At 41.8% G+C, this 576716-nt stretch overlaps 3 protein-coding genes and 1 non-coding gene across 16 annotated transcripts; 2 read left to right on the top strand and 2 right to left on the bottom strand.

Annotated features, from left to right (window-relative positions):
* Positions 1-11077: 11077 nt before the first annotated feature.
* On the bottom strand, positions 11078-11204 carry LOC149470754 (small nucleolar RNA SNORA17). The gene has a single exon (XR_016308017.1). It is a non-coding gene; the product is annotated as a small nucleolar RNA SNORA17 (small nucleolar RNA).
* A 15913-nt stretch (positions 11205-27117) lies between these two features.
* On the top strand, positions 27118-361238 carry FMNL2 (formin like 2). 9 transcript variants are annotated; one of them, XM_089659530.1, is made up of 28 exons: positions 27118-27662; positions 187481-187564; positions 217695-217775; positions 225128-225204; positions 229824-229907; positions 235783-235935; positions 264252-264360; positions 269593-269669; positions 281340-281433; positions 292021-292095; positions 297752-297862; positions 299955-300104; positions 301702-301803; positions 303383-303734; positions 306545-306751; positions 315393-315413; positions 315923-316047; positions 317815-318017; positions 320534-320768; positions 320969-321037; positions 321125-321205; positions 322988-323117; positions 327176-327339; positions 328824-328925; positions 331843-331941; positions 333879-334002; positions 342787-342923; positions 352831-361238. In XM_089659530.1, exons 1-27 carry the CDS (start codon positions 27546-27548, stop codon positions 342876-342878), a joined length of 3318 nt encoding a protein of 1105 aa, XP_089515656.1. In that variant the 5' UTR covers positions 27118-27545; the 3' UTR covers positions 342879-342923; positions 352831-361238. The 9 variants fall into 9 exon arrangements, with proteins under 9 accessions (XP_089515656.1, XP_089515648.1, XP_089515676.1 ...); XM_089659522.1 differs by lacking the exon at positions 342787-342923 and adding an exon at positions 347102-347195; XM_089659550.1 differs by lacking the exon at positions 342787-342923 and adding an exon at positions 347102-347148.
* Positions 361239-388700: 27462 nt separating this feature from the next.
* PRPF40A (pre-mRNA processing factor 40A) lies at positions 388701-451648 on the bottom strand. 5 transcript variants are annotated; one of them, XM_089659585.1, is made up of 27 exons: positions 451561-451648; positions 435463-435540; positions 432901-433023; positions 426058-426141; positions 425539-425569; positions 424030-424049; positions 423851-423925; positions 423652-423762; positions 420312-420432; positions 420122-420149; positions 418785-419102; positions 418572-418677; positions 415470-415534; positions 413062-413226; positions 412846-412954; positions 410461-410611; positions 407275-407408; positions 406074-406188; positions 404425-404516; positions 403671-403787; positions 399044-399181; positions 397132-397227; positions 394622-394708; positions 394176-394275; positions 392743-392804; positions 390751-390882; positions 388701-389277 (listed from the first exon to the last, which is right to left on the bottom strand). In XM_089659585.1, exons 1-27 carry the CDS (start codon positions 451600-451602, stop codon positions 389185-389187), a joined length of 2793 nt encoding a protein of 930 aa, XP_089515711.1. In that variant the 5' UTR covers positions 451603-451648; the 3' UTR covers positions 388701-389184. The 5 variants fall into 5 exon arrangements, with proteins under 5 accessions (XP_089515711.1, XP_089515702.1, XP_089515719.1 ...); XM_089659576.1 differs by having other exon boundaries at positions 426055-426141; XM_089659593.1 differs by lacking the exon at positions 451561-451648 and adding an exon at positions 451080-451200 and having other exon boundaries at positions 426055-426141.
* ARL6IP6 (ARF like GTPase 6 interacting protein 6) lies at positions 451189-485623 on the top strand. The gene is made up of 5 exons (XM_089659598.1): positions 451189-451365; positions 460692-461072; positions 461263-461313; positions 465530-465662; positions 483781-485623. Exons 2-5 carry the CDS (start codon positions 460700-460702, stop codon positions 483872-483874), a joined length of 651 nt encoding a protein of 216 aa, XP_089515724.1. The 5' UTR covers positions 451189-451365; positions 460692-460699; the 3' UTR covers positions 483875-485623.
* Positions 485624-576716: the final 91093 nt, after the last annotated feature.

The following is a 576716-nucleotide window of genomic DNA, read 5'->3' on the forward strand; positions in this document are numbered from 1 at the left end:
ACAGCGCTGCAGATTGAAAAGGAAAGGTCATTTTTAATAACATTTAATTACAATATGACTTATGTCACAAAAGTATACACTATATCATTATTTTTTTAATTTGCTCTTTTTTGCCCCACAAAAGTGGTGTTTCCCTTTAAGGAGTTAAAACCTTTTTATAGATTTTTTAGCAATCTGTGTCCCCATTGGGAACATTTTCCCTCACTTACTGTCTGGACAGGAAATGATGAGAAACTTCTACATCAGGGTCACAGACAAAAACATATTATCAGTAGGGTGGGAAAGGGTCAGATGGGTTAGAATGTTTGACAATGTTTGTGTTGTGTATTCAAACCAACAGGAGTGCCAAACAACATTCTTGGAGTCTAAATGTATTTTATTAAATCTGAAATTGACAACAGAAGAAGACAAAAGAAAGTCAACGTGTTTAGGGATAAAAAATCTCCCTTCATCAGGTCTTTAGCACTTGTTTGAATATTTATAAGACATCTGGATATATCAATCTAACCCTGGAAGATATTCAGTCACTGGAAGCCTGAGTCGTGGTGTAAACATTCTGGCAAGCGCTAAAGCCCTGATGAAGGAGGATTGTTTTGCTCCTGATACGCATTGGCTGCCTTTTGTCTTTTCCTGTTGTCACTTACAGATTTAATCGAATACTTTTGAACTCCAAGAATGTCTATTTGGCACTCCTTGTGGTTCAAATACACATAGACTTCTCAATGAGGGTGATCCCAGTCCCTGGGGGGCCCCCTTTTTTGTGGAAAGCTGCTGGACTCAAGCCAGGGGGGTTTTATCCTATTGGTTGGGGATATATTTCCATTGCCATGTCTGTGTTTCCTGTCCCTGTGATGAATGCACCCTCCACAGACATCCAGGTATAGGAAGTGAGGGAGGATCTCCCCAATGGGGTCAAGACCAAAGTAAAAACCTGATAGAAACCTTAACATTTCCCCACTCTGATGCAACTCCTTTAATAACTGAACAAGACATTTCCTTTTTAAATATTTATTTTATTACAAGCATTCATAAAGTAGGCTATAGCATATTTGCATTTATATAATTGGTATGTATAATCTATATTTTTCTTGATCCACTTGAGGACCGGCATACCTTATTTTCCTGATGGGCCCTCTGCAAGCATTATACATGTCAGCAATCTTACCCATAAACTAATGTTGGTCTAATTTGCTGCCCCAATAAATTGACATTTTCCTGAATAAATAATGAACAAATTAATGGAGATGCTGCAAAGGCGCCATGAGATGTCTATCATGCTTTTCCTGGGCTCCACCAGACTTTCCAGACTTTCACAGGGTTAAGCCAGCTCAATCCCATCCCAATATGATAACATTTGTGCTTGGCAATTGGGTCCTCAGACATGAGTCATATGTTCTCAATAATCTGTATGTCTTGGGGCCTTGGCAGAGCATCGGAGTAGTGGGGAAAGTATGAGCAGATATCTTGTAGGCGGGGCCTAACCAAAGTACCCAAGAATTGGGAGGGGTCAACATATGTGGGTATTTAAACATTGTTTACAGTATATTGTAGAAATTGAACTAACACAGAAATGAGACACGTTACAGCAATGGCAGCATGCTGAATGTCATAGCAGAATAGGGTAATGTTTATCAACATGGCCACGTTCCACAACATGCACATACCACAGAATGCCAGAGGAGCATTTCCCTTGGAGGAGGCATGGTATTACTTGATCACACTGGGATCCCCGAATGTACTGCAGATATCTGGCTGCCAGTGGGAGAAGCTGAAGAGGAGACATCTTGTAAAGGGAAACCTAATCTTCCATAGTAGCAGCTGTGATGTCACCAGCACATGTGCATGAGTACATGCACATAGCGCTCTGAATGGATGGCATACTCAGTGTGCTGTCCAATTAAAGCACTGTGCCTCGATCATGGCTCCCATGTGCATTCGTGGGAATGACATCATCTTGACTCAGCCATTCAATCAACTGGAGCCCACAAACCCAAAAGGAAGACCAGGCAAAGATGGAAGCCCTGTCTGCGCCACTGGAGTTATTCCTCTTACAGGTAAGTCTTCATAATATGCTAGCATGTACTGCATATTAGTGCAATATGCCTTTAATGTACGGGGGGTAGTTTGTTTGTTTTTTTCCAGACTTCACTACCATTTTAAGAACTTTTTTGTCAAAATGGCTGCATCAGTTCTCCTGGGATTTCAGTATCCAATAAAATATGCAGTCCTCCCCAAGATGACTGCCTGGAACCCATAGCAACTGACTAATTAGTCCTCAGCGGTCTCTTACTAGCCTGATGAAACAGCACAGTACCACCTTCAGGTCGGTAGATAAACTGCAGCCCAACAACTGCCTACAACCTCATGGCACCAACTTTTAAACCTGTCCTTGCATGAGTTTGCCGAGTGTTTATTGGTACAAAGTACCTTAAAAATAAAGCTTCTGATTTAATAGGGAAAAGAAGAGGGCCACAGAAAATACAATAACCCATAACAATCAAGCAGCAATCATCATTCATTGCCCTCCTGACTGCTTAAAATGGAAGAAAGCTGACATTTGGTTCCCATGGGTATGACTTTGGTTTCCAATGACTGACTTTGTGCAAACAACTAAATACACCAGTGAAATGCATATATGTGAGCTGTTTTACCTGGTAATGGTTAATGATTTTTTAAATCAATTTCTAACTGTATTCACTGGTGTATTTTATATTGGCTTTAAATAAAGACCATGGCATACTGAATGTCAGCATTGTCCAGATTTCAAGATTTAAGCAGTGATGTTGCAATGGGGGTTGCCGCACCCATGTCTACTTAACGGCTTCAGAAGAAAAGTCTTTCTTCCAAGTGCTCAGACCTTGATGTTATGTAAGTTTACTGGCAAGTTCCCTCCTGACTAGCACTTTCCGTTAGCAGCACTGCGGCATCTCTAAAATAACCAGTTAAAAAAAGGGTGTTCTTAGGACTGACAAAACAATCCTTCCAGCGTGTCTTTTCATGTATATTTATAAAACATTTTCTGAAGAATCAGTGTACCTCCCACTGGACCACATCACAGTATGGAACTCATTCTAAAGAAAGTGTTACATAACCACAGAAATAAATTGAGTTTAATTTAAAGGTATCACAGTTGACATTATTAAAAAGAATAACCATTTTTATGTATAAATAGATATTGTCTATAAAACATCAGGCCTGCAAAGGAGCCTGTGCAATTCTAATATGACCACTTAAAACTTGTGATGGTTCAGTTATTAGAGCTAAATAGCTGTGGCAAGAGATTTACTGCACATAAAACAAAAATCAACTTTTATCTTTATTTTCAGTAATCCTCCTCCCTGCACTTTCCAAAATCCCAGCAGAACTGGTCACCTCAAAACATTTAGGGTCAGGTTGGGTTAGCATTAGGGGCAGGTAATAGAGAGTGAACCCCCGAGCCAGGCAGATGCAGAGAAAGGGATCCACTTGGAGCGCTGTGGTTGGGGGGTCCCCCCTGTGACGATCGCTGCGTCAGACCCTAGACCTTCTCACCAAACTCGTTACCAAAGCTAATTGGACCACAATCTATGTACCGGCAGCCGGGGAGCAATTGTTACTGGGTCAGGTTAATTACGCAATTAACCCTTCATAATGCCACCACCTCCTTTTTGTACGTAGAAAGAGGAAACTTGGTGATATTAGCTATAACACTATAATGGTTGAGATAATTGTCTGTATAACACAGTCATCACAGACCGGTAATACAGAGGGTTAAACAAACACAGTAGCGCTCTTTTTAGAGGCAGGAATTTGTAAATTGCAATAAAGAGCTATAGAAACAGTTCAACACTTTCAGAAGGAAAGATTTATTACTAAAAGGTCAAAAGGGTGCAATAAAAATATTTACAGAAAAAAGATGTAGCCAATATATATATATAAATATACAGAGAACAACAGCACAGCAAAGAGATAACAGAGAGAAGTTAGAGGGTTAAAGTACTTGCCAAAGTCCTGGGTTAGCAGATCAAGTTTCAGAGTGAAAGGGCATGGGTCTCCCCAGGTGGTTCTGATGTTAAAAGGGAGAATTCTTCAGCTTAACTTTCTTAGGTCTGACAGCCCATTTTGTTGTTCCCTAGCAGGGGGTGTCTCTGAAGTCAAGGACCCATGCCCCGTTTAGGGAGGGAAGGTCTGGGTGTAGGTCTAAACTAGAGCCAAAATATCTTCTAGTTCATATTTTGGCTCATAACTTTCCCTATGCACAAGTGACATTCCACCCGCGGGTAGATTATTATGCAGCCACATCTGAGGAATGATTAGATATGAAATATGAAATTATACACTGAATGGTTCAAGAGATCTACTTTTTTGCTTTCCTATGTATTCCAGCCAAGAAGAGTGACCTATCAAACTGTTTGTCTCCTCGTGGCCAATCTGAAGCTATGCCTGGTTTTTATGTAAGTCTCTCATATTCCAAGATATGAGACATAGGGGAAAAATGGATTTTAAAAGTGTTATCTTGTTCGTGCTTCTCTGGAATGTCTGTGAACTCCTGGGAAGTCTTGCGTTATTTTTTACAATGTGCACAGCTCTCTTAGACAACCAGGCGCTTCAGCTCAAAAATGTTTTATAGCTCTGGGTTCCCTGCTGTGCCCTGGCCGGCCTGTGAAACTCCTAACACACAGGCCATATGTCAATGTATATGAACAGAGAGGAAGGGGGGAGAATGAGGGGGAAATATGTTTGTCAAGATGGTTGACCCTTTCCCAAGATGGAGGTTGAAGCCAAAATGGTTGAACCATGTCCATCTCTGGGTGTACACGTGCTACACTCCCAGCTCTGCTTCATCCCAGCCCTTTCATGTGCTCTGCATGAGCTGGGTACTCCTAATGTACAGTAATCAATGGGGCTGGCCCCTCTGTTCATGTGACAGCTGGCCCCATTTTGTGTCATGATTGCTGCATGCTTTTGACCAATAGCACAGCAGATCGGCTGTCAACTTGACAGCAAAGCTCCACTAATTACAGAGTTGCTCTCTCCCAGTATAAACTGCAGGACTGGGCGGTTTGTTGACAGCCCATTCCTGCTCTTCATTGATTTATGAATGCATACTAGTGGTAGCATTCATGCATAAATTAGTGTTCTTAGTGAATTGTAAACAGAAACGTTAACTAAAGATTTAACCCATGGGTGTCCAACCTGCGGGCCCCCAGCTGTAGCAGAACTACAAGACCCATGAGGCATTGCGAGGGTGACAGTTGCAACTATGACTACCAAAGGCAGTGGGACTTGTATTTCCGCAACAGCTGGAGGGCCACAGGTTGGACACATATGTAAACTCTTATTAACCCTTAGTTAACTCTAATTTTTATTAACCCCAGCATCCCCTTCTTCATTTATCTTTTTTTTTTTTTTCATATGTAAACACAAAATTTGCATTTGGTTGCTTTTTAGCTTTGCATTAAAAATTAATTTCACCAGGTAAACAACCTTTTAGAGAAATATGGCTTAACCTCCTTAGCGGTTTTCCCGAGTGTAGCTCGGGGTAAAATTTCTATACCAAAAGCGGTAACCCCGAGCTACACTCGGGCTTACCATGTGGCACTGCTCTGGGGGCCCCTGCAGCACTTACCTTGTCCTTCCCTCCCGCGATGTGTCCCCTGCAGCGTCCCCGGCAAACTCCTCCGGCTGATGCCGGCATCCGGCTTCTGTGTTCCGGTCCCTGTGACGTCGGGACATACCGGCGGGAAATTTGAAATTTTTAAAAAATGTCATTTTTGCTGTCATTGCTGTTTCAATGCATTTCACATATATTTTGTCCCTACTGTTTTGTCCTGTGCCCTGCCTGCATTTTGAATGTTCTTTCTGCCTGGAAACTGAGAAAAGTCCATGGCGTCCAAAAAGCATCCCTTTATGTCAAAAGCGGTTTTAGAGCAGCGATAGTAAATCAGAACGACTTGCAGAATTGAGTGATAATGATTTGTGGGGAAATTTGTCATCAGACACTGTAAACGATTTTGCGACTTTGCTCAGCGATGTGCGAATTTGCCTCTGTTTTTCAAATTTCAGTGTTTTTGGTTTAATTATATTATTGAATTAAATTTATTATTATTTTATTATTATTTTTTATGATTATGTATTAAATTATAATTTATGATTTTGTGTTTCAAATTTTATCATACCCGGAATGTTTACTAGACTCTTGTTCGGACAGATTTCAGTGAGTTATTCCTAAAAATTACAGCCTACAATAAAAAACTACATATTTCCATGCAAAAAAATGGTACCGCTTTCAGCACAAAAAATCGGAAAGAATCACTTTAACCGCCAAGGAGGTTAAAGTGTATGGGGAAATAAAGCAATTCTGAAGATCTTTTGGTGCAGGGGTAGTTCCTAATTTGGCATGATTCCCATTTGCACTTGCATGCTTTTTGATGACAGGTAACCAGGATTTTTGTTAAGACATGGACTGACTAGTGTCTCCTAATACTATCCCTTTTATTTCTTTATCTTCTTCAGCTTTTTGCTCAAGTCTCCAGGATGCCGTATTCCATGCATACGATGAGGGTGGTGCCTTCGTCCAGCTCCTTCCTATGCAGGATGAAGATGCAGCTGCACTTGTGATGATAGATAGGTCTGGTGAATCCCAAACCCAGGAGTAGTATGGAACAGCGTGCCACCCTAATTTTCTCCAAACTTCATTGAGTTAAATTTCATTCATGCTCCATAATTCTTACTGTAATTGCATTATCTTCATAAAAAATAGTTACACTAATGTGAGAGAAGATGCCTATAGTTAGACACCAAACACACCTGTAAGACAAGATCCAGAAGGCTAATAAGAGTCATTATACCTCCTAGGAGAAACATACATCAGATCTATATTAGATTTGGTATCTAACGAATTGTACTTTTATTCTGTTAAATAATATACTGGTTGTAGGATTGTGAAACCTTGTCATGTGGAAATATAGCTGAATCCAGGATAGTTGGCATTAAGGATGTGTCATTAGTTGGCATTAAGGATTGGGTGTAATTAGACCTGAACACCCTTTCCAGGGACAACAAAAAGCTGCTGCATTTGGAGCTGTCATTTGACATTCAGAATTATTAAGGATACTGAGAGTCATGTTTTTGAGGGCCAGTGACTCTGCTATTCTAGATTGGACTTACTCTGCAAGTGATCCAAACTCTGTACTGAACCAAAGACTGAACTTTAATTAATACTGAGGTCTAAACTTTATTACCTTAATGAATTCTCTGCATTAAGGTAAAAAAAAAACCACCCCATTACCTGGAGTCAGTCAAATTCTTGTGAGGAGGGGCAGGGGTGTAGCTTTCCAGCACTGTGTGTGTCTATAATACACATTGCTTGGCATAGGACCTGGCAGGAGATTGCATGCATAGGTACCTCCTTAGCAACTGGTTTGCTACAAGAGGGACCCGAAGGAGAGCCTATAGCATTGGCCGAGGTTTCTCTGTAAGATCATGGTTGGTGGCCCTGTTGTTATTTTTTCTCAGATATTAAATGCTCTCAAATTTCTCTTCTCTTCCTGTTTTCTCAAACACCTTTGACCTGTACAGGAAGCTAGAAAAGATCGCCTCCATGGGGACACAAACAACAACAAAATCCTGACAGATGACCTAAATCTTCCCCCTTCTTCTAGAACAGGGGTAGGCAACTCTAGAGAGGTGGAGATCTACCTGAACAAAATGGAAGAGATAAAAAAAATCACTGGGGTGCAGCCAACCTAGCAGCAACCTGGAGATAACCTTGCAATTCCGCATAAAAAGTAAGGTTGGTTTGAAGAGTTCAGGGGTCAATAGTAAGTAGTGCAGAGTTCAGCGGACAGTAGTATGTAATATGGAGTTCAGACGTCAGTAGTAAGGAAGGCAAAGTGCAGGGGTTAGGAGCAAAGACCACAGAGTTCAGACATCAGTAGTAAGGAAGGCAAAGTGCAGGGGTCAGGAGCAAAGACCACAGAGTTCAGACATCAGTAGTAAGGAAGGCAAAGTGCAGGGGTCAGGAGCAAAGACCACAGAGTTCAGACATCAGTAGTAAGGAAGGCAAAGTGACGGGGTCAGAAGCAAAGACCACAGAGTTCAGACATCAGTAGTAAGGAAGGCAAAGTGATGGGGTCAGAAGCAAGTAACACAGAGCTCAGCGGTCAGTAGTAAGTCAGGCAGAGTGCAGGAGTAAGTAACACAGAGTCCAGAGGTCAATAGTATGTAATGCAGAACGCAAAGGTGAGTTGCTAGTAACACAGACTGCAGAGGTTGTTAGTATATAATACTGAGTTCAGACGTCAGTAGTATAGAAGGCAAAGTGCAGGGGTCAGGAACAAATAACGCAGAGTTCGGAGGTCAGTAGTATGTAGTGCAGAACTAAGAGGTCGGTTGCTAGTAACAAAGAGTGCAGAGGTTGGTAGTATTTAAAAGCAGAGTGCAGAGGTCAGTAGTAAGTAATACACAGTTCAGATGTCAGGAGTAACTAGTGCACATACCTTCCACAAGCAAAAATACCTCCCTTTCAGTACAAACGTTTACCACCCTAAGTCAAAATCACCCATAGCACTATACCTCCCCCATAAAATTCACTCACTCATTTATGTGCAGAGGCATCCAACAGAGTGAGAGAAATCCTCCCAGGTCTCCCCATAACATGACATGTAAAAGGTGGAAAGGGAGCCTAGGACTTTGCTCAGCTCTGCAATGCCTATTACCAATCTGATCTGAGGTCTGAAAGGTGGTGAGAGGTGTCAGGAACTGGCAGCTGGCATGGCAGGGTCACAGTCTACCTGTCACAATGGGTAAATTGCGGTCGGCTGGCAGCAAACCACTGTTTTAGAAAATGAGAAAATGTGTTTTACTGCTGCCTGTGTCCCTGTTGGGAAAATTTTCCCTATCAAATAGACAGAAGGTAAAGAAAACTCTGTTAAAGTGCAACTTCACTCTCTTAATCACCATCGGCTATTTTTAATCTTTATGCTGCTAGCATTAGTAAACAGATAGGAATGTATATCATATTTTCTTGTTTTAAACTATTTATTTATGTTTCTCCAGTTACTTCCTGGTTTCTTGTCTAGGAAAATGATGTCCTACATCCCAGGAGTCATCTGGAGGGGAGGAGGGGTTATCTCAGCTAAGCACACCCTCCTGCGTGTATGCCTGAGCTTAGGGCAGATGGATTTCAGGAAGTAATAAATATATGAATCATCTGCCCTTACTCAAGCTGGCCACTGCCAGAAATGCTAGGGGAGTGTTTTTCAAGGTGATTTCTCAGCAAAATCAAGCATGGAGACATGGATGGATGGTGGAGTTTGCTTTGAATATTAACCCATTGACATCAACAGTACACAAATATGCGGCCTCTCAGTGGCTGGGCCTTGACTCTGAGCGGTCGCATATTTGTGTGACAATAGTGAACAAACGTGCTGAGAGTGCACACAATGCGCGCTCCCAGCACATTTACCAGAGCCTCATGGAAAAGGTCTCGATTACTACTTGCGATCAGGACTTTTCCGATCATGTGACCACTGTGACAGTCAATCATGGCGGCCACATGACCCTAAACCCTACCCCGCCTTCTGGCATCACAAACCTCTTAAAGGGCCAGAAGGCACCAGCATGAAGGGGTTAAAAATTAATTAAATAGCGTTTTTTCTTTGTGGTGTTCAGATGCAGTGTAGTTCCACCTTAAATGGGAACAAGCAATCCTAAAAGGCTGAAGGAGATTTTAAGCCCTCCACACACAATCCTAAACTGATAAAAAATACAAAGTTTGGGCTGAAGTTGAACTTTAAGGATATTTCCTTTTTGTATGACTGGAGCTTCACTTTAAATGAAGAAGGGTGAAAAAACACGTCGCAGCTAAACCTTGCCTCCATATTCACATGGCAAGGTGATGTTTGCTGAACGAATTTGTCCCCTCTTGTTAGATGAACCTTCCATATGAAACGCCTTGTTTATTTATGGATGGTGTGAAAATCTTCCAATTCTTTCTCTGTTTACTTCTGGGTGACAAGCTCAGATCAGGACGTTATTTCAGGTATTGATGAAGATACGTGAATGAGATCAGATCACGCTGTTTATGCTCTGCCACTGAATTCATTAGCACCTTGAGAGCAGAGATTCCACAGTATTAATTGGAATTATAAATATCGCTAAGTGGGAACTGCAGAAGATTAACAATGCTTCATTCACACTCATCCAATTGTTGTGATATGAACGCAAGAAAAATATAGTTGTGTGATTGGGATTTCATAAGATAACTATGCAGAATTGTTAAAATAATTTATAATCTTAACCTCACATTGATGCCACTAATACATAGAGCATTGATAGGTCACACTCTTGGTGATGTCACTGTTTTATGGTGAAGTATTGGGCTAGCTTACAGTGATGTCACTGATACAAAGTCAGCTGATAAGCAAACTGTCAATGATGTCAAGCTAGAATTTTAGTGACATCACTGAATCATAGGCCAGACTCTTGTGATGTCACCGGTACATAGCCACTGCTTCTTAGTAATGAGGCTAAATGGTCCGTGATGTTAGTGGTACATATACACTTGATTGGCTAAATTGTCAGTGATGTCACTTGTGCATTGAAAAGTGATAGGTTTACGCATCAATGATGTCACAGGTAAATGGAGAAGTGATAGGCTGAACTGTCAGTGATGTCACTGGTACCTAGAGAAGTGATAGACTGTACTGTCAGTGATGTCACTGGTACCTAGAGAAGTGATAGGCTGTACTGTCAGTGATGTCACTGGTACCTAGAGAAGTGATAGGCTGTATTGTCAGTGATGTCACTGGTACCTAGAAAAGTGATAGGTTGTACTGTCAGTGATGTCACTGGTACCTAGAGAAGTGATAGGCTGAACTGTCAGTGATATCGCTGGTACCTAGATAAGTGGAGAAGTGATAGGCTGAACTGTCAGTGATGTCACTGGTACCTAGAGAAGTGTTAGACTGAATTGTCAGTGATGTCACTAGTACCTAGAGGAGTGATAGGCTGAACTGTCAGTGATGTCACTGGTATCTAGAGAAGTGGAGAAGTGATAGGCTGTACTGTCAGTGATGTCACTGGTACCTAGATAAGTGATAGACTGTACTGTCAGTGATATCACTGGTACTTAGTGACATCACTGACAGTACAGCCTATCGCTTCTCTAGGTACCAGTGACATCACTGACAGTACAGCCTATCGCTTCTCTGGTACCTAGAGAAGTGATAGGCTGAACTGGCAGTGATGTCACTGGTACCTAGAGAAGTGATAGGCTGTACTGTCAGTGATGTCACTGGTACTTAGAGAAGTGATAGGCTGTACTGTCAGTGATGTCACTGGTACCTAGAGAAGTGATAGGCTGAACTGTCAGTGATGTCACTGGTACCTAGAAAAGTGATAGGCTGTACTGTCAGTGATGTCACTGGTACTTAGAGAAGTGATAGGCTGTACTGTCAGTGATGTCACTGGTACCTAGAGAAGTGTTAGACTGAATTGTCAGTGATGTCACTGGTACCTAGAGAAGTGTTAGACTGAATTGTCAGTGATGTCACTAGTACCTAGAGAAGTGATAAGCTGAACTGTCAATGATGTCACTGGTACCTAGAGAAGTGGAGAAGTGATAGGCTGTACTGTCAGTGATGTCACTGGTACCTAAAGAAGCGATAGACTGTACTGTCAGTGATGTCACTGGTACTTAGAGAAGTGATAGACTGTACTGTCAGTGATGTCACTGGTACTTAGAGAAGCGATAGGCTGTACTGTCAGTGATGTCACTGGTACCTAGAGAAGTGATAGGCTGAACTGTCAGTGATGTCACTGGTACCTAGAGAAGTGATAGGCTGAACTGTCAGTGATGTCACTGATACCTAGAGAAGTGGAGATGTGATAGGCTGAACTGTCAGTGATGTCACTTGTACCTAGAGAAGTATTAGGCTGAACTGTCAGTGATATCACTGTTACCTTGAGAAGTGGAGAAGTGATAGGCTGTACTGTCAGTGATGTCACTGGTACCTAGAGAAGTGATAAGCTGAACTGGAACCTAGAGAAGTGGAGAAGTGATAGGCTGAATTATCAGTGATGTCATTGGTACCTAGAGAAGTATTAGGCTGAACTGTCAGTGATGTCACTGGTACATAGGTTGAACTGTCAGTGATGTCACTGGTACCTAGAGAAATGATAGGCTGAACTGTCAGTGATGTCACTGGTACATAGGCTGAACTGTCAGTGATGTCACTGGTACCTAGAGAAGTGATAGGCTGAACTGTCAGTGATGTCACTGGTACCTAGGGAAGTGATAGGCTGAACTGTCAGTGATGTCACTGGTATTTAGAGAAGTGATAGGCTGAACTGTCAGTGATGTCACTGGTACATAGGCTGAACTGTCAGTGATGTCACTGGTACCTAGAGAAGTGATAGGCTGAACTGTCAGTGATGTCACTGGTACCTAGGGAAGTGATAGGCTGAACTGTCAGTGATGTCACTGGTATTTAGAGAAGTGATAGACTGTACTGTCAGTGATGTCACTGGTACAGTTTATTATCTTGACTGCTTGTTAAGGCATTGATTCAAAGTGGTCTGATAAAATGTGCTGTCAGTAACCCCACTGGTTTACACTGAAAAGACAGGTGCATTACTATGAAACCATAACATCAAAGAGAATTTTGATGAATAATTTACTATGCATTAGTCAGTTTTCCGATAGTCCATTTTATCAATTCACTATTAATCAGCCACTTCTTTATGTGTCCAGTCTAACAGTGAAAGTCCATCACATTAATTTACTATAAACTAGTGGCATCATAAGGAAAACAGATTATAATTCTAGGAAACGTGAAATTCCTGAGAGTTCATTGCATCATTTTAAAGTGTCATTAAACCCACATCATTAAAAACCCAATAAATGCTGTATTACATGCTGTTTATACTAATTTAGTCACTATGGAAATAGTTTTCTGTATTCTATAAAAATCCTGGTTGATCCTGCTGCTCTCTGTCTCCCCCTCCTGTCCATGTCTCCACTGCATTTGGGGATTTTACAGAGCAGTGTTGACAGCTAGTTCATATGTTCGGTTTTTAGTGTATTTCTACCCAGAGCCTTTCCTCTCTATCACATCTGAGCTGTTCAAGTGACTATAGAGTCCCACAAGTGGGAGTATACACAGTGATAAATGACAACCCACTCCCTCCCTCCTCCTCCATGCCCACTAACCAGCTAAACACAATGGGGGTGGGATATTACATCTTGATTGATGGAGGCTTCACTTCCCTGTTATTCTAAGACACAGGCTGCAGGGGCGTGACACAACCTGTGACTGGCAGAAATCTTTCCACGCCATGTTATTGCAAAAAAAAATATATATATATTTTATTTCAAATATATATTTGTATGAATTTAAAACAGTTTATTGATATTAAATATTTATTTTTACTCTGTATCCCAAAGACTGTTTTTTAATTTTGAAAATGTGACCAGCAGTAGAGAACTAGCCACTAGCCTCCTGCCACTGTTTCCCTACAAACAGGCCTGGAAAGAGCTGGGTCACGTGACAGCTGTATATTGATTAGGAAAAAAGGTACTGGGATTTTTTTTGTATTAAAATAATTACAGTGCCATCATTCACATACAGTACAGAAAGAGAGCGATAATGTATTTTAAGCAGAGTGTGTTTATTATCACTTTCAGTTTAATATCACTAAGGAGACTCCATTTTATTTATTCACTTAAGACATGATATCACTGATTTAGAGTTCATTGTATCAACTCACTATGAAGTGAACAACAAGAGTCCATTGTATTATTTAACTACTGTATGCACGCCCTCCTGGTTAGTTAGGTAGTTTTTTCAGTCAGAGGTTGAGCAGCACCATGGGATGAGTCAGCCTGTGAGTGAGTTAGAGGGAGGCTGTAACAGGTTAGGGCTTCTGGAGCTCTCCCACTCTTCCAGAAACTTAAAGAACTTTCTGTAAGAGGGGTGGAGTAGGAGAGGAGGCCCAGGTCTGCATGTTTGAGGGACCCTAGCCAATCCCCTGGCAGAAGGCTGGGCATGGTGTCCAGGGCAACCCTCAAAAGTTGCAGAGCCTAGGGGAACAGGGAGAGTATTGGGTGGAAGATGGAGTAAAGGCAGGAGGAAGGCAACCACCAACCAACCCATTAAACTGACAGGAAAGGATAGTGTAAGTACTCTTACACCCCCTGGGCCAGACAAGGGGAGAGGGTGGTCAGGGGCAATACCCAACTAGTCTTCATCCGGGACTGTTCTCAATCTACAGCTCTTGGGCCCCCTTGCCCAGGGAATACCCTCAGGCAGCTGGGTGAAGAGGAGGATTCATCTGAGGTCTGAGGAGGTACATCAAAGAGCTTTGGATGCTATTAAAGGAGAGACTATTTATGGTCCACATTTTTGTACATAGTTGCTCTAAGTTGTCCTCAAGTTCACAGTTTCCTTGGGCATCCCATGTTCCCCTAGACCCCATCCAAGTTCTTAGTCTCTTATTAAAATCACAAAACCAAGCTCAAGGACTCTTTACTGACTCCGAATGCAAAGTGTGGAAAAATACGTGTTGCTTGCCTGTGCAGAGCTTTAGAAGGATCCAAAACTCAGCGACACCTAAGGGGGTAGTGCTACATGTATATAGGCCAGAGAGGTCACCAAAGTAAAAGTGATCCAGTTATATCAAAAATTACCCTCCAGAAACAAAACTAAACCTAGTTAGATAACGTGGCATTATAGGGGCTAGAGATTTATAACTTACCAAAATGAATTACTAGAAAGTTTCTGTGAAGTAAAACAGTGATGACTACACAGACAGTGATGATAATGCGCAAACTGCATTAACACATAGGAGAACGATGAATTCTCTCTGATAAGGGTTAATGTTCTTTGCAATTTCCTGTTCATTAAATTAGCTTGTCTAGGTTATTTTTTAATATTGGTAGGTTGATAAAATGCAGAGACTAGAATCATTATTGAATAAGACAAAGAGAAGTAGCAAAACACAGATGCCCATAAGCAACCAATCAGCTGTGAATCCTCTGGTTGGGCTTAAAGTGACACTGGGAAGAGCTGCAAGGTAGTGCAGGTAAGGTATGGGGGGGTCAGTGGATGCCCTTTACAGAGACGCTGTCACTTTACCCCTTAGGGGCACCAAGCTGCTGAAAGGCAACATCTGCTTGGCTGTTATAGCTTACAGCATATAGATGTATAGAAATAGGAGAAAAGTGAAGATGTCACCCATGGCCACCAATCACAATAAATCCTTTATTCACTTGAAAACTTAAATGAAGGATCTGATTAGTTGTTATTATCATCAGTGACTGCATTTCTGGCTCCCTTGCTCCAACAACCTTGGCTCTTTGCACAGACTTGGTATTTGAGCCTGCAGGAATTGTAACATATTTGTATAACAAGTCAGGTTGAACAAATAGGGAGAAAAGCAATGAGGTGTCTAGATGCCAGAGATGCGGAGTAGTGTTGAGTTAGAAGTGATATGAGCATGACTGAGTAAACAGGGATCTTTCAGAATCCTAGAATTATACTCAGATTGGTTTGTTTCTGTTTTCTCCCCTTTGTATCCGACTGGATATGTACTATGTTATCAGAGCACGGGTGGTTGACTCCTCCAGTGACAATATTCTGAAGAAGGGTGATATGGAATGCTCTGCTAGCCATGTATCCTGTGAAAGTTCATTGCATGTGACACTTCTGAGCATTAAATAACGAATGCTTATAGACTTCATCTGCCAAATCTTCTAGTTCTTTTCCCCCCCTTATGAAGTGTTTTTTTGGAACGTCCTACAAAAGTACAGAATGGGGAGAGAGTGAACCCATATGGAAGAAAAATATATTTGAAATGCTACAATTTTGGCCATATTCAATATATTTAAAAAAAAAAAATTATATATTGAAAAGCGTTTTTATTACAAAATATATGAAAAATATTTTTAAAAATACATTTCAAATATACTGTATGTCTTTAAAAATACAAATCTACATATTTGGAATGCATTTACAAATATATGCAAAAATATATGTTAAAATTACTTTTTTATGTGTTAAAAAAAATCTGAAGAATATATTTAAAAAATATATATTTGTAAAAATATATATTTTTTAAATAAGTTTTTCAGACTTTTCCTATCTTAAGTCATAAGTAATTTTAACATATATTTTTACATATATTTGTAAATACATACCAAAAATTTAGATTTGTATTTTTAAAGACATACCATATATTTGCAATGTATTTTTAAAAATATTTTTCATATTTTGTAATAAAAACGTATTTCAACATCCAGTACATATATATATATATATATATATATATATATATATATATATATATATATATATATATATAATTTATTTCTTTTTTTTTTTAATATGGCCAAAATTATAGTATTTCAAATATATGGCAATATATTTGGGAAGAATATTTTTAAAATATATTTCAAATATATTTTTCTTTTATATGGTAAGATTCATGGTGTGGATGAAGACAGTCTCATATCACAGTCTCATATCACATCATATCTGTGTCAGTCTGTTAAAGCGATAGTGAACCGCCACAAAAATAAACATAAGTTGGCCCCCCCTGCAGGTTTCAGTCATAATGTACTAATATGCACTGCATACTAGCACATTATGACACACTTACCTTCACATGGAGACCTCCATCGCAGCGGTGTCGAGGCTCCCCAGCGCTTCTATCTGCACCCTGTCTTCTTTCTGGGTTCGTGGGCTCCGGCTGTTTGGTCAGGGCCATGATCACGGCACAGCCCTCTGCATTCCACAGCATACTGTATGCCCTGATTGCAGAGCCCCACTGCGCATGTGAGGGTGATGGCTATTGCTAATGTGAACATCTCTTAAACGGTACACGGCATTCCACAGCACCATGGTAGTTTATTGACAAATACAAGCTGACAGCCTCAAAGTCTGTCGGGACTTGTAGTTCATTCATTCATTCATAGAACTCTGTGAATGAATGATGTGGCCTTATGGGTGGAGCCCCGCATGGCAGTGCTGTTTTTAAAAAGTGACAACTTGTATGGGAAACTTCTCCCCGTACTGCTGTCACAGGGAGAGGGAGTATCGGGCAGCAGCTGCAGGATTGGGAACATGTTACATGTTCCACCCTAAAAATGGAGCTTGCTACTGCTTTAAGGTGGTAGACTAGTAGGATTTTGTTAGAAAGTTCTATTAAGAACGTTTGTTTTGGTTTTCTAATCATTAATGGGGCCAAATTGGCATTCTATTTGGACCACAATGACAAGAACATTCAAAGAGGAAAGGAAAGGAGAGACACTATGATGAAGGGAAAAGAAGCACGGAGAGGGGATGTAGTGGCAATAAGCTCAGAAGATGGAGGATAAAGAGACAAGAGACAGTATGGAGAGGGGAGATAAAGGAGATGAGTAATGCTGTGTGGAAAGGAAGGTTGAGCAGATGAGTGGTAATATGGAGAAGGGGAGATGGAGGAGATGAGAGGTAATATGGAGAAGGGGAGATGGAGGAGATGAGAGGTAATAAGGAGAAGGGGAGATGGAGGAGATGAGAGGTAATATGGAGAAGGGGAGATGGAGGAGATGAGAGGTAATATGGAGAAGGGGAGATGGAGGAGATGAGAGGTAATATGGAGAAGGGGAGATGGAGGAGATGAGAGGTAATATGCAGAAGGGGAGATGGATGAGATGAGAGGTAATATGGAGAAGGGGAGATGGAGGAGATGAGAGGTAATAAGGAGAAGGGGAGATGAAGGAGATGAGAGGTAATAAGGAGAAGGGGAGATGGAGGAGATGAGAGGTAATATGCAGAAGGGGAGATGGAGGAGATGAGAGGTAATATGGAGAAGGGGAGATGGAGGAGATGAGAGGTAATATGGAGAAGGGGAGATGGAGGAGATGAGAGGTAATATGGAGAAGGGGAGATGGAGGAGATGAAAGGTAATATGGAGAAGGGGAGATGGAGGAGATGAGTGATACTATGTAGAAGAGGGGATGACAGGTAATATTGGGAAGGGGAGATGGATGAGATGAGTAGTAATATGGAGAAGGGGAGATGAAGGAGATGAATGATAAAATGGAGAAGGGTAGATGGATGGGATGAATGATAATATGGAGAAGGGAAGCTGGAGGAGATGAGTGGTAATATGGAGAAGGGGAGATGAGTAGTAATATGGAGAAGGGGCGATGGAGGAGATGAGTGATACTATGTAGAAGAGGAGATGAGTAGTAATATGGAGAAGGGGAGATGGATGAGATAAGTGGTAATATGGAGTAGGGGAGATGAGTGGTAATATGGAGAAGGGGAGATGAGTGGTAATATGGAGAAGGGGAGATGAATGATAATATGGAGAAGGGGAGATGGAGGGGATGAGTGATACTATGTAGAAGAGATGAGTAGCAATATGGAGAAGGGGAGATGGATGAGATCAGTGGTAATATGGAGAAGGGGAGATGGAGGAGATGAGTAGTAATATGGAGAAGGGGAGATGGAGGCGATGAGAGGTAATATGGAGAAGGGGAGATGGATGAGATGAGTGGTAATATGGAGAAGGGGAGATGGAGGAGATGAGTAGTAATATGGAGAAGGGGAGATGGAGGAGATGAGTGGTAATATGGAGAAGGGGAGATGAGTGGTAATATGGAGAAGGGGAGATGAGTGGTAATATGGAGAAGGGGAGATGGAGGAGATGAGTAATAATATGGAGAAGGCGAGATGGAGGAGATGAGAGGTAATATGGAGAAGGGGAGATGGAGGAGATGAATGATAATATGGAGAAGGGGAGATGGAGGAGATGAGTGGTAATATGGAGAAGGGGAGATGGAGGAGATGAGTGGTAATATGGAGAAGGGGAGATGGAGGAGATGAGTGGTAATATGGAGAAGGGGAGATGGAAGAGATGAGAGGTAATATGGAGAAGGGTAGATGGCGGAGATGAATGATAATATGGAGAAGGGGAGATGGAGGAGATGAGTGGTAATATGGAGAAGGGGAGATGGAAGAGATGAGAGGTAATATGGAGAAGGGTAGATGGCGGAGATGAATGATAATATGGAGAAGGGGAGATGGAGGAGATGAATGATAATATGGAGAAGGGGAGATGGAGGGGATGAATGATAATATGGAGAAGGGGAGATGGAGGAGATGAGTGGTAATATGTAGAAGGGGAGATGGAGGAGATGAGTGGTAATATGGAGAAGGGGAGATGGAGGAGATGAGTGGTAATATGGAGAAGGGGAGATGGAAGAGATGAGAGGTAATATGGAGAAGGGTAGATGGCGGAGATGAATGATAATATGGAGAAGGGGAGATGGAGGAGATGAATGATAATATGGAGAAGGGGAGATGGAGGGGATGAATGATAATATGGAGAAGGGGAGATGGAGGAGATGAGTGGTAATATGTAGAAGGGGAGATGGAGGAGATGAGTGATACTATGTAGAAGAGGAGATGAGTAGTAATATGTAGAAAAGGAGATGGAGGAGATGAGTGGTAATATGGAGAAGGGGAGGTGGAGGAGATGAGCCATACTATGTAGAAGGGAAGATGTAGGAAATGAGTGGCAATATGGTGAAGCGGAGATGGAGGAGATAAGTGATACTGTGTAGAAGGGAAGATGGAGAAGATGAGTGGTAATATGGTGAAGCAGAGATGGAGCAGATGAATGATTTTATGTAGAAGGGGAGTTGGAGGAGATGAGTGGTAATATGTAGAAAGGGAAATGGAGGAGTTAAGTGTTACTATGTAGAAGAGGAGATGAGTAGTAATGCAGAAGGAGAGATGGAGGAGCATTATGAAAAGTAGGGAGCATTCTTCCCACTGACCACCAGTGTACGAGTACTCTTCCCAATGACCATGAAAGTAGGGAGCATTCTTCCCACTAACCACCAGTGTAAGGAGTATTCTTCCCATTGACCACCAGTGTAAGGAGTATTCTTCCAATTGACCTTCTCACTGATGTATAGTGAACTGTAGATAGTAATTATTAGCAGGGATTCCCTGGAAGTGGAACACTGATCAGTGTAAGAAGCACTCTTCACAAATATAAGAGGTATTCTTCCTACTGGCACCTCATTGGACATATCCCATAGTAACCCAGCAAATTTTAGAAATCATTTCTTTTTTGGAATTTTAGTATACTCAGAGTGCAGCTTTGAGGTATAGTGGAGGCTGAGGGCAGGGGGAAGCTCTTGGGGGTTATATTTATAAAGCAGTTATTCTGACATTCACCAAGCATTCACTGCAGCTGAATCCTGGTAATGTGTTTTAGATGATTGTGATTGATTTACCACCAGTGAATATCTGATGAATGTCACCTTCAATGCTTTATAAATATGTCCCATAGTATATTTTTTCTGTGCGCTTCTTTTGAGTTAGTATTGCAATTGTTACCTTAAAAGTTTACCATATTTCCCGTTTGTGTTCTTGTGTAGTAGAGATTTGTAGATCTGCCACTAGGGAGAGCTCTCTGCGCTTTAACACATTAAAGTAATAAAAAAAAGGTCAATATGTTTTAATTTGCAGCTTTTATTAAATTAATACTTGGTGATCCCACCGCGAAGGCCCTGTTTAAGCAGTTCCTGTAAGGGCTTGTTTACACTTGTGGTCAGGTGGCAGTAAAAATAGGTGGGTGAATCACAGTTTTACCACCCTTCCCATTTGAGCTGCAAAGGTATCTGGATGGCGTTGTACACATGCTGTGGCAAAAATGATATCCTCTGTCGGTTTCGGCAGGCAGTACCCCTGCCAGATGTGACCTGTTCAAGTGAATAAAGCCTTACTGCAAACACCCTGCAATGCATGCAGTTGCAGTGAAGTGGTGCAGCCTGTAAAGGGTTGACATAGTTATAATATTGCATATTAAAAATTGAAGATGCAACACAGATGAATGGCAGATGCCTGGGTGTAAATGATGCCTAAGAGGGGTACAGAAATCTAAGTACAGAACCCTGCCAGACCTTTCCACCAGCCATAATCTGTGTGCACTGCATAGAGAAGCACAGAAACCCAGTTGTGTCTACTGTGGAATAAACATAAAAATGGAAAAGCTTTTTTTTTTTTAAATGTCATTAGCATGTTGATGAAGGAGAAAAGCTGGAAACAAGGAAGGTAAAATATAAGCAGATTAAACTTCATTTAAAGCAGTAATAAACCCAAAAGCAAACATTTACTATATTGCAGCTTACCAATTCCTATATGTGATGGCTGTATTAGTTTTCCTTTTTTAGGCTTTCCTTCCTTTATTTTCATCCTACCAGTAAATCTGTTGTTTTTCAACACTGTAAGCTGTCCTGCTGATGTAGCAGTTACAGGATTGAGACAAAACATTTACCACTGACAGGGATGCTTACAATGATCAGCTTTTATTTATGTGAAACCTTTATTTTATTTATTTATTACAGGTACTTATATAGCACCATTGATTTATGCAGCGCTTTACATATATATTGTACATTCACATCAGTCCCTAACCCTCAAGGGGTGTACAATCTAAGGTCCGTAACTCACATTCATACATACACATACTAGGTCCAATTTAGACAGGAGCCAATTCACCTACCAACATGTCTTTGGAGTGTGGGAGGAAACGGAGTACCCAGAGGAAGCCCATGCAGGCACAGGGAGAACATGCAATCTCTCGGCAGGGGGTGCCATGGATGGGATTTGAACCAACAACCCTAGTTCTGCCAGGTGGCAGTGCTAGCCATTTAGCCACTGTGCTACCCACTTATCCCCAAATGAACAAAAGTGTTGCTGTAATTCCTTAAATGCCCATGCCATTATTGACGGCCTCAGCTGTTGGTCACCGGATCCCGGCCGGTGATACCCCACCGGTACCTGGCAGTCGCCGAATATCGTTGACGGGGGAGAGACCTGTATGTATACAATACAGTTCTCTCCCCGTCAGCTCCTGCACACTGCTTTGTATGGCTCTGCATAGCACATATATGCATAGCACATATATACGGCTGTGCAGGCCATGTTTTACGCGGGCACGAAAGCTCATTCATTTGAATGGACTCCCATGCCCGTGATAAGCAGGGAAGAAGTCCCTGCACTTCTTTGGAAACCGCAGCCCTCACGGGAACCTCGGTTCCCAGTACGGTTGCATTTTCCAGTGTGGGCGGCGTGCCATTAGAACTAAGGTCACCTGCCCGCGGGTCCGCATTTCTCTGTGTGGGTGATGCGGCTGCACGGATTTTTGTGCGGATCACCCGCACATATGTGAACCTAGGGTAAGAACCCGGTCACACAGGGTGGGATTTGCCAAGCGATTTGCCATGCCAGTTTCAAATCGCATGGAAAGTCGCACCCTGTAGTCCGCAATTAAAGCGGTCACATCGGTGCGTTTCCGACTTGGTCGGAGCCGCTCTGTTTTCTCAAGTAGTACATGCCCTACTTCATGTACGACTTGCATAGACATCTGTGTCTTGTAAGCCGCAGATACCTTGCAAGTGGCACCGCAAGTCGGAATGACATCCGAGTTTGAAATCATGCGAGTTCGCTGGAAGTCGCATGATTTCATAGTTGGATCGGTGGGACCGGGGACTAAGGGTCAGTTTACACCAGTGCATTGTAGCGCAGCTGTAAAATGCTGATTAACAGAAGGACATCTGAAAAATGATCATTTCCATTGTGTCCTATTTACACCATAACGTTGCATTGTGTTGTGCTAAAATGCAAAATGTATGTCAATGGACGTCAGCACGGGTTAAAATGCAACTAAAATGGACGGAAATGTACATGCATTTTAGGGCAAGTTAGTGTGCATTGGCGGCTGCATTCACACCTGAGTGTAGAGATTTACTGACATTTTATTGGAGAGCTTTTGAGTGTTTTTATAAGTTTATCACAAGCGTTTTACAGCTTCAGGCGGTTTCTGTTTAGCCAATAGAAAGCACTAGAGGGAGGAGAGGGGGAGGAAATTAGTGGTGTAGAGCTGCTGATTGAGCAGAAAACGCGCGATAAAACTCTCCATCCACACTAGGGCACTTCAAGTTGCAGGTGGAATCGCCACGATTCTGCCCACAATTTGAAAGCGCGATGTGACAATGTGAAAACACGCAATCGCGTGTCCACGTGCCATTCATTTCAAATGTAGGGTGTTTTTGCCCTGATCACAGCACGGTATTCCATGTGACAATTGTGCAAACAAAATCGTGTGACAAAATCAGCAGTAGTAATAGTGAGTGCCCTCCATAGTAGCAGCTGGTACACTCAGGTAACCACATAAAAACCTCTGGTATATAATAAATAGAAATAAAAGTGCAGCGCTAAGTAAGTATACGTAAAGTCACAATCTGATTCAATATGCAATTAATGCTATGTATAATGCCAGTAAGCGTATCCTTCTTTATGATGTTCCAAGTGAAAGAGAAAATGATTATGCGCTTACCAGAAGTGCATAGATGATGCGCATTGATATATCCAAAACCAGGAGCGTCAGGGTAACGAGGTATGCATCTGGGGCATCCGTCTCCTAATGGGCAGCTCAGCAGTAACTGGGTGATGTATATTCCAGAGGCCTCCTTTAAGGATCAGCAGGGTCAGCCACCTGATTACAGGATTTCCCCCTCTCTGGTTGGTGAAGAGCTTCCCAGGGTCTGCGTGCTTAACCACATGCCGCCCAGCCACTGTATAAATACGGCGGCAGGGCTGGGCAAAAGCACGTTTTAAAACGTGTGTTTTGAAAACAGGTAGGGGGCGCGCGTGAGGCACGCCGCCGCCCCACCTGTCCCACCGATCACAGCCGTGGATGTCAGTCGCTGGGTCACAGCCGGTCGTTATCAGCTATGTCCCGGTGATCGGTGGCAATCGCTGACAGAGAGCACAGCTGCAGTAGCTGTGCTTTCTGTCAGTTCCCTGACAGTTCCAGGACAAGCTGATCGGGACAGAAGAGTTTCTCTCTCCCGATCAGCGGTGTTCCCTGCAGTACACACCCCCGCCCCCTAGTAAAACACTCCCCTCACACAGTTAACCCTTCCCTGCAAAATAAACTTAACCCCTTCCTCCCCAGTGCCATTAGTACAGTGTCAGTGGTTTTTTTTTGCACTGATCACTGTATTGGTGTCACTGGAGATGTCAGTGACCCCAAGTCAGTACCCCCCAATGTCAGAATGTCTGCCGCAGTCCTGCAGTCCCGCCATAAGTCGATGATCGTTGCCATAAGTCACTGATCGCTGCCATAAGTCGCTGATCGCTGTCATTATTAGTATAAAAAAAACTAAAAATCCCAGTATCTTTCCCGCCATTTGTAAATGCTATAACTTTCACGTAAACCAATTAATTTACACGTATTGGGTTTTTTTTTTTAGCAAAGACATGTCGCAGAATGCATTTTGGCAGAAATTTATGACTAAATTTGAGTTTTACATTTTTTTTTACTGGACATGTTTTATAGCAAAAAGTCCAAAATATTGTTTTTTTTCCTCAAAATTGTCAGTCTTTTTTTTATAGCGCAAAAAATAAAAACCGCACAGGCGATCAAATACCACCGAAAGAAAGCTCAATTTGTGGGGGAAAAAAGGATGTAAATTTAATCTATGTACCGTATTGCATGACCGCGCAATTGTCCGTTAAACTAGCGCAGCGCTGTATAGCAAACAAATGGCGCAAATTGCAGTATCTATACCATAGTTTGTATACGCTATAACTTCCACACAAAGCAATCAATATACACTTATTGGGATTTTTTTACCAAAAACATGTAGCAGAATACATTTTGGCCTAAATTTATAACCAACTTTGAGTTTACTATATATTTTTTATAGCTGAAAGTAAAAAATATCATTTTTCTTCAAAATTTTTGGCCTTTTTTTGTTTATAGCGTGAAAAATAAAAAGCGCACAGGTGATCAAATACCACCGAAAGAAAGCTCTATTTGTGTGAAAAAAAGGACGTAAATTTTGTTTGGGTGCAGCATTGCATGACCGCGCAATTATCAGTTGAATTAGTGCAGCTCCGAGTAGCAAAAAGAGGCCTGGTCATTAAGGGGGGTAAATCCTCTGGAGGTCAAGTGGTTAAAGGCTCCGTAAAGGAGTCATAAAAAAATGCCCATAGCGTAATATTGCCAAAAAGTAATGAATTTATTAAATACAGAAATATCCAATAAAAAAGGTACACTGACCAGTAGTACAGAAGGCCACCGGACCAGCATATGGCTCTGGCGGCAAAATGTCACAACGTGTTAATTCCTTAGGCCTTTCGTGCGAATGCACGTCTTTCGAGGAGTATTAACTCCCACAGTTCAGGCATTTTTCATTCAAGTCTATGGGGACAAAAAGCTCAGATCTGCCTACAGGCTCCATTCACACTAAACTGAGTGTTTTTCAGACGTTTTTCAAGTGTTTTTTCCAGGCGTCTTTGAGCATTTTTTTTAAAGAAGATTTGCAAATATTATAGGTGTTTTTTCAGGCTTTTTTTTTTATTTAGGCGTTTTTGCTGTGGTCAATAGAAATAGCTGTTATTTGAGCTGAAAAAGCCTGAAAAAAAAAGTTTCAATAAATGCTTGAAAAAAACGCTCATCCCCACTGTTCAGGCGTTTTCCATTCAAGTCTATGGTGACAAAATGCTCAGATCTGCCTGCAGGCTCCATTCACACGAAGCTGAGCGTTTTTCATTCATTTTTTTCAGGTGTCTTTGAGCAGATTTGCAAATATTATAAGTGTTTGTTCAGGCTTTTTTTTACATTTAGGCGTTTTTGCTGTGGTCAATAGAAATAGCTGTTATTTGAGCTGAAAAAGCCTGAAAAAAAAAGTTTCAATAAATGCTTGAAAAAAACGCTCATCCCCACTGTTCAGGCGTTTTCCATTCAAGTCTATGGTGACAAAATGCTCAGATCTGCCTGCAGGCTCCATTCACACGAAGCTGAGCGTTTTTCATTCATTTTTTTCAGGTGTCTTTGAGCAGATTTGCAAATATTATAAGTGTTTGTTCAGGCTTTTTTTTACATTTAGGCGTTTTTGCTGTGGTCAATAGAAATAGCTGTTGTTTGAGCTGAAAAAAAAAACACTTGAAAAAAAGGTTCAAAAAATGCTTGAAAAAAATCACTAATTCCCACCGTTCAGGCGTTTTCCATTCAAGTCTATGGTGACAAAACACTCAGACCTGCCTTCAGGCTCCATTCACACAAAGCTGAGCATTTTTCATTTGTTTTTTCCAGGTGTCTTTGAGCAGATTTGCAAATATGATAGGTGTTTTTTCAGGCTTTTTAATTTTTTTTTACATTTAGGCATTTTTTCTGTGGCCAATAGAAATTATTATTATTATTATACAGTATTTATAAAGCGCCAACAGTTCGCTCAGCGCTGTACATTACAAAGGGGGACAGAACATGAGACAGTACAATAATAATACAATGCGATACACGAGGGGTTCGAGGGCCCTGCTCCTTGGAGCTTACAATCTAGGAGGGAGGGGATAGTGGTACGGGAGGAATAGCTGTGGGGGATGGAGTGGTAGGAAGAGTGGAGGAGATCAGCAATTAGCAGGGGGTGGGGTAGGCTTCCCTGAAGAGGTGGGTTTTCAGGGCACGCCTAAAGGAGAGTAGAGTGGGTGATAGTCTGATGGATTAGGGTAGGGAGTTCCAGAGGATGGGTGATGCCCTGGATAAATCTTGGAGGCGGGCATGGGGGGAGGAGACCAGGGAAATAGCTGTTGTTTGAGCTGAAAAAAAAAACCACTTGAAAAAATGCTTAAAAAAAAACTAATTCCAACTGTTCAGACGTTTTCCATTTAAGTCTATGGGGACAAATCGCTCAGCTCTGAAAAGTAGCGCAAGTACTTTTTTAAGCGACGGGCATTTTTCTACAATCTCAAGTGTGAACAGGGGCCATTGCAAATGATTGGATTTTACTTGTTGAGTGTCGAGCTGAAAAACAGCTCAAGGGTCTAAAAAAAAAAAATGAATGCAGCCACCACATGTAATGATTGATAATCTGCAATATTTTATATTTTCCGGTTGGATTTTAATATCCCCTTTTTTTTTATTATTGCTGAGCCAGTGATCTGCACTGATCCCAGAGCCCTGGTTGCACCCCACCCCTTTGCTATCAGTGACACCTCTGAGCTGTCCATCATCCTGTCCTCACCCCCTCCAGCATCAGCAGCAGCAGCATCAGCAGCTCCCTTCACCTGACCGGAGCCAGCTCTGCCTGGATCACTAGAGGGAGCTTTTCCCTTCCCTTGGACAATGAAGGGAGTTTCCATGTTGTGCTGAGGCTGGCTGCTGCCCGGAGCCTCTTGTGCTCCTCTGTGGCTGATCAGCGGCGGCAGCGCGGCGCGGGGAGGGGTGTGCGAAGCGTGCAACATGCAGATGCCATCCGTGGCCCGGAGCCCCTCGCTAGGATCCCAGCCGGGCTTTTTCTGGAGGGCACCCCGGGCCAGGAAGGTGGCGGAGCTGCCAGTGTGCTAGAAGGAGCTTCTATTGTATCGTCCGATCGGCCGCCGGGACTAGCTGGCCACCGGTGGGGGGAGATCGCTGGCGGTGGTGGAGAAGGAGGAGGACTGATTTCCCGATTTCCTAGGAAAGGTGGATTATTGCAGATTGTGCACATCATGGGGAATGCAGGCAGCATGGATTCCAACCAGACCGACTTCAAGGCGCACAACATGCCGCTGAAGCTGCCCATGCCCGAGCCAGGTGAACTGGAGGAGCGCTTTGCGGTGGTCCTGGTGAGTAGCGCTGCCTTTGGCCGTAGCCCTGTATGCCTATTGATGCTCTCTGTGAACACCCCCCTCCGACCCTGTCTGAGGATCTCCGACCTGCTATCGATGGTCCCTTCAATGCAATTTAAAAAAAAAAAAAAAAAAAAAAAAAAAAGGCTGCCTTGCAAAAAAAAAAAAGCCCCCATTGTCTGATGGTTTTCCAGGGGGTGGTTCAGCCAGGCACGTTTCTCCTACTAGATCCATTCAGCCTGCTCAGCTAGGGGAGCTGCTTTGTAGTGGGAGGATTGGCATGGTGTCCCATGTGGAGATATTATACTGGAAAGTCACTGCTTGGACAAGCTGTCCATAGAAGAGAGGGTTGGAGGGGGGGAGGGGGGTCACCATTGGGAAAGGATGACATCTGCAGGGTGTCACTCCTTGAATAGAAAGCCATTGATTCCTTTTTTTTGGAAAGAGGATAAAAAAAACTTGGGTGCGTAAAGGAAACCTTTAATGAGAGACACATGGAGGCTGCCATTGGCCCCTTCCAGTTGTCTGATTAGTACAGTGGCCAACTGGATTCAGGAAAGGTTCAGGTCACTGGTGGACGTATGCATATCTATAAAGCGGCCTTCTCAATTGGGGTTCAGTGGAGCCCTAGGGTTCACACAGAGGTTGCTAGGAGTTCCTTGGGCAGAAAGCAATTTCTGCCTCCCAGGTAGGTTCCCACTGAAACCAATGATGATTTTAGTTATCTATAGGAAGGGTATTGTCCCCACTGAGCACCAATTTAAGAAGCATTCTTCCCACTGACATCCAATGTAAGAACACTCTTTCCAATGACCACCAAAGTATGGAGCATTCTTCCCAATGACCACCAATGTAAGAACACTCTTCCCAATGACCACCACCATGTAAGAGCCATCTTCCCCAATGATCATGAATGTAGTGAGCATTTTTCTGACTGACCACCAATGGAAGGGGCATTCTGACCTCCAATGTAAGGAATATTCTTCCCACTGACCACCAATGTAAGGAGTATGCTTCCCACTGACCACCAATGTAACCCCTACTGACCAGCAGTGTAAGAAACATTCTTCCAACTGGCCATGAATGTAAGGGGTATTATTCCCACTGATCGCCAATGTAAGGATCATTCAGAATTCCAGTGTAAGGAGCATACTTCCCACTGACCACAAATGTTAGGAGTATTCTTCCCACTGACCTGCATTGTAAGGAGTATTCTTCTCACTGACCTGCATTTCTAAGGAGTATTCTTCCCACTGACCTCCAATGTAAGGAGTATTCTTCCCACTGACCTCCAATGTAAGGAGTATTCTTCCCACTGACCACCAATGTAAGGAGTATTCTTCCCAATGACCTCCAATGTAAGGAGTATTCTTCCCACTGACCACCAATGTAAGGTGTATTCTTTCCACTGACCTCCAATGTAAGGAGTATTCTTCCCACTTTCCACCAATGTAAGGAGTATTCTTCCCACTGACCACCAATGTAATGAGCTTACTGACTCCAATGTAAGGAGTATTTTTTCCACTGTCCACCAATGTAAGGAGTATTCTTCACACTGACCACCAATGTAATGAGCTTTCTGACTCCAATGTAAGGAGTATTTTTTCCACTGTCCACCAATGTAAGGAGTATTCTTCCCACTGATCTCCACTGTAAGGAGTATTCTTCCCACTGACCTCCAATGTAAGGAGTATTCTTCTCACTGACCTCCAATGTAAGGAGTATTCTTCCCACTGACCTCCAATGTAAGGAGTATTTTTTCCACTGTCCACCAATGTAAGGAGTATTCTTCCCACTGACCTCCACTGTAAGGAGTATTCTTCCCACTGACCTCCAATGTAAGGAGTATTCTTCCCACTGGCCTCCAATGTAAGGAGTATTCTTCCCACTGACCTCCAATGTAAGGAGTATTCTTCCCACTGACCTCCAATGTAAGGAGTATTTTTCCCACTGTCCACCAATATAAGGAGTATTCTTACCACTGACCTCCAATGTAAGGAGTATTCTTCCCACTGACCACCAATGAAAGGAGCATTCTTCCCACTGACCACCAATGAAAGGAGCATTCTTCCCACTAACTACTAGTGTAAGAAGCCTTGTTCCCTCTCACCACCAATGTAAGAAGCATTCTTCACCACTGACCATCACACTAACATACAGTGAACTGTAGATAGTAATTATTAGCAGGGGTTCCCTGAAAATGGAAAGCTATTTCTAGGGTTCCTCCATGTTAACTAGTTTGAGAAGAATTGCTGTAAAGTCAGAGGAAAGTCAGACACCCTGATTTGCATACTTGTCTATCAGGAGTTGTCATGTATCCATGTCTTGGTATAGCTAATAGTAGTCATATTCAATGTGACTTGTTCTGTAGTTGAAGATGTTTCACTGCTTACCCAAGTAGCTTCTTCAGCTCAGATCTGATGTTCATTTGGTTGAGTGGCGAATCATTTTTGGCTTTACAGAACAAGTCCAGTTAAATGTCACTTACTACTGTTAGATATTTCCATACTTGTTCCATGTAAGGGACACAAAGTATCAAAGTTTAATGTGACAGCCAGGAAACTAGCATTGCAGAATGAGAAGAAGCAATGGCAGCCTCCATGACTCTATTAGAAAAGGTTTCCTTTCAAGGGAAGTATGGTTTGGGGAGCAGTGGGTTGCTGATCCAGGTGGAAATCAGCACTTGGTAGGAATTTGGGAGGGAGGTGATGTCTGTGTTCAGTCTATTGTGGTTTATGAAATATTAACTTTGAGCCTGTTTAATGAGTATGGCCACACTTGATGTTTGCTCTCTGATCCAGATGATTGCTGTGAAGTGTTTGTAATTCTGAGGACAAGCTTAAGATCCTGGATGAAGTAGCAGTTGTACAGTGAATGAAGTATGCCATTGACAGGAAGGATAGTGTGTTGTGTCAGGGCCAGTTCACACTACATGCATTTCAGTTGCTTTTTTTCTGCATCCAAAATGCACAGAAAGTAGGTTATATGGTTGTCAATGTCATAGTTCACATCAGTGCTTGCAGTTCCAGTGCGTTCTGGATGCAGAAAAAAAGTAGAACAGGCTGCATTTTTGCTGCACAGAACTGTACTAGAACATGGTAAAATGCATAAAAAATGCATCGGAACACACCAAAATGCACCAAAAACACACTGGAGTGCACATGTTAATATTTAAATTGAAGAAAAAGAGAGGGGAAAAATGAACTGGAACACATCAAAAATACACCGGAACCAGGGCGGACTGACCATTTGGAAACTCGGGCGCTGCCCGAGGGCCCGGGGTCAGTAGGGGGCCCCATGAGATGCCCCTGGTACCTTTTTCATAGGCTTTTTTGAGTTTGGGCAAGGACACAGGGGCCCCATGATCCCCTATTGCCCGGGGGCCCCATGAGTTGTCAGTCTGCCCCTGACCGGAACACGCCAAAAACGCGCATGTAGAAACACATCCAGAACCATCTGGACTGCGTTTCTATAGTGTGAACCGGCCCTCGGACTAACAGGAGGGGTTGTGTACTGTGTCTGATTGTCAAGAGGAATTCTGTACTGTGTCTGATTGTAAGGAGGGATCATGTACTGTTTCTGATTGACAGAGGGGATTGGGTACTGTATCTGATTGACAAAAGGGATTGGGTACTGTATCGATGTGTAAGGAAGCATTGTGTACTGTATCTGATTGAGAGAAAGGATTGTGTACTATATCACATTTTCAGGAATGGTTGTGTACTGTATTGAACTGTAAAGATGGATTGTGTACTGTGCCAGATTGACCGTAGGGATTTTATACTGTACTAATTGTCAGGAAGGATTGTGTTCTGTATGGAATTGTATGGAAGGATTGTGCACTGTATCTGATTTTTAGGGATGGATTGTGTAATATATCAAATTGTAAAGTGGTTGTGGCCGTATTAGTGCACTTGCGACAGAAACAATTGAGTATTGACGTGATACTTTTTTTTATTTCCACTAACATACAAGAAGGGGACATAACCCGAAAGCTTGTCCTCAAAATTGTATGTTAGTGCAAATAAAAAAAGTATCACGTCAGTACTCAATTGTTTCTGTTTAAATTGTAAAGTAGAATCGTGTACTGTATCAAGTTGAAAGGAAGGATTGTGTACTGTATCTGATTGTAAAGATGGATTATGTAATGCATCTGATTGTAAGGAAGGATTGTGTACTGTATCAAAATTGTAAAGGACTGTGTACTGTATCAAATTGTAAGGAGGGATTGTGCAACTCCTAGGGGGTTTAACTTTTGTTACATTGTTTCTAAACATCAGTAGAGTGAAATTCTAAAGTTTGTAAATAGTATTCATCACTTGTCTTGTTTTGAAACATCTATGCAGACCTTTGAATCACTGTTTAGATTTTGCTCAGATTTTGTTTTATTTTTTTAATGTATTATTATATCATTCAGGATGGTCTAGAGCAGGTGTGCCAAACTCAATTTCATGACAGGCTGCATCAGCAGTATGGTTGCCCTCAAAGGGCCAGTTGTATCTGGGGTACGCTACATATATAGAGCAGGGTTCAGGGGTGCTTTACGTAAAAGGTGCAGAGTTCAGGATCATGCTATGTACAAAGTTCAGGGTTCAGGAATGGGTTATGTACAAATTGCAGTGTTCAGTGGTGTGCTGTGTACAGAATGCAGGGTTTAGAGGTGTACTACATACAGAGTGAAGAGTTCAGGGGTGCACTATGTACAGAGTGCAGGGTTTTGAGGTGTTCTACATACAGAGTGAAGAGTTCAGGGGTGCACTATGTACAGAGTGCAGGGTTTTGAGGTGTGCTACATACAGAGTGAAGAGTTCAAGGGTGTGCTTTGTACAGAGTGCAGGGTTTTGAGGTGTGCTACGTACAGAGTGAAGAGTCCAGGCGTGCGCTGTGTACAGAGTGCAGGGTTTAGAGGTGTGCTATGTACAGAGTGCAGAGTTCAGCGGTGTGTTGTGTACAGAGTGCAGGGTTCAGAGGTGTGTTGTGTACAGAGTGCAGAGTTCAGCGGTGTGTTGTGTACAGAGTGCAGGGTTCAGAGGTGTGTTGTGTACAGAGTGCAGAGTTCAGCGGTGTGTTGTGTACAGAGTGCAGAGTTCAGCGGTGTGTGGTGTACAGAGTGCAGGGTTCAGAGGTGCACTACTTACAGAGTGCAGGGTTTAGGGGTGTGCCAAGTGCAGAGTGAGAGTTCAGGGGTGTGCTATGCACAGATGTACAGAATGCAGGGTTTAGGGTTGTGCTGTGTACAGAGTGCAGGGTGTTCAACTCCAACTCATCAACCCCACCCCCAAGCTTCTCTAATGCTTCTTGGCAGCTCTCTCTCCTACCTGGCCTGGCTCTAGTACCTCCCTTTGACATATATCAGGACTTATATGAGAACTGCGGCAGTGAAGTGGAACCTGTGTGTTTTCCTGGCATGTGATGGCACTACTCTAGATATGTTCACCAGGAGTCTGGAAATGGCAGCTTTCATTTCATGCTCCTCACACAGGTACCTTGCAGTGTTACATTATGGCACTCAGGTCCCTTGTGGCTGTCTAGTTTATTATTTTATTACAAAGGTCAGAGCCGGAAGACTTTAGTCTCACTTTCAGTTTGATCCTGTATTTTATAGTAAATGCTGACTATTAAGATGACATATTTGATGTGAGAACTAGTGCATACTTGACTGATATAGGCAACCAGTCCTTTCTTGTGATCCTTAAAGTGGCTCTGTTGCAAAAAAATTAAACTCCTCATAGCAGATGTCCTTGCGAGAGGTAATTTATCTTTTCCAACTGAGAGGAGCCAGCCCTTTAAAAGTTTGTGAGACTGGTGGCATTACATAGGCTTCCCAGTCATGTGATTGACTGTCACAGTGTTCCTCTTTTTATTAATATACGGTATCTATTTATTTTTTCACATTTATGTGCAGATCAAGCTGTCCATCAAAACTATTGGTGAAAGATTGGGACAAATTATAACATTGTCAGGAGTGGTATGGTTTGTTATTTAAAGTTTAAAAAATGGAAATAAAAGGTGTTTGTTCTAGGCACCCCTGACAGTGCTAGTGCTGTGATTATATCCTCTGGTGTACAGTAGGGGGGTGGTTCAGTGTTTATATCCCCCGGTGGACAGAGTAGGGGCTGGTGCAATGTTTACATTCGTTGGTATACTGTAGGAGGCTAGTGCATTTGTTTAAATCCTCTGATGTACAGTATAGACTGGTGCAGCGTTTACGTTCTCTGATATGCAGTTGGGGGCTAGTGCAGAGTTTACATCCCTCAGAACACAGTAGGGGCTGGTGCAGTGTTTACATACCCCAGGACACAGTAGGGGCTGGTGCAGTGTTTGCTTCCTCTGATGCACAGATGGAGTATAATGTTTACATCCTCCTGTATACAGTAACAGGGTGGTACAGGGTTTACATCCTCCAGTGTACAGTAGAAGGGTGGTACAGTGTTTACATCCTCCAGTGTACAGTAACAAGGTAGTACAGTGTTTACATCTTTCAGTGTACAGTAGAAGGGTGGTACAGTGTTTACATCCTCCAGTGTACAGTAGAAGGGTGGTACAGTGTTTACATCCTCCAGTGTACAGTAACAAGGTAGTACAGTGTTTACATCTTTCAGTGTACAGTAGAAGGGTGGTACAGTGTTTACATCCTCCAGTGTACAGTAACAGGATGGTACAGTGTTTACATCCTCTTGTGTACAGTAACAGGGTGGTACAATGTTTACATCCTCCGGTGTACAGTAAAACGGTGGTATAGTGTTTACATCCTCCAGTGTACAGTAGAAAGGTGGTGCAGTGTTTATATCCTCCAGTGTACAGTAAAATGGTGGTACAGTGTTTACATCCTCCTGTGTATAGTAGAAGGGTGATACCGTGCTTACATCCTCCTGTGTACAGTAACAGGGTGGTACAGTGTTTACATCCTCTGGTGTACAGTAGCAGGGTGGTACAGTGTTTACATCCTCTGGTGTACAGTAGCAGAGTGGTACAGTGTTTACATCCTCCAGTGTACAGTAGCAGGGTGGTACAGTGTTTACATCCTCCAGTGTACAGTAGCAGGGTGGTACAGTGTGTGCATCCTCCAGTGTACAGTAACAGGGTGGTACAGTGTTTACATCCTCCGGTGTACAGTAACAGGGTGGTACAGTGTTTACATCCTCCAGTGTACAGTAACAGGGTGGTACAGTGTTTACATCCTCCGGTGTACAGTAGCAGGGTGGTACATTGTTTACATCCTCCGGTGTACAGTAGCAGGGTGGTACAGTGTTTACATCCTCCAGTGTACAGTAACAGGGTGGTACATTGTTTACATCCTCTGGTGTACAGTAGCAGGGTGGTACAGTGTTTACATCCTCCAGTGTACAGTAGCAGGGTGGTACAGTGTTTGTATCCTGCGGTGTACAGTAGCAGGGTGGTACAGTCTTTACATCCTCCAGTGTACAGTAGCAGGGTGGTACAGTTTTACATCCTGCGGTGTACAGTAGCAGGGTGGTACAGTGTTTACATCCTCCGGTGTACAGTAGCAGGGTGGTACAGTGTTTACATCCTCCAGTGTACAGTAACAGGGTGGTACAGTGTTTACATCCTCCGGTGTACAGTAACAGGGTGGTACAGTGTTTACATCCTCTGGTGTACAGTAGCAGGGTGGTACATTGTTTACATCCTCCGGTGTACAGTAGCAGGGTGGTACAGTGTTTACATCCTCCAGTGTACAGTAACAGGGTGGTACATTGTTTACATCCTCCGGTGTACAGTAGCAGGGTGGTACAGTGTTTACATCCTCCAGTGTACAGTAACAGGGTGGTACATTGTTTACATCCTCTGGTGTACAGTAACAGGGTGGTACAGTCTACATCCTCCAGTGTACAGTAGCAGGGTGGTACAGTGTTTACATCCTGCGGTGTACAGTAGCAGGGTGGTACAGTCTTTACATCCTCCAGTGTACAGTAGAAGGGTGGCACAGTGTTTACATCCTCTAGTGTACAGTAGCAGGGTGGTACAGTGTTTACATCCTCCAGTGTACAGTAGCAGGGTGGTACAGTGTTTACATCCTCCAGTGTACAGTAGAAGGGTGGCACAGTGTTTACATCCTCTAGTGTATAGTGGCACGGTGGTACAGTGTTTACATCCTCCAGTGTACAGTAACAGGGTGGTACATTGTTTACATTCTTCAGTGTACAGTAGAAGGGTGGCACAGTGTTTACATCCTCCAGTGTACAGTAGCAGGGTAGTACAGTGTTTACATCCTCTGGTGTACAGTAGCAGGGTGGTACAGTGTTTACATCCTGTGGTGTACAGTAGCAGGGTGGTACAGTATTTACATCCTCTGGTGTACAGTAGCAGGGTGGTACAGTGCTTCCATCCTCTTTTGTACCATAGGAGACTAGTGCATTGTTTACATCCTCTGGTGTACAGTAGGTGGGTGGTGCATTGTTTATATCCTATTTTTTTTTAAATTGCTGAATGTCAATTCTACATTGCAGTACTATGCTGCAACTGAACCATGCGTATGGCTCACGGATGAGGTGCAGTCCCATTGATATCAATGGGTGAGCTTGACAGACAGTGCTGCCTGTTATACTCTACAGCCCGAGTTAAGGTTGTCACATGTGTACAGCCCTGTCAGGCTGATTCAGGTGGACTACCAGAGAGTAGTAAAACCACCAATAAGCTACCTGTTTTTACCACTCCTCAGTGTGTGAAAGAGTGCCTAATGATAGTGGCATAGTGCATCATATATGTCTTTTTTGGTCCTGCTTATACTGTAGTTCCATTTTAAAAATGAGTAGCTTATTGTCTACAGTGGGAACCAACAGCGATCGTCCTTTGTCTAGTCTTCAGGCCACAGGCGAGTTGTTGTGATGGTAAAGTAGCAGAATGGGGTTTTCTGAGGTCTAATATAAAGGTATATTGAATGTATCCTTGACTGAGGCTAATGTTAAACGCTTCCCCACCGCTCTATAGCACAAATACTGCTACAGGGCATCAGGGCTGCGCAAAATCAACTATGAATATGTGATTTCGCATTTCCGGGTAGGGGGCACGCGTCACCCTACCCGTGCCGCTATTAGCGGCTATGGCTGTTGATCACTGGGTCCCGTCCGGAGATTCCCCGCTGGCACCCGGCAATCGCTGAAGACCACTGACAGGGGAAACAATACAGATCTCTCCACTGTCAGCTCTAGTGTGCTGCTTTGTTTTGCTCAGCATAACAGAGCAATACAAAGCAACATGCTTACAAAGTAAAGCACACACAGCACACAGTTAACCCTTTGATCGCCAACAGATGTTAACCCCCTTCCTGCCCAGTGTCATTATTACAGTGTCAGTGTTTTTTATTATGCACTGATCACTGTATTAATGTCATTAGGGATGTCAGTGGCAGTTAGTTAGTTTCCCCCAGTGTCAGAATGCCCACCGCAGTCCCGCTATAAGTTGCTGATTGCCGCCATTACTAGTATAAAAAAAAAGAATCCCAGTATATATACCACCATTTGTAGACACAATAACTTTCACATAAACCAATGAATTTACACGTATTGGGATTTTTTTTTAGCAAAGACATGTAGCGGAATAAATTTTGGCCTAAATTTATGATGAAATTTGATTTTTAACATTTTTTTACTGGACATTTTTTATAGCAAAAAGTCAAAAATATTGTTTTGTATTTTTTTTCAAAATTGTTGGTATTTTTTGTTTATAGTGCAAAAATTAAAATTCTACAATTTTTTTTTTTACTTTTTACATACTGTCACCAATTCAGTACAGCGTCATGATATAACTGGTGCTGCAGTGATCAGGGACACTGACTGGCGACAGTATGTTTAAAGAAAACAAAAAAACACACAGGTGATTAAATACCACCAAAAGAAAGCTCAAATTGTGGGAAAAGAAAGACATAAATTTCATTTGGGTGCAGTGTTACATGACCGCGCAACTGTCAGTTAAAGTAACGCAGCGCCGTATCGCAAAAAATGGCCTGGTCAGGAAGGGGAGTAAATCCTCTGGAGGGCAAGTGGTTAAAGTATTATCCCATGGTATATGGTCCCCACTCACCTGTTGAAATAGTTTCCGGCCTCCTTGACGTCATGCTTTAGGGGATGCCATATGCAAGGTTCAATGTTCCATATTTTTGTTAAATGAACATGTATCTCAAGCGACCCAGAGATTGACCCTTTTTATCCTCTTGATGGCCAAGTTTGCCATTGTTCGGAACTAGCAGAAGACCTCATTCCTCATATCTCAGGTATGGCAAAAGGTTTTACATAGTTAGTCTGGCTGGAAAAAGACAAAGGTCCATCCAGTTCAGTTTCATGACTCATGAAAAGCTCCGTAGCATAATCCATGATTCACAGAATAGATTTGAAAAAGTGTGGAGTTGTTGGGCACGCAATGTGCACCTTGATTTATGAATCTTATACATTATGGGGGGGGGGGGTTAGCTTGCAAGCCTTGTTGTCGTTGGGATCCTTCTTTCTTTTTCCTTTACTTCTTCTTTTTCTTCATCTTTGCTTTCTTTCTTCTTCTGGTACAGTTCTACCAACTTTGCCTGATGCTTTGGCTATCCTAGATTGTTTTTTTCTAGTCTACTGCTGAAGATAGGAGATATGTTTTGCTTTTGATGCATTAGTCTGGTATCCTGGCATGTATCCACAGATTTGACTATTGGTCTTACATCAATTGTATTTTTTTTTTTTAAAGCCATATATTTATGGTTTGGACTGTACTTGGAATTGTGAGATACCTCTTTCTCTTTTTTTGTATAACAACTAATCTTTTATTAAAAAAAATATTGAAAGAAAAAAAAAGTACTAGAATGGTGGTGCGGTCATGTATCCGCTCACATGGCAGGCGGCGTTTGTAGCTACTATTCTGTGTACATTTCACATGTAAATCCATTCACTCCTAAGTTATTCAGAGAGGCAAACACCCTGCAAAGGGCTGAGAATTCCTCAATGTCAAGTCAGCTCTCACTGCCCTGGTGACATAATAACTCACCATTAAATAAAGGAGTCACAGGTCACTAGACTTGGACTGTAATTATATACATTTGGGATCAGATTGTTTTCCATTTTTAATTAATTAATTTATTTGAAATAGAGTCTATCATTTTCAAACAGACATACAGGGATATGATCAGGCTTATGTAACTAATCTTCTACCAAAACTGCTGGGTAGTACGTCTGCCTTGCAGCACTGGGATCCCCTATCTGCATGGAGTTTGCATGTTCTTTCCACACTCTAAAGACATGCCGATAGTGTTATTGACTCCTGTCCACCTTGAGCTGAGTATCTGTATGTATGCAGGGGAGATAGGGACCTAAGGGCTCTTTCAGACTTGTAATTCCCTCTGAAGTGTGATCTGTGTTCAGAATACTTTTCAGAGGACATTTGACAGGTTATAACACCTCCTCACGGCCTGATTTAACACTTAATTGCATGTGGTTGCGGCACAGCCCCATTAAACTCAATAGGTGGACTTTTAAGCTGTGCCATGCCAAGCTGTTTTTTTGATACTTCCATGTACTACTGTTTTCAATAAAGTAAATGGGTAAGTCTGACAGGCGCTACCGCCTGTCAGCCTCTGTACCCAGAGTTAAAAATGTTACGGCCGTGGCATCTGTACAGCCCTGCTTGGCTGTATTGGGACAGGGTGGGCAGATGGAGGATGGTAAAACTGTTGCTCAACTGCCTGTTTTTTACTGCCTCTCCCAGCCACCAGTCTGAAAGAGCACTTAGACTGTAAGTTCTTTAAGGGTAGGGACTGATGTGAATTTACAGTAGGTTTAGATCTGCCTTTAAACTCTTTCTACTTTGAAAAGCAATTCACGTTTGGATTGCTGTTCAGAGGCGTTTGACAAGCAGTAAAGAGGTGATGTGATACCTCCTCACAGCCTGTTTTAACCCCATAATTGCTGCATTTGTGGCACTTCCCCATTTGCTAGAATGGGAGCGACATGACAGATAATTTTGGCTACGTGTGTGAAGCATTGTGATTGCGGCATGTGAACATCCCTGTCAGCTGCATTTTGCAACCTTAGGGGCGAGGTTGGAGGACACTAAAAACTCAGCTCAGCCACGCATTTTTAACGTCCTCCAAAGTGTAAATGAATACTGCATTTTAAAAATTGTATTAAATTAATTTTTGTTGCAAAATTTTCAATCATCATGTGTGGTGAGCGCTCGGTAACAATAGGTTATGGTGCGTTGTGTCTCTTCTTTATGTTTGAGCCATGCTATGATCAGTAGCTCATTAACAGGTACATTGCCATAGGACTTTGATGAGTTCAATGTCTCTGTAACAATTGCCTTTGTGTTGGTGATTATTATTATTATACAGGATTTATATAGCACCAACAGTTTGCTCAGGGCTTACAATATAAAGGGAGACAATACAGCAACAATACAGATCAATACAAGAGGGATAGGAGGGCCCTGCTCCTTGGAGCTTACAATCTAGGAGATAAGATGTAATATTGCCCATATGGAGGGAAGAAGCTTCTGTGTTAATGTCGTTGTGCTTGGCACCAGACTCTGTAGGCATTTGCACAGTCGTGGTCAGGGGGGTCACCGGAGAGAATATTAGTAAACCTGCACAATGGTTAAACTAGATCCTCTTTGCTGTGATGAGATACATGAATAAACTTGCTGGAATCCCTTGGTGTGGGTTGTTTCATCTTTTAGAACAGTGGTCTACAAACTGTGGCCCTGGGACCAAATTTGGCCGTGTCTCTCTTTATCTGGCCCTTGGGCACTATTACATTTCCCACTGACGCCAACAATGGAGCATAATTCCTGTCACTGACACCAATAATGGGGCACTATTCCTTCCACAGACACCTATGAAAGGGCATAATTCCTTCCGCTGACACCAATCATGGGGCATAATTCCTTCCAATGACAACAACAATTGGGCAGAATTCTTTTCATTGATGGGCCACTATTTCTTTCACTGACACCAGCAACGGGGCACGATTCCTCTCACTGACACCAACGAAAGGGCACAATTCCTTCTACTGACACCAATGATGCGGCATAATTCCTTTAATTGATACCAATGATGGGGCACTATTCTCCCCACTGATACCAATGATGGGGCGCTATTCCTCCCACTGACACCAAGGATGGGGCTCTATTCCTCCCACTGATACCAATGATGGGGCTCTATTCCTCCCATTGATACCAATGATGGGGCACTATTCCTTCCACTGATACCAATGATGGGGAACTATTCCTCTCACTGATACCAATGATGGGGCTCTATTCCTCCCACTGACACCAAAGATGGGGCTCTATTTCTTCCACTGACACCAATGATGGGGCACTGTTTCTCCCACTGATACCAATGATGGGACACTAATCCTCCCACTGACACCAAACAAAGGCATTGTATACTCTCACTATACGGCAGGCCAATTTCTACTCCCACTGGCCATAGCTTGGCCCCCCTAAAGTCTGAAGGACAGTAAACTGGCCCTTTGTTAAAAACTTTGGACATGCGAAAAACCTTCTGCATGCAGCTTCCCTTGCAGGCACCATAATACATACCTGAGCCCAATCTCGATCCAGTGATGTGCATGAGAACCGAGGCTATCTTGATTCTCTCGTTCCTTATTGGCTTAGTTACAGCAGCAGCAGCCATTGGCTCTGCTGTCAATCAGAGCCGGTGACAGGGGAGCAAGGGGCAGGGCCATGCTCCTCTCTGTATGTCTTATGGACACACAGAGCCTGGCTCAGGATCGAGCATGTATAAGTGCCCCCAGAATAAGTGACTTGCTCTGGGGGCACTCAGTGGGGAGGGAGGTGAAGCCCAGACCTCTGGCAGGGGACCCCAGAAAGGGAGAATTAGTGTTACTTTGTGGAAAACCATTACACAGAGCAGGTAAGTATGACATGTTTGTTATTTTATGAAAGGAAAATGAACCTTTAATATCACTTTAAGTTTAAAGAAAATCTGTTAAATGAGCAATTAACCCTTGGGACTGTGCCTGCAGAGGGATTATTTTCTAGTTGCCTGGAGTTGGGCTTTAAAATAAATCTTTAGTGAAATAAATGAGGGGTTGCTATTGCTGACCTTCTTTTGAAAATGCTCATTTTCTGGCTTGAATACTCTCAGTGACCCAAGACAATCATGCAGACCAGTCAAAGAAAAGTCATCATTTGTTACCTGCAAACCTATACTGGGTGTTAGAAAAGAAGATCAGCATGACAATTAGCATTTCCTTTTCCCAAGACAGGTCTGCTTTACAGGTAAAGTAAACCTCAGATATGAAATCTGAATAAATCACATATTTCTGTAGTGTTTACTTGCCTCTCTACAAAGCATTAAGTGTTATTTCGGTCTGCTTTCTAGTCCCTCTGCTATCTGCATGAGTCTTTTCTGACAAGTTTTTTCAAGAGCTAAAAAGATACCAGGTGAGGGATCTCCAGCACACAACCTGTGATTGAGATCCTCAGCTCTGTTGCTGTTTTTTTGTGTTAAAGGCGATGTGTCTTCCCTCCAATCAGCTCTCGGAGCTCTTGTACAGTGTGTAATTGCAGTTCTCCATTTCCTGCTTTGTGAGTCTGTGAAAAGTAATTTTCCATTTTACAAGGATGCGCAGAACCAATGGCTGCAAATAAATAGGTACAACTCATGTAGGAGGATTTGCTTCACCTCTGTGTATCACCTGAGGCCAGTCACTATGTTAGGTGGGGTTTACAACCACTTTAAGTATGAGTGCCTTTTAATCTCATTGTTTCAAGATGCGTATGATACCACACTAAGGCTACCTGGATCACCTGTATATTATTTTCAGTTTTTACATTCAACCTTTTTACTGGTTGTAATGGCTACTTGTCCCGGCTGATGTTTTCAGTCACAGTGTCCTAATCATCACTGCTGTGTCATTAACATGGTAGCTCAAGTTTTCCCAGCTCCCCCAGTGCCGTGTTTGTTCAGATGTGGCTGGAGTCCCATTAGTAAAACAAATAGTGTCTCCTTCTCTTAGCACATATACAGCTTGGAAAAGTCACACTCTGGGTAGTCACGTGCTGCGTGGTTCTGATTAACCAAGTGGGCTCCAGATTTCTGCAATCCTTAGTAGGTCTTTTCAGTTTTTCGGTGGCTTTATTATTGTGGAAGGGGATGATATTTTGGACCACCCAGAAGCAGAACTAAGTCACGATGAAGAAATAGGAAGGTGCATCTCTTGGGAAATTATCTTGCTCTTTCATAAAGTTCATTTTTTTCAGTGGTGATCATATTTTTTGGTTTGTTTGAAAATTAGATGTCAACCTTATCCAAAATGGTTATATCAGTTTCGTATGATTGCTGGCAAGTTGAAACACATGCTGGTTTCTTCTACCGTTCCAGGAATTTAGCAGTGAGGTATCCTCATCAGAATTACCACTTTTACTTGTCTGTTTCGGCTGTTAAAATGCTAACCGAGGGTATGGAATTTGCATGACAGAAGCAAAAAAATGTAAAATAAACAAATAAATTGGAAATCCAGCTATGAGGGAGTGACTTCATTTTAAGGCCATTTTTTACATGGGCAGTCCGATCAGGTCCAGCTGTCATATTTTCAGGATCAGAAGCTCTATGTAAGTCTGTGGGCAGGCAGATGTAAACAGATGAGTGTCTGTTTACATCTGTTTACCTCCAGGTCTGTTGAGTTCGGAAAAAAAAGGAAAAGGTCTGCGTCCTTTGCCGTTTTTTTCAGATGGAAAGGTGATGGATTGGAAATAGTATGATGTAAATGGAGGCAAGTACATTTACATCGAGCCACCCATATATCCACCACGGGTACAGAAAGCTCCACGTTTTAAATGACACTAAACACTGAATTTATATGGATGTCACAAAAGTGTCACCTGCCCTGTTCTGCTCTTGATCAGCAGGAGATCTGTTGTGGATCCTCTGCTGAATAGACTGGACGACACCCATGTGAAATGGAATGGGATACTCATTAGTGTGTGAAAACCTTGCCATCTGTGTATCTGAATGTCTCTCCCTTAAGGCAGGCCATAGATTGTGCAATTTTTCGTGGTCGCAGGAAAGAAAATCACTCAGTTTCCCCATCAGCACAGTCAATGTTGATGGGGGAATCCCTCCTGCAAAGCTATTGTTTTTTTACCGGCAGGGGGTAGAGGGAGCCATCCTTGCCTGGAGAACACAGTGATTACTGCCAGCAGCTACAGTGGGGATCGAAAGTTTGGGTACCCCAGCTAAAAATTTGTATTAATGTGCATAAAGAAGCCAACGAAAGATGGAAAAATCTCAAAAAGGCATCAAATTACAGATTAGACATTCTTATAATATGTCAACAAAAGTTAGATTTTATTTTCATCATTTACACTTTCAAAATAACAGAAAACAAAAAAATGGCGTCTGCAAAAGTTTGGGCACCCTGCAGAATTTATAGCATGCACTGCCCCCTTTGCCAAGCTGAGACCTGCCAGTGTCATGGATTGTTCTCAATCATCATCTGGGAAGACCAGGTGATGTCAATCTCAAAGGTTTTAAATGCCCAGACTCATCTGACCTTGCCCCAACAATCAGCACCATGGGTTCTTCTAAGCAGTTGTCTAGAAAACTGAAACTGAAAATAGTTGATGCTCACAAAGCTGGAGAAGGCTATAAGAAGATAGCAAAGCGTTTTCAGATGTCGATATCCTCTGTTCGGAATGTAATTAAGAAATGGCAGTCATCAGGAACAGTGGAAGTTAAAGCAACATCTGGAAGACCAAGAAAAATATCAGACAGAACAGCTCGCAGGATTGTGAGAAAAACAATTCAAAACCCACGTTTGACTGCACGATCCCTCCAGAAAGATCTGGCAGACACTGGAGTTGTGGTACACTATTCCACTATAAAAAGATACTTGTACAAATATGGTCTTCATGGAAGAGTCATCAGAAGAAAACCTCTTCTACGTCCTCACCACAAAAATCATCGTTTTAACTTTGCAAATGAACATATAGACAAGCCTGATGCATTTTGGAAACAAGTTCTGTGGACCGATGAGGTTAAAATTGAACTTTTTGGCCAGAATGAGCAAAGGTACGTTTGGAGAAGAAGGGGCACAGAATTTAATGAAAAGAACCTCTGTCCAACTGTTAAGCATGGGGTTGGATCAATGATGCTTTGGGGTTGTGTTGCAGCCAGTGGCACAGGGAACATCTCACGAGTAGAAGGAAAAATGGATTCAATAAAATTTCAGCAAATTTTGGATGGTAACTTGATGCCATCTGTGAAAAAGCTGAAGTTAAAGAGAGGAAGGCTTCTACAAATGGATAATGATCCTAAACACACCTCAAAATCCACGGGGGATTACATCAATAGAGGTAAACTGAAGGTTTTGCCATGGCCTTCACAATCTCCTGACCTCAACATAATTGAAAATCTATGGATAGACCTTAAAAGAGCAGTGCGTGACAGACAGCCCAGAAATCTCAAAGAACTGGAAGACTTTTGTAAGGAAGAATGGGCAAAGATACCTCAAACAAGATTTGAAAGACTCTTGGCTGGCTACAAAAAGCATTTACAAGCTGTGATACTTGCCAAAGGGGTCAGTACAAGATATTAACTCTGCAGGGTGCCCAAACTTTTGCAGACGCCATTTTTTTGTTTTCTGTTATTTTGAAAGTGTAAATGATGGAAATAAAATCTAACTTTTGTTGACATATTATAAGAATGTCTAATCTGTAATTTGATGCCTTTTGGAGATTTTTCCATCTTTCTTTGGCTTCTTTATGCACACTAATACAAATTTTTAGCTGGGGTGCCCAAACTTTCGATCCCCACTATATATATATGGCAATAATCGCATGCCAAAAATCCGATATGTTGGTTGTACCCAAGTTGATCAATGGATCAACTTGGGTACAATCAGCCTGCACATAGATGGATCGAATCTCAACTGGTTCCAACTGAGCTGGCCAAGATTTGTTCCATCTGTGGCCAGTTTAAGGGCAATTTGGGTGGTGGGTCTGTCTTAGTGTTTGGGGTAGGGAAGGGTGCTTTTTGGGTGTTAGAATTGTACCCTAAGCACCCCCTTTAAAGGTCAGTACATCCAAAACAGATATTTTAGTTTTAAAACATGCTGGAGCATTAAACCAATTGACAAATTCATCTTTCTCAGGGGAACTCTTGGTGTTGCACTTGAGTTCCTAGGTCTGCATACATGTTGTGATCATGAGGAGATCAAATGATCTTGCTTCCTTTTTGGATATTTAAATGTAAATTATGGACCATGCAACAGAAATGAATGGAAAATGCATTAGTGAGCAGGACACCCTTAACTCCCAAGTCAAGAGTCAAGAATTATTGTAGGGAGATCTCACTGTTGGAGTACCAAAGACATATAAAAAGGTATGGATTGATTCAGCCTACCAGGTTATACTTATAATGTAAAGAGGAATATCACTGCTTTCCATTTTTTTTCTCACTCTTACCTTTTCCTTGGTTATTCACAGAAAACGTATTCACATACCCTTCTAATCCATCAGTATTCTGTAGGGATCTGTCGCTCTACTGCTGCATACCTGGTCTCATGCCTCCAACTTCTTTCCTGATGTCATCGGGAGCTGGGTGATGTGATGAGTATCCCAGGAGAATGCGGGCAACTGAGTGCATCATTCTTACTTAGGCGGATAAGATTCGAGAAAGTGCGGAAAGAGTTCCCCTAAAAAGTTTTTTTAAAAAATCTGATTGTGAGAGAGGAAAGGAATGAGGGAAATGACAGATTTGAGTGGGGAAAGTAAAAGTCTGCTTTAAAAAACTCTTTTGGTTGGACTGGATTGACAGGTCTCAGAATACATCTTTCATTGACCTGACTTTAGTAAAAGTAAAAGCGCACCTTGAACATCTTTGTGAGTATTACATTTTTTAAATAAGTCCCACAAATGCCTCAGAATGAAACCCTTTGCATTTATGAAAAGACTTAACAGTTCTAAGTATTGACTTGCATTTAAGAAGTGAAGGCTGCAGGATGGCCATCTTCATTCTTCTTTCATTGCCAATTGAGTTTAAGGCCTGAAAAAAGGATGCAGCCAGTCAACGTTCAAAGTCAATGACTCACTAGATAGTGAAGCCTGGATCAGGATGACTGCCTCGTGATTGCTTTTAAAGACAAGTCAGCAGTGGCAACATTTTTTCAGTCACTTGTTAAAGTAACCTTAAAGGGCATTTCCACGTTCCACAGGAAACAGAAACAGGGAACCCTTCATTTGTTTCAGTGAATGTGGGGGGCTGCCCTGTTCAGACCATTATCAGACTATTTTGATCTAATATCTGACCTAATATCCAAGTACCGCCCAGCACGCACACTCCGCTCCTCACAAGACCTCCTTCTCTCTAGTTGCCTGGTCTCCTCCTCCCATGCCCGCCTCCAGGACTTCTCCAGGGTGTCACCCATCCTCTGGAACTCCCTGCCCCAACCCATCAGATTATCACTTACTCTCCTCTCCTTTAGGCGCACCCTGAAAACCCATCTCTTCAGGGAAGCCTACCCCACCCCCTGCTAACCTGCCAACCTCCTCCACTCCTCCTACCACTCCATCCCCCACAGCTATCTCCTCCTCTACCTCTGTCCCATCCCTCCTAGATTGTAAGCTCGAAAGAGCAGGGCCCTCGATCCCCTCATGTTTTGCATTGTATTGGTATTGTTCTGTCACATGTTCTGTCCCCCTTTGTAATGTACAGCCCTGAGCGAGCCATTGGCGCTTTATAAATACTGTATAATAATAATAATTTTGTGGAGCTACTTGATTGCCAATCTGAAGCTGCTGGTCTGTCATAGCTACTCAATGATTTTGGAACACATTGGCTAAGGTTTTTTCTTTCAGCTCCAGGTTTGAAAACCTGCTAAACCCTTTGACTTCATAGTAGAGGGCTCTTTCCTCTTTCAATGTGAAAGTAGAAAAGTTTGTTTGTTGTGCTGGCCCATTAAAACAATAAAGTGCTATAGAGACCATGTTGTTTTTACCGATTATACACTTGGAATATTGGAAGGCTTTGCGGTAGACGTCACTGATTTTGGAGAATGCTTCTGCGTTAGCTGCTATTGTGCGGTAGATTCGTGTTGTAATCTGCACACTCTGCTGACAAGTCACTTGTAAACTAATTTTGATGATTGCTTCAGCACTGCTAACCAGCTATTCTTCTATGTGTTAATCCCCTCTTTCAGGATGGAATGTCAACTGCAAGGGGAGGGGGGACTTCATGTGCAACTGGAGGTGTGTGCTTCATTGAGTTGTCTTTCTACTGGTTGAGTGAAAAGAAAATACCACTGGTAGTTAATACACCCTTGCCATCATCTGATAATTACCATGAAAAATCAGGATACTGAAAGAGGTCTAGACAGGTTCTCACTAATGTGTGAAGTACGCAGTATTTAGTTTAGCATATGCTATGTACTAGGAGGAGGTGCTGTCTGTCTTTATGTGACCCTCTGTCTGTGAGGTTGGTCATAAAGGTCAGTAAGGATGACCTTTGTAGGGTTACCATGATGCTGCTTCTAAGGTGGTGACATCACTGGTGGTAGGGCTGAATGTATTATTCTTCTCTGCCCTAGGAGCATCATAAGGCTGACTTTCATGACGTATTTTTACATGCTTATGTGTGGCTCATAGCAGGAATTTTACACCTTTTTTCAGGCAAAGGGGTAGAATGAGAATGGAGAGGGACATGCTGTCGTATCCAGCCAGCAAGGAACTGTGTACTCTTTGGCCTATGTCTCACTAATGGTTCTGTCACTTTCAGAAACTCGCCAGCAGCAGGTTTTCTCAAAAAAGCTGAGAAAACACGTTTCGACAGCTTCTGTTCCCTGGTTGAACAACTGTGGTGTCTTTCCATTGTTGCTCCTCTCATTGAGTGAGATTGTGGAAGCAAGGGAGTGACACCACAGAAGCAGGAGAGAATTCTGTTTAGGGATCCCCTTGCTGGAAAGTACCCACCAGAAACAAGGTAACTAGTGTGACATGGTCTTTAGGGTTGCCACATTCTCTGGGAAAAATACCAACCTCAACTTCCATAATTTTGTTCAATAATACCATGGGCAACAAGTCTAATTTTTACTGGTAGAATACTGGCCAGGTAGCAACCTTATGCGTTCTACTAATTAGGTTACCTGATAAACGAATTTTCCAAGCTGTCTAGACTCTCATAAGTCTGTCCATACTTGATAAACAGACATTTAAGTAAGTTACAGGCACATCGGATTACCTCTAAAACGAGGCACATTGGGAGATCAAAGATTCATATACAGGCTAATTCATTCATGAACATTTATTTTTTTACTGGTGTGACAACAGTCAAATAATGCCTGCTGTATTGGCATGGCTTTCCGCATATTGGTAAGTTAATATAGCTCTTTGTAATGCCTTATTGCTTTAGCTTGAGTTCATTAACTGTGCCTTTATCATGTCTAACATGGAAGTCAAATTTAGTGCATAGTTGTGCACCACGTTTCATGGATCAGTGGACCTGTATATTGTTTGAAGAAAGAACAGTTCTTGGTGCCCAAAGCAACCACTCAGATTTCTCCTTCCAAATTTTTAGTGCAGCAAAGAAGAGTTCAATGCAAGCTCTGATTGGTTGCTGACAGTAAGGCTGGTCATAGAATAGTCATTTTTTTTCAGTCAGCCAGTCCATGCAAACAAGGTGGATGGAGCAACCTTTCTCCCTATGTTATTGTATTTTTACAGTGGGGACTCTTCCACTGTCACTATACACAGATCAGTCCTGCAGCCTATTGACTACAGCTACTGATCAAATGAAAAATTTCCAACATTCCTGTTTGACAGAAGTCGATTGTTAGATGGCAATGAGAGGGCAAGTAGATATGGCTAGGTAGGCCCAATAGGTCTCCCAGAAGAAGGGTCCCAACTGCAAATGCAATATCTGCTACTCCCGTGATGCTGGAATTTCAAGACAGCTGGTGGACTAGCATTTTCAGGTACCCTCCCCCTCAGTTCCCCCCACCCCCCTTCCTCATATTTACCTGAGCCCAATCTCTATCCAGCACTGTGCCTGAGAGCAGAGGCTCTCTCGGCTCTCTACCTCCTCATAGGCTCAGAGACAGCACCGGGAACCATTGGTTCCTGCTATTGTTAATTCACAGCCAGTGAGGAAGGAGCGGGGGGTGGAATAGACACACAGAGCATGGCTCAGGAGGAAGCTCGCGCAAGCGTCCCCATAGCAAGTGGCTTGCTATGGTGGGCACTCGGTGGGGAGGTGGAGCCAGGAGTGCCAACAGGGGACCCCAGAACAGGAGCATGAGGGCTGCTCTATGCAAAACCATTGCACAGAGCAGATAAGTATACTAGGTTTAAACAAATTTAAACAAAAAAATACAGGTTTAAAATCACTTTAAGAAAAAGCCAGCAAGAATAAATTTTTACAGATAGATAATATTGCTTTGATATTAATTCTTGTGTGTGGATGCAAACTGTGCCATCTTCTGAAAGTGGAACAAAAACCCTAATAATACCTAAACACAAGATCAAATGGCATAGTTATTGATCTTTACTACCATTGCATTATAATTTTAGTATATTCTAGTTCTAACTGCATGTTCTACTCACCCATTTTGCTGCAGAGTCCAGTAGAAAGTCACAAGCCTAATCCTAAACACTACAGTGAAAGGGATTATTGTTCCTGCATTAAGCACCCACTTTGTTGAAAATGCTGTTTGTGTTGTTGTGAATTCTTAGAGCTACTAGTCATCGCAGTGCCACATTTGCCTGACTCGGTGGCTGTACTCGGTGGTTTACCTGTTACAGAAGTGTAATTATTTATAGCGTTGATGAAAAGTGTCTGAAAGGCAATTAGAACTGCTGTTAAATACAATGGTGGAATGATTACATAGAAGGAAAACTAGACAGAGCTGCGTTGATGTAGTGAGAGTGCAAATCAGACCGGCATTGTTGTGTTGGAGGGGAAGGAGGGACTATAGTGGGTGTTGTGACGGCCAAGTAGCAAAGCCATTTTTACTATTTACTCATTTGTTTCTTGATAGAAACAAAGGTACCCATAGAAGTGAGATGATGGTGGGAAGATCAGACTACTCAATGAATTTTCTAAAGAAAGATCACTACATAAACATGCTTCAGTTTAGAGTGCACTCTTGTTTAATGTGGTGTATATTCCGGTCATAAAATCTTCATCCCCACTCCTTTCTGCAGAAAGCCTTATTTTAGTCTACCCAGCCTCATCAGAATGGCTGTTTTGAAGAACGATCAATGCCCCTCACACACTTGAGCAATTTGTTGCACGTTTCCCAAAGCATGACAAGCTTCACATACTATTCAATGATGCCACTTGTCGGAAGTACATGGGCTGTTTGTCTTTTTGGCCAGAACCATGCGCTTCAATTGGAGCACCTTAAACAATGGAGCAAGAACTGTTGCAATCGGCAGGGGGTCTGGGAAGAAATTGATATATTGGACATGGCTTAAGAACTTCAATAGCACAAAACACCAATACACCACACATTAAAACCAGGAAGCAGACACAAGCACAATGACAACATATGATATCATGGATCATACTGCTTACCATTGGTAAAAAAAAAAACTCCAGAAGCTGGAAAGCATATAAAAATGCTTCAAAAACACATTTGCATGCAAAAAATGTACAATAAAATGCTTCAAATCACTTGTAAATGCTCACACTCAACTGTGAATGGGAGCTTGGTGGCAGGGTTGGTCCTTCCTGCAAGCTTCGGCAGAGCACCTGGTTCTTGTGGATCAAGACATCTGGACCCACAACCTCTGTTGCGTCCGGAAGTGGCTCTTCTTGCTTAGCCACCTGAGATACTTGGCAGCTCTCTTTCTGATCCTTTGGATTTTCTTGTCTTCTCTCTTGAACTCTTTGCTCCTCCCATGTACTATCTGATTTAAGCCATGTCTATGCAATTCCTGTTTGCCAGATTATTATGGTCTCTCCAGCGGATATCTTGCTCCTTTGCATACCTGTAGGTGTCCTTATCTTCACTACGGTGGAAAGAATGTCACCAGCACACTAAGGAGCTCCAGTTATGGTTCCAAAGCTTTAATAAGCAATCACATAGTTACAGCAAGTTCAACGTTTCGGAGTCTCACAGGACCATTTCATCAGGCATGTGACGTCACGTTCTTCCCACCTGAGTTTTTTCGGTTCCAGCCATTGGTCCCTTCAGCACCCACTTACTCATACAGCTATTTGTTAAAGAAAACACAGGAACATGTGCGTTGGGATTGTGTTATCTTGACTTACTGTACCTTCACTACCACTCGTTACCAACCTCTGGCTTGTTCCTCAACGATGCTTCCACTTGATCCCAACCTGCAATCCCTTGTTACTGGCCTTTGGCTTGTTTACTGACTAGGCTTCTGCTTGATCCCCACCTGCTATATATGCCACTGGCGCCTGGTTTGCTCACCTCCTGTGGTGAAATCCTAAGGCCTAAAACCTGGTACCAACACTCAGCAAAACCCATCTCCACCATCAGCTCTGGTAAATACCAGTTAGTGCTTAGACCCCGCACCTTGGGTGAGCCTGCGTACACATCTAGGGTGACCTGCTTATTTACTTATCCTGCTGGTCGGACTGGTGGGACCCTTTCTACTGCTGTAGCTACTTGTGTCTGAGCCTCACCTCTGACAGTGACACTGTGCCTGTAGCAGTTGTGGAACCTGTGTAGGGTCCCAAAATTCCCCAAACCAGAGATCACTCGAGAATCTCCCAGGTTAGGTGTAGGAGTTTGTTCTATACCAGGAGCGCTGTACAGTGACTACTGCTAAGTATAACTGGGGTGTTCAGATTTAGAAAGGTTGTATGACAGCTGTCAAGCATTGCACTGTTGTGATGGGTTACCTGTGTATTGGAGAATATCTGCGTTCTGCACATTTCTATATTGCTGTTGTTTAAAGCTGTTTCCTTGTGCTATTTATAAGATTTTCTATGTAACCTTATTATAAAAGTAAATGCAGTTCACTTTACGGCCATGTCTAACTAGCTTTGCTGTCACTGGTGGCAACTCATTAGGAGAATACTCATCTGCTTCTACTGTGTCACTCCCTTTCTGGCTAAAACCCTACTTGCCAGCAAGGAAGCATTGATGGAGAAGCACCTCCATGATTTGGCCAGCATGGAAGCAACTTTGTGGGAGCAGCCTAAGGCTTTCTTGGTAATGGTGTTGTTGGTGAGTTGCTGCCAGTGACAGAATCACTAATACAACATGGCCCTTGCTAAGGTGTACCATTTGCGCCCAGTTACATTGATATTGATGGTGACAGTCTACTGTAGTCCCAGATAAACCAGGATACAAAACATTTTATACAGACAACCAGTCAGATTTTAAGGCTGGAATAAGTACAATAGATTGTTTAATTAGTACAACATAGACAATGGGATATATTCGTGACAATGGGGTCTCATAACATGGTCTTTTTCTGCCTCAAAAGACCAAACATTTTCACCAAGGCCGACTACAGTCTTTATATAACCAAACAGTGGTGTAAAAAGTAAAATAAGCCTTTCTAAACAATCAAAATTCATATTTCATTATCTTAACTATAGTAAACGGATGAAGGTTGCTGGTTTACCAGGCAGGAAGGACAAGGAAGTCTGTGCAGCACAGCGTTGTCACAAAGGGTTTGATATGTGGCATGTAGGATGACCATCCCTTGCTATACTGATCACCTAGGTCATTGTTTCTCAACCTTTTTCCAGTCAAGGCACCCTTTAAAATTATGCACAATTTCGAGGCACCCCTAAAAGTTTGACATATTTCAGCAACATCCACACATGTAGGACACATTAGAGTTGATTTATTCTTACAACAAAAACACACTTTGCACACTGGTACTGACTAGTATTCCAATATTTGTTCTCACTCATTTTCTCTCCACAACGCGAGGGTCAAATAAGGATGTTGTGCAAGTGCCAGACATCCTCCTTATCAACCAATGATTTCAGCAGTTGTTAGGATGCTAGCGGCTGGCCCACATAGTGCCCAAAATTGTAATGTTGCAAAATGAAAGCCTAAACTCTATAGCCAAATAGGCAGGCTTGATTCACCCACTGGCTTGTACACAATTTTTATACAATATGGGGCAAAGTTTAAGCATTTTGTCAGGGCACCCCTAAAAAACTCAGAAGGCACCCAGGATGCCTAGGCACCCTGGTTAGAAACCATACTGTTTTGTGTGAAATTGGGGTGTTTGGTGCTAATGTTATGTTAAAAAGTAATGCCCATGGTTCTGATGATGGCCAGCATTTAATACGGTCTAAAAAAGGTCCTGATACTGACCCTGTTGTATCCAAAACAATAAAAAAAAGTTTTGGTTGGATATACAATATATATACAAATACATATTTGGTTTCATTATTATTATTATTTGTTTTTTGCATTTTTTACACATGTGTTGGAGCGTGCTGCTAGAAATGAAAATTGAATAGTCTGGCAGCTCTGCAGGTTCCCTGCTGCCAAGTGTATCTGGGCTTCACGTACAGGGCTCTTGGCAGTGATGAGTTGCCCTGCATTTCCTTTGTCTCTGAGCATGACGTGTATGAGACTGGGGCTGCACACAACACACTCAGCATTTCTGTGTCTCCGGAGGGCTGATGGGACAATCATCTCACAATGACCGTTCACACAGCCCTTTCTGCTCACTTTCAGGCCTCATCTGCATGGGCTTGGCTTGTGAAAGGCTTACACAGGGGTATACATGTCAATGAGCTTAAGAACAGCAAGAGACTGGGCTGCAGACATCAAAAAGAGAAAATTATACTTATTGTAACTGCTGATTCTGACCACTTATTTCTCTGTAGACGTCTTTTTAAAGAGTACCTGTACTAAACTCATATTGTAAGGCATCAACTAAACTCAGAGGTATCTGCATATAGCTTTAGTAGCTCTTTCCAGACTTTTAGGAGCCCAGAAACACAGAAAGCTCTATTGTGCATATACCAGCTTTTTATAAGGACTCACTGGCCATTTACAGCATCTTGCTATTGGCCATCATACCTAGTGGTCAAGAGCAATACAGGAGTGGTTAGGTGCAGTGACAAAGTACAACAGAGAAATGGGTTCCAGACTTCAAGTTATATTCTCTTCCATTGTAAGATAAAATGTTAAAAACTATTGACTGGTCATATTTAGTGATTTGATCAGCCCTCATTTTAAGAACAATATGCAATCTTCTGATTAGACAATACAAGAACTATTATAGATTGTCACTCCTAATCCCCACCTGTTACTAATAAACTAGGAAACAAACTGGGTCCTCTGAAAGGAGATCAATTGGTTTGCATATTATCAGCGCTCCTTGAGCACATCGTTCAAATATTGAATCCTGAATAAACGCAGCACTTGTGAAATTTTAGTTGCTGTTACATGTTCCCCTTTTGATTTTGGTATGGATGAGTAGGGTTAGAACTTTTCGTTTAGGAAAAAAAAATGACCATGGACCATATCAAAATCTAAAAGGTTTTGTTACCCATTTAGTCAACGCAACATGCTTGTGCATCTTGGTCTTATGGAAATCCCCCTCACTGTCCACGATTCAACAAGGGTTCTGCCTCATCAAGAATATAAAGCTCATGGAGGACCTAACTAGCTTCCATAAAGGGACCACTGGTAGATTCACCAAAACATGGTTTTACTGGTTGGACTTCTCCTATTCAACTGAATACCAACAAATAATTGGTGATATGCTCTCACAAGTACCAGTGAATCCATAGATAGCTATTACTAGTATTGATCTTTTTGTGGACCTCTCCTGTTACCCAAGGCTTATAGGTTCCTATGACCATTGGTTGTAATGGACTCCCTTCTGCCCCATGCAGTACCCTATACCTCTTCCCTACACCTCTCCCTCCCTTTATTTATCTCTCCTTTGTTCCTTCCCTACTTTCTTCACCTGTCTCTTTAGACTGGACCCAACCCATCAGTTGCTCCCAGATAAGGCACGATTACCACAAATTATGGTTATCATAACATGAACATTGTACCTGTTGCTTATGGTCAAGACATGCTATCTAGATACAGTAGCTCATTATACTGTTGATTGACATGAGCCTTGGAATGATGCTCCCCATAGGGGTCTCCCCCCTGGGGGGGAAATTGCGACCATAGTGTTATGTTATCATCTTGCATTCAAATGCTATCAGTGCACCTGTTACTTGCTATTTTTTGTGTGCCCTCCCATTTCAGTTTGACTATAATTGGTCTATTGTTGATTGTGTATCCTACTGTCAAGTGTATTCTTTATAAAATACTGTTTTGATAAATAAAGATGCATAACAATATCTGAACGTTTTTGGCTTGATTTTCATAGCCACTAGAAGCTAAAGAAAAATTTATATTCAGACCAGAGTTCTACTTAAAATATAAAATAAAAGAGGTCTGTGAGCTAAGCCACATCAGATTCTTCAAATGACCATTAACATCCCAAACCACAGTGAACTGTACAGAGAACACACCGCAGCTTTCATTAAAAAAGAATCAGATTTGTTGGTTGGATCTTTTATTTTCTTTGAAGTATTTCAGTAACAGAATTACAAGCCATAGGCCTATCTATCTTCAGCTTTTAGGACAACAGAACCTCTTGTTTTCTGTTCACTATATGGCAGCAATTATTAAAAGTAAAACCATATGGGCTTCCCCGATGGATTGTACTTGAGTGGCAGTTTCTTTGTGAGTTGATTAGGTGATGAATTACCCCGATATTGGGAACTATACAGGGAATTGCATGTGTAAGTCATACATAATCATTCAGAACTAGTGAAGAGTGAGCCAAATCCATGCAGAGATAGATCTCTTGGCTGCAGTAGCAGCTGCTAAACTGGCAAATAAATTAGCCGGCGAACCTTGATGCCCTGTGATTACTTTTGGGCTGATATAAAAAGATACTCAAGTGAAAAATAACTGCTACTGCTTGTTCCGATGATATACAGTATAACTGTGATACCCCCAAAACTCCCATTTTAAGAGGCTTTAATTACTTTCCTATAGGTCTCCTGTCTTCTGTCTGATCCCTACATCTCCGAACTCCATGGGGCCTTTTCTATTCAGTGAACAGCTAACATTGCCTTTCTGACCCAGACACTGAAGCCCAATTTTGGCTAGTTTATTTATTATTGAATAGAGTGGAAAAAGGTTAAAACCCCTGTTTGGATGCATTTTCTGTCTGTGTAGCTGTTGGAGAGACTCCCCACTTAAGATTTCCCATCACTTCCTTTTCCATTGATTTTACCAGGGACCTTGTTGAAGTGTCCAGGCCAAGCGTGGTTGGTGGATGAAGGAGTGTGGATCATGAAGGGGATAACAATTCAGCACTTGCCGGTTCCTCTCTGTTGTAGATGCACTCACTTTGTGTAAAACAATGCTGGGCTATGTCCCTGGATGACAGTGGATGATAGTCCTAAATCCACCACACCCCTGCCCCATCAAAACCTACATAAACTTCTGACCACCACAGTACTGGTAAATGGAATATCATATGCAACAGACCTGAGATGAGCCTGTAAAAACAGGAAAAGTTGGCAGAGATCCAGCAAGTTCCCAGGTATACCGATGGCCGCAGTCATCATTGCAGGAAGTGGGGGTGGACACACAGCAATTGAATGCTGAAAAAGATTTTAAGTGTATCCCATGCTATCCAAAACGTAAAAAGAAAATACAAGTTTTTGTAATTATACATGTAAAGATGCCCATGTGATGGGTCACATATTGCATATAGCACTATAGGAGCTCTAAAACAAAGGGTATTCTATTAGGCACATTTTAACCAGGTCCTGTGGTCAAGCAACCAGGTTCTCCCCTTCCCATGTTTCACCATGATATAATCCATTAAAGTTATGGACAAGGAGACCACAGGAAAATCCATAATGCTGTTGTCACTGCCCATGGTGGATTCTTCTTAAGAATAGAGGGGGCTCACAGAAGACCAATGCAGGAGATATTCTTTTCACCAAAGTTATTGACAGCAGTAAAGATGTGCAAAGGATCAAAGCCTACATCACGCCTCCCAACCTAAAATGCTTTGGATATCATTCCCCATTAAAACTGTAAGCATAGCTAGAGCCATAGTATTTGCAACATGTAATAGGCTCAAGAATTACATATATGATTTATAGAGAGCTGGAACTTGCAGAGTCTTTATTTGCAGTCCAGGATTTTAGAGAAACATGGACTGTGTTTTATCTATTGCTAAGCTCCCCACACTCAGCTGCTCCAGGCACTGATTAAATACCATGGATTTTTCACTGCTCCAAATTCAATAATTGTTCATTTTTGATACGTGCCTTAAAGGGAAGTATTCATTTCATTGGTATTTTCATTTCCAGAATACATTATAACTGAGGTCACTCCTGGCATATGATGATCCGATAAACCTATTTTTGGGGTTTCGCTGTAAAAAAAAAGAAAAGTCAAATATTCTGGGTTTAGGAATGAGGCCAGAAGGGACTGCAGTTGTGTTTCAAATGAAGACTGTTGTGGCTTGGTGGCTTGAAAATGTTATGTTTGCTATAGTAACAGGTAGTCATGAGCAACTGTTCAGCTTCCACCCACCCCACTTACTTAAATCAGATTTAAAGAGACCCAGTCACCAGACTATTCACGTTAACTAAAATCTTCCCATAACATGATTCATGTCATGCATCTTATTATCTGACTTGGGCAATACAATTTCTGTTCAGTCACTCCTATTTCACTTAATTCTGTGTTTTCAAATGAGCTTTCAGTTGATGTAAGAGCCAATTTTCTTGATGATATTTTTCTCATGGACAGATTTCTGTTTTCTTTATTCCCTTACTGGTGACTCATGTCAGCACCTTAAGGGGCCCTTAACACCGGAGGTGTTTTGTTGGCTTTCTGATCATGTGATCAGGTGATCATTGTCATGTTCTGTCATAGTGATCTGAAGCCCAACCTACCAATCACAATATGCAACGCCAGCTCTACGCATATATCTGGCAGCACAGTGTTAAAGCCTACTGCCGGGGTCTCCAAGCTTTCTAAACAAATGGACAGTTTATTGTTCTTCAGAATTTTGGGGGGCTGGACTGTGGCCAGTGGCAGGGGACATTCTCTTGGTGTCAATGGCAGTAAACATCACGACATTTGGTATTAGGGGGAGGAATAGTGCCCCATCATTTATATCATTGGAAAAAAAGAGGCCCATTGTTGGTGTCAATTGGCTGTATAGTATCAGTAGGAGGAATAGTGCCCTAAGGGCCAGATGAAGGGAAGCAAAGGGCTTGTTTGAAGACCATTGGCCTATTGCCATGCAACCAAATATATGTGTATGCTGATGGCTACCCATTGTTTACATTTCTTCCTACTGTGGTTCCAGACTCTCCCCTAAACTCTGATGAAGTCCTTTTGCTGCATTATTTTTAGAGTAAAATGAATGAAATACCCAACAAGGAGACCCCATGCAATGATTACACCTGAATTTCTAGCTCTGTCCATCTGTGAGTCCCTAATAGATATAAGAATTAAGGGAATGGTCCAAGTCCTCAGCATGTACATTATGTGAGCATGAAATATTAGTATTAGGTGCCAAGACCATTTAATGTAGAGTTGTATGTGACAGCAGTCTTCTTTAAAGTGGTTGTAAACCCTTACATATACCCAGTGAAGTGACTGGCCTCAGGTGATATACAGAGATAAAACAAATCCTCCTACATAAGTTGTATCTGTTTATATGCAGCCCTCTTTCCTCTACAGTCTTCCAAAACACACATTTTACACAGCATCTCTCAGCAGCAGAAAGCAGGAGGTGAGGATCTGATGTCACACATTGCACAGCATACAGCACAGCTGAGTGTAACCTGAGATTTGAGTGAAGGGAATGGACAATCCTCTGCACAGTCTTATAGGGAAACAAACAGCTGAGGCTGTCAATCTCTTGTTATGTCTTGGAGCCCTCCTCCCCCATCACCTGTCAGAAGTGCAGCTAGCAGAGGAAGGAGACAGCAGACATAAATAACACTTATTGCTTTGGGTTGAGAGAACTGCACACTATAGAAGGATATGCTTTGTTCATTTTTCATTTCAGAGGTCTGCATCCACTTTAATATAGAGTGGTATGTGACAACAATCTTTAACGTCATACATTGTTTTTATTTCTCCCTGTCCTTGCTTCCAAGGTCTATGTCAGGTTTTGTCAGTTAATTTTTTAATTTCGCCACTGGAAATCTTTGTTTAGTTCTCAGCATTGAGTCCAAATAAACATGGATTAGCAGGATTACTGGAAACAGGATCCTTTAATTGTCTGATTACACTTGGCACCCGAAGGAAAGTAAGAGGTGGCAGTTATGAACTGAGCAAACATCATATCAGGTATGTTCCAGCTTTTGCTTTCAGGCCATAGGATCCCCAATTAAGAAGTATTGTTTTGTGCCAGTATACTGACAGTTTCCAGCCAATTGTTTTGATAATGGAATTTGTTATTCTAAAATAATTGAAAAAGTACTATAATCACATATATAACTACAGTAAAAAATTATTAGATTGTATAGGTGTGTAATTTGTTTTTGTATAAGCTCTAAAACTACCCTGCATGTTATAGCCCTCTCCTCTTTTGGGAGTGTCTCATTACTGTATGTGCTGGCCCAGCCCCTCCACTCCTCCCTCTATTTCCCTACAGAAACGTTTATGTAGCAGTTAGGGGAGGAGCAAAGAGGAACACTATAAAGTGTCATTTAAGTGACAGCTCTGAGTTTGCTGGTATGTCTGACGGCACATGGGGTTGCTGTTGAAATAAATGACCTGGCGACAGGGTTTCATTAAGACATATGAGGATGCCTTCCGACCTTCCCTTCTCATTATAAAATTATATATTTTGCTCAGTTAAAAAATGGTGGTGGTGTTGTACTGCTCCCTAATATCAGTGAAAGTCTATGGGTTAGGCCGTATAAAAAAATTTACTCTCAGCGCAGCTTACACTGATCAGCCATAACATTATGTCCACCCACCATAACATTGTGACCACCCATCTATTGAACACCTTATATTGAGTGGGTCCCCCTTTTACCTCCAAAACAGTCCTGACCCATCGAGGCATGGACTCCACTAGACCCCTGAAAGTATGCTGTGGTATCTGGCACCAAGCCATTAATAGCAGATCCCTTAAGTCAGGGCTGTCAAACTCATTGCGGACCTCATCACCATTATGGTTGTCCTCAAAGGGCTGGTTGTTTCTGTAAGGCTATATTTATCAAGGGCTTTTTTTTCAGAGAATAGTGAGTGAGAGAGTAGAGTTTAAAGCTTTGCTACGTACTGAGTGCAGGGTTCAGGGGTGCGCTATGTACAGAATTAAGTTTTAGGGCTGCCCTAAAGTGCAGAGTGCAGGGTTCAGGGGTGCATTATGTACAGGGTGCAGGGTTTAGGGGTGCACTATGTACAGGTTGCAGGGTTCAGGGGTGCACTATGTATAGAGTGCAGGGTTCAGGGGTGCGCTATGAACAGAGTGCAGGGTTCAGGGGTGCGCTATGAACAGAGTGCAGGGTTCAGGGGTGTGCTATCTACAGAGTGAAGTTTCAGGGGTGCACTATGTATCAAATGCAGAGTTCAGGGATGTGCTGTGTACAGAGTGCAGGGGTGAGGAGTGTGCTACATACAGAGTGCAGGGTTTTCGGGTATGCTATGCGGTCTTTTTTCTACAGCACATCTCACAGATGCTCAATTGGATTGAGATCTGAAGAATTTGAAGATCAAGTCAACACCTCAAACAACTTCCAATGATCCAATTTTGGAGCTCACATGGCCATTGTAGGTGCTTTTTGGTGTGGACACAGGTAAGCATTGGCACCCTGACCGGTCTGTGGCTTTGCAGCCCCAAATACAACTGCAATTCATTGTGTGTTCTAGGTGTTTTCAGCAATTTGAGCTCCAGTAGCTCTTGGATTAGAGTACATGGGCCAGCCTTCACTTCCGGGGTGCATCAATGAGCTTTGGCCGCTCATAACCCTGTCACTGGTTTTCCTTCCTTGGACCCCTTTTGGTCGGTCCTGACCACTGCACACTGGAAACATCCCACAAGAGCATTCAGTTGTGGAGTTGCTCTGCCCGGTTGTCCAGCCATTACAATTTGGCCCTTGTCAAAGTCACTTAAATCCATACATTTGTCCACTTTTTTTGCCTTTCAACACATTGACTTCAGGGACGACATGTTCACTTGCTGCCTAATATATTTCACCCATTTTCAGGTGCCATTGTCACTAAATGATCAATGGTATACACTGTACCTGTCAGTGGTCATAATGTTAAGGCTGATTGGTGTTTTTTGCAACTGATTTTATTGTAAGCCTAGTACACACAATGAGATTGGATGAAAAAAAAATGCTTTTGGAGAAATCATCTGATAATCTGATCGTTATTACACAGGTTTATAGAGCCAGTCAAGACAGTGAAAATATCCGAAGGGACCAGAATGTAAATTTTTATCATAAAATAACAGAACAAACAATTTTCGTATAATTGGCATAGTATTTGTACAAAAAGAATTGAGTGGCCAAGACCGCGCATCCTCGGAAACTAAAGAATATATTACAACACAATACAATACATTACATTACTTCCGAAGTTGTATTCTTTCTTACGAGAATTTTCGTAACTTTAGTAACCTATTCATTTTCAATATGAGACTAGCTGTCAGGAATGGATTCACCACTGGTGGTGGGACTCACCTGCCGTGTGGGCTGCAGTACCAGGGCTGGTTAGCGGGTGCTCTCAGCAACCAGAAGCTCACTCCTGCAATCAGCCACCAGCTGAAGCTGATTACAGGAGGTGTATTTAAGCAGGACCAGGCCTGTGATCAGGGCCTTGGTGTATTGTTTCCCATGAGCCCCTGTACCTGGTATCCTGTGTTCCTGTTATGCTGGCTATCTGATTTGTTGCCGACCCTGCCTGATCCTGACCTCTGTTGACCATCCTTCTGCCTGATCCTCTGTACCACGCTGCCTGTGAGTTACTGAACCCGGCTTGTGACCCTGACTATTCTCTGCCTGCTCCTCCAGTACCTCGCTGCCCGCACGTTGCTGACCTGGCCTGCCTGACTACGCCTGACGCTACCCAGACGATCCATCCATCCATCCCGCACGGATCTGTCCCTGTTACCAGGTCTGCCAGCCTCTTCACGTCAGGCTTTCCCATGGTACATACCCTCGGCGGACCCCTCTACCACAGTTGGGTGCACTCAGGGGCCGTGACCTGGTCTCAGTCCTGCGCCAAGTCCATCCCCACCATCAGGGGCTCTGGTGAAAAGGCAGACTGGGGCTTAGACTCTGTGCCCTGGGCAATCCCATTCTGTGGGTACTAGAGATCCTGCCGGGCGGTGCCTGACAGTACCTAACAGCCTGCCTGACCATTCCATCTCTCCAGCCCTGACTACGCCTGTGTTCCTGAAGCCTGCTACTTCCCTGTTTCAGTCCACACATTTCTGATCATACCCGGATCCCTAACACTAGCATTAAAAAGAAAAAAAACAAAAAACGATACTTCGTCTAATATTCTCATCGTGTATAAGAGGCTTTAGCAGCTGTTCAGAGTGGAACCCGATTTCTACAGTTCTATATATGAAATACAGTTACCGGCCACTTTATTAGGTACATCTTTTGCCTTCAGAACTGCCTTAATTCTTCATGGCATAGATTCAACAAGGTGTTGGAAATTTTCCTTGGATATTTTAGCTCAAATTGAGTTCCTGTTGCCTTTCTATCATCTCGAACCAGTCTGCCCATTCTCCTCTGACCTCTGACATCAACAAGGCATTTTCATCCACACAACTGCCACTCACTGTATATTTTCTCTTTTTCGAACCATTCTCTGTAAACCTTACAGATGGTTGTATGTAAAAATCCCAGTAGATCATCAGTTTTTGAAATACTTTGACCAGCCCGTCTGTCACCAACAACCATACCATGTTCAAATTCACTTAAATCCCCTTTCTTCCCCATTCTGATGCTTGGTTTGAACATCAGCAAGTCGTCTTCACCACGTCTACATGCCTAAATGCATTGAGTTGCTGCCATGTGATTGGCTGATTAGCAATTTGTGTTACCAAGCAATTGAACAGGTGTACCTAATAAAGTGGCCGGTGAGTGTACATGGACTACAGAATATCAACAGTAAAATTATCTCCATCCATCCATGGATCCAAAATAAATAAATAAATAAAAAAGGTAAAAAAGGAGATCAGCAAGTGAAGCAAGCTTCTGCAGCTCTAGCCTAGATGGCCTATATACTGTATATAGAATATATATATATATATATTTATATATAGATATATATATACACACAGTATTTATGTATAAAACAATATGACTATAAGAAATGATTCCTGTCAGTCATTGTTGATGCCTAGTAACACCTAAATCCAAATAATATGCTCTAAAAAAAAAGGAGTATTGAGCTTTTTGCCCATCCCCCACTGTTTTGTAGTCAATGATTGACAATGAATTAGTGCCCCATCTTGGCGATATTTTTGTCAGCGGAAACATTTCGGCCCCCTTTTTCCCCCTGTTCATTCATTCTTTATCTTTTTAACATTACTCCGGCCTTTCCTTTTTTTTTTTTCCTTGTCAGCCTAGGAAATTGGTGGAGAATCCAGGGAAAGGGGTAGGGGGGTATTTGCGTGAAATGTAGCCTTTGAGACACAAGCATGTCTGTATGAGCAGGCCTGGTTGCCATGGTGCTGCAGTAAGACTTCCAAGGAAACCACAGGCAGGAATTGTAGGCCTCGGAGATACAGAGCTTGGATTTTTAGACGCCATGGACAACCTGTATGCATTCCTGGCTCGAAATTCTTCACAAGGTTTACATTTTTGGCATTACTTGATTTGGACACATGATAGGAAGGTTATAGGTTGATGTCAAAAGAAGATGCCTATCTAACATAAATGACCGTACTAAAATGAAAACTATTGGGATAAAGCAGGTTTTAATAGGAAAAAAAAATATCTTGCATGTTGGACTCCCTAGGCTTCGTTTTCTTCATCCTCCTCAGGCAGATCATATCGTATTGCCACTATGAATATTCCTAATTGCTGCTGTAATAAATGTATTGCCTCAGAAAATTTTCTTGGCACTCTTTAGTCCCCTTAAAGCGGTCCTTTCAGCAAAAATGTAAGCAAGTCATAGATGACTCAGTATTTTTCAATCAGGCTGTAGGCTAATCAAAAAACTGAATGAATTCCCCCCTCCATACAATCAAGGTGGTTGGAGGAATCCTACCTGATGCGTTATTGTATTTTGACTCCTCCACTGTCAGAATACACTGATCAGCCAATTGGCTGCAGCGCTGATTGCAGGAAGATTTACCAACAGTCCTGTTTGAGTGGAATAGATCATTAGATTGACTCCTCTTGAACAGGAACAGCCATAGATGGATCAAAATTTGGTTGATCCATACTGAACCACCCAAACTTCAATCCATCAATGGCCAGCTTTTTGTTTGCGTCATGAACTTCCTCTCCCGTACAGAAATACAGATTTTATAATTTATTAAACAGATATCACTGATTTCCCCCTGCACTCTCTCCCACTATTTCATTCACCCAGGTGAGGGTGAAATATAGAAGGTCCTCCTGCTGCCTCCTGAGAAACCTATGTTACGTATCCCAAGAGGAAGTAAAGCTGCTCATAGTACTGGTAGATTTTCAAACCAATTTTCGTTTGTAAACTTGTACAAAATTTCTCAGTACATTCGGCAACTTGACAATTGTTGTACAAAAGTACTTCAAATTTGAGTCTGCTTTTAACATTTGATTTAAGAATAAATGGATTTTACCAAACAAAAAACAATGAAACCAATAAAATATGTTCATTCAAGAAATATTTTTTATACTGCTTCCTAAAGTTTTCTTGTCACTGAAACAAAAGCCTATTTGACCCCAGTAATGATCAGGAAATTGAGAAAAGGTTCTTAAAGCGGAGTTCCAGATGTTGTTGTGTTTATTAAAAGTCATCAGCTACAAAAACTATAGCTGCTGACTTTTAATAAACACACACTTACCTGTCCCAGGGTCCAGCAATGTGCTCACCCATGCCATGCCTTCTCTGCCTCTTCTCTCCCCGGTGCGGGCATCACAACTGTGGGCACCAGGATGGGACAGCTTGCGGCTTCACAGCTGGGTGCCCACTGCGCATTCATGAGTCATGCTGCTTCTCATTGGTCTGGTAACCTTCTGGGACCTGTGAAGGAGGGAGGAAGGAGAGGGCCCAGCTTCCGCGGCGAAGTGAGATGGTAATGGGAGCAAGTACCTGTCAAAAACAGGTATCCACTCTCCCCCCAAAAGGTGCCAAATATGGCAGTGGTGGGGGGGAGGAGGAAAATAAGTGGAGCTTCCGCTTTTGAGTGGAAGCTTTTAAAACAAAACATTTTGTAATGGAATTTCTAATAGCATTTGACTAGCTTAAAGCGGGTCTAAACCCTCCTATTGTTTTCAGCCAAGAAAGCTGCCATCTTGGCCTCTGTTTGATCAACTGCCATGATGCTACACATGTAGTCAGTTATGACACCAGCCATGGGATGGTTTGACAGTTAGGTTTAGAGATAATGTGACAGTTACATACACGTGTCAGGAATGTACTCGTTTTTTGAAACTGTTAAATTGATGGGTTTATTTTCGGTTTAAAGTGATATTAAAGGTAATTTGACAAAAAAGAATAACAAACATGTCATACTTACCTCCTCTGTGCTGTTGTTATGCTCAGGGCAGCCTCAATCTCTTCTTCTCAGGTCCCCTGCTGGCACTCCTGGCCCCTCCCTCCTGCCAAGTGCCCCCAGAGCAAGCAGCTTGCTATGGGGACATCCAAGGCGGCTCCCTCCAAGCTGCTGCTCTGCGTGTCCATTCACATACAGAGCCATTGCTTGGCCTGCCCCCTCTCACTTTATTGGCTTACTGGCTGTGATTGACAGCCAATAGCTTACGCTGCTGTCTCAGCTAATGTGGAAGAAGAGTCCCCGGAGAGCCTAGCCAAGAGCTGTTCACACCTCTGGATCACGATGGAGCTCAGGTAAGTGTTAGGAAGAGAATGTATGAAGGTAAAAAAAACCTGAGCCTTTACAACCACTATAACATCTGTAATCCTGCCGTAATTCACTCCTGCACCCAAAATGGCATGGTGTCCGAAGCTCCGTCATCCATGCATACAATGAGGTGCCTCGTTTTCCAGGGGCTGGTTGCAAGAATATGGAATAGACATCTCTTGATGAATGTGAAAAAACCATGGCGGAGCAGGACACCCTGTGCACTAGGAGAGCGACAAGTGAAAGGAGGACATCTGTGGATTCTCTGAGCTGGTATGTTTATTCAGCAGACAATCACAGCAAAGGTAACATACCTCTGATTATTTAAAGCAGAACTAAAGCCAGGATACTTACCTCTAAAGTCCATAGTCCACGAGGTGTCCCTTGCTGGCACCAGCATCTTCTACCTGAGTACTGGTCTTCGGGCCTCTTCGTTGGCCAGCATGGGATGACGTGACCCCTACACATGTTTGTTTACATCAGGATATTTGTGATCCATCATATATAAGTTTGAAAAAATGGAAAAGAAGGCAATTCTTTTCCATGTTTTTTTTCCATACCAGGATGGACATAGGGGTAGGTAGGTGTATGTTTACACCTGCATAGATTTGCATTGAGCTTCCAATCATGTCTGCCTGAAAAATTGACAGGTGGAACTCCGCTTTAGCAAGAGTGAAAGTGAAACACACATTTTGGGTTGTCACCAGAGCAGAAACAATCTTATAGCGGGGACATCAGTTTGGTGATCCTAGTGACTATTCTCTCACTTACTACTTTGGCCATAAGACAGGAAATGAAATCTCCTCCGTGAGACACAGATGGCCAAAAAAAATTTACAAAGTTTTTAACCATACCTTGTGCTATGCAAAAAAAAAGTTTTTTGGTTCTACTTTCAAGCTGAACTTTAGGCAGATGTAAAATACACAAATGAATGCAGTTATGTAATCAAGCCCAGATTGCCCCAGACCCACACCAACCTGTCTAGTCACAGCCTGGGACAGGTCCAGGACAACCTGGGCTCAGAGAAAGTGGTTTGTATGGTGGTGGCCATCAGACTGAGGACATCTAGTGGCAAAAGAAAAGTACTGCAGGGAAATCTCTGGATTGAAGCTCAATATTACAGCAAAGACTGATATTGTTATTTTATCTTGTTTAAATAGAGTATAACATTTTATCTTATTTTTTGGAATTTGCTTTAATCAGTTTCTGTGTTTGCATGCCTTTAATAGGCACATTGTAAGGTCTTTTGTAGGTAGGGTATGTAGGTATGTGTGAAGTGTTTTGTGTTCTCTGTAAAGCTCCATGGAATATGCCCGCTCTATAAAAAATACATTAGATTACATTGACATTCATGTATATTACATTAGAGGACTGCTGGTGGGTGTAAAACATAAACTAGATTAGAGGAAATAGTATTTCACTCTGTGTAAGTTGAGTTTATTTTGTTTTTAGTTGTTTTTTTACTCACATTTTCAGCAGGGTGACCTGGACACATGACCCCAAAGTGTTATTTCCTTTTTCTCCCAGCATGACAATATATGGTTCAGGACACCGGCTCCTTTCTCCTATATCTCATCAAAGGCTTTTAGTTTTATTAGCAGCTCCAGGCAACAAGTAAGACCAGCCGGAGAAATAACTGGAAAGCGTTGCAACCGTGCTTGAAGTGTACAGTATGTAAACCCTCACCTTGTAAAACAACCCATTCAATTTAAAATAGAATTAAAGGCAAAACATTTGTGTATGGATATAAAAAAAATTATAAACTTTTTTTCCCTTTTTTTGTAAGTGACTACATTCTTTCTGTTCTCAGCTGCATAAGAGCTGGGGGAGGAAAATCAGCAGCACACTGAACTTCCCAGTGAAAGGCTGTGCAGGGAAGGGGGGCATGTCAGGACAAGTGTGATCATTGGAGGACAGCATGCTAGAGAACTGACCACGCTGTGCTGTCATGCCTAGTGTGGTTGGCTTTTAATAGGACAGCAGAGGGACTGGCAGGAACACCAGGGATTTCACACACAAAGGAAGCAATTCAAAAAGAGCAGGATACTTTTTCATACAAGTATAGGAATATGAAATGTTGGGTTGGAATATTCTTTAAAGCAGGGCTTGACAAATTTGCTTTGAATCTAGGAACCAGCTAAAATGTTAGGAGGCAGTTTTTGTTTAGCGTAGTATGGGTTGTCAGCACCCAGGGCAAGGCAACTTTAGGGCGACCAGCTTTACGCGATGTGATTTGCTGTGCGACAATCATGGCAAAATCACACCATGTTTTAGGTGCCATTGAAAATAATGGCACCTGAACCTGCTTTTTGTGATCACAATGATTCTCCCAGGATCCCAAAACACCCAAGTGTGAATGAAGCCTCCCTGGTTCACACATATGCGATTCTGGATGCATTTTCAAACTCACAGATTTGCATGACAGGCTAGATACTACGTGTTCCTATTGACAATTGTTCCACCAGATTTTAGTTAGGGGTGTCAGAGTAAAGGGGGCTGAATACAAATACACGCCACAATTTTCAGATATTTGTTTGTAAAAACTTTTGAAAACCATTTATCATTTTTCTTCCACTTCACAATTATGTGCCACTTTGTGTTGGTCTATCACATAAAAATTCCAATAAAATACATTTACGTTTTGGTTGTAACATGACAAAATGTGGAAAATTTCACGGGGTCTGAATCCTTTTTCAAGGCAATGTACATATGTACATATACCCAGTGAAGTGACTGCCCCCCAGTAATACACAGAGATGAAACAAAACCTCTTATATAAGTTGTACCTGTTTATCTGCAGTCTTCTCTTCTCTACATCTGCTTGAAGGGCTAAATGTATAAAGTTTGTCCCTTTTGTATGAATACCATTGTGGTTACAGTGCAATTTCAGTAGCGGTGCGATTTTGGCTTCTGCCGTCTACATAGGATTTTCATGTGCACAGAGCTTTCTCGCTCTCTCTCTCTCTCTCTCTCTCACCCCCCCTTCTATTCCAAAACTCCTTACATTCTAATCTTTGCAAAAACGCCTATGAATCACATTGCTATGTGAACGGTTGTCTTTGAATATCTGCCCTATGGCTTGCGAATTTGGAATACATCCCTCCAAACTCACACAGGACACTTTTTACAAAAGCAGTCAAAACACACTGCATGTGGATCACATGTATGTGAACCATCTCAGTAGGAACACTTGCTATTTGGCCTGTCATGCAAATCTGTGCCCTTGAAAACACATCTCAAATCACATATAGTGTGTACTTGTCTCAATTAGTCCTCATGCACAACAGATGATTTTACAGCTGCTGTCTTTGGCTTTTGGTGGTTTTTTTTACAGCCAATAAACCCCCCAGCATGTTATCCTATGTGTACATGCACACATAGACTATAACCAGTGTTTTTTGGCCTGGGGGCATTTTTTTGGCTGGAAACCCCCCCCCCCCCAGAACTAATGGGTTTCTAGAGGAGTGTTTTAGCTGTAAAAATGCTCTAATGCTGAAAAATGCGGTAAAATGTGGCAAACCAGCGCTTTTGGATGTTTTTTTGAGCAAAAAAAAATTTTTTTATTGTAAAAAAAAGCAAACGTGAAAAACTGGGAAAACGCTGCTAAACGCTAATGTAAAACCGCTGAAAAGCTCAAGTTTTTAATGTGACTTTACACAGCTAATGTTAACAGCGTTCTGAAAACACCCAGCGTGCATGGAGCCTTAAGAGCACCAAGTGTCATTTCTGTCTGCTGCTTCTGCTTCTCTGCTATCTACATTAGTCAATTCTGACACGTTTTCCTGACTCCAAGAGACAAATGGTGACAAGTGGGATATGTGTGAACCAGGGCTGAGAGTTCTGTAAAAAGGAGGTGGAGAGTTGAAATTGCACTCTGCAGAGCTCAGTGAGAAGAGCTCTGAGAGCTGATTTGAGGGAAGGGATACCCCCCCTTCCACACAGCACCAGGGGTGGACTGACAACTCATGGGGCAATAGGGGATCATGGGGCCCCTGTGTCCTTGCACAAACTCAAAAAAGCCTATGAAAAAGGTACCAGGGGCATCTCATGGGGCCCCCTACTGACCCTGGGCCCTCGGGCAGTGCCTGAGTTTCCAAATGGTCAGTCCGCCCCTGTACAGCACACAGAAACAGAGCTGAGGCTGTCAATCTGCTGAAGATCCCACTCCTGTCACCATTTGTCTCTTGGTGTCAGGAAAACATGTCAGAATTGACTAATGTAGATAACAGAGACGCAGAAGCAGAAGACAGAATTGACACTTGGTGCTCTTAATTGAGACAAGTACTTGCTATAGAGGGATATGCTCTGTATATATTTTATATCTAAGGTTTACAATCCAATTTAATTTACTATATGCTGTGTTGTATGTAATCCAGTGTAGCCAGTTTATAGAAAACTCTGGACTGGTCTGCAGTCACTGGTCATATGGTCGTGTGACATGGCACTTAAAACCTGTTCTGGTAACTGTGTTAGTTTTCTTTGCAAGTACAGAAAAATCCCGTTGATCCTGCCAGAAATGTAGTATCCTTGTAGATGTTAAGGGGTGAGCAGATATTTCCAGATCTAATGAAAGTCTGTTGGCTCAAAACTCACGTCAAGCAACTTGAACTTCTGATCCACGGCCGGGAGATCTTGCTTGCATTATGACGGCGTATACTAAGAGTGAAAGGTCTACTTGTCCTGACTGTTTATATGACCTGGCCACAGGCAGGCTTCCTGATAGAACAGGAAGAACTCTGTTGTTTCCTTTTAAGACAGAATATTTTCCGCATGAACTTGTCCACACCGCACACTCCGGCTAAGTTCAGGGTTCAACAAGAGTGAAAGCACTAATATCTTCTTTCCAAGTTTTCACTATGGCAGGTGCAGGAAATGACGGTCAGAGAGCACACCTTACTTCAAGCCAAAATGAAAAGGAATACCCAACCCCCAACACTTAAGCAACATTTTACAGTTCAATACATTTAGGTTAAATTGAAGGTTAAAGAAATTTAAAAAAATAATTTTATGATTCCCAATAGCAGATTTGTTGAGATCTGTGAATATAATTTGTTGACTTTGTCATTGATGTTGTCACAGTCTGAAGCTAGGAGAGCTCATTCCATCAAATTATCTGATCTTATTGCCTTTCTCAATCAGGGTGTCCAGGCACCCTGGGGTGCCTTGAGGTTTCTTCAGGGGTGCCTTGGCAAAATGTCTAAAAATTGCCCAAAACTTGTTTACAAGCCAGCGGGTGGAACAAGCCTGCCTTTTCGTTACACAAAGCCACAAGTTTTCATTGTGCACAATTATGACCTTCTAGCCGCCGGCATCCTGACAACCAATGACATCAGTTGATAAGGAGGATGTCGGCTGCCTGCACAGCATCCGTGTTTGTCCCTCCCCCGCCCTCTCTGTCAGTGCTGGGGTCACATTAGCTCAGTGATGGAGAAAAACTGAGGGAGAAGAGAAACATTGGAATACTAGTCAGTACCAGTGTGCAAAAGTGTATTTGCTTTGGAAGAATAAATCACCTCCATCGTTGGGTGTCCTACATGTGTGGATGTTGCCACGTTATATAAAACTATTGGAATAGCTTTTCACATTTTAGAATGGGGTGCCTCAAGACTGTCCATAGTTTTAAAGGGTGCCCTTGGACTGTCCATAATTTTAAAGGGTGCCTTGACTGAAAAAAGGTTGAGAAACATTGGCTTAGACAGCCAGGATATTTGGCTTGTGCATCCTGGTGTAATGTGTGTCTTCCAGGGATTGTTTTCTGAGGGTCAGTAAAAAAGAAACATAAAAAAAGTGTTCAAAATCAACTCGCCAGCCAGCTTGCCAGCAACCAAATTAACCCGTCTAACAGTATGCGTTTAAAAACGGGTTTAGTTAGCACACATTTGCAAATACATACGTAAGCCACAGAGCCACATCACGGCACCCTGATATTCTGTGGTCCTAACTCCACAAATTTGAGTCCCCATAGTAGAGGCACATGTATTTAATGGATAGACCTAGGGCAGGTGCGCATCAGGGAACCCACCCCTCTTAAAGGCATAGGAGCGCAAAGAACACCCAGCATACAGCACAATGGCAGCCAGGGTGCCCAGTGTACCCACTAACTTAAAAACTAGGCTCCCTGATGTGCACCTGCCTTAGGTCTATCCATTAAATACATGTGCCTCTACTATGGGGACTCAAATTTGTAGAGTTAGGACCACAGAATATCAGGGTGCTGTGATGTGGTTCTGTGGCTTACGTATGTATTTGCAAATGTGTGCTAACTAAACCCCTTTTTTTGTTTTTTGAGGATCCATAATGCTGTGTGTGCATCACTGTAATCACTTTCCACTGTAATGGAAAGAAAGAGAAGAGCAGGGAGCTGGCTGCAATAGCGGCTTTTGTATGACAGCCGCCATTATTATGGGGGGCTGGCAATCATTCAGTAGAGCGGTGTGCCCCTGAAGGAGGCTGACCAGGTTGCCATGGGTTTGAGGTTGCCGGCCACAAGTTGAACATGCCTGCTCTAAAAGGTAACGCAGTTGTTTAACAGACATTGATAAGAATGCTTACATGAAGTCTTAGATTGTAAGCTCCAAGGAGCAGGGCTCTCCTAACCCTCTTGTATTGAACTGTATTGTTGCTGTATTGTCTCCCATTATATTGTTAAGCGCTGAGAAACTGTTGGCGCCATATAAATCCTGTATTATAATAATAATGAAGTTGATCATTATTATTATTATACAGGATTTATATAGCGCCAACAGTTTGCGCAGCGCTTTACAACATGAAGGTAGACATTACAGTTACAATACAATTTGGTACAAGAGGAAACAGAGGGCCCTGCTCGTTAGAGCTTACAATCTTGGAGTATTCATGTATATATTGAAAAACTAAAAAAAAAAAGCCTTCTCCATTTAAAAATGCCAATCATTTATATTAGAAGAAGATACATTGTTAACTTTTCCTGGCAACAAGGTTTTCTTTATTTTGCTGCCCAGCCATACAGTATCAAATTGCCAGAAAATAGAAGTGGGATCTGATTGCTGATTGGATGATAGAAGAGCTGTGAACATCTGCACCCCATTGTCTCACCTCGGATGATCCGACTGTAGTAATGCACAGTATACGTTATCAGTACGTGAAAACTATGACACCATGCCTTCCGAGCTGAACTCAATTTAAAACATGTCCCTTGTGTAATACAGATGTAACATGAAAAAAGGCTTTCTGTGCTGGTACATAGATCGTAGCCTGTGTGGTCTCCTGGAGGGATCTTGGAACTTCCCAGTTGTGTAATTATATCCAAATGTGATTTCCACATAATATAGGTCAGTGGAGTAAGTGAACATCTGTCGGTTTAATCTAATACATCTCACCTGTGAGCGAATCTGCAGGCTAAGCACATTAACGGCCCCTGGGATGGCTTAAAGGGCACGCACAACCACTTGTGACACTGGCACATATGGCATGTATCCTTATAGTAATCGGTTTAATCATTTTCGTGAAATAACAGAAAGACAGATAAGGCTAAGTGGGATGACACCTCTCTATGATGTTGCAGCAGTGGAATCACTCAATAACTAATGCAATGTACCAGCAAGCTTCTACGACTGAAGAGTCGCTCTTGGTAGAGGGAGTGGCGTCGGCCATATGTCATCGCACATGTAACTCAAAGTAAGCCCAGGTTCACACTCATGCGGTGCGGAATTTACAGTGGTTTCTGTGCAAATTCCGCACCGCATCACATTCGCACCCCATTCATGCGAACCGCTGAGGGTGTGTAGGTTGTTAACAACACCCTGAAATCAGTCCGCAAAACGCGGTGCGATGTGCAGAATTGGATAGTATGAGTGTGAATACCCATGCGATCTGATTCTAGTTTGGACCAAAAAAGGGTCCTGCACCTTTTTGGTGTGGATGCGGTACGATTAGAGCCATACAAATTGTATGTCTCAAATCGCACCGCACAGAATTTGCATTTGATTTGCACAGGAATGCGGTGCGGTTCCTGTGTGAATCACATGTGATGTGTCTCACCGCACAAGTGTGAACCCAAGCTTAGAGCGTATACCAATCTTACTTAATCAGTTCCTCATGCAATAGCTGCCAGGTTACTGGCACTGCCTGGGCTTTAGTTGTTTCTGTTCCAACAAGGCGATCCGCACCAAGGGCTTATAGCACAATTCAAGCAGAACTCTAGTCAAATAGAACAAATTAAAAAAAGAACAGCCCTTTAAAAGATAAAATAAAGTTAGCCTTTGCTGCAATGTTTACCTTTTAATCCAAAGATTTCCCTTGTAGTACTTTTGTAGGCCAATAGATGTCCTCAGTCTTATGACCAACATCATTTTACCTGCTTCATCTGAACCCAGGTTGGCCTGATATCGTATGTACTCTCCAGCGCCTCAGGATATGCACAGCCAAAAAGGGAGCCATTGCCCCACAGACATAAAGCACACTCCCACACAATCCCACTCAGGCATCACCAGCAAGGCTCCCACTTTTCATCCATTACACATCTGCATCAGAGGCTGGTCGTTAGCTCTGAGGAAAGGGATTCGTCCCCGAAACGCGTCAGCCATTTGACCGCACTGACAGTGAGAACACCTTGCCTGCCGTTGTGGCCCTCGTCATTTTTCTATGCTTTTTAGATACATGGTTCATTTGTGAGCATGTTTTTATTATTTTTTACTCTTTACAATAAACCTTGGATAATGCACTAGGTGTGTGCGCCACCTGTTTTCTCTTTATCCAGGTTGGCCTGAACCTGCCAAACCAGTGACTGGACAGTGAGGAGCTCCTCTCACTGACACTCTGCTTTCCTCCATGACCAGCTTGCTTCCACATGAATGGATTGGCTGCTTGTGCTGCTTCCCCCATCCAAGCTCCAGCCACAGGAACTGCAAGAGGCTGATACGAGTTCAAATGTAGTTACTTACACTGCTTGCATTTAAAACTACATTTAAAAAATATATTAAGAATTACAGCACCACTTTAATATGTGTCTTTATATATGCCGAGTATTCAGCTTTAATAACTTTTTTGAGTCATCTTCTAATGACAGCAGGAAAAAAGATAAATGCTTTCAAAAACATGGCAAAATTCCAAGCCAATATGGCTCTTTCTCAAGCCCAGAGGTAAATGTAGCAAAGTGGACTTGCTCATTACGTATGCATTTTGTGCTTTCTGCTTAGTAATGTAGAACAGTGAGTGTGCTTAACTGATCTACCGTAACTTTATAGACTTACCTTTCTTATGCCAGCGTAACCTCTAAAATAATGTCTCTAGGAACCCCTGCTAAAATTCATTATTTGGGGGTCAAAGAGAAAATGCTTGGTGGTCAGTAGAAAGAATGCCCCTTACGATGGTGATCAGTGGGAAAAATACACCTAAAGACAGCTAAAAAGATAATTGGTGTCATGCTGCTATGTAAGTAGCATTGGCCGGAGGACTATGCATCACCAATCAGGTGCAGCTCAAGGAACCTCTACCAACCTCTGGAGGAACCCTAGTTGAGAATGGCTGTTTTAGACTGCTTTAAAAAAAAAAAAAAAGCATTGTCTTATTATTAGAGTTTTGTCTCTTTCTATAAAGGTTTTATTTTTGTTTTGTGTTTTTTTTTTCTATTTTAATGGTGATATTAGACCTTGGTGCTGGGTATGACATGATGGCAGCCAAGTCAATAAAGATGGCAGGCAAGGTAATAAAATCACTTAAAATTGAAAGGTGCCCAGAGAGTTGGCCTATGGAATTTCCAAGAGTTTTATACGACTGAACGGATATATAGTTAGTAAATTATATATGAAGTGCTGCGCTACCCACTAAACCTAACCATAAAGCATAAAGTAAACGCCTGACAGAGCCCGTAACTAAAGTGATATAAGTGCATATCTAAAAAATAACCAAACACAAGAGAATTAAAATATCCAAACATACTAGATGCCCTTCTAGGCAATACCAAATATGAACAAATCAGTAAGTGAAACTTCAACGTATATGTGCAAATAGATAATTTGAGTAATATATATAAAGGCATAAATCAAAATAATAATTTTATATATATATATATATATATATATATATATATATAAAACAATGCACACAAAATATAAAGAAAATATCGAATAATAAACACCCCGCGGAGTCCTCAACCCAATGGCAGTCTGTGAATAAATATCTGTAAATGTAGTAAAAATCAAGATCTGTAATGCAGAAAAATCTTCAAATCAGCATATATTCCACATGTGACTTGAAAAGTGATCACCCTTAAAAATCCTCCACCAACTAGCATGCATGCTCACCTCCCATTTTGACCTATAGGGAATATAGGTCAAATGCGCTCTAGTATCAACCCAAAATCCAACCAGCTCTCCTTGGTAAGCGTACTTTACTGGCTCCTTCTCCAATTCCTCATCAGAAATCCATGTTCAAAAAAAACATCAAAGGACATAGTGTAATACGTCCATGTTTAATGTATAAAAACCAGGTATAGAATACTCAACTTTTAAAATCAGGCCAGCAGACTCAAGCGTTGGTAATAAAATACATCGGAGCAGGTGTACCAAGATGGCAGCTGCCGTCCGACCAGAAATGATGTCACCACACTTCCTTCCTACACATTACATCATGAATCACGTGACTTCCTCAGGGATAGCTTTCGTAAAAATAATGTAACCACCACTCCAAGCGCCCATGCTTCAAACTAGTCTAGAGCCGGTCTTGCAGCCCATCCTCAAACATGTGTATACATACTCTCAGCTCAGACGTGTACGAATACCAGTACAAACCTACCTGAGGTATCCCGCCAAGAAGCTGTCACTGCCGACCACCAATCATAAGCAGCTGAAGCATTCAACGCCCCACAGCTGCGCATACATGTGGGAATTCCTCAGCCGTGTATGATTGGCGGTCCACAGTGACAGCTCCCTGCTGAGATAGCTCAGGTAAGTTTGGACTGGTATTCGGACATGCCGGAGTTAAGCCCTGATTACATGCATACACAATGGCTAGCTTTTTGTTGACAATAGTCGGATTTTTATCAATGGGTAAATAGTACTGTTTTTGTATAACTGGTATGCAACTGCTAGATTCTTATTTATTATCTATCAGATAGTCTTCCATGGTATTCTGCATTTGGTTATATTGTGTGGCTTCTGTGTAATGGAAGCCAGTGGGGGAGGATGCTGACTAGGCCTGAAACACAGGTAGAGTTAAAAGCAAACTCACATTCATATTTAGTGGGGCAGAAAATAATTGCAAAAAATAGTGTCAGGATGTTGTCTGATGGATTTTACTTCTGCTCCGCTGGTTGTCTTTTAGTTGGAGGGTTTTTTTTTTTCATTTTTAACCCGTTCTTGTGCTCAGTGTAGTTTCTTGTACTAAAAGTTACCCTTTGAATCAACAATTGTAGTTTTGCACAGGGGTGATTTTTCACCAGTAAATTATGGTATGACATTGTTTAAATATCATTTATAAGTCCTCACGCTCACTGGACGTTTTTACAGCGGCTGTTTTTGGCTTTTAACATTTTTTTCTACAGCTAGTAAACTCGCCAGCATGTTATCCTATGTGTTCATTCACACATAGACTGTAGTCAATGTTTTTTGGCTGAAAAAAAAAACTCAGGACTAGTGGGTTTCTAGAGGAGTTTTTTAGCTGTAAAAACGCTCTAATGCTGAAAAACGTGGTAAAGCGCGGCAAACTGCCGTTTTTGGATTTTTTTTTACCAAAAAAGGTAAAAAAAGGTAAAAAATGCAGCAAAACACCACTGAGCGCTAATGCAAAAATGCTAAAAAACGCTGAAAAACGCTTTTTTATTGTGACTTTACACAGCTAACGTTATCAGCGTTATTAAAACGCCCCGTGTGCATGGAGCCTAACACAGCAACACTTGAAAAACATCTGAAAATTTTATTTTACAAACTGCTTGTTCCTTATAATGCAAAATTGTTTAGATTTTACTAATTTCTTTTTCTTACTAAAGTATTTACATATTCTGAACAAGCCATAAAAGCACTTGACCTTTTACAACAGAGTACATATGGAGAGGTGAGTATTTTATTTATATATATATAGCAATATTAAAGTGTTACTAAACCCAGGATTCTGCATTCACTATATTTAGTCTCTCACAGTACACACTACATGGAAATGCAATTATTTTAGTAAATATAAACTAAATACCTTTTCTCATCAGCAGTTAGAGCAGTTTTGTGACTTCAGCAGAGCATAGGTTAAAGCTTGTAGGAGGAATTTTCTTTCTGCTCTAGAAGGATGTGAAACCTCTGATCTCTGTCTGGACAGTGCTGATTGGCCCTGTTTTGATCGCATGCTCCCAAAAAAAAAACAACAAAAAAAAAAACCTCTCTAGCAATACATACCAAACTGAGCATGTGCATGTGACTACGGATTCAGTCTGTATCAGGTGGTCATTTCAACAAGAGGCAGAGAAGACGGGATCAAACAGTCTTTTTACACAATGCAGAGGATTAACCCCTTAGGTTCCACAGTGAGTATAACAAGCATGCTTTACTGCATATACAGACTGATTTTACTGATGTGGGTTTAGTAACACTTTAAGTGTTTTTTTGTTTTTTTTTCAGTTGGTAAACATGTACGTCTGTAATATAGTAAAATATATATAGTGAAAAAATGAGTAAAATATATGTTGATTCATAATACAGATTTGTGTTGTTAGGCCCCTCTCACACAGGTGTCATCCATTCAGTCACATTTTGGTTGAAAATGGATTCAGTTTGCATCAGTTAACATCCATCTTTCTGAACGATGGAAACTGACTGCTGGAAAACGTAGGTTAAAAAATGTCTGTTTAGCCGTATTTGCATACTGCGTTTATGCGCTTTTATGAACGCTTGCGTTTAGAAGTGTTTTTTAAAGATAACATCAGGAGACCTTCCAAAATGCCCAGAATGCACTGAAAAACAGTAAAAAATTAACTATTTCAAACATTTTGAGAGAAGTAGAGAGAGCAGAAGCAGAGAGAGCAGTATTTGTTGAGATTAGCTGTCTTTTTTTTTTGTGGTGTTTGGATGTGTTCCAGCTCATACCTGTGCAGAAATTATTGCAGCAGTGTCTAACATATTTTCTTTCATGCAAACCCTCAAAGTATTGTGTACCAGGTCCACTTCAGTACCGGGAAAATGCTTTGCATGCATTTTTCATGATGAAAAAAGGCTCTGGACAGCATCTGGAAATGGAAGAGTTTAAAAACGCTTCTAAACGCAAACGCTTATAAACGCGCTTAGCCGCGTTTACACTCATTTATAAGCATTTTGCGTTTGAAACGCTGATAAAATCAACTCCTGAACGCAAGTTTGGTGCATTAAAAAAAACGACTGTAAACTCAACTGCCTGTAAATGACTAAATGACTATGTGTAGATGAACACATAGGAAAACATTAGGGAGAGTTCAGGGGCTGCTGGAAAAGATGCAAAAAAGCTCCTAAACGTGAGTTTATCAGCTGCAGTGTACATGGAGCCTTATTTGTGTACTGTTTACATCGGTTTTTATCTATTTACATCAGTTTTTCATCTGTTTCCATTTTTAAACATAACAACAATAGAGACTTGTTTCATTGAAAAAAAAACAGACCTGAACAGAGCAGACACCCATAGGAATGTATTGCTGTCCGTTTTTCATCCATCAATGGACAGATGAAAAAGAGACAGTTGGATGCCCTTGTGAAAGGGGTCTAAGAGCACAAGTGAACTTTCAATTTAGATGAACTAAATATGTACATTTCAGGTGTATTAACATGGAAGGTGTGCAAAGTTTTAAAGTGGTAGTAACATTCTTTTTTAAAGTTGTACCTACAGGCAGGAGCAGACTGACAACTCATGGGGCCCCCGGGCAATAGGGGATCATGGGGCCCCTGTGTCCTTGCCCAAACTCAAAAAAGCCTATGAAAAAGGTACCAGAGGCATCTCATGGGGCCCCCTACTGACCCCGGGCCCTCGGGCAGTGCCCGAGTTTCCAAATGGTCAGTCCACCCCTGCCTACAGGTAAGCCTATTATAAGTCTTACCTGTAGGTGCTGCGAATATCTCCTAAACTTACACCATTTAGGAGATATTCACACTACATGCAGAAAGTGATGTCACCGGTGCATGCGCTCCGAAGGTCCGGTATACTGTGCCTGACCTTCAGAGCTCTATGCTGCAGCTGAGGGCACTCGCGCACATGTGTGGGAGTGACGTCATCATGGCTCTGGCCACTCATGTAGCCGGAGGACGTGATCCCGGAAGGAAGACCAGGGGAAGATGGAAGCCCTGTCAGTGGTGACAGCTCACCGCTGGAGGGCTTAATTCTAAGGTAATTTTACATAATGTGCTAGTATGCAATGCATACTAGCATATTATAACATTGCCTTGCAGATTTTTTTTATGCTGCATTTTACTACTGCTGTAAAGTAGAACTTTAGGCAAAAAAAAAAAAGTTGGGGAACAGGCAAGATTTTTAATGCAGAAGAGACATCCTGTCATCCGCTGTACACTGAGCAGCTCAGTACACAATTTCGGGAATTCCGAGTTTACTGAACTCCTGCGCTTGTGTGGGGGTGATGTCACCTCTACTTGGCCAATTAAAATGGCCGAAGATAACAGCGGCTGGCGGGACGCCCTCAAAATAGGTAAATGTAAGCATCTTCCTTTCAAAGGGAACAGTTGGAATAGGATTTAGAAGGGGGTGGGGGCAGGTTTAACCATAGTTAAGCATAGCCTGGAATTCCACTTTAAGCTGGCCATACCTTAGTAGATTTTCGATCGAATGTTCGTATATACTGACCAGGGGCGGACTGACAACTCATGGGGCCCCCGGGCAATAGGGGATCATGGGGCCCCTGTGTCCTTACCCACACTCAAAAAAAGCCTATAAAAGGTACCAGGGGCATTTCATGGGGCCCCCTAATAACCCCGGGCCCTCGGGCAGTGCCCGAGTGCTCGAATGGTCAGTCCGCCCCTGATACCGACTGTATATCTCTGTGGGTTCGATGCACAGATCAGAGCACAGTCGATCTGGGTTCTGATTCATACATCAGACCCACACAAATTTACAGTTAGTGTTCTTTCAAAAAGGTGGCCAAGGAGTGGTAAAAACACGCAGCTGAGCCAGGGTTATAACACCTTTTCACTGCATGTCAAATGCCCTCTTTTGGCAGATCTCCATTAATCTCTATTATGACAAGAGGTCACAGCATAGTGCAATGCATGGCAGGGCAAATCTGCAGATCAATGGGCAAGAAGTGTACAAAACTGCATTGCTGATCTGTGGACCTGTGTTGGTAGGTAAGGTGGTCCTTGCAGTAACCTCCATTCATTATAAACACAAACAGAGGTCCATCGACAGCTATTAACAGTTGCAATAGTCATGAAAGCAGGTTTGACGATCTCAGATCTCTATGCCCCGGAGTAGGTTCCTCTACTTATTTTTTTCTTTTGCTGTTCCCCATACTTGGCTGATATCATGTTACTTTTGGTCACATCATTGGTGTATGGTGACTATCATGAACAGAGAAGAAGAAGGGTACATAAAGATATTGCACTTTGTTGAAGGAATCAAGTCAAACAAAGGGCAGGCATGAGCTAATCTTGGATCAGATTACTGTACATACAGACTGTTTATTCTGAGTTTAATCCTCTCTTCTGGGTACCTCTACAAAATGCTGTAGAATGCTGTATAGATAAGCAAGTGAATAACAATAAACTCTTATTTACTTTCTCTTCAGTCCTGTTATTATTCTGACAGTCATTTCCAGATAAAATCACAAATTAGGTGTTTAGTCTATCCAAGCATCTGTAACTGGAGAATTTTCAGTTTTAGATTGAGGAAGGGTAAAAACCTCTGATGGGTTTTCATGGTTATCCATTAAGCTGGCCATATACTGTAAGGTTTCTGTCTATATACCAATCAATGTTAAATAGTGTGGATGGAGGAATCTCTGCTGCAGGCTATTGTATTCCTACAGAATGACTGAACAGCAGGTGCATCCATTGGATGCAGACTGCTGTTTGGATAACAATTTTCTGCCTGTTTCCTTCAATTTTCAGGACAAAAGATTTTTGGGCAGGCGGGTGCTGACAGTGCTGATGGGCCACCTATGGCTTGAGTTTCTGCTGGTTCAACTAAGTATGACCAGCACAAGGACGACTTTATCTGATGCAGCCATTGTTTGGCCAACAGTGGCTGTTTCACCATGCTTTTGGGATTTTCAGATCAAAGGATGTCAGGTGGGAGGCTGCTGACAGAACCATCCATCACTTGAAGTTCTGATGGTTCAACTATGTATGACCAGCACCAGGACGACTTTATCTGACTCTGACAAAGTAAGGGGAAATTACTGTATAGTGGTAAAAACGAAACAGGGGTTCTAACACTTCCCCATACTATTCATAATCCAGAAGTTTTGGTTGGGTATACACTTTAAATAAGCATTTATTCTGGATCAGTGATGTAGAAAGTTCTAAGGAGACCCTGTCACCTTGTGTATGCAAAGAAAAGTGAAAGTGTTTGCAGAAGTCCTTGGCTATAAAATATAGCCAAGGACTTATATTCAGTTTACCATAATTCCCATGCAGCCTCTTTCTCTTCCACAGCTGTCCACAATACCATATTACCTCCAGATGATATCACCACTCCTCTAGGTTGCTGATATCAGTCATTTCGGTGCTAGTTGTGGAGGTACAAGGAGTAATTGCTGATCAGGGGATTTGTAGGTAGGTTGGGGCAGGTTTGCACAGATACTGTCACTTTGCCCTGCATGATTGGCAAAGCAACAGTGTCCCTTTAAAACCAGTGGATCAGCAGGTGTAGATGGCCATTTTGACAGCTGCATAAATTCCTGCCAGTATTGGGCTGCACCCAGCATAGCCAGAGAATCCTCCCTTCTTGTTATAGGGTTCACTACATCTGCTGTGTACACGTGGCACAGTAGGATGGTGTCTATTGGGATTCTGTACATCATGGTCTACAAAGCTGATGAATGCAGCCTGATGTAGGCTTCATACGACCTATGAAGTGGGCTTCTACAACATTTGCCCTTGTGGAAAGGCAGCTAACATATGGTGGCCAGTAATGGCTGCCTTTGTAAATCTATCATGACTTGTTTCTTTTTAACTGATGTAATTTCTGATAAGCTGAAATCTGTGTGTAAGCCCTGCACCCTATGAGTACGTGCTTAGCACGAAACACATCACTGGGGCTACAGCATTTGGACATCTAGCCACCGCAGGTGGCCATCCTGAATTTGCGGTCAGTACAATTTTGTTTTCTACCTACATTTGAAATAAAAGTTCATCTATACAGTATCACACTATGTGGTGTCCCTTATTGGGCTCTCTCTGTGAGCACCACCCTCCGTAGTACCTACCCTAAAGGGGGACCCCGGACGTTCTGTGATTATCTGATGAACCCTGGAGCCTTGCTATAACGGGTGACCAGAGGATGTTAGGGAATGCAGCCTGACCAGAATGCAGATGACCTAGATGTATCTGATGGCAAAGGAAACTTCTTTCATGCGTATTTAATACGCACTTCTGGTGAGTGCGCATTCTACTTATTTAATTATCTTCACCTCTGGACCACGTATTATCACCATTAGACGCAACTCTGGGAGCTGGACATTATATTGTGATCATTAACAAATATATACTCCATATTGTGCTCCATATAACAATATTTGCACATTATATATCTCATTTTCTGCTGACATTTGTTTGATATTATTCCTATTCTTAGCGCTGCACCTTTATTATTTTTATATTTCTCTGGAAGGTTTTTTTGGTTGCCTTTTTGGTGTTCCAGCGGTTTTTATACATAATTTGTATATACTTTGCTACATTAGCGCTCGCTACACAGTCTATACATTAATTTCTGATAAGCTGAAATCTAACTGGTTACAGGTTTCTTTACTTTTCTCATAATCACTGCTCTTTGCACGGCCTTATTGAATAGGCCTGAACCGCGTATTCCTGAATTTCACGTTATACCCAGACCATTTTCCAGTTCTGTGTGTGGTCCACCTGGTTCGTGCTTACAGTAGCTTTTCTTTAGCAGTCCCTAGTGCATTTTCTCTATTTAGTTATGGCTGGCTAGTAGCAGATTCATATGACCTCAGAAAGATGAAACTTGGTGTTCTTCATCTCTGAAGAATTAATCAACTCCTGGAGGTGAGCTCGCCCTTATGGCTGAATTCACAATATTAAAAATGGTTCTTGACAGCTGAGTGCTCTCTTCTTAGTGTATTTAGTCTACATGCTACCGTAATGGAAACAGGGGCAAATTTGTGTTGTAAAAACATAATGTGGTTTGATGAGTGTCGCGCCTGTCTAACAAGGCAAAGTGCGGTAAATTATACCGTGAATATAAATGCCTATTACTGCAAACTGGCACCATGAGTAATATGCTTTCTAGGTAAGTGTGTGTTATGTAGCATTATTTTCTTTTGGAGAACCTAAAAAAGTTAAAGGACAATTACATAAAAAAACACAGACATACCTCCCCAGCCCCCAATCTAACCTAGCTCCCTCCATCATGATGTTCCCATCCTGCCACCTGACGTATTTTCTGTCACTGGGCACACCTATGCAGTAACTTTCCAAACACTTCAAATGCTAAAGATACTAGTACTGTCCCACTCAAGTCTATGGAGAGTTACCATGCATGGCTGGTGCTAGAGGACATTGCAGGTCACAGGATGTAAACTCCAGATAAGGCTGTCCAAAAGTCTATAACTCCCTAAGCAGTAAAGTCATATTATAAGCATGACAAGCAGGTAGCCAGAATTTTTATATACAGATGTTTGCCTTCTTTTGTAGGCAGGTACAGCTTGCTTTCTCCACTGTAGGTGGCGCTCGACCGGAGTGGTACTACATTTGGAGAGGTAGTCAAGAGAGAATTAGTTTATTTATGGTTTCCTCGGTCCCCTGGAGCAGTGTTTTGGTTAGCTGCATCCATGCGAGACCCTGGCAGCCATCTTTGGTCAAGCTGAGCCTTTTTAAGTCCCTGCCCCCAGGTTTTGGCATGCATTTTCAAAGTGGCTAATGTAGGGACAAATACTCCATGTGTCAAGGACAACACTAGTGGTAGGGAGAGGTTCCAGAGGAGTAGGAAAAGCGTAAGGTCTACGCTTACACTTCTTCAAGCTCCCTCTTGGGCTGGACCGGCCACGCCGACTCAACTTCCCTTGACAGGCACTGTCCACAGTTCAGGCCTACTACCGTTGACCCTCCGCTGCATTGGGTGTGAGTTCCCAGATGGGCGTTCTCCCTGCCAGATGGTTCTTCTGCAAATTCTAAAATATATTAGTTTCTGCATCTCGAGCCTCAGTGCCATTACTGCCACCATGCCACGCTGCATCCAGCCCACACTCTTCTCTTTCATTAAAGTGCTGTTGAAGGATCATTTGAGGTCAGCGACTCACAAATGGTTTGGTGCTATCAACACATCACTACAGTGCAGGACTGAGCTAAATGAAAAAGTCAGATCTGAATTCTTCCCTTTCCAATCTCAGTCTCAGTAATATATTTTTATTTATGATGTTAGATAATTGGAACACAAGTTTTTAGAAAGCATTCCAGCTGTGAGGGACAAGCGGTTCATGAACAGGATGCGAGAGGTTTGTGCTGAGCTTGCTGTTACTCTCATTTAATCTCGACTTGTTTTCTTTTCCTCATGTGTCGAGGATTTCTGTTTTTCTTATAGAGGAGAAGGCAGTGAAGTCCAAATGTTCTAACAAATTTAGCACTGAGTGATTCGGATACGTGAATGCTATTATTTTTGTAAAATCTCTTCAGTTGGCCTGGCAGCTGCAGTCTAAATCTGGTCAGTATTTAATACCTTGTGTTACATACAGAAGATGCTTGTTCTGTATTGGAGAGCACTCTCAATTATTCTGCAGAGACAGACAATACGGTCAAGTTTTGGATTTTTGAGTTATGGAAGAACATACTGTACTTCAGAACAATGAAATAAGATATTAAAGCCAAACTCTTGCCAAAACTGTTTTTATTTTAGTTTTAAATACTAAAATAGATAATATTCTGTAAGCTATCTTGTTCAATAAGACAGTGCAAGAATACTTTTGTGTGTGAAATTTGGAATCCTATAGCAGCCAATCAGATTTCAGCTTACTGATAGTTGGGTTGGATGTTGCGTTACTGCATTATATGATTCAATTTCTTTAGCTTTTTCTAGCTGGACCAATGTAACTATGTATAGCATGCTGATGCCTGGAACTACTTCTTGCTGAAGCTGAACTCCAGGAATTTAGCTGAAGTGTAGGCACACTATGAGTTAAGTCCAACAAGGTGCCTGCCTCCTCATGGACTTATCTCTCTAATTTAGATCTGACAGATTTATTGTGCTCCATCAAGATAACTTCTGGAGCTTCAATGTTGGACACTCTAGTCTCGATTTTTTTCAAGTGTAGAGTCGGTGCAGCTACTATGCCCAAAGGGGGCATAGTAGGGGAAGGGTGAGGATAGCCAGTCTTTGTGCTTCTCTCACGGTCTCTAAAGTTTGGTGTATATCCTCCAGCAGAGCCGTAAACCCATTAGATATAAATAAGTAGCAGCCACCTGGCTGGGCTTAACTCATAGTGTGACTGCACTTTTTGTAAAGTTGCTGAATTCTTGGAATTCAGCTTTTATGCTGCTATGTGTTCATCAATGCATCCCTAAATGTACTTTGGATGTGAATTGGTATCAGCCACTTGCAGCTCCTGTAGAGCAGAGCTGAAAAAGATGGGGGAGGGGAAAACAGCACAAGGAGACAATCAGTGCAAGGAGCTTGCTCAGTATAGGAGAGAGCAAAGCGAGAGAGAAATGAGCTAATCAGTGTGCTGCTTCTTCTTTCACTGTCCACTCACAGGTTGATGAAGAAACCTGCAAGTGAAAGTGAAACAGCAAAATATTAGGTCCATTCCCCTGCCAGGCAGAACTCAAATAAGCTATGGAATCATTGAAGAACAAATCCATTCACAGCTTGCCTAGTTTTAGAATGAGGAATGGTGAGAACCTTCTTTCAGATCATTATTGATGCCTGTACCTATTAGGAAGATGCCCCCTCCCTTCCTATCCTAGTGACACCCTATGTCCTAGGAAGTTATTGTGTGTCAAGGTGACAGGAAGTAAGGGGAAATCTTCCCAACAGGGTCTCGGATAGCAATAGAAAACCTGAGAGAGGATTGTCACAATAGCCCAGGTCATGTTGTCACAACAGAGGACCAACTAAATTTTCTTGTACCTGTGTGGGTGCCAATTCAACTAGTAATTTCTAAAAGTAGATAAACTTGAACGTCTATATATATATATATATATATATATATATATGTGTAAAACAATCTGATCGTACAACCTCTGTACAAACACCTTTAGAATTCGCAAACTATATAATTTGAGAGCTACCTGTAGTCAGCTTTAGTTTTCAGCTTGTATACTTTTAGACTTCTAAATATTAGTTTGATTGGATATAAAAAAGGTGTATTTTTAAATCTGTATTTACAGACATTTCTGGTTTTGCAAGTTTAACATAGCAGATCCCTTATAGGAGTTGCGTGAGAGCTCCTTTCTTCCTGTAAGAGGCTGGGAGCCATCACTGGAGATATATATTAGCATAATGCATTGAAGGAAATGTTGAACTTGATGCTTTGTTGGCTGAAGTGGCCCAATTTGATAGAACATAGCGTCCGTTCTTGTGAAAGCTGCTCGGGTTTACTTTGTTGATGGCTGGGGTCCTGGAAGCCGGGTGGCTCTATAGAATAGATGCTCTCCATGAAACGTTCCATTGATGGCAGAGCAATCTGAAGCACACTGAACAGTGACTGTGTTATTTCCCCGCTGATGTGGCCTGGCACTTAGGTCACATTGATCCATTTCCAAAAACGGCCCTGAAGGTATCTCCTCAGCTTTATTTATCACAGGATAAAACCGTGGAAGGTATTTCACTTAATTTACTGCAATTTGTGTTTTTGAAGGTTCTCATTTATCCAGGTCAGGGTATATCTAGTAGTAGTAAGGCAGGCCATAGATGATTCATTTTGCTTGTTGAACATGGGGTAATCACTCCCGCTGAGCTATTGTATTCTGCTGGTGGGGAGCCTTCCCCGCTGGCAGAATACAATGGCCAGTGTTGCCGAATTCTATCGAACAGACATGCTGGAAAACCAGCATCTGACCAGCATCCAATCAGTGCTCGCAGCCAATGCCTGCAAGCACTGATCAGTGTGTGCTGGCGGGGTTAGGGTATGGGGGGTGTCTGATGGGCAGGGCAGGGTCCCCCTGTCAGAATATAAAGGCACAACAGGGGAGGTCGTTGTACTAACATAACTTGTGTTAGTACGGCAATCTCTCTTATTTTTTTTCATTCAGCTCACTGGGTGGCACAACAAAAAAACTTCTAGTGTGTACCCAGCTTAAGTCTATCTGTGGCTAACCATTCACCTAAACTCGTACAGTAACTGGTTGCCTGCACTTATTATATTGCAGTCCCACCAGCAGCCTTGCCAAACTTTCAGACATGGCAACCACAGCTTCCACCAAGCCAAAATGTAGCTGAGCAGACTTTCTTCCTGATATTTGCAGTGTTTCCTGGACTGCCATAGCAGATGTCTGTTCGACTTGTCGCCCGGAGTCGCTCTTTAAGAATGAAGAAATGCCAGTTTATTTTAAGCATACATTTCACTGCCTCCTTGCAGATGTTTCATTGTGTTTTGTATTACTGACCTTCTCACCAGATTAGCACTTCTATGTTATCACTAGCAAAGCAGCTGTTATTATGGCTGCTGTGACATTCTTCTGTCTATCAGCAAACTCCATGTGAAAGAACATTGACAAAATGACTAAATAAATGGTGATGTCTAATTGATAGAGATACTAAAGGAATATAGCTCTTAAACATTATGGGTGTTCTCATTGAAAATGACTTAAAGTAGAACTAAAGGCCACGTTTTATTTTTTTTAATTTTGGATAGAGTAAGGGAGGGTTATAACCCCTGTAATTTTTTTCGCCATAAGTGTCCCACTGAGGAGATTTCTTTTCACTTCTTGTGCCATAGCCAAACAGGAAGTGAGTGGAAATTCCTAAAAATTAAGGGAATTCCTTGTGCACCCCCAGGTCACCAGAACTAGTGTCCTCATTGTAAGATTCCCCCTCTATTACTGTTTTGAGGGCAACCCAAAATGTTAGATTTTCTTTTACTTTCACTTTCCATGATAACAGTAAACAGGACAAACAGAGAGGGTGAATCTCCTCAACGGGGGCACAGGCAGGAATAAAAACCTGACAGGTGTTCTAATCCATCCCCACTCTATCCAAAACTAGAAAAAAAGTTCTGCCTTTATTTGTACTTTACACCTAGTTGGCCCTACACTGCATCATTTGTACACCTATATGTAGAGTCTGTAGATCTTTGCATCATTTTTACCCCGATATGTAGAGTCTGTACACCTTTGCATCATTTGTACACCTATATGTAGAGTCTGTAGACCTTTGCATCATTTGTACACCTATATCTAGAGTCTGTAGACCTTTGCATCAGTTTTACTCCGATATGTAGAGACTGTAGACCTTTGCATCATTTGTACACCTATATGTAGAATCTGTAGACCTTTGCATAATTTTTACCCCGATATGTAGAGTCTGTAGACCTTTGCATCATTTGTACACCTATATCTAGAGTCTGTAGACCTTTGCATCATTTGTACACCTATATCTAGAGTCTGTAGACCTTTGCATCATTTGTACACCTATATCTAGAGTCTGTAGACCTTTGCATCATTTGTACACCTATATGTAGAGTCTGTAGACCTTTGCATCATTTTTACCCCGATATGTAGGGTCTGTAGACCTTTGCATCATTTGTACACCTATATGTAGAGTCTGTAGACCTTTGCATCATTTTTACCCCGATATGTAGAGTCTGTAGACCTTTGCATAATTTTTACCCCTATATGTAGAGTCTGTAGACCTTGGAATCATTTTTACCCCAATATGTGGAGTCTGTAGACCTTTGCATCAGGGGCAGACTGACCATTTGGAAACTCGGGCACTGCCCGTGGGCCCGGAGTCAGTAGGGGGCCCCATGAGGTGCCCCTGGTACCTTTTTCATAGGCATTTTTGAGTTTGGACAAGGACACAGGGGCCCCATGATCCCCTATTACCCGGGGGCCCCATGAGTTGTCAGTCCACCCCTGCTTTGCATCATTTGTTGCCAGATATGTAGAGTCTGTAGACCTTTGCATAATTGTTACCCCTATATGTAGAGTCTGTAGACCTTTGCATCATTTACTCTGATATGTAGAGTCTGTAGACCTTTGCATTATTTGTTCCCAGATATGTGGAGTCTGTAGACCTTTGCATCATTTGTTCCCTGATATGTAGAGTCTGTAGATCTTTGCATCATTTGTTCCCAGATATGTAGAGTCTATAGACCTTTGCATCATTTGCTCCCAGATATGTAGAGTCTGTAGACCTTTGCATCATTTGTTCCCTGATATGTAGAGTCTGTAGACCTTTGCATCATTTGCTCCCAGATATGTAGAGTCTGTAGACCTTTGCATCATTTCTTCCCAGATATGTAGAGTCTGTAGACCTTTGCATCATTTGTTCCCTGATATGTAGAGTCTGTAGACCTTTGCATCATTTGTTCCCAGATATGTAGAGTCTGTAGACCTTTGCATCATTTGTTCCCAGATATGTAGAGTCTGTAGACCTTTGCATCATTTGTTCCCAGATATGTAGAGTCTGTAGACCTTTGCATCATTTGTTCCCAGATATGTAGAGTCTGTAGACCTTTGCATCATTTGCTCCCAGATATGTACAGTATGTAGACCTTTGCATCATTTGCTCCCAGATATGTACAGTCTGTAGACCTTTGCATCATTTGTTCCCTGATATGTATAGTCTGTAGACCTTTGCATTATTTGTTCCCAGATACGAAGACTCTGTAGACCTTTGCATCATTTTTACCCCGATATGTAGAGTTTGTAGACTTTTGCATCATTTTTACCCCGATATGTAGAGTTTGTAGACTTTTGCATCATTTGTACACTTATATCCAGGCAAGCTGTACAGCTGACACTACGCTGTTGAAAGACATACTGAAGCCAATGTGGAGAAATGTGAGCTCACTATAAAGAGGTTGCAAAGCTGATCTCTCGCTGCCAAGTGTAAATGGTTATCGGTGCCAACAAGATCATCAGCATTTTCCCTTCCAGACTGAAACACTGAATTAAAGAGATTTTTTTTTTCCTCTTCTGGATTTTTTCCAGGCTTGTTGACTTGTGTTTTGTGCTTATATTTCAGCGAATTGTATTGTTCTGAAATCACCCTGAACTTTGAGGGTCAGTCCATCCAAAATGTCTTTTATAGTTGTGCATATGTTGTGAGGCTGAATTGCCTGCTGGTGTCTTTTATCTTTCAGAAACTCCCGCCAGGCGATCACTCCACCACTTTGAGTTTTCGACTTGGAATTATACAGCAGAGAGTGCAAAGATGATGTATAAAATGTAGTAACCAACAGCAACTGTGAAATGAAAGAGACTGTGCCATGTTTCCCCTTCAAGACAAACTAACAGGCACCTAAGCCCACCCAATTCCCAGTCACTGATCCTCACCTTCGCCAACTCTCCCACCTCTCCCAACTCTCCTATGGTCTCTTCTTCAGTTAGGGATGGGGGTCCAGACCCTGTTGTCAGTCAGTTCATTTCATCAGTAGTCTTCCCATAACATAATATATGCATGTAATATACCTGTAAATGCTTTTCTTGTGTAGGCATCCAAAAGCCCCGAGACTGCTGCTTGGGGCCACCATCTAGAATATGATGTCAGCAGACACAAAGCTGTCACTCAAATGACACTTTACAGTATTCCTCTTTGCTCCTCCCCCTGAAGCTACATAAAAGGTTATGTAGGGAGGTAAAGGCAGGGCAGTGAAGCTGGGCCAGCATAGACAGTAGTTAGACACTCCCAGAAAAGGAGAGGGCTATGACATACAAGGAGGGTAGGAGTTGTGCTAGGGAAATGATACTTTCTAGAGTCTAAATTCCCTAGCAAGTTTAGAGGCACATTTTCTAAATCTCTGTGCTGGAGCATATGCAGGGTTAAATGTATATTTGGTTGTGTTAGATTCATATTGTGGCCCCAAGATGTGAGAAGAATCTCCCCAATGGAGAATAGACACAGCAATAAAAACTGGGCAAATATTCTTATCTTTCCCAACCTTATGGGACCGCATTCAGTACATTCCACGGTGCATTGTGGGTGCCTCTCTATAGGTTCCGAAGTCAACACATTACATTATGGGTTGCGTTTGGGTGGGTTGTAGCTACACGCTTTCAGAAAGTCAAAATCTGCATGCATCAGCACCCCTGGGGTGCTCAGAAGCAACAGAATTAGGGTTTGTTCACATGCTGTGCTCTGCATTATGCACGAATACTGGTGTGCATTGCGTAGGAGTGATACAATGTGTTGTTACAACTGTTTACTTTTTTTTGTCATTTTTGTTGAAATATCACAAAATGACATTATATTCAACTCCGTGCACAACAGCGAATTCTGATATGGTACAATGCATTGTAATGCATGCTGCATCTTTCCACTAAGCACAGCAGCTGACCTGCATGGCATGAACAGGGTACATAGAAAACAATTGCGTTGTGCTGATCAATACAGCTGAATGCACCTGATGTGAACAAACCCTTACAATAGGCATTGTCAATGAACACATAGTAATTGATTTACTAAAGACAAATAGGGGAGGATTTACTAAAACTGGTGCACACAGAATCTGCTTCTAACTTCAGCTTGCTCAATTAAGCTTTGACAATAAAACGTAGAAGCTGACTGGTTATTATGCACAGTTGCACCAGATTCTGTGTGCACCAGTTTTAGTAATTGCTCCGTAGTCTGTGCACTTTGCAAGTGCAGTTGTCCCAGAGCTTAGTAAATGAGAGGAAGCTCTGCTGACTTCCATCGTCCAATCATGTGCAAGCAAAAATGCTGTTTTTTATTTTCCTTGCATGTGATTGGGTATTCTTTATAAAGTTAAGCTTTACCTAATTTGCTAAGCTTTGGTGCAACTGCACTTGCAAAATGCACAGTCTATTTGCCTTTAGTAAATCAACCCCTCTGCGGTGCCTGATTTATGTTTAGCAGCTTGCTTCTACTCATCTCTTGTGGGGACAGGTCCACTTTATACATATACACCACAGAAACATGAAGATGTCACTGCCTCCGCTTGCACAGAGCTGGGCATTTTTTACAGCACCTCTGTCCTTATACCTCATGCATACTCGTGTGCCACCTATAGAATATAATCAGTTGTCACTGGAGCCAATAAAAAAAATGGCCAATAATAATTTTCAGATAATTTCACTAGTGGATTAGAAACAAGCCCAGACCCTCATTATACATTCTAAAGTGGAATGTATATTTTACAGAAAAGAAAGTGCTATCACAAGAAAGCATAGAGTGTTGACACACAAGAATCTGAAACATGAAAAATGTTGGGATAACGTTTCTGTGTCCCTATGGGCCTTTGCTTAAAGAGGTTTTCCTTTTTTTTTTTCATCAAACCACTTGAACTGTCTTTCAGCTGAACTGCCAATAAATGTGGTTTGCATGTGTCTACATGAATTACTCATCAATGGTAAGCATCCAGTTCATCTCTTTAAGGAATGAGTGTGATCTCTGCTGGGCTAAAGCTAAAATACAAGATTTAGAGGGCAGCTATAATCCAAGTTGACATTTCAGATATGGGCGGATATCGATGGCAGAATCATCCCTGTGCTTTTTAAAGTGGACCTAGCATCAGATATATTTTATATGTCATGAATGCTAAGTAATGTGTAAAACTCAAAGGTCTCTGTTACCCCTCATGGAGATCACAGTACTCCCCCTGGCAATGCCTTCCTCTGCTTTTCTCTCCAAAAGAATGGAGCCATCTTTGTGCAGGCAGTATCCAGGGTCACCATCTACTTCCTGCTAAGGCCCAGAGATAATGAACATATTCCCACCCCATTTTCATCTCCTTCCCAAATAAAGCCTGGGGCATAGGGGTGTTGCAGTAATGAGAAGCTGATATTCCAGTGATCAATGTACAAGGGATGCATATGTCTCCAGCACACCAAGGATCCTATTAAAATTCCAAACATTTATTGAAGCAATCACATCAAGTTTAAAGCTGAAATCTTGGCAAAAACTATATTGGAGCATTAGATACCTACAAATAACGTAACCCTAATCACGTATGTCTCACCTGTGGTTGCGGCTTCATTCCTGAAAACTCTTAGATTTACACATACCCTTCCATATAACTTTCTATTAATGTGCTTTGATACAGCACTTTGGGAACATCCAACTTCTTTTCCCTCCGTATGGAGGGTGTCAATGATGTTTTTCTGCACAACTGTCAGGTCAGCAGTCTTTCCCATGATTGCGATTCCTACTGAACCAGACAGAGAGACCATTTAAAGCAGTGGTTCTCAACCTTCCTAATGCCGTGACCCTTTAATACAGTTCCTCATGTTGTGGTGACCCCCAACCATAAAATTATTTACCCAGTAATTATAATTCATGAGTGTCGTTTTACCTCCAATACTGCTGCTTTCAACACAGTAGCTGCTTTTAACAGAGTAGCTGCTTTCAACACAGCAGCTGCTTTCTACACAGTAGCTGCTCTTTACACATCGGAAATATGTGTTTTCTGATGGTCTTAGGGGACCCCTGTGAAAGGGTCGTTCGACCCCCAAAGGGGTCGCGACCCCCAGGTTGAGAACCACTGATTTAAAGGCTCAGGAACCCTTTGCAGGTGTTATGGCTTAATTAGCTGATTAGAGTGGGACACTTTGAGCCTAGAATATTGCACCTTTTCACAATATTCTAATTTTCTGAGATTGTGGATTTGGGGTTTTCATGAGCTGTAAGCCATAATCATCACAATTGTGACAAATCACGGCTTGAACTATCTTGCTTTGCAGGTAATGAGTCTCTCATATATTAGTTTCACCTTTTAAGTTGCATTACTGAAATAAATGAACTTTTGCACGATATTCTAATTTTTCGAGTTTTACCTGTATATTCTTTGAATACAAGATTTTTTTTTATGAATAGAGGTGATGGAGAGTGTGCATGGTCCATCATCAGTTTCAGCTGAGAAAGTTTATTGCTTAAATTATTCTCAGGGGGTTCATGAATCTAACAGTTCTCAGGGCTGAAACAGCAGCCACGAGTCAGACACACAGCATTAGAGGTACAGTATTGGTACCTAGCTAATGCCCCAATATTGTTTTTGGCCGGAATTCAGCTTTAAGTGCCACGTTTTGGAGTTACAAGCATAAGGCATCCTATTGATTTCAGTGGGCTGCCCTAAAGTTTGCAAACCAACAATATTAGTAAAAAGTATATATTTTTTTAATTTTCCGCTGATTACTATCTAGGAGCGCAGCATGCCTCCAATCCACATCGGTCATACATGGATTGAAATTCGGCCGGTTCAAATTGACCAAATTTCGATCTATGTATGGACCTGCTGGTTGTACACAAGTCGATCTATTGATCAGCTTGTGTACATCCAGCCTGTCCGGTTTTTCCCAAATGAAATAGCTGGCAACACTGATCATTAAGACAGATGAGACAGCTCTACAACCTCCACTGAAATCTGATGCTCCGGGAACTTGGTGCTCAGGATGAAAGGCTTCTGACAGCCTCCAATGCTGAATAAGACACAGGGAAAATCAGGCACTCCAGTAAATCAGCATAAATGGATATCTCTTAATACAGAACAATTAGATACAGTTAATAGACAGTCAACGCGTTTCAGTCATGATTAAGACCTAATAGCTGAAACATGTTGGCAGTCTATTCAGCTGTATCTTACCGTTCTGTATTAAAGGATAACTATTTATGCTGATTTACTTGAGTACCGGATTCTCCCTGGATCTTATTCAACATTGATCATTGTATTCTGCGGTTGGGGAAGGCTGCCTGTTGGCAGAATACAAAAGCTCAGTATGAGTGATACCCCCATGCACATCAGATGTGTGAATGGGGAAATTGGTTCATTTTTTTCCCTTCAACCCGCTGGTTGAAAAAAAAAAAAAAGAATCATATGGCTGCCTCATACACAGCTCCTTTTATTTGTTACCAATAGCTCACTTCATTTTATTTTGGTTGGCATTTTCCTTTTAGTTGTATAAAGTTGGATGCTTTCCTTAGACCTTCTCATTACAATCAGGGGGAAGAAATGTTCCTACTGTTCTGGTGACCTTTGCTGCTGAAATGACTGATTCTGCATTTCACTTTTCCTTGTGCAATATCCTTCAACGAGTACTTTTGAACTACAATTTCATAACTGATTTACTTGGAATTAGACTGTTATCTCAGGAACAAGACTTTGTTAGCCTATCCAGTGAGGTTTTCCTTCTGTTAAATATCCTTGACATATAACGTGTTTCAAATCATTCCCAGGTTTTAAGTTTTGTCTGTAGCAAAGTTAGAGAAACCCGTTAAATTAGGTTGGCGGTGCACTGGTGGTTGTTTATCATGTCATTAAAACTGCATTGCCGACTTTGGTGCTCCTTTGTTTTTGCTTGGTAAAGTTCATGAGCATTTAAGGGAAAACCTTTGGGCTGATGTACAAAAAGAAGCATTACGCCACAAAGCCTACAGAGGAGTTGGCACACACATTGTAATTGAATCCACCCCAAAACACTGTCATGTTAACTGGTCCCCATTAAAAATTCTAATTGACTATTTCTTGCTTTTATACAGCTGCATCACAGAATTGCATACTACTAGTGAGAGTTGGAGACAGGTCAAAGTCACAAAGCAATAAATGCACTGGAGTCACAGCCAGGCAACTAACATTGTCAAAAGGATTGCAATGGCATTCTACATGTTTCCTTTATGACATGCTTCTCTTACAGAGATCATTTGATTTTCCAGCCCTTTGTCTCTTATTCTCCTTTAACCCCCACCTTCCCAGAGACCCCAGCCTGTCAAAGTGGACATAAACTGTATCTGAGCACCACAAACTGGAAAAGCCATTTAATTCATGTTAATATTCAAAGCAAACTCACCCATCCATCCATGTCTCCATTCTTTATTTTGTTGAGAAATCACTCTGAACCCCCCCTACCATTTCTAATCATGAGCATCTTGAGTAAGGGCAAATGATTCATATAGTGTTTATTTCCTGGAATCCATCTGCCCTTAGTTCACCTCATTTACTAAGGCAAGTAGCATAAAGATTAAAAATCGCTCTTGTCCATTGAGAGAGTTTCATTCCACTTTAAGAATTATATTTAGATGTCTTCAGGCCGGTTAGGTGACATTAAGGGTCTTATTTCTCTTTGCCTTTTCTCCATTTCAGTGCTGGTGCAGTTTTGATTTTATGACATTAGTGCTCAGCTTCAACACACAATGAATTAATGGTGCTGTGGTGTTCCCCCCTTAGGGGACAAGGTAATGACACTCTGCACTCATAGTATGTTCTCAGTCTCCCTGTTTGAATGATGCTGGGCGTCATTTAAGGCAGAAGACTGAGGACATCTTGTGGGGAAAAATAAGTACTGCAAGGGGGTGGGTAGCTGCGGATTGACGGTAAATATTGCATTTTTTATTTTTTACACTGCCTAGTTGCCCATTTTAGCCCCAAACAATAATTGCCATAAGTTGAGCTTTAAGAAACAGACAAAATGTGATAATAGATAGTGTTTAAAGGTCCAAACAGATCAAAATTAAACAGACTTTACCCTGATTTTTACTTTTCTATATGCAGCCAAGTGCTGGCTGGTCCACCTGCACAATCACAGGACATTCTTAACAAAGACTGCCTTGAGTTGTTTCCTTCTAGTGTTCAGCCTAGTGACTATAACATTGTGCCCTGGAAGTATTAGAAGAAAGACCACTACTGAGAGCAGGGGATTGTGGTACATGTTGTCCGGAGAGTGGATTCTTGACATGGAGCCAGTGTTGCTGAAAACTACCAGCTGGACAAAAGTGTGGAATGCAGGGAGAGGATATATACGGCCTGGCCCGGGGGACAGCTTGCTCTCTTGGGCCGTCTGAGGTTGAATGGAAGGGCCTGGTAGCTCTGGGTGTTTAGCTTCCTCAACAGCGCGGGAAATCTTCAGTGAGTAAGCTACATACTTGCAGGCAGATCTTCTGTTTCTAGTCCCCTGCTGTTCGAGAGACAACCTAGGGTTGCTTGCATCATCTCCGTGAGAAGCTCAGCGGAACCTCAGCATCGCCAGGTGCACGGTTCTGGCGCCTTCCATTGGAAGCAGATTTTTCAAGAGCTTGTTCCGAGATGTCTCCATCCCTTGAGCCTCGGTATCTTCAGGATTGGTGAGCAGGCAGAAGCCCACACTGAGTAAACTTTTTTTTACTGCATCCTCTTATACCACCAAGCTTCTAACAGGGAACACTTGAACATGTTAATCTTCTTGCTGATCGCCATTGCACAGCAGTAGTTCCTCTGGATCTTGATTGAGCCAGCTGAAGAGTTTGGACACTTTCCATTGCCAAGACTTTTCTCTCTTGCCTTCATATCTTCACTTCTCACAGCTGCCAGTAAATATTCAATTGCCTTAATATAATTTATCTCTCATTGCAAGAGTGATCCAGTGTGAACCACGTCTGAACTCAGGGTGTCAGAGGTGTCGGAAGACTTTCAAGGTCAGGGCAACCTTTTTGGGACCATCATCTCCCAGCGGCCCCTAAGGGGGAAGTTCTACATATAACTCCTAACGTTCAACAGACTAGAAAAAGACATTTGAAAGCAGATCTCATTATTATTTTCTTTATTATTTGATGCTGAAATTTGCCTTTTACTTTTAAGCAAAAACAGCAGAAGACATATGGGACAATATTGTTATTACGCTCTTTGTCTGTAAGTGGGTAATGTCTTGGCTGGGCAGAGTTACTGAATGGTTTAGGCTAGTCATTGTGTGAGATCCATTTGTGCTCTGGCCATGGTTTCATGAGGGGCACATGCATGCTAGAAAAAATGAACACAAACAAATCACAACTTTTTCCCATTAAACATGTGTACTTACAGACCCCTGCTGGGGGCTAAAAACTACACACTGAAAAGGAAAGCATGCCTTTCAATGTGATTGGATATCAGAATTATGATCACAGTAACGGATAAGCCACTGCTGCTATTTGCCTGAAATACAACAAACAAATACCCCGGACTGATTTGCATACTGTATCTGATATATTAGACCTGTAAAACCTTCGGGCCTGTAAATAATTCAAAGAATCTACACTTATTCCACTTTGGTGAGTATTAATTAGCTATGTTCAAGCTCAGCCCTATAAAGTAAAAAATGTTGAAAGGTAGACTAGGGATGTGGAATTAAACATGTGCTGTGTAAGGTATACATTGGAAGTCCTATAAATATACAGATTTTTTTTTTAATAACAAACATGTCATACTTACCTGTTCTGTGCAATGGTTTTGCACAGAGCAACCCTGGGTCCCCCACCAGTGTTCCTGGCCCCTCCCCCTACTGAATGCCCTAATAGCAAGCCACTTGCTATGGGCGTATTAATTCATGCTCCCTCCTAAGTCCATTGACACACAGAGCAGGGCTCGGCTTTGCCCCCTCCCTCCTCATTGGCTGTGATTAACAGTAGCTGAAGCACGCTGCTGTGTCTGAGCCAATGAGAAGGTAGAAAGCTAAGAGATCCACTGACCCTGTACACATCACTGGATCGAGATTAGGCTGAGGTAAGTATGGGGGGGCGCACAGAAGGTTTTTTTTTTTACCTTCGTGCATTCTAAAACCCTCATCCGTTACAACCACTTGTAATTTTTCAGCTCACAGAGCATGTGTTTTTTAGAACAAGTCAGCAATGGCAATCCTCATATTTTATATATGAAGTTCTTTTTACGGTAGCCATTAACATGCCTGATCTGTCTGGCCAGTACTGTCAACAGTTTTATGTCTTTGTGATTTTCTTGATGACACAAACAAGTCACAATTGGGAAGACTGAGCATCTGAACAAGTTAGAAAACCCATTCCAATGGCTATAGTTCTATCATAAGTCTGTCCAGGACTCTTAATTGACATAATATTTTAAGGTCAAGTCTACAGCGCTCTGAGGACGGCCTGTCTTAATTATGGTCAGATTATGTTGACATGAACAATTGTTCTCAGATCTACAGTAGACTAATTTTTAACATAAAAACAAAGAGTCATTAACATTTTCACATAAAATCCTGATTTTTCTAAATACTGTATATAAACATAGATCTATCCTGCTATACAAAGTCAGTCAAGTCAAGCTTTCAGCTGCTTCTCTATTTTTAGGGCAACATTTCAGCACATATTTTATGGTTCTCTAATCATGTTTGATGTCTTCACAGACACTTTTTTAAAAAAAGAATTCCGACGTGCTTTCTTTGTATCTAAGCAGGCCACATAAACCAGTGTTTTGACCATATCAAAAATAGTTTGTGACGTCTCCAAACCTCTAGTCAGACATGTATGGACAGGACCAGATAGCCATCACTGAAGTCTTGGCACCTAATCCAACACTTTTCTACTATCTTTGTTTTCCTGGCTCCAGCCATTCTTAAAAAATTGTAAATGAAAGCACAAGTCCAACTTGTGTCTTCAGCAAGCCAACGACTCTACTCTTCCAAGCTAGATGATGCTGAGGATCATTCAACCCACCTTCTGTGAGGCCAGGGTGTTAAAGGTCTGCTCTGGACTCTCTGGGGAATGGATGCCAATATATGGCTCCTATACCTACAGCATTCAGGATCTGCCCATTGTTTGAGAAGGAAGGCGAAGAGGACCTGTGACATTACTGTATCAGAGAGAAGATCACAATCTTAAAATCCTGGAGATGGGCTTGAACTTTTTTAAGATTACTGTACTACTGATTATGATTATGATGCTAAAGATGGAAAAACAATGAGTGACCAATAACTATAAAACCGATTCCATTTGAAATCTGACTAATAAAATAGTACTTTCTGTGTCTAGTCTTTCCCCTTTAGCATGTCCTGGCTGACCAGGTCTAAGACAAGAAAAATTAGGAATTTCCGGTCCTATCAGAGTATTGATGTGATCTGAGACTGTTGTATAATTTAGACCATTTCTTCTACTGCCTATGCTACAAATTATATAAAATTTGTATGATTGTATTAGACAGAGATCTGAAGACGAGGCAGTTATACAGAGATGCACCATTATTCATGTGCATTAAACATTTAATATACTTTTCTGCTACTTTGTTCAGACAATGTGCTGACAATAGTTTACTTCCTTTTTGCTGGATTATACATGCATATAAATAGTGCAAACATCTGGAAAGAACTGGATTTCAGGGAGCCGGGGATGCAGATTTTTGTGAAAGATGGTTTCCTGAGATACTAAATTGGTAGAATGGGCAGATCAGAAGAGAAATCATTTCCCCAAGAGGCAGCTGGAAGACAGCACACTGCTTAGGCACTTTGTGACCAGGAAATTTTAGGAATCCTTTTTTTATTTATCATGGTAGAAGACAATGGGGTTGATTTACTAAAGGCAAATAGGGAATTTGGAAGTGTGGTTGAATTCATTTTCATATGTTGAAGCTTCACTTTGTAAAGAATACCCATAAGGTATGAGGAAAACTATTGGCTGCATGTCACAGACCATGCTAGTTTTGTGATGGCTCATTTGCAAAATAGGCCACCCAGCAATAGTATTGTGTTTGGTATGTCATCAAGAGTTTGTGCTGACATATCCAATTGCCCATGAATGACTATTAGACCCCATTCACACTTGAGAATGAGCATACCCAGGCTATATAAAGAGTTTTTTCTATGAGCAGCTTGTAGTACAGGAGCAGAATCATGCATTTTTGTCTCTATATACTTTTCAGGTACTCTTATTAAAGTCTGTGGGGCAGGAGATACACAGTCTGCCCCAAAAAAACCTCATGTACTTTAATGAGCTTCACGTGGCAGGTGACAAGTGCCACAGCGCTCAGTTGTCAACAGGTCCATTGAGAATAATGGGATCCTTCAACCTGAGTGTTGTGTTTCGGGAATCGTGCGACAAAACTCTCAAGTGTGAATGGGCCCTTATGGTTCGTGCCCAGCAAGACAGGTGGGCAGCTTCAGGTTTGCAGAGAAAAAATAGTGGGATACTGGCATTTAATTCACTCACTTTCTATACCAACCTTACTCAACCTTTTTTACGATGGACTAGCCTTTAAAATTTATTTGTCTCAGTGAATGTCTATATCCATCTATTTTTCATGATAAAGTAGTATGATCACTAAGCTATTGAAAGTTTAAATGAAAGAATAAAGAATATGGCATACCTTGAATATTCAACACACACTCCCTTGCTCCATACATCAATAATAATAACAAAAATAAATGAATAATAATGGCCAGAAAAGAAACACAGATAGTAGTGTTACCTTACACTGGTCGTCAGTGGGAAATTACTTCCTTACATTGGTAGTCATTGTAAATGGAAGATCAATCTGTCATTGTTCAAGGAACCTCCTCTTGCAACTTATGAAGGATCTGGGATCCATAGAACCCAGGTTGTGAAAGTCTGATCCTTACAGTTTCATACATTGCAAAATGGAAGTTTTGGAGGTTTTTTTACTGCTTGGAAACAAGCTGTGAGCTAGAATTATGTTTTGATACAAGAGAAATCTTCAGTTATAAAGTACAGTTACATAGACCATGTGTTTCCAATCTGTATGTTCTTGGCTACTCTAGAATTGTATATCACAACTGTACTTCTATAAGGAGGGTGTCTGGAAACCAGATGAATTAACGCTGACTGGTTCTGTTAAAAAACTGGCTTCCTTAAAACTATATCCAGTGGCTCTCTGACCCAGAATCCAAAGTAAGGTTGTCTGCATCACATCTCTAATGTAGTATGGCAGGTATAGGGTAGGGGTGCCTTTTGCCTGCTGCTTCCAAACACTTTTCATCTGTTTAATTGAACTCATGTTGAAATATTTAGCTGTAGTCTGTGTCTGCACGGCCAAGATGGAAGTTCATGTGCCGTTCAATTTGAAAGATCAGTTGTGATCTCAGAATTCTGGGGAAAGACGCAACGCAGGCATCCATCCATCCCCTTGTCCAGCTCCCAACTACATCTGCTGGCTGCAGGGAAACACTTGGGTTTAACATGATACCTTAGAGGAAAGAGGCCCAAGTTATTTCACAGAGAATACAGTTATTATTTCACTGTAGGTGTATATCTCAGCAGATGTGAAGTGCACGTGTTTTTCGTTTGGAAAGAAAGCACAAACCACACTGCTCCAAGTTTTTTTCTATTAAACAGCAGAAATCGGCCTGTGCTTTGATTCATGTCCAGTTCAAAAAGGAACCCCAGGCAAGTAGACAAAAAAATACCTAATGGCTCACTTTTATGTCTTCAAAAATCATCCATTTTTTCAGTTCAGCTATTGTCATTTTCCAGAATCCAGCTAACTGCCCGATGAGAGCTGATGCTGAAAATCAGGCTTGCAGTGGAAGTGTGTTCTCTGGAAGCTCATGGGCAGGAAGGGGAGGCAGTACGATGGACTTACAGGAGGTCGGGAGCAATGAGGTTATGTTGTTGTATAGCAATCCACAGGGTAGGTAGTAGGAAAGGCCATGGGATGTTGTCTGTAGAATTGCATGTACAGTGAAATCTTGTCCCCCTCTTTATGCTTCACAGACAAATAACACAATGGGGGTAGGTGGAATATACAATTTGAATCAGTTTTCAGTCCTTTCACATGTAAAACAGCTCCTATATATTGTCTAATCATGTTTTAAACTGTTACTTTTTAAATGTTATTTGTTTTTAATACCAGGTACTTCTTTCCCCTAATTTAAAATCAAAATCCCAATGTTATTTTAGCATTGAATAAATTGTTGAAAGGATAGAACCTCTAAAGTTTTTAAGGCTGGATGTGAATTAAGCCAGCCATAGATGGTTCGAGTCTCAGCTGTTCAGGGAGAACCGAACGAGATTCAAACCATATATGGGCAGACTGAATGTACTCAAGTTGATTGATCAACCAACTTGGGTACAACCAGCCTGCTGGATTTTACATGCAATTTTTGCTACCGGCTGTTATAACGCCGGAAGAACACAATGGCTTAGTGGGAGGGATCCCACTGTCAACACTGTCCATCCATAGTTGCAGGAAAGAAAATCGCCCGGTCTATGGCCAGCTTTAAAGCCACTTTATTAAACACGGATAGGGGAATCAAGTGACTTTCTCCCATTCAGCCTGCTGAAAATCTAAATGTGGATGGCTAGCCTTTTTTTGCAGGCTGGAGAGCTTGGCTCAGTTCCAGGTACCTGCCCAGGGTTGTGACTTTCCTCTTGGGGTTGACAGCCAGACTCTACCCAGGAGCCGCTGTCATTCTTTCTGCAGTGCTTGGGCGGTGGAGGCAGGTCACAGGCTGACAATGGAGCTACAGGCATGCCATGCATCAGCGCGTTGTTCTGCAGATCCTAAGCAAAGAAAAGATTATGTAAACTGGCTATGCTACCATGGATATGCATTAGGGGTTAGCGTGGTCAGTAAAGAACAGGACACCCTGCAACATAAAGGGGACAGACAGGATCACCACACAAAGGGGGCTGACAGGTTCATTATATCAAGAAGCATGGCTGGATCACTACATGAAAAAGTATTAGTAGGACCACCACTTGAAGGGGTCTGTTAGGATCACCCCATGAAGGACAGCTAGCAGGATCAACACATGAAGAGGACTAGCAGGATAACCACGTGAAGTGGGCTGGCAGGATCACTACACGAAGGGGACTGGGCAGGATCACTACATTAACTACAACAACTAGGATCACTACATGAAGGGAACTGGCAGGATCATCACATGGAGAAGAACTAACAGGATCACCACAAGAAGGAGAACTAGCACGATCACCACTTGAAGGGGTCTGGTAGGATCACCCCATAAAGGAGAACTAGTAGGATCACCACATGAGGGGGGGCAAGCAGGATCAGCACATAGAGGAGAACCAGCAGTATCAACACATGAAAAGGACTGGCAGGATCACCACATGAAGGGGACTAGTAGGATCACCACATGAAGGAGAACAGTCAGGATCACCACATGAAGGAGAACAGTCAGGATCACCACATGAAGGGGACTAGGCAGGATCACCACATTAACTACAACTAGTAGAATCACCACATGAAGGGGGCTGGCAGGATCATCACATGGAGAAGAACTAGCAGGATCACCACAGGAAGAGGACAGTTATCATCACCACATGGAGGAGAACTAGCAGGATCACCACATGAAGAGGACAGTTAGGATCACCACATGGAGGAGAACTAGCAGGATCACCACATGAAGAGGACAGTTAGGATCACTACATGGATAAGAACTAGCAGGATCACTACATGAAGAGCACAGTTAGGATCACTACATGGAGGAGAACTAGCAGGATCACCACATGAAGAGCACAGTTAGGATCACTACATGGAGTAGAACTAGCAGGATCACCACATGAAGAGGACAGTTAGGATCACTACATGGAGGAGAACTAGCAGGATCACCACATGAAGAGCACAGGTAGGATCACTACATGGAGGAGAACTAGCAGGATCACCACATGAAGAGGACAGTTAGGATCACCACATGGATAAGAACTAGCAGGATCACCACATGAAGAGGACGGTTAGGATCACCACATGGATAAGAACTAGCAGGATCACCACATGAAGAGGACAGTTAGGATCACCACATGGATAAGAACTAGCAGGGTCACCACATGAAGAGGACTGGCAGGATCACCACATAAAGAGGACTGGCAGGATCACCACATAAAGAGGACTGGCAGGATCACCACTTAAAAGGGGACTGGCAGGATTACTTGATGCCCGGAGCTTTGATTTAATATGTCAGTAAATATTACATTCGGCCATAATTTAAAAGGATTCTTCTTATTAGTGATATAAGTCAGCAACCCTGGTGACAGAGAGAGTTTGCCTGCAGCTCAAGGGAAGTAAAAGCCATTGAAATCCTTCTTGTGAACTTATGACCTGATCTGCAAAGGTCTTGTGGCACTGAGGGTGTGAATTTAAGCCACTTTCTATTGTTACTTGAAAACAGCTTTTTTCCCCTAAGCCACAATTACCAATTTGATGTCTTTGTAGAAGTGAAAGCACTAAACAGAGCTTGCTGTAGTGAGAGGCAAAAGGCCAGTAAAGTGCGGTGATAAAATAAGGCGGCCCAGAACACAAGGAATAATTGCCACTTACAGCCAGCCATGGTTATCTGAAGGCAATAAAAGAAGTTGTGAATCTTTGTTTGATTTTGCACTTCTTGAACAGATATAACAAAACACTTTCAATGGTATATTAAACAGACCAAAAGGGATAATATAAGTGTATTGTTGGGGTTTACATACACTTTAGCCTGTCTTTACACTTGTAGATGGGCTGCAGCGCCACTTGGAAAAAGAAAAAATAGGAGCAAGTCTTCATTTTTTTCACAGCGCATGGAAATACACAGGACACAGGGGCGGACTGACCATATGGAAACTCGGGCACTGCCCGAGGGCCCGGGGTCAGTAGGGGGCCCCATGAGATGCCCCTGGTACCTTTTTCATAGGCTTTTTTGAGTTAGGGCAAGGACACAGGGGCCCCATGATCCCCTATTGCCCGGGGGCCCCATGAGTTGTCAGTCCGCCCCTTACAGGACACCATGCAGCATGCTGCACTATGTTGTATTGCAGTGTACATGCACTTTCAAGGTGCGTTGGTGAATGGCACTGCAGCGCACCAGTGCATGTAATTTGTATTACTGCAGCACAATTGGTGTGTGAATATTGTCACCCAAGGACAGGAAATGTGTTAAAGGCAGGATCACCAGGTAAAATAAAGAAAAAAAAGACAGGAAAAAAAAGATATCTAATGCAGCCAATTATAGCTAAGAACCATTAAGCTGTAATATATATTTTTGTTCTTTGGCATATTTATTTTAAAGTTGAACTTTGTGATAAGTAAATATTGTTTAAATACAAGAGTCCTGCATTCTTCCTTGACTCTTGGTGTACTTTCTGTATTTCTTCCAGATATGTGCAGTAATCCAGTGTGAGGAGCTTCCTGCAATAAAGACCAGTCACTGCTGCTTTCTCTCCTTGTGCAGGAGGACTGGTCTTGTCTCCGCCCCCTACTGTAGTTTTTTTTAGGCAGCTTGTAGTGGGTGGAACCTGATGGCCTTTTCCACAGCTCTGCTCCTTGCCCAGGCTATGTACAGCGCAGTGATGCTGTCACAAGGTATTACTAGGGTTTGCAAAGACATTTTGTGTGTGCAAAGTGTATTTACATCCTTTGTGGCTATTAGGCAGTAGATGTAAATGGGTTTTTGTGGCTGGAATTCAGCGCTATATAAATCCTGCATTATAATAATAATAATAATAGATGAGATTGCTTGTAAGCTGACACAGCAATAAAAATGTGATAGAGGTGCTAACCCTTTCCCAGTGTAACCAAAATAAAGAAAAGTCTGGGCTGGAGTTCTACTTTAACTGCTGAGAGATTGAATAATGAGCAGAACAAATCTGTGGGTGAAGTAGAAGCAACCCTTTAAAGAAAACAAAAAAAACTTTTAGCATTAATACCTTCTAATTGGCAGTCATTAGAGATTCTGTTTAGCACTGCGGTTTCTCCATTGTGATACGGAATAATGCATAGGTTATAAAGCCTTTGATCATTTGTGTTATCAGGAATTAGATTTTTCCTCATTGCCCCTGGAGGGTTGTAATTATTTTTAGTGCTTGAGTTGTGAAGCATTGTGGTGGAATGCTACCCTGAGATATTCTCCAAAGTCTTCCCCATAGACTTCCTTTTCAAAGGCTTTCTACCCGTACTCTCACTTCTGCTACTTTGTTTCATTTCCCCAAAATGATACATTTTGAGGAATAAATGCTGTTTAAACATTAATTGTTATTTTTTTTTTTTCTTCAGTAGCTATGACAGATAGCAGCAAGCATAGCAGAATAGCAAGTCAACCTTGCTGCACTGGGGTCCTCAGTTTTAGTCTTGGCCAAGATACCATCTTCATGGAGTTTGCATGTTCTCCTTGCATGGGTTTCCTCTGAGTATTACAGTTCTCTCCCACACCCTAAATTCATTGGCTCCTATCTAAAAATTTGCACTAGTATGATATTCTACTGAGAACATCCGCGAAGGCTGGCTCACCTTCTGCCCTGTGCAAGAAATGGAAATTCAAGTGCCAATGCTGCTAAGAGGTCCAGATACAACTTTATTCCAATAAAAGTCAGAGGAACAATCCAAAGTATATACAACACAGGGGTACAAAATGCCCTGTATCAATGATTGCTAAATTAATTGCTGACAAGGCCTATGCTTATTAATCACACTGGAAGAAATAACATGAAAGGCCCAGCTCACATCTAGCCCATCCACATTGGGGTTGATTTACTAAAACTGAAGAGTGCAAAATCTGGTGCAGCTGAGCATGGTAGCCAAACAGCTTCTAGCATCAGCTTGTTCAAATAAGCTTTGACAAAAAAAAAGAACCTGGAAGCTGATTGGTTTGTATGTAGAGCTGCACCGGCTTTAGTAAATCAACACCAATGTGTTCAATCAAGCCGTGATGCAGTGGGCGTTTTTGGACCCCCAAAACACATTGGATACTCTTTAGATTGGCCTTCTTTTATTGGAATACAGTTGTATCTGAACCTCCAAGCAGTAGTATGGCACTATTAGTTACATTACACTACAAGCCAAGGAGACCATGGAGATCCTCTGTGGTGTAGATGCCACCTGCCTGGGAACCAGATAATTTTCATCGGTGTCAATACTTTAAGATATCAATACCATTGAGATAAGCTTACAGGTCCAGTGCTATTTTTCCACTTTCCTAGAAGAACCACCTGTATACAACACTTTCTATACGTCTTTAGGAAGATAAGGAGGATGATAAACAATCCAGCCTTGCTGTTCATACAAACACAAAGGGGAGTGCTCTTTAAACTAAAAGATATAAAAGAACAGGAAAGAGCACACCAGCATAATGCACCAATCTTCTTTAACATATAAAACAAACACTAGTAATACACTCCAATAGTGACAAGGGTTGTGTGCTCTCCAGCGCTAGGTCTGAGGCTCCAGTGTTGATGGATACCAATGGTGGTTGCCACAAGCAGCTGTTCCTGGTTATGCTATAATGCTGCCTACATGCTATATGTGCAAGGATTATACTCCATGTGTGCATGACTATTGTTTTTCATACACTAAAGAAGATGTCTGTATGCTCTTTCCTATATTTTTTAGTACAGACCTTCCCTGCTGCTAAACACCGCACTATTTATGAGGGACAATCTCTGAAGTGACCTCCACGCCACGTCTGCACTTCCACGAGTGTCAATGTAATGGGTCCCCTGAACTCTCACAGATTCCTTCTAATGACTTCCACCTTCTAGGTCCCCTTTAGCTCTTACTTATTTCTTATGCTGGCCTCTACATCACTACTGTTTCCTGTAATGGGTGGAGGTCAGTAGGAGGAACCAGTAAGAGTTCCAAGAACCCAGTAGATTGACACTTCCAGAAGTGTCAGTTTTCCAGTAGACTTCAGTGTTCATTTCTTATGAATTGATCGGCACTAGTAGCATAAAAGCAGGAAAGGTATTTATGTACACTGTTCTTTTACAGGCAAAGCTTGATTAAGTAACTTTAGAAAATTTACAGGGTCACTTTAATGCCACAACATGTGGAGAATTGCACTTTACATGAAAGCATAATTCAGTTGTATGTTTTACATTAAAACTTCACTAAGCTGTGTATCAATGTAGATTTTGCTGTTAAAATTTTTTTTTTTCCATTTTTCATTTTGTTAAGGTCTGACTTTATATTTATTAGCATAAATATATATGACACACACTACAGATCAAATGAATGTTCACACTAGGGGCGGACTGACCATTTGGAAACTCGGGCAATGCCCGAGGGCCGGGGTCAGTAGGTGGCTCCATGAGATCCCCCGGGAACCTTTTTCATAGGATTTTTTGAGTTTGGGCAAGGACACAGGGGCCCCATGATCCCCTATTGCCCGGGGGCCCCATAAGTTGTCAGTCCGCCCCTGGTTCACACTGCAGATCTGATGAGTGTTCACTCCTGAGATAGATGACATAAGAGAGGAAGGATGTTAAGTGACTACTCATTAAAAATAAAAATACCATTATCATCAGAAATATACCATTTACACTCAAAACTACAGAACCGATACCAAGGCTTCCTCTGTGGTTACATTTACTTTATGAAGGAGTCACATCTTCTAGAATCTTCTCACAAATTAGCAATTTGTAAATTGTAACCTCTAAGGAGCATGGCCCTCTGGACCATCTTGTATTGAATTCTATTGTAACTGTACTCTATCCCTTTATACTGTAAACTGCTGTGCAGAATGAGGGCATTTAAATCCTACAAAATAAAAATAATAGTATAATATTTTATAATAAAATCGAAATACTGCATTTTAATATTTGCATGTGTCTTCAATGCTCTCCCTTTGCCTCTTTGTTGTAAAAACATATTGTTAATAGAACCCAGTAGTTCAAGTTGAAATATGCACGGGTGGATGATTGATAGCATTGATCTATCTCTTACTGGAAGGTTCAGTTCTGGATTTCATGGTTTTTAGATAACCCACAATGCTTTGGGAGTCCATTGTCATGTAAAAAATACTTATTTTTAAAACAAGGATTATATATGGCTTTGTGTATAAAAACAGGTTTATTGACTTGTATTGTAACTGTACTGTCTGCCGCTTTAATGGTTAATACAGGCAGTAGAGGCACTCAGAGCTGCTTATCAAATGCATCTGAAAATTGATTCACTCCAGATCAATTTTTAGAGGGGCAGCTATGATGGCAGCATGTTACAACGGCAGCAGAGAAAAGTTTCCTGGTTTCCTGTCAAACAGGCTCTGTGTGGCAGAGCTGTTTAAATTTCAGAACTGGATGGAAAGAAATGGAAATACTTTTGTAGGTGGAACAGATTGTGTGTAGGTATTTCATCTTTGTATTTAGTTGTTTGTCTGGAGTTTAGCTTTAAAGTCTATATACAGATTATTTTACTGTTCTTTGAATAATTTTAATGAATCGTTTGCTCATTCTGCATAGTTTTGTTAAGGCTTTATCTATCAGACTGCCTTCTTGCAAAATGACTAAGCTTGCTGTCCTGAATATTTGCGTTTGCTTTGCCATCCCAGACGAGGCCCACCCTAATATATTGCACAAGCCTCCCTGACTCTTCCTCAGTGTCCCACTCGGCAGTCATGTCTCCAGTCGAGCATGTTAAAGCCTGACATCATGATCCAATCACTCTGTGCGTTTTGCAATAATGCGAATCACAGGCCTAGTGTCAGCAGGGCCGGCAGCCAGCAAGGAGTGAAAAGTGTCACGCCTTACACAGCTTACTTCATTGTTCTTGGGGGCTCTGGAGAAAAAAACAGATATATTTCACAATAAAATCTATCTGTGAGCATTGGGCTGTCTTCAGGGTTTCCTGTGTCAGCCTTGGCTTTCTGGAAGTATCAGCAGATGGGGGAGCCTCAGTGAAATCTTCTACCTTGTAAATATTCTGTAGGAAAAAATAAATCATTTTATATAGCGTGCTCTTCCGTTCATCTGTAGAACTTACGACACTCTGTTACGTGGATCACGCAGGACCATTCTGCGACTACCAGGAATATAAAAGCAGCTGCAGGCAACAAGCATATCAATAAATGGTGTATACTATCCAGGAACTGTTGCAGCTGTGCCTAAAGTACAACAAAAGGCAATTTTTTTCATATTAGAAAGTGAAAGGAGGGCTATGACCCCTGCCAGATTTTTTTTGTCATCTGTGTCTGGTGCCTAGTGTGAATATTTTTAAATACTATCATTTTTACTGAAATTTTACATCAATAACAACAATAACAAAATCTTTCACATAAGCTTCAATTACGTGTCTCTCTATTCTTAAATAAACCAACCACAAACCACATTATCATAAAGAGGCCCACCTATACATTTAAACACTCATTTAAATACATTTAAAGACGTTTGGCAACGTATCCTCCATGAACCCAAACCAGTCAGAAAAGAAAGGATAAAAAAGAAAAAAAAAGGTGGGGGGACAATACAGTTCTCTCTCTCTTCCATATCTCACAAAGTGTGAGTTATACTCTTAATGCTTTGACCTTCCAGACCACAGTTAGTGCATTATTGTCAGTTCTTGTATGCTAGGCACCTTTTTTTTTTTTAAAACAATTTTTAGCTAAAAAAAGCTATGCAGTCCTCTCCTTAATCCTAATTAAAAGGTATGCGCTAATAACAAATTTATACAAAGGTGTATATCATCATCCAAAAAAAAACATTTAGTGTTTTAAATAAATAATTATAGTGTCCAAACATAAATTAGTGTCCAAAAAAAAAAATATATATATTAGTGTCCAAAAAAAAAAATATTTATCTTCAGTGACTTGAACCAATTGTGAAAAATCCACCACCAAAGGAGATTAAATGAACTCACCAGAGCTAATGGCTGGTCAGATTATAAACCAGCAACAGCGCTTGTGCTCTGGGAGCAATGAACCCGATGTCCAAATAGATATGGTGATGTTTCAGATACTTCCAGATAATAATAATCACAGCCAAACAACTTTGCAGCCCAAGCTCTTGTGATGAACTTCTCCACTCTTTCTCATATCTCCATGAGAGCATACAGTACACTCAGGGACAAAAAAGAGAACATAATGGTGCAATACGTTTTTTTCATTTACCTCTTTAATAAAAAAGGTATAAGGAAACTCACAAACAAGGTGTCCAACAGACACCAGCTTCAATCGCAAAAAAAGGTGAGATACAATTACCGCTCACCGCGGATCTCTCCCATACAGCACAGAACAGCAAGGCTCTCTAACGTCCACATCGAGTAGGCCACGCCCAACCGGTTTCGTCACACCGACGTCATCAAGGGGCGGTACAAATGGGAACGTCAGACAGCTCTCATAAATACCACCCTTCATCTACATAATTTTAACACCCAGCCAATCACTGCGTTCCTAGTCTCCTTAATCACGCTTGAACAGGTGTTTCCCAATTTAATTATACGTATACACTCTACTACATAAAAAAAGCTAAATATATATACCCTGCAGGTTTGAGTCAGCGCAATACAGCTCTCCTTCAAAAATACCCACAAAAAATATATAGAAATATAGAAACATAAATATATGCAGAAAAGCAATATATACTCCATCCTGTGCATGGCTCTTCAAACCACAGAAAACCCTTAAAGGGCCATGCACAGAACTTAAAGCACAACTCTTCTCAAAATCAAATCAAATTACAAACATTTATAAAAAATATAAACCAAATTAAAATATATTATATATAACAAACACTATATGTATATCAATATTTAAAGCAGATAATAAATATATATGTTTAAACCTCTTGATACTAAAGACTCCAATTAATATATCCAAAAAGTCTCCTTTTTTGATATTTCTTTAATCAGATCTAAACAACTCCAATGACTTTTTACTCTCTCAATTCCATAAAATTTTTTTTAAAGAATCCTCTCCTATGTTTCCTATGTGCCCCAGTGGTGACCTGTGTTAAAGTGGAATTACACTGTTCCTTGAGTTTGAGAAGACACATTATAAACATCATCTATGGAGGCTTTTATACAGTATTTCACTCAAGCTAAGGGGCAGTTTTTGGGAACAATGGCCCGGTGGTCTTTGCATGTCATGGGTACAACCCTAGCAGTGGGAGTTCGCTTTCCGGTGGTATGAAAGGATATCTGGTTTTGAGATATATTATGTATATAGCAGGGATGGACTGACAACTCATGGGGCCCCCGGGCAATAGGGGATCATGGGACCCCTGTGTCCTTGCCCAAACTCAATAAAGCCTATGAAAAGGGTACCAGGGGCATCTCATGGGGCCCCCTACTGACCCCGGGCCCTTGGGCAGTACATGAGTTTCCAAATGGTCAGTCCTCCTCTGGTATATAGTGATACCATATCCCTGAGGAAGATATTTTGTTGAAAAATTGGAAATTTGTTAGCTATCCCAAGCTGAATAAACCGACAATCAAGATCCAATGAATATAGTATGAATACCAGAAATTGGAGATACTGCTATGTACATGTTCTTACATTGTCTAATAGATCTTTATCTTTGTGGAAATTCAATGTAACGGTGACTTCCTTCTATAATGTTAACATGTTTTTATGAAAACAAGCTTTTATGAAAGAAGAAAATTTAATAAAGATATCAAGATTTTTTTTACTATATAGTAATCTTTTGGTTGCCCTTAAAATCCCATAGAGAGCTGGTTAAAAAATCATATTTGGTATATATATATAATTTATTTATTTATTACAGGTACTTATATAGCGCCATCAATTTACGTAGCACTTTACATATATATTGTACATTCACATCAGTCCCTAACCCTCAAGGGGCGTACAATCTAAGGTCCCTAACTCACATTCATACATACACATACTAGGGCCAATTTAGACAGGATCCAATTAACCTACCAGCATGTCTTTGGAGTGTGGTAGAAAACTGGAGTACCCGGAGGAAACCCACGCAGGCACAGAGAGAACATGCAAACTCCAGGCAGGTGGCGCCATGGCTGGGATTCGAACCAACAACCCTAGTACTGCCAGGCTGAAGTGCTAACCATATATATATATATATATATATATGTATATATATACACAACCACATTCTCAGCCACACAAACATTTTTTCAATAATGATGGTGTAAACGTTGAGCGTTTGGCCATTATGAGTCAGTGTTTGGTGCTGGTTATTGGCCACTAGACAAGGGCACTGCATTGTGGGAGGAGGTCAACACAATTCAGATATATAACCAGGAAATCTGCCTTTAGGCAGGTGATGTGTGACCTGATGCAAACAAATGTGACTGATACAAGACGGTCATCTTACATGTACGGTAGTTGTGTGACAATGGATCATTCCAATCCTTGACAATACAAAGCTTTTTCTACACATGTGCAATGTCCGTCTGTCAGCAGGATATAAAAGATGGATGTACAAGTCATTTTGAAGATAGAAAGATACTAGTTGTACATTAATGGCCCTTACTGTGTGCAAGCATGTCCATTGTGTTTTTAAGTAACTAGCAAAATCTTAGCTTTCTGTCTAATTGTGTCATGGTCTGCTATGCTCTGTACCACAATATGGCTGCTGGAAGATGAAACATGTCATCATCATCCATAATCTTTTATATCAGGGTAAATTGAATTCATTTTAAGACTCTTGGTAGTGGAAAAAGTGATCAAACACAACTCAGTACAATAAATCCTCTGTTCGTAGTAAATGGTGGTACAAGATGGAATTTGTAGCCCACAGCCCAAGGCTTGGTAATGTATTGAGACCATCCGTCATGCTGGAACTATTATGACGAAACAATTACGGCTTTAAAATTCAAAAACATATGGAGTGTGGTTTTCAGGGTGAATCACAAGTAATGTTAGATGTGCTAATTGATCACTGGCGCATATTTGTTTACTCTTAGAAACAAGTTGCATATTTGTTTATCTCTAGCGATTTGCAATTAATTTAACTCTAGCTAACGAATCACAATTCTGCTTATCAAACGCTAGTAATCTGGAACATGGTGGTTAGTATGAAAATATATAAAATGCAGCGCTATAAATATATATATAAATAAATTATTAGCAATTCATAAAGATATCAGTGCAAAATATTCAGTGCAATATGTACGTAAAGTGAATAAATAAATGCGCAGTACTGGGATCAACACGTATGTGGCGCAGTGGAGTGTCAGACAGATGGACCAATGGACTACGAAGCTTGCACAGTGGTAAGCAAACAGCCTGTACCTACCTGACATCTACAGGACAGGAATCCAATTGCTAAAGCAACTTCTAACAATGAATACATCTAGAACTCCAATGAAACATACTATCAACCAGTGTAATAGTTTGGAAGATGTCCAGCCATCGTATCATCTCTAATTCATGAAGGGCTTGTTGATTGATGATCTGGACTACGCTGACACTCAGCATAAGCGCTATTGCCTATCAGGATGGGATAGGCCACAATATCTGAAGATTTTCACACCACCAGTACTGAGAGCATGCTAGATGATTAACCGCTGTGCTGCTTCTCTGTACCTGCACCCAGATGAGACAGATTGTAACCAATGCTTGTATACATCAAAGTTCTGGTGAGTGCACACCCATTAGAAGTGGTGGATTACCTTCAAAGATATACGCACATCTGCACTTTGGTCACATGGATATATCATGTCTTAATTTGAGGACTATTTTCACTCATTCATTTTCCCGTTTAAATCGGAAGGATTTATATGGACATTTATTTATTCACTTTACGCACATATTGCACTGAATATTGTTGGTTTTGTGTTAGAGAAGACACTGGTAGCTTGTGATGACGCAGAACACTGTTTTACTTGTGTGGCTTAAGTTGCAAACATACAGAACACATTTCAGCAGACATCTTGGTTTTGAAGAGAGAGGAAGAGAGGAAAGAGAGCCAACAAGTTTTACACATATGCACAACTAGTAACCCTAGTGTACAGTGCCATCTGCTGGTCAAGTGATATTAACACACAATACTATATAGTACATGCTGTTGTATCTTCAACAAATATTTTGCACTATCTTTATGAATTGCTAATAATTTATTTATATATATATATTTATAGCGCTGCACTTTATATATTTTTATGCTTTTATTGGGATTGTTGCCTATGTCCTGTAGTGCTAGCAGCTACCTTAAACATACGCTTCTTTGTACATGCGCTCGCTTATTTATTTTTTGGTTATGCGTTAGTACTCTTGTGCATTTTCGCTGCTCCTTATGCCATTAAACTGGTGATGCGGCTTTCTGTTCATTTGTTATGGTCATTTTTTAAGGAAAATTTGTTTTATTCCCCCTTTGTGAAAAGCACCAGATTGATTATTGGTTGCAAGTCTTTTAAGTCTGTGCTGACATTTACAGTTGCGATAACGATTAGAACTGTAAAAATGCAAGATGGCTTTTTCTGACATACTGCCTAGTCTTTTTTTGTATATTATATTCTGTGTACCTGGATCACATCTATCCGATTACATATTTCTGGAGCTATCTCAGATCTTTCATTGTAAATGGAACAAATAGTTTTAACATCTGGATTCTAAGTATGCACATCTTGTGTTTGAAAAGTCACAGACACTCGCCAGCTATTCAATAAAAGAGTTTTAGTTAGCATTGTCCACTTATTTTTTTCTTGGCAAACTTTATGGTTGTAGTTCAGAACTGTAAACTTCTGCTGAATGCTGTTTTTTTTTTTTTTTTTTTTTTTTTTAATGGTACTGTACAGCAGGCCTCAAAGAGGTTCCAAAACTTTAGAGGTCCCAAAACTTATTTGGCCTACCACCCCCTTTTCATAAAAAAATTTACTCTCCCTACACTTTTCTACCTACATTCTGCAGGAAAGATGAAAGGAGATATACTTAAAGTGAAATTAAAGGCAATTTTAAATAAAACAAACAAACATGTCATACTTACCTGCTCTGTGCAGTAGTTTTTGCACACAGCAGCTTCGATCCTCCCTTTCTCTGGTCCCCCACCATCGCTCCTGGCCCCTCCTTCCTGCTGAGTGCCCCCAGAGCAAGCAGCTTGCTATAGGGGCACCCAGGCAGGCTTGCTCCCGAGCCACTGCTCTGCGTGTCCATTCACACACAGAGCCGTGGCTTGGTTCCACCCCCTCTCACTTCTTATTTGGCTCCCGCTGCTGTCTCAGCCACTAAAGTGGGAGACTTACTGGAGAGCTCTCCGACACATCGCTGTATCGCAATGGGACTCAGGTAAATATTTGGGGGGGGGCTGCTACACACAGAAGGTTTTTTATCTTAATGCATAGAATGCAAGAAGGTAAAAAATGTCAAGCCTTTACAACCACTTTAACTTATCCTCTGCTCCTCATTTCACAAGGTTACTGCAAGTCCTACACCTCTGCGTTCTAGCAGTCTTGAGTCCTGACCTCATCAAGACCAGAGCAGCATCCATAGCCTTGCTCTGGACGTGAGGACGCCAGGAATAGTCCACTGCTGGATCGTGGGGGAGAGAGGGAAACAGAGGTTCGGTAAGTTTATATTTTCACTGGAAACAGTGAGGGTATGAGGAGTAATAATTGGTCATGTCTGAGAGTGTCATGTGACTAGTCTGTTTGTCAAGCCGGCTGACCTTGCAGTTTAGTATAAGAGTTGTCATGTTGTTTTTTAAATTCTTTGGAAGCACTGGTCTTAAGAGAAACTGTGTTCTGTACTACGAGTTGGTGTCAGTGGGAGTTAAAGTGCCCCATTATTGGGATTAATGGAAAGCAAAGCTTTCCGTTGTTCATGTCAGTAGGAGGAATAGTGTGCCATCATTGATGTCAATAGGAGGAGTAATGCCCCATTGTTGCCTGATGATGGGTCCCTGCATGGCTCTGAAACGTTACCTTTGTATGTACCATGTGACCACCAAATAAGGCTTTGGACCCCTTTGAGGGATCCTTGGTCTGCTGGTGACATTTATTTGCATTCTTTATGTCAAGTGTCCCTATCAGAGGTCCCTTACATCAGAGGTCCTCATCAGAGACCCTCTTTACATCAGGCGTCCCAATCAGAGTGCCTCCTTGCATCAGGTGTCCCAATCAGAGTGCCCCCTTGCATCAAATGTCTGCATATGAGTACCTCTTTACATCAACTGTCCACATCAGAGTGCCCTCTTACGTCAACTGTCCTATCAGAATGCCCCCTTACATCAGCTGCCCTCATCAGGGCCCCCCTTACATCAATTGTCCCCATCAGAGTACCCCCTTAAATCAACTGTCTCCATCGAAATCCCCCTTACATCAATTTTCGCCATCAGAGTGCCTCATGGATCAGCGGATGAATGCTTAGACCCCCGGTGATCTAAGCATTAATCCGCTAATCCATGCACCCCAGCACCCCCCTTGATCTGGCTCTGCCACGAACCCTGATACATATATTTTCAGGAGGGATCCATAAGACCTGAAAACTGTTTCAGGGGTTCCTTTGGGATGAAAAAAGGTTTAGAAAGGTTGCATTAGGCAAATATAGCTGCACCATGTGTCCTGTAAACTGTACAAAGAAACAATGTTTTTATTATTCTATGGGCAGCACAATGGCTAAATGGTTAGCACTTCCGCCTGGCAGTACTAGGGTCGCTGGTTCAAATCCCAACCTCGCTACCACCAGCCTGGAGTTTGCATGTCCTCCCTGTGCCTGTGTGGGTTTCCTTCGGCTAATCGGGTTTCCTCCCACACTCCACAGACATGCTGGTAGGTTGATTGGCTCCTGTTTAAATTGACCCTAGTATGTGTATGTATGAATGTGAGTTAGGGACCTTAGATTGTACATCCCTTGAGGGTTAGGGACTGATGTGAATGTACAATATATGTATGTAAAGCGCTGCGTAAATTGATGGCACTATATAAGTACCTGAAATAAATAAAATAAATAATATTCTGACTCTCTGATTATAATTACATTATGCTGATCTCTTTCACCTCATATCTAAGTTGCATTGAAAAGGTGACAATTCCCCTTTAACTGCTTTTTGCAGTGGCTTATGTGTTTGATCATCAGGTGTCACTTCCTGAAGGGTTCAGTGTAAACTTGCAAAGTTTAAAAGGATCCGACCTGAGTAATCATACTGTGGGTCGTTACTCAGTTTTTAACTAGATTAATGATTACATAGCTATGAGCAATCATATTCAGTAATTGCTAACAGAAATTGAATCTGTTATAAGCCACTGTGTTTAGGCTGTCACTGTTGTATAGGGAAACCTTCTAATGGCAAGAGTAGTAAGCCCACCTTGCACCACCAAGTTGCTGGCATGTGCATATACTATGCAGTTTAATGCGTTTACCCAGGGAACCCAACCTGCAGGCCACAGGGCACATGCGGCCCAAGCCAGCTATAAATGTGGCCCAACATAGTCATCCGGTATAACCTGGGGCAGGGGTGGGCAAACTTTTTGACTTGAGGGCCGCAATGGGTTCATATATTGGACCCGGGGGCCGGACCAAGAGTAGATGAATGATGTGCATGTGTGAATTAATATAAATTAAATTAAAATTTGTAACATTAAATGTTTAGATTAATTTAAGGTAGAAAAGCATAAAAAGAGTTATTTTACAAAACTTTTATGCCCCCCACTAGCTGCTGGCCGGCCCAGCCACTACCATGCCATCCATAGTAAGTATAGTAATATTCCCCCATAGTAAGCATAGTAATTAATCCCCCATATAGTAATTCATCCCCCATATAGTAATTCATCCCCCATATAGTAATTCATCCCCCCTATAGTAATTCATCCCCCATATAGTAAATCATCCCCCATATAGTAATTCATCCCCCATATTAATTCATCCCTCATATAGTATTTCATCCCCCATAGTACTATTCCCCCCCAAGTAGTAAGCCAAGTCCCCCCTGTGTCAATTCACTTACCTTTGCTCCGCGCGTTCCTCTCGCCGTGTTCCCGCACCGTTCCGGTCTTCAGGGCGGACTGTGAGAGGAGCCTAGCTCCCCTCATGTTCGTCACGCTGCCCCGCCTACACACATCCTGACAGCCAATGTTTGCCTGCCCTGGCTGTTTTTTTTTTTTTTATCACGCTCCGCGGGCCGGATTAAAAGGTCCGCCGGGTCGTATACGGCCCGCGGGCCGTAGTTTGCCCATTGCTGACCTAGGGTGTGGTTGCCATCATCCCTGTTTTTCCAACAAAGAGATTACATTCGGTGGGAATTTTAAGGCAACCCTAAAATATACAAATCAAACCATTTTTTTTTTAATTGACATTTTATTTGACACATCAGTACACATATCTTCCATAGAGTATGAAAATTCTTGAAAGCATACTTGCTTGACAATATCAGTCATTATTGTATAGAAAAATTTGCAATATCTCTTGAAGCTGATGTTCATCTTGCAACCACATCTGAGGGAACTACAAGTGTATTCAGCCTAATCCCAACGCGTTTCGAATACTTTAATGCAGATTCTTCCTCAGGGAAGGGATACCACTCTACAACAACAATTATCAATAATTACAATTTTTTGCATATTATTTCTAATCCAAGAATTGAAAAACTAACTTTACATGTTTTACATAACACGCAAGATGATCAAACTAAGAATGCTTTGCAGCAAGTGCTGCTATGCAGGGAATTACAGGAAGCTAATATAAAATCAACTTCAGCCACACATTCTAATGGTATTTAAAATATATAAGGATTTGCTAATAAATGCATAACTTGATTAAATTGTATTGTTTCACATCTGCATGCAGTTTAGTTAAAGAGGAGCTCCGGTCATTTTTGTGTTTATTAAAAGTCAGCAGCTACAAAAACTGTAGCAGCTGACTTTTAATAAACACACTCACCTACCCTGGATCCAGCGAGTGCTCACTCGAGTCTTCCTTTCTCTGCCTCTTCTCTTTTTGGCACCGGCATTTCAACTGTGGGCACCCGGCTGTGATAGCTTGTGGCTTCACAGCCGAGTGCCCACTGCGCATGCGCGAGTCACGCTGTACCTCCTGAATGGTTCGGCAGTCTTCTTTGACCTGTTATGTGTCCCAGAAGACTGCAGGGAGGGAGGGGGAGAAAATAACTTCAAATCGAATCGTCTATGTGATCTGAGCGAAAGTGGGAGCGTGTACCTGTCAAAACTAGATACGTGCTCTCCCCAAAAAAATTGCATGCTAAATGTACTTAAAGCGGAACTTCTCCTTTTGAGTTGTGCTCCGCTTTAAGCTCACCACACACAGATCTACTAACAACTATTATACTAACAACTATCTGTATCCTGCTTGGATACAGATTGATTGGATAGTTTACGTAGCTTTACCTATTACTTGGTTTTGGTAAATCTAAAGTTGATTGCTACCAGCTTTCAAAAAAATCTGAGCACTTCTTAGCCATGGCAGGCCAAAGTCTGCATTTGACCTATACCTTTTAATAACTTAGCAGAGGAGTAGGCTAGGAGGGCCTTATTACTCCAAAATGCACCCACCTTTCAATGAAAGCTGTTTGCCCTTTACAATTTGGAATTATCGCTCTACGTTAGGGGTCTCCAAACTGCGGCTCACGGGCCAGATGTGGCCCTTTGCTTGCTTTTATCCGGCTCTTGGGGCACTTTTCCTTCCACTGATACAAAGCACTATTCCTTTTATTGACACCAACGATGGGGTGCTATTCTTCCCACTGACACCAATATTGGGATGCTATTCCTCCCACTGACACCAATGATGGGGCACTATTCCTCCCACTGACACCAACGATGGGGCACTATTCCTCCCACTGACACCAACGATGGGGCACTATTACTCCCACAGACAAACGATTGGGCGATACTCCTCCCACTGACAACAATGATGGAGCACTGTTCCACCCACTGACCCAAACAATGGAGCACTGTTCCACCCACTGACCCCAACAATGGGGCACTGTTCCTCCCACTGACCCCAAGGATGGGACACTGTTCCTCCCACTGACACTAGCAACGGGGCAGTGTTCATCCCACTGACAGCAGCGATGGGGCACTGTTCCTCCCACTGACACCAGAGACGGAGCACTGTTCTTCCCACAGATACAAGAAATAGGGAAATAATTATCCAACTGACACCAACAATGGGGAACTGTTCCTTCCACTGACCACCAAGCCTAGGGTATTGTTTATTCCCACTGATGCCAAAGCATTTTCTACTCCCACTGGCCACAGTCTGGCCCCCCTAAAGTTTGAAGGGCAGTAAACTGGCCCTTTGTTTCAAAAGTTTGGAGACCTCTGCTCTAAGTGAAAGCAGTTTATTCTTCCACCTTCTATTGTCTTGTTAACTGATAGGTAAAAAGTGTTTTCTCCTGGCAGAGATATAAAGTTAAAAGTATCCCATTCTGCAGGGTTGTCATATTTCTGGTCTTCTGATCTGAAAAGCCGTTGTGTAAAGTCAGTTGGTGTTATTTTACAAGGAAAGCGTTGTGTTCAGCATGGCGGCAAAAAAGTCAGCATAAAGTTTTTGTTGTGACTCTGATCTGGTTATTTAAATACTTGCAAAGCTCAGCCGGATGACTTTGTAAGCAATGGTGTGCAATAATGTTGTAGGGGTCTTGCATACTTGCCCTGCAAAGTGTGGACCTCTGTATAGCTTATAAGAAAAATATATTTGAAATATATTTAAAAAATATTCTTCCCAAATATATTGCCATATATTTGAAATGCTGCAATGTTGGCCATATTCAATATATTTAAAAATATTTAAAAAAAAAAAAAAAAAAAAAAAATAAAATATATATATATATATATATATATATATATATATATATATAATATATATATATATATATACTGAATGTTGAAATGCATTTTTGTTTACAAAATATATGAAAAATATTTTTAAAACTACATTTCAAATATACTTTTTGTCTTTAAAAATACAAATCTACATTTTTGGAATGCATTTACAAATATATGTTAAAATATATTTTAAACTGATTATTTTATATGTTAAAAAAAATCTGCAGAATATATTTAAAAAACAATATATTCTAAAAATGTACAGGCAGAGGGCGGTACATTGAATGTATTGAAAATATTCCAGCAAGGTACAACCATGCCCGGCGGGTGAGCACAGACATTTGGAAACTCTTAGAAGACGCACAGCAACGATCCTGTGGCTTTGAGTGATGCTGACAGCGTCTGCAATGAGGAGTGGAAGTGCAGTGTCAGGAATGGACACACCACTGGTGGTGCTGTGGCTCACTTGCTCTGTGGGCTGCAGTACCAGCTCCTACCAGAGGGTGCTTTCAGCAGCCAGGGTCTCACTCCTGCAATGAAGCCATCAGCTGAGGCTGATTGCAGGAGGTGTATTTAAGCAGGACCAGGCCTGCAATCAGTGCCTTGGTGTTGTTCCCCGTGAGCCCCTGTACCTGCATCCTGCCTGATATTCCTGCCTGATCCTGACTCTGCCAGAACTCTGCCTGCACCGACCCCGGCTATTCCTGACCTTTCTCCTGCCTGCTCCTTTGTACCTTGTCTACCCAATAGTTACCGACCCGGCCTGCCTAACTACGCTTGTGTTCCCGCACATATTGAGACTATTTTAAGGTTTGGTTTTGCACTGTGTGTTCTGTGTATTGTGTAACCTTAAATAAATTATATTACTTTTATACCATACTTGAAGCCTGCATTTCCCTGTGTCAGTCCACACATCTCTGGTCATACCTGGATCCCTGACATGCAGCCTCTGGCTGGTCCAACCCAACTGGGGAGCTTCTCCAATAAGGAAGACGTAGTCCAAGCACTTTCCCTACTCTTCCAGAACCTTTCCCTGCTGCTAAGTGCTGTTGCTAACAGGCAAGGAACCTGTCCCAACTCTAGCCACTCGCAAAATGCACGCCAAATCAGGGGGTAAGGGGTTTAAAAGAGCTTTGTCCTCATCCAAGATGGTCACTGTTGTCACAAGGGACCCACCATCCAATCAGACAGCTGCTCTCAGGTGACCAAGAAAATCATAGAAGAACTAGGCTCCCCACAACTTCCTTCCCTTTCTGTATGCCTTGTTTAGCTCAGCGCCACCTACAGCGGGGAGGACAGACTGCACCTGCCTTCAAGCAGTATAGTTTGGTTACCTTCCTGTTCCCAGCCTGTGTTTGGATAGGGGTGGAGCAGCAGCAATTTCATGATCTCATCCTTCTGCTCACTCTACCCTCTGATTTAATGCTGCTGTGCAGGGGTTTAATGGAGGCTAATATCAACACAAAATCAGGTACTTACAATAGTTACATTTAAAAATAAATTTCATGATTTTTAGTGAATAACTATCACCATTATTTATTTTGTTTATATGTTTGTTTTTCGTTCCTGTTTAATAAGATGAATGCTTAACAAAGGCCACTTTTAATTTTGCAAAAACAGGTCGTCACGCAAAACAGCTTCTATTACATTACCGCACAGTATGTCAGCTTGGTAATAATCCCTGTAGAATATGGTCAATTGGGCACAGAGCAGTTGTGTACAAGGCAGATTGCTTAAATATCAAATCAGATTTTCATCTGCCACCCCTAGAGAACCTGTTTTGACTTAGAGGAACCATCTGGGATGACAATGTTTTGGTCTGCGCCTCATCCGTGTGTAACCAGCAGCTGACAACACAGTCAGATAGATAGCACACCAAGGACCAGTGCGATCTAAGTTAATAATGTGCTAAATGACTGCTTGTCCTGTCATGCAAGCAGAAGGCCCCAAATTTCGGGATGTTAATGACATTGCGGAAGCTGTGCCCCCCTCCTATTCCCCCTCTTCTTGTTCTTCTTCGTAGTGGCAGATGCTAGCGGCATGCAGTTATCAGCCTACTCTAGCTGTTGGAAGAGGGAGTCGGTCATTAAATTATTTACAGTAATGCCACTGAAGGAGCTGCCAAGTGTTTTATAAAATCCCTTAAATGTCTCAATCATGTGTTTGATTACAAACATTTGTTAATGTTATCAGTTCTAGTGCTTACTAATGCATTCAAATCAATCGTATTTTCTAACCTTTTTGATACGTGTGCCAAGAATCACATTTGCGCTACATATTTATTCCCACATGAACCGTATATTACATCTGTAGTTTAAAGGGTCAGGCCACCCAAAACTGATATTTCACAGTTTGGTATATACTGGAGAGTGAAAAGACCTCATGTGTTTTTCATATCCCAGGGACTCCAGTGAAAAACACAGGTCACAACTGTCCCTCATCTGGAAGGACCATCTTTCTTTTAAAACCAAATTCTACTTTCCCTGTTTCCTTCTTAGTTGTCTCTCTGTTTGGCCTTGTGTATGGACTTGTATAAAAATGTATTATTTCAAAATCAGACGTGTTACAGTATACTAAGGTAACACTTACCCCTAGCGTTGGTCAGGCACTATCGCTGGCTTGGTGTTCTTCACTTATAGCAGTCCCCTTTCCCATGAGACAAGAAGGCTTACTGGTACTCGGTTGCTCTTATACACAATGCTATAGTGCCTGGCCACCATGACAGGGTAGGCGTGAGCTGTGCACAACAAACGGGTACATGTGGTTGGCAGACAGGCCGAGTGTCCAGTGGCAGTCAGGTTCAGGGCAGGCAGCATTCAGAAAGTTGTCAGGGTCAAATCCATAGTCACAGGAAGGCTGATTTCACAAAGTAGTCAAACGCTCAATCTGAGGTCGGTAACAAGGAAAGCTAGGGCAGGGATCAGGTGAAGGTTAAAGGTCAAGGCAGGAAAACAGGGAGCTTGAAACACGTGTTGAAAACACTACCAAACTCATGACTCTCAGGATTTGGCAGGCTTAAAACAGGTTTGGTCTCAACACAGAGGCTGTGTCTACATCAATCATCCTGCAGGTTGACAGACAGGGTGAGTGCAGCTCAGCCAAAACCAGGATGCTGGAATGAGACCAGCAGCTGCCATGGAACAGGAGCGTTGCATGCTCCTGACAACTAAATCTTTAATCCGATTTCTAAATTTTTGCGTTTTTTATTTTAAAAAAGCCAGTATGTGGGAACATTGGTAGTGAAAAAAAGAAATTTGTTGATTAACCCAGCTTTCTCAACCTTTTTAACATGAAGGAACCCTTGAAATGACTTTCAGGAATAGAGGAACTTCTGTTATAATTATTGTATCTACAACTCATGCCCCCATAAATTGATAAACAAATAAATCTTCCCTTACATAGGTGGTCATTAGAGATAGGCTGTCATACATTGGCAGTCAGTAGAGAAGGACCCCTTTACTTCGGTGGTAATTGGGAGAAGGGCCCCATTACTGTGGTGATTAGTGGAAAGAATGTTCTCTGATAGCTAAAAGATTATTGTGGCCAGTGGTTACTTATCTGAGAGTCGGAAATTGCTAATTTCTCAAGGAACCCCTAGCAAACTGAAGGAAACCAAGGGTTCCACAGAACTCTGATTGAGAAAGGCTGAGCATTACATATAGATTCTTTATGGTTTGTGTCTTGAGGTGGCATGGCAGAGGTTTCTTTCTCATCATAGAAATTTGGGAGGTATGGGTAAGACCTCAGCACTTACGTTGCTAAGTCTGCATGTCTGCTGCGAAAATTACACTCTCTGTTGAATTTTTAGTTTATTTTATATTATGTAAATTGCAGGAGTAGCAATGGGAATCCCTTGCTGTAACAGGAGTAGAGAGACTCCAAGGAAGAAGAGAGCTGAGTAAGACTCGATGTTGACCTCCCTATGTGGCATAGCAGGCCAGTGGGTGATTCCTTCTATGGTTGTAAAATCATTATAACCTAAAATGTTCTCCCTAACTATTTTAATTCTATACTAAGTAGGTACCACAGTATTATTTTAATAGCCAGGAATCCTTCCCCTTCCCTTTCTGAGCCCCTCTCTGATTGAGTTTCACTTTGAGGGTTCTTACTTCTCCAACTTTTGGGCTAAACAACCACCTACGTCAAAAGAAAAACTGTGTTTTGCCCAAGCAAGCAAAGGTATAGACAAGAAATCTTTAGAATGTTAGTGAATGACTAGAAGATATGGACTGGATGCGGTGTTCATAACACCCTTGTGGTGGAGACTGCAAGACATATGAAACCCAAAACCAACATGTTTCTGGAACTGTGTCTATGATTCTCGTCTTTGAGGATTTTTTTTTCTTTTATATATGTCTATACCTTTATGTTGAGATCAGTTGATATAGACACAAAAGTTAGCAAAAGTCTGGTCCAGTGAATGTAACATTCCCTGTCCTTTGTAATTTCTCAGTTTCAGGCCTCTGCCACCCAACTACAGAGGATGTCATTATTCTTAGAAACATAATGAGTAATGATGCTGGCCATTTGCATTAATAGGCGCAATTGTGCATTGTTTCTAGTGAGCATGCTAAGTGATTCGAGAAAATCAATTGTTTCGAAGAGATTCACACTGACTTGCATCAAGAGATAAAAGTAGGATTAAACATTTATTTTAAAGTGACTCTATCTCTGCTTTAAATGTTAAACACTGTCATTTCCTGCACAGAAAACACTTAGTCCTTATGCACACTAGACATTTTTACAGCGGCTGTTTTTGGCTTTTGACCTTTTTTTTCTACAGCCAGTAAACCCCCCAGCATCTTATCCTGTGTCCATGCACACATAGACTGTAATCAACGTTTTTTGGAAGGGGCGTTTTTTGGCTGGAAAAAACCCCCAGAACTAGTGGGTTTCTACAGGAGTTTTTTAGCTGTAAAAACGCTCTAACGCTGCAAAATGCAGTAAATCGCGGCAAACCAGCATTTTTGGACATTTTTTAACTGAACAAATATCTTTTTTTTGGTAAAAAATAACTCTAAAAACCAAAAACGCCACTAAACGCTAATACAAAAATGCTAAAAAAACGCTGAAAAACTCTTGTTTTTAACTTGACTTTGTTACCAGCGTTATTAAAATGCCCCGTGTGCATGGAGCCTTAATACTTACCTGTCTAATTTGCTTGTACCACCAAAATCCTCTGTTAAAAAGATAGATCTGCTGACTTCCGTAATCCAATCATGTGTGAGCAAAATTGCTTTTTTTCCTTGCATGTGATTGGGTATTCTTTGTAAAGTGAAACTGTACCTAATTTACCAGGCTCTGGAGTACCTGCACTTGCAAAGTGCACAGTCTGTTTGTATTTGGGGCAGCACAGTGGCTAAATGGTTAGCATTTCCGCCTGGCAGTACTAGGGTCACTGGTTCAAATCCCAACCCCGGCACCACCTTCCTGGAGTTTGCATGTTCTCCTTGTGACTGCGTGGGTTTCCTCCAGGTACCCTGGTTTCCTTCCACACTCCAAAGACATGCTGGTAGGTTAATTGGCTCCTGTCTAAATTGGTCCTAGTATGTATATGTATGAATGTGAGTTAAGGACCTTAGATTGTACGCCTCTTGAGGGTTAGGGACTGATGTGAATGTACAATATATGTATGTAAAGCGCTGTGTAAATGGACGGCGCTATATAAAGTACCTGAAATAAATAATATTTAGTAAATCAACTCCATAATGTTGTTGCAAAATTTGATACATTTGACACTTCTGGGAGTGTCGGATGCTGGAATCGCCCTCTGTGCTCTGTGGTTCCCTCCACTGTCGGCAGTGACGTAGGGGTTAGCTGAATGAACCACAGAGAGCACAACGGGGCACACCAGCATGCAGTACTCCTTGCAAGTGGTAAATCTAATAGACCTTCGGTAATATTAGCTCTTCATCACAGAGGGATTTGACAAGCAGGTAGTATGACAGGTAAAAATTGAAGATTTGGCCTCACTTTATGTACTTGTGACTACAGAACAAAAGACTAGGGAGCTGGGGTCACAGAAAAACACATAGCAATTAAAGCCTTAATAAGGTCTGGAAAATGGTTTTCTTTTTGACTACATCCTGTCCCATTGACCCCCCCAGTCACTTCTCTCATGCTTTCCAGGTATACTTCAAAGCTCACATGTGCTTTGCCTATTCATAGCAACAAACATGTGACTCACTCCATGCAACAATGGCCAACAATGTCACCCAACACTGTTGGATGGGCTGTGGTTTCCCTAGCCGTGTGTAAGCTAAATCTCTGGAGACAGATAGTTTATATGGGAATATTCAATCTAAAATTCAGGTTTAATAGTTGAAATACTTACTACCTCTTAAGGGTCCATGTACACTGGCTTAAAAAAATAGCTTTTTGGGCAATTCAGCGTTTTTGCCTGTAGAAGCAACTAATGTTATCCTATGTGTCCATGTATCATTTAGAGGCAAATTTTATGCACAGCTTTTAAAGGCAGAAAAACAAAAACCCTTCTGTTTTGTAATTTTGAGAGCAGTTTTCTAGCAGAAAAAAAAGCTAAACACTAGTACAAAAATCACTCAAACTTTTTTTTTCTGCCAAGAGCACTGGCATTTTTTAAGCTAGCGTGTATGGCCATGGCATTTGGTCATGTGATCTCTGCTGAATGGGAGGTTAAGGAAAGCTAAATGCTGATCCTTCACTTCAACACAGATCATGTAACCAAATGCCTAGGCCTTGTGTCCTGTGATCAGCACTTGAGGGATCCAGGGACAGCAGGATGTCCAGAAACGTATAATAATTTCAGCCTAGCTATTACTGTTAATTTGCCTATCCCAGCACAACTGTTAACCTAGCTTTAGGGTTAACACTGTTGTAAAGGTCCATTAAAGAGCCTTGACTACTTTATAGTACGGCTGCATTATGTAATAAATGATGTACTCATTGGCACAGTTATGATTTTATTAGGTTTTATTTCTTTTACTTCTTACGTGTCAAGACTTGTGGTGCAATATTCTATGTAAAAGTGTCACTGAAAATGGAATTTTCCATTGTATATATCTGACAAGTTCTCATTTTTTATTTTTCATATAGCAATAACAAATGCTAAGTGCCAGGTCTCTGTGTTTACACTGGGTTTTATAATATGAGAGTCAGCGTGTGCTTCATTAGGTAATTTGGTTGTAATAATATTTTATGCAGTATGAGATTATGTGGCTATGAATCTATATTGTTAGGGTAATTTAGAAGTGTTATAGTTTTCAGGATACATATTATTTAACGAAAGTGCTATGTGTCATACTTTTTAGGGGTGCCCTGGGACCCCTTTCTTGGTGAAGCACCTCCAGCCGCACCCTCTTCTCTTAACGCTTTCAGAGTTAATAGGCTAATATCTGTGTTCTAAAAGCTTTTATGTTCTTGCTGTGCCTGCTAGTCATCATCCTTTAAAGTGTAGGCCTTGGCAAGTTTTGTACTTTTAGGGGTTCCCCAGGACCCCTCTCTTGGTGAAGTACCACCAGCTGCACCCTCTTCTCTTAATGCTTTCAGAGCATATAGGCCAGTGATGGCGAACCTTTTTGAGCCCGAGTGCCCAAAACTGCAACACAAACCAACTTTTTTATTTCAAAGTGCCAACACTGCAATTAACCACTTGCCTACCTGGACGCATTGACAGACGGCACTGATCGGTGGCACTGCTGGGCATCATTGATGGGTGGCACTGATGGGCAGCACTGATGGGCGACACTGCTGGGCACTGACAGGTGGCACTGCTGGGCAGCACTGACAGGTGGCACTGCTGGGCAGCGCTGACAGGCGACACTGCTGGGCACTGATGGGTGACACTGCTGGGCACTGATGGATGACACTGCTGGGCATCATTGATGGGTGGCACTGATGGGCAGCACTGATGGGCGACACTGCTGGGCACTGACAGGTGGCACTGCTCGGCAGCACTGACAGGTGGCACTGCTGGGCAGCACTGACAGGCGACACTGCTGGGCACTGATGGGTGACACTGCTGGGCACTGATGGATGGCACTGCTGGGCATCATTGATGGGTGGCACTGATGGGCAGCACTGATGGGCGATACTGCTGGACACTGACATGTGGCACTGCTGGGCAGCGCTGACAGGTGGCACTGCTGGGCAGCACTGACAGGCGACACTGCTGGGCACTGATGGATGGGACTGCTGGGCATCATTGATGGATGGCACTGATGGGCAGCACTGATGGGCGACACTGCTGGGCACTGACAGGCGACACTGCTGGGCACTGATGGATGACACTGCAAGCAATCTCACCTCTGACAGCGTCGGTGTGGCTTCCAACCCAGCAGCTCATTCCCATCCACGCTGAACACGTTGCCCCTGGCCCCGGAGCAGTGTGGGAGCCTCTTCCTCTCTTCCGCGCCCATCCCCGGGTACATCACCCCTGGTGCCAGAGCCGCATTGGAGCCGTTTCCTCTCATCCACGCCCACCCTGGCCCCAGAGACATGTGGGAAATGTAGTTTGATGGGGATCCAGTGTGGACGAGATCTGGATGGCCGGTCCATGCGCGCTCATCATCCTCTTCTTCCTGGCGTGCCCACTGAGATGGCTCTGCGTGCCAGCTCTGGCACGCGTGCCATAGGTTCGCCATCACTGATATAGGCTAATATCTGTGGACAAAAAGCTTTGGACTTTTAGGGGTTCCCCGGGGACCCCTCTCTTGGTGAAGTACCACCAGCTGCACCCTCTTCTCTTAGCGCTTTCAGAGCATATAGGCTAATATCTGTGTTCAAAAAGCTTTTACATTCTAGCTGTGCCTGCTAGTCATCATCCTGTAAAGTGTAGGCCTTGGCAAAGTAAAAAAAAAAGTTTTGTACTTTTAGGGGTTCCTCGGGACCCCTCTCTTGGTGAAGTACCACCAGCCGCACCCTCTTCTCTTAGCGCTTTCAGAGCATATAGGCTAATATCTGTGGACAAAAAAACTTTTACATTCTTGCTGTGCCTGCTAGTCATCATCCTTTAGGCTCCATGTACAGTACATGGGACACTTCTAAACGATGGAAACTGCTGGAAAACATAGGTTAAAAAACGTCTGTTTAGCTGCGTTTACATACCGCGTTTATGTGCGTTTATGAGCGTTTGCGTTTAGAAGTGTTTTTTAAAGATAACCTCAGGAGACCTTCAAAAATGCCCAGAATGCACTGAAAAACAGTAAACAATTAACTGTTTCAGACATTTTGAGAGAAATAGAGAGAGCAGAAGCAGAGAGAGCAGTATTTGTTGAGATTAGCTGTTTTTTTTTGTGGTGTTTGGATGTGTTCCAGCTCATTTCTGTGCAGAAATTATTGCAGCAGTGTCTAATATATTTTCTTTCATGCAAAACCTCAAAGTATGGTGTACCAGGTCCATTTGAGTACCGGGAAAATGCTTTGCATGCATTTTTCATGATGCAAAAAAGGCATTGGACAGCATCTGGAAATCGCAGAGGTAAAAAAAAATGTAAACCGCAAACGCTTATAAACATGGTTAGCTGCATTTACACGCGTTTACAAGCGTTTGAAACGCTGATAAAATCTACTCCTGAAAGCAAGTTTTCTGCGTTCAAAAAAAGACTGTAAACTCAACTGCCTGTAAACGACATAGTGTACATGGACACATAGGAAAACATTAGGGAGAGTTCAGGGGCTGCTGAAAAAAAAATGCAGAACAGCTCCTAAACGTGAGTTTATGAGCTGCAGTGTACATGAGACCTTAAAGTATACGCCTTGGCAAAATAAAAGAAAAAAACGTTCAGCACATCTCTCCAATCCAGGTGCAGTACATTTACCATGTTTCATCTCTTTAAAAGTGCTGCAAGAAATAAAAAATACCTATCAATTCCCCAGAAATCCAGTAAACTCCTAACTTCCTATGCTGAGCTGACAACACAGTGCCTCTGCTGCAATGAAGTCCCAAGCAGTTTTATCAGTCTCCTGCTCTGCTGGACCACAGTAAACCTTTCTTATATTATGAAGATGAGGGGGGGGGAAAACGTTCTGTAGCTCAGAAAATGAAAACTGAACTACTTGGAACTTCAGTGCAGCAGAGGCAGCACTGTCAGATCACTGCAGAAAGGCATAACCTCTGTGGATTTCTGGTAGGATAAACAGGTATGTTTTGTACTTGCAGCATATTTGTGGAACTTCACTCTCTCAATCAACATGGACTATTTGTAATCCTTTTATGCCGCTAGTATTAGTAAATACATAGGAAAGTATATCATATTTACTTGTTTTAAACTTTTTCTTAGTTAGTTCCAAATTATGTTATACATCTAAGCAGTCTTCAGGAGGGAAGGTTCTCAAGTCAATACCTGAGCTAAAGGCAGATTGATTCCAGGAAGTAAATACTACATGAATCATCTGCCCTTACTCAAGATGGCCACTGTCAGAAATGCTAGGAGGTGTTTTTCAAAATAATTTCTTAGCAAAATAAAGCATGGAGACATGGATGGATGGGGGAGTTTGCATTGAATATTTACAATTAATTAAATAGCATTTTTGGTTTGTGGTGCTCAGATGCAGTGCAGTTCCACTCTAATGATAAAACATGGGGAAATGTGCATGTATTGCAAAGATGTACCGAGAAGGGTTTTTTTTCCCCAGAAATACATTTTAACTGCTGGTTTCCAATGGCAGAAATGTTGTTTGGCTCTACCTCAGAGTGCTATGTGCTGCAAACCAGCTGGGAACGTAATGAAAATTGGCATGCATCCCAATCTTTTTATGCCATCCCTGCATTCCTCCTATGACTGCCTAATTGGGATGCAACATTGAGCCAAGTACTGGGACACAAATGAGTTCTAGGCCCATCTATTCCAGGATCCTGTGGGTCCAGCAGGAAGAACAAGAACCCCTCCTTATGCCCACAGACCCCGGGACTTGAATGCAGCTTTCTGACCAATTGCATACATTTGATATAAAGTAGCTTGACTCTCCAGAAACTACCAAATCTCCAAATATCAGTTTTGATGCACTGACTCTTTAAAATAACCCACACAACAATCCAGTTTTTTTGTTTTCAAATTTGAGATACGAGTGACCCTTCATGCACCACTTGGCTCCACAAAAGTTGATTTTAATGATGAGTTCTAGGCCCAACCATTTCAGGATCCTGCGGGTCCAGCAGGAAAAATGGGAACCCCTCCTTATGCCCACAGACCCCGGAAATTGAGTGCAGCTTTCTAACCAATTGCAATCCTGTGATATAAGGTATATTGACTCTCCAGAAACTACCAAATTTGAGCTGTGGATGACCCAACAAGCACCACTCGGCCTTGCAAAAGTTGATTTTAAAATCTACCGAGCCACGTAGAAGTTATCTGCCAGACAGTGAGTGCATCCTATCAGATGCAGTCACCATTCAGCAACGCTAGGACACGCAGGAAGACTGTATGAATGCATTGAGATTTCTCCATTTACACTGTTAGCACACTTGTCTCTCATGAGATGGGCGAAATTTGAGCCGTCTATGCCTAGACTAAGATTTAGTATTTGCTAATCTTTCAAACTATATAGCTCTGAATATTCCCTCTGCTGGAACCAAATCCCTCTGTCTTTCTTTTCTCCTGTAATGTACCTCTTTTGAGATCCAACGTACAGACTTGTATAAATACATTTCACTGCCAGAAGTGTTTATACTGCACTCAGCTTTTCACCCAACCTTCGGATTATTGTATTAGTTATTTTCAAAAGCTGGAGTAAAGGTAAAGAAGTGGTGAAAAAAACAGCAGAGCCTTAAACAGGCCATTTTAATCATGGTCCATGTAACTGGGAGTGTAATAAGGGTGTTTTTATTATTATTATTATTATTATTATTATTATTATTACAGGTACTTATATAGCTTTGTCAATTTTCACAGCACTTTACATATATACTAGGTATTGTACATTCACAGCAGTCCCTGCCCTCAAGGAGCTTACAGTCTGAGGCAGTGGTCTCCAAACTGCGGCCTAGGGGCTGAATGCAGCCCTTTGCTTGCCTTTATCCGGCCCTTGGGACACTATTCCTCCCATTGACACCAAAATGGGGCATAATTCCTGCCACTGACACCAACAGTGGGGCACTATTCCTCTCACGGACACCAATGATGGGGCATTGTTTTGGACCTTCTAAAGTCTGAAGGGCAGTAAACTGACCCTTTGTTTAGTAAGTTTGGAGACCCCTGGTCCAAGGTGTTCTAATGCAATATTTTGCACTAGAACAGTGGTTCTCAACCTTCCTAATGCCGTGACCCTTTAATACAGTTCCTCATATTGTGGTGATCCCCAACCATAAAATTATTTACCCAGTAATTATAATTCATGAGTGTTGTTTTACCTCCAATACTGCTGCTTTCAACACACCTTATTTGGCCAACAGTTCATAAGCTGTAGTACATGCACCCAGAAAGTACTACATATACAAGGGGCACTAAATCAGAAGAGAAGCAGTAACTCCTTCTAGTGCAGTAGCTGCTTTTAACAGAGTAGCTGCTTTCAACACAGCAGCTGCTTTCTACACAGTAGCTGCTCTTTACACATCGGAAATATGTGTTTTCTGATGGTCTTAGGGGACCCCTGTGAAAGGGTCGTTCGACCCCCAAAGGGGTCGCGACCCACAGGTTGAGAACCACTGCACTAGAAGGAGTTACTGCTTCTCTTCTGATTTAGTGCCCCTTGTATATGTAGTACTTTCTGGGTGCATGTACTACAGCTTATGAACTGTTGGCCAAATAAGGTAGCCTGGCTTGCTTGGGAATACATGTTAAGGCACACGGAGAGAGCAGGTGAGAGTGTGGCGCCCAGCACTGGGAAAATGAATAGCAATTGGGCAAAATCTTTATCCTTCATCCATCATCACCTATTTTCTCAATCTATCTTCCATACCACCTGAGCGGATTACTGCCATAGACATAAAATCATTGGCCAAAATGGCCATATCATACAGTTACACCTGATGTTTGTGGTTAACCCAATTTTCCAGTAATGGCAGCTGTTTTCAACCATCTTTTGGTTATAAAAACATTGAAGGCAACCTTCAACAATCCATTTCTATATTTCTGTGGAAAAAAATGTTGCCTCGGTCTATTTGTTTGTTTTTGCTAGTGGTGGACACAGCCAACAAACAGCAAATTTTGGCCCCCATTAAATTGAATATGTTTATGAACATGGTTCGTAGTATGTGCCTGGTGTCAGGCAGTGAGCACATTCTCCATATTATGTCCTAATGGTACCAAGAGGAAATGGGAGAAGCATTCTGGGTATCTCATTGCTGGTCAGACAGAAAGTTAAGGGGGTTGGCCAACACAACTACGCATCTATGTTAAAAAAAAGAGGTTACAGCACTTACCTGATTGACTTGCAACTATTGTAAATGGGCTCCTAAGTCCCAGCACAGTCTGCACAAATTGTATGTCCCCCTCTGGTTTTTTAGCAATTAAAAGTGGTCGAAATTGTTATTATATTGGCCACATTTATATTACATGGCCACTTTAAAGGCAAACTGTGTGGATATAAATATAGAAACTGAAACTATCCATACACTGCTCATTTTCTTTCCTTCAGCCCACAGGCTGAACAACAGATAATCAGTTGACTTCCCCATTCATGGTAAACAGTGTGAAAGGAGGAATCTCCACTGCTAGCTATTGTATTCAGGCAGCTGCGGCTGCCTGAATATCTGAATAGTAACTGCATCTAATAGGATGCAGGCTGATAATTTTCCACCAAACTCAGTCCATTTTTAAATCAACTTTTGTCAAGTCAGGTGGTGCTTGCCGGGCCACCCACAGCTTGAATGTTTGTCAATTGAGCAGAAATCAGCCAAAATTTAAACCCATCTATGGCGAGCCTTAAAGTGTTACTAAACCCACAACAGTAAAATCAGTCTGTATATGCACTAAAGCATGCTTGTTATACTCAATGTGGAACCTAAGGGGTTAATACTGCGCACTGTGTAAAAAGGCTGTTTGATCCTGTCTTCCCTGATCCTCCCCTTCTTCCACATTCCCCAATCCATCTGCTGATAGAACAGAGCCTTGGGGGCAAGCTGCACATGCTCAGTTTGGTGTGTATTGCTGGACAGATCTTTTTTTTTCTTTGGGAGGGTGCATGTGATCAGTATAGGGCCATTCAGTGCTGTCCAGACAGAGGGTCAGAGGAGAATGAACCACATCACCACATCACTCTGAACCCAGCCTTGTTGTCAATACGTAACTGAAAAAGCTGAAGTTAGAAGCTGATTGGCTACCATGTAAAGCTGCACCTGATTTTGCACTCTCCAGTTTTAGTAAATCAACCTCATTGTGCTAAAGGGGTCCCTCTTTCAGATCTCAGAAGGTTGGCAGTTATGTGTATGGCATTCTGTGTTTTATGGACGTCCGTGTAGACACATAAAACACCGTTCCCTATAAAATGTAATAATATTACTACCCAGGGTGCTTTATTGTCATAAAAGTGTCATTTCAGGTCTACAGTCCCATTAATGTTGTGTTGGGAAGTGACTGAGGAATGAATTTTCTAAACACCTCTTATTAGAGTATGGGTTGTAGTAATTCTTCATCCATTCACATAGATTATGCACCCTGCAGAGTGAAATTAGTAGTGTTTCAAATCCTGCAGCTCTCCCACTGCTCGGTTAATATCCATTCTCTGTGCCATTCTAATGCAGCCGCTCTTAATCCCATTTGGTATTTTTATGGTCTGCTTGTGTGTGTGTTTTTTATCTGAATGAGTGAGAGGAGGATCAGTTGACATCATGTTTCTCACTGACTTAATCTCTTTGTCTGGGTTGCTTGTGATAGATATTACATAACACAGTTGTGCGTAGTGTATCACATCCACCGAGAGGGAGGAATGTGGGAAAAATGAATATTGAGGTCAGATAAAAAAAAGCCTTTGATTTTTATGGTTTACTTTCAACATGTCGAGAGACATTGTTTTAACCCCTTTAGAACTAGACTTATTTAAAAGGTCTAAACTTATTTAAAGGGTCTAAAAATGTTATGTTATGCAAAAGGGTTAATTATAACATCACAAGTAGATTCACCCACACTTGTGTAGAAAAGAAGATTTTTTACATCTCTGCAACTTTGCCTATCTCTCTTTGTTAGCTGCCGTTTTAGGCAAAGGAGGAAACAGTATGAAATTTAGTAACTTTCTTATACAATGGCGTAGTTTTACGGGGCCTCAGTGCAGGTTACTAGCAAAGGCCTGGTCCTCCAACCCTATGGCCTCCCTTTCATACATATGTTTTCAGATGTCTACTGTATATGATTAGGGTTGACCTACTCTGATCTATATACCATTGCAATGACCAATATTTAGTACAGAAAGGTATAATGTAGGTTACTTTGTGCACCATGTGACCATACATGGAAAAGAGGGACACCTTAACACCAAGGTTTTTAGGCAAAAAATCCTCTAACCAAACAAGAACACATAAACTGTTGTTGCCTGCAGCTGTTCATTATCTACTGCACATTCCCATTACTATGCATAGCCCTACACCATCTACCATGCATGGTCTAATGATGCATGGCGGACATGTGTTATTTTTAGATCATGGGCATGCATGGCTCAGCATTGTCTGCCTGGGTGAGGGTAGATGAAATGTCTGTCGCACTACCACATGTTACTATGGTAATGTGGCACCCTCCTATAGAGGTTGCTAGAAAGGTTAGGCAAATTTAGTCATTTTTGGCTCCCCTGTAATCAGTGGAGCAGTGTGTGATTGCTTTGGGCTGGTCTAGGTTTTGATGACTGCAGGCTTAACTTTTTTCTCCCTGCCCTCTGGAGGATTCTATAATGTAATGGGTTGGAAAAGGCAAATCAGCAGCCTCAATATTTATGCTGTCTCAGTCAATCCCTGGGGGAGGGTATCCAGTAGGTGGCTGGGGAGTGCATAAATAGTCTGCAGCATGAGGGCCGTTCTGGTCTTGTCCAGGAGGAGAAATGTCCAACATGTCCTTCTGGGAAGTGCAGCTGAAGTTCTTGCTGAAGCTCATCATGGTCCCAGCTAAGCTAGAGCTGGGTGGCCTACTTTTTATGCGAATAGCTGGAGCTGGCCAAGGGATTTCACTGAGGATCTGGCCTGGAGAAATGTCTGTCTGATAGTCGAAGGAGGTATCCAAGGTCATTGCAAGCACAGACCTGAGTGTGGGACCCTAGTGACTGTTACTATCCCTTATGGATCAGTGCCAGAGCATGCTACTAGAGGGACTGACCTAAGGAGCTTTGACAAAGGGAAGAGTGTCCACTTTTTGTTATTCAGTGTTGCTGGAGTATCCCACAGATCCCTGCACTATATCCAAGTTCAATCCGCAATAAAGCATTAAAAAGATACCCCTAGAGTGTTCACTGAGCCAGGAAGAGTGACTGTTGCTGTATGCCTGGCTGCCACTAAACTAACTTGGGAAAAGGACCTGGGCATGTCAGCAGGCCCTTTCGGAGGTGAACGCTACAGTAACAAAAGACAGTGGAAATTATCCTGGCCCCCCTTCTTGATGACCCATGCTTGGCGGGTAGGCTTGTTTGCATCTCAAGGTCTGAAGTGTATGTAAACCAAAACAATGAATGTCATGGCAGAACCCTGGCTAAAAACTGTAAACTTGCTGGACTGGCATCTTGGCTACAGTTCCCATTGGGAACACAATTTGCAAGGATTTTACAATTTCTCTCTGTGTGTTTTTCTTCTTGGTATTCCTGCTATCCAAAAACATGCTAGGAGGTTAACTGGCCTCCATCAGCAATTTGATATACAGTTTCTCTGCATGACTGAGATAGGAATATTAGATCTTCCAGAAAAGTTTGTCTGTAGGAATTTGTGCCTTTTTGAGGTCAGATACCGATGTTGGATGAGAAGACAATTTTGCAATTGGTGATCCAAGTTATCTCAAAATATTGAGTAAGCATGAGGTCAGGGTTCTGTGCAGGCCTCTCAAATTCTTCCACACCAAGCTCATCAAAATATGTCTTTGTTAAACTGGCTTTATGCACCAGGGCACCATCGTGATGAAACAGAAATGGGTCTTCACCAAACTGTTAATACATGGTTGGACGTTCACAATTGTCTAAAATATCTTTGTATGTTGTAGCATTAACAGTACCCTTCACTGGACACACCCAAACTCCATATAGTAGCCACATAGTAGGTGTGATGGTTAGGATTCCTCAAGCTTTTGGCTGTATAGTGTATATCTGCTGTGAAATATTGTTTGTGTATCATGTTTTTCCTGTCCACCCAGATTGTCCTTAGAGAGAGTCTTTGTCTCACTGAGGTGCCAAACAGAGTTAATGAGCTAAGTAGGATTTCTCCCTAATTGAATAGAAGAAAACATTACATTATTTATTTTCTTTGTTCTTCAATGAGTGTGAAAGTTTTAAATGATTACAGTATTAGTCACACAACTGCACTATTGTTTTCATTTCATTTATGGCAGCAGCACTCATTGGTTTAATTGCTTTGCTAGCCAATATTTTCCAGGCCCTTCTTTGCTTCTATTTATAGAATGACAAGCAGATAAATACGGTACAATTATCTTTGCTCAAATTAATTTTACACTTATATTTTTAGTACAGTGGTAAACATTTGGGTAGTGAAGAAGTGTATTGAGAGAATTCGTATGCTGCCATTGCTGATCTCTGCTTCCTAAAATCCTATTTTCCTGGTTGTCTTACTCATCCATTGGCTTCAATACCCTTTCATCTGGATGCAGCCCTTTCATCTGGCCCTTGGGGCACTATTCCTCCTACTGATATGAGACACTATTTTGCCAACTGACATCAACAATGGGGCACAATTTCTCCCATTGACACAAAAAATGGGGTTTTATTCCTCCCAATGATACCAACCATGGGGCACTATTCCTCCCCCTAATACCAGATGTGGCAATTATACTCCCAATAATGCCAGGAAAATTTCCATTCCCACTGACCACAGTCTGCTCCCCCCTAAAGTCTGCAGGACAATAAACTGGCCCTTTGTTTAGAAAGTTTGGAGATCCATACCCTATGCATTGCTAATATGGAACAAGATCAAGAGCAGTGAAGAATGAACTGGATTCTGTTCTTGAGAGTCTACTTGGAAAATATCTGCTAAACCCAAACATAGCACCAAACCTCACTGAAGTCTTTGGGTATCTGAGCCATTGACGGACATTTACCAATGCAAAAAAAAATATTATGCACAATACCATGTAGTAGAAAGAGCATCTTTTAATGCTGCTTAAAGGACAACATTAAAAATATACTAATTTAAATAACATACTTGGAGAATGCCCTAAACCTGCACATGAAGTTGTGTACTTGTAAAATGTACTCCTTTGGAAAAAAAACTATTGCTGCTAAATGACAAATCCTCAGCCTGCTTCTGTTTGTACACCAAGCAGCCAGGTGATCCTGGGTGATGTTATTTAGCACATATGGTCATAGCTAAATTCGGTCCATTTCCTTCACTCAGGTCTTGGATTACACTCAGTTCTGTACCATGTACTGTGCAGTATATGAAATCAGATCCCTGCTCCCTGCCTCCTAGAGGCTCAGAAATAGCCTTTGATGTGTGAACTTTGAATGGCTGTAGAGAAGATGGCTATAGATAAATAGGTACAACTAATGTAGGAGGATTTGTTTCATCTCTGTGCATCACTTAAAGCTAGTCACTACAGTGGGTAACTGTAAGGGTTTACAACCACTTTATGATAGAGAAAAGAGAAACAGAGAGATCACTTAATGGTTTTGCTAGGGTGCCCATCATCCATACTCATGTACCTGCTGAAGGCAATGTGCTTGCAAATGGGAAGGTCTATACTTGGAGAATGCCCTAAACCTGCACATGAAGTTGTGTACTTGTAAAATGTACTCCTTTGGAAAAAAAACTACTGCTGCTAAATGACAAATCCTCAGCCTGCTTCTGTTTGTACACCAAGCAGCCAGGTGATCCTGGGTGATGTTATTTAGCAAATATGGTCATAGCTAAATTCGGTCATAGATTTCACCTAGGATCTATAGTTGCTTTGTTTACATTACAGCAGCAGCAGCAGAAAAAATAATCAGATCCACTTTCAATCACATCATCCACTGATATGGCTCCTTAATGAGCGACACCCCATGATATGTAGACCTATGGCCATGACCATGCTGCCCTGCCACTACTTCTGCTGTAAATGACAGCTCCTGGGCACTACTGGAATGTAAACAACAGCATCCGCAGTGTCTCAGTTCCGTACATTATATCTTTTAGGCCTCATGTACACAGGACTTTTTTTACTTCCCTGGATGCCTTTGCTCTAGGGGAACAAAACGCAACTTAAAAAGCACACCTAAAGCCATGTTTGTATCACGTTTATGCGCATTTGCACATTTGGCGTTAATGAATTCTATTGGGCAGAATATTAAAATAATCTAGCCATTCGAATGCATTAATGAGCAAACGTGCCCTAACGTAGTAGGAAGTGTGTCCATTTCCTTCACTCAGGTCTTGGATTACACTCAGTTCCATGTACTGTGCAGTATATGAAATCAGATCCCCGCTCCCTGCCTCCTAGAGGCTCAGAAATAGCCTTTGATGTGTGAACTTTGAATGGCTGTAGAGAAGAGGGCTATAGATAAATAGGTACAACTAATGTAGGAGGTTTTGTTTCATCTCTGTGCATCACTTAAAGCTAGTCACTACAGTGGGTAACTGTAAGGGTTTACAACCACTTTATGATAGAGAAAAGAGAAACAGAGAGATCACTTAATGGTTTTGCTAGGGTGCCCATCATCCATACTCATGTACATGCTGAAGGCAATGTGCTTGCAAATGGGAAGGTCTATACTGAGAAGGCCTACTGAGACTTTATTTCAATAGCAGGGTAATACAGGTTGCATATTGATGAATCTCAAGGCTGAGAAACAGTTACAGAAAATGTCCTATTGTTTACAGTGTTAACTTTTTCCTGAACACACACAAAGCTGCCCTTTTTCCACAATCTGGCTCCCACTTTTACCGCCAAGACGCTTTCATCAATTACTCAATACTGCCTTTGTTTACATTCACTGTTGTTTCCGTCTCGGAAGGACAAAGAGAAATATATGAAATCACAATGCTTGAACACCGTATGTACTTTCGAACAAAAGCTCACAGACCTAGAATATTCCAACATTCGGAAAAAATCCCATTAACTTCCATGGGAAATTTCTACCCTATGGTTGGGTTCCTAGGATTGGAAGTACAGGGCTGGAAGGCTAAATGTAAGTCCAGCCAAAGGTTTTTATTTATTGCTTTCAGTTGAAGGAAGGAGTAGAACGCTTGCTGAATTTTACTTCTATCTGGGGCTCTGTTAAAGAGATTTCCTTGCACTTACTGTCTTGATGATAACACAGAGAACTAGAGATGCCTAATTTTAGAAGTGTAGGGATCTAATACTTCCCCATTATATAAATAAAAGGTTTCGGTTGGATATACAGTTTGGCTGGCTTCACAGTCACACATCTCCTTTTTGGTATTGCAACATGCGTTGCACACATTAATGCATTGTGGTCTTGTTCCTTCTCAATAAAAACATGCATAGATGGAAGGAGTGCCAGGCCAAAGGATAAAAAAGTCCAAATTAATTTATTAGTTTGTACCAAACTAACCAGCAACGTGTTTTGGTGGTCAAGACAACTCCCCCTTCATCAGGACTTAAAATAACCTTGTTAAAATAACCTTGAATGGAGTCAAAATAGAGATTTCCTCTGTGAATCTGTGCAGGGAATTAATCGTGATTGATCCAGCAATTAGCTTCCCAACAAAGATTCACAAAAGAATGCTCTATTTTGTGTCCATTTACAGTAAGTTGCTGTCTGTGTCCCCGTTACTGAGATTTACCCTCTATCTCCTAGATTGTTAGCTCGAAAGAGCAGGGCCCTCAATTCCCTCATGTTTTGCATTGTATTGGTATTGTTCTGTCCCCCTTTGTAATGTACAGCGCTGAGCGAACTATTGGCGCTTTATAAATACTGTATAATAATAATATTTGTCCTGTTTACCATTATCATTGAAAGTGAAGGGAAAAGAAAATCACAAATTTTGGGTTGTCCCCAGAAAAGTAATAGAGGGAAAATCTTCCCATGGGAACACTAGTTCTGGTGACCTGGGGTTCCCCAAGGAATTCTCTTAATTTTCAGGGATTTCCTCTCACTCCCTGTTTGGCTGTGGAACAGAAAGTGAAGGGAGATCTCCGCAATGGGACACAAATCTGACAGGGGTTATAACCCTCCCCTACTCAATCCAAAATGAAAAAAAATTGCCTAACATTCTACTTTAAGGTTGATATTTTATCTGAAGCCCTGATAAAGGGGGAGATTCGTTGACCCCCGATATGTGTTGGCTGTTTTTTTTGTACAAACTAATAAATGAATTTGGGGTCTGTGCAGTGTGGGCCCCCACAATGGAATATTTCAAGGGCAAGGGATCATTTTTAAGTTTCCTGGAGTTGGGTTTTAGTGTTTTATCAATGATTACAGAGCTGCGCTAATTTGTACTTTTCATATCAGCCTAGAGTCCAGCTGTAAAGTAATTCTGAAAAAATTACAAAATTCATGCTAGGGCCTCCAGAAGGTAAAGCTGAAGTACTGGGGGCATGTGATAAGGGGTGGAATTAGATTTTAAGAAATAACTGAGGAGGCTAGTTACAAACTAAATAATCTAAATTTTTGCTGTGGTCCTGTGGGAGTGGGCAGGGACATGTTACACCACTGAGATCTCAAGGGATAAATGAAGCCAAAACTAAATACTACCTTGAAATGAGTGCACATACTGGACAGAGAAGTATAAAAATATCAGGGATATTGCACATGCACCTGTCTGCCAAATTCTTGGTTTTTCTAATTATAGCTGCAGACGCCAAACAAAGGACATCTGGTGCATTTGTTGTGACTAATGCAAAATGGGAACCAGTGCCGGACTCATTTGGCTTAAATAAAAACAATGAAGGGTACCCTTCATTGGAATTTGAATAAATTGGTTTCAGAGAAAACCTGGGTCCCATTTATCATCCTGTTTGAAAGAAGAAGAGACGCTACTCCCTAGTGAAGCCAGTCGAAATAATACCTATCTTTGGAAATCCAACTACAGTATTTTCTGGCGTATAAGACTACTTTTTATACTTAAAAATATAAAAAATTGGGGGTCGTCTTATACGCGGGGTATAAAATGTGAACCTTGAGTTTGTTTGGGTCAAGCTGGCTGGATGTGTGGTAATACTGTACATACAGTATACCGTGCTGAGCCAAGCTGGCTCAAAGCAAATGTCCCTATGACAGATTAATCTGTCAGCCCGCTGGATGTGCGGAATATAAAGTATACTGCGCTAAGCCAAGCGGTTTCAAAACGTACTGGTACGTCCCTACTGTAATCAACCCGCTGGATGCGTGTATGTACGGTAGCTGCGGCTACATACAGTATACACTGGGCCAATCATGGCGAGCGATGTATTCTACTAATGAATACAAAGCCTGCTCGGATTGGCTGAGTCAGAGAGGTGGGCTGATGATGTCACAACCTCAGCCAATCTGAGCAGGCTTTGTATTCATTAGTAGAATACATCGCTCGCCGTGATTGGCCCAGCGTATACTGTATGTAGCCTTAGCTACTGTACATACACGCATCCAGCGGGTTGATTACAGTAGGGACGTACCGGTACGTTTTGAAACAGCTTGGCTCAGTATACTGTATATACCACAGTGGAATATACTCAGTATAATGTACATACCACACATCCAGCGGGCTGACAGATTAATCTGTCATAGGGACATTTGATTTGAGCCAGCTTGGCTCAGCACAGTATACTGTATGTACATTACTGCACATCCAGCGGGCTGTATATATACTGTATACTGTATGTAGCCGAAGCTATTGTATTACCGCACATCCAGCGGTAACCATCTGATTTGGAATTTAATCCATATGATGACTGTCTTACAAATGTATCACAAGATGTCATTCATGAACTTATGATGTCAGAGGATGAACATGAAGATTTTGAAGGATTTTAAGTACCGGTAAGTCATAACCATTTCAATTAAAAAATCTGATGTTTTTAAATGGTGTTTTTAAATGGTGTTAGGGGTAGTCTTATACGGTGAGTATAGCCCAAAACCTATGTTTTAACTGGAAAATTAGGGGGTCATCTTATACACCCAGTCGTCTTATACGCCGGAAAATATGGTACTTCTCCATTATATAAGAGACGCAGAGAGTTAAAGTACATGTAAACATGTGCTTCTTTGGTGTTTGTGCCGGCCATACATGGATCGAAATTAGGCCAGTTCAGCAAGGCCTGGTCGAATCTTGATCCATGTATGGGCTAACTGGTTATACGCAAGTCGTTCCATTCATCAACTTGTGTGTAACCAACCGGTTGAGTTTTTCCCCAAAGGATCAGTGCCATTGGCAGTAGCTGGCAACACTGATCATTGTATTCTACCGGTGCGGAAGGCTCCCGACAGAATACAGTAGCACAGTGGGAGTGATCATCGGGTCATTTTTTTTTTGTTCAACCTGTGGGTTGAACAGAAAAAAATTCTCAATGTATGGCCAGCCTTAGTAGTAATGTTGGTTTGATACTCAGCCAAGTGATACAAAATGCGCAGCAGGCCTTGAAGGATATGAAAATATAAAAATGGCTTTGTATATAGCATTTCACCTGTGTATTACAGTAAAGAATACCTTCAAGAGCTCAGGAACTAAGGCTAATTTAGGGTAAATCTATTTCAATAGACTGCCTATACCTATAAATGCACAGTACAGTGGCAAAATGGTTAGTACTTTTGCCTGGCAGTACTAGAGTTGTTGGTTTGAATCCCAACCATGGCACTACCTGCCTGGAGTTTGCATGTCCTCTCTGTGCCTGTGTGGGTTTCCTCTGGGTACTCCGGTTTCCTCCCACACTCCAAAGACATGCTGGTAGGTTAATTGGCTCCTGTCTAAAGTGGCCCCAGTATGTGTATGCATGAATGTAAGTTAGGGACCTTAGATTATACACTCCTTGAGGGTTAGGGACTGATGTGAATGTACAATATATATGTATAATTCTGTGTAAATTGATGGCACTATATAATTACCTGTAATAACTAAATAATTGCTCTCAAATGTTTTAGGGTATTTAGATTGGGTCCCATGATTCCTTCTGTGTTAAACAACTAAGCTCCCACCTTCCTTCCTTGTTGTAAGTCATTGTGATAAATATTTGATTTTTGCCAATGCCCAAAGGTGAAACAGTTTTGGACCTGCGTTTTAGCAGGTCACGGGCATAAATGAACCAAAAATGGCCTGATCTGCTCTACTAAATATTCTAAAATTCTCTTAGAAAACTATGTTCTAATAAAAACATAGCTTCCAGCTGTCTCAGCACTTGGAGGGACTGTCCTTCATTTTGGTCGGATTCTACTACCAAAAATGTTATGCTGCACTAAACTTTTTATCCAACCACTATATAACTGCAGCCAATATGAAGGAAAAATGGAGGTAAAATAAAGCAGTTTGATTTAGCCAATCATTTTTTGCATTAGATCATTGACTTGAACATTAAACAAAGATGGACTTTTTTTGAATGCTCTATTCTAAGAGATTATTATATGGATGTGGTACCTCTAATACAACAGCTCGCTTCATTTTTGTCAAAAAAGTTCATATTAGATTTATGTGGTCTGTATAACTGGGGCTGTTTTCTGAGCTCAAGTCCTTAAGGGCTGTGTCCTTTGCCTACATAATGTGTACTAAAAGGTGTCCCTTTTTATAGTTTCATAAAGTAAAAATAAGAGAAAAGAAAGATTTTTGGGCTTGCATTGTCAGCCCTGTATGTCAATGGGTTGTGTATAGGTTGTGCCCTGTATGTCAACGAACATCATGGAGGATCCTGATTAGTCTGATTTTGGATTAGCTGCATGCCTGTTAGTGATAGTCTTTTTAATTATTATTTGGGTCATGAGGTAGTAAATATAATATATTTATATATATATATATTTTTTTTTATTTTAAGGTACTTATATAGCGTCCTCAATTTACGCAGCGCTTTACATATATATTGTACATTCACATCAGTCCCTAACCCTCACGGGGCGTACAATCTACGGTATATATATATATATATATATAAAAATATATATATTTATATAAGATATGTGGTGGCTGCCATGTTCAACTCCCTTCTAAAAATGTGAAATGTCTGTCTGTCATGCTTATCCAATGGCTTCAGCTATTTTAGGTTACAGACTTAGTACAACTGGCTTCACTGGATGCATGCTCATCCTGGCTATAGACTTAGAAGGGAGCCTTATTTCTCTCCTATGAGTTCCCTCTAAACTTTTTGGCTCGATGCAGTCAGATTTGCATTAAGGAGGTATGAAATAAACATTTTGTATTTGTTTCCTCTTTTAGGGTGGTTCCAGCATCCTATGGAGCCACCTGTGTATGCAGGGACTAGAGTTGTGTTTCCCCACACTGTGTGCATTAATAGAAATCCACAGCTTCATGGCCTAGGATAGCAAGGTTCTCCCATCCCAGTTAATCCCCCCCCCCCCCGGCAAGATCAGCTACTTGGCCCCCCCCCCCAAAAAAAAAAAATGAATAAAAAGCAAAATATATATATCAACCAAATGTAAGTTAACAGTATTAACCAATCAGACAGAGAAACTAAAAAAAAAAAAGAGAGAGAGACAGAGTTACAAAACTCCACAGTGATCAGCAGCCGCCGGTCGGTTTGCAGTAAGGGACTAAGTCTGAGAGGAACACTGGAAGGAGAGGCAGCTCAGCTGCTACACTAGCCCCAGACACCCGGCATCTTCCTCTGTCTATTCTTCCTTCCCCTCTACTGCCCCTCCCCTCGGCTGAAGGATCACTCAAGACGTGACGGCGTTCCACGCGGTCAATCAGCATCTGTTCCCCACATCCTAACCATTGTCTGCCCCCTCCTCCTCCTGTCACCTCTATGACCTGCCATCCTCCTAGGCTAGGCTCACCTCCGATGGCTCCTGCTGGGGTGCAGAATCCAGGCTGCGGCTCTCAGTGAGGACAGGCAGCCTCCCAGCACTACACCACTTCCCTCTCATACACATTGGTCCCTAATCATTCTACTCACATAGGGTTAACCCTGCAACCAGAGCACACCCCTGCCTATTGATTAGATCCAGCTGTGTAGAAGAAGGCAGAGCCAGTGCTGGACATGCCCCATTTGGTCACTAGCCTACTCCCTGTTACAGCTGGAGGATTGTGTGTGCCAGTGTGTGTATCGGAGCTGTATGGACCGATCCACCGATCAGAAACCGCTGACCACCCAGGGTCCTAGGCTAATGTCATCATTTCCAATTCTAGAGGGAGCCAACACTTCACTGCTACATGGCATACTATCATGTGTTTATATATATATATATATATATATATATATATATATATATATATATATATATACAGACACACACTAAATGGTCATGTCTGTGGACAGGCTGTGAGATAATTGTGCAGAGTAAAGATACCATCATTCCCTGTGTATGAGGAGAGGGGGACTCTGCAGAGAAATTAAGAATTCATACAAAAGTTCCATAGGCCGCACAGAGAGAGTGCCAACCTGTGCTGCGCCCAGGCACCCCTAGGTGGCAGTGCACCCTAGGCGGCTGCTTAGTTTGCCTAATGGAAGCACGGGCCTTGCCCCCCCCCCCTTTTCCAAGCTAATGGACTGACTGGAGACTGCACTGTCAACTCTTTCCAATGAAGACTGGAAGTTCAGGGAAGCATCACTGAGTCAGCAGGCACTCACTGTTTTAAGCTAAAACCTGCTGAGCATTTAATACTGCTTTAAAGTATTTTATCATTTTGCTTCATCACACTCTGTTCTCTTGATGCCCTGGGTTCAGCACGTGTGTCCGAGCCTTGAATAACAAAAAACACCCATTCATCTGGTTATACAACTGTGCTTGTAAACCTGACATATAGCAGAATACAAATTATAATTGCCGTGGGCAAAAATGGATGAGATTTTAATATATGCTCTGCTGACTTGTGCTAGGTGTTGGCATTGGTCATTGTCAGATGATGTGAATAACACTGTGGGAGATTTTCTTTCATGTCGGTTGTGTTTTCGGCATCCCCCGTAGCATGATTAATGGTGCATTCTTCTGGATAGCTGGAATGAGGCTGGAGAACGTACAAAGGCAGCACTTGGCATTGTGCGTTGTGTGATGGGTGGGATCCACAGTAATGGGATGCACAGCTTGGCATGTCTTCCACAGATTGACTTCTAACCTGTGCTGATTCTGTACTGATTTTTTCCTTCAAACCAAGCTAGTGGCTGAGTAGGAAGTGTATGCAAAGCAGGGATACAGATTCCAAGAAATTGGTTTACTGTGTATTCAGGCAGACAACAGTGGTCTGCTGACAAAGATAATTGCAACACAATAAATGACATTGGACAAGTCACCGAGGAAGCAGGAAAGTGTATCATTTTCAGGTGTACCTCCGGTTCTATCAAGGCAATTTATATGGCCTTACCAAGTCTGTTTGCTGCTATCCATCCATCTTCACATTACAGATGATATTTTAAAAATATAACAGAAAAATATTCTTAACTGTTACTCAGCATTTAACTGTTACTCAGCATATTATTATTATACAGTATTTATTATACAGTATATAAAACCTGACAGAGCTTCTAAAACAAAAATTAGGGCTTTAAAGTATAAATATAGGCACACTAAAAATTACATACGCTGTATCATGCAGTCTGTCACTAGTGTTACCACGGCTCTTTTTGTTTTGCCATTAAACACCCTATTTGTCCACTTGCTGTAGTAGGGTGACAATGTGTTCATTCACAATGAAATCGCACAGCAGCGTTGTCACCCTGTGGACAGGTTAGTCTGATTCAGGCCATAGATTATGCAATTTTTCTTTGGTTCCACCAGAAGCAGAAGGAAAAACATTTTCTCAATTCTCCGATCAACACAGTCAGTGTTGATGGGGGAATCCCTCCTGCAGTGCTATTGCGTTCTGCTGATGGGGAGCTTTCCCTCCCGGCAGAACACAATGATTAGTGTTGCAGGCTATAGCCGACGGCTCTAATTGTTCAGGAAAAACCGGACATGTTGGCTGTACAGAAGTCAATAGATAGATCAACTTGTGTACAACCAGGGTGCCCATACATGGATAAAAAGTTTACCAGTTCCTGCTGAACCAGCCAAATTTCTACCCATGTATGGCCAGCTTTAGATGGACATGTAGGTTTAAATAGACTTTAAAGTTGTTCTAAAGGCTGAAGGTTTTTTACCATTAATCCAGCAATGTGCATAAGAGCAGCAGTTCTCCTGGCTCTCTCTCTCGCCTCATTGGCTCAGACACAGCAGCAATAGCCATTGGCTTCCACTGCTGTCAATCACAATGAGGAGGGAGCTGGGGCTGGAGACACAAAGAGCAGATTTTGGGAGCAAGCATGCCCGAGTGCTCCCATAGCAAGCAGATTGCTATGGGGGACTTGGTGGTGGGATGGGCAAGGAGCACCAGCAGGGGACCTGAGAAGAAGAGGATAGGGGCTGCTCTGTGCAAAACAATTGCACAGAGCAGATAAGTATACCATGTTTGTTATTTACAAAATTGCCCTTACAATCACTTTAAGTAGAAGACAAATTATATTCCAACTCCAGCTAAACTTTTTTAGGCAGTTGAAGCAATATACAATATATCATATATTGTTCAGGCATGAACCAGAGTCGGCATCTACTACCTGGTCAAAGATACTGGTCCAAGGCATATGAATCCCAAAACCAATGCAGAAGATTTTATGTGCTTGGCTCAGACAGATCAGCTCCTTGCTGATAACCCCTTGCTTTGTGAGCTGCCAGGTTACAATGTTACAACAGCCCCAGTGAAGTGGTCATTAGTTGACTGGAGGCTAAGGAAATGCTTCCTTTTTTCTGCAGCAGATGACATAAATTTCCCAGGATGCTTTCCCCCTGTCTAGGCACTGTCACTTGCCTAAAGCTAGCCATACCCTAGTAAAATTTTGTTCACATTTTTTTTGTTTTAAGAACGTTCATTTGAATTTCTAATTGGTAGTCAAATTGATGTTCATTTTTTATCAATCAAATTAAATCAAAATTCGAAGGAGCAGGATGGAAATGATTGGTTCTTGTTTGGGAAATGTCCATTCACTCAAAAATTAAATGTTAAAAGCAAGCATTCAAGTCATCAAATGTACTGATGAAAATTTTTGTACCAATGTACGTTTGAAAATCTAAGGTATGGCTAGCTTTAGTCTCAATTAGTGCCTTTGAATGATAGAGATATGTTTTTATATATACAATACTGCTGATGTTTAATATGACACATCAGGAGTTTATTTGTGCTTGTAAAGTTACTGATAGCTCCACTTTATCTCTAAAAAAATGTCTGATCCTAATGCTCTGTTAAAAGCATTACTGAGAAATGTTAGGAAATTTCAGTTAAAAAACTCAGAGAATGAGCAGATTTTTTAAAGGTAACTTAATGCAGTTGGGAACTCCCTCCCTAGACTGCTTATGTAAGCGATCATTTTCTCGTAGTTGGGAGCTGCAGGCCCGGAGACATTGTTGGTACTGAGGTAGAAATAATTCTCCGTGTCTCCTTTGTAATAGGCTGGCTAGGGTCTGGAAATAGTATGTGCACTCATTTTTATTCAGCACCACGCTCGCCTTTCAAGCAGACCTGCTGAACTGTTTAACCTAATTACCATCAGAAGGATTTATTCAGCTTGCAACTGTGGAAGCTATTGCTTTATTTAACATGTCTTCATTTCAGCAAATCTCTGGAATTCTGACATCATTATTTAGCCCTGCTTCTCGATATCGACTGACTGTTTAATACATATATATATATATATATATATATATAGATAGATATACACACAAATTTTTTTGTGCAGGTTTTCCGTGGCCTTCACAGCTAGGCTACATCCCAATCTCTTGGAAGTACAAGTGATATTGATGTATTTATTTTCTATATTTGTATAGCAATGGAGTATTCAGCTGATCTTTGCAGATTAGATTTTGAGTATGCACATCAGTCCAAACTTAAATTATAAAGTCCTTATTAGGGGCATCTTTACTATAAATCAATCATGGGCCTACCCTAGAAGTGTAGGAAAAAAGGGTACCACCAGAAAGAAAAAAAAATGTTGATTTTATTTTTACTTTTCTTTGTGATTCTGGAACTCCAGGACACAGTAAAAAAAAAAAGGGTACTAACAAAAAAAAAAATATATTTTAATTTTATTTTGGTCTTGCCTGGTCATCTTTGGATGCTTGAGAAGCTTCCATAGATGGAACGAAATGTAGCTGGTTGAACAGGGACTGGTTGCATTTCAGTCCATTTGTGAGCAGCCTGTTGGAAAAATTCTGCTCAATCAGTGATGCCAGGTATGGTCAATTGGTGGTGATGAGTGAGTTCTAATGGAAGGGAACTCCCCATTGCCAAAATACAGTAGTTCCATGAGAAAGATTCCCCCATCCACATCAAGTGTGCGGATGTGGGAATAGATTCATTTTCTTTCGTTCAACCAGTGGGTTGAGCGAAAAAAAATAATCTTGTATGGCCTGCTTTTACAATCTATGTAAATGTTTAAGGTAGTTATACATTCAATATTTAAAATCACTTATATGCTTTAAGATGTTAATTTAAGTTCATTATAAGAACACTTGGTGATCCTTTCAAGGTTCCTATTTAGGTACTTTCTGTTATGTGGTGCCAAAAGCCTGCCAGTTGTGCTCCTGTGTCATGTGACTCTTGTGAAGATGACAAGTCGCTGTGCCATCACAAATTGCTGAAGATAGGTCCACTGATGTTACAATAGGGACACCAGTCTAGAACAGTGGTAAGCAGCTGACGCTAAAGCACGTAGATATAGATAGGAAACGACTGAAAGGGGTCATAGGTGATCAGCAGCACTTACAGTCAGGTCCATAAATATTGGGACATCAACACAATTCTAACATTTTTGGCTCTTTACACCACCACAATGGATTTGAAATGAAAAGAACAAGATGTGCTTTAACTGCAGACTGTCAGCTTTAATTTGAGGGTATTTACATCCAAATCAGGTGAACGGTGTAGGAATTACAACAGTTTGCATATGTGCCTCCCACTTCTTAGGGGACCAAAAGTAATGGGACAGAATAATAATCATAAATCAAACTTTCACTTTTTAATACTTGGTTGCAAATCCTTTGCAGTGAATTACAGCCTGAAGTCTGGAACACATAGACATCACCAGACGCTGGGTTTCATCCCTGGTGATGCTCTGCCAGGCCTCTACTGCAACTGTCTTCAGTTCCTGCTTGTTCTTGGGGCATTTCGCCTTCAGTTTTGTCTTCGGCAAGTGAAATGCATGCTCAATTGGATTCAGGTCAGGTGATGGACTTGGCCATTGCATAACATTCCACTTCTTTCCCTTAAAAAACTCTTTGGTTGCTTTTGCAGTCTGCTTTGGGTCATTGTCCATCTGCACTGTGAAGCAGCGTCCAATGAGTTGTGAAGCATTTGGCTGAATATGAGCAGATAATATTGCCCGAAACACTTCAGAATTCATCCGGCTGCTTTTGTCAGCAGTCACATCATCAATAAATACAAGAGAACCAGTTCCATTAGCAGCCATACATGCCCACGCCATGACACTACCACCACCATGCTTCACTGATGAAGTGGTATGCTTAGGATCATGAGCAGTTCTTTTCCTTCTCCATACTCTTCTCTTCCCATCACTCTGGTACAAGTTGATCTTGGTCTCATCTGTCCATAGGATGTTGTTCCAGAACTGTGAAGGCTTTTTTAGATGTTGTTTGGCAAACTCTAATCTGGCCTTCCTGTTTTTGAGGCTCACCAGTTGTTTCCATCTTGTGGTGAACCCTCTGTATTCACTCTGGTGAAGTCTTTTCTTGATTGTTGACTTTGACACACATACACCTACCTCCTGGAGAGTGTTCTTGATCTGGCCAACTGTTGTGAAGGGTGTTTTCTTCACCAGGGAAAGAATACTTCAGTCATCCACCACAGTTGTTTTCCGTCGTCTTCCGGGGCTTTTGGTCTTGCTGAGCTCACCGGTGCATTCCTTCTTTTTAAGAATTTTCCAAACAGTTGTTTTGGCCACGCCTAATGTTTTTGCTATCTCTCTGATGGGTTTGTTTTGTTTTTTCAGCCTAATGATGGCTTGCTTCACTGATAGTGACAGCTCTTTGGATCTCATCTTGAGAGTTGACAGCAACAGATTCCAAATGCAAATAGCACACTTGAAATGAACTCTGGACCTTTTATCTGCTCATTGTAATTGGGATAATGAGGTAATAACACACACCTGGCCATGGAACAGCTGAGAAGACAATTGTCCCATTACTTTTGGTCCCTTAAGACGTGGGAGGCACATATGCAAACTGTTGTAATTCCTACACCGTTCACCTGATTTGGATGTAAATACCCTCAAATTAAAGCTGACAGTCTGCAGTTAAAGCACATCTTGTTTGTTTCATTTCAAATCCATTGTGGTGGTGTATAGAGCCAAAAATGTTAGAATTGTGTTGATGTCCCAATATTTATGGACCTGACTGTATATGCAAAGAATTTAAAAACAGTATTTTAAGTTTCACACAGAAAGCAGGTAAGTTTTAGTTATGTTTTTGGGTTTGGGATGAAACCCACCAAACTACTGAAACTGCTTTCAACAGGAGGTTTTTTGGGACCTCGCTAGTAGGGTTGCACAGATACTGTTATCTTTTTGGTGCTGATACTAAGCATTTGTATGACTACTTGTACTTGTGCAAATGTTCTGATACTTGAAACCGATACCTTTACGGTGCGATTTGAGCCCACACAAAATTACGCCTTATGTAAGTTCTAACACTATCCCAAAAACAACAAAATAAAAGTTAGAGTTCCACTTTACTATTGCCATCTTGTCTGTCTGATGGTAAGATTGAAGTGTAATTGATTTTGTTCTCTAACGATTATGAAATTCCATTGTTATGAAAGAAAACACAGGTATGTTTAAACTTTTTAAGTATTACTACTATTATAAGCCATGTAGTGATCCATGTTGTGACTATATCATGAGTGATTGGCTAAGAATAATTGATTTAAGCCCCTTTCATATGGGGTGGACCTGTCAGCGGATGCGCCTGCTCAGCATGGGATCTCTCCACTGATCCCCACTGAGCAGGCGGATAACAGGTCTGTAGTAGTGGAGCGGACGCAGACACAGCCCGCTGTTTTCTATGGGGCGGTCGGATGGAAACAGACGCCTGTCCATTTCCACCCAACTTTCATCCGATCCACCGGATGGTTGCGGAATGGATCCCCATCCGTCTGATTTTAGCATACAGGATCGGATGCCAGCAACTGCCGCCGCTCCATAGAGAGCTATGGATGGTCCGATTGGGTCCGCCTGAAAAACTGACAGGCGGACCCGATTGGATTGTCAATGTGTAAGTGGCCAAAGCTGCAAATGTCTTCTTGAAATTTAAAAAAAAATGTGGCACCTATGCAGGTCTTCTAAAGTTATGCCCTGATTGCATCATACTTTAATGCCATACTCAGTTTTGGTGCCCCATACATGTCCTAAAATTAGCATGCAGCAGCTAAAATTGCAAATTTTTAAAGGCATAGTACTGTATATGTCCAGTATACTGTATGTGACTTACATTGCAGTTGTCTGCCAATACCTATCCTTCTTGTCTTATCCTATCACCCCAGTTGTAGATGACTTCAAGCTGTGTTCATGCTGTAGGAGCATTAAATACAGTATGGTCCACATGGAACAATTTCTTGTGTGAACAAGACATAACTTTGTTTCTCAGATCGTAACTGTCCAACTGGCAGCCTGAAACTCCTTTTGGACAGGACTGATCCTGCACGAAGCAATTTAGCAATCTTGTTTAAGTTTGTGTAGTGTTTGTAAAAGCAGAATTTGAGCCAGTTATAGTTAATCGCTCTTTATTATTGTTTTACATATATGATTTTACATATATGGTAAAGTTCCAAACAAACCATAATATACATGTTAGCAAATGAAGCAGGAAAGATGAATTACACCCAAAAGATCTGTTACTATTACCTTGATGTTGTCCACTACATCCATCTGTGCAGCCATTTCTATTTTAATATTTTAAATTGAATTTTCAACGTTTTGCAAATATTGAGACACGCAAACAGAGATAGTATGAAAGTTTTACGTTACATTCAGATCAACACAGTATGAAAGAGGATTGGTAGCTAGTAGGTTAATTGGTTTCTGTCTAAATTGGCCCTGATGTATGTATAAATGTGAGTTAGGGACCTTAGATTGTAAGCTCCTTGGGGGCAGGGACCAATGTGAATGTACTATATATATGTAAAGCGCTGTGTAAATTGATGGTGCTATATAAGTAGCTGTAATAAATAAATAAAATAAATAAACATAATGATACAGGTCATTAGTCTGTTTTAATATTTATAATGTGAATTAAAGTAACAATCCTAGGAATATCCCATCCCAGGAGGCATGGTTTAAGGAATGAAATAACTTAGAAGTTATGGTTGAATTAGATGGACTTTTGTCTTTTTTTTAGGCAGACTAACTCTGTAACTATATGTAATTATGTAAGAAGGGAAAATATTATTCATAATGGGCAATCTGGGGGGCAAGGAGGGATATTAAACAAGAAAAAACAGAAAAAAAGAGGAGAAAGAGGGGACAAGAGAGGAGGAGGGAAGAAAAAAAGGGGGAGAGATGGGAGATAGTTAGGGCCCAAACGTCCTTGGTCCAATCAGGGAAAATTATTTAGTGGGAAGAGGCCGATCAAAATTGACTTGTAAATGGTGTGTAACCCAAGAGTTCCAACTTTTGTGAAATGTGGGCAATCTATCATCTAAAATAGCTGTAATTTTCTCAAATGCCTCAAATAAATTGATATAAATTGGTGTATGATTGATTTAAGTTCCTCAGAAGGAACAGTAGGCTTTCTCCAGGATCCGGCAATTATGTGCTTTGCGGCATGGGTACACAATCTGAATTCCTATTTGGTACAGTCAGCTATTTTTTGTTCAGGAAAGCATCTACTGGATTTTTCCCAAGGGGTCTATTTAAAAGAGAAATATGGGTTTAAAAAACCAAACAGTTATGCTCACCTATGTAGATGCAGCATCGATCCGATGCTGCAGCTGTGTCCTGATAGTTTTACACCGAGAACTGAGCGATCAAAGACCGCTGATCACGCAGTTCTCGGGTCCGCTCTGCACAGAGAGCGGTGACTGCCAATCACCATTCTGTGCTCTGCCCCTCCAGCCCTTACAGCGCCGGGCTTTGCAGGGAGTGGGAGCAGCTGGTTTAGGCTCTCAGCAGTGCATTGAGAGGCTGAGCCAGCTGCTAGTCAGGCATCTGGTGGATCTTGACATTATTGTTGGGATCCCTGCAGAGTCTGGACTGGCTCTTTGACATTAGCTGACAGTGGGCTTTAGCCCGCTGTTGGCTGAATCTGGGTCACAGGAGTGCAGAACTAAGTGCATGCCTGTGACCCACAAGAGAAGTATGGCCAGAAAAGCTTTGGCTGCGGCTGCACTATTGACTGATATTTAAACATAGAGTGTCATAGACTACCTCCTCTGAGTATCCTCAACTACCTATTTCATCGGGGAGTTAGGATGCATTTTAGTCAATGTAAACTAATTGTTTCCATACTGTTGATTCCAGTTGTTTAAGTGGGATGAGCATAACTCTCAACATGTTTCCCAGATCATAAATCTGCTTCATCAGAAGAGGAGGAGTATTTATATTATCATAAATAATGTTAATGACACATAATAATTACAATCTAGAGATACAAAATCTTATAAATCAGGGCTTGACAAATTTGTTTTGAATCTAGGAGCCAGTTTTTTTTTAACCACTTGCCTACTGGTTACTCTTGCCCCCTTCCTGCCAGACCAATTTTCAACTTTCAGCGCTGTCACACTTTAAGCCCTGGTTCACATCCTTGCGGTCGTGCGGACCGCGATTTGTGGGGGCACAAGAGCCCATTCATTTGAATGGACTCCCGCACCCTGGAACATTTAGGGAAGAAGTCCCTGCACTACTTTGGAAATCGCAGCCCGCACAGGAACCGAGGTTCCCAGTACGGTCGCGATTTCCAGTGCGGGAGACATGCCATTAAAATGAATGGCATCCACCCGCGGGTCCCGCATTCCTCTGTGTGGGTGGTTCAGCTGCAGGTATTTGTGTGGGTCCTGCAAAGGCACCACCCTCACAGATGTGAACCGAGGGTAAAGGACAACTGCGCAGTCATGCAACACTGTGCCCAAATTAAATTTTTATCTTTTTTTTTAGATAGCTAGAGCTTTCTTTTAATTATATTTAACAACCACTGGGGTTTTTATTTGTTACAAAATACACAAAGAAATGACTGAAAATTTTAAAAAAACTTTTTTCTTCACTGATGTGTGGTGATGAGGCTGCACTGATGGGTCACCGATGAGGCTGCATTGATAGGGCCACTGATGAGATGGCACTGATGAGGCACTGGCGAGGCTGCATGGATAGGGTCATTGATAAGGCTGCAAGGGGCAACTGTTGAGGCTGCACTGATGGGGCCACCGATGAGGCTGCACTGATGGGGCACTGATGAGGCTGTACTGATGGGGCCACTGATGAGGCTGCACTGATGGGGCCACTGATGAGGCTGCACTGATGGGGCCACTGATAAGGCTGCACTGATGGGGCCACAGATAAGGCTGCACTGATGAGGCCGCACTAATGGGGTACTGATGAGGCTGCACTGATTGGGCCACTGATAAGGCAGCACTGATGAGGCTGCACTGATAAGGCACTAATAAGGCTGCACTGATGAGTCAGTGATGAGGCTGCACTGATGGGGTCACTGATGACGTTGCACTGATGGGGCACTGATGAGGCTACACTGATGGGGCACTGATGAGGCTACACTGATAGGGCACTGATGAGACAGCACGTATGGGGCACTGATGTGGACACTGATGAGGTAGCACTAATGGGGCACTGATAGGTGGCCACACTGGCTGTCACACCGCCCGTACCTGCACCGAAGTGTGACTGAGAGTCTCCCCCGGAGTGCTAGGTGTCACTGATAGCCACACAGGGGACACTTCCTGCCAGCTCTGCTCCTCCTCTGATCCGCCCCTCCTACTACTGTACAGCCCCGCATCTCCCCTAACCCACTCTTCACATTTCTGCCACTCTCCGCCCCAACAGCGCCGCTCCTCCCTACCCCTCGGCCTCATGTACATGGCAGTGACACCTGCAGGCTGTCCAGCAATGTTTCACCTGGCTGCGCTCCCCTATGCTACACTAATGGACTGACAATAGCCTGGGCACCAGTCTGTATTTTCTAGTCGCGATGGCGACCTGGTGCCTGGGATTTGTCGAGCCCTGCTATAAATAACTTTATCTTACATGTATCAAAACTTCCAACCAGTTGTTCCATGAACCAGAAATTTTTGTCCATACCCAGAGAAGAGGGGGTCCTGGAGCAACAATTTTATAAGTATTTGGGGAGCAGTAGTGCAAAGATGAACAAACCTGTTTTGTGCTAGTTTGCTGGGGGGGGAGGAATGTATCATAGAATGCACTAGGACACCTTTTTCTGGCACCGTTTTTATTTATTAGTTATTTCTGGCCATCTGTTTATACTAACTGATCTACTGTATATCCAGATCGCCATATATACCTATTGGATGTGAAATGCATTCAATATGATTGATATTCCTGTATAAAATACAGTGTATTTCCTTTAGATCTAATTCCTTTATATCCGTTACAAATATTTATAAATTGGTGCTTCAGGACCTCTTATCCCCCTCTCATCTGTTCTCAGTGTATGGAAAATGTTTATGGTTCATGGCAAAGCTGGTTGGAACTTTTGATACAAGGAGGTTATTGTATGTCTAGATTGTAATTATTATGCATCAATAACTTTAATTATGATGTATTATAGATTCACCTCTTATATCTCCTGATGAAGCAGATTTATGATCTGGGGAACATGTTGAGAATTATCTTCATCCCCCTGGAACAATCTACATCAACTGTATGGAAATAATTATTTTGCATTTGACTACAAAGGCATCTTAACTTGCTGATAAATTGGGTAGTTGAGGGTACTGTGGGGGGTATTTATGGTATGTGACATATCGAAACACTTACTGTATGCAACATATGAGATTTCTTATTTTCTATTATGGGTTTTTATTATCCCTGTGAATAAGAACTCTACACAGGAAACTAAATGTCAGAATTTATTAACTTAATTGTATTAATTTATTGTAATTATTTGGTTTACAGTAAAAACCTTTTAAAATTCATTACTTTTGTTACATTTCACCATATAATGTTGCTATGATACCATAAAAGTCCAACATTTTGTTTTCTTGTGTAGAGTTTCTGCAGAATCATGGATTGTGCACCATGGCCCATGAAGAATTTAGGTACAATTACAACGATCTCTAAATAAAATCTTTTTTTGTGTACTAACCACTTGCCTACCGGGCATTTTTACTCCCTTCCTGACCAGGCCAATTTTCACCTTTCAGCGCTGTCGCACTTTGAATGACGATTGCGCAGACATGCAACACTGTACCCCTATGAACTTCACACAAAATAGAGATTTATTTTGGTGGTATTTAATCACCACTGGGTTTTTTATCTTTTGCGTTATAAATGAAAAAAAGATTGAAAATTATGGGGGAAAAATGCATTTTCTTTGTTTCTGTTTTAAAGTGTTTCAAATAAATAATCTTTCTACACAAATTTAGGCCAAAATGTATTCTGCTACATTTCTTTGGGGAAAATAACCCAAATCAATGTTTATTATTTAGTTGGTAGGAAAATGATAAAGTCCACAAACTATGGAACTGTGTATATCTAAAAATCTCATTTCTTGAAGCCCAAAAATGCCAGGACAGTGCAAATCCCTCCCCCCCCCCCCCCCCCATGACTGCTTTTCAGAAAGTAGACAGTGTGATGTATTTAGTAAAAGACATGGCAAGTTTTTTGAAGTTTTCATTTTTGTCATAATTTTGTGGAAAATTAAGAAATTAAAAATAAATTCCACAATTTTTGTTTTACTTTTTACATACTGTCACCAATGCAGTACAGCGTCATGATATAACTGGTGCGGCAGTGATCAAGGACACTGACTGGCGACAGTATGTTTAAAGAAAACAAAAAAACACACAGGTGATTAAATTCCACTGAAAGAAAGCTCTATTTGTGGGAAAAAAGGACATACATTTCATTTATTACAGCGTTGCATGACCACGCAATTGTGAGTTAAAGTAACGCAGCACCGTATCGTAAAAAATGGCCTGGTCAGGAAGGGGGGTAAATCCTCTGGAGAGCAAGTGGTTAAGGGTGATAGCAGGGCATGCTCAGACTGCATCTGCTTTTTGCCATTAGCTCAGAACATGAATACACATTGTTAGGCCCAGTTCACACTACAAAAACGCACTCCGTATGCATTCCAGATATGTTTTTCTCACAGTTCACACCACACGGAGCTCCGGTGCAGTTTTGAAGAAATTTGCTATGTTCCAGTATGGTTCTGTGCAGAAAAAATGCAGTATGTTCTACTTTTTTGTCTGCACCGGAAACTAACTGGAACTGACTGCACTAGTGTGAACCAGGGTCTTTAGAATACATGGAAAACACTGTGCATGCATTTTTGATGCAGAAAAAAAGCACTGAATTGCATCTAGTATGAACTAGTCCTCAGACAGGGCCCTGAGTATTGTAATTATATTATAATGTTGGAATCTTTGCAAACTTTCTTTGGAGAGTCTGTTTTTGTAAACTTTTTTTTAACAGATGTGCAGATGTGGGAAAAAAACTTGGTATGCAAATCTACATTTTGCTTATTTTTCCTAATTTGCAAGAAAGCGATCCCTATAGATACCGCGGCCCTGGTCTACTGACCGTCAGCGATTGTAATGATTCTGGTGTGTTTGTTTGGGAAGAGATTGCGAACAATTTACCGAGTATTAATATCTTCTTTTAACCTATTAGATACATAATAACTCGGTAAATTACAAATAACATTTGGCAGGAAAGCCTTCAGTAAGTAGGAGTTCAGTGCTTCAGTAAGACTTCGAAATGATTTTCTTATCTTGCCATTGGATATGGTAGTGAGCTGGCGAAAACAACTGTCCACTCCTTTTGTGAAATGATTTATTTATGTTATTATAACTGCTAAGTGTATTCTAGATACAAAGTAGATAGAACATCTGGACGGTGGGCGTTGTACAAAAGCTTCAAATAAAGTTTATGCAATGTTAAAATAAACGGCCCCCCCTTTTTTAAAAATAATTATAAAATAGAATAAATAGTTATAAAATATATCGTTTTGAAGAATTTAAAAGATGGATTTATAAATTTTCTGTCAACCCAAAGATGGCAAGATTTTTTTATAAACGTACCCTTGCAGTACCCCCTGATCCCCTCCAGCACTGCAAGGGTTAAATCTAGGGGTAGAGGATTATGCTGTAATACTTACCATATTCCTTATTGCTGCAGGCTTCCAGCGTTCTTTTATTCTCTTTGATGTTACTGAAGAAAAGAGACTTTGGGTACCATTCAGTTAGTACAAGGTCAGATACCCGGTGTCCCATACTCATAAAAGGTTCTTTATTGTTTTTCCTTCAGAAGTAAAATATCCACTGCACAAAACTACTGATGCGTTTCAGCCCTTGTGGGCTTAGGTTATAGGCTTGACTATGACTAAAGGCCTCAAGAGTTGAAACGCGTCAGAGTTTTGTGTATGGAATCTTTTACTCCTGATGGAAATTCAGTAAAGAACCTTTTATGTATTGGACTCTGGGTTGCCGACCTTGTTTTAATTGGATGATTGGCTTTACAGCTTGTGGAGGCTGCGGGTTTAGAACAGGTGCTGATCTCTTATCTTCTGATTGGAATCCAACGGTAGTAGAACCACATCTCTTCATTTTGGATATTGCTTTGGGGGACCAGTCATACACCATAGTTAAAACCTGCCAGAGCTAGGAATAAGAGATTGTCCGGTGTGTTCTGTGATCTCCCAGAGAAGTGATGTTTAAAAACTCATGCCATAGAACAAAATGTAGCCATAGAACAAAATGTTCAGGAATTCGTCTCTGCCTAGTACATCTGCCCCATAGACATGAATGGCTGCACAAGGCTGTATGAGTGTGAATAAACCCATGCATGCGTACAGCTGCAACACCCCATCTGTATGCATGCACGGGTTTACGTAGGTAACGTTGGATATCCATACACAGCCACATAGAACCATTTATGTCTCTGGGACAGATATACACAGCACCTATGGCAAAAAATATGCCCAAAACATTGTATGGGCAGAGGTAGCCATGAGCATGAGTCCTAACAATTACACGTTGGTTTGCATGTACCCCATTAGCTTTAAAAAATGTATATGGTGCTAAGTTCAGTTTGACTCTCGTGTTTGAGTACCCGGTAGACATCCAAGTCTGTCCATTCTCTACGTTTAAGGCCAGCTTTAAACTGTATTCTTCTTCCGATCCTCACTGTAGATGATATAAGTAATGTAGATGTTATATGCTTCTTGACAAGTGTGAATGTCGGTAATGTGATCTTGCTACAGGCACAATATGGCGCAGGAAGGTGACCTTACTCCATTGTCCTTTTGTGGCGTCAAGCAGAAGTCACACGTTCGGTGCTGTTAATTGAAGCGCTCCTCCAGCATATTGTGCGCCCTGTATTTATAATGTGCCACTCCGTACGGTGGCGAGCAGCTTGCTTTTGTAGCCTGATTAAAAGATAGGATTAGACCCATGAATAGAGCTTTAATACTAGTCTGGAGCTGACCTTCTTTGTGCTGGATGTAAGCATATAAGGAGCATGCTCAGTCAGTGTCACGCTGCTCAGAACCAATTTCCAGCTATAACTCTCTGGAGCACAATTACTGCAGACCCTGTAACTGCCCGCTTATTACCTATGTGCATACTTAATTGGAAACCAAAATGATTGCCATAGTAAAATATTTTGTGAAAAATTAATAGCTAGATTTGCATGCATTTAATTATTGCAATCCTTTTTTTTAATACTAGCATTAAAGTACCAAATTTATTTAAGCCAGACGTTAAAGGGATCTTCACTTTTATCTAAAATGGAGCAAAGTCATGGCTTGAAGTTTGAAACAATGTAGAAATTGCATTTACATTTTATTTTCACGCTTCCATGGTTGACTAATCAGAAATAGAAAATCAACTTTTTTTTGCTGCTATCTACATTAAGCAAGCATGTGCTTTGACCATGCCCCTCTTCTCTGAAGCAAATACTCACTACTCCTACGATCCTTTAAGGCTTGGTTCAGTAAATAAAATACTCAGTACTTCTGGTTTCCAGGGAACGTGTGACTTGTGCTGGTGCTTGGTGGAAAGGTGAACATGGGCTACTGAGGGGAGTGGCATTTAAGTGGGACCGGGATCAATTTTAATGCTGCATCAATCTAACTTCAAGCCATGGGTGGCCCTGTAAGCACCATCTGGGTTGGCGGGCATTGGACATTATCATTGACATGGATCTACATCAGTGGACAATGTGATTGATGGTGGATTTTACATCATGGGATATATATATTTTTTACATTGTGTGTGTGTTTATTATACCATTGACTGTTTTTTGTGAATGTGTAGGGATACAATACAACTTGTACTTATGCACGTGGGGGGAGGCAGTATCTGGGGGCCCCATTATTCTTAAAGAGGGTTTCCAGATTCCAATACTGCCCCCTCTTGCCAGCAGACCCCCACAACAACCAGGCCAGGGTTGTAGGAAAGAGGCCCTTGTTGTCATGAACCATGAACGTGGGGGCAACAAGCTTTGCCACAAGGTACTCCCCCCCCATATTGAGGGCATGTGGCCTGGTATGGTTCAAGGAGGAGGGAGGAGCCTGCTCTTCTACTTGCCATTCCTGTCCACCCAGGCTGCATGCTTAGATAAGGGTCTGGTATGTAAGTTGGGGGGGACCTCGATTTTAATCCTTGTTTTTTTTTTAATTCTGAAATTAAAAATAAAATTAAAGAAAAACTGGAACTCTTGGCATATATAAAGGAAAAACATCTATATATCAGTTATGTACTCCTTGAAGAATTATAATGTATTTTTAAATACTTCTTTTCATAATCTCCTGAAAACCAGAAATCATAGAATGGGAATGAGGGCAGTCCGCTGAATCTTTTGCATTGCATCCCTGCTAAACCTGCTTAGGTGTCTAGGCAGTTAAGAAGAGTGGAAAACAAAGAGAACATCATCAGTGGGCCAGTGCTTATGCAGAGTCTATTGGGAAGGGTGGAGGTGAGGAGATCAACAAGGAAAGCACAAAACTGGACTTTCAGCCTGGGCTCACACTGATGTGGTCCGGAATTTGCAGCATTTTGTGTGAGAATTCCACACCGCATCAGAATAGCACCCCGTTCATGCGAACCGCTACATGTGTGTACGTTAAGTTAACAACACCCCAAATTCAGCCTGCTAAACATGGTGCAATGTGCAGAATCTGATTGCATAGCTGTGAATACCCATGCGATCCGATTCCAGTATGGACCAAAAAAAGGGTCCTGCACCTTTTTGGTGCGGGTGTGGTGTGATTAGAGCCATACAAAATGTATGGCTCCAATTGCACCGCACACAAATCGCATGTGATTTGCACAGGAATGTGGTGCGGTTCCTGTGTGAATCACATGGGATGTACCACACTTCATATATGTGAACCTGGGCTCAATTAAAAGAATTGGAATCTACTGGGACTAACTTTTTATTTTGCTGATGCAATGTTTAAAGTTAAACTCCAGGTAGATATAATAGACACAAATGAATGTAGCTTTGTATTAACTGAAAGGTAATTAAATGTATTTTTTCTACATGCAGAGACAGGGAACCAATTAGGTATGTTGTATGCAAAGGTGCTTAAAAAGCTCATGCTGATAGGAGGAAAGTTGTAGATCGAGTAGTCTGCTGCTGCTCTTTTCCTGTCCAATCAGCAGGTTGGGGGTGGGCAGGGAACACCACTGTATTACTAACTGTAAGTGGTGTCATCCACTTATCTCTGCTATGTGGTGAAGCTGTTAAAATCCCATGAATGGATAACCAGAACTACATATCCTTTGGCAACTAAATAGTTCCTTATATGCATTTCCTCTGGGTATTTAGCTGTTTGCCTGATGTTCAGTCTAAATCTAATCACAGCTTTTTTTTTCAGTTTAGAAGACTACCAGCTATGAGCTAGTAGACAGGTGCACTCGGCGCACACACATGTGCAATCGCCTTGTCCCAAATTAGCCGAACCATTGTTAAGTTAAAAATAGTGCCAAATTATTTTTATAACTGCTCCCTTGATACCATTGCCAGCTCCATCAAATGTAAGTCAGCTGGTTTTATAGTACATTCAGCTGGCACTGTCCCCTGGCGATAGCTTGGCTTATTCATGCATGCGCCAGGCCAGATGTTTCCACCGTGAAAGCCAGCCAGACAAATCTGTCTGATAGATGCAAAGGTTGAAATTGCTGCAGCATAGTGCAGCTAAAGGTCCTATTAGTGGGATTGTTGGCTCAGTTTACCTTGTTGTTACAAAGAAAGATCAAGTCATAAAAACTATTAATAAAGATAAAATCTGTTTTTTTGTCAACTTCGCAATTTCGGTAGCTTTTGTAGATATGTGTGGGGAATGGTATCTTTAGAAAGTCGGTCTCTTTTTTCAATGTTCTGAAGCCATGCAAGCAAGAAAAATATTGTTTTACTGATCGTGTTTTATAATTTTGGCAAAGGATATTTTTGGGCCACTGTTGGCTTTATCTTTATATTTTTTAGTAGGCAATTTTCAAATATTGTCCAGGAATGATGTCATAAATAGATATATGATCAGTCTGCTGTTTCTTCTAGAAACAAATCAGATTGTACCTTTTGAAGTTTCTATTATGAACTGGAAAATAATTAAAAGCGGAAATTGGATACCAGGGTCCAAAAGAACAGTTTTTTGTAGCCTTTTGGTTCAGTACTGATTGAGTACACTCCTTTATAATCCCTTGTTTAAGAGTGCATTTTGGTGGACCTTACAATAAATTACAAAGTCAACTTATTGCATTAGACCTCTTCCCATCTTAAATTGCTGCACAATAACTGAAAAAACAAAAATTGTGAAAAAAGATTTTAAAATATAATTACCGTACAGCCAACTTCCACCTGCAGAAATTTTCCTGCACCGTGCTGGATTGTATCCCCATGAGAATTCTCCTCAGCATTTTGCAGGAGGGAGACACCTGCACCAGTACGGACATCGGCTATAAGGTAAGTATGTTTTCTAACTTTTTTCATACAAATGATTTGCACAGCTTATGTAGGGATTTGAAATTGGGGAACTTATAATATAATAAGTAGAATTTGTATTTTACAGCAATGCCCAATATCAGTGAGGCATGTCCAATCTGTATAAATTAACTTTATTGGTAAGTTGCCGAAAAGAACCTGTCCTAGTCTTCAAATAAGTTTTTTTTTATGCCTATAAAGAGCAATGAATCCTAGATCCAGGTTGAATACAAGTCATTCACTTCTCCTCAACTCCAGATGAAGCCCTGCCACTTCCCTGCACCAAGCCCTTCCTCCTGTCATTCAGATGCCAGTTGCTGATAGAGGCTCTTGCATTTGCGAGTTACGTAACATAATGCAAGGCTTAATGCCAGTAGAGATAATGCTTCATCCTAACTTGCTTATTTAACATTTTTATTGTTACCTATAATTTTTTTTTATGTTTATTCTTTATTACTTTTTTAAACTCCAGATTAAGCCCTGCCACTTCCCTGCACCAAGCCCTTCCTCCTGTCATTCAGATGCCAGTTGCTGATAGAGGCTCTTGCATTTGACAGTTTCGTAACATAATGCAAGGCTTAATGCCAGTAGTGATGATGCTTCATCCTAACTTGCCCATTTTACATTTTTATTGTTGCCCATAATTTATGTATTGTTTAGTCTTTATTACTTTTTTAATTACCTTTCATTCCTCCTTTTTATGCTTTTAAATGTTACTGTCACTTTTTTGATCCTCCCATGTTTTGAAAATCAAACGTGAACTGGAATACATAGACACCACATTTCTGAGCTTGGAAGTGAGACATGCTTTATCAGCCTAAGGGCTGCATATCAACAGTCAGTAGATCTGGAGATACAGTGTAAGCAGCTGACTTTATACGAAGGTATCAACATTTACTATAAAAATCAACCTTGCCTCTATATCTTCCACCTCCTAAGTGTAGCTTTTGTTTAGCAAGGGTGCTCCTTACATTAAAGATCCAACTGACGGGCAGAACCAAGCTTGGCTTTTTAGGTTATAAATCAAGACCTCTATATTGTATTACTTCATCTGAAAATATTTTTTGGGCCTGCTAAAATTATTACATTTGATTTTTTACTAAAGGCAAAGATGTGAATACCTCATCAGCCAGTTCTGTTATCCAGGCACCCTGTCAGACAGCATAGATACATCCTCGACTGAATTTTCTCAACTGAAATCAAACCAATAAAGCTCGGTCAAAGACTGTGATTGGTTTGTGAAGGAGCAGCAGCTCACTGATGAGGTCATCCCTGTGCTGTCTCCCTCAGTAATCTAACTTTGTTAGCCCAACAGCACTATGACATGCAGTAATACCTTTTTGTGAGTTCTGCCTAATGTAAGGCTAGTACACTTGTGGAAGTTTGTTAGACATTTTTAGTTTTAAGAACATTTGTTCAGTTTTCGAATTATTAGTGGTGTCAGATTGACGTTTGTTTTTAACTGCAGTGATGAGAAAACTCGAAAAAAAACAAGATGGAACATTTTTTTCGAACAAACAAATTTCTAACAGCGAATGTGGTTTAATTCAGGAAATTATATTATATAATTATATTAATTCCAAAACTGAATGTTAAAAGGGAATTAAATAAAATTTTTAAAGCGGAGTTCCACTCACCTGTCAAAAAGTAAAAGTCAGCAGCTACAAAAAGTGTAGCTGCTGACTTTTAAAAAACATCCACTTACCTGTTCCTTGGTCCCTCGGTGTGTGTCCCGCAGCCGTTTCACCAGCTGTCCTGGATTCCAGGAGGCCGGCATCTTCAGTGTGGGCACCCGGCTATGATAGCTTGCGGCTTCACAGCCGGGTGCCTACTGCGCATGCGCGAGTAGCGCTCCGCTTCATGAATGGTCCTGTAGTCTTCTGGGACCTGTCACGTGTCCCAAAAAGACAACAGGAAGGGAGGAAGGGAGGACACCTTCCGTTTTCGATCGCCTAGGCAATTGGACCGGAAATGGGAGCGGGTACCTGTCAAATACGGGTACCCGCTCCCCCCGCCCCCCAAAGGTGCCAATCCTTAATGGGGAGCGGGGAACAGTCCTTAAAGTGGAACTTCCCCTTTTGGATGGAGCTCCGCTTTAAGTAATGGGAATTTTTGTACAAGTGTTGTAACAAATGTTCATTAAAAAACTAATAGGGCGTGACCAGTTTTACTGTTTTACATGAAGCATTTCCGTGATGCCACTAATTTCTAGCTCATCTTAATTGCATGTATTCTCCCCATTTGAAAACAGGAGAGATGTTTTACTTCTTGCGGTCATCTGGGAATTTTTTTGTAGATAGGTATATATATATATATTCCTAGATTGTAAGCTCAAAAGAGCAGGGCCCTCGATCCCCTCATGTTTTGTATTGTATTGGTATTGTTCTGTCACATGTTCTGTCCCCCTCTGTAATGTACAGCGCTGAGCGAACTATTGGCGCTTTATAAATACTGTATAATAATAATAATAATAATAATATATGTCTTTCAAAAGAATTAAAAAATTTAGCTTGCTTTTAACAGTTTAGAATGAATGGACTTTACCAAATGAAAACCACATACACTGTTCAAGAAAAAAATTCCATTCTGCATGTTCAAATTTTCCCATCACTGCAGTTGAAAAACATTGATTTGACCCCACTAACGATTAGAAATTTGTAACTAAATGCTATTAGTGTATGGTCAGCCTAATACCAAGATAACAGAGGCAGTGCCATTGTCTTTGGAGCCCAAATGTATTAGCTCTGTTCTCATTTTCAGAAGAGGAGGCATTGTATAAAAAATGATTTTTGCTGTCTTACGTTCAGAATGCAAAATGTAATTATTTCAATATAACTAAAATATCTGCCTACTCTCTGCTTTAAACAGTATGACTCTTCTTAATTTGGAAGTAAACATGAATGCTTTTATATTGTGTACTCAATGACATTTGGGACAAAAGAGGGGCAGAGGGATCTGGGTACAAAAAAGCAACTATCCTTTGAAAACAGAGACAGTGGAGAGCTTAGTGTAGGAGTATAGTAATGACCGCTTGAGACATACTAACCTGTCTCTGCAGCCTAGTGCACCCTGTACCCCCAAGCTCACGCAAAAACACACGTTTTAGGCAAAGCTTTTCTGATCATGTCTTATGCAAGTAATGCGAAAACATTCATAATAGAGATGCGGTTTTGTGTTTTTCCCAGTTTTTTTAGTGGGCATAGAGCCACAAAATGCTACGTTTTGGGTTTTTTTTTAACAAAAATGCAGCTATTAGATGTGAACTAGTTTAAAAGGAATGAAGTTATATTGCAGTAAAGTAAACAAGTGTGATTCACCCTTAAAGTGGATCTTCACCCCTAAAGCAGATCTTCGCCCTCCAGAGAATCTTCCCTCCTCTCCACCCTTCCTCCCCTCCACTGCCATAATCGGGATGGGGTTTTTTTGTGTTTCTTTTTTCCTTTAAAAAAGTGCAGTCCCACTCCCCCTGCATGTCATTCACCTAGGCCGGGTGTCGGCAACCCGCGGCTCCAGAGCCGCATGCGGCTCTTTTTCACCTTTGCTGCGGCTCCGGAGCACACTGCCCACCAGGTGACAGGCAATAGGGTTGCCATAGCTCAGTGGTCGGCAAGCCGCGGCTCTTTTAACCTCCCTGGCGGTTTTCCCGAGTGTAGCTCGTGGTAGAATTTCTATACCACGAGCTACACTCAGGCTTACCATGCGGCGCTGCTCTGGGGGTCCCTGCAGCACTTACCTTGTCCTTCGTTCCCGCGATGTGTCCCCTGCAGCGTCCCCGGCCATCTCCTCCGGCCGCTGCCGGCATCCGGCTTCTGTGTTCCGGTCCCCGTGACGTCGGGACGTACGGGCGCCGCCGGCGGCGGGAAATTTAAAAAATTTAAAAAATGTCTTTTTTTTTTTTTTTCAATTTTCAATAGTAAAACATTGCTGTTTCATCCCATTTCACATACATATTGTCCCTAGTGCTTTGTCCTGTGCCCTGCCTGCATTTTGTCTGTTCTTTCTGCCTGGAAACTCAGAAAAGTCCATGGCGTCCAAAAAGCGTCCCTTTAGGTCAAAAGCGGTTTTAGACCGGCTAGAGAACAGCGATAGCAAATCAGAACCACTTGCAGAATTGAGTGATAATGATTTGTGGGGAAATTTTCCTAAAAATTACAGCCTACAATAAAAAACTATTTCCATGCGAAAAAATGGTACCGCTTTCAGCACAAAAAATCGGAAGGAATCATACCGCCAGGGAGGTTAATGCAGCTCTTCTGTGTGCCGGGCGCCCGCTCCCCTCCCTCCTCTCGGGCGGCCGCCCCAAAAGTCAGGACTCTGCAGCTAGCCTAGCAATGGGCAAACTACGGCCCGGCGGACCTTATAATCCGGCCCGCGGAGCGTGGCAAACATTGGCTGTCAGGATGTAGGCGGGGCAGCGTGACGAACTCCTCTCCTCTCACAGTCCGCCCTGAAGACCAGAACTGCGCGGGAACACGGCGAGAGGAACGCGCGGAGTACAGGTAAGTGAATTGACACAATATGGGGATGAATTACTATAGGGGGGATGAATTACTATATGGGGGATGTATTTTCAGTTTTAAAAATGTGGCTCTCAAAATAAATTTTAATCGTGGTTTTGGCGAGATTTGGCTCAGTTGAAAAGGTTGCCCACCACTGACCTAAGGCTATGATTGTGATTATGACGATACACTGTGGCCCTGATTAACCCTTTGCTTACTGGGCCCTTAAACCCCCTTCATGACCAGAGCGCTTTTTGCAATATATGCAGTGTCGGATTTGTTTTAAATGCTGCAATGGTTTTGCGGCTCCCAGTCTTTTTTTCCCTCTCGGAAACGGGTCCAAGTGGCTCTTTATGTCTTAAAGGTTGCAGACCCCTGACCTAGGCAAATGTCATGAAGGTCCTCCCTTTGCCTCCTGGGATATGCACATCACATATCCCAGGAGGCATATTGCTTCATTCAGAAAGGAGGAGGCCTAGCATTGTATCATCACCCACCCAGAGGATCCAGCATTGTTCCGCCAACGCTCATTTCTTTGCCTCCAGGTTGATTGTGACATCATCAAGAGGCATGCCAGCTGAACCAGGAAGAGACACCGGACCTCTTGATGATGTCACACTCAGAGGATCCAACATTGTTCTGCCACAATCAACATGCCAGTGCGGGACTGAGAGGTGGCGGAACAATGCTGGATCCTCTGAGTATGACATCATCAAGAGGCCCAGTGTCTCTTCCTGGTTCAGGTAACATGCCTCTTGATGATGTCACAATCAACTTGGAGGCGAAGAAATGAGTGTTGGCGGAACAACACTGGATCCTCTGGGTGGGTGAGCATCAGAGATGTGCTACCACCCAGTAAAAGGTAGGGGCAGGGAAGTGGCATGGGAATTGGGCCAAGGGGGCTGGGGCCAACGATCCTCTTTTTTTAGCCTTCTTAGTCCAGCAGTTCTTGAATAAATTTCAATTTTTTTTTTGTTAAAGGAGTACTAAAGTAACATTCATTACTTTAAAGTGGTTGTAAATCTCAGACATTAAATATGAAAACAGCATATCCCTCTAGAGTGGGTACTTTATCAATTAAGTGCAGTAAGTGTCATTTCTGTCTACTGCTTCATTCCTCTGCTATCTGCATGAATGACTTCTGATCTTTTCCTGACACCGAGAGAAAAATGGTGACATGGGAGGAATGGTACCTTTGTCTCTGTGTACTGTGTGCAGGGCTGTGGATAAGGGGGTACCACCAATCCTCCTGTACGGGGCCCAGACAGCTGGGTGAATCAGATGTGGGTAGGGAGGAACAGGGGATCTGATCCCCTGTATTGCTTTCTCTGCAGCAGCTGAAAGCCAGCTTCCTCTCCTCTCCCTCCCACTAGCTTTCAACTGCTGCAGAGAGAGCCACACAGGACATCTGTTCCAGTAATTGCCCCCTGCTGCACCCATCACCCTCCCTGTGCACATGTTTCCTTCTTCTGCTCATGCCCCCCTCCTTTCCTTCCCATCAGCAGCTGCAAGCACACAATAGGATGGAGAAGGGTCCAGTAAATATGTCACATTTACCAGCCCCGTACTTTCTTGAACGAACATAATGAGCGATCGGTACCAATCATTCGCTGTGTTCATTCATAACTGAAGCATTGTAAACTTTTTTTTTTTTTTTAGGGAGGCCCTGTCAGGTTGGCTGTATGGGACCCCATGGTTTCTAACAGCAGCCCTTGCTGTGTGCATGAGGGGGGTGTCCCTTCCCTCCAGTCAGCTCTCACTGAGCTCTGAAGAGTGTGATTTCAGAACCATTGAGAAAACAGTGAACTTTGAACATTTGTACAGACGAAATGGTAGCAGATAATACGGTACAACCCATTTAGCTGGATTTGTTTAATTTCTGTGTATCACTTGAGGCCAGTCACTTCACTGGGTACATGTAATTGTTTACAACCACTTTCAGTAAAAATAAAAAGCATTAATCACTAACTCAAAACACTGTTTTTGAATCATTTAGTATGGTTGTATGCATATCCACAGACCATCTGCTGTTTTGTGGCTCTTTATAACAGCCAGCAGGGATGGAGGGTGCTTCTTGCTGATTGCGCAAAAAAAAAAAAAGAAAGAACACATCCTTGGATGTCCTTTAGACATGCATACAGGAAGTGAGCTGGGAAATTGGTTGCTTTATTAAATTCTATCTATTCTAAATATCAGACCTGCTTCTGGAATATTAATCAAGCAACTGATCAACATAGCTAAATGCTGCACCATCCAGTGGCCAGCAGGGAGGAACATGCTCATCTATAGGGATGCCAGGGATGTGCTCTTTCACTCAGGCTCATCAAACCTCATTACTTAAATTCTCTGCTCTCAGTGCATCTGAATGTGTGGCTACAAAGGAAGGTATTAAGAGAGCAGAATGAATAATAGACACAGGCATATAGGAAGTTAATGCAGATAAAGATCTCTTGAATGATTCTAGGATATTTATGAGGACTAAATGAACATAGGATTTTAAAGAAACAGGAAGAAACAATTGAAAATTCATACTTGAAGCATACATGTAAATTTTTGTGTTCTTTCACTTTAGTTATGTTTTAAATCTGAACTCTAGGCAGATATAAAAGATGCCAGTGAATGCAATGTGGTTTTTGCACGCAGTGTAAGTATTTGAATGCGACTTGATATCAATCTCTTGCAGTTTCTGTACAGCAGTGCAGGAGGGATAACCAGTACAAAAGACTCAATCAGTTCATATCTGACAACGAGCATGCTGATAGGAGTAGAAACCAGAGTGATGAGCTCATCACTGTGCTACTTCTTCTTTTCTGTCCAGTCACAGGCAGGGGTGGGTCAAGAGCAACCTGGGCACAGCAGAAATGTAGTACATGATGCTGGCCATCAGACTGAGGACACCTAGCGCCAGAAAAAAGTACAGCATGGAAAACTTCTGAATTGAATCTGAAAGCAGATTTTCTTTTCTATTGTTTGATTATTTATTTTTATTGTTGCTTTGGCTGGTGTTCTGCTTTAGATTTTATTTTGTTGTGTTAAAAATATTTTCAAATGTTCTTACGAATGGTTCCAGTGATATAACACATGCTTTAACTATCACCTGTACAACATACATTTTCCCCAAGCTTTGAGGGAGAAGACAAAAATGTAAAATCAATAGAAGCTCATATTCAGGTCCAGAATGTAATTATAGCGGCACCATGTGAATAATGGCCATAGTGAAATGTCGTTTTTGGCCGATGTTCAGCGTAAACGCACTTTTAGGATCACAGAAACTTCCTTGATGTGTCAGTGATCCTATTTTTAATTTTCAGTGATTTAATCTTTCGTAAATCCCCCTAGCACTTTGGAGTCCCCATCTGTTCTTGCGATTAGGGCTCTGGGTTCTGTCCTTGTCTATAGCGAGCCGTGTGAAGTGGAAACTTCACCTATAGCAGTTGGCAGATGGAGGCAGAGGTGAATTCTTTTAGAAGTTATTCACTTTTTTTTATTAACCTGCTGAGAACTGCCAAAATTCTTCTTATGAACAGCCACAACTTTTATTTGGGAGGAAACGGCGAGTCAGGGCAGGTTTAAAAATGCATGAAAAGAAACATAGTTTGCTGAGACATTTCCAAATCATTCCAGATTACAACACTCACTCATAGTGTAGCTAAAATACAATCTGATTTTTTTTTTTTTACTGTTAACAATTGTAGCAACAAGTATCTAGATAGTTACAGTTATTGGCCACTTTTTAGTTAAAATTTATTTAAACCCAAGAAAAAAATGTGTTATTATTGAATCTTAGTCTTTAGATGTGATGGCTGCATTAGTTTTCATTTTGTACACTTTTCATACTCTTTATTTTATCTTTGTAATTATGCCATTAACACACTCCCTGACCTAGGGTGACAACTTTACTGAACAGCATCATTATTCTAGGAAAGGCCCAAGACAACATAACACCTCCCTCTCCTCTCCATAATAAGGGAGGTGTTCTGTAGTCCATGGAGAAAACAATGCAAACTGAGAACAGTCCAGAGGCAGCAAGCGCAGGGAATTATTCCAAGATTTCTGAATGGATGAACTGCTATTGTTCTGACCAAACAGTTATAATAAAACACCTTCAATGGTAAATTTAAAGCAGACTTACACCCCACCCCCCCCCCCCCAGATCACCTATGCCTCCCAGCTCTCCCGCCCACTCCACATTTTTTCCCTGTTTTTTTTTTTGCTTGATTACTACTTTTTTCATACCTTATACCTGGCCCTGCTTCTGCCCCCCTACCACCATTCTCGCCTAGGCAAGAATGACTTGTGCCTGCTGCCTCAGTCTCCTGGGATTCCATGTCACATATCCCAGGAGGTTGCAGGAGTAGGTCTGACAGCAGCCGGGAGCTAGGGCTGTGCATGTCATTGGAGGCCCTTTGGCTGAAAGCAGAAGAAGCAGACGGCTTCTGATGACTAAGGAGTACCAAGATGGTGACGCAGTACCAGGGCTGCTGCCCCTAATCAGCGGCGTACAGCAGGGTAACACTAGATCCGCTGATTGGGTGAGTATCTGAATTGAGGGCAAGCCTTGATAAAAGGTAAGTGGGGATAAAAGAAAAAAATTGCAGATCAAATTAGCAGATCAAAAGTGAGCAAATATGAGAAATTGACTGATTGAGTTTAAATTCACTTTAAAGTTACTCAGTTGCTAAACTAGATATGTAAGTAAAAGGTCTCCCTGTATGGAAGATAATAGATACTTACCTCTCCTGCTGCACAGGCCACCAAACACTGCTCTTTTTAAGGGAAATCATCTCCTGAAGTGTATTCAGACGCCGACACTTCCTGGAGTGTCAATTTCTTGGTTCGCTGCTGTGCTCAGCAGTTCCTGCTGTTGACCCCTATGTTATTACAGGGCACAGAAGTGACATAGGCATCAGCAGAAGGAACCACAAATTGCTAAACTAAATATGTAAGTAAAAGGTCTCCCTGTATGGAAGATATTAGATTCTTACCTCTCCTGCTGCACAGGCCACAAACACTGCTCTTTTTAAGGGAAATCATCTCCTGAAGTCTATTTAGACACCGACACTTCCTGGAGTGTCAATTTCTTGGTTTGTTGCTGTGCGGTGCCTGCTGTTGACCCCTATGTCATTACAGGGCACAGAAGTGACATAGGCATCAGCAGGAGGAACCACAGATTGCAGCAGGGGACCAGGAGGTTGACACCAATGCCAGTTACACATGGCTGCAAATTGGGCAGGTTCAGCTGGGACCAGACAACCTTTGATCCATGTATGGGCAGGCTGGTTGTACACAACCTATCGATACAACCAACCTGTTGGAAAATGTTCGCCTGAGCAGCGCTGAGACTGCCAGGCATTTGAGGAGCGTCACCATAGACTTGAATAGGAGGCTTTGAAAGGCTTCAGCTCCTCCTGACTGGACATAAGGCGTCAATTTTGACGCGACGCTAACGCTTCCATGTGGACAGCACTGTGTGCTGCCATGTGTATCATTTTCATAGGTGTTTGAAGAGCATTAAAAACGCCTTTCAAACGCCTGCTTTCCACGCTAGTGTGAACTGAGCCTAATAGAGGGGAAATCTTCCAGTAGGGACACTGGTTCTATTGACAAGCAGGGAGTCTCTCACCCAGGAAGGATTTCCTCTCATGTCCTGTTTTTGCTATGGAGCAAGAAGTGATCAGGAATCCAAAAAAAACTGTTTTGCCTTTAGTTCTACTTTAAGATTTGTGGAAAGTGAAAGTAGTCAGTGAAAACTTTTATTGGGAAATAACAGAACGTGTTACAGCTGGAATGTTTGGAAAAGTATCAGAAGTATTTCACTCTGTAAAGACCTCTAAAGAATCTCGCCTGACATGAGTACCCTTCTGGCTCTAAAAATAATAAATATGCAGCGCTAAGACAATAGACATATAACATAAAATAATAATGTTGATAAACTCTAATACAGAAATTAGTGAGCACAACTAGGGCGCATAAATAGTGGGGTGAAAGTTACGTCTTGTTATGACGTCACAAAATGTCAATAAAACATAGATGTTGGTGACATAGGTGAATATCACCTAAAATGACAGTTCTTAAATGAGGGTGATCTGTGCTCCATGCTGGGAACTTCAGGTGCGGTACGCCAATGAGACCATGCACTTACCAGAAGCACATATTAAATGCGCAAAACAAAGAGGATTGTCCTATAAAGGCCATCAAGGTCTGGTCTAGGGTTGCGATGTCATCAGGGTCAGTAATGGCTCCTAAGGATGGTACTGCTCACACCCAGGGGTCATACACCACTAACATAACCAACCGAACAGCTCCAAGATAGAGACCCAGGTCCAGATAGAGTTCCACCTTGTAAGGCTCAAAATAGCCAAGGAACAGATAGATGCTTGATAGTGTAGTAAGCCTTTATTATGTGACAAACTAAAATTCCAGATAGTAGAACTCACATGTATGCATACAGCAAACTTGCAATAAAGATGGCCGCCGACCTTGCTTGCGGCTGTCTGCGGAGTGACGTTACGCCACAGACGGCAGTAAGCAAGGCCGGCGGCCATCTTTATTGCAAGTTTGCTGTATGCATACATGTGAGTTCTACTATCTGGAATTTTAGTTTGTCACATAATAAAGGCTTACTACACTATCAAGCATCTATCTGTTCCTTGGCTATTTTGAGCCTTACAAGGTGGAACTCTATCTGGACCTGGGTCTCTATCTTGGAGCTGTTCGGTTGGTTATGTTAGTGGTGTATGACCCCTGGGTGTGAGCAGTACCATCCTTAGGAGCCATTACTGACCCCGATGACCTTGCAAACCTAGACCAGACCAGACCTTGATGGCCTTTATAGGACAATCCTCTCTGTTTTGCCCATTTAATATGTGCTTCTGGTAAGTGCATAGTCTCATTGGCGTACCGCACCTGAAGTTCCCAGCATGGAGCACAGATCACCCTCATTTAAGAACTGTCATTTTAGGTGATATTCACCTATGTCACCAATATCTATGTTTTTATTGACATTTTGTGACGTCATAACAGAACGTAACTTTCACCCCACTATTTATGCGCCCTAGTTGCGCTCACGTATTTCTGTATTAGAGTTTATCAACATTATTATTTTTTGCTATATGTCTATTGTCTTAGCGCTGCATATTTATTATTTTTATTGTCTACTTGAGGTGTGGAGGTTTGCCTTTATATGCTAGCTGCTTGTACGTTTATCTGCACTCGCAATTACCTTATTTATATTGTATACCCTTCTGGCTCTGCTCTTCCAAGCACTAGGCAAGTTTTAAAAAAAAATAAATAAGTAAAAAATTGTACAAACATGTAAATGTAGAACAAACAGGACTTGGGACAGAACATTTTTGTGAGGCCCAGGCCTGCCCGGCACATGGGAGTTCTAATGACTGTGTAGCAAGAAGCACTTGCTGACAGTCATCTCGTTTGCAGCACATGGATTTGTTTATATTACATGATATGCTGACTCAGAGGACCGTGTTTGGCGACGTGATCTGTTGTATTGTGTCTCCAGAATTGTCTGTTATGTATTCTTTCTATCTGTAGCTGCAGTGTGTTTTGGGTAGAGTGGAGAAGGGTTAGATCCTGCTCTCTATCTCCCTTGTCTCCTCCTCCCATGCTCACCTCCAGGATTTCTCCCATCCTCTGGAACTCCCTTTCCAAATGTGTCCGACCAGGGGCGGACTGACAACTCATGGGGCCCCCAGGCAATAGGGGATCATGGGGACCCTGTGTCCTTGACCACACTCAAACCACACCCAAAAAAGCCTATGAAAGGTACCAGAGACATCTCACGGGGCCCCCTACTGAACCCGGGCCCTTGAGCAGTGCCCGAGTGCCCAAATAGTCAGTCCGCCCCTGTGTCCGACTATCTCCATCTCTGTCCACTTTTAGTCCTCATGCACACTGGACGTTTTTACAGCTGCTGTTTTTGGCTTTTGACGTTTTTTGACGTTTTTTTTCTACAGCTAGTAAATCCCCCAGCATATTATCCTATGTGTCCATGCACATATAGACTGTAATTAACGTTTTTTGGCTGGTAAAAAACCCCAGGACTAGTGGGTTTCTAGAGCAGTTTTTTAGCAGTAAAAACACTCTAGCGCTGAAAAACGTGGCGAAACGCAATTAAATGCCACAAACTGGCATTTTTGGACTTATTTGACCAAAAAAACATTATTTTTTTGGTAAAAAACCCCACTAAAAAATGCAGGAAAACGTCGCTAAACGCAACAAAATTCCGCTAAACGCTACTGCTAAAACGCTAAAAAAAGCTTTTTAACGTGACTTTACACACTTTTTTTTAGCTCTTCCAGTTCCTCATGCTGTCCAGAGCCTTTTTTCATCATGAAAAATGCATGCAAAGCATTTTCAAGGTACTCAGATGGACAAAACACTGAACACAGTATGTTCCTACCAAGCTTGTCACACATTGTAATGACCAATTCAAACCTCAGACCTCTCCCACCCTTGGAAACAAAAGATATGTTAATGCCCATTCACACCTCAAACTCCTCTTGAAGACCCCCTGCCAGGTGGCCTTACTGACTCACTCCACCAGACACCTTTCCCACCCTTGGAAACAAAAGAAATGTTAATGAGCAACTCACACCTAAGCTAATCTCAACACATACTGCTGTCTCTGCTTCTACTCTCAGTATTTCTCTGAAACAGTCTGAAATAGTTAATAATTTACAATTTTCAGTGCATTCTGGGCATTTGGGAGGTTCTCCTGTGCTTATTTTTGAAAAAACGCTTCTAAACGCAAACACGCATACATGCGCATAAACACGTTATGCAAATGTGGCTAAACAGACGTTTTTTAACCTACGTTTTCCATCAGTCCGTTTCCATCTTTAAGAAGTATCCCATGTACATGGGGCCTTAGATGACCTCTGAAAACTCATCTGTTCAGAGAGGCCTATACTGCCAGCACCTAACAACTGTACATATATTTTGTCCATCAGCCCATCCCCCACAGTTTTGTATCTCTAGACTCTCCCTCTTAGATTGTAAGCTCTAAAGAGCACTCTGAATCCTCCTGTATTATTTGTATATTTGTAATTGTACTGTCTGCCCTCATGTTGTAAATCGCTGCGTAAAGTGTTGGCACTATATAAATCCTGTATAATAATATATAATAATATATATATAATAACCTCTGTCAGGAAGACAGTTTCTGTACTTTTATAATTAACTTTTGTCCTATCATCCTGTTTATAAAAATCTGCAGCTATTTTATTTTCTGTTTTTCATTATTTCCTTGTTGTCGCAGCAAAATCCATTCTCCTAAACTAGACAGACTAGGCAGATAGAAACGCACCTCAGAGATTTAGGGTGTACTATTACAAGATGATCCGTACCATGGCCAAGCATGTTTGATTCTAGAAGTCCAGTTCATTTGACTAGTGTGAGTGCTCCGCATTGTGCTTGGCGGCCGTTCAGCATACAATGGCCCAGTTGAAGAGGTGGGTTCGGGCACAGTTCAGTTAAACTTGAGCACAGGATCACTTTCGCCTTGTTTTATCACGGTTTACATTTTTGAGGTTGTATTCCAGATGTGCAGAGAGAGATCATACAAGTGCTTATAGTATAACATTTGATTAGGAATGGCAGATACAGATAACACATGTAATAATATTAGATAATATAATAAGAATATGTAACTAAAGATGCCTTTTTTGCCATGGAGTCCCCCAACTTACACGATAATCAGACCCAGGCGCATGCTCGTCCTGGTAGAGACAAGTTTTGGCTGTGGTATATTGGGCTGATGTGTAAGGAAATGACCAATCGTAGCTGTTTGGACAGTGATATCACCTTTTAAGGATATAGCCAACATTCTGGAAAGGGCCTAGTGGGCCATCCTGGTCAGTGGTGTTGCTATGGGGGTGCAGACCGCAGCCGGGTGATACTTGCCGGAGGGTTGACACCAGAGGTAGACGTGGACTGACCATTCGGTGACAGTGGAGGGGAGCGGAGCAGGAGGCGGCAGCAGCGATAGCCTCTGGAATCAGAAGCAGCTCACTTATGGTAGCAGAGCGGGTTGGAATCCCGGGCTGTGATCGTGCCTTATTATACAGCTGGTGATGAAGCCAGTGGTGAGAGTCTATAATAATAGGTGGCAAGAATAGAAACCAACTCCTTCACCACGGCTGTGATCAGGGAACTCTGCTGATATAATTATAAAGATTACTAATAAGATTTTGTTTGGGGGGGGGGGGTAATCTCCCAGTATAGGTTTGAGGATGGAGGAGTCCCCTATTGTAATATGGGGGGATAGAGGAACCCATCCCTTTCACCCCCTCTCTCTCACTCCTCTCCATCCCATTCCAACTCTATCTCACCCCCCCTCACCCCGATCTCTCTGTCTCTCCCTCTCTCTCTCCCTTACCCCCCTCTCTTTCCCCCCTCTCACCCCCCTCACTCTGTGAGCCCTCTCTCTCTCACCCCCCCTTTCACACCTCCCTCTCTCTCTCGCCTCCCCATAAACCCACTCTCTCTGACACCCCTCTCTCACCCCCCTCTCTGTCTCACTCCCTCCTCACTCTTTCCCCCCCCTCTCACCCTCCTTCCCCTCCCTCTCTCCCCTTCTTCCATTTCTCTTCTTTTCCATCTCCCCATCTCTTCATCTCTCTTTTCCTTTTTTCTCCCCCCACCCCCTGCTTTCTCTCTCCCTCTATTCCCTCTTCATTTGTAAGTTTCTGTCATATTTCAGGTTCTTTGTAAATAAATGCACAGTAAATTTCAGTTGTGGGGGGTTGGCAACCCTTTCAGGAAGGAGCTGAGTGGGAGCTGAACATCTGCGGCTCAATTTTTGCCGCGGCGCTAGTGGTGGTTGTTTTAGGGGGAGGGGGGTTTACACTGTGTTTTACCTCACCAGGTGACACTAACCCTAGTGACGTCACTGATCCTGGTCAGTTTGTAAGGACATTTCTATAACATGAAGTCATTTACGGTGACCTAGCTTAGAATTCATTCTTAGATATTGTGAGCCAATAGTATTAAGAAAATAGGAAATTCCCCCATTAGGCCTGTGGCAAAGTATCTCAATGGAGGTGATGGCATAAGTCTGTTCAGACCTGACACATTATGAGTGCAAGAGATTAGGGGAGGGGGGCAATCATGCTTGGGTATGGAACAAGGCAACTGTGCCTAGTATGAGTATGCCCTTAATGATCTCCCATTCCAGACCACAGTTATTCCATTATTGTCAGTGTTTGTATGCTAGACATGTGTTTAAAACAATTTTTTACCAAAAAAATACTTAGTACCCTCAAGAGATACAGAAACATGGACTGGTACCCCATGGCTACAGAGCCACAAGTCTGTTGAAGATAATGGCCTATATCTCTTCAGCTTCAGGCATGTGCTTAAAGAGGTGTCACCCCTTCCACCAAAATAATATGACTTCCCTGACAAAAAAACAAGTTTCTTCTGAGGGGCACCAGGATCTTACCTCGGAATGTGATGTGCAACTCACCTACATGGATAATCTGGATTCTGGGGGGTCCAGTAATTATGACGTATGTTACATTTGCTACAAATATTGCAATAGTTGAAAAATTCAATTTTGATGTACTGATAATTTTTACAGTCCCTTTTCATTTTAATGTGATTAATTTTGCCGTTTTACTAACAAGTTTAAAAAATACCATGACTTTGTGACAAATCACCAGCGAAGCACAATCTTAATGAGGGGCTATGGTTTTTTAGACTCATTTTGTCTGTTTCCCTTGAGTAAAACTACTTGTCTGAAGAGACCTTTAGTAAGACCACACTGTACATGTTTAATAAAGCTTTAAGACTTTCTAATATCAGTTACTTGTTTGAAAAAAATAAAACTCGGGAAGGAAGGCTGAACTTTGTGCCATAACAAATACTAATGCTGAATCATGAATCCGGCTGTTGGAGAAACGAAAGGGGTGGCTCAATACAGGAAACTGATAGGCAACACTGAACTTTAATAACCTAGCTTTTCCAGGGGTATTTTGTATTGTGTTGTTGTGTGGGCCATAGAGCTACAAATTCAGAATGCAGTAGATAAAACATTATTTTAAGGTGGATCTGTACTGTATTAGTTGCCATTTCTTCCATGATCTTGCACAATATATACAAAAAACCATGAAATACACCTTATAGCTAAATGTTTGTGGACACCTGACCTTCAACCATACCTATATGGCTAAACATGGTTGAACACCCCTCTAAATGATTGCGTTTAGATGTTTATAGTAAAGGTGACTGTGAATGCTGTAGCATATAAAAACATTTTAGACACCAGTGAACGCTCACCTTTCTGGCAACAGTTTGGTGAAAACCAGTTAGTGTTCTTGAAAACATAACCTGTATGGGCTTTTTGGACATTCTATTCCAAAATGTTGGGCATCGATATGATTATGGTTACTTATGTAACAGCCCTCACTCTTCTGGGAAAGCTTTCCACAAGATTGTGGAATGTTTCTGTGGGCATATGTGTAAACTCAGCAAAAGATAATTTGTGGGGTCAGCTACTGGCTACTGATGTTGGATGAAAAGACCTGGTTCTCCGTTTCAGTTCACCCCAAAGGTGTTCAGTGGGTTCAAGTTCCTCTACACCAATGGTCTCCAAACTGGGGCACAGGGGCCAGATGTGGGCCTTCACTTGCTTTTATCTGGCCTTTGGGGCACTATTTAACCCACTGAAACCATCAATTGGGTAATATTCTCCCCCCCCCCACACTGAGCCCACAATTCCTCCCAATGATAGCGCCCAATTCCTGCCACGGACACCAAAGATGGGGCATTGTTTTTTTACACTGACGACAGGGCCTTTCTTCTCCCAGTGGCCACAGTCTGCCCCCCTAAAGTCTGAAGGACAGTAAAGTTTGGAGACCCCCTGCTCTACACCAAATTCATCAAGCCATGACTTTATGGACATGGATCTGTGTACAGGAACACAATTATGCCAGAACAGTAAAGAGCCTTCCTCAAACTTTTATTACAAGGATGAAATCATACTTTTGTCTAAAATGTCTTTATATACTGTAGGTAACCTTCATTGTAAACATCAGAATTCAATCATATATAGGGTGTCCACATACTTTTAATTATATACAATAGTATACATACATTACAAAGCTAGAAAACAATGACTTTACCACACTAAGACCAGTAGAAGCATTTTCACAGTGATGCATTACTATAATCTGGTCATAGGGGTTAGTTTACTAAGGCAAATAGACCGTTCACTTTGCAAAAGAAAATTGCACTTCGCAAGGGAATTTTCCCCAGAGCTTAGTGAATTTGGTAAAGCACTGCTGACTTCCATCATCCAATCATGTGCAAGCAAAAATGCTGTGTTTTACTTTCCTTGCGCATGACTGAGAAATTCTTTCCAAGGTTAAATTTCACCACATTCATTAAGCTCTGGAGAAAATTTCTTTGAAAAGTTCAACTTTCATTGTAAAGTGAGGAGTCTATTTACTTTAGTAAATAAGCCCTATAGTGTTTGAGAAAGGTATCTGGACCTGGGAACAGACCTCATGCACATGATCCAAATCCCTAAGCCCAGTTCCAATACTAAAAACATGTTCTATTTTTCTTTTACAGAATGCTATGAATTTACCACCCGACAAAGCCAGATTATTGCGACAGTATGATAACGAGAAAAAATGGGAACTTATCTGCGATCAGGTAAGGAACAAAAACTTTTATAATGTGTAAATAAGTATAAGAAGGAATAGTATGTGGGCACGTCACTGAAATCATAATCACCCGTTATGACTTTACTTTATTGTTCCTTTCTCTCTCATTGCACATCCAGGATTCTGGGCTGCCCTGATTGAAATGGAATGGACTCTATAAGGCCAACTGACTTTATTGCAAGTGCTTGATGTACACATATCAAGGAACCCTTACAGTAGTTTCAATTTACACATCTGTGTATGAAACATATTCATTGACCTATAGGGAAGTTAGAAAATAAAATGTGAATGTCATGTTAAAATTTGTTTCATGTACAGTAAAATATTTACTTTCTCAGAATACATAGCACCCCAGTTCTTTAAAGTGGAACTTACCCCCTTCATGACTAGGCCTTTTTTTTGCTAGTCAGCACTGCGCTACTTTAACTGGCAATTGCTTGGTCATGCAACCCAAATTAAATTTACAATATATAATTTTTTCACACAAATAAAGCTTTCTTTTGGTGGTGTTTAATCACCGCTGGCTATTTGATTAAAAAACGATTGAAAACACATGTCAGTTATCAGGGGTGTTCCTAGGGTTGATGTCATCCGGTGCGGTAACTCTTGGCGTCACCCCTCCGATGATCCCCGCAGGATGGATCAGATCTGCGGATTGAGCGTAATGGATCGGAGTCCGATCCATTATGCTCCCCAATCCGCAGATCCGATCCATCTTGCGGGGATCGTCGGCTTGCAACCTATACGGGATTAACTGATCTTTCAACACCGGTCCAGTCTGCACATGCTATAGAAGTGATGTCAGATGGAGGAGGTTCAGATCTGCAGATTGAGCATAATGGATCGGAGTCCAATCCATTATGCTCCCCAATCCGCAGATCCGATCCATCTTGCAGGGATCGTCGGCTTGCAACCTATACGGGATTAACTGATCTTTCAACAGCGGTCCAGTCTGCACATGCTCTAGAAGTGATGTCAGATGGAGGAGGTTCCTGTTATATCGCAGCCACATTTCCTTTTACAGACAAGTCCCGGATCTTGGACAGCCTTACCTAGATCAGTTAACCCCGTATAGGTTGCAAGCCGACGATCCCCTCAAGATGGATCGGATCTGTGGATTGGGGAGCATAATAGATCGGACTCCGATCCATTATGCTCAATCCGCAGATCCGATCCATCTTGTGGGGATCGTCGGCTTGGTTTAAAACTTTCCTTTTCGTGGAGCTCGTTGAGAGGGTCCGGTGTCACCCAGTGTGATAGGTGTCAGCCGGTGTGGCGCGCACCCCCCGCACCTGCCTAGGGATGCCACTGTCAGTTATAAAAGTTTACAAATAATCTTTCTTCATAGATTTAGGCCACAATGTATTCTGATACATTTCTTTGATACAAATAACCTAATCGGGTATTTTATAGTATATTAATTAGTCTGGGGGTCAGCAACCTGTAGATCTGTCAGTAGACCTCGGCCAGGTGACTGGTAGATTGCAATCTGGGCTTGCTGACCCGCCATTTCAGAGCAATTAATATGTGTTTGGTTTTAAAGGGATGAGGGGGCAATCCTATATATAAGTATACAATTGTAACCAAGTGAATATGCAATGACCAACTATGTCCCATCTATAAAATAACTAAAAATCCACCTGCGCAGCCATATATCAAAATAATACTGTGAAACACTACTAGTAATATCACCTGACCTTGTGAGAAATCAAAACTCATTAATCAGTGTAGCTCTATCAATTCAAATATGCAATAAAAAAAACAACCAATCATATATAAAAGTGCAGTCAATAGAATCAATGTAAAGTCCAAAAGTCCTGTGCATTCCGTGTGACCATACAACAAAATCACTGTACAAGCCGTGTGAGCATTCAATAAAGTCCAATGTACAATTCATACAGAAACACTCTTCTCATGAGCAAAACAATCCGCAGGTGGTGCACTCCTCTTCCATATTACACTGAACTGCTCACCTTGTGTTGAGCTCAAAGGTACACAGAGGTCAGCAAAAGCTTTATCCCCTCCTGGATCATAATTTGATGATGATCTCCACCACAGAACTCCAAAAGGTAAAGCTGCTCTCAGGGTTTCCTCATCCACTCAGAAATAATATGAAAAATATAGCCTCTTATAGTGCTAATTGACATCAAGGAATCAGGTATAAAAACACCACATGCATCAAATCTTTAAAAGTATGAATAAATAAAAAAAGCCGCCATATGAATGACATTAGTAGGGCTCACCACTTGCCGGGCTTGATCCACTGCTAGCCTTGTCGCAGCTAACCAGGTTCTTATGCTTGATCAAAGCGTGATGACGTCATCGGCCAGAAACTGCATCCCTTACTCGTATTGTCCAATGTCAGACTTCTTCAGAAAGGTAAGGGTCCTGATACCAACCAACACACTTTATATGCTCTCCTGGATGCAACCATAGAAATCTGTACACAAACCCCGATCATGTGACCACCACAATCCCAGAAGTTAACGCATGGGTCAACAAAACGGAGAAATACAGTATGTAAAAAATATATGGAACACTATGCAGGGCTGATTAAAAAAATAAAATGTGCATTTATATACATACAATAAATCACTTTTAATATATAAATAGCGGTGCATACATATAAAAACACACATATGTAATAAGTAACAAGGCAATCTGATAAAAACATAAAATTACAAAAGCCGTTAAATAAAAAATATACATTAAATATTTATACATCACTAATGAAATAGTTGAGATCAAAGTCTGTATTGAGACCCCTAGGTGTCATAACTTTGGTCGCAAAAATCCTGAGATATTCCTTCTTTCAGACAGAGTTGTCCTACTGTCAGTAGTTACCCCCCCCCCCCCCCAACGTTTGTCCACATTCTCTGTTCTACTGGAGTCCTTATTGTGTCTAATTTTGAAATGTTGAGATACACTATTTTTTTTCTCCCCATTCTTAATGTTACAAATGTGCTCACGTAAACAAACATGTAAGGGTCTAGAGGTCCTGCTCACATACTGGAGGCCACAAGGGCACTCTAGCATGTAAACAACCCCCTCTGATTGGCATGAAATAAAATCCACAATTTTGTACAGTACCTCTTCTCTGTGGCATGTGAGTGTTTTTATACCTGATTCCCTTTATTAAAATTGTCAGCGAGCACTATATGAGGCTTTATTTTTCATATGACTTCCGAGTGGATGAGGCACCCTTAGGAGCGGCTTTCCCTGTGGGAGTTCTGTGGAGGAGATCATCATTATTTTATGATCCCAGGAGGGGTATACATGTATTTGCTGACCTTTGTCTAACTTTGATATCAACACCACAAGGTGAGCAGTTTGCAATGATATGGGAGTGTAGTGCACCACCTGAGGACTGTTTGTTCACGAGAAAAGTGTTTCTGCGAGGGTCACTTAAGTGATTTGGCAACAGGTCACAGGCCACAATGTAATTAAATTTTATTTAATTTAGTTAGTTTATTTTATTTTTTATTTATATTTATTTTTATTATATGACACTTATATTTTGGTATAGTTGAAGGTTGAGAGAACTGTTTTGTGGGTCTTTGCACATTTTTACATATAATTTAATTTATTTAAAAATTGCAGCTCTAATTGAATCATCTATTGGGACATATTGATAGTATATCGTTATTACCTATCCTTCAAAGCAGCAAACAATTATCTTCAAAACTTGAACCCTGCTCCTTTGCACTCTGCAACTGACCAACTCTATGACAGAATCTGTCCCCTGTCCTGCCCTGACCTGGCCACTACTGTCTACAACAGTTTGCTTTCATGCGCATTAGACTCACTTGCTCCTCTAACAACATGAAGCATCAGGCCCGACCGTTACAACCTTGGCAGACTGACGACACCAGAAATCTTAAACAACATAGTTGTGCTCTGGAGCGATCGTGGCGTAAAACCAAATCTCAACAAACATTCACCCTGTATAAATCTGTTTTCTTAACATACAATTCCTCCCTTCATGCTGCCAAACAAGCCTACTTTGTCACTCTTATTAATACCTTGTCATCCAGTCCTCATTGTCTCTTCTCTGCTTTTAACTCTCTACTTTCTCCACCTCCACCCAGCGCCTCACTCACTGCTCACGAGATTGCAAATCATTTCAAAAACAAGATTGACGCAATTCGTAGGGGCATCGCCACTGCACAGACATCCATCCCACTTAGCATACCTTATACTAAACCTCCCTCAACACTTACCTCTTTTGACCTTGCTACTACTGAAGAGGTCACTAAGGTTTTCTCAGACTCTCGTCTCACTACCTGCCCCCTGGATCCTGTCCCCTCACAAGTACTACGGTCACCCTCTTCTTCCATCCTATGCTTCCTCACTCTTATCTTCAATCTTTGCCTCTCTACTGGTGCCTTCCCCTCTCCTCTAAAGCATGCACACATCACTCCCATACTTAAAAAGCCCTCCCTGGACCCCATCAACCTGAACAACTTAAGACCCAACTCCCTGCTGCCATTTACCTCTAAACTCCTAGAACTCTTAGTCTACAATCGCCTGAGCTCCTACCTCACTGACAACAACCTTCTTGACCCTTTACAGTCTGGCTTTCGCTCGCTACACTCCACTGAAACTGCTTTACTAAAACTCACTAATCTACTAACAGCTAAAACCAATGGCCACTACTCCATACTCTTACTTCCTGACCTCTCTGCGGCTTTTGATATGGTTGACCATCCCCTCCTCCTCAAAAAATCCACTCTCTTGGCCTCAGAGACTCTGCTGTCTCCTGGTTCTCCTCCTACCTATCGCAGCACTCCTTCAGCATTACCTATAATGCTGCCTCCTCCTCTTCACTCCCTCTTTCCGTAGGGGTCCCTCAAGGTTCCTTCCTTGGACCCCTTCTCTTCTCCATCTACACCTCCTCCCTTGGTCACTTGATAAACTCCCATGGCTTTAAGTACCATCTCTATGCTGATGACACACAAATCTATCTTTCTACCCCTCACCTCACCCCTTCAGTCTCCTCTTGCATTACTATCCTACTAAGTGACATATCGGCATGTCACTCCACTTCCTCAAACTCAATATTTCCAAAACTGAGCTCTTAGTATTCCCCCCAACCCGTGCCCCCTCCCCTGACTTCTCCATCAAGATCAATAACACAATCATCATTCCATCCCCTCATGCCAGGGTACTAGGTGTAATCCTAGACTCCCATCTGTCCTTTCAGTCCAAAATCCATTCACTGTCCAAATCTTGTAGACTTCACCTCCGCAACATCTCCAAGATACGCCCGTTCCTAACCTCGGAAGCCATTAAGCAACTTATTCACTCCCTTGTTATATCTCGCCTTGATTATTGTAATTCCCTCCTCATTGGCCTACCTAATCGCAGGCTATCCCCTCTTCAGTCTATCATGAATGCTGCTGCCAGACTCATCCATTTTACTAACCGTTCCATATCTGCCACTCCTCTCTGCCAATCCCTCCACTGGCTTCCCATTGCCCAACGGATAAAATTCAAAACATTAACAATAACGTATAAAGCCATTTATAACTCTGCCCCAAATTACATCACTGATCTTGTCTCTAAATACTACCTTTTGTACCACTAGCCCCTCCCTCCTAGATTGTAAGCTCCAAGAAGCAGGGTCCTCCTATCCCTCTTGTATTGAACTGTATTGTTGCTGTATTGTCTCCCTTTATATTGTAAAGCGCTGAGCAAACTGTTGGTGCTATATAAATCCTGTATAATAATAATAATAATTATCCTTTTGCCTATATATCTCACATTTACAATGTAATTAAATGGTTCAGAGTTTCAAATGTTTTATTTTGAATAGCATAATGAACATTTTCCTCCTGCAGCCACTGAATGCCGGTGGAATTGGAGAGGATTGGTTCCTGCATATGCCACCCCCACTGCCCCTCCCGTCCAAGTGTAAAATGTAAAATAGAATGTGACAGGGAGGTTATTACAGGTTTTTTTTTTTTTTTGGGGGGGGGAGGGGACAAAAACACATCTCAACTATAGGGTTTTACTGTCCCCAAATGTGAGCCCTTACTGTCCTGAGCCCCCTATAAGGCTGCTTTCACAGTGATGCGCTGAGGTTTACCTGCATTACCCCACATCATTTTTAAATTTTGTCTTGGGGTTCCTAAGGGTCCGGTTTGGATTTTGGGGGATTCCACTTTTTTTTTTCATAGGTATAGATTGGGGGGGGGCATGCATTTTTTTTGTTCAATTTTAACTAGTTGCCGACCGCAGATAGCCGAATGACGGCTGCACTGCGGCCGGCCAGTTCTGGGTGGACGTCATATGACGTCCTCCCAGAACGCGCTCACCCAGCGATCTCCGTGATTGCTGTGTCCTTCGGACACAGCTGATCACGTGATGTGGTAAAAGGCCAATCACAGCGGCCTTTTACCACGTGATCAGCAGTGTCCAATGACACGCTGATCACAGGGAAATGCAAGTGCCGGTTCTCGGCTGCACTTTCCTCACGCTGTCAGATCGTGAGGAAAGTACTGCCGAGAACCGGCAGTTGTCAGAGCGAGCATCGACGCCGATCATCAGGGCACTGATCATCAGTGCCCTGATGATCGGTGCCCAGCAGTTCCACCCGCAAGTTCCGCCCACCTGTGCCCAGCAGTGCGCCCACTAGCTCTGCCCACCTGTGCCCAGCAGATCACCCACCTGTACCCAGCAGTGCACCCACCTGTGCCACTCTGCAGTGTCACACACCTGTGCCCAGAAGTGCCACCTACCTGTGCCCAGCAGTGCCACCCACCTGTGCCCACCAGTTCCACCCACCTGTGTCCACCCACCAGTGCTGCCCACCAGTGCCACCCACCAGTGCAGCCCAGCAGTGCTGCCAGTCAGTGCCACCAGTCAGTGCCCAGCGGTTGTGCCAGTCAGTGCCGCCAGTCAGTGCCCAGCAGTGATGCCAGTCAGTGCCGTCTATCAGTACCCATCATCAGTGTCACCTATCAGTGCCACCTATCAGTGCTGCATATTAGTGCCGCCTATCCGTGACACCTCATTAGTGCTGTCTATCAGTGCCGCCTATCCGTGCCACCTCATTAGTACTGCCTATCAGTGCCCTTTAGTGCTGCCTATCAGTGCCCATCAGTGCTGCCTCATCAACGCACATCAGTGAAGGAGAAAAATTACCTGTTTGAAAAATTTTATAATAGAAACAAAGAAACTTTTTTTTTTCAAATTTTTTGCACTTTTTTTATTTATAGCGCAAAAAGTAAAGCGCCCAGTGGCGATTAAATACCACCAAAAGAAAGCTCTATTTGTGAGAAAAAAATGATCAAAATTTCATATGGGTACAATGTTGCATGACCGCGCAATTGTCAATCAAAATGCGGCAGCGCTGAAAGCTGAAAATTGGCCTGGTAAATAAGGGGGTATAAGTGCATGGTAGGCAAGTGGTTAATGCCAGCATTCTTTTGTTTACATTTCCATTGAACTTTCAGTGGGGAATCCCTTTGACAGCTGATGAGTCATCAGTTGTTAAGAATGCAGCGGCCGCCTGATCCTTGACGACCCGCTGTTCACTGCTAAATGCCAGCACAAGCACTGAAAAATGCTGGCACAAAAACGCTAATATCAGCCTTTTTATTCAGCGTTTTTCCATCTTTTTTTTAAAGCTTCTACTGTGCATGAGAGATTTCTTCTAATTTCTTATTGTGTTTCTGTCAATAAATGAAGGCAAATTACTTCAGCAGTACTCAGATAGAAAAATAATAACCAGGTAAGGGTTTTAGCCATTCCCTCCTCTATCCAAAACAAAACAAAATGTTTTAGCTATGCATTTTCCTAAACTGATCTCCAAATCCATGAACACTGACCATTATATGTCCCAAACCAAGTCATTAGGTGAGCTGTACAACTTTTAGCCCAAGATTTGTAAGTGATAGCGGGTACATAAATTGACATAATGGGTGCACCATTGGGAATTCTAATAAATGTAGAAAGTCACTAGCACACCAAGGTGTTCTTTTTTCTGTTTTATTGCGAAAGAAAAGCAACAAAGTGGCCTACTTTCTTGACTTGATAAAGGGACCCTGCTTTCACAATAAAACTGTGAATAAACCCCTGGGAGTGCTGGTGTTGTTCTAAATGTATATATCCGATGTTCTATTTGGATCCATTGATGTATCCAGAGTACGAGTTATGCCCACTTGAAGGGAGGCACTGTGTAGGGCTGGCATCAGGGGGCATTTGGGTGTGCTTTAGCATCCCCCAAAAATCTGCTAACACCTCCAAAGCACTCATCAGATTATCAGATTAAAGCACCCTTATTGTTTTTAGAAATCCTGAAATTTCCTGGAGTCATCTGCTTAATGGGGCTCTACACGTCACGTGTTTCCATGGTTCAGGCGGGCCTGTAGATACCCCCTGCTTGCAGTTCAGGATACTGGGAAGTGACATTGAGATGAATACTTTCTATCTATCACCTCTTTGCCTTTAACCTCTTATAGGTGGATTCGCACCTTTCTGGTGGTTTATCTCCAATGATTGGAAGCTGTTTTGAAAAGCTAATCTTACTGCAAGCAATTAGTAAAGTGATGTAACTGAGGCAGTGGGATTATGTCATGTTCCAGAACTCTTTCTGGTGAGATAGTCTGTATCCTTTAACCCTGACTAGGAAGGATACCTCTTCACTTTGATCTGTTGCTGGATTTCTATTCAGGAACACAAGTGATTACTGTAATCATTATCCGTCTATCACCAGCACTGGGATATTGTCAGCTTCCACATCAAAGGAATGGCATAACAGCTTGTGTCACTCTAGATGGCAATCGCAGGCAGCTGGAGACCAAGGACCAAATCTTTGTAATATTTGTAACTTTATTTCTGCAATTATAGGAAATCGCTCATAATTGGAACATGGAGCTGTAGTTACTGATTTCTCCTTTTAATGCTAGCTGCCTGACTCTATGTTCACCATCTTGCTTTATTAGTCAGGAGTACTGACTTTTCTCTGACTAGGACCCCTTTTACACGGACGTTCCGCCTGCCAGTTTTTTCAGAACCTCTATTCTCATCTATGGAGCGGCATGTGTAAATGCGCATGTGTCCCTTTACACCCGCTGACATCCAATCCAATGCGATTCACCAAAAAGAGACGGATGGGTATCCATTCCCCCTCCATTTGTCAGATCGGTTGGCAGTCAGATGGAAACAGACAGGTGGTCCCTTTCCATCGACTGCCCATGGAGGACAGCGGGCTGTGTCTGTGTCCGCTCTGCAGCAGTAGACACAGACCTGTCACCCACTTGCTCAGTGGAAATCAGGGGAGAGACGGGTGTAAAAGGGGCCTTTCGTGGTCCACAAACTCCAGGGATAGGCAACCTTAGAGAGGTGGAGATCTACCTGAACAACTTAGGAGAAGTCAAGATCACCGGGTACAGTGTTGCTCCTCACACCATATTTAAACCTCTAATTGCCATACAACCATGCCGCAATCATGTGCATTGCACGACATATATGGGTTTAAATCGGCTACTGAGAAGGCAACATATCCTCCTAACCACCGGTCAAACACACAGATCACTTTTCAGTGAAGCAGCAGTGTCTATTGCACCTGTGAATGAGCCCTTAGTTGCATTCGGCAGCGGCACCCTTAGGGCTCGTTCACACTTAAAGTTGAGGTGTGGTAAAACCCTGAGGTTGAGTCACAGTTTTATTGCCCCCAATCCCTACCCCTTTTAGCTGTTGAGGCAGCAGCCAAAGGTGTACACATGCCACAGCAGGAATTAAACACCCTGTTGCTTTTGATGGGTGCTACTGCCTACCAGTCATGACCCACTCAAGTAAATGGGGCCACTCTGCAAGCATCCTGCAACTGTATGCTTCTGCGGGGTCCAAGGGGTTAAAGCAGGTGGTGAGAAAGCAACACACTGCTACCTGCTTTAACCCCTTGTTTGCTGTACTGCACAAGGTTCCAGGGCACTTGCAGAGCGGCCTCATTCACTTGAATGGGTCATGCTTGCTACACCCACTAACCATGACTGGGCATATCACACCTGCTGCAGCTGCGACATGTGTACACCCCTACCCAATGCAGCTAAGGGGATAGGTTGGGAAAGGGGGAGGTAAAAACACTTTTTAACTAAGGGGTTTACCATCCCCCAAATTGCAAATGTAAATGAACCCTTACTGTTCTGAGCCCCCTATAAGGCTGCTCTTACACTGATTTTCTGCGGTTTACCTGCACTGCTGGTGCAGCACAGTGCATCTTTGCCTTTTCTTGGTTAGCTGTGCTTTGCCATAGACTTCTATTATATCCTGCAGGTGTGGTGCACTTTCTGAAAGCGCACCAAAACTCCTGCAGAAGTTTTGGCGTGCTTTTAGAAAGTGTGCTAATCCTGCAGGATATAATAGAAGTCTATGGCAAAGCACAGCAATGCTGCAGGTACATTGCACCTGCTTTGTGAATGCAGCCCTCTACTATTATGCCCAATGTATTGCTTCACACTGGCCTGAAGATTTCTTCTTTCCTGCTGCTGGCACCACTCTGGAGACCTCTAGATGGGGTAGGAGGTGGAGTGCAGTTGGTATCACTCAGCATGGGACAGGAGCCAGCACTACAGAGGAGTCATCAGCTTACATGGCTCTTGATCCCTACTACAGCTCCAACTTTGCAGGAATTCCCTCTGTATTGCAGTCTGTTTGATGCTAGGAGATGGTGGATCAGCAAGCCCAGATCATGATCTATCAGTCACCTTGCCAAGATCCACTGGTAGCTGATCCCTGACATACTCAGTAAGTCTTGAAGTATTATTTTTTTTATTTCAGGTACTTATATAGCACTGTCAATTTACACAGCACTTTACATATATATTGTACATTCACATCAGTCCCTAACCCTCAAGGGGTGTACAATCTAAGGTCCCTAACTTACATTCATACATACACATACTAGGGCCAATTTAGACAGGATCCAATTAACCTACCAGCATGTCTTTTGGAGAGAGGGAGGAAAACCAGAGTACCTGGAGAAAACCCATTCAGGAACAAGGAGAACATGCAAACTCCAGGCAGGTGGTGCAATGGCTGGGATTCGAACCAACGCCCCAAATACTGCCAGGTGGAAGTGCTAACCATTGAGCCACTGTATTAGCTATGGAACTAGGCTTTTCCGAAAGAGGTCATGAATTGCAGCCCCTGTATTTTTCTCATGAGGGCTTTACCTGATGGTTAGCATGGACTTTTCCCATGCATATCTGGAAGTGTTGGTATTTTCTTTGGCTCTCAGTGCTAACTGGAGCAGAGTGGGAGGGAAGGAAAGGTTACAATGCTGCTGTGGAGTAGCAGCGCACAGACTTGCTTTAGGCACAGTTGCCGTGTTTCCTGGTTGGCATTAGTTTAGTGATTACTTTTACTTACTATATCTGGAGGTGATCTTTATAATGTGAAGGTAAACTAAAACTTTTTGCAGTTTTAGAAAAAGTAGGAAATGGTAAAGAAAAATTACATTTTTTTCCCTGTCCTGTTGGGTAGAATTGCCTGTCCTTGAGATGCAAGGAAGTCAGTTAAAATATATGCGAGTAAAGGGAGTCATTATCTTACACCAGGGCTTGACCAGTCTAAGGCGCCAAGTCTCCATGGCAACTATAAATTGTGTCCTGTTGTCTGGGTTTACACACTGTCTCCCGTTGACTTCAGTGCAAAATCATATCCCATTGACTTCAATACAAAATTGTGTCCCATTGACTTCAATGCAAAATTGCTTCCCGTTGGCTTCAGTGCAAAATCATATCCCATTGACTTCAATGCAAAATTGCGTCCCATTGACTTCAATGCAAAAAATGCATCCTATTGACTTCAGTGCAAAATCACATCCTATTGATTTCAGTGCAAAAACGCCTCCCATTGACTTCAATGCAAAATAGCCTCCCATTGACTTCAATGCAAAAGTGACTCCCATTGAATTAAATGCAGAAACGCCCCCCATTGACTTCAATGCAAACACTCCTGCCATTTGCAATCCTATGTGAACACTTATCTCCACATGCCACTCTACTCTTATCATTTGCGAGTCTGGAACGCACCACTACAAACTCGCCCAGGACCCTTTAGGTAATGGCACTCAGAACACAATGCGTGTGGATTGCATCTGTGTGAACCACCTCAATAGGTACCCATAATATCTAGCCTGTCATGCGAATCTGTGAGTTTTAAAACGCATCCAGAATCGCATATGCGCGAACCAGGGCTGCTCCATTCACACCTAGCGTTTGGGATTGCGGCAGAATCACTGTGATTGCAAAATGCAGATTCAGATGCCATTATTTTCAAAGGCACCTAAAACGTGGTTTGGTTTTGCCATGATTGACGAGCGGCAAATCGCATCACAAGAAGCTTGTTCCTCAAAATTTGCCTTGCCCCTGGCACTGACAACCCACGATACGCTGAGACAAAACTGGCGCCTAACTTTTTTAGCTTGCTCCTAGATTCAAGGCAAATTAGTCAAGCCCTGTCTTAGACATCTGTCACTGGTACAGTGGTCCAATTGGAAGATTTTCCCTCGCCCCGTGTTGTTATGATTGCTGCAAAAGTTTGGATTTCCCATAATTTTTTGTGTTTTGTGTGTTAAACAGTGATTACCCACACAAATACAGATTAAAACTATCAACTGGGGGCCAAGTCAGCAGTAAAAACAAAGTCTAATCCAGCCTTTTTCAACCGATTTAACATGGAGGAATCTTTGATATAACTTTTTGGCTGCAGGGAACCCCTGCCAATAAATATTCTATCTACAGTTCACGGTACATCTGAGAGGCAAAATCGCTTATTGCTCAAGGAACCCTTGCAACTGCTGGAGGAATTCTAGGGTTCCACGGAACCCTGGTTGAGGACCCATGGTATAATGAGAGACCAAAGAAAAGGTCCGCAACAGGGTAATATTATTATTATACAGGATTTATATAGCGCCAACAGTTTGCTCAGCGCTTTACAATATAAAGGTAGACCATACAGCAACAATACAGTTCAATATGAGAGGGTTAGGAATATCAGACAACCAATGTGTTTTGGGAGCTTAGGTCTTGTAAGTGGTAGGAATCAGAGATGTAATAATTACCAGAACTAATTCTTGAAAAATGGACGTTGCAAGATACAGGGAATCATTGTGTTATACTCTTGTGAACTGATACCACTATTAAAAAAAAATTCGACTCGCGGACCTTTTTTTTTTATTCTTTTGTTTGGTGCTTTCATTAAACCTTGTACATGTGGTCCATCAACTCTGAGTTCCCTTTTTAAGGGATTGTCCTGTTGTGTGGAGAGCAACCTCACCGATCTACTGTGCCCTGTTATAATCTGACTGGTTTAACGAAAATTAGAATCCAGCACACCTTTTCACTTGTTTGGTGCAATAAAACTTGACCTGGGGCTGTAGTTTTTCCAACTTTACAGTCCCACATTCATCACCAGATACAGCTGCTGACTTTGTGCTGCCCACAGAACACGTCTTCCCCATACTTTTTTCTGACTACAGGCTGTCTGATCAGTATTGGACCTCCAATCAGCAAGCACATGTTAAATTCTCTCATCATACTATGTACAGTACAGTATCGTCACTATACATATATACTATAAAGTTCAGCTGTGTCTGTTAACTGAGAACAGCTCTATATCACTAAAGGGTTATTGATAGCAAACATATGGTTGGACAAAATTTTTGAAAACCAGGTAAAAAAACTAAATAGTCACCTAATATGGTGTTGAACCGCTTTTGGCATCCAAAATTGCCTGAATTCTCCTGGGAACTGACAAATATACAGTTGTGTTCAAAATATTAGCAGTCAGACATCACTAACCTGATCAATCGCTGTTTTTGGTAGAAATGATATTTCTGCATGGCAAATAATTTACTAGCAGGTGTAGTAGAGTAATAGAAATCCAACAGACCCAACAGTCATGACATGCATGCTGCTGATTCTGTGTAATTGAATCACTAATTGAAAGGGGCATGTTCAAAATAATAGCAGTGTGGAGTTCTATTAGTGAGGTCATTCATTCTTTGAAATACAGGTGGCAATTATTGCCCTTATTTAAGGATGAAGGAAGGCAGCAAATTTTGTACATGCTGGTTACAGTGCATTTCTCTCTGAAATTCTGAGGAAAATGGGTAGTTCCAGACATTGTTCAGAAGAACAGCGTACCTTGATTAAAAAGTTGATTGGAGAGGGGAAAACATATAAAGAAGTGCAGAAAATGATAGGCTGCTCAACTAAAATGATTGCAAATGCTTTAAAATGGCAACCAAAACCTGAAAGACGTGGAAGAAAGTGAAAAACTACCATTCAAATGGATAGAAGAATGGCCAAAATGGCAAGGACTCTGCCAAAAATCAGCTCCAGGAAGATCAAAGAAGGTCTAAAGTTACCTGTGAGTACTGTTACAAATAGAAGACGCCTATGTGAAGCCAAGCTATCTGCAAGAAGCCCCCGCAAAGTCCCACTGTTGAAAAAAAGACGTGCTGAAGAGGTTACAATTTGCCAAAGAGCACATTGACTGGCCTAAAGAGAAATGGCGCAACATTTTGTGGACTGATGAAAGTAAGATTGTTCTTTTTGGGTCTAGTGGCCGGAGACAGTTTGTCAGACGACCCCCAAACACTGAATTCAAGCCACAGTACACTGTGAAGACAGTGAAGCATGGTTGCGCAAGCATCATGATATGGGGATGTTTCTCATACTACGGTGTTGGGCCTATTTATTGCATACCAGGGATCATGGATCAGTTTGAATACATCAAAATACTTAAAGAGGTAATGCTGCCTTATGCTGAAGAGGAAATGCCCTTGAAATGGGTGTTCCAACAAGACAACGACCCCAAACACACCAGTAACCGTGCAACATCTTGGTTCCAGACCAACAAGATTGACGTTATGGAGTGGCCAGCGCAATCCCCGGATCTTAATCCAATAGAAAACTTGTGGGGTGACATCAAAAATGCAGTTTCTGAGGCAAAACCAAGAAGAAGAAGAACTGTGGAATGTAGTCCAATCATCCTGGGCTGGAATACCTGTTCACAGGTGCCAGAAGTTGGTTGACTCCATGCAACACAGATGTACAGCAGTTCTCAGAAACAGTGCTTATACAACTAAATATTCATTAAGTGATTCAAAGGAAAGCAAAATCTTCAATCATTTTTCAGTTTATATAGTGAATGTTTGAGTTTGTAAAGAAGAATACAAACACTGCTATTTTTTTGGACAGACTAATATTCACTTTTTTTCAAATTTTTTAGAGGAATAACACAAATTTGATCTATTTTTCTTCATGTTTTGATTTGGAATAGAATGTGTAGTGTTCCCAATGCATTTGTGTGTATAAAAATAAAAGCTATTAGAAGGATTTTGAGCTTTATTCACTTTTTTCAACACACTACTATTATTTTGAACACAACTGTAAGTCTTGGATGGTGGATAAGGGATTCTGATACCACTCTTCATGCAAAAATTGTTCCAGTCACAGAGAAGCTGGAGGTGGAAAATAAGTCAGAACCTTGTTCTCCAAAATTGACCATAGTAGCTCAATGATCTTGATTATTGACTTGGTAAATGACAATGTCTTTGGGAAACAATGTCTGCACCATGGGGTGCAGGTGGTCAGCCAAAATTTGTACATAGTCTCTGGCAGTGACTCTACCTTTCAAGGTTATGAAGGTCCTGCAGAATACCAAAATATGGCTGACCAAACCATGATGTTCCACTATCATGCTTTACTGTTGGCACTGGTTGTAAGCTTGAGACGGTGTTTGCCACATGCAAACATGTCTGGTGGCTGGGAACAGTGTAAAGCTCGATTCATCAGACCATATTACAGTCTTCCATTGATCGGTATTCCACGATTTATGGGTGTTGCACCACTCTCTCCTCTTCTGAACATTAATATTGGTCACTAGTGGTTTGGCAATTGCAGCTTGCCACTGTCACACTTGTAAATTATATAGTTTTTCCATATTTTTTGTTCAACCCCTGTATAATCCTATGGACGTGTAAAATGCTTGACATTACCTGTTATCATTTGCCCCAGAAATATTTTACCTTTTTTAATTCCAGTAAGTGTGCTTCTGAAGTTGATACCTGATTTCAAAGGATATCGCTGCTCTCATTAGATAAGATATTTTTTTCTCTAGATTGGTTCCCAGCTCCTTGTACCTGACAACACTTTTGGTTACTCACTGTTGCTGCAATATTTATTTGTTATTTTATGTTGGAGAATGCAGGGGCTGAAATAAGACTTTTGCTTGCCCACCACAATGACCGCGCCGGAAATAAAAGTTAAGAACTAAATAAAAATTTGTTGTAGAAGGACTCTTGGAGCAACTTAGGGCTGCTACAAATAGCAAAAATTAGGTTTTAGGGGTTTTTTTTTAGCAAGTACCAGGAAAGTAGGACAAGAAATCTGATTGGTTATTGAGGAAAGTATTGTTTTTCTTAGCACCAATCTTTCGCTGTATGTAGTTCTCTGTGTGGTTTCACCCCACTTCCTCCGGCTCCTATATGACCTCTGTATTATTAGCATTCTCTGCTACGGGTTACAGTGTAAGAAAATGAAATGAGCTGCTCTTTTCCAATCTGTGACATTAATCTGTAACAATCTCTTTCTTCTTCGTGTCCCCAAATGGCCTGCTCCAAAACCTTTCATTTCTTGGGAGCTTCTAACTGAATCTGGGAAATCTGTGAAGAATATTGTGCTTATACTGCGTTAAACATATTCATTGTTTACATATTTTGCAGAATCTGTTTAATTTGGTTCTTAGGAAAGTGTAAAAATATGTTTTATATCATTACATATCACATTTTATATGTTCATAACAGGAAATCGAGTATCAAGCTGCTCGTCCGCAACATGAATATAAATAAAGAATCCCCCTATGGGTCTTTAATGCAGCAAACATATCTGATAGATATTGCAAGGATATTTTCCTTCACATTACAACAAAATTCCCAAATGTTACACCGACGCGTTTCAATCATTCCACTTTTTGATCTTCTTCAAGATACAAGGATAATTTTAAGGAAATTGAGCAATCAATATTAATCAGAGCAATCGTAAAATACTGATATCCAAGATGAGGCTGCATGGTCCTGGATTTTAATGGTGTGAACCATCAGAAGCCCAAGGGTAGCCAAATATCTATCTCATAATGCTGATGGCAACAGGAGAATGCCAAATCACCTTCTATATCCCTTGTGTATAGGGCATAGCCAATGAACACAATAAACTGAAAAATTCCTAATTTTATGGTGAAGATGTCACAAGTCCCAATGGACTAAAGGTTCTATGCAATTGTTTAACTGAACTGTAGAGATGTCCCAGATCCCAATGTGCCAAAACTGTATCCAGCTATATTGTCAAACTGTCCAAGATAGCATGTAGGACCATCTTCCAGCAAGAAAGCCAACAGCTTCTATTCCAAATTTGGAATAGAAGATAAACCTTTTCTGGTGAAAGTGTCTAAGAGGGATACTCACCTTGCTATGGCAAGATCTCCTCCTAAGGTCCATTCACACCATCACAGCATGGTGTAGTGCACATATAATGCAATGATGCAATGCAATGCAAAAAAACAATCCAATGTATCTGATTGATATTGCTCATCCAAATAATACTACTTTGTGCCTTCTGTTCCTGTAAGGCCCCTTCACATAGGGCGGACTCTGTTTAGATCAGCAGGGATCTGTCTGCTGATCCCCTGCTGATCATAGCAGAGCGGGTGGATGACAGGTGTGTGTCTGCTCAATTTATGCAGAGTGGACATGGACAGTGCCTGCTCTGCTATATAGGTGGCCACATATAAATGGACTCTGAAGTCCATTTACACCCAGCTGCCCTCCGATCTGATCCAATCCACTTAGATGGAGGGAGATGATTCCCCTTCCATCTCCATCTTTTTTTAGCAGACAGAATCATATTGGAGATAGGAGCATGTAAATGGACACAAGTCTGTTTACACTCTTGATTGGACCCTTCATGTGAAAAGGGCCTAAGGTGCACAAGGGCAAGTATGTGTCTCCATAAAATTCAATGTTATTTACTAAAATTGGAAGGTGCAAAATCTGGTACAGCTGTGTATAGAAACCAATCAGTTTCTAGGTTTTATTGTCAGTGCCTAATTGAACAAGCTGAAGTTAGAAGCTGATTGGCTACCATGCACAGCTGCACCAGATTCTGAGTGCACCAGTTTTAGTAAATCCCCTCTAATGTATTTTATGGTGACACACACGTCTTTGTGCACCTTATGGAAACAGAAGACGTAAAATAGCAATATTAGGATGTTCAATGTGTACCGTAGACTTCAACTGCACCATATGTATTGAACATTAGCATACAATCAAATAGGTTCAGGCATCATGCATGGGGGCTATTTACTAAAAGTGGAGAGTACAAAATCTGGTGCAAATTTGCATAGAAACCAATCAGCTTTTAGGTGTTATTGTTAACCACTTCCTGTCCGGACACTTTTACCCCCTTCCTGTCCAGGGCAATTTTCAGCTTTCAGCGCCATCACACTTTGAATGACAATTGCGCGGTCATGCAATACTGTACCCATATGAATTTTTTACCATTTTTTTGAGACAGATAAAGCTTTATTTTGGTAGTATTTATTCACCGCTGGGATTTTTATTTTTTTTACTATGTAAATAAAAAAGTCCAAAAATTTTGAAAAAAAGTGTTTTTTTTAAATAAAATTTTGCAAATAAATAATATTTCATCATAAATCTTGGCCAAGATTTATTCCGTTATTTTTTTATTAAAAAAAAAAAATCCAAATTAGTTTATAACCAAAAATTATAATTTTTAAACATTTTTATTTTATTTTTTTATATTATTTTTTATTTTTATTTTTACATACTGTCACCCTAGCAGTACAGTGTCACCATGGTGACACTGTACTACTTGTGGGGGATGATGAAGATTTTTTTTTTTTTTTACACTGATTGCTTTTACACCCATATAGGATGTAAAAGCAGGGCTTTTTTTCTCAGAGGAAAGGTGGTGGAACTCCCCCACCCAAACCTGGCCACGCCCCCATCAAACCCTAGGACCACCCCTTTAGAGAACAGGAATGCAAGTAAAATTTGGGAGGGGCTTCCGATGACATCATTTCCCGTACATACCATATAAGGGAAATGATGTCATCGGACCCCCGGCTGCCTCTTGCATGATCTGCATGAAACACATGCATAGATATAAAATGACTAATGTACTGACACCAGAAACACATGCATAGATATAAAATGAATACCGTACTGACACCAGAAACACACGCATAGATATAAAATCAGTACCGTACTGACACCAGAAACACATGCATAGATATAAAATGACTAATGTACTGACACCAGAAACACATGCATAGATATAAAATCAGTACCGTACTGACACCAGAAACACACGCATAGATATAAAATCAGTACCGTACTGACACCAGAAACACATGCATAGATATAAAATCAGTACCGTACTGACACCAGAAACACACGCATAGATATAAAATCAGTACCGTACTGACACCAGGAACACATGCATAGATATAAAATCATGGCAGGCCGTTTGTAAACGTCCAGCATAGATATAAAATCAGTCTAGCATGCATGTGTACCCTGTCTGGTAGATGTGCCTGCTCCTACAGGCTCCCCTAGGGTTGCCACCTTTTCCTCCAAAAAATACCGTCCATCACTGAATTTATCTTTCCTGTTCCTCATGCACAGGAGGGGCGCTCTCGATCGGCGCCGCTGAGCGCTGAGCAATTGCGTTCTGAAATAGTTTAGGTGGGCTCAGGTGGGTGAGGATAGTTTAGGTGGGCTCAGATAGTTTAGGTGGGCACAGGTGGTTGGGATAGTTTAGGTGGGCACAGGCTGGGGAGAGAGTAAAAATTTAGAGCAATACATGATACTGCAGTCAGTGACAGGGAGCCGAGCGCAGCTTACCTACTCCAAGCTGTACGGCCCCTGCGTCCACGCTGTCACTGCCGTTGATGTCGCCGCGCCGCCCCCGATGTTTACACGCCGGCGGGGGGGGGCGGTGAAGCGTGCATAGTGTCCTCGCCCATCGTCCGCGCCCCCGATGTTTACACGCTGGCGGTAGAGGGGGGGGGGGGTGAAGCGTGCATGTCCCCGCTCACCGGCTGTGAGCAGCGGCAGTGACAGGTGCCGGGCACGCGCAAGCATGACATAAACAAGCCGCGTCCGGCACCTGTCACTTTCGCTGCTCTGCATAGCTTGTCAGCTCTGCAGAGGCAGTCGGTGAGCGGGGACAAGAAGAAAAAGGTGGCGGAACGCAGTACCGCCGCGTTCCGGCAGAAAGAAAGCCCTGTGTAAAAGCAATCATTTCTCTTTCTCTCTGTCTGCATTCTTGCAGTCATTGAGAAGTACTGAGTGAGCTGTGATTGGTCACAGCTTGTCACATGGTACAAGGCTGTTGTGAATAGCCTTGTACTATGTGACCTTTGTGATCATTCACAGATTTCACATGTAGTAAGCAATGATGTCACAAGTGACATCTTGCTTACTACTTTGCATGTGATCACTGATTCGCCAATCAGTGATCACCTGATCGGGACCTCGTACAGAGGTCCCGTCCGACGATCGGTGTTTCACTGTGTCCGGAGGACACAGCGGGCACCGGATCGCAGTGCTGCGCGCTCCCAGGGAGCGTGCACAGCTAGAAAAGGCGGGTGCCGTTTATGAATGGCAACCCGCCCCTGGACTGCCACCGCCCTGCCGTTTATAAACAGCAGGCGGACGGCAAGTGGTTAAAGCTTCACTGAACAAGCTGAAGTTAGAAGCTGATTGGCTAACATGCACAGCTTCACCAAATTCTGAGTGCACCAGTTTTAGTAAATCTACCTCCCATGTATACCACTCTTACATTTTACATCCTCTTGTCTCATACAGGCCTGCAAACAAAGCATACTATAGTGATTTTATTCCTGTTTTTGTTCATTTGCTTTGGTCAACCAAATGCAATAGGTGATATTTTACATCAAGATCCATAAGCGATTTGCTGCAAGTTGCTGACTCTGCTGTAACAGGTAGAGTCTCTCATTCTCCCTGGGCCCCCCAGAACTTGTACAGCGATTGCTGGAAAATAATGCACACACAGACTGTAATATCCTGTTTATTTAAGAAATGTGTCCCTGGCAAGCCTTTCTGGCAAGTTTGCAAATCCAATTTGGCAAGGTAAATTGAATATATTTTGGTTCCGGACATAAAAAGTCATTAATCAGGTAAGGAGACAGACAGATAGATGTAGAATTAAGTTCATGGCCATCTGGCCAGATAAGGAAAATGCAAAAGTTGTTTTTGCTTCCGTTTTCTTTTTTTTTTTGTGTGAGTTGCGTTAACTGAGCCATCTCAGAGGTGGTCCCTGGTAGGACCAAAATAGGACAAATGATTTACTGCTTGCATAATGAGCCAATGTTGGAGAAATGTGAGTATCTCCTACTAAAGAGGCTTGCTGCAGTTTTTAATAGGAAGAGATCTAGTTTATAATTGCATTGTCTACTGCTGTTATTGAGTGAACTGTGATCGGGAAGAATTCATGCACTTTTAGTCCTCGTGCACACTTGGTTTTTTAAAAACACCGGTACTGTTAACTGTATAAAATCACGTTAAAAGCGTGAGTTTTTCCGCGTTTTTTAGCATTTTTGCATTGGCTGCATTTAGATGTGTTTTTCTTCTTTTGTGGTTTTTAGCATTTTCTTACACAAAAGATAAATAAGTACAATTTTTGCTAAAAAACCCCCACTGGTTTGCAACATTTTATCGCGTTTTTCAACATTTACCAGCATTAACCACTTGCCCTCCAGAGGATTTACCCCCCTTCCTGACCAAGTCATTTTTTGCATCTGTAATGGCACTGTGTTATTTTACCTGACAATTGCGCGGTCATGCAACACTGCAACCAAATAAAATGTATGTCCTTTTTTCCCCACAAATAGAGCTTTCTCTCAGTGGTATTTGATCGCCTGTGCGTTTTTAATTTTTTGTGCTATACAAAAAAAAATTACCGACAATTGTGAGAGAAAAACAATATTTTAGACTTTTTATTATTAAACATGTCCAGTAAAAAAATTTTAAAAATCAAATTTCGTCATAAATTTAGGCCAAAATGTATTCTGCTACATGCCTTTGCTAAAAAAAAAATCCCAATATGTCTAAATTAATTGGTTTATGTGATCGATATAGCGTTTACAAATGGCGGTATATATATACTGGGATTTTTTTTTTTGTACTAGTAATGGCAGCGATCAGTGACTTATAGCGGGAATTCTGACACTGGGGGGAACTGACTTGGTGTCACTGACATCCCCAGTGACACCAATACAGTGATCAGTGCTAATAAAAAGCACTGACACTGTACTAATGGCACTGGGCAGGAAGGGTTTAACATGTGGGGCGATCAAAGGGTTAACTGTGTGCGGGTAACGCAAACTCACGTATATATACGTGATTTTGTGCACCTGTGCCTCCCTGTAGCAGTATTTCTGCTATAGGGTGGATGGGAAGTGGTTAAAACATTTTTACAACTAAAAAACTCCTCCAGAAACCCACTAGTTCTGGATTTTTTCCCAGCTAGAAAACGGCCCTGCCAAAAAACGCTGATTAAAGCCTATGTGTGAATGGACACATAGGATAACATGTTTGGGAGTTTACTGGCTGTAGAAAAAAATGCCAAAAGCCAAAAACAGCCACTGTAAAAACATCCAGTGTGCATGAGGACTTAGAGAGAAACTTGGGGAAGGGTTAGAAGCCACCTGTCAGGTTTTTATTGTTGTACAATAAGAATAATATAGTCAACTTTCTGACTCAATACTCCTGCATATCATGCATTAACTAGTCTGTACTGGGAACCCTATGAAATAGAATGTGTAGCACCCTCTAATGTGCTACTAGAATAGTGTAGTGTATCATAGGCAAAACCGTATGCATGATTCATGGTAGCTGTGTGGGTCATCTGATTAAGGTCGGGTTATTGCAGATTAGCTGGATGACTCAACAGGTTGTGGCTCTATCGCCTCCTCCTGACTCTGAAGGACCATAGAACCTTCCGGAGCTCAGTAAGAAGGAAGGGGTGAAAGCCTAATCTGCATATTCAAGGGGGTCCGGTCAACCCCATGTATGAAGGCCCTGGTAGAATGGTGGAGAGTCCTCCTGACAGGGGAGCCAGGTGGAAGATGGAGTGCTGAAGAGACTGTTTGTGTCTAGGAGGGGTCGCCTAGGTCTGGGGTTGTTCTCTAGGCTGGGCTCAACCTGGCTCAGGAGTATACATTCTGCGGAGAGGCACAGATGGGATCAAAGCCTGGAGCAGTAGGGGGCAAAGAGGACAGTGTGAGTACAGCAGCACACTTTGGGATCTACAAGGGGAAAGACTGCCATACCTAACAAGCTTTCTAAGGACAGCATTGAGCTCAATCCTTTATCCTTGTCCCGGTAGATCTTCCAAGAAGCCAGGAGGGCTGGTAGTGCTTGCAGGCTTTGGAGCTGGGTGTAGCTCTGTAGAGGGAGAGAAGATATCTCTGCATGTACAGTAACTATGAGAAGTAAAGTGATTTTTGAGGGGCTGCTAGTTCCTCGCCCATAAAGAGCAGCTGCTACTGATCCGCAACAACTGATGGCTTTCAGAAAAAGAACAGTCCAGGATCTGATTTGTACATAGGAAGGAAGTTAAATTCCCCTAATAAAACAGCAAAACCAAGCTCGTGGACTGGTCACTGTCTTTGAATGCAAGTCTGTGTGAAAAATACCTGTTGTCTTGCTTTACTACTTCTTAATATTATAGGTTTCAGCCTACAGTATTAGAACTTTTGGTACCCCAAAGTGCAAAAGGATCGTTTATACTTGTGCTCATGTACAAAAATGAGTGGAACATGTAACATGTTCCAAAGGTGAAATTATCCTTTAATTGCACTAATCTCTAGTAGTTTTATATAATGTGTTTCCATTTTTTTTCAGTCTCCAACAACTCCTATAGTATGTTTGCAGTCTTTTACCATCTTCTGTAGCATGCCTGTAGACTTTGACCATCTTCTGTTGTATGTCTGCAATCACTGACAGCTTTCTGTAGCATTACATTCACTGCATGTTAGATGTGGCTCTTTGGTGGTGTTAGGGGCCGCATATGAGGATCCCTGTGTCCAGAAGGTTGACCACTGCTCCTATAGAGGGTCACTTGAATGAAAGCTTTGAGTCTGCTGGGCTGCTGACATCAAATTCTAAGGTGATAGCACCTGGTAGCAGACTAAGCTGGCAATATATGGATTGATACTCGACCGGTTCAGCAGGCACTGGCTGAGATTCAATTATCTATGGGCAGGGTTGTTATACACAAAATAATCCATGGATTGACTTGGTTACAGCCAGCCTGTCAGATGTTTTGCATGTGATGACTGCAGGCAGATATAGCCGCTAGCAGGAATCACTGTGTTTTCCCGGCAGGAAAGGCTCCCTACTAGCAAAACACAATAGCACTGCGGGAGGGATTCCCCCATCAACACTGACTGTGTTGATAGGGGAATCAAGCGATTTTCTTTCCTTCCACCGATGGTAGAAGGAAAAAAAATGCATAATCTATGATCTGCTTAAGGGATTTTGGATGTCTATACAAGGGATACAAGGGAGGCCTTTACAATAACATGCCTAAAATACATTCATTGCACATATAATCTTATGGTAAGTTTGTTGTTGAAATAAATGGCCTAGTGACAGGGTCTCTTTAACATGCATTTCTGAGCGCGTCTTGTGTGAATAAACCACTAGAGCCTCATTCTAGTGTCAATACACAGTTTCTTGATATTTTTAACATAACAATAATCACAAATAATTACTACACATAACAAGATTGCTTCGAGTCTGACCTCAGTACAACGTCAAGACAATTCATCCATGTGATGTGAATGACTTTTGGCCAAGCGCATTATCCATTTTCCCAGATTAACCAATGTTCTCTTCTAAATTGCTCCATGATATTCAGTGGAATGCTTCTAACTCTAAAGTGACAAGTTGGCCTTTTAATATTGAGCTGTTCTTTAGACTATCACATATAATGCCAAAAGAATAAAATGTTGACAACACAGTGAAAGTGCATAGTCTGACAGGGTCTTTAAGTTAAACAGCTCATGAGAAGTCTATTGATGTGAACTTGTATTATAAATTATTTAAAATCAGGACACATACAGTATGTAGACTCCTTTCTGCTTGACCCTTTATACTGATTCTTGAGCTTGAGCCATAGAAAGCATTACATAAGAAAGAAAATGCCTTTTGCTTTTACTTATACATTGTTTTTTGTTTTTACTGCCCTGTAGATTGGGCATACAGCTAAAAATAACAGCTCTACTACATCTAGTGCTTAATTGAGGAAATCCGGCTGACACTCAAGTAAGCCATTCATAAAAGTGTTTTGTTTAGTACATTTTCTCAGCTGTCATTTTGCTGCAGCTTCTGCTGGGGTATATTTTTTGGGGGGAAGGGGGTGGCTTTTTAATGTAATATTAAACAATCATGTTTTTTTAAAACATTTTTATACTTGTTTTAATATGAATTCAAGGTACGGATATTTTATACATAGTTACATTTGTCCAGTTTAGACCAACGTACAGGATGCAAAAAATGGGTCCGGGAAAACAGGTATATATCACTGCTATTTGGGTTATTGTCCCTTTAAGAGGGGCGACAAGAGACAGCTTGGGGTACTCAGGGATTCTCACCCATACAGCTTGAGGGGTTCCGGGGCGATCCAGAGAAAAAGAAAAACTGACTTGTAGTGTTTCTCAGGATTGTTAGGTCTTCATATGGGACTCGGAATTCAGAAAGATTTTGGGTGGGAACCAACCATATGGGTACTGTGGTCCTGAAAGGGTTTACCTGGCTGCAAGAGAAGGCTGAAAAGGGCAGGACGCAGTCAGCAGGAGTCCAGGAGGTGAAGTGTGGAGCAGGACATATTTTTGAGAGGAGCTGAGTACTGTCTGAGCTACTGAGATCCTGCTGGGCTGTGGTGACTTTCTTTGGACCCCTGGAGCAGGCGGGGTCTTTAGACCCTGTTAAGGGACAAGGTGTTGCTGGAGTTTTTCCTAAAAAATACTGCTACAGGGTGGCAGGGCTGCACAAAATCATGTGTATATATATATATGTGATTTGCATTTCCAGGTAGGGGCGCATGCATGCACTACCCTGCCCATGCCACCATTGGCGGCTACGGATGTCAATCACCGGGTCCTGGCCGAAGACTCCTCTCTAGCACCCAGCGATCGCCGAGTAAAGTGGACGGGGGAGAGATCTGTGTGTAAACAACATGGGTCTCTCTCCTGTCAGCAAGAACATGTTGCTTTGTATTTCTCTGCACAGCATGTCTCCCTAGTAAAACACACACAGCACATTATGTAAAACAGCTCAAAGCACACAGTTAACCCTTTGATCGTCATAGATGTTAACCCCTTCCTGCCCAGTGTCATTAATACAGTGTCAGTGCTTTTTATTAGCACTGATCACTGTATTAGTGTAATTGGGATGTTGGTGACAGCTGGTCAGTCCCTCCCCAGTGTCAGAATGCCTGCTGCAGTCCCGCTATAAGTCGCTGATTGCCACCATTACTAGTATAAAAAAAAGAAAATTCCAGTATATATACCATCATTTGTAGACGCTATAACTTTCACGTAAATCAATTACTTTACATGTATTGGGATTTTTTTAGCAAACATGTAGCAGAATACATGTTGGCCTAAATTTATGAAGAAATTTGATGTTTAAAATTTTTTACTGGATAAGTTTTATAGCAAAATGTAAAAAATATAGTTTTTTTCACAATTGTCTGTATTTTTGTTTTATAGCGCAAAAAATTAGAAATGCAAAGGTGATCAAATACCACCAAAAGAAAGGTCTATTTGTGGGAAAATACAACATAAATTTCATTTATGTACAGCGTTGCATGACCGCGCAATTGTCAGTTGGAGTAATGCAGCGCTGTATCACAGAAAATGGCCTGGTCAGGAAGGGGGGTAAATCCTCTGGAGGGCAAGTGGTTATTTTATACCAGAGGTTGATGGACTGTTTTGTTTGTTTTCATGGTGAAGTGAACTGCTTTTGTTTATATTTTGCGAAATAAAGTCTCTTGCTTTTACCAAATCAGTTGGTTGGTGATCCTGGGCTCCCCAAAATTTTACACTATGTATACACCCTACCTGGCCTACCCTGGAAGCTTAAAATCACTGATGCAGTGCCCACTACTCCAGTTCTCTCCACTTGCTTCTGGGTCCTGTACCAAGGGGCTATAAAGTATAAACTTATGGACAGGGGCAGACTGACAACTCATGGGGCCCCCGGGCAATAGGAGATCATGGAGCCCCTTTGTCCTTGCCCAAACTCAAAAAAGCCTATGAAAAAGGTACCAGGGGCATCTCATGGGGCCCCCTACTGACCCCAGGCCCTCGGGCACTGCCCGAGTTTCCAAATGGTCAGTCCGCCCCTGTTTATGGCTTTATTATACAGTGGATTTGATTTACTAAAACTGGAGAGTGCAAAATCTGGTGCAACTGTGCATAGAAACAAATCAGCTTCCAGTTTTTTTTTGTCTAAGCTTTTATTTGTCAAATTCTCTTTATTTGAGAGTTTTCAGCGTTACACATAAATTAACAGTACAAAAACCAAAAGAAAGAATAAAAACCAAAAATATAAAAAAAATAGCCTCAGCCATTGAAAATTAAACAATGCCTGCCGTATGGCAAGGACAAGCAGCATAAAAAATAGAGCCGTGACCAGTTAAGTGAATTAAGAATCCTCAATCAGGGCAATACCTCAAGGATATAACATCAATACGCACCCCATTTTTTGCTTAATTGAACAAGTTGAAATTAGAAGCTGATTGGCTTCAATCCATAGATGCACCAGATTTTGCACTCTCTAGTAAATCAACCCCAGTATAACCAAAATTAGGCACAATTCAAAACTATTGAAAAGAAAAATTTTAAAGCAGAGCCTTGCTAACATAATCCAATTAAAAGCACTAGGTATCAAAAAGCTAAGATGTGGCATTTTGAAGATTGTACACTCTAGGGAAATGACCCCAAAGCTTAGTAAATGAGATGTCATTAATGCAGAAAGTGGTCTGTTCCTTTTTCATTTTGGATACATGAATTGACTCCATAGTAGTTCACCATGAATTTTGTAAGATAATAGGTCTTTCTGTCTTGAAATACCCTGCAACTGTAGGATATTTGGCAGGAAGGCCTAGTTAACAGTCTTAAAAATTGGAAGAGTTTGGCAATATAGGAAGATACTTCAGAACTATAGTGAAGTTGAAGATGGTGGCTTGGTTGTAGGCCCGAGTGATAATTTCCAAATGGTTTTATTACAAGATGTTGTCAGATGGTTTCTTTTAAGGTGTAGCTAAGCTGCATTTCAACTAATTATTGGAAACATCATTTAGTAGTCATTTTTTTATTTTCTGTACACATGGTTTTTATGATTGCATGATTTATGTGAAGGACATTGTACAGTATGCAGTAAGCACAAATACAGTGAATATATAGTTTGATGGAAGACTTTAATTAACAGGTTTTTAAAAGAAATAACACTGAAATCTTGGCAGATGTAACAAATTGTATTCAAGTCAAGTAGGTATTTATTAAGAAAAAAATCATTAGGTATATTTTTGAATACAGTTGGCCTTTTTACAATCTTCCTGTATGGATCTTACACTGGCAGAGGGTAGGTAAGCACTTTAAGCCAAACAGGTACTATTGTATAGTGCTGTCTGTCCAACACTGGTAACTTGCTGACAGAAAGAGAGAGCAGAGTGTCCTTCATTGTCCACTCACTGGGTTGGAGGCGGGTGAGTGACCAAACTGCATTGCTTACCTTCAGCAGAGGAAAGTGAGGTCACTAACTTGTATGTTCCCCTTTTCAGCAATGTTTGGATGTCAAGTGTGGCTGAACAGGGTTATAATTTTTTTGATTTATTTATTTATAGGTACAGCTGATCCAGTGAATATCTGATTGCCTCTTGGAGGATCAGGAAATTTTTTTTTCCCCTGCTGGAGCAAATTGGGTCATGCTTTATTGTTTTGTTTTGTTTTTTTGATCAACTGTTGGTATAGGATTGTGTATTTGGGATTATATATATATTTTACCCTTTTATTGGTTGAACTGGATGGACTTGTGTCTTTTTTCAACCAGACTAACTATGTAACTGTGATGTATAATTCATAATGATGTATTTAGCTGTGTTTGTGGAATGTAACTACTTTATTCATATTAAAATGTATGGATAAACAAAACCTTTTTTTAAAGTTTTGAATAAAGTAAACCCATGTCAGTTTAAAAACAGAGACGTTTGCTTTCTTTGTGCCACTGGGAGGTATCCATTCACTTCCAGTCCAGAAGACACAGCAGGAAATGAGAGCAAATTTCCATCTTTGATAGATGTCACCAAACCATTTGTCCCAGTTGGATGATTTATCCTCAACTCTTACTTTGGTGACATCTACAGAATTCAGGATTTCCTCCTGCTTTCTGTCTCGGTGACAGTAATTACCAGGGGGTTGATTCTCTTCAGTTGGGACACAGACAACAAAATAATTTAACACTTCCTCACTCTATTCAAACCTAAACAAACGTTTTGAACTTACATACCATTTTGAGCTAAGTACAACTACCTATATCCCTAAAAACATAAAGACTTTCAATTCCTTTAAATTTTTCCAGACCAAAGGCTAAATATCACCATGTGACGATGACTTAGCCACTTCCAGCCCATAGCACGCATCCACACACCCTTGGGTTGAAGTGATTATACCAGGGCCATGGCTGCAACTGCAATCATGACCCATGGTATCCTTTTATTCAGCTGGTGATGCTCTTTCATATAAAAGTGATCCTAACAGCTAAATAGCCACTGGATTGCTATTACATGTTGAAGAAGGGGGTTCCGACAGCTTACCATAGAGATATTCAAGGAGCGGAAGCAACAAGGATTTTGTTACCCCCAATGACGCTCAGTTGTAAGCAAGCTGTTACTGGTTTGTGAAAGCATCTGACCAAACCATGTTCATATGACAGAGACTTTAGTTTGTACAGTATTTCTCCATTGACAGTGTTGTCTTTTTCTTTCTAGGAAAGATTTCAAGTAAAGAATCCTCCGCACACATATATCCAGAAGCTTAAAGGCTACCTAGATCCAGCAGTAACACGGAAGGTAAGAGGATATTTATTATCGATTGTGGCCAGTCATTTCTGCATGTGTTAGTTACACTGTTTTCTGATGGGTAATCTGTTACACTGAGGTTCCAGGGGGACATCCAACCAAAGTTTAAGAGTTGACTGTATCATGGAAAGTCCTTGAGAGGATCCAACACAGCAGAGTTGAAAAACGTCACACTGCAATCCAAAAATGGCATTAAGAAAAGGAGCTATTATTTATAGGTGAATTTGACCTTTAACCAGATCAGTGGGACAGCAACTGGCTTCATTTCTAGACATGGAAAAAAAATAACTTGGCAAAAATGAAAGCTATAACTTAAAATACAGCTTTACTGCTACAAAAATATATGTAATTATTAATATCCAGGCAGCCAGATGTGCTCATATCCCATACTGATGTCTCAGCTTGATGAACGGAGGAGATCAGATTTCTGATTGCTTCTCCCGTCTTTTCCATTCAAACAATCTCAGCTTTGTGATTTCAGTTAAAGTACACTTAAAGTAGTAATACAGTTAAAGTTATAATAAGCCCTTTGCATTTTTAGTTAAAACATTACGCACAATAAAATAAACATTCCCCAGCAAATTTTCAATATTGCTGGTTCCATCTCTCTCAGGACTGCTTCCATGAACTTCTGAGTCTCACAGGAAAGAGTTAACAGTGGAAAGTGCAGTCTCAAGCCAGTCTGTTAGCTTGGGGAATGGAGGGGGGATCAGGGGAGTGCCTTGCCATACTAGGCTATGTGGCTGTGTGTTTCTGTTGATGCACACAGGGTAGGGAGACACAAATCTAGTTCCTGCATACAAGGATGGCTACATAGGATGCAGCAGGAGAAAGGAGACACCCTGAAACAAGAATCTTGGGGCAGCATTCATAGCACCAGCTTAAAGTGGAGCTCCAGTCATGTTTGCAAAAATTAAAAGTAAGCAGCTACAAAAAACTGTAGCTGCTGACTTTTAATAAACAGCCATTCACCTGTACCAGGATCCAGCTCTGTGCTTGGCCCAACAGTTTGTATCTTTACTATGGTCACCCGGCTGTGACAGCTTGTGGCTTCACAGCCGGGTGCCCACTGCACATGCGCGAGTGGCGCTGCACACTGTGAATGGTCGCGCAGTCTTCTGAGACCTGTCATGTGTCCCAGAAGACTGCAGGGAGGTTGGAGAACTTCTGGTTCAGATCACCTAGGTGGTTGAAGCGCAAGTGGGAGCGGGTACCTGTCATGATTGTTTACCCGATCCCTCCTCCTCCCCAAAAGCTCCATTTCGCAAACAGGAGCGGGGAGGAGCAGTTAAAGCAGAACTTCCCATTTTGGGTGGAACTTTGCTTTAAATGGGAAACATAGGCAAGGATTAAAAGATAAGGTAGCTGTGAACTTAGTAAGCTATTAACCACTTTACATCTGCCCTATAGCAGTTTTACTGCTATAGGGCGGCTCTCCTGTGCAAAAGCATGTATTTATACGTGATTTTGCACTTACGCCTCACAGGAGTATGTGCGCCACTGGCGGATCGCTTCTGCTGTGAACTGTCAAAGCAGAAGCCGATCTGCGAGTCCCTGTGAATGGATCTTCGCTGGCACCCACTGATCTTTGGGCAGGGAAGAAGAATAGAGGTGTGCCTAAGTTTATGTAGGCACAGTTCTGTTGTGACAGGAGAAAGTGATGGATCGTGTGTCTCTGCAGAGCTGGGAACATGATCTATCACTTCCTCTTGTACCAGCGCCATCTAGTGTACACCAAGCGCATAGCTAGGCACAAACTTAACCCTTTGATCACTGTAGATGTTAACCGCTTCCCAACCAGTGTCATTAGTACAGTAATCAGTTTATATTTTTAGCATTGATCACTGTATTAGTGTCACTGGTTCCCCAAAGTGTCAGTTAGTTATCGCAGTCCCGCCATAAGTCATTGATCGCTGCCAGTACTAGTATGAAAAATAAATAAATAAAAAAAATTCCAGTATATGTCCCATAGTTTGTAGACACTATAACTTTTGTGCAAACTAATCAATATACACTTATTGGGATTTTTTTATCAAAAATACATAGCAAAAAACGTTTTGGCCTAAATTTATGAAGAAATTTGATTTTTCTTTATATTGGATATGTTTTATAGTAGAAAATAAAAAATAATAGTTTTTTTTTCAATATTGCCTGTCTTTTTTTGTTTATAACGCAAAAAATAGAGCCCACAGAGGTGATCAAATACCACAAAAAGAAATCTCTATTTGTGGGGAAAAAAGGGCATAACATTAATTTGGGTACAGTGTTGCATGACCAAGCAATTGTCATCAATTGACACAATTGATGTCATTGTATCAGCCATTCAAAGGACCGGAGCCAGCAAACCCGGAAGGAAGACTGGGGAAAGATGGAAGCCTTGTCAGCGGTGACAGCGCACTGCTGGAGGTGTCATTCTAAGGCAAGTATTTCATAATGTGGTAGTATGTGATGCATAATACCACATTATGCCATTGTCGTGCAGGGGATTTTTTATTTTTTTCAAAGGCCGTGGTTTACTACCGCTTTAACTTATTGGATTGCTGCTAAGTGAATTGGACAGGTTTGTATGCCCATTTATTTATGCATTGTGTCCACCTTTGGCCAGGCTATGGACAAATTTACACATTCTTAACAAGTAGTAGACTACATTTCTAAACAAGCACTCACTGACATGTATAGCATTCACTGACATGTATAGCACTCACTGACATGTATAGCATTCACTGACATGTATAGCATTCAATGTCATGTATAGCACTCACTGACATGTATAGCATTCACTGACATGTATAGCATTCAATGTCATGTACAGCATTCACTGTCATGTATAGCACTCACTGTGGAGCCTGCAGCTCAAAGCTTCATTTTCAAAGTGCACAGCAGAATTGCTGAAGTCCTTTAAGTTGGTTCTCCCAACTGGTTAGCTCCTGCTCTCTTTCGGAGTTCTAATGTGTTTACACTAGAGTTTAGGTGGCTGGAGGCCTTCTCAGTCACTGCTGGGAGGGGGAGCTAAGCTGTTATGTCACTGATGGCAGGGGGAATTAGGTTGAGCTGAGCTGCTGAGTCAGTGCTGCTAAGAAGCAGCTGCAGAGCTGTACTGGCTTAAACTAGGACTTTGGTACTTCTGCTGTGAGCTTTGAGAATTAATTATTTCACAGTAGATGCATCTACAGAGGTCAAGTAGGGCTTGCTGTAAGGATCATTTGCTGCTTGTTAAGAATATGTAAATATATAAAGGTCCATAGCCTGGCCACAACTTGACATGTTAAAGTCCACATTCTCCCTAAACTCTAGTTTAGCGGCAGGGCAATATCCGCCTGTTCTCAATTATGCTAACCTTCCATATAGTATCTTGCAGTTCAGCGAGTGATACCAACATGATACAGTGCCCTCTCCCTAAAGAAAAGGATCAGCACTTTTTCAAAGAAATTTTCCAATGGGTTGTAAATTTTATAGTTGTAATAAGTATTTATATCAGGCCCGAAGCAGTCTGATTTGGGCACTGGTCCATGGAACTCCTTGAGGTAAAGATCAAATTCTAATGAAGACTGGAACAACCAACTAAATATCCTCCAGTCAGATTACTACTGTACAGTCCTTGGCATCAATAAACCTATATAGACAGAGGGCCGTATCACTGAAACCCCCCTAGCAATGTCAAGTTAAACTGGAAACTGAGATTTTCATTTGGGTGGTCATATGTTTTAAAATGAGAAATTGGCTGGTACACAAAAGCCCTTTTAAACTGATACTGTACCTATACTTCAAAGGTTCATACATACACGTTAAACACTAAGTGGTTAGCTATTATTGTAGTATTTCCATGACTGGTAGCTACTATGGAGCTCTTTGCACTCTGGCTTAGAATTAATATTTCTTATGAAAACACTGCTTATGAAAATTGAAACAAGGACATTTATGGGGCTGCTATTGTTCTAGTGATGGCACAATTCCACAGCACTCACAGTATATAGGATTGTAAGCTTGGGAAAGTCTATGGCCAAGATGTCAAATCAAAGGGTCACAAAAACTGCTTTGTGTGAGCCTTCATTCTTAAACTGTGGAAAGTTTGAGAGAATAAAGTGTACCTGTCCTAGTTACAGAACAAAAATTAAAACCAAAGACTAAGTAGACCTAAACCCTTGTTATCTTAAAGTGTTATATCTATATATGTATACTTTTACCTGTCTATAAACTTCTAAGTGTCTATTATTCTCATGAATGATATGTTAAGGTATTTTATGTAAGCCATCCATATTGGGACCTCCACATGCTGTGGCTTTAAAGCTAAACCATATATATAAGCTATTTTATCTGTCACATGATTTGGATTTTTATCTATCCACAGCTGAGATTTATACATCTTCTCAATATAGCAAAGCCCTATATGGCAAATCAGTAACACTTACAGGTCTTGTCTCTCCCCCAGCCTGTGACTGGACAGTGAAAGGAGGAGCAGCACACTGATGAGCTCATTGTCACTCTGCTCTCTCCTCCTATCATCATGTTCTCCTTCTTCCAATCTGTGCTCTTCTGTACAGTTGGCTGCACAAGGTTGATACAAAGTCAAATTACACCGCTTGCATTTGAAACAAAACATGCAATGATGTATACATGATTACAGAGCTATTTTAGCTCTCTCTCATCTTCAAGTACAATGCAGGGCCACTAGCCCTGTATTGTATGTGAGGACGCTGAAGGACCGCCCACAAGCGAAGCCTCTGGGAGAAGAGTTGAGCACCAATAGCTGGGGGAGTGAAGGATGGAGTAAGTAAAAGTTATTTTTACTGGTACCTTATAAATAAATGGGATTTATCCTTGGATGAATGGAAGGGAGAACTTTTTTGCTCCAGAGTTCAGTTTTAAAGTAAACCTGTCACAAACGTGCACTTCAAACTCAGTGTTTGATGAAAAAACAAGCAGATGTTACTTTCATAGAAAACCATGTGCCAGAATTATCAGCTGATGCATAGACATAGATATCTGAGATATCTGAGATGTTTGCAAAATCTTCACTTTTACTATGTTACTTAAAGTAGACTAAAGTTAATCACTTTAAAAACGTGTGCATATCCTCAGTCCATTTCTGTAGTTGCAGCTGCTTTGTTTTTTTTTTTATTTCTGGCTCCATAACAGCCAGCAGGGGTAATACACATTCCCTCTAGACATACATGTTCCAGGGATTAGTTGGCCATTGAATGGTGTAGACTTTAGCTGTGCAGTCTGCCCACTAGGTACATTCCATCATGCCTGCTTCTTGAAAGGCAATCAAGCAACTGACCAGCACAGCTAATGTTTGCAGCATCCAGTGTCCATCAGGGAGGAACATGCTAGTCTAGAGGGTTACCGGGGATGTGTTCTTTCACTCATTATCACTCATTATCACCCTCTGCTCTGAGTGCATTTGAATGGGTGGCTACAAAGTGAGATGTTGAGAGAGCAGAATGAATTGCTGACACAGGTATAAAGGAAATTAATGCAGAAGAGACACTCTGTAAAGATTCTAAGGTATTTATGGGGACTACATGTACACAGAATTTCAAATAAACAGGATAAGCAATTGAGAATCGATCTTTGAAATCTATTATGTATTTTGTTTTACTATAGTTAAGCTTTACGACTTGCCCCTCCTTGACTTATTTATTGTAATTTGTGGCCTCACTAACCAATAGGGAGGCTTGGGCAAGGCACTGACAAGCTCAACTGTTACAAGAAAAGATAATATGTACAAGTAGCATCAGCTGCCTACACCTCTGGATCTACAGTACTTATTGTTTTTTTATGGAGAGTACCCTCTGTTTTTTGTGCTTATTGTGAATTGCTCTGGTTTGTGATTTTGGGTTTTTCAGACCAAACAACAAACTTTTATGATAAACTTTGAAAAATTGTGATGATCAATTGAAAAAAAGATACTGGGGTAGCCAGTATCAAAAACCTTGGTATCAGATTAAGGCCTCACACTGATGCAAATTCTATGTGGGTTTGATCTGATCCGAAAGGAATAGATTCGCATGTCATCTGAAAAAAACATTGTTTTTAATGAAGGCCATTTACATCTATGCAGTGCGATTCTAAAAAAGGGCCCTGTGTGAGTTCATTCCGATGTGGTGCGAATTTCATCTCCATAGACTTCAATGGGGACCAAATTGAAATCGCAATCCTGTGTTAACATCCATACGAATCCATCTGTATGAAGTCATTTGGAGGTAAGTTTGCACTGAAGCCAATCGGAAGCGATTTTGCATTGAAGTCAATGGGAGTTGGTTTTGCATTGACGGCACTGGGAGGCGATTTTGCACTGAAGTCAGTGGAATGTGATTTTGCATTGAAGTCAATGGGAGGCTTATCAGAATCACATCTGAACTGCTGAACAATTCACATCAAAATTGCACCTAACACAAAGAAGTCGCACTATGAATTCACACCAAACTCGCAGTCATAAAGGGTTGGAATTCGCATTGCATCAGTGTAAACCGGGCCTTATACTAAACGTTCTAAAAAATGCCATGCTTCCCCTTTATTATGTGACATTTGGAGGTATATTATGGAATTATGCTTAACATTTTTTTATTTTAACATTATTGATTTTGCTCGCTGATCATGTAATTGTATGAATATTGTATGTATGATGTGTATGAATGGTTTAGGTAGTATTATTTATTTGGTTGAAAGGGAAAGTGCATCATGTTTGGATTATTGTGATGGGTTTACAATAAACATCCATGGACACAAAACAGTAGCTGGGAAATCCATCCTGTAAGCAATAGTAGCATAAAATGTGCAGAATCATGCCTGTTGAGTATACATTTCCTGTGCAGATCCCTCTGGCGAGTTCATTATTTTAGAACAGAAGGAATTAGTAAAGTCCATGCAGGGTTTGTTCATAGACATACAGTACAATCCTCCTTAATTGACCATTATGAGCCATATCAGATAATGTTCATCTTATGTCATTTAAACAGGCATTTTGATAACTACACATAAACAGCTCTGAGGCACCCTGAAGACTAAAAGTAGCATATTGGTATATTTTCTGTAATGCAGCTATGGCCTTGGAAGCCAGATGGTGTTACAAGGCCAAGTATAATTTGTGCTGAAAAATACTGTTCATGTGCATTGCGATGTTCAGCTGGGGTATGAGGAGGACAGCCTAGGCATAAGTCACCCCTAGAACAATGGTCTCCTTGAATCACTGCCAGAAATATCAAATGTGAGGCTCACCATACACATTATATGAGGACCTACCTTAACTATCCAGTCGATTTGTATCCAGTGTGGTAGGCCATAGTACTACTTGAAACTTAAAAGGGAGTAAATTGTAATCTAATTTTGTTTTTCTTTAGAAGTTTCGCAGAAGAGTGCAGGAGTCCACTCAAGTGCTGAGGGAGCTGGAGATTTCTTTGAGGACAAATCATATAGGGTAAGTTTTATTTTTAAAAATACCTGGAGAAGAATCATTTACTCTACTACCTTCATCATGAATAGAAGAGAGGGATTTAATGCTGTAAACTGCCAAATGAACTGTGAAAATCTGTATACACGGGGCTGGAAAACCCACTCCCCGTTTCAAGCCATAACCACATGATGTGTCTTATGTAGGCCATAAACGATGTGAAAACCAAACAAAAATTCATGTGGATAGTCAAATCATTCCTTTTTTGCATTATTTATTTATGGTACTTATATAGCGCTGTCAATTTACGCAGCGCTTTACATATATATATATATATTGTACATTCACATCAGTCCCTAACCCTCAAGGGGCATACAATCTAACATACCTAATTTACATTCATACATACACATAGTAGGGACAATTTAGACAGGAGCCAATTAACATACCAGCATGTCTTTGGAGTGTGGGAGGAAACCAGAATACCCGGAGGAAACCCACGCAGGCACAGGGAGAACATGCAAACTCCAGGCAGGAGGTTCCATGGCTGGGATTTGAACCAACGACCCTAGTACTGCCAGGCGGAAGTGCTAACCATTTAGCCACTTTGCATCATTAATGTGCCACCTGCAACACACAATTTTTGTGCCGCAGTTGAAAGTGTCTGATCCAGCATGCGGTTTGTTTTTTTTTAGAAAAATGAAACCAATGATAGCACAATCGTATACACCATTTTTGTTTTTCAATCAACAGAATGTTCAGTTTTTGACTCGTCAATGGCCTGCGTTATTTGTGGTTTTATTTTTACTGACTGGGAGGATATAAAAAAAATAAAAATGATATAAAGGATAAAAAATTGTCAGTCAGTACTGTTCAATCACTTATTAGGAAGTGGAAAGTATGATCTCTTGATTCCAAGCCAAGGTCAGGTAGACCAAAAACGATTGCAGCCACAACTGCCAGAAGAATTGTTCGGTATACATAGAAAAACCCACAGGTCACCTCAGGAGAAATACAGGCTGCTTTGGAAAAAGACGGTGTGGTTGTTTCAAGGAGCACAATACGACGATACTTGAACAAAAACGAGCTCCATGGTCGAGTTGCCAGAGAGAAGCCTTTACTTTGCCAGTGCCACAAAAAACAGTGATGTGTGCCAAGATGTTGTTGGGCATATTGTAACCTTTTCTTTTTTTTTTTTGTGTGGGGCATTGGTTCGGTAAAGGCTTCTTTCTGGCAACTCGACCATGCAGCTCATTTTTGTGTAAGTATCATCGTATTGTGCTTCTTACAAAAAAAGAAAAACACATCTTTTTTCGGAGCAGCCTGTATTTCTCCTGAGGTTACCTGTGGGTTTTTCTTTGTATCCCAAACAATTCTTCTAGCAGTCGTGGGTTCAATCTCTCTTGCTCAACCTGACCTTGGCTTTGTATCAAGAGATCCTTGAATTTTCCACTTCTTAATAAGTGATTGAACAGTACTGACTGGCATATTCAAGGCTTTGGATATCTTTTGATATCCTTTTTCATCATTAAAAAGTTCCATTACCTTTACCTTGTTATGCAGTTCTGTTCTGCTCCCCATGGCTCACTGTCTAGCCTGCTCAGTGCATCCATGTGAGAGCTAACAAACCTATTGACTATTTATACACAGACACTAAATGTAATTTTAAAATCCACAGATGCGGGAAATTAACCTTTAATTGACATTCTAAGCTGTGTGTTACCTTGTGTGTCTGTACCAAGGCCAAACATTCCAGGATATGCAAACGTTTGATCAGGGCCATTTGGGTGATTTCTGTTATTATTATGATTTAAAAAGGAGCGAAGCAACTATGTGATAATAAATGGCTTCATATGATCACTAGACTTAAATAAAATACAGTTTTTTTGGCATGATCAGTCATATTTTCAATATTTTCATGATTTCTGCCAGGGTATGCAAACTTTTGAGCACAACTGTAGCACCAATAGCATCCCTAGACTTTGTGAACAGCAGGCAGCAGCAAAAGGGTCCTAGCCTAAAAAAGGGACACTAATGCAGCCACCAAATCTATGGACCATTAAGCTGCAAAAAATTACATGTTTGCTCTTGGGTTAGGTACACTTTAAACTGAGAGAATTCCTCATTTTCTGTTTCAGAAAAGTTTTCATAATTTACCTTTATGATTGGAAGGTTTGAACACGTAGACATTACCTGCAATTACATGTACTCCATAAACATTTGTTTGGCTTTATCCAGCCCCTGGTAGTGCAGGATATCCATCTGCAGGGTATTTATTAATTACATTTATTACATTTTTATAAGGTCTATAAGCACCAGTTTGATGTTGCCAGACTGGTGATCTAAGCAGTTTTCCGTGCCAAGGAAAGAGCGAATTTGGATGCCCGTTAAAGCCTGGTCATGTTACCCATTTGTGAGCCACTTCCTATAAACCTGAACATTAGGAGTTTAGTGAAATGGAAAAACCACATCTTCAAATAAGGATATTTTTAGCCAGACCGCAAAGTTTAGTCTACTTTTTCCATATGGATGAGCTTGTTGGGGCGAGTACACTCTATTCATCATTGCCGCTCCTATGTCACTGATATTTTACAATGTATAGGAGAAAAGGCATTCTCTAATGTTGATTTTGAAGGAGGATTTAGCTCAACAGAAGAAAGGTTGCTTTATAGGAAATATCTGATAATAGCATTTACAGTCTTGCATGTAAGGCTCCATGCACACTGGCTTAAAAAAAATTCTGCTCCTAGAGGAGTTTAGCGTTTTGCCTGTAGAAGCAACTAATGTTTTCCTATGTGTCCATACGCATTAGGTAGTCTAGAGGCTTTTTTAAGCTCAGCGTTGTTTAGCGGCAGAAAAAAAACCTTCTGTCCTAGGTTTTTGAGAGTATTTTTTTGGCAGAAAAAAAACGGTAAATGCTCCTAAAGATTAATACAAAAAAACATGCAAAGTTTTTTTTCTGCCAAGAGTACTGGCGATTTTTTAAGCCAGTGTACATGGAGCCTTAAAGTTTCCTATTGTGTAGCAGTATGCACTGAAACGAAAACTGTTGTTGTAATTGCTTATAAAGTGTTAGCTGGAGTTTGGCTTCAATTTGTTAGTGTATCTAAATCTGCTAGTACATCTAACACCCCCCCCTCCCAGAATGACAGTGCTGCTGTCCAGAGATGCCCCTGTGCTTATTCATCCAGAGTGGGGGCACTCTAATACAGGAGGTGTGTTACTGGCCAGATCACTAGGTGAAAATGGGAAAAAAGGCTTAAAAAGAAAACGAATGCATCAACACATCTTAAAGGTTTATAAGCTGCAATATAGTACATTTTTGGTTTTGGGTTTAATACTGCTTTAATTAGACATAATTGTTTTGCTTGATGTCACTGAAATTAGCATTGCCCTATATACACAGGGCAGATTTACTGAGCTGTCTGGCCCAGTGCCTGCCTTCTAGCAACCTAGGATGTTGTGCAGACCAGCCAGCAGCATCCTAGCAACCTAGGATGTTGTGCAGACCAGCCAGCAGCATCCTAGCAACCTAGGATGTTGTGCAGACCAGCCAGCTGCATCCTAGCAACCTAGGATGTTGTGCAGACCAGCCAGCAGCATCCTAGCAACCTAGGATGTTGTGCAGACCAGCCAGCAGCATCCTAGCAACCAGTGATGCATAACTGCATGAGAAGGTTGTAAAAAAAAGGCCACTTGGGGTGGCATCCAGAATGTCAATGCAATACAGAAAAACATGATCACAAGAAACGTCCAGCAGGTGTCCCTATTATCATGGTAACCCACTTACAATTTATCAAATAAGAAGCAGAAATGTGTCTTCTCCTTTTGGAGGATTATAGATGGGTTGCCACATATATAGGCCCAGCATATGAAGCATGGGGATGCAGTAAAAATGGCTGTCTCAGGTGGCATTTAACCTGTGCACACTCCGTCTGGGCCCCTATCTACCTCTGGGCGCCATGGCAGCTACATGGTTTGCTATGTCTGTAGTCATGCTGTTGACATCTTACCAGTCTTAATGAGGTCCCTGCTGGACTCTTTAATGTTTCTAAGAAATCTTTAAGAGGATTAGCCATTTTAATTGGACTGACCCTTTACTTTGATAAAGTAAATTTAGGATCACTTTGATCTCATAAACTAAAAAAATTATATTCCACGCTATAAAACAAGGGGTCTGTTGATTCAAAAGCATCAGCAAGCTGACATGTGCCGCCTTTTACGGCCTCAAAAGCCAACCTCTGTTACTTGCATGTCGCTTTTGTGGGCCTAGAGCAAATGCCTTTTCTGACCCTTTATTAAAACAGCCCAGATCACCCGGCAAATGATTACTAAGAACTTTCCTTGGTATGATTCTTTTCCTGGCAACACTGGAAACAATTCTGTATACAATTTGATCTTGGAACTTTTTAAAGAGCGATTTAGTCAGCTTGGTTGGAATGAACAGAACTTTGACTTTATAGCGGGACAGACTAACTATTCACAGTTGCAGCAAAACTCTTTCACAATTCCGCAATGGTGTTACAGCTGTGTTCCGCCCAGAGGCCAGTCCTGTTCTTGTAGACCTGTATCGGTATAGTAACATTATTCTTTATTTTTGAGTTTCTTCTGAATTTATCTTTCTAATTAGAATTCTGTTGTAACAGGTGGGTGAGGGAATTTCTCAATGAAGAAAACAAAGGACTGGATGTACTGGTGGAATATCTTTCCTTTGCACAATATGCAGTCACGTAAGTTAATTTAAAACCAATAAGACATATAAAATCACTTTGTGTGTTTTTTTTTTTTTTTGTGAAAAAAGTGCTTTGAGTAGACCTAGCTTAAAAAAAAATCTTCTAGATGTAAAAGCTCTGGCAAGATTATTCCTTTAAAATAAATCTTTAATCACTTCACTCTTCTAAAACACTTAAAAAATTCAAAAACCTATTGACCTCAAAAATAATTATATGTCAGGATCAGCTGCTAACTCTTAGTCAGATTTCTAATGGACCATGTCTGGTCCGATCAGCAGGCGATCCGTGAACAGATCGTCTGCTGAATCGGAGCAGAATGCAATGCATGTCACTTTTGTGACATCCATGTCTGTTCATTATTTTCTTACATTTAACCACTTCATCTTCACTTTCTAAATCCGAAACCATAGCTTTCGGAATCCATATTAGTTTAATAAGTGGACATTTAACTCCAATTACCTCCGATCCATCATGTTTAGGTCCATAAAAGTGTAAACAACCACAGACCTTTTCCATTTTTTTTTAATTTTTTTTTTTAAACCTGAACAGACTCAAGGATAAATGGATGTAAATGGCCACAATTCTGGCTGCCCATAGGAGTGACATCATTGACTAAATACGGTCATGTGAATATGTGGTCAATTACGTCACCTGGGAGACCCCGTCCCTTTGTACACAGCTGGCAGGTGCCATTCAGCAGGAATCAAGCAATGGGTTTGGATGTGTCAATGGGCAGCAGATTTTATTTTCTTTCAGAAGGTTCTTGGCTGTTGTTACAGATGTGGATCTGCATCGCCCTTGCATAGCCCTTACTCATTCACATAAGAAGGGGGAGCCAGTTTATGGAGGTACCCCTATTTTGAAAGGTGGCTTTCAGATTCTGATATGCCCCCTGTTTGCAGACCCCCACAATCACTGGGCCAGGGTTGTGGGGAAGAGACCCTTGTCCTCATCAACATGACAAGGTATCCCACCCCCATGTTGAGGGCTTGTGACCTGCTATGATTCAGGAGGGGGCTGGTCAGGAAACGGGATGGGGGGGTGGGGGAGGAGAAACATACCCCCTCTTTCCTGAACTCCCAGGTTACATGCATGGATAAGGAATATGGAGTTTGGACCCCATTTTATTTTTTTTACACCATCCCCCCTGTCTATTTATTTTCATCTTTTGGCTGGGAATCCCCTCATCTCCTGATAAGGGGACAGCTACACAAATTTGGAATTACAATCATTTTTGTCCCAGCAGCTATGATATCCCCAAAAAATACAAAAGGCGAATGTCTACAGCAGGGACACAGATATCAACATAAAGCCTGAGAGAGGCTTTAACTATTTTTACACTATTACAAAAAATAAATTAAAAGGTTAGTTCATCTCTGCAGTAAAATTCACTATGCAGCCAGGGGTGCCCTGTTTAAAAGTACATGGCATCCTTGACTGCACAGTGTATTTTACTGCAAAGGTAAACTAACCAATGGCACAATGGCCTGTCACTCCAGGCTCCCTGTAGTTCTGCCATTGGGGCAAATCTGCAGGGGGAGGCGGGCTGATTATGCAGGTATATTCATTGGTTGGCTGCATCTGGAGTGGTAGGATGATAAGTTGCGCACTGTTCATTTTAGTTTTCACAGCAGTGGGAGGAGTAAATAAGGTGAACTTCATAAGAAAGTCCACACAAAACACAAAGATAATAGGGTGGATTTACTAAAGGCAAATAGACTGTGCACCTTGCAAGTGCAGTTGCTCCAGAGCCTAATAAATGAGGGGAAAGTCTGCTGACTTTCATCCAATTATGTGCTGTTTTCTTTATTTTCCTTGCATATGATTGGGTATTCTTTACAAAGTGAAGCTTCATCTCATTTACTAATCTCTAGGCAACTGCACTTGCAAAGTGCACAGTCTAGTTGCCTTTAGTAAATCAACCCCAATGAGGAACACCGATGCAGTGATAGAAGCTGTGATCATCAAAGGCACCTAGAGATCGAACATTTATAATCTAGGCCTGTTATTTGTGTGCATTCCATTTTCCTCTTCTTAAAATAAAAAATTGGCAGCAGCCACTGCATTATTCACTTTCCAGAAATCTGCCATGATGGAAAAATTCCATTTTTAATGGAATTACTAGCATTTGAAAATGGCACACAGCACAAAGGCCCCCTTGTCTGCAGATAGCTGTGTATGAGTAAACATAACCCAACATGCCATTTGGTCACTGGGACGGAGACAAAATTAATTAGCGAAAATCGAATAAAGTTGTGTGTTATGCCTCTTTTTCTGAGAAGTCACAATGGATAAAGTCCAGTGTACACTCATAATTGACAATTACTGAACGGTTGCAGTAAATCTACATGGAGGAAAAGCAATAGGTTTTTTAATGAGCCAGTGCAAAGAACAAAGCCCAGTAATCCCTAGCAACCAATCAGGGTACAGTTTACTGTCATGAAATTGGTTACTGTCATAGTTCTGATTGGTTGCTGTACTTTGCTTTGCTAAGAGGATTAAATAGGTACTCTGCCTCACTAAACAGGATTTACAGCCTACAGGGGCTAACATCAAAATGGTTGTCCACTTGTACACTGCTCAAAAAAATAAAGGAACACTTTGCAAACACATCATATCTCAATGGGGAAAAATATCTTGCTGGATATCTATACTGATATGGACTGGGTAATGTGTTAGGAATGTAAGGATGCTCCATTGTTTGATGGAAATGAAAATTATCAACCTACAGAGGACTGAATTCAAAGACACCCCAAAAATCAAAGTGAAAAAAATGATGCAGCAGGCTAGTCCATTTTGCTGAAATTTAATTGCAGCAACTCAAAATGGTACTCAGTAGTTTGTATGACCCCCACGTGCTTGTATGCATGCCTGACAACATCGGGGGAATGCTCCTAATGAGACGATGGATGGTGTGCTGGGGTATTTCTTCTCAGATCTGGATCAGGGCATCTCTGAGCTCCTGGACAGTCTAAGGTGCAACCTGGTGGTATTGGATGAACCAAAACATGATATCCCAGAGGTGTTCTATTGAATTTAGGTCAGGTGACTGTGGGGGCCATTCAGTGGTATCAATTCCTTCATCCTCCAGGAACTGCCTGCATACTCTCACCACATGAAGCTGGGCATTGTCGTGCACCAGGAGTAACCCAGGACCCAGTGCACCAGCGTAGGGTCTGGCAATGGGTCCAAGGATTTCATCCCGATACCTAATGGCAGTCGGGGTGCCATTGTCTAGCCTGTAGAGGTCTGTGCATGCCTTCATGGATATCCCTCCCCAGACCATCACTGACCCACCACAAAAACGCTCATGCTGAACAATATTACAGGCAGCATAACATTCTCCATGTCTTTTCCAGACCCTTCCATGTCTGTCACATGTGCTCAGGGTGAACCTGCTGTCATCAGTGAAAAGCACAGGGCACCAGTGGTGGACCTGCCAATTCTGGTGTTCAATGGCAAATGCCATCGAGCTCTATGGTGCCAGGCAGTGAGCACAGGGCCCACTAGAGGACGTCAATCCCTCAGGCACTCAGGCCACCCTCATGAAGTCTGTTTCTGATTGTTTGGTTAGAGACATTCACACTAGTGGCCTGCTGGAGGTAATTTTGTAGGGCTCTGGCAGTGCTCATCCTATTGCTCCTTGCACAAAGGAGCAGATACGGGTCCTGCTGAGGGGTTCAGGACCTTCTACTGCCCTGTCCAGCTCTCCTAGAGTAACTACCTGTCTCCTGTAATCTCCTCCATGCTCTTGAGACTGTGCTGGGAGACACAGCAAACCTTTTGGCAATGGCATGTATAGATGTGCCATCCTGGTGGAATTGGACTGCCCGTGTAACCTGTAGGGTCCAGGTATTGCCTCATGCTATGGTAGTGACACTGACCCTAGCCAAATGCAAAACTAGTGAAAAACAGTCAAAAAAGATGAGTAGGGAAAAAATGTCAATGGCCTCCACCTGTAAAACCATTCCTGTTTTGGGGATCGTCTCATTGTTGCCCATCTAGTGCACCTGTTGTTAATTTCACTAACACTAAAGCAGCTGAAACTGATTAACATCCCCCTCTGTTACTTAACTGACCAGATCAATATCCCAGGAGTTTAATTTACTTGATGCTATACTCTGATTAAAAAGTGTTCCTTTAATTTTTTTGCAGTGTATATTTACAAACTGTGTCAACAAAGGTTTAAAAACATTAATAGACACTGATAAGTTCATATGCTTTAAAATTATCTCTTTTACTAATATCTAAAAAAAAAGAAAGTTGCTATTTCCACCTAAATAATAATGCTACTTAGAGCAGGGTTTCTCAATCAGGGTTCCTCCAGAAATAAGCTATCTGTAAGTGGTAGATTCTTCCCAATGACCACAAATGTAAGGAGCATTCTTCTCTCTAACCATCACACTAATGTATCATGAGCTGTAGATGTAGTAATTTTTAACAGGGGTTCCCTGAGTTCCCAAAAAGTTATTTCAAAGGTTCCTCTGTGTTGAAAAGGTTTGGAAAGGATGACTTAGACATATAAAGCGTGGTTTTCCATGGAACAAGTGAGGTTTTCATAAGAAATTAGGGCCCCCTCGTACACCAAAAAAAGGACAACTTGAAAGTTAAAGGAGAAGTACAGCTAACGCTTTTTTGGCTGTAGTTCTCCTGTGGATAACAGGAGTGCAGTTCGTTCTGCACTCCTGTGACCCGTTTTCAGCTGGCAGCGGACCGAAGTCTGCTGTCGGCTGATGTCACTCAGCCGGTCCAGGTTGGGGAAAGATCCTGACTTCAGAGTCAGGATCCACCACAGTGTTTGGAGGAGCACCTGGCTCAGCCTCTCAACGAAGCGCTGAGAGCCTGAGCCAGCTACTTCCTCCCCCTCCACAGCCTAGCGCTCCTGTCAGTGCTGGGGGGGCTAAGCAGACAGCGATGACTGACAGTCCCGCTGTCTGTTCAGAGTGGCTGTGAGAACTCAGTGATCAGCGGTCATGTAATTGGGGGGGACAGATGCAGCATCGGACCGATGTTGCATCCACCTAAGTAAGTATAAATAGGGAAAAAAAGAGCCCCACTTCTCTATTAAAGGATGCCTTTCTGACCATGTTTCTTGTTACACCCATATTTAGGGGGGGTCCAAAAGTCTTTAACCAACCCCCCCTTCCCAATTACCTGAATCACAGACTGCTTCCACCCACCAGCTCCTGTCATTTCTTAAATTTGGTGTGGCTGTATCCACACAGCCCATCATTCATTGAAAATAATCTGTGCAGTAGGACTTGTAGTTCTTAATGGAGCACAAGTGTAAGCACACCACTGTACTTGTAGTCCATTGATACTTCCTCCAAACCCATAACTGGAGGTATGGACCTGCAGTTGGAGGAGTAGTCTGCAGGAGCCAGAGCATTTTACCTGCGATCTACAGGTGCAAGATGCAATGACTTTTATAAAAACGTAGGGGGAAAATAGTAAATACATTTACCTTATCCCCAGCTTTCACCCTTATCACCTAGGGGAGGGTGATACCAAGCTCCTTCCAAAAAGATCTTGGGAATGCTGAATGTACAAATTTTTGTAAAAACATGATACTGCACTGTGCTGCAGCATCTTTCCATGAGATTTGGAATACTCGGGATCTCACTGGAAGGATAGTAATGTCACCCCCTGCAGTGCAGAAGAGTGACGGGCTAAGGTACATTTATTTAATGCACTTTTTTTACCCGTAAGCTTTTTTTTTTTTTTTTTTTTACGTACATGCAGCAATTTTCCATGGACTTTACTTGTTAGTGCAAGTTCTGCTTTAAGATAGAATTCACTTTTTAAAGTCAAATTGCACCTGTGTAATTTGGAATCATCTTTCCATTTTCATGTATTGATTTATATTCCTTAGGTTTGATTTTGAGTGTCTGGAGAATAATGTAGAAAACAATGTTGACAAGTCGAAACATTGGAGCCGGTCCATTGAGGACTTACATAGAGGTGGCAACCTACCTTCTCCTGTTGGGAATAGTATTACTCGGTCAGGCAGACATTCTACCTTAAGGTAAGTTAGTTGAGGCAATTCTATATGTATATATGAGATGTTGCATGTTTTTTACTGTGGTAGGTTGGATTTTAGAAAAAATACCTAATTGCACCCAAGATCTACAACAAAAGTGAAAAGGATAACTGCAGCAACTGGTGTCTGCCTTATATAATGTCCTTGAATATAGCATTTGTTCATGAAAGATGGATACAACCAGCCTCACTTGTATCTAGGAGTGTTGAGGGGTTTACAAGGGGATGTGATCAATGAGGACAGGAAGAAAAACAAGGTTATCCCTTATATCATTTCTTAGCAGGTACAGACCGTCAATGGGGTTGATTTAATAAAACTGGTGCATTCAGAATCTGGTACAACTGTGCATGGTAGCCAATCAGCTTCAGCTTGTTCGGTTAAGCTTTGGCAATAAAACCTGGAAGCTGATTTATTTATTTATTCCAGGTACTTATATAGCGCCGTCAATTTACGCAGGACTTTTACATATATATTGTACATTCACATCAGTCCCTAACCCTCAAGGGGCGTACAATCTAAGGTTCCTAACTCACATTCATACGTACACATACTAGGGCCAATTTGGACAGGAGCCAATTAACCTACCAGCATGTCTTTGGTTTCTATGCAGAGTTGCACCAGATTTTGCATTCCCTAGTTTTAGTAAATAATCCTCAACGTATCGCACAGCTCTATATGCAGAATTTGTTTCATAACCAGATTTATTATGATCAAGCAAATCCTTATAATACATCTTGCCTTTGATATTCCTATATCAAAGGCAAGTATTTTTAGCATTTAATGCAGGAATAAGCATTCTTACAGTGAGTTCTAACCATGTGAAACCGTCTCTCAAGCGAATTTTAAAGCAAATGCTCAAAAAAATACTCAATACCATTATTTAGTAGTAAGTAGAAATGTAAACAAAAGTCACTTAGACTATCATGCTAATGTTAAAGAATATGTTATTCCAATATTTCATATTCCTGATATGTGCTTGTTGCACCATGTACTTATGTAAAAAGAATCCTTTTCTCTATTGCTTCATGTGTGGGAAATACCTGGTGATCTTGCCAGTCCCCCCTGCTTTCCTATTTTAAACTGGCCACACTAGACATAGAAGCACACCCATCCCAGCATGGTCGGTTTTCTGCCAGCAAAGGGAGCTGACATGCCCCACCCACAGAGCCATTCAATGGGAAGATCAGTCTACTGCTGTTTCTCCAACACTACATCTCCAAACTCCTTATGCAGCAGAGAACAGATATTACTTGATCATTTATTTAAAAAAAAGAGAGAAAAAAGGGTATTTATAATGTTTTTTTGGGATATACACACAACATGTTTTGCCTTTCTTTTCTATTTTATACTGAATAGGTTGTTTTACAAGGTGAGGGTTCACTTATACTTTAAAATATAATGACTCTGTCAGGTTTAAGGTGATATAATCTCTAGACACTAATAAGAATTTACCGCTTCCCATTCTGTTTTTAGCAGAGTAGATTATGATTGGTTGCTGTGCGCTGTTTCACTTTGCAAAGCGCTCTTTGCACTTTAGAAACCTTTTTTTAAATTTTTGTATAAAGTGGGAAAGCGTTAAGCTGGCAAAACATATCATTGATTGTCTCTATACAATCTCTTTTATATTTACCAAAACCAAGTAATTTGGTGGTCTATCTAAACAGGTCATTCTATTTGTATCCAGTCAAATTGGTCCTTGCACTACATAGTTGTCGGTAGACTGAAAGAGTGTCCCAATATCAATTGGAGACATTTCTTACTTTTTGTCGTAGTGACTCTATTGAACATGTGGGGGGATCTTTCTAATAGAGACATCATTAACTACCCAACAGTGGTTCTAACTCCTCTCCACACTGTCTGAAGTTAAAAAGAGCTTTGCCTGGCTTCTACCTTTAAATATAATTGTTTTTATGGCTGCCATAAACTCCTAACTTACATTCTGCAAGACTTGTGAGCACTAAATTATTTGAAGAGACAGCACGTGCAAATAAGACTCCATTACTAGTTTACATTGCTGTGTAAGTGTAAAATCAATAGACCTGTCGGAGGGTTTGCTGATGTATGGAAACCATGTATTGACTGGATATGGCTTGACTTCTATAAACTGCAGTGCAGCAGAGATCACATGATGATTAACAGGGATAGTTTACAGTGCAGTCACAACAGATGTTAGACACTTATTATATGGATTGTCTGCTGCTTTGATTTTAGAGAGAAAATGTCACTAACCAATTCATATATTTATCGCGTGAGGTTTATTAGCGTTCTTCCAAGTATTGCCATTATAGCTTTCCCAGCATTCAGTGCTAGACGATCATTGATTAGATGATGTCTGTTACATTTTTCTTAACAGTCTGCAGCGGAGAACTACTTTGCAGTATGTAGTTAAAACTCTGAAAGAGAAGAAGGGATTTCTGGGTAATGGCGTCTTGCATGTCAGGTCTTTGCATGAGTGCCTGCACTCTCCAACCCATTTATGGGGTTACCAGACCTCACTGGGAGCGGTGGTTTTGGTTTGTATTTGAAGTGCAGCAGTAGGGACTTCAGATAAGGTCCAGCAGACTAAAATGGAGACATCCATGGGCCATTGTTTTGGTTCAGCAAAGTCCTTGAGAACTTTTTAAAAACTTAAAAAAAATCATCAAACAACATGGATGGGGGCACAAGGCTAGACATGGACAAGTTGTTTCTTCATTTAGGCGTCATATGGAAGCTGGGTGGCAGTCAGCTCCTGAATACTCAATCATATGCAAGGAAAATAACATTTTTGCTTACACATGATTAGATGATGGAAGACAGCAGAGTTTCCCCTCATTTACTAAGCGCTGGAGCAACTGTCTTATATATATATAGCAGAGCACATAACGTGGGAGCAGAGCACAATACTTGGAAACAGGGCAGATTATAGGCCACACAGTAGGGCATTTTACATGGTAGTGGGAGCAGGGCACATGATGTGGGAGCAGGGCACATTACATGAGAGCAAGACACATTACATGAGAGTAGGGCACATTATATGGGAACAGGGCACATTATAGGGAGCACAGCAAGGCACATTACATGGGAGCAGGCTCATTACAATACACACAGCACGGCACATTACGTGGGAGCAGGACACATTAATTGGGGCAGGGCACATTACAGGGGAACAGGGCACTTTAAATGGGACACACATCAGGGCACAGTACATGGAGCACACAGCAGGGCATACATCATGGCACAGTACATGGAGCACACAGCAGGGCAAACATCATGGCACAGTACATGGAGCACACAGCAGGGCAAACATCATGGCACAGTACATGGAGCACACAGCAGGGCACATTATATGGGAGCAGGACACATTACATGGGGGCAGAGCACATTACAGGGGAACAGGACATATTGTGGGGCACATTAAATGGGACCCACATCAGGGAACAGTACATGGAGCACACAGCAGGGCATAAATCATGGCACAGTACATGGGGCACACAGCAGGCCACATTACAGTAGCAGAGGTTTCTTTCAAATGCAGAGCATGTCAGGGAAGGAGCTTTGATTGCTCTCCTCTGGTGTGCTGTTCCCTGCCAGCCCCTATTTGTCTCCTGTCCATCCCAGGTGATGTCAAATGCAAGTACCTGGGATATACAGGAGGGGAGGAGAGACCGGCGAGTAACAGCATGTCATAGCCAACTCTATCACAGCCACTTCCCTGCCTAGCTCTGCATGTGTCTGCAATGGGGATGTGATCTACCTGTCAGCTGCCTATGACTGACAGATGTACATGTCAGCTGCCTGCAACTGACAGGTGTAGATCAGCAGAACTGATGGGGACCTCTTGTGGAACCCTAGGATTTCTACACAACTCAGTTGAGAAACCCTGCCTTAGACTGAGCCTGTATTGTTGGTGTGCATGGAACTGTGTCTGTTTCAGTAGTCTCTGTACTAGCAAGGAAGACCTGGGCATATTCTCAGTGCTCCCACACCCCGGGGGTGAGAGCTACACAATGAAATTCAGAAACAGAAACCAGATTGTTAACAAGGAATGGTTTATAGCTTGTTTATGGACATTAGATACTATAGAAAAGATTTTGATTAGTTTAGAACTTTCAAAACAAAAACTCTCTTGCCCCAATTCTCCATGACCCTGCGGTTATTCTGAAGATCCATACGTCTTTTACATACGTAGCTGCTGTTGTTGCTTTTCTTTTCATCAGAAAACATGTTAGCTTGTACTCATGTTGACAGATGGAGGCACGTGACTTTGCGTTGTTTCCTTTGCTGTTTGGTCTAGGAGAAATAAATGTACTCTATAAATAAGGCGCATATTCCTTCTGGGTGAAAAGGCATCGCTCTGTGGGGACGTGCTGCATTATGAAGTTACCACCTCAAACTTCTGTGTATACTCTGTTGCCATGTCGATGCATGCAATCTCTGATGCCACAAATTATATTAACTGTCCCCAGTGGGCTGCTTTTCTACTCTTTTACACGGCATTTTCATTTTAAGATTTTCTTCAGCTTAAAAAAAATTAACTCTTTCAAAGGTGATTTTTTTTTTGTTTTAGGCAATTTAGATCAGTTGAAGTATTTGACTATTTGCTGTTGCTACTTCATCATGTATTGCATATTAGGCAATGTTTCCTTGAGCAGAGTTTAGTAACTATAACTTTATCATTACTTACAGTCTTCATTAGTTGAGAATTATTGCCACTACTGGCATCGGACCAACAAGCAGTTACTATGGGGTGTATTTATTAAATATTTGCTGGGGGTATGCCTTAGCATTCACAGAGCTGTCTCAAATAATCCCTGTAATTTATCTAATATGTGCATTTCCTGTGATTTTCAGCGCCATCTAATAGCCATAATGCAGTATTTTCCTGATTTCAGGAAAAAACTGCATTATGACCACTAGTTGGAGCTAACGATTATTGGAAATACACATATTAAGACACATTATGGGTATTATTTGTGACAGCTGGTAGAATGCTGAGGCATTTGCACAGAAAATTTTATTATGAATAGAACCCTTAAAGTATAATGAAAGGAAAAACGATTTTTAGATTTGGATAGAGTGGAGAGGGATTAGAATGCTTATCATTTTCTGTTGCTGTCTGTGCTCCTAATAAGGAAATTCACCCTGTCTATTGTCCTGTTTGCCATTTACATTGAAATTGAAAGTAAAAGAAAATCCCACATTTTGGGTTGTCCTCAGAAAAGTGATAGCAGGGGAATCTTCCAATGGGGACACTAGTTCTGGTGACCTGGGGATCCCCAAGGAATTACCTTAATTTGCAGGTATTTCCTCTCACTTTCTGTTAGGTTTAGGGATAGGAAGAGAAGAGAAATCCCTGCAATAAGACACAGGCACAGATTGCAAATAAAAATCTGACAGGGGTTATAACCCTCCTTTGTTCTGTTCAAAATGAAAAAAAAGTTTTGCCTATAGTTCTACTTTAAAGAGGAATTCCAGGTATGGATATTTTATACATAGTTACATTGGTCTAGCACAGGGGTGGGCAAACTTTTTGACTTTAGGGCCGCAATGGGTTCATATACTGGACCCGGGGGCCAGACCAAGAGTAGATGAATGATGTGTATGTGTCATGCATAGTAAGTATAGTAATATTCCCCCACAGTAAGCATAGTAATTAATCCCCCATATAGTAATTCATCCCCCATAGTAATTCATCCCCCATAGTAATTCATCCCCCATAGTAATTCTTCCCCCATATAGTAATTCATCCCCCACAGTAATTCATCCCCCATAGTAATTCATCCCCCATAGTAATTAATCCCCCATATAGTAATTCATCCCCCATAGTAATTCATCCCCCATAGTAATTCATCCCCCATATAGTAATTCATCCCCCATAGTAATTAATCCCCCATAGTAATTAATCCCCCATATAGTAATTCATCCCCCATATAGTAATTCATCCCCCATAGTAATTCATCCCCCATAGTAATTAATCCCCCATATAGTAATTCATCCCCCATAGTAATTAATTCACTTACCTTTGCTCCGCGCGTTCCTCTCGCCGTGTTCCCGCGCCGTTCCGGTCTTCAGGGCGGACTGTGAGAGGAGCCTAGCTCCCCTCACGTTCGTCACGCTGCCCCGCCTACACACATCCTGACAGCCATCCTGACAGTATCACGCTCCACGGGCCAGATTAAAAGGTCCACCGGGCCGTATACAGCCTGCGGGCCATAGTTTGCCCATTGCTGGTCTAGCAGGACCAATATACACTATATTGCCAAAAGTATTGGGACACCTCTCCAAATCATTAGATTCAGGTGTTCCAATCACCTCCATGGCCACAGGTATATAAAATCAAGCACCTAGGAATGCAGACTGCTTCTACAAACATTGGTGAAAGAATGGGTCATTCTCAGAAGCTCAGAAAATCCAAGCGTGGTAATGTAATAGGTTGCCACCTGTGCAATAAGTCCATCCGTGAAATTTCCTTGGTATTAAATATTCCACGGTCAACTGTTAGCGCTATTATAACAAAGTGGAAGCAACTGGGAACTACAGAAACTCAGCCAAGAAGTGGTAGGCCACCTAATATGACAGAGTGGGGTCAGCACATGCTGAAGCACACAGTGAGCAGAAGTCAACTGTCTGCAGAGTCTATAGCTAAAGATCTCCAAACTTCATGTGGCCTTCAAATTAGCACAACAACAGTGTAGAGAGCTTCATGGAATGGGTTTCCATGGCCAAGCAGCTGCATCAAAGCCTTACATCACCAAATGTAATGCAAAGCATCAGATGCAGTGGTGTAAAACACGCCGCCACTGGACTCTAGAACAGTGGAGATGTGTTCTCTGGAGTGACAAAGCATGCTTCTCTGTCTGGCAATCCGATGGATGTGTCTGGGTTTGGCGGTTGCCAGGAGAGCAGTACTTGCCTGACTGCACTGTGCCCAGTGGAAAGTTTGGTTTAGGAGGGATTATGATGTGGAGTTGGTTTTCAGGGGTTCGGCTTGACCCCTTAGTTCCAGTAAAGGGAACTCTTAAGGGGTCAGCATACCAAGACATTTTGGACAATTTCATGCTCCCAACTTTGTGGGAACAGTTTGGGGATGGCTCCTTCCTATTCCAACATGACCGTGCACCAGTGCACAAAGCAAGGTCCATAAAGACATGGATGAGCGAGTTTGGGGTGAATGAGCTTGACTGGCCTGCACGGAGTCCTGACCTCAACCTAATAGAACACGTTTGGGATGAATTAGAACGGAGACTACAAGCCAGGCCTTCTTGTCTGACATCAGTGCGTGACCTCACAAATGTGCTTCTTGAAGAATGGTGAAACATTCCCATAGACCAGGGGTGGGCAAACTTTTTGACTTGAGGGCCGCAATGGGTTCATATATTGGACCCGGGGGCCGGACCAAGAGTAGATGAATGATGTGTATGTGTCATCCATAGTAAGTATAGTAATATTCCCCCATAGTAATTAATCCCCCATATAGTAATTCATCCCCCATAGTAATTCATCCCCATATAGTAATTCAGCCCCCATATAGTAATTCATCCCCCATAGTAATTCATCCCCCATATAGTAATTCATCCCCCATAGTAATTCATCCCCCATATAGTAATTCATCCCCCATAGTAATTCATCCCCCATATAGTAATTCATCCCCCATATAGTAATTAATCCCCCATAGTAATTCATCCCCCATATAGTAATTCATCCCCCATAGTAATTCATCCCCCATAGTAATTCATCCCCCATATAGTAATTCATCCCCCATATAGTAATTCATCCCCCTTAGTAATTCATCCCCCATATAGTAATTCATCCCCCCTATAGTAATTCATTCCCCATATTAATTCATCCCCCATAGTAATTCATCCCCCATATAGTAATTCATCCCCCATAGTAATTCATCCCCCATATAGTAATTCATCCCCCCTATAGTAATTAATTCCCCATATTAATTCATCCCCCATATTAAGTCCCCAAGTCCCCCCTGTGTCAATTCACTTACCTTTGCTCCGCGCGTTCCTCTCGCCATGTTCTCGCGCCGTTCCGGTGTAGCATGAAAATCTGTCTCCTATGAGGATCTGTCCCCCTCGACGTATCTGCGCATGTGCCAGTTTCAGGCATTAGCAGCCGATCGGCGATCTCCTGCACATGCGCAGATACGTTGAGGGGGACAGATCCTCATAGGAGACAGATTTTCATGCTACATCGGTCTTCAGGGCGGACTGTGAGAGGAGCCTAGCTCCCCTCAAGTTCGTCACGCTGCCCCGTCTACACACATCCTGACAGCCATCCTGACAGTATCACGCTCCGCGGGCCGGATTAAAAGGTCCGCCGGGCCGTATACGGCCCGCGGGCCGTAGTTTGCCCATTGCTGCCATAGACACACTCCTAAACCTTGTGGACAGCCTTCCCAGAAGAGTTGAAGCTGTTATAGCTGCATTAAAGTTCATGTGGGTTTAAAGGCAGGCATCCCAATACTTTTAGCAATATAGTGTAGCTGTGTATATACTATGTATATACCATACCCAGGTGATACCTTTGGAAGCTGAGAAATTACTGTAGTAGGCACCACTACTATATACAGTATATAGTTAGGTCCATATATATACGCAAGCACAATTGTTTTTTTCTTCAGGTATTTACCAAAACATATTCAAGCTACAGTTATATAATGGATATGGGCTGAAAGTGCACATTCTCAGGTTTAACTTGAGGGTATGTAAATCCAAATTGGAGGAAGGGTTTAGGAATTACAGCTCTTAAGAATAGCCATCCCCCCTTTTTCAAGGGACCAAAAGTAATTGGACAATTGAATACAATCATAAATAAAATGTTGATTTTTAATATTTTGTTGAGAATTCTTTATGGGCAATGACTGCCTGAAGTCTGGAACCCATGGACATTACCAAAGACTGGGTTTCCTCCTTTCTGATGCTTTTCCAGGCTCTAACTGCAGCTGTCTTCAGTTGTTCTTTGTTTGTGGGCCTTTCTTCCTTTAGTTTTGCCTTCAGCAAATGAAATGCATGCTCAATGGGGTTGAGATCAAGTGATTGACTTGGCCATTGCAGAATATTCCACTTCTTTTCCTTCAAAAGCTCCTGGGTTGCTTTTGCGGTGTGTTTTGGATCATTGTCCATCTGTACTGTGAAGCATTGTCCAATCAACTTTGCAGCATTTGGCTGAATCTGAGCTGACAGTATATCTCTAGACACTGCAGAATTCATCCGGCTGCTTCTGTCTTCTGTCACATCATCAATAAACACCAATGACCCAGTGCCACTGGAAGCCATGCATGTCCATGCCATCACACTGCCTCCACCATGTTTTACAGATGACATTGTGTGCTTTGGATCATTAGCTGTTCTAAGCCTTCTCCACGCGTTTTTGTTCCCATCAATCTGGTACAGATTAGTTTTAGTTTTATGCATCCAAAGAATGCTTTTCCAGAACTGATCTGTCTTTTTTAGATGTTTTTTGGCAAAGTCTAATCTGGCTTTTCTATTCTTCAGGCTTATGAATAGTTTGAACTTTGTGGTGAACCCTCTGTATTTGCTCTTGTGAAGTCTCCTCTTTATTGTAGACTTTGACAATGATACGCCCACCTCCTGAAGAGTGTCCTTCACTTGTCTGGGTGTTGTGAATTGGTTTTCCTTCACCATAGAGAGGTTCCTGCAATCATCCACCACTGTTGTCTTCCATGGACGTCCATGCCTTTTTATGTTGCTGAGCTCACCAGTGCGTTCTTCTTTCCTCAGAATGTACCAAACTGTTGATTTGGCCACTCCTAATGTTGCTGCTATCTCTCTGACGGATTTGTTTTTGAAGCCTATAATGGCCTGTTTCACTTGCATGGACAGTTCCTTTGAACGCATGATGTAGGTTCACAGCAATAGATTCCAAATGCAAATACCACACTTAGAATCAACTGCAGACATTTACCTGCTTAATTGATGAAGAAATAATGAAGGCGTAGCCCACACCTGGCCATGAAACAGCTTTTGATTCAACTGTCCAATTACTTTTGGTCCCTTTAAAAAGGGGGGATGGCTAATCTTAAGAGCTGTAATTCCTAAACCCTTCCTCCAATTTGGATGTACATACCCTCAAATTAAACCTGAGAGTGTGTACTTTTAGCCCATATAACTATAGCTTGAATATGTTTTTGTAAATACCTGGAAAAAAAAACAAAAATTGTGCCTATGTCCAAACGTATATGAACCTAACTGTGTGTGTGTGTGTGTGCGTATACTTTATTAGATACACCTGTTCAATTGCTTGGTAACACAAATTTCCAATCAGCCAATCACATGGCAGCAACTCAATGCATTTAGGCATGTAGATGTGATGAACACAACTTGCTGAAATTCAAACCAAGCATCAGAATAGGGAAGAAAGGGGATTTAAGTTAAATTGAACGTGGCATAATTGTTGGTGCCAGATGGGCTGGTCTGAGTATTTCAAAAACTGCTGATCTACTGGGATTTTCACACATAGCTATCTCTAGAGTTTACAGAGAATGGCCTGAGAAAGGGAAAATATCCAGTGAGTGGCAGGTGTGTGGACGAAAAATGCCTTGCTGATGTCAGAGGTCAGAGGAGAATGGGCAGACTGGTTGCTGCGACATTCAGATGGTAGGGTCAGAATTTGGCATAAACAACATGAATGCATGGAGCCATCCTGCCTTATATCAATCGTTCAGGCTGATGGTGGTGGTGTAATGGTGCAGGGGATATTTTTTGGACACTAGCAAGGTGAACCTAATAAAGTGGTCAGTGAGTGTGTATATATATACAGTATATATATATATATATATATATATATATATATCGTCTCATTAGGAGCGTGCCCTGATGTTGTCAGGCATGCATACAAGCACGTGGGGTCCATACAAACTACTGAGTACCATTTTGAGTTGCTGCAATGAAATTTCAGAAAAATGGACTAGCCTGCTGCATCATTTTTTCACTTTGATTTGGACAATGCCCAGCCTCGTGTAGTGAGAGTATGCAGGCAGTTCCTGGAGGATGAAGGAATTGATACCATTAAATAGCCCCCCCCCACACGCCTTACCTAAATCTAACAGAACACCTCTGGGATATCATGTTTCGGTCCATTTGACGCTACCAGGTTGCACCTCAGACTGTCCAGGAACTTAGAGATGATCTGGGAGGAAATACCCCAGGATACCATCCGTCGTCTCATTAGGAGCATGACCCGATGTTGTCAGGCATGAATACAAGTACGGGAGGGGGGGGGGGGGCATACAAACTACTGAGTATCAGCAAAATGGACTAGCCTGCTGCATAATTTTTTCACTTTGATTTTTCAGGGTGTCTTTGAATTCAGTCCTCTGTAGGTTGATAATTTTCATTTCCATCAAACCATGGGGCATCCCCACATTCCTAACACATTACCCAGTCCATATCAGTATAGATATCCCGCATGGTATTTTTCCCCATTGAGGCCTGATGTGTTTTCAAAGTGTCCCTTTGATTTTTTTGAGCAGTATATATATATATATATATATATATATATATATTACACTGATTTCTCAAATTGTATCCTCATTATCTTTTCTGGTGTCCCCTTGTAAGCTTGTCCTTACTCCCATCATCAAAACATACAGTAACTTCCTGCTCATTCCAGCCTCCTTTTATTTCTTTCCCACAAATGAAGGAAGCTTGGTTCCTGCTGATAGAATGCACAATGTATGTATATTTTTTGGTGAAGAATTAATGGGGCCCATCCCACTTTCATACATAAGACCGATTAGAATATATAATTCAGCAGTCCATTTGATCGGTGATATATTTAAGAAATGGAGCCTCCATTATCAGACACATCAGCAGTTTCCCTGGGGTGATATAGCTGGATGAAATGTACGTGTTGGCAGATGTATACTTTCCTGTCTGGGGATACACAGCAGTCTACAGGGCAGATTTATAGTTAATACCTGGTTCCCTGTCTGGAGGATGTGCATGAGCTGAGGTCCACACCACTAGGCTGATCTTCATTTTTTTGCTATCCAAAGAATGGACCATGATCTGGAGATTTCCAACTCTTATTATTATTTTTACTTTTCTGGAGTTTGGACTTTAAGCATTTAAAATACTTGATGTTTTCTCTCTCTCTCTGTGGAGCATAGGGGAGTGCCATAAAACTGCTTTCCATCCCCTAGACCAGTGGTGGGCAACCTTTTTTTTCAACTGAGCCAAATCTCGCCAAAACCACAATTGAAATTTATTTTGAGAGCCACATTTTTAAAACTGAAAATACATCCCCCATATAGTAATTCATCCCCCATAGTAATTCATCCCCCATAGTAATTCATCCCCCATATAGTAATTCATCCCCCATAGTAATTAATCCCCCATATAGTAATTCATCCCCCATATAGTAATTCATCCCCCATAGTAATTCATCCCCCATATAGTAATTCATCCCCCATATAGTAATTCATCCCCCATAGTAATTCATCCCCCATATAGTAATTCATCCCCCATAGTAATTAATCCCCCATATAGTAATTCATCCCCCATATAGTAATTCATCCCCCATAGTAATTCATCCCCCATAGTAATTCATCCCCCATATAGCAATTCATCCCCCATAGTAATTCATCCCCCATATAGTAATTCATCCCCCATAGTAATTCATCCCCCATATAGTAATTCACCCCCCCTATAGAAATGTATCCCCCTATAGTAATTCATCCCCCATAGTAATTCATCCCCCATATAGTAATTTATCCCCCATATAGTAATTCATCCCCCATAGTAATTCATCCCCCATATAGTAATTCATCCCCCATAGTAATTCATCCCCCATATATTAATTCATCCCCCATAGTAATTCATCCCCCATATAGTAATTCATCCCCCCTATAGTAATTCATCCCCCATAGTAATTCATCCCCCATATAGTAATTCATCCCCCCTATAGTAATTCATCCCCCATAGTAATTCATCCCCCATAGTAATTCATCCCCCATATAGTAATTCATCCCCCATAGTAATTCATCCCCCATATTAATTCATCCCCCATATAGTAATTCATCCCCCATAGTAATTCATCCCCCATATTAATTCATCCCCCATAGTAATTCATCCCCCATATAGTAATTCATCCCCCATAGTAATTCATCCCCCATATAGTAATTCATCCCCCATAGTAATTCATCCCCCATATAGTAATTCATCCCCCATAGTAATTCATCCCCCATAGTAATTCATCCCCCATATAGTAATTCATCCCCCATAGTAATTCATCCCCCCTATAGTAATTCATCCCCCATAGTAATTCATCCCCCATATAGTAATTCATCCCCCATAGTAATTCATCCCCCATATAGTTATTCATCCCCCATAGTAATTCATCCCCCATAGTAATTCATCCCCCATATAGTAATTCATCCCCCATATAGTAATTCATCCCCCATAGTAATTCATTCCCCATAGTAATTCATCCCCCATAGTAATTCATCCCCCCCATAGTAATTCATCCCCCCTATAGTAATTCATTCCCCCTATAGTAATTCATCCCCCCTATATTAATTCATCCCCCATATAGTAATTCATCCCCCATATAGTAATTCATCCCCCCTATAGTAATTCATCCCCCCTATAGTAATTCATTCCCCATATTGTGTCAATTCACTTACCTTTGCTCCGCGCGTTCTTCTCGCCGTGTTCCCGCGCTGTTCTGGTCTTCAGGGCGGACTGTGAGAGGAGAGGAGTTCGTCACGCTGCCCCGCCTACATCCTGGCTGCCCCGCCTACATCCTGACAGCTGCAGAGTCCTGACTTTTGGGGCGGCCGCCCGAGAGGAGGGAGGGGGGCGGCCGCCCGAGAGGAGGGAGGGGAGCGGGCGCCCAGCACACAGAAGAGCCGCATTTAAGTTTTAAAGAGCCGCATGTGGCTCGCGAGCCGCGGCTTGCCGACCACTGCCCTAGACCAAGGGTGTCAAACTGACGGCCCTCCAGCTGTTGCGAAACTACAAATCCCATCATGCCTCTGCCTTTGGGAGTCATGCTTGTAACTGTCAATCATGCAATGCCTCATGGGACTTGTAGTTTGGAGCTGGAGGGCCACCAGTTTGACACCGGTGCCCTAGACAGAAACAAGCATTTAACCCTTGCAGTGCGGGTGCAGCCACATTGCCAGAGGGACTTTTAGCTTTCCCAGAATTAGACTTTAAGCATTTAAAGTGGTTGTAAAGCCTTACATATACCCAGTGAAGTGACTGGCTTCCGGTGATACACAGAGATAAAACAAATCCTCCTACATAAGTTGTACCTGTTTATCTGTAGCATTCTTATTCTTTACATCTGTTCAAAGTGCAGAATTTATCCAGCTTGTCTGAGAGTTCAGAAAAAAGGGGTGGAGAGCTGAAGTAACACTCTGCAGAGCTCAGTGAGGAGAGCTGATTGGAGGGAAGAGACACCCCCCCCCCCCCCGCCACACAGTACACAGGAGTTCAGGCTGTCAATCTGCTGGAGGTCCCTCCCCTGTCACCATTTTTTCTTGTTGTCAGGAAGACTTGTCAGAAGTGACTCAGATAGCAGAGGAATGAGACAATGGAAAGAAAGTACACTTAGTGCTCTGGATTGAGACAAGTACACACTAACGAGGGATATGCTTTGTCCATATTTCATGTCTGAGGTTTACAACCACTTTAAAGAAGAATTATGGGAATTAAGAAAAAAAAAAAAACATCCATACTCACCTCAATGCTGCATCATCAGTGTGATGCTGAGGCTGTCCCACATTGGCTCTAAGACAGAGAACAGAGTGATCACATCACAGCTCATTGCTCAGCTCTCAATCTTCTCAAAGCAGAGTACAGTGGCTGTCAGTCGCCACTTTCAACTCGGCCTCTCCAGCGATCATAGGCGTGCCGGGCTGTAGAGGGGGCATCAGTGGCTGGCTATCAAGCAGATAGCTGAGTGTATCCTGCCAATATGGTCTGGATCCTTCAGGAGCCTGGAGTGGCTCTGTGACATCAACTGTGACATCAGCTGACAGTGAGCAATTTTTGTACCCCATATGAATTCATGTGAGGTAGCAGTATCTGGGGGCCCCCTTATTATTAAAGGGGTTTCCTGGTTCTGATAAGCCCTCAGCCCACATACCCCCAGCAACCCTGGCTGGAAGAAGCCCTTGTCCTAATTAACATGGTATCCCTCCTATGTTGAGAGCTTTTGGCCTGGTATGGTTCATGATGGGGGAAAAGCACACGTTCATCCCCCCTTTCCTGACCAGCCAGCTGCATGCACAGATTAAGGGTTTATTATAGCTTTTTAGGGGGACCTCATACATTTTTTTTGTTGTCTTCCTTGCATGGAATTCCCCTTTGAAATCCATACCAGACCCTAAGGGTCTGGTATGGATTTCCTGGGGTGAACGCTCACATTTTTTTTTTGCATGAGCTACAAAGGGTCTTGTATGTATTTTTGGGGGAGTTCTATGCAATTTTTTTATTTTATGCTGCAGCAAAAGTGACACTTAGAAAGCAAATGACATTTCATTGCTAGCTTTTTACAAAAACAAAAACGCACACAGACCACTCCAAAGGTCCCTTAAAATACATAGTAGACCCTTGAAAGAATCTGTGTGCATGTTTTTAAAGAAGCTGACAATAAAATGTAATTTTTTAGCAATTTAAAACAAAGGGAGAGGTTTGGGAGGTCATAGAAGACAATACAAGACATATCTCCTAGATTGTAAGCTCCAAGGAGCAGGGCCCTCCTATCCCTCTTGTATTGAACTGTATTGTTGCTGTATTGTCTCCCATTATATTGTAAAGCGCTGAGCAAACTATTGGCGCTATATAAATCCTGTATAATAATAATAACAACAAAGTAAGAAACAATTTAATAAAAAAAATACATTACAGGGCCATTAAATAGTGGGTGTGTATGTATTATTTTGTGGAAAATTAGGATATTGTTTAGTGTCACTTTAAAATAATATTAAAGGTTTGTTTGTTTTTTTTAAATAATAAACATGTTACACTTACCTACTCTGTGTAATGGTTTTGCACAGGGCAGCCCCAATCCTCCTCTTCTCAGGCATTCCACTAGCTCTCCAGGCCCCTCCCTCCTGTCTAGTGCCCTCATAGCAAGCAGTTTGCTATGAGGGCACCCGAGCAGGCTTGCTCTGCTCTGTGTGTCTATTCACACACAGAGCATGGCTTGACCCTGCCCTCTCCTCATTGGCTCACTGGCTTTGATTAACAGTAGTGGGAGCCAATGGCTACTGCTGCTGTCTCAGCCAAAGAGGAGGGAGAGACCCAGGAGAGCCGAGGATCGTGATGGGGCTAAGGTAAGTATTAGGTGGGGCAGGGGTCGCTTCTGCCCATAGAAGGTGAGCCTTGAGCCTTTTGCAACCACTTTAAGTCTTTTTATGGGCTGACAACTCACAGCTTTTTTTGTGGACAGAGTGGTGTCAGCCCTGTCCAGTGCATTTTGCTAAACTACTCAATCACACCTACTCTTGGATATCTACAAAATGTATTATTATATTTATTATAGCTACTTTTATAGTGCCGTCAATTTACGCACCACTTTACATTGAATGTACATATTGTACATTCACATCAGTCCCTAACCCTCAAGGGGCGTACAGGGGCGGACTGACAACTCATGGGGCCCCCGGGCAATAGGGGATCATGGGGCCCCTGTGTCCTCGCCCACACTCAAAAAAACCTATGAAAAAGGTACCAGGGGCATCTCATGGGGCCCCCTACTGACCCCGGGCCCTCGGGCAGTGCCCGAGTTTCCAAATGATCAGTCCGCCCCTGGGGGCATACAATCTAGTCCCAAACTTACATTCATACATACACATACTAGGGCCAAATTAGAAAGGATCCAATTAACCTACCAGCATTTCTTTGGAGTGTGGGAGGAAACCGGAGTACCCGGAGGAAACCCACGCAGGCACAGGGAGAACATGCAAACTCCAGGGAAGTGGTGCCGTGGTTGGGATTCGAACCAAATAAAGTCTTATCATTCTGTCGTCCTTGATATCCTTTAGGAGAGCTAAACAGACTCTTTGAGATAACAAAAGAAAAATGGACAGCTGAGAATTTTTGACAAGATCAACAGGTTTTTGATTTTTTTTTTCACATATCAAACAGATGTAACAAAATGCTTAAAATTGTATATTTAACAGACCAAAATGGCACAAATAAGAGAGTTAATTGGCAGATTATGAATATAGTTTAATATAGCCAAGAGTGTTACCTAAACAAATCAGCTACAATTGTGTCTTTCTGTCTATTCCCCATACCGAGCCCACAGACTGTATTGCTGTCAGTTTACATCTCAGAAAGCCATCACAATAAAAGGCTGAATTCTGTGTAATGAGCAGTCACAGCAGGAGGCACAACATTGCAGGCAAGGGTGGGATGAAGTCATGCAGCCAGGGGCAGTATTACAGGGAATGTTGCTCTGCTGGCTGGTGGTGGGCTTACAGCTTCTGCACTCACTTTCCGCAGACCATTGACGGACATCAAAATCATATTTTTAATCAGCAAGAGAAAGACATTTACTTCCCAAATTATTGATGTGATGGAGCATCTTGGAGGAAGGAAACTGTTATATGCGCAGTTAAAAGCACATGAAATATTTATCATTATGAGCACACTATTATTATTGCAAAATGAAATCAAGCTAGGTGTAATACAGGAGGACCCATTTCAAGTAAAAGCAGTGTATTTTTTTCCCAGGCCTTGATTTGATCTTGTCTATAAACTCTTGTAGAAATTATACAACTCTGTATATTGTTAATGTTTTATTCATACTGCATATTAAAAATAATATAAAGGAGAATGCAAATTAGAATTCAGTTGGAAGTGAATTGTCCATATAAAATTGTCTTTCTAAAACTTTTTAACATGGAGGAACCCTTTAACTTTCTGGTCAATCAACACCTGCAGCCAATCAGCTGGCTAAATAAAAGAAAACCTACCGCATATGGACAGATTAACATTTGTAGTCAGTAGGATGACACCCCCCCATCATTGCCCCCCCCATACTGAGAGCTAAAAAGATCATTGGTGTCAGTGGTTACTTATCTGAGCGGCAGCAATTGTTTATTGCTCAAGGAACCCCTAGCTCCCTCTAGAGCAGTGGTTCTCAACCTTCCTAATGCCGTGACCCTTTAATACAGTTCCTCATGTTGTGGTGACCCCCAACCATAAAATTATTTACCCAGTAATTATAATTCATGAGTGTCGTTTTACCTCCAATACTGCTGCTTTCAGCGCAGTAGCTGCTTTTAACAGAGTAGCTGCTTTCAACACAGCAGCTGCTTTCTACACAGTAGCTGCTCTTTACACATCAGAAATATGTGTTTTCTGATGGTCTTAGGGGACCCCTGTGAAACGGTCATTCGACCCCCAAAGGGGTCGCGACCCACAGGTTGAGAACCACTACTCTAGAGGAACTTAAAAGCATGTACCTACAATTCTTTTTTGTGGCTGTGTTTCAGTCTACAGATCACCCCAAGAGCTCCTGAACCAGTGACCAATACAAAGGTGCACATTGGGGGGGGGGGCATTGACAATCAAACCAGGCATTCTAGGGTGCTCGAGACTAAGATAAACTGTGTACTTTAAAGCCGGCCATACATGGATCGAATCTCAGCCGGTTCAGCACGGATTGGCTGTGATTCGATCCATCCATCTACGGGCAGGCTGCTTGTGCCAAAGTCAATCCATCGTTCAACTTCAGTACAACCAGCCTGTCGGATTGTTTTCATGCAGTCACTTCCGGCTGCTATAGCCACCAGCAGTGATCATTGTGTTCTGCTGGCAGGGAAGGCTGCTCACCAACAGAACACAATAGCGCTGAGGGATGGATTCTCCCATCAACACTGATTTTGTGAATAGGGAATTAAGCAATTTTCTTTCCTTCCATGGACTGCTTAAGGCTATCCTGTCACATGGATAACATTATCCAGGTGGCTGACGCACTTTAAGGCTTTAAATGATGTAATTTCCCTGACATTTATTATTGGATAAGAGTGAAGCGAATGTCATCAGACTTTGTTTCCTGTGACAGTTAATAGGCACAACCTTACTCTGCATAAAGCTTGCTATTATAAATAGGAAACAATGTCTGTCCCTATAGATCCTTATAGATCACATTTCACCTTAAACCGCTCATGATCATGAACATATTTTTTACCTTAAAGACAAATGTGCAAACAAGCTGTAAATGCACAGAGAGAGTGTCAGGATGAATTAGGCATCACATGCTTCCCCGTAATTACATGGCTTATGTAGCATTATGACACTTAAGTAATTTCCCAGGCTCTGATAGACAGTAACCGCAGGCTGTCTACTCACTGGTATAAGGACAACCGCTAAAGCAGTTAAAATATATTCAGCAGTCCTACATTTCTATGTTTTAAAAGGTGCTTGCATTGTTTGTTTGTATATATACAGTATATGTATAGAAGATCTGTGAAGATCTGGTGAACTCCATGCCCAAGAGGGTTAAGGCAGTGCTGGAAAATAATAGTGGCCACACAAAATATTGACACTTTGGGCCCAATTTGGACATTTTCACTTAAAGGTGTACTCACTTTTGTTGCCAGCGGTTTAGACATTAATGGCTGTGTGTTGAGTTATTCTGAGGGGACAGCAATTTTACACTGTTATACAAGCTGTACACTCACTACTTTACATTGTAGCAAAGTGTCATTTCTTCAGTGTTGTCACATGAAAAGATATAATAAAATATTTCCAAAAATCTGAGGGGTGTACTCACTTCTGTGAGATACTGTATATATATATTTATTTTACTGGTATTTTAATGGTACCCCAGTTTTAGTCTGTAGGGTTCAATATTGAATTTGCAGCTATAACATCTTCAACTCTTCTGGGAAGGATGGCCACAAGGTTTAGGAGGGTGTCTATGGGAAGGTTTGACCAGTCTTCCAGAAGCACATTTGTGAGGTCAGGCACTGATGTCAGATGAGAAGGCCTGGCTCACAGTCTCCACTCTAATTCATTCCAAAGGTGTTCTATCAGGTTGAGGTCAGCATTCTGTGCAGGACAGTCAAGTTCCTCCACCCCAAACCCGTTCATTCATGTCTTTATGGACCTTGCTTTGTGCACTGATGCGCAGTCATGTTGGAACAGGAAGGGGCCATCCCCAAACTGTTCCCACAAAGTTGGGAGCATGAAATTGTCCAAAATGTCTTGGTATGCTGGCGCCTTAAGAGTTCCCTTCACTGCAACTAAGGGGCCAAGCCCAACCCCTGAAAAACAACTCGACACCATAATCCCCCCTCCACTAAACTTTACATTTGGCACAATGCAGTCAGGCAAGTACAGTTCTCCTGGCAACCACCAAACCCAGACACGTCCATCAGATTGCCAGACAGAGAAGCACAATTGATCACTTCAAAGAACACGTCTCCACTGCTCTAGAGTCCAGTTGCAGCATACTTTACACCACGGCATCCGCACTTTGCATTGCACTTAGTGATGTAAGGCTTGGATGCAGCTGCTCGGCCATGGAAACCCATTCCATGAAGCTCTCTATGCACTGTTGTCGTGCTAATCTGAAGTCCACATGAAGTTTGTAGGTCTTTAGCAATTGACTCTGCAGACAGTTGCCGACTTCTGCGCATTGTGCGCTTCAACATGCGCTGACCCTGCTCTGTTGTTTTACATGGCCTACCACTTTGTGGTTGAGCTGCTGTTGTTCCTATTTGCTTCCACTTTGTTATAATACTAATAACAGTTGACTGTGGAATATCTAGTAGCAAGAAAATTTCACGGATGGATTTATTGCACGGTACCATGCTTGAATTCACTGAGCGTCTGAGAGTGACCCATTCTTTCACAAATGTTTGTAGAAGCAGTCTGCATGCTTAGGTTCTTGATTTTATACAATATGATTTTATTCTTGGATTGAAATTGAGTAATTCTGAATATTTTCCATGTTACAATATATATTTTTTCCATTAGGGTAGATTTTTTACTCTTATTGATATACTGACACTTTTAATCTTTTTGAATGAGTCATAATGACTTTTGGTCACTAGGGAGAACTGTACACTATTCACAATTAAGGTACAGGGTATTTAAGCAGCCTTCACTGTCTCCTCCCTATTCTGAAGAAGTCTGCACTGATTGGCGGACTAAACGCATCAACGTAACGTACTGACGTCATCACACCCGGAAGCAACGTCCCACGTGGACAACACCATGGACTGGTGAGAGCGGCCATGCTATTGTGCCATGCGATATGCCTCATGATCCGGTGGGAACTCTGCACAAGGAATACTCGTGATATGAGGTCTGATTATTACCCTAACGGGAACTGTGTGAATAACCCACTCTATATCCACAACATGACAATCAAGTTTCAACGGGCTGAGAATCTATTTCCTGGGAAACAGCTAGGTCATTAGCCAATATCACGGTGGTGAATGTGGTGCATTGTTCAAACATTGTTAAATGTTACTGCACACCTCATATGAAGTTTTGCAATTTATTCTCAGCTTCATAATACATTTTCTATTATGTTTATCTGGAGGAATACCCAGAAGGGGTAAAGATATCTACATATTTTCACGATAGATGGAGGCTTAAATCACACAGTTTTCAAGCTATGAAGGAACATGGGACAGTATGAATCTTTCAACACGGTATAATTCCATGGGAACTCCTTCCTGCACTCTACAAATGGACATACTCAGTTCTTTTTTCAACTTTTTTGCAGTTCTCACGCATCTAATGATCATGATCAGGGGGGGACTGACAACTCATGGGGCTCCCAGGCAATAGGGGATTATGGGCCTCTGTGTCCTTGCCCAAACTCAAAAACGCCTATGAAAAAGGTACCAGGGGCATCTCATGGGGCCTTCTACTGACCCCGGGCCCTCGGGCAGTGTCCACGTTTCCAAATGGTCAGTCTGCCCCTGATCATGATTATGCATATCTAGCTATATACTTGGCTAATTTTTTGTCTTACTGCTATCATTGAATATGCAGGATATATAAGTGTTTTACACAAAGCCTTGTGATACACGGCTGAATTTTGGCTATTTTGCTAATATGCTGCTGTATATCTCAATACCACTAGAAATGTTGCAATCCGGATTGCTTGTCTTTCATTGTTTTTAATGTGTGTTCAGTGATTGTATATGTCACCATCCAATGATATTACCTTTTTTCCCAAAGGGAATAATAGAAATATGTGATTTTACATATAAGCTACATTGCTTGGGTGTTTATTACCTACTTCGGTAGTTGGCTCATGGCAACTACAACTTCTTTTGTTATATAATTTTTTGGTTTACACCCACACCTTTAAATTGGTGCGATCTTTGAGCTTATTAATAGGCTACCCTGCCTAAAATATTAAAGTGGTACATCTATATCCCTCAATGCTTGATTTTATACACCTGTGGCCATGGAGGTGATACTTTTGCCAATATAGTGTATATACTGTATATATCTATATACAATATGCAGGGCTTCAAATTTCGAGTCTGGACCTACTAGCCAGGCACAAACCTTACTCTCCACCAGTTGCCCCACCCAACCTTGCCCAGGTCCGCCTCCAACCCCACCCCGGCCCATCCTCAACCCCGCCCCCAGCCCTGCCCCCTTAAAGCTTATGAAATTACATTTTCTTTAAAATAAAGAGTCCAAAATATAAAACTGTATACAGTAATGTATATCCCAGCTCCCCTGTACTCCATTATAGTGATATGACATGTATACAGTAATGTATATCCCAGCTCCCCTGTACTCCATTATAGTGATATGACATGTATACAGTAATGTATATCCCAGCTCCCCTGTACTCCATTATAGTGATATGACATGTATACAGTAATGTATATCCCAGCTCCCCTGTACTCCATTATAGTGATATGACATGTATACAGTAATGTATATCCCAGCTCCCCTGTACTCCATTATAGTGATATGACATGTATACAGTAATGTATATCCCAGCTCCCCTGTACTCCATTATAGTGATAGGACATGTTGTATACATTACTTACTCCTTGAGTCCCCCGCGGCGGTGGAAAGGGTGACTCATCTCAGCGGAGGAGAGCGGACCTCTCCTGCACCTGTCCCCTCAGCGGCGGTGCCAAAGAAGCGGGAAACCGGAACTCGGAAACCGGAACTCGGTTTCACAATGAGGCTTGGAGCTCAGCCGCTCCATCATCTGTGCTCGCCGCTAGAGAATTTCTCCTCGCATTTGGCGAGTGGGCGAGCGGCTTTTTCAAGCCCTGCAATATATATATTGTGACAGATGGAGGCTCTGTCACTGGGAGAATATAGGAAAATGTGACACAGGATTTGCATTTAGGGTTAATGCAAAGTTCCAGAATGCTGTTTCTGAGCAGAGCTGTGTTTTTGGCTTCCTCTGGATTCTCTGATTCTGGATTGAACTTTCAATCCTGTTTCTGGGTTTTGATGCAGGATTGCAAAAGGTGTGCAAGATTGTTATATACACAGGTCTGAGGAAAGCTCAGGGCTGTGGCTAGCTTGTAGACTGCTCCCAGTGTGGGAGATGAAAGGTCTCAACTTAGGGTCAGGGGGCCCCTTCCCGGAGATAGAGGGTCTCAACCAGGGGTCAGAGGTGCCCCAGCCAGAAGCCAGGAGACAGTGGGTCTCATAGAGGGGTCAGAGGTGCCCCATCCAAAGACAGGAATCGGTGGGTCTCATGGAGGGGTCAGAGGTGCCCCAGTCAGTTCCAGGAGTCAGGTTGGATCCTATCAGGGTGTCAGGAGAACCCCAATACATAGGCCACAGGAGGCTGTGCAGCAAGGTGCTGCGACTAAAGACTAGAGAGATAAGCATTTTCGATTGTGTATAATGTGTGGAAGAAACCCCTTTGAGGGCAACTGATCTATGTGTGAACTTTCTGTTTATTTGTATAAAAGTGGGTTGCCCTGCGCTATTTTGGTCAATGTATTATACCCCAATACCATGCATATAGCTTCAGTTTTTACTGTATATGTATCAGGGCCGGTACTGCTACTTGGCAAACTAAGCAGCCACCTAGGGTGCACTGCCACCTAGGGGAGCCTGGGCGCAGCACAAGCCAGCACTCTCTCTGTGTGGGACACTGCCACATCATGAATGATCCTTCAGCTGAGAGGAGAGGTGGCAGGGGGGAGGAGGAAAGGACAGAGGAAAATGCGTCTGGGGCCAGTGTAGCAGCTAAGCTCCTTCCAGTGTTCCTCTCAGACTCAGTCCCTTACTGCAAGCCTGTTGGTGGCTGCTGATCACTGTGGAATTCCATCCCTTCTCTTCCCATTCATCAATGGAGGCAGAGCTGTGCTTGTAGAGGAAGGTAATGTGTGACTCTGATGGCTCATGCTTGTGTGAGTGTGACTGGCTGGACATCCATCACATGTGCAATGATGACATCATTACGATCCCACAGCCTGCTCTTCTAGTGCCTGCTGGGTCTGCTGATCTGTGTCAGTGTTGGTGCTGATCTGTGTCAGTGTTGGTGGTGGTGCGTTGTGTTGTGTTGGATTTGTCATTGTGTGGGATCTCTCAGTTCAGCTGCCTGCTGTCACAGTGTGGTTTCCTCCCCCCCAATTGCCTGGGGATTCCAGTCTGGGATCTGTCAGAGTGTGGATCCACCATCCTTCACTCACTGCTACTGTCACCCTGCCACTGCCAGCCACAGATACAGTCTGTCCGCGACACTGACTTTGTCTTTAATATCGGTGCTGCTGGCATGTTATGGCACCTATTTTTGCACATGAAAAGAAATGTAGCAGTTGCATGTTTTGTTGATTTAATACATTCTACTGTTTCTTTTAACTTTTATTTTTTGGAGGGGGGGGGGGGGGGTTGTGCAAGTAGCTGGTCTTGCCTAAGGCAAAAAATAGTCTAGCACTGGCCCTGCAAACGATGAATGATTAAGCTGGTATATATCATGTTAATGTGTGATGTGGGTTTTGTGTGTATTATTCCTTATGGTTTGGTGTGAATAAGATAACTGAATAAGTACACCACCTCCTACAGTAAATAGAATTTCTAATTCCTATTCCTCATTTCTGTACAATGCATTGAACTGGGCATAGAAGGTTAGTTTACTTTTGTTACGTTAGACAGCCGAACAAAAAGAGCAAAAAGAGCAAGAACAAATAGGTTCCTCAATCCACGCAAGGGAATTGAATGGAGGAATCCCCTCGCTGGGACTTTGTATTCTGACATCAGCTCCCACTAATGTCAGAACTCATACTGATCAGTGGCTGCAACTGCTGATTGACAATTTCCAGTGTGTCTCTTCAACAGAAGTTGATCTAATGTTCGAACAGGGAGAGCCAAACACAGATTGAAATTCAGCCAGTCTCTGCTGTACCTGATGGATTATAGTCATGATAGGAGGTAGAAGAAAGACATTTGGTAGGTTAAAGTGGTTCTAAAGGCTGAAGGTTTTTTAGAATGCATGAAGGTAAAAAAACTTCAGTGTGCAGCAGCCCCCCTAATACTTACCTGAGCCCGATCTTGGTCCAGCAATATGCACGGGAGCCCCTGCTCTCCCAGGTCTTTCTCTCCTCATTGGCTGAGACACAGCAGTGGGAGCCACTGGGAAGTAAGAGGCCACAGCGGGGACCCAAGAAAAGGAGGATTGGTGCTGCTCTGTGAAAAACCACTGCACAGAGAAGGTAAGTATAACATATTTGTTATTTAAATGCCTTTTGTTTCTTTGGGCTTTTTCAGATGGGTGGCCAGGTTGGCAGTAAAAACAGGCGGCTGAGTTGAAGTTTTACCACCCCTGGCCACCCACCTGAATTGGAAAAATACAACCAGATTGGGCTATACTTATGCCATGGCCACAACGCATTGCTTCATGGCCGTGGCATTTTTACGGCAAGGTGCAGAGGTTGACAAGCCTCAAGGCCGCTCATCTTTCCTTAAAGTAGAACTGTAGGCAAAACTTTTTTTGTCATTTTGGAGAGAGTAAGAGAGGGTTATAACCCCTCTAAGGTTTATTTTTGCCCTCCTTTTCCCATTGCAGAGATTTACCTTCACTTCCTGTCCCATAGCCAAAATAGGAAGTGAAAGGAAATTCTTGCAAATAAAGGGAAACCTTATGGGGACCCCCAGGTCACCAGAACGAGTGTCCCCATTGGAAAATTTGCCCTCTATTACTTTTCTGGGGACAACCCTAAATTTAGGATTTTCTTTTACTTTCACTTTTAATGGTAATGGTAAACAGAACAAATAGAGAGGCTGTATCTCCCTAATGGGGTCACAGACAGCAATAAAAAAACTGACAGGTGTTCTATCCTTCACCACTCTATCCAAAGCAAAATAAAAGGTTTTGCATTTAAGCCGGCCATACATGGGTCGAATCCCAAAATAATTTTCTTTCGAAAATCTTTTCTAAGAATTTTCGTTTGCACCATTAGTGGGTCACAGAAACGGCCGATTTTCAAGCAACCATCGAATTTGAGTGATCGGGCATGTTGGAAATTTAAAAAAAACTAATGATTTTCTAATCAATGATGGGAGAGTTGTGCGAGAAATGTAATTGAAAAAAAAAAATGAGCATGAGCTGTTGCCTGGAAAGAAAAGAAAATTCTTTTCTGTAGCTTCGAAATCAATGGTGGCACCATCTGATTACAAAACAGACAAAATTTCCAATTTTCTACAGAAAATTTGTTTGGAATTTTATCCATTTGTGGCCTGCATTAGTTATACTTTAATTGCATGTAACTTCGCAGCTGATTACCAACACCTGTGGAAACCTGCAGTAGAGATGCTGATTCTCCAAATCACTCACTTGGCAAGACTAACGTAAAAGGACTGGTAGCAAAAGATACCTTTACAACAATTTTACTAAAATATTCTAAGTATACCCTTATAGAAATATGACGTATGCAAGGTGGTTCTCTTGTTCTGGGAGGACGTCATATGACATCCTCCCATTCTAACCGCACATGTGCGGCTCCCGGAGCGCGCCGCGGCGATCGGCTGTGCGCTGTGTCCCTCGGACAGAGCGGATCACCGATCCACGGAAAGAGCCAAAGCTGTCGGCTTGGTCATGTGATCAGTGTCCAATCACAGCTGATCACATGTAAACAGGGAAATGCCGGTTATCGGCATTTCTCTCGCCACGAGCTGTCATGCTGACAGCTCGTGAGGAGAGGATAGCCGGTAATCGGCATTCCTCGGAGGGGACATGTACACAGATCATCAGAGCACTGATGATCAGTGTGCCCTAATGATCTGTGTAGCCCCAGCAGCGCCACCTGCCAGTGTCCATCAGTGCCAGCTCTCAGTGCTCATACATGCCACCTGCCAATGCCCATCAGTGCCACATTTCAGTGTCACATCAATGCCACATATCATTGCCCATCTGACCTACCTTTCAGTGTCACCCATTAGTGCCAGTCAGTGCCACATATCAATGACAGTCAGTGAATAAATACCACCAAAATAAAGCTCTATCTGTCACAAAACAAATGATAAAAATTTCATATGGGTACAGTGTTGCATGACCGCGCAATTGTCATTCAAAGTGCAACAGCGCCAAAAGCTGGAAATTGGCTTGGGCAGGAAGGGGGTATAAGTGCCCTGTAGGCTAGTGGTTAAAGTACAACTAAGTGCTCTTGTGTGATAATCTAAACAAGTATCAAGCCTCATAAATCAAACAAAAACTTCCTTTTCCTCCAATGAATGAGCCAAATCCTCCTTCGTTTGTGTCTCACACAGCTGTCCCTCCCAGGCACTGCAGGTCACAGTGGGAGAGTTTAGAAAACACAGGCAGTGCTGTCAGTCCAGAATATAGTAGACAAGGTGTGGCCAGGTGCTGATTGACAGTGCTGATAACTACATCCCAAGGCAACATCCTCTCCTCCCACTGTAGTGCATGCAGGCACAGCTTACATGAGAGTGGCAACTCCGCTTTGAATTCAGAGGCAGTGCAGCATTGTTGTCACCCTATCACAGGAAGCTGCATTAGGTGGACTGGTAATATCAACAGGTGACTGCAAATGCACTCATGATTAAGTACCGTACCACATATTTTGTGTTTAATGAGAAGCTCTAGATCTACTTTAATATTCTACTTTTGATATTTGTTGCTTGCCTATGTAATGTACATAAGGAAATCTAAGGTTTTCTCCATTCTGTACTAAAATGTTGATACTATATGATATTAAGTATATAGGAATAAAGTATAAAAAAAAATTTTTGTTCGGTTTGGTGGGGTTTTCCTAAAACTCTTCATTCTCCCAGAATATTATTTTTCATTGTGATTTTACTTTACTATCATGTGTTATTCAGTTTTACACATATAACATGTTTGCCTTTCAGGTATAATACTCTGCCTAGTAGAAGGACGTTAAAGAACTCAAGATTAGTGAGCAAAAAGGACGACGTCCATGTCTGTATCATGTGTTTGCGGGCAATCATGAATTACCAGGTATGTTACTTTGTACCAATCTGAAATGAAGATTTATTAAAAAAAAACTGATCGTTCTGATTTGGGTAGAGTAACAAATTATTTGACCTCTGCTGGATTCCCATGTCAGGAATAAATGCGCTTTATTCTCCACAAGACTGTGATGACGTGAGCTCAGCTTTTTACTTGAGCTGTTATTGTCACTGGCCTAAGTGCTAAGTATACATATATTTATATGGCGAATCCATTATAGGGAATAGATCACAGATATGCAGCGCTATATGCCCTCTAGTGGATTGTATAAAAGGATATACACTGCTCAAAAAAATTAAAGGAACACGTTTTAATCAGAGTATAGCATCAAGTCAAATAAACTCCTGGGATATTGATCTGGTCAGCTAAGTAGCAGAGGGGGTTGTTAATCAGTTTCAGGTGCTTTGGTGTTAGTTAAATTAACAACAGGCGCACTAGATCGGCAACAATGAGATGACCCCCAAAACAGGAATGGTTTCACAGGTGGAGGCCACTGACGTTTTTTTCCCTACTCATCTTTTCTGGCTATTTTTCACTAGTTTTGCATTTGGCTAGGGTCAGTGTCACTACCGATAGCATGATGTGATACCTGGACCCTACAGAGGTTGCACAGGCAGTCTAACTCCTCCAGGATGGCACATCAATACGTGCCATTGCCAGAAGGTTTGCTATGTGTCCCAGCACAGTCTCAAGAGCATGGAGGAGATTCCAGGAGACAGGCTGTTATTCTAAGAGAGCTGGACAGGGCTGTAGAAGATCCTTAACCAATCAACAGGACCGGTATCTGCTCCTTTGTGCAAGGAGGAACAGGATGAGCACTGCCAGAGCTCTACAAAATGACCTCCAGCAGGCCACTGGTGTGAATGTCTCTGACCAAACAATCAAAAACAGACTTCATGAGGGTGGCCTGAGGGCCCGACGTGCTCTCACTGCACGACATCCAAGAGGTGGATTGGCAGGTCTGCCGCTGGTGTCCTGTGCTTTTCACAGATGAGAGCAGGTTCACCCTGAGCACATGTGACAGACATGTGACAGACGTGAAAGGGTCTCAAGAAGCCATGGAGAACGATATGCTGCCTGTAACATCTTTCAGCATGACTATTTTGGTGGTGGGTCAGTGATGGTCGGGGGAGGCATATTCATGGAGGGATGCACAGAACTCTACAGGCTAGACAATGGCACCCTGACTGCCATTATGTATTGGGATGAAATCCTTGGACCTATTGTCAGACCCTACACTGGTGCAGTGGGTCCTGGGTTCCTCCTGGTGCACAACAATGCCTGGCCTCATGTGGCGAGAGTATGCAGGCAGTTCCTGGAGGATGAAGGAATTGATACCATTGAATGGCCCCTATGCTCGCCTTAACTAAATCCAATAGAACACCTCTGGGATATCATGTTTCGGTCCATCTGACGCCACCAGGTTGCACCTCAGACTGTCCAGGAGCTCAGTGATGACCTGGTCCAGATCTGGGAGGAAATACCCCAGGACACCATCCGTCATCTCATTAGGAGCATGCCCCGATGTTGTCAGGCATGCATACAAGCATGTGGGGGTCATACAAACTACTGAGTACCATTTTGAGTTGCTGCAATGAAATTTCAGCAAAATGGACTAGCCTGCTGCATCATTTTTTCACTTTGATTTTCAGGGTGTCTTTGAATTCAGTCCCACACATTACCCAGTCCATATCAGTATAGATATCCAGCATGATATTTTTCCCCATTGAGATCTGATGTGTTTTCAAAGTATTCCTTTAATTTTTTTGAGCAGTGTATAAAGTGCATTAGCATTAGGATGGAAAGCTGAGCTTGGCTTATGACAATCATGTTAATGATTTCCAGGGGCGGACTGACCATTTGGAAACTCGGGCCCCATGAGATGCCCCTGGTACCTTTTTAATAGGCTTTTTTGAGTTTGGGCAAGGACACAGGGGCCCCATGATCCCCTATTTCCCGGGGGCCCCATGAGTTGTCAGTCCATCCCTGATGATTTCCCACCCTAGACTGCACCAAATTGAAAATATGGGGCACATCAATCTGGAAAATATTGGTAGAGTTTCTTAAAAATGAGCTATTACAACTGATGAATCAAATTTAAATCCTAAAATTACATGTAAAGCAATCATTTTCCACTCTCTGAACCTTCCTATTGCTCCATAGCTATGATGGGCAGCCATATTGACCAGTAGGGGGATCCAGAGGAATGGGTGGGCCTAAACAGCATTCCAGGATCAGATGCTGCTGTGGGATGGAGTTTCTAAAACAGAAGCACACAGAATCTGGTGCAGCTGTGCATGGTAACAAATCAGCTTCTAACTTCAGCTTGTATATAAACGGCCTGACGGTGGCAGTGCAGGGTCGGGTGGCCGTTTATAAATAGCCTCCCCGCACCCTGCTTGTGCGCGCTCCCTGGGAGCGTGCAGTACCGTGATCCGGTGCCCGCTGTGTCCTCCGGACACAGTGGAACACCGATCGTCGGACAGGACCTCTGTACGAGGTCCCGATCATGTGATCACTGATTGGCCAATTGGTGATCACATGCAGAGTAGTAAGCAAGATGTCACTTGCTTACTACGTGTGAAATCTGTGAATGATCACAGAGGTCACATGCTAGAAGGCTATTCACAACAGCCTTGTACCATGTGACAAGCTGTAACCAGTCACAGCTCACTCAGTATTTCTCAATGACTGCAAGAATGCAGCTAGAGAGGAGAAATGATTGCTTTTACATCCTTTATGGGTGTAAAAGCAATCAGTGTAAAAAAAAATAAAAAATCACCCCCCACAAGTAGTACAGTGTCACCATGGTGACACTGTACTGCTAGGGTGACCGTATGTAAAAAAATAAATAAATAAATAAAAAATAATATAAAAACATTTAAAACAAATGTTTAAAAATTATAATTTTTGGTTATAAACAAATTTGGGTTATTTTTTTTTTTACTAAAAATATAACGGAATAAATTTTGGCCAAGATTTATGATGAAATACTATTTATTTGCAAAATTTTATAAGAAAAACACTTTTTTTTCAAAATTTTGGGACTTTTTAATTTACATAGCAAAAAAAATAAAAATCCCAGTGGTGAATAAATACCACCACAATAAAGCTTTATTTGTCTAAACAAAAATGCTAAAAAAAATCATATGGGTACAGTGTTGCATGACCGCGCAATTGTCATTCAAAGTGTGATAGCACTGAAAGCTGAAAATTGGCCTGGGCAGGAAGGGGGTAAAAGTGTCCTGACTGGAAGTGGTTAAGCTTTGCCAATAAAATTTGGAAGCTGATTGGTTTCTATGCACAGCTGCACCAGATTTTGTGTGCTCCTGCTTTAGTAAATTTCCCTCTGTGTGTATTACAGAGAGTTCAGTGTTTTTGTGCTAGAAGAGAACTCTGAGAGTTGATCGTATGTGAGGCTTTTTTTGTTTTGTTGTTAGTGTGCTTAAAGTGGTTCAAAAGTTAAAATGCTTTTTACCTTAAAGTGATTCTAAAGGCTTATTTTTTTAAAGAAAAAATAATAAACATGTCTATACTTACCTGCTGTGTGTGGTTGTTTTTCACAGAGCAGCCTAGATCCTCCTTTTCTCGGGTCCCCTGCAGGCACTCCTAGCCTTTCCCTCCTGTCGGGTGCCCCCATAGCAAGCAGCTGGAGCAGAGGCTTGGCCCCACCCCCTCTGTTTTCTCATTGGCTCACTGGCTGTGAATGATAGCAGTGGGAGCTAATGGCTCCCCCTTCTGTCTCAGCAAATGATGCCGGGATAGTCGAGACTCCAGTGCACATCTCGGGATCGAGAGGAGGCTTAGGTGTGTATTAGGGTGGCTGGGGGAGCTGCGGACAGAGAAGGTTTTTTACCTTCAGGCATGCAATGTCTGAAGGTAAAAAACCTTGAGCCTTTATGACCACTTTAATGCACTCCATACAGGAGGTAAATACAAGATTTACCTCCTGCTGTGCCCTCCCCCCACCCTCCCAAATACATACCCAAGTCCTGTATTGATGCTGTGCCTATCTTCTGGTCTTCTCTCTCCTCTCCCCGCTCTCACAAGCTTGGCTGAGAGCAGTCAAAGCCCTTGGCTGTCGCTGCTGTCAGTCACATCATGTGAGCAGAGAGCCCTGCCCTGTGTGTGTCAATAGGCACACACAGTCCAGCTTGGTATCAGCCCCACACGTCTGCCCCCATAGCAAGAGATTGCTATGGGGGCCTACACAGAGGTGGAGCCAAGATCGCTGTGGAGGAACCCAGAAGTGGGGGTTTGGTGAGTATAACATATTTATTATTTTAATGAAAGAAATTGCCTTTTTCAAACACTTTAAGGCAGCCAATACATTAGTCAGTCTTTTTCATTCAACCAGCGGATTGAACCAAAACATGGACCCAATTCCACCATCCACACCTCCAATCCTGCCCTCTGATCACGCAGAAATCTGTTCAACCACAGTGCCCACACATGGATCGAAACCTGGCTGGCCCCTGCTGAACTGGCTGATTTTCAATCCATGTATGGCCAGCATAAAACAAAATTTAACCCAAAACTAAAAATGTAATATATTGCAGCTTACCAATCATTAAATGTGGTGGCTGCTTTTTTTTTTTTTTTTTTAGGCTTTTTTCCCCTTTGTTTCACCTGGTGATCTTCCCAGTAACACACCTCCTGTATTAGAGTGCCCCCACTCTGGATGAAGCAGCACAGTGAGCACCTTTGGACAGCAGCATTGTCAGTCTGGGAGGAGGGGGGTGCTAGATGTACTAGCAGATTTAAATACAGTAACAAATTGAAGCCAAACTCCAGCTAATACTTTATAAGCAATTACTGCAAACATTTTCTTTACTTCTTGGGATAAAGGTTTTACATAAATAAAGAAAACTGATCACTATAAGCACCCTTGTCAGTGTTAAAGGGTTTGTCTCATCCCTGTAACTGATACATCTGCAAAACAACTTATTCTTTTGAAAAACAACAGATTTACTGGCAGGATCACCAGGTAAAAAAAAGGAAAGAGAGCCTCAAAAAGGCTAATGCAGCCATCATATTTAAGAAGCTAAGATAAGCTGCAACATAATAAATATTTTGTTTTGGGTTTAATTCTGCTGTAAGGCAGGTTCACTTTAAGTAAAATGGTGATATGCAATGGTGTACAATCAGTTTATGGCTCAGATTCGTACATTTTTATGCTTGTTTATAGTGAGATTTTTTTTTTTGCTCTTCTTTTTGCAGTATGGTTTCAACATGGTCATGTCTCATCCACATGCTGTCAATGAGATTGCACTAAGTTTGAACAATAAAAACCCCAGGTGAGCATGTCATTAACTCTTTCATGACCAAAGGTCATTAATGCCTAGATACCATTTGAAAATAATTAGTCATAAAATTATTAGTTACCGATGCATACTCGCACTGCTAAATTTGGCCTGGGAAGGTATTATGCACATATTCTAGAAATATATATATTATAATTTTTTTTTTTTTTTGTGTTTTGTTTTCTTTTTAAATCTTTTTTTTTAAATAATGTAACTGTACCTGACAATTACACTGTGAAATATGACACTGCAGATCCCACTGCAGCTTAAAGGTGGCAGTGTTCACCTGCAGACTGAGGGATTATTTTGTCAAGGAAGCCTCCTGCCTGCATATACTCACTATATCAGAACTGAAAAGAAGTCACAAAAATAAAAGTAGAAAATCACATCCATGAATTGACCGACTTGAGTTCAGATCTTACTTTTTGTATTCCACAGGCTTGGAAAAGCTGAAGTTTAGTCAAAAATCAATGTTTTCCCCTATTTCTGCAGTCACATCACTTTCCTGTAATAAAGTATGTCCCACATGGTGCAGGCTGTACTTCATGTAGAAATCTTCTCTTCATGGTCCTCTTCCTGATGCTGAACTCCTGGTTTGGAGTTGGGGAGGGGGTTAAGAGCTTTAAGTCTTTTTAAAAAAAATTATAAATGCACATTTTTTTTTGGAGCCTGGAAAGCATTACACTAGCGATCAGTAGATCCCGTACGGGTAAGCAGATATCGTCTGACAGGAAGACTCAATGAAAGACCACAGCGCTCCACAGCTCCGTGGTAGTTCATTGACAACTACAAGCCAACAGCCGTGAAGGTTCACAACTCTGTGAATAAATGACGTGGCCATATGGTTGGAGCCCCCACAGCAGTGCTGTTTTTAAAAAGTGACAGCTAGTACGGGGAACTTCTCCCCGTGCTGCTGTCATGGGGGGTGCGGGGATCTCGGAGTGGCTGCAGGATTGGGAACATGTTAACGGGTGGAACATGTAAAATGTTCCTAAAGGTGAACGTATCCTTTAATCCCCCAGGGTTTTGTGATGCTGGGAGGTGGAGCAGGGTTTAGGGTCATGCGACCGTCCTGATTGGCTGTCACAGTGGTCACATGATCGGAAAAAGTCCCAATCGCAAATAGCGAATGGGACCTTTCCGGTAAGTGTGCCGGGAGCACATACTCTCGGCATGTTTGTTTACTTTTGGTACGCAAATATGCAGCCACTTGGCATCAAAGCCCAGCCGCCGAGAGGCTGCATGTTTACGTACTGTTGGTGCAAACGGGTTAAGCTGAACTGCATTGAAGGGGATCTGCCAGCACCTCCACCCCCCTCTCATCTATTGAGAAAAGCTTGTGCACTGTGTACACTGAATGTCACACAATATCTAAACGGAGGAGAGTCAGATGAAGGACAAGGTAAGGCAAGGAATGACAGTGTAAACAAAGCACAGGCTTTCCTCAAAGGATGGAGAGGGTGGAGGGGTTGGGTCCCTGTCAGACCATCTTGAATGCAAGTTAGCCCAAGGAGCCAAAGCTGGTAACCCCACTATGCTGGAAGGTCAGCACCAGGAAGAGGACTGGGCACCCTGCAGGGAAGATTTTTGACATGAAGCAGCAGTCTGCATGATGCATACTTCATGACATGTAAGTGATATACAGTCAGGTCCATAAATATTGGGACATTGACACAATTCTAACATTTTTGGCTCTATACACCACCACAATGGATTTGTAATGAAACTAACAAGATGTGCTATAACTGCAGACTGTCAGCTTTAATTTGAGGGTATTTACATCCAAATCAGGTGAACGGTGTAGGAATTACAACAGTTTGCATATGTGCCTCCCACTTGTTAAGGGACCAAAAGTAATGGGACAATTGGCTTCTCAGCTGTTCCATGGCCAGGTGTTTGTTATTCCCTCATTATCACAATTACAATGAGCAGATAACAGGTCCAGAGTTAATTTCAAGTGTGCTATTTGCATTTGGAATCTGTTGCTGTCAACTCTGAAGATGAGATCCAAAGAGCTGTCACTATCAGTGAAGCAAGCCATCATTAGGCTGAAAAAACAAAACAAACCCATCAGAAAGATAGCAAAAACATTAGGCGTGGCCAAAACAACTGTTTGTAACATTCCTAAAAAGAAGGAACGCACCGGTGAGCTCAGCAACACCAAAAGACCTGGAAGACCACGGAAAACAACTGTGGTGGATGACCGAAGAATTCTTTCCCTGGTGAAGAAAACACCCTTCACAACAGTTGGCCAGATCAAGAACACTCTCCAGGAGGTAGGTGTATGTGTGTCAAAGTCAACAATCAAGAGAAGACTTCACCAGAGTGAATACAGAGGGTTCACCACAAGATGGAAACCATTGGTCAGCCTCAAAAACAGGAAGGCCAGATTAGAGTTTGCCAAACGACATGTAAAAAAGCCGTCACAGTTCTGGAACAACATTCTATGGACAGATGAGACCAAGATCAACTTGTACCAGAGTGATGGGAAGAGAAGAGTATGGAGAAGGAAAGGAACTGCTCATGATCCTAAGCATACCACCTCATCAGTGAAGCATGGTGGTGGTAGTGTCATGGCGTGGACATGTATGGCTGCCAAAGGAACTGCTTCTCTTGTATTTATTGATGATGTGACTGCTGACAAAAGCAGCAGGATGAATTCTGAAGTGTTTCGGGAATATTATCTGCTCATATTCAGCCAAATGCTTCAGAACTCATTGGACGCCGCTTCACAGTGCAGATGGACAATGACCCAAAGCATACTGCAAAAGCAACCAAAGAGTTTAAGGGAAAGAAGTGCAATGTTATGCAATGGCCAAGTCAATCACCTGACCTGAATCCGATTGAGCATGCATTTCACTTGCTGAAGACAAACCTGAAGGGAAAATGCCCCAAGAACAAGCAGGAACTGAAGACAGTTGCAGTAGAGGCCTGGCAGAGCATCACCAGGGATGAAACCCAGCGTCTGGTGATGTCTATGCGTTCCAGACTTCAGGCTGTAATTGACTGCAAAGGATTTGCAACCAAGTATTAAAAAGTGAAAGTTTGATTTATGATTATTATTCTGTCCCATTAATTTTGGTCCCTTAACAAGTGGGAGGCACATATGCAAACTGTTGTAATTCCTACACCGTTCACCTGATTTGGATGTAAATACCCTCAAATTAAAGCTGACAGTCTGCAGTTAAAGCACATCTGGTTTGTTTCATTTCAAATCCATTGTGGTGGTGTATAGAGCCAAAAATGTTAGAATTGTGTCGATGTCCCAATATTTATGGACCTGACTGTAACTTCAGCTATGGGGGGAAAAATAAGTTTTGACTAAACTGTAGCTTTACATTAGACAGTGTTCTGTATCAGCAAACAGTTATGTCTTACAGCAGTGAATTCACATGACATCTAATGCAGGCCATAGGCGGTCCGTTTATCGGCCGATTTGTCGTCTGAAAAATGAAACATCGTTTGTTATGTAAACCGATGTTGCCACCAATGATTGCGAAAATCGGCTGTTTTTCACGCATTTTCCAGCATGACCGATAAATGAAATGAGGAGGAACCGCGAAAATCGGCCGATGCCATTACCCCACTAACAGTGTGAAAATTGGCCAATTATTCTTTCGGACGAATAAACGAGCCATCTATTGGCCTGCATTAAGGACATTTGAGGGAATGTGTGTATGTTAATTGTGCAAAATAAAAATGACTGAAACATATATTGTGTTCTATTCAGACATTGTTGTCCATTTCTTTGCAATATCAAAGGATATGGATCTGAGCTGTTAGACTCCTGTCGTGGGGCCGGTTCACGATAATGATCTTCCATTACGGAATAAAATATATCTTATAGTGCAGTTAATGAAATTTACTTTCTAAGTCTGCTTCTTCCTTTGTTTTTACATGGAACGTATTACGGTAAAAACAAATCTATTTGAATTTCTGTAGAGACCAATTTAATCCATGTTTATATACTAGGTAACGACGCCATTAGGAAATCATTTTTCACGTGGCTGCAATCCACAGTAAATGTGTGGCCCTGACACATTAGAAAGTGTTAAGTTTAATCTTCTGTCTGGCGGCGGCCATTTTGTACGACGGCAGTTTCCTGAGCAATTCTGTTTTTATTGCACCCCGGTCAATAATGACCACAATATCCTCTGGATTTTTCTGAGGTAACAGCTTGTTTTGTATCTGAGGAAAGGCCGGGGCCTATGTCCCTGCTGAGAGTTCTTCTCACCCCTACATGTCTGCTTCTTAAATTCTCCATATGGCAAAATTAGGTCAGATTGTTTGAAAAAATGTCTGCAAAAATGGAGATGGTTTAACCTAGTTTCATTTTATTTCAGTGAATGCTTTTCTTTACATACTGGAAAAAATAGGGTTTCCTTATGTAAAAACCAGCCAGATTCTGTGCATTGTGGTAGGCCTGTTGTTTCTGCATTTGGTCTAGGCAGCCATTACTGAAATGTCTGAGGTAAAAAGGGGTCCAATCAGTGACTGAATCAGTCAAGTATCACACTGAGGGAATGCAGAGTATTCTAGACATGTACCTGTGGTTCAAGCTTGCGTACAGTGGACCTTTTGAATACTGTATACTTTATGTCTGCATTAATAAATTCCCGGCTGCTCACAGAATTATAATAATAATAAAAAAAAATGTAAACACTGTATACTGTACATCTTCTACAGTTGCAAGAAAACGTATGTGAACCCCTTGAGAGTACGTGGAGTTTTGCATGAATTGGGTATAAAATGTGCTCTGAACGTCATCTAAGTCACAACAATAGAAGAACACAGTCTGCTGAACATAATACTACACAAACATTAGATGTTGCCATGGTTTAATTGCACATAACATGTAAACATTCACAGTGCAGGGAGGAAAAAGTATGTGAACCTTTGGACTTAATAACTGGTTGACCCTCCTTTGGCAGCAATAACCTCAACCAAACGTTTCCTGTAGTTGCAGATCAGACCTGCACAACGATCTGGAGTAATTTTGGACCACTCCTCTTCACAAAACTGTTTCAGTGTAGCAATATTCTTGGGATGTCTGGTGTGAATCGCTCTCTTAATGTCATGCCACAGCATTTCAATCGGGTTGAGGTCAGGACTCTGACTGGGCCACTCCAGAAGGCGTATTCTGTGCTGTTGCAGCCATTGTTTTGTTGAATTACTTGTATGCTTTGGGTCATTGTCCTGTTGCATCACCCATCCTGTGCGGAGCTTCAGTTGGCGGAGAGATGGTCATACGTTTTCCTGCAAAATGTCTTGATAAACTCTGGAATTCATTTTCCCATCAATGACAACAATCCGTCCAGGCCCTGAGGCAGCAAAGCAGCCCCAAACCATGATGCTCCCTCCGCCATGTTTTACAGTGGGGATGAGGTTTTGATGTTGGTGTGCTATGCCTTTTTTTCTCCACACATAGTGTTGTGTGTTCTTCCCAAACAACTCAATCTTGGTTTCATCTGTCCACAGTATATTTTGCCAGTAGTGCTGTGGAACATCCAGGTGCTCTTTTGCAAACTTCAAACGTGCTGCAATATTCTTTTTGGACAGCAATGGCTTCCTCCGTGGTGTCCTCTCATGTACTCCATTCTTGTTTAATGTTTTCCTTATTGTAGATGTGTCAACAAAAATGTTAGCATGTGCCAGAGATTTCTGTAGGTCTTTAGCTGACACTCTGGGATTCTTCTTTACCTCATGCAGCATTCTGTGCTGTGCTCTTGCAGTCATTTTTACAGGACGACCACGCCTAGGGAGAGTAGCAACAGTGCTAAACTTTCTCCATTTGTAGACAGTCTGTCTTACCGTAGACACATGAACATCAAGGCTTTTGGAGATACTTTTGTAACCCTTTCCAGCTTCATGCAAGTCAACAATTCTTGATCGTAGGTCTTCTGAGAGCTCTTTTCTGCGAGGCATGGTTCACATCAGACAGTGCTTCTTGAAACCAGTAAACCCAAAACAGGTGTGTGTTTTTTAAGGGCAGGACAGCTGTCAGCAACACATCCAATATCATCACACTGATTGGAGTCAAGGTTGGCTCACTCCTGGCTCCAATTAGCTCTGGGAGAAGTCATTAAGCTAGGGCCTCACATACTTTTTCCTCCCTGCACTGTGAATGTTTACATGTTATGTGCAATTAAACCATGGCAACATCTAATGTTTGTGTAGTATTATGTTCAGCAGACTGTGTTCTTCTATTGTTGTGACTTAGATGACGTTCAGAGCACATTTTATGCCCAATTCACGTAATCCCAAGGGGTTCACATACTTTTTCTTGCAACTGTATAAGATAAAGCAGTCCTTGAACAGGCCTTTGTCTAGACTGAAATGATGCAATCAGTTTGCTGCAGTCAGGGCCAAGCATTTCCTTAGTCTCCCCTTCCCCAGTGATCAGACTGCAACAGTGTACATTGTCAGCACACCTCGGAGTCAGGATGAATGAACCCCCATGCATTTGCAGTTGAGATGAATGAGTCTGTGCATTGTGGAAGGCCTGTTGTTTCTACATTAGTTTGTTAGCTACGTTTGAAATTTTTAGGGTTGTTTCACACCAGGAATCCGTTTCCCATGCAATTCACCTGTGGTGCAGTGTGGTGCGATTTGAGCCCATTCATTTGGAATGAATCGTACTGGACCGCGTCAAAAAATAGTGCATGCACAACCTTAAAAAACACACTGACCTTTCAGTTGCTGTATACTTTATGTCTGCATTAATAAATTGCTGGCCTGTCGCAGCAACATTATTGTAATAAAAAAAAAAAAAAAATATATATATATATATATTAAACGGGTGTGCTCAAAAGTTTGCATACCCTGGCAGAAATGGGCTTTTTGTGTAACTGGCTTCTTTCTGGCAACTCAACCATGCAGCTAATTTTTGTTCAAGTATTGTCATATTATGCTCCTTGACACAACCACACCATCTTTCTCCAGAGCAGCCTGTATTTCTCCTGAGGGAGACCTGTGGGTTTTTCTTTGTATCCTGAACAATTTTATTTGGCAGTTGTGGCTACAATCTTTCTTGGTCTACCTGTCCTTGGCTTGGTATCAAGAGATCCCTGAATTTTCCTCTTCGTAATAAGTGATTGAACAGTGCTGACTGGCGTAGTCAAGGTTTTGGATATCTTTTTATATCCTTTTCCATCTTTATAAAGTTCCATTACCTTGTTACGCAGGTATTCTGACAGTTCTTTTCTGCTCCCCATAGCTCAGTATCTAGCCTGCTCAGTGCATCTGCATGAGAACTAACAAACTCATTGACTATTTACACACAGACACTAACTGCAATTAAAAAAGCCACAAATGTGGGAAATTATCCTTTAATTGCCATTTTAACCTGTGTGTGTTACCTTGTGTGTCCAAGGTCAAACATTCCAGGGTATGTAAACTTTTGATCAGGGTCATTTCCGTGATTTTTGTTATTATGATTTAAAAAGGAGCCAAACAACTATGTGATAATAAATGGCTTCATATGATCACTATCCTTAAATAAAAATACTTTTTGTGGCATGATCACCCATATTTTCAATATCAATGGGAAAATTTAACGATTTCTGCCAACTTGGACCGCTGTACCTACAGTCAGGTCCATAAATATTGGGACATCGACACAATTCTAAAATTTTTGGCTCTATACTCCACCACAATGGATTTGAAATGAAACGAACAAGGTGTGCTTTAACTGCAGACTGTCAGCTTTAATTTGAGGGTATTTACATCCAAATCAGGTGAACGGTGTAGGAATTACAACAGTTTGCATATGTGCCTCCCACTTGTTAAGGGACCAAAAGTAATGGGACAGAATAATATTCATAAATCAAACTTTCACTTTTTAATACTTGGTTGCAAATCCTTTGCAGTCAATTACAGCCTGAAGTCTGGAACGCATAGACATCACCAGACGCTGGGTTTCATCCCTGGTGATGCTCTGCCAGGCCTCTACTGCAACTGTCTTCAGTTCCTGCTTGTTCTTGGGGCATTTTCCCTTCAGTTTTGTCTTCAGCAAGTGAAATGCATGCTCAATAGGATTCAGGTCAGGTGATTGACTTGGCCATTGCAGAACATTCCACTTCTTTGGTTGCTTTTGCAGTATGCTTTGGGTCATTGTCCATCTGCACTGTGAAGTGTCTAATGAGTTGTGAAGCATTTGGCTGAATATGAGCAGATAATATTCCCGAAACACTTCACAATTCATCCGGCTGCTTTTGTCAGCAGTCACATCATCAATAAATACAAGAGAAGCAGTTCCATTGGCAGCCATACATGCCCACGCCATGACACTACCACCACCATGCTTCACTGATGAGGTGGTATGCTTAGGATCATGAGCAGTTCCTTTCCTTCTCCATAATCTTCTCTTCCCATCACTCTGGTACAAGTTGATCTTGGTCTCATCTGTCCATAGGATGTTGTTCCAGAACTGTGAAGGCTTTTTTACATGTCGTTTGGCAAACTCTAATCTGGCCTTCCTGTTTTTGAGGCTGACCAATGGTTTCCATCTTGTGGTGAACCCTCTGTATTCACTCTGGTGAAGTCTTCTCTTGATTGGTGACTTTGACACACGTACACCTACCTCCTGGAGAGTGTTCTTGATCTGGCCAACTGTTGTGAAGGGTGTTTTCTTCACCAGGGAAAGAATTCTTTGGTCATCCACCACAGTTGTTTTCCGTGGTCTTCCAGGTCTTTTGGTGTTGCTGAGCTCACCGGTGCGTTCCTTCTTTTTAAGAATGTTCCAAACAGTTGTTTTGGCCACGCCTAATGTTTTTGCTATCTCTCTGATGGGTTTGTTTTGTTTTTTCAGCCTAATGATGGCTTGCTTCACTGATAGTGACAGCTCTTTGGATCTCATCTTGAGAGTTGACAGCAACAGATTCCAAATGCAAATAGCACACTTGAAATGAACTCTGGACCTTTCATCTGCTCATTGTAATTGGGATAATGAGGGAATAACAAACACCTGGCCATGGAACAGCTGAGAAGCCAATTGTCCCATTACTTTTGGTCCCTTAACAAGTGGGAGGCACATGCAAACTGTTGTAATTCCTATACCGTTCACCTGATTTAGATGTAAATACCCTCAAATTAAAGCTGACAGTCTGCAGTTAAAGCACATCTTGTTCGTTTCATTTCAAATCCATTGTGGTGGTGTATAGAGCCAACAATTTTAGAATTGTGTCAATGTCCCAATATTTATGGACCTGACTGTATGTACAGTATATACCATACTTGGTTACTGTCCCTTAAAGCTGGAAATCACTGACGTAGGCACTGCTAATCCAGTGATATCTATGTGCTTCTGGGTCCTGTGCTGAGCAGCTGCCCTTCTGCATTCTGAACACAGGAGGTTGACCGTTCAGCAACGACTCCACTCAGAGAATGCTTCATATTTTCTCAATGAATTCAAAGTATTCTCAAATTGGACGAGGTGGGGTGGTGATATCAGGCTCTCCACATCAGCAGCTGATCAGTGCGGGACCCAGAAGCAAGTGGATATTCTTGGAGTAGTGATGATTTCCAGTTTCCAGGGGCATTGGCCAGGTATATACTATACATAGTTACATGGGTCCAAGCTGGACTGATGTAACTATATGTATAAAATATCCATACATGGAATTATTCTTCTAGCAAATGACAACCCATAACCCATGATAGTGTGATGGTCAGTGGGAAGAATGCTCCTTTCATTTGTGGTCATTGGGAAGAATTCCCCCCTTACTGATAGCTAAAAAGATCAATGGTGTCAGTGGCAACTTATCTGAGAGGCAGAAATTGCTCATTGCTCGGGGGGGCCCCATGAGTTGTCAGTCCTCCTCTGTTTGTAGCAGGAAGCTCCAAAACAATCAGGGAAAAAAAAAAATCAATATTACTCTATGGAGATGGTTCACATCTCCACTTCAAGTCTCTTGAACAAATGAAGCTCAAAAGGAGTTTTTAGCGCATTTTCATTCCCATAGAAATACATGGAAATGCGCAAATTGTTTTTTAATGCATTTTCGCGCGTGATCAAGAATATTTTTCTGGCATGGCAAAACATGGTAACAAATGATGTTACAGATTACTTTTTTTTCTGTTGGCTAAAGAAAAATGCCAGAACTCAAAAAGTCCGAAGATGATTGAACAAATCGGCCAGAAATGTTTGCAAACGTGCAACAAAACGTGTGAAAAAATGCACTAAAATGCTACGCTCAGATGTGAGCGGAGCCTAAAAGAGGGAGTGTTTAGGAGCAGCAGAGTTTAGGAGCAGCAGAGTTTCGGAGCAGCAGAGTTTCGAGTTTAGGAGCGGCAGAGTTTCGGAGCGGCAGAGTTTCGAGTTTCGGAGCGGCAGAGTTTCGGAGCGGCAGAGTTTCGGAGCAGCAGAGTTTAGAGTTTAGGAGCAGCAGAGTTTAGGAGCAGCAGAGTTTAGAGTTTAGGAGCAGCAGAGTTTAGGAGCAGCAGAGTTTAGGAGCAGCAGAGTTTAGGAGCAGCAGAGTTTAGGAGCAGCAGAGTTTAGGAGCAGCAGAGTTTAGGAGCAGCAGAGTTTAGAGTTTAGGAGCTGCAGAGTTTAGGAGCTGCAGAGTTTAGGAGCGGCAGAGTTTAGGAGCGGCAGAGTTTAGGAGCGGCAGAGTTTCGGAGCGGCAGAGTTTCGAGTTTAGGAGCGGCAGAGTTTCGGAGCGGCAGAGTTTAGAGTTTAGGAACAGCAGAGTTTAGAGTTTTGGAGTGGCAGAGTTTAGAGTTTCGGAGCGGCAGAGTTTCGGAGCGGCAGAGTTTCGGAGCGGCAGAGTTTCGGAGCAGCAGAGTTTTGAGTTTAGGAGCAGCAGAGTTTAGAGTTTAGGAGCAGCAGAGTTTAGAGTTTAGGAGCAGCAGAGTTTAGAGTTTAGGAGCAGCAGAGTTTAGAGTTTAGGAGCAGCAGAGTTTAGAGTTTAGGAGCAGCAGAGTTTAGAGTTTAGGAGTGGCATAGTTTAGGAGCAGCAGAGTTTAGAGTTTAGGAGCAGCAGAGTTTAGGAGCAGCAGAGTTTAGAGTTTAGGAGTGGCATAGTTTAGGAGCAGCAGAGTTTAGGAGTGGCAGAGTTTAGGAGCAGCAGAGTTTAGGAGTGGCAGAGTTTAGGAGCAGCAGAGGAGCACTAGAGGCGTTTATTTCTTCAGAGTTTGTTTCAATGGCCAGAATAAACTAAAATTCTGGCCAATTAACTATATAAATCCCAACCTCCAATCACCTGTAATCTTGTAACCACGGGTTGAAGGAAAGAAATTTGCTCGATTTCACCATCAACACACAGTGTTGACAGGGGAATCGATCCTGCTGAGCCATTGTGTTCTCCTGGAAGGGGTGTAGATCAACTTGGGTACATTCAGCCTGCCCATACATCTAATCTCATCCGGTCCCTGCTGAACCACCCAAGATTCGAACCGTCAACGGCTGGCTTGGCAGGCTTGCAATCTTCCTGACGCACCCAGTTGGATTATTCTTTTATTGAAGTCACCTTACACCTCCAGCGTTTGTATACTGTTTGTATGAGATAAACCTCTAACCTTCATAAGGAGACTAATTGCCTAATTCATATAAAGGGAAATAAAAATGTCACCTTTTCAGCAGGCAATCCAGTTACACCCCCGCTTATTACATTGATCCCATTGATTAGTGAAATATCTGTTGTTTTTTGTTTTTTTTCTTTACAGAACAAAAGCACTTGTATTAGAACTGCTAGCAGCCGTCTGCCTTGTCCGCGGAGGACACGAAATCATTTTATCAGCATTCGATAACTTCAAGGAGGTAAAATAAAGAAAGTCTCTTGCATGTCATTTGATGTGGGGAGGAGGCCCAGTGTCTGTGTTTGTTTTCTTTCTTTGCTGAACAGAGCTGGTTTTGATTTAGTCCCATCCCTCCCCATAAATAGACGCAGTGAAATTAAAGCTTTGTGATAGAAGTAATTGATAATTATTTATGGGCCTCAGATGCTGGTGCTCCGCGCTTTGAAGATTTCTTTGTTCTAAATATCGTTCAGATGTTTAGAAGGGGGAGCTGGTTGCCATTCGGTTCATGCAACATTTATCAGTTTTTAGGGACAGAACAAGCCGAGGAAATGAGGTGAAGCCAAGTGCTGGGATTCAAGGCTTAAAGTGCACCTGTCTCCTGTATGTATAATAATCCATTTTGGATTGATAATGGGAATGTTATGTGTCATATCAACTATTATGATCTCTTTTTTTATTATTTATGAAACTGAGCCAAGCTAAAGTGCAGTTCCCCAAAATGGCCAATCAGATGTTGGCTCCATTCTGATCCATGAAGGATAAAGTCTGATTGCACTGAGTTTGTATATTTTACTCTTCCTAAAGCTGAACTCCAGTTTTCCCATCCGTCTTCTACAGAGTGTACAGTCTCCTCTCCTGTACTGAGTTTGCTTACTTTGCTTTCACTGCACACTTTGAGCTTCTTACCGTATGCTTTAGAAGCTTTATCATGTCAGATATTGACTGGAGGACATCCAGCATCATTTAGCTCCTTCCTTCTTTGCCATTTCCATTCATTGGATTTCAGTTCTTTCAATCCAGGAGACTCAGCATCACATGTGGGCATTACATAGGGTATTCTGAATGCTTATGTCCCCCTCGCCTAGGAACGGCCAATTCTCCAGATTGCCATCCATGAAGGAAGTTTGATGTTTGTATTTCAATGTTTTTATTAATTTATAAACAGTTTAAGACAGGAGCAACAAAACACGCCACGTAGGGGCTGTCAATTGAACATAAAAAGAATTAAAAAAACAGTGCTCTAACACCAACAGAGCAAAAGGTGCGCCCACGCAGTGGCTATCAATGGCACATAAATGACAAAAACATGGAATTTTGATATTTGTATAGCTAAGTTTTTAGCAAGCTATGTACAACACCTTGCTGGACCCTCTCACCAGCCACGAGGCTGCAATCACACCATGTTTGGAAACATGGTGCAAACACGCTGCAATTGCAGGTTGTGCTTGCTGTGCCATTAACCGTTAATGGCACCCCAAGCGCAGATAGCAGATGCAACAAAATATGTGACAAAATGCCCACTGAAAAAATGCCTGACGCTACATGACCGAAGAGGTACTGGAGCTTCTTTGGGGCATATGTTGAGCATAGGGCAGCCCACTCCAGTGAATGGGCAGTCCTAGCTGCGACGCACGTTAATGTTTGACAAGCACCCAAAAAAAAAATCCCAGAGTGGGAACTTGTGTTCCCTCTGCGCTCAGGTGTGGATGATCTGAATGCATTATACATCTTTTCTCACCTACCCACCAATCTCTTCCCCTTCTCTTCACCTTATTTGCTCCCTTCTTCTTTCCCTGGTTTTTCCCTCTTCTTTCTCCCCATCCTTCTATACCAGTGGTTCTCAACCTGTGGGTCGCGACCCCTTTGGGGGTCGAACGACCCTTTCACAGGGGTCCCCTAAGACCATCAGAAAACACATATTTCCAATGTGTAAAGAGCAGCTACTGTGTTGAAAGCAGCTACTCTGTTAAAAGCAGCTACTGTGTTGAAAGCAGAAGTATTGGAGGTAAAACGACACTCATGAATTATAATTACTGGGTAAATAATGTTATGGTTGGGGGTCACCACAACATGAGGAACTGTATTAAAGGGTCACGGCATTAGGAAGGTTGAGAACCACTGTTCTATACCTTGTTACTGTTTAATGCCCATCAATATGCCTGTCACTACGATACTGAGAAACTGAATAAATACATATTCCATCTATAAATATTTTACTAAACAAGAAATCTTTAGGCGCAAAATACTTAATGCCTAAACATTTTATTTATGAATAGAGCAGAAAAACTCTAAAGCCACTGTCAGCTTTTTATTGCGATCTGTGTTCTTGTTGAGAAGATTTCTCTCTATAGCCTGTCCATCCAATTCAACCTGTGTGGGTGTGAACATTTTTGTCCCCGCCACTTCCCATATCTCTGTATATTGTGTTTGCAAAGATGCTCATTTTTAAATTGTCAACACCTTTTGCTGACACCACCAACTGTGGAAGGGAGTTCCAGATCCTTACCGTTCTAACAGTAAAGAACCCCTATGCAGTTTGAGCTTAAACTGCTGCTCATCCAACTTCATTGAGTGACCACGTGTCCTCGTTAATGGCCTGAGACTGAATAGTTTTCTCCCTAAGATAGAAACACCATTTAGATATTTGCATATTGCAATTATATCTCCTCTGATTTTTGTTATATTTCTAAAGGGAAGTCTATTTTTGTTCATCCAAAACATATTTTTTGCTTTCGGGTGGATGCAAGCAAGGTCAATCAGCCTTCAGCCTCCTATTTTCTGCATCTCTTTATGTATCCCTCAAGTTTTTAATGGCAAAATGTTTGAACTGTTGTTCTGACTTGGTGATTCTGCCATGGTTATTAAGCCCCTTTCAAAGAGGCCAGAATCCTCTTTGCTCAGCAAGGGAACTGCCTGATGATTCTCCTAGATTGTAAGCTCCAAGGAGCAGGGCCCTCAAATCCCTCTTGTATTGAACTGTATTGTTGCTGTATTGTCTCCCATTATATTGTAAAGCGCTGAAACCGTTGGCGCTATATAAATCCTGTATAATAATAATAATGATTCCCCTGTTGAGCAGAGCTGAGCGAGCGCAGACATGGACATAGCTAGCCCACTCTTCTCTTTGGGTGGTTGGGTGTAAGCAGACCAGCTGTCCATTTACACCTGACTGCTCTATGATCCAATCCACCTAGACGAAGGGGAACGATTCCCCTTCCTTTTTTTTGCCGGACCGGATCTGAGGTTGGTGGGTGTAAGCAGACTTGTGTCGGTGCAGAGGAATACATGGACCATACGATCAGGTCTGCCTGAAAAACTGACTGGTGGACCTGATCGAATCACACATATAAAAAGGAGCCTTACACTTTAATAGGACCAAATAGAGTGAAGGGGCAGGGCCAAGGTCTCTACTATGACTTTTTCTGAAAAGTCAAAGCAGGTGACCCCATTCCTAAACTTTCTTTTAAGTGTTGCCATTGACATCATTTTTGTAAAACCCATTGCTATAGCATATACTACAAGGATTACCAGTAGAACATAATACCTTCCATTGTGCTTGAGGTGATTGTAGCCGTATTAGTGCATTTGCGACAGAAACAATTGAGTACTGTCCGTGATACTTTTTTTATTTGCGCTAACATACAATTTTGAGGACAAGCTTTTGGGGAGTGTCCCCTTCTTCAAGGTCCAAGCAGTACAAAATACGAAAAAGTATCACGGACAGTACTCAATTGTTTCAGTAGAAAATAACACATTTTGATATTAAGAAAAAGCATTTCCAGGATTAAACTATATATCAACTGAACAAGTATGATTCCCCGAAAGACACCTAAATCACTACCACATCCTGCTGCATGGATTAATACAGCTGTGTTTTTCTTAATACAAAAAAAGTGTTTTTCTTAATTTGCATAGCAACTGTGACATTGTTCAGCAGCTATACAAGAGATAACAAGCTGAGTCTTTATTCCCTAAGGGGGCTTAGTTATAAAAATGTTGGCAACAAATGAAATAATCTTTACTGCTGAATGATGAAAACTTGATAAAAGATTTTTTTATACAGGTTACTCCACTGAATGCATTCCAAGTGTCCCGTGTGAAGCAGATTTCTGTATTGAGATGTTGATGGAAAGCAAAGTAACCATGCAGATGTGTGGTATGCACCCTTTGGTGCCACACTCTAGCCTTACAGTGTATATATAGACAAAACCTTTTTTTATTCTATAAAGTAGAACAGTCAAGGAGAATCCCATCAATGTTTCATTGTTCCATTGCAGACCCCCTCACCCCCCATCTTCCTGCTGTGTTATATGGTTTATTCCAACCCTGTAACAATTTTGCTGAACAGCTTGGCTTGTATATAAAGGTATAGAGATTGCACTCTAAATCAGCCTTTTTCAGCCTTTTTAAAATGAAAGAACCCCTGAACCCCTCAAGGAACCCTTGAACAGTTGAAATAACTTTTCAAATCTCAGGGAACCTCTGCTACTAATTACTATATGAACGGCATATGGTACATTAGCATGATGGTTAATGTGAAGAATGCTCCCTGCATGTGTGGTCACTGGGAAGAATTTCACTCTTACAGACAACTAAAAAGATCAATGGTGTCAGTGGTTTCTTATCTGAGAGGCAAAAACTGCTTTTTGCTTAAGGAACCCCTAACCTCCTCTGGAGGAACCCTAGAGTTCCACAAATCCCTGGTTGAGAAATTCTGCTCTAAAAAAAGCATATGGGAAAAAAGGGATAGTATACAGATCACAATTGAAGTTAATGGATGTTATTACAGGAATTAATATTGGGCTATTTTTCATTTTAAAGTGTTACTAAACCCACAACAGTAAAATCAGCCTGTATATGCAGAAAATCATGCTGGTTATACTCACTGTGGAACTTAAGGAGTTAATCCTGTGCATTGTGTAAAAAGGATGTTTGATCCTGTCTTCTCTGATCCTCCCCTTCTTCTATTGTCTCCAATATATCTCCTGATAGAACAGAGGCTTGGAGTCACTCTGCACATGCTCAGTTTGGTGTGTACAGTATTGCTAGAGAGTTTTTTTTTTCTTGGGAGAGTATATGTGATCAGCATAGGGCCAATTATGCTGTCCAGCCAGAGGGTCAGGGGTCCTAAATCCTCATAGGGGAGAATGAAAACTCCTACAAGCTTTAACCAGTGCTCTGCTGGATACTAATAGAAGTCACAAGACTGCTCTAACTGCTGATGAGAAAAGGTATTTATCAGTTTATGTTTACTAAAATAATTGCATTTCCATGTTCTGTGTACTGTGGGAGACCAGATAGAGTGATTGCAGGGTCCGGGGAGACTAGACATAGTGAATGCAGGGTCCAGGGAGACCAGATATAGTGAATGCAGGGTCCTGGGTTTAGTAACAGGTTAAAAGAGAAGAGTGATTTTTTTTTTCCACAGTTATACTTACTGTACCTAGGTGGATCTCTCTCCCGCCAGCTCTAAATGTGAGAACTCAGTGATCACATGACCATGATATGTGCACAGGTGCGCAAAATCACACATATATATATATATATATATATATATATATATATACTTGATTTTGCATTTCTGGATAGGGGGCATGCACGCCCTACACGCCCTGCCATTTGCGGCCGCGGTTGTCAATCACCAGGTCCCGGCCGGTGATTACTTGCCGGTGCCCGGTGATTGCCGAGGATCTCTGATGGGGGGATTACAGTGCTTACAGTGAAGCACTAACACAGGACACGATGTAAAACAACACAGAGTTAACCCTTTGATTGTCCCACATGTTAATCCCTTCCTGCCCAGTGCCATTAGTACAGTGTCAGTGTTTTTTATTAGCACTGATCACTGTATTGGTGTCACTGGGGATGTCAGTGACACCAAGTCAGTTGGGGGGCAGTGTCAGAATGCCTGCTGCAGTCCCGCCATAAGTCACTGATCACCGCCATTACTAGTAAAAAATAAAAAATCCCAGTATATATACCGCCATTTGTAAACACTAGAACTTTCAGGTAAAGTCCAATTAATTTACATGTATTGGGATTTTTTTTTAGCAAAGACATAGAGCAGAATACAATTTGGCCTAAATTCTTGACGAAATTTGATTTTTTTTTTAATTTTTTACTGGACATGTTTAATAGAAAAACTTCAAAAATATTGTTTTTGTTCTCAAAATTGTCAGAATTTTTTTTTTTTATAGCGTAAAAAATTAAAAACGCACAGATGATCGAATACCACTGAAAGAAAGCTCAATTCGTGGGAAAAAAACCCAAACAAATTTAATTTGGGTGCAGCGTTGCATGACCACGCAATTGTCAGTTAAAGTAACGCACCTCCGTAATGCAAAAAATGGCCTGGTCAGGAAGGGGGGTAAATCCTCTGGTGGGCAAGTGGTTAATAAAAACTTTTGTATTTTAAACTTTCCTTTTGGTAAGATGGGTAAAATTATGTTTACCCATCTTGCTAAAAAAAAAAATCCAAAAATAAAAATGTTGGCTTTTTCTTGACATTTGTATAAGCTTTTCTAAAACAACTAAAAAATATGCAAAGACATGGCATTTAAAAGCAAATGTAAAATATAATCCCCTGTATTATGATATTATAGCTAAATTTTAGATTTGATCATTAGTATCAACCAATCAGAAACTGCCATTTAATTCAATGTCTACTACAAGCTACCAGAAGTTGATTTTTGATTGGCTGCCATGGGTTATCCAACTTTAGCTCATTTTGTTCTTTTAATTAAACCAAATATATCATTGATTTTATAGACAATAAAATGTAACCTTTTATTTGAATATTACAAAATAAATGTGTCATATTACTCAAGTTCAGAAAAAAAACTATTTTGTAGCAGTTTTTTTATGAAGAATACACAGATGACTCTAGACAAGCAGGCAGAATACAGACCTTCAACCGACTGTATCATTTATATTTTAATTAGCATTATTTGCATGAAATAACTTGTATCACCATGGCAACCACCCTAAAATACACAGGGGATTTATTGTTTTGCGGTTAAGAGTTGTCATAGTGTCATCCATGCTAAATATAGAGGCTCTCACTGGAAGGTGGCTTTGTTAGAATAAAGCATTCTTGTGCTAGTGTCATTTTTTTCCCTTTTGTTAAGTTTATTAGAATTGTGCAGATTGCTGTTTCAGGAGACAAGACAGAGACTTTATTTTGTAGTCATTTATAATTCTAGACTAATAATTTAGTAAGAGAATATAATATGATTTAATAGAGGTACAGATTTGTTCTATAATATGGTCGCCTCCATTGTACCCCAGAATTGTCCGACTGTAAAACCACATGGCAGAGACCGTCACAAGATCCTTCCCAGATTATGCTCAAATTCGCCTCTATCTCTCATCTGTTGGGGAACTTTTCATTGTGTTAGCTTATTAAATTTAGGAAAATAAAGGCAGCTCTTTCATCATTCCAGTATTAAAAAGATAGAGCTGTATTTAAACGGATTTAACATTTTTTTATGTTATAGGGAATTTTAAGAAATGGTAATTTCTCTCTGCCATCATTTGTGGTGACTTTAACAATCTAGTCATTGTTAACATCTCAGCCGATTTTCAACTACTCAGCCTAACCTCTTTTGGAAACAAACCACCACTCACTCCAATAGCAACACTCTCGGTCCTGTATTCTGTCACCTCTGCGCTTCCTACAACCTCTCCAACACTGCTTTTCCTCTCATCCATCACATCCTTATCAGTTTCACACTCTCCCTGTCTCCTACCTCCCTTGTCTCCAACCAGCAAACAGTTAACCATAGAAACCTTCGCCACCTCAACCCTTCACTTCTTCGTTCTGCTACTGTCTGCTTTTATGACAAAATCACACACTTGTCCTGCCCAGACCTGACCACTTTTGTCTACAATTTACTATCATCCTCCTTGCACACACTTGCTCCTCCCCACACACAGAACCAGGCTTTGCCTGCTACAACCCTGGCAAACAGATGACAACAGAAGTCTCTAGAGATGCAGCCATGCTGCGGCATAAAGCTCAATCTCTACAAGACTTCAACCTCAGTAAATTGCCCTTCTCAAGTACAACTCCACACTGCTAAACAAACCTACTACATCACTCTCGTCATAACCCTCTTATCCAATCCTTGTCAACTCTTTTCTACCCTTAATTCCTTCACCCTTCCTACTTCACCCCTACTGCCTCCACCCACTAACTTACTGCCAGAAGATTGCCAGTCATTTCAAAACAAGATTTACACAATTTGTGATGTGATCTCCAGTGTCCAGCTTTCTCCTCCAACCAACATACCAGGTCCAACACCACACTCAATATTTTCCTCCTTGACCCTGTTACCACCAAGGAAGTTGCCAAACTCCTTTCCGAAGCCTACCTGTCCCTTTACAATTACTACTAAACTCTAACCCACATCTTCAACTTCTCCATCCTCCGCTAGCACCTTTCCGTTCCTGCAAAAACATGCACTGGTTACCCCCATGCTTAAAAAAACTCTCAGTTGACCCACCTGTTTGAATAATTTAACCTGTCTCCCTGCACCTGTTTGCCTCCAAGCGTCTTGAATGCCTTGTCCACAACCTATGAGTTGTTACTTCACTGCCGTCAACCTTCTCTATGCCCTACAGTCTGGCTTCTGCCCACAATATTCCACTGAATTTGCTCTACTAAAACTCGCTAATTACCTACTAACTATTAAAACCAATGGCCATTACTCTATACTCATACTTAGATCTTTCCATTGCCTTTGACACAGTTGACCACTTACTCCTTCTCAAAAAACTCCACTCCCTTGGCCTCCATTACTCTGCTCTTTAGTGGTTCCCCTCTTACCTATCTCATCTGGCTTTCAGCTCCACAGACAACACCATCTCCTCTGCTCCTTTTCCTCTTTCTGTCAGCTTCCAATACCACCTCTATGCCTGCGACACCAAGATCTATCTCTAATCCCAAGCTCACCCCCTTTATTCCCTCATGTATCACAAATTTACTGAGCGACATATTAGTATGGATGTCACACCACTTCCTCAAACCCAATCTTTCTAAAACTGAGCTTGTAATATTTGCCCCCTCTTATGACTTTACTTTTGAGATCAACAGCACAAGCATTTGTCCCTCCGCCTATGCCAGGGTGCTAGATGTAATCCTTGGCTTTGACCTGTCCTTCGGACCCCACATCCAATCACTGGCTAAATCATGCCGCCCTCACAACATTTCCAGAATGCACCCTTTCCTGACTAACGACACCACAAAACAACTAATTTATCCCTCCTTGACTACTGAAACTCCTTCCTCACTGGCCTACCTTTACACAGGCTATCCGTGCTTCAGTCTATTATGAATGCTGCTACTAGATTTATACACCTTACTAACAGATCTGTGACTGCTGTCCCTCTCTGCCAATCCTTTCACTAGCTTCCACTAGCCCAATGTATAAAATGTAAAATACTAACCACAATGTACAACACCATCCACAACACTGCCCCCAGCTACATCACCAACCTCACCTGCAGATATTGCCCCAATCATCCTCTCTGCTCTTCCAAGGACATCTTGCTCTCTAGCTCGCTTGTTACTTCTCCCATGCTCACCTCCAGTACTTCTTCAGAACCTCTCCCATCCTCCGGAACTTCGTACCCCAGTATGTCTGGTCTGGTCAGTACCTACTCTGTCTGCCTTTAGGCGATCCTCGAAAACTCATTTATTCAGGGAAGCCTACCCCACCTCCACCTAAAAACTGTACTAGGGTCACCTCCATCAGATCCTACAGCTATTACCTTTTGTACCACCTCCACCTCCCTTTAGATCATGGGTGTCAAACTGGTGGCCCTCCAGCTGTTGCCAAACTACAAGTCCCATGAGGCATTGCAAGATTGACAGTTACAAGCATGACTCCCAAAGGCAGGGGCATGATGGGACTTGTAGTTTCGCAACAGCTGGAGGGCTACAAGTTTGATACCCATGCTTTAGATTGTAAGCTCCATGAGCAGGACTTTCCTATTCCTTCTGTATTGAACTCTATTGTAATTCTACTGTCCCCCTTTATATTGTAAAGTGCTGCTTAAACTGTTGGCGGTATAGGGGTGAATGGACCATCCAGTCAAGTGGACAGGCAGACCCTTTGTAAGGGACCGCCCGGTGGTACCTCTAGCAATCAACTGCTCAGGTGCTTCCAGAGCGCGGAGTCTAAGTCCCGGAGCACTTGTTCACCAGGGCCCCTGATGGTGGGGATGGACTTGGAGCGCCCTGCGCTGTCATTGGTGCCCGGCACGCACCCGTGTCTCCTAGTGCGCATGCGCAAGTTCATCGCTGTGGCTGGCCTGGACCTAGTGCCCGCATCCCCGTGCAGGGCGGCGCACTGCGCCTGCGCCGGGACTAGCACCGTGGCGATCCCTGACACCCTTTGTGTGAAAGGGCCCTTAAAATGTACATATTATTTTTTTCATTTTGGATACAGTAAGAAGGGTTATAACCCCTGTCAGTTTTTTTTGCCATATGTGTCCCATAAGGCAAATTTCTCTTCACTTCCTGCCCCATAGCCAAAAAAGTGAGAGGAAATCCTTCCAACGTGATGAAATCCTGGGGCGTAGCCAGGGTCACCAAAACTAGTGTTCCCATTGGAACATTTCCGCTCTATTACTGTTCTGATGTCCCTAATGGGGGGCACAGACAGCAATAAAAACTGACAGGTGTTCTCCACTCTATCCTATCCTAGAAAAAAAATGTTTTCCTTTTAGTTACACGTTAAATTAAAAAGGGCATTACACTTGATCATATGAGAAGGTTTTGTATTTTATTAATGTCTTACTGGTCCTCCTGCTTCAATTCTAGGTTTGTGGTGAAAAACAGAGGTTTGAGAAACTCATGGAACATTTCAGGAATGAAGACAACAATATTGATTTTATGGTAAGATGTTATTTGTTATTGATTTACTGTTACTAATTTGAACTCCAGGCAAGCAGCTATGCTTACAGTGGACATACACATATGGAAATTGTTATGCTCACCAAAGGATTTGTAATTTTGTGCAAATGTTTTTTGTGATCTAAGCACCCTTGCCAGATAGCACAGCCAGACCCTTGACCTTGACTTCAACAGCAGCACAGCTTGGTGTAAACACACCACCAGTCCTCAAAACACTCACAAATCATCGATTCTGCTCATTCAAGCAATAAGCTTACTGCCCTCTGAAAGAGATCTACAGTGGATTGCCTTTCCGAGGGCGGTATAACAGTAGGTGACAGGCATTAAAGAGGTGCTACTGCTGCCTCCTGATGCCTGTTTTTTGTTTTTTTTTTATTGCTGAAGGAAAGTTTTACTTTGGCAGGTGGCCGCAGGTGTGGTGTGGCCTTATTAATCCTAATGGGTGCGTTTGATAGGTGGTGTTGCCTGACAAACTCTGCAGCCCGAGTTAAAAATGCTGTAAAGCAATGCATCATGGCCATGTGTACATGTGTGCATGTGTCAGGCTGTAATGTGGAAACTCAGGGGGTGGTAAAACCATGGCTCAGCTACCTGTTTTTATTGCCAACCCGTCCCCTGTGAACCCCAGCCACATGTGTGAAAGAGCACATGTGCACTACGTAAGAGCCGCACTGGCTCCTAGTGCTGTGCTTTCTATTTTCAGTCTGATCAAGAGGTTTGTCATTTTTCCATGGGGCCGCATATTTGTGTATCAGTGTCAGTCAGTGTCAGTGTGTTTTAGGTAAAAAAGAAAAAAAAAAAGAAAAAACAAAATGTGGAGTATTGTTCCTGGGCTGTACTGCAGGTACAAACAACAAATAATACCCACATATATGGTATCACTACGATCGTCAAGAACTGGGTTTTGGGTTGTTCTTTGGTGGTAGATAATGGTAGTAACAAATTTTAATAAAATATTTTTTTTTACTATTCTGGGCCAGTTTTCCTTTGATAATAAAAAAAAAATCAGGAAATATCCATTACCATTTACCATCAAATGAAAGCCCAATTTGTCCTGAAAAAAACGCGGTATAATCCACAAAGTAGTTGTGATGATATGTGCGGCTTTACTAACACATGTCAACGTTGTAAAATTGTGCTTAGGCATTAAGATTTGTTTTACCCTTAGGCGTGAAGGGGTTAAAGCAGCCCCCCTCTTAAAGTCCTTTCTTTAGTCCTATCCCCTGTCATTCAACTACCAATGCTAGAGATTCTGGTGCCCACTGAGGCTTTGAAACTTGCCAGGAGGCACAATTTTGCATTCTGAGGGGGCAGGGTTTAATATCAATTTGCATATAATCAAGGGCACAGCCTAGTCTTATGCAGGCCATAGACGGTTCGTTTATCGGCGGATGTTTCGTCTGAAAGAATAATCGGCCGATATTCACACCGTTAGTGGGGCAATGTGATTGGCCGATTTTCGCGGTTCCTCCTCATTTCTTTTATCGGTCATGCTGGAAAATTTACGAAAAACGGACGATTTTCGTAATAATTGGTGGCAACAGAACGACCAATGTTTCGTTTTTCGGCCGAAAATACGGCCGATAAACGAACCGTCTATGGCCTGCATTAGGATCCAACAGGGTCCACATGGATTCAGGCACAGAAACTTAAATGAACAGTAGCAACAAGTATTTTCAGTGCACTTCAGCACTTTTATTTGCTGTTTAGGCCAGGTCAGGTTTACTTTAATAAAGCTGTCACAGTTTGTGAACCCAAAAAATAATTAACTGAACTAAGTTTGAGAAAATAATTTGTATATTATCTTTTAAAACGCACTTTGCAAGTGTTGAATTAAACTTTTGAAAAAGAGATGTATTACAAGTAAATAAGATGAAGGTTTGATGTAAAATCTAGTGTATAATTTATTAGGCTTGTGGCGCCAACATATGCGTCATGGCATACTATACATTCATATGTGGTAATGCAGCTAATAGAATGAATTATGCATTGATATTAATAGTAATTAATAATTCAAATGTTCGAAATAGAGTTTTTGCCATGAGGAAAAAAGCTTTCTGCTTACTTTCAAGTTATGAAGTACAGGCGTTTTAAAAGTTTTCAGGCAACAAGACTTTATTCTGATATGGAAATAATGATGTCATATTAAAGGGTAAAGCTGCCTACTTATCGGAATAATCTGCTGCCTTTCCATCTCTCTAAGGTACGGGTGTCAAACTGGCAGTCCTCCAGCTGTTGCCAAACTACAAGTCCCATGTGGCATTGCAAGATTAACAGTTACAAGCATGACTTCCAAAGGCAGAGGCATGATGGGACTTGTAGTTTTGCAACAAGTGGAGGGCTGCCAGTTTGACACCCTTGCTCTAAGGGATCTTTGCAAAATGATCTCTGAATTTGAGTTCCCAACTCCACCCACCTAGCTCATTACAAGGGGTCTCCCTTTTCCTGTTGGATATTTAATTTCTTTTAGATTGTATTAAATTCATCAGAAAAGAAGGCTTCCCCTTGCTGTAGTAGGAATGAGACTCTGTGGTAGATCAAGGCAGGCCAGGGAAGGAGCACCTACAGGGAGACATCAACACCAGATTGTCTAAAAAGATATAAGAAGGAAACTCTCTACAGGTACCTACCCTTCTACAGTGGGTTACCGAGCCTGACCGCTTTAAGAGTATAGCGCTCTTCCTAGCCCATGAAGCAGACACTGTTCTCCGCATTTGGACTGTGTTGCAAGAGTCCACAGAATTCCACAGCTTATTGGGGCAGCATAGTGGCTAGCACTTCTGCCTGGCAGCACTAGGTTTGTTGTTTCAAATCCCAACTATGGCACTACCTGCATGGAGTTTGCATGTTCTCCCTGTGCTTGCTTGGGTTTCCTCCAGGTACTCCAGTTCCTCCCACACTCCTAAGACATGCTGGTAAGTCAATTGGCTCCTGTCTATTGCCTGGTACAACCCAACAGGCTGAACGAAAAAAAACCCAGAAGAGTTCAGGAGGAGCTCAGTGTACTAACTATCTGATGTTAGCACAGCGATCTCCCCACTGTGTTCTGACAGGGGGACAGCCCCCCACCAGAACACACCAGTCAATACTGGCAGCCATTGGCAAACACTGATCAGATGCTGGTTTTCTAGCATGCTCGTTCGACAGAAGCTAGCTGTTCAACTGGCTTCTGTTGGACAGGATGGTGTACACATGGGCTGAATTTTGGCCGGTTTCTATTGAATGGGCCTATACCGTCCAATGTTTCACCAAGTTAAGTTGGCCCTGGTTTGTATGAATGTGAGCTAGGGACCAGATTGACTTTGACCTTGATTGTAAACTCCTTGAGGTTAGGGACTGATGTGAATGTACAATATACAGTGGGGCAAAAAAAGTATTTAGTCAGCCACCAATTGTGGAAGTTCTCCCACTTAAAAAGATGAGAGAGGCCTGTAATTGGCATCATAGGTAGACCTCAACTATGAGAGACAAAATGAGAAAAAAGATCCAGACAATCACATTGGCTGATTTGGAAAGAATTTATTTGCAAATTATGGTGGAAAATAAGTATTTGGTCAATTTTAAAAGTTCATCTCAATACTTTGTTATATATCCTGCTGGCAAAAATTCTTTAAAAATCATACAATGTGATTTCCTAAATTTTTTTAAAATATTCTGTCTCTCAGAGTGGGAATGCACCTACAATGTGAATTTCAGACCCCTCCATGATTTCTAAGTGGAAGAACTTGCAAAATCGCAGGGTGTTCAAATACTTCTGTTCCTCACTGTATGTAAAGCGCTGTGTAAATTGATGGCTCTATATAAGTACCTGTAATAAATAAATAAAACTTATTCTCTACTTAAGGGGTTTCCTCAGTCTGGCTCTGAACCAGGTGATAGTTGTACCCAGCAACCCCCCACCAGCCTTTAATCGTTACCCTGCAACACTCCTCACCCTGTTTTCCACATCCCCCTACTTATCTTCCTTACCCCACACTATCTTTCTTATTCTTCCTCTTTTTTGCCTCTTCCTCCATACCTTCCCTACATCTTTTCACCTTCCCTGCCTCTCCCTTTCCTTACTTCCCCTATTTAAGGATACAGAACTACTAGACAAGCTCAGACCTAGTCCTTTCCCTTACACATTAGGTTTTGTTTGTTTTTTACCACCCCATACTACTGTATACACTAAGGCCAACCTATACCAACTACAAGTGCCAGCTTTGATACCATAGGATACTAATGCAGCTGCCAAAAAAAATGAAACTCAGTTGCACAAGGAATGTGATCACTTTCCATGTCTTCTTATTTACCTTGTGCCTATATTTGTATAAAAACACAATAAAATCTGGTTGATTTTCAGTTTACCAAATTCCAGCTATTGCTTTAGCTTCATTTTCAGGCGGACTGACCTTTAAAGGATCATAAAATATAAGCTATGCTTTGGCTTGTTTCACTACTAACATATAACAAATGTGTGTCCTGGGGCACTGTGAAACATCTATTGTTCCCAGTCAGCAAAATGATACAACTGGAGGAAATAACATATACAATACTATCTGAGGGTTATCTACAAAATGACATTCTACCAAGTCAGTATGGTTAAATCTCTGATTGCATGACTAATAAAAATGCAAACACTATGAACTATGAGTTACTCCACTTTTTGATGGCTAGTGGGCAAGAAATTGTGTTTTAAAGTGTTACTAAACCCAAAACAGTAAAAGCAATCTGTATATGCAGTAAAGCATGCTTGTTATACTCACTGTGGAACTTAAGGTGTTAATCCTCTGCATTGTGTAAAAAGGATGTCTTCTCTGATCCTCCTCTTCTTCCACTGCCCCCTGATAGAAAAGAGCCTTGGTGACAGGCTGCACATGTTCAGTTTGGCGAGAGAGAGAGTTTTTTTTCTTCTTGGCAGGGTACATGTGATCAGCATAGGGCCAATCAGCACTGCCCAGACAGAGGGTCAGGGGTTATACAGCCTCATAGGACAGTGAGAGGAGAATGAAAACTCCTCCTATAGGCTTTGAAAAGGAGTAAAACACTTATGTAGTGATAATTATTAAAGCAGAACACTGGATGTTCTTTACCTGTGCCAGTTGTATTGTTAGTCTCAACCCCTGTCTCTATCACTTTTTGTGGATAGAGGTCTGCATTTAAACGTGGAGAAAAAAATAGAAATATACGCAATACAGTATACTATAAGTATCTATATTATCACATTCAATTATCAGGTTACAACCTTTTTTGTGATAGTGGCCCTTTAAATAAGGAATAACTTCCTATATTTGGGATTTGAGATAAAAATCTTTTCTGTTTTAGGAAGGCAATGGCACTACTCCGGAGAAGTGTATCCCTGTCAAAAGAACAAATCACATTCATTAATCTCCTTATTATAATTACCTAGAAACATGTCTACAATTTGCCTATTGCTTTAAAAATAACTCTTCTGTGGCACTGTGTTTTTATAACAGAGGGCACATATGTTATTAAGGAATGTTAAAAATAGTAATGAGGATGGGAGCCGGTAATAGGGAACCGTGATGACAGGAATTGGGGGAGGAAGGGCTATCAGGGGAGTGCTGGATACTTCACCAAACTTTCCTGCACATTCTGCACAATCTGTAATTAGTTAACTCTTGCCATGCTGTTGCAGGTGGCGTGTATGCAGTTCATTAATATCGTAGTCCATTCTGTAGAAGACATGAATTTCAGAGTCCATCTTCAGTTTGAATTCACCAAATTAGCCTTGGATGAATATCTGGATGTAAGTATGTGTTTTATACTGCATGCATATTGTATAATTATGTCATCTTTATTACAGACTGCTGATGCTAATGATAGATAGATAGATAGACAGATAGATAGATAGATAGATGATCTAGATCGATGAATAGATTAAAAAAAACCAGGTATGGGTAGAGGTGCATAATAGATAGAATAAAAATATATAGATAAAATAGATATGGTTATAGAAATAGATAGATAGATAGATAGATAGATAGATAGATAGATAGATAGATAGATCTACAAATCTGATGCCAGATTTTAGAATATGTAGTAAACTTATTTTCATCCTCAGTTTTTCCATTTCATATTGTGTCATTCGATTGTGACAATGCCAGCCTTTTACGTTCTGATCTGGCTGTGACTAATGGTCACAGCATATGCTGTCTGGTTCATGAGAGGAAAAACTTATATGTTTAGTACTTGTAACAAAATTGTCCAGCTATCATAAAGTGTCTTTTTTCTTTGAAAAGTTTTTTTCTTTTTACAATTTACTCTTTAAGGAGTCTTCCATCTATGGATAATATGAATGTGATTGCTTGTACAACACATCTGTGATTTTGTGGCCATGTAACTATCATGGTTTAAAAAATGTGGGTCTAAAGCCCAACCATAAATGGATTAAATCTCGTCTGGTTCAGCAGGAACATGCTGAGATTTGGTCCATCTATGGGTAGGCTAACTGCACTGAAGATGACCCATTGATCAACTTCAGTACAACCAGTTTGTCTGAATTTTTGTATGCGATTACTGTCGGTGGCTATCATTGCGTTCTGGTGGCAGGGAAGGCTCCCCGCTGGCAGAACACAATAGCGCTGTAGGAGGGATTCCCCCATCAACACTGACCGTGTTGATGGTGGAATCGATTAATTTTCTTTCCTGCAACCTCTGGTGTTGGCAGTTGCAATTGTAGCTGTCAGGAAACAGATAATGCCAACTCTTAGAATGCCAACCCTACTGTAGAAAAAAAATTCCTGGAGATAGTATTTAGCATCAGCTTCTGGTCCCAATGAAGTTACAATTCTCTGACACCTAGGAGTACATATCCTATATCGACCATGAGTACCTAGTCATTGATTAATAGGAGAAGCTTCTTAGGTTCTCAGGCCTAGCTGGTTAATGCAGCATGTTTTATGTACACAGAATAATTGCAGATTGCAAAATCTGGTGCAGCTCTGAATAGAAACCAATCAGCTTCCAGGTTTTAATGCCAAAGCTTAGTTGAACAAGCTGAAGTTATAGAAGCTGATTGCCTACCATGCTCAGCTGCACCAGATTCTGAGAGCTTCAGTTTTAGTAAATCTCCCCCACTGTGTTCATCAATGTGTAAAGTAAAAATTGTTCTGTGCTGTGTCTGTGTGGAGGCAGCCATCTTGGTAGACGCAGGGCTTTGCTTCCTCATATCTCCAGCAATGCAGCGTGAGCTGTACAGAAGTGACATCACTAATTCTTGCTCCAAATCTTTTAAGATTGGCAGCTAGCAGAAAAAAGTGCCTTAGATCTCATACTATAGATATACAACTGTGAGACAGGAGACAAAAGAGTGCCTTGGCACACTCACATACCAGGAAGTGTGTTGCTATTTTTCAGGAGGAATTTCACAAAAAAAGGTTCATTTTCCAATGTACTGTTTAGGCACAATTAACATTCTAGATGTTCCCTGTAACAGAGCAAATATTCACTTTTTGGGTTTAGGTTCATATTTGCAATTTTAGCTATAATCAGTTTTCTTGTTCATTGAGGCTCTTTTGGCTTAATCTGGCCCTGCTCCTGAATAGGGCCCCAAGAGAAGTCAAAGTCGAATGAACTTGGAAATAACCAAAAATCTCAAGAGCTGACATAAACAAGATAAGGCATCATCAGGTGTGACATTACAACCCATGATTTCCTTCCTTGTGTCAAGTTATCACTCTCAGTATTTTGCCAATCTTTATGAATTATATGTACTGGTTGTATTATATTCAGCCTTCTCCTTTCTCTGATAGACTATGTTGGATTTTGATTGGACTTTTTAAAATTTTATTAAAAATTATTGTAACTTCATTCTGTCTTTTCCATTCTTTGACTTTCAGAAATTGAAGCATACAGAGAGTGACAAGCTTCAAGTCCAAATTCAGGCCTATCTAGATAATGTGTTTGATGTGGGTGCGCTCCTGGAGGATGCTGAGACCAAGAACGCAGCTCTGGAGAGAGTGGAAGAACTGGAAGAAAACATTTCTCATGTAAGAGAAAGAATAAAGCACATGTGAAGACTCTGAAACTTATTGCTTTGATGGGAATTGATGGTAGACGTGGGTGAAGATGTGAACTAAAAATGATTTTATATATATATATATATATATATATATATATATATATATATATATATATATATATATATCATATGCAGGTTATACAAATATACTTTTTGTTTTTGTGCTATTTGTTTGTTGTGTTCATATGGCTTTATGGAATCCACAGTACCAGTTGAAGTGGAACTAGTCCGAAAATTCGGTCCTGCTATATTGCTTCAGGCTGGCCCCTTTTGCAGGTATAGCTATGTGAAACATTAAAAATAAGTGTCTATACTGTTTACAATACAGTAATACACTGTCTCACCATGCTCTGCACATGCTCAGTTGCTATTTTTTGGCACTGTGCCACTAGAGGCCAATTTGCTGACAGCTTAAAGATTAACTGTGGTTCAGGGGCTTTGGGCTTCAGCAAAATGGCAGAAAGAAGAAATAGGAATAATGCTGGAGGCAGTTTACAGCATACACTAATTTTGCTGGCATAATTATTAATGTGAAATGTATGTTTCTAGCTAAAGAACATTATTTATCAAGTTGTTATGGGTAAAGTTACACTTTAAATCCACCCCCCCACCCCAAATGAAGCATAGAATGTAATGTTTATATGTCACTCCGAATAGCACTCATACATACTCCAGCACCAGTTTGGGCAGATGACACTGAACCTGCTAGTATGTTCATGGAGTGTGTGAGAAAATTAGGACAAATTGAAAAAGTTATTGCGAATGCTGGGAAAATAAAACAAACTTCATGCCAACAGCACTCTTTTTAGGGAAGCTCAAGACCCCATTGATTCAAGTCAGCCATTTAGATAGTAACATGCACCCAAAATATGGTTTGTATAGTCCATTCCATTTACAAAAACTCTCTTCTTGTATGTTTGATAAAGGTTTGTTTATTGTACTAGCTGGAAATTTAAATGTGAACGTTGTCTGGCTAGGTTCATATATGGAGATGTCTGCAGATATCTTAGAACTTTATTGAACTAAGCATATACACTGAAATAGAGCAAAAAATGAAAGAGAGAATTTATTTACACCTATCTGTTTGCATGTTTATGAGGACCCTGAAATGTACTAGAAAATTGAAACCGGGACATGTCTGTTGTATAAGGGTTTAGAATTTGCAACACTGGGGTTCTGGGTTAATTTTTCACCAAATACACTACCTACCTGGGTGTTATGGTGTTTTATGTTTTGATAACACTTTACCAGCATACAGGTGAACAATGGAGTTTATCACTTGCAGTTAACAGGTCTTGATGGTCGTAACACCACATTTAATGACTGCTAAATCAGCCAGGGAACATGCCTCCTTGCAGAAGGCATACATAGTAAGCCATTTTGGGATTCACTAATGACATGAAAACTCATTAATGAACCCCAGAACTCTCAGGTTTGTTTTTTTTTAGTCCAAGAAATTCTGTCACATGGAGTGATGTGAATGGTTTATTACCACGTGCCATGGGAATTATGGAGACCATGCAAATAAGTAAAAATATTTCATGTTTCTTTTTCTTTATTTCCAGCTCTCTGAAAAGCTCCAAGACACAGAAAATGAAGCGATGTCAAAAATTGTAGAACTGGAAAAACAGCTCATGCAAAGACATAAAGAACTGGAAATTGCTCGGGTACATTTCCCATTGTCTTGACATTACTATTTAAAAATGAGCTCACCTAGGTGTACACGGAACTTAGCCTATGCTGTAGAGATTTTCACAATGAGCTGAAACCTATCCTGTTACTACTTTGTTAAATCCCCCATTTTCCTTGACCTGCTATTTGTTGTACAGTGGTGTGAGTGACTGGCACAGTACAATGCCTTGCTATGTATCTGAGATACAAAACATGAAGCCACTTTGCTGAAAGGAATACGGTAGACACAAAATCTGGTGACATTCCTGCTCTCTGTCTGCTGTGTTCTTTATTTCATTTTTGTCACCAGGGTACCAGCTGTACGAATATTCTGTTCTGTGTCTTGAATAACGTAATCTCTTGCTATAGAGGGACATGTCCTGTATTGGCACTCTCATTTGATATTTGCATGAAAGAACGTTTTAAGACTATTCTGGGGTGTGCTACAAGGAGCCTAAAAACTTGGTAGTACATATTATGTTACCTGAGCAACTGCATTTTGGCCAGGTCAGCCATTCTCAACCAGGGTTACGTGGAACCCTAGGTTTCCTTCAGAGGTTGCCATAGGCTGCTTGACCTATGGCTGATTGACCTCCTATATGTTGGTGCCTGCCTAGTTTTGGAGGAGCAACACCCCTTGGCAGAGCAAGGGGCATGACACCAACTGACCATTAAAGTAAGGCATATTTCTTACTGACCTCTAATGAACTGGTTTTAGAAGGGGTTCCCTGAGAATGATTTTAAGGGTTGTTCTGAGGTTAAAAAAAGGTTGAGAAAGGCTGGTATCGATTGAAGGTGTTTAGTGGGGAAAAGGCATTGTTGCTGATATAAGTATGCACATGTTTTTGTACACTTGATAGAGAGGACACCACATAAAAATAGGGTTTTTCTCTTTAGTAACTTGAAAAGGCCTTTGCCTTTCAAAACCTCCTTATAAATATCAGTGGGACTCCGAACAGATGTTGCTTAATTGGAGTTTAACCAATGTAACACTGTGTGGCCATGTTATGATACCAGATGTAGTCACTCCTATTTGTAACCTATAAATGCATCTCTTGGTTCAAGCACTCTAAAAAGGTCTAACTAATGGACAAACAGTTTTACTATATTTTTCTTTAATGAAAACCTCTAGGAAAATCTAAATGTGTAAACTGTTAAGGTAGACAACCCCGCCAGGATTTACCTTTAGGTAACAGTCATCAAAATGCAGTCCTCCTGTAGTGCCTCTAAGAAAGGAAGGCATCATTGGATTTCCCCTCACTTTTTCTCCCTGTGACAACAACCAGCATGAAAAATAACGGGTGGATCTGCTTGAAGTAGACACAGACTACGACGAAGGTTAAAACCCTTCCCCTTATTTAGAAAAAAAAGATTATGGCTGAAGAACTGCTTCAGCTACTAACATTTGTGTTTGCTTGGACCTTGAGTCTTTAGCTGATGTCCCCTACAACAGGACTCCCTGCTCCATGATTTTTTTTCATTTGTATGATGTATTTATATTCTTTATTATTATTATTTTTATTTGTCCCATAACTGTACCCTGTCTTACCTCATCTGCCTCCTGTTTCCACGCAGGAGGTCTGTAAAGATGCAAACACGCAAGTCAGCTCACTGCGGAAAATGATCAAGGAAAAGGAGGAAGCCATTCAGAGACAATCCACTCTGGAAAGAAAGATCCATGAGTTGGAAAAACAGGGGACTCTTAAAATTCAGAAAAAAGGTGATGGAGATATATCCATCATGCCACTGGTGACAGGTGGTGTGCCATCAGGAACAGAGGTGGTGCCTGGAGCATCAACAGGCATTGGCGTCCCACAGACTGGACATCCCGTGTCTGCTGGAGCACCTACAAGTGTATCAGGAATTTCTGTACCTTCAGCAGCAACTCCTGCACCTCTCCCTCCTTCGTCTGCAGAGTCTGGGGAAGGTAAGTAAACAAAGTAAAAATATTAAATAAAGTCTTGTGAGCTGCTGTAGTGCCTAAAAATAGTGTCAAACTTATGTGAAAAATTATATTAAAACAGTAGACTGCATACACATCACACATACCCATGAAATGTGTCATCATTATACCAACAAATATGCTAGAGTCGCCCTCCACTGATAAGTATATGAAAATTGTATATAATCTGCTGTCTTAAAAGTCTTTCCTAAATCAATGCAACTGTTCCAGAATTTGTGTCCATATTTCACCCTTGAATTCACACTCCTTTCAGTGATAGATAGACAAACCGACTTATGCATGGTTCACCTCTGCTATATTAGTGTGACAACCATGCGTGCTCCTTCACCGGTTGTGTTCTCACCTGTTGTGTTCTCACCTGATAAATATGACCAAAAATAAAAACAAGTACACTATATTGGATTGCTAGCAAGCATTTGGAGCAATTTTACAGCAATGTTTGCAGCATGTACATGTGAGTGCAATACTATATGTTAATTATATGGTACATGGACAACTGGAGGAAGATCTTGAAGAAAGTGAGGGGATCTCAAACTCTGCAGGATAACAATCCCATCCAGCCACAGTCCACATAAGGGACACAAGTTATATATGACCTCACTTAACGGTTTGGTCACATTTACCAGGTGAGAACACAACTGGTGAAGGTGCACGCACGGTTGTCACACTAATATAGGAAAGGTGAACCAAGCACAAGTCGGTTTGTCTACATCACTGAAAGGAGTGTGAATTCACTGATGAAATATGGACACTTCAATTCTGGAACAGTTGCATTGATGTTGGAAAGATTGCAGATTACATACAATTTTCATATACTTATCAGTGGAACGTGACACTAATATATTTGTATAAGTAAACAAAGTACCTTACACATTTGTAGAAAAGTCTTCTAAAATGCCCAGCATTCAGTGTTTAGCATCTGGAACGTATCCGCACTGTGTTTCTATGGTGTGAACCACCCCTCACTTTTGATGATAACAGTAAACAGGGCAAATAGAGGGAGTGACTCTCTATCTATCTCTATAATGGGGGCACACGCAGCAATACAAACTGACAGGTGTTCTAATCCCTTTCCACTCTATCCAAAACTAAAAAAAGACGTTTTGCCTTTAGTTTTCTAGGTACCGTGTTTACACACGTTTTTGCAGCATTTTGCATTCTCCTGCGGCTGTGGTCAGGGTAGGCTAGTGTACTTGTCTGGCTACTAATGCTGACCCCCTTCTGAATACTGGTTCCCCACCTGTTCTGATAACCTTTTGGCATTCAAACATTTTGAGAATCAATGCACACATAAGAAAAGTCTGAGAGGCCTTGTCTGTTCTACTTACTTTACAGGTGCTGCCTTCTGGGCTGTCATTCTGGTCCCAGAATTGCTACATGGTAAGTCACTAACCTGGAACAAGCATGTAGGACAGAGTTCAGATTTCACCTGCTGCATGCTTATTCCAGGTTGGCAACTTACTAAATTGTACATTTAGGATCAAGAGGACAGGCCCAGAGCCTGCACCTCTAAAAAAAAAAAAAGTCAGGAATACCATCCCTCATATTTTTGTTCTTACAGATTCACCTTAAAGCAAACCTGTCATGAGAAAACATTTAGCTTGTCATCTCTACCCCTCAAATTTCCCCTCTGAGCAAAAATCCCCCCCAAGTCCCTCTCCTAGCACTAATTCTTCCCCCAATTCTTTTTCACTAAATCCTCCCCCCAACCCTAGCACAAATCCCCCCAGTCATCTCTACTAGCATGACCCCCCTCCCCCCAATCTCTCCCCCTAACACAAATTCACCCTCCTAGTACAAACCCCCCTCCAAATCACCCCTTCTAGCACAACCCTCCAAATCCCCAGATGCCCCCAGGACAGCTGTCCCTCCTGCCCACTCCTTGTCCCGGCTCTGCTTGTCACTGTCAGCTGAACTCGCCTTCTGAAAAAGCCAGCTGTTTGTCATGCAGATCTTCCAGATTTATTACTTTGAGTCACTGACTAGTATTTATTTTAGGAGTAAGATCACCAGCAAGTTAATATGTCTGATTGGTAAACCTCAGGAGGTCTTTGATTTAAACCCAAGGATAGCTTGAGCACCATATCCAGAAATAACATTACTTCTTGGAGAAATGGTTGTCTGCCTGCAATTCAGTGTCGGATTATTTCCCTATGTATAAATTCTTTATTAGAGAAGTGCAGGTGGAGACTGCAGGAGGGTGTGGCAGCAGAAACAGCAGTACACTAATCTTCCCAATGATTAGCTGCGCAGGGGGATGTGTCAGCAGAAGTCTTTGATAGTACATGATGGGTTATGTCTAAGGCTTTTTAGCCAAAACGCCTCAACCTATTATATTTTTTATGTACTTTTTTGTGTTTTTTTCAATAAAAAGGAAGATTTTAGCACAGTGGTGGTCGTGCGGATCTTTTTTCCTATTTATGTCAGCAGAAGTCTTGGATTATAGGCAGGCTATGCTCTCAAGGAGAATGCAAAGGAGAAAACTGACCATGCTGGGACAGATATGCTTATGGGCCTGGCACGATCAGTTTGAAATAGGAAAGCAGGCAGGAATACCAGGTATTACACACAAAGAAAGCAATGCAAAGAAAACAGGATATGAAATGTTGGGGCATCATACACTTTGCTTCTCTAGTAGATTTAGTGGATTCTCTAGTGGGCTGGGCTGACTCTGATGCATCAAACACAAGAACAAGACAATCCTGTGTACAAGACAAAGCTGAAATATTGTTCTTGATTTCTGCATTATAAAATGTTGTTTTTTTTCCCTACAGCAGAAATTGGTACTACACCAGCAGCCATGCCACCTGCACCACCACCACCACCTCCTCCTCCACCACCTCCACCTCCACCCCCACCACCACCTCCTCTACCAGGGCCAACTGCGGAGCCTCCAGTTCCTCCACCTCCTCCTCCACCAGGAGCTCCTCCTCTTCCAGGAACTGCCTCACCCACAGTTATATTCAACTCAGGACTAGCAGGTAACACAGTCAGACTTTCTGATAAATTCATTTTACTGAAGGACACTATTGTAACATTAAACTTTTCTCCATCTTTTTTTACTAAGAAGGTTTTCCATTGTTGTTATTTTATGTAGTCAGTATAGATAGGATGCTAATAAAGTTTATTCTGGTGTAGAGATCTTGGTTCTATTAGTTGTCTGTGCAGTGCTTTTGGTGCTACTAAAATGAGAAACTCATCATCTCCCCAAGCACCTTTCAGACACTTACTATTAGGCCATAGCCGCTGGCAATAATTGCATCCTAAAAGTCTAATGTGCCAATTGTACCCAAGTCAGTCAAAATTTGAAAACAGCGTGGCCATGCGGGGCTCTGCCCACATGACCGCATCATTCATTCACGGACGTCTGTGAATAAATTAACTGCAAGTCCCGACAACCTTAGTGGTTGTCAGTTTGTAGTTTTCAGTGAACTACCACAGCACTGTGGAGCCCTGTGGTAGTTCATTGAAGCTTCCTGTCAGAATATTTGCTTGCTTGAACATCCCATACGGCAAACAGATATTCTGACAGGCCTGCAGGAGACCTGCATGGCATCATCGATCTACTGATTGCTGGTGCAATGCTTTCCAGGCTCCTTTTTTTTGCCTACAAAAATTCTGCATTTATTATTTTTGTCTAAAAGGTGAACTTATCCTTTTATCTCCAAATATGGAAAGGTTTCTTCACAGTAAGAGCTGTGAAAATGTGGAATAGACTCCCTCAAAAGTTGGTTTTGGCCATCTCAGTAGATTGCTTGCTTGCTTGATTCTTTCCTAGATACACAGAATATAACTGGATAGTAACATTTATTGGTAAAGTTGATCCAGGGAATATCAGATTGCCTGTCGGAGGATAAGGAAGGACTTTTTTCCCCTGCAGGAGCAAATTGAGTCATGCTTTGCTGGGGTTTTTTTTTTTGCCTTCCTCTGGATCAACTGTGGGTATAGGATTATAACTTTTTTTTTAATGGTTGAACTAGATGCCCTTTTTTTTTTTTTTCAAAATAACTATGTAACAATCAGCCTGCCCATACATAGATGAAATCTCAGCCTGTCCGTGCTGAACCGGTCGAAAATCGAACCATCTATGGCCTGCCTAACTTTTAAAATAATTATTAAAATTATAACTGAAGGCTAAACATGTTTCTTTAAATATAGTGGAGATGTATTAGAGCACCTTCCAGGTTATCATTGCTGTCTGTGTCCCCATTAGGAAGATTCACCCTCCTTTTTTCCTGGTGGTTGTTGTTACGGAAATTGAAAGTAAATCCAACATTTTTTGTGGTCACTGGAACAAAAATAGAGGGGAAATCATCCAGTGGGGACACAAGGTCTGCTGACCCTGATGAGTACCAAGGATTTCCCTCACTTTGCATGGATTTCCTCTCACTTCCTATTGTGAAGGTTGGAACATTACATGAAGGAAAATCTCCCCAATGGAACATAGATAGCAAAAACCTGGAAGGGTTATAACCTTCAGTTACTCTATTCATAATGAGCAAAAAGTTTTGCCTTCAGTTCGACTTTTAACCACCCCCTCACAGCCCCAACACATATAGCTGAATTCCAGGCAGACATTTAAAAACACAATAGAAAGAAGATCGACTCATTTGAGTTTTGGTGCTGGAGAATAATTTTATGTGTACTGTGGACAGCCCATAGAACTAATAGATCGATTTTGGAAGAGATCAAATTGGCTATGTCACTAGAAGCCCCAATGATGAAGTTGCTACTGTCATACTTTGGTCAAACTGTTAGAAAGGAGAGATCACTGGAGAAGGAAATAATGTTTGGGAAGATCGAAGAAACCGGGCGAAGAGGGAGACCAACTACTAGGTGGATGGACATACTGACTACAGCTCTGGGGATGACACTGGAGGATCTCGCCAGACTAGCAAAAAGCCAACTTCTTTTTAGAACTCTTATTCATCAAGTCACTAGGACCTGGACCCGAGTTGATGGCACTTAATAATAATAATAAAACTAATGTAAGTACTTGAAAACGTGCCAGTCTCATGTAATGTAACTGTCAGAGGCTGGGCCAGCAAGGGAAGCCAATCGGGTTTTCTGCATGGACATGTGCTGACATGGGACAAGCGGATTTGAGAGAGTAGCGTAAGCAGAGCTCTTCAGTCTACCTATGCATCTTCATTGTCCAAGTACAGGCTGGGGAGGTTCATTACTTAAAGTGATTCTAAAGGCTCAAGGTTTTTTTACCTTCATGTATTTTATGCATGAAGGTAAAAAACCTTTTGTGTGCAGTGGCTCCCTCAGGCTTCCCTCAAACCTTAGCTGAACCCCTTCCATCGAGCAACGTACTCGACAGCCTCTGCTGTTTTTGGACTCTTCCTCCTCATTGGCTGAGACAACAGTGGAAGCTGTCACTCACAGCCAGTGAGCCAATGAGGAGAGAGCAGGGGGTGGGCCAAGCCACAGATCTATGTGTCTTATGGACACATAAACCAACTGCTCGGGGATGAGCACACAGTGGTGCCACCAGGGCAAACATCTTTCCCTGTGGGCACTGTTCAAGGGGGAGGAGCCAGAAGTGCTGGCGGGAACCCAAAAAGAAGAGGACCTGGGCTGCTCTGTGCAAAACCACTGCACAGAGCAGATAAGTATAGACATAGGTGTTGATTTAATAAAGGCATATTAACTGAGCACTCTGCAAGTGCAGTTGCTTAGTAAATGAGCAGAAGCTGTGCTGAATTCCATCATCCAATCATGTGCATGCAAAAATGCTTTTTTATTTTCCTTGTATGTGATTGGGTATTCTTGGCAAAAGGAAGCTTTACCTCATTTACTAAGCTCTGGAGCAACTGCCCTTGCAGAGTACAATTGCACTTTGCAAAGTGCACAGTCTGTTTGCCTTTAGTAAATCAACCCCTGAGTTGTTATTAAAAAAAAAAAAAGGAAACTTTAGTGTCACTTTAACTGAAGTTTCGAAAAGTCAGGTCACTGCTTGGAGTTCAGCTGTACCTTATCCTTGCCTTATCAGCTGCCATAATCTATATAGTTTTGCGCACAATAATACCACAGCAGACCCCTTGCAGCAACAGCATTTGCTTTAAGGACTTTAAAATCGTATACATTTATGATGCCTATAAATGGACTGATAAAAAGATTCCTAGCATCACTTGTAATATTTGCACCATTTGGAGATGCTTTTTATTGTACAGGGAGATATTCCTCGTTGTTAGAAATTCAGTCTATGAGAACCATCATTCTTTAGTGCAGAACAGTGAAGGGAAAAGTACCATATACGTACCAGCGTCACTGTTAGGAGGGAGCTTTAGTGGGTTCTGGAGCTTTGTGGACCGTCTCAAGGAGATATCAGTTGTGCTGACCCATGCCTACAAGATTTGTACCTGAAAGTCTAATAGAGAGCTAAAGCTTGTTTATTCCTGCAGCTGTTACTATTAATATTGACTAATGTACAGATCAAGCAGCACACATCTTCCTTTGTGCATTAGTGAACATCATTTTTTCCATGTAGTGAGGTTTTTTTGTGGGCTGATCAGTTTAGCTCCAAGCCTCGCAGGAAATATACGGCTGTGAGTCAGCTTATTTGTATCATCAAGGGATACGAGCGGACATATAGCCTCGTACTGGTGCAGCTTGCTTTCATAAATATGGATAGGAGGCATTAGACTTACCAATTGTAATGAAATGTAGGAAGCAAAAATCCCCAATTTCATTTTTGCTGTTTAAACCTGAACTCCAGGCAGTTGCAGTATAAAAATCCTAATTAACGCAGTTAATGTGTTCATGAAAAAAATAATTTAAATGCGACTAGTGTGAGTATTTGAAACTAATATTCATAATCAGTTCCTGTAATGTTCAGCAAAGAAACCGGGAGAAAGAGGGGCAGCACTTGGAGCCAATCAGGCTCTGCAGCAATGCACAAGGAATATACTGAGAGGAGGCGAGAAGGATGTCCTCTTCAGTATGCTTTTTCTCCTTAATTGTCCAATCAGCAAGATGAGGGTATGTCTGTGTCCCGCTATAGTGTTCTAGCTGTAGTGGAGGTCATAGACCAGGCTATGCTGTATGGAAGAAGTGTTACAAATCCTTTGGCATTATGCAATATGTGAGTTGTATATTGTATGAGGAAGGGACATACAGATCCTGAAAGCTTGCCTGTTTACGTTGGCTGTAATTTTTAAATCCCATTGAATTAAAATGAAAATAAACATTAGCTTCTTATTGTTTTTAGATATGCTAAGCAGCAGATCACCTCTTACACTAACATTAATCATAATATTAGTGTTTGGTAATGTATTAAAAACATGTTTTCTGTGTAAAGTTTGTAATTAGGTATGTGTATGATTGCATATTTGCTCATTACAATACATATGCAGGCTTTTCTTCTTGCTAAAGCTGGCCATACATGGATCAAAAGTCGATCGGAAGAACCGGACAAATTTTGATTCATGTATGGGCAGCCTGGTTATACACTAGTCGATCTATCAATTGACTTGTGTACAACCTGGCGGTTGGCTTTTTTCCGAACAATTAGTGCCACTGGCTATAGTGAGCAACACATTGTGTTCTGCTGGTAGGGAAAGCTCCCCACTGGCAGGACACAGTAGCACTCAGGGAGGGATTCCCCATCAACCCTGACTGTGTTGATGGGGGAATCGAGCAATTGCATAATCTATGGCCTGCCTAAGATCAGTATTTGTAGGGACCATGTTTTGCTATGCTTCAAAGCGGAGTTCTGGTCCCCCCCAAAAATTAAAACTCAGCAGCTACAAATACTGCTTAATATTAGGTCACTTACCTGTTCAGGGATCCAGCGGTGTCCTCACCCCGAGCCGATTCTTCAATCGGCTGTCAGATGCTGATGCTGCTTCACCGCTGGTTTCCTGTTGCGCATGTTTGAAGTGCACTGCTCTTTATGAATGGGCCGCAGTCCTCTGGCCAAACTTCCTGCTCAGTTCGGCGTTGCAAACTGAGCCAGAAGTGGGAGCGGGTACCTGTTAAAACTTAGTACCCGCTCCCCCCGAAAGGTACCTAATGTGGCAGCAGAGTGGAGGAGGAGGAAGAAAAGCGGAGCTTCCACTTTTGGGTGGAACTCCGCTTTAAGCTACTCAAGAGAGTTCTAGGTACTGCTTTTTAAGGGCACTAGACATATACAATAGGAAAAATCACATAGACATGTATGAGGGAAAGAATAGCATTACATACGTAGATTTACTGTATATGAGACTTGAGAGTTGTCATGAGCTTTATTGATCACTGATCTGGAAAACTTTCCTTCTCGTTTTATTCTGAATGCTATAAATCCAGCACAGTAAAAGGCAGGATTGTTCTTTTTTGACATTATTAGCAGTGTAAGCTATACCAGAGTCCATTATGTGTAAGTTACATTACATGAAAAGATTAGTGCATGTTAATGTCTTAATTTTTGCTTCAGATGCAGTAAATGTTTATTTAAAAAGCAATCCTAGCAAAAAAGACAAAATGACGTGAAAATAAATGTGGAGTAAGTAAGCTATAGATGATTCACTTCAGAAAATTGCTCGATTTCTCCATCAACACAGTCAGTGTTGATAGGGGAATGACTCCTGCAGTGCTATTGTGTTCTCCCAGCATGGAGCCTTCCCTGCCAGCAGAACACAATGATTACTGTAATTGCATGCAAAAATTCCAACAGGCTAGTTGTACTGAAGTCAATCAGTGGATCAACTTCAGTAAAACCACCTTGGCCATATATGGATTGAATCTCAGCTGGTTCAGCAGGGAACAGGTTGATAAAGAAGCAGGATTTTGGGGTACACAGCGGTGACAACGGGAAGCCTTTGGCTCTTGGACTCAAGGCCTTGCAGCAGCTCCAGCCATCTCTGTCAGCAGTATAATTTCCACTCCAGCCTATGCTTTCTCCAGCCAGTGGCCAAGGCGGAGATCTGGGATAACTCATACATTAATTCTGGACTTATCCTCCAAGCCACCTGACAAGCTTCCAAACCCCACAGTTGTTTGAGTGCAAATTTTGTTGTTTTTTTTTGTCCATTAAAGTGGTGCTAAAGTAATTTTTTATACTTTTACTTAGAATAAAGCTTACCTCTTGGTAAAATGATATCTCCTAAATATGCACCGTTTAGAAGATATTATAGTGAGTGGCAGTTGGTGACATCACCAGCGTATGCACTCTAAATGAACGGCATACTCGTGCCATTCCTTTAGAACTGTCTACCATGGCCATAGCTCTTGCATTCATGTGCGGGAGTGACGTCATCAAGGCTTAAGCCAGTCAAGTAGGAAAATGAAGATGGAAGCCTCTGCAGCAGTGACAGCGCATCGCTGGAGGGCTTCGTTCTTAGGTAAGACTTTCATAATATGCTGGTTTTTGTTGTTGATTGGTTTGTTTTTTTTAGATTTACTACCACTTTAAATGTCCTTATGCATGCTACACTATGGGGTGTGCGCTCCTCTCTCTCCTTTCCTAATCCTCTGATAAGGTGATTACTTTCTAATTTCCAGTTGACAAATGCCCATTGGAAGTGTTGAGGTTCACCAGGGCAGAGTTGCCCAAGGGAAACCTGTCCTGCATTGGGATCTTTTGCTCCTTGATAAATATTCCCCTAAATATAATTACTTTCCAAGAAAGGACATAACGTGTGGCCTAAAACAGATCTGAGGAAGTGTTATATTGCAATGATGGGAACAGGAAATACTGTGCAGTATAGATTTCTCCTGTATAAAATGACTCCATTTTATTACCCTTTACATACGGTGATGCAGTATGTATGGGAAATAAGTCAGAACATTTCTGACCTCTGTGATCACTGTAACATGTCTGGTTAACCTCCAAGTGCCTAGAAGTATAATGCTAGCTCCTATTTAGCACAGTATCTGATAGTGTGGACAACCAGAAAGTATCTGGTGATATTTTTTGTGATTTTTGTTTAGCACTACCAAATAAATTATAGTGGACCCAAAATAAAATAAAAAATGAATATCTGCAATGTATAGGGAACACCTTAGAATGGTAATTGTGCTTAGGCAGTAACCTGGAAAATCTACCCCTTTTCTTGACTCTTTCATGAAACATCTACCTGTCTTAGGGTGGCCTGTACTGGAGAAACGTTGTTACCAAAGAATAGACATTTTTTAGGACTACAGAACACTCCCCCTCCCATCATCTGCTTACATTATGGGGGAGGTGTTGTGTAGTCCACAGTGATAGCTGGGAACAGTAACTGATAAGATTGCAGCAGAGGCAGAAAGCACAGGAAGTTAATGGCTCACAAGATTTCTGACAAGATAAACTGGTATTGGTTTCCCTTTTTGAACAAGTATTTCAGAACGCCTAATTAAATAATTAACAGACCAAAAGGTAGCAAACAGAGGATGTTATTTGTTAGGGCTTACAGTATATACATTTAAAGGTTCAATTATACTATATACAAGGCAGAAGGCATATATCCAGGGTGTTCCTACCATGGGAAAAGTTGAGTCCGTTTCCTCATAAGGCACTCAAGGAGGGGCAGCACTGAGGTCAGAGTGTCCACATAGACGATCCAGTTGCAGAACTTATCAGTACCGCTGAATCTGGTAAAATGACAGGCTCAGCGTTACTGAGCCTTCCTACCCAGCCACTCTCCTGGGGGTGGATCAGGGTGGGTGAGCATGGGGGTTTCAAAAACGGCATCCAACACAGTCCTGCATATATCTTCACTACATTTGCAGTCTGCTTACTTGTTGTGCATTTCCAATGCCATTATCTCGCTGCAGTAAAATAAAGTGCAGTCACAAATGACATGAAGCATGCACATTGCTCCTGGTATCCAAAGACTACTTCCCCATTCAAAGCACAGTAAAGCTTACTTAAAGCAGGGTATACAGGCCAATTTTTTTTTTTTTTTGTAACCAGTTTGTTCTCTCCCACTGTAACCTCCCCACACACACACATCAGAATACACAGATCAGTGAAACTATCACTGCAAGCACTGATCGAATGTTGGTTTTCCAGCATGACTGTTCAACAGAAGAAGCTTCTGTTGAACAAACAGCGGTATACATATACTGACATCTGAATAATTCCCGCTGAACCGGCCAACTTTCAGTATGTGTATACCCAGCTTAAAAAAAAGGTGTTTATATGTCATCACTGCCATCACATATATTATTATTATACAAGATTTATATAGTGCCAACAGTTTGCTCAGCACTTTACAATATAATGGGAGACAATACAGCAACAATACAGTTCAATACAAGAGGGATAGGAGGGCCCTGCTCCTTGGAGCTTACATATATAAAAAAGGATATTTTTAAAATTGTGAAGGAAATAGCAGAACCTCTTGTTTTAATAAGTGGTTTAATGAAGTTATTTTTTTTTATATATCTTCAATCCCACATCATTATAACCTGCATGTTTGGTAATAACAAGTATTTGGCTAGGCAGACATATACTTCATTAGGAATGTACATTTTAATACCAGATCCAGTTTAAAAGAGTAGCAGATTTCAGTAACTTATAATTTGCCCGTTCTGATCATTTATCTTATCATTTTATCTCGAATTTACTTGTGTCCTGAGGTTTTTCATTTTGCCTGTTATACGCTGTAATGTGTAACACTAATTTCTCCTCTTGCTTTTGTGCTTCCTCTTAAGATGGACCGATCAAGCTGTTCTGTAGGTTTTTCCATTGTTCTTTTAGAAACTGTCCATTGCATTATTGTTTATTTTTAAGCAAGAAGTATATACATGACAACAGTCCCGAGTAAATGTTAAGGACAGTTTTTAACCTTTCTCAAGCTGTCCATATAACAACCAAATCTGCCACTTAGCATATGCAAAATTACCAAATTTTGGTCTAAAACCTGTCCCTTCAAAAAAAAAAAACCCCAAAACAGGACTGTCACAGCACATGCACATCAGGGACTGCTGTCAAGTTTATAAACAAACTGTTGTCTGTTTATGGAAAGTACTTTGCATTATGGACATTTTTATATCCTTGTGAAAACCTGGGGTTTATTATCTGTTTAATACACTGCCAAAAGTCACTATCACTTTTCTTTGTGATCCTTGGTTGCACAAACGCACGTGTTTATTGTATCATTTGTGCATGTTCAATGTTTGTTTATTTTGTGATTCAGTTTGAAGATGAAAGTATATCCCTGTTTACTGTTTTTCATGCTCAGCTGTGAAAATTAAGAAGCCCATCAAGACAAAGTTCAGGATGCCAGTATTCAACTGGGTGGCTCTAAAACCCAACCAGATCAATGGCACAGTCTTCAATGAAATTGACGATGAAAGGATACTGGAGGTATGAATGGCAGATGTGTGTGAAAAAAAAGGGACGTACTATATCACCTCTGAGAAAACGGGTAATAGCCCGAGCCCAGTCTTTTTTAGATTGTGGCCATTCATAGGCCTCATGCATGCTGGAAGATTTTTTTTGCTGCTCCTAGGCGTGTCAGGCATTTTATTTTTTTCTGCCTCTAAATGCCCCTGCATGTTAGCCTAGGTGTCCATGCACACATAGGAATTTAGAGGCAGGGGCGCTTAAAGGCGAGGAAAAAGAAAAAACACTGTTAGCGTGTCCAGGAACAGCAGCGTTTTTGGAAAAAAAAAATGCTTGGCACATGTAAATGCACGTTAATGCTAGACATGTTTAGCTCTTAAGCTTTGCAATGGCCAGAATAAATTATTATTCTGGCCACTGAAATGAATTCACACCCAAACACTTGATGTGGCTACACTAGCCTAAATGCGTTACATGCATTTACAAGTATTTTTTTTCTGACAAAATGTTGCTGCCAGGAGGAAAGCTGTCCAGGAGAGATAGCAACATTTCCAGTGTGCATGAGGCCTTAGATTTCAGTCATCTCAAGTTTCCCAAGTCTATGTGAAGCCACTGCTTAGCTAACAACATATAAGGGCTGGTTCACACCACAAAAACGCACTCCATATTATTATAATTATTATACAGGATTTATATGGCGCCAACAGTTGGGTCAGCACTTTACAATATAAAGGGAGACAACACAGCAACGATACAGTTCAATACAAGAGGGTTAGGAGGACCCTGCTCCTTGGAGTTTACAATCTAAAAGGGAGGGGCTGGTGGTACAAAAGGTAATAACTGTGGGGGTTGAACTGATAGGAGAAATAGAAGATTTGGTTATTAGCTGAAGGCAGGATAGGCTTCCCTAAAGAGATAGATTTTCAGAGATCGCCTGAAAGTGGGCAGAGTAGGTGATAGTCTAATAGATTGGGGTAGAGCGTTCCAGAGGATGGGGGAAGCTCTGGAGATGTCCTGGAGACAAGCATGGAAGAAGGAGACAAGGGTGCTAGAGAGCAGGAGGTTGTGGGAGGGTGGAGAGGACGGTTTGGGTGATATTTGCAGACAAGATTGGTGATGTAATTTGGGGCAGAGTTATAAATGGCTTTATATATTGTTAATGTTTTGAATTTTATTCATTGTGCAGTGGTAAGCCAGTGGAGGGATTGGCAGAGAGGGATGGCAGATATGGAACGGTTGGTAAGGTGGATGAGTCTGGCAGCAGCATTCATGATAGATGAAGATCGGTTTTGTTGTGTTTCTGCATGCACATTTTTAACGCGTTTTTGTTGCTTTTTTGTGTTTACGGATGCATTCTTTCTCCTTTGTTTCTCACAGTACTGGGGTCCAGTGCATTTCTGATGCGTTTTACTGCTTTCCAGTACAGTCCAGTGTAGGAAAAATGCAGCATGTTCTACTTTTCTTTTATGGAAATGGAACACCCTGGAACTGACCGCAGTGGACTACATGTGGTGTGAACTGGCCCTAAAGTCTAATTGCTGGTCTGTGAGTTCCTTATATCAGTATGATTCTTTCCCAGAACATCTTTTGTTGCCAGGACAAAGGGATTCCAGAAACGAAATGTGCAAATCTAGTCTTGTTGACCCAGGAATGGGGAAAGCAGTAGAAATTGTTTCAAATTACCTAATCCATCTTCTGTCTTGCTACAACATTTTTCCTTATAGTTAGAAAAACAACATACGGTAGTATAAATTGTAATTATAATGTATCCATCATTTCTTTTTGTAGGATTTAAACGTTGATGAATTTGAGGAAATTTTTAAGACAAAGGCCCAGGGCCCGTCTGTTGACATCACCTCCAGCAAGCAGAAAGTGGCGCCTAAAGGTTCCAACAAGGTGACATTGTTAGACGCCAACAGAGCCAAGAACCTGGCAATAACCTTGAGGAAAGCAGGCAAGACAGCAGAGGAAATTTGCCGAGCCATTCAGCAGTAAGTCATGAAGTTCTGGGAATACAGATACTGCAGATTAGGAGATTACTGCAGATCTTGTTATGTAATTGACTCAGCACAGTGTTTTTCCAGGTTCTGATGACCTGTCCCCTGAGCATATGAGTGTTATTTGTGTAAAGGTGCTCCTTACATCACGATTTCCAGCACTGGAATGACCAGAGACTTATTATAGATTTATTAAAGGAGAAGAAATAAATAAGTAAAAGTTTCAAATTTTACAAATACTCATTAAAGAGACCAAATCACTAAACTAGTCACTCAAGTGACACTCTATAGTATTTCCCTTCACTCCTCCCCTGGCAGCTACATAAAAGAATATCCAGGGAGGTGAAGAGAGGGGTAGAGGACCTGGGCCAGCACAGAGAGTAATTAGACACTTCCAAAAGAGGAAGGGGCTATAATGTGCAAGGAGGGAGAGGGATGGGCTAGGGAATGGTAAATGTTCTAGCAGTGTAGTTGAAGATTTGGTGTAGCAGTGGCAACGTTATCATCATGTGGCCTTTCCCTTGGTTATCAAAAAGGAAGAGATTCTGGATCCTACTGATAAGACATTTCCAGATCTTTCTAGACACGGTGGGGGGTTATTAATTACAACTGCATGGTGCAAAATCTGGTGCAGCTCTGCATAGAAACCAATCAGCTTCCAGGTTTTATTGTCAAAGCTTAAATGAACAAGCTGAAGATTGAAGCTGATTGGCTACCATGCACAGCTGCACCAGATTCTGAGTGCACAAATTTTAGTAAATCTCCCCTGTCTCTTCTGCAGAGATCTTTGCCACTATATGCTGTTAGGTGTCTGGGTTCTTAATGTTTCACAGCAACGGTGAATAAATGTATTGGAACAGAGTTGGGAGGATAGTGGAAATTTTTAATGAATCACTTACAAATCTTTCATAAAAAATATATACATGCCATTATTGTAAATTTAGTCTGAGCACAAGAACAGCCATTTTGTTTCCCTGAAAATTATGATTATTATTACTTGCGTTATTTAAAGGGCAAAAAAAAAAACCCCATATGTGACAAAAGTCATATTGTAATCAAATATTATTAAAAACTACAGTTCCTTTTCAATTTGCACCACTGTCATTTTTTTGTAAAATGCAATGCAATATGGCAACCTGGAGGCGTTCTGTACACAAATGGTGTACAGAACTCCCCCAGAACAGTCATTTCCTGCGTGTGTGATTGGCTCACTGATTTTCCCAGAGTTGCACATATGCAAATAAATGTCATATTTTGGGCTTCCTCTGCAACTAAAACATCCTTTTGGTGAGATACTCCCAATGGTAAATCATATCTAAAAGTAGAAAAAGCAGTAGCTGATTGATAGTTATAATATAGTTCTAAACAGGGGTGGACTGACAACTCATGGGGCCCCCGGGTAATTGGGGATCATGGGGCCCCTGTGTCCTTGCCCAAACTCCAAAAAGCTTATGAAAAAAGTACCAGGGGCATCTCATGGGGCCCCCTACTGCAGTGCCCGAGTTTCCAAATGGTCAGTCCGCCCCTGGTTATAAAATAGCTGCGTGATGAATATAAAATCATTCCCATTCCTATTCATTATGCACATGGACACGGACAAACAGCTATTTCTTCAAAATAACAAAATATTGGAATCTGCAACAAAGGTTGTTTACATCCTTGCAATGTACATAGATCACCCAGAGGGAAATGGATTTTTCCACAACAAAAGTGGAGTTGCCCTTTAAATTGTACTAATTATATTGTGCAGGGTATTTAGCTTCAAGTAATACAAATAGAAGAATTAAAATCACTTAGCAGACAAACAAATGGTGAGGGTCTCTCTCTCTCTCTGTTTACAGTCAAAAGGAAAATAGATTACAGGTTTCAGGGACAGAGAGTTCTGGCCTCCTTGGGGAAGAGATGTTTATGTCATTCATAATAAAAGATAACAGTCTCCATACAAAATATTTTTAACATTTCACTCCCTCCTCCTGCCCCCCTTGGAAAAGCAAAGCTCATATTTTTTTCACTAAGTGGCACAAACTTGTCTTCTTTGCTGCCAATGTCTTCAATTTTTCAGAGCCAAGATCCAAGGGGACGCCTTGCATCATTTCCTCTACATGCTGCAGGGTGCCTTCTTGGATCATGCATCATGTGCTTATTGGCAGGGAGTGGGAGGCTAATCAGCAGTGACTATGCTGAAAATTCTCCTCATCAGCAGACGCAGTGAAGTAGCCCTATATGGCCGCTGAAGGTGACAACACTGCATTGAATTCTATGCAAGCCTTGCAGCATTGTCACCTTCCAAAAGGAAGACAAGAAGGCTGACAGAATCACCAGGCACTTTTGAATAAAGGAAACCCTATTTGGTAAATGCAGTTTTTACACTTACAGGTATTTTATTTCTACGACTAAATGGGAAATTATTGCAATTGAGTATAACTGTGCTTTAATATATTAATGCAATCACTATCTCTATTCTCATTATTTTTCTTTATATCTTACTCATTTGTTGACTTCCCACTTAGGTTTGACCTGAAAACGCTTCCTGTGGACTTTGTGGAATGTTTGATGAGGTTCATGCCCACAGAGGCAGAGGTGAAGGTCTTACGGACTTATGAGCGGGAGAAAAAGCCCGTGGAGAACTTGTCAGATGAGGATCGCTTTATGATGCAGTTCAGCAAGATAGAGCGACTAATGCAAAAGATGACCATCATGGCATTTATTGGAAACTTCTCTGAAAGCATCCAGATGCTAACACCGGTATAGAGTCAGGTTTTTCTAACCTTGAATCATTGAAGTCCTGACTATATCTAGTATCCTACTGTTTTAAAATAAGGTCATATAGTCACTGCTCCCCATTGTCCTGCATCAGTTTTTATGAGTTATCAATTTAGTTATCACATTTTGCATTTAAAAATTATATTTTTGACTGAATTGCCATTTTGTTTTGTTTATCTTAGCAACTTCATGCAATAATAGCTGCCTCAGTCTCCATTAAGTCTTCTCAGAAGCTAAAGAAAATACTAGAGGTGTGTAAGACATATGACCAGTAACATTATGTGTCAACCTACTTTGAGCTGAGCAGAAATATGACAAATAGTTTCCTTTTTTTGCAGATTATCTTGGCCCTTGGGAATTACATGAACAGCAGTAAACGTGGAGCCGTGTATGGGTTTAAACTTCAAAGCTTAGATTTGGTAAGTAGGTAGGCCGATTATACATTAGCATCGGTGTAACTAGCAAGAGGGTAAAGACTATAAGTGATCTTAAAGTGGTTGTAAACTTCAAAATGAAAAATGAACAGAGCGTTTAACTCTTTAGTGTGTATTAGCCTAAATCAAAAGCACCTAGGTTGATTTATGTCTGCACTGTCATTCCTCTTGAGTTTGCATGAATCACTTCTGACAGGTTATGCCAACACCACAGAATCTAGGGAAAGGTCATTGACAGCGTCAGCCATGCTTGTTTCCCTATGAAACTGTGTAGAGGGGGTGTGTCCATTTCCTCCACCCAGAACTCAGATTACACTCACCTCCTTGCTCTATGCTGTGTAGTGTGTGATGTCACATCCCCACCCTCTGCCTGCTGGAGCTGAGAATTAGCCTTTGATCTGTGTGTTTGAGAAATCTGTAGATGAGCGGGGACTGCAGATAAAAAGGTACAAATTTGTTTCATCTCTGTGTATCACCTGAGGCTTGTCACTTTAGTGGGTATGTGTTTGGGTTTAAAAACCACTTTAAAGATGACTAAAACTGTGAAAGCTGTGCTTTAAAATATCGCTGAGGTGGTAGTAATATAAAAAGCCCACTAGGGGGAGTACCTTTATTGGAATAAGCAATGGGACATAACACACTTAAGCCTGTGGCTTGGCGGAAGTGCCTGGGTCAGGTGGATGGCCTGTCCGCACTGGGATGATGTACAGTGGTGATGAATGGATCATCCCCGAGCGGACGGGCCGTCCACCTGACCCAGGCACTTCCGCCAAGCCACAGGCTTAAGTGTGTTATGTCCCATTGCTTATTCCAATAAAGGTACTCCCCCTAGTGAGGTTTTTATATTACTACCACCGGAGCGCTGTTTTTTCTGTGGAGCTTCTGGATTAATCTGTCTGGTAACAGCAGCAGTGGCAACTCTCCTGGGTAATGCACCATTTACTGTGATCCTTACAGTACTGGGCCTCCTCTTGCGCTTCAGAATTTTGGATTTACTGTGCTTTAAAATATGCAGATAAAGGGCAAAGGAATAGTCATTTGCATTACCTGTGGTCTCCCTGTAGCCAATGTTTCCCCATGACTGTTTTGATAGAAGCTGGAAATTGCTTCCTCATGTCACTGCTGCTCCCCTGATAACTGGTGATCAGATAACTGATAAAAAAGTAATTAAGCAGCAGCGGGGGATTGGGGGGTGCAGAAAACACAGCTGCAAATAATTAATGAGGCCGAAACAGGTAGATCATTGCACTGCAGGTCCTCAGATACTTCTTTCTTTGCAGTAAAGAGAACAGTGAGGAGCGTAGTAGGGGCTTCAACAAATTTCACTCCAATATACTTGTCGGTCCTGACATAAAGGTTCCTGATCAGGAATATCCTATTGTGGGGTGACAGTGCTGCCTCCCTGTATCAGTTTTTCTCCTGCACTGCTAACCTGTACATGCACCCCTAAAGGGAGCAAAACACATTTCTACTGGTGCACACTGGTTAGGCATAGTTCACAGTTTTCACTATCAGGAAGTCAGTCCAGAGCAATTACTGGCAATCAATGCCTGGAATGAGTTCATGTAGAAAGAAAGTGGCTGGACGAGGCTTGAGTACATTAGCAGAACTGAGATGCAAAACAGAATGGAAAAGGGTGAAAAGTGTTTTATGAAAAAAAAAATGGCATTTGTTTACAAACTATAAGATAGTTCATATCTACTTAAAAATATTTGTGTTTAAAATGTTTTAGATGCATTGTAATCATATCTGTTTTATTTTGTACAGCTTCTGGACACCAAGTCAACGGACAGAAAACAGACATTGTTGCACTATATATCTAATGTTGTACGGGATAAGTACTCGCAAGTCGCTCTGTTCTACAATGAGCTCCACTATGTGGAGAAAGCTGCCGCAGGTACGATTATTATAGGGTTATTGTCCATGGCTGGTTCTCATTAAAGTTTTGTCACTCCTAAAATGCCCATAAATGGGAAAAATGAGTGTTCATTGCAGAACAATTGGGTGCTTCAATGTGTGTTATAAATAAGTTTTTGTTTTGTTATATTCAAACATGCTGATGTGTGATTTATTATTTTGTGTGCACTTTTTCATCCAGTGGTAAATTACAGTCATTTGAAATGTGACAGCAAGGGGTTGTCTGGTACTACTGGGAAGGGCAGAAATGTGACAACATAGGGTTGTCTGGTACTGCTGGGAAGGGTAGAAATGTAACACCGTAGGGTTGTCTGATACTGCTGGGAAGGGTAGAAATATGACAACATAGGGTTATTATGGTTTGGATCATTTTTTTAGTTTGTAATATTTATTTTTTTTAATAAGTTTGTAAACATCTTTTCCATTTATCTACATGTAGTGAGACCAGCAGTTTTAAATGTCCCTGAGGTCTTTCCCCAAATTTGCCCTGCAGCCAGGCATACAGTCACTCTTTGGCTCATTGAACAGTATAGGGAAGTTTTTTTTGGTGTTTTTATTTTTGGGTAACTTGGATAGGGATGGGGATGCTGGAATACTCCAAAAAGAACTAGGTACAAGTTGAGAACTCTAAACTTCTTTCAGTATAACTGCAAGCATAGTCCTTGTAAAAGCAGGGCAGTGGACTTGGCTTTGTAGAAGCAGTTAAAGGCACAAAAGCTTACTTCTTTAAGCAACTTGAGCAGAGTCCCTTCACAAAGAACTAGATGGATTGAGCCCCTCAGGACACCAGCCTGTATCCCCTTTGCACACACAGCTGGCTTTCTAGCACCAGATGGGTAGTGCCAGCCCACAGTCTCTAGGATCTGTCACACCGTCTGTACTCACTAATGTCTTTTGGTGATGGTTGCCGCTGGCCAAAATTCATTTTTAATGGCACCCCAATATGCTAAGGCACTCAGCATGCTACAAAGCATGGTGGCACCATAATGCATTGCATTAAAAATGTGGTGATATGTCTGATTTGTGGGACATTTTGGTGCTCTGGCAGCCCGTTGATTTCAATTAGCTACCAAAATGCAACACTCATTAACGTAGAGTAACACATGTTAATACACTGCACAAATTGTAAATGGGCACTCACATTTGTGTGTAAATTTCATCTTGACTATTGGGGTCTGTAAACAAATAGTTTTTCAGCAAGGCCCGTAATTGATAAGTAAAAACTTTTTTAAAAAGTCTGATTGATGCTGCATCTGCTTGCTGGCTATTAATAAAAGTGTCTTATGCAATGTTATACTCGTTTGACTATAGAGAAAAAAGAATATATATTTCTTTAAAATTTCACCCCCCGCCCACCAAAAAAAAAAAAAAACGACATAAACTAAATTTTTTTCTAATGGTAAGTCTTTAAAGGAGAAGTACAGCCAAACCTCGTTTGGCTGTAGTTCTCCTGTGGATCACAGGAGTGCAGTTCGTTCTGCACTCATGTGAGCCATTTTCAGCTAAGAGCGGGTTAATGTTCGCTGTTGGCTGACGTCACTCAGCCGGTCCAGTCTGGGGAAAGATCGTGACCATATGGTTGGGATCCACACAGAAGCCTGGACCAGCACCTGGCTCAGCCTCTCCGCTGAGAGCCTGAGCCAGCCACTTCCGCCCCCCTGCACAGTCTGGGGGGGGCAGAGCAGAGAACAGTGACTCACAGTCACTGCTCTCTATTCAGAGTGGCTGAGAGAACTGAGCGATCAACAGCCTTTGATCACTCACTTCTCAGCCTTAGAGCTAGCAGGGGACAGCTAAGTACGATTTAAAAGAAAACAAAACATACTTCTCTTTTGAAAAACATATATTTTATATGATTGTCTGTTCACTATTATAAAGAAAAAATAAATTAATAACCTGCACAACCCCATGTACATACTTTGACTTAGATTTTTACATTTCAACTATTTGAAAAGTGTCAATGATGAATGAAATAATCAAAGTTATATCAAAGTGACCTCAGTAACTGTCCCAAAGACCCCCCAGACAGATAGTCCTTATTTCCACAATCCCTTGCTCCATATCCACAGCGAAAAAAGGTATTTTGCAGTTCTGCCTTGTAGCCGCTAGAGCTGTCACCCAGAACACCATCCAGACACCAGAAACCAGCAACCCCAACTACCATTCTTGAGTGGATTGTTGAACTAAACCTAATGATACGAATTGAGGAATTGATGGCACAACTATAGGACAGATATCATCAATTACCTGAGACTTCTCACCCCTGGATACTCTGTCACAGCCTTTCTCAACCTTTTCAAAGCAGAGGAACCCTTGAAGTAACTTTCCGATCTCAGGGAACCCCTCCTAAAAAATACTATATCTACAACTCCTGATACATTAGTGTGATGGTTAGTGGGAAGAATGTTCCTTACACTTGATGTCATTGGAGGAGTTACCCCCTTACAGATCGCTAAAAAGATCAGCGGTGTCAGTAGGAACCTATCTGAGAGGCAGAAATTGCTCATTGCTCAAGGAACCCATGGCAACCTCTAGAAGAACCCTTGGGTTCCATGGGACCCTGGTCGAGAAACCTTGCTCTATCCGTAGTCTTTCTGAACCAATGGCCTCTACCCAATATTCATGACCAACTGAGACTTCTACAATACTCCATTTCACGATGAGTGTCCCCATTTGCACCTCTTTTTTCCCTTATCTTGTCTTTTAAATTTTCTTTTTTTTTTCCACATTTTTTCCCTTCACTATCTCTTTGTATCAACGTGGCCCATATACAGTTTGTTGGGATAAACTTTTTTTGCTTCTTGTTTATATCTACTAACTCTAATGTATTATGCTGAAGTATTTTCACTTATGACACAATCATTGTACTCACACCAGCGCCCTATTACCTAAATGTGGACATCTTATTCTGTGACTTCTCTACCACTATTGTGTTATCTTATACTGAAGCTTTAAAAAACATTTATTATTCAAACAATCAAAGTCAAATAAAAAAACACAAAAATAAAAATAGAAAAAAACAAATAATTCACCAAAGTCTTTGTAGAGTGGAATAAAATTGTTTTAAAGCTGACGTCCAGGCAGGTATTACATACATAAATTGGTGCAGCTATATGTTTAATGCAAGCAGTGTACCCAAATGTGTCCTGATATAATCCTCTCCCAATCCCTGAACAGCAGAGCTCAGGCTGGGAAAGAGGGAAGGGGAGCAGTACTAGGAGCCAACTATGTATTATTATTATTATCATACAGGATTTATATAGCGCCAACAGTTTGCTCAGCGCTTTACAATATAACGGGAGACAATACAGCAACAATACAGTTCAATACAAGAGGGATAGGAGGGCCCTGCTCCTTGGAGCTTACAATCTAGGAGGGAGGGGACTAAACTGCATATAAATGTACAAGAAAGGAGCAAGCTGAGAGAAGGAGAGAGCAGAGGGATGAACTCATTGCTCCTTCGGTGTCCAATCAGCAGGCAGAGAATGAAGAGTTGACACCACTGTGTTGCTTAACTGTAACAGAATTAGTGATGTTATCCTCCCAGCAATGCTCTGTGATGGGGTTATTTACTGTATATCTCAGCACTGAATGGACAGAGATTTGTCAACAGATTATAGGTGCTTCCTCAATGTTGTATCATTTCAGTTTTTTTGCTGGAGTTCAGCTTTTTTATTCATAAATCCTGTGCTAATAGCTGATCTGTTTAAATTATTTTCCTCTGTTTAAGTGAGCATGTACATTATAGCACAAAGTTTTACATGTCATCTAATAGTCTGACTGGCCATCTGGTCTTCATGTTCTAATCCTTGCACACATATACAAATACCTGTGCAAAATAATCTGAACTGAATGGGGTGGTTTGTGCCTGTGGTATGGATTCCCCATGTCCTCACACCATTTTTTACTTGCACTGGGCTTTTATTTTCATATAGTCTTTCAATGCAACGTGAGCTCCTTCACATGGCCATGATAGGTATTGCATTTATATTCCTATGTTGCACAAATTCCCAGTCAACTCTGGGTGTTGTTTTGCAGTCTCTCTTGAAAATGTCCTTTTGGATGTGAAAGAACTTCAGCGAGGGATGGATCTGACAAAACGAGAGTACACCATGCACGATCACAATATAATGCTCAAAGAATTTATACAGAACAATGAAGGGAGGCTGAAGAAGTTGCAGGATGATGCCAAAATCTCTCAAGTAAGTCAGTACCAAATGCCAAGATAATTGATGTTCTCATCTAGTGACTGGCTCTCAAAGCTGCCTAAATCCCAGATCTTTTATTTTTTTTAAATGACCTGATGCCTTTGGCTGAATTAGCTAGAACATATATACTGTAATCTGCACGCAAGGGAAGATACATTTTGCTTAGCTGTTAAAGGGTCATTCCACCCAAAATTGCATTTCAATTATCAGTGGAGTGTGATGGGGTGAATAACCTTTTGACTTCTTAGACTTGTTTTCAAATAATGGGATCTCCCACGTGCATAGTACCTCGATTGTTTAAATTTGTCATTCATTCTCCTAACCTATCTCATCTAATGGCAAGTGACAGATGAGGTTTCCCACACTGAGATTGCGCAGAGTAGGATTGGTTTACTAAAGGAGTAGAGTATGTCTACTTTGCAAAGGAGTTTTCAATTAGCTTAGTGAATAAGGGGAAGCTCTGCTGACATCAAGCATCCATTCATGTTCAAGCAAAAATCCTGTATTTTTTTTTTCATTTTCATTGCACATGATTGGGTATTTTTGCCAAAATGAATTTTTTATATATTCACTGAGCTGAGGAAAAATTGTCTTGCAAAGTGAAGATGTTCTACTCCTTAAGTAATTCAATGCTGGCATGTCTCCAATATTTCCAGTATCACAGGAGTGTGCAGTCCATCTAAGCACAAACTGTCACAGCAGCTAGTATCAATAGACATACAGTCAGAAGTCACGTCTGTGTGTGTGATGGGGAATAGACAGCAAAAATCCAGCTGAAAAGATGGCAGAAGAGAACCAAAGACCCAAAATCACACATGAAAAATATAATGAATCATTAATTTAAAGGAATAGAAGTTATACAAAGGGTATAAGTAAGTTCTTTTGACTTTGTAGTATTGTTTTTTTGCTGGTATTACCCATATAATTTTCTTCTCTTTCATGTCCTAAATCAGGGGTTTCCAAACTGCAGCCCATGTGGCTCTTTACTTTCCTTTTTCTGGTCCTTGGGGCACTATTCCTCCCACTGATATGAGGCACTATTCCCTCCACGGACACCAGTGATGTAGTACTGTTCCTCCCACTGACACCAGACATGGGGAACTGATTTTCCCACTGTCAAGTATGGGGCACTAGTCCTCCTACTGACCACCAATCTTAAGGTATTGTTTACTCCCGCCAGTTCCAGGGCATTTTTTTCTCTCACTGGCCACAGTCTGGCCCTTTTAAAGTCTAAAGGGCGGCAAACGGGCCCCTTGTTTTGAAAGTTTGGAGACCCCTATTCTAGATCACAAATGTTATTTTATTTACTCTACTCTGAAAATAAAAGGTGCTTCCCATGTCATCCAATCACATTTTCTGTTTCATTGTTCCATACTGTGTTTGCAAATGTAAAGCTTCTCAAGGATTTTTAGCACATGATTAACCTAAACAATATAATGTGATTAGGCTCTGCTTTAATGAAGATTTCCTTTTTGCAGGATGCCTTTGATGACGCAGTGAAATATTTTGGTGAAAATCCTAAAACCACTCCTCCATCTGTATTCTTCCCTGTTTTCGTCCGATTCGTGAAAGCCTACAAGGTCAGAAGACTTTCATTTTCTTACAGCGTCAACCAACATGAAGGGAATAAGAGCCAGCTCTTCTGTCAGCTTTTTCAGTCCTGATTCACATTTTATGTCTGTCATATCTGCTATGTATTCTTAAAGCAGAACTAAACCCACAGAAATATCCACCTAAACCTTCCAGAGATGCAGTGGTACATCCCTTGCTGGTAGCTGTCATCTTTTCCTCAGCTTCTTCCGGATATCGGGTTTTTGGCCCCTTGATTGGCTGGTGGGGAAATTATGTCATTTTGTGCATGTACACGGAAGTCACTCATTCCAGCACAGCCAGAGTGTGTCAGGAATGCATGCTGAGCTGCGCATGAACAGCTCAGTGTACAATGAATAGAAGACTGCAAGCAGGCAGATAACTGTTTGTTGTTGCAGAGGAGACATAGCTTGTCTCTTCTGCAATAAAGAGCTTACTGCTCACAGCTTTTTATCACTTTTATATAGTTCCACTTTAAGTTTGTCAATTACCTGTCTGTTCCCTCTATTCCCCCTTTCATGACCTTTACTTTTTTTTAGCTGTAGTGATGTGTACACAAATATAGAGCTCCTTTCTGTAGAGAATGACATTTTGCTGAAATTGACAGTCATGTACAGAGCACTTCAGAGCAGCCTCGGGAGAGATCCAGTGTAGGCAATGACATTGGAAGACTGTTTTTCAGTCCCATTCACATATCACTGGAACACTATACCATGCCATATAATAGTTTTGCTACCATAGTTATTTTTTGAAGAATCATGTGTGCATTAGTTGCTGATAGGTTTTGCATACAGCAGACCTGGGAGATATGAGATGTGGGAACTTTGATAAACCTTTCTGAAAATGGAACATCTGGCACAGTTACCCTGAGGGCTCATTCACATTTGTTGTTTGGGGGGGTAAAACACAGAGATTGAGCTGTGCCTTTACCACCGCCCAACCGCTACCCCTATTTAGCTGCAGATGCAGTATCCAGGGGTGTACACATGATGTGTTTGAGATTATTTGCTTCACAGTTGCAGCAGGAATCCTCTGTCACTTTTTGGAGATGCTACTGCCCGTCAAACATGATAAATTCAAGAGAATGGGGCCACTCTGCAAGTGCCCTGTAACCATGTGCAATGCATGCAGTTGCAGCTTGCTAGTGCAGGCTTCAAAGGGTTTAAACAGGTGGTGAGTAGCCAATGAACACCTCCTCACCACCTGTTAAATGTTCTATGAAGAGCAATCAACAACAGTTCTTCAGATATCAAATCACGTGTGAACGAGCCCTTATTGTGGTTATACTAATGAGTACTTTCCCAACCTGGAGCAATTATGTACAAAAAAAATATTGTTTTTGTCAGCAATTCAGAATTGTTCTGTGTCCTGTGTTCTGATCCTGTGTTATCTCAAGGAGACTATTTATCCCTTCTGTTTGTTATGTTGAAGTAAAAGTCAATTAGTTCCTATGATGTGGATAAGAAGAGAGTGGAAATGATTAAGGTTGATCTCCACCTTTTGATATACTTTAAACTGTTTGGGCCAGCTTGGCCCAAACTAACTATTTTCCTCACTAACATGTGAGACCGCTGGATGTGTGGGATAAACTGTATGTAGCTGTGGCTACATACATCATACTGCACTGTGTTCTGGGTTTGAGCCAAGACTTTGCAATCTCATACCTGGAACACAGTGGAGTCGATCACAGCAGCACTCAGCCATTCAGAGAAAGGGATGTATTCTATCGATGAATATAAAGCTTCCTCTGATTGGCTGAGTCAGAGGAGGTTGTTACTTCATAAGCCCGACTCTCAGACTCTGACCAATCAGAGCAAGCATTGTATTCATGGATAGAATACATTGCTTGCTCTGAATGGCTGAGCACCGCAGTGATAGACTCTACTGTGTTCCGGGTAAGAGACTGGAAATCTCAGCTCGAACCCAGAACACAGTGCAGTACACTGTATGTAGCCGCAGCTACATACAGTTTATACTGAAAATCCAGTGGCCTCATATGTTAGTGAGGGACCAAGCTGACCCAAACAAACTGTTTAAAGTATATCAAAAGGTGGAGATCAGCTTTATTCATTTCTACTCTTTCTTATTCATATCATAGGAACTACTTTACTTATAGTTCAACATAATAACCAAGATGGATAAATAGTCTCCTTGAGATAACACAGGAACAGAACACTGGACACAGAACAAGTGCACACATTCTAAAGACTTTGCATAACAATATATATACATCGTAATGCAGTATACTATGCAATACAAAGACAACTATATATGTAGGATCTGTGTTTTTTTTACATTTATTCTGTTCACCCAGTTCCGAAATGTACACAGCTTGGGCACACAGCACAACCCTGTCTGAATGGGCAGATGACCTTTTCTCTGCTATAGTTGGGTCATTCTTACAGGTTTATTCATCACCACTAATCTGTGACTGGTCAGTGAATGGAGAAGCAGCACAATGATGATCTCATCTTTCTGTCAGCTTTCTCCTCCTATCAGCATGCTCCTTGCACTGCAGTACAGCTGACTGGCCTGTTGTGCTGCTTGTACCTCCCATAGTCTGAGCTCTGCTGTGCAGAGACAGAGACTAAAGTAGGCAGCTACCAAGTCAAATTCAGGTACTTACACTGCCAGCATTAATAAAATAGGAATAAAATAATGTTTCAGTGATTTTGTGTCCTTTATATGTGTCTGCAAAATCAGCTTTAATGTTTATTGGCATAGTTAGTATGGCAATAGGAGGTGGTGAAGGAAGAAAAAGAATCGTAGAATCGTACCCTTTATTTTTTGGGAGTATTCTGTATATTTCGATGTGTTCTCTATGATTATTGGACAGGGTTTCTTGTGTTAAAATTCTACTACTTATGGTAGGTTATTCTAAATTTTCTTTTGTTTTCTGTCTCTTAGCTAGCAGATGAGGAGAACGAACTGAGAAAAAAACAGGAACAGGCCCTCATGGAGAAACTCCTAGAACAAGAAGCCATGATGGACCAACAAGATCAAAAGGTTCCACTCTATTTATCAGCTAGAAAAGCTTGTGCCTGTTTTATTGTTCACCAGCTCTTCTGAATGTAAAGTGGTTGTAAAGGCTGAAGGTTTTTTACCTTCCTGCTTTCTATGTATGAAGGTAAAAAATCTTCAGTGTGCAGTTCCCCCATAGCTCCTCTAATACTTACCTGAGCCTGATCCTGATCCAGTGATGTGCATGGGAGCCAAGGCTCTTCCAGGTCTCTCCTCATTGGCTGAGACACAATGGCTTCCGCTGCTGCCAATCACAGCCAGTGAGGAGGGAGCGAAGGGTGGGACTGAGCCATGCCCTGTGTGTCCCATAGCCATACAGAGGCGACTCGGGAGCGAGCACGCATGAGTACCCCCATAACAAGCAGCTTGCTCTGGAGGCACTCAGCAAGGAAGAGGGGCTAGAAGCGCCAGCGGGGGAACCAAGAAGAGGAAGATCAGGGCTTCTCTGCATAACCACAGAGCAAGTAAGTATGACATGTTTGTTATTTTAAAGAAAAAAAATGAACCTTTACAACCATTTTAAGACCCGCATAAGGAAAAGGCAATTCAAACATACACCTTAGATACAGTATTAAATTGATAGCATTTGTTCAGCTAGAATGTGGATTTTTTTGTCTGCTGCAAAGATAGATACACCCTGTAGTGGCTACAATTTTGTATAGAAAACATTGCCATCAATAACATGGTATAGTCATGAAAAAAATATTATTTAGCATAGAAAAAAAGTTACGATTTTACATTAGCAAACACAATGTACTTACGTACAGATTATGACTTTAATTTGTACCTAAAGCCACAACTTTAAAAAAAAAAGATTGGCTAGAATGATGAAGGGTTAGACCTTGTTCATATGGGGTGATTACATCCATGCCACATACAGGGCCATATTTTACCCACATGGTGATGTAGATGTTCCATGCATCTCTGTTCAGGGAGTCCTATTCATGTCTATTAGGACACAGCGGCTGCAGGGGCACAGTTGCTGTGTCCCAATATGACAATCATTTGGGTGTGGGTACGCACCTGCACCTACACGGATGTCACATTGGGAGCAGCGGTTGTGTCCATGCAGCCACTACATCACAATAGACATGAAAGGGACTGCCTGCACAGAGATACATGGAACACCTGTGCATGCCCGTGCTGGTAAAACACAGTCTTGTACGGGGCATGGATGTAATCACTTGTGTGAACGAGAACTTAGAACCACGGATAGATTTTTATTGCAGTCTGTGTCTCCTCTCGGGAAATTCACGTTCTCTGTTTGTCCCTATGACCATGGCTGCCAATACAGAAAGTGATGAGAAATCCAACATTTGGAGTTGTCATTAGAATAAGAATGGAGGGGAAATCTTCCAATAGGAACACCTGTCCCAGAGACAGCTAAGTGGGATTTCCCTCACTTTGGAGAGATTTCTTCCCATTTCCTGTTGTGTTTAATGGACAGGAAGTGAAGAGAAATCTCCTCACTGAGACATGGATGACACAAAAAAAGAACGGGTTTATATATAATTTTATACTTGATCCAAGATGATTAAAAAACATTTTTGCTTTGCATGCACTTTAAAAGGGAACTATACTTACCTTCAATCCAGTGAGACATTTTCGGACGGCCAGCTTTTTGGTCTTGATCACTGGCCGCTGCCATTGGCTGGGCCGAGATGACGCCACTCCCTCGGGAGTTCTGGCAGCTTTGGCATTGCCAAATTCGTGCAGTGAGCTACACATGCACAGACAGGTAAGTAGTTTTAATGCCGAAGAGAAAAAGCATGTCTCTTCTGCATAATAAATCTGCTTGTCCACCCATTTTCCTTTCCTTGCATAAAGTAAAATTTAAGCTTCTTGATCCAAATATTTAATTGCTACAATTTTCAGCATGTTTTACATTGTCTAGAATAATCCATTACATTGCTTTCTTGCAGTCTCCTTCACATAAATCTAAACGTCAGCAGCAGGAGTTAATAGCAGAGCTGAGGAGGAGACAAGTTAAAGATAATAGACATGTTTATGAAGGCAAAGATGGAGCCATTGAGGATATAATCACAGGTAAGAGCCATTCCTGCTATCTATTGGCCTGGCTTTTCATGTCCTGATCAATCATGTGATGTTGTTTTAGACAGACTGTTGATTTGGTACATGGTATTGTATAGGTAGATTACACCAGCATTGCACAGTTCGATTTGTGCAAAGAGTGTTGCAGTTTTGAATGTCATGTGTCACAACCAGGCAGTGGGTTAGTTAAGAATTGAGTAGAAAAGGTTTTTCAAGTCTAAAAGTTGTATAAACTGTCCACCCAGAAAATATCAACATGGTAAGCATTTGAGGCAAAAGAACCCTTAGCTGTTATTAGTTCATATGGATAGGTCCAGGTGATTTATTTGGATCTTACACCCAGCTCCAGCCAAACGTTATTTTATTGGTTCTGGAAAGATGTGGGAAGAACATCTACTTAAAGAAGAATTCCAGGTTTGGCATTTTTACACCGTTCATGACTGCCCCACCTTTCCACCATGTCCAATCAGAGAATGCTTTGCATTCATTGAGAAAATGCAAAGCATTTTCTGAATGGTGCTGTATCCGACTTCCTGTGTGCATAATACAGCAGGGCAGCTGCTCGGTACGGGACCTGGAAGCAAGTGGACATCACTGAAGTAGCTGTGCCTACTACAGAGATTTCCAGCTCATAGAGGGATCCCACAGATATGGTATATGCATAGTTATATTGGTCCAAGCTGATCCAATGTAACTATCGCAAAGAGCGCAAAACCTCAAACTCTTTATATTGTTATTGCAATCAGTGACCCTACAGGGGAGATGTCACCTCACTTTCTGTCTCTGTGACAGCAAGACTAGAAATGAAAGGAGAAGTTTTCAATGTCAAAAAGGCACAGAAAGTAAAAAGAACCTGAAGGAGGTTCTCACTGGAGAGATTTCTCACTTCCCATGCAACAGGATATCAGGGAAAATCAGTGACACACCACAAATCAGAACCAAAAAATGGTGCTATCCCATCCGCCCTTAATTCAAAGCTAAAAAAATGTTTTGGCTGGAGTCGGGCTTTAGCACACAATATGGGTGGAGATCTTAGAGCAGCCAATTAGATTTTGATTTACACATTAGTAAAAGATAAATTCTGATTGGTTGCTTTAAGATACTACATTTAGCTTTTACTTTATTTTGGTAAATACGTCTGATGATTTCCTATGTTGATCAAATTACCAACAATTTCACTGTATGATGTTTCATGCATCAGCTATTACCAATTACCCGGGGTTCTTATCAGGTACTGCTTTGATTTATGTTCTTCTTTTACTAGTCCAGTGTAGTTTGTTAGGATGAAAGCCAGCTTACTGCTTTTTAGTGCATAGAAGACTGCAGGTTGTGGAACTTCTCAGCACTGCAGCCAATAACATGCAATCCTGTAGAAGTAGAGGCAGCGGAATTATGCATGCCCAAGCCCTGCTTTCTCCTCCAATCACTCTGGGGGATAACTGAATCTTGCTTCTCTATGAATTACACTAACAGAAAGCTTTCTCAATGGTCTGTCATCTGCTTATATGTCTCATGAAAAGTTTTAGCAAGGAACTGTAATGGTACCCATATGCACTCAGAATTGTCATACGACAATGGTGAGCCAGCCAAACACATGAGTACTTTATCATCAGGTTAATTCAATGTATGCCACTTTGTAGATTGTGAGGGACAGCAGAATTTGGGAGCCAATCACTACTGTCAAGGAGATAGCTTGCACTTTTAGAAAGACCTAGTCCTGTTTTTTTGTTTTTTTAATCAGAAAGATTCTTTATTGAACAGTTTGCTGCATTCCAGGGCGGGTATGTACATACACAATAAAAGAAGAGAGACATGTCCAAGACATCTGCAAGCATTCACAGTCTCATGGAGGGTACAGTAGTCTTCTTGAAAGAGCTAAGGCTCCCAGATACAATAAAACAAACTTCAGAACCATCCTTCCTACTGTTCTCCTAAGCATTGCAGCAATCTCATTTGTCCAAGACCCATTGTACTGAGCCAGGACGCCCATAGTTTTTCAAATTTACCCAACCTCTGTTATCCAAGAGGAAGAGAGGGTGGATAAGGAGATTTTAACAACTGCAGGATTAATTTATGGGCCTGAAAGAGGGCACATGTTAGCACTTCTTCAGGTATCACCTTGTTTAGAATACCCAGTAGACAACAATTAGGGTCCAAGAGCACATTGATTTGAAACATTGCCATGATAAGTGAATCAGGTCCCTGCTTTTTCTACTACATTTGCAGCATAGGGATCAGAGAAGATACCCATTCTATGGAGTCTAAGTAGAGTGCAATGAGTTCTTAATAGGATATATAATTGAGACAGTGTCTGGGAAACATTAAAGGAGCTTTTCACCATGGCTTGGAAAGCCTCATCCATCTGGCCCTGTTGTAGTATGAAATACACAGTGCCTGGGCCCAATTCCCTCACCAGTACTTGTAGGTACATATTCACTAAACCAAAGTAATATACCTTTAAAAGGGGTCTGCAGAGTCCCATCCATATGTAAGCAAATAAACTCAGCTTCACATATTGGCTACCTAAGGTATGGATCTGTTTCCTGACAAAGTACAATAGCTCAATGTAGACATGCAAGATCTTGAAAAGAGATCTGAAGAGATGTTTCATCTTGTTCCTTTTTTGCATGACCGACAACTATCTCTTTCCATTTCCAGTGTATATCACTCAAATGAAAAGTCGCACAACTATCACACAGACATACATGCATATGGGTACCTTGACAGCGCCTAGCACTTTGTTTATTAGATATACTCCTCTGGCTTATAATGTCAAACCTGTCAGGGCATTGTAAACAATCCTGCATTTAATACAAATGTTTTTTAAGTAAAAATTGCAATAATATTAAACCAATTTTTGCCTAAGAGTCATTATTAAAGGGCCTCCTGAGCTGCTATACAGATATTGACTTCCTTAAAGTCATTGCATAGACACCCGCCTACATCCTGAAATGCATTGCGAAGACTTTAATTGTCCTACCAAGAGATCCAGTCATTGTGATATGGGATGGGGCAGGAGCGTGTCTATTCTCTGACTCTCATTATGTCAGTATTTGCTTTGGCAGTTCAGGAACATGTAAGTATGCACTAGAACCTTCCATTTAATGCAACTGTTATAGTTTTCTTTGAAGTGAACCTAAAATGTGAGAGCTGCCATTGCTAGATTATTTTCTTCAATATCATACCTACTGAGTCACTGACCTGAAAGATACATGCAGGGTGAAGGCTCAGACCTCAGCTACATCCTTTGTCCCAGGTCAGTGACTCACCAGATAGTGAAGCTAGGAATAGGATGCCAGTCCACACCCTGTACCTTTTAAAAACAAGGGCACTATGGCAGCTTCCTTATTTCTGCTGGGTGCAACATGTAAAAGCACCTACCATAGAGCCCTTGGCTTTGTATGGATAAGAGTGTCCATGCTGAAGCATAATCATTAGAATGTAAAGTGAAAGAACGGTTACATTAGCAATTTTGTGCTTGAACTGTTTTTGCTGACCTATCAATAGGAGCCATTATAGGACACATAGGACTCCTGAACATGGACATTTTTTTAAAGGAACCTGTACTGAGGGAACATGTAGATCGCCATTGTTGAGGTCTCTTTTTAAAATTGCTAGTTTCCCTCTTTCCATGCTGATTCAATGGTCTTCAATACTTTTGCATTGCTGACTAAAGTTGGCCATAGAAGGGTTCAAATCTCGGCTAGTTCAACAGGGAACAGCCGAGATTTTAACCATCTATGGGCAGGCTGATTGTACCGAAGTCGATTGTTGTACGACTTGGGTACAACCAGCCTGTCGGATTTTTAATGAAATTACAGTAAGTATAGAAAAAAATAATCCCCCTTTTAAAATAATCACATTTTGTTGAAGCCTGCAATGAAGACAGACACAGTTTTTGTTTTATCCAGCTGTATTGACTCAGTGCAACTTAAAACATAAAAGTGAAAGATATAACACCACCATGCCAGAAAAGAAAAAGCAAAAACAGAATCACTGTGCAATTTAAAACATAAAAGTGACAGATATAACACCACCATGCCAGAAAAGAAAAATCAAAAACAGAATCGCTGAGTTAGAAAAAGGATAACCTACTTGTGTCAGTATTTCATTGAACCACCTTTTGCTTTAATTACAACCTTTAGTCTGTTGGGATATTTCTCTACTAACTTTGCACATCTAGACTTTGCACTATTTGTCCAATTTTCTTTGCAGAACTGCTCAAGTTCAGTTAAACTAGCAGAGGGCAGAAGATTTTCCTCAAGAATTTGATGGCATTTTGCCCTATCCATTTTTCCGCCTATCCTGACAAATGCTTGAGACCAGGGGCGGACTGACTATTTGGAAACTCGGGCACTGCCCGAGGGCCCGGGGTCAGTAGGGGGCCCCATGAGATGCCCCTGGTACCTTTTTCATAGGCTTTTTTGAGTTTGGGCAAGGACAAGAGGGCCCCATGATCCACTATTGCCCGGGGGCCCCATGAGTTTTCAGTTCGCCCCTGCTCGAGACCCTGCTGCAGAGAAACACCCCCATACCAGGATATTACCGCCTTCATGCTTTACTGTAGGAATGATGTTATTTGGATGGTGAGCTATATTGGATTTCTGCCAGATATATCGTTTAGTGTTGAGGCCAAGTAATTCAATTTTAGTCTCATCTGACCAGAACACCTTTTTCCATGTGGCCTCAGAATCTTCAAGGCGTGTTTTGGCAAAGCTCAGTGGTGACTGCATGTGGCCTTTCTTGAGGAGTGGCTTTTTTATTTCAACCCTCCCATACAAGCCACATTTGTGGAGAATGTGTGATATTGTTGTCACATGCACACAATGACCACTCTTTGTTATAAATTCCTGCAACTGCTTCAGAGTTGCTGTAGGCCTCTTGGTAGCCTCTCTGACCAGTTTCCTCCTGGCTCTTTCATACAGTTTGGAGCGATGTCCTGATCTGGGGAGGGTCTGTGTTGTACCAAATACCTTCCACGTCTTAATAATAGACTTGTGACACTGTGCTTCTAGGCATTGATAAAGGCTTTGAAATTTTTTTGTATCCATCTCCTGACTTGTGCCTGTCCACAGCTTTATCCCAGAGATTTTTTGACAGTGCCTTGCCACCCATAGTTGATCGTTTTCTTCAGTTGCACTACCATGGACTGAAATGCTCCAGCAAAGCTCTATTCATGCTGAGCGAATCAAAATGACCACAGCTGATCACAGTTGAAAGTCAAATGGCTTTTGTGCCATTGAGAAGGTGATTAGCTACATCTGATTGAGTTTACAAGTCATTTTAGGAGGGTGGTCATCCTTTTTCCAACTCAGTGATTCTGTTTTTGAAAATTTTTTAAAACTTTTTCTGACATGTTGGTGTTATATATTTAACTTGGATGTTATAAGTTGCACTGAGTAAATGCAGCTGGATAAAACAAAAACTATGTCTGTCTCCGATTCAGGCTGCAAAGCAGCAAAATGTGAATATTTTAAAGGGGTGGATTCTCTTCTATACCCACTGTGTTGCCAGTGGCTATAGTTGCCAGCAACAAGCACGGTGTTCACCCCATCAGGTCAAAACACTATAGCTCCGCGGGAGGGATTTCCCTATTAACACTGACTGTATTGATGGGGGAATTGAGTGATTTCACGGGTTGCAGGAAAGAAAATTGCATCATCTGTGACCGACTTTAGTACAAGGATGCATGCTTGCTTCGGGTCACTTACCCAAAGTATGTAAATCAAAGACAGCTAGCTTTAGGAAGTCAGCAATGGTTGCTTCCATGTTCCTCCCAGTACAGGGATACACTCCAAAGTGCTAAACTACACAAACCTTTTTAATCTCTTGTTACTATTTAACTACTTTCCTAGTACCATTCATCAGCATGAAGACTGATTGCAGCTACATGCAATTTATGTAGCTTACTTCATAGGAAGTTGCTTACTCATTTTGCTTTGCAACCATTTGCCACTTCTAGCAATGGGTTGCTAGCAATTTTTGTAGAATGGTTGACTTACTAAAAATCTTCTGTGTAGCCCTAGCCCAGTGAAGTGACTGTCAGCAAGTGGTTAACTCTCTCAGTAGAAAGCAATTAAACTCTCCTGTGTAGTTTAGCCCCAAAGTGCTTCTAAAAATTAAATTGGAAGATACATCGGGCCTCAAAAACTGCCTGTGTAGCCTAACAGCAGCCAATGTGTTTTTGACTTGCACTGTAAGATTACAGAAGATGAATGAATATTTGTTTTCAGTTGGTTGCTGTATGGTAATACAGACAGTTCTGCTTTCAAACATGTTAAAAGCCCAGAAGGGACTCACCTGAAAAGCCCATTATGACATTCGCTCTTAATGGATTTTTAAATCATGTCAAAAAGATTGGATATCAGGAATGGAAGAGTGTAAAGGACATTTCTGTGTTGCAAGCCAGTGTCTTTTTTTTATATTTCTTAGGCAGCTTAGAGAGTGAATGGAAGGGTCTGATTCTGCAAGTACAGTTGCTCCAGAGCTTAGTAAACGAGGGGAAGCTCTACAAACGTCTGATTCAATCATGTGCAAGCAAATATGTTTTTTTTAATTTCCTTTCATGTGGCTGGGTATTTTTTGTAAAGTGAAGCTTTACCTCATTTACTAAATTCTGAACCAATTGCACTTAAAGAGTGAAACTGCACTTGCAAAGTGCACAGTCTATTTGCCTTTAGTTAATCAATCACACAAAGTTCTTCTCTCAGACACATGTCCATATATGACTCATATTTGGGCTTTTGTAATAAAGTGCAGTGGCCAAGGAGTGTCGGAACCCATAGCAACCAATCAAAATTCCCCGTGTCTGATTTAAGTGCACTGAAACTGATTACTTAATGTGGGGAACCTGTAGTTATTGCATTGTATTTGCTGTTTGCTACGTAAATCTGGCATTATAATTCAGAATCATTAAGCAATCTATACCTTCCAAAATCTTAAAGCAAAATTCCAGGAAGACATCTAAATACTCAGCTGGCATTGTATATGTAGACATTTTATCTGCCATTTATTTGAAATTCCATGCAGCAAGTCTTAATATTTACACACATCTACCATGCAGCAGAGGCAGGCAGATGACATACTTGTTTCCGGAGTAAGTAATTCAGCTTTCTATGCCATCTATCTGCCTCTAGTTTGCTCAGTAGACAGTGCATTTGTCACTTCTGACCAGTGGACAGAGTGCTGACCCAGCCATGCTAACCTAGAAATCAACATTTAGAAAGCAAGAAATAGCAGCAAGCTCCTCCTGACTGGCAGAAGTACGGTATGTATTTCACAGTATTGCCCCGTACACAGTAGAATAGAATATTGTACGAAAATTTTCGTACGAGGACCGATCGTCTGATAATCAGATCGTTAGTACACAGCTTTCGAGAGCCGATCAAGACAATTTGTGCGACAATATCCGAAGAGACAAGCGCAAAAATTTTTCTCGTACGACACCAGATCGTACGATTTTCGTTTAATCAGTACAATAGTCGTCCGAAAATACAATACATGACATCACTTTCGAAATTATTTTCTTTCATAGGAGAATTTTCGTATCTTTAATAACCTTTTTCACTTTCGATTTGAGACTAGCAGACGAAAAAAAACGGGCGATCGTTCGTCCGATATTCTCATCGTGTGTACAGGGCTTAAGGGCCAGTCAAAACTACAAAAGCTTGGCCACAGTTGCCTTGTCCCAGTTTCTGCAAGACATTTAGCAAAAAACCCAACACATATACCTTTTAAGGTCTGTACAGTTAAAACAAGTGCATAGCTTTGGGGAAGCTCTAATTAAAATCATCAAAGACAGCACTATTAAATGCAAATAAAGGCAATTAATATAAGGGCAAATATGTTGCATAGTCATTTCATTTCGCCTTGCAACATGTACTTCCTGGCCTAATTTGTTTTTCATTGTATTATAGAGTGCTTGCTTCTTTGATGATGTTTATGCAGGACAGCCCTACATATTATCCCCACCAGGCAGGGAGCAGTACAAAAGTCACCATTGGAATTGCCACTCAAGGGAAGCCTGCAAAGTTCCAATTTTTTTGCTGGAAATTGCTCTCCCAGCTTTTGCAGAAACTTTGGAAACTAAGCTTTGGCAGGTAAAACAGAGAAAATACTGTAGGTTTAAACTGAGCATTATTAGTGAATTTGGCGGTTTCCTTGGAATTTTTCTTTAAATCCAAAGGATGGGATGTCAAGACCCATCCTAGCTATATTTTGGTGAATCTTTGGTTCGGGTCCCAGAATCTTCAACTATATCTACCAAAATGGAACGATTGGGAAAAGTGAGCTAAAATTTGACTTCCCAGCTATAGTCTTGGGTTTCTATAACTAAGTAAGAAGCAATGCGTACAATGCATTATGTGATAGATATTATATTGCTCTGACCCTATCTGAAGTCTGATTGGTTGGAATGGGTGACCACACATTATAATCATTGCTCTTTGCACCCTCTGAGTATTTCAAAGTTTGGTCTATGAGGCAGGATTTCAACAGTTCTTGGGATTCTGGATGTTCAACATTATCTGCTAGAAAATACTGTTATTCTGGTATCATTGCTATTATTTGTCTTTTCATTAACTAGTGTCTATGTGACATGTTACTTGCTCTGATTAATCTCTACAAAGCTTTGATCTTCTGGGCTCACAAAAGCTGGCCTTGTCTTTGAAGCATTGTAAAGTCTATTGCCTCAGCAGAACACTAACCAGCATACTAATGCAGTAGATCTTGGCTTCTTAATCTGTTGTTTGTCTTGTTTGGCTGTTATTTCCCATGCAGTGCTGAAGACAGTGCCATTTACCGCACGAACAGCCAAGCGCAGCTCACGGTTTTTCTGCGACCCCGTTCTCAATGAGGAATTCCATTACTAAAAAAAATTCTCTCTCACCTGATGCTCTTAACACAAAAAGGTTGCTGTAGGTTTTCCAATACTCTTTTCTTATTTAAACCTTGCCACAGATATCGGAGTGGGTTTCCTTGCCTGCTTTCCCTGTGGAGTTGTGATATTTGCCATCTCATTGCATGCCATCAGCTGAACCTTCTCTCCTCCATCTTGTCTTCTACCTGTTGTGCATGAGTCATACAACAAACTGATCAGCTACATAAAGATTAGTTTGTTAGGTTTGTGAGCACTGTGAGATGAGAAGGGTTAATGTGACAAGGGAGTCTTAATGCATCCAAGATTGTGCTCATTGGTATTTTGTCAAATATGCCATTTTCATTGACATGTCATTTATGCATTTGAGGGAAATTACACCGAAAATTAAATTGGCTTGATGACATTTAAACAGTGTTTGAACATTGGAAGCACCGTCCCTGGACAAGATTGAAGGTTTTATTTTAATCTATTTAAACATCTATGGCCAGAGGATGGACCTCACTGAATACTCCTACCTAACCAGGACTGGCTCCAAAGTACAAGGTGTAAGGAGAATGTAAAATGTTAGTCCTTAAAGTAGAACTATAGAATAAACTTTTTTTTCATTTTGGATAGAGTAAGGGAGGGTTATAATCCCTGTTAGATTTTTTTCCACCATCTGCAGAGGTTTCCCTTCACTTCCTGTCCCTTAGCCAAACAGGAAGTGAGAGGAAATCCCTGCAAATTAAGGGAATTCTTCGGGATCACCAGAATTAGTGTCTCTTTTTGAAGATTTTCCTTCTATTACTTTTCTGGGGACAACCCAAAATGTGTGATTTTTTTTTTTTAACTTTCACTTTCAATGATAATGGTAAACAGGACAAATAAAGAGGATGAATCTCCGTAACGGAGGCACAGACAGCAATAAAAACTGACAGGCATTCTATTTCTTCTACACTCTATCCAAAACTAAAAAAAAATATGAGCCTGCAATGTAATATTAGACAAATGTCCCTGTGCTGCTATACAGAATCCCACCTGTGTCTCAAATATAATTACTGGAACTGCTAACACAACCATAACAGTGCTCCCCACAGATCAATATAATACGAGATAATAGTACCACCTTCTATCTAGCTAAATGACCAAAAATATGTCAAAAGCATACATATATGTGCACATACATCAAAACAAAACAAAACATTTTGTGTGTGAAAAATATATATGTATGCAAAAAATATATACAGGAATAAACACAAAATATAAATATTGGTTTCCCTAAATACTAATAATAACCAACTCTCTCCAGTCCACAAAGTGTACATTTTTCCAAATCCAAAATTCTTTGATCAAAAATGAGGAAAGCATCACTTCTCTATAAAGTGCCAAATGCAGATCTTCTGTGCACAGCTCAGCAACACCTTGTGGTCTTCAGATCTGCTCCCACCTTCTATGGTGGACTTCAAGTATAAGAGGTCAAAAACAACTCATGTAAAATAAGTAGGTGAAGCGACATGTCTTCCATTTAGACACTTCTCTATTCAGCTTTACTGGTTACCCTTCTCTCTACTTGTACTGGTATAGCTCATAGAGAAATATAGACAAACTCCATAGTGCTCACTGCAGATATTGTATTTTAGTAAAAAAATAAGTATAGCCACTCACATGTAATCATCATCAAGGGGCATGCATGTAGGTATATACCTTCCTCTACTATAGCATCCACACAAGTCTGTGTCTCTGGTGGATACAATGTCTCTGCCTAGTATGATGATGTCATAGCCACTTCCCAGCTGGTTCATTGAATCCCAATTAGACTTCCTTAGAGATAGCAACATATCAGGTGGGGAGTGGCTACCAAGTCATCAAGCTAGGTGGAGATGTTAGATTTGCTGGAGATATCTACATGCACACCTGATGATGTTGATTACATATGACCTCCAATATAATAATTTCACAAGGTAGTGCTAGTCAGAGCCAGTCTGTATCCCCAATGGTTTATGTGTTTCAGCCTGTCAGAATAAAGAAACACTTTGGTCAGCACGTCACTATTGTTCAGTAATTCAGTCTTCAACATTTTAAATGTTTTTAGTGACAAATCAACATTAAAGAGATTTGGCTGGTGGGAGGGTGGGGGGAAACTGTGACAGGTATGAAGTATGGGCTTCTAGATGTGTTTATACCTTCATTGGCCTTGTAAACATCATGTTATGACCAAATTTCAAGCCATTCTGAAAGGTATAGTTTCAGCACTTACTGATAGTGCCAAAACTTGCCCACCCATTCCTGTCTCATGCACTTTTCTATTGACCAGTGAGGCTACTTCTTAACCAATAGGAATAGTAATGGGCCAGTAGGAATGCCCCCTGCTAAATTAGATGTTAGAGCTTCCCAATCAGAAGGGAACACTGCTGATTGCAAAGCTAAAGGTCTGACTTAGCAGTGGTTGTGTTGGAGCTCCGCAAAGAGATGACTGCTTCCACAGTAAGAGCAAGGGTCCTTCTCTGCAGCATGCTGGCAGGGGACTGGCTTTTCTGCTCAGGCTGTGGCTGTCTTATAAAAGACATGAACTGCAACACTTTGTACACCTTTTTAGTTTTGATGCACCTCCCTCCCTTTTAGATTGTAAGCTGTAATGGGCAGGGTCTTCTGAAACCTTTTGTATTGATTTGCATTTTAACTGTACTGTCTCCCTTAATTTTGTAAAGCTTTGCGTAAACTGTTGGCGTTTTATAAAACCTGTGTCATAACAATAATAATATTAATGCACCTGAAAAGAATTAAGTTGCTTTAAACTCGAAGTTGAATTTGGCTTTAAGTTCTTTTTGCCACATCTGTAATGTTACTGGTTGCTATTGAATTGTTAGGCCATGGTCTTGTTTTACTACACAAAATGTAAAAAAAAAAAAGCCAAAAAATAACAACCAATGTGGCCTCTCAGCTCCCATAGGAAAAAAACAAGAATGTACACTGATTAAAGTGATCAAAGCCAAACTATATTTTGTGTAATTTCCTTTTGACCTCCATGTGTTGCCAAAAATGTTTACTCTGTTTTGTGACCATACATGAATGTTCCTTTTTACTTAACTTTAGTTCCTCTCTGTATTTTCTAACACATGACTGCATGTCATATTTGCATGAGAAATGACTGCATTCTAAGCATGAAATTCTTTCTCCTCCACACATTTGTATTTCTCAGTTTTTTCAGTTTTGGGACAATACCATTTATGTTCACCGTCGATCACAACAGACATTGCTGTCAGGAGTTATCTGAATTTGTGAATGCCTCAATTGGTCATTTAACTAATATACACAATTTTTGTTTTTAGGGTCATATATCTAAACTCTTACATTGTCTCAAAACTAGAAAAAATGTATATAGTAGCATGTGCTGATCTTACTTATTGTAGACAACACTTTTCCATTGAATTTTAAAGGGTCATACCACCCAAAAGTTATAGGTGATGCCTGGTGGGCTAAGACTCTTTGACTCTAAGGTTTCTTTGTATGCCCTGAATTCTCCAAAAATAAGATCTCACTGCAATAATTCCTGACTCTCTTCCTGTCAGGGAATTTGGGTTTCCTTCCCGATTTTGAGTACCACCATCTCCTTTTGCATTCCTTAGATTATAAAATGAATAAAATATCTAGTAGAAAAAAAACAGGAACCCCTCATAATGTCCACAGCAGGTGTGCAGATCCAGGAACTCAAGTGCAGATATTTTACCAATAAAGTCCCAGGGAGATATAAAATATAGGTGGCTTAACCTTCTAGCACACCATAAACTAAAATTTCAGGGTGGGCTGACCCTTTAGTAATTAAGTACAAACTCATAACAGCACATGTAGAAATAGAATATTAAAGCATTCTAGGTGTTTTTGTGAGTTTGTACTCAGTTGTTTCTGTTTCTCGGAAAAGCGTTTTGTTTTCTGCTACCAAAGTAAAAATCTTCAACAGGCATTGTTACTATATTAATGATCTATCTGGAGCCACTTTTCAAAGCAGCTTGCCTATACACCTGTCACAGTTCTGAAAACAATAATTCAAAGCTTCTTGTGCTAACAGGGCATTCATCTTATACACTGCCTTGCTCTGCTTAACCTGGCCCTAGCTGGCCCTCTCTCCTTCCTGCTTCAGTGGCTAACCCATCTGAGGAACTGAATTCTCAGCTCAGACTATCTTCACCACTCACTCATGTTTTTATTAACCATCATGTTATGTTTTCTTCTGTTTAGCCCTAAAGAAGAATAATATCACTAAATTTCCAAATGTTCATTCGAGGGTAAGGAATTCATCTAGCACACCGGTGGTGGAGGATACACAGAGCTGGCAAGCATTATTTTTTACTTGGTTTCCTCCTCTCTCTGTATGCCAGACCAGTTAAAACTTTTTCTGTCAATATGCAAATTGGAGGTGGCCATCTTGTAGACATGCTTATTATTCGTGAAAAAGTTAGCTGTTCATCCAGTTCAAAGAAAATACTTCATCCTACAATTGTTTCATTAAAATTAAGCTGGCCATTTACTAGTAGAATTATGTTCAAAATCTTTCATTTCAAGAAAATTCATTCAGTTTTCTAATAGTTAGTCGGATCAAATCGACATTTCTTTTCAACCACAGTTACAAGAAAGTTTAAAGGAGCAAAATGGATTTTTTTTCTCAAGCAAACCAATTTCTAACAATGTATGTGGTTTTCATTACGGAAATTACATTGATTTCAAAATCGAATGTTAGAAGGAAATGGAATGAAATTTAAGTACTTGCAAACATTTGTCAAGTCACTGAATGTACTGAGAATTTTTATACAAATGTTCTAACAAACGATCATTCAAAAATCTACTTGCACATAGCCAGTTTTACTATTTCACATAAAGCATTTCCGTGATGTAAGTAACTTCTAAAAAAATGGTTCTCCTCTTACGAAATGGCCATTTCCCTTTTTTGTAGATAATGAGTGCACTTTAAGAGTCCATTGACTTATCTTTTAAGCTTTTAAAGGTCACACTATAAAAAACTTATATTTTGGTTTAGCAAAACAGCAGAAACAACCCTCTCCAAACTGATTTTACAAATAAACTGCATCCCATTCTGCGTGGCCAAAGCTGCCACTTTCAGTATTAGCCATGACTAATGACTGTTCATGGATAATTGTCCATAAGTGTGCTTTTAAGTACCCTCCACTCTTGTCCATTATTAAAGTGTATGTGAACCCTCACCTTGAAAAACAATCCATTTAGTTTAAAATAGAAATAAAAAGCAAAAAAAAAAAAAAATATATATATATATTTTTTTTTATAAGTGATGATATAATCTGTTTTCAGCTGCATAAGGGGCTTAGAGAGCTGGGGAAGGAGAAACAGTAAGACATTGGTCTTCCCAGTGAAGGGCTGTGCATGTCAGGACAAGTCTGATCATTGGAGGAAAGCAGGCTGAGTTCTCAGCACTGCTAGGGAACTGGACACACTTTGCTCCCATGCCTAGTGTGATCAGTTTTTAATAGAAAAGCAGAGGGACTGTCAGGAACACCAAGGATTCCACACAAAGGAAGCAATACAAAAAGAACAGGATACTTTTTCATACAAGTACATGGTACAGCAGGCACATACTGTATCAGAAAGGTGAAGTGTTGGGGCCCCATACTCTTTAATATCACCATTGACAGGGTAAGTTAGAACAGCATTTCCTGATAGATTTTAAAGTGCACTCACTTCATATATTCCTTACTGTGCTTTACTAGGTCAGTGGTAGGTAAAACATGGACAAGGGAACTGTCACAGTTACCATAGCAACCATTTAGATCTATCTTTTATTGCTGATTACAAGAACAGTTTACTAGTTGTGGGTAGCACAGACAGTTCTTCCTTTTACCCAAGAGTACATTTGGATGCCACCTTTGCATTAAACCATAGTAACCCATAATGTATGTTCGCTAAATAAAAACTAATACTTGCAATGGTCTTAGTGTCAGTTATACCCTGAACTGCTAAGCTTCCCATAGACTGCCAATTATCCCCTCAAAAACTAGGCACAGAAAAATATCTGCCTCTGGGAAATCTGTGATGGCCAGAGGAGCTCCACTAGGGGGCTGGCCATTAGCAAACGGTGCTCAAAGCATCTGAATCTGGTTTCTTTATAACCATGCTACAGTTTTAGAATGGTCATCATTCCTATCTTTTAGTTGTTGCAATATGAGAGCTTGTTTAGGTCATCTATTTTAATTACACCTCCAAAATCCACAAACCAAATTATAAGCATCATCAAGGAAGTCTGTACGTATATTGTCATGACAAAGCCCCACGGCAGACACTTTTTATCAGTGTTGGATAGCATGAGAAGGGTTAGGGCCTCTTTATTTGTGTCTGTGTTCCTTTTAGGAAGAACTCCCCTCACTTCCTGTCCTGGTGATATAGTGAGACATAGAGGCAATGCAGAGACAAGGTCCTTCAACACTCAAGGCGAAAAAAGCCCCCCCCCCCCCCATATGCTATGAACTACTTTAGCACCATAAGTTGCAGGTCCCGATGCAACTGGTAACTGATTATGCACTTTTGGCATTGTTATAGTCTGTCTGAATCTAAGTAATTGTCACTTTGTAGACCTTTTGGTCTGCTGGAAAATGTGAAGGTATGAAACAAAGGAATATATATTGCATTAGTGTAGACCACCCTACCAGTCTACAAGGCAATATATCATTACACAAGTTCCTGTTAATGCAAGGTGCAGTGCTACCCAGAAACATTACAGGCCGTCCCAGCACCATGTGGGGTCTGACTACTACTCCCTTGAGCATAGAAAAGCCATAGGACATGGATTCAGATAATGCCAGTCCCCTAATCCCAGCTTGAACTGTTGAGAAGCTATTTTCATGCAGAAAGCTGCACAGCCATGACCATCACCGAAGACACAAGCTAAAAAACTGGAACCTGGCCTAACAGGGAGGGGTTATATAGCACAGGGGACTACCTGTCTTTTTTTGGCCAGTGTACAATCACCTGAAGGTGTCAGCATAACCCTGTTGTTATGAATATAAAGATGCTCTGTGTCCTGGGATGTACAAAAATCCCCCCAATATTTTTCACAATCATAGTGCATTACAAATGCATTTAAATTATGCTTTGTATCTCTGTTTAAGTGATTAACCCCAACGTCTCATCTTAATGATTGTGGGGCTGGAAATGTGGCAAAATATTACTAATTGGGATGCAAACACTTCAGAAATACCTGCAGTTGGGTTGTAATTAGACATGCTCATGTAGGTTTATTTACTGGTACTGCATGTAGAAGATAATTATTATATATGTGTGCAGTAGATCACAAAATAGTTAAAATCCCACAATATCTAATTAGATAAGATCTAGCTTAAATTTCTTCCTTAAAAGATCTTCACTTAGTTTGCCATTAGAACATTTTATGTAATCATTTCACACATTGCCTGCTTTCTTTCTCAATGAGGAAGCTATTTTGACTGATTGTTTTTTTCAAGATAACTGCTATTTGCTTTCTCTTTAAGTGTGGCCGGTATGTCAGGGATGTCTGTAGAGCAGCCGTTCTCAACCTTTTTAGTCCAGAGGAAACCCATTAAATATGTTTTTTTCTTTTGGAACCCTAACTAAAATGAATTGGTATCAGAAGGAAGAATGTCCTCTACATTGGTGATCAGTGGGAAAATGCTGCCCTTACAGTGTTGATAATGATGTCACCATTACAGGTAGCTAAAAAGAGCATTGGTGTCATGCTTCTGGCTCTGCCAAGTGGCACTAGACTCGGAATTATGTAGGTACCATCAGGAGAGAGGTCAATCAGCCACAGCTCAAGGAACCCCTGGCAGCCTCTGAAGGAACCCTGTTTGTGAGTGTGCCATCTCCTTCTATGATGCCTCCTGTCCAATACATCCCCCCTCAACTTTTCAAAGGAACAAACACTAAAGTATAGCTGGGTTATAGCAGAGTTTAAACTCCAAATAGAATGTTCATACAATAGATTTTCCAACAAATTCTTGAACGTTCGTACACAAAGTCTCAGTACATTTGGTGACTTGACAAATGTTTGAAAGCAGTTAAACATTCTTTAACATTCGTTTTTGGAATCCATATACTTTCCAGAGCAAAAACATTCATTCTTAGAATTTGTTCAAGAAAATGTTTTCCTCCTGCTTCTTCAAATTTTCTTTACTATGGTTGAAAAGGAATGTTGAATTTATTCCACTAGCAATCAGAAAATTGAATGATCCTTCTAAAAAAACTAAAATAAATATATATATATATATAATTTATCATTCTACTAGTGTATGACCAGCTTTAGGGAGGAGCCCATGCTGTTTATACAACCTGTGTATAGATTACTATGTCTTCTTCAGGCAAGAAGGAATTTATCTGAAGACCAGCACATGTGCTTGTGTCACCAGAATGGCCTACAGTTTACTAGCAATCTTAAAGTGTTACTAAACACACAACAGTAAAATCAATCTGTATATGCAGTAAAACATGCTTGTTATACTCACTGTGGAACCTAAGGGGTTAATCATCTACATTCTGTAAAAAGGATGTTTGATCTTGCCTTCTCTGATCCTCCCCTTCTTCTACTCTCCCCAATCCCTCTGCTGATAGACCAGAGCCTTGGGGGCAAGCTGCATATGCTCAGTTTGGTGTGTATTGCTAGAGATTTGTTTTTATTTTTGGGAGAGTGCATGTGATCAGCACAGGGCCAATCAGCGCTATCCAGACAGAGGGTCAGGAGTCCTGCAGTCTCATAGGACAATCAGAGGAGAATAAAAACTCCTCTTACAGGCTTTAACCAGTGCTCTGCTGGACACTGATAGACGTCACAGGACTGCACTAACTGCTGATAAGAAAAGGTATTTGGCAGTTTATATTTACTAAAATAATAGCATGTTCTGTGTACTGTTGGAGGCCAGATATAGTGAATGCAGGGTCCTGGGTTTAGTAACACTTTAAGTTGGCCAAACACTGGTAGATTTTCATTCAGATGTTTTTGTTTTAAGAACATTTGTTTGAATTTGTACTTGTCAGTAGGATCAAAGTTCATTTTCAACAGCAGTAATGAGAAACTTCGAAGGAGCAGGATGGAAAATTTTCTTTAATGAAAAAATTTCTAACAGTGTGTGTGAGTTGCGTTTGGTAAAGTCCATTTTCTCCAACATCATAGTTAAACGCAAACTAGATTTGGAACTACTTTCAAATGACATTAGTCATGCCACCAAATGTACTGGAAATTTTCATATCAATGTACATACAAATATTCATACAAATGTTTTTTGAAAATCCGCTACAGTGTACCCAGCTTTAGTTTGTACACTTTGGTTGACCTGACTGGATAGTGAAAACTAGGTAAAAAGTTGATAACGGAGAATCAGGGATGGAAATGGAACACTGTGCTTTGGAAGTGAAAGGACAAAAGATAAGCCCTTGCTGACCTTTTCACCCAAAAATGCTAGTTGCCTGGCACCTATGCTGATCCAATGGTTTGAGTCATTTTACAGAACAAGAAAAAAAAAAAAAAGACATTCTGACTTAGCTTTTGGGTTGCTTGTTCCAGGTCAGTGGCTTAGAAATTATTGAAATCAATATATTCGCATGAAGGCAAGGAATTGTGCATTTTCAGAAAGGGATCAGCCGCTATAGCCCCATTATTTATGTCTTTTAATTCTTCATGGTTGCTTTTAAAGATTTCAACTCCCCTCTGTAACTGTTCTGAACTCACCTACCAACTCTACAATTCAACAGCAAATTTTAGGTAGAAAACAAATAAAATAGCAATTTGTTACTTAGTTGCACCTTTAAAATGCCACTGTTTACAGAAAAAGTAATTTGAACAATTCTATCTATAAATCCGATAAGCTTCTACTCCCTCTAAAAGCTGCTTTGATTGGCTGCCAGATTTTCTCTTTTTTTCCTGTTTAGATCTAGGCTGTTAGACTTGCCCTAACTCTTTTGTCCTGTTCTAGATCTTAGAAGCCAGCCCTATAGGAGAGCCGACGCGGTGAGGAGAAGCGTAAGGAAGCGATTTGACGACCAGAACCTGCGCTCTGTCAATGGTGCTGAAATACCCGTATGAGAAGGAGAATTCGCCACGCGTGTATGTGTGTGTGTGTGACGTATCCCTTGCACAATACACAAGACACTGCCCTCGCCGTGACTGCAGCTTTGTGAACAATGCCATTTTTTTTAAACCTTTGAACTGCCAAGGGCTTAAACTGGACAGAAAAAATGTGCATAGTGACTGAAACGCGCTGGGCTGTCCATTCCGAACAGATGTGTATCCGACTGTAGCTAACAAGTGCCTAAATCCAAAATACCTGGTCAGACAGATCCAAGCAATAGATGGGGTTTGGTCAGGTAGCATTCACACCAATACGTTACTCAGTATTTTTAACCAAAATGTAAAATACATGATTTTACTTTTGCTACATACATGTCGAACAGAGTGACCGCCAGCAGCCGCTGTAGGTTTCTCGATGATTTGTAAATAAGTGAAATTGAAGTATGGACCGATGGAATGGGTCCTAAAGAAGCATTAGCCTTCTGTCAGTTTTGTGCTTACATTGCACTTAATGGTCATTAAAGAAGAACTCCAACCTAACTGAATATTGTTTTAAAGGTACACTCCAGGAAAACATGAACTCATTCTGGTGACTTGGTCTATCTACTCAGTTGATGCTCTTCTTGCTATAGCCTGTGGCTGACAGCATCCTTATTTCCAAATTTGAACACATGAAATTGCAGGCTAGGTGTTCCTGGTTCCAGACACCATTCTTGGGAGTTCTCAGAGAGAGGTTGCACAGCACAGAGTCATATGGCAGGACCTTAGGCCACAACTACAATGCCAAGCCTGCCTTATCTAGTTGCAGTTATGTAAAATGCAGAATGTGAATGTAAACTGAGCTGGAGAGATAAACAAAGTGAACCGTTTTCAATTTTATACTGATGCTTGAATGGCATTATCAGTTCACGGACTGATTTTCCATGTTTCCTGGAGTTCCTTTTTACAAAACAGAACTTTCAATATCACTAAATATAACCAATTAACACTTTTATTCACTGTTCCTGATATAGGAGACCTAATTACCTGATGCCTTCAGAAACTCCACGTGTAGATTTCCTCTGCTATATCATTCTGTTTGACAGCACAGCTCATTCAGAGTAGACAAGGGAAACCTCCCAGTGCATGAAGGGAGATAATATTTGTTTCGTGTTTTAGACCTACCTAGTTATGACAAACACAGGTGGAGGATGGTCTACACAAAGAGCAAAGGTAAAGATTTGTCTGTACATGCACAGAGGCCTGGAAACAGGCTTTCTTCAGAATTTTTATGAGGTTATGTACTGATTTAAGATGCAAAGTGTGCACAATGGAGTTCTTCTTTAATTTTCAAGGGCTTTTGGTGTGTGTGAAGGACATGATTAAAAAAAAACTGCACCTATCAGAAAAACCTGGAACAGATCATTAACATACACTTCAGTTTTCATACATATTTGTCCTGAATCATTATTCAGTACAAAAAACTGTGCATATAAAGGTTTTTCAAATTTAAAAGGAAGTTGTTTTTGTAATTAGCTAGCACTAATGAATGGCACACTAACTGAATTTTTACCGTAGGATTTAAATGCTAAAGAAAATGGTTTATATAACATTTGTAGGAAAAGCTTTCTCAAAATTCCTAAACAGTGAACAGCAGGGATTGTTCTTTTTTGCTCTGTTACCTTATTAAAACATAAACCCCACTTTCCCAACAAAGGCAGGGCAATGATTTCTTCCACTTTGTAAATAACACTTATTCACTGCCTTGCTCCATTTTGGCCATAAGCCTCATAAATTTCTTTTAAAGGCTAGCCCTTTGCCTAACTGAGATTTCAGTTTTGGGGGAGCCGCAATGGGTGCAATCACTTGCCCACTTTTTAAACTCTCTGAGAACATTTTACTTGCCATAAAGGAGGTTTTAGATTATACCTGATCATTGTGGACTTGTGTTTGAAAGCTTTTTAAAGGACAGTCTATGTTGTCCATTCGAAAATGTTTAGCTTCTCTTTTATTCTATTGTTTGCCCTAGAGACATGAATGTGAGTAGTTGGTTGCTTTGGACAACATAGACCACTATCCAGTCTAATAGGCCTAGCTTGGGTCTAGCCCTGTGCTATGCCTCACTCTGCCTCAGGCTTGAAGAAAGTCTACCAATAACTTTTTATTTGACATGAATGCCATTTAATGCCAGATTTATCTGAATTTGGTGATGGGGTTGAACTGTTTACCACTGTATCCTTATTGACAAACATCCTTATTGCCTATCAAGTTTTTTATAGGTGGACACTTCCCTCTTACACCGTTGATCACCATATATATGCCTGAATTCTGCACACCATTGTCAGGCTGTCATTCTACATTTAGCACATGCTCAGGCATTGGCAGCAATGTAGGTTATGTTTTATACAACCTGTAATGACTTGTTGGGCAGATGCTCCTGAAGACATAACAGAGTGACTGTGCTAGGTTTAAAAGGACAGAGGAACTGCTTCATGTTCCAAAGGCTTAATTCAAGAAGCCAGCAACAAAGTCACGATTGTCAGTCATTGGGCAACAAGGACATCAAATATCATAGCACAATGGCCACATGTTTATTACCTGTGTTTAAAACAACTCTCATAGTAGCACATTTGATAATATAAGTCTGGTTGGAGTTCAGAATAAAAATTCTAAATCCAGTCCAGTGGATCATCTCTCTAGTAAACTGGAATTAATTTTCTGACCCCAGCTCACAGGCCTGGTCTAGGGTGTACTATTGGTAAACAATGTATCACATGTTAAGGAGAAATTATAGCATTTAGAATTAGTGCCGGTTAGGGGCCTGATGAAGCAGGGGATCATCTAATGCTGTCAAACTTAATTTCTTAATAACAGGTTCATTATGTTGGTGCAGAAGCAAATTTATAAAAACTGGAGCAAAATGGATCTGTTACTTATGGTTTCCAATAAGGTGTCATTCTCTGAGCAAGCAGTAGGCTGATCTTCTACAGTCTGGTGCAGCCAATAAGATTTCATTTTTAGACCAAGTCATTGCTGTCGGTAACCAGTCTGCTTTTCTTCATTTTTTTTTCTTTTGCTTATCAATGCTCATGCACTTGTCTGTGGAGATGCACCTTGGTGCCTGTTGCTTTCACAAGTGCCAGTGCATTCAATAGACATGTATGGAGAATGCACACTGTCTTGCACATGCAGCTCGGGTCATACCTACATAACAGGAAACATCACAGAGAGGTGCCTCATTCCTGCTTAAGTATGTTCAACTGCAAATCTGTGCTGCCTGTGCATGGGAACCTGCATTCAACATGAAAGGGGGCAGACCCAGACAAAAAGGAACCTTCCTCTTCGCAGACTACTCTGTGTGCCAAGTCACCTAAAGCTTGGGCATTTTACTACCAAAACAGGCTGAGTGTTAGGTTTTGCTTCTGATGGCAATGATGAGGATGAGCTTTAAAAGAGGACCTTGTAGTCTGATTACATTAAAATAAAACTGTACTATGTTGTGAGCACCCAAAGTAGCAATGACACTGCACAGCAAAGCACTAGAAAGTTCCTTAATGTACCATCACAGTTTTGGCCACCTCTTGCTCTATTGGAACCCCTACTGCATTTTGGAGCTGGTATTTGAATAGGTCTAGGCACCCCCATCCCTAATAGTAAGCGTGATAGTTGCTCAGGCACTAACGGCTGAAGGGTGGTGGAGTGGTGTGCATGTCTGTCCTATTCCCAAAGGTTTGGGTTTTGCTCTTCAGAAAGTTAGTCGGCACTGTGAAGCTATGTGTTTTTTTTTACAGCATGAGTGTTATTTTAGCTATTAAGAAAAAAAATAAGGGTTTCTTTAAAGAAATCTGTAAGCAGTACACAATTGTAACTTTATATACTTTTGTATATTTGCTAATGCCAGTGTCTGGTACACATGTTGCTTGCATTCCATGTGCAAATCATATTCTGGATCTGCCCTTCTTGATTATTAATGTACAAGTCTTTCTTGTTTCATGTTGCTTTCATTGCATTTAAAGCCTTGAGAAACACACAGAGATCTATGTGCACCCTGAACTGTGTACGAGGTAGACTGCTGACGTTACATATCACATGGACTACTGCACAGAGAGCGTTATTTTATCCATTCAGTATTTTCCCTAAAAGTGAGATAAAATTGGGAAGAAGAAATGAGAGGGGCAAGACTATTCACACCAGAACTAAACAGATAATGTTCTAAATTTCATTTACAGAACAAACTTGAGGTCTCTTTAAGGTTATTTGTTTTCCTTGCCATGGCCAGAAGAACCAAACCTGCAGCTTGTTTTCAATGTCTGCCCTGCAGACAAATGAGATAAAGCATTTAAATGAGCAAATTTGTCAATTGCCGACATAATATTTACTCTAGTACCATGAACAGGACACTAAATTCAATTTCAGCCAGTCATAAACTCCTCTCCTTCCACTCTTCTTACTCAAACACTTCCTTTTCTGCTGACCTTATCTGATAGCATCCTGAAATGTTTATTGTAAAAAGAATAAAATTGTATAGTATTTAACAGCCTTTAGGGGAGAGTTAGAGAACATTTCACTCTGACTTTGTTTTCGGTACTAAAGTACCAGAACAAAACACAATAAATGCATGCACTTCAGCAAAACTATACCACTTCTCCCCATTCCTCCTGTTTAAAGCACAACTCCACTCTCTGGCAGGTTTGCGATCGTAAGGCAGGGCAGGGAAATCATCCACTTTTAATAATACTATTAACTAGCTTGTTTTTGTATGTTGGTACAGGATTCTTGAGATCTCAAATGTGCCTAATATTCACATTTTGCTTGTTGATGCGGGGAAATTATAGACACACAAAATGCTGTGTCTGTATGAAAATTGTGTACAATTTCTAACAATGCGTATTGTACTTGGAAAGCCTGTACAGGCAGACAGGAAAAAGACAGGTAAGAAATACAATTTTAAGAGTTGGTGATTTCACTGTCCAGGCTTACAGTGTTAAATTCTGTAGAAGGCGGCGTTACACTTTACAAAGCAACTGGATCAAAAATAGTGTCTGCTGTTGGCATAGTAGGGCAAGGTACCTACCTGGTTTTTACTGCTGTCCATTACTCCACTGGGCAAGTCCTTCCCTAGCACAACTGTAGTAAGTACAATTTTTGTTGTTCTCCATGTCATCCTAAGAAGGAGCTAAGAATATGCGCCCCATAGGAGTATACAGAAACTCAGAGGACTTACGGACAACCATTTGTGGTTGAGGTGCTTTTATTCACCATTCAAATCAATGTAAATGCAAAAGCAACCCAGAAACAGCTTGAAGTGACTCTCTAAAACACATAATAGTGGAGCAAGTCAAAGCAAATCCCTGGAAGCATGCGGCATTTGACTTGCTTTTGAGTCTGATGCTCCATGTACAAGAGCCATTAGACTTTTCAAGACTGTAGCCAAGCTGAAAAGCCAACCACTGCTTCTTCCAGTTGTAAAGGGGCGAGGGGAGGCCTGGATTATAGACCGTGAAAACAACTTAAATCTTGCCCACTGCACCTTAAAAGCAGAAAACTATTTTGGGTGGAGTTGCTTCTTAATCTTGTGTTATAATAATCTCTCAACATTTCCAGTTTTGGTGTCCTCTATTAATACAGTATGTAGTTTTATGATACGCTGTTTTTAAATGTACAGATATTTTGCTACAAAGTTGGTGCAGTTTTTTAAGTTTTTTTTTTTGTTTGTTTTATAATTCCTTAATTCCCACTTTAGCCGCTGGGTAATATTGTAAATATTGTTTAAAATAAAACAGAAATGAAAATCGCATCAGCCTGTGCTATACAATCTGAATGTTATTTTAACTTATAGTTTTTTTATATTTAACAAAAAATACATTTGGGGATAAAAAGTTACAACATTGACATTTGCTTAACTTTACAGTTTGTTTCTTGTGTACAACTGGCAGTACTTGTTACATTTGCACAAGCGTGTGTACTTAATGTACCGAGGAGAACATGCCAATGTCAAAGGCTAATTTCATATAATGATAATGAACTCACATTTGTAGAAGTGATCCATTTGAAGAGCTATTAATGGTAACAGGATTTAAAGTGCTTTCTTGCTGGGAAATGACAGGCAGACATGATGGAGGGAATTACAAAGAGTTGAGTACAAAATATACGTGTGCATAATTTACAAAATCTAATCAGTTGCTAATTATATCTATGCCCACACTACATGGCATGGTGTCCATAGGCAAAAGAGTTTTAAAGTGGAACTTTAGTCTTATGCTTTTTCTTTTATACATGAGAAAGAGATCAGCTTAATGTAATTAATCTTATGATGTGTGTCTTGTTTGCATGTTTAAGTTATAATGATATATGTACATGGGGGCAACCATATTTGCTTATTACACTTGCTCTGCTTCCTGGCTGTGCCCTTGTCTTCATCTAATCTCTATACATTCTGGGGGATACAGGCTCAATGCACTTGCTTGACAGAGACCATGGGGTTCATTTAGTAAAACTTTAGCATGCAAAATCTGGTGCAGCTCTGCATAGAAACCAATTAGCTTCCAGTTTTTTTGTCAAAGCTTCATTGAACAAGCTGAAGTTAGAAGTTGATTGGCTACCATGCCAAAGCTACACAAGATTTTGCACCCTCCAGTTTTAGTAAATCACCCCTATGAGTCAAATGCTGCATTCATTTGTTGTCGGATATATGGTAAATACAAATTTCCCACTTGTACTTAACACTTGAATGGTCCTGGTGATTACGACTTGGATAACTTGGGCTTTATGAAGCTGCCCAAATCACTTTGTGACTTCACAATGCATGTTAATAGAGTTCCTCTACCATAAAGACTGTGGTTGGCTCTTTCCATTTGTGGCTATAGATGCTCTTCCAACATAACATTTGGAAAATACCATCTCCTTACTAAAAGAATTAGGCTACTTCTGGCCATCAATTAGCTTCTGCCTGGTCATGAAAGTTAGAATCTGATTGGTGGTGATGGAGAGATAGCCTCAATTCCTATCGCTGTTCACTAGATGCAAATTTCCCTATATTGCTAAAAGAATGTGGACAGGCTTCAGGTGCACAAGCAAGCTCCATAAAGACATGGTTTGATGAGTTTTGTGTGGAGGAACTCGAGTGGCCAGTATGGAGTCCTGACCTCAGCCTTACTGGACACCTTTGGGATGAATTGGAATGCCATTTGCAAGCCAGATTGCCTCATTCTACATCAGTACCAGACCTCAAAAATGCCATTTTTGCTGAATAGGCAGAAACTCCCACAGATATGCTTTCCACAGTTTGTGGAAGTTTTTCTCAGAAGAATGAAGGTTGTTATAGCTGCAAAGGAAAGCTACCCTCATAATAATGCTTATGGTTTTGGAATGCTTTGGAATGGAAATTGGATGTCCAACAAGCTCGTACAGGTGTAAAGGTCAGGTGTCCACAAAGTTTTGGCCACATAGTATACAAGTTAGAATGAATGCCTTATCAACTTGGAGATCTGATTCAGGTAGCAGTGTTTTTCTCTGATATAGGTCTCTAAATTGCAGGCTGTTCATATAGATTTCCTGACATGTAATTCTGTATTTGTGATATTTGATAGCATGTAAATGTAGCATTGGTAAGAAATTTTTTTTCTACATAAGACCCAATATGATCTTTGACTAGAATATAAATAACATGTAGAAGCCCAAAAACAGCATTTTATTCATGCCAAGAAATAGGTTATTTTTTATTCAAGATAATAATGTGGTGTGATAGCAACGACATGTTCTTTTCTAGACCAAACTTTAATGTTCGTTCCATCTTTAGAAATGTTCTTTTCTAGGTCAAAGATTCCTTTGTCTTAGGAGAATTTGCCAAACGAATATTGGCTCTGCAGTTGTTTCTGTAAATTATGCACATGAGAATACAATTAGCAAATATGATTGTAAATTTCCAATTGCACAAAAAAATAAAAAGCAGGAATAGCAAGAAACACAAACACCTATATGACTCTTTAAATCTCTGCATGTCTGAAAACACATCCAGCCTCTCTGATCACCAAAGTGACATTGACGACCCATGGTGAATTAATGGGCTGATGGTCTATTTAAGCAGACAAAATGGCTACCTGAACTGACTGTGAATTAATGACAGGTACACTTTAACTCCATGTGAGTCTAATACAATGCTCCTTTTTAACAAATTTAAGCTTGGAAAACTAAGGTAATTAACTTGCCTGGAATGTTGGAAATGTTGGCATGTTTTCTTTAGTTTTACTCCAGCTTTTTAGCAATATTAGAACCAGTCCATGTTACGTTTCTGCTCTGTCCATTGCATATGAATAAATAAACTATTTACACTAATATGTCTCTATGGTTTTGTGTTGTTCATGGTATTCATTCAGTCATTAAAGAGTACTATGCAGGAAGAATGGCCATCTGTACTTAATACATGATAACTGTTGATTTGAGTTGATCATCTATTTCTTAGCACATGCATCATTTGAGATATATTATCCAAAAGCAATAAAGATATGAATTGATTTGTTATAGCTGGCTCCAGGCAAACAGTTTAATATTATATGAATGACATACATATGTGAGAATATTACCTGCCAAAACATTTGTATTTCTGTTCATTCAACCCTTAGATTTTCACAGCTCTGCTACACAGTGCAGCCCTATCTGGTCCAGAACTGAGGCACAGATCAGGGTTTGACCATATCTTTGAAGGTTCACTTTGGGAGCAAGCTGCGTGCACTAAGCACTTGGGAGATCCTTGTTACTATTTTTGCACATTTTACAACCCCTGCCTTCTGTTGGTTTACAGCAGAAGGGATTAACACTGAGAGAATGCTGATGAGTGGAGTGTTGTATATGCTCCAGACTTTTGTTTTTCTTGTTCAAAATTTTTTATTTTGTTTGTAGGGAGGGGAAACAGATAAAACAAATAAAGTGTACAATACTTATACAGTGAATTTTCTTGGGAATGCAGTATTAACCGTAAACCTCAGAACGGTAACAGGTAAGAACTGGTGAACAATATTAGGCGGGGAATGTGAAGGTGGGAGAAGACGGGGGAAAGGTATGCGACTCCGCAAGTGAAGAGAAAAAGGAAAGAGAGGGGAGCTGTAAGAGTAAAGGGGAGGGTACCAGAATAGTTAGGAGTGCTGGTTACGGGGTGAGAAGAGTTTCATCAAAGTTAGAAGGTAGAAAGTGTTCTACCCATGGGTCCCAAATCATCCTAAATTTGGGGATAGTATTCAACATTGTGGCTTCTACTTTAGCATGGATCATCGCCTGGGTTACTTTGTTTCAGACCGCGGTAATGTTAAGCGACGCAGACTTCCACGATTTGGCAATGACCTGTTTGGCAGCTGTAGTAACCTGTAATAGAAGCTTAAATTGTAGTTTCGTGACTTCGGGTGGTCGTAGGTTAAGTAACGCTGTTAGCGGGTTAGGATGGAGGTTTTTCGTACTTAATAAGGAGAGCATTTTGAATATTTCTGTCCAGAAGATCCTGGCGGTTGGGCACTCCCACCATGTATGGAAGAAAGTGCCCGGGTCTACGCAACCTCTGAAGCATGCTGAAGAATAGTTAGGGGTATATTTAGCTATTCTCTCTGGTACTAAGTACCAACGGGTTAAGACTTTGTAGTTGGTCTCCAAAGCCACAATATTCTGCGACGACCCCTTGGTGGTAGACCAAATACGGTCCCAATCCGAGGGATCAATTTCGTGGCCCAGGTCCAAATCCCATTTCCGCGCGTAAGAAGGTAGGGAAGCTTCGGACGGGGTTGTAAGGAGAGAGTACAGGTATGAAATGAGGCCACGTCTGTGAGGGTCTTTACTACAAGTTCGTTCAAAGGAGGACATGGTTTGTGTTGGGTTAGCAACCATTGCGTAAGGGGCGTAGAAGTGTTTCAATTGCAAGTAGTGGAATATTTCTGAAGGCGGAAGTGCATGAGTTTCACGTAATGAGTCAAAGGACCGGAGTTTATTCCTGAGCATAAAATGATGAGCTTGGGTGAGATCCGCCATAAGCCAGTGGTTAAAGGAGTGCGGGGAGGGCCAAGCCGGAGGAAAGGCAGGATTTCGGATATAGGAGAGGATTGTGTGGTGACTGTAGATGATACCGGGATTTCAGCTTATCCCAAAGATGCAAAAAATGTAAGGTGATAGGGTTAGTAATCAGACGGCGATCTATAGGTCTTAGCCAGAGAAGATTAGCTATGGATAAGGGATCACAATCAATCGATTCCAGGAAAACCCATTCTGGAGTTTCGTAAGTTGCACGATATTTCGGCAGTTGTGCTATATGGGCCGCCTGGTAATATTTGCTGACGTCTGGGAGCCCAAGACTGCCATTAGACTTGGGAAGAAAGAGGGTAGAGCGAGGGACACGTGGATGGGTCCCACCCCAGACATAGGAGAAAATGCGGCACTGTAAGGTGCGCAGATAATGGGCGGGCACTGGAATTGGAAGAACTCTAAACAGGTATAAGATTTTGGGGAGGATGGACATTTTCACGACTGCTATTCTGCCTAACCATGCCAGTGGGAGGGAGGACCATTTGGACATGAGTGTAGTAAGTCGAGCTAAGATTGGGATGTAGTTGGCGGCATAAAGATCGGAAATGTTCGGGGTAAGTTTTATACTTAAGAAGGGGATGGATCCTTGTGACCATGAGAGCGGGAGGATCTGTTTTAGTTGGGTCAGTTCATCGGGGGATAATGAAATATTAAGGGCCAGTGACTTCCGGGGATTTATAAGGAGGCCCGAAAGAGAACCGAACCTTTCGAGCAGGCGGAGAAGAGTAGGAGTAGAGGTCAAGTGGGAGGTTAGAAAAAGTAGCACGTCATCCGCAAATAAACATAGTTTGTGGCAGGTACCCCCGATCTCAATATCGCGGACATCCGGACTGGCCCTTATCAGAAGCGCCAGTGGCTCTATAGCTAACGCGAATAGCAGGGGGGACAGTGGGCAACCCTGTCTAGTGCCTCGTGATATGAGAAACCTGGCTGACTGATGCCCTAAATATTTGATTCTGGCCGAAGGTTCTTGATAAAGAGAGAATATCCATGTTAGGAAATGGGGAACAAATCCCCAGCGGTGCAGGATATACCGTAAATATGGCCAGGAGACTGTGTCGAAGGCCTTGCGAATGTCTAGAGACAGAAAACAAGCAGGAATCTTGCGAGTCTTAGCTATGTGAGCGAGAAGGGTTGCTCGACGGACATTGTCACCAGCCTGTCGAGTCGGTATAAAGCCTACCTGGTCATTGTGGATTAGGGACCCAATACATGTGTTAAGTCGAGTCGATAAAATATTTGCTAACAGTTTGATGTCTATATTAAGAAGAGATATTGGCCTGAAGTTGGACCACTGCGTGTCATCTGTATTTGGTTTGGGGATCATCGAGATGGTAGCCTGCAACGTATCAGAGTTAAAGGTATGACCGGTCAGGATTGCATTAAACGCGTCAGTGAGGAGAGGTGTGAGAAGGTGGGCGAACTTTTGGTAGTATGTGGCGGAGAAACCGTCAGGGCCTGGACGCTTACGAGGCTTTAATAGTTTGATTTAAGTGATTATCGGAGAGTTTCGGGAACGGGAGGGAGGTAAAAAGGGCGTCAGCCTGAGAGGAGTCAAAGGGTGTTGAAGTAGAGTACAGCCGTGAAAGATGCTTATGGAAGATATGCAGGATCCGTTCTGGGTTACTCGTAAGATGATCAGACGAGGTACGCAAACGGATAGGTTTAATAATCCGGTCTAGCCTACGGAGGGAAAGAGCTAGGAAGGTGCCAGGTTTGTTGGCTTTTGTATAAAATTTGTGTCGGGACCTACGGAGGGAGAGTTCAGCTTGGTCAGTGAGGAGGAGATCGAGGGCCAGTCTAGCTTGCTCTAAACTCTTGCGATTGGCAGCGGAGGGGGTGGCTTGAAAGGCTCGGTGTGATTGGTCGTAAGTTTGTTCAAGAAGCAGGCGTTTTTGTCTCCTCTCCCTGTTTAGGAAGGACGTTTTACTGATGCATAGTCCGCGAAGTACAGGTTTGTGGGCTTCCAAAAGAAGGAGAGGGAAGGTCACTGAGTTTTGGTTAAAGGACAGGTATTCTTTAAGCGCTGTTTCTATTTCAGAACAGAGTGACGGGTTCGATAAAAGGCTCTCGTTAATGGTCCAGGAGGGGTCCAGAGAGGAAGGAGCTAGAGAAGCAATGGATGTAGTTACCGCGCAGTGGTCCGACCAAGGGATTGGGAGGATGTCAGAGTTCAGCACTCGAGGGGAGGAACTAGCAGTCATGAAGATATGATCAATTCTAGAGAAGGTCTTATGGGGGTGGGAATAAAAGGTGTATTGACGTTTCGCGGGGTTAAGTTCCCTCCACGTGTCTATCAAGGAATATTGTTGTAGGGCGGATTGAAATGAATGTTTAGATGGGAGCGGAGAAGGGGGGGTTGAGGAGATTTGTCAAGGAAGGAATTTTGGAATGAATGTAATTTCCTGAAATTCAGTTGTTCATGAAAATAATTCCCATCCTGCTCCTTCAAATTTTCTTGCCACTGCTGTTAAAAACAAAAGACAATTTGACCCTTCTAATGATCAGAAAAAGGAATGAATGTTCCTAATATCAAAAAGACACAGCAGCATTGGAGTGAGTGGAAGCTGTTGGAGGTAACTTTTCATATTAACAAGCTGTTGATTGGTTGTTGGGATTGCCCTGCATCCTAGCAACCAATCACCTGCTGGTTAACTTGGGTAGCTCCCACTCTCTGGCCAGTGCTGCTGTGCCTCCTGTCCTCCACTCTGCTGTGAAAATTACAGCAGCAGAGGGTGGGGAAAAAAGCCAGGTCCAAAGTGGCGACCACCACAGTCCAGATGAGACAATGACTCAGTGTGGATCCAGACCGCAGTCCACCATTTAATGATGCCTGCTGTAAAGTGAATACATTCCAAACATAGCCTTGTTTTTAACATTAACAGTAAAATAATACAGGGTGACCCAGGGGCGGACTGACCGTTTGGGAACTCGGGCACTGCCCGAGGGCCTGGGGTTAGTAGAAGGCCCCATGAGAAGCCCCTGGTACCTTTCATAGGCTTTTTTGGGTGTGGTTTGAGTGTGGGTGAGGACACAGGGGCCCCATGATCCCCTATTGCCCGGGGGCCCCATGAGTTGTCAGTCCGCACCTGGGGTGACCCTTTCTTACCTCAATAATATACCAAAAATGGTGCAAAAGTGACACTGTGATCTATCTATACCTAAATGGCTATATTAGCCTAAAAAAGTCCATAATAGTAAATGATAATCCATCTGTGTCAAAGTGACCTATTATTAAGTGATTTCAGATCATATGAAGTTAATAGTTTTTTCCACACTGCACCACAACAGCAGCTCATCTCCAGGATCTGGGGGAAATCAAACTAGCAGCAAAGTGTAAAGGGCAGAGAGCGCAGGAAGAGTGTTTATGCAGTAAACCTCTTTAATGATAAAATAACAATTATCCACTCACATGTAAATTAGGGAAGGTATGTGTACAAAGCTGCCTTAACACATTCTCAGGCTACCCGGGAAGGGGGGGGTAATCCACAGAACAGCGCCTGCGTGTTCCTCAGGAGCCAATACAACACAGCAGAGTTTTGCAGTGGATTGGAGGCAGGGAGGCAGCAGGAAAGCCAAGAACCAAAGTCAAACACTGAGGGGCGGTAAGAGTGCATGGGAAGAGTTTCAGAGCACCCAGCTTTTTTTTCTCAAGCCTACCTCTATCCATATTAACTGGCTTAAATGGATGCCATGCTGGGACAATTATCAAGCAATACCATTTGACAAATGGATGCTGTGCTAGAATTATAATAATCAACAGTACCATATGACAAAATTCGGCACTACAGTAAAAAAAAAATGTCTGAAATCACTACATAAGAGCATATTTGGAAAATATGTATATATTTTTAAATTATATTATATTTAATAATTGAAAAATAAGTAAAATTTTATTTATGAAAAAAATTGGAAGAAAAAAAATGTAAGTATATACAGGTGAAACTCGAAAAATTAGAATATCGTGCAAAACTTAATTTATTTCAGTAATACAACTTAAAAGGTGAAACTAATATATGAGATAGACTCATTATATGCAAAGCAAGATAGTTCAAGCCGTGATTTGTCATAATTGTGATGATTATGGCTTACAGCTCATGAAAACCCCAAATCCACAATCTCAGAAAATTAGAATATTACATGCAGTCAATAAAACAAGGATTGTATATAGAACAATATCGGACCTCTGAAAGGTATAAGCATGCATATGTACTCAGTACTTGGTTTGGGCCCCTTTTGCAGCAATTACTGCCTCAATGCGCGTGGCATGGAAGCTATCAGCCTGTGGCACTGCTGAGGTGTTATGGAAGACCAGGATGCTTCAATAGCTGCCTTCAGCTCTTCTGCATTGTTCGGTCTCATGTTTCTCATCTTTCTCTTGGCAATGCCCCATAGATTCTCTATGGGGTTCAGGTCAGGCAAGTTTGCTGGCCAATCAAGCACAGTAATCCCACGGTCATTGAACAAGGTTTTGGTACTTTTGGCAGTGTGGGCGCCAGGTCCTGCTGGAAAATGAAGTCACCATAAAGCTCGTCTGCGGAAGGAAGCATGAAGTGCTCCAAAATCTCCTGGTAGACGGCTGCGTTGACCCTGGACTTAATGAAGCACAGTGGACCAACACCAGCAGATGACATGGCTCCCCAAATCAACACAGACTGTGGAAACTTCACACTGGACTTCAAGCATCTTGCAGTGTGTGCCTCTCCATTCTTCCTCCATACTCGGGGTCCTTGGTTTCCAAATGAGATGCAAAAGTTGCTCTCATCAGAAAATAGGACTTTGGACCACTGAGCAACAGACCAGGTCTGTTTTTCTTTAGCCCAGGTAAGACGCTTCTGACGTTGTTTGTTGGTCAGGAGCGGCTTGACAAGAGGATTACAACATTTGAAGCCCATGTCCAGGATCCGCCTGTGTGTGGTGGCTCTTAATGCACTGACTCCAGCCTCAGTCCACTCCTTGTGAAAGTCCCCAACACGTTTGAATGGCCTTTTCCTGACAATCCTCTCCAGGCTGCGGTCATCCCTGTTGCTTGTGCACCTTTTTCTTCCACAGTTTTCCCTTCCACATAACTTTCTATTAATGTGCTTTGATACACCACTTTGGGAACATCCAACTTCTTTTGTAATTACCTTTTGAGGCTTTCCCTCCTTATGGAGGGTGTCAATGATGGTTTTCTGCACAACTGTCAGGTCAGCAGTCTTTCCCATGATTGTGATTCCTACTGAACCAGACTGAGAGACCATTTAAAGGCTCAGGAACCCTTTGCAGGTGTTATGGCTTAATTAGCTGATTAGAGTGGGACACTTTGAGCCGAGAATATTGCACCTTTTCACAATATTCTAATTTTCTGAGATTGTGGATTTGGGGTTTTCATGAGCTGTAAGCCATAATCATCACAATTATGACAAGTCACGGCTTGAACTATCTTGCTTTGCATGTAATGAGTCTATCTCATATATTAGTTTCACCTTTTAAGTTGCATTACTGAAATAAATGAACTTTTGCACGATATTCTAATTTTTTGAGTTTCACCTGTATATATTAAAATATGCTAAAAATCATTAAAGCGAGAAGGTCCATCACCTTAGGGCAAAATGTGTGCAGAGAAACAGGTGCACGGGCCTAGTGCATTACCTTCTAAAAATTAGATTTATTGAATAAAAAGTATACTCACAAAAGAATAAAATCAAAGGCACATCACAAAAAAGACAGCATGGTCCAATCTCCCTAGATGGTGGCTGTTGGGGTACTGTAGGCCTCCAAATTACTGACGCGTTTCGAGGCACAACCTCTTCCTCAGAGCCCTTAAGGCAAAAATCTGACAACTCACAGAGTGGGGTAGGGTTATAGGAGAGGCACCCAGAAGGTGTCTCATCAAAACTATTGTCAGTGTCCAATCACCTGAATGTATGTTATTATAACTGAGGGTCTAGGAATACCAAGTCTGTGTTCTGTACTCTATGATTAAGATTGGAAATTAATAACTAATTACAAAATGGCTCATGTAGCAGTTTTATATGTGTTTCCCAGATTTGCAAGGAGAAGAATGTCACCTGAACACCGACGGTCTCCACTGTGGGTCCAAAGCTGAATGGGTCCATCATACCTGCTGAAGGGGTCCTGCGAGGCTCTGAAACGTTGCTCCTGCTGTAAATGTGATCACTTATTAAAGCTTTGGACCCACATTGGAGACCCTTGGTGTGTTGGTGACATTCTTCTCCTTGGACTTCTCTCGGTTCCAGTCGATGGTCGCTGCAGCTTATATACACAGCCATCTCTTAATGCAGGAACGTGTGTGTTGGTAATGTGCATTCTAGTCCCAGATTTGCAAGGCTCACACCAGGTCTATTTTTATTTTACATGTTCTCTAAGCTTTACCTGATAGATGTTCAGGCCTCTTCTGATGCCATCTTTAGCCATAAGCTATAACAGGCAGCTCCACAATTATGCTCTGTCCAGGGGCGGACTGACAACTCATGGGGCCCCTGGGCAATAGGGAATCATGGGGTCCCTGTGTCCTTGCCCAAACTCAAAAAAAGCCTATGAAAAAGGTACCAGGGGCATCTCATGGCCTCTACTGACCCCGGGCCCTCGGCCAGTGCCGAGTTTCCAAATGGTCAGTTCGCACCTGGCTCTGTCCCTCTATTAAGGCAAAAGAAAATTTGATTTTTGTAGTTACGGTGATATCCAAAATATAAGTATAAAAACTCTCCACACCAACACAAGAACTGAAGAACGGAACTATGAAAAAAATACAATGAAAATATACCAGGACGACTACTGACAACAGAATTACTGGTATGTCTGTGTTTTCCCTCAGTCATCTTCCAGAACAGGCTATGAGAGGATGGGCAAGAACTTGTCAGCCTAGGGAGGGACCACTTCCTGGAGGACCTTCTTCCCAAATGCCTGATAAAAGCCTTAGCTCTATAAAAGATCCACATGATAATGAAGAACAAATATGTAAAAGCTTGACCAGGTAGTGGCCTTAAAACTTTTTTTCGTGTGGTAGCTCCAGCCTTCTTTGTCCAGGAGGTTTCCAAGACCCTAGTTGAGTGTGCATTCACTAAAGGAAGTTGTATAGCCTGCATGACCCAAAAGGCCTCATAGATAGCGCCTCTGATCCAAGAAGCTATAGGGAATTTGGAGGCCTGTTTGCCTTTGTGCTTGCCTGCAAACAATGAAAAATGGTGTCTGATCTTTTAAAGCCTTTATTTGTGTTCAAATAAGCTAAAAGGCATCTTCTAAACATCCAATACGTTAAATCTCTCATCATCATTGCAGGGCTTGCCAGGGCAGGTAGGTAGAATAATGTCCTGGGTCCTGTGGTAAGTAAAAGAAACTTTGGCCAGGAAATCAGGGTCTGTTCTTTAGACGATCGGGTTGTCAAAAATGGACAGGAAGCATTCCTCATTAGAGAGAGCTTGAGGTTCCTGCGTGCTGATGTGAGTGCTATTAAAAAAGCTGATTTTAATGTGAGAAACCTGATAGAAGTCTCTGATAGGAGCTCATAAGAGAATTAGATGATACCCTGTTAATTCCAGGGATAAGTGCCACTTAGGGCAAACAAACTGTTCTAGGTATGTTCCTTGCCAGAGCTTCTGGAAAATCTTGATATAAAAGAGGATCCTCCAACAATAACTTCTGGAAAATAAATAAATAAATAATTATGGCCAAAGCTATTTGGGTGATGTGGATCAAAGGAGTGCACTTACTTGTCCTGTCCTGTGATCCATAATCAGCTGACAGCAGGCCTAAAAAATTTCCAACATGCCGATCACTCAAATTCGATGGCCGCACGAACATTGGCTGATGCTGCGGTCCACTAATAGTGCGAAATATGAAAGAAAATTCTTAGTTACGATTTTCGAAAGAAAATTCTTTCAGAGTTCAGCCCATGTATGGCCAGCTTTAGAGCTGGCAGGGGGCAGCTGCAGCATCATAGTGATGCTGCTGCCATAGAGTTGAGTATGACTGTTTATTTTTTTACAATCCTATACCTGCCATCTGAACCCTCAGAGTGCTAAGAAACAGCCTTTTATCTGTACTATCCTGAAAATATTCCAAAAGTAAAAAGAGATATCAAAGCAGGGTCTATCGCTGGCATTCATCCAAGAATTAAAGTTATTCTCAAGCCCGAAGTTTGTGTTGTTTTTTTCCTTAATGTATTACCTGCATTGAGGTAAAAGACTTTTCACTACTTGTTCCTCCCCAGGCACCCCCCTAAATATTTACCTTAGTCCTAATATAGTCCTACACACTATATTGCTAAAAGTATTGGGATACCCCGCCAAATCATAGGATTTAAGTGTCCCAATCACCTCCATGGCCACAGGTGTATAGAATCAAGCACCTAGGTTTGCAGACTGCTTCTACAAACATTTGCGAAAGAATGGGTCGCTCTCAGGAGCTCAGTGAATTCAAGCGTGGTACTGTGATAGGTTGCCACCTATGCCATGAGTCCACCCGTGATATTTCTTTGCTACTAAATATTCCACAGTCAACTGTTAGCGGTATTATAACAAAGTGGAAGCAACTGGGAACAACAGCAACTCAGCCACGAAGTGGTAGGCCACATAGAGACAGATCGGGGTCAGCGCATGCTGAAGCACACAATGCACAGAGGTCCCCAGCTGTCTGCAGAGTCAATAGCTAAAGACCTCCAAACTTCACGTGGCCTTCAGATTAGCACAACAACAGTGCATAGGGAGCTTCATGGAATGGGTTTCCATGGCCGAGTAGCTGCATCCAAGCCTTACATCACCAAGTGCAGTACCAAGCGTCGAATGCAGTGGTATAAAGCACACTGCCACTGGACTCTAGAGCAGTAGAGATGTGTTCTCTGAAGTGATGAATCACGCTTCTCTGTCTGGCAATCCCATGAACTTGCCTGGGTGTGGTGGTTGCCAGGAGAACGGTACTTGCCTGACTGCATTTTGCCAAGTGTAAAGTTTGCTGGAGGGGGGATTATGTCGTGGGGTTGTTTTTCAGGGGTTGGGCTTGGCCCCTTAGTTCCAGTGAAGGAAACTCTTAAGGCATCAGCATACCAAGACATTTTGGACAATTTCTTGCTCCCAACCTTGACTGCCCACCAGTGCACAAAGCAAGGTCCATAAAGACATGGATGAGAGAGTTTGGGGTGGAGGAATTTGACTGGCCTGCACAGGGTCCTGACCTAAACCCGATAGAACACCTTTGGGATGAATTAGAGCGGAGACTGTGAGCCAGGCCTTCTCGTCTGACATCAGCACCTGACCTCACAAATGTGCTTCTGGAAGAATGGTCAAACCTTCCCATAGACACCCTCCTAAACCTTGTGGACTGCTTTCCCAGAAGAGTTGAAGCGGTTATAGCTGCAAATGGGTTGTAACATGACAAAATGTGGAAAATTTCAAGGGGTACAGCACTGAGCAAACTTTTTGGTGCTATATAAATACTGTATAATAATAATAAAGGGGTATAAATACTTTTTCAAGGCACTGTATTCAGGAGAATTTTAAGGATGGTCTCTTCCACAGACTCATTAGTGTGACAGCCATAACTCTTGCATTCAGAGTGGATAAGAATTTTGTCTTTGCATTGCATTGAGAAGCAAAAATGATCCACTGTTGGCTGCCTCCAATGATCTGACAGAATGGCAAAAATGTCTGCATTTATAGACTATTATTCCTGGGAAACCTGAGGACTAAAGAAATCTGCCAAATAGTTCTTATTTTTAATGAGGTGCATCACTGAAAGAGACCAGATAACTCTGCGCCCAGGATATAATATTGTGACTACAACTTGTAAGGAGGGATTTCCTACACCCCCTTGTTTGTAGATGCATGTGTCACTGTATTGGTGGCCTCTAATTTCTTCCTGAAACACAGACTGAGGGCGCTTTGCTCACTGCACTCAGCTCCCTCCAATTTGAAGATAATCTTGATTCTTTGAGCCACTTACCTCTCTGCCACCTTGCTCCCTAGTTGAGCTCCCTAGCCATTGACATCTTTTGGCCAACGTCTGAGAGATCGGCCAGGTTCACACTGATAGGTGAGAATGGATCCTCCACCACCATAGAGTGTATTTTACCCTTGGTAGAAGGTGAAAAGAGCTGTCCAGTAGAGTCCTGAAGAAGTCACGTGGAAGCGTGACGCAACACATCGACGGCAAAGCATGGTACGTACTTCCGGCGTAGCGCCATTTTGGTACACCTTTTCATGCAATGCACTCAGTATACGGGGTAAAGGCTTGTATATTTTCAACTAAATGTGAGTGCATTTTTTGGCTTATCTATCTTATTGGATTAAAAGCAGTTTTACACTATGGAGGATGTTTCTTTCTCTTGTTCCATAGGCTTATGAGAGAGTATTGTTGGTTGTGAGGTTGCCTACCTGCCTATCTACCTACCTATCCAGAGGAAGTAATAATAGTGGTGCTGCAGGATACCAGTGTGGTTATAGTTCCCAGGAAACCAGGCTGAAAAGAGTGCACATACAGGGAGGATCCAGGGGTGATCCAAAAGGCTCTGTGGCCCTGTGGGGTCGCCGAGCGGAGGTGAGAGGCCATTGCAGCCATATAAGGATCACTTATCGGTGTGTTGCGCATCCACACTGTATATGTTGCATGACCAGAAGTAGTGAAGCACCTTTTGATTTTGGTTTTCACAGAAATTGGACTTTTTGCACTATTGGACTTTTGTTGTAATAATCTTTTCACACTTATTATTAATACGTTTGCCTGTTTGTAACCAGAGTGTCTTTTACTATTTTGAGCATAGAGTGTGTTTTTTATCCCTCAATAGGGATTCACATATTTTATGTAGTATATTTAACATATTATTATAGGTCTGTGTCCCATTTATTGGGTATCACTGGTCACGGTAGTTGTGGTTGCATCCCTATAGTGATCGGGTTCACATTTATTATTATCACAATTTACAGGTCACTTTATTTGGTCCCTTTACAGGACCTCGTGTGTTTGAGTCATGTTTAGTCACCATTTATGGTATATTTGTTATGTATTTATTTATGTAGCGCTACACCATTTTATATTGTATGATTCATTTTCACCTATAGGTATAGGGCTAGGTGGTAGCTGCTTCAAGTGTTATTTTATAGGTACATATAGACCGCAGGGGGATTTTTTACAAAATGTCTGGTGGAGATGTGCCCACAGGACTATAAGGATGCATGAAGGTATTAGACCTACAGCAGCCATGATGCTCCTTTCCCCATACTGGCTGGTTTGTCTAAAGCCAACTGAGAATTAATTTTCTTTTCTAGGAGAATGATCTTCCAATCAAAGGAGTGTTGAATATACAAGAGGAAGGAGATAGTTTGAGAGGGCTCCTGATTTGACTTTTCCAGGTTGATCAGCCGCCCAAGGTTCTCTAGCCAGTTCGGTGAACTGCAAATTTGATCCCAGCTGATTTTCTGAGCTAGTTTTCAGATGAACGTTCAGATAGTGTATTATCATGATGGAACAATGTCTTGTACTAGGGCCTCCCCCCAGGATCTTGGAAAAATAATCTTTGGGCTGAGGTCAAATGGTACAGCCCTGCCCTGAATATTATAAACTGATGTACCTTTGATCTAGAGTTGCCATGAGGCAGCTTGGCTGAAGAATTGTCCTCACAGAAAAAAACAGATTCCATCCAAAATTTCTTGTCTCTGCTGAAATTGTAGAGAAGCTTGAGACAGAGTATAAAATGGAATATCCCCAAGGGTTCCTTTACCACAAAACAGTGCAAAAAGAAACCCATGCCTCATTCTTCTTGTGGGATCAGAACCAAGCCCCTAGAGAAAAACTGGATTTTTGACCTTACCTGTAAAGGCTTAGCAATCATGACCACCTGATTTATGAGCCACCTACAGATGAATGGACACTGGCAATCAAAGACAGAAAATCCTCAGCTTTGTACCAAGCAATACCCTCAAAAAAATAGAGAGGAGGGATCTCTGTGTCCCTCTGTGTGTAACAAATGTAATAATAGGGTAGCTGAGATATGATCAGTAGAAATATGTAATTGTAGATTTAGTTTCATTCCACGTTATTAACGAAAAGTATTAAGTCATAGACATATGTTCACCAATCAGCATCTGAAAGGACAGAGCAAGCTTCTAGGCTAGGAGGTGACACCTGGATGCCAATGGAGCTTTGCTATCTAAGTAGACAAGCAGTTCTCAGCTTCTTGAATTCTAAAAGAAGAGCTCTAGCCATTTCAGCTTCAAGAAACCACAGGGTACTGCAAAAGGTCTGCCAGCTTTGATTTACATCCACAGATCAGAGGAATTTATTTCATCTCTCATAAAGGCTAAAATATTAGTTGCAGATAGATGAAAATAATTCCTTCTGATTGGACATATTTTAGGCTCCATGTAAAACTGTAGTAGTAGCCGCTGTAGAATCCCAGAGAAACACAAAACATTTATTTGGCGCCTGATTGCAACAGCTGAACGGTGATTGGTACTGTCACGATCGGACTGGTGTGCTGGTGCCAAAAATCCTATCCCTGACCCAGTGATCTGAGTCGTTCCTGGCCCATGCAGCTCAGGGCACTTCAGAATACAGAACGCCCTGTGGGCTGGTACAGGAACACCCCCAGGGTTGATTAGACATCCATATTTCAACAAATTGAGGACCCTGATATATGGACGGTATAATTCGTATGGAGCCAGTTCCATTTGACTCGTAAATCGTGGACTTTTGTTGACTTATTCCAGTCACAGGATAAGCTTGGGAAAAGTTTTATTTCTGTTTTTATTCCCATTTTATTTCATAGTAAATAGCAAATTGTGTATCTTTATTGTATTTTCTGCAACTGTTTTTTCTTAGTACGTTTTATGCACTACCCACTTTCAGGATATTAAAGCATAAAATTAATAAGTAATTTCTGTGTACTCTTATCCCCAGAGAGATTGGTGTATTGCAGCATCTATGTGCTCAGTCTAAGTTCATTGCCAAATCTGTATGCAATTGCACTGCATGTTGGCAGATTGTAATGTAGGAGGGAGAGAGAGTGTCCCAGCAGACCAGTCTGCAGCCAAACTGTTGGGTGGTAGAGTGATAAACACCAGGGTTCTAGCTTGGAAGCATCCTAGACGGGTGTGCTAATTGCTAGGCTATTCCCCCAATCCTTAGAATTCACCAGATTGTATGTAAGATTCACATCTGCCTGGGTGTGGTCAGCCAGCTGGATTGCAGTAGAGTCTCCATCTAGTGGTGGCCAGAGACAGTGCAGGCTGTGAAAGTGGATCACAGCCAGTCTTATATACTCAAAGTCCCCCTCATTCCCTCTTTACTCCCCATCATGAGGGGACCACGCCTCAGTTAGCTAGTCGCTGTGAGCATGTGTTTTTATCTGTGACAGTGTGTGCTCCAAGAAATGGATTTTACAGATAACAAAAGTCCAGTTTTAATTTTCATTTATCACAGGATGCAGAGCAGGCTTAATAATCATGACCACCTGGGAGCAGAGGGAATCGCAGCCACCACTGCCAGGCCCAGAGTTACACCACGGCTCTTAGGACACTAACACCAAACACAGAATTCTCTGCATTCTTTTACCTGTAAAATCCATTTCTTAGAGTACATCACAGGACACAGAGCAGGCTATTCATGACTATGTGGGTGGGTTATATGCCACCTATAGGTGAATGGATACTGGCCGACCAATCAGAGAGAGTCCTCCCCTATATAACCCCTCCTACACAAGAAGTATTTCAGTTTTTGTAGCAAGCATTGAAATTCCAGAAAGAGGGGCAAGACCTCTGTTCCTGTGATGTACTCCAACAAATGGATTTTACAGGTATGTAGGAAAAAATCCAGTTTTCTTTGTTGTACTTCATGGGACACAGATCAGGCTATTCATGGCTATGTGGGATGTCCCAAAGCAATAGGAAATTTGAGGGGAGGGTAACACCATGACAGCCATTATTAATAATCCCTTAGCACCTACTCAGCCATTCATAAAACACTGCAGCCAAAGGCCGAATCCCCTGCAGCTCTGATATCCACCTGGTAGAACGTTGTGAATGTGAGATTCAAAGACCACATAGCAGCTTTGCAAACCTGAGCCACTGATGCCTGATGGCGGATTGCCCAAGATGTCCCCACACTCCTGTTAGAGTGTGCCTTCACCTGAAAGTGTGGGACCTTACCTTTCAAACCAGAGGCTTAAATGATCAATTAGCAGATCCAACATGAAATAGGCACCTTGGGTACAGCCTGCCCCTTCCTAGGCCCATCCAGCACCACAAACAGAGCATCTGATCTCCTGACCTTTACAGCACGTACCACATCCAAGGTATGCAGAGATCTTTCTCTTGCTGACTGAGGCCTAAGAAAGAATGAAAGCAGAAAGATGTGCGGAGTGAGATGAAAACTAGAAACCACCTTTGGGTTAAAAAAAAAAACAAAAAACACCGCAGTTGAGGTCGCAACACCACCTTATGATGCAAAACCAGAAATGGTTATCTGCAACAAATGGCTGCTATCTCTGGCACCCTTCTTGCAGAAGTGATTGCCACTAGAAACAAAATCTTGAGTCAACAGGACCAGTGGAATCTCTCTAATAGGCTCAAATGGTGGTCTTTTCAAAACAGAGTTCAGGTCCCAAGGACACAAAGATAACCTGACAGGAGCAGCAATACGCATTACTCCCTGTAAACAAGTGATATGCAATGGGCCTCTGGAAAAAAAAAAACAGCTAATGCTGAAACCTGGCTCTTAATGGTACCAACAGCCACTTTCTTCTGCAACTGTTTGAAGAAACAACAGAATCCTACCAATCACATACTTTCATGGGTGTCATTTGTGAATTTCACACCAGGAAATGCAAGCCTTCCAAGTTCTGTAACAAATGTTCCTAGAGACTACCTTTCTAGCACCTAACATAATGGGGATGACAGAAATCAACACACCCCTATCTTTACGTCAAATTTAGTGACCGTATAGCAGGGTGCAATATAGGACCTTGACACAGCAGCTCCAGTCGATATGGCAGTGACCACGGCCTGTCTACTGCCATCCTCACTATGTCCGCATATGAGGCCCTCCTGGAACAGGCCGGAGCGATCAGTATCACCAGTTTAGACTCTTCCCAAATCCTGCGTGAGAGAAGTGGCAGCAGCTGAATTGGAGGAAAGGCATAAGTCAGTGAAAACTGGTTCCAAGGAATCACTAAGGCATCTACCCCTGGTGCGCGAGGGTTCCTTACCCTGGACACAAAGACTGACCTTATTGCTGAAACTGGATGCCAACAGATCTGGCAACCCCATCACTGGCAGATTCCCTTGAAAACCTGGAGATGCAAAGCCAAATTCCCTGGAATCAACCACTGGCAACAGATAATCCACCTGCCAATTTTCCACCCCCGGTAGGAACTCTGCTGGATCATATTTCTCTGCCCAAGTCAAAATGTAATTCACCTCCTCCTGAGAACCTCAACTCCTGGTACCACCCTAGTGGTTGATGTATGGTACGGCTGTGGCATTGTTGGACTGGATCCTCACAGGCCAACCCTAAAGCGTGGATGTCCAATACCTCAGAGCCAGCCTCACTGCCCGAAGTTCCAGGACATTGATGGGTAGAACCCTCTCTCGTGGAAGCCACATTCCCTGAATTGTGGCCTCCTCCAGGACAGACCCCCAACCTGAAAAGCTGGCATTGTTGGTTACCAACTTCCACACCACGGACCAAATTGTGAGTTATCAACCACCAATTCAGGCTTCCCAGTACCTCTGGAGACAGAGATATGTAGTAATCCAGAGCCGAAATCTTCTTGTTCCAAGTGGTCAGAATGTACCTTTGCAGTGGTCTAGAGTGGAATTGGGCATAAGGAATAGTCTCGAATAAAGACACCATCTTCCCCAGCAACCTCATACAGAGGAAAATTGAAGGATACCTTTTGGCTTTGAAACTGCAAACCTCGTTCCTCAGGGTGCAACATTTCCATAGAGCCAGAAATTTTTTTGCCTGAACCATGTCTAGGTCCATCCTCAAATACTCCAGGCTCTGTAATGGTTCCAGGGCAGACTTTTTGAGGTTGAGCACTCAACCCAGCTGTTCCAGGATCTGCATCATAAGGACCACATCCTGTTTTAGACCTGGCACTGACCAACCTCTGAGCCACAGATTGTTTAGATAACCTATGACCGATATGCCCCGAGTTCTGAGCAGCCCCGACACTGGAGCAATAATTTTTGCGAAAACTCTGGGAGCCGTGGCCAGCCCAAATGGTAGTGTTATGAACTGGAAATGCTGCGCCCCTACTGCAAACCACAGAAATCTTTGATGAGGAAAAAATAATTGCCACATGTAGGTATGCGTCCTTAATATCTATGGGTACTAAAAAATCTTCATGAAAAGAGGCCACTACTGACCGAAGCGATTCCATACAAAAACTGATTTAGCCCCTTGAAGGTCCAAAATGGGCCTAACATCCCCATTTGGCTTTGGGACTGTAAATAAGTTTAAATAAAATCGTTGGAACCTCCATGATCACCCAAGACAATAGGCGATTAAGTGCCTGTAATAAAGCTCTTTTCTTCTCTGGATTCATCAATACATTTGATTTTAGAAATTGGGGAGACCAGAGAAATCGTGGAAACTACCCCCTTGTCTTGGATTAGAGCCTTCCAGCTAGTGACAATATTCAAAAGTTTTCCCTGCACCCAAACAAGTGGGGGCTCCCCTTCATAAGGATGCAGACTTTGGATCTGCCTTGGATGACTTTAGTACCCAGGGCCTCTCTGGGTTTTCATTTTGAGTTCTACCTCTGGAGGTTGGGATCTGTGAGCGGCAAAACGACTGCCTGGTAGATGAGGGGCCAGCAACCAAAGCCCCTGACGCCTTAAAAGGGCACTTGGATCTCCTTTTAATGGGTAGAAGAGAACTCTTTCCTCCTGTAATTATTTGGATATATTTGTCCAAATCTTCCCCAAACAGCTGCTCTCCACAAAAGGGAAAACCTGCCAATACTTTTTTGCATGGTAGTTCTGATGACCACCTCTTCAGCCACAAAACCCTGTGCCCAAGCACTGATAAGAGGGCCAAGTGAGAAATATGCTGAATTGAATCCTTAAGAGCATAAACCGCAAAACAAAGCACGTGGAACATCCTCCAAATCCTCGGCTGAGTATTGCCCCTGCACTGACTGTCTTCCAAGCAGTCATGTGGCACGGTCAGAAAGACTCTGGCAAACACCAATAGCTGCCACTGCTGGCTGTGTGGCAGAACCTACCAGGGAGGATACTCTAAGGAAAGATTCCAGCTTCTTATCTGGTGGATCCTTGAAAGCCTGGACAGTATCCACAAGACATGTTAAAGATTTATTCAGAGATGAAATCACTGCATCCACAACAGCCATTCCACATTTCTTAAACTTCTCTTCCCTGGGGTACAAAAAAGAAAATTAACAATATACATAGTGGTATAATATACATATTGGTGTTTGAATAAAATGTCATCACAATTTTATTCAAACAAAATATAAAGATAGACTACTTATAGTAAAATGATTGAAAAATCAAGGTGTTCAAATTACACTTGTTGGCGAATTCGTAATTTGAAAACCATGATTTTTCAGTCATTTTACTATATGTAGTCTGTCTTTATATTTTGTTTGAATAAAATTGTGATGACATTTTATACAATTATATGTGTATTTCTGATTCTTAATATGCAGAGGAGAATAAATAACCTCAGAGGTTTCTTTCTATCGGAGGCAGCCTGAACCCAGATCGTACCATATCAGTGAGGTCCTAGACTAACCTCAGAGACTGGGAGGCAGAGACTGCCTGCTTCTCCTCAGGCTATGACCCCTCAGAGATTCTACTGCCTGACCCTCCTCCAGTTCTTCCTCATCCTCAAGTTCCACCCATTCCTATTCCAGGATCGGAGGGTCTAGTGACGGGGATCTTTCCCAATTTTTAGTGCTCTGAGAAACCGATGCAATCATCCCAGTGATCTTATCCTCTAGCCCTGCTAAGGCCGAGGCAGATGCCCCAGTAGTAGCCACAATGCCAGATAAACGCAGTGGCTCAGACTGCCCACTTGCTTCTGGCCTTTCAGGTTAGGATATTATAACAGACGTTCGGCTAGGTACCTCAGGACCTGACGGTGGCACATTAGTGCCCCTCCCTGCAGTTCCTCCCCCACTCCGCTTTCTGGAAGACATTGCTTCAGATAGTGTAAAAACCTGTGCACCTCCACTAGTAAACGCAGACCACAAGATACAGCTATACAAGTAGTTTGCTTAAAAAAAAACACTCAATGCAAATTGCTGACCATGTGAGCCAAGGGTGTCTCCTGACTGACTGGCCAACGTTTCTCTCCCAGAGGAGCGCTCATGTGCCCCACTGAATAGCCTGCTCTGTGTACTGGTTATAGGCATCCTGCAGCGGCAGCAACAGCCCACATGTGCCCAGGCCTCTTGATAAACAAATATGGCCAAGTTCCATTTCTGGCCGCTACTGTGCGTGCACCCCACTGTGCACGCGCCCCAAGGCCGATGGCCGGCGAGCACTTCCCCTGGTGGAAACTCATCCAAACAATACTTCTTTTCCCTTTAATTTTGAGCTTTGTTCCTGTTTTTCTGTAAGAAAAAAAAAAACGGAGATATCTTACCTGTCCTGCCGCAGGTCCCGGACTTCCGCCAGGTGCCAACCTTCACCCATGATGGTGGGCATTGTCATACAGACCTTCATGGACTCAGTCCTCATAATATGGGGCCACTGTCTTGGACCCATATAGCACACCACTGGAACGTGCCTTGGTCAGATTTAAAACTGCACAGGGTTCCATCTGCGCGGGGTCCAGCACAGTAAGGCTGCACTACAGGCAAAACCTTCTCTCCTTATCCAGCAAGGCTTGGGTACCTTCCATTTTGGCTCACAGCTTTCTAAAAGGATCCAATTAAAGTCCATGATTCTAGAAGGAACTGTACTAGACCTTAGGTATACTCCAGGAGCAAAAGCAACACTTTCAGTGACCATCCACTTTACACAGGTGAAAAAACTGAAGTACTTCCTGTGTAGGAGTGGTTATATAGGGGAGGACCTCCTCTGATTGGTCGGCGAGTGTCCATTCACCTATAGGTGGCATAAAAACTCACACACAGTCATGAAGAACCTGTTCTGTGTCACGTGATGTACAATAAAGAAACATGTAAAGGTGTGACTAGATGACCAGGTAGCAGCCTTGCATAGCTGTTCCACCGAGGCCTGATGGTGGATCACCCCAGAAGAACACATGGTGGAGTGAGCTGTCACACGAAACCGTGGATTCTTACCCTTGAAACCATATGCCTGAGCAATCAGCTGCTGAATCAAATGCGAAATAATTGACTTAATAGCTGGCTGACCCTTCCTAGAACCCTCTAGAAGGACAAACAATGAATTTGCCTAATTACAGCATACAATTTCAAATACACCCTTTTGGCTCATACCATATTCAATTTGTGAAGAGCCTTGTCCCCTGGCAACTCAGGCCTGGGGGGGAAAAAAAAAAAAAAAAAAAAACACAAAACAATGTTCTGATTAAGGATGGAACAGGACGAACAATCGCCTAGTTCTTATGCAGTACTAAAAATGGCTCTCTACAGGAAAGAGCAGCCAGCTTTGACACCCTTCTTACTAAGGCAATAGAAACCAGGAAGACAACTTTCCTGGTCAAAGCACCAAAGGAATATCCCAAATTGGTTCCAAAGGAGCCCTCTGCAGGACTGACAAAACCAAAGATAGATCTCCCATTGAGGCAACGGGGGTCTATATGGAGGAACCATCAAGGTAACCCCTTGAATGACTGCTCATACCTAATGAATGTGAAGAAATTGGTCTCTAAAAATACACAGCCAAAACTGAGATTTTCCCCCTATTTGTATTCAGGGCCGGCTTCAAGACTATCCCATTCTGAAGGAAGGACAAAATCCACCCTATAACATACTTACAGGGATGGAATCTCCTAGCCTCACATCAGGTTATATAAGGTTTCCAAGTCCTATAACACATATGCCTAAAGGCCTCCTTTCTGTCCCTCAACCTGGGAGCAACTTCCCTGGATATCCCCTATTCATCAAGGCCCTGGATCAATATCCAAGTCTTTAAAACTGTAAAAAAGAATGGCAAATTGGACCCTGAAGAAGGTGGTCTGGAGGAGTTGGAAGCGTCAATGACCACCAGGTTTACTATATCAGAATACCAAGCCCTCCGGGGCCAAGCTGGAGTGACCAGAATTATACAAGCTATGGTCTCAAACTTGATTCTGCATAACAAACGTGGAAGAAACTGAATCAGAGGAAAGGCGTATATTAGAGAAAACTGATCCCAAGGCATCACCAGGGCGTCTCTTGGGAATGCTCACGGATCCCTGGTCCTGAACACAAATCTCCTTAACTTTGTGTTGAACCAGGAAGGGAGGGACCATTCCCCTGGGGCCAACCTCCGATGGCTGAGAAAATACACCTGCCAATTTTCAACTATGATGCAGATGCAGCAACAACTGCTCCATGATCAGCAGGGTCTCCAAAGATGGACACCCCCAGGACTCTTAAGAGCATCAGGACAGGAGCCAGAATCTTCGTAAAGACCCACAGGGCAGTGGCCAGACCGAACAACAATGCCACAAACTGATAATAGTTACATAGTCTGGCTGAAAGAAAAAAAAAAAAAAAAAGACAAAAGTCCATCTAGTTCAAACATTAAAAAAAAAAAAAAAAAAAGTTATAATCCTACAACCACAGTTGATCCAGAGGAAGGAAAAAAACCCCAGCAAAGCATGACTCAATTTGCTCCTGCAGGGGAAAAAAATCCTTCCTGATCCCCCGAGAGGCAATCGGATATTCCCCGGATCAACTTTACCTATAAATTTTAGTATCCAGTTATATTCTGTGTATCTAAGAAAGAATCCAGGCCTTTAAAGCAATCCACTGAGCTGGCCAGAACCAACTCTTGAGGGAGTCTATTCCACATTTTCACAGCTCTCGCTGTGAAGAAACCTTTCCGTGTTTGGAGATTAAATTTCTTTTCCTTCAGACATAAAGAGTGCCCCCTCTTCCTCTGTGATAACCTCAGGGTGAATAACTCTACACCGAGTTCACTATATGAACCACTGATGTATTTATACATGTTGATCATATGCCCCCTTAATCTCTTCTCAAGAGAGAATAAATTCAGTTCCTCTAATCTTTCCTCATAGCTGAGCTCCTCCATGCCTCTTATCAGGGTGGTTGCCCTTCTCTGTACTTTCTCCAGTTCCCCAATGTTCTTTTTGTGAATTGGTGCCCAAAATTGAACTGCATATTCCAGAGGAGGTGTTACTAATGATTTGTACCGGGGTAATAGGATATCTCTCTCTCTGGAGTCTATACCTCTTTTAATACAAGAGAGGATTTTGCTCGCTTTAGAAACCACAGCTTGGCATTGCATGCCATTATTAGGCTTGTGATCTACCAGAACTCCCAGATCCTTCTCCACCATTGATTCCCCCAATTGTACTCCCCCCAGTATGTATGATGCATGCATATTCTTAGCCCCCAAGTGTATAACCTTACATTTATCAACATTAAACCTCATTTGCCACATAGTTGTCCAATTAAACAGTGCATTGAGGTCGGCTTGTAAATTGGAGACATCTTGTAAGGATGTTATTCCACTGCACAGCTTGGTGTCATCTGCAAAGCATGAAACTGTATTATTAATCCCAGACCCTATATCGTTTATAGATATATTAAAAAGTAAGGGTCCCAACACTGACAACCCTAGACCATTCAGAGTATGAATCATTAACCGCTACTCTCTGAATACAATCTTTTAGCCAGTTGTCTATCCATTTACATACGGATTTTTCCAAGCCTGTAGACATTACCTTACCGTGTGCGGGGAACTGTGGCAAACGCTTTTGCAAAATCCATGTATACCACATCCACCAACACTCTGTCCAAGGTTTTGCTCACCTCAAAAGAAATCAGATTTGAATCCATGCTGTCTGTTGCTTAAAATATTTTTTTCAAGCAAGAACTCACCAATTACGCTAATCCAGTGGTACTATGCCAGTCATTAGAGTCCCTAAAAATTAGAAACAATGGCTTTGAAATGACAGCTCAATTCTTAAAGGACCCATGGGTGAATGCCATCTGGTCCAGGTGCTTTATTCACCTTTATTCTAAATATTTTTGGATCATATCAATTGTGAGCCAATGTGGATCATCTGGAGCTGTGTCAATACCATGCCCATTATGGACAAGAGTTCCCCCATGCTTTGTCCAGTGGGTGGAATGGTTGTCCCAGTCAAGACAGGAGCAGCAGTGTGTGTCCAAATGTCACTGGAACAGCGTGGAACGCAAAGATGGCGCAGCACCGGAAGTGATGACACCGAGGAGACGTCATTCCATACAGGGAGCGGTAACGCTTTTCAAAGCTTCCACTTCTTCATCAGACCCACAAATGGGAAACCTTCCACAATACTCCAAATGACCAGCAGCCAATATGAACACAAATATTAACCAACATGCAGCAAACAACCAACAAGGGGAAATGAACAAGCTGCCGGCTACTGCCCCCTGTACGGAGTGACGTCTTCTTGGTATCATCACTTCCGGTGCCGCGCGATCTTTGCGTTCCATGCTTTTGCAGCACCGCTGCTCCTGTCTTGACTGGGACGACCATTCCACCCACTGGACCACCACGGAAACCTTCCTCCGTGGTTTTTAAATGCCCAATCACATCTAATAGCGAGTTCTCAATTTGTTTATCTTTAATAAATGGAACTGTCAATATACTGAACTTAGTCTGGCGCCCGTGTTCTTTTCTCATGCAGCTTACAGAGCCTCGGCTTCACTCTGGAGGGTGCTGCCACTGGTGCCCATATACTATTCATTATATGGACAGTTGATGGATTTTATGTTTTGATTGTATAACTATTTGCTCCTTCAGCACCCATCCCCTCTCCTTTTTCCTGCCCTGGGCCTGTACAGCACCCTGCCGGAAAAATACCTTGGTTAGTCAAACTGCACATCCAAGTCTCAACATAACGGGGTCCAGGTAGCAATCCATCTTAGTCTCTGGCTGTTGCAATGGATCCAGAACACCGATCCCTTAGTCCCTACAGGGACCACTTAGACCTGTTAAGGCTTGTGCAAGGAGCTACACAGCCGTGAACATCTTTCCACACTGGTGAAAATACTGAGGCTTACCTAGGAGGGTGGGGTTATATAGGGAAGGACTTCCTGTCTTTTGATTGCCTCCTGCTTTGGATAAAAAACATAGTCCCCCGAAAAAAGCAAGATATTAAAAAAACAAACACAAATCTTTGAAGTGGAATAATCCAAGCAGGTTTGGAGTAACACAATACAGGATGCAGAATGAAAAAGAGTGGAAAATCTGGCTGACATCTTGAAGGATTCAGCCAACGCATCAAAGATGAATCCTGCCTCTCTGAATAACAATCAGTCACTCCAACAACTGTTCTCTAGGAGTTCCATATGGCAAATGTGATAGTAATGGACAAAGCCAAAATTCCATATTCATGACTAAACAAGTTTGTAGCTAAAGGGGGCTTTAAATTAAAAATGGTAGAATCCTATGCTTGCTTAACTAGAATCTCACCCCTCATATCCATGGTATCTTTCAAGCAAGAGCTGCTTTCTTAGAGACCTTGAAGAGAAGCATCCAGGCTCAGACACTTGTTCCAGACCAGAGAAACACCGGAACCTCATCAAAGAGAAAATGTTTTAATTTGAGGATGGGGGGGGGGGGGGGGTCCTTTGGGCTTGCTCATTCCTGGAGTATGGAATATGACAAGAACCTGGATATCTAAGGTCTCATAAAATCGCTTTGATCAAGTCATCCATATTTTCCAGGAGCAGCTTAAAGTTGGATATTCTAGCAGAGTAGTGTTTATGGACAACACTCACATGAAGACACTAGCTGAAGAATCGTGGGGTCTCCAATATCTCCCCTAATGTGCTTCGGCAAATCTTCCCCTATAACTTATAGCACAGAAGCAGGGGACTTTGCCACTGCCCCTATCCAGCCTTCTAGCATGCCTGAAATTTTCAATTCAGCCAGAAGCGACCTGAAGGTATGGATGGTGGGAGCCAACTCTCAATTAAAGATAGGCGATTGCAGCAAACCGTGGCAGAATCATCCTTAAACAGACTACAGGATTGGCAGAAAGGTTTAATCTAGGAAGCCCCCAATTTAAGAGCCACAGACTGCACATTTGTTTATGGAAGCATTTCCATTAATCTCATCAGGAGCATTAACCTGCAAGAATTTGAATACAGGATCAGGATGCTTGCACCACCCCCCCCCCCCCCCCCCCCCCAACTTGGCTTAAACAAACTATTCAAAGTGAAAATAAACCTAGAGTTAGGCTTTAAGTCTCACCTTCTGACATCAGGATCTCAAGTCTCACCTACTTTCCATCCCAGGGTTCACTGATAGGAGCTCAGGCCTAGCTCAGAATACAGTGATGCCAAACACTTGGAAATAATTATCAGATTTTTGAGCTGGATACCAGCTTCAGGGCAGTAACAATACTCAGTAGGCCTCAATAAGCTCAATTCCATTCCATACTAAACCCGGGACCCTGCATTCACTATATCTGGTCTCCCACCGTACACACAACATGGAAATGCAATTATGTTAGTAAACAAACTGCTAAATACCTTTTTTTTCCATCATCATTATATAGCAGTCTTGTGACTTGCATCATTGTCCAGCTGAGCACATGTTAAAGATTGTAGGAGTTTTCATTTTGCTCTAGGAGGATGCAGAACCCCTGACCTCTGTCTGGACAGTGTCGATTGGCCCTGTCCTGATCACATGCACTCTCCCAAGGAAAAAAAAAAAAAAAAACCCTTTCTAGCAATACACACCAAAACTGAGCATGTGCAGAGTGACTACACACGATAAGTCTCATCAGGAGATAAGTGGGGCACTGGAAGAAGGGGATGATCAGAGAAGTCTGGATCAAACCGCGTTTTTACAAAATGCAGAGGATGTTACCCTTAAGTTCAACAGTGAATATAACAATCATGCTTTACTGCATATACAGACTGATTTCACTGTTGTGGGTTTAGTAACACTAACTAAAAACTAGTATGTTTTGTTCATTTTCACATGAGTCTTTTTACACATATTCAGTATTCCACATATACATTTCTATTTAAAAAGACCTTGTCATCAACTAAAAAGACTGACAGTAAAAAACACAGAAATATCACTTCCCTTTAAAAAAGTTGTAGCTAGGGAGGAATTAAAGGGTATAGTGCCCCTTCAGTGGCAGCTCTGAGTCTACTGGAGCTATGACATCACATAGAAGACAGCAGCAACCAGCACCAGTCTTAGGGGTTTTGGATGTCTACACAAGGGAGTCTTTTACAAGTATAAAACATGCATTAAATGTTAAATGTACATATGATAAGACTGTTGAAATTAATAGTCTAGTCTCCTAGATTGTAAGCTCCTCCTAGATTGTAAGCTCGAAACAGCACGGCCCTCAATCCCCTCATGTTTTGCATTGTATTGGTATTGTTCTGTCACATGTTCTGTCCCCCATTGTAATGTACAGCGCTGAGCGAACTATTGGCGCTTTATAAATACTGTATAATAATAATAATAGTGAAAAGGTCTCTTCAAGGCAGCCTTTGCCAAAGGGCATAACACTGACAGTTCTTATTTCACATGCTTTGATAATAAAGGCTGCAGATCAAGTATCACAAAGATTGAAGCTCAAAAAAATACCACAAACTAGAAGGCAAGGTTTTAATACTTCATAAAAATGTACAAAAATATCCCAGTCAGGAGCGTAGTGCCACAGGGAGGAAAAACAAAAAAAATTACTGGATTAAAGCGGACAGAGGCTGTAAATAAAACGAATAAAAAAATAGGTCTTTAGTTAAATCAAACGTTTCAGTCCCCCTATGCTGCCCTCTTGCAGCCTAGCAGAGATTATGATGTGTGGTCTACACAAGGTACAGGCTTACAGGAAATCATGTGGCACATTCTGTTCAAAGGTTTTAAGGCAACTCTTTGAAATTAACATTAAAATTTACATCACTCTGCAAAGAGGCCCATATCTCCTCAAATGGAGATAATACTTTGTGTGCGAGTACTTTTTTTTCTTCTTTTTCTTTTATACAGAGCGTGGATAGTTGAGTGAATGGAAAGTAGAATTTCCTGTTACCAACTAAAATATGTCACATTTTATTGTAAACGTATTTGGTTATAAGGTATTATTGATCATCATCCAGCTGTTCCAGGAGGGTCCGCCTTCTCTTTTCCAACTCCCCTTCACTTAATTCACTTCCAGATGTGTCCCAGTTACCCTGCAATGGTCACGGAAAATCGTTAAATTAGAGACTGTGATTACAGGACATAAAATAATCTAGGTAGCTAGAAAGACACAAATAATTCAGTCCTGTATTCATTTGGAAACCGACATGATGTAATTTTAACATACAACTAGTGTTAAGTACATTCATTTGTCTTACAATTTCCTATATGGTAGCACTCAACCAAGGAAAGAAAATGGCCGAACTGGAAGCCAATCTGTGGGCTGCATGCAGATGTTCTAAAATGCTGGTTGGAGTCAGAGTGAGCAGAGCAGAATCAATCTCCTGCTGCTGATTGTTACAGCACTGTATTCTTTCTACAGTCTATAACTATCAGAAAAGCTGTGTGGCAAGATCTAATTTGCCTGGCTGTGCAGCAAGGCTGTGTAAAACTGGACTACTAGTCAATGTATTTAGCCATTTGTAATTTCAACTTTAAGCTGATCTCGAGCTTTACTTTCACTTTAGTTTGTTTGGGCCAAATTTGCTCAAATGAGCCACCTCCTTCACTAATGTGTGCCCATTGGGCGCTCTGTATAAACTGTATGTAATCTCAGCTACATACAGTATACAGCACTGTGTTCCTGTCTCACTCCTTGAACAAAATAGCATCAGGCTGAGTGGCGCTCAGCTATTCATAAGCAGCTTTGCATTCTATCAAAACTTCCTCTGATTAGCCGAGTCAGATAGACAAGCTGATGATGTTATGATCTCCAACTCAGCCAATGAAAGAAAGATTTGTATGCATTCACAGAATACAAAGCTGTCTATGAATGGCTGAGAACTGCTCAACCTGGGGCTTTTTCATTCCAGGTGTGTGACAGGAAGGTCTTGTCTCACACCCAGAGCACAGAACTGTATACTGTATGTAGTTGAGGCAACATACAGTTTATAAATCATGGCCAGCGGGTGCAAGTTAGTGAAGGAAATAGTGTTGGCCAGCTTGGCTGAAACAAACTTTTTAAAGTGAAAGTAAAGCTGGAGATCAGCTTTACAGCTGAATAGAAGGGACCTCCAACTACTTTTTCTGGGAAATATCTGAAGATAGGAATTTTGTAAAAAGAAGAGAATACTTACAGGACAGTAAGACAAAAAAATGCAGCTACTGTAAAGTCCACTTTTTTTAAATGTTTGTGTGACAAATAGTGAGCAAATTGTCTTGACTTTCTGTGACTTCAGATACTACAGAAGATACCCAAAGCCACAGCTATATTTAATCAGCAACTCTCCACTCATATAGAAGCAGACAACAGTTTGTGGTCCAAGGGGAATTATTAAAAGTACATCATTCAGTACAATACTGCAGAACTGTGACATCAGAAAACAAAAACACTATCCATAAGAAAATCGGCAGCTTATGACAGTATTTCCCCGCTAGCTAAAACTGAAAAAAAAACTTTAAAATATTAATTTTATTTGCTCAGCAACTAAATAAAATATTAAAATAAGAGAAGACTACACACTTACAGAATCTTTATCCTTTGTTGCTTTCCTTTTAGGAGATTTCTGTTTTGATTCTTTCTGCCTCGATCGTTCCTTGTCATCCTTGTCTCTGTCTTTTCTATCTCTGTCCCTCTCTCCTTCAGATTCTGGAGAATTCTGTTCATGTCACCACAAAAAGAACAAAGTGGTTAAAGAGAAGCTCTGGTCTAAACAAAGTATAGCTTCTAAAACATATAAGACGGTTAAGCCAGGCATCTGCTGCGAGAGCCGTTGGCTCCCGTTTCTGTCAATCACAGCCAGTGAGCCAATGAGGACAGAGTGGGGACGGGGCTGAGCCACGGCTCTGTACGTGAATGGACATGCAGAGCATTGGCTTGGGAGCGAGTTAGCTTGGGTGCCCCCCCATAGCAAGCTGCTTGCTCTGGGGGCACTTGGCAGGAGAAAGGGGCCAGAGTGCAGGTGGGGTACCCGAAAAGAGGAGGATCGGGGCTTCTCTGTGAGAAACGATTACACAGAGCAGGCAAGTATGATATGTTTATTTTTAATAAAACGCCTTTATCATCACTTTATACTTTCAACTATGGCTTTTTTCTCAGCGCGTGGGTGCCTTTCCTTTAACTAGTACAAAATTTTCATCTGCTCACACAGGCCGAACAATAAGTTGAAAAATGTGTTTGATAAGAGGAAGCCCTACATGCAGTGTTAATTATTACATCAAATTTCAATTTAGTTTTAGTCATAGTCTTGACTAAAATGCCATTTTAGCCATCTGATTTCAGTTATAGTTGTATTTTAGTTATCAAAATAGTGTTACATTTCGTTCACGAAAGTATTTTAGTTGCGGAATTTAACACTGCCTAATTTGTGCCCATTTTCACTGGACTGTTACAGTGTTCAAACTGGCACACCCTTGTCAGACACTGGACCGTGTGTGAGGTGTGGGGATGGGCAGTGATTTTTCCAACTAAAGGGCTGTTTTATCTGGAATCATATTGGGATGTTAACATGATCAATAAAGAAAACTCAGCAAAAAAGATGTTGGCTCTGGATCGCACAATGGAATTTATGCCCACAGTTTTACATGGCATTCAATGCATCATGGTGTGTTCGTATAGTGGGCAGGAAGCTCACATTCAAAAGGTTCAAGAACACCTTAGTGTGTGAACAGAAGAGCAAAAACAGAGCACTCAAAGACAAAAGTTTCTAAAAGTTTATTCCATTAAAACAGTCTGATACACTCTACTGATATAGTCAACTTATCTCTGGGGCCAGAAGAGAACCCCCTTTATCAGGGCATGGAGTTAAAAAGAGAACTGACTCAGGGATTGAGGTGAAAATTTAATTGGAAAAGGTACAACAAAAGTGGCATGCTCATCAGAAGTTGGTTGTAGCAAGCTGACTGTGACAACTAGCTGCAAGCAGCTGCTGAGGAGCATGCAGACTTTTCCAGTTTTACTTTTCATCTAAACCCTTAGGTCAATCCATATAATTCCACGCTCTGGTGAAGAGCGTGCTGTTCTGTCATAGAAACCGCATCAGACGTTTCAATTTAATATCTATCACACATATATATATATATATATATATATATATATATATACACACACATATATACACACATATACACACGCACACACATATGCATACATACACTTTTTTTTTTTTTTTTTTTTAACGGACAGGGGTTCTAACCCTTCAAACAAAAAGTGTTTGACTTTAGATGAACATTAAGAGTAAAGTGACTATATAAAGTCTAGTCTTTGTACAGATAGCACGAAGTTCATCATCCAACTAACTCTACATGATATTATACATTATGAGAGTACATCTTCACAGGAATCCATCTCTACCACTGAGCTAGGAGTAGCCTCAATGCTAAACATTCTATCATAATAAACTACAGCACAAAATAAAATACTAACGTTACACATGAGACATGGGAAGAAAAATTTATATATCAAGAAAAAAAGAAAAAGCCTTGTATAAACACTTTTTGAAAAAAAGAATCACGCTTACAGATTTATGTCTTCTCTTCTTACTCTTCTTTTTGTGCTTCTTTGTCTTTTTATAACTTTTTTCTGTCAAACAAGAGAGAATGAATTAAATATATGGACACGTCATTTGAACTGTAACATGAAAACACAGTAAGACATGAATTAAAATCTGTGAAATTAAAAGACTACTGCCTTGGTTAATATGCTTCCTGTTAGACTCCCATACAATATTGATGTATAGTTTCTTACAAAGTAATTCCCGTTGAATGCCGAGCCAACAATTAAGAGACTACATGATGTGCTAGAGATCAAATAAAGTATAACTAAAGGCTTAACTTTTTTTATTGTATCTTTTATTTTGACTAGAGTGGAAGGGTATTCGAGCACCTGTCAAGTTTTTTTTGCTGTCTGTGCCCCCGTTAGGGAGATTCACCCACTGTGAGTGTCCTGTTAATTGTTACTACAAAGTGAAGGTGAAAGAAAATCACAAATTTTTGGTTGTCACCAGAACAAGAATAGACTCTTCCAATGTGGACACTAGTTCTGGTGACAAGAAATGTACTGACACTGGATGGATTTACTTTCCCTTCCTGTTTGGCAAAAAACTAATGGAAATGGAACACAGATAGCAGAAAAATATAAACTCCACCTGACAGGGATTATAATCCTCCCTCACTCTATCCAAAATGAAGAGAAAAAAAAAAAAGTTGTCCCAGGTGGCTGAAAAATATTAGGCATCCAACACACCTCTGGAGGTGTCAGATGTCTGGCCCCCATTGTGCTCTGTGGTTTATTCAGCTGACCCCGACATCAGAAAAGTAATGGAAAAACCTGTAGAATGAACCACAATGCTCAGTGATGGACCAAGCATCAGATATTCCCAAAATGAAGATTCTTCAGCCACTGTAGCTCTTCAAAAGCAGGGAACGCTGGAGCTGTAAGGCATCCTTATTTTCAAACTTTTACTCTAGTAACATTTTCTTTAGGCAAAAATAATGCAATCTAAATTTGATTTCAGATTTGGAGACAAGGTTCCCCTACCGCAGGGCTCTCCAGGATCCTGGCAGGGACATCGCCCACCACCTCTCAAACACCTGTTAAAACAAACTGGTTCTGTTTTTTTCTTAGCAGTAGCAAAAGAGCAGCACAGATTAAACTTTTCTGCGTCATGTGCCTCTCTGGCAGTTCTTCCAAACTCACTCAGGCTGATTACAAATTCCTCAAGCCATCAAGTGGAACAAGATCACCAAAGCGCTCTAAAAATACATGGTTTGGGCAGTTAAATCCTGATCCCTTCCACCAAAATTTTGAAGAGAGCTAGTGTCTTGATCAGTCTTTAGTTTCCTAAATGCTGTGGAGTCACACCAAATCATACTGGGATGAAAAAAAACAAACAAAAAAACAAAAACGGTTTTATACTCTCCCATATTAATAATATGGCAGATTTAAAGTTACCCGATTCTCCACTGGAGGAATGTTCAGAGCCAGACCGGGAGTCTGATCTTTGCCTTTTCTTTTTTGTGTGGTTCTCCTCTTCTTCCTCAGATTCAGAACCCTGAAAAGAATCAAAACATTAGCAATCTTCCAGTTAGAAAGGAAACAAGTACTTTACATAAAAAATAGTAAAGAAAAATTATTGTGCCCCTTTCTAAAATGGAAAGATGGATATGCAGTACTGCCAGTGTTGTCTGAGCAAGCTGCTGAGCCTTCCATTTGAGTTTTCATTCGTGAAACATCCTCCACTTCTTTTCCTCGTTTTTTTATCTAACTACTCAAGAATGCTAACCGCACTGACTGAGCAGCTCCACTATGTGGCAGTGTTACAATATAAACTGTGCTTACTGAACAGGGATTATACAAAAAGTTCACAAATACAATAGCTGCAAGCCAGTACTACTCACTGAGCGCGAGCGAGACCTCTTCCGATGATGCTTCTTTGATTTTTTTGAGTGCTTCTTGTTTTTTGAATGATGATGTAGACATTCATGCTTAGAACAAAAAAAAAAAAAAAAAAAGGATGTGCAAATTACTAAAGTAATACAGTATTAAAGTAACCAATATAAAAAAAAAACAAAACAAAAAGTCATGTTGAAAGGTGCAGTAAATATTTTTCAAAAGGGAACACGAGTTGTTAGGTCAACCCAAATATATAAATCTTGTTTTATATTTTTCATTTCACAGATATTTATATGAGAAAGAGAAAAGGTAGCAGAGAAGACCAATTTCTTAGAGTCAGTGGAAGGCCACGTTCAGATAAGAGCATAGCGGGTACGAGCATTCCTGCTACGTGACTGTCACGTGATTCTGCATGTCACATAGTGCCACCAGCCCATACACTTGAAAAGGCTGCCCTATGCGTTTGTTACCTGAAAACTAGCACCTGCTCTTTTTTGGGCACCAAGCTTCACAGATTTTTCAAAGGTGCGGTTTGCTGCATGTTAATCGTGGCAGAATCGCATCATGTTTGGTATGCCATTAAGGATAACGTATGGCGCGTTGTGCAGCAATATGGAATCACAGGCAGAATCCAGGCGATTCTGCCTGCCATTACAAATTGCAAGATGTGACCAGATGTAAACTGATCTCTCAAGTATATTTCACATAGAAGATTTTCACCCCATCACGCCAACCTCACTGCACTAGGCTTTATGCCATGGGGCTGCATATTTGTATATCGGGACCCAGAACTGCCGATTCTGGGTCACCTGATCTCTGTGATAGCCTCTGAATGGCTATCACAGTGATCAGTCATTGTGAAGCCTGCCCCTGTGTTTTCTCTCTCTGAATGGAGGAAAGAGATACACTGTATCTCTGTCCTTTTCAAAGAGAAAAAAAAAGAACAGAATGTAAAATAAAAAATTTTTTAAAAAGAAAAGAAAAAAATACCTAGATCAATGTTTCATCTAGGTCAGTCCCAGGATTAGTGTTTGGGTCAAGTAAGGGTCAATGATCAAGGTCAGTATTTTTATTTTATTTTTTTAAATTAGTATCAGTGTGTTTTAAGTAGGACAAAATAAGTAAAAAAAAAAAAAAGCAAAATGTGCACTATTGTTTCTGGGCTTTACTACGGGTAAAGACATATGTGCCATAGCTGCGATATACACACACACACACACACACACACACACACACACACACACACATATATAGAGAGAGAGAGATATATATATTTTACTATTTTGGGCCATTTATCCTTTGATAATGAAAAAAAAATTCAGGGGTAATCCATTACCTATCACCACTAATGAAAGCCCAATTTGACTTGAAAAAAACAAGGTATAATTCACCTGGGTGTACAAAGTAGTTGTGATATGTACAAATTTACTAACACAAGTCAAAATTGCAAAAGAGTGCTCAGGCATTCAGATTTGTTTTACCCAAAGGAGTGACGGGGTTAAACCGGATGTTTAATCTACTGAAAAAATGGTCTTCCCTTGTTCCTTCCTTCCTCGTCATCAACATACTAATGACAAATACAATAAAAACTGTTTTCATAACATATTGTACCTTATTTTAGTGATGGCTCTCTTTAGTTCACTATGCAATGCAGGCAAGATCATGCTGATGCCAACAGGTTATGTACATAGCTTCCTGAAAACCTCATAGTACCCTGCCCTCCTGCCTCAGTACTCCTCTCAAGAGCCCTCAGCCCTGATGCAAGCATGCCCAGATGGATGGGTGTTAGTCTGGAGGATTGGACATTCCTAGGCTAACTGCATTTGCACACAGTTCACTCTAGGCAATTCAAGCAAGTGACCCTGAGGCTCCATGATTAAAAACTAAAATGTAATTAATGAAAGGGGTGGGTCAGGGACAGACAGACTGAGGAGGAAAATAACTTGAGTGATTTTTTTCTGACATCCTGTTTTATAAGCAGCATTTTCTATAGTGCCCTGAAGCTACAAAACTGCAGGTCAAGTGTTGCTATATTAAAGTAAACCTGCCACATAACTGGGCAATTTAAACTGAATGGTTAAAAAAAACAAAAACAAGCAGAGGTTACGTTCATCAAAACGGCCAGCAAATCCAAATTTAGGCAGACGAAGTTATATGCAAGTCTTAACTTTCCCCTGGAATATTGGGGGGATTTTGCACAGCGCAAAATTAAGCAACTGGAGTTTGCCATTTGAACTGGAATGCTTGGAACAAACTTGCTAAACCTGGATTTTTTAAAATTGTCTAAAAGATGCAGACTTTCTAAATATTGCAATATTTCCTGAAGCGTCTTAGCAGTGTCTTTTGCTTGGAACCACTCTAACTGATAGAAAACCCCCTGCGCTTCATAAGACTTTGCAGTACAGACCAAGTTAGCTGAGATTAAAGCTCTAAAATTTAGTCTGCCATATAAAACATGGTTCAAGCAAGGTGATGATAATGACGTGATGTAGCAGTTATAAAAAAAAAAAGTTACCTCTATGGCATGGACAAAATCTCTAAATATCCTTTTCCGTTCTGCTTCCAGTGTGATATCTTCAAATGCTGCCTCTTTATTGAACCTTTCCCGAACCTTAGGGGAAGACAAGCAAAAAAACATTAAGTTCAGCTTAGTAAAATAATCAGCGAAATATAAAGAGGAAGGCACTAGATGGTCCGCTTATGAGGTAGAAAGGAACTGTGGGGCTCTCCATTCAAACCTGCAAAACCAAGCACCAATCTCTGTACTAGCTTTGCCATCCAGTATGGCTGGACCCAGTCATAGACAGAATGACATCATGATAAAGCCACAGGAGTGGCATAATAGGAAGCAACAAAAATGTGAACTGAAGTGCCACATGACTGCTAAAAAAGTCCAGATATAATTTTATACAAGTTAAGGACAGTGGGGCAATCAAAAAGAGTATCCAGCGTGTTTCGGGGTTCAAAAAAAACTCCCCCTTTCTCATGGCTTGAGACAGAAAACATTGTATAGACTGGAAGTTAACAGGACCTTTAAAAGGTACAGACCCTGTCAGCAGCTGGTTTGGCAACCGAACCTTTGCACTAGCTTTCCCATCTGGAATCGGAACACCCCATGTTACCACAATGGTAACATAGTACAAATAGTACAACAAAGCAATGATCCAAGTATTAGGAGTGTTACAGAAAAAATACGCCTAACCGATGTAATGGCCACCAGGAAGGCAAGCTTACATGTGAGGTCTGCCAAAAGAATCCAATTGGTTCAAAGGGGGTTCTTTGAAGAGCACCAAGTTGAGATCCCAAAGCAACATGGGGGGGGGGGGGGTCGAATTGGGTGATTTGTATCAGCAATACCCTGAAAGAGAGTCTTTACTAGGGAGTGGAAAGCAAGTATTTTCTGGAAGAGAGTGGATATGGAAGAAAACTGTCCCATAGGGGTAGTCAGGGCCAGATGTTGGTCAAGACCAGACCAAAGAAAAGTCAAAATACAATCAACAGAGCATTCCCTAAGACTCATTTGCCTGTCCTCACATCAGGCAAAGTAAGGCTTCCATGTTCAACGTTAGATCTTGCTGCAGGGTAAGGTATTGATAACTGAACCAGAGATACCCTTGATCCCTCAGGACCTGAGTTTCAACAGCCATGCTGTTAAAGCCAGCAACTGAAAACAAGGTGGAATAAAGGGGGCCCTGCGCCAGTGATTTTGGTCTGTTTGAAAGAGGCTAAGGCTCATCCGTTATGAGTATGTTCGTGTACCACTTCCTTCTGGGCCAATTCAATGGGAATCACGTTGGATGTACATACCCTCAAACCTGAGAGTGTGCACTTTCAGCCCATATCCATTATATAACTATAGCTTGAATTTTTTTGGTCAATACCTGAAAAAAACTAAAATTGTGCCTGTGTCCAAATATATATGGTCCTAACTGTAGGTGGCAGAGAGAGCTGGAATGTGAATTTCTGCCCAGATGATCAAATTTGTTTCCCTTAGCGCAGCTGGACTTCTGGTGCCTACCTTGATGGTTTATGTAGGCCACTGCTGTGGCATTGTCTGACTGAACCCTGACTGGACAGTCTCTAAGTTTGGCGCTAAGTTTTGAAATATTGATGGGGAGTCTCTACTTCTGAGGACCAGGTTCCCCCTGTATGGTAAGGCTAGCATCTGGTTGTCCCCACCTTCCAGGGCAAGAGAAGGAAGATCTTTCCAACTCCAAGGCAGATTTGAGATCCACCATGACAGGGAGAGACCTGTCTGGCTGGAAGGATGCATAGGATGGTGTAGAGAGTAGATCTGATTGTTCCAAGATGTGAGGATGTTGAGTTCAAGTGGGATATTCTGTGTCTCTCAAAGGAGGAGAAAGAAATAAAAAGTCTAAAACAGCACTTGCTAGAGAAGTATTTGGGCTATTCTATACACATTTTACCTCTTCCCATACAGAGTCCGCTTCAATGGGTGGTGCTGCTTGTTTTAACATACTCTTGAAAGCAGATTCTTTTCGTTTCATTTTCCGGGCCTCTTCCTTCTCACGCTCTCTCTCCCGGGCCTCTGCTTTCTCTAAAAGCTAAAAAAAAAAAAAAAAAAAACACCCCACAAAATTAGGAATTACAAACATACACTATAATACTGTAATAAAGCTGACAAGGAAGCTTTATCAGTATCTCTAATCTAGAAAGACTAGCTCATTAAAAGATAGGTTCACCTTTAACATGTAAATGCCCCCAATGCTGCAGCCGCTGCCCCCCTCCTTTTGACAGAAGTATAGGGAGAAATTCCCCGTCCTAGCTGTCACTTTTTAAAAACAGTTCGGCTGTGTGTGGTGAACTAATCCTTTAACCCATATACACTATAAATGTATGATAATCACAGAATGAACCATTTACAGATTAAAAAAAAAAAAGTCTTTAAAAACTGCAGAGTTTCTCATATCCTTGGAATCAATAGTGTGGCTGGCAATCCAATGATTTGATATATGAAGAACAGAACCCATAAAATGAACCCATAGAAAAGTTTTTTAAAGTCTGGGCTCTCAGTGAAAACTTTAGGACATCCAATAAAACACCACATAGTTTTAATGTGATCTGTATTACCCACTAGCATCTTGAAAATCTGTATATACACATACATACAGTATTACTTGCCATAAATAAAAATAAACAGTGGCCCCAAGCTCCTTTATTTGAGCCTAGAAGTCTAGATTACATGGTGTATGGTTACCAGGAGCACTGGGATTGGTTCAGTTCATTACAAATTGTAGAGGATCCACGCTTTGTAGTCATACTGATAGACTTTCAGTGAAACCATGAGGACCTGAAGCAAATATTGAATGTAATGAACACATAGTATGTGCATTGCAATGCAGGCCCATCAGCACTTGCTGTGCACTGGGGTGCCATCTGGAATGAAAAGCACCATGGTGCACATAGCATTTTCTTTCATTGCATATTGGGGTAAAGCACGCATTTAACTGTGTTAGCATAACACACGGGTGAAGGGGGCTTTAAGGCAAGAGCATACATCAATCATGGGTGTCTGAACTTCACAGGCACAAAGGTGTGTAAGGACCATTAGACATCACTAAGTGTGCCAAACAGGCCTGGGACACTCCATAAAAGAGAAAACAGGTGGCTTTGTAAGTGATCAGAACCTCTTCGTAATATGAAGCACACACAAAATCTGAGTTTTCGTTTAAACTTTTAGAGATCAGCAAGAGTCAAAAGGCAGTCATGTTCTATGAATTAGCAGAAAGACCAAATAAAAAAACAATTTCATTATAGTAGCATTTTCATTGATGAGGAAGTACATACACTTTTCCCCTCCTAATGTTCCAAGAAATCCAATTTCCTACATTCTTCACAGCTGTGCTCTTCAAAATTGTTTTGCACACAAAGTGCCTGGAGTTTGTTCAGTCATCAGTTTCAGACTGACAGTTGTAAGTGGTTTGATTAATGTGCATATGTAAATTAGACACAGCACATACAAGCAAGATTAGATTCGGGGAAAATATAATTCTGGTAAAATATACACCGCCTGCTACACTCTGCGCAACAATTAATCTAGAAAATTTGTTCTTCTGTTCAACAAGCAAATGAGAATTGAACATTTAGTACAGACAGCATGCATTGTAGCCATTTGTGAATATTAAAACAAAACAATAATTCAAAGTCTAGACAAGTCTATTTTTCATCTTACCTAAAAATTAAAAAGGCTCTCCCAGTCAAATGAATAACCTTATGTAAAGAATTACCAAGAGCCGATTTTCTATTTTGTTCTCCCACTCAAAGCTAGTCGTCAAGTATATCTAGCACGCCTGCCTGGTCTTTTTCCTAAATCTGCACTTATAGTCGAAGGATCAATAATTCCTAACACACTCAAACGCCACTTGGAACTTTACTCTCAATCAACTGCAGGATCAGATGGATTACAGAAGTAAATGCTACATGAATCATCTTCCCTTACTCAAGATGGCCACGGCCAGAAATGCTAGAGGGTGTTTTTCAAAGTGATTTCTCAGCAAAATAAAGCATGGAGAAATGGATGGATGGGGGTGTTTGCTTGAGTATTAAAACTGAAATACATAGTGTTTTTGGCTTATGGGCTCAGATAAAATGTAGATCCACTTAAACTTGCTGAAACATGGAGAGACAGTCATCTTGCCAATGCAGGGCAAAGTGACAGTGTGTCTGCAAAGGGGCCCCTTGATTGCTAATACGTATCATGCCTGCACTGAAATTATCTGTGGTGGCGACCTAGGGAAGAAGTGACATTACCCCCTTGGACAATGTAATGGCGCATGGGCCTAGTGATTGCTTTCTAGGTTTGAAAGCTGTCACAGGGGAGTGGGTCCCAGGCTTCCCCATACCCGTACGATCCCCTTTCACACTGCTCCGTTGAAAAAGAAAAAACACAGTAAATATGTATATACATTTTCTGGTTACCCGACTCCAAACATGCACCTATGAAACATGGACATGTGACTCAAAAAAAGCACACAAAACATAACCGCAGTGCGTTTTTCATGCATTTTCAATACATTCCAATGGAGAGATGCATTTTCTGTGCGCTTTTTAAACATGCACAAAAATATAGCATGGAGAAAAGCATTGCACCTGCACCACATTCGTGTAAAGAGTTCCACAGGATTTAAAGGGATACATTTGTTATGTATTTTTATTCTGCTTTTTTAACACCAAAAGTGCATGAAAAACTGATCAGTGTGAAAGGGCCTCTAAATTTCAGGTACAGTACTCATCTGAGAGAGAAAAGAACGGTAAACAAGGCAAGTAAAAGGGGGTCGGGGTGTTTTTTGTAGAGACACTGTCGTTTTGCCCTGCCCACAAGAGAAAGCAGTGCAAAGCAACTGGACTGATGCACTGTGAACACAGGAAGTTGGCTGCTCAGTACAGGTGCCATTCAGAGATTGCGTTGCATCACACGCCCCACCTCATCCAGTTGGAGGACACTTCCCATTCATTCAGATCATTAAAGGATAAGTTCACCTTTGGGAACATGTTACATGTTACACCCATTTTTAGGGTGGAACATGTAACTTGTTCCCTCCCATAGCCGCAGCCGTCCCCCCCTCCCTTTGACAGATAGTATGGGAAAAGTCTCCCTGTACTGTCAAATTTGAAAAAGCATGGTTGTGCAGGGCTTCGCCCACACGGCTGCATCATTCATTCACGGACTTCCGTAAATGAATGAACTGCAAGTCCCAACAGCTTTAGTGGCTGTAGGCTTGTAGTTTTCAATGAACTACCACAGCATTGTGAAGCAGGAGACCTGTATGGCATCAGTGACAAAAATAAACAAAAATAGACAAAAATAATAAAAGCACATTTTTTTACTTGCAAAAAAAAATGTGCATTTATTATTTTTGTCTAAAAGGTGAACTTATTTTTTAACCACTTGCCTACTGGGCACTTATACCCCCTTCTTTACCAGGCCAATTTTCAGCTTTCAGCGCTGTCGCACTTAGATTGACAATTGCGCGGTCATGCAAGATTGTACCCATATGAACTTTTTATAATTTTTTTCTCACAAATAGAGCTTTCTTTTGGTGGTATTTAATCGCCGCTGGGCGCTTTACTTTTTGCGCTATAAACAAAAAAAGTGCAAAAAATTTGAAAAAAGAAAATTGTCTGTTTCTATTATAAAATTTTTCAAACAGGTAGGCGGCACTAATGAGGTGGCACGGATAGACGGCACTGAATGGCATCACTGCTGGGCACTGACTGGCGGCACTGCTAGGCATTGACTGGCGGCACAGCATTGATGGGCACTGGTGGGTGGCACTGCTGGGCACAGGTGGGTGGCACTGCTGGGCATCAGTGCCCTGATGATCGGTGCCGATCCCTGCTCTGACAACTGCCGGTTCTCGGCAGTACTTTCCTCGTGCTCTGACTGCATTTCCCGGTGATCAGCGTGTCATTGGACACGGCTGACCACGTGGTAAAAGGCCGCTGTGATTGGCCTTTTACCACATCACGTGATCAGCTGTGTCCATAGGACACAGCGATCACGGAGATCGCCGGGTGCACGCCCCCGGGGGCGCACAGGAGGACGTCATATGACGTCCTCCCAGAACTGGCCGGCCGCAGTGTAGCGGTCATTCGGCTATCTGCGGTTGGCAAGTAGTTAATGAGCAACATTGTTACCCGTGGCTGTGCACTCCCTCTGCAGACAACAGAATGAGGAACCAATGCACAGTTCTCTAGAATGTTCGATCTGCCATTGCTGATATGATACAGAAAGGTTATACAGCATCGCTTACCACCTTTGTGGTGCCTGCATTCTTCACTTGCAAGTGCAAAAAAAAAAAAGAAAAAAAAGGGAATTGTGGTCCACAATTCCTCTCCGACATAGGCAAAGGAAGTGCTCAGACCTAGATGCAGAGACATGCAAGATGCTGAGAACATTCAACACAAGAAAGCAAATAAATTAGCAATTAGAAGAGAAAATACTGAGTGAACCTGAAAAAATAAGGAGGTAAAGCTAGCATTTTTATAATTACATGTAAAGACATCAATGACTGCAAAAAGATACAAACTTACACTGTTGAAGGCAAGTTTGATATTTCCAGCATCTAACGTGGTGGCTCTCTTTGTTGAGCTAATAACCGTGACAAAATCTTCAAAGCTTGTCCGAAGCTCAACTACAAAACCTTTATCCTGAGAGGAAAGCAGAAAACAGAATAAGATGACACTGACAATGTGTAACCATGTTTTAGACAGAGTTTGCAATGCAAGCTAAATTTCAGTGAATGTAATTAATGAAAGAAAACTTGTTAGTCACCTGAATTCTATTATGAGGGAGGAAAAGGCTCCACTGATTGTAGGCTGGGGTGAGGGAGGTCACAGTTCTTTTGATGTAAGCTTTAAAGGGGCTCATTATTTTAATTTGGTGCGGTCTGTGGAGAGGTTGCTCTACCACAGTGCTGTAGCAGTTAAGGATTGTAGTTTTGGGACTAGTGTTCTACTGTTGGTGAAAATGCATGTAGGAGGGCCATTTTAAACAATGGTGGGTGTAGTGGTTGTGCACTGGGGTGCCATCTGGAATGAAAAGCACCATGGTGCACATAGCATTTTCTTTCATTGCATATTGGGGTAAAGCACGCATTTAACTGTGTTAGCATAACACACGGGTGAAGGGGGCTTTAAGGCAAGAGCATACATCTCTTAAGGATTGTAGTTTTGGGACTAGTGTTCTACTGTTGGTGAAAATGCATGTAGGAGGGCCATTTTAAACAATGGTGGGTGTAGTGGTGGTTCTCTCAGTGGGAAAGCACAGGCTAAAGCTCAAACCTACCCTTAAAATGTCTTTGATGATCTTTTTCTCATCATGGTATCGAGCCTTCAGACCCTCCACATAGAATTTGAATAAGTCTAATGCTGTGGAACCTGTTAAAATCAAAATGAGTTAATTTGAGAAAACAAAATGTCAGGACAAGCCTTAGATGTATTTAAGCACAACACATCCCACTAATAAACATTACATGAGTAATGCATGCATAAAAAAAAAGAAAAGAAAAAAGGTCAGTCATTCTCAAAAGGGGCAAATAAGCCTGAAAAAAAAAATAAATAAAACATACAAAAACATACAAAGGCTGCTATATATTAAATAGCTACTCAAAATCTTAAAACCGCTTTTGTTGGAAATCCGTGGAAATTGTAGATGCAGTTGTCAGTATTGTCTACATGACTACTGAGACTGTGAATACGCAGGCCAGAACTTATTGCAGTGCTGCATGCTATTCTATTTCCCCTAAACTCCCCTCATCAGAGTACAGCCCAGGTACCCTGCCACTCTCCCTGGTTAATGGTCTACTGTAACTTAGGAGTGCGCTTCTGGGTTGTTTTTTTAAAGTCAACTATAATACAATTGTATATAAAAAATAACTTTTTTCACAAACTGTTCATTTCGGTTTCAGACAAATGCATCCTAAATTTTCAGTTCAAGAATCTTCCTTTCGGTGCACCATTAATATACAGTATATCGCCAATGTACAGGCTAAGAGGTTTATATGAATGGAGAACTGCAACACATGCAAATAAATTGCATTAAAAACAGTGCTACTTACATAAAGAAACAACCCATATAAGCAAATAAGGAAGTAACAAGGAGAACACGAATTGTATTTTAAGAACCCAGATGTACTGTATCCTCTCCTCCTACTCTCACATCTTGCCTATTGATCTAAATTAATCACTATTTTTTCCTTTATGGACTTAAATACACTTATCCTTTCCAGTGTATTGTGGTATTACACAGTTGCCACACAATGCACTTTCCATGCATTAGCATATTGTGATGCCATTCATTTTCAACGTCACCCCAACACATTAAGGCAAGGCAACTCTGATGCACATATACATTGCAGCATACCAGAATGCCCAGTAATGCACTATAGATCATTGTGCTGTGCGGTGTCAGAAAATATGCTTCACGTCTGTTGGTTTTGGTGTGTTGGCAGCTTATTCATTTGGTGTGGCTACCTTAATGCAAAGCATTTGAATTGGTCGCCTTAATATAACAAGCATTAACAATACACCAGAACAGCATAGTGTGAATGTGCCCCAAAATGACAGCTTGGTTTAATTCTTTCAGGGCGGTATAAAACAGCAGGAAATCAGCTGTGCATTTAAAACTACTGTTCATGTCATCTTCATTTTAAACATTTTTCAGTCCATAAGACTTATTTTAAAACAGAAACAATTCTACTTGCAACTTTCATCCAAGGAGGCTTTCAAATTTGTGAAACAAGCAAATGCAATCTAGATCAAGATCACAGTGCAAGTTAAATTGGCTAGCTACTGCATAAAATCCAGGCAAAAAGCTATGTTCGAGTCCCACCTCCTGTAATTCAAGTTTAAACCTTTATGTTTGCTGTATTCCCAATGAACAATCAGTATATGTATGCACAGAAATTGTGGCGGTAAACACTTGCAAGTAATTACCTGGCTGACCAAGCATGTTGGCAAATCGAATGTCAGAACTGATTGTGGGGTACAACTCCATCCAGGATGACATTGAATGTAAGTGACCATGTTCATGTAATTCATCTAAAAACACCTAAAGAAAATAATTAAAAAAAAAAAAAAGAATCCACATTATAAATAGCAAAATATAGTTGCCATCAACAGATATCCTAGTCATTAAAGTGGAAGTTTAGTCAGAAAATTAAGTGCTGCTATATCACTTCAGACTGACCCCTTTTGCAGGTATAGCTATGTAAAATAAAAATCAGTGCCTTAACGGTTTAAAATCCAGTAATACTCTGTCTCACCCTGTTCTGCACATACTCAATTACCCTCTATTTTTCAGCACTGTGCCTAAATATCACCAGAGGCAATTTACAGCACACAGTAATGTTGGAAGCATAATTAATAATGCAGAATGGATATTCCTTGATAAACAACATTATTTTTTTTATCAAGTTATAGATGAAGCTTTAAGTAGAAATATAAGCTGCCACTGCCAATTTGATTTTAAAGCTGTAGGCTTCAGAGTCGTCATTACAACTTTGCCCTATTTGGCAAGTTCGAGACCTTCAGCAAAGGCAACAGCCTTATTTCTATCAGACAAATTTTTCACATGAACTGCTAAATATGCTCCTAGTGTCAGAAAGCAAATACTTAAAGTGATTCTAAAGTTCATTTTTTTTTAATTTTAAAATATCTAACATGTTATACTTACCTGCTCTGTGCAATAGTTTTGCAAAGACCAGGCGTGATCCTTCACTCCTTCTGAGTGCCCCTATAGCAAGCGGCTTGCTATGGGGGCACTCGTGCTGGCACGATTACAAGCCATGCTCTGTGTGTCTACTGACACACACAGTGCGGCTCAGCCCCATCCACTGCTCAGACTGATTGACAGCAGCAGGAGCCAATGCCTCAATGTGCAGTGAAGGGGGGGGCGGGGAGGGGGAAGCTGCTCATGCAAGGTTTTTTTTACCTTAATGCAGAGAATGTATTAAGATAACAAACCTTCGGATTTTAGAGCCACTTAAAAAGACAGTGCCTCTTGCTGGAGTATAGATCATAAGGAAGTAGCAACAATTTTCTTAATTTCCAGCTTCTTACAGAAAGAACATACACCCAAATCAGTCTCCCTGGATTCAGCAATGAAGGATATAGAGGGAGAGGAGGGAAAGTTAACCTGGAAAGATTCTCGATTCTTCCTCTGTCGACGTCTTTCCCTTAGTAAAGTTTTTTGTTTCTCTTCCTCCTCTTCCTTTTCCAAAGCCCGAATATGCTCTTCAAAACATATCAAGGCATCTTCTTTATCCATATCTGAGAAAAAAAAAAAAAAAAGTGTTTATTTTCAAATTATACTGCAATATGAGAAGTATATCATAGGTACCTCTACACCAGGGGTGCTCAACCTTTTGCAGTGCAAGGGCCACTTAAGTGATTTGGTAACCAGTCATGGACTATGGCCTCCTCCCAAACCGCAAATGTAAACGAGCCCCCTATAAGGCTGCTTTCACACTGATTATGCTGTGCAGTTTACCCACACCACAGTGCACCTACGTCTATAGACTTCTATTACATTTTGCGGGTGTGGTGCACATTCTGAAATACACAAACTCCTGCTTTCAAAAAATGCACCAAACCCTCAGGATATAATAGAAGTCTATGGATCAGTGCTGCTAACTCGCAGGAAACCCGCAGGTGCACTGTGCTGCAGATCAATGTGAAAGCAGCCTAATGGCCTTTTTTTTTTTTTTTTTTATAGGTGACTCTGATGTTCTGTGATGGCGGGTCAGCAATCCATTGATCGCCATTTGGGCTTGCCAACCCGCCATCCCAGAGCATGGGCATGAGCTTTCCTGGTTTGAGGTTGCAGGCCCCTGGTTAAGCATCCCTGCCCTACATAGAAGTAAATTAATATTTGCATGTTGGTGAAATAACCGAGGAACACTTTCAATTTTCTAATCATTGTGCACTTATCTGATCTAGGTGTAGACACAGCCACCTGATATATTTGCATATGCCATACTAAACAATGTTGTGTCCTTATATGGAGAGAAGTAATTTACAGAAACCAAATTATACTCAATAGCCTGCCTCACATACTTAAATGCATGTTACTTTTGGGTAATGGTTTAACTCCAGCCTTCAGTCTTGCACAGTGTTCTCCTATGTACTGAAACAGAATACTCTGAACTCACTGCACACTGAGCTTCTCACAGTGTGCAATGACAAGCTGCAGAGAGTTGGACAGAGCAGGTTTAATTTCTTGGCTGGAGAATGTCCAGTATCATCTAACGTTCTCTCACCATCCTGTCTATCATCCATCACTTATATTAACTGGATTACAGTTCTTTAAATCAGAGGCTCAGCATCACATGGATGTTACCCAAGGCAGTCTGCATGCCAATGTAGCCTGCCTAAGAACACCTTCAGCCTCAGACTGATATCCACCCAACAAGGCATTTTGATATTTGCATAACTCCACCCAAGAGCCAGCCCACTGCTTGCACCAGGGCTGAGGGCTCTTGAGGAGTACTGGGTGCTGTGACATTTTCAGGAGGCAATGTAGAGCACCCCGTCACCAACTACAATCTACCTGCATTGCAGAGAGACGCATAGAGATTCAGTGATGGCATCACTGAGCCAAAAATAATGTATGTAATGAAAATGGAAATATTTAAAAATGTAATTTGCATGTTCCTGGGTTGGGGTTTGGGAGGAACCAGAGAAGGCAAAAAATAGGCAGATTAACCACTTGACAACCGGACTATAGCCGAATGATGGCTACAACGTGGTTGTCCAGTTCTGGGAGGGCGTCATATGAAGTCCTGACAGAACGCACCCTCCTATGTGTCCCCAGCGGACACAGCTGATCATGTGCTGTGGAAAAAGGCCAATCTCAGCGGCCTTTTACCACATGATCAGCTGTGTCCAATGAAACAGCAGATCACAAGGTAAATGCAGTTGCCGGCTGCACTTTTCTACCACTGTCACAGCGTGAGAAAAGTACTGCTGAGAACCAGCAATTGTCAGAAAAGACATCAGCACTGATCATGAGGGCACTGATCAAATTTTTTGCTCTTTTTTTGTTTATATCGCAAAACAATAAAACACCCAGTGGCGATTAAATACCACCAAAAGAAAGCTCTATTTGTGTGAAAAAAATTATAAAAATGTCATATAGGTACAATGTTGCATGACCACGCAATTGTCATTCAAAGTGCAACAGCGCTGAAAGCTGAAAATTGGCCTGGGCACAAAGGGGGTACAAGTGCCCGGCAGGAAAGTGATTAAACTACACCTGCACAGTTGAACTATAGCTGAAATGTTAAAAGACAATTTCATTCTCTAACAATTCCCATAGTCCTGTAAATTCTGAGGAAGATGTCTAAAAGTTTTACTGAAGTTACCACTCTCGACTGGTACCACTTCCTGGGAAAGGGAGTTCCATATTTTAAAGCGGAACTCCACCCAAAAGGGGAAGTTCAACTTTAAGGCCTCCTTCCCCCCTCCTCTTTCACAATTGGCACTCTTTTTTTGTGGGGTGGGGTGGGTCTTCTAGGACACAACACAGGTCCCAGAACACTATGGGACAAACCACTGCACAGTGGGCTGGGCTGCGAAGCTGCAAGCTGTCACAACCGGGTGCCCATAGCTAAGACACCGGTGGCAGAAAAGGGTACCTCGCACCCCTTTAGGTGAGCACACTGCTGGATCCGGAGACAGATAAGTGTCTGTTTATTAAAAGTCAGCCGCTAAAGATTTTGTAGCTGCTGACTTAATATTTACAAAAAACTGGCGCTCCAGTTGAGCTGCTCTCATAGTAATGATACATTTGTGAATGGTTTTATCTGCCCAAGGATCGTGTTACTCTATCTAGCCATTTTTGTGATTCATACACTGCCACATGACAGTGGGGCCACCTCCTGCCTACAGCTTGCTTTGACCAGTGCAGCAGCAGTGCAGTAGCAGTGTACCTACAGAGGAAGACTGAGGAGCAGAGTCTCTGTTGGTCTGGCAACTAATACACTCCACCCTTCTAGATCACACCCACTCTCCAACTACCTATCGAGTATGGTGGCCACCAATGCTGACTCCAAACACTTTGTGAGACTTCAGGGAAAAAAAAAAAAAAAAAAAACACAAGTCAAGCTACTTATCGTATACATATTACATAAAATGTATGAACTTTGTGGCCGCTAATCTGTTTGTGCAAGACAAAAAACAAACCCAAAAAACAATATCTTCAACTGAAATATGAACAAAACTGGAGCCTGGTCGGCAAGCAATAGCAACTTTAGAAGAAATCTGTATTAAGGTGAAGGAACCCCCGTCCATTAATATGAGATTACAGTAAACGAATACACACTCTGCAGTTCCTCATCTTCGGCAAAAGTCGGGTTGTCCATGAGGTACTGCTGTGCTTCTGACCATGTTGTACAATAAGTTACGTTAGCCATATTATCTAATATATTCTTCAAAGCTTCCCAGTTCCTCTTTCTGAGCTGTTTGGCTTGTTCCTGAAAGACAGAAACCAGAATTTTTCATGAATAAAAAGAAATGCAGCAATTCAGAGCGACACAGCCAAACCTTCCACACAGCAATAAAAATCTAATACCTTGTGCCAGCAGCACATTCACATAATGATCTGTAAAGGTCACAAGGAATGCAGAAACGCAAATATGTGAAAACAAACCTGTTCATTGGATAGCGGTTTTTATTTCTGATGCAGACCCGGATTGCCTACACGCAAAACACACAACAGATGTATTTTCTGACATCAATCCCATTATTTCCAGCAGAGTCAGTGCGTACATCTCATGAGCTTGCTGAATGTCACCTGCGTATTTCTCTGCAATCTCACTAACCTTAAAACATCTTAAGAACATTGTCTAGATAGATATTTCAGACGATGACCTAAACACATTATCTAAGCAAGATACTTTTGATTAAAGGTTTTCTAAGCAAAAAGGTAAAAAACACCATATCTATTCCACTTAACAGATATTGCGTTATATTACATTAGTCATTTTGCTGTACTGTCATTTCCACAACTGTATTAAAGATGATGCAGATTCGCTCTAGTGGTCATTGGTATATCAGGCTGCATCACTGGGAGACATATAGGGACTGCATCTATGGAATACTTGTTCCAACAACACTAATATTTAGTATTCATTCATTGCATTCTCTTGAATTGTTGATCCAGAACAAGCTAAAGGATCAGGAGTTTTGACTACACTCGCTGCATGCTCATTTTCAGGTCAACTACCATGGTACTAGAGAAGTCACACCACATGCAATTCCTCTTATCATATTAAGCCTCTGCATGCTGCCAAAGACTCCCATAAACTTGTAGCAAAGATATTAATTTTCAAAAACAGGGATTTATTGGTTTTACAATAATGTAAGTTGTTAGTGTCTACATACACTTTATTGTAGTATTTTTTTTTTTTACACTTAACACCAAACATATCCAAAATAATTACTTTCGCACAGTACAACATTCGACTCCTCTATAAATTATTAAAAACATACTTTTCTGACAATATGAACCTGCATCCTGCCCTTTCTGTGCACCGCTTCACTGAACTTCTGGTTGGGGAATCACAAACTAATAAGCTCAGCACTATTCATTAGCTAACATTTATCGGGACTACATGTCCCATCATGCATAGCACCAGCACACATGTGCCTGGCTTTGAAAAATGTACTGTTTATGTGAGGGTATTGCACCTCTCTAGTCCTCCCAGGAACACGCACATAAGAGTAACTCCAGAAAATCACTTTAAAGGGGAAGAAGCCACTCTAAAAACAGAACATGAGGCAGAGAAGACCAGCATAAACTGGAGCAAAGTAAAACTATAATAACAGAACAAGTGGCATATACTGTGTGCAGTAGAAATTGCAAAGAAAAAAGAAACATTGGTTTGACAAGTGTTCAAACTGTTCAGCTTCCACCCCACTCTATGACAATGGCTATCAGTAGCATGGATACAGTAGATGTGAAAGTGTACACTCCTGTAATTATATATACACACACCTCTGTTTTTGCCATTACTAGTGAAGATAGACTTACTGATGTGGGAAAGACCATAACAGGATACAGATTAAGAGATACTGAGATATTAAAAAGGTACTTGTTATATGTCTAAAATACTTTAACTCTGTACTATCCAGTCCTCTGCAAACTCATTATAAGGCTAGGACTTTGTTGATGACTTGAATGTATGAGAGAAAAGGTTTGGGCTTTAACATATCACTAAAGTGCTAAAAGGGGTAGGCAATGCCTGTCCTTCAGCCAGGATATAAAGGGGGCACTACTGAGTTGCTGCGGTTTCTAATGTACACTGTGAAAATGCTCAAAATGTGCAGTGAGATCTGAGTAAGCAATTTCAGTACAGGAGAGAAACCCGTACAACTGTGCAAGACAAGTTCAGGCTGGAGTTCAATATAAATAGGAATTAAAGTGTTTCTAATTGAGCAACCCAAATGTGCAAGGGAAGTAAATCTGAAGTAACGAGTGAAAAAAAGCATTTCTTTCTCTGTTACAGTCCATGCCTAAAACTTTTTCACATCAAAGATAAGGCAAGCAGATGTGTGTTTTCTAAGCCAGACTGAAAAATGACAGGGTGATGCCAAAGAGTTGGCAAGAGTAATACAGATTGGTTCTGTTGTGTAGTCCTAAAGATATGTATCTCAGTAACAGCAAAAAAAAAAAAAACAAACAAACTTAAGTACAGAAGATTGCTACCTTTTCTTTCTTTGACAGATAGAACAAAACATCTTCATAAATCTCAAGACGGTCGCGCTCGGAAATTGCATTCCAGACATCTAGCTCTGAGAACATCTGCTCTGCTTTTCTGATACAAGGAAAGAAAAATACATTAAATAAGTAGGCACGATAAAAACATGATGTAAAAAAACAAAACAAAATAAAAAAAAAACAATAGTTGGCATGAAGTCTTACTTGTATCGGGTGGTTGAGGTCATCTTCTCATGGTTTTCTAGAAACCTCTGGTAAGCTTCTTTAGCCTCTTTGTATTTCAACCTGGCTTCCTCCTTCTCTTCTTTCTCTGTTTGCACCTTGTAGGCATTAAATGCTTGTTTCTTCTCACTTAGCTTTGTCAGTGCGCTATAGAGGAAGAAAGAACGTGAGGAGCATCAAAAAAAGTACATACAAATCTACCAGATTCTGAATGAGGATTTTTTCAGAATATCATAATTCACTTCAACTTTTTACTCTATGCTCTTACATGGATGGGAATCTCAAACACCCACTATACTTAAAAAAACATACCAATGATGAAACTGGACTTCACATTCTTCTAAAATATTTTTTAAGGTAGCTAGTTATATTTCCACACAAAATATTTGAGGTGTGTCCCGAATATAATGAGAATGAAGTTCCTACACTCAGAAGGGCTCTGTGAAGAGAGAAGCTGGGCAAGGTCACTTGGGGTGGGGTGCCAGGTATATGTTAGAACACTGATCAGGTGCATTCCAGCCCTGTCAGAGTTGACACATTCTTTATGAAACCCTGTTCAAGTGCCTCGTATTACGAAAAATGCAAGTGCGTATTCGATAACATTTTCTGTGGAATTGGGTAAAAGTGCATCAGAAACTTTGGAAATGGCAAGTAAAGCTTATGGAGAAGCTGCGATATCATCTGCACAAGTGTACCGATGGTACAAGGCCTTCAAGGAAGGACAAGGTGTTGAAGACAAAGGATCAGGAAGCCCCTTTTCATCAAAAACTGAACAGAATGTGGATGCAGTCAGGTCTGTTCTCAACAGGGACAATGGCTCACTATCAGAATGATTGCAGAGGAAACAGGAATTACCAACTCAATTGATCATGAAATCGTGACTTAGGATTTATACATGAGAAAAGTGTACGCAAAACTTGTTCCAAAGAACTTGTCAACTGATCCGAAGGAACACTGTCCACTAATATGCCAGGACCTGTTTGGAAAGAGAGCCTGATTTTGTGAGTCGAGTGATCAAGGGAAATTAATCTTGGGTGTTTGAGTACGTTCCCGAGATGAAGAAACAAACTTCAGTATGGCACATACCCATGTAACCTCGCACCAAGAAAGCACAAACGAGCAAATCAAAAGTCAAATCAATGGCGATTGTTTTTTTTTTTTGATTCACATGGAATTGTCCATAAGAAATTTGCACCTACTGGTCAAACTGTGAATCAAAGATTTTACCTGGAAATTCTTGGCCGGTCAAGTTTTTTGTGTGTATCCTGAGATTGACTCAACTTGGATCCATCATAACGACAATGCATCTCCACATTGCATTGGCTATCAAGAGTTTTTGGCTGATAAACACATCACGGTACTTCCCCATCCACCCTATAGCCCAGACTTGGTTCCTTGTGACTTTTTATATTCTCAAAGATGAAGAAAGGCTTGAAAGGACACCATTTTGGTAGTGTGGATAATGTCCAAAGAGCCACTACATAGACTCTGAATGCATCCCAGTTGAAGACTTTCAGGGATGCCATGAAGAATGGAAAAAATTGCTGGGAGCATTGTGTACACTCACACGGTGCATACTTGGAAGTAGACAATACTCAATTGCAACATTTTTCAATAAAATTAAAAAAAAAAAAAGTTTTCATTAATTTCTGGACACACCTCGTACACTTGAAAAAAAAAAAAAAAAAAAAAACTATAATAGAGAAGTGGGAGTCCAGTTTGCTCATCAGATTATTTTTATTCATGTGAATGTTAGGTCAAACTGAAATGAACATGCTTTTTTGGTTCGGTTGCGGTTTAAGTGATTTTTTTTTTTTTTTTTTAACTCGTATTCTATTGTTTTTTTTTTTAAATAACAAATACACCTTATTATGCTCAATCACTTGTTAACACCTGATTATCACACCTACACGAGCATGTAGGGCATTTGGTTCCAAACCATAGCCAATAATACTGCAACTACACTCCTTTCCAGCTAAAAAACATCTTGTCTGAAATGCCTGTAAGTTGTTGCATTAGCAACATCCATCTCTGAAAACACCAAAAATCATTTTGCATTAATGCTCACATACGTCTGGCCATATAGGGTACATGCTATGATTGAGTACCTACAGACTATGGTTATCCGAATATAAATTATATCGGAAGCAATCTATCTTAGGCACAATGCGTGAAAGTGATGGTATGGTGCTGTGCAGAGGGAGGGGGTGATGGTAGTAAAGTCAATAGTGTGACTTAATTATGTGCTGTGGCAGAAAAAAAAAAATTATATGGAACTTTTTATAGACAAACCCACTAAAAAATCATGTATGTGTTTCTCCCCAAAAAACAGATTCCGTTTGTTACATCTGCCCTGTGAATATCAAGATTTGATTCTATGTTATAGTTACCTGTATCGTGGATCATTGATTATCATTTTCATGGCTTGTTCCCAAGAAGCATTGGATGGCACACGCTAGAAAAAAAAAAAAAAAGAAGGCTTGAAAAATGGTGTGTTACATCATTATTTGGTCTGCATATACACTCACCGGCCACTTTATTAGGTACACCCATTCAGTTGCTTGCTAACACGAATTGCTAATCACATGACAGCAACTCAATACACATTTAGGCCTCTAAACATGGTGAAGAGAACTTGCTAAAATCAAACCTAGCATCAGAATGGAAAGAAAGGGGATTTAAGTGACTGAATGTAGCATGGTTGTTCATACCAAACGGGCTGGTTTAAAGTATTGCAATAACTGTTTATCTACTGGGGTTCTCTCACACAACCATCTCTAGGGTTTATAGAGAATTGTCCGAAAAAGAGAAAATACCCAGTGAGCGGCAGTTGTGTGTACAAAAATGCCTTGCTGATGTCAGATTTCAGCTGTGACATTCAGACAGTAGGGTCAGAATTTTGCATAAAGAAAAGGAAGGGGGAATACAATACAAGGGGTGCCAACATCCCTAGAAAAATAGAAAAAAAACAAAAAGTCCTTTACTTGGTGGGACTTTAAAGGCACAGGTTTATAAGTTAAACTAATGAATCAGCAGTTAAAACATAACACTCAATTTTATTTTATACAATCTTAAAAAGGACATAAGAGGTTGAAGTACATAGACTATGGCTGAAATTGTCAAAGGATGTGTAATCTAATAATAATGGAAGATTGGTCATGCAAATGTTGCACTAATGCATTTCGAGACTAAATTGTCATCTCTTCCTCAGAGGAGCTCAAAGAGGCATGACACATGGCCCCATGTAGGGGCAGGAAAAGTACACGTGAGCCGCCAAAAAGCTACAAAGTATCGATTCCCATGATGCAGTAGAGAATATTCACAGTCCTCTCACAGCATAGATGATAGTAGAGCACCTTCTTCCATGTTTGCCGTGTTCCTCACATGGCTTCTCGCAAACAAGACTTCTTATAGCTTTCTTTCAACAATGGCTTTCTTCTTGCCACTCTTCTATAAAAGGCCAGTTTTGTGCAGTGTACAAATAATAGTTGTCCTGAGGACAGATTCCCCCACCTGAGCTGTGGATCTTTGCAGTACCTCCAGAGTTACCATGGGCCTCTTGGCTGCTTCTCTGATTAATGCTCTCCTTGCCTGGCCTGTCAGTTTAGCTGGACGGCCATGTCTTGGTAGGTTTGCAGTTCTGCCACACTCTTTCCATTTTTGGATGATGGATTGAACAGTGCTCCATGAGATGTTCAAAGCTTGGGATTTTTTTTTATATAGAACTGAAAAAAATAGGCGCTGTGGAAAATGCTCTCAGACAAGCACCTTAATGAAGGTGCATCTTTATTGGGTGAGACAAAGTAGCAAATATAATAAAATTTGACCAGCCTGAAGTGGACAGTGTGACTCCAACGGACGGCTCGTCCGCTCTGAAGGGAGCTGTTTCGTGCAGTTGCGCTTTGTCTCCAAGGAGACTTGACAAAGCGCAACTGCGCAAAACATGTCCACTTGGTAACCCTACACATGCTCCCAGCTGAAGCCAACGCCGGACACTGCCTTCGCTTGCCATGGTGACACCACGTGATTTGATGTCGACAGGAGCATTCTCCGATCTCAGCTCCCTTCAGAGCGGATAGGCCGTCCGTTGGAGTCACACTGTCTACTTCAGGCTGGTCAAATTTTATTATATTTGCTACTTTGTCTCACCCAATAAAGATGCACCTTCATTAAGGTGCTTGTCTGAGAGCATTTTCCACAGCGCCTATTTTTTTCAGTTCTCTTCATCATGCAAATGATTAACAAGGCAGCAGTGGTGAGCTCATGATTAACAGTTCACGTTTCCACCTGGAGTGGCCTCTCTGCGTTCATTTGTATGAGTTTCCATTTTTTTTTTTTATAACCTAACAATGCTTAAAACTCCACAACTTTATCCCTAACCTGTCTAATGTCTGTTCCTGGGCCTTCGTGATGCCATTTGTTCACTAATGTTCTCTAACAAACCTCAGAGGGCTTCACAGAACAGCTGTATTTATACCGAGATTAAATTACACACATGTGGACTATTTATTTTAGTTAAACCATTTATCATTTTCCTTCCACTTCACAATTACATGCCACTTTGTGTTGGTCTATCACATAAAATCCCAATAAAATACATTTCCGTTTTTGGTTGTAACATGGCAAAATGTGGAAAATTTCAAGGGGTATGAATACTTTTTCAAGGCACTTTACAAAAGAAGAAGCTGCTGTCTGGGTTGATTTTTTTTTTTTTTTAGAGTAAGCACCCTCACTGAGTTTCACTTTCACAGCACATACAAGTGAAAAACTTCAGGCAGATATAGGTAGATATGCCTGCCAAAACCAGAAAGGTATTTTGGATTAATCCAAATTTTTACACTTCAGGACTGTTTTTAGAGTATCAGACAACTTTGCCAAATCAAAACACTTGTTTGTTGTCACTACATTTCTGCCCCAAGATTCCAATAGAAGCAACTTCCGTGGCACATGTGATAAGCAGAGCCATCAGCCTTCACGGAGATGGTCTAGCAACAATAATGAGTAAAGCAAAAGACTGCAAGACTTTAAAAACCCAGCATTGTCCTGGTGATGTGACTGACAGCAGTCTGACTTAATGATAGGAAAATCAAACTGCAACTATACCAAAATAATATGTTTGTATATTACACTGCCTTTTTGTATGTTTGCCATGCTCAGATAATGGATTTGATGCACTGGAGAAAAGCATACCTTAACTTCTATTGTTTACTTTGAAAGTAATAAAATCACTGAAAGAAAAACCCAGAGGAAGGGGAACTGGCTTACAAGACCGTCATGTAAAAGTTACATTTACCCAAATGATTTTACTTTTTTTTTTTTTTTTCCCTGCAAAACGTTTAGCATCAGAAACTGGTGACATCACTGTAATATGCAGCACCATGTAAGTGCACATCTGCTGCTGCAGCATTTCAGTGGGTACCAGAGCAACCATATAGGTTACCTTGTATAAAATAAATATTCAAATCAGTGGAAGAGTTTTATAAATGAAATACCTTTTCTTTGAGAAGTTCCTTAAATGCTTGCTTTGCTTCTTCCTTTGTGTTCCATGTATAGGTCTTTTTAGGAGTCTTTTCTTCCTCCTCTTCAACAGAAGCTGAGCTGAATTAAACAGCATGCAACCAGGTTTGTAATGCAATAGCCCAAAATGAGTAATCACATACAGATCTAATCAGAAAAACTGTAGGACACTCAGGTTGTTTACTTACTCTGCTAGGACCTCTTGCTTGGCAGATTCCTCTACAATGCCGCTGCTGCTGACTTCAGGGTCCTTCTCTTGGATGGAAGACGACACAGAATGGGCTTGTTCTTCACCCGAGTCATTGACCATAGTCTCAGATTCTAGGGCAGGTGTTGTGGGGGTGGACATGGCAAGCTCTGCTTCAGCAGCTACTGCCACAGGTGCAGGCGTGGGTGTGCTTGTCACCTCTACAGCAACTGGAGCTGTGTTGATTTGTACAGGTGCAGCAGCAACAGTAGCAGCGGCAGGAGCAGGAGCAGGAGCGGAAGCTACAGTTTCTTGAGTACTGCAAGAAAAAGGGCACAATTGAACCAAAGCAATGTTAACCCAAGAACACATTTTACAATGATAAAGATACTAGCTGATTGATTTTAAATTTTTTTTCCCCAGCAATGTGCACTCAATCACACACATCTACACGCAATATAACTGATGTGAATGTACAATATATATGTAAATATATGTATATATGTAAAGCACTGCGTAAATTGATGGCGCTATAAGTACCTGAAATAATATAAGGCATTGGCCATTTATAGAGATATTACTGATTATTAATAATAAATAATAATGTATATGGCCAGCTCCAAACTAGTCATTGCAAGTGAATGATAAAGAGAATCAATAATAATATACAAACTATATATGATACTTCAGCCCCAGTCTAGATCTAACTTTGAAATTCAGTGCTGGAGCCATTTCGATCTCTTTATTATACTTTTTTTTTTTTTTTTAACTTAAAATAGCTCTTCGCTTGACAACCAGATTTATTTCCTGACATGCTTTAAGATCCTTGGGAGTCAGCAGTAGCCACAGCTTGGACATGTCAGAGGGTGTCCACATAGAACTAATATTTGTCCTTTCACACAGGTACAACTATAATATTCATGGCTCAATGGAACGTTATTTTCCATAGAAACTGTCAAAATGTCATACGACGTTGTTGTCATGGTAGATGTATGGGCCCATTTCTACCACTGTATTGCCATTGACATGTTACTTGCAATAGTGTCTTGTGGTGCTGTTCATTGTGATTGGCACCCTATCCAACCTGCAATGCAATGCACCGCAGGGTAATGCACTACAGTGTGTGGCGGTGCTCTAGAAAACATGCTACAGGTTAAATTTTAAGTCTGCTGTCATGACTCAACTTGTGTTAATGCATGTGCGTTTAACGCACTGAAATGGACAGTCCTGGTGTGAATGGACCTTTATATAATGCTTAGATGAAGATACAACATAGAAAAAAGTTATTATTTTCATAAGTGTTGATTAGTAAATAGACAAAAATCAAACAAAACATACCTGCTGCTTTCTTCTGCTTTAATCATTGCTGTAAGAGAGAAAAAACAAAAAAAAAAGTTAAAGTGAACAAACTGGAATTTCTACCGAGAGAAACAATATGGTAATGATTCAAACATTTTATCATGTATTATTCTCTTTCCCTCTTTGGCAAGAAAGGGAAATATGGGTTATAAGATACAATAGCAATTACCTTCCAGATCTTCTAGCTCTTTAGGTTTGGCCCAACGAGATTCCTTTGTCTGGGAATTGTAGTAATATGGTTTTCCAGAGTCAGATTTAAACTCCTTCCAGGGACATTTCGATAATAATTGCTAATTAAAACAATAATGAAAAATAAATTAAGTATACTAATGTGTTAGAACATTATTTTTTATTTTTTAGAAGTGGTACTGTTTGAATAATTTTAATTATAAAAAATATTAGGACTCAAGTATAGAAAGACATACAAGGATCCCCATGCGTCACCACATACTTTTTCACTACAGAAAACAGTGAAACTTAAGTGTTACTAAACCCTCAACAGTAAAATCAGTCTGTATATGCAGTAAAGTATGCTTGTTATACTCATTGTGGAACTTAAGGGGATAATCTTCCACAAAGAGTAAAAAGAATGTTTGATCCTGTCTTGGGGTGCAAGCTGCACATGCTCCGTTTGGTGTGTCAATCTAAAACGTTTTTCTTCGTGGGAGATTGCAAGTGATCGGCACAGGCCAATCAGCACTGTCCAAACAGAGGTCAGGGGTCCTGCATCCTCCCACAGGAGAATGAAAACTCCTCCTACAAGCTGTAACCAGTGCTCTGCTGTACACTGATAGAAGTCACAAGACTGATATATACTGCTGATGAGAAATGGTATTTAGTGGTTTATATTTACTATATTAATTGCATTTCCATGTTCTGTGTACTGTGAGAGACCGGATATATTGACACAGGGTCCTGGGTTTAGTAACACTTTAAAGCAATGTGTTCAGAAATCTGGGGTCTGGGCAATGAAGCCAGAAATGCACCGTTACACAGCCGGACCACCAGAAGGTGTTACAGAGAATGACTACTCACATACAAAAATTTAAAAAGTTGAGTCTTCGCACAAGCCAGGCCATTAGATACACAGGTACTGTACTCTAGTGATATTAAGGGCTCGTACACATTGATTTTGGGGGTGTCTCTGCTGCTTTTCTGTGCCATCAAAGTAGTTCTAAGCAGCTTAATGCAACTCCCTGAGCAAGCAAAAACAAAAAAAAAACCTCAAAAATGTGGATTTCTGAATCCTAAGCCATCTGCACAAGCTCTAGGTGTCTTCCATCAGAAAGGTAGGTTTTTCTGAATTTACATTAGTGTTATGTGGCTATTTCAGATAAACCTTTAGAAGCTGAGACAAGTGATGTACTTTCTTGCTAAACGTTTACAGAATATGACAAGTGCCACAGATCAGAGACAGCAATCCAAGAACATATGTGCTGACTGGGCAACCTGTGCTACTACAAAGCAACCAAAGGAGAAGGCCCATAGTGTTTAATTCTGTCCTTCTACCCCACCATTGATGACTAGGGGCCTTCATTAGCAGGCTAGAACCAGATAAGGATGCAGCTCAACCCCCTCTTCATTTCTAAGGCACTGCATATCAACATTCAAAACTGTCAATACAAAAAGGTGATGCAAATGGTATGAGCGATATTCAGAGACATATGTTTTGTGTAGACTGGTTGGGGCGCTGCAGGGAATAGAAACAAGCTGACAAGCTTCCCCTGTAGGCCAAGTTCACGCCTCTGTGGTACATTTACACAAGAGCATCGACTCATGTTAGTTTGCGCATTACATGTGTTGTGGTGGGAAGTGGATGTGGGGATAACTATGAGTTAAAAGTTAAATGTCTAGGTGGTTTGTATAAGGGTGGGATTTTGTCTATGGAGTTCTCTGTGGGGGGGAAGGGGGAGTCCTATAATTGGGGGGGGGGGGGGGGGGGGGTTGGGTTGGGTAGAGAGCATTACAGGTGGTAGCCAATTTTGCCTATACGTCTGATGTTTTTTGCTGTGCATCACTAATTTGTTTCTCCTTTTTGTAGTAGGGTGGCTGCAGTGCAACAGTGGAAGGACAGCTGTGTGATGTATAGGTAGAGGGAAAGAGTTTGAAGGTTTTTGGTGTAGGGATACTGTTGCTATGTGGTTATTATCTTTATCATTATTACAAGTAGTGTTTGCAGTAGTATTATTGTTAGATTTTTTAAATTATTGTGTAAAATTCAGGCAATGACTGCTCTGAAGCAGCAAGTGATGAAATCCTTGTCACTTCTGGGATCATTTGTCACAGAAGCTCTTCTGTGGACAGCCACCTCAATAGTTTACCACGGCCCACCACAAGCACTGTAAAAGTGATCACTTTTACCTGATATCACTGGTATAAACGCCGGATGTCCAGGACGTTTATATACATATGCTGGGCAACAAGCAGCTAAAGAAGAAAAGGCCATCGACAAAGTAAGCTTTATGAATGCTACAGGTTGGCATAAGGACAGGCACATAGAACTAGATAATGGAGATTATAGCTAAATAACTGGAAAACTTAATTCCACATAGAGGTCTGCTTTAATCCAAAATTCCACCACTGTCACCATTAAGCTAGAACAGGGGTGGGCAAACTTTTTGACTTGAGGGCCGCAATGGGTTCATATATTGGACCCGGGGGCCGGACCAAGAGTAGATGAATGATGTGTATGTGTCATCCATAGTAAGTATAGTAATATTCCCCCATAGTAAGCATAGTAATTAATCCCCCATATAGTAATTCATCCCCCATAGTAATTAATCCCCCATATAGTAATTCATCCCCCATAGTAATTCATCCCCCATATAGTAATTCATCCCCCATAGTAATTCATCCCCCATATAGTAATTCATCCCCCATATAGTAATTCATCCCCCCTATAGTAATTCATCCCCCCTATAGTAATTCATCCCCCCTATAGTAATTCATCCCCCCTATAGTAATTCATCCCCCCTATAGTAATTCATCCCCCCTATAGTAATTCATCCCCCCTATAGTAATTCATCCCCCCTATAGTAATTCAATTTACTTACCTTTGCTCCGCGCGTTCCTCTCGCCGTGTTCCCGCGCCGGTCCGGTCTTCAGGGCGGACTGTGAGAGGAGCCTAGCTCCCCTCACGTTCGTCACGCTGCCCCGCCTACACACATCCTGACAGCCATCCTGACAGTATCACGCTCCGCGGGCCGGATTAAAAGGTCCGCCGGGCCGTATACGGCCCGCGGGCCGTAGTTTGCCCATTGCTGGGCTAGAAGCATTATACACCAGTCTCAGATGACACAACAGGATGCAATGTAACCACTGTTTTAGCATAAGCAAAGAAAAGGTCAAATTTAAAATATACTTATTTCAAAGAAATTAAGTGCTGCTGCTCACAGAGTAGGAACTTCCTAGTAGAGCAAACACACAGTATTTCCACAACATGAAAATAAGAATTTATGCTTCCACTTGACAGCTTGTTATTAAACCAGCAGCAATAAAATATGATTTACCTCAGCTGGGGTTTTCAATTCATCTGGTTTCTCCCACGTAGACTGCTTGGTTTCGATATTATAATAATATGTCCTACCATCTGGTGATTTATGTTCTGTCCACAAAGATTTCTACCAGAGGAATATAGAAAAATGCCAACGTAAGGGTAGGAATATAAATCAATGGCACAGAGAATAAACAAATGAATTACTGGCGTACTGGCTTGGTGGGCTCTTCATTAGAGGCAAGGTTTGCTGAAATGGCTGGTGGCGCTGAAATTACAGGATGTGCTGCCTAAATATTAAATAAAATCACATTTAAAAAAGGGCACAACAGAGAAATGGAAATAGATAACACAATTCTTGTGCGCACAAAATTCATCAATGTTAATTACGTACCTGTGTGACTGGCGGCTGAACTGAGAACAAGGCAGAAAAAAAAATAAATATAATTAGATTTCTAAGCTTTGGAGTGTTGTTTAGCCAAAACAAGACCTTGTGGTTAGAAAGAGTTAGAAATGATTTTGCACCTCCTATAGAAACAGCATGTACAATCCAGATTTCTAGCAAAGGGCAAACAGCAAAAGACCGTTACAGGTTATGGAAGACATTTAAAAATTCAGGAATTACAAAAACAGCCTACTGTTCATTGCTACACCTGGCCTTTCTTACTAGTGTATATTTATCCATATTTTATTAGTCAGCAAGCTACATAAATTAGCAAGGCCATGTATTTTTAGTGTAAAGGAGACCTGTACTGAGAGAGCAGTGCTGACTTCACTCTTTCTAGTCAGTAAACTTGTTCCAAGTCAGTGACTCAGTGAAGTTAGAGATAGCCAGGTATGTAGAACTCTTAGGAGGAAAGTTCTCAGCACAGGTTTCTTTAAGGGTTCATAAGCTGTATGGCTTAGTCTATGTTAAAAAAAAGTTGTGGTTCTGCAAAAAAAAGGGGGGGGGGGGGATTGAGGGAACAAGAAAAAAAAACAAAAAAAAACCAGAACGCGAAATGTCACACGTGTTCTGACACCCTACACGTTGTTAACTGAAATGCAAAGTTTGTGCACTGGTTCATGCACTTAGGCATCTATGTCCATGTTAAAGAAACAGCTTACAAGTGGTACCATTTTTACTTTGAGACAATGAATCAGCCAGTCATCTCTCTGGATGACAGTTATGCACTCATAGCATGGGTTGGTGCTGCACTTCAGTATGGCAGGCCAGATCAATGATAGAAGCCTGCTTTAGTGTAGTGTGTGCATGTTGCGTAGATCAAAAAACGAAGGACATAAAAAAAGCATAAAATATCAGTGGCTGAGGTATAAGCCCTCATGCACACGGGACGTTTTGATAACGCTGGTAACGTTAGCTGTGTAAACTCATGTTAAAAACATGAGTTTTTCAGCTTTTGAGCGTTTTCGCATGAGCGTTTAGTAGCGATAAGCGGTGTTTTCGCATGTTTGCATTTTTTTGTGGTTTTTAGCGGGGTTTTTTGGCAACAAAACGTCCAAAAATGATGGTTTGCAGAGTTTTACCGCGCTTTTCAGCGTTAGAGCATTTTCACAGCTAAAAAAACTCATCTAGAAACCCACTAGTCTTGGGTTTTTTTCCAGCCAAAAAACGGATTACAGTCTATGTGTGCATGGACACATAGGATAACATGCTGGGGGGTTTACTGGCTGTAGGAAAAAAACATTCGAAAGCCAAAAACAGCCGCTGTAAAAACGTCAAGTGTGCATGAGGACTAAAGATGCATGTGCGCAGATTTATTACACAGACACTAATTTTCCCTGCATCAGATAACAGTGGGTTATGACACATTAGTACATATAATCTGTGCAGTTTTGGACTTGTAAATATTAGATCTAATGGTATAAAATACACAAATATTGTACAAGTAAGGTCACATACCAAGTGAGGGATCCAAGCTGTTCACACCTGGCTGTTAGAACAAATCAAGAAGTTTAATAAGTATTCCACTGTAAATCAAAGCCTTTGTGCAAAGATGACAAAGACATATTTATAAACAAATACACATACAAATGCCTACATGATCACTTGCATTCAGAAGTTCACACCTTATCCAGTGCCTATTGCTAGGTTGAAAGCCCCTTTGACAACTTGGAGAAAACTCAAGCATGCAAAACCACAGTACATCCATAAAAAAGGTCTTTGTAATAAAAGCTATTTAACTTTATTACAGAAGCAGGGCAGTACAAACCAGTGGTGCTCCGTTTCACAGTAATGTTTCAGACTATGTAAGAGAATTTGTTTCATCTCTATATCACCTGAGGCCAGTCACTTTACAGGGTGTATGTAAGGGTTTACAACCACTTTAAAAGTAGAAAACCCTAACAAAATGACTGTCTACCACATAAAATTGTAAAATTAATTTGCAGCAAATAAAAAGAAAACTTGCATACGTACTACCTGTAAGCTGGCAGGTAGAGTGCCCGGTGCCACATGCGCTGGCATCATCATTCCAGGCATGAGGGGAGGAATCATTGGAGCCATCTGTACAACACAGAAAAAAGTTATAAGATTGTGGAACACAGAATTAACTTTTACCATAAAAGAAAATCAACAACATATTCACAGGGTTTAGCAAAATTCCCAGAGCCAGGCATCTGATGAATCAAAATGTGGCACAAAACATAGTATGTTCACAGGTAAGAAAAAAAAAATAATTTCGATACGTGTCCGGAATTAAAATGATACCATTTAATATCTAAAACCCAACTTAACATTCAGTTTAAATCAGAGTGCAAAGTAAGTTTTTTTTCTCCCTCTAAAAAGCTGCCACTGCTCGAGTATGCCAGCATACTGCATAGTGGGACCCTTGCTCTCTGTGTGGAAGCAGTGGTCTCTCTTCAGAGCTCTGACACACACCCTGCCTCATCAAACCATGAGCTTTGCTAATTGCAAGGCTTTATTTCTACGTCAGCAGGTAACTTGTCAGACCTGGCTGTTTTGGAAAAAAAAATTCTAAGACGTTTGTTTTGATACACCAGGAAAGCGGATTACAGTTGTGCTCAAAAGTTTGCACATCCTTGGAGAATTGGCAATATACAGTATGTACCATTTTTAAAGAAAACATGAGTGAGCTTCAGGGTGGATTTGATTTAAATCAAACTGATTTAAATGACGATTTAAATCACTAGTCAGTAAGGCTTGATTTAAATCCTAGTTTTCTATATAAAGACTAATTCTTGCTGGTAGAACTTTAATATGCAAGTAGATAAAGATTTTTAGAATAACAACTTTTCATATTAGTTTTTTTATCCCCAGTTTAATAGGTTAATCATTCATATTTGGACAACTTTTCTGTTGTACTTAGGAAGGAGAAAAATAATCATTACCTTAACCACTTGCCTACCAGGCACTTATACCCCCTTCCTTACCAGGCCAATTTTCAGCCTTCAGCGCTGCCGCACTTTGATTGACAATTGCGTGGTCATGCAACACTGTACCCAAATGAAATTTTGATCATTTTTTTCTCACAAATAGAGCTTTCTTTTGGTGGTATTTAATCGCCGCTGAGCACTTTACTTTTTGCGCTATAAATTAGAAAAAGTGCAAAAAATTTGAAAAAAAAAAAAAAAACGTTTGTTTCTTTTATAAAATTTTTCAAACAGGTATTTTTTCTCCTTCACTGATTTGCGTTGATGAGGCGGCACTGATGGGCACTGATAGGCAGCACTAAAGGGCACTGATAGGCAGTACTAATGAGGTGGCACGGATAGGCGGCACTGATAGACAGCACTAATTAGGGGTCACTGATAGGCGGCACTGATATGCAGCACTGATAGGCGGCACTGATAGGTGACACTGATGATGGGTACTGATAGACGGCACTGACTGGCATCACTTCTGGGCACTGACTGGCGGCACTGACTGGCACAACCCCTGGGCACTGACTGGTGGCACTGACTGGCAGCACTGGTGGGCGGGCACAGGTGGGTGGCACAGGTGGGCACATGTAGGTGGCACTTCTGGGCAGGCACTTCTGGGCACAGGCAGAGTGGCACAGGTGGGGGCACTGCTGGGCACAGGTGGGCAGGGCTAGTGGGGGCACTGCTGGGCGGAACTTGCGGGTGTCACTGCTGGGCACCGATCATCAGGGCACTGATCATCAGTGCCCTGATGATCGGTGCCGATCCCCGCTCTGACAACTGCCGGTTCTCGGCAGTACTTTCCTCACGATCTGACAGCGTGAGGAAAGTGCAGCCGAGAACCGGCACTTGCATTTCCCTGTGATCAGCGTGTCATTGGACACCGCTGATCACGTGGTAAAAGGCCGGTGGGATCGGCCGTTCACCACATCACGTGATCAGCTGTGTCCGTAGGACACAGCGATCACGGAGATCGCCGGGTGCGCGCCCCCTGGGGCGCGCAGGAGAGCACGTTCTGGGAGGACATCATATGACGTCCACTCAGAACTGGCCGGCCGCGGTGAAGCCATCATTCGGCTATGCGCGGTCGGCAAGAGGTTAATAACAATTTAAATAGATTTATTCAACTGAAACAATAACATTCCAGCATATGTTATTTGCTTAAACATCCATGTTTGTTAACTAATTTGGCTAAACAAAATATATATATTTTAAGAAACTTAGACTGTTTCCTCCTCACACTTAGTTTCACTTTCGTCTTGTGCAGATCTATTCCACTCCAAACAATCAGAAAAATATTGTTTCTATTCTATTCACTGAATTTCTTGAAATTTAGCACTGAAGGTATTGATTCTGTATTCATAGGTTTGTAGAAGTTAGGATTAAGGTCTTTTTCTTAACTCTGTTCATGTTATAACATTTTTGCTGTGAAGAAGAGGCATGTGATCTCCGCTGAGTCAGATTCAGTTTTGAGAACTGCAAAAGTAAACCAAACATCTGTGATAATATCTTGTAGGCAGAGAAACTGCCCAATAATCTTACAAAAACCTCTGGAAGAGCATGACATTGTGAATCGATTCATGGAATTTATTTACCAAAAAAATTAAACATATACAGCCTTATTCTACATAATTAAAAAAATAATCTTTATTTCATGATGGAATAACCTTTGGATGGTAATATATTTTCCTCAAAAAGCATTTTATTTAAAAAAAATACGGTTTAAATAAAAAAAAAATCTGATTTAAATAAAACATTTTTTTAAAAAAAAAAAATCATTGATTTTTATCCACCCTGGTGAGCTTGCAAAACACATTTCTTATGGGATTCATATTCAACTAAAGGCCATAACAAAATGGCACAAACAAAACACAAGAACAAGTAAGCAAATAAAAAGGACCCCTGTTCAAAAATCTGCATACCCTTAGTTCTCAATACTGTGTATTACCCCTTCAGCATCAATGACAGAGTGCAGTCTTTTGTTATAGTTGTCTATGAGGCACCTGAATTCTTGCAGGTGGTATTGTTGCCCATTCATCTTTGCAAAATGCCTCCAGGCAGATCCCCACAGAGTGGTTCGATGAATGGAGTGGATCAGGAAACTGATGGCCACTCCAGAACCTTCACTGTTTTCTTCTGTAACCACCGGAGGGTCAACTTGGCCTTGTGCTTAAGGTCATTGTTGTGCTGGAAAATCCAAGGGCATCCTATGCGCAGCTTTTGCATATAAGAATGGAATTTGTCTGCCTGCATTTTCTGATAACATGCTGCATTCATCTTGCCATAAATTTCACAAGATTCCCCATGCCTTTAGAGCTTACACCCCCCCAAAACATCAGTGAGCCACCACAATGGGATGGTATTCTTGTCGCTGTTGACTCCTCTCCAAACACTGTGCTTATGGTGGTAACCATAAAGCTCTATTTTGGTCTCGTCATTCCAGATTCCAGCATGTCAGAAGCCATGAGGCGTGTCAAGGTGTTGTTGGGCATATCGTAACTGGGCTTTTTGTGGCATTGGCACAGTAAAGGTTTTTTTGGCAACTTGACAATGCGGCTCATTTTTGATGAAATATCGCTGTATTGTGCTCCTTGAAATAACACCGTCTTTTTTTACAGAGCAACCTGTATTTCTCCTGAGGTTACCTGTGGGTTTTTCTTTGTGTCCTGAACAATCCTAGCAGTTGTGACTGCAATCTCTCTTGGTCTACCTAACCTTGGCTTGGCGTCAAGAGATCCCCGAGTTTCCACTTCTTCATAAGTGATTGAACAGTGCTGGCTGGCATATTCATTGCTTTGGATAGCTTTATAAAGTTCATTACCTTGTTACGCTGATCTTTTGACAGTTCTTTTCTGCTGCCAATGGTTCAGTATCTAGCCTGCTCAGTGCATCCAAGTGACAGCTAACAAACTCATTGATTATTTATACACAGACACTAATTGCAATTTAAAAAGCCAAAGAAATTAACTTTTAATTGCCATTTTAACATGTGCATGTCACCTTGTGTGTCTGTGCCAGCGCCAAACATTCCAGGGTATGTAAACTACTCAGGGCCATTTGGGTGATTTCTGATAAAATTATGAATTAAAAAAAGAGCAAAAACAACTGTGTGACAAATGGCTTCATATAAATCACTATCCTTAAAAAAAGAGATTTCAGCAAACATTTGAGCTCAACTGTAAAGTGAAAGCTCAACTGGCTTTGAACTAAAATTTTAATCACATCCCGACCACCCTATAACAGATATACTGCTACAGGGGTTCGCAAAATCATATAATATATATATATATATATATATATATATATGCGATTTTGTGTTTACGGGTAGGGGGAGCACATGACACGTGCCAGCGCCCTACCCGCCCCGCCATTCACGGCTGTCAATCACCTCCTTCCTGCACAGCCATCCAGAGCAGTGTGCTTACAGTGAAGCACCAACACACCGCCCCCCAGTAAAACACTCCCTGCACACAGTTAACCCTTTGATTGCCCCTCATGATAACCCCTTCCTGCCCAGTGCCATTAGTACAGCGTCAGTGCTTTTTTTTTTTAGCACTGATCACTGTATTGGTGTCACTGGGGATGTCAGTGACACCAAGTCAGTTCCCCCCAGTGTCAGAATGCCCGCTGCAGTCCCGCTATAAGTCACTGATCGCCACCATTACTAGTAAAAATTAAAAATCAAAACCCAGTATATAAACCGCCATTTGTAAAAGCTATAACTTTCAAATAAACCAAATTAGTTTACACGTATTGGATATTTTTTTTTTATAGCAAAGACATGTCACAGAATACATTTTGGTGTAAACTTATGACAAAATTAGATTTAAAATTTTTTACTGGACATGTTTAAGAGCAAAAAGTCAAAAATAGTTTTTTTCTCAAAATTGTTGGTCTTTTTTTTTTTAGTGCAAAAAAATAAACGCACAAGCACTCAAATACCACCGAAATAAAGCTCAATTTGTGGGGAAAACCCCCCCCCGTAAATTTCATTTGGGTGCAACGTTGCATGACCGCACAATTGTCAGTTAAAATAACGCAGCACCATAACGCAAAAAATGGCCTGGTCAGGAAGGGGGGGGGGGGGTAAATCGTCAGGAGAGCAAGTGGTTAAAGTTGCAAGCTTTAGAAACGCTTTCTTCTTTAGGTCAGCTATTAAATGTCAAGAAAATTAAATGACAAAAAACTCTTCTAAAGGTTTGCATCTTTAAGGCTTTGCGTTAGATAATACAAAACTAACTGCTGTAACACAAGGGCAAACACCAGATATTAGGTGTACAATACATGACCCAGCTGCATAATCTGGAAGACGTATAGCACAGGAGAGGAGCCACATTTTCATTAAAGAGAGATTCCAAGCAAACAACTAAGTACACAATTGAAATATATACTGTATATGTATGCAGTTTGCCTGCCAAAGATTTGTACTTTTGGCTCTGCTACTGCCTATTTACTTAAAGGGGCCCTAATGATTCAATGCCCAATGAGGCTGGATACAAAAGTTGCGCTGCTGAACTAGGAATAGGAACTGCCTAACTAGAAACTACAGGTGCCACTTGACCACAGTGTAAAAAATGTGTGTAAATCACAAGATTGTCTGAACAGAATTAAAGAACACCACAGCAGATAAAACAGCAAACATGTATATTTCAACGGTGTATTTAGGGATTTGCCTGGTGTTTTGCTTTAATACAGGAGCTCTCTCTCATATGAATACTACTACTAACGTCTTTAAAGAAAGGCAAACCGTGTGTAAGGGAATGCAGGGGTGTGGGGGTGATAAGGCATAGATCACAAGTCTGCCCTGCACTGACATTTTCTAAAGGTCCTGTAATTAGTATTACAACCTAGAGTAGCCAGTTATAAGCTGCAGCAGAAGACTGCAAGTACATTTCACCAAGAAATCTAAGGACCTGACTACAGAGAGCAGGGAAGTTCAGCACCCACATCCTGAGTAATGATGAGTATGGATATGGGCTTTAACCTCCTTGGCGGTATTCCTGAGTGTAGCTCGGGGTAACATTTCAGTACCAAGAGCGGTAACCCCGAGCTACACTCGGGAATACCATGCGGCACTGCTCCGGCATTTGTTCTTCACTTAGCTTACCCTGCGCTCCCGCGATGTGTCCCCTGCAGCGTCCCCGGCCATCTCCTTCGGCCGATGCCGGCATCCGGCTTCTGTGTCCTGTCCCTGTGACGTCGGGACGTACGGGCGGCGGCGGGAAATTTAAAAATTTTAAATAATGTCATTTTTTTTTTTTTACATTTTACATAGTAAAACATTGCTGTCTCAACCAATTTCACATACATTTTGTCCCGAGTGCTTTGTCCTGCGCCCTGCCTGCATTTTGTCTGTTCTTTCTGCCTGGAAACTGAGAAACGTCCATGGCGTCCAAAAAGTGTCCCTTTAGGTCAAAAGCGGTTTAGATCAGCTAGAGAACAGCGATAGTAAATCAGAACCACTTGCAGAATTGAGCGATAATGATTTGTGGGGAAATTCGTCATCAGACACTGAAAACGATTCTGCGACTTTGCTCAGCGATGTGCGAACTTGGCGCTATATTTCAAATGTCAGTGTTTTTGGTTGATTATATTATTGAATTAAATGTATTAATATTATATTATTTTTTATGATTATTAAATTATAATTTATGATTTTGTGTTTCAAATTTTATCATACCCGGGATGTTTAATAGACTCTTGTTCAGACAGATTTCAGTGAGTTATTCCTAAATATTACATCCTACAATAAAAAAATTACATATTTCCATGAAAAATAATGGTACCGCTTTCAGCACCAAAAATCGGAAATAATCATACCGCCAGGGAGGTTAAGTACTATCCACTAGCACCGAGTCCAATAAACATTTCATTACATTACCTGAGCCATTTGATGAGTACCCATTGGTCCCATCAACGGTGGGATCATGCCTGGTGGTGCCAGATTTGGTCTTGGGGGTAAGCCACCCAATCCCATGCCTGCGAAATGGGCAACGGGGTTCATCTAGTAAAAATAAAAAAAAAAATAAAGGGTTACAAAACAAATTTTGTGTTACTGTTTTGTGCTAAAGGAAACATATCATCAGTATGTATGAAGACTACCATTGCTGACCACCTCCTTCATAATTATTTTGAGTTGGTAACTCAATGGAAAACAGCCAGATTCTGTGACAGTAGCAAACCAGTGGGAGTTTGATAACCTGTTTATCTTGTCTGAAAAAGCAACCACTAGGGCTCCAGCTGCCTGGTCTTTATTGCAATAAGCTTGCCTTTAGAACACAGTTTTTAATGACAAAAAATACAAAAGCATTTTTAAAGTGGACTTCCACTCACTCTGTAAAAAAAAAAAAAAAGTCAGCAGCTATAAAAACTGTAGCTGCTGACTTTTAAAAAAACAGCCACTTACCTGTCCCACGATCCTGCGTTGCCTCCGCCGCAGCCCATTTCACTAGCCATCCTGTATTCCTGAGGCCGGCATCTTCAGTGTGGGTATCCGGCTGTGACAGCTTGCGGCTTCACAGCCGGATGCCAGCTGCGCTTCCTGAATGGCCCCATCATCTTCTGGGACCTGTCGTCACGTGTTCCACAAGACTTCAGGGAGGGAGGGTAGGAGGACAACTTCCGTTTTCAATCACCTAGGCAATCGCAGCAGAAGTGGGAACGGGTACCTGTCAAATTCGTCCCCCCCCCACTCCCCAAAGGTGCCAATCCTTAATGGGGAGCGGGGGACCAATCTTTAAAGAGGAACTTTCCCTTTTGGGAAGAACTCCGCTTTAAGTATATGTATAACCAAAACACGTTTTTCCTCATCTTGGATAGAGTAGAAAATGATTAGATCCCCCATTTAGTTTTCAATGCTGTTGTGTGTTCACACTGAGCATATTAACCTTCTGTTTGCCATGGTCACCACAACAAAAGATGATAGAAATCTTAAAATTTTACAATTGCCATCAGAAGAGGAGTAAAGGCAAATTTTTCAATGGGGGCGCCTGTTCATGTGACAACTGGTTTTAAAGTGGAATTTCCCTCATTAGGATTCCTCACTTCTTATTGCGTACCTTGCATAGCAAGTGAAAGGAAATTTCCCCATAAGAGACACAGACAGCAGAAACTATATTCACATGGGTTTTAAAACCTTCCTTACGCTATCTAAAATTAAAAAAAAAAATTTTTGACCATACACACACCTTACAGCGAAAATTTACTCACCTCACCTCCAGTATTACGGTGTCCCGAAGCTCCCTTATCAGCCACTGATATCTTTGGCTGGTCAACTTCTGAGTACCAGTCCTTGGTCATTTTCATCGGTGAGGCTGAGATGACATCACATCCAGGCATACGCAGGAGTTCATGCATCTCAGCAGATGCTGAAACTGTGCACTGAGCAGGCAAAAAGCTTTGTAGAAGAGGCATAGCAGGTCTCTTTCGCATTAAAAAAAAATCTGCCTGTTCACAAAGTGTAGTCTCACTATTTAGGAAAGTTGAACTCCTATTTTAAAAGAGAAGTCCATCTCCCTGACAATGTTTAATGTTACACCCATATTTAGGGTGAAACACATTCAGTTCCAACCCACCCAACCACCGTTCCCCTTTTACAGGATTTCAGGGTTCTTTTCCCTGCAATCTGTCAAAATGTTTTCCCGGTGGCTCCACCTGGGGAATGTGATACAAGTGTACTATGAAGATAAACATTCTTTACACATATCCTTCCTGAAAGGAACATGGAGGCCACCATTCCAACGCTGACTTTTGCAAATGCTAACTGCCTGGCTATCACGTTTACACAAAATGTATAGCGATACAGGATTTTGATGTTGCTGTCAGATATACAGTACTGTTCTAACTCAGGGACCAAGAAACGGTCAGAACAGTCAGACATTTTCATATTACACTTAGAAAAGAATGATTTTAGGATCTCAGCATAGTTTTAATGGAAAATATATACACAAACATTGAGAGATGTCAGAAAGCACACAACGGTGTACATTGTAAAACTGAATGGAAACATTCAAAATATATACATTCACCTGAATGGTTTGAACTGCATCCAATCTGCATGACATGTGAAATAACATTGCTTCCGATGGTGCCTGTTCATATGTGTCCGGATTAGGTGTGGGTTAAAAAAAAAAAAAAAAAAAGTAATGTACGACTACTGAGCAGTGCGGTCCGGTGCAGATTACAGGCTATTGACTTCTATGGGAGCCATTTCTAAACCTGACATGTATGAACAGGATAAAATCCTGAGCGGATCCTGTCCTGAATCTAATGTAAACCTGACCTAAACCAATGAACAGCTACTGTGTCATTTAGCTGTGAAACCTGAGCTTCAAACCACACCGCACGTGTGAATCAGCACTTCGTGAAGATCTTGAATTTTTTGTTATTAAAAGGCCTTCTAATTACTCAAGAAAGTGTAAAGAAAAAAAAAAAGATGACTTACAAACTGTGCTCTCATCATGCGAGATCCGTTTGGAAAAAGTCCCGGCTGACTTGGTCCATTTGTACCATCGCCAGATGCCTGGAAGAATTGCACAAAGATTGGTCATGCAGGTGAGCTTTACAGGAATGAAGCATTCTTTGCTGTCAAATGTCATTATTTCTGACAACTGTATGTAGAAATTGAACACTTTAAGAAATGCTTTACTGGTCTAAGCTTCATGGCCTGCTCACAGACAATTAAGCACTTTTGCTGCCAGTGTAAAACAGAGTGTAGAACTAAAATACATACCACAATACACACGAACGTGACAGAAATCATTGTTGTAGCATTTACTTCTTGCAATCAATCTGCCCTTAGCTGAGGCATGCAGGAAGGAAGTTGTGTTTAGCTGAGAAAGGGGTTGAAAAAGGCAGCTCTAAAGTATAGAGAGCACACGTTTCTATAAAAAAACTGAAAACAAGCATCAAGTATTCCTCAAGATGCACCTAATTGCCTTCTACAACTACTGTAGAAGGAGCAGGACCTAACCAAACTCAGCAGGCTCTGCCTGCTTGTAAGAGTTTGTGATCTATAGTAATAATAATCACTGCATAGCGCATTATGAAAACCATGACTTCCACTTCTCTGCAGTAAAGACATTGAGCCAGACAGACACGTAAAATAGATGCCTTCACTCTCTTTATCTGTAGTTACAATGCAGCTTGCAGGCAAGCTGAATATAAACAAAACCATGCTTTCAATGCCTGGGCTTTTCACAAAAGCTTTCAGAGCACAAGAAAAGAACAGTCAGGTAAGACAGGCCATATGTTATGCAATTTTCTTTCCTTTAACCACAGGTAGAAGGGAATAAAATTGCTTGATTCCCCTATCAGCACTGTCTGTGCTGCTGGGGGAATCCCTCTTGCAGCCATCCCTGCCAGCTATGGCCAGCAGCACTATTCATTCAGGTAAAACCCAACAGGCTGGTTGTACATAAGTCAATCAATAGATCAACTTGTGTACAACCACGGTGCTCACACATGAAGCAAAATTCGGCTGGTTCAGCAGGGAATTTCGATCCATGTATGGCTGGCTTTAGAAGGTTATATTCAAATAAAAACAAAGATGTAACTTGCGAGTCACTCACTGCTATTACAGGATCGCAAACATACAACACGTCCTCTTTAAATGTGCAAATAATTCAAACATATAATATGTTGTGCTCCTTCTTTGAATATTAAATCAATACATATTTCCAATAAATATATTAAAAAATCAATATTAATAAACTTGTGAAAAACAGAAAATCATGTGAAATCAAAAGGTCATCCCGTAATATAAAAAATATATAAAAATTGATCAGTCTTCAATGAAAAAAAATATATGTGACTTTTCCCAGCGATTCAAATCTAAACAGTAATTCCAGCTGACTTCCTTAGTGAGTATAAGATGTGCGCTCACCGTAAGATTAGCCTGTAACAGGCTAATAACGCTTTTGTCCACTTAATGGGACTGATGTTTGTTGCACCATATGAAGAGTGGTGGGTCCCTCTCAGGCTGATTCCCGTCTCCTATTCCTGCTGGGATCTCCCTTTTATACTGCTCATCTCCTGCTTTCCTTTCCTTGGCAAGTGCCCTCAGTGGAAAGAAAATTACCAAAAATAGTGCTTTATCTGTTTTTTTTTTTTTTAAAAAAAAAAGATAAAGCACTATTTTTGGTAATTTTCTTTCCACTGAGGGCACCTGCCAAGGAAAGGAAAGCAGGAGATGAGCAGTATAAGAGTAAGATCTCAGCAGGAGTAGGAGACGGGAAGCAGCCTGAGGGACCCACCACTCTTCATATGGTGCAACAAACATCAGTCCCATTGAGTGGACAAAAACGTTATTAGCCTGTTACAGGCTAATCTGGAGGTGAGTGCACACCTTATACTCACTAAGGAAGTCACCGGGAATTATTGATTTGAATCACTTGGAAAAGTCACATATATTTTTTTCTGATCAATTTTTATATATTTTTTATATTATTATTTTTTGTATGATGAGCACGGGATGACATTTTGATTTCACATGATTTTCTGTTTTTCACAAGTTTATTAATATTGATTTTTTTTATATATTTATTGGACATATGTATTGATTTAATATTCAAAGAAGGAGTGCAACATATTGTTTTTATGGCTTTAGAAGGTTACATCTGCAAAGTTTGCATCCCTGGATATGCTGACAGTTGCTATGTTTCAGCAGTACAGTTATCCTTAATGGATACATTCACATTTGGGAACATGTTACGTTTCACCTATTTTTAGGGTGGAACATGTAACATGCTGCTGCAACCTCCGCTGGCTGTTCTCTCTCCCTGTAACAGCAATACAAGAAGTTCCCCATAATAGCTGTCACTTTTTGAAAATAGTGCAACCATGGAGCTCTGCCCACACTGCGGCCTCATTCATTCACAGGATTCTGTAAATTAAATAACTACAAATGAATGCACAACGAGGTACAAGCACACAGATACACCAACAGGTCTGCAGGACTCCTGCATGGCACCAGTGATCCGGCTGGTGGACTGCTTTCCAAGCTCAAAAAAAAAAAAAAAAAAAAAAAAAAAAAATAGTAAATGCACATTTTTTTACCCGCAAAAAAACAGGCATTTATTATTTTTTTTCTAAAAAGTTTAAAGTGATTGTATATCCATATTTTTTTTTTTAAAGAACAAACATGATCTGTCATTCCTGCTCTGTGCAATGGTTATGCACAGAGCAACCTTGATCCTTCTCTTGTGAAGTCTCCAGCCAGCACTCCTGGCCCTTCTCCCCTCTCCGCCAAGTGCCCACCACAGCAAGCCGCTTTCTATGGGGGCACCCATGCAGGCTTGCGTCCAAGCCGGCTCCGTCTGTCCATAGACACACAAAGTGTGGCCCGGCCCCACCCGCTGCAACACTGGCTGTGATTGACAATACCTTTTGCTGTTTTCTTGGAGCATGAGGAAGGAGAGAGCTGCTGCTCTTATACACAGAGCTGGATGGAGATCAGGATCAGGTAAATATAAAAACACACAGGTTTTATTTTTACCTTAATGCATTAAGAAAAAAACAAAAAAAAAAACAAAAAAAAAAACACATTCGGCCGCCAAAACCACTTTAAAATTTCAAACACATTTGCACATAGTTGACTACAGATGGGAGCTGTGGATAATGCTCTGTGTATTGACCCTGATAAATAATATTCAACATACCACATAGAGCAAACTTTGCACTAGACTGTAAACTAATAGTGATGCTAAATGATAACTTTAGTCTTAATGACTTAAAATAAAAAAAAAAAAAAAAAAAGAAGATGCTATACTTACCTGCTCTGGGCAATGATACTGCAGAGTGGTTCATTATCTCCTTTTTGGCAGTGTCCACCTAGCGGTCTCTGCTTCTCCTTTCTCCAGGTACCTCCTCAGCAAGCCAGGATCTATGGAAGCACCTATGCGCTTGCTCTCAAACTGGGCTGTGCGAGTCCATAGACAGACACACACAACACTGGTAAGCCATTCCACCCCCCCCCCCCCCCGTGTCCTTACAGAAGTTTGACAGCAGCAGGAGCCTATGGCTCCCACACACTCAGTGTCTGGTGTAAGACCAGGAAGCGACCAGGAGCGGTGCTGCAGTTGAGCCAGCACTAGGATAGTGACAAGAACCAAGTGTTTAGGGACAGAGGGAGCTAGAACAGGCGGAACAGCATTTTATACCCTAAAGAGAGTATTTGCATTACCATTAAAAAAAGTTTTGACTTTTGAACCACGTTAACTTGGATGCTGCCAGAACATTATGTTAACCACTTACAGGTTGGCCGGTCTGCGCAAGATCACGCAAATATACGGGATTTCGCATTTCCGAGTAAAGGGTGCACGCCGCCCTACCCACGCTGCCATTGGTTCCAGCGGATGTCAATCACCGGGTACCGACTGCCGATTCTCAGCTGGCACCCGGTGATTGCCGCTAAAGCGCAGAGGGGAGAGATCTGTGTGTAAACTCAACTCAAAACAACTCTCTACTGTCAGCATGGACATGCTGCTTTCTCTCTGTGCAGAGAGAGAGAAAGCAGCATGTGTCCCTAGTAAAACAGCACACAGTAAACGGTTTGATCTCCCCAGATGTTAACCCCTTCCTGCCCAGTGTCATTAGTAGAGTGACAGTGCTTTTTATTAGCACTGATCACTGTATTAGTGTCACTGGAGATGTCAGTGGCCGTTCCCAACCAGTTTCAGAATGCCCACCGCAGTCCCGCTAGAAGTCACAGATCGCCGCCATTACTAGTATATTAAAAAACATTCCAGCATATACACCGCCATTTGTAGACGCTATAACTTTCACATAAACCAAATAATTTATAGTATTTGGATTTTTTTTTTTTTTTAGCAAAGACATGTAGCAGAATACAATTTGGCCTAAATTTATGCAGAAATTATATTTTTTTAATTAGATATGTTTTATAGCAAAAAGTCAAACAGTGTTTTTTTTTAATAGCGCAAAAAATAAACGCAGAGATGATCAAATGCTATCGAAAGTAAGCTCCGTTTGTGGGAAAAGAAAATGACAATTTCATTTATGTACAGCGTTGCATGATCGCGCAATTGTCAGTTAAAGTAACGCAGCGCTGTATCGCAAAAAAAAGGCCTGGTCAGGAAGGCGGGGAACCCTCTGGAGTTATATCTTAATTAGTGAAAACAATTAAATTCCTTATACTTTAATTTACACTAAAAACCAGAACTCCAGAAATCAGGCCTAACCACAAGAACTGCATGCACCCAATACACTGGCAAATTAAAATGAATGAAAGACAATCCATTTGCAAGGAGACCGATGTCTGCCGAGCAGCAGTTCAATATTTTTGCCAAGCATTTTTGTGTCTGGTTGTGCCACACTAATCTGCAATGTTGATGCACACAGCCAAGTTAAGAATTTTGACTGCTTGCAGCTTCTATGTGTCTTTCTATAAAAGGTGATGAATTTAAATAAAAGGCAATCAACACTAATATATTTCCAGCCACTAACTGTGCAGAATTCAAAGCATACATTTAGGCCCCTTTTAGTCAGGGAGCACTCCGTCAAGCTGATCCGCTGATCCCCACTGAGCAGGCGGATGACAGGTGCATTCTTCAGAAGATCCCACCCATTTGACTTCAAAGAAGTTGAAATTCATCTAAAATTCAATATTTGCAGTTTCTAGCACAAAAGGGCTCATAATATGAGCAAGTGTTGTGATTCTTATTGTACCATTCCATATGTCAATTAATTGAAGATGCAATGTATTTTACATTATAAACAAATTTGTAATGAGATTCAACTTTTTCTCTTGAAAAACAATAAAATGAACAAAATAGAATACTTTAGAGCTACAGTCTCCTACCCAAAATTGTGATAAAAGCATCCTTGTGATTCTTGTGACTTGAAGCATCTATTTTGGATATTCCTATACTCATCCACATAGTATGCACCTGTAAAATCTTTCATTAAATATCTCCTGCGGGTTGTTAGCGGCCATCGCAGATATAGGCATCTGACGCCCACTCCAATGCATTTCCAGAATTTCGGCGCAGCTGGTTACCCAGCATGCACCTCCCGGTCTTGTGCATAAGGCACACTCTATTCATAACAGGGTGCCCAAAGACGCTAGTATCCCAGGAGTCCATGGGACAGTCTAATGATGCAATCGCCTAGGCGGCTGGGACCAAAAGTGCTGCGAAAATTGACAAAAAAAAAAAGGTACGTTTAAATAAATAAAAAAAAAATTGAAATATATACAGTCATGGCCGAAATTGTTGGCACCCTTGATATTTCTCCAGGAAATCATGTATTTCTCACGAAACGTATTGCATTAACACATGTTTTGCTATACACATGTTTATTCCCTTTGTGTGTATTGGGACAAAACAAAAAAAGGGAGGAAAGAAAGCAAATTCGACATAATGTCACACAAACCTCCAAAAATGGGCTGGACAAAAGTATTGGCACCCTTTCACAACTGCGGATAAATAAGAATGTTACAAGCATGTGATGCTCCTGTAAACTCACCTGGGGCAAGTAACAGGTGTGGGCAATATAGAAATCACACCTGAAAGCAGATAAAAAGGAGAGACGTTCACTTAACCTTTGCATTGTGTGTCTGTCTGTGCCACACTAAGCATGGACAACAGAAAGAGGAGACGAGAACTGTCTGAGGACCTGAGAACCAAAATTGTGGCAAAATATCAACAATCTCAAGGTTACAAGTCCATCTCCAGAGAACTAGATTTGCCTTTGTCCACAGTGCGCAACATTATCAAGAAGTTTGCAACCCATGGCACTGTAGCTAATCTCCCTGGTCGTGGACGGATGAGGAAAATTGATGAAAGATTGCAACGCAGAATAGTCCGGATGGTGGATAAGCAGCCCCAAACATGTTCCAAAGACATTCAAGCTGTCCTGCAGGCTCAGGGAGCATCAGTGTCAGCGCGAACTATCCGTCGACATTTAAATGAAATGAAACGCTATGGCAGGAGACCCAGGAGGACCCCACTGCTGACACAGAGACATAAAAAAGCAAGACTACAGTTTGCCAAAATGTACTTGAGTAAGCCAAAAGCCTTCTGGGAAAACGTCTTGTGGACAGATGAGACCAAGATAGAGCTTTTCGGTAAAGCACATCATTCTACTGTTTACCGAAAACGGAATGAGGCCTACAAAGAACAAAACACAGTACCTACGGTAAAATATGGTGGAGGTTCAATGATGTTTTGGGGTTGTTTTGCTGCCTCTGGCACTGGGTGCCTTGACTGTGTGCAAGGCATCATGAAATCTGAGGATTACCAAAGGATTTTGGGTCGCACTGTAGGGCCCAGTGTCAGAAAGCTGGGTTTGCGTCCAAGATCCTGGGTCTTCCAGCAGGACAATGACCCCAAACATACGTCAAAAAGCACTCAGAAATGGATGGCAAAGAAGCGCTGGAGAGTTCTGAAGTGGCCAGCAATGAGCCCAGATCTAAATCCCATTGAACACCTGTGGAGAGATCTTAAAATTGCTGTTGGGAAAAGGTGTCCTTCCAATAAGAGAGACCTGGAGCTGTTTGCAAAGGAAGAGTGGTCCAAAATTCCGGGTGAGAGGTGTCAGAAGCTTATTGATGGTTATAGGAAGCGACTGATTTCAGTTATGTTTTCCAAAGGGTGTGCAACCAAATATTAAGTTAAGGGTGCCAATACTTTTGTCCAGCCCATTTTTGGGGTTTTGTGTGACATTATGTCATATTTGCTTTTCTGCCTCTGTTTTATATTTGTTCCAATACATACAAAGGGAATAAACATGTGTATAGCAAAACATGTGTTAATGCAATACCTTTTTTGTGTGAAATACTTGATTTTCAGGAAAAATATCAAGGGTGCCAACAATTTCGGCCATGACTGTATTTATTCATGCACTATGGATATGCATTGGGATGGAGCTAACTTTAGGAAAATGGATGAAGATCTGTTTTACCCCCTTCCTGTCCAGGGCAATTTTCAGCACTATCACACTTTGAATGACAATCGCGCGGTCATGCAACACTATACCCATATCCGCTGGGATTTTAATTTTTTTTGCTATATAAATGAAAAAGTCCAAAAATGTTGAAAAAAGTTTCTTATAAAATTTTGCAAATAAATATTTCATCATAAATCTTGGCCAAAATTTTTTTTTTTTACACCGATTGCTTTTACACCCATATAGGATGTAAAAGCAATCATTTCTCCTTCTCTCTAGCTGCATTCTTGTAGCCATTGAGAACTACTGAGTGAGCTGTGATTGGTCACAGCTTGTCACATGGTACAAGGCTGTTGTGAATAGCCTTGTACCATGTGACCTCTGTGATCATTCACAGATTTCACACGTAGTAAGCAATGATGTCACAAGTGACATCTTGATTACTTTGCATGTGATCACTGATTGACCAATCAGCGATCACATGATCGGGACCTTGTACAGAGGTCCCGTCCGACGATCGGTGTTTCACTGTGTCCGGAGGACACAGCGGGCACCGGATCGCGGTGCTGCGCGCTCACAGGGAGTGCGCACAAGCAGGGTGCGGGGAGGCAGTTTATAAACGGCCACCCGACCCTGCAGTGCCACAGTCCGGCCGTTTTTATATACAACGGCCGGACGGGAGGTGGTTAAAGCCACTGTCACAATAGCATTCAATATTTTAAGGCTCTGTGTACACCAACGTTCTTTATAAGTTTAAAAAAGGGCTAGATAAACATGATGGATGAAAACCTCTAATAATAGCGTTTTTGTACAGGCTTGTAGTAGCGTTGTTTTAAAATTTTTACAGAATACGAAGGAAAAACCAAAAACACTTGAAAAAAAGCTATTCGGAGTGTTCTTTTTTTTCTGCTGGGAAAACACACCCAAAAACTCTACAAAAACAATTTTTTTTCTGCTCCTAAATGCTGAATCTTGAAAAATGCTTCTAACATAAAATAATGTGCATGAACACCTAGGATAACACTAAGCTTAAGGAGCAGAAAAAATGCTCATATTAGCTTCTAGGTGCTCAGACAAATCTAGTATGAATGGGAGCCTCTGTTAAAGCAGAATAGGTTATATGCCATCATATAAAAATCAAAGTAACAATCTTATAAATCATCTGCCTATTAAGAACATAAAGTGATACTTTCAAATTGAAACAAATTGTTACATAAAGCAGGCAATGTTTCCAGTAACAAATTGTTTCTAAAATAGCAACACTGCCTTCCTTACACTCAGCCTGGGTTCACATATGTGCAGTGCGGTATATCGCAAGTGATTCGCACAGGAACTGCACCGCATTCCTGTGCAAACCACATGCGATTTGTGTGTGGTGCGATTGGAGCCATACATTTTGTATGGCTCTATTCGCACTGCACCCAAAACGTGCAGGACCCTTTTTGGGGTTCGCTCTAGAAACGGATCGCATGGGTATTCACACCTATGCGATCCGATTCTGCGCATCACACCACACTTTGCAGACCGCTTTCGGGGTGTTGTTAACATACACACCCGCAGAGGTCTGCATGAACGGGGTGCGGATCTGACGCGGTGCAGAATTCGCACTGAAAATGCTGTGAATGCCGCACTGCATCAGTGTGAACCAGGGCTGAAGAAAGTTGGAAACATGAAGCCTGCATGTGTGCAATTTTCAAACACGGTGTTGTCTGTAATTGCTCTTTCCAGGCTTGCGTATAGCAATAAAATCAACATATAGTGTGAGACTGTAGGGTATGTAGAATCTTGAAGTTCCCTACATGTATGACAGCCAGAGGCCACCGACATCAGGACTTTACAACCTGTAGGTTATTTGGATAAAGCTCTCAGCACATCCTCAATGGCTCTGAATAAGCAGGGAATGCTGGGGTGTGTTGCTCTAAAGGAACTGAAAGATCAGATGATGTCTCCTGTGTCTCTCCAACACTTATTAACAGCTTAAAGAATATGTAACCCCAACATTTCAAATTCCTGATATGTGCCTGCTATACTATGTACTTGTTTGAAAAAAGTATCCTGTTCTCTGTATTGCTTCCTTAGGGTGAAATCCCTAGTGTTCCTGTCAGTCCTTCTGCTTTCCTATTAAAAACTGACCACACTGGGCATGAGAGTGCAGCATGGTCAGTTCTCAAGCTGTGCTAAGAACTCAGGCTGCTCTCCTCCAATGACCAGACATGTGCTGACACTCCCCTGCACAGCCATTCACTGGGACGTTCAGCGTACTGCTGTTCCTCCTCCCCTAGCTCTTATGCAGCGAAGAACAGAGGGTATGTGATTTCTTATAAAAAAGGAAAAAAAATGTTCACAATTTTTTTTATATCTATACACAAACGTTTTGCCTTTCACTTCTATTTTAAACTGAATGGGATGTTTTACAAGGTGAGGGTACTTTAATACCACATGGTACTCGAGACTACATGCCTCCAGGTCACAGCACTTCCCGTTTAGCAGGGTATAAATTGTAGTCCCATAGCAAACAGGTATCCATAAGATGCCTCCACACCATATCAGATCATAGGGTTAAAGCAATGTATCTCAACCTTTTTTTTCAATCATGGCCCACTTTAAGTTCTGCACAATTTTGATTCAACAGTTTCACATAAAGCAATATCCACACAGGTAGGACATCCAGCATTAGAGGTTTACTTTAAGAAAGCAAATATACCTTCTCACTGCCACTGACTAGTATTCTAGCTTCTCTCTCCTTCACTCAGCAAACGTGACCCCAGAGTGCTCACAGAGAGGGGCAAACAAGGAGCACCCAACGTGTGCCTTATCCCATGAAGTCATTGGTTATTAGGACACTGGCAGCTGGTTGTAATGCTGCACAATAAAAACATGTGACTTCGTATAATGGAAAAAAAAAAAAAATCAGGCTTGAACCACTTGCTGCCTTATGGACAATTTGGGGGCAATTTGGAACAGTTTTTAGGTGTTTTGCTAAGGCACCCCTGAAGAACCCAGAGGAGACCCTGGTTGAAAAAGGCTGGGCCAAGCTACAGGGTGATTTTCCCGTATTCTGCAGAGGAATTATAACCTGGCTGAAATCACAGGGTAAGGTGTGGAGCCTGTGGGGTCCTTCAGAGTGTTCTTTGCATAAGGCTGCAGAGAGCACTCTGTGAAAGCTCCATCATATGACTGACAGGTCACATGATCAACTATACAGTACTTTCTTCCACACATTTTCTCCCATTCATTAAAACAATGGGGCATCATTTTGCTTTTTCTTCATTGTGGACACACATTGCTAATATATGTATATTTATATATGATTATGTATCTTCACATGGAAGGTGTTCTGTAGTACAGTGATAATAAAGCTTTATAAAGAACACGCACATCACACTGCATTAGAGAAGGATTCACATATTGATTAGATGCACCATTTTTAGCAAGGGAGGTGCACTATAATACACATTCATTTTTGTTTTTTGGCGTCACCTTTATGAAGGTGAAGTCTGGTAGCGCTACACCAAATATATTTCCATATTCATCACATACATCCAACTGGAGAAAGATTTTGTGCTTGGTGACAGCAGCTGCTCATAGTTTACATCATAGTGCATTGCACGGAAAGAAATACTATCTACATATGCAAAGATCACTTTGGTTTATAAATGTTCTAGGACCTATTTTCTTCTAAAAGCAGCGACATGGTATTTATAAATCAGCTACTAAGCAATAACAGGATTCAACAACCTGGAGCTTGTGTCTCCATTGACAAGCCCCCAATGGCAGCTCTCATAGCAAAGTCCTAACCTGGTTCCATTAACCTCCCTAGCGGTCTGATTATGTCCATATTTCTGTGCTCAAAGCGGTACATTTTTTTGCATGGAAATATGTTTTTTTATCGTAGGCCTGTAATTTTTAGGAATAACGCACTGAAATCTGTCCGAACAAGAGTCTAGTAAACATCCCGGGTATGTTAAAATTTGAAACACAAAATCATAAATTATAACTTAATAATCATGAAAAATAATATAATAATAATAAATTTAATTCAATATAATCAAATACACTGAAATTTAAACTATAGCGCCAAGTTCGCACATCACTGAGCAAAGTCGCAAAATCGTTTTCAGTGTCTGATGAGGAATTTCCCCCACGAATCATTATCACTCAATTCTGCAAGTGGTTCTAATTTACTATCGCTGTTCTCTAGCCGGTCTAAAACCGCTTTTGACCTAAAGGGACGCTTTTTGGACGCCATGGACGTTTCTCAGTTTCCAGGCAGGAAGAACAGCAAAAATGCAGGCAGGGCACAGGACAAAGCACTCGGGACAAAATGTATGTGAAATGCTTTGATACAGTAATGTTTTACTATGTGATTTTAGTGTATTTAGTGAATGTCACTTCTTGTCATTTTCAAATGTCCCGCCAGTTCCGTCCCCCGTACATCCCGATGTCGCAGGGGATGGAACCCAGATAACAGATGCCGGCATCCGCCGGAGGACATTGCCGGGGACACTGCAGGAGGGACATTGCGGGAGCGCAGGACAAGGTAAGTGAAGAACAAATCAGTGCCACATGGTAAGCCCGAGTGTAGCTTGGGGTTACCGCTTGTGGTACTGAAACTTTACCCCGAGCTACACTCGGGAATACCGCCAGGGAGGTTAATAAGTATCCAAAGCAAAAACATTATTTCAGTTTGATAGAATGTGGAAATTCACAGCTCCTGTCAGTCTTATTTTGATTCTTTTCTGGGGAGGTTCACCTATTTGTACAGATAATCATGATCACTAGGAAAGTGAGGGGAAATCCAAAATGGTATAGTGGTCACCGAAGCAAGAACAGAGCAAAGGTTTACCAATCAGAATGGCCGTTTCTATGAAAGCTGTCTATTCCAGGGGTGGAAGAATAAAGAATTCAAACACCAGTAGGATTATTAAGGAGCCAGCTCCGGTAACAACTAGAGAAAATCTCAATTGTTAGGCACCATATGTAATATTTAAGGCTCATTGGCTCCTGGGATATGCCCAGCCCTGGCCTAAGAGCGGATTACCTCACTTTGAAGATACCTACTCTCGTCCTGTTGTATCTCCTGAACAGGAAGTGAAGGGAAATCACCCCAGTAGAACACAAGCAGCAAAAAAATAAAATAAAAAAGCAACATTGATTTCAGCCATTACCTACTTCCTCCCACATCAAAAAAAGAATGTTCAAGACACTATAAAAGCTAAATTGCTACCTTCATCCCAGCATGTTCTTTGTTCCTGACATGCAGTCACTATACAGGCTAAGTAACTAAAAAGATCAAAATCAATCGGCGACAAACTTTTGTTTCAGGGCACGTTCACATTATATGCAGATACATGACTTTTTCTGCACCTGATCAATGCAGGTCATACCATTTTCTATGTGCCTACTTCACACCACTATGCAGCCATGATCGTGTTGTGGAACAAAGCACACGTGCTGCATTTCTCTACAGCCCAACATGCTGAATGACAGTTAAAGAAAATCCTTAAATTTGTGGGGTCCCAGAAAAGGAGGAGAAACCTTCCATGGGAACGCTAGTTCTGGTGACCTGGGGGTCTCAAGGAATTCCCTTAAAGTTTCACTAAAGGCAATTTTTTTTCTTTTAGGACAGAGCGGAGAGGGGTTAGGACACCTGTCAGGTTTGTATTGCTGTCTGGGTCCTCATTAGTGAGATTCACCCTCTTTGTCATGTTTACCATTATCACCAACAGCAAGAGAAAATCTTAAATTCTGGGTTGTCACCAGAACAAGACAGGTGAAATCATCCAATGGGGACACTAATTCTGATGACAACCAGGGTTTCGCTCACTATGGAAGAATATCTGCTTGCTTCCTGTTTTGGTTATGGGACAGAAAGTGAATGGAAATATTTTCAATAAGAGCACAGATAGCAAAAAATAAAAACAAAAAAACAAAGGCTATAATCCTCTCTTATTCTATCAAAAAAAAAAGTTTTGCCTTTAACTTGTAAGGATTTCCTCTCATTTCCTTATTTGGCAATGGGACAGGAAGTAAAAGGATATCTCCCCAATGGGGACACAGATTGCAAAAATAAATATAATGACAAGGATTAAAACCCTCCCTTGCGCTATCTATCTATATCTATATATATATAAAGTTTTGGTTTGCTTACACTTTAACGCAGGAATTTCCTCTTAGCTGAGGCTAAAGGACAGGAATGAAAGGAAATCCCTGCAATAAGAACACAGATGGCAAAAAAAATGAAAGGGTTATAACGCTCTATTACTATATCCAAAAAAAATGTTGCTTTTGGTTACACTTAAATTTGCTGGGATTTTCCTGCTTTGGCTATAGGACAGAAGAAAAAAAAAAAAAAAAAGGTAAATCTTATCAATGGGGACACGGAGGGCAAAATAAAGGTGACAGGGGTTATAACCCTCTACTTGCTCTATCCAAAATGAAGAAAAAAAAAGGTTTTACCTATAGTTCTACTTGAAGTTTCGCTTTCAAGTAGAAATGAAGATAAAACTTTTTTCTAGTTTGGGATAGAATGCAGAGGGATTAGAACACCTGTCAGGTATTGTTGCCGTGTCCTTTAGGGCTCATTCACACCATGGTGCAGAGACGTCAGTTTTTCTGCACGCATTTTGCAAGGGCACAACTAAATAAACTGTTGTGTGCCCTGTTTACTCGGCAACACTAGTATCTCCTGCAGATTTTTTTCTACACAGGAATCTGCAACATGTATAAAACTTATTGAGGCGTGCATGAAAACTGATGTAAACTTATGTTTCTGCAAGTGAAATCTGTACATCAGTTTCCAAGCATAGAGGCCCTTTGGGACATTCACCCACTATTTGTCTTGTTTGTCATTATAATTGAAAGTAAATAAAAATCCCACATTTTAGGTTGTCTTTAGAAATGTAATACAGAGGAAATCTTCCAATGGGGATAACATTCACCGGGTCCTGGACAGCAGTCATCAGTGAAAGCTGACGGGAGAGAGTGTGTAAACAACACAGGTCTCTCTCCTGTCAGCAAGGAAATGCTGCTTTGTATTTCTCTGCACAAACGACAAATACAAAGCAGCATGTCTCCCTAGTAAAACACACACAGCACACAATGTAAAACAACAGTTAACCCTTTGATGGCCCCACATGTTAACCCCTTCCTGCCCAGTGTCATTATTACAGCGTATTATTAGCACTGATCACTGTATTAGTGTCACTGGGGATGTCAGTGGCAGTCAATTCCCCCCCCCAGTGTCAGAATGCCCGCCGCAGTCCCGCTATAAGTCGCTGATCGCCGTCATTACTAATATAAGAAAAAAAAGTTCCAGTATATACACACCGCCATTTGTAGACGCTATAACGTTCATGTAAACCAATTTACATGTTTTGGGATTTTCTTTAGCAAAGACATGTAGCAGAATACATTTTGGCCTAGATTTAAATTAAATTTTTTATTTTTTTTATTGTTTTGAGAAAAAAAAAAAGTTTTACTTTTTGCTAATAAATTGTTGGGTCTTTTTTTGTTTATAGAGCAGAAAATAAAAAAACATACAGGGATAAAATACCACAAGAAAGCTATTTGAGGGGAAAAAAAGGACATATGTTTCATTTGGGTGCGGCGTTGCATGACCGCGCAATTGTCAGTTAAAGGAACGCAGTGCTGTAACACAAAAAATGGCCTTGTCAGGAAGATTGGGGGGGGGGGGGGTAAATTCTCTGGAGGGCAAGTGGTTAATAGGTCATGTAAAATGCCTGAGCTGCAAAGCACACCGGTCCTCTCTGTATATATTTCCCAGCATGCCTTGTGCAGCTTTATATTCCATAGGCTGCAATGAGACATATAAATGGCTGTCTGAGGCACACAGCCCCCAGCTGACAATAGCCCAGCATGCCCCGAGTACACTGCAGTCCATAGCCAGCCATGTATGGAGTGTAAGGTCCCCAGATCAGCTGGCTGCGGTGTACATTTCCCAGCATGCTCTGTGCAACCAGGTACTTGTAGCTGCACCCCGTGCCCCAATCATTCATATCTGCTCTCGGATACAAGGCCTGGGTCAGCCAGCTCTCCCTTCACTGCAGCCCCCCGATAACACAACCATGGTGCCCGGGTTCCGATAACACACAGCCAGTCCTCCCCACACAATAACACACAAGGTTCTCTCACCATGACGCCCGCTCTCCGGCCTCCAAGCAAGAGACACGCGCACTGGTCCCCGGCACAGGAAGTGTGGAGGACGGCGCTCCCCGGCGCCACGCCCAGGAGGGGGCGCGGAAAGACGCACACCAGACGCGTCACGACGGGACTTTAGCTAATAGCAACTCGCTTTGCTCAACCTCACTAAAAGACACTCTGTGATTGGCCTATCTGGAGGTGTACCTTTGCCTGGCTTCACGAGCGGGAGTTCTTGCTAAGTGTTTACCGTACAGCGGCTCCAGGAGCGACTGACAAGGTAAGTAGACGGCATGTGCGGGACCCCCTGGATACAGAACTAGGGGGAGGGGCATATCGGCTGCCACAGAATTCCCCAGAGGGGCCGGAAGTGTATGAGGACAGCTGTAGTAGCGACGGCGGTAAAGAAATCAATGACAGTCACCGTAGTCAGGAATTACAATCTACATTGTATTATATCTATCCAAATACTAACGAGAGCAGCCAGCGGAGGACACATCCAGCGGGCAGGATACATCTCTCCGTCTCCCGCTCACTGACTGACTGACTGGCGGAGGGATATCTCTGGAGTGTGCAGGACCCGCAATATGCGCATGCGCGCAGAGGTTCATGCGCCCCAGACGGAAGCGAAGTAGTGCGTGGAGGAATACATGAGCGCCCCTGGTTTTCAATTGAGGAATTGTCATATAAAGAGCAGCCAGAGGCCCTAGACTAGAGAATACATTGGTGGGTGTTGCAATCTTTTATGTCACATTACATTTGCACAGCGGTTTTTTTTCAACTGCAATTTTTTTTGGCAAAGATGCATTTTAATACACAAAAGGTTGCACAGTTGTTTGGTAAAATATAAAAGATGATGTAACGCCAAGTAAATAGATACCAAACATGTCATACTTTAACCCCTTGCCTACCGGGCACTTTTACCCCCTTCCTGCCCAGGCCAATTTTCAGCTTTCAGCGGTGTTGCACTTTGACAATTGCGCGGTCATGCAACACTGTACCCACATGAAATTTTTATCATTGTTTTTTCACACAAATAGAGCTTTCTTTTGGTGGTATTTAATCACCACTGGGTGTTTTATTTATTGCAATATAAATGAAAAAAGACTGAAAATTTTGAAAAACAAAGTTTTTCTTAGTTTCTATTATAACATTTTGCAAGCAGGTAATTTTTCTCCTTCACTGATGTGCGTTGATGAGGCTGCACTGATAGGCAGCACTGATGGGCACTGATTAGGTGGCTCTGGTGGGCATTGATGAGGAGGCACTGATAGGTAGCTCTGAAGGTCATTGACTGGTGGAACTGATAGGCAGCAATGATGGGCACTGAGAGGCAGCAATGACAGGCACTGAGAGCTAGCACTGAGAGGCACAGATTGGTAGCACTGCTGGGCACTTTTGGGGCTGCACTGATAAACGGGGCCCTGATAATCAGTGCAGATGTCTGATTTGAAGGTTGCTGGTCACCAGTAGTACTTTCCTCAGGCACATCATGAGCATCACATCACAGGATTAGAAAAGTACTGCCACTAAAATGTATTTACATAGTGGTCAGCTATGATTGTACACAACTGATCATGTGACAAAAGGCCGCTGTGATTGGCCTTTTAACATGTCATGTGATCAGTTGTGTCCAAAGGACACAGTGATCCCAGACAGCGCCGGGTGCGCGCCGCTGGAGGCACGTTCTAAGAGGACGTCATATAACACCCTCCCAGAACTGGACTACCGGGGTGTAGCTGTCATTCGGCTAAGCGTGGTAATAAAATGTTTAAAATTGCACATGCTCATGCAACAGAGGCAAACTACTCAAATTTTATTATCCATAGGCAACGCCTTTACACTAGGAATGCACCGATGTATCGAAGGCTGAAAATAGTGTTATCTGAATTTTACCGATAGGAAAAAAGGTGCCAATACATGTAAAGTCACGTCTCATAGACTTTCATGCAAAAACGCTCTCTAGTGACTTCAGTGCAAAATTGTATCTCATAGATTTTCATGCAAAAACACCCTATGGTGACTTCAATGCAATGTTGCGTCCCGTGGACTTTCAGGCAAGGTTGCGTCCCGTGGACTTTCAGGCAAGGTTGCGTCCCGTGGACTTTCAGGCAAGGTTGCGTCCCGTGGACTTTCAGGCAAGGTTGCGTCCCGTGGACTTTCAGGCAAGGTTGCGTCCCGTGGACTTTCAGGCAAAAATGCTCTCTAGTGACTTCAATGCAAAGTTGTGTCTCGGAGACGTTCAGGCAAAGTTGCGCTTCGGAGACTTCAATGCAAAAACGCCTCCTAGTTACTTCAATGCAAAATTGCCAGCCACAGTAATTATATTTTTTAAAAGCTGTAAAAACTGTCTGTTTCGGTTTTCGGCCAAGTGCATCCTGAACTTTCATTTTCGGCACCAGAATGTTCATTTCGGTGCACTACTACTTTACACTTTAGATCTACACAGAAGATATGATGCTAGAAATATTTCTCTCGATCTGGTGTTCGCAGTGATACCTCACTTGTGGTGCAATCGCTGTTTACATATGCATGCAGGACCGACGCTTGCGTTTGCCTTTGTGCATAAGCACGGGAGGACGGGGTGCTTTTTAAAAAAAAAAAAATTTTTATTATTATTTCTTTCAATTTTACACTAGTCTCTTTTTTTTTTTTAAAAAATCACTTTTATTGTTATAACAGGGAATGTAAATATCCTCGTGATATAAATAGGCAGTGACAGGTACTCTTTACAGAGAAATCTGGAGTCTATTAGAACCCAGATTTCGTCTCTGCCTTTAAAAGCTTTGGATCACACTAAGATCGGTATGATCTGATGCTTTTTTCAAACCAGTGAGGGTTTGTTTACAACCAGCAATACCGGATTTTATTAATCGCATTCCCGCCGTCCTATAGCAGATATACTACTACAGGGCGGCAGGGGTGCTCAAAATCGCGTATATATACGTGATTTTGCATTTTCAGGTAGGGGGCGTGAGCGCGCCCTACCTGCGCCGCCATTCGCGGCTGCCAATCACCGGGTCCCGGCCAGTGATTACTCGTGGGCACCCGGTGATTGCTGAGCATCTCCAACGGGGGGGGGAACTGTTTGTAAACAAACAATACTCCTCCCTGTCAGCTCGTGTACACTGCTTGGCATGGCTGTGCATAGAACAGCCATGCAAAGCCGTGTGCTTACAGTGAAGCACTAACACACAGCCACTAGTAAAACAGCACACAGTTAACCCTTGATCGCTACACATGTTAACCCTTTCCTGCCTAGTGTCATTAGTACAGTGTCAGTGCTTTTTATTAGCACTGATTACTGTATTGGTGTCAGTGGGGATGTTACTGACACTAAGTCACCCCCTCCCCCCCAGTGTCAGAATGCCCCCCGAAGTCCCACTATAAGTCGCGGATCGCCACCATTACTAGTAAAACTTAAAATGAAAACATGCATTGGAGTTTTTTTTAGCAAAGAAAAGTAGCAGAATACATGTTGGCCTAAATTAGATTTTTTTTATTTTATTTTTTTACTGAACATGTTTAATAGCAAAAAGTCAAAAATATTGTTTGTTATTCTCAAAATTGTCAGCCTTTTGTTTTTTTCTCATAGCGCAAAAAATAAAAACTGCCCAGGTGATCAAATACCACCGAAAGAAAGCTCTATTTGTGGGGGAAAAAAAACAATAAATTTAATTTAGGCGCAGCGTTGCATGACCGTGCAATTGTCAGTTAAAGTAACGAAGCGCCGTAACACAAAAAATGGCCTGGTCAGGAAGGGAGGTAAATCTTCTGAAGGGCAAATGGCTAACCCCCAGTTCACATATATGCGGCTGTGCGGGCCGCGTTTTGCACGGGCATGAGAGACGATTCATTTGAATTGACTCCCGTGCCTGTTAGTCCCTGCACTTCATTGGAAAATGAAGCCTGCACGGGAACCTCGGTTCCCAGTACAGTTGCGTTTTCCAGTGCGGCAGCATGCCATTAGAAGTAATGGCACCCACCCGCGGGTTCGCATTTCTCTGCGGGTGGTGCGGCTGCATGGATTTTCGTGTGGATCCACTGCGGCACCACCCGCACAGATGTGAACCTCGGGTAAATGCTCGTCGCTTCTAATTTCTTATACCATAGAGATGATCAGGTCCGTTCAGCCGGCAGAACACTTAGGTCTTCCAGTGGGATGATAGAGCCGCAGTGGGATGGGGGGAGGGAATTGTAAAAGCAATCCAGTGGCTAGCTGCTAGGATTGCTTTTACAAGAAAACTGATGGCTGGCTCCAAAAAAACAACACTGGGCTGATATCCGCAGCTGCAGGCATCATCCCAGTATAACCACTCAGACTCCAGTGACGTACGGGTATGTTGCTGGTCCACAAGTGCTTATAGAAGAACTGTCATACTAATACTATGTGGGGGCGATGTCTGCTGTGTGTTGTTTTTGGCCTGTTAACCCTTTTGCAGCCAAAGCCCTTTTTTTGGTTTTCAGTTTGTACAGACCCTAAGTGAGATCTACAATATTGGCATACACTTTCATTTTATAACATCAGCATTGTAATAACGATACAAATAATTGGTATATTTGACAATCCAATACAAGCTTACTTGAGAAATCTTTCATGTTGTGAGTGCAGCCTGTCTGCTGGCCGTCTCTTTCCACAACTTCCTTGACTCCCAGTATGCTTTGCAGTTTCAATTCTGCTGTTTATTTCTAACTTCTAAGGACTATATACAGTTGCAAGAAAAAGTATGTGAACCCCTTGGAATTACGTGGAGTTTTGCATGAATTGGGCATAAAATGTGCTCTGAACGTCATCTAAATCACAACAATAGAAGAACACAGTCTGCTGAACATAATACTACACAAACATTAGATGTTGCCATGGTTTAATTGCACATAACATGTAAACATTCACAGTGCAGGGAGGAAAAAGTATGTGAACCTTTGGACTTAATAACTGGTTGACCCTCCTTTGGCAGCAATAACCTCAACCAAACGTTTCCTGTAGTTGCAGATCAGACCTGCACAACAATCTGGAGTCATTTTGGACCACTCCTCTTCACAAAACTGTTTCAGTGTAGCAATATTCTTGGGATGTCTGGTGTGAATCGCTCTCTTAAGGTCATGCCACAGCATTTCAATCGGGTTGAGGTCAGGACTCTGACTGGGCCACTCCAGAAGGCGTATTCTGTGCTGTTGCAGCCATTGTTTTGTTGAATTACTTGTATGCTTTGGGTCATTGTCCTGTTGCATCACCCATCCTCTGCGGAGCTTCAGTTGGCGGACAGATGGTCGTACGTTTTCCTGCAAAATGTCTTGATAAACTCTGGAATTCATTTTCCCATCAATGACAACAATCTGTCCAGGCCCTGAGGCAGCAAAGCAGCCCCAAAGCATGATGCTCCCTCCGCCATGTTTTACAGTGGGGATGAGGTTTTGATGTTGGTGTGCTGTGCCTTTTTTTCTCCACACATAGTGTTGTGTGTTCTTCCCAAACAACTCAATCTTGGTTTCATCTGTCCACAGTATATTTTGCCAGTAGTGCTGTGGAACATCCAGGTGCTCTTTTGCAAACTTGAAACGTTCTGCAATATTCTTTTTGGACAGCAATGGCTTCCTCCGTGGTGTTCTCCCATGTACTCCATTCTTGTTTAATGTTTTCCTTATTGTAGATGTGTCAACAAAAATGTTAGCAGGTGCCAGAGATTTCTGTAGGTCTTTAGCTGACACTCTGGGATTCTTCTTTACCTCATGCAGCATTCTGCGCTGTGCTCTTGCAGTCATTTTTACAGGACGACCACGCCTAGGGAGAGTAGCAACAGTGCTAAACTTTCTCCATTTGTAGACAGTCTGTCTTACCGTGGACACATGAACATCAAGGCTTTTGGAGATACTTTTGTAACCCTTTCCAGCTTCATGCAAGTCAACAATTCTTGATCGTAGGTCTTCTGAGAGCTCTTTTCTGCGAGGCATGGTTCACATCAGACAGTGCTTCTTGAAACCAGTAAACCCAAAACAGGTGTGTGTTTTTTAAGGGCATGACAGCTGTCAGCAACACATCCAATATCATCACACTGATTGGCGTCAAGGTGGGAGAAGTCATTAAGCTAGGGCCTCACATACTTTTTCCTCCCTGCACTGTGAATGTTTACATGTTATGTGCAATTAAACCATGGCAACATCTAATGTTTGTGTAGTATTATGTTCAGCAGACTGTGTTCTTCTATTGTTGTGACTTAGATGACGTTCAGAGCACATTTTATGCCCAATTCATGCAAAACTCCACGTAATCCCAAGGGGTTCACATACTTTTTCTTGCAACTGTATTTCATGGTACCTCGCTGCCTGCAGCAGAAACTCCTCCTCCCAGCTCCTCTGTAGTTCAGAAGGCAGGTTCTGTTAAACGTGTGACACAGCAGTGCTTACCCACAGGGTATAGTGACTTCGTGTCACAGAATTTCAAAGAAGTAAATGTGCGGGGATCTTCACAAAGCAAGTTTAAAAACCCAGCCGGCGTTTGCGGTGCTGTTGCGATGCGGTTGCAGGGCGTTTGCGGAGCATTAACACCATTCAAACTTCATTATAGGCGTTTGTGGGGCGTTTTTAACGCTCGGCAAATGCCTAGCAACCGCTGCTGAACCGCGCATGCGGAGCATTAAAAACGCTCCACAAACGCCGGACCAACGCTTGTCAAATGCTATAGGGGCGTTTGGCAAGAGTTGGAAAAACAGTCAAGTGTGAACGAGCCCTTATAATCACCTGATGCTCCGCTCCATTGGCAAACCGTGCTCACCCACTTTGCAGCAGTGGACTGTTCCTGGTGTCCTTATGTCCAGAGTAGGTCTGTGGAGCTTGCTCTCTGCTTGATGATATCAGGAACAGTCTAGCACACAAGACCACTAGAGCACAGGGGTGCAGGAGCTGCAGGCATTGGTCACGTTTGGAGAGGATCAGGTAACTATGTCTTCTCTCCATCTCTCCCCTACTCCAAAATGAGCACATAACCCTTGCATTGTGGGCATATCCAATCCAGATGGCCAAAGACCGGCACCTTGAAGATGACGACGCTGGCAAGGGACCTTAGACTGTTAAAGAAAAGGTACTGGAGGACAACAAGAAAATCTCCCCTGGGACTTTCTTGCAGCAACAAAATAAAGATATAAAAATTATATATATAAATACAAAAAATCTGTAAATACCAGATTTTATTGTAATTTCATGTAAAATGCTTTCTTGATTAGAAACAAACGACTCTGGTCTTATCTACACAACTAGACTATTGTATACAGCTTCTTCCGTGTACCATTGCAGTATATCGTCTAGTTAACTTTAATCACAGAACGTTTATACATTCAAAGGGAACAGCATCAAAGTTGCAGTACAACATACAGTCAGGTCCATAAATATTGGGACATCGACACAATTCTAACATTTTTGGCTCTATATACCACCACAATGGATTTGAAATTAAACGAACAAGATGTGCTTTAACTGCAGACTGTCTTTAATTTGAGGGTATTTACATCCAAATCAGGTGAATGGTGTAGGAATTACAACAGTTTGCATATGTGCCTCCCACTTGTTAAGGGACCAAAAGTAATTGGACAATTGGCTTCTCAGCTGTTCCATGGCCAGGTGTGTGTTATTCCCTCATTATCCCAATTACAATGAGCAGATAAAAGGTCCAGAGTTCATTTCAAGTGTGCTATTTGCATTTGGAATCTGTTGCTGTCAACTCTCAAGATGAGATCCAAAGAGCTGTCACTACCAGTGAAGCAATCCATCATTAGGCTGAAAAAACAAAACAAACCCATCAGAGAGATAGCAAAAACATTAGGCATGGCCAAAACAACTGTTTGGAACATTCTTAAAAAGAAGGAACGCACCGGTGAGCTCAGCAACACCAAAAGACCCGGGAGACCACGGAAAACAACTGTGGTGGATGATCGAAGAATTATTTCCCTGGTGAAGAAAACACCCTTCACAACAGTTGGCCAGATCAAGAACACTCTCCAGGAGGTAGGTGTATGTGTGTCAAAGTCAACAATCGAGAAGACTTCACCAGAGTGAATACAGAGGGTTCACCACAAGATGTAAACCATTGGTGAGCCTCAAAAACAGGAAGGCCAGATTAGAGTTTGCCAAACGACATCTAAAAAAGCCTTCACAGTTCTGGAACAACATCCTATGGACAGATGAGACCAAGATCAACTTGTACCAGAGTGATGGGAAGAGAAGAGTATGGAGAAGGAAAGGAACTGCTCATGATCCTAAGCATACCACCTCATCAGTGAAGCATGGTGGTGGTAGTGTCATGGCGTGGGCATGTATGGCTGCCAATGGAACTGGTTCTCTTGTATTTATTGATGATGTGACTGCTGACAAAAGCAGCAGGATGAATTCTGAAGTGTTTCGGGCAATATTATCTGCTCATATTCATCCAAATGCTTCAGAACTCATTGGACGCCGCTTCACAGTGCAGATGGACAATGACCCAAAGCATACTGCAAAAGCAACCAAAGAGTTTTTTAAGGGAAAGAAGTGGAATGTTCTGCAATGGCCAAGTCAATCACCTGACCTGAATCCGATTGAGCATGCATTTCACTTGCTGAAGACAAAACTGAAGGGAAAATGCACCAAGAACAAGCAGGAACTGAAGACAGTTGCAGTAGAGGCCTGGCAGAGCATCACCAGGGATGAAACCCAGCGTCTGGTGATGTCTATGCGTTCCAGACTTCAGGCTGTAATTGACTGCAAAGGATTTGCAACCAAGTATTAAAAAGTGAAAGTTTGATTTATGATTATTATTCTGTCCCATTACTTTTGGTCCCTTAACAAGTGGGAGGCACATATGCAAACTGTTGTAATTCCTACACCGTTCACCTGATTTGGATGTAAATACCCTCAAATTAAAGCTGACAGTCTGCAGTTAAAGCACATCTTGTTTGTTTCATTTCAAATCCATTGTGGTGGTGTATAGAGCCAAAAATGTTAGAATTGTGTCAATGTCCCAATATTTATGGACCTGACTGTAGCTTTCCTCAGTGAACTTTCCAACGAGTTTTGACTACATACAAGTCTTCATCAAGGAAAACTGGAGCAATACCAGCATATATAAGCAAAAAAGTACATATGGGTAATACCATTGTTTGTACTGTACTTTTTTTTCCCTTTTGAATGTATAAATGTTCTGTGAATCATGTTGACTAGATGATATAATGCAATGGTACACGGAAGAAGCTGTATACAATAGTCTAGTTTTGTAGATAAGACCCGAGTCTTTTTTGTTTCTAATCATGAAAATGTTTTACATGGAATTGCAATAAAATCTGGTTTTTACTGATCTTTTTGTATTTATATATAAATAATTTTTATATCTCTTTGTTACTGCACGAAGGTCTCGGGAGATTTTCTTGTTGTCGTCCAGTATTGTTTTAGGGATGAAGCAGCAGGTAATTCACAAGCACATCACGCCTTTTGTCTGCATACGTTAAAGCAGAACAAACTTTAGTTCCACTTTAAATGTTTGTTTTTGGTTTTAATAACACTTTAATTCTAGCTCCATACAAATACATGCTTGTTTTTAAAGTATTTGTTTGCGCAGTAACAGCATTTTCATTCCTACAGGTTTCTGGATGGACACCTCTTATGTGACCAGCGCCAGGCGGTTAAGGAGTACCAACCGTCGATCTGCTGCCTACACCAGTGCCACATCTAATAGCCTCCAGAGTCAGGGTTCAACGGGAGTCACTCTACAAGACTCGTTGGTGAGAAACTTGGACAGTGACTTATCTGCGTCTGTCGCTCACAAGACAAACAGCCTCAGGGAGGACTCTGTGCTGTATGAAGAATCGGAGCAGCCAGAACACAACGGCAACGTCAAGTCACAAGTGGTCACTTCCAGGAAAAGTAAAAGATGGCCATCCAGATTATTCTCTATGTTCTGCTGCCTTCTGATTGTCAGCATCCTCGCTGTTCTGCTTGTATTTGCTTATATTATACTGCAAGGTAATTCTCCCTTACAATTTACATGGAGCAACTGTGATTTAGTTTGCAGACCCATTTCCAGAAGTCCAACTATGCAAAGGAAAAGTAAAGATTGTGGAATGGAGTTTTAGTAAATACATTGGGAGGCTGGGGTATGATTGTATTCTTTGTTTTCTGTTCTGTTGGTGAAATAATGACCTCTCTTGTGTAGAAATGCGCTATGGAAAAGAAAGTGAAGATGGAATGAAAACAAGTATTTTAGGTAAGAAACATTGAATGAATTGCGCGGTTATGCAACACTTTACCCGCATGAAATTTACATCAATTTTTTTCACACAAATAGAGCTTTCTTTTGTTGCTCACCTATTATCACCACTGGGTTTTTATTATATTAAAAAAAACTATTTTTTACTTTCTGCTATAAAACATATCCAATAAAAAATGTATTTAGGCCAAAATGTATTCTGCTGCAAGAAAAAAAAATCCCAATAAGTGTGTGTGTGTATGTGTATGTATATATATAATCTCTATCTATCACAGTTGTGTTCAAAATAATAGCAGTCAGACATCACTAACCTGATCAATCACTGTTTTTGGTAGAAATGATATTTCTACATGGCAGATAATTTACTAGCAGGTGTAGTAGAGTAATAGAAATCCAACAGACCCAACAGTCATGACATGCATGCTGCTGATTCTGTGTCATTGAATCACTAATTGAAAGGGGCATGTTCAAAAAATAGCAGTGTGGAGTTCTATTGCCCTTATTTAAGGAAGGAAGGCAGCAAATGTACATGCTGGTTACAGTGCATTTCTCTCTGAAATTCTGAGGAAAATGGGTCGTTCCAGACATTGTTCAGAAGAACAGCGTACCTTGATTAAAAAGTTGATTGGAGAGGGGAAAATATATAAAGAAGTGCAGAAAATGATAGACTGCTCAGCTAAAATGCTTTAAAATGGTAACCAAAACCTGAAAGACGTGGAAGAAAGCGAAAAACTACCATTCAAATGGATAGTAGAATAGCCAAAATGGCAAGGCTCAGCCAACAATCAGCTCCAGGAAGATGAAAGAAGGTGTAAAGTTACCTGTGAGTACTGTTACAATTAGAAGACGCCTATGTGAAGCCAAGCTATCTGCAAGAAGCCCCCGCAAAGTCCCACTGTTGAAAAAAAGACATGTGCTGAAGAGGTTACAATTTGCCAAAGAGCACATTGACTGGCCTAAAGAGAAATGGCGCAACATTTTGTGGACTGATGAAAGTAAGATTGTTCTTTTTGGGTCTAGTGGCCGGAGACAGTTTGTCAGACGACCCCCAAACACTGAATTCAAGCCACAGTGCACTGTGAAGACAGTGAAGCATGGTTGCGCAAGCATCATGATATGGGGATGTTTCTCATACTTCGGTGTTGGGCCTATTTATCGCATACCAGGGATCATGGATCAGTTTGAATACATCAGAATACTTGAAGAGGTCATGCTGCCTTATGCTGAATAGGAAATGCCCTTGAAATGGGTGTTCCAACAAGACAACGACCCCAAACACACCAGTAAATGTGCAACATCTTGGTTCCAGACCAACAAGATTGATGTTATGGAGTGGCCAGCCCAATCCCCGGATCTTAATCCAATAGAAAACTTGTGGGGTGACATCAAAAATGCAGTTTCTGAGGCAAAACCAAGAAATAGAGAAGAACTGTGGAATGTAGTCCAATCATCCTGGGTTGGAATACCTGTTCACAGGTGCCAGAAGTTGGTGGACTCCATGCAACACAGATGTACAGCAGTTCTCAGAAACAGTGCTTATACAACTAAATATTTATTAAGTGATTCAAAGGAAAGCAAAATCTTCAAACATTTTTCAGTTTATATAGTGAATGTTTGAGTTTGTAAAGAATACAAACACTGCTATTTTTTTGAACAGTCTAATATTCACTTTTCTTCAATTTTTTTAGAGGAACAACACAAATTTGATATATTTTTCTTCATGTTTTGATTTGGAATAGAATGTGTAGTGTTCCCAATGCCTTTGTGTGTATGGAAATAAAAGCTATTAGAAGGATTTTGAGCTTTATTCACTTTTTTTCAACACACTGCTATTATTTTGAACACAACTGTATATATACATACTGGAATTTTATTTTATTTTTTTTTTATACTAGTAATGGCGGTGATCAGCAACTCATAGTGGGACTGTGATAGTGTGGGGGGGCACTTGCTGACGCTGGCTTTGGGGGTACACTAACTGACATCAGTAGTGACACTAATACAGTGATCAGTTTTAATACTATACACTGTCACTATACTAATGACACTGGGTAGGAAGGGGTTAACATTTGGGGTGATCAAAGGGTTAGCTATGTGCCTAACAATGTGTAATTATGTGGTGCTTTTACTAAGCAATCTTGTTTTCTTTTCCCCTGCTTTGCAGAGAATAAAACAGCAAGATTGCTTGTTATTTTACAGAGCTCTCTTTTGTGAATCACGGAGCCGATCAATGGGTCCTGGCTATCAATCATTTGCCGAGACCCACTGATGGGCTTGTGTTGTAACAAATCACTGCAGAGCCAGGGTGGCAGGCATGCGTGCGCCCTACCGGGAAGTGCTGATCACATACCAGATACGGGATCCAGTGCACAGCAGCTGCCTTGCCGTAGTAAATGGATGTGGGGCGGTCGCTAAGCGGTTAAAGTATATATGAACCCTCATCTTGTAAAACATCAGTTTAAAATAGAAATGAAAGGCAAAATGTTTTTGTATAGATATATCAAATCTTATAAATACCTTTTTTAAATAAAATAAAATACGTTTCAATATTTTTTTCATTACATGTTTTTTCTCACTAATTGTTTGTCACGTTGTTAAGTGCTGCACTGTATATGTATTATTATATATGCCTGTTCTCTGCTGCATAAGAAGCTTGGAGAGCTGGGGGAGGAAAAACAGCACTACACTGATCTTCTCAATGAATGTCTGTGCAGGGGGGAGCATGTCAGGACAAGTCTGATCATTGGAGGAGAGCAGGCTGAGTTCTCAACACAGCCAGAAAACTGACCATGCTGTGCTCTCATGCCTAGTGTGGTTAGTTTTTAACAGGAAAGCACAGGGAGTGGCAGGAACACCATGGATTTCACACAAAGGAGCAATACAAAGAGAACAGGATAATTTTCATACAAGTACATGGTACAGCAGGCACATATTGGGAATATGAAATGCTGGATGAGTACCAGCCTGTATTACACCTTCATATCTAGGCCATTTTTCAGTTTTCAGGGGTCATGCAACACTACTACTCATGAATTTTATATAATTTGTGACACAGAGCTTTAAAAAAAGTGTTTCTTGTTTGCTTTTACAAAGTGTATGAAATTATAATTCCAGGACAGTAGGAACACTCCCAAAATGTTCTCTTTACATACTACACCTCAAGGTAATCCTATTTTTTTTCCACATTTTTTTGGGTAAATGAAAAAGCATGTTGGTATTGGGGGAGTTACTCATGGAACCTGGCAATGATGCTCTAGATGCCATGCATTGTTAATGTATAGGTCATACACACAGGGGCTGAGAGGGTTAATGTACAGGTCACATACAGTGGGAGGATGGTGATGAGGGGGTAATGTTCAGGAAAAGGAAGATAAAAGTGTTAATATACTGGCACTGCAGAGACAGGATGGAGATAAGATGCACAGGAGAGGGTAAGTGGGGGGGGGGGGGGGGCTGAAAGGGTTTAAAGTAAAAACTATGCCACATTTAAATAAATCAAATGTGCTGCTGGTCAACATTCATTCCATAAATCCTTCATTAATAAGATAAATTTTCCTCTATTGTGAGAGTAAGAGGACGGCCCTTGAAATGAAAACACTAGAAGTGTTTACATTTGTAAGAGCTGTGATAGGCTATTGTAGCGATCCTAAGGCATAGAACCACTCCGATTGGCTCTGTACTTTTTGCCTATGATCTGTGCTTCCTGACAGTGCAACCAGAGGCATTGTACATACAGAAGTAGTAAACTGAACTCCATTTTAAACGGTGCTCCTAAATCCCACAGCCACCTACCTGTAAGTTTAAATCGTTGTTGAGCACTGGTTAGTTGAAACGCTGGCTTCCCAGACCTCTTAATGATCCAAGTCTACCAACTCCAGTTTACTAATCTATACTGCATTATGAGAGTCGATGGGTAGAAAATGTCGATTGGCTTGATTCTTTATGGCTGTGGCTGTGTTTGGGAGATCTTGCTGCTGGAGTTACCAAAAAATTAAAAAATTCACCATGAAATAAACCAAAACTGCAATATCAGTTTTTGTTGTAGTTGGCCTGTGAAGCTTAGTCATACATCAAAATGTTGTCACTGTAGTGAGGAGAATTGAAAACCCATACTGATTGCTTGATAAGCATTGTTATCATTTGGCTTGTGTCCTTATATAATTCATTTGTACATTGTAAATTTGGTCTCATGGACAATGTTCTTCATTGTCAGGGTTCTGGAGTCTGCTGGTCTTGTCACTGGTTGCTGGCCTCTCTTGCTGCAGCTTCTCCTGGACTGTCACTTATTTCGACTCTTTTGAACCAGGAATGTTCCCCCCAACTCCTCTCTCCCCTGCACGCTTCAGGTGAGTTCTTGCTTTTTGTGGTGTATACTAGTTGAAGGCAGAAAGCACCCCTGTGTTTGGCAGCTAATGGCGCGCGGGTAGGGCGTGTGCTCCTCCTACCCAGAAATGCAAATTCTCTTTTATATACGTGATTTTGCGCACAGCTGCCGCTCTGTAGCAATATTTCTGCTCTAGGGCAGAGCTAAAGCAGTTAAAAGCTGCAAAGTGATTTCTCTCCCTTTCCTGTCCATACCAGTGTCCCTTTAAAATGTTCTGAACGCTGTGTGATGGGTAAGATTTATTTATTTATTTATTTCAGGTACTTCTATAGCGCTGTCAATTTACACAGCACTTTACACATATATGTTGCACATTCACATCAGTCCCTAACCCTCAAGGGGTGTACAATCTAAGGTCCCTAACTCACATTCATACATACACATATTAGGGCCAATTTAAACAGGATCCAATTACCTACCAGCATGTCTTTGGAGTGTGGGAGGAAACCGGAGCACCCGGAGGAAACCGACGCAAACACAGGGAGAACATGCAAATTCCATGCAGGAGGCACCATGGTCGGGAATCGAACCCATGACCCATTTATTGCAAGGCAGACGTGCTAACCACTAAGCCACTGTGCCACCTTATGACCATTGTGAATGGCTGTCACAGTGGTCACATGATTAGGAGCTGATCATTTGTGGGGACCAAATGCTGTCAGCTCGGTCCCCCTGCTGTGAGAACAATTTTATCACAGAAATATCAGCCACACAACAATGCCTTAAAGCCCACTATTTTGCCACCCACATATGTGTTAGACAGTTGTAAAAGGGGTTAATTTTCTTAGGCCCTGTACCTGCTTGGTGAATTTTTTCAGAAGGTGAACTTGCCCTTTTTAAATGTGAGAATAAAGGATTCTGTAAATCTTAGTTTTAGGCGTTTCACGTGTAATTCTTTTTTTTTTTTTTGCTACAGGAGACAACTCAGCAGTAGCTGCTTCTGTTTTGATTAAATCCCCACATGGTCCCTAATTCCAGAGCGGGATGGTGGTTCGCTCCTTTTGATTTGCTCAGCTGTGTGTGTAATTACAGCTTTAGCTATTCAGCTCTGTCACTGGATTTTGTTTTTTTTACAAAGAAGCTATGGTTAACCATATAAACATTTGATTGTTTGTCAGGTTTAAACACATGAGTGTATAGGTAGGCCCTATATATATTTTAGTCAGGGTGATCATAACACTGTACAGTTCAGTAAAAGTTGTGGATCTGTGTAACTAGTCAAATAATGGACAAATAGGACATTTTAAAGTGGTATTAAGGCATCATGCTCACAGGGCGTTTTTGCAGCCAATTTTAGGGGAGTTCTTTTTTTAGTGCTTCCAAACGGCTCTCCATGTTATCCTAGGTGGCCACGCACACACAGACTTTTAGAAGGTTTTAGTAGAACTATCGTTTACTAGCAGGAAAGAAAACCCAGGGCCAGTACATCCAGGAGCAGCAATGTTTTGGTAGAAAAAACACTTGATGCGTGTAAACGCGTGTTAATGCTAGGCACGGTTAGTGCTTGCGCGTTAATTCGTTTCAGTGGTCAGAATAAATTATTATTCTGGCCAATTAAATGAATTAACACCGAAGTGCTTGACACCTGTTAACACGCCTATATGCTTGTAAAAGCATTAGACACTTTAGCAAGTTTCAGGCGTTTTTTCTGACAAAACACTGCTGCCAAGAGGAGGAGCATTTTTAGAATGTCCTGTGTGCATTAGGCCCAAAGGTTCAGCTTTTTAAAAAAGGGGAAAAAAAACCAAACATGTCATACTTACCTGCTCTGTGCAGTGGTTTTGCAGAGACCAGCCCTGATCCTCTTTTTATCTTGGTCCCCTGCCGGCGCTCCTCCTCATTGACCAATGCCCCCAATAGTAAACTGCTTGCTATGTGAGCACCTGTGCATGCTCCTCCCGAGCCCTGCTCTATGCATCTATAAGACCTATAGACCCGCCCCTGCTCTTTACTCATTGGCTCACAGGCTGTGATTGACAGCAATGGGAGCCAATGGCTCCCGCTTCTGTCTCAGCCAATGAGGAGAGGGAGTACCTGGACATCCAAGGCTCTTGTGTGCGTTGCTGTATCGAGAGGGGACACGGGAGTAGGGGGGGGGGGGGGCAGAACACAGGTTTTACTTTCATGCATAGAATGCATGAAGGTAAACAACCTTCAGCCTTTACAACCACTTAAAAGCTGATAATGGCATCAGTAGAAACTGATGAGAGATCTCACTTTCTCCACAATGGGGAAAAAAGTTTTGCCTTTAGTTACACTTCAACCCGTTCCCGCTCAGCCACTGTACATATACAGGCGAGCAGGACAAGCACCGTTCTGGGAGGATGTACCCATACGTATTCCCAAAACTGCATGCGCACAACCCTGTTCACTGATCCGGATACCGAGCGGCTCTGCTGTGCCCTGGTACCATAATATCACTGTGACCAATTAGTGATCACATGTCTAGTATTAAACATGGCTGTAATTCCTACAGTCATTGAAAACTACTGTGATTGGTCACAGTGATCACATGGTACAGGACCAAGCACAGCCTCTCTGTACCATGTGATAGCTGTAGCCAATCAAAGCTATCACAGTAGTTCTCGATGGCTGCATGAATGCAGCCAGGAAATGTCAGAAATCATTGCTTATACAGCCTAGGTGAGCAGAGTGGAAATGGGAGCAGGTACCTGTTTCAAGGAAAAAAAAACCCTTCAAAAGTGATAGAGGTGGGGGGAACGAAGAAGAGGATGAGCAGAAGTTGCACTTTAAGGGCTGGTTCACACTAGAATTACACTGTAATATGGTGTGTTTTCCTGTGCATTCCCCTGCAGTGCCATTTTCAGCCCATTTATTGGAATGGGCTTAGATCCCACTGGATTACACAAAACGTAGTGCTTTAAAATGCTCCGCACCAAGTCACATGGTATTTGGGTAGCACGTGATCTGGTGCTCGCAAATGCATTGCATATGCAATCTGTTTGGATTGCCATTAACAATGTAATGGCACCCGCAACAGTTCGCAAGGATAATGTGTTTTGAACACACAACGCGCCTTTCCTGCACTGCATTCTGGTGTGAGCTGGCCCCAATTCCTTTTTTGTTATAACTGTTAAAAAAAAAAAAAAATCCAGTAGGCTAAATTTTACGTGGTTGCATTAAAGGTACAGTGCATTTTTACATGCATTAGCAGTCATCTCTATGAGAAGTTAGGATTATAAAGATATGATATCCAACACAGGGTGATTACTGTGAGGATATGTGCAATGCTCTCAAGTGCCACATCCTATTCAAACTATTGGAAAAGAAAAAGGGCCATTTGGTGGACTTTATAGGCACTACAACAGTGATAGATAAAATTATTGCTTTATTGAACATACATAGACGTACAAAAATTATTAAAATCCTCTGCAGAGAATGTACTTCCACAGTAAATGGAATTGTACACTCAATGCGGATGCAAATCGTACAGATACATATGGTATTGATAAATTCCACAATAGAAGTATACTGTAACCCGGTAAAGGTTTGAAAACCGATATTCTGATATCAATGGCTGTAGTAACTCGACATGTTTCCAGATAATATCGCTTCTTCAGGAATTGTAAATAGATTTGTGCATAAAGAGAATGGTATAGATTTGTAAGCAGCATTTTATATTTTCCAATATTCATCATACAGATCAATTTGGTAAATAGTCATACCTTAATCTACAGGCATCTGTGCAGGGGCTGTGAAAGAGGGCCTCAAGCCTTCCCATAAGGGGCCAGTCAGTGGGGGGGATCCCAATAATCCAAGAGGGCAGGCGGCAGCCCCCCAAAGGCTTCCTGACGCATTAAAAAAAAAAAAAAATGATGCAACTGTTAAGAAACATGATGGGGATCTCCTAGATGGTAAATGGGGGGGTATGCGGATATAGAAATTGGATTAACCTCCCCACTGATAGGGGTGCACTAATGTCACCAATCCCGGTCCAAGTAGGGCGCATATAACGGAAACCAGCAGTAGACTAGTATGGTATGGAGGTGCGATCGCATCACCAATTCTGGTCCAAATAAAGTACATGCAGAAGACACTAGCAATCAGCTAGTATAATATGTGAAGAGATCCTTGAAAGAGGACACAAAAGAAGGGAGAATGCTTAATTGTTATTTAGTCTATGGGGGGGGGGGGGTTGAAACTATTCAATTCCCCACCGTTAAAATATCACGGGGCAACAATTTAGTGAGATCCAATATACAGGGAGAACAGTAAATATCCAATCCTACCTTAGTATATAGAAATTGAGCCACAAGAGAGAGATTCCCCAATGTAATGGCACAGTATTTACGTTGGAATAGTCAAGTAGGGTCAGTCACAAATCCATCTGTAAAGAGACAGCAAAACAGCTAAGTATTATCCCATACACACAGCCCAACTATGGGCGACAAAATTCCCATATATGTATATAATCATTGACTCTTCAATCATTGACTCTGTCCATAAAGACGGTACACCGACCACAAAAGATCCCGAAGCCACTGGCTGCCAAAACCTCCAACACCACTTCACCCACCAGTGCCTGTCTGGAAAACACTAGTTTCCCCACTGTTGCAGCCTTTTGGACCGCCACAGACCGTCCCAATTTAAGGGATCTTGGTGGTCTCGGCAGGGCGGCGCGGGACGTCACCATGTCCGGCCACGCGACCCCACCACAAAGATGGCGGCGGACGCGCACAGACTGGTGACACCACCAACGATCATCAATGCGCTGACAGCAATGGCCAGGAAGCGCCGCAAAGCTGGGCCCCATCCTCACACCAAGGTAGGGGGAGCTCCCTGCCGCGGCGCCACTGGCCGCTCACTGACCAAGGGCCACTAACAGGGACATCGAACCCTCCTCCTATCAAGTCTCCCCAGGGGGACCTGGGCCCCCACACGTATGCCTGCGAATATAATGAAATCATACATCGATTAATTAGCATATAGGATATTTCAGAATCCATGCCAGTAACGACAAATTCCAACCAGTAGATTCATACAATATCTACATCTAATGACCCTTATAAACATATCGATAACAACGCTTGGATGGTTATTATCACATTGGCTGCATATCATTTTGTGAATCCCTTACAGTAATAACAAACCAAGATAAGAACCAGTAGAATTATACGATATCAACATATAATGACACATGTAACCATATCAAATAACAATGTTTGAATAGTTATCACATTTGAGAGCCTGGACCACAAACATGCATGACTTATAAAAATGGTTTATAAGACAAAGTTTCATTACTACCTGGCGGAGATATAGCATTTAACTGTTAAATCCAGAATGCTTCTTTTTGAAATATGCGCTTATCACAATTACCCCCCCTAGGGTCTTTCGGGATAAGTTCTAATACCAAAAATGAGACCATTGTAGTATCAAATCTATGGTATAGATCTAGATGTCTACTGACTGGAGTGACCATTTTGCCATTGGTAGAAGAGTAAATGTGGTCATTGATTCTAGACTGTAACTTCCTAATAGTTTTACCCACATAGAAGGCCCCACACTTTGCAGGTCATAAGGTATATCACACCCTCAGTATTACAGTCTGCACGAATTTTGGGAAAAAAATGTCTCCATTAGGTAGAGTAAATACTTGGCCAACTTGAATAAAGGAACATAAATTACAATGATTACATTCCTGCAGTATGGGCTTTAATGTGGGCAAAATTAGGCACATAGTGGCTTTTAATAAGCCTGTCACGTAACGATGTAGCCTTCCTATAAACAATTTGAGGATAGTTGTTAATGCATTTACTCACAACCGGATCCTCCAATAATAGATGCCAGTAGTTTTGTAAGACTCCGAATAATGCCTGATGTTGAGATGAAAATTTCGTAATCAAAGCGGAGCTTCACCGAAAAGGGGAAGTTCTGCTTTAAGGACTGCTCCCCCACTCCCCATTAACGATTGGCACCTTTTGGGGAGTGGGTACCTGAATTTGACAGGTACCCGCTCCCACTTCCCGTCTAATAGGCAATCGGAAGCGGAAGGTGTCCTCCCTCCCTGTAGTCTTTTGGGACATGGGACAGGTCCCAGAAAACTACAGGACCATTCATGAAGCGCAGCGCTACTCGTGCATGCTCAGTGGGTACCTGGCTGTGAAGCCGCAAGCTATTACAGCCGGGGGCTCACACTGAAGATGCCGGCCTCCTGGAATACAGGACGGCCACTGAAACAAGCTGCGGGGGACACACCACGGGACCGAGGGACAGGTAAGTGGCTGTTTTTTAAAAGTCAGCATCTACAGTTTTTGTAGCTGCTGACTTTTATTTTTTGATAGGTTGAGTGGAACTCCACTTTAATTTCACTTGTCGTTGGAAGCTATCATATTTATTAGGTCTGTACAAAAGCGAAGTCCTAGATTGTCCCAAGACTCTGTAGTAAGCCTTGCATAACAATGACTTTGAGTATCCTCTCAACAGGAGACGTTCACGTAATTGGTTGGCCTGGATTTTAAAGTCTCTATCATGGGTACAATTGCGTTGGATGCTGACATATTGTGCATACGGGATACTTCGCACTAAAGCCAGGGGATGAGCACTGGCTGCGTGCAAAATTGTATTCCCCACTGCGGTTTTGCGATATAACGTAGTTTCTAAATAATCAGTACAATCTTTATGAATTCGTAAATCCAAAAATGTGATGGCAGACGCATGATAATTAAGCGTAAATTTAAGATTGTAATGATTAGCATCTAGCGTATCCACAAAAGTATGTAATGATTCAACAATATCTATCCCGATCATAAAGATGTCATCAATATATTTATACCAGCATAGCGTATGATCAAGGCAAGTACCCAAGGATTCATCAGAGAATATATCACGTTCCCATCCTCCCAGGTACAGGTTGGCGTAAGCCAGGGCACAAAATGTGCCCATGGCCACACCCTGCACCTAGAGGTAATGGGACCCCTTGAACAAAAAACAGTTGTGTGTCAAAATGAAAAATAAAAGTTTGAGTAGGAACTGTTCGAAAAGTAATGTCCGTACAGTTCTGACACCACGCTCGTGAGGTATCACTGTTGTAGTGCCCATACAGTCCACCAAATGGCCCTTTTACTTTTATGTAAGAAGTTAGTTTTACCGGAAAGCACACCATGTAGTAAGCAGGAGATTTTTTGCCACAATGCACCAGTGTATATATAGTATGTGTAAATACACTCTTAGGGCTGCTTTATCCTGGCGTTGCCCTTTGAAGAGCGTTTTGCTCTTCAGAGGGCAGCCACTGGGCCGCAACTACGTGCATTGTACAAAGTTGAAGTATAGCCCCATTCGGTTGCCATAACGCAAAGTAGTGGGATCATTTTTGCGTTGCGCTTGCAGCATGTGTACACCCCATTCACTGCCTTTGCATCTTAACCTCCCTGGTGGTATTCCCGAGTGTAGCTCGGGGTAAAGTTTCAGTACCACAAGCGGTAACCCCGAGCTACACTCGGACTTACCATGCAGCGTTGTTCTGGGATTCACTGCAGCGCTTACCTTGTCCTTCGCTCCTGCGATGTGTCCCCTGCAGCGTCAACGGCCATCTCTTCCGGCAGATGCCGGCTTCCGTGTTCCGGTCCCTGTAACGTCGGGATGTTCGGGCGCCGGAACCGGCAGCAAATTTGAAAATTTTTAAAATTTTCATTTTTTTAAAAACGATTATTACATAGTAAAACATTGCTGTTTCAAACCATTTCACATACATTTTGTCCCTACTGCTTTGTCCTGTGCCCTGTCTGCATTTTTACTGTTCTTTCAGCCTGGAAACTTAGAAAAGTCCATGGTGTCCAAAAAGCGTCCCTTTAGGTCAAAAGCGGTTATAGACCGGATAGAGAACAGCGATAGTAAATCAGAACCACTTGCAGAATTGGGTGATAATGATTTGTGGGGAAATTCGTCATCAGACACTGAAAACAATTTTGCGAATTTGCTCAGTGATGTGCGAACTTGGCGCTATATTTAAAATTTCAGTGTTTTTGGTTTGATTATATTATTGAATGAAATTTATTATTATTTTATTATTTTTTATAATTATTTATTAAATTATAATTTATGATTTTGTGTTTTAGACTCTTGTTCGGACAGATTTCAGTGAGTTATTCCTAAAAATTACAGGCCTACAATAAAAAAACTACATATTTCCATGCAAAATAATGGTACCGCTTTCAGCACCAAAAATCTGAAATAATCATACCGCCAGGGAGATTAAGTAGGTGCAGTTGGGGTGGGGGTAAAAACAAATTGGTACATTGTAATGAAGTACCTCACAAAGTGTGGAAAGGAATCAGAATTTTTGTGCAGAGACACCTTATGTGATAAGTTCAATTTCATTTTTGGTATCTGTAGCAGAAACTAGAAAGAGAATGGTGGAATACAGAAGACTAGAGGTATCTGCTTCCCTGAGCCTCAGGGTCATTTTGGGGAGGTTTGTGTAATTATTGAATCAAGGCAAAGTGGATGGAAATGATGGAGAGGCAAAGCATAAGCCTCAGGAATGCAGGCAAGAGTTTCAGGGCTGCAGGGTTGCTTGTACTGTAAAACTACACTGTAGATTGGGCTACATAGGGTTACCTAAGTGGGCAGCATATTGGCTGCATGGCTTGTAGATTTGCCTTGCAGCACTGTGATTTTGTGTTCAGTTACCATGAGGGACACTATCTACATGGAGCTTGTGTATTCTTCCCTTATTTGCATCTGGTAGGTGTGTGTTAGCGCTGGACCGATGTGGGTGAAGGTTAAAGTGGAACTTTACCCATAACAGCTTGGTAAAAAATAATATTCTTTAGCAAGGAACATACATTCCACTTTAATAATTATGCTTCCAAAATGAGTGTATATTGTAAATTGCCTCTAGCATTGTTCCTGTTCTTGCTGGAGGCTGTCATGTTGCTGAAGCCCAGAGCCCTGAGCAGCAGTAAATCGTTTGGCTGTCAGTAGGTCGGCCTGTGTTTTTTAGGCACTTTGCCGAATTTGTAGAGCGCAACTGAGCATGTGCAGAGCAAGGTGAGACAGTGTATTGCTGGCTTTTAAACTGTATAAGTACTTATTTTTACAACTAATGTTTTACAACTATACCTGTGAAACTAAAGTGAGATAGCAGAACTTAATTTTTTGACTAAAGTTCCACTAGTTTAAATGCATTTAAAAATAGAGTGCATGTTCTGTGCTGGAGTTTTGTTTGTTGTAGCAGTAAGCACATGAGTCTGGGCCTAGGCTGCTGCCTTTTTGGTCACAACAATCAAATTGCTCTATATATAAACAACTTTTAAGCCTGTGGTTAGGAGCACCCTGTACAAACTTCCATCTTTGCAAATCCTCATTTATTGGGAACAACAAGTATAGCCAACATGTTTTGTGGGAAAAGACCCCCACCCACTTTTTTTTTTTTTTTGGACCAAAGTTTTAAAAACACCTTTCCACTCATGCTGTCAAAAAATAAAACTCAGCAGCTACAAAAACTGTAGCTGCTGACTTTTAAAGTACACACACTTACCTGTCCCTCTGTCCCACGGTGTGTCCCCTGCAGCCCATTTTACCAGCTGTCTTCTTTCCCTGGGCATCGGCATCTTCAGTGTGGGCACCCGGGTGTGATAGCTTGCGGCTTCACAGCCGGGTACCCACTGCGCATGTGCGAGTAGCTCTACGCTTTCTGAATGGTCCTGTAGTCTTCTGGGACCTGTCACGTGTCCCAAAAGACTTTGGGGAGGGAAGACACCTTCCACTTCTGATCGCCTAGGTGAACGGAGCGGAAGTGGGAGCGGGTACCTGTCAAATTCGGGTATCCGCTCCCCCCCGCCCCCCAAAGGTGCCAATCCTTAATGGGGAGCAGCACCAGTCTTTAAAGAGGAACTTCCCCTTTTGGGTGGAGCTCTGCTTTAAAGCAGACTTTGTAGTGGGATGGCACTGCACATCAAATGATAGATATCATGGTGTCAATGGGGTTTTTTTACAATAACTGGAGAGTGCAACATCTGGTGCAGCGCTGCGTAGAGACCAGTCAATTTCCAGGTTTTATTGCCAAAGCTTAATTGAACAAGCTGAAGTTAGAAACTGACTGGCTACCATGCACAGCTGCACCAGATTCTGGATGCACCAGTTTTAGTAAATCTACCCCAGAGTATCTTGTGTTAGTGACATCGGGATAGTGTACCAGCACAGATGTCCAGTCAGTAGCGGTGTCTGATTCCATTCCCTTGCATTTCTTGACTGAGACCATATAATCAATGCCTCATCATAGGCAAGGTCACCCCGTACTGCTATGAACCCAGAATGTCTTTATTAAAGCAAACCTTTCTACACTTGACTCACTTGCCAATTTTAGGATAAATGTTTGAATATGGATAGGATATGCCTTTGAATATTGGTGTGTTTTCTAACATTGTAAGATATGGAAAACGTACAACACAATCCTGCAGAAGTAACTTTCATTTGTGCCATACAGATATAGAATTTCCATTCCTCTTATGTAGAGTCATAAGCAGCACGCAACTGTTCTGATCTTGGATGGTCTCCATTGTCAGCTGTGCTGAAAATTGTCTGTGGGCCCAATTTATAAACATTTCACAGAAAGGACATAGAAGAGCTGCTGTGAATCTTTTCCCAGTCTCTCATCTCTGGAGCATTTTGCTGTGCCTGCTGCTTTCATCAATTATTTGATGTTGCATTTAGAAAGAAAACACTCATAAAAGTGTTTGTCCCTATGGCAAAGGTAGTTTGAATTCCTGCCCACAGTGCTATTAGCGATCGTTCCATCATAGCAAGTACAATGTGGCAAAACAGATACGAAGACAGTCTTGACACACTGCATTGAAGAAGTTGGTCAGCAGATGGTGTTCTTGGATAAGCTGACTTTATACTGGTGTATGAGGTTGGCAAAGCAAAACCTGCAAGTTGTCTGTGTTCTCAGTCAATTTTGCACTTAATAATGATAATAGATCGTCTTTATGGTTGTATTAATACATCCGAAATAGGCATCTGTTGGCAGTCGATCTGCTCTGTATCTCAGCACCTATAATGGTCGCACTTATTTATAAAGAAAACTTGAATTACACACTGTAGGCACTGTACTCCTATGTCACAGTTGTACTGTCCTATTGAAGAGCCTGCAACATGGGGACAGACTGCCCTATAAAGCCTGTCCATTGAGAGAGCTTGCTTTAAAGAAAGACTACCCCAGAGAGCCTGTCACGTGGAATGAGACTGATTCAAAGAAAGATGTCATGCCATGTGGAGAGCAACTTCCCTGGAGAGTCTCCTTTGTTGAAGGAGACTGCCCTGAAGCAAGATTACCCTGGAGGGCCTGCCATGTGGTGAGGTACGCCCTGGAGGGCCTGCCATGTGGTGGGATACGCCCTGGAGGGCCTGCCATGTGGTGGGATACGCCCTGGAGGGCCTGCCATGTGGTGGGATACGCCCTGGAGGGCCTGCCATGTGGTGGGATACGCCCTGGAGGGCCTGCCATGTGGTGAGGTACGCCCTGGAGGGCCTGCCATGTGGTGAGGTACGCCCTGGAGGGCCTGCCATGTGGTGAGGTACGCCCTGGAGGGCCTGCCATGTGGTGAGGTACACCCTGGAGGGCTTGCCATGTGGTGGGATACGCCCTGAAGGACCTACCATGTAGTGGGGTACTGCCATGTGAAGAGATACTGCCCTGGAAAGCCTGGCACATGGAACAGACACTGCCTTAAGTTTTGAGGTTTAAGTGTTTGTGTAGATGGAAAAATACAACATGATTTTATGTGCAATTGATTTGCACTCACGATGCTTCTGATCTCCTCCTAAGTTGTGTTTAGCTACACATGCGTTCCCACACAAGCCCTCAAAATATTTAGAGGAACTGCTGGAATGCCTGCCATGTAGAGAAATAGTCTGTATATTTGACCTGCAAAGGAAAGCTTTTAACCAGTAGTTCTGTAATGTGACCCTTTTTTTTGTCACCTTAGGACCTGATCTTAGGACCACCACTATTGGTCAATTAGTGACATAGCCTACAGCATGGACTGCTAGGGCTGTAGTGAAATCACAGCTTATAGCTCTACATAAATGAAGATATTGTCATGTCAGGAATTTTGTTTTGAGGACAGCAGAGAAACTTGAAAAGGATACTTACCCATGTCCACCACAAGACTGCGATACTCCGATAACATTTCATTATTTATAATTTCCCTCTCCATATTACCTTCCCTAACTTACCATCTCTCTACATGCAATTTATATCTATTTTTGGTCTCCATGTAAACCACTCAAAATCAAATGCTTTGAATGATACCCAACCCCTACCTGTGCAACAATCTCTACAGACCCAGTTTCCTTTTAAGTGGGCCCAAACTATAGCATACCACAGTATTCTACTCACTGCAAGCTATGGCTGTGTACAAAACCAACACCTCTCCATTAAAATATCTTAGGGTTCTATTAACTTCCTGGGATCCATTTCATCGTTTGGGTGTACCCATACAAATAATGTTGCATCTTCCTAAACTACTGTACCCCTTCTGAGTCTTACCCATTGGTATACCATATCCAGCACTGCCTACAGCTACAAGTATTCAAATTTATATGGGACCCAACAAAATCCAGACTGAACAGAAAGACGTTTTTAAAGCGACCAAAGACCTAATCACAAAGTGAGTTGCATTGTACCTAATATTTTTTACTACCACAAAGTGGCCCAAATTGCCTCAATGATACAACTACACTCTGGCCTTTGCGAACCTTGATGTGCTGAATGTTCACTCCATCTCCCTCCCTCTCTAATTCGGATTCCCCCTTTCTTGTGCCCTAGACCCCTCAACCCAGTATTGACTAATACTTTGTCTATATGGAGGTCACATGGCTTTGTTGTCTACTCTTAAGTATACAGGGTACTTGCACTTTCCAATAACTTGGATCCTAACTGACTAGCTTATCAAAGGTAAGGTACCGATGTAATATTTTCTCCACTGGGAAAGATGAAATACAACTTCAACTGTTGTATTAACCATTTCCATACCGGGCACTTTTACCCCTTCCTGCCCAGGCTATTTTTCAGGTTTCAGCGCTCTCACACTTTGAATGACAATTGCGCGGTCATACAGCATTGTACCCAAACTAAAATTTTATCATTTTCTTCACAAAACTAGAGCTTTCTTTTGGTGGTATTTAATCACCGCTGGGGTTTTTATTTTTTGCTAAATTAACAAAAAAAAACACGTATTTCTTTGTTTCTGTTATAAAAGTTTGCAAATAAATAATTGTTCTTCATAAATTTAGGCCAAGATGTATTCTGCTACATGTCTTTGGTGAAAATAACCCAAATTAGGATGTATTTTTTAGTTTGTAGGAAAGTTATAGAGTTCACAAACTATGGTATAGATCTGATTATTGATCAATCCTGAAGTACTGACAGCCAATCTAATTTCTTGAGGTCCAAGAATGTCAGAACAGTACAGATATCCCCCAAATGACCCTTTTTTGCAAAGTAGACAGTCCGACGTACTTCATAAGAGGCATGGCGAGTTTTTTGAAGTTGTATTTTTTTTGTCATTTTTCGGAAAATGAAAAAATCAAAAAAATTATTTTCACTATTTTTGTTTTTTTTATATACTGTCACCAGTGCAGTACAGCGTCATCATATAACGGGCATGGCGGTGATCAGGGACACTGACTGGTGACAGTATGAAAAAAATATATAATTTTTTTTTATTATTTTTAATTTTTTATTATTTTTTCTTTTTTTTTAAGATTTCTTTTTTTCATATTTCACTATGACCAAAGTAGTACAATGTTACCATAGTAACATTGTTACCATAGTAACATTGTACTACTTTGGGGAAGTGATCAGTATTTTTGTTTTTTACACAATTTGCTTATAGCAAAGAATTACTTTGCTATAAGCAAGCATTTACCTGAATGACATCGATTCATTCAGGGTTTTTTTTGTTTTTTTTTTTTTTGCTTAGCTGTGATTTGGCCACAGCCAATCACATGATATGTGCATATGATCGCTGTGACCATTCACAGCTAAACACTAGTATACAATGGATGGCATGAATGAAGCCATCCATTGTATACAACTGTCATGTGACCTGCTGTGATAGGTCACGTGGTACCGGCAACGGGGGCTGGTACTCAGATCTGTCATCGGCCGTGTCCGAGGTACACGGCCGGTGACAGATCGTGCCGCTGCGTGGCTCTGCAAGCGCGCAAACTGCACATGCCCAGGAGTACGCCATATGGCGTCCACCCGGATATCTAATGCATTTTTCCGGCCATCAAACGGCTATTGGCCAGGCGGCTAATGGTTAAGCTTTGACAATCAAATCTGGAAGCTGATTGGTTTCTATGCAGAGCTGCACCAGATTTTGCTCACTCCAGTGTAAGTAAATACAGTAGATTGTGCTGTTTCTGCCCTCTTACAGAGCTACCCCTGCTGTTAGAATCTTCAGCATTCAACATTTGATGGTATGTTGGATGTCTCTGTCTTACAGCTGTGCGCTGTCATTTAATCAACAGACAAGTACTCTATGTTGCTAGTATGTCCCAGCAGCTCTTCAGGGACACACTAATGGAGGGTTGTTTACTAAAACTGAAGAGTGCAACTCTGCATGGAAACCAACCAGTTTCCAGGTTTTATTGCCAAAGCCTAATTGAACAAGCTGACGTTAGACGTTGATTGGCTACCATGCACAGCTGCACCAGATTCTGAGTGCACCAGTTTTCGCAAATCTACCCCTTGATGCAGTAGTTGGCAGTTGGAACTACAACATGCAGGCGGTAGACTCATCCGACACCCAGACAGTCAATTTGCTTTGTTGCTGTCACTTTAAATTAGCAGCATTGCTGTGTTTTGGTTTTTTGTTTGTTTGTTTTTTTAATAGACCACTAGACCTGAACATCTTTTAAACCTATTCAAACTAAGTGGCTGAGTCCATGAGTGTTTTGTATTTTTGGGAAGGATGAATTGCCTGTGTTCATGTAAGGCATTCTTCAAGCACCATCCATAGCTCACTCTCATGAACACTGCAAGAGGACATTGCTAATTGTAGTTACTCCACTCTACATTTTTTTGTTATTTGCCTAGGCAACGGGGATAATAAGAGAAACCGAAAATGCTTTATTGGTTCCTCTGTACAGATTCCAAATAGCTGAAAAAGTAGTTACTGAGCCAACTGGATGGGTTGGAACAGTTGCACCACAAACCTTTTAGGTTGTTTATTGTGATGAGAAAACTCGAAGAAGCAGGATTGAAACTTTTTCATGAATGAACAAGTTTTAACTGTATACGTGGTCTTCGTTCAGAAAATTACATTCATTCGAAAATGGAATGTTAAAAGCAAAGGAGTTTTTAGTACTTTCAAACAGCAATTGTCCAGTCATTGGATGTACAATGAGTTTTCGTACGAATATTCATTAAAAAAAATCTAGTGAATAGTCAGCTTAAAGCACCACATGCCATTCAAATTTTAAATCCACACCTTGAAACGTAGCAAATCATCTGATACCAGGTGGCTAAAAGCTTAATCCTTGCAAAGAAAATCTCTATAAAATTCTTTACCACTGGTACCAGACTCTGGAGCTTCTTCCATCCATCCCTCAACTAGTGACCATTACTGGCATTGTAAAATGAAGGGTTCTCTTTATCATATGTTCTGGCAGTGTGAAGTTATGCTTTAAGTACTGGTCCCCCACTCCCTATGAGGAATTGGCACCTTTGGGGAGCCAGGAGCGAGTACCGGATTTTGACATTTACCCGCTCCCACTTCCGCTGCGACCAACTAGGTGATCGGAAGCGAAAGTTGTCCTGCCCCCCCCCCCAGCCTTACCTAGCTTTACTCAAAATGGGTAAAAAAAAGTTTTGTCTTTTGGTTCTAGTTTTACGCTCCTTCCCTTTTATAAAGTTAGTAGTTTCTAAATCATCTAAGATCTTTTTTTTTGTTTTCTGTATGAAGCTGTTTCATAGCAATTAGTAACTGAGAAGGATTTGCGATCTGGACATGCCATAAAAGCTGACCGCTGTGAGGTCGATTAAACATGAGCAGTCCATGGAGCACTGTCGGCAGTACAAAATTTTATTACAGTGAGCATTTGTACATACTGTGAGCCATGTGAACTTTTCATTTTAATTTTGTCTTTACAATTCATTGTCAAGCAATTAAAAAAGCTCCAGGAGAGACAGCCTCCGGCAAAAGTTTGGCACCATTAGTTTAGTGATTAAATTGTTACTCCAGGCAAATATATATGTATGGGTATATTGCAAAAAACAAAAAATACAAACTCTAGTTGTGTGTTCATTAAAAAAGCATTAAGCAAAGCTATCATAATGAAGTGCTGAAAACAAAGATTGAAAAAGTGAAGCCAGTAACATACCTTATGGGTTTTTTTTTTTTTGGTTTTTTATCTTGACTCTCCAGGGCCCCCTTTGCAGATGCTGGCTTTAGGAGTGCCAGAGCATAAACAATATGCCTGTAACAGAAAGGGCTCATGTGCAGTTAATTAGGAGCAGCAGAAAACATTATTTAAAAAAAAAAAAAGTAGCTGTTGTTTCCAAATAGTACCAATGGATTTGGTTGGCATGTTGTGCCACAATTCTTTGGATTATCATCAAAACTGTTGTTGCAAACAAACTAGCCTAAGGGTGCGCAAGCTGGGATCACCTGGTATCAATGGCTTCCTAAAATACAGAGCCAGCATGTCCCAGGCGCCCTTGCAACTGCCCATACAAAACCAGCATTCTGAAAACAAAAACTAATTGCTGGTTTATTGCCAAAGCTTAATTCTGAGTGCACCCATTTTAGTAAATCTTCCCCTTAGTTTCACTGATGCCAGAAAGTACAGGCATCTCTGTTTCCAGCATTGTGAGAATAAAGAGCTGTGGCTCGCTTTTCTGTCACCTTTCCAATTCACAAAAAGTCTTGTATTCTTTTCACAGAATTCAAGGTGTTCTGTGTATGGACAGGGAGAAGAAGAGAGGATGAACAACAAGACCTCCGTTTGTTCATTCACAGAATGCTTTGTATATACATTTGTGAATGGACAAGGGGAGGTGAAAGGGCAGGTGAGCAATGGGATCCTTCATCCCTACAGTTCTAACTTTACTTTCTGGCGTGAATGAAACAGCGTTTGTAGCTACACAGCCGGGATACAGACCTAAAATATCCAATATTAGTTCAGCTTTAAGCAAAGCTATTATTTGTTTAGACAGTGGTAAGGGTGGGATTTCCAGGGTGATCTGCCACCTGCTGCTCCCTACCTCAAAGTTTGAGCTCATTGTCATAGCAGGTTTGCTTTAGCTTTCCCACCCAAATTTCTGCTTTTTGTGTGGTTTTGATAGGAAACATTTTTGCTGTATAATGTAAAGAACCTTATGATAAATTCCTGAATATTGTGTTCTCCGTTTAAAGTAGTTGTAAGCCCTTACATATATCCTGTGAAGTGACTGGCCCCAGGTGATACGAAGAGATTAAACAAATCCTCCTACATAAGTTGTACCTGTTTATCTGTAGTCTTCTCTTCTCTACATCCCTTCAAAGTACTGAATTTAAAAAGCTTGTCTGAGAGTTCAGACAAAAAGGGGACAGAGAGCTGATATTACACTCTGCAGAGCTCAGTCAGAAGAGATCTGAGCTGATTGGAGGAAGGAGACACAACACACTCCACACAGCTCACAGGAACAGGGCTGGGGCTTCAATCTGCTGGGGGTCCCTCCCCTGTCACCATGTTTTCCTTTTTCAGCAAAACTTGTCAGAAATGAATTAGGCTGATAGCAGAGGAATGAGGCAGCAGACAAAAATGACACTTAGTGTTTATAATTGAGACAAGTACACCCTATAGAAGGATGTGCTTTGTTCATATTTTATGTCTGAGGTTTACAACCACTTTAATGTATTGCACATTTTGATGTGCTTACTATAGCCATGCAAACATGCAGGAAACTTTCTCTACACAATTACTGCTGGCTATAAGTTGTATGGAACACAGCTTTATGCTATCCCAGGTGTGTGGTGTTGTTTTTCTTGAATTATGTTTAATTTGCTATTGCATATACTAATTGTAGAGCTGTATAATTATTCTGTTTATTCTTTTCTTTACAGGAAAATGACAGGCCATTCTTTCCACGTTGGTTACACCATGGCAATATTAAATGGCATTGTAGCCGCTCTCACTGTTCTCTGGTGTCTTCTCTGAATGTATAGAATGTTCGAGGATCTCCATTTTTTACTTACAAGGATTGCCCCCTTTTTTTTAAATCCATAATTGAAATCTTAAAGGAGACCTGTCACATGAATTAACCATACAAACTGTCAGCAGTGTTAAAGAGCAGATACCTTTTGTACAAAAACCCTTCAAATATGTTTTGGTGCACCCAAGACTTAACCCTGATTTGGGAGCAGAGACCATATGAACCTTGATTCCAATTCGGAGGTAAATTCCACACCCCCCACCTTCCTGCCATTCAACAGTCTATGCCAAAGTTGGCTGTTAAGCAGTAATAAAAAGTAGCTCTGTTGGGGGTTTGAGCTTGACTCTGAGTTGAAATGCACAGGATAGAGGGGCTCCACAGGGGCACCAAAAATGATTTGGGGGGATTTGCAGGCTCCTTTTCGTGACTGTTCCTTAACAAAATATAGATTTTTAAACTTAATTTACATGACAGGTTCACATTTTTTACATTTTGCCATAGATGTACCAGGAGATTTTCCTGTTAGCTGGGTTTGATATTTTCTTTGGTGCCATTAATGTTTTAATAAGGTAATTTTTATAGTCCTTTTTTTGTTCTGTTTTTAGATCGGCTGTTTTTTTATTTGTGGGCAAAAAAGATTATTTTAAGGTAGTCATCAAGCAGTACAATTCACTTTAACAGGAATAACGATCCTGTTTGCTTCACCCCTGTTCCTATGGGCAAAAATAAATGTATAAGGGTCCATGAACAGTGGGCTTAAAAAAAAAAAAAAGAGTTTAGCATTTTGCCTGTAGAAGCAGCTAATGTTATTCTATGTCTCCATGCACATTAGGAAGTTTAGAGGCATATTTTAAAATCTGCATTTAGAGGAAGCAAAAAAACCCTTCTGGTTTGCATTTTTGAGAGCATTTTTCTGGCAGAAAAAAAAAACACTAAACGCTAGTACAAAAACCACTCAAAATTAGCAATTTTTTTTTTTCTGCCAAGAGTACTGGCGTTTTTCTTTGAGGCAGTGTGCATGGACCCTAAAATACCAGTTTTTTCAGTATTAATGCTCTTCTAAGAAATGTAATATTCCAAGGCAGGGCAGACAAATCGGTTGGTAAAAGTAACAATTACCTTTTCTATATGCTTATACATGCTTTTGAAATATCCATTATGGCCAATCAGAAATAAAATAAATAAAAACTGTCATAGAGCAGCTGTAGACTTAGGACTGTTTGCTACTTTGCTAAATATTCCACAGACTGCTTGAATGAACGTTCATGTTCATTCATGTCTACAGTTTTCCTATACAATGTCTAGAAGGTATCTTACCTTAATAAGGAGCCAGAGAGCATTTGGTTATATTAACATTAGAAAGGGCTTGTAAATTAGTTTTTTTAGGGTTTGTCCAGCTGATAGAGAAATTTACAAGTTTGTTTCATTGTTTGCCCTGCCTTGGAGATGCAGTATCTGACCTAAATATCAGATATACTAATAAGGTAATGTTGTACTAGGGATCTAGGTTCACAACCTGCTTCTCAAACAGTCCTTTCACCAGCTAGCATAAAAAATTAGTAAAGGGTGGCATTTGTTGTGATCTTGTATCTCTTGCTACTGTCAGTACTACAAAGCACCTTGGTCTGGTTAGCAGTCAGTATGGAGGTCAGAGTATTATCAGTGGGTCTGTCTAGTCAATGTGACATCAGTTTTCAGTATTATCATAAACCTTTTCTATAAACCTTCCCCAAAAACTCAAATTCTACCCCTCATTCCCAATACATCAAAATGTCCACAATGCAAAATCCAAAATTGTCCACACTTTCCAATCTTCCAGCTGTGATAAATATCCCGATTCGTCACTCCAATCCAAGATACCTCAAAAAAAAATTAAACAAATTTATAGTGCATTATCTTTCAAAATATAATATGTGATATCATGCAAAAGCACTAGTGATATAAAACATAATATAAGCAATATTATAAATCAACACGTGAAGTTAAAAATCCACACAGCTCCACTAGTGATATTGTGAAATAATCACTCCAATAAGTGAAATATAACAAATCCAAAGTATGTAGCCAGTGAAAAAGTGTACAAGACCAAATAAGTGCCACCACTCTGCGTTAGGATAACATGCTATTACCCTCTTTCAGCTTGCACAGGCGTTTCACAAATCCCCATATGCCAGATGGCTTTCCTCTTATGGGAGTATGCAGTGGGATCCCCCATTCCTCACAGGGCAGAGAGGAGAAAACTCAGTGGAGTATATATATATATATATGAAAATCACACATGTATTATCCGCTTGCATTAAAGGAAAAAACCGTCCATCCGGTTTTGCGTCTGACGTCACGACACTGGCGCGTTTCGTCACTTCCGACTTTCTTGAAATCAGCTTCCTGTCATCCCTTGTACAGCAGCACTCAGACTGGGAGAGGAAGGGGAAGCACTAGGAGCCAATCAGGCTTTGCTGCAGTACACCTGTGCTGGCAGTGAGCCCACTGACAGTGGGAAAGTGCAGTGTGACACTTATTGGAGTGATTATTTCACAATATCACTAGTGGAGCTGTGTGGATTTTTAACTTCACGTGTTGATTTATAATATTGCTTATATTATGTTTTATATCACTAGTGCTTTTGCATGATATCACATATTATATTTTGAAAGATAATGCACTATATTTAGTTTAATTTTTTTTGAGGCATCTTGGATTGGAGTGACGAATCGGATATTTATCACAGCTGGAAGATTGGATAGTGTGGACAATTTTGGATTTTGCATTGTGGACATTTTGATGTATTGGGAATGAGGGGTAGGATTTGAGTTTTTGGGGAAGGTTTATAGAAAAGGTTTATGATATTTGCACTTTCAAGGGTGAAAGATTTACTTTTCTTTGGGGATTCACAGAGATTTTGATTTGATAGTTTTCAGTATTGGTTCGATTTATTCTTGTAAAAACAACCTGTCCTGGCACAAACCATGCCTAATACAGTGCCAAAGAGGAAGCCACGCGTGGTGTCTGCAAGTGTGTTAGTCTTCAGTGTAATGGACTTGCATTATACCCTTTCGATTTCAAGCCCAGGCTGTACCCTCTGTCAAATGGCAGAGAATCGGTGTTCAGTGAAGGCTCTGGCATTTGAAGGGTGACTGATGGGCAGGGTCTACAGCTCCAGAAAAGAACAAAAGTGGATTTCAGCTAGTTGAAGCCTTTTTTCATAGTCTTCCACAAGGCTCAAATCAGGTTTCACGGGGGTGCAAGATTTATTTGAAGACTAATGTAGGTTCCAGCAGACAACACAGGGTATCTTTGCTTCAGCAGTGTTTTTATTTTAGGCACTTTTTATGCTAGGTCAGGTTTGCTTTAAAGTCCTCGTATGCCATTCTGCTGCTCAGTTTTGCAGTCCTAACCCTGTGTAAGGCGCATTTAGAAGGTGTTGAAGCTTAAGCTTGAGTACACATGGATCGAAATTTGTCTGATTCAATTGGGACTGGCTAAATTTTGATCTGTGTGTAGCCCTTCCAGTTCAACAGAAGCCGATTGTTAGATCAACTTCTTTCGAATGGGACTGCTAGAAAACCTTGTACAAATAGTGCTGATCAGTGTATTCTGACAGCAAAGAGTCCCTATTTGGATTCCTGCATCAACATCCCTGATTCCCCCCACCCCTGTGACAGTGGGCCGAGGATCTTCTCTCTGCACCCGCTGTTGCAATTTCAAAACAGCATGGCCCTGCAGGGCTCTACCCACATGCTGTGTCATTCGTTCACAGAGTTCTGTGGATGATTGAATTACACCTAGCATCTGCCTCCGCAGTCGACGGCCTGTAGTTCATAATGAGCTGGGAGGCACTGGGGAGCACTCTCATAGTCCATTGATTTCACCTGCCATTCAATAACTGCCTGTCTGTACGAGATATGGAGAGACAATATATTGAGAATCTGCAGGATCCTAGCATTCCTCCCACGATCTGTTGATCGCAGGTGCAATGCCTTAAAGGTTGCAGTATAAAATAATAATAAATGCTCATTTTTTTACCTGCAAAATTATGTGCATTTATTTATTTTTTGTAAAAGGTGAACTTAACCTGTAAAATACTATGGCATGGTTTTGTGAGCAGTATTTTGAATTAGACGAATAAAAAAAACAAACAAAGTTTAGCCCAGTTAATCATCCAGTGCCTTCTAATATCTGTAAGGGATATAGTGGTGAGGTTTCCTAGAAAAAGGTATGTCAGTTACTTGCCTACCATGGTCCAGTGCAGGCGCCTCACCTTCTGCAGCTGGGGGGCAGTCTGGGTTTTATAAACTAAGAAAACTTTTCATGATCAAAGAAAACTTCACTTTAGACTGTAATAATTTTCAGTATCATTGCTAAAAATTGCACTTGAGAGAACAATAATAATGACACAAAAGGCATACAGTGTTACTAAAGGGTTGGGTACTGTTGCCTAAGGAATATTTAGAAACAAAGAGTTGTGAATTGATTTAATTTGATTTATGCATTGCTAAATAGATTGTGATTTATTTTTTTCTTAGCTTTAAGAATGCCTTGTGTACCATGACACCAATATAAAAAACTCAGTTGAAATGTGCTTTGTAAAAATGTATATTTTTGTCCCTTTTGGCTTCTATTGTACAGACTACAATTTTCCATTTAACTGATGTGGTGTATTTATTTTTTACATTTAATATAGAATATGTCTGATGAAGGCTTGTGTGAAAGCAATTTTTTTTTTTTCTCACAGGGAGGTATTTTTTAATTTTATTTTTAAGGAAACCTAATTTTTGAAAGGAAAAATAATGCATACCATTATTCTGACATTTGTAATATAAAATTCTGACTTCTGATGCTCTTGTGTTTTGTTGTGTTTATTACTTAACAAAAACATTCAAGGTACATTTCAGTCAGACATGGTGCACTAAAACCGGTATGGCAATACAACCCTTATGGGTAAAATTTCACCAACAGTGGGAGGCTCTTAAAGGGGCATTAAATACTAGGAGTGCATTATGTACAGAGTTCGGGGGTGCGCTACACGCAGAGTTCGGGGGTGCGCTACACGCAGAGTTCGGGGGTGCGCTACACGCAGAGTTCGGGGGTGCGCTACACGCAGAGTTCGGGGGTGCGCTACACGCAGAGTTCAGGGTTTAGTGGTGCATTACACATAGTGTAGCGTTCTGGAGTTTACTACGTACAGAGTGCAGATTTCAGGAGTGTGCCACACACACACACACTTCCCCCCCTAACCCCTGCATCTCTCATCTACATCTTACTTTCACCCCTCCTCAACTCTGACCTCTGCACACAACCCCCCTCCTGCACTCAATGGGAGCCACTCAAGAGATCAGATCTGTGGGAGGAGTTGGGAGACAAGCTGTCACTTGTAAACACAGAAGCCAAACGCCTGTGCTTAGAAGTCATAGTGGTGTGCAAGGAGCAGAGGGCCTGATCAGGAGGTGGTGGAACAGAGTTCCACCAAGTTCCTTCTGAAAAAAAAAAACCCCTGTATGGCACAGTCGAGGTACATTGAACTTGGTACATTGAACCCTCCCCACAAAAAAAATTTAATCTTTTGCAGTTCACCATTTTTTAGAAGATATGTTTGAATTTACATTAAAAACAAATGATACAAAAAGAGTGGGAAAACTATTTAAAAACCATCGTGGTCTCTCAGGACAGTTTAATAGGAATATGATAAATCCTGATACAGGGCACTACACGTCCAGGCCAATGACACGTCAGAAGGACAGCTATGCAACATTTTAGTAAACAAGATCCCGGATATAGAGAGGCAAGAGTGTGTGGGCTCATGAACCATCTGGCCCATACTTGATCAAAGATCTGTGATTTTCTTACCAAGTTTAAAGTTAGCTAATATAGCTGGAAACTGGCATTTACCAGACCCTTCTGGTCATCAATTGATGGGGAAGAAGTCCCCTTCCATGTCAACGGAATTGTTTTCATAGTATCAAAATAAAGGATTCATAATAATTCTTTAACATATTTGGAGATATGCAGATCACCGCAAATCCCCAGTAGACAGTTTTTCGGCATATAAACAAGGTCTGGACCAAAAGCAATGGAAGTCATGCATCCACCTCAGAAACAATCAGCAATAGGATGTAGGCCCATTTTATATGCTCTTGCAACGGTAAAATGGCTATGATGAAACCACTTCAACTGAATAACCCTGACTCCAGAAGAGATGACCCAGTCTTCATAGGTTCTTGCAAACTCCAACCAGTCGTGAACAGCTAGTTTAAGGTCAGATAGGGACCATTTAAATTGGCCTTTCAAACATCTGGGCTTAAAACCAGCGCAAAGTGTAAATGAAAGTGTTACTAAACTCACATCAGTAAAATCAGTCTGTATATTCAGTAAAGCATTCTTGATATATTCATTGTGGATCCTAAGGAGTAATCCTCTGCGTTGTGTAAAAAGGATGTTTGATCCTGACTTCTCTGATCCTCCCCTTCTTCCAGTGTCTCCCTCTTACCACCCGATAAGATATATCGCGTGGAGTCACTCTGCACATGCTCAGTTTGGTGTGTATTGCTATAGAGGTCGTGTTTTTTTTTTTTTTTTTTTTCTTTGGCGAGTACATGTAATCAGCACTGTCCAGACAGAGGTCAGGGGTTCTACATCCTCCTAGTGCAGAAAGAAAACTCCCCCTATAGGCTTTAACCAGTGCTCTGCTGAACACTAATCGAAGTCACAAGACTGCTCTAACTGCTGATGAGAAAAAGTATTTAGTTTATATTTACTAAAATAATTTCATTTCTGTGTACTGTGGGAGACCAGATACAGTGAATGCAGGGTCCTGGATTTAGTAACACTTTAATATACAGAAATCAGTTTGGTGTTATCTAGATTTCGCAGTGCAGTTTACCAATTCTTAGATGTGGTGTCTGCATTAAACGTCTTTTTAAGCTGTTCAGAAGATAAAAATAATAGTAAAGACCTTGCGCTTATGAACACAACAAGACTGCGCCACCTGTCAAATCCTGAATACCAGACTGAGAATGATCTCAAATCAAAGAGATCACATGTGCTCTATCAAAGAAATAAAGCCAATTCTCCGACCATCAGGATTCCAAACAGGTCTGTGACCCCCGCCAGCAAGATGCAGCAATGATGTCCCCACACAGGAAACACATAAGCAGCTCTGAGTATCCACCAGCAGCCAAAGGTATGCCAAATGCTTTGTTTTTTTAATTTGTTGATTTTTAAGTTGCACTTGGATTGAGGACAGGGCTGTGTATATAAGGTATTAAAAGCAATAGAAAAAACAAAAACTGATACAGTCAATACATTTAAAGATTGGTAAATTGCATTTTTGTTTCTGGATTTAATCCTGCTTTAAGGCAAAACTTGCCATAGGAATACTTTAGAATACAGACCGTTCTTTTTTCAAGTGCTTTGATAACTGAGACTGTTCGGTTTTTTTTTTTTTGCTAAACAAAGGAAAAAAGACTGAAAATTTTGATGATGTCTACAGCATGGTTGGCTGGTTCTCTGTGGCACACATCGGGCATGCTCCGTGATCGCTGTGTCCTTCAGACACAGGTGATCACAGAGAGGTAAAGGGCCAATCACAGTGGCCCTTTACCACGTGATCAGCTGTGTCCAATCATAGCTAATCACAGTGTAAATAGACTTGCCGGTTATCAGTCTTCTTGTGCTCTGTGACAGCGTGAGAAGAGAGTCGATACCTGCAATTCTCACGGGGACATCTACACTGATAATCAAGGCACTGATCATCAGTGCAGCCCTATAAGTGGCAATCAGTGCTGCCTATTACTGCCTCCTCACTCCTCATCAGTTCCACCTATCAGTGCCAAACTGTGCTGTCTAATAGTGTCGCATATCAGTGCAGTCTCACCAGCACACAGCAGTGAAGGAGAAAAATTACTTTGCGCTCCCAGCACAAAGACAGGTACGCAAATATGCGGCCTCATGGAAAAAAGCCCAGTTCCGTAAGGCCACATATTTGTGTGCCGTTGGCATCAAGGGGTTAATTACCAGACATTGATATTTTGTTTTCATACTACGGTTTTTTGATGTCAGGTGAAGATTATCAATTTTCATCTGATGTTTTTCGAGGTGAATTATGACATAACTGATTAGACCTCTATCTTTAGGTGTCACAACATATGAGACCCTTAATCTTATACTTTTGTACATACATCGGATATAAAAAGTCTACACACCCCTGTTAAAATGTCAGGTTTCTGTGATGTAAAAAAATAAGACAAAGATCAATCATTTCAGAACTTTTTCCATCTTTAATGTGACCTATAAACTCTACAACTCAATTGAAAAGCAAACTGAAATCTTTTTTTTTTTTTTTGGGGGAGGCGTAAACATAAAAAAACTAAAATAATGCGGTTGCATAAGTGTGCACACCCTCTTATAACTGGGAATGTGTTCATAGTTAACCAATCACATTCAAAATCATGTTAAATAGGAGTCAGTACACACCTGCCAACGTTTAAAGTGCCTCTGATTAACCCCACATAGAGTTCAGCTGTTCTAGTAGGTCTTTCCTGACATTTTCTTAGTCGCATCGTACAGCAAAAGCCATGATCCACAGAGAGCTTCCAAGGTATCAGAGGGATCTCGCTGTTAAAAGGTATCAGTCAGGAGAAGGGTACAAAAGAATTTCCAAGGCATTAGATATACCATGGAACACAGTGAAGACAGTCGTCATCAAGTGGAGAAAATATAGTGTCACAGTGACATTACCAAGACTGAAACTCCCTCCAAAATTGATGAAAAGATAAGAAGAAAACTGGTCTGGAAGGCTGCCAATAGGCCTACAGCAACATCAAAGTAGCTGCAGAAATATCTGGCAAGTACTGGCTGTGTGGTACATGTGACAACAATCTCCCGTATTCTTCATATGTCTGGGCTATGGGGTAGAGTGGCAAGACGGAAGCCTTTTCTTACGAGGAAAAACATCCAAGCACGGCTAAATTTTGCAAAACCACATCTGAAGTCTCCAAAAAGCATGTGGGAAAATATGTTATGGTCTGATGAAAGCAAAGTTGAACTTTGTGGACATAATTCCAAAAGATATGTTTGATGCAAAAACAACACTGCACATCACCAAAAGAACACCATACCCACAGTGAAGCATGGTGGTAGCAGCATCATGCTTTGGGGCTGTTATTTTTTCAGCTGGAACTGGGGCCTTAGTCAAGGTAGAGGGAATTATGAACAGTGTCAAATGCCAGTCAATATTGGAACAAAACCTTCAGGCTTCTGCTAGAAAGCTAAACATGAAAACTTCTTTTTTCAGCATGACAACGACCCAAAGCACACATCCAAATCGACAAAGGAATGGTTTCACCAGAAGCAGATTCAAGTTTGGAATGGCCCAGCCAGAGCCCAGACCTGAACCTGATCGAAACTCTGTGGGGGATCCGAAGAGGGCTGTGCACAAGAGATGCCCTCGCAATCTGACAGATTTGGAGTGTTTTTGCAAGGAAGAGTGGGCAAATATTACCAAGTCAAGATGTGCCGTGCTGATAGACTCATACCCAAAAATAGTGAGTGCTGGAATCAAATCAAAAGGTACTTCAACAATGTATTAATTTAAGGGCGTACAACCATATTATTTTAGTTTTTTATTTTTACTTCCCTCCACCTAAAAGATTTCAGTTTGTTGTTGAACTGAGTTGTACAGCTTATAGGTTACATTAAAGGTGGAAAAAGTTCTGAAATTATTTACATTTGTTTAATTTTTTAAATCACAGAAACCTGACATTTTAACGGGTGTGTGTAAACTTTTAATATCCACTGTATATAAAAAAAACCCTAACTATATGATTAGGTAACTTAGTTTCCCAGTGGTTTTTGGTGTGTGGGTATACGCAACCCCATTCTGAGATTTAGTAAATGCATAAGCTAGATGTGGAAAACCTTGTAAGAGATTAATAGGCAGGCAGTTGTGATTAAATGAATCTATAAATATATTATAATTGACCACAGGAGCCCTTTTTTTAACAATTATTAACATAATTAAATAAATAACAGTAAACAAAATATACCAAACATCAACAGACCAGTATTGCCAGGTCTTTGGGTGTCCACTAACCAAAATTTTAACTAAGCACCACCTGTCCCAGGTGCACCACTTGGTTTGAGGACAGTTCCACATTGGGTATATATAATCACTTCCACCAAGGGATGGAGCCCCTGGTAGGACCAACAACAGCCTACCAAAAAGAAGCACCATATCAACTAATGGGCACTATTTTGTAATGTTTCCAAGTCTTCCAAAGACCCCCAACCTGTCATGACGAGAAAAACAACCTGTTGATATTGACAGTGGGCGAAAGGGTGAGCTCGTAAGACACTTTCACTCTCCAGCCAACCTTTCCAGAGTGACTTCCCAGCAACATTCTGTCCCTGCCCCTGGCTTCCCCCTATCATATAACCAGTAACCGCCAATCAAGACTTCTTGTTCTTACGCTTCCTCCTCACAAGTTAAGTCTTTTCCAGGCCAATTCCTCCCCTTGTCATGTAGCTCCTATGTCCATTTTCTTTTCTAGTTCTAACTTTTTTATAAATCTGACTTATATGTGCTGTGTTAAAGTATTCCATAAAACTTGTCCAATAATTTTGGATTAACAGACTGCCTGCCTCATGTCTTGGTCATACATCTTGTGTTCAGTGTTTTTTGTAAGATCTTGATTTCAAATATTAATCTTCTGTAAAGCACAGCAGTTGGTCATCAGTTGTATCATAAGCCTTTTACCACTACATGAACTTTCTGACCTTGACGAAATTCATCCTTGTCTACTTTTTTCAAAGCTTTTGAGTTCCTTCTTTTATCTAGTGAGCAGCTGTAATTCTGACCGGAAACCTGGCCTCTGAGGTCATCTTGTCTAGAACTTTAATGAGCAGCTCTAAATTATAAAGAAGAGTATGAGCTGTGAATATATATTTTTTTTCTTTTTCTGCTGGTTGTGTAGCAAAAGTACGGTACTTTATCTTAGCTTTTTTTGTCCACCTTGTCACCCTTTCCTTCAGAGTTGTTTTGTATAGGAGCAAGGGTCATCTAGGACAAAGGGCCTACTAAGAGACTTGCTATTCATGGAGTTTGAATTGTTAGTCTGTTAAAGGATAAGTTCACCTTTTGGTAAAAAGTAGTAAATTCACATTTTTTTGCAGGTAAAAAAATGTGCATTTATTATTTTTGTCTGCAAGAGCCTGTAAATCTTTGCACCAGTGATCAGCAGATCACTGAAGCCATGCAGGTCTCCTGCAGATCTGTCAATATATCTGCTTGCTGGTATGGGATGTATGAGCAAGCAGGTATACTGACAGGAAGAATGAATGAACTGACAGATGGCTGTGAATGAGTGATGTGGCTGTGTGGGCAGAGTCCCACATGGCCACGTTTTTCTAAAATCTGACAGCTAGCGAGGGGGGAAAAGATTGCCCGCTAGCTGTCAAAATAGGGATAAGGGCGGAGCGGGGGGCCGGTCTGATTGTAAAATGTTACATATTACACCCTGAATATGGGTGTAACATGTTATGAATCATGAACTTATCCTTTAAGATGATCATTTTCCCTCTCCAGAAAGCCAGGAAACTCCTTGTTTTTAATATATTATAAAGTATACCTTAACCATCTGTTCCTTCTCATATTTTTCATTTTGTTAGGAGCGCAAGGGTCAGGAATAAAGTGGTTCTAAAGGCAAAAGGTTTTTTATTTATCTTATTGCATTCTCTGCATAAAGGCAAAAGACTTCTGCAAGTAGTACCCCCCCCCACAGCGCCCACTTATACTTACCTAAGTCTGATCTCGATCCAGTGATGTGCACAAGATCAGAGGCTCTCTCAGCTCTCTCTCTCCTCAATGGCTCAGACACAGGAGTGGGAACACATGGCTCCTGCAGCTGTCAATCACAATCAGGGAGGAGGGAGCAGGGGTGGGACCGAACAGTGCTCTGTGTCTGATGGACACACAGAGCTGGCTCAGGAGCAAGCAAGGGCGAGTGCCCCAATAGCAAGTGGCTTGATATGGGGGCTCTCTGCAGAGGGGAGGGGCCAGGAACACTGGCGGGGGACCCCAGAAGAGGAGGATCAGACCTGCTCTGTGCAAAACCCTTGAACAGAACATGTACGCATAACATGTTTGTAATTAAAAAAAAAATAAAAACAGTGCCTTATATTCACTTTAAGTAATGCACAGGGTCAGGATTAAATAATGCACACAGAGTCCAGGGGTCAGAATTAAGTAGCACACAGAGTTCTGGGGGTTAGGATTAAGTAGTGCACAGGAGTCAGGATAAAGATTTCAGGGATCAGGCCATATTTGTTACATATTGCAGCTTTTGTCAGTCGAACATCATCTCTGGGAGCTAGGTAGTGTTGTGTAGTTTGGAGTGTGCAGGCTCCAACTCATCACACTGCGGGCATCAATCCAGAACCTGGGCACAGCAGCAGGAATCAGTGCGTGCTTGGAAGCATTCATCCCCATGCACGTGCAGGGCACTCTAGTGGTGCCATTTTTAATTTTCTGCTTCAACAGTGTGACAAGTTGGAGCTTGCACACTCCAAACTTTACTTTGCCTGGTTTCCAGGAAAAAATCCAGGGGTGACTGTTTCTCGGGAACAGACTCCTCACAAAAATCTGTGGTCATGGGGAGTGGTGCCATTAAAGTGATATAGAGTGGTAAACAACCAAAATAAACTGTCTGTGGCACACTGTACAAGGAAAGGACAGTTGAACTTTTCAAATATGCAAAATCTAGCAGCAAAGGTTTTTATAACTCTGGAAAAAGTTAAAGTTCAAGCTTTTAGTAACAAACACTTGTGTGTATGTGGCCTAAAATCAGCACTGGAAAGAGGAGGGCGAGTAACAGCGTCAATAAACATTCAATAATTTGAGGTATTCTTAAACAAATATTTAAAAGACAATCGACAAAATGTTTGTTCTGCAAATTTTACTCTTGCTTATATCTTGGCAATAAACATCAACAAGCTGCTTGGTAAAACCCAGATTGTTCTCTTTAACAGTGATTATACACACCCCCAGACAATGCTTTAGATGCAGAAGGCAAGCTATAGTTCAGATCCAGCGCTGTCACTGGAGTTTATAATCATTAGCAAAACAGTGAGTCATCCCTCACAGACACTACAACAACAAACCTCTGTTGTTTAATGTCATGCGAAATTGTCCTTAATTATCTTGTTACTACTGATGAGCGAACACTTGAAACAAAATTTGCAAACCCCGAAAATAACCCCGGACACCCTTGAAGCTTAAGGGAGTTGAATCTTTTATTTTTTTTAAAGGCCAATTTGCAAGCTTTTGGTAAAAGAAATATAGATAGCTGGGCACTTCCATGGGGAACATGTTCCAATGCCAAAATGTTGTAACACCCTCCTAGATAGGGTGTTAGGTAAATTTAGTTTTGGCTTCTGTAACTATAGGAGCCGGGATTGTTAAGTCTGGACATTTTTGGAACTCCAAGGGCAGTTTGATTACCCACCCCATTTCTAAAAGAAGCTTCTGGAGATTAGGGTGGGAGAATTCAGATACCGGGCCTGAATATTTAGTAGGGCTCATCCAATCCTTGGGGAGGTATGCCCAAATGGTGGTGGGTTCCTGTTAAATAGTCTGGAGCCCCAAGGGGATTCCTTGTGTGGGAATGGATCTGTGAGCTCCAGGGGGCTGCTTGCCCTTGAGCACTCCTGGGCTGGATGCGGGAATACTTTGTTGAAGGCTGCATCTGTAGATTGTGTATGTTCTAGGATCCCATGAATAGAGACTCTTTACTTTGCTGAAGCTTTTCATTATTCCCAACCATTAATCTTGGGCTGCTTCAGTTTCCTGTCACATACAATTCATGCCTGCATGGTCCCTAGCTGTGCACCTATAGACTATCCTAGTCTACTACTGCCTATGTGAATACTACTACTACTTAGATAGAAGTGTCCTCCACTAGCAGCATATTCATTTTGGAGAATCCTGAATCACCCCCAGATCCTCTCCCAAGTTCTATCAGCAATAAACCTGCAAAAAAAACCAACCCCTAGTTTCTACTTGTTGGCCCAGAGTGGATGGACTGCTGCTGTATGCACTGGCTTGGGAAAGAACCTGTTCTATCCACATTGGCCACTACAGATCTAATGTTACAATATATATATTTTAAATACAGTTTATTGGTGAACAGGTCTTTATAAACAAAGTGGTTTGGGGTTCCTTGGTTACTATTGTGCTTGTGTCAGTGGGTTGTAGTGGTATCACTCGTCATGATGGGCAATGCATCTACATCATTGGATTGTGTGACTGATGTTGGATTTAGACCATGGAGCAGCAGGCTGGAGGTTTGGGTGGGTGGACAAGCTGGTCAAATCTGTCCATTTTGTTCACCTACTTGGTAAACTGCAAACAGCTTGTCTTTGAATTGAACTCGGGGTCCACCTGAAGCTCACCTCTACTTGTTGGCTAACATTTTGCTAGCTACATTTATAGTGCTCAGCATAAATGAGTATACCCCTTTTGAAAAGTAAGATTTTAATCAATATCTCAATGAACACAAGAACAATTTCCAAAATTTTTACAAAACTGAGTTTTATAGAACATTTGTTTCGCTAATTACATGAAAGTATGGTTAACAATATACCTCAGATTACAAGATCTGCAGTTCTACTCAAATTAGTTGATGCAAAAATGAATACACCCCACAACAAAACCGACTACATCTAGTGTTTTACATGACTTCCATGATTTGTAAGCACCAAGTCTTCTAGGTATGGAATGAACAAGTTGGTGACATATTGCAACAGCTATATTTTTCCATTCTTCAAGAACGACCTCTTTTACAGCCTTGATGCTGGATGGAGAGTGATGCTCAACTTGTCCTATTGGGTTCAGATCAGGAGACATACAGTTGTGACCAAAATTATTCAACCCCCAATGCTGTAAAGGGGTTTAGGGACTATAGTGTACATTTGGAATTGTATTCAGAATCAAATCCTACAAGGACGTTGTAACTACCCAAATGCAACTAAAATGACATCAATTGTTTATGTAATACAGTAGTAAATGGTTCTTATGTGGTTTCTTCATTGCCACAATTATTCAACCCCTTAAAGACTACCACTCTGAAGAACAGAGGTTCATACAGGTGCTTTCCATCAGGTATTGAAAACACCTGTGGATGTCACCGAGCAGCAATCAAGCATAATAAGCACCAATTAGGCAGCTTTAAAATGACTGTGATACTCAGCTCCTTCTAGACATTTACTGGTGTGGTTACAAACATGGTGAAGGCAAGAGAATGGTCCAGGAAGACAAGAGAAGAGGTGATTTCTCTTCACAGGAAGGGCAATGGCTATAAGAAGATTGCAAAGATGTTAAACATACCAAGAGACACCTTAGGAAGCATCATTCGCAAATTCAAGGCAAAGGGCACTGTTGAAACGCTACCTGGTCGTGGCAGAAAGAAGATGCTGACTTCGACTGCTGTGCGCTACCTGAAGCGTAGAGTGGAGAGAAGTCCCCGTGTGACTGCTGAGGAACTGAGAAAAGATTTGTCAGATGTGGGTACAGAAGTTTCAGCCCAGACAATAAGACGCACACTGCGTAATGAAGGCCTCCGTGCCAGAACTCCCAGGCGTACCCCCTTGCTGTCTCCAAAGAATAAGAAGAGTCGACTGCAGTATGCCAAAAGCCATGTGGACAAACCACAAAAGTTGTGGGATAGTGTTCTGTGGACTGATGAAACAAAATTAGAACTGTTTGGGCCCATGGATCAACGCTATGTTTGGAGGAGGAAGAACAAGGCCTATGATGAAAAGAACACCTTGCCTACTGTGAAGCATGGTGGAGGGTCAATCATGCTTTGGGGCTGTTTTGCTTCTGCAGGTACAGGGAAGCTTCAGCGTGTGCAAGGTACCATGAATTCTCTTCAGTACCAGGAGATATTGGATGGAAACGTGATGCAGTCCGTCACACACCTGAGGCTTGGGAGACGTTGGACCTTTCAACAGGACAATGATCCCAAGCATACCTCCAAGTCCACTAGAGCATGGTTGCAGAGGAAAGGCTGGAACATTTTGGAGTGGCCATCGCAGTCACCAGACTTAAATCCGATTGAGAACCTCTGGTGGGACTTAAAGAAAGCAGTTGCAGTGCGCAAGCCTAAGAATGTGACTGAACTGGAGGCCTTTGCCCATGAAGAATGGGCGAAGATACCCGTAGATCGCTGCAAGACACTTGTGTCAAGCTATGCTTCACGTTTAAAAGCTGTTATAACTGTAAAAGGATGCTGTACTAAGTACTAAGATTGAATGTCACTTGGGGGTTGAATAAAACTGATAATGCTGTGAGCACAGAAAAGACATTTGTGGTTATTTCATTATAACTGTTATGTTATATTTGTCTGACCTACAAGTGCCTCTTTAATGTAAATGTAAGCAAGATGACTGAATGATCAAAAGCAATGTCAAACTGGCCAAAACACTCAATTTCAGTGGGGGTTGAATAATTTTGGTCACAACTGTACTTGGCCACTGAATCACTTTCACCCTGTTCTCCTTCAGAAATGCAACAGTGGCCTTAGGTGTGTGATTTGGATCATTGTCATGTTGGAAAAGTGCATGGTAGCATCTTCTCTTTCAATTTAGAGCAGTACATCTGTGAATTCATGATACCATCAATTAAATGCAGCTCCCTGACACCAGCAGCATTCATGCTGCCCCACAGAAGGACACTGCCACCACCATGTTTCAGTGTAGGCACTATGCAATTTTCTTTGTACTCCTCACCTTTGCGACGCTATACAGTTTTGAAGCAATCAGTTCCAAAAACATTTATCTTGGTCTAATCACTCCAGAGTACAGAGTCCCAGTATTCTTCTTCTTTTTCAGCATGGGCCTTGGCAAATTCTAGGTGGGCTTATTTGTGCATGGGCTTTAGGAGAAGCTTCCTTCGTGGACAACACCCATGCATGCAATTCCTCTGCAGTGTATGCCATATGCCAAGTTCAATCAATCACCCCAGTTTGGCTTTCTACTTCTTTAGCTAACTGCAGTGAACTTGCATGGCGATTTTCTTCAATCCTTCTCATCAGAAGATGCTCCTGTTGAGGTGTTAACTTCCATGGATGGCTTGGAAGTCTCTGTGAGATTGTTGCAGTTCCACCTTTGCTAAATTTTAGTATCACTTTTGCTAGAGTATTATGACTGATAAGTAAAGCTTTGCTGATCTTCTTGTAGTCTTCACCTTTCTTGTGCAAAGAAATTATGTTCTTCCTCAGGCCTTGTGACACTTCTCTTCCATGTGGTGCCATTGCTGACAGCATGAAATGGGAAGGGGTAACACCCTTTTATAATCAACTCTCTGCTGGACACCTGTTTAATGAATAATTAGGCTCATTTTGTTGTCTAAACTTTAGCTTTGCTTCTAAGATTTTCATTGGGGTGTATTCGTTTTTGCAACATGTTCTTGAATTAATTTGTTGGGAAAAATACTTTTTTGTGTGTGCAAATTACCATATATTGTTTGCAATCAATGGTCCGCATTTGTGGGAGTATTTTGTAGTATAGTGTCCCATAGAAAATGTGGATTCAGAAAGTAAAGTAAATGTTTTCTGACAAATGTGTTGGGATGTACTCATTTATGCTGAGCACTGTATACAGAGATTATAGGTGACCTGTGGTGTGTTCTCAAAATACCTGCCAAAAAAATCCCAAACTTCTAGTTATGAGTGGAATTGATTTTTGTGTAACTCTGTTTGATTCCCTTCTCATCCTGTCAGTAGATCTGTTACTTTTTCACTTCCTTTAAAAGGCAAAGCTGTCCAGACAAAATGGCAGAAGATTTGGGACAAACCATTTAACACTGCTGCGGATGCTTATAACAGTCAGCTTTTATTTATATGATTTAGATCAGCATTATCTGGAGTTCAGCTTTAATTTGTTTTCTGCTTACAGTCTGGCTGGAGCTTGCCATAATATGGACCACCCAACTTGAAAAAAAAAGTTTTCTTTATGTATTTAATTTTTTTTATTGCTTAAAACCTTGAAAACGATCTTCTGACATAGAATAGAAATATTTGTTTGTACTTTCTACCATTACAGGACTACCCAACAAGAGCCCCTGCTGGGCTTCCCTGCTGATCCAATGGGGCCCAGCCTGGTAAAGAAATATGCCTGCACCCCCCCCCCCCCCTTTCATTGGCAGCCCTGCCCAGATTGATTGGCCCTTTTTATTAAAAACAACCTTAAATCTTAAAACCTTTTTTTATAAAATCCACATTCACACATTGTAATTTGTAAGGGTCCTGATATGTGTCACCTGCGCAGGAAGTGAGGGGACACAAACATCAACAAAATCTTGATGGAGATTCTAATCTTTTTTTCAACATGATTTCCCGTTCCCTCACTTTCTGAACTGTTTGACACCCATCAAATGGACAGGAAGTTGCGAAAATTTAATTAATGCTGTTTGACAATTTATTAGATAGAAAGTGAGTATAAATTTTCCAGATGGGGAGAAAGACAGCAATAAAGTGTAACTATGGCAAAATATTATTTCTTTCAAGATACCATATGTAGATATGCTTAGTATATAATAGTGTAGGATATGATAATGCTTTGTATAATAAGTAATGACTGATAATAACTGCCTGGTCATATACACAAAACAAGGAGCTGATGGCCAAGGCAGAAAACGGGTAATGGAGCACATGATAAATAGGTATGTGTTCTTCAAGTCATTATTTTTGAATTAAGAGACAATTAATGCTCTTGCAGTCATATGACCTATATGGCATCAAGATTAATAAATTGTAATTATAACGTTCATGATGACCACATCAAACTTCAATGCCTAAAAAAAAAAAAATCACGTTGGCCCCTTGGTGGAGAACTGCTATCAAACTGAACAGCATCCATTTATTGTCATCTATAATTTCTGGAATATAAATTGTGATACCAGCATTGTTGTCAAGGAAACGGGAGTTGGGAGAAGTGTGGCGGAATGAGAATTTGATACAGTTGAAGAAAAATCATTTAAAAAATCTCCGGAAGAAAATGAAACCATTTAATCGAAGACTTGTTAAAATAAAGTGATTTTCTAACTGAAGATAGAGCGGAAAAAGTTATAATTGTTAAAAAAAATGAAGACTCCGCAGAATCACAGACCCATGACTGCTAACCCATATTTAGATGATTGTTTGATACCCCAACGATCTTGGTTTAAAGTGTATGTAAAACCAACATTTCATATTCCTGATATGTGCCTTCTGTACCATGTACTTGTATGAAAAAGTATCCTTTTCTCTTTGTATTGCTTCCTTGTGAAATCCCTGGTGTTCCTGCCAGTCCCTCTGCTTTTCTATTAAAAACTGACTTTGGTAGGCATTAGTGCACAGCATGGTCAGTTCTCTAGCTGTGCTAGGAACTCAGCCTGCTTTCCTCCAATGGCCAGACTCCTGATCACATGCCTACCCTGCACAGCCATTCACTGGGAAGATCAGTGTGCTGCTGTTTCTCCTCCCCCAGCTCTCTGTTCTCAGCTGCATAAGGAACTTAGAAGGAATGTGATCACATATAAAACGGTATAGAAAAGGTATCTATAATTTTTTTTTTATTTCTATACACAAAAGTTTTGCCTTTCATTTCTACTTTAAACTGAATGGGTTATTTTACAAGGTGAGGGTTTACATATACTTTAAAACACGCCAGAGGATTTATGAATATTTCATATTGGGTGGATTCATTCAAGCCTGCATTGATGCTTATCATCACATACAGAAAAGGGTTGAATTTTATGGACCAATGTCAAAACTGTTACTTTTTATGCTTACAAATTATTAGAGGGAGTCAGTATGTGAAAAATGTATTTATTTTGAACTCTAGACAGATATATATAAGACACAAAGCAATGCAGCTCTTTAATTTTGAATTCATTATTACATTTATTTTTTAAATGTAAGTAATATAAGGAGCTGAATGTGACCTGGTATCAACCACGTGGAGTTCCTGTAAAGCTGGGCTGGAGTGTGAGAGGATGAAGCAGCACAAGAAGCTAGTCAGCTCATTTGCTGACAAGAAGTATGCTGATAGCAGGAGAATGCAGACTGACAGAGAGATAAGCTCATCACTGTGCTGCTTCTCCTTTCACTGTCCAAACACAGACTGAGGTGGGTCCTATAAGACCTCATAAGAATGCCATCAGACTGAGGATATCTAGTGGTAGAAAAATAAGTACTGCAGTGGAAACCTAGTACACATGACTTGCAGGATCCCCAGACTTCCCAGGGCTACTAGGACCTTAAAGAGGTTCTCCAGTCTCCCAAATACTGTAGCTGCTGACTTTTGATATAAGGACACTTACCAGTCCAGGTATGCAGCGCTGTCCTTGTTCAATTGACTTCGGGTCCCTAGCACTGACATCTTAAGTTAGGGAAACCAGCAGTGAAGCCTTGCAGCTTCACAGCCAGTTTCCCAGTGCACATGTGCGAGCCGCACTGCCCTCTATGGATGGTCCCGCAGTCTTCTGGGACCTGTGATGTATCCCAGAAGGCTGCAGGGGAAGCAGGGATAGGCCGAACTTCCACGCAGATTACCGAGGCAATCCAACCAGTTTTGGCAGGCACCCATTCCCCCCACCCCCCAAAGAGTGCCAATCATTAAATAGGAGGAGGGGAATGCAAACAAGTGGAACTTCCCCCTCTTTAACTACCTCCAGTAAAGATGCTGGGTGTTTCCTCTGACGTGAAGGCTGTTTGAAGTGGTTGCTGCTGTGTCTTATCAGCAGCTACCTGACAGCTAAAAGTGCTATAATACTTACCTGTTAGTTGCCTGTTTGTTGCTGATCTGGGGTGACCCGACTACTCTCTTGCCTGCCAAAGAAAACTAGGACCACTAGGGTTCCTGGCCATCTCCACCATCAAGAGCTCTGCTGAAGACCGTCACTTCGCTCTGAATGAGCATATGTCGCCTGCCAGGGGCCACCATAACAAAACCACTGAATTGAAGTTGGTCTTGTTATTTTATTTTTTAATGGGCATTATATTTTATTTTGTTATTTTTGGCTGGAATTCTGCTTTTAAAGGGGGAAATCCACTTTTATCAAAAAAATTGGAAAGAATGACTGAAAAGGGTTATTTTAGGAAAACCAAAATTTAGTAGAGGTCTGCCAGGAAAGAGATAAAATTGAATTTTTTGTAGCTCAATCATGTTTATAAAATGGTGATTATTGCTAGGAGTACCAAAACAATTGGCTTCCTGTGGAGTAAACTACACATGCATGCAAGTAGCAGACTGAGATCACCACAGGCAAAGCAAAGCAAAAGTTAATTTGAAAAGCATGGCAGTGCACTAAATGATGGTAGTTTTTTTTACGATGCATCTCGACTGTTGGAAGAATTTTTGTGGCAGATACGTATACCTGGAGTGCTAAATGTTTACTTCTGACCCCAATACTGGACATTTCCTTCAACCATTACTATTCAAATGGCTGCCAGCATTGTATAGTTAAAGCTCAATTCCAAGCATATAAAAAAACACCAAAAAATGACTATAAGATGGTGTATTTACAATGCTGCTAGTGCAAGCACCTGAATTTGATTTTGCGTAGGGCTCCAGAATGGAAAGGGAGGGGCAGCACTAGGAACCAATCAGTTGTGTTGCATTAACATGTGCATAATTGCCAAATGTCTCGAATTTGCTGGGACAGTACCTTTTATCAGTTGTCAGGAACCATAAACCAAGCGGAAACAGAAAGTGAAGTTAAAATCACACAGTTTAATGAAATAGCAAAAATTAAACAGTTCAGGAATGAAGTCAAAAACAGAAGCCAGGGTTTGGATACCAGAGAGGGTAATCAGATGAGCTGGTGTTAGGAAACCAGAAGTCAGCGTAGTCAGGAGCAAAAATCAGGAACAGGAACGGAAGAGAAGTCAGCCAGACCAAGTTGAACAAAGAAACACAGGCAGGAACACACTGGAGATCATAGACCACACAAGGGCAAGGAGGAAATGAGGAAAAGCTGCTAAAATATCAAAAAGAGCTGGCTGTAGGCTGGACTAATGAGGCAGGTAATGGTGTCCAGGTGAGTCACTGCGGAGACATTGAGTGGCTGTAATTACCCAACAGCTGAGCAGCTTCTGAGCACTGAAAGAAAAGAGCTGCTTGTTAAAGTGGAGTTCCACTCACACTGTAAAAAATAAAAGTCAGCAGCTACAAAAACTTTTAGAAAACAGCCACTCACCTGTCCCTCGATCTCGCGGTGTCCTCCCCGCAGCCCGTTTCACCAGCCATCTGGTGTTTCAGGTGCCGGCATCTTCAGTGTGGGCATCTGGCTGTGACAGCTTGCAGCTTCACAGCCGGGTGCCCACTGCACATGCGCGAGTAGCTCTGAGCTTCCTGAATGGCCCTGTAGTCTTCTGGGACCTGTCACATGTCCCAGAAGACTATGGGGAGGGAGGGTAGGAGGACAACCTCCGCTTTTGATCACCTAGGCAATTGCAGCGGAAGTGGGAGTGGGTACCTGTCAATTTCGGGTACCCACTCCCCAAAGGTGTTAATCTTTAATGGGGAGCAGTCCTTAAACAGGAACTTCCCCTTTTGGGTAGAGCTCCGCTTTAAGTAGTAGGAGCCCAGACCTGACACCCGCCCCTTCCGTGTCTGGGACTATGTCTCTCTCTCTCTGTGACTACAAAAATGTTTAACTTTTTTTTTAAATGTTGGCATCTATGCATGTGCTGGCCAGCACCATGTTGGCGGGAGCAGAGATCATAGGAATAAGGACCTTTACTGTATGTTCACAACAGTAGTCAGGGAGGTGATATAAGTGTGTTGCCTAACTGCAGAAGACAAAAGCCAGGTTATCATCCTGGCTGTGCTTCCTGCTAGGTGTGAAAATATCAGTACTGGGTAGACAGAAATACTAATCCTTAGGCTGATGTCACACAAGCAGTTCTGCCACTAGTGTGAAAATACCAGCAACAAGAGTCTGCCTGTCTATCTCTAGGGACTCACTCCCTCTGTGGCCAGACGTAGAGAGATCTTGGATAGTTGATTTGAATGGTTTACAATATAATTTAGCAAGTACTACATAGTTACATGTTTTCTTTTGGAAAGCAATGTATAAGTGGGAAATCAATTGACATGCATGGCGGAGTAATAACATACTAGTTAGAGATGAGCGAATTATTCAAAAATTCGATTCGGCTGATTCGCCGAATTTGCGGAATAAATTTGATTCGATGCGAATTTAACTTATAAAAGGGTGTTTCTAGGCTTCAGAGAGCCTTTATATTAGTGCAGAACACTGTACCTTTAATTTAAATGCCCTTGGAGTCTGCTGGGGAAGAGAAATAATACTGTCAGTCAGTATGACATGCAGATGAGTGCCGTCGATCTTAGAATCACCGCACACTTCACTCATTTGGGCAGTCACGGGGCCAAAACCAGAGTGTGGAGCCACAGTGTGGCGGTGGAGGCAGCAGCAATGGGAGGCCATACAGCACCCTATGACAAAAATGGAACCCACCAGCAGTGTGAGGAGACCTGAAAGTGGCACATGGCAGAGTGTGGCGATGGAGACAGCAGCAATGGGAGGCCGTACAGGGACCCATGACACACTCTGGACCTGGCAGCAGCATGAGGAGGCGGTACAGGGGCCCATGGCAGAGTGGCGAAGCGTAAGCAGCTTAAATTGAAGGCCATACAGAGGCCTATGTTAAAAAGTCCCCCCAGCAGCAGTGTGGGGAGACGACTATCAAGAGTCCAATGGCAGAGTGGCGGAGCAGAAGCAGCTTCAATTGAAGAAGAAGAGGATGAGGATGAAGAAGAAGATGAGGATGAAGAAGAAGAAGAGGATGAGGATGAAGAAGATGAGGATGAGGAAGAAGAAGAGGATGAGGATGAAGAAGAAGAAGATGAGGATGATGAAGAAGAAGAAGAGGATGAGGATGAAGAAGAAGAAGAAGAAGAAGATGAGGATGATGAAGAAGAGGAGGATGAGGATGAAGAAGAAGAAGAAGAGGATGAGGATGAGGAAGAAGAAGAAGAGGATGAAGAAGAAGAAGAGGATGAGGATGATGAAGAAGAAGAGGATGAGGATGAGGAAGAAGAAGAAGAAGAAGAGGATGAGGATGAAGAAGAGGATGAGGATGAAGAAGAAGAAGAAGAAGAGGATGAAGAAGAAGAAGAAGAAGAAGAGGATGAGGATGAAGAAGAAGATGAGGATGAAGAAGAAGAGGATGAGGATGAAGAAGAAGAGGATGAGGATGAAGAAGAAGATGAGGATGAATAAGAAGAGGATAAGGATGAAGAAGAAGAAGATGAGGATGATGAAGAAGAAGAGGATGAGGATGAGGAAGAAGAAGAAGAAGAAGAAGAGGATGAGGAAGAAGAAGAAGAAGAAGAGGATGAGGATGAGGAAGAAGAAGAAGAGGATGAGGATGAAGAAGAAGAAGAAGACGATGAGGATGAAGAAGAAGAAGAGGATGAGGAAGAAGAAGAAGAAGAGGATGAGGATGATGAAGAAGAAGAGGATGAGGAAGAAGAAGAGGATGAGGATGAGGATGATGAAGAAGAAGAGGATGAAGAAGAAGAAGAGGATGAGGATGAAGAAGAAGAGGATGAGGATGAAGAAGAGGATGAGGATGAAGAAGAAGAAGAAGAGGATGAGGATGAAGAAGAAGAAGAAGAAGAAGAGGATGAGGATGAAGAAGAAGAAGAGGATGAGGAAGAAGAAGAGGATGAGGAAGAAGAAGAAGAAGAAGAGGATGAGGAAGAAGAAGAAGAAGAAGAAGAAGAAGAAGAGGATGAGGATGAAGAAGAAGAAGAAGAAGAAGAAGAGGATGAGGATGAAGAAGAAGAAGAGGATGAAGAAGAAGAAGAGGATGAGGATGAAGAAGAAGAGGAAGAAGAAGAGGATGAGGATGAGGATGAAGAAGAAGAGGATGAGGATGAGGATGAAGAAGAAGAAGAAGAAGAGGATGAGGATGAAGAAGAAGAAGAGGATGAAGAAGAAGAGGATGAGGATGAAGAAGAAGAAGAAGAGGATGAGGATGAAGAAGAGGATGATGAAGAAGAAGAAGAAGAAGAGGATGAGGATGAAGAAGAAGAGGATGAGGATGAAGAAGAAGAAGAGGATGAGGATGAAGAAGAAGAAGAGGATGAGGATGAAGAAGAAGAAGAGGATGAGGATGAAGAAGAAGAAGAGGATGAGGATGAAGAAGAAGAAGAAGAAGAGGATGAAGAAGAAGAGGATGAGGATGAAGAAGAAGAAGAGGATGAGGATGAAGAAGAAGAGGATGATGAAGAAGAAGAGGATGAGGAGGATGAAGAAGAAGAGGATGAGGATGAAGAAGAAGAAGAAGAGGATGAGGATGAAGAAGAAGAAGAGGATGAGGATGAAGAAGAAGAAGAGGATGAGGAAGAAGAAGAGGAGGAGGAGGATGAAGAAGAAGAAGAAGAGGAGGATGAGGATGATGAAGAAGAAGAGGATGAGGATGAAGAAGAAGAAGAAGAGGAAGAAGAAGAGGATGAGGATGAAGAAGAAGAAGAGGATGAGGATGAAGAAGAAGAAGAAGAGGAAGAAGAAGAGGATGAGGATGAAGAAGAAGAAGAAGAAGAGGATGAGGAAGAAGAAGAGGATGAGGATGATGAAGAAGAAGAAGAAGAGGAGGAAGAGGATGATGATGAAGAAGAGGAGGATGAGGATGAGGGTGAAGAAGAAGAAGAGGATGAGGATGAAGAAGAAGAAGAAGAAGAAGTAGGATGAAAATAAGAAGAATTCCATTCCAGCAAAAAGTGTATCTGCAGAGAGCTCCGCTATTTCTGACAGTTCTCTGACAGTTCTTTCACATTTACAGCGGTTGAAACATTGTATCTATTTGTTTCCGAATAAAAACATCTGTATCCTAAATGGAAACAAATAGATACAATGTTTCAACCGCTGTAAATGTGAAGGAACTGTCAGAGAACTGTCAGAAATAGCGGAGCTCTCTGCAGGGACACTTTTTGCCGGCTGTAGAAGGGATGAAAATCGGCCGATCAGGGAAAATTCGATTCGTGCATCCGAAGTTTGCTAATTTTCGGATTCGGCGCGAATCAAATTTTTCCTAATATTCGAAACGAATTCCACTTCGCCAAGTTCGATTCGCTCATCTCTAATACTAGTCTCAGATTACTTTGTCAGTTAGGGCAGTTCTACTCCTGTGATAGGGCCCCTTTAGTATACATTATTTTGTTTTGAATGAGTTTTTGTGATACATGATTTGAAGTATGAATTAATATTAATAAATTAAATGTATTTTCATGATTTATTGTGTAAATTAGTGGTATAGTAGATAATAGAGCATCAACATTGGTTCTAAGTCCTTCATATTTGTTTCCCTATTAATATATTGCATTATGGTTTAAGCAAAAAAATGTATTATTAAAAAAGGTGTATTAATATGTGTATGGACACAGCTGGTTAATCACATCGCAAAGAGAATAGTAGCTTTATATAAATTTCTTTTGTGGATATAGAGAGAAGTCGCTCTGTTGCTGGCCCGAATGCTGCTGAATCTCATTTACTAGTGATGGGAGCTTTATCTTGCTGCTTCAGCCAGCAAGGGAGAGATTCCATAGGGACAGAAGGCAACGTCTTAGCAATCTTTTTTCACTAACGACAGAATTGCCTGTCTGACATCAGCCTTAGGCAGGTAAAACAGCTCTCATATATGTTTTTCGCTTGTGTATTTAGCTGATTTTCCGGACTATGACTTAAAAATTGTGAAATTATCCTAATATAGGTAGGTAGGGTTCATCCACCCTGTGACCTAGGTAGGTATAGATCAGTGGTCTTCAAATTGTAGCCCATCTGCTAGATGGTTGATTTTGCTTGCCTTTATTTGGCCCTTGGGGCACTGTTTCTCCCACCAACTCTAACAATGAGGCACCATTCCTTCCAATGAAAGCACTGTGGGACAAAATTCCTTCCACTGTCACCAAAAATGGGGCTTTATTCCTTTCACAGACGCTATCAAATGGGCATAATTCCTCTCACTGATGTAAATGATGGAACACTATTCTTCCCATTGAAACCCATAATTAAGCACTATTCCTCCCACTGACACCAGCAATGGGGCACTATCCTTCCCAATGACACCAACAAAGGGGCATTATCCTTCCCACTGACACCAACAGTGGGGCACTACCCATCCAACTGACACCAATGATGGGGCACTGTCCTTCCCACTGACAATGAAGGAACACTATATAAAGCGCTTTGAGTAGCTACCTTTAAAGGCACTATATAAAATACATTTTTTATCACTATATTATTACTATTCCTCTCACTGACACCAACAATGGGACATTATTCCTCCTTATACTGACCATAAACTCTATGTAATGTTTGTACTCCCACTGACCACCAAGTCTGAGACATTGTTTACTTCTACTAACGCTGGGGTATTTTCTATTTTCATTGGCTACATTCCAGCCCCCCCACCCCTTAATTCTTAGGGACAGAAAACTGGTCCTTTGTTTAGAAAGTTTGCAGACCCTTGGTCTCCAAACTTCAACCTGTTCCTCCTACTGATATACGGCACTAATCCTTCCACTATCACCAATGATGAGACACTGTTCCTCCCACTGGGCACTATTTCTTTCATGGAAACCAATAAAGGGGCCCTATTCTTTCCACTGACATCAACGATGAGGCATAATTCTTCCCACTAATGCCAAGGATAGGGCAGTTTTCCTCCTTCTACTGACCACAAGTGCTATATAATTTTTATTCTCACTGACCACCAAGCCTGAGACATGGTGGGCACTGATTCTGGGGCATTTTCTTCTTTCACTGGCTACAGTTCGGCCCCCCTAAAATCTGAAGGACAGTGAACTGATCCTTTTTTTAGAAAGTTTGGAGATGCCTGGTATAGATGAACAGAATTAAATCTGCATATTAGGCCTTGTTCACACAGGATGTACTATGGCATATGAAGCCTGCAAAGCCAGGTTTATCCGAGTGTGAATGCACAGGTGTTCTGTGCATACCTGTGCAGACAGTCCCATTGATGTCAATTGGGACACAGTGTAGATGCAGGTGTCTATTCCTGAACTCACACTGTCTGTGTTCACCTGCACCACACAGATGTCATATTGGAAGCAGTGGCTGTGTCTTTGGAGGTGCTGCTTCCCTATTGACATCAATGTTACTGCTTGCATGGGGATGCACAGAAAACCTGTGCAAGCCCATGCAGGTAAATATGACCCTGCAAAGGCATAGGCTATGGTACACCCCGTGTGAATGAGGCCTTATGGAGTACAAATATCAGAACTGTCCATACCAAAAAAGGGACAATTGGAGGTGACCATGGCAAGGCATTTATAGGATTATTTTCAACAAATACACTAATTCAGTGGGGAAAATATTTATTTGACCCCCTGCAGATTTTGTAAGTATGCCCACTTACATAGAAATGAAGGGTCTATAATTTTTATCATAGGTGTATTTTAAGTGATAGAGACAGAATATCAACCAAAAATTCTGAAAAAACACGTAAATTCAGTTGCAGTTCAGTGAGTAAAATAAGTATTTGATCCCCTACTAACCAACAATAATTCTTGCTCCCACAGACTGGCTATGTGCTCATGTGGTACACAGATTAGTCCTGTCAATTTAAGAAGGTGCTGCTAACGACAACTTGTTATATGTATATAAGACACTTGTCCACAGAGTCTCTTTCTTCCATTCAAACCTCACCAAGACCAAAGAGCTGTCAAAGAACATCAGGGACAAGATTGTAGATATGAAGAAGGCTTGAATGGACTACAAGACTATCAGCAAGAAGCTTCATGAGAAGGAGCCCGTCTGAAGTTTGCCAATGAACATCTAAATGATTCAGAGAAGGATTTGGAAAAAGTGCTGTGGTCATATGAGAACAAACTTGAGCTCTTTGGCATTAACTCGACTTGCACTTGTATTTGGAGGCAGAAAAATGCTGACTATGACCCTAATAATACCATCCCTACAGTCAAGCACGGAGGTCAAAACATTATACTTTGGGGCTGTTTCTCTGCTAAAGGTACAGTTCAGCTTTGCCGCTCTGAGGGGCAATGGATGGGGTCATGTATTGTAAAATCACTGAAGTTGGGTCGTGGATGGGTCTTCCAGCATGAGAATGACCAAAAACATACCACCAAGGCAACAAAGAAGTGGCTCAAGAAAAAGCACATTAAGGCCATGGAGTGGCCTAGCATGTCTCCAGACCTTAATAGCATAGAAAATTTATGGAGGGAGCTGAAACTTTGAGTTGCCAAGCGACAGCCAAGAAACCTTAAGGATTTAGAGAAAATCTGTAAATAAGAGTGGAGTAAAATCCCTCCTGAGATGTATGCAAACCTGGTAATCAACTACAAGAAATGTCTTACCTCTGTGCTTGCCAACAAGGGTTTCTCCATCAAGTACTAGATCATGTTTTGCTTGGGGATCAAATACTTATTTTACTCACTGAACTGCAACTCAATTTATAACATTTGTATAGTGTTTTTTTGGTTGATTTTCTGTCTCTATCCTTTAAAATACAGCTATGATAAAAAAATTATGGACCCTTCATTTCTTTGTAAGTGGGCAAACTTACAAAATCTGCAGTGGGTCAAATAATTATTTTCCCCACTGTGCATACAGTACATTTCCAACAAAAACTATATATTCCACTGAAACTGCCCTATTAAAACTCACCAATGACCTACTAACTGCTAAAACCAACAGCCAGTACTTCATACTCATACTCTTAGACCTTTCTGCTGCCCTTGACATAGCTGACCACCCACTCCTCCTCAACAAACTCCACTCCCTTGGCCTCCATGAATCTACTCTTTCTTGGTTCTCCTCCTACCTACCCCAGCTCACTTTCAGTGTCACATACAATATCATCACCTCTGCTCCTCTTCCTCCTGTCCTTGAGCCCCTCCTCTTCTCTTTCTATACCTCTTCCCTGGGCAAGTTGATAACCTCCCATGGCTTCCAGTACCACCCCTGTGCTGATGACACCCAGATCTATCTCTTGGCTCCTCAGCTCACCCCCTCAATCTCCCTACATATTACAGATTTACTGAGCGACATATCAGTATGGATGTCACACCACTATTTCAAACTCAATCTTTCTAAAACTGAGCTTGTAATATTTCCTCCTCCCCGGTCCCCTCTATGATGAATATGGTGTTTGACCCCAGCTTTTCTCACCAACTTGTGACCGGCCAATCTCACACCATGCTGTCACTTGCGTAACAATGCCACTCTCAGCTACACCCTGCACAAAGATTTTCTAGCTTGCGGGACCACAATCTAGGTGCCATAGCCTGAGAGCGATTGTCACTGGGATAAGTTAACTAAGAAATTAACTCTTTAAGCTACCACCACTGTCTTTTGGCTGAGAAGGAGGAAACTCATAATCTGAACAATACAACTATGAAAAATAAACATCTGTACACACACACTGTCACCACAGACAGGTATATTCAGAGATTTGTAATACAGTAGAACTCTTCAAGATACAGGGATTCTTTAGTTTGCATTAAAAGCCCAAAGGACTGTTTAAAGGATAAGTTCATCTTTGGGAGCATGTTACATGTTCCTCCTGTTTTTAGGGTGGAACATGTAACATGTTCCATTGGCCTCAGTCGCTGCCCACTGTCCCTCCTCCTTCTGACAGATAGTACGGGGAGAAGTTTCCCCATACTATCTGTCAAATTAGAAAACAGCGCGGCCGTGTGGGACTCTGCTCACACGGCCACGTCATTTATTCACAGACTTCTGTGAATGAATGAACTGCAACTCCCAGCAGCCTTAGTGGCTGTTGGCTTGTAGTTTCCAATGAACTACCACAGCGCTGTGGTAGTTCATTGAAGCTTCCTGTCAGTATATCTGCTTGACAGTACATCCCGTATGGAAAGCATATATTCTGACAGATCTGCAGGAGACCTGCTTGGCATCAGCGATCGACTGATCGCTGGTGCAATGCTTTCCAGGCTCCTGTAGACAAAAATAATAAATGCACATTTTTTTACCTGCAAAAAAATGTGCATTTATTATTTTTGTTTAAAAGGTGATCCCATCCTTTAACACTTTTCAAAATAGGGTTTAATAATGAAAAGGTCAAAATGGTGCAAATAAAATATTTATAGAAAAAAGGTGTTACAAAGATGTAAAGAAACTACAAAGGAACAGAGAAATAAAAAGGAGTTGAAACTGAAGAATACTTGCAAAGTCCTTGTTTTTAGTAGAGTCCAATTGTGCAAGCAAAAAAGTTGCAGTGGCTCTCAGTGGCTGTTCCTTGGTTGATGCTAAAACAAGAGCTATCAAACCTGCTTTCAATTTCTTTTTTATCTGACATCAGGGGGGGGGGGTGTTGACAGAGACTATCTGACCAATCATCTGGTTTAAGGGGTGAATGCTGTGAGGTCACCACGTTTATGACCAAGTTCCAAATACAGTTTCTTACTTTCATATTTCTGAATACCTACCATTTACAGTCTGCTACCATGCAGAATATCGTCCAGCATGAAATTAGCTCCAAAATGGATTTAAATATGGCAAGTCTTGGATATCCATTCCTCATAGGAGGGTTGTAAAGTCTTAATCCACTCTAGTACCTCTTAGCATAGGGGGTTTGGGTTCAAAATGCTACCCAATAACTGATGAAGGTGAATATGACTTTATTATGGCTATACTGTCATAGTTTCAGAAGTTATGAAATATGCTAGAGTTTTAGAATCTTGGCTGATAAGCCGACTATCAGAAATGTGTATTCCACTAAGGAATTTATGACCCAAGGTCTGTTAGTTCTCCAGAATGCTCAAGCTTGAGAGGGTGACAATAAATGGGAATAAGTATACGAGCGCTAGGTATTTTCAATTGTAAGCAGCTAGCATAAAGGCATAACCTCTGAACCTTCTTATAAAACTCGTAAACAAATGCAGCGCTGCATTTGCTTGAGAGGGTGACAGTTTTAGTAGGGTTTTCAGACTGGAATGGGGGATTGGGCTAATAGGCATGAGAGGCCTGTATCTGCCCTGGTCTGATAAGAAGGCTCTGGCATCAGTTAACTGTGTTGTGTATTGCACAGAGGCTTCCTGGGTGGATGAAGAGAAGGGAACCACTGCTACTATTCACCAACTTGTCATGGTTGAATATGAACAACATGGCGTCCTTGCCCTTCCACACAGCTGTGTGATGGCTCAGTATGTGTTACCATTACACCCTCCCCATTACTTTACCATTGAGATCAACATCTCAACCATTGGTCCCTCCACACATGCCAGGGTGCTAGGTGTAATCCTAAACTCTGACCTCTCCTTCAGCCACCATCACTGGCTAAATCTTGCCGCCTTAACCTTCGCAACATTTCCAGAATTCACCTCTTCCTAACTAATGACACCACAAAACAGCTTATTCACTCCTTGGTTATTTCCTGCCTTGACTACTGCAACTCTTTCCTTTCTGGCCTATCACTACACAGGATATCCCCCCTTCAGTCCATTATGAATGTTGCTGCAAGACTACACCTTACTAACTCATCCATGACTGCTGCCCCTCTGTGCCAATCCCTTCACTGGCTTCCACTAGCCCAACGTATAAAATTCAAAATACTAACCACAACGCATAAAGCCATCCACAATATCACCCCCAGCTACATCACTAACCTAATCTGTAGATATCTCCCAAACAGTCCACTTTGCTCATCCCAAGACCTCCTGCTCTCCAGTTCCCTTGTTACTCCTCCCACACTCACCTTCAGTACTTCTCCAAAGCCTCTCCCATCCTCTGGAACTCCCTGCCCAAGTATGTCCGGTCAGCTCCTACCCTGTCTGCCTTTAGGCTATCCTTAAAAACAAATTTATTCAGGGAAGCCTGCCCCACCACCACTTAAGAACTGTACTTGAGTCAGCTTCATCAGATCATCCCCTGCAGCTATTACCTTTTGTACCACCTCCCCCTCCTTTTAGATTGCAAGCTCCATGAGCACGGGCCTCCCATTCCTTCTGTTTTGAACTGTATTGTAATTGTACTGTCTCCCTTTATATTGTAAAACTGTTGGCACTATATAAATCCTATATACAGTATTTTCTGGCGTATAAGACTACTTTTTATACTTAAAAATATACCCCAAAAATTGGGAGTCGTCTTATACGCGGGGTATAAAATGTGAACCTTGAGTTTGTTTGGGTCAAACTGGCTGGATGTGTGGTAATACTGTACATACAGTATACCGTGCTGAGCCAAGCTGGCTCAAAACAAATGTCCCTATGACAGATTAATCTGTCAGCCCGCTGGATGTGCGGTATATACAGTTTACTGCGCTGAGCCAAGTGGTTTCAAAACGTACCGATACGTCCCTACTGTAATCACCTCGCTAAATGCGTGTATGTACGGTAGCTGCGACTACATACAGTATACACTGGGCCAATCACGGCAAGTGATGTATTCTACTAATGAATACAAAGCCTGCTCGGACTGGCTGAGTCAGAGAGGTGGGCTGATGATGTCTCAATCTCAGCCAATCCGAGCAATGTTTGTACTCATTAGTAGAATACATCGATCGCCATGATTGGCCCAGCGTATACTGTATGTAGCCTCAACTACTGTACATATACACATCCAGTGGGCTGATTACCGTAGGGACATACTGGTACGTTTTGAAACAGCTTGGCTCAGTATACTGTATATACTAGACATCCAGCGGGCTGACAGATTAATCTGTCATAGGGACATTTGTTTTGAGCCAGCTTGGCTCAGCGCAGTATAATGTATGTACATTACTGCACATCCAGCGGGCTGTATATATACTGTATACTGTATGTAGCCGAAGCTATTGTATTACCGCACATCCAGTGGTAACCATCTGATTTGGAAATTGATCCATATGATGACTGTCTTACAAATGTATCACAAGATGTCATTCATGAACTTATGATGTCAGAGGATGAACATGAGGATTTTGAAGGATTTTAAGTACCGGTAAGTCATAACCATTTCAATTAAAAAATCTGATGTTTTTAAATGGTGTTGCCTCGGAAGGGGGGTAGTCTTATACGGCGAGTATAGCCCAAAACCTATGTTTTAACTGGAAAATTAGGGGGTCGTCTTATACACCCAGTCGCCTTATACGCCGGAAAATACGGTAATAATAATAATATCCTACATCACGAAGTACATTATCCTTATTATGATGCATGGTGGTGACAGCAGGCACCAAAAATAGCAGTGAATTATACAGTATTATAAAAATATATTCCAGGATCACGGACCTTTTCGTCAGAAGTATAAATAAAACCTGTTGCACCGTGTGACCTATAGCAAAAAATTGAATTAATGAGCTAGTAGTACATTTGTAAGGAACATGATGGTAATGTACTGTGTTGGCTAATTGTCACGTAGTAATACCAGCTGGGTCATAAGGGGAAGGAGAAACATCATAAACTCTGGGGACAACAAGATCTTGAGAATATGTTGTGTTACGTAAATGTATGTCATCAATCACTTAGCTCGTTATAAACCATTTATGTAAAGCGCTCATGACTATCCATAGATTTGAATTCGGTATTGCAAGTTGCAATCATGCTGGAAGGTTATGAATTACCATAAACTAACATGTAAGTAATGAAAACCTGAAAAGTGTTAATGAGGCCTCCAGCGCCTGCTAACGCTTTATGAATGTCAGCAACTCAGCTACACATTGTTCTCCCCTCATTTGCTTCCACTGAGATTTGTCAGTACAGCAGTGAAACACATAATGCTTTAGTATAACATCTTTGTATATGATAAATAGTTTCAAGTGCATGGAAATCACAACAATGTATTACTATTATTTGCTGCCTTTTTGGTCTGTTACAACGGATCTAAACCTTACCACCGTATTAAACTCAGAAGCAAACATTTATTATATTGCAGCTTTTCAATTCATATATGTGATGGTTGCATTAGTTTTCTTTATTAGGCTTTATTTCTTTTATTTTCAACTGGTGATCCAGGCAGTAGGTCTGTTATTTTTCTACAGAACAAGCTCTCCTGCTAATGTATCAGTTAAAAGAGACAAACCATTTACCACTGACAGGGATGCTTACAATGATCAGCTTTTATTTATTCATGTAAAACCTTTATCCCCCCCAAAAAACAACACAGTTTGCAATAACTGCTTGTGTAACTACAGTACTAGCTGGAGTTTGGCTTCGTTTTGTAAGTGTTTCAAAATCTGCTAGTCCATCTAATACTCCCCTCCCCTGGAGTATGCTGTGCCCCCTGGGCTACTTCATCACTCTAATACAGGAGGTGTGTTACTGGCCAGATCACCAGGTGAAAACAGAGGGGAAAAAAGCCTAAAAAAAGAAAACTAATGCAGCCACCATATCTAACGACTGGTAAGCTGCAATAAGTAGTATGTTTCGGGGTTAATACCGCTTTAACTTGACACTAAATGATATCCTTCTTCTCCAATAATCTATACACATCTACTACCTAATGGTGTTTTAAAGCAGAACTTCACTCTTTTCAGTCAAGATTGAATATTTTTAATCCTTATGCTGTTAGCATTAGTAAATAGATAGGAAAGTATACCATATTTACTTGGATCAAACATTTTTCCTTTTTCTTCTGTTACTTCCTGGTTTCCATGCCTAGGCAAAAGATATCATACATCACAGCAGTCTTCAGGAGGGGAGGGTTCTCAGCTCAACCTATGCTTGAGCTAAGGGCAGACAGAGTCTAGGAAGTAAATGATAAATGAATCATCTGCCCTTACTCAAGATGGCCAGTGCCAGAAATTCCAGGGAGTGTTTTTCAAAGTTTTTTCTCAGCAAAATATAGCATGGAGACATGGAAGGAAGAGGGAGTTTGCTTTGAATATTAAAAATAAATTAATTAGCATGTTTGATTTGTGGTGCTCAGATGCAGTTCTGTTCCACTTTAATCTATTTTTCATGAAATTGTTCCTTACTGTGTATTTCTGGCTCTTTGTAACATCTTCTGTGAGCTGCTGAGCCTCTCCTATTACCCCTCACTTCCGTTTGCTTGAAAGGAACAGTGCACGTCAGTTGTGGTCATGTGCACTGCTCTATGCACACTACAAATTCCATAGTCCATCTCGGCAGTGAGCAAGAGAGGGTGGCTATTCTTCTAGTGCAGTGGTTCTTAACCTGGGTTCGATCGAACCCCAGGGGTTCGGTGAGTCAGTCTCGCGGGTTCGGCGGAGGTGAAGACCCACACCCGACTCATATGATTCGTGCAGTAAATATTCATTATTATGTTTTTGTGTGAAAATCATGTTTTAATGGGTTTTGTTCTTTGTTCTTAACGGTTTTGTTCATTTTGTGCACCTATGTATAAATATATACCTAAATATATACCTATGTTTTGAATTTTAAAAAATCATATTTTATTTTTCCAATTAAGAAGGGTTCGGTGAATGCGCATATGAAACTGGTGGGGTTCAGTACCTCCAACAAGGTTAAGAACCACTGTTCTAGTGGGACCTTAGAGTATGAACGTAGTCAAGCTCTAACAGGAAGTCGCATCACAGCAGAAAAAAAGGAATTTGTAGATTCAGAGGAGGCTGAGAGCAATATAGGGTACATACTTGAATAGATATTTTTTAAATCAAAGTTTGCAGTCACTTTAACCTCCCTGGCGGTATTCCCGAGTGTATCTCGGGGTAAAGTTACAGTACCAAAAGCGGTAACCCCGAGCTACACTCGGGCTTACCATGCAGCGTTGCACAGGGATTCCCTACAGCGCTTACCTTGTCCTTCGCTCCCGCGATGCGTCCCCTGCAGCGTCCCCCGCCATTGCCTCCGCCAATGCCGGCATCTGGCTTCCGTGTTCCGGTCCCTGTGATGTCGGGACGTACGGGCGCCGGAACCGGCGGCAAATTTGAAAATATTAAAAAAATGACTTTTTTTAAAAACGATTATTTCATAGCAAAACATTCCTGTATCAAAACATTTCACACACATTTTGTCCCTAGTGCTTTGTCCTGTGCCCTGCCTGCATTTTGACTGTTCTTTCTGCCTGGAATCTTAGAAAAGTCCACGGCGTCCAAAAAGCGTCCCTTTAGGTCAAAATCGGTTTTAGACCGGCTAGAGAACAGCGATAGTAAATCAGAACCACTTGCAGAATTGAGTGATTATGATTCGTGGGGAAATTCGTCATCAGACACTGAAAACGATTTTGCGACTTTGCTCAGTGATGTGCGAACTTGGCGCTCTATTTCAAATTTCAGTGTTGTTGGTTTGATTATATTATTGAATTAAATTTATTATTATTATATTATTATTTTTTATGAGTATTTATTAAATTATAATTTATGATTTTGTGTTTCAAGTTTTATCATATCCGGAATGTTTACTAGACTCTTGGTCGGACAGATTTCAGGGAGTTATTCCTAAATTACAGGCCTACAATAAAAAAAATACATATTTCCATGCAAAAAAATGGTACCGCTTTTGGTACAAAATTCCTGACATAATCATACCGCCAGGGAGGTTAATAATAAACCTCTCTTATATGGTTCCTTTTATCCACTTGCCCTCCAGAGGATTTGCCCCCCTTCCTGGCCAGGCCATTTGTTGCGATATGGCGCTGCGTGACAATTGCGAGGTCATGCAACGTGTATTTTTTTGTGTTTTTTCCCCACAAATAGAGTTTTCTTTCGGTGGTATTTATCACCTGCGCTTTTATTTTTTGCGCTGTAAACAAAAAAAAGAGTGACAATTTTTAAACCCCCCAATATTTTGGACTTTTTGCTATAGAACACGTCAAGTAAAAAATTTACAAAATCAAATTTTTAAAACACACATTTTGTCAAAAATGTATTCTGCTACAAAATCCCAATACATGTAAATGAATTGATTTATGTGAAAGTTATAGCGTCTACAAATGGTAGTATATATACTAGACGTATTTTTATTTTTTTTATACTAGTAATGGCGGTGATCAGCTACTTATAGAGGGACTGTGACAGGCATTCTGACACTGGGTGGAAACTGATTAACTGCCACTGACATCCCCAGTGTCACTATTACAGTGATCAGTGCTAATAAAAGGCATTGACACTATACTAATGACACTAGGGTTAACTGTGTGTGTTTTACATTGTGTACTGTGTGTGTTTTACTACAGAGGCATGCTGCTCTGTATTTCTCTGCTGTGCAGAGAAATACAAAGCAGCATGTCTTTGCTGACAGAAGAGACACCTGTGTTGTTAACACACAGGTCTCTTCCCTGTCAGCCTTGCATGGCGATCACCGTGTTGGCAGGGGAATCTCCGGTTGGGACCCAGTGATTGATATGCCTAGCCACCAATGGGGGTGCTGGTAGGCCGTGTGCACCCCCTACCCAGGCATGCAAATCATGTACAGTATATATACATTATTTTGCACAGCCCTGCCGCCCTGTAGCAGTACTTCTACTATAGGGTGGCAGGCCAGCGGTTAAACATGCAATTTAATTTGTTTTGCTATATCTGTTTCATAAATAAAAAAAAGTCTGATCCTGCCACAAACTTGTTGGCTGTTCACCTCCTGTGCTGCCTATTATCTATAACATTTTTCTTAGCTTTACAAACTACAGAACCATGTGGCTCTACAGTAGACAATAGAAAAATGGTGGGGTTCTGTGGTCCTATCTTATTTCTGTTGGTCTGATGCAGAAGGTTACTGCTAGGATCAATAAATAAATAACCTCCTTAACTCAACTCCCACCAAAAAGTCACACTTTCTCCCTAGAAAGTACAAAATAATAAATATACCTTTTTGTGATAAACCACATAAGTTTCCAAAGACAATATAAAAATGAAATGAAATAAATCAAATAAACCATAAAGTGTCCAATTCAATTTCAGTCTCAAATGTGTCCAATAAAAAGTCTCAAATGTGTCCAATAAAGCCCAAAATCCAAATTTTCCACTTCAATCCAGTAAGAAGGAATATAATCCTAATTATTCCACAAAAACCTCAAGAAAAAGAAATAATCTATAATGCATTACCTTTAAACATATACATAACACTCCAATCCGTGCAAAACACAAACCACTCTTTAAATGTGCAAAAAAAAATTAAAAATATAATATATAAATATATATAAACCAAAATGTGAGCACTCCGTGATCTCTCCAATATTGTGTGCACTCTGTGATCCAGCCAACAGTGATACTAAATACTGTTACCCTCTGGGAGTATTTATATGCATAGGCTATATTATGGAATCAGACTCTTCCCATTCCTCCGCTCCAGGGGTATTCCTCCAAAGTCCTCTTAAAAGTAAGAAGACTCTTAGACAGATCTCAAAAGTGTAGGGACAAATTTATTCATAACTTACATTTAAAATAAGGAACTTCCAGCTCACACCATAGCTTTCTCAATGGCTCTGTAATGACTCTGCAAACATTTGGCTGAAAACCATGTGTAGACAACCAACAAAATGGCCACGGCGACACTTCCGGTTAGCGTGCGTGCGTCATGACGTCACATCCCTAATGCGTTTCGTCACTTCCGGACTTCATCTGAAGGGATACGGACGTCTCTTTAGCTGCTCCTTTTATTCTAATGTCTCTCAATGACCAAAAGCTCACCTTTGATGATTTCCTTAGACAAACCGACTCCTTTATTATCACATGCAGTATTTCCCACAACCCACAAAAAGCACGCATACCACACGAGATCTTGTGTCCACACGCCATCCAGGCTGGACACAGCACACATACCAAAAGCGTTATTTAGTTTTTAAATCTGTAAGTGCAAAATTGGCACCAATAAATATATATTATTTTAACCAAGGATAAGGCACTATTTCTCTCTCTTTTTTCCTCCTGGTAATACGTGGAGTAACAGGGAGAAAGCAGACACAATCTGTTGGAGGGAGGACCTTACCCTGGACCCATTTACAGCAGAATAGCAGGAGTAAAGAGGAGAACCTTTCAGCTTACTTTTCATAGAGGAACATACCAAGTAACTTTTGTTGTTTTGAGAATTTCCACTTATAGAATATCCGGGATTAAGTGAACAGTAAGTTGCAGTAACCATAATCAGTCCCATTGTGATGGGATTTCATTTAAGATTGGACTTTTACTTATATTGGACATTTCATTATATATATTTTTAAGTATTTATCTATCATATATATATTTTTTTTATATATTTATTTCTGATATATATATATAACATTTTTTTTTTTAATAATGAATTGCATATTTTATATTTGATGAATCTAGGTTAATTTATTTATTTAAATATTATTTCAACTCATCTCTATACGGGCTGAGTATAATGGCGCGGCACCATTTTTCATTTTGCTTGTATCTCTCTCTGTCCTTTTCAGAGAGAAAAAAAAAGACAGGTATAAAATAAATAAATGAACAATTAAAAATAAACAAAAACGCCTAGATCAAGGTTTGATCTAGGTCTGTGCCAGGGTTAGTGTTTTGGTCAAAGGTCAGGGTCTTTTTTTTGGGGGGGGGGGGTGTCAGGTTTTTGTTTTTTAAATTAGTATCATTGTCAGTTAGTGGCAGAATAAAAAATAAAAAGCAAATTGCACAAATAAAAAGCAAATGGTTTCTGGGCTGTACTACAGGTACAAACAACAACTAACATATACACATGTGGTATCATTGCGATCGTCAGGAGCAGGAGAAATTATTTTGGGTTGTTCTTTGGTGGTAGGTTATGGAAGTAGCAAGAAATATACACTGTATAAGCAATAATTTTAGCTGTCTTAAACAGGTTTCTAATTCATGAACAGCTTGCACATGGTACAGGTAGCCAGCTAGCATGTGATTGCTGTGGACCAATCACAGATCAGTAAGCAAGCTATTTATGAATGGAGAGCCATTAATGACAGGTTGTTTACATTTTTATCATGTGATCACTGTGACCATGAATAGGGATCACATGATACCTGGTTACAGGTAACAGTAATCCGTTGTGTCTGGTGGACACTGCAGTCACAGGAGTGGTGTGTCGCATGCTCCTAACCCAGAGCACACTGGATCACGTACAGGGGCGGACTGACCATTTGGAAACTCAGGCACTGCCCGAGGGCCCGGGGTCAGTAGGGGGCCCCATGAGATGCCCCGGTACCTTTTTCATAGGCTTTTTTGAGTTTGGGCAAGGACACAGGGGCCTCATGATCCCCTATTGCCCGGGGGCCCATGAGTTGTCAGTCCGCCCCTGATCACGTATATACATACATAACTGTGCCTGCGCCTGCCACAGTAAAATGTACTGTGATGGAGTGGCAAGTAGTTAAAGAGGACATAAACCCATCAATTTAATAGTTTTCCAAAACCGTTACATTTAAATTGGAACTAGATCCTCCTGTCCCTTAAAGCGAGGGAAGGTGCCATCTAAGCCTCTGTGTGATCTGCAGTGTTGTGGTGCCACACATGTGATCAGTTATGATGTCTTTACAGAGAGAGCACAAGCAACTGTGAGAGTAATTATTCACAGCATCGAGTGAAATGGACAGCAGGGGGCACTTCTAGGTGTAGCAAGTTAGTGTTTACTGTTAAGAAGGCAAGAGGCTTGAGAACAAGGCGTCACTGCTGTGAAATGCAGCGCAATGCCTTTCCATGCCCCCGACATCTGACCTCATCCTGGAATATTCCCATGCTGTCACGCTGGCTCTGGTGTTGTTGTAGATCTGCATGCTACAGGCTGCTTCTCTCCACACCTTCCTGGATTGTTGCAGTTTGGCCCGGGTCACTTGATTTTAAGATATGACTTCTTTCATCTTACTAAATATAAATGCAGTTTTTAATAATAAACACTAATTTGCTACATTTAGGTGTCCATTTTATTTTATCACAGATAACTTTCGATGTGTAGAGCAGCTGCTCTTGGGCCAAGCAAGCTTTCATTATATGAGCTTATCAACTGTGTTTAGTTCTTACTACTTTATGGGCTACTGGCGGTGTTTGTGCCATAATCTCATCTTACTTTACTGATCATTCACAGCATGCCTTGAATGTACAGTAACCGTTTTGGGAAACAGGTCAATCAATGGTTTTAGTTCTGCTTTAAAGCATACCATGTCACAGTTGCTTGTGATTTCAACCGAACTGTCAAGCCATCAAATGGCTGGTATCAGTACTGATCACGTATTCATCACCATGACAACTGTAGATCAAGCAGTGCCTTGGCTGCAAAGGACAGGACAGTTTGGTTCCACTTTAAAGTGGGACTGAAGGCATTGTACGAACATTGGCAAGCTGGCAGGCTATTTCTTGCAGAAAAGACATGCAATGGGGGGATTTAACCCCTTACCTACCGGGCACTTTAACCCCCTTCGTGCACAGGCAAATTTTCCGCTTTTAGCACTGTCGCACTTTGAATGACAATTGAGCGGTCATGCAACAGTGTATTCATATGAATTTTTTATGATTTTTTTCACACACATAGAGATTTCTTTTGGTGTTATCTAATTGTCACTGGGTGTTTTATTTTTTGCACTATAAACAAAAAAAGAGCAAAAAAAAAAAAAGTTATAAAATTTTGCAAACAGGTAATATTTCTCCTTCACTGATGTGTGTTGATGAGGCAGCACTGATGAGGTGGCACGGATAGGAAGCACTGATAAGCTGCACTGATGAGGTGGCACTGGTGGGCATTGATGAGGAAGCACTGATAGGCGGCACTGATAGGCGGCACTGATGGGCGACATTGATGGGCGGCACTGATTGACAGCACTGCTGGGCACTGATGGGTGGCACTGCTGGGCGGCACTGACTGGCAGCACGGACTGACAGCACTGACTGGCGGTACAGACTGATGGCACTGACTGGCAGCACTGCTGGGCACTGATGGGTGCAACTGCCGAGCACTGTGATTGGCCCTTTACCTCAACATGTCATCAGCTGTGTCCGTAGGACGCGTTCTGGGTGGATGTCCTATGACGCCCTCCCAGAACTGGACAACTGCATTGTAGCCGTCATTCGGCTATATCGCGGTTGGCAAGTGGTTAAAAAAACTGGGGCACTCAGAATCTGGTGCAGCTGTATGGTAGCCAATCAACTTTTAACTTCAGCTTGTTCAATTAAAGTAATACAAATCACCTAACATTTTGTTCTATTTTCTTAAAAATAACAAACATGTCTATACTTACATGCTCTGTGCAGTGGTTTTGAACAGAGCAGCCCAGATCCTCCCCTTCTTGGGTCCCCTACCGGTGCTCCTGGTGGGTGCCTCCATAGCAAACATATTGCTTTGGGAGTACCCAAGCAGGTGCGCTCCTGAGCTGAGGCTCTGCGTATCCATTCACACACAGAGCCACGGCTTGGCTTTGACCCCTCCCTCTCCTGATTGGCTCACTGGCTGTTATTGACAGCAACAGAAGCCAATGGCTCCCCCTGCTGCCTCAGCCAATTAGGTGTAAGAGTCCCCTTGAGAACCGAGGCTCTTGTGGACATCACTGAATCAAGAAGGGGCTAAGGTAAGTGTTAGAGGAGCTGCTACACACAGTTTTTTTACTTTCATGCATAGAATGAGACTTTAGAACCACTTTAAGCTTTAACAATAAAACCTGGAAGCTGACTGGTTTCTATGCAGAGTTGCATCATTTTGCACCATTCAGTTTTAGTAAATAACCCTCACTGTCTCTTCTGCAATAAAATGCACCTACCTTCCTGTTCTCAGTCTTCTGCTTTGTCGAGTTACATCACCCTACTCACCCTACGTCACCCTACTCACCCTACGTCACCCTACTCTAGCCAATGAAGGTGCCCAAAGCTTGGCACCTGGGGATGCCGGCTCTGGCAAGGGACTCATCGCAGACTTTAGACCGTTAGAAAGAAGGCAAGTAAAGTGGCTTTACTTCTGCTCTAAACAGGGAAGCTATATACATTTGTTAATAAAAGATGACCACTAAAGGAACACTTTGCAAATCCTCATACTGAATAATCTGCAGTGGAACAACAAGCAATTAACAATGTGCATAAATCTCATCAAAGTGTAATTTTGGATAAATATTCCCATAGTTACTCAAAATATGTCCTTGCTGATCATACACTTCAGTTTCTTTTCCTTTCCAGATGATCTACATGTGCTGCTCATTGAACATCTGCAGATGGTATCTCCATTTATAGCCATCACAAAGGTACACAAATGAAATAATTCAGGCAAAGACAATATTTTGATTATATTACATTTAATCCTGAAAAGTTAATGAGAGGTGGAATTATGTTTTAAGAGAAGCACTTTTCTTAATGTAGCTGTAAAATAATTGTCCTTGCAATGAGCGGGACAGGCAGATTTAGAGTATGTTCCGCTTTCGCCAGTTGTGTTCCTGTCCTTCCTCCTGATGGCTGATTTCATAGATCTCCATCCACAGTTAATGATCCCACATTAGTATGCCGTTTACGATGAGTAATTTGGAAAGTGGCTCTTTACCGAGTCGCTTTTTATTACAGACATAATAAATGAGTTTGCTCTTGGTTGGGTGTTTTATGCGCCGTAACATGAAAATGGAATTTGAATGCATTTTTTCGGAAATGTAAATATTTGTGTAGATGATAAAGAGATTTGATTCCCCTTCTTTTCCACCAGAAGAAGGACTGTTTGGAGAGGACTTGGGTCTATTCCACTCCGCAGTGTTTGTTTGAGATACAGTTACTAATTATAATGAAAGCTAGCTGAACGAAGTGTGCGCTTTTTTGGCAGATAGATGTCTCTATCGCTTTCTGTGTTTTGCCTGCAGCTTTTCTTTTCTTTCTAAAGTGGCTTAGAAAACAGCAATGTGCATTACGTGTGTTTTCCATAGTTGTGACCCTCGCAAACACATTTATAAATATTTTAATGGTAAAATAATGAACCATTTGCAATGGGACATAAAGCTTTACTCTGGGCATCAAAACCTTCATTGAAATATAAACTTCAATAGCCACAATGGATATAAATCTACTGTGTGCGCACCAAAGACATTTGCAAACCCATCATAACTGTGCTATACATAGCCTGTGCAGACAACAGAGCTGTGGGAGGGGCCCAGCAGATCCACCCACTACAGGCTTCCTGCAGAGAACTACAGCAGGGGGCGGAGACAAGACCAGTCACCCTGCACAAGGAGAGACAACAGCAGTGACCAGTCTATATTACAGGAAGCTCTTGCACAAAGGCAAAGTTTTGCACTGGAATACTGCACAGGAACAAATATACAAGGAATGCCATGATTCAAGTAAGAAAATATGACTCTTGTATTTGGCCAATATTTGCTTATTGTTCAGCTTTAAATTAGACCAAAACTCAACACTTAAAAGTAAACTATAGTGGTTAGGGTCAGTTTTTAGGTTAATTGTACTTGTAGCTGGATGTTGCCAGCTCTGTGATATTCCACCTCTTGCAACCCTCCCCCTTGCCAGTAGTAGAGGAGTAAGCTGCAAATGTTTGTGCTGGCTCTTTTCCCTTCACTGCTCAGGGCTGTCTTAATAGCATCATGGGCCCCTGGGCAAAGTAATGCTCTGGGGCCCTTACCAGTCTGCCCCAATTTACAGTCCTACTCTCAAGAATTAAAGTATAAATAGTTGATAGAATTAAACATATTTATTAATAGTTTCAATACAATTTATGTTAATTAATAAAAAAAATTCCGTAAATCAAGGACTAATCTACATAAAGGGCACAGGACTGGAGGGGGGAGGCAGAAGGGCACAGTCAGGGGCGGACTGACAACTCATGGGGCCCCCGGGCAATAGGGCATCATGGGGCCCCTGTGTCCTTGCCCAAACTCAAAAAAGCCTATGAAAAAGGAACCAGGGGCATCTCATGGGGCCCCCTTACTGACCCCGGGCCCTCAGGCAGTGCCCGAGTTTCCAAATGGTCAGTCCACCCCTGGGCACAGTACAGGTTCTTGGATGCTTCCTGGGACAACCTAGTAATAAGCATGACTGTCCCAGCAAATCTGGGACAGTTGGCAAGTAAGATGTAATGCAAGATTATCATGGGGCCCCCATGCACTTGGGACGTTGGGGAGGGGATGTCAGCACCTGTGGTAGTGAGCTCTATGGATCCTCAACTTGGGGTTCCCCAGGGCGCAGAGTTTAAGGCCCAGCCTGCTTGTTCACCAGAGCCCCTGATGGTGGGGATGGACTTGCAGCAAGCTGGGACCAAGTCGCGGCCTCCAGGTACACCCAGCTGAGGTGGAGGAAACCGCTCGCGGGAGCAGAGTATAACGGGAGAAGACAAAGGGAATCCAATAGGCAAGCCGAGGTCAGGACAGGCGGAAAACATGCAAGGTCGGAGAGCGAAGCCGGGGTCGGTACACAAGTAGACAATATAGGATTCGGATAGCAGAAACACATGGGCGCTTCAACAACTAAGAAGTTTCTCAGGCAAAGTGGCCTAGTCTGAGCACATCTTATATAGACAGACAGACAAGGAGGTGGGACAGGAAGTGATGGAAGGGAAGGAAATAAAACCTAGAGGACAGCAGACGACACCCACAGATGAGCACAGACAAACACATGAGAAGGGATCAGGAACAGGACTGCAGCAAGGAGGTAAGAACACAAACAAAACTGCAGGCTAACTTGTGACAGGGGAGATGGATTAGAACATCTGACAGTTTTTATTGTTGTCTGTGCCCCTATTAGGGGTATTCACCCTCTCTATTTGTCCTCTTTACCATTGTCATTGAAAGTAGAAGAAAATCCCAAATTTTTTGTTGTTCCCAGAAAAGTAATAGAGGGGAAATTTTTAGATGAGGACACTAGTTTTGGTGCCCTGGGGGTCCCAAAGGAATTCCCTTAATTTGCAGGGATTTCCTCTCACTTCCTGTTTGTCTATGTGACAGGAAGTGAAGGGAAAACCTTGCAATGGGACATAGATAGCAGAAAAAAATCTGACAGGTTATAACCTTCCCTTACTCTATCCAAAATAAAAAAAAACACTTTGCATATAGTTCTATTTTAATGTCTGAAATTCTCTGGCAGCCAGAGGAGGAGAACATAGAACTATTCCCGGGCAATTCTAGAGTGATCATGGCAGTCTAGACCGGGGAGCAAGAGTGGACAGACCTCCTACTAGGTCTACTGGAGCCTGTAAGAGACTTCGCTTCAGAGAGAATCTGTGTCCTGAGGAGCAGAGCTGAGAGACTGAACCTTGTGATGACCAGGGCTTAGAGACTGAGTTATTGGGACCTGATTTCAGAGGACAACAGACCACTAAGTGATCTGGACTGGATTTCTATGTACCAGGTGTAGTGAGCTGAATATTCAGATCTTGTCTCATCAATGACACAGTTAGTGCAATTGAAACTCTTCCTTACTTAGCAGCCCATCAGCCATCCATTGCAGACTCTTAAAGGGACAGCTTCATGTGCATCACTTCACAGAGGGCCTCAATGTCAGCCAGCTTAACATTCCACACTAGGCACCAGGTATCACTACAGAGTTCACTCCAGTACATTTCTTTGAATTGGTTATTGGAGAGTTATGGCGAGACTCTTTTTACTGCCATTATATACCTCTCTCCATGACTCCAAGCAGAGCAACATGAGAATACAAGGGGGAGCGTGCTTGGCAGGGGAAAAGTGACCGGAGAGATGTCATAGTCTTATCTTCTATTGTCTTGTGAGTGCAAGCTTTTGGAAGCAAGGGAGATTTAGAATAAGCTGGAAGTAGACAGAGTCCTGGCTCCTGATGGACAGTCCATAGGGTACAGACACTACGGGATAGTGTACAAAATCCTGGGACTGTCCCTCAGGATCCCGGGATACTTGGCAACAATGCATTTACCCTGCTCCAAGCTGCTTTTCTAGTCCCATAGGCTTGTTTGAGGAGAGAAGTACTTCTGATGTGAGCAAAAGCAAACCGACACAGGCTCTTATAGGTTTGCTTTAGAGCAAGAAGCACATACTTACCTTTCAAGTGCTCCCCCAACACTATGCTGGCTGTATGGACTCAACACTGGATCATTCTCCTCCCTCTTAGATTGTAAGCTCCAAGGAGCAGGACCCTCCGAACCCTCTTGTTTTGAACTGTATTGTTGCTGTATTGTCTCCCTTTATATTGTAAAGCGCTGAGCAAACTGTTGGTGCTATATAAATCCTGTATAATAATAATAATCCTACAAATTAACATGTAAAGAAGGCCCTACTGCCTAATGCACTATGATGTCACTGGAACACAATGGTTTTTCAATAATGTAGTGCCCTCCAAGTCAGCTAGGGGGAGCTACACTCCAATTGCTAGTTAGGGCTGAGTAGCAGCCTGGGTGTAATAGCTAGAAGGGGTCAAATTGTGGTCAGAGCTGAGAGGCTCTGCAGACCAGCCCTCTGGAATTTCCCCCTGCTCTAGAACTTTGGAGAAAGATCTAGAAGCAGTGGGCAGATCTGAGGAATGGCTGGTCTGTGCTCTTAGAGGATCCTGGCCAATCCCCAACAGGAGGCTTAGCAAGGGGCCTGTCAGGGTCCTGTCCACGGCAAAAGATCTGGCATTTCTGCCAGCACCCTGCATGGCTACAGAAGCACGCATCAGCCTCAGTTTGGTGCCAGACGGCCTTTATAAGGATGCTCATCACTTCCTCAAGTTGCTGGATGATCTCTAGCTCCCCGTGCCTTGTTCCTGTTTCCTGTGTTATTGTGACCTGTGATTTCCTGATACCGACTCGGCTTGCTGTTGGACCTGTCTACTCTGCTTAACCCCTGATCTGACCTCGGCCTTGCTTACGGATACTCTCTCTCTCGCTCCTCTGTGTATGACCTCGGCTATCCTATCTGACTACGTCTGCTCTGATTCCCACCTGGTACCTGACCTTGGCTTGAACCGGCTATCCAGTAAACCTCTAAATCCCGGAAGGGCTTGCATACCTCGCACAGGCGCCACCTGTCTGCAGACCTATCTCCGTACACCAGCTGAGCTTCTTGGTGGACCACCAACCAGCACTCCTACAGGCGACCTATGCCACTTTGGGCCTGACTCCCACTGTCCCACTCTCAGGGGAGTCTGGAACTTAGCCGCAAGGGAAGCCCTCTCTCCATTGGCCTCCATCACCAGGTATGTGATAGGGCCAGGATGGCCTTTAAGAGTAGCTGAGCCTGCTCAGCAGGAGGAGGAGAGTTGGAGGAGGAGGAGAGTTGGAGGAGAGCTTGGGTGTAAGATGTGGATGTGAAGCTGAAGAGCCGTAGATTAGGAGGGGGCCCAGATGGGAGAGGGGCTCACCTCCATGCAGGAGGATCTGAGAAGGCTGAAAGCTTGGATCTTCACCAGCCCCCTGAGAGAGACCACTTGTGAGGCAGGGAAGGAGTGGCCCAGCTAAAAGGCCTGGTAGCAGCCACCGACCCACCAGCAGCACAGGAGAAAGACTGAGTGAGTAGACCTGCACCCCCTGGGCCAGATAGGGGAAGGAACACTCTGGTGGGAAACCAGATTAGCAACTACACGGGACTGTATTATCTCTTAAACTGACAGACACTGGATCCCCTGCTCAGGGATTCCTTCAGACAACTAGATAAAGGAGTCTGGGGATTCAACAGGAGATGCTGGCTTGCTCTCCAAGAAGAGGATTTTTGGGTAAAGTTCAGGAAGATTGTCCTCAGTTACAGTTCTGTTGGACATCCTGTACACCCCTTACTCTTATTAGTTACAATTCCCTAATAAAACTTCAAAACAAAAATCAAGAACTGACTCCTGGATGCAAGTCTGTGTGGAAAATGTGTGTTGCCTGGTGTGTAGGACTATAGGGGGACCCAAAACTTCAGCAACGTCTAAGGGGGTAGCGCTACAATAGTAATAGATGAAGAATACACTCTAGAAAGGGGAGCTTGGAAGATCACATCACAGCTAAGCTCTACCACAGTAGCACCATAGGTGGAAGGGAGTCTACCCGTTCACATCACAGAGAGAACTATAGACCCTACGGAGCATGATAGCAACCTTAAAGAGGTTCCCAGATTTCTTTTTATTCAGACATTTTCCAAACAGTTTTGCTACCTGTACAAATCACTGTGTAGCCAGACAGGCATGGGCCCCCTATGCTTCTGGGCCCCACAGTGGCACAGCCTGCTATGGCTATAGTTACACCCTTGCTACAGGGAGATCAAAGCCTCCCCCAGTGTATTCAAAACTAAAAACAAACATTTTGGTAAAGTTCTTTTCTACACTAGACAAAGGGATACAGCCTACCATCTGAGTGGAGCAGTCCAATTTTATTTTGCAATTTTGCTTGTGTAGCTGTTTATATAAAAGGACCTTAGAAATTCTTCTCATATTGTAAAAACGTATGATTTACATTTCATTTTACTTTAAAAAAAACTTAATTAAGGGTTTTATTATGTATAATAAACATGATAACAGGATGACTACAAAAGTACAGCTTGGAGAAAACACTGTGATTATCCGAACAGCTTGACACAGTGCTGTTTTGCTCTATTGTACTTGCTTACTGTGCGCTTTGAAGAACTATTATACTATTTTTACTGGAAAGTATCAGCATGTTGCCTTGTGCTGCGTGTTACAGCTCAGCCAAGTGCAAACAGAAAGGTTACAAGATTATGATTACTGTGACATCATGACAGCTTTGAAGGGTCAGTCTACCCAAGCCTTGTATTTTGGTTATGCCACTATGTTAACTCACCCACCAGCTTTTTATATATATTTCTTGGATGATTCATGGGACGCACTTTACCTCTCCTCCTGTCTGCATTCATACCTCAGCAGAGCAATTTTCAGATGTTTTTGTCTGTTTTTTCGAGCATATACAAGCGTCTTAGGAGCTAATTTCATGCATTTCTCATATGTATTTAAAATGGAACTAAAAGCAAAATTACTTGCCCAAAATTGCATCACCAATCTTGTCTCCAAATATCACCCAAACTGTACTCTCCACTCCTCACACGACCTCCTGCTCTCTAGCTCCCTTGTCTCCTCCTCCCATGCTCGTCTCCAGGACTTCTCCAGAACTTCCCCCATCCTCTGGAACTCTCTACCCCAATTTATTAGACTATCTCCAATCTCTGAAAACCTCTCTCTTCAGGGAAGCCTATCCTGTCTTCAGCTAATAATGGAATCTTCTATTCCTCCTACCAGTCCACCCCCCACAGTTACTACCTTTGGTTCCACTCCACCCTCTTAGATTGTAAGCTCCAAGGAGCAGGGCCCTCCTATCCCTCTTGTATTGAACTGTATTGCTGTATTGTCTCCCTTTATATTCTAAAGCACTGAGCAAACTGTTGGCGCTATATAAATCCTGTATACTAATAATAATAACCTTAGCCCCAACACTCTGCCGCTCCCTTGCTGGTGCTGGTTAGCTTCTTCCAAGTGCTGGTCTTTGGCTGTCTTGATTGGCTGGAGTGGGATGACGTCACTCCCGCACGCACAGGCAGTGTGCTGGAATGTAAACTGAGTTCCCCATGCGCAGCACAGTGTACATTCTACACGGTACTGCAAACAGGCTAAGTATATTTTATTGCAGAAAATATATCGTATGTCTTTTATGCAATAAACAGCCTGCCTGTTCACAATTTTATTTTTTTTTTCAACTTTAGGTACACTTTAACTGCTTCCGCGCTACGCTGCTACAGGGCGGCACGGGCATGCAAAATCACGTAAATATACGTGATTTTGCAGTTCCGGGTAGGGGGCGCTTGTGCCCTACCCGCACCGCTTCAGCTGTCAATCACCGGGTCCCGGCCGGTGATTCTCCGCCGGCACTCAGCGATCTCTGAGTATTTCCAATGGGGGAGAGACCTGTATGTAAACAATACACATCTCTCCCCTGTCAGCTCCTGCACACTGCTTTGTACGGCTGTGCATAGCTGAGCCATGCAAAGCAGTGTGCTTAAAGTGAAACACATACACAGCCCCCATAGTAAAATAGCACACAGTTAATCCTTTGATCGCCCCACATGTTAACCCCTTCCTGCCCAGTGTCATTAGTGCAGTGTCAGTGCTTTTTATTAGCACTGATCACTGTATTGGTGTCACTGGGGATGTCAGTGACACCAAGTCAGTTCCTGCCCAGTGTCAGAATGCCCGCCACAGTCCCGCTATAAGTCGCTGATCACCGCTATTATTTTTCTCTGGAGGGCAAGTGGATATACTGTAAGTATCTGTAAGAAATAAATAATAATACTGGTCCTCAGATTTGTCTCCTCTGCTTTCCACACCACCCCAAAAAACACAGAGCAAAACTTTCAGATGAACGCTTGTCTCACTAGTCCAGAACTATTCGCACATTAGAGAAATCTTTACCAGGAACAGTGAGAATGAATATCACACTTGTCTAACATGCTATTTTTATCTTAATTGCTCTAGCTGTGCATATGTTTGGAACTCAGTGTTACGTGCCGCCGTATTGAAATTACCTCCGTTTTATATGCATAGTAAAAGATTGAAAGAGCTGTCACAAGCAGACAGTACAGGTAAGAGGAGCAGAAGCGTCTGGGAGTGACAGGGTGAGAGGGCCAAGACAAATTGGCAAAGATGAGAGCAGAGAACAGAATTCTCATTTTGTAGCTGACAGATGAAATGTGTGAGCGGAATGCATGGCTGGTATCGGGGAGTACAGATATTCTGTTGGCTGTGGAGGAATGACAGGCCACATTTTGGGGGCGTGGTAAACAGGGGCAGACTGACAACTCATGGGGCCCCCGGGCAATAGGGGATCATGGGGCCCCTGTGTCCTTGCCCAAACTCAAAAGAGCCTATGAAAAAGGTACCAGGGGCATCTCATGGGGCCCCCTACTGACCCGGGCCCTCGGGCAGTGCCCGAGTTTCCAAATGGTCAGTCCGCCCCTGGTGGTAAACAAAGTTCTTATAAAGTAGCATTAAACCCTCAAAGTTGTTTAGTTTAAAGAATATGTAAACCCAACATTTCATATTCCTGATATGTGCCTGCTCTAACATGTACTTGTATGAAAAGTATCCCATTCTTTGTATTGTTTCTTTTGTGTGAAATCCCTGGTGTTCCTGCCAGTCCCTCTGCTTTCCTAATAAAACAGACCACACTAGGCAAGAGAGCACAGTGTGGTCAGTTCTCTAGCTGTGCCGGGGACCATATGGTAAAATATCTGGCACTGCACATAGTGTGAACTGGCCATGAATCAGCTGCTGAAAATGCTTGCAGCCATCCAAAACAGATATTTTAGTTTTGGCTGGATGTTGTCCAGCTAAGCCATGCTGATTCTATGGGCTGAATTTTCACATTCTTGCATTGGCCTAAGTGTAACTGGTCCTCAAGAAACAACTTCACATATAAGGATCTCAAGCTACTAGATATCTCCATCTAGCATGGCTATGACAAGCTTCTAGATTATTTGTCAAAGTTCCTTGAGCACTGGTTCACACCGGTGTCACTTGTCAGACTTAACAGTTTCAGATCGCATGACAAGTCACACTGTATTGTTGGTAATGGAACCATTCAAATCAGTGCAACTCCGACTTTACAGTGCCGCACTGATTTGAAAAAAGATTCCTGCACTTTTTTTTTTTTTTATTTCAGGTGTGACTTACATAGACATCTGTGCATGAAGTCACACAGATCTCACCCAAGATCAGGGGCGGACTGACAAATCATGGGGCCCCCGGGCAATAGGGAATCATGGGGCCCCTGTGTCCTTGCCCAAACTCAAAAAAGCCTATGAAAAAGGTACCAGGGGCATCTCATGGGGCCCCCTACTGACCCAGGGCCCTCGGCAGTGCCTGAGTTTCCAAATGGTCAGTCCGCCCCTGCCCAAGATGCACTGACATGCAGCTTTGAAATCCATTTCAAGTGAAGTTTGAAAGTTGAATCCAGTGTGAGCCAGGACTTACATCCCAGTCACACCAATCCCGACTTTGAAATCAAATCAAAGTCAGATGATGTGCTGTTTTGAGGTGCGATTTGTAAGACATCTGATGTCTATGCATATTGCACCAAAAGTAGCGTTTGCACTACTTTAGAAATCTGTGTGGCTCCAACCAAGTCGAAACCACATCAATATGACTACCGTAATTGCGGACAATAGGGTACGACTTGGCATGCGATTGCACCCAGTGTGACTAGGGACCTAAGAAGAAGTTCCAATCTCTATATTTATACATCGTTCACTATTACAGGAACCCAGTGATTGTCCAGCTGTCAGTGGATGACCTGCAGATTGTATTGTACTGACCATTCAATGAGCTTCTCTCCTTCAGCTGACATTTGCTGGTTTATAAAGCTGCTCTGCCCTCTAGTGGAACTATTACAATATCTGTACTTTCGCTTTCAGTAATAATTATTCAGAACTGAACACAAGAAAGTGCAGATAAATGGACAGATGAGATCTGGGAGGGCATACAAACAGTTATCATTTTTTTTATTATTCAGTTTTTATTTTTGTCTTTTTGCTTCTTTACCTTTATTTGGGCAATTAACAAATGACAAGGAATGAGAACTTGAATGACATGGATGAGCTTGTGGGGGTCCTGGGGTTATTCATACACAGAACCTTGGACAGTATCTGCTCTTAATACAGAAGCTGCCGAATGACAAGTGGGGAAATGTCTTGATTCCAAAAGCAACCAATCAACTTTCAACAATAATTTCCACAGTCAAGGTGTGAAAAAAAAGCAGGAATTTGATTGATTTCTGTGGGAAATGATAACACTTTCTGTTAACACTCTTTTTACACATCAGCTTGCACTGTAGTTTCAAATATGACACCTCTTGGGGTGTTTTCACTGACATCAGAGGACTTACAGCCGACAGAGCAGAGACAAGGCTACAAGGACCGGCCTTACAACCCAAGGGAGCCGGAAGGAGAAGAGGATCGGGTAGGTAAAAGTGCTTTTTGCAGTCCCCTAGATCTCAACAAGCATTTATCCATTGCAGTGCCTGACTGTCCCACTTCAAGGAGCATTTTTGTTTATATTTTGATTAGTAACTATTTTAACCACTTGCCTACAGGGCACTTATATCCCCTTCCTGTCCAGGCCAATTTCCAGCTTTCAGCGCTGTCACACTTTAAATGACAATTGCGCTGTCATGGAACACTGTACCCTTATGAAATTTGTATAATTTTTTTGAGACAGATATAGCTTTCGTTTGGTGGTATTTAATCACCTCTGGGTTTTTTTTTTTTGCTAAACAAACCAACTGAAATTTGAAAAAAAAAGTTTTTTCTTAGTTTTTGTTTTAAAATTTTGTAAATAAGTGATTTTTATCCTTCACTGATGTGGGATAATAAGGCTGCACTGATGGGCACTGGTAGGCTGCACTGATGGGCACTGCTAGGTGGCACTGATGGGCACTGATGAGGAGGCACTGGTAGGTGGCACTGATGGGCATTGACAGGCATCACTGATGGGCACGGAAAGGCAGCACTCATATATGGCACTGTGAGTCGGCACTGACTGGCACTGTAAGGGGGCACTGACTGGCAATGTTAGGTGGCACTGATAGGCGGCTCTGGCTGGCACTGATAGGTGGCACTGATAGGTGGCACTGACTGGCACTGTTAGGTGGCACTGATAGGCGGCACTGACTGGCACTGTTAGGTGGCACTGATTGGCAGCACTGATATGTGGCACTGACTGTCATTGATAGGTGGCACTGAATGGCAGCTCAGATGGGCACTGATATGTGGCATTGATGTGCACTGGTAGGCACTGATATGTGGCATTGATGTGGCACTGATGGGCACTGGCAGGTGGCACTGATGAGCACTGACAGCTGGCATTGATGGACACTGACAGGTGGCACTGCTGAGGCTGCACTGATAATCAGGGCACACAGATCATCAGTGCCCTGATGATCAGTGTACATGTCCCCTCCGAGGAATGCCGATTAATGGCTCTCCTCTCCTCTCAAGCTGTCAGCGTGACAGCTCGAGTGGAGAGAAATGCTGATAACCGGCATTTCCCTATTTACATGCGATCAGCTGTGATTGGACACAGCTGATCATATGACCAAGCCGACATCTTCGGCTCTTTCTGTTGATCGTGATCCGCTGTGTCCGAGGGACACAGCGCACAACTGATCGCTGCGCGCTCCTGTGGGACATCCTCCCAGAACGAGAGAAATGCCTTGCGCCCGTCATTGCCTTATATGGCGGGAGGGAGGCGGTTAAACACCTGCATTTGACTTGACTTTGGCTTTTTAACTGCTTCCCATCTGCCCTATAACAGAAGTACTGCTACAGGGTGGCATGGGTGCGTAAAATCACGTGTGTATATATATGTGATTTTGCATTTCCGGGAAGGGGGCCCTACCCGTGCCGCTATTCGCGGCCTCGGCTGTCAATCCCTAAGTCCTGGCCAGTGATTACTCACTGGCACCCGGTGATTACCGAGCATTTCCTATGGGGGGGATACCTGTTTGTAAACAAAGCAGTTCTGTCAGGTCCTGCACACTGCTTTGCATGGCTGTGCATAGCAGAGCCATATAAAGCAGTGTGCTTAAAGTGAAGCACACATAGTAAAACAGCACACAGTTAACCCTTTGATCGCCCCACATGTTAACCCCTTCCTGCCCGGTGCCATTAGTACAGTGTCAGTGCTTTTTATTAGCACTGATCACTGTATTGGTGTCACTGGGCATGCCAGTGACACCAAGTCAGTTCCCCCCAGTGTCAGAATGCTCACCACAGTCCCGCTACATCAGTTCAAATGTACAGTTTGTACAGCATTTCTGATTGGCAGAAGACGGATATAGGATGTCACACACTGTAAAAATCAGAAAGGAGAGGTGAGTGTAATCTGAGACCTGAGTGAAGGGAAAGGACACACCCCATACACACAGCACATAGGGAACATGCACAACTGAGGCTGCCAATCAAAGGAGCTCCTCTCCCTCATCCCCCTGGGATTCCTTGATATTGGCATTCATTCATTCATTCCAGGTACCTATATAGCGCTGTCAATTTATGCAGCACTTTACATATATATATATATATATATATATTGTATATTCACATCAGTCCCTAACCCTCAAGGAGCGTACAATCTAAGGTCCCTAACCCACATTCATACATACACATACAAGGGCCAATTGACCTACCAGAATGTCTTTGGAGTGTGGGAGGAAACCGGAGTACCTGAAGGAAACCCACGCAGGAAGAACATGCTAACTTCAGGCAAGTGGTGCCATGGTTGGCAACTGAACTAATGACCCTAGTGTTGCCAGGCAAAAGTGCTAACCACTTAGCCACTGTGCTGCCCAGCATTATCTGTCAGATGTAATTCATGCAGATATCAGAAGGAAGAGACAGCAGACAGAACTCACACTAAGTGCATTGGATTGAGGCAAGTACACACTATAAATGATAATACCTCAATATGCTCACCCTATAGCCAAAGCAAACAAGTGCTAATCTAAATAAACTATGCATAAAAGGTATAAATCAATTGAATCAAGTACATATAATAATATAAACACAGTGTCCAAAAATAAATATTATAAACAAAACACAGTGTCCAAAATACCAAGTGTCCAAAAATATTAAAGTCATACAATAAAGATGCAAATCCAAGTCCTTTCTGCAGGATTTGCATCTTTAGTGTGTGACTTTAATATTTTTGGACACTTGGTATTTTGGACACTGTGTTTTATAATTATTTTTGGACACTGTTTATATTAATTTTTGGACACTGCGTTTATATTATTATATGTACTTGATTCAATTGATTTATACCTTTATGCATAGTTTATTTAGTTTAGCACTTGTTTGCTTTGGCTATAGGGTGAGCATACTGAGGTATTATCATTTATTACACTTTCAAGGGTGAAAGTAAGACTTATATGTTTTCAGGGAATGGGTTTATTTGTTTGAGATACCGTCATGATTCAGATTCTAAGTACACACTATAGAGAAATATGTCTTTTTCACATTTCATTTCAGAGGTTTACAAGCATTTTACCTTTAAATATTTACCCCGTACAATACAATAATTCTACACCTGTTATATTTATTCCTCTCCAACTGGCAACCACTTAGGAGATGCTCCCTCTCACACTTAGCCCCTCCCCTCTGAAATGTCTTCCATGCTGACTCCTGTCAAAAGCTGTGAACATCCCTTTAAGTAAAATAAAAATTGGGGCATCTGAAAAAAGTTACAGAAGAACTGCCTACTCTACAATCTTATAATTTAATTAGCCACATCCAGAAGGGGGGGGGGAATCATTCAAGTGTCTATGAGTTACGTCACCTGAAATTAGCGAATAAATGTAAAAGTAACACTGAAGAAATAGAATTCTGCTACGGCAGCAACTTAAATTCTGTAGAGAAACAAAAGCGCATTAGGAATACAGGCACAACTGATTCAGCAAGTCCCCACACACTGGATTCACGATGTGTGTAATGTTTAATGGGGAATTTAATGCATCTTACACTTTCTTAGCCTGACTACAGCAAAGTAAAGGAAACAAACGGGCGCGATCAATGCCGCCAATGACGGTATTGTTTAAAAATAGACTGTGTGCAATGTTAGGCTGCACAGCCACAGGGAGAATTTAATTTGTAGGTTGTGCCAAACAACAATCAAGTGGTAATAGCCGAAGCTGTCAATAGCAGTCTATCCGCTCAGGGATTCTCAAAAGACAGGATCTTTGCTCGGGAGCGGTAAAACACAAACCTCTCCTGTACAAAGGATTTTGCTAAGACATTTCCCTTGGTGATGGTAGGGAGGCTTAATCTATATATTTTTATCCCTTTTTTTTCCCAGAGCTTCAAAGAGATTTATAAAGTAGAAATAATTTTTGGAATAAGGGGTCTGTTGATCAATCTTTCTACCCAAGATTTGACCAACGTTTACCCATTTTTCACACAAGATTTAATTAGAAAATGGTTGACTCTTGGGTGATATTTGTGTGAAACGTGAGTGAAAAGATTGATAAACAGATCTCTTAATCCTTGTTTAGCAGGCAAATAATATGATAAATCTTTAACTCCAGGAAAAGTAAATCAAACTCCAGGAAATGTAAAAATGCTCCCTTGCAGTGGGGCTGTACCTGCCATGGGGACTTGGAAAAGCAGTTTTACTTATCTGATACCGCATTCTAGCAGTCTGTTCTGTGCTGCTAGAACAGTCCCAGTAGCCTCTTATTCCCTACACTCTGGTGGTCACAGGTCCTCTGATGTCACCAAGACCAATGCAGAGCCCAAGGCCTGAACTGGATGTGAGGATACCGAGGAACAATCCACTGCCAGAATATGGGGGAGCACCATCTGCTGGGGGGGTGGTTGTGGAAGATCAGGTAAGTAAAATGCTTTTCTTGTTCCCTAGTTTTGGCTGGAGACTGCGCTGGACCGATTTGATTGGTTGCTAGTAATTAATAGGTGGCTCCTTGGAGTGAAAAAGGGATCACTCCCAGTGGTTTGAACCTAAAGGTGGTGGGGGTGATAGACCCCCATGGGCATTGGATTGCTACTGGGAGGTGAGCCTGATGTCCAGAATAATACAACTCTTGCTGTAGGATTAGGAACATTTATTGAAAATATCAACATATAAATCAAGCCAATGCAGTTCAGGGAAATCGCCCCTCCTTTCTTCAGGGCTGTTGGTAAGTGCTTATGGATTGGGGTGGGCTCCAAAGTGGTTCCTAAATTTCAGACAATAATTTGGCAGAGTTCCTTGTATTGATGTAGAGATGACCAACCTCTTGTTCCCTAGACAGAGATGAGCATTGAACCCTTGCATTATGGGTGCAACTCCAATGCATGGGAGGATTTTTACTTTTCCCAGAGTTGGGCTTTAAGGGGGTCAGTAAGAATGCTAATGGACAAACTTAAACTGTACCTTTCTGTCAGAGGTCTCCATGAATAATTTACTGATCAGTCACAGAAACAGTGACCCTAAGTAACGCCTGAACAAAGATGGCTCCATACTTCTGGAGAGGAGGTTAGATGAAGGCATTATCGGTACTGTTATCTCTGTTAGAGGTAATAAACACAGCTAAGTGATAAATCTTTCTTAGCACACATGCTAATCACATTATATGTAACACCCTCCTAGTTAGGTGTTAGGACTTGTATCCTTAGGATAAGTATAGCTGTTTTCTGCTTAACAGAGAGACTGTTAGGAAAATCTAATTGAGCTCTTTGCCTAACAGAATGCTATGATGGATTAGTCAGGTCTGCTCATGATGTCCTGGTGCTGCTGAGTTTGCCTTGAGTTATGCCCACCTTCAGGAAGCTATGAGAGCCTTCCAGAACCTGGGAGGAAACTAGGAAGATCAGCAGCATGGATATGGATACAGCCCTGGCCAATTGCAGATGAGGGTGGCCCCATTGCTTGCTGGGAGTGATATTTATGTTCTGGGAGCACTTTGTCTTTCCCTGGGGAGGATTGCACCCAGCCACATCTGGCACTTGTTGGCACATGGGCCTCAAGTGGGCGACCTGAAGGCCTGAAGTTAGAGTGACCCTGGTTCTACAGAAAGCTGACTGAGGGGAGCTGTCTGGCAAAGATCTGTCTGGTATCATTGGAGAAAGAGACACTTGGAAGATTGGAAGGAGGTTGCCATTCTGTCCTTGGGCTTGTGAGTACAGACACTGAGAGATCTTGGGGACTCTGTGTGCTTGCTACCCCTCTGATGCTTGATACTCAGCATGGGCAGGGGCGGACTGACAACTCATGGGGCCCCCGGGCAATAGGGGGTCACGGGGCCCCTGTGCCCACACTCAAAAAAAGCCTATAAAAGGTACCAGGGGCATTTCATGGGGCCCCCTACTGACCCCGGGCCCTCGGGCACTGCCCGAGTGCTCGAATGGTCAGTCCGCCCCTGAGCATGGGTCTGAGTAAAGGGAACACTAGCTGGTGTTCTAAAGAGCTTCTCCAACTCTTGCTACTGCAAAGGACTTTGCTCAGTCCTATCATTTTTGGACTGTCACAGTCTTCCGTAACAGGCTTGTACCTGAGGAGTTCAGCCCTGCAACTACTGCTACTGCTAAATGAACTTTGCTCACTCTTAAACTACTTGTCACTACACTTCAAAGAGATGTCTATCTGCTTTCAGCCAGGACTTCAACAGTGTCCTACTAACAGATCAGCTAGATGTCCCCAGTGTGAATAGTTCTAATTTTGAAGTATCCTACTAAATTCCTCATCCCTATCCCCAGTTCTACAATAAAACTCTAAAAATAAACATCCCCTAGACTGATCACTGAAGACAACGAGTGAAAGAGTGTGTGCATCTGGCTGGGGAAAATACTTTGTTCCCGGCTGCAGGGCAAAGCAAGGGGAAGCCCGTGCAAAAATGCAAGCGGCTCTTCATATGTATGTATGTATGTGTATATATATTGCCCAGTTTGCTTTAAGATATGAGGGCTGCACTAAAAATACAGTGGTGGCAGAAATAGGCATAACTTTTTTTTATTAATTTACTTAGGTTGTTCAAATTCACATTTTGATAGAGTAAATCTTCCTCTTTAGTAACTTCTTCTTTTTCATTGCTGGTAAATAATGGATTCCAAACAGAAGCAATGTGCCATCATTAAGTTTTTCATGAAGGAGGGGTGCAGGCTGTTCAGCATCCACAGAAGCCTCCAGAATGTTTATGGAGATGACACCATTGACAAGAGTCACCAATGCCAAGAAAATGCTCTTGTCACTGGTGTTATCTCCACACACATTCTGTAGCCTTCTGTGGATGTTGGACAGCCTGCACCCCTCCTTCGTGAGGCACTTGACGACAGCATGTTGCTTCTGCTTGGAATCAATTATTTACCTGTAATGAAAAAGGATAAGAATAGGTAATACAGAGGAGACATACTCTAACATACGAAATGTGAATGACCTATTTAAGTTAATAAAAAGTTATGCCCACTCTTGCATTACAATGGTACAACCCACATACTGTATGTATCTCATGCCAAGATTGCTTGTCTGGTGTGTACACCTCATATGCACCGCTGTTAGCATAAGATATACAGTAAATTATAGTGGGTCCCAATCAAAATAGGCATTCGATTTATTTCTTATGCTGCTGGTGGTGCATGTGAGTTGCTTTGGATTTCTCACTGTAGAAAAGTGAAGGACTGGATTTGGCTCAAATAAAGATTTTCAATTGAATTGGAAAAGTTCCCTGTGCAGTAAAAAGCACCTCCACCTTCCCAACACACTCATTATATCCCCCTGTCCTCACAGAAGTGGTTCAACAATCCCATTAACATAAGCATAACTCAAAATCAACATCATCACTTGATGCCTATGTGTCAGGGAATGAGAAAAACGCGGCGGCGCATGAATCTGCGCATGCGCAGGATCCAGACAAGGCATACAGGCAGGCGGGCACTAGGACCCAGGCGTGCCTGTCACCAATGAGAGCGCAAGTAGGCACTAGGACCCAGGCGTGCCTGTCGGCGCCGGGTGGGCTATTTAAACAGGCCACTGCAGGATCCAAATTGCCATATGGTCTATTTCCTCTGCCTGTGATTCCTGATCCTGAGTTGTTTCCTGTTGCCGAACCCAGCCTGCTCCTGACCATCGTGACCTTCTCCTGCACTGACCCTTGGCTTGTCTCTGGATATTCTTCTGCCTGCTCCTGATCTTTTGACCTCCTGTTGCTGAACTTGGCCTGTGACCCGACTATCCTTTGCCTGCTGCTCTGATTCCATTCTGCCTCCACGGTTATTAACCCGGCCTGTCTGACTCTGCTACTTGCTTCACGGTGTGTCCGCATCTATCCATCCTGCACGGATCTATCCGTTTACCGCTCAGGTCTTCCCTGCCTCTTCACATATTACCAAGCTACGTTCCACTAGCGGTCCTCTCTACCACGGTTGGGTGTACCTGGGGGCTGCGACCTGGTCTCAGCCTGCTCCAAGTCCATCCCCACCATCAGGGGCTCTGGTGAACAAGCAGACTGGGTCTTAGACCCCGCGCCCTGGAGAATTCCAGACTGTGGACCCATAGAGATACCGTTAGAGAGTTTGTGACACTATGACTAGCTTTAGTCAACCCATATAAATGAGCTGGTCCCCTGTCACGATTGCAAGATCGCTGCCACCAACATGCGACAATCCCACGATCGTGACGTCTAATATGTCACGATCGCGGCGTCAGACCCCAGACCTTCTCACCAAACTCGTGACTGAAGGACTAGGCAATCTAAAACCGCGATGTGACGTGCGTAACAATGCCACACCCAGCTGCACCCTGCACAACGATTTTCCAGCTAACGGACCACAATCAATGTACCGGCAGCCTGGGCGATCGTTACTGGGTCGTGTTAATTAGGCAACTAACCCTCCACACTGCCATCACCTCCTTTTTGTACAGAGAAAGAGGAAGCTCACGTTATCAGTTATAACACTATAATGATTGAAATAATCGTCTGTATAGAATGGTCCGCAGGCCGGTTATACAGAGGTTTAAACAAACAGTAGCGTCTCTTTAGAGGCAGGAATTCATGAGTTGCAATACAGAGCTATAGAAACAGTTCAACACTTTCAGAAAGAAAGATTTATTACTAAAAGGTCAAACAGGAGCAATAAAAATATTTACAGAACAAAGATGTTACTAAGTTTTATATATATATATATATATATATATATATATATATAAACATACAGAGAATAGCAGCACAGCAAAAAGATATCAGAGAGAGGTTATAGGGTTAAGGTACTTGCCATTAAGCCTTGGATGTAAGCAGATCAAGTTTCTGAGCAGAAGGGGCACAGGTGTCCCCCAGGTGGTATTGAGGGTAAAATGGGAGACGTCTTCAATTCAACTCCTCTTAGGCCTGACAGCCTGTTTTAAAGTCTCCAGCAGGGGGTGTCTCTGACGCCACAGACCAATACCTCGTGGAGGTCTGGGTATTGACCTAAACTAGAGCCAAAATCTTGTGTAGTTCATATTTGGGCTCAAAACTTTTCCTATGCACAAGTGACATCTCACCCGCGGGTAGATTATTAAGTAGACAAATTTGAGGATTGATTAGATATGAATTATAAAAGTGTAGGCTAAATGGTTCACAAGATCTATGTTTCTGCTTTCCTGTGTATGCGAGACAAGTCGAGTGACCCATCAAACTGTTCGGCTCCTCCTAGCCAATCTGACGGTATGTCTGGTTTTTATGTAAGTCTCTCATATTCCAAGATATGAGACATGGGAGAAAAATGGATTTTGAGGAGTGTTATCTGATTCTGTCACCTATGCTGAGTTAGGCTCAATAGGTCAGAATCCCTTTCAACTCCTGAGAGAGCTGGCCTTATCTCTTCCGAGGTGTGAAATGGCATAGGTTCTCCCAGACAGCCAGGCACCTAGCTCAGAGATGCCTTGGCCTGCCAGTGACCCACAACCAGCACACACCCACACACGCTGGCCAAATGTCTTCTCTCAGAGAGGGGAGGGGGAGGGAAGAATAAGGGATAAATGGATACTCTTAACAAAATGGAGTCGTGTTGCGACATCACCCAATTTGAGTGATAATTGGGAAACGACTGCAAGTTTGTGGACTAACATCAGGGAAAAAGAATTGACAATTCTGAACTGATTTTTCCCACATTAAAGGATAGCTGTAGTTTCACATAAAGCACAGTTTTCTTTCATGCCTAGTCCCCTTAACAAAAGTAACCTAACCACCCCCACCCCAGATGCTTACTTGTCTGAGTCCCAGGCCAGGGTCTGCACTCTTCACATACTGCTGCAAAATCTTATTGCTGACAATGCCTGCCTATTCAATGCCTACAGAGATCTATGGGGTCATCATTTGATACAGGATATGCTTGGAAATGGGCTGGACCAACAGTAAGAAGATTTCAGTCATGTGATATGAAGTTTAAAGCTGGTGCTGGTTATAGAATCCAGGTACATATGTATTTTTTTGGGGGGAGGGTGGGTTAGTCTGGGCCAGGGAGGACAGGCGGGAAAGATAAGTACATTTTCTATGAGAAGTACAGAATTTTTTAATCCCCCCTCTGAATCACCTGCACATTTTGCAACTAAATAAAATTATGTTATAGAATATCTACTGGATCCCACTTACTTGCTGACCAAAGGCAAAAAAATCCACCAAATATGTTTTTGGAAGAATTGTTATATTTTTTTCATCCTTGTAGCATTGGTTTGGTGCATGCATTTTGGCATTTGGGATATAAGGCAAAACAACTACGCTGTCACTCTCCCATCTAAATGTCTTTTAGCTCTTTGAATCTAGTGGCAGATAATTTATTCATGTGTTCCTTGGTCTTAAATCAGTAGACAGCAAGACTATCAATAAGTATTCCTCAGGGGCATTTGCATTATTGAGTCAGCTAATGGTAGATCAGCATGAGAAAACTAAGATGAACGGAGGGAGATGTTGGTTGACAAGAGAAAGAAAAAATGTGTTCGTGCTGCGAAGTTTTTGCCAATATTTTTAAAAGAAATGGACTTTTCAAAGTTCATTTAAAGTAGAACTCTGGTGAAAATGTATTGCTCTGCCACAGGAGCCAGGCTCATTGTTTTATAATGTTTATTTTTTGGATGTTTTATGATATTTTTCTGTGTTTTGGCACTAGCTGGGGGTGTGTCCTTTGCTGTTTCACTCACCGCTATATACTTTATATACTATATATACTATATATTTACTATATATTTTAGGCTAGTTTTAAGGGCTGTACAAGGTGTAGAATATTAATGTTTTTTTATTCCTAGAAAACTCTTAAAACATATTCTGTATATCGGAATGCTGCATTTAAATGTAATAAAATGTTAAAACATTAAACTATTAAATATTATTTTAAAGACTGTAAGTATACAGTACATATATTGTATCAAAATTATTAAAATAGTGTATTAAAGTGTAACTTATTCTTTTACATTTTGGATAGCTTTAAGAATGAATTAAACTCCTTCACTTCCTGAGTTGAAGACACAACATAAGTAAGAGGAATATCCCTTTGAATAAGCTCTTCACTGAGTGAAACTCGTCGGAATGCGTGTATCTTGGATGCATATATTTGCTTGTTTGATGGATCAATAAACATTCTTGAGGCTTTTTAATATGGGGAGTGGTTCTCCTTTCTTCTTTGGAGTGCTTATAGAAAGTAATCCAATGTAAGGTTGAACCCCTGTAAGAAAGTAGTCACTGGCAGAGATGACCCTATTTTCCCATATCCCTGGTTTAGTGACAACCTCCACAGAGGGGACACAGACCACAAATAAAACCTAGCAAAGGTTCTAACCATTCCCTACTCTATCCAAAACAAAAAAAAAAAAGTTTGGCTGTTAGGTAAACCTAACGCTAAAATGTTTCTCTTTTTTTTTAAATCTTTGGATAAGATTGTGGCTTTGGTGAGAGGATAGCGAAGAGAAGCAGCTTCAGGGGACCAACTGACTAATCTGAAAGGAGTCTATGGGAGCTTGGAGAAAGCTGGCCATACACTTGTAGAGTTTTGTTAAAAATGTTTAATTTTAAGAACTGATATGTGTATCTGACCCTGATTTTGATAAAATATGTAGGAGCAGAATAGAAATTCATTCCTTTGGGAAAAATTTCCAACAGTGTATGTGGTTTTTGTTCAAGAAAGTCCATTCACTTCATAATTGAATGTTAAAAACAAATGAAATTTTGAAGTGCTTTCAAACGTCATTCATCAGGTCAATGAATTTACTGAGAGTTTTCTTACAAATACTTGTACAAATATTCATATGTTTGTTACAAAAATCGATTTGTGTATGGCCAGCTTACCAAGTTCCTAACTGCTATAGCCAAAAGATGGCTACAGCAAGTCAGTTAGTTCTGGGAGGATGTCCATGGACATCCTCCCAGAACCATCCCCCCGCACTCCCCCTGGGGTGCGCACTGCGCGCAATGTGTGATCACTGTGTCCTTTGTACACAGCTGATCACATGACTAAAGAACGGGCCAATCACAGCCACTTTTACGATATAACCAGCTGTGTCCAATCACAGGGTGAATAGGAAATGTCGGTTATCAGCAGTCCTCTCCTCACGCTGACAGCGTGTGAGGAGAGGAGAGCTGGTAAGCAGTATTTCGAAGGGGGAAATCTACACTGATCATCAGGGCACTGATCTTTAGTGTCCTGGTGATCAGTGTAGCCCCATCAGTGCAGTCAATAGTTCCCATCAGTGCCCATGTGTGCTGGTAATTAGTACCCATCAGTTGAATCAGTGCCCATCAATTGAATCAGTGACCATCAGTGTTGCCTATCAGAGCCCATCCCTGCTGCCCATCAGTGCTCTTCAGAGCTGCCCATCAGTGCCACCTAACAGTGTCCATCAGTGCCACCTATCAATGCCCATCAGTGCTGCCTATCAGTGCTGCGTAACAGTGCCCATCAATGCTGCCCATCAGTGCCACCTGACAGTGTCCATCAGTGCCGCCTCATCAGTGCCTATCAGTGAAGGAGAAAAATTACTTATTTACAAAATTTTATAACAGAAACTAAGAAAAACTTTATTTTTTAAAAAAAATTTTGGTCTTTTTGTTTGTTTAGCAAAAAATAAAAACCCTAGTGGTGATTAAATACCACCAAAAAAAGCTCTAGTTGTTTAAAAAAAATTATAAAAATGTAGTTTGGGTACAGTGTTGCATGACTGCACAATTGTCATGAGCGCAGGAAGGGGGTAAAAGTTCCCGGTAGGTGGTTAAAGTAAGTGTCAGGGCTCCCAGGTATGACCAGAGGTGTGTGACTGAAGCAGGGAAACGCAGACTTCAGATATGTGATTAACAATGTAATTTATTAACACTAACAATACAAACATAAACGCAGTGCAATACTAAACATAATACAGTGCAAACAAACCCAACCAACCACCCACAGATAACAGTACATACAAGCAAGCGTTGTCAGGCAGGCCGAGTCAATATCAATTGGGCAGGTAGGTACAGGGGGAGCAAGCGGAGAATGGTCGGGGTCACAGGCCAGGTTCAGCAGGTAGCAAGCAGCGTAGTACAGAGGGTCAGGCAGAGGGATGGTCAGGGTCACAAGCCAGGGATCAGAACAGGTAGCAAGCAGCGTAGTACAGAGGGTCAGGCAGAGGGATGGTCAGGGTCACAAGCCAGGGATCAGAACAGGTAGCAAAGGAACAGAAACAGGATGCAGGACAGATACAGGGCCCAGGACAAACACAACACCAAGGCAGAGTCTGCAAGTCTGGCCATCCCTTAAATACACCAGTATCATCAGTTCCAGGTGTTAGCTGGCTGAAAGGTTGAGTCTCTGATTGCTGGGAGCACCCGCTGGCCAGCCCTGGTACTGCAGATCAAAAGGCAGGTGAGTCCCACCATTGCTGGCCAGTCCATTCCTGACAGTACCCCCCCCTCAAGGAGCGGCCTCAGGACGCTCCAAACAGTCCTAGCTGGGAAAAATGTTCCACCGCCCGGGTCTGGTAACTGGCGGGATATCAAAGACTGGCACACCGGGCAGGACTCCGGGCAGCGGTACACCGGGCAGAGGCACATCGGGCTGGACTCCGGGCAGAGGCACACCGGGCAGAGGCACATCGGGCTGGACTCCGGGCAGAGGCACATCGGGCTGGACTCCGGGCAGAGGCACATCGGGCTGGACTCCGGGCAGAGGCACATCGGGCTGGACTCCGGGCAGAGGCACATCGGGCTGGACTCCGGGCAGAGGCACATCGGGCTGGACTCTGGGCAGAGGCACATCGGGCTGGACTCCGGGCAGAGGCACATCGGGCTGGACTCCGGGCAGAGGCACATCGGGCAGAGGCACATCGGGCTGTACTCCGGGCAGAGGCACATCGGGCAGGACTCCGGGCAGAGGCACATCGGGCAGGACTCCGGGCAGAGGCACATCGGGCTACCAGGCGAAGCGGCAGGCCTCGGGCCCCCGGGCGGGGCGACAGGCCTCGGGCCCCCGGGCGGGGCGACAGGCCTCGGGCCCCCGGGCGGGGCGACAGGCCTCGGGCCCCCGGGCGGGGCGACAGGCATCGGGCCCCCGGGCGGGGCGACAGGCCTCGGGCCCCCAGGCGGGGCGACAGGCATCGGGCCCCCAGGCGGTGCGACAGGCATCGGACCCCCAGGTGGGGCGACAGGCATCGGGCCCCCAGGCGGGGCGACAGGCATCGGGCCCCCAGGCGGGGCGACAGGCATCGGGCCCCCAGGCGGGGCGACGGGCATCGGGCCCCCAGGTGGGGCGGCGGGCGCCGGACCCCCAGGCGGAACTACAGGCCTCGGGCCCTCAGGCAGAGCGGCGGGCGCCGGACCCCCGGGTGGAGCGACAGGTCTCGTGCCCTCAGGCGGAGCGGCGGGCGCCGGACCCCCAGGTGGAGCGACAGGCATCGGGCCCCCAGGCGGGGCGGCGGGCGCCGGACCCCCAGGCGGAACTACAGGCCTCGGGCCCTCAGGCAGAGCGGCGGGCGCCGGACCCCCGGGTGGAGCGACAGGTCTCGTGCCCTCAGGCGGAGCGGCGGGCGCCGGACCCCCAGGTGGAGCGACAGGCATCGGGCCCCCAGGCGGGGCGACAGGCATCGGGCCCCCAGGCGGGGCGGCGGGCGCCGGACCCCCGGGTGGAGCGACAGGTCTCGGGCCCTCAGGCGGAGCGGCGGGCGCCGGACCCCCAGGTGGAGCGACAGGTCTCGGGCCCCCAGGCGGAGCGACAGGTCTCGGGCCCCCAGGCGGAGCGGCGGGCGCCGGACCCCCAGGTGGAGCGACAGGTCTCGGGCCCTCAGGCGGAGCGGCGGGCGCCGGACCCCCAGGTGGAGCGACAGGTCTCGGGCCCTCAGGCGGAGCGGCGGGCGCCGGACCCCCAGGTGGAGCGACAGGTCTCGGGCCCTCAGGCGGAGCGGCGGGCGCCGGACCCCCAGGTGGAGCGACAGGTCTCAGGCCCTCAGGCGGAGCGGCGGGCGCCGGACCCCCAGGTGGAGCGACAGGTCTCGGGCCCTCAGGCGGAGCGGCGGGCGCCGGACCCCCAGGCGGTGCGACAGGTCTCGGGCCCTCAGGCGGAGCAACAGGTCTCGGGCCCCCAGGCGGGGCGGCGGGCGCCGGACCCCCAGGTGGAGCGGCGGGCGCTGGACCCCCAGGCGGAGCGACAGGTCTCGGGCCCCCAGGCGGAGCAGCGGGCACCAAGTCACCAGGCACGACAGTGGGCTCCGAGTCAACTGGCATGACCGCTGACACTAGGTCAGACATTGGATCGTCTGGCTGGACAGCGGGCATCGGGTCACCAGGCATCAGGTCATTTGGCTCGACCGCGGGCACCGCGTCATCTGGCAAGGCAGTGGGCTCCGAGTCAACTGGTATGACCGCGGGCACTGGGTCAGACATTGGATCGTCTGACTGGACAGCGGGCATCGGGTCACCAGGCATCAAGTCATTTGGCTTGACAGCGAGCACCGCGTCATCTGGCAAGGCAGTGGGTTCCGATTCAACTGGCATGACCGCGGGCACTGGGGCAGACATTGAATCGTCTGGCTGGACAGCGGGCATCGGGTCACCAGGCATCAGGTCATTTGGCTCGACAGCGGGCACCGCGTCATCTGGCAAGGCAGTGGGCTCCGAGTCAACAGGCACGACAGTGGGCACCGGGTCATCAGGTACCGGATTGTCTGGCTCGACAGCAGGCATCGGGTCACCAGGTATGACAGCGGGCACTGGGTCACCAGGCATCAGGTCATTTGGCTTGCCAGCGGGCACCGCGTCATCTGGCAAGGCAGTGGGCACCGGGTCACCAGGCATTGGATCGTCTGGCTCGACAGCGGGCATCGGGTCACCAGGTATGACAGCGGGCACTGGGTCACCAGGCATCAGGTCATTTGGCTCGCCAGCGGGCACCGCGTCATCTGGCAAGGCAGTGGGCACCGAGTCACCAGGTACGACAGCTGGCTCTGAGTCAATTGGCACGACAGCGGGCACCGGATCAGGTACCGGATCATCTGGATCAACAGCGGGCATCGAGTCAACTGGCCTAATAGGATCGTCAGGCTGGATCAGTTCATCATGTGGGTAGAGGCATCAGGCTGAATGCCGGCGTCCGGCTGAGTAGAGGCTTCAGGCCGAGTAGAGGCTTCAGGCCGAGTAGAGGCTTCAGGCCGAGTAGAGGCATCAGGCCGAGTAGAGGCATCAGGCCGAGTAGAGGCTTCAGGCCGAGTAGAGGCTTCAGGCCGAGTAGAGGCTTCAGGCCGAGTAGAGGCATCAGGCCGAGTAGAGGCATCAGGCCGAGTAGAGGCATCAGGCCGAGTAGAGGCATCAGGCCGAGTAGAGGCTTCAGGCCGAGTAGAGGCATCAGGCCGAGTAGAGGCTTCAGGCCGAGTAGAGGCTTCAGGCCGAGTAGAGGCTTCAGGCCGAGTAGAGGCATCAGGCCGAGTAGAGGCTTCAGGCCGAGTAGAGGCATCAGGCTGCATACAGGCATCAGGCTGAAGAGAGGCATCAGGCTGCGTACCGGCATCAGGCTGAAGAGAGGCATCAGGCTGCGTACAGGCATCAGGCCGAGTACAGGCATCAGGCCGAGTAGAGGCTTCAGGCCGAGTAGAGGCTTCAGGCCGAGTAGAGGCTTCAGGCTGAACCACGGAAGGCAGGCTCACCGGTTTGGATACTGGCAGGATGGTATTGGTTGGAAAGAATTTTCGCTTTTTTCTGGTTTTACTACTGGAGCACTGCAAGTAAACGCAGGTCTGCAAACGAATGGAGCAGCTGGAGACAGAGAAGAACTGGAGGATGGAACAGGAGAGGGAGCAGTTGCTACAGAGGGCTTTTTTACAGGGTTAAAGGCAGGATAGGTGCAGCGAGTGGGAACAGGGTACTGACATGCGGTAGATAGCCAAGTATACTGGGCTGTAACTGGAGGAGCTGTTGGGAATACAGGAGTAGAGTTAGAAGCAGGACTGGGTTTTTGTAAGCTGACTGAGGCTGGGTGCAACAAGTCTGTCCATGTCTGCAGTATGGGTTGAACAAAGCTGAGCTTACACAAAGCCTGTCTGGTCAATGACTGCACTGCGTTTATACAATCTCTTAGTGTCTGTGGTGAACATGTGGAATAACGCTCCAGAAAGTAATCCACATCATCCTCTAATAACCACACCAGGGACTCTACCTGGTCTGCACTAAATGGTGGCAAAAATTCATCCCTGCATTCGGGGGAACCAGATGAAACCAACTCTGCACAAACCTCAATCAAAGGCTGCACCTCAGAGAACTCTGTGCCCTGATCTACTAGAACATGAGCGAGCCGTATACATTCTAGCAGTTCATCCCGGGTATACTCCTTCAGAGTTTGATAAGCATACTCCCTGTCATCAAACACTAGCAGATATAAATACGCAACCTCATCCAGATCCATCCTTCCCATCAACAAGCCAAGATGGCTTCCCTGTGCAGCCACTTCTGGTCAGGATTGGCCTTGGTGTAATGTCAGGGCTCCCAGGTATGACCAGAGGTGTGTGACTGAAGCAGGGAAACGCAGACTTCAGATATGTGATTAACAATGTAATTTATTAACACTAACAATACAAACATAAACGCAGTGCAATACTAAACATAATACAGTGCAAACAAACCCAACCAACCACCCACAGATAACAGTACATACAAGCAAGCGTCGTCAGGCAGGCCGAGTCAATATCAATTGGGCAGGTAGGTACAGGGGGAGCAAGCGGAGAATGGTCGGGGTCACAGGCCAGGTTCAGCAGGTAGCAAGCAGCGTAGTACAGAGGGTCAGGCAGAGGGATGGTCAGGGTCACAAGCCAGGGATCAGAACAGGTAGCAAGCAGCGTAGTACAGAGGGTCAGGCAGAGGGATGGTCAGGGTCACAAGCCAGGGATCAGAACAGGTAGCAAAGGAACAGAAACAGGATGCAGGACAGATACAGGGCCCAGGACAAACACAACACCAAGGCAGAGTCTGCAAGTCTGGCCATCCCTTAAATACACCAGTATCATCAGTTCCAGGTGTTAGCTGGCTGAAAGGTTGAGTCTCTGATTGCTGGGAGCACCCGCTGGCCAGCCCTGGTACTGCAGATCAAAAGGCAGGTGAGTCCCACCATTGCTGGCCAGTCCATTCCTGACAGTAAGTACTTCATTCTATTAAGACCATCCCAGAGTAAACGAGTGGTTTATACCAAATATGCAAGGGGGCACCAATATACATCATCTTTCTGCTGGGAGTTCCACTTTAAAAATAACTTAAGAAAATGCAAGACCCCTTAGTCATATATATACTCATTGAATAACTTATCTTTGTGAATGGTGCTGATGGTTCATAAGTATTGTGAAGGGATTAGCTGTTAAGGTCATGCTTTTGCCTTTTAATGATGCACCCTCTTTTTGAAATGTTCTTTTCAAGATTCCTTACCAACTTTTATCAAAGCATACGAACAGAAAATGTCCCTCAAAAGTGGTATAAGAACAGCAAGACAAAAGCATTCTCTCCCGACACCATCTCTCTGGAAGGCTTAGTCATTTTTGGCAAAAATGTATTTTAGTTTTGGGTCAAGTGTCACTCTTTTAAAAATGTCTGCATACAATACTCCAGTGTCCATGAAAGACTCGTTACTTGTTACTTGCAAACGACCTGGATAAACCTTGAGCTCTCAGGATAAACATAACAGCATGAATAAAAATATCCAAGGCAACTGAAACTATGACTATGAATTGTCTTTCCACTAGAGCATTTCTTTCTCTTAGAACCCTGCATAGGTCCTTGTGTAATATCTATTTTGTAAGTAAAATATATCAATGGGGCATAATAATACTGATGATTTGCTAATCATTTAGCATTGAATGCCTTTTAGGTTGTTTGCCTTGATCATAAAGTTATAAAGCATACTGGCTGGGCAAGTGTTAATAGGCACTGTCCATGAGTATCTTTTGCTATGGCTTAGTATCACCTGCTCTTGTTAGAGAACAAATTGCCTTTTTGATGGGGCCCCCCATGCACTACTTGATACATCTAGGGATGGAGGAATAAGTTGTAATACCGTATCCCTTGCTCCCTGGGCAGCTAATGCTTATCTCTCTGATGCTATGGGTTGTGGACAGTTCTGAACTGCTAGTCCTCCATGAAAGTGCGACTACCCGGGAGCGGTCAAACAGTTTGGGGGAGCGGTCAAGCAGTGCAGTAGAAGCCTACTGGAGCAAGAAGTAGGATAAGTACTACACCATAGTCCTCAAGAAGTGAGAGGAAATCTCCCCAATGTAAACAGAATCCCCCTTATATACTGTATGTTGCCACTAGAACAGTTGTCCCCATTAGAACACTTACCCTAGCTTCTATGAGATATTTATGATCAGGTTTACTTTAACTAAACTAACAGCTACACTTGAAGGGCCCCTGTATATGGGACTTTAATGCAGCAGCCATAGTACATATAGTCATAAAAACTTCTTTAAAAAAGATACATGCTTTATTCCATAAGAATACTTATAAAACATATATATTTTTTAGAGAACATTGACAATACTACAAGGTACTTCCTTCACAACATGAAAAAAAACTGTATAGGTAAAGAACACACAGTGAGCGCTCTCAAAGAAACAGCAGCTGAACATCCAGGATAAAGGCATGTAAAAATCCTCAGTAAAACATATACATATAAAAATGCAGCACTGTAAAATGATCAAATCATGCAAATCAACACAATAATAGTCCTGAAAAGGTGCTCAATAATTCCCAGTGCCAATGGAAAGAATGCAAACTAACCAGAAGCGCATTTAAAATACGCATATGTATGTAAGAAATCTTGGAGATTCCCCTTTCTCCCTCTGGTCAGAAAATGGATATGTTCTGAAATGGATGACGATGACGCCCTCTTGTGGGAAAACGAAATCCTGCAGGTCAGGAAGCTCCCAGGATAGGATATTCCTCTTCAATGGAACCTGGGCTGCGATTGAAATCACTCTGTGGCTGTGAAGTTGGGAGAAGACCCCTCACAGAGAACACAGAGAGATACTCATAGTGTAGTATATTACTTCAATTTATTTAAAAAAACCAAGTAAAACATATAATCAGGTGGCAAGTGGAAGTGACCCACTGAAAATTATAGGTGGCCGCCGGGCCTCCACATGGCTCCGGCGGCATAGTGGCAATGATGTCCACAGGCTCCTACTGACGCGTTTCGTGCGCACGCACTTCTTCTGAGGTAGAGCAAGGACAGAGTGATTTCAATCCCAGCCCTGGTTCCATTGAAGAGGAATATCCTATCCTGGGAGCTTCCTGACCTGCAGGATTTCGTTTTCCCACAAGAGGGCGTCATTGTCATCCATTTCAGCACATATCCATTTTCTGACCAGAGGGAGAGAGGGGAATCTCCAGGATTTCTTACACACATGCGTATTTTAAATGCGCTTCTGGTTAGTTTGCATTCTTTCCATTGGCACTGGGAATTATTGAGCACCTTTTCAGGACTATTATTGTGTTGATTTGCATGATTTGATCATTTTACAGCGCTGCATTTTTATATGTATATGAAAAAAAACTCCCAAAGAAAGGAAGAATACCCTGACACATTTCGATCATTCCATTTTTTGATCTTCAGGGGGCATGGAATATGGCTGACTGCACGGGAGATCTCTCTCACAGATGCCGGGGTGGCCACATTGAGATGCCATTTTTAGCACCATTAGCGGTATTTCCACTTCATCTCTTTGTTGGCAGCACAGGTTCATTGGATTACCCTCTAATAAGACAATCATCTTTAATTGAGATCATTATTTTATAATTGCTCTGATTAATGCCTGTTTAATCCTTTTGTAAGTATTATTATGGCTCAATGTCATTTACCTATTATCCATGTGTGCATTATCATTTGCCTTTTTATTGTCTATTTTGAAATTCCTCTTTTATCCATGCTCCCTTAAGAAGATCAAAAAATGGAATGATCGAAACGTATCGGGGTAGTCTCCCTTTCTTTGGAAGTTTTTTTTTCATGTTGTGAAGGAGGTACCTTGTAATATTGTAATATTGTCAATGAGTCAATGTTCTCTAAAAATATGTATCTTAAGTATGTTTATGGAATAAAGTATGTATCTTTTTCAAAGAAGTTTTTATGAGTATGTGCTATGGTCACTGCCTTAAAGTCCCATATAGGGGGGCCCTTCATGTGTGTTCGTATTGGGGACGAGCAGCTAGATACTCGATTTTTTCGTTATGACTAAACTAACAGCTTAGCCACCCCTTAGCCTTTCTAACATTGCACACTTTATAGGTGGCAAAAGTGTCCTACGGGAAAATGTCCTTAAACTAGCACCAAAACTACATGGTTCACATGCAAGTGTTTCCCTTTAACCATTATTAAGAAGTGAAAGATATATTTTCCCAAAAAGATCACTTTTACCTTTTATGAATAGGTACCCATATCAGTCATGTTTTAACTATGGCAAGTAGACAGCTAGTTTGTCCTTGGCATTTACACTGTCATAGAATTGATCATCCATATAGGAAAGCAGTATTTTAGGTTTTTTTTAAAGTTGTATTTCCCGTAAAGAAATCCTTTCCTATTTTACATACTTGAACTTCCATATTTTGTTTTGTATTAAATAAAAAATATTTGTAGATGCACCACTAGAGGGAGTGACCACTGAGCTTTCAATAACTCTTCCTTTCTTCCTTCCTAATAATTGACAAAAAAGAATATTAGCCACATGGGTGGTACATTGTTTTCAGTGTCAGCCAACTCATAGACTTAAATTGGGAGAAGTACATAACAGGAAAGCATAACCATCATGTAGCATAGCAAAGCAGAAATTGGATACTAGATAGACAATGAGCAAATAATTTTTTTATGGGTACCATCACCCCCCAATTCCCCTAGATTAGTTCTAAGAATACCACACTAATGGAACTTTCTCATGTACATTGATGTCTTGATCCTTATAAGGTACAAAAGGTATTTATTAAAAACATTTTTAATTTTTTTTTAAAGAAACTATTGATTGCTTTAAAATATATATTATAACATGATACAGTTGTAAGATCATACATTTCCTCACAAATCATAAGGCCTCATGCACATAGCGCGTTTTTGAAGCCACTTTTACTGGCATCAGGCAATTTTTTACTGCTTTTTTACTAGACTTTTAGAAGCTTTTAGTATCAGTAGCATTTACCAGCAGGAAAAAAACCTAGTGCAACCCATGCCAGTGCATGACAGAAAAAAATCTGGAAGCGGTTAAACATGTATTAGAGATAGGCACATTTAGCACTAGAGCATTAATTAATTTCAATGCCCAGCATAAATTATTATTCTGGACAAAGAAATGAATTAACGCCCAAGCGCTTGACACTTGTAAAAGCGTTAGATACTTTTACAAGCGTCAGGCGTTTTTTCTGCAAAAACGGTGCTGCCAGGAAGAAGGCTTCTAGGCAGGGGCGGACTGACAACTCATGGGGCCCCCGGGCAATAGGGGATCATTGGGCCCCTGTGTCCTTGCCCAAACTCAAAAAAGCCTATGAAAAAGGTACCAGGGGCATCTCATGGGGCCCCCTACTGACCCCGGGCCCTCAGGCAGTGCCCAAGTTTCCAAATGGTCAGTCCGCCCCTGCTTCTAGGAAAGTTTTTTTTTTTTTTATGTCCTGCATGCATGAGGCCTAATAGAGTTAGTACAGTCACATGGCCATTCATATTGTCAACTGTACATAGCACAAGTACAGCAATGGCATTACATTTGATTAGATATATTTACATGTAAGATATACAGTATGAAGTGAGAGATTGGAGATTGTAGGGGGTTGTTAATCAGTTTCCGCTGGTTTGGTGTTAATGAAATTATTAGCAGGTGCACTAGATGGGCAACAATGAGACCATCCCCAAAACAGGAATGGTTTTACAGGTGGAGGCCACTGACATTTTTTTCCCTGCTCATATTTTCTGACTGCTTTTCACTAGTTTTGCATTTGGCTAGGGTCAGTGTCACTACTGGTAGCATGAGGCCATACCTGGACCCTACAGAGGTTGCACAGGCAGTCCAACTCCTCCATGATGGAACATCAATATGTGCCATTGCCAGAAGATTTGCTGTGTCTCCCAGCACAGTTTCAAGAGCATGGAGGTGATTCCAGGAGACAGGCAGTTACTCTAGGAGAGCTGGACAGGGCCATAGAAGGTCCCTAACCTATCAGCAGGACCGATATCTGCTCCTTTGTGCAAGAAGGAACAGGATGAGCACTGCAAGAGCCCTACAAAATGACCTCCAGCCACTGGTGTGAATGTTTCTGACCAAATAATCAGAAACAGACTTCATGAGAATGGCCTGTGGGCCCTGTGCTCACTGCCCAGTACCATAGAACTCAATTGGCATTTGCCATTGAACACCAGAATTGACAGGTCCGCCACTGGTGCCCTGTGCTTTTCACAGATGAAAGCAGGTTCACCCTGAGCAGATGTGACAGACGTGAAAGGGTCAGGAGAAGCCATGGAGAACGTTATGCTGCCTGTAACATCGTTCAACATGACCGTTTTGGTGGTGGGTCAGTGATGGCCTGGGGAAGCATATCCATGCACAGACCTCTACAGGCTAGACAATGGCACCCTGACTGCCATTAGGTATCGGGATGAAATCCTTGGACCCATTGTCAGACCCTACGCTGGTGCAGTGGGTCCTGGGTTCCTCCTGGTGTACAACAATGCCCGGCCTCATGTGGCGAGAGTATGCAGGCAGTTCCTGGAAGATGAAGGAATTGATACCATTGAACGCTTGCCTGACCTAAATCCAATAGAACACACATCATGTTTCGGTCCATCCAACTCCGCCAGGTTGCACCTCAAACTGTCCAGGAGCTCAGTGGTGCTCTGGTCCAGATATGGGAGGAAATACCCCAGGACACCATCCGTCGTCTCATTAGGAGCATGCCCCGATGTTGTCAGGCATGCATACAAGCATGTGGGGACCGTACAAACTACTGAGTACCATTATGAGTTCCTGCAATGAAATTTCAGCAAAATGGACTAGCCTGCTGCATCATTTTTACACTTTAATTTCAGGGTGTCTTTGAATTCAGTCCTCTGTAGGTTGATAATTTTCATTTCCATCAAAAGATGGGACATCCTTACGTTTCTAACACATTACCCAGTCCATATCAGTATAGATATCCCGCATGATATTTTTCCCATTGAGCTTTGATGTGTTATAAAAGTGTACCTTTAATTTTTTGGAGGTGTGTGTGTGTGTGTATATATATGTATATGTATATATATATATGTACACAGTATATCAATAGGCCTTCAGTGTTGTCCTACCTGAATTAATCCAGCAATTTTTGAATGTTACCTTAAAAATTCAGCACAGAGAAGAAGGGGACATGGAAAAGTGGGGCCTGGATCTGCCAGGGTTGACTGCATAATAAAAGTAAATAAAATGCATTATACTCATCAAAACTAATGATTATCTATACACAAAATCCATTCTCCTTTCTTTCCTTAAGAAGAGTTCAGTTACTCTTTTATTGATTATCTGTGCATTTCAGTTTCAACAATAAATCCTTTTATATCGCCATGGTGGCTAATGCTAAAAGTTGAATCTGGCCAGTTAAATTCCTGGCATAAGTTACACGCCTGCTAGATGGCCCTGGTTTCGCCAACTCAAAATCTGATTGGTTAAAGCAACAGTTGCATTGCCATTTACTGTAAGCTACAGGAGCCAGCGCTGTTGATTCTGAAGGCCACTGAGCCAGTTCACACCACAGAAACACAATTTGGGTGGTTTCCGGATGCGTTTCCGCATGTGTTTTTGATGTGTTGCAGTGCATTTTTGATGCGTTTTTTATGTGTTCCAGTGCATTTTCCCCTCTCCTTTTTCTTCATCTTAAATAGGGACATGTACACTCCAGTGCATTTTTTATGTGTGTAGCTGCGTTCCGATGCATTTTTGATGCATTTTGTCACGTTCTAGTATAGTTCAGTGCAGAAACAATGCAGTATTTTCTAATTTTTAATCTACACTGGAACGCACTGGAACTGACCGCACTGGTGTAAACTAGGCCATTGGAAACCCTATAATCTACTGTCCATGCATTTTTGCAGCAGAAAAAAATGCATTACACTAGAGATGTCAAATTTCCTGAAATGTTGAAGCCATGGTAAAAAAAAGCTATTTTTCCCAGTTTTTTTCAGGAAAAATTTTAGGAAAAATTAAAAAAAGAATAAGTGTGGAGTAGTCTCAGAAATTGAAAGTAATTTTGTCATTGCAGCAGAAATTCTCTCAGCAGCAATTGCACTGTGGAAATGTTTAAAGTCTAGATCAGGGTTTTTCAACCTTTTTACCTTCGAGGAACCCATGGCAAAAAGTCTGAGATCTCGGGGGACCCCTAAAAAAATTTTCATATCTACAGCTCACTGAACATTGATGTGGTCAGTGAGCTGTAGATATAACAATTATTCTCAAAAAAGAGCATTAAATAATAGAATAAATATTAGAACTTACCTTCTTAATGTGAAACCTCTGCTTGCTTTTGTTTGAATAGATGCTCAAATCTGGGACAAACTTGAGATAAGCCGCATACAAGGGGGCAGCAGGGCAGAGCACAGGGGATCTAGGAGGGAACAGTACAGGGGGGCTAGGAGTGAACTGTATGGGGGCGGGGGCAGGAGGGAACAGTAAGGGGGGGCCAGGAGGGAATAGTACAGGTAGACACAAGAGAACAGTATGGGTGGAGCCAGGAGAGAACAGTAAGGGGGGGGGGCACTGAGGGAATAGTACAGGTGGACACAAGAGAACAGTATGGGGGGAGCCAGGAGAGAACAGTATGGGGGGAGCCAGGAGAGAACAGTATGGGGGGCCAGGAGGGAACAGTATAGGGAAGCCAGGAGAGAACAGTATAGGGGAGCCAGGAACGAACAGTATAGGGGACCCAGAAAGGAACAGTATTAGAGGGCAAGGAGGAAACAGTATAAGGGGGCCAGGAGGGAACGATATAGGGGGGCAATATAGGGGGGCAAGAAGTGAACGGAACTGGAGGGCACAATACTGGGGTCTGTAGCGGTTTTCCTCATTCAGAGTAGCTTAGGAAAGCTTCTGGATCATATCTGGTGCGCTGATTCCCACCCACGCTCCTCTCTCATTCCTCCTGAATGATGTCACACACAGGCACCTGGGGCAGACAGGAGGAAAGAGCCCTCTGGGATCGGTGCAGGCGAGTGATGCAAGTTGATTCCCTCTGCGGCTCTGATGATTGACTGTCAGCTATGTGGGGATCTACCCATCTTCTGCTTGTGCTGGATGGGCAGATCGTAGCGGAACCCCAAGGGACCTCTCTGGAACCCCTGTAAGAAACACTGCTCTAGATGTTGGTCTCATCATTTTACTGAGATCAGAAAAAGAAAAACCAATGTACTCACTAGAAGAGAGGAAAACATTATGCTGTGATGGTGAAGAGCATTAATGTTACAAAAGGTTTAAAGATAAACTAATTTGTCAAATTTACCCTCTTACCTGTCAATCAAGGCCTGAGAAGAGGACAGAAACTATCATCTACTGTATCCCAATGTAGCACTACCCTCTTAGGAGTTGCTGTATTATTTTCGGGCTCCCTGTTGCTCTGGACCCCTCTCTGAAAGCCCAACCCCTGCTGACACCACAGTACACACTTAATCAGAATAAATCACCACCAAAAAGTAGACTCACACACTGGAGTAACCTGGTAAGAGGTTTACAGCAAACTTCAATGTAGCTTGGTTAGAGAGCATACACAGAATTGGCATGTGCAGAGTCCGTTATTACTTGTGGCAGCTTTAAACAAGAAAAAGACAACACTTATCACAGTCTCATTTAGTGTTAGCAGGCCTGCTTTTCAGAAACTAACCCAATATGTTCAACCTGAGGTGGCTTTACAGTCCCCAGTGAGCAGCAAGAACTATCAAACAGGTAGACTACCTCACTTTGGACCCTCAGGACCTGAAGGCAGGGAGCCTGAAATAAGAAAAGAGCTCTTTACCCCAAAACAACCAATGTTCTCTTGAATGCAGTGATGGGTCTTCTGCCCGCATGATGGGGCCCAGTTGGTGCACAATGAGAGGAAGTGTGAATAATGGTTCTCTGAAGAACAATATAATAAAGAAAGGGAAGAACATCACTCCCCCTGTAGTAGCAACTGACTTGCGTAATGCCTCTTTAAAGGACTAGTCATTAATAGATCTAAAGCAATAAGATGTTAAGTTGGCAGAAGTGATTGTTGAAACAGGGCGACTCCTCTCCTGACTGCAAGACTATTGGCACAATAGGAAAAAGTCTCTTTAAAAGAGTAAATTGATGATGGTGGTGACACTGCTGTGCTTCGGCCTGCGGAATGGCTGTCTTGCTATCAGCTCTGATGATAAGGCTGTGTTGAGTGTGGTCAAGCAATAGCAGCTGGAGAAACTAGGCTGCAACTTACAATAACTATGTGTGCAGGAAAATTCCTCTCCCCTCAGACAGGGCCTCCACACAGTCTCCAGTCCAGCCTGCAGCATTCTGTCCGGTCCCTGCTGGCAGATTAACTTTCTGGACAAAGCTGCCAGGTGAGCAATCTGCAAACTTGCCTCCCTTCATTCTTTCCATGGCCTGGTCTGGTCCTCTGGCAGTCAGCGCACTCCTCTCTCCATATCTCTCCCCTCTGACTTCCTGTCTGGACACTGCCATCTTGTGTTTGCTTTAACATCCTGCATCAAACACTTGTAGCAGGGTGTTACACCAACAATCACCCAACTGTACAAAGTACAAGATGCAGCGCACAAGCAAACTAAACTGGAGCCTTTCCCCTGCAGTGCCCCTTAGTGGCAGAAATGCATATTTCTCTTTTTTGAGAACTGCATTGAGAAGTACAGTGTTACTTGAATTGTATTCCAGCATTTATTTCTCTTTAGCTGAGAAAATGTGCAATAATTTAAGACTTTATATAAAGTCTCAGAAATATTTCATTAATGTCTTCTTGTTAAATAGTTTGAATACCATGCAAAGATATATGATTTATCAATTTAAAATAATATATTCCACACTTCTACTTATTTGTTAAATTTTTTTCCAATTTTTATAGAAAAAAACAAAAATGGTTTTGGAAAAAAAGTTTTTTTTTTGTTATTTTTCAGTTTTTTCCCCCCAGGCCTCCCCATCTTTACACTGGACTGCATCTGGTGTGAACCAGCCCTCAAGGCAGATTTCTTTGACCCTGGAAACACATGATGGCTATCATGGCTGAAAGTTGACTGGAGAAAAGACTTCATATAAACATACACTACTGGAAGCAGTGCAACCAAGAGAAAAGCTATGAAATGAAGAGAATAGACTATTGGGAACAATGTAAATCACATTCATGGAAAAAATGTATTGAAACTTAAGTCAGTGATTCTGATAGTTCAGGCAGTGGTTAGGCCAGCAAAGAAGGCCATGCTGGCCCTGATGACCCACCGCTGATATATGCAGGTACTATAGATATATATATATATACGGGCAAACACCAATACAAAGGAGCATCGGCAGCCACACAAGAACAGGACGTACAGCCAATCACTTCCATTGCCAGCTGTATACCCCAACTGCGGCTCTCTAGCCACAGGAAAACGCTGAACTTTTTACACTAGGCATATTTAAATGCCTAAAAATGTCACTCATGCATGTACTATAATCCTAGCTTCTGCTGCCATGTCTACAAAGCAGCTATGACACCTACTGAGCAACACATTTTGTAGGTATACATGCAAGCATGTGCTTATTTTAACTTGCAATGTTTGCATTAAAAAAAATCCTTAGTTCTGCTTCAAGCCACAGCAGAGAGATTATTGAATTATCGTGGCGCCAGGATTAAATGTTACAAACATTAAACAAACTGTAAGGAGCCGGTTGATGTTGAGATTTAAAATATAATGTGTCTAGTACAAAGAATTATAATTAAAATGTAATAACGCCATAGGAGCCATCCGAAACAGTTTTCTTGTTATTCTGATCAGATAAAGGAGATTCTCAGAAGTATAGCAGTGGTGGAAATTGTATTCCTTAAGAAGCCGGCATTCTGAAATCAAAAATCCAATTTAATCCCCGGCAACCCACTGGGATCATTATCAGAAATCAGATTATGGTGGGTGTTAAAATACTTTCGCTGCACAGAAAATTCTGTAAAATGAAATTACCATATTTTTATGCATTTTTACCCCAGGATGAGATTCATCACAGCAGCACATCCTATTTCAGTCTTGCAGAAAGTGGGCACGACATGGCACACTGTACCAGGCTGCAGGGCTCCCATTCAATCTCTTAGTAATATATATATATATATAAAAAAGAGCTGCTTGAAGCATCTTGGCTGAGAAATAAAGAAGGCAGCCAAATAACTGTGTTTTATTTATTAAAAAGTAGTATTAAAACTAAACTCCAGGCAGAAATAAAAAGGTATACATTAAATTGCATGTTACCCCAACATTCCATATACCTAATATATGTATGTTGTACCATGTACTTGTATGATAAAGTAACCTGTTCTCTTTGTATTTCCTCCTTTGTGTGAAATCCCCTGTGTTCCTGTCAGTCCTCCCCTATTTCTATTTCAAACTGACCAAGCTTGGCATAGAAGCACACCCTTCCGCAGTGTTGTCAGTTTTCTGTCTGTGCCTGTCCTGCCTGCCCTTCAATAGCCAAGGCTGGTGCTGAAGCGGCTCCCCCCACTTCCCACAGCTCTTCACTGGGAAGATCAGTGTATTGCTCTTTCTCTGTTTCCAGCTGACATGCCCCCTTGCAGTTTTCACCCCACCTTTCTAAAGCCAGCCATAGATGGATCGAAATACAGCCGGTTCAGCAGGAAACTAGCCAAATTTCAATCCATTTAAGGGCAGGCTGGTTGATCTATTGATCGACTTCAGTACAACCAGCCTGTCAGGTTTTTTTTCATGCGATTACTGGTGCCTGCTATAGCTGGCAGCATTCATCATAGTATTCTGATGGCGGCAAACCTCTCGGTGTCAGAGTACAATAGCGCAGCAGGAGGGATTCCCCCATCATCACTTTATGTGTTGATGGGGGAATCAAGCTATTCTCTTTCTCAGTTTGTGGATTGAGTGTTGTCATCCCCGCCCAGTTTTTTTTTTTGCCAATCTATGAAGCCAAACCTACCCTCCCATCTCCACTTTATTGAATCTAATCATTCTGTAGTCCCAAGTACTGGTAGGGCTAATTACTCTCCTTGATTACTCATACAGGAAGGTAGCACTGAACGCAGGACAGCTCAGAATTTCTGATATGATGATATGATGAACAGTTATTTTTTGGCACTATCGAACAGATATAACAAAAATGCTTTCATTGGTATGGTGAACAGACCAAAATGGAGAAAATTAGGAAAGGTATTGGTTAGGGTTTACATACACTTTAAAGTGACACTAAAGCTTAATTTTGTTTTAACTTTAATAACAAACATGTCTATACTTACATGCTCTGTGCAGTGATTTTGCACAGAGCAGCCCCGATTCTCTTCTTTTTGGGTCCCTGCTGGTGCTCCTGGCTCCTCCCCTCAAGCAGTGCACCCAGGGAAAGCCGCTTGTCCTGGAGGCACCATTGCGTGCTCATCCCTGAGCCGCTGCTCTATGCATCCATTTCCCCCCCTTCTCTCTCCTTATTGGCTCACTGGCTGTGATTGACTGTAGCGGGAGCCAATGGGCTCCCATTGCTGTCTCAGCCAATGAGGAGGAAGAGTCCCCAGACAGCAGCGGCTATGGAGAATGTTGCTGGATTGAAGGGGGCTCAGGTAAGGACTGGTGAGGATTGGGTTGGGGGAGACACAGCACAGAGCAGGTTTTTGTACCTTCATGCATAGAATACATAAAGGTAAGAAACCTCCAGCCTTTAGAACCACTTTAAATATGACTAATATATACAAAATGTAGGATAATTTTAGTTATTTTGTAGTATTTGTGAATCTTTCAGCTTTTGAAAAACTAACATCCACTGAATTGTGTGGGAAGTAGTGTAGCTAAGGACCAGTTGTCCAAAGATGATATTTTTGTATTGTGTTGTGTATTTATATTTCTTGTCAAATATTTGCTTTGATAACTGGGTGTCAAACACTTGTGTAATTACTGCAAATGCAGCTGGTACAATCACTATCAGGCTTGATGATTGCCAGGTTACTATCCCTAATTTGCTGAGTTTGCTGAGGTTGAGAACCTGCATGCACACCCTAGCCCAGTACTTTTATAAAAGAAGCTACTCCTAGGTCCAAATCCTTCCTTCCACTGCTCACTCCTCTCCTTCTTCCCTTCCCTCCAACTTTCCTTTCCTTCTTTTCTGGAAACAAGGTGAGCGTCCAGATTTATTTTGGGTTAGCATCCTGCTTTAGGATAAATGTGCATCTTTAAGCTCCGGAAGATTTTGCCCCCTTCATGACCAGGCCACATTTGCTATTTGGCTGTCAGGGCTCCGGGTATGACCAGAAATGTGTGGACTGACACAGGGAAACGCAGGCTTCAGATATAGTATAAACAATATAATTTATTTAGGACTAAACAATACATAAACGCAGTGCAAGACTAAACATAAACACAGTGCAAACAAACCAAACCCTCCAACAGATAACAAAAGAACAATACTAAGCGTAGTCGGGCAGGCCGGGTGGGTAGCAAACGGGCAGGCAAGGTACAAAGGAGCAGGCAGAGCGTAGTCAGACGGGCCGGGTCAGGAACAATCAGGCAGACAAGGTACCAAAGGAGCAGAGTGGAGAGTGGTCAGGAATAGCAGAGGTCAGGACAGGCGGAGTTCAATCAGAGTCAGGGATCAAGCAGGATCAGACAGGAAGCAGACAGGATGCAGGTACAGGGGCTCTTGGGAAACATACACCAAAGCCCTGAATGCAAGTCTGGCCATTCCTTATATGCACCTTCTGCAATCAGCCTCAGGTGTTTTGGCTGACTGCAGGAGTGAGCCTCTGGTTGCTGAGAGCACCCGCTGGCCAGTCCTGGTACTGCAACCCACAAGGCAGGTGAGTCCCACCACTATTGGCGAGTCCATTCCTGACATTGGCACTTTAACTTGTAGTGCTACCCTCTTGAAGTCCGCTGTGTTCTGGGTTCCCGTAAGCTTCACACGGCCAGGCAACACATATTTTCCACAATTGCATCCACAGCCATTGAACAGTCCATGAGCTTGGTTTTTGTTATATTTATTATGGTATGTAACTTGGATAGGGTTATAGGGATTATGGGATGCCAAACTTCCTTCCTATTTGCAGAAAAAAAATCCTGGACTGTTCTTCTCCTTGAATGCGGTCAGTCTTTACGGATCAGTAGCAAACAAAAGCCGCTTGCAGGCTATGGAATTTCAGCCCCTCTGAAAGTTAGTACAGATTGTTGCAAACTACATGCACAAGTATCTTCTCTCCACTGTAGAGCTGCTCCCAGTTCCTCAGCTTGCAGACACCACCAGCCCTCCTGGCTGCTCTGAAGATCATCCAGGACAAGGATAAAGGATTAAGCACAGCACTGTTCTTTGAAAGCATGCTACACATGGCAGTCTCTCCCATTGTGAATCTCTGGGTGAGCTGATGTACTCACTCTTCTTGCTCTCACTGCTCCCAGACAGTGATCCTGTTCATACGATGATGCTGGATCTTCCCGAGCCAACCTGGAGGCCAAGCTCCCCCTAAGACCTAGGGGACCCCTCCCAGGCCACTGAAAGCCTCCTCAGCACTCCATATTCCACTCGACTCCTCTGCTAGTTTGACTCTCCCATATTTATGGGTTAGCCTCACACCACACTCCAGGGCCTCCAAGCCTGAGATTGCTTAGACACCCATAAACATGCAGATTTGGGTCTCCAACCCTTCTGCCCACTAACTTCTGGAAGCTTCAATGGTTTTCCAGAACCAGGTAGAGGTGATTAGAGTCCCAACCTGTTAAGCCATCCAGCTCGACCTGCAGTAACTCAACCTAATTACAGAATCACACAATTACCATAATATACTTACCTACGCTAACACTAGTAGCACACTAGAGGGTGCTACAAACTGGTAATTGCATGGATATGCAACACTGAACTTAAATTCAATTTATCTAATTTTTTTTTCATAAAAATAGAGCTTTCTTTTGGTGGTATTTGATCATCACTGGGTTTTTTTGTATTTCTTATTACATAAACGAAAAAAAAAATTTTAGGTTTTGAAAAAAAATATATTTTTAACTTTCTGCTATTAAACACATAAATGAATAAAAATCTTCATAATTCAGGCCAAAATGGATTCCACTACATGTCTTTGGTAAACACAATTCCCAATAAGTGTATATTTATTGGTTTGTCTATAAACAACAGTATACATACCAGAATATTTATTTATTTAATATTATTAATGATGGTGATTTACAGTGGGACTAGTGGAATATTGCAGCGGGCAATCTGACACTAACTACCACTTTTTGAGAACTGTCACTGACATCTCCAGTGACACTATTACAGTTATGAGTGCTAATAATATACACTGTCACTGTACTAATGACACTGGCTGGGAAGGGGTTAACATCTGGGCAATCAAGGGGATAATAGTGTGCCTAACAATGTGTAATGTGTGTAATATGTGCTGCTTTTTACTACACATCGATATGCTTTGCAAGGAAAAGAAACAAAGCGATCATTCCCACTGTATAGAGCCCTGTGTTGTTTGTCAACATAAGGTTCTAGGCTGTGATTCGACAGGTCTCGGCCATGAATCATTGGCTGGGATCTGCTGACAAACTTCTGATGTGTCAAATAACAGGAGAGAAGATGGGCAGGGATGGGCACGTGCATCCAAAACCCGGAAACAGGCAGCAATGTACAGGTACAGCGCTGTACCTGTAGCAGCTGCCCCACTGCAGTATAGGTATTGTGTTGGGTCAGCAAGCAGTTAATAAGTCAAATGTTTTCTATATCATTAAAATTTTGGAGGTAATCTCTGTACTTGAATTGTCAGTGATATGCAACCCCCCCAGTTCCAAAATACAGACACCTATTTTATGGTATATACCCTATTTCAGAACACCTTGGGGTTGATTTACTAAAGGCAAATAGGTAGTTTACTTTGCATGGGAATTTTTCCATAGCTTAGTGAATGTGGTGAAAATTCACAGGAATATCAAGTGATGTGCAAGTAAAAAAAAATTTTTTTTGGTTACACATGATTATATGATGGGAAACTTTCCTTCCAAGTGAACAGCCTATGTGCTTTTAGTAAATCAACTCCCCCCCTAATGTGCGTGCATTGGTACTTAGGCGCCCCAGGGAACTTATTCAACTGATTAAAGAAGTGTGGGTAGTGTGGCAAAACATCCACAGGGGCATGAGTTTTCCCTGTCCTAGGTGTCAGTAAACGTCTCTTACTGTTTGACAGCAGGCCAGGGGCGGACTGACCACACTCGTGCACTGCCCAAGGGCCTGGGGTCAGTAGGGGGCCCCATGAGATGCCCCTGGTACCTTTTTCATAGACTTTTTTGGGTGTGGGCAAGGACACAGGGGCCCCATGATCCCATATTGCCCGGGGGCCCCATGAGTTGTCACTCCGCCCCTGGGCATGATATGGTAAGTGAATGGACCAGCAATGTAAAGATTAAACATAGCATCAATGAACCAGTGGTTATACTAGCAGGGATCTGTACCAGATGAGTGTGAACAGAACCAAAGAATAAAACTGAAACATATTTGAGAGTATAGCCAGAGGTCATTGCCAGGGGTATCTGGAGCTGATCATCAGAACTAGTCAGAGGGGCAAACATTCATGGGTAAAAAAAAAAAGCCAGAGCAGAGTAAGATCAGCAGCAAGTATCACCTAATAAAATAGAGTGTATAGCCCAAAGCGTGTGTATGTAGTCAAATGGATGTATATACTGTTCCAAATCATTAGGGTTAGGGTGTGTGCAGTGAAGCACACTGTTTAATTACAGCATACAAAGACATTAAGACAATTGTGCACTTAACCTTGTTGTGACAACAACTTATGGAAGGACCTTTTCAGTACCAGCATGACTGTACCCCTGTACACAAAGGCAGCTCCATAAAGACATGGTTTGATGGCTTTGGTGTGAAGGAACTTGAGTAGCCTACACAGAACCTGACCTCAACTCTACTGAACACCTTTGGGATGAAATGGAATGACAACCTCAGTATCTGACCTCACAAGTCTTCCTTTGGTGAAATGAGAACACACTCCCACAGACACACCCCAAAATCCTATGCAAAGCCTTCCCAAAAGAGCAGAGGCTATTGTACTTACAAAGAGGGACCAACTCCATTTCAATGGCCATGTTTTGAAATGGGGTGTCCAACAAGCTCCTATATCCAACAGGTGCAATGGTCAGGTGTCCAACAACATTTGGCTCACATCTCATCCCTCCAAATGACAATTTTTGAGTTAAACATGTTGCTCTTAAAAAGTAAGCCCAACCAATCAGGACCCCCACTGACCCCTGATAGCAGGTGGGTGTACTGCACAAAGGAAACACAGTTATGCATCAGTGTACATTCTATAGGAATTAAGTGTGTGCAAAGTTCCAGCAAGAGGAGTTGATTAGCATCTAGATTGAGGGAGAGAAGAGAGTGCAGCAGTGGAAACCAGTGCTAACTAACTAACTGAGGATCTACCTGCAAAAGACCACTTATAGCCCAAGCTGCCTGCGATGGCCAAATGTGAAGAGCACACCCACTATCTGTCCAGTCAGATTACCACACTGTAGGTAAGGACCTGGGCATAACAAGATTGATTTGAAAACATATGATGGATGAGCTTAGGTTTAATTAAAACCTGTGCTAGCATCCCTTGGGAAATATGTGAAGTCAGACCACTTATACTGTCTAGATTCTCTAAGATATTTTTGCTTATCATTAATGTAGTGCTATCCTTGTAAGGGCCATTGTGTTGGGTGTACCCCTAAACTTATCTCTGCACAGCCAGGAAACAGGTATTTCTCACACAGACTTGTATCCAAAAGACAGTGACCAGTCCATGGGCTTGGTTTAGTTGTTTTATTAGTGAAAATCAACTTGGATAGGGAAATAGGGAATATGGGATGTCCCATGTCCCCATTGGCAGCATGATAACCGATCCCAGCCATAATCGGATGCCTGGGCATTTGTAATCCAAATTGAGACACTGCCCTGTTTTGGTTGCTATGGGCAACAATGTACACAGTTAAAAAGCAGCACTTGACCCTTGTCCCTGTTGAGCAGCTGAGGGGTATTTGTAATCCACATAAAGGAGATGGCCCTTTGTGGTTGCTATGGGCAATGGCATGCAGGATAACAGCATAGTCCCTTGTTCCTGCCCCCTCTGAGGCAGCCATATTAGCTACAAGTAACAACACGCAGGACAGTGATGCCGGCCTCACTGACATAGACGGATAGATTGTTAGCACAGTCTTTAACTCCAGCCACCTGTTGAGTAGCAGGAAGATACTTGGCAGGCCCGACATGGTTGTTACGGACGACAACTTATTACACAGCATTTGCATAGCACAGTCACAGTCCCAGCAGTGTAGCACATTTCCTCTTTCCCGCTTGGTTCCTGTGATCTCTCGGCAGCACATAACACTCTTCTGGATCAATGGTTGCTAGGGGCAATGGCCATGCAAGTTGCTATAGGGATATCCCGGATGAACCCCCAAATGTTGCACTAATTCGTAAGAGCTTTTGTGTTGTGGATACATCTACGCTTCTCTCTACACAGCCAGGCAACATGGGTTTGGTTTTGTTTTATTAGGGCAAATCAACTTGGAGAGGGAAATAGGGATTATGGGATGCCCAGTTTAGCTTGAATTAATGGGAGAGGGACACTTCCTACCTTTGTACAAAAGCAGATCCTGAATTGTTCTTTTCCTTAAAGTCGTCAGTCATTACGGATCAGTAGCAGCTGCATTTTATGGTCAAGAAACTAGCAGCCTCTCAAAAATCAGCCTAACTTCTTGTAGCTACATGCAGAGATGTCTTTTCTTCCCATGTAGAGCTGCTCCCAGCTCCACAGCCTGCAAACACCACCCTGCAAACACCCTCCTGGCTTCCTGGAAGATCTTCCAGGACAAGGATAAAGGATTGAGCCCAGCGCTGTCCTTGGAAAGCTTGCTATGTGTGGCAGTTTTTCCCCTTGAAGATCCCCGAGAGTGCTGCTGTACTCACACTTTCCTCTCTGCTGCCTGTTGCTCCAGGTCTCGATCCCATTTAACCCCACTGCTGAATGTATCCTCTCGAGCCAGCCCAAGTCCAGCCTGGAGACCGGTCCCCCTAGACCTAGGGGGACCCCTCCTAGGCACCGACAGTCTACTCAGCACTCCATCTTCCACCCGACTCCTTTGTCAGCCTGACTCTCCCATATTTATGTTCAAGTCCACCACTCTACCAGGGCCTTCAAATCATGGATTGGCCAGACTCCCATAAACATGCAGATTAGGTCTTCACCCCTACCTGCTTACCAACTTCTGGAAGGTTCTATGGTCCTCCAGAGTGAGCAGGAGGTGACAGAGCCACAACCTGTTATGTCATCCAGCTGACCTGCAATAACCCGACCTCAGTCACAGGCTCACACAGTTACCATGAGTCAAACACAATTATTTTACCTACAATACACTACTCTATTCTAGTAGCACACTAGAGGGTGCTACCTTAGAGCTATTTAAAGTCTCTTTTTCCAACCAATAACAAATTTTCAAGGAACACATTAACAACAAATATTGTCAGTCGCCTATGTGTGTTCTCTCCGCAACAACACTGTGCTTCACCTTGCTTACATGCTACTTACATGAACCATTATTTGTTAAATGCAATATTAAACAAAACCAAAAACCATAAAATGTAGGTTTTCAAGTAAGTTAGTTTGTTGACCTATCTTGGAACAGTCAATAACCATATTACAAAATGTATTAGCTAGTCTCTGCGTAACCTAGCTGCAGTAAGTTACAGATAATTTAGATTGAAAAATACCTGTGCTTCACCCGAAGTAGGGCAGAGCAAAGGAGGGTTTGCTTTAATGCCCCCACCCAGCAGCACATACATTTCCTTTGCTCCACCACTGTTCCAGTCAGCCTCCCAAGGAAGCAGTGAGCAAGTCCTGAGCCTTGTGCAAGCTATA

Source organism: Staurois parvus, unplaced genomic scaffold, assembly GCF_062004578.1.
Source record: "Staurois parvus isolate SC_StPar_1 unplaced genomic scaffold, SC_StPar_1.0 ptg000031l, whole genome shotgun sequence".
Classification (NCBI taxonomy): Eukaryota; Metazoa; Chordata; class Amphibia; order Anura; family Ranidae; genus Staurois; species Staurois parvus.

Excerpts from the sequence above, each read along its gene's own strand:
- FMNL2 (XM_089659503.1), top strand. The coding sequence starts at position 27,546 with ATGGGGAATGCAGGCAGCATGGATTCCAACCAGACCGACTTCAAGGCG. Across the intron at positions 27,663-187,480 it reads AGCGCTTTGCGGTGGTCCTG|AATGCTATGAATTTACCACC; the intron begins GTGAGTAGCGCT and ends TTTCTTTTACAG. Across the intron at positions 321,206-322,987 it reads AACTTCAAAGCTTAGATTTG|CTTCTGGACACCAAGTCAAC; the intron begins GTAAGTAGGTAG and ends TATTTTGTACAG.
- PRPF40A (XM_089659576.1), bottom strand. The coding sequence starts at position 451,602 with ATGTATCCTGCCCGCTGGATGTGTCCTCCGCTGGCTGCTCTC. Across the intron at positions 394,276-394,621 it reads AGAGGTCTCGCTCGCGCTCA|GGTTCTGAATCTGAGGAAGA; the intron begins GTGAGTAGTACT and ends GATTCTTTTCAG. Across the intron at positions 389,278-390,750 it reads CAACAAAGGATAAAGATTCT|GGTAACTGGGACACATCTGG; the intron begins GTAAGTGTGTAG and ends TGACCATTGCAG.
- ARL6IP6 (XM_089659598.1), top strand. The coding sequence starts at position 460,700 with ATGGACACCTCTTATGTGACCAGCGCCAGGCGGTTAAGGAGTACCAAC. Across the intron at positions 461,314-465,529 it reads AATGAAAACAAGTATTTTAG|GGTTCTGGAGTCTGCTGGTC; the intron begins GTAAGAAACATT and ends CTTCATTGTCAG. Across the intron at positions 465,663-483,780 it reads CTCTCCCCTGCACGCTTCAG|GAAAATGACAGGCCATTCTT; the intron begins GTGAGTTCTTGC and ends TTTTCTTTACAG.